General features: G+C 39.1%; 1 protein-coding gene and 2 long non-coding RNA genes across 4 annotated transcripts, besides 7 other annotated features; 2 read left to right on the forward strand and 1 right to left on the reverse strand.

The window, feature by feature from the left end:
• Window positions 5268-5797: an enhancer, noted in NCBI's record as "OCT4-NANOG hESC enhancer chr6:147824689-147825218 (GRCh37/hg19 assembly coordinates)". NCBI's record gives its function as "activates a minimal SCP1, AML or CMV promoter by ChIP-STARR-seq in naive H9 embryonic stem cells {active_cell/tissue: H9 hESC(naive)}" and the evidence as "EXISTENCE:reporter gene assay evidence [ECO:0000049][PMID:30033119]".
• Window positions 8557-8606: a silencer, noted in NCBI's record as "silent region_17650". NCBI's record gives its function as "represses an Ori minimal core promoter by ATAC-STARR-seq in GM12878 lymphoblastoid cells {active_cell/tissue: GM12878}" and the evidence as "EXISTENCE:reporter gene assay evidence [ECO:0000049][PMID:35858748]".
• On the forward strand, window positions 10405-456395 carry SAMD5 (sterile alpha motif domain containing 5). 2 transcript variants are annotated; one of them, XM_017010850.2, is made up of 2 exons: window positions 10405-11102; window positions 449187-456395. In XM_017010850.2, exons 1-2 carry the CDS (start codon window positions 10644-10646, stop codon window positions 449295-449297), a joined length of 570 nt encoding a protein of 189 aa, XP_016866339.1. In that variant the 5' UTR covers window positions 10405-10643; the 3' UTR covers window positions 449298-456395. The 2 variants fall into 2 exon arrangements, with proteins under 2 accessions (XP_016866339.1, NP_001025231.1); NM_001030060.3 differs by lacking the exon at window positions 449187-456395 and adding an exon at window positions 66109-71736.
• Window positions 39974-40174: a silencer, noted in NCBI's record as "peak6202 fragment used in MPRA reporter construct". NCBI's record gives its function as "represses an SCP1 promoter by STARR-seq MPRAs in K562 erythroleukemia cells {active_cell/tissue: K562}" and the evidence as "EXISTENCE:reporter gene assay evidence [ECO:0000049][PMID:32103011]".
• Window positions 156518-156687: an enhancer, noted in NCBI's record as "experimental_90808 CRE fragment used in MPRA reporter constructs". NCBI's record gives its function as "activates a minimal promoter by MPRAs in K562 erythroleukemia cells, with activity observed for the non-introgressed 6:147976024 variant allele {active_cell/tissue: K562}" and the evidence as "EXISTENCE:reporter gene assay evidence [ECO:0000049][PMID:34662402]".
• Window positions 191195-191395: a silencer, noted in NCBI's record as "peak6203 fragment used in MPRA reporter construct". NCBI's record gives its function as "represses an SCP1 promoter by STARR-seq MPRAs in K562 erythroleukemia cells {active_cell/tissue: K562}" and the evidence as "EXISTENCE:reporter gene assay evidence [ECO:0000049][PMID:32103011]".
• Window positions 217623-218123: an enhancer, noted in NCBI's record as "H3K4me1 hESC enhancer chr6:148037044-148037544 (GRCh37/hg19 assembly coordinates)". NCBI's record gives its function as "activates a minimal SCP1, AML or CMV promoter by ChIP-STARR-seq in naive H9 embryonic stem cells {active_cell/tissue: H9 hESC(naive)}" and the evidence as "EXISTENCE:reporter gene assay evidence [ECO:0000049][PMID:30033119]".
• Window positions 243149-245012, reverse strand: LOC105378044 (uncharacterized). The gene is made up of 2 exons (XR_943098.3): window positions 244888-245012; window positions 243149-243599 (listed from the first exon to the last, which is right to left on the reverse strand). It is a non-coding gene; the product is annotated as an uncharacterized LOC105378044 (long non-coding RNA).
• Window positions 406379-406879: an enhancer, noted in NCBI's record as "H3K4me1 hESC enhancer chr6:148225800-148226300 (GRCh37/hg19 assembly coordinates)". NCBI's record gives its function as "activates a minimal SCP1, AML or CMV promoter by ChIP-STARR-seq in primed H9 embryonic stem cells {active_cell/tissue: H9 hESC(primed)}" and the evidence as "EXISTENCE:reporter gene assay evidence [ECO:0000049][PMID:30033119]".
• Window positions 456396-488893: 32498 nt separating the features above from the next.
• On the forward strand, window positions 488894-528048 carry LOC124901423 (uncharacterized). The gene is made up of 2 exons (XR_007059804.1): window positions 488894-503523; window positions 520493-528048. It is a non-coding gene; the product is annotated as an uncharacterized LOC124901423 (long non-coding RNA).
• The last annotated feature ends 48668 nt before the right edge of the window (window positions 528049-576716 follow it).

The raw sequence follows: 576716 nt of genomic DNA on the forward strand, positions 1-576716 counted from the left end.
CATTCTTTAAAGGTTACCAATTAAGGTTTTATTACAATATTAGATGAGCTTATGAGTTTAAACATATGTGATGGGTTTCAACTCAATTCAATTGTCATCCTTATTGGTGATGCTCAAATTATTCCATCTTTGCCTGATGAGAACTTATTCAGGTTGGCCACTGATTTTTTTTTGGCATGATCTTAATCATCTTTGATAAATTCCTTGCTTTCTGATATGAAAAAAATTTCCAGGTCCATTTTGTTCATTTACTGCTGTTGCTGACAAACAGGATTTTAAACCTAGAATCAGGCATTTCTTCAAGGAGCCCTAGTTCCTTTTACTGGGAAACAGTATTCAAGAATAAATTTGGATGCTAGAGATCTCATTACAATTGGGTCAACCATTGCTCTAAATCTTTTCATAGAGCTAAAAATTATGGGTTTTTTAAAAAGAGAAAAATACATTATGAGCTCATACTGATATTTCAAATTAAAATTTAGGATTATAGACTATTTATTTAAACTCATTGATCTTACAACTGTATCTCCTTTCAATTATGCCAAAAATCTTGGATCTCTACAACACTAACAAGGATTCATTTTTTTATACTGTATTATACACATAACAATCTCAGTATAATTCTCATACTCCTGCCAACACGTTACTGAAAATAGTTTATGATTTATTGCTGTTCTTTTTTCCTCAGGGTAACTGTATTAGTCCATTTTCACACTGTTATGAAGATACTACCTGAGACTGGATAAATTACAAACAAAGGAGGTTTAATTGATTCACAGTTCTGCATGGCTCAGGAGGCCTCAGGAAACTTACAGTCATGGCAGAAGAGGAAGCAGGCACCTTCTTCACATGGCCACAGGAGAGCAAATGAGAGGGGGGAAGTGCTAGACACTTATCAAACAACCAAATCTTGTGAGAACTCACTCACTATCAGGAGAACAGCATGGGGGAAACCATCCCTATAATCCAATCACCTCCCACCACATCCCTCCCTCAACACCTGCGAATTACAATTTGGATTACAATTCAAGATGAGATTTGGATGGGGACAAAGAGCCAATCCATATCAGTAACTCAATCAGGCATGTACAATCAAATTATTATTTTTAAAAGTCTCTTGGAATAGCTCCTCTCAGTTTGGTCACGCTACTCTAAGACAGAGGTTCATTTGTTTTATTTTACTTCTAATTTTGCGAGGTTGCTTTTTAAAATTTCACTTTGTTTTACGATTATGTAAAGCGTTTCCATGGCTCCACAGTCAAATCCACAAAATATATATTCAAAGAAGTCTAGGTCCTGTCCCCAACCCTCTACTCTATTCTGCCTACCCCTTTTTAGGTAATCATTTCTTAAGTGTTTTTTCTTCCATTGTTTTATTTTAATTATATAGTCCTACCTCCTCCTTAAATAAAGAGTAGCATGATATATATACTTTTCTCCATCTTGCTTTTCCCCCCAAACCTTGAAGAATGCAGAGGCTATAAGTGCCAACCTTCACGCGGTCAAAAATCCAAGTAAAACTTTTTAGTCTGCAGAAATGTAACTACTGTAACTACTAATAGCCTACTGTTGCCTGGAAGCCTTACTGACAACATAAATAGTAGATTAACACATATTTTCTAGGTTATATGTATTATATACTATATTCTTACAATAGCAAGCTGGAGAAAAGAAACTTATTAAGAAAATCATAAGGAAGAGAAAATGTACTTACTATTTCTTAAATGGAAGTGAATTGTCATAAAGGTCTTAACCTTTGTCATCTTCATGTTGATTAGTCTGAAAAAAAGGGTTGGTCTTGCTGTTTCAGGGGTGGCAGAGGTGGAAAAAAGTCCTTGTATAAGCAGACTGGCGCAGTACAAACTGGTGTTGTTCAAGAGTCAACTGTAGTGATATATCCTGGAAATCACTGCATTCTAGTGTATAGAAGTAGTCTTCAATTCTTTCAACAGTTGCCAAGTACTTTATTATGTTGATGTACCATGGTGTATTCCATCAGTCCTTTATTGATGGATATTTGGGTTGGTTCCAGTCTTTAGCTGTTACAGAGTGCTGTGATGAATAGTCTTGTGCATACTATTATCTTATTTTTAAAATTTTTGCTAGTGTATCTTTGGGATAGAGTCCCAAAAGTAGAATTGCTAAATCCAAGGGAAAATGCATATGAAATGTGCTGGATATTGACAAATCCCACTCCAAAGGCATTGTGCTGAGTATTCAGTTATTTTTTTCTCGTTTCTATACTTCCCATTTTATCCTCTGTTCTGTGAAAGGGCCGTATGTGCAAAATGACCTCCAAACATTAAAGGAGTCAAGCAAGAAAAGACCAAGGCAAATATAATAAATCCAGTTTATCAGTCTGGGGTGTTTTATTGGGGGAGCTTACAGATAGAAGCATGGTCTTGGGCAGCTGCAAGATAGGTAGATCTCTACAATGTTACTCCCCAGACCCAAGGCTTCTATACCATAGGGGAAGGGCATATGTACACCAGCAAGATAATTAAAGGCACTTTCCAGAACAGGCAAGAATGCTATGTGCATAAGAGCTATAATTTGTGCAATAACATCAAGGTTGGCTTGTTCTTTCACTAGGGACAGTACATAAAGTGGAAACCAGGAGGAATTCACGGGACTGGGATTAATCAGACGTTAGCATGGCAGATCAGCATCAAAGATGGAGTTACTTTTGTCTCCACACCCTCCACTTTGAGAAGCTGGGGCCAGGACTCTACACATATTTCTGCTTTACTAGCTGGCTCCCTATCGAGTTTTTCCAAAAGCATGCAAAATGTAGACTGAACAGCAGGAAAAAGAATGACCAGGAGACTGGCTGCTTTCTGCTTTGTTTCCTCTTCCTGCCAGCATCACCCAAGCCACAGTTTTTCACCCAGTAGGGGTAGGTTACAGTTTCCAATTTTCTACATTCCTAGAACCTTCTCAGTATCCACACCAGCCAGTCAGCAGCCCAGCTCAGAAGTCTGAGCCTCTGCTCTGTGGGGGCCCCCGGGGCTCCTGTATGTCCAGGTGGTTTCCCTTCCTTGGAGGTCTGGGCCCAGCCTCATGGGGTTCTTTCTCCTAACCAAGCAGAAAGCACTCCCTTTTCAGAATTCTGGGTCCCAGCTCAGAAGGGCTCCTCTTCCAAGTTTCTATATTCTAATAATCCCAACCTTCTTCCTTTGTTTCCCCAACCTTTAAGGATAATTAATAATCCATTGCTTTCGATGGCAAAAACTTCAATGACTTTTGCACCAATATAACACTTCCTAAAGTTACCACATCTGGTATACTTCAGAGTTTACTTTATCTTTCAGACTCTTCAATACCTGATTAACAATTCTGTTTCTATTAAATTAAATCATATGAGTGCTATTTGGCTAACAGAGGGATTGTACCATTTTATCTTTATTTTTACCCATAATTTATGAGAATGCTTGTTCTCTCAACCTTGCCTGCTAAACCTTATGATTTGTGCTAATCTAATAGGTAGGAATAGTCTTTCAGTGTAGTTTGAGTGTGCATTTTTCTTTTCTTCTTTTTATTTTTTGAGATAGGGTCTTGCTCTGTCACCCAGGCTGGAGTGCAGCGGAGTGATCATAGCTCACTGCAAGCTCAAATTCCTGGGCTCAAGCGATCTCCTGCCTCAGCCTCCCCAGTAGTTGGGACTACAGGCATGCACCACCATGCTTGCCATTTTTTTTTTCCAATATAAATGAGGTCTTGCTATGTTGCTCAGGTTGGTCTCGAACTCCTGGCCTCAGGTGATCCTCCCACCTTGGCCTCCTAAACTGCATTTTTCTTACTTTGAGTCTACTTGAGAATCATTTCAAATGAGGGTCTATTTGTTTGCTTGTCTATTTTTTCTGAGAACTCTCTGACCCATCTTTCCATAGCCCTGCTGGCCTTTTATTTTCTCTATTTTTAATGCTTTTTCTGCATTAGCTATACCAATCTATGGTTACCATATAAATTCTAAATATTTTCCCACAAGGACAAGCTGTTGTCTATTTACTTTGCTAACAGAGGTTTTTGTTCCCATGCAAAGGTTTATCATATTTATATGATCAAAAGTATCAAGGTTTTTCCCCATTGCTTCAAGAAGTTGAATCAAAATTAGGAAAGTTCTCTCCACTCGGATTATAGAGGAATAAACCCATGTTACCTTTTAATTAAGTATATTGTTTCATCTTAATCTTTACATTTCTGAAACGTGGAATTTATCCTATTGTAAAGCATAAAGAAAATGTCATCTATGTTACTTCTCTGGGCAGGTCCCTGAAGACCCTCTCTGCTTGCTTATGACCCCAGCAAGTCCTCTAAGGCCACAGCATGCTGGCTGAGAGCATACTACCCCAAGCCACGGCCCTGGTCCAAGCTGTGGGCATCTGGGCTCACTAAGACAAGACAGTTGAACAGCTCCAAGAAAGGGTCTGAAATTTGGCTTTTGTGAAACTGTTAAGCACAAAAGTTTTGAGGGAATATTCAAAACATCTCCTACTTTCAGGTTGTCAGGATTATTTCTAGGAACTGAGCTTTTCTGATGTAGGCATCTGATGCCTCACCTACGTCTTGTATTTGCACATTTATAAATAGGGTCTAAGAGACGATGTATATATATATAGCCTCCAAGGTCAGAGATAGTTTCAAAACTGGGATGCACTCCACACTGCCTTGCTCCAAAGCTGCAAAAAGGCAAGATCTCAGGCGTTACTAAGAGCTCTAATTATGCTGGGTTCTTATAATTTAAGAATTCAAGAGTTATAAAGTATAAATTCCAATAGCAAGTTTAAACCAGACAAGAAGCACTGAAAATTTTAAAACAAATACATAAAATTACATTGCCTAAAGAGAGAAAACCAACCACCTCTCAGTCATCAGTAGCCATGCAGGTCTCAGGAAGCAGGCTCTATGGGATCGCTTGTCCTAACTCCAGAATGGGAAGAAACTGTCAGATGGGAAAAATGTTGTTTAGTCAATTTGCATTGGTCATAAATTGAGTGATTTCATTGTTGTGATTATATACATGACTTGCACTTGTCTGAAATAGCATTGACCAATATAATTTCACTTGTATGGGGTTACATAACCTAACATTTAGGTGCTAAATTATAATAGCTTTGCTCATTTAGAATGATAAAATAAAGGTACTCCTAAGAGCTGCCCATTGTTATCTAACAAAATACTGCACCTATCATTTTTACCTCAGAAGACACTAGATTAACCTTTTCCTCCTCTTCTGGAGTACATTTTAAAACGTAGAACTTTTGGGGATTACCAAAGATGAGAGAATAAAATTTTTGAAAAATGGTTCGTATTTGATTTTCTGTCACAAACACAGTCTGTAGCTTGGCTCTCTTTTTGTTAGTGACCTCTAAGTGAATGACTTCTTGAACATGCATTTCCTCCCCCTTTGTTCCTTCTTTAAAGAAAGAAAGGCCTGTTATAACAGCAACGAATAATCTAATGGGATCCTGCTGGCACTCCCCACTGCTCCTTGTCTTTCCTTCTTTCATATGTGTGTTGTCACACACAAGTCTAATGTATACAGCTCAGACATATTAAGAGACACCCCCACCCTGCCTGCCCCCAATTAAGTTGCCAACCCAGCACCTCACTCCCAGCCACCGAAGAAGAGATTGCCTGTTACATCACTCAAGCCCATTATTCTCTTTTCTCCCTATGGCATCCACTCCTTCTAGATGCTTTTTAGCTCCTGGTTTAAGCAGAGGCAAGACATATTTTGCATTTTAAGATTAATATTATATATCTTTGACTTTTACAAGGCTAGACACCCTGGGGACTGACATTTAATAGATGTTAATGGAATTTAATTTTTACATGCACTAGGTGTGAGCATTTATCTTCTAAAATAGTCTGAAACCTTAGACGGCACCAAGAAAATTCCATAACAAATTATTTTTCACTCTATATCCTTAAATCAAGTTACTGAGCAAAGTAGAAAAGCTGTTTTCTGATATTTAGAATTTAAAACCTGAATATAATTATCATTAATTAATTACATGGAAAGGATCAACAGGCATTTTGCCATAGTGATTACCATTGCAAAACAGTTCTAAAATGGTGCCTAAAAAGAAACTTTCTCCATAACCTATTTTCCCATTGATTTTCATTAGGCAAGACATCCCCTCTGCAAAAGTAAGTGTGGCCCCAAACATATTAAATAATAATCAGCATGATCAATATTTTGAAAATTTTTATATAACTCTAACAAAGCAATGATAAAAGTAACACAAAATTAGAGGTAGTTGACCATGTTTTCTGAGTAAATTGTGTGTTCTAACGCTGTGACTAGGAGCAGAGTAGCCACTTGCATTTTCAAAGTACATTTTTGTCTGGATTTCAAATACAGTTTAATTTTGAATTTTGGCTAATATGATCACAGAATTTGGAAAATATTACAGATAGAAGAAAACACTGCTTTGTATCTTTGTAATCTTTACAATTCATGAACTAACATATTTGAAAAAGCTGTCAATTTATTCTCTACATATTTAAAATGCTGAAGTCCCTCCCATTCCAATTAATGAAGGAAAACCCTTCTTTTTTTGCTTCAGTGCCTGGCACTGAAGTGCCTACTTAATAAACATTTGATGAGTAAATGAATGATTTTGACAGTAGCCAAGAGCTTGCAGCAAAAATGAGGTAATGCAGTACATTGCAAAGAGCAATGTGAGGAAGCGGATCTGGGTTCTTGTCCCAGTTCTGTCATGAACCAGCTGTGTAACTTTAGGTAAGGAACTTGACCTCTCTGGGCCTTGGCTTCCTCCATGCAAATCTGGATGCTGGGTATGACCTCCAATGACCTCTAGTTCTAAAAGGCTACAGTTCTAAATCTTAAAATTAGCCATTCTTGCCAGTGTCACTTTGAACTTTAGCCATTAGTCTCCACAGAGATAGACACATTTTAGCGTAGTAGCCTCTAGAATGAAATCTATTAAAAGGTTCAATATGCTAATGCAAGCAGTGGAAAGATACAAGCCTCAATGGTTCACCCAAAGAGGACTCGAGTAAGTGTAGAAGTGTACAAGAGAAATAGAAGGGAAACCTGGGAAAAAAAAGTCTCTATAGCTCAGACTAGTGAAGTCTCCAGAAAGCAGGTTTCCTGAGAGGTCAAAAGTGAGTAGGTTTTATTTATGACTGATTAACAAGTGATGAATTTATAAAGGGCTTCCCTTCCAAAGAGAGCACCAGAATGCTTTATTTCCTAATTGGAGAGTGCTTTGCACATAAATAAAGGAGGATCGCTGCTGCCTGTCAGGGAAGCACTTTGATAGGGCAAGCATGTTCTCGTCTGTGTCCTGATTGACTGTGTGACCTTGGGCAAGTCATTCGTCTTCCCCCAACCAGTATCCCTAATCGTAAAACGGAAATAAAAATACTCACTGCCTTCGCTGAGGATTTATAAGACAAGATGAATATGTTTAAGCCCCCAGAGGGGAAAAGGCCACATATAAGAAGGCAAAGAACTACAGACTCGTGCTGTTGGACTTTTCATACAACTTGGGAAAGAAAACAACACAACAAAACTCTTGAGCTATAGGCCGGGCGCGGTGGCTCATGCCTGTTATCCCAGCACTTTGGGAGGCAGAGGCGGGCGGATCACCTGAGGTCAGGAGTTCCAGACCAGCCTGGATAACATGACGAAATCCCGTTTCTACTAAAAATACAAAAATTAGCTGGGCGTGGTGGCAGGCGCCTGTAGTCCCAGTTACTCAGGAGGCTGAGGCAGGAGAATTGCTTGAACCCAGGAGGCGAAGGTGGTAGTGAGCCGAGATCATGCCACTGCACTCCAGCCTGGGCGACAAAGTGAGACTCTGTTAAAAAGAAAAAAAAAAAAAAAAAAGAAAAGAAAAGAAAAGAAAAAAAGAAAGAAAGAAAGAAAGAAAAAAAGACAAAAAAACTCCTGAGCTTTAAGTTTTCCAGTCCCAAAACAAACAAACAAAAAACCCCCAAACAAACAAAAATCCTCACCCCATACAACCTGCCCATTTTTTCCCCCTACATGTTGCACAGCACAGCACAGGCTGGGGACTGTGATTCGAAGGTGAGTAGCTGGACGGCTGAAGGCTGATGTTAAATTTATCCCCCCAGAATTCGAACCCCTTGCTCCATCCGTAACAGTGAGATCGTTGGCAAATTAGTTTTGATGTCTCAATCTCTTCTTCTGTAAGATATGGGATAATATTACTATTTACCATATGTGTACAGATCTGTGAATAGATGCCTGGCATACAGTAATTTCCCAATAAATATTTGCTGATAATTTCTGTTTCTTAGCAGCATCATTCAAACTGCTGAAATATTTTCTTTAAAAAAAAATCAAAGGTCCTTCTGAGATAGTATTGGGATATAAAGATAAACGTGACAAAAACATTTGTGCTTCAAAGGGGAACCAGTATAAAGCCATAAAGCCCACTTTCTTCTGCTGAATAGAATGAGTTTGGGGACAGGGACAACGCCTTAAAATGGGTCAACGCGCGGACGCGAGGGGGCACTGTGAGTCCGCTTTGGCGAGGGAGAGGCGGCGGCCCGCGCGGGGCGGGGAGGGCTGCGCCCTTCCAGCATCCCAGCGCCCAGGAGCTTCGCCACCTACCAGGGTCCGAGACCTTAACTCGGTTCCGGAAAGGGCGTCCCGGGTGACCCAAGTTTGGGGCCACAAGCAGCTCCACCGGCTCTCCGCGTTGGTCTCTCCCCTCCCCCTAAGCAGACAGTCCTTTCTGCCAGCTGTCCTTAATTTGAGATTCGTGAGTCCCGGGGTTTGGGAAACCAGAACCCCCCTGCGACTGTAGGGAACGTTTTGGGTGCGCCTATGTCGGGTATTTTCCTGGGCAAAAGGACAGAAGCTGTCATCTGATTCTTTAAGGGGTTCGTGTCCCAAGAGGGGGTTAAGCTCTCTTGGTTTAGGATAAGAGGGCCCACCTAACCACCCACCCAAATGCCAAACACACAGCAGGTCGAGAAACGACTCTGAAATCACTCCTTGTCCACTTCCCAAGGTCGGGCGAGAGACTGGCACGCCCCACGGGCAATCTTCAGAAAAAAAGGTCAGATCTGGTCCTTAAACAGCTCAGGTGCGAAGCTGAATCGCCCTTCTGCGGAAAGAGAGGAGACAGTACCTGCCCCCGCCGTCCCTCACTTCCCTTAGTCCCAAGAAGAGGTCAGACACCGGGAAATGGGGCCCAGGCGCTTGGTCTGTTCCACCTGCCACTCGAGTCCCCAGTCCCAAGAGGCTGCTCAGACATTGGCATGATGGGGAAACTCGATTGATTTTGTTACCTCCTAGAGGGAAAATGCCGTGGGCGGAGATGTCTGAGCGTCCCTTCCAACACGAGCTGGGTGGTGCTCTATTGATTTTCACGCGATCCCCGGGCGGGAGCGAGAGGATAGGCTCGGATTCCCGGGCTCCAGGACCGAACGCCTGGCAGTGTCCCCGGGGGCAAAGCCACCCCGGGAGCCCGTGCAGTATACTAGGTGGGGGGCCCGGAGAGAAAGCATAGCGCCGACGAGGGGGAGGGGCCGGGCAGAAAGGAGGGTGGGGTACCGGGTGGGACACACTGACCTAGGAGAAAGTACAACCCACCCCAAACTTTCGCAGACCCGGGAGCTTAGGAAGGGAGAGCCAGGAAGACAGCAGCCTCTCCTGCCGCCCAACGTGCCCAGCTGCAGCGAGGAGGGGCGGCGCGCAAGCCGGCTGGACCCGGGCGGTCCCCACGTTGCGCCCACCCTCCGGGCCAAAACGCCGCCGCTCGGGTCACTGAGTGGCCGCCCACGGAAGAAGTCAGATCGCCGGGCTCTGGGCTGCGTACGGGATCCGAGGAAGGGGGATTCAAACGCGGATCCGGAAGGAAGGGACACTGAACCCCGCAGCGTCCCCAGCGCCGTGGGGCGGCGGGACGTGTCCTTGGGCTGCCAGCGGGCGCGGAAGCTGGAGTCCGGCAGGGTCGGGAAGAAGTGAGCACAGACTTCCACGGGTAGAAGAGTCAGATTAAACAGAAATGTGAAAAGCAACCCAGGGCAGCCAACGGAGCCCAGCAGCGTAGAAGCCACCGGCTTCCCGCCGGGAGGACTACAGTGACTGACACTCGCGAAGACTAGGCGCTCCCAGCGGCCGCGGGTCTGCGTGGAGAAGTCGCCTCGCGGCGCGGAGCGCGCCAGCGGCGGCGGCGGCTGCCAGAGCGCGAGATGCGGCGCGCAGCCGCCGGACCGTCCCGGCTGGGAAAACTCGCGGGCGGCACTGCGCAGCGCTGACCCGGCGCAGGTCCGAGGGGTGTGCCCCGGCCCCTCCCGTCTCCGCCCCCTCCCGCGCCAGTCGCGCGCCCCTCCCCGCGGCGGCAGCGTCGGCGGCGCATCCAGGGGCGGCGCGGAGCCTTGCTCAGCCCAGCAGCCAGTGCCTGCGAGCTCCGCTGCTGCTTGGGGAATTCACTTTGCTGCTTGTTCGCTTCTCCCTTCCTCAGGCTTCTTCTGATGGTTTTCCGTCTCCTGCCCGAGCCTTTCCTTTAAAAGGAAAACTTTACTGCGATACCCTTTTCCCCTTGGAGGAGAGGATTAAAAGTTCCAAGAACTGGTGCCGCCCGTGCCATTTGGGCGCTGGGAAGGTGCTCGGCGGCGGGGTTCCCGGTCCCACCATGTGCACCAACATAGTTTACGAGTGGCTCAAAGCGCTGCAGCTTCCGCAGTACGCGGAGTCCTTCGTGGATAACGGCTACGATGACCTGGAGGTGTGCAAGCAGATCGGGGACCCGGACCTGGATGCCATCGGGGTGCTGGCGCCCGCGCACCGCCGCCGTATCCTGGAGGCCGTGCGCCGGCTGCGGGAGCAGGACGCCAACGCCGCCGGCCTCTACTTCACGCTTGAGCCGCAGCCGGCGCCCCCCGGGCCGCCCGCCGACGCCGTCCCCACCGGCCGCCGGGGGGAGCCGTGCGGCGGCCCGGCCCAGGGCACCCGCGGGGACTCTCGCGGCCACACGACCGCCCCCCGCAGCAGGGAGCTGGTGAGCTACCCCAAACTGAAGCTGAAGATCATGATCAGGGATAAGCTCGTCCGTGACGGCATCCACCTGAGCAAGCCCCCGTACTCCCGCAAGGTAAGGAGGTGCCGTCCGGGCGGCCCGGGGCGCGCGGCGGGAGGGGACACAGCCCAGCTGCCTGTGCCAAGGCTTTGCAACCCATTCCAGGTGACGACGGAGAGGCCAGGAGGCTTTGGGTATCTGGGACCCTTTTCTATGTTCTTTCTGTATTAGCCCATTATTTCGTCCTTCCTGGTGTCTCCAGTGGTTGGTAAGACAAGCCCCCGCATCCAGATGTTATCTCTAAACTAACGACCAAAACTCCGCATCCTCTCTGGTGCTCGCCTGTCAGGAATCGGACTCGCGCTGCTTCACCTGGTAGCCAGGGGGAATTCCTAACGCCCTCTATAGTAGTTTTGGGTTTGAAGAGTACCAGAAAAAATGGTTAATACCTACATTGCTTTCTACCTTCCTTTTTCTCTTTCTTTTCCTTTTTTGAGTCTTGAGAAACTCCTAAGGGAAATCGGTGAACTCTTTAAAGAGTGGAAAGTCAGGCCCTGCCTTTCTCAATTCCATAAAAAATCCCAGCGCTGCTGCAAATTTGAGAAGCTTACCATTCACATGAGCATTTTAAGAGGAAAAGTGAAGGAAGCACGTGTCAGTCCACTTGAGATGATTTCCTAAACTTGTGTATACTGGAGGCAATAAGGTGCTAAGGACATCAGAGATAATCGGGCCACAGGATGTGCTTCAGAGGTCTGGGCTGTCACGAGTTTGGTTTATTATTAAGCCAGATAAGATGAAGTAGGTACAACTGTGACTTCCAGGAAGTGTGAGTGGACCTGCATTTGGGAGAGGAGGACCGAGCACAAGTGAACTAAAGGGGAATCCTCTGCACCGGGGGCCTCAGGGAAGGAACCTGGAAGTTCCGAAATGTGGAGTGGGAGCTGGGTAATTAACAGAAAATGGTACTTCACACCAGAGCTCTGCTTCTAGCTGCGAGTCTGTTCCGTTTAGGTTTCTAGTTCAGGCGGCTGTCGGAGTAGAGGGTCCTGACTTGATAGAGAAGTAGACAGCACAGGTAACGCTCAGGATTGCAGAAGGTGCACAGGAATATGAGCACCTCAGCTTAAAAATCAAGACTTAGAAGAGCCCAGGGAGAAAATGATGGCAAACATACTCAGCTGGTGGGCCACAGAAACCCAACTCCCTAATAGGAAATGTGGATAATCTCAGTGTTGTGTGGGTATCTTGGGCCCTGGTAGTATTGCTGTAGAATCTTAAGTAAAGGCTGTAATGCCTGGAGTTAAGGAAGTTAAAGGGAAAGCTTTGTTAAGAGTAGATAACAATACCTAAGGTAGATGGGAATAAGGGGTTTAATATTATCTACTACCTTGCACGTACCATAGGCAATTCAGATCACCTGCTTGACCATGTTAATTGGTTTTTTAAGGAGGATACAAAGAAGGCAGGTTGGGAGGACAGAGTGCTTCAAATTAAACACGTGTTCCAGTTACCCACTCTGTGCCACTGATGTGTGCTCAAAGCAGGAAAGGAGAGAACACTTTTCCCAGGCAGTTGCCTGTATGTAGGAGTTCCATGTATGTCTGGTGTGGATAGAGAGATCTGGTCATCAGTATAAAGGCTTGGTCCTGGACACAGCAGGTCAAAGGAGATCAAAGCCAGTTAGATGTTTGTTATTAGCATCCCGGGAAGTAAGGTGGGCTTAGTCTGAGAGAATGTGAGTACCTGGGCACTTGATAAGGGCACAGTTCAAGTCCTGGCAAGAAAGGAATGCAGAGAGCAAAGTGTGTCACTAGAGCTTACTTATTCTTCAGGAAAAGTGCTGTGTAATGGGGCGGGGAGAGCAGGGACACCGTGGGCTGGAGGTGAGAAGCGTAAGCTTGAAGTGACACATTTTAGTTCTGATTCTTAAAAAGCAAAAGGCAGACCTACATATCAAACATAGAGGCTGGAAAGGATGTTAAGGGGATGAAACGTCATCAGAAATGTCAGCACATAGGCTTTGAACTCTGGTCTCCTGCCTAGATCAGTGGGTGCTATGGTAGTGCATTTGCATAAGTGCAGTTTACATAAGAAAATGCCAAGTTGCACTGCAATACTATTTACTTTCCATGTAAATAATTACTTCAGTCAACTTTGCTTTAAAATAAATCCCATAGCAATAATGCTTGATAACAAAGATATGCTCCTATTCACTTTCTATACATATTTAATTCTCCTCAAACTGATGGAAGAATAAAATAGAAACAGAAGTGTTTTCATTATCTCCCTCATTGATCCTTGAGTTGGGGACCAAAAAAAAAAAAAACTGGCACTGACAAACTTTATTGTAACACACACTGAAATAGGAATTAAAATATAATTAATGTACACATATAATTAATATACATATATAGCAAACTGAGCATACAAATGTTTAGTACCAGATCACGTTGATCATTCTGGATTTGTTGCTTATATGTGCATTGCCTCTTAAGTTTTGGATTTTAAATTATTGAAGAATTTGTTTTCTGATGTAGCTAGTTTCTTCATGAGCAGTGCTAGAACTTTTTCTTTTCTTGTGTGATCCACATTCTAATTTCTCCACTTTCCTTGGCTTTGTCATGATCAGAATATATAGTATTTTTTGTTTGTTTGTTTGAGATGGAGTCTCATTCTGTTGCCCAGGCTGGAGTGCAGTGCCAGATCTCGGCTCACTGCAACTTCTGCCTCCTGGGTTCAAGCAATTCTCCTGCCTCAGCCTCCCAAGTAGTACCTGGGATTACAGGCACCTGCCACCACGCCCGGCTAAGTTTTGTAGTTTTAGTAGAGACGGGGTTTCACCATGTTGGCCAGGCTCATCTCGAACTCCTGGCCTCAGGTGATCCAGCCACCTTGGCCTCCCAGAGTGCTGGGATTACAAGTGAGCCACCGCACCCCGCCAGAATGTGTAGTATTTTTGATGTGCATTTGGAATTCTGCTTGGTGGAGTGGGCTTTTCAGTCTCCTTTGCAGTCATTTGCATCAATGATGCCTGTGATTTTGTTTTGCTGAGAATTTTAGATGGCTTGAAGGTGAATTATGCCAAAGATTATCAAGATAGGGAGAGTGAGTCTCTTACAGAGGAAAGTAAGTTGAGGGGTCTTCCCAAGAATCACCTGAAAGGATTGTAGGATTTGATCCAGTAATGGTCAAAGTTATGCGGTTTAGGGATCAGTGAGTTAAAACGTAAATAAAAAGTAAATTTTCTTTTGTTTTCCAAAGGGAACTCTATAGCTTTGAAAAAACAGGAGCTTAGAGAGAGCACCAGGCTTTAAATCAAACATCATTGGAAGAGTTCCTCTTCTGCCCTGTATGTAGCTTCTCTGACTGCTGTGATTTCTACCTTTGTGAAATGGGGATAAAATAATTTTTTACCAAGCTTCTCTATGCCAGGCCTTCTGTTGGACTCTGGGTTACTGTGGTTGGCAGGATGTGAAAGCTCTGCCCTCTGGGAACTTAGCATCTAGTAGGGAAGACTTAAAATGGAATGAACAATAATGATAATGTGTGACGATTGATTTGATGAGAAGTACATGATACCATGAACAGGTGCATCCAACCCAGTTTGCAGGGATTGGGCACCATCTCAGTTTTTCCAGAACTGGCCTATGACCTGAGTACTGACGGTTGAGCATATTTAGCCTGAAGAGGAGCAGGGTCTTAAGGGAAAGAGTGTTCTCAGCAGAGAACAGTGTGTGCAAAGGCCAGGAAGGGGAGGAAGTTTGGCATCAACAGGAATGGCAAGGAATTCTGTCTGGTTAAAGCACTGAGTGCCTGGAGAAAGTGGCAGGAGATGGAGAGGCAGGTGGCAGCTGGTCTTGGGTGGCCTAGAAGTCATGTTAAAGAATTTGGAGTATATCTTGTGAGCAGAAGAGAGCTATTGACACATCCTGACCAGAGGCAAGCCAAACACTTAGGAGACTGTTGCAGTGTCAGGAGAGAGACACTAGTGGCATGGGCCACTTATGACAGTAGGACAGCAGCAATGGAAGTAGACTTGACAGAACTTAAATGATTGTTTGGATGACAGGGTGGGAGGGGAGAGAGGTTGGAATGACATGCAGATTCCTGGTTTAAGATTGTGATGTGATGTAGGAGACCCAGGAGAACAGCGAGTTTGGGCGAGAAAGATATTGCCTTCAGGTTGAAACATACGGAGTGTGAGATGCCTGTGGAATGTCCCTACATCACACACAGCACACTGCAGCTGTGACTACAGATGAGCAGTAGAGGGAGGAGCCCTGGGGAACAGCAGGATTTCAGAGGCGGCCAGAGGAAGAGGAAGCTCTAAGGGAGGCTGTAAGTATGTTTTATTTTCTAGCAGACTTGTCAAAGCAAAAGGTAAGCTCTAGGGTCAATAGTGTGGAGAGATTGACAAGGGTAAGCAGAGGGTAGGTGGTAAGCAAAAGGAAGGGGTGTTCTGGAAGCCACTGGAAGCAGTGATGTTTCAAGGAGGAGGGACAGGTCAGGAAGTCAGATAATGGCCAGGTAGGACAAGAACAGAATCACTTCATGGGAAGTGGTAACCATGCCGTCGAGGACCTTTGCCACAGCAGATTTGGATGATGGGACCAGTGAGAGTGCAGACAGGGATCACCCACAACTTTGAAACCAAGTTTGATGAGATGACAGAACTAAGGTTACAGCCGGAGGAGGAAGGGAGACTTTGTTGTCAAGGGAAGGGTTTTGTGGATTTGTTTGTGTTTAGGATGAGAGAATCTGGAGTATATCTGAGTGTGAATGGTAAGTAGCCAGAGAAAAGGAGATGTTGGGGGACAACCCAGGAGACCAGGGTCCTGGAGGAGGTGCGAGGGAATTGTGCCCAGAGCGCATAAGTGAAGGGAGCATTCGCTTCTGCTTCTGGCGGGTGGGTAGCTTCTCCTCCAGGTCAAGGGGAGGGAAGAAGAAGGGGTCCGGAGACTGGGACCTTTAGAGGTGTTACACCAAAGAGCTCTCATTTCTCTTTCTGACTGAGTGGAACCAGTGAGGGAGGAGATGGAAGGATTAGAGGTTTAAGGAGAACATTGTATTAATATAGAAATGTTAGATGTTGTGATCTAGTGGGATCCTATACATTCCATCATGTAATGTTTAGACATGGTCATAAACATTACATGATGGAATGTATAGGATTCTAAGTATGCACATTAAGAAGGTACGCTCACCATTCACATATTCGTGCTGTAGGTTACAGGTTGTGCTGACGTTTTGTTGAATCTCATCATGTCTAGCAGTGCTTATAGGGTTGTGGCAGATGTGAAGGGTATGGGGCTGTAAATATATTTTATTTTCTAACAGACTTGTCAAAGCAAAAGGCAGGCTCTAGGGTAAATAGTGTGGGGGAGGCATCTAGATTTTTTCACTGAAAAGTTGCTCCTTGCCACATGTACCAATTAAAATTGTTTGAGTTAGTATAACATTATTTAATACTTTCGTAGGAGTGTTCATCTTCATTCATACCCTTCGTGTGACTTTTATGAGGTAACAAGAATCTCATGCTAATAAGGCTATTTATGGATATTCTGGAGAGATGGCCTATAATGAAGGAATTTGAAGAGACAGAGGTAGTAGGAAGGTTTCTGTCACTGGGGCCAGGGTGAAATATTTAGAAAGGAAAGAGAGAGATTGGCAAAGATGTGCTTGTGTCCTTTGGAGTTTTGCCTTGTGTGTTGGCAGAAGCTGAAATGGCAATAAATATTCCTCCTCCCAAGAATTCCTTCTGCGTTCGTGACATTACTAGGGACAGATTGGAAGCTGGAAAACTTCAGCTTTCTCCAACTCAATCAGTGTCCTCAAATACCCTCAACCTATATCCTTCCAGGTTTTTTTTTTTTTTTTTTTTTTTTTTTTTTTGCTTTCAGTGCCTGATTGGAACACTGTGGAAAAAAGTGGGGGCAGGAAGGAGACAAGAGCTTTGATGGTGTGGGGACTTCTGCCTTTGTGTACTCCTCACAGTTTACTGCCTGTGGAGTTTCCACATAAGTGGACCATCAGCCAACTGCCTGTCCACCCATCCATCCATCGATTTATTAATCTGTCCATCCATTCTTCCATTTATCCATCCGTCTTCCATCCAACCATCCATCCATCCATCCATCCATCCATCCATCCATCCATCCATTCATTTATTCATTCATCCATTCATCCTTCCATTTAACCATCCATCTACCCATTCATCCATCCATCCTTCCCTTTACCCATCCATCTCTCCATTCATCTATCCTTCCATTTATCCATCCATCCATTCATCCATTTATCCATCTATCCATCCATCCTTCCACTTAACAAATACTAAGCACATGCCCATGTGCTAGGCTTTAAGATCACAATTGCAAGGAACTAGACAGACATGGTCTCTGCTTGTATGTGGAGGCCTAACCTAATGCCTGATGTATAATAGTTGCACTATATCAAAGTTGAATGTTATTTCTGCAAACATGAAGGATTGGAGGATGTTGCACTTGAGTTTATTTCAAATGTTTAAAAAAATCAACTCTGATTAAAACCCAAGTAAAGATAATGAATGATGAAATTTTGAATCAAAATATTTATTCCTCAAGGGTTAATGAAGAAGAACTGGGAATGAAAATGCTACTCCTGTAGGACATTTTAAAAGAAGACCTCTCTCTGCAGCATGGCCAGGACTAGGGTAAAGCAAGTGAGATGACACCAAGGACACAAAATTGAAGGAGGTGCTGATTCTCAGGCTCATGCAAGTCCAGGCTGGGCTAGATGGCTGACCACCATTAACAAAATAAATTAGTTACTGTGAAATATTAGGTATTAAGAGGTATTGTAGGCATTCCTCAAATCATACACCAAGTCACCTACTCTTCTATGCTTAATACCTGTCCTCAAGAGCAATGTGCTGAGAACCATATCAGTGCACATCTATCAGTGCCCATCTCCCCGACTAAGAAAATATGGCTTCTGGGAGCTATGGCAGCCCATGGAATTCATTTAAGTAAGAATGGTACTGCTTTCTGCTGATACTGTAGTGTAGTGGTTCAGCGCAACAGGCTCAGAACCAGACATCAGAGTTCGAGTCCCAGCTCTGCTCCATACTAGGTCACTGTTGGCTCTTCTGTGAAATATGGGCAAAACTAGTGATTACCACATAGGGTTGTTATGGAGATGAGATGAGCTAACACTCATGAACTTATTAGATCGACGTCTCTATGTATCCTAGAACTGCCATAAAAAGTGCCACAAACTAGGTGTCTAAAACAATAGAAATTTATTCTTTACAGTTCTGGAGGCTATAAGTCCAAGATTAAGGTGCTGTCAGGGTCTTTCACAAAAACCCTAGAGGCCTGCACTGTGAGTCAGCTCTAAGGCCCAGCAAAGGCTTTAAACAGCATCCATGTCTGCCACTGTTACTTCAAGTACCATTGGATCTGCCGGATCATATGGCCCAAGTCGCAGAGCAGCTTGCACGGCAGCCTGGACCTGCTGCAGAACCTTCTTTTTTTCTGGCTCCAGTCAAAATTAGCAGCTTTGGGGTCACTCAGTAAATAGGTTTTTGTAGCATACCCAAATGAAGAATATGTTGCTTTCAAAATTCAAAGAGGCTCACCGGATATTATGTGTCCTTCTTGGTTGTAGGAAAAGCCATATGCAACAACTTATTCTTCATCTTAGAAGGGATATCTTGATTTGCCCCATGTCACTGGACCCCTGCAGTTTTCACTGAGGTAGAAAGTCCCTGATTTTTTGTCAGGTTTATTTTCCACCTTCTGACATGCAAAGTAAGTCTAAAGTAATTACTTCATTTCAATCACTAGATCCAAACAGCATAATGTCATCAATGTAATGGACAACAATGATGTCTTGTGGAAGAGAAGGGCAATCAAGGCCCCTGCTGGCTAAATCATGACATAGTGCTGGAGAGGTAGGACAGTGAAGCTGTATTGCTGGCCTTCCAGTTGAAAGTAACCTGCTTCTGGTGTTCTTTACTAACAGGTGTTGAGGGAAAAAGAAACATTTGCCAGATGAACAGCCTGGCTTATGTAAGCGCTCACCTGTGGTAGCTCTTCTGTACCTGGGTTTGCTTGGACATCTCAGCTTCCATCGTAGTGGCCATGTGTCAGCTGTGTACAGAAGGGTCTGCTGACCCAGATCTTATTCCTAATGATAGGGGTGTTTGATGATTTTTAGTGGAAATGATACCCAGTCATTTCTGTGTACCGGAGGATGCAATAACAAAACTGATTTTTTTAAAAATAACATTTCAAAATTTAGATATTCAAAATTAGGTAGTAATCTTGAAAATAGTCACTTGGAAGATCACAGTGTTGCTGTTTCTGTGTTGCTGTTTCTTAGAACATTTCTAGAACTCTGATGTCACAAAACATTCTTTGGAGTATCTTCAGTGGTGGCAAGCCTTCATTCTTATCAGATAGATCTGGTTTGGGGTAAACACCTAAAGTAATCTGGAGTCAAATCAGGCAGTTAAGAGTAATGACATTCAGTAAAGTGTGAAATGGAAAATGTAATCTTGGCAACAAAATAATGAGGTGTTTTTTTTTTTTGGTATGACTTATGGAATGGTTTTCAGATTTTATGATACTTATACTCATTTTCCCTAGTTTTAAACACTTTAAAAATGCTCTTAGTGGGTATCCATGTTTATAAATATGCAAATTCCTCCAAAATGCTTTTCAAAACACGAAAGTCAATTCCCCATGTATTTGCAAAGAGCAAGGCACCTGTCATGGTCTCTCCAGATAGAATTTTAGTGTAAAGGTGTCTGTGGCCCAAAAGGAGAGGAATTAGGTAAATCGTGCCCGGATATCAGTAAACTGTGCAGCACTCGATGGATTAATCAGGATTTGGATAGTGTAACGGTGTTTTTAGGGCTCTTCATTTGCTGGTCCTTCTGTTCTTAGAAAGCCCTCTACGAAACTACCACCTTATCAAGTCTTAACGTGATCATAGCTGTACTCATTCTTTCCTCCCCACTCTTGAGTGAATAAAAAGGTGCTAAAGGCAGGGGTAGCAATATTAAAGCTGCCCTCATGAACTTTGTCTGTTCTTCAGTAGTTATCTTAGGCATACCCATGAAAAATAAGGTAGAAATAAGAACTATATATATGGATAAACATGCAATTCTTTTCAGATTCTGTTCAAGTGCTCAGATTCTAGTTCACCAGAAATATGTTCTGAAACCAATTTTCCTGAAGTAAGGCGAGTCAGATGACGTGGACTTGATGAGGGCTGGTCCCAGAAATAAAGAAGGGCCATCCTGAGGTGAAGACACCCTGAAGATGAAAGAACACTGTCCGGGGTGGAATAAAGTACACTGGGAACCATAATTGATGACACACAGCTTCTCAAGTTTATAGCGTGTGCAGAGCTAGAAACAACATTGCATTTCTGGCTATGGGAAAGGCTTGTTATTACTATTAATACTACTAGTATTGAGTTGAAAGGTTTTTATCAGTGATTTTCTAAGTTTTATGAAAAAATGCTGTTTCAGATCAGCCACTGATTTGGACTTGGGGAGGCCTGAGAGTAGTGAGGGAGTCCCCATTTTCAGTCAATATAAAAACTACTAAGGGCCAATGACTGTGGATCATGCCAAAAGGCATTAAACATACAATCTGTCTTACATAAAGACTAAGTGACATCTAATAGTTTAAAGATATCTCATTACTGCTTCTAATTGAAATAAATGGTCTGATGCTCTCTAAAATCTTACTGTTACATTTCCATAAAGTTAAAAATGCAAACAAAGTAAGACCTCCTTGATTTGGAACATGTCAGAAAGATAAGGAAAACAGTTGGTATGTATTCTTTATTTAGCAAAGTTGTAATGCACAGATTTGACAAATTTAAAGATTTTTTCCCCTAGAATATAATGTAACTTTATAATAAGACTAGAGATGTACCTACTGCATTTGATACCCAAAATGTATCATTTTTTAATACCTTCACTTTTATATGAAAATTTACTTTAAGTAATAGTCATGTAATAATACACAGTAATTATTATTGTCCTCATTCCTTCTTTAGTTTTAAAGCATTTAATAATTAAACACAGGAATACCTTTTAAAGTATTAAAATTTAGTAAAAATATTTCATCTGCAAAACAGAATTTGCATTTACCAAACTCAAGCATTATACCTTGCAGTTTGTATTGTTTCACTGTTTTAATTTTTCAACACAAATAAAAACTTCAAGTGGTCACATAAGAATAAAAGAACTAAAGTATCTCAAATTTTGTTTGCTCATTTTTATATATCATGGTGTTATTGTTTATTTCAAATTGACTGTTTAACTCAAGAATATGTAGTCTCATGGGGAAGATGGGGCAGCTTTACAAACTTACTCTTGAAAAGGACTCTTTAGTCAAGTATGTGGGTTGGGGGCCTCTGAATTAACTTCCATGTAGAATACAATGCTTATTAAAGGACACGTAAGATGCTAATTTGAAGCTTATACAAACCATGAAAACTTAACATGCAGCAATTAGCATCGAGGCCAACAAAAGACTTTTTCAAGGTGAAGTGTTTAACACTGACATTGTTTAAAATTGTCAGCAGGACATTTTCATAATAAAAAGTTTTGTTTTTAAGGACTCCCTTATTCTTACAACTGAAGTGACCCTTCCCTCTGCCTGGTCCTTGAAACGTGATCACTTTAAGAGAAGTTTATTTCTTCTGTACAGTGGTGCCAATGACTGTCTCACAGAGCTGTAGTATCAATTAAATGAGATAATACTTATGAAGTTGCTTTGTAAAATTCTAAGAGAACTTTATAGTTTTTTTTTTTTTTTTTGGAGATAGAGTCTCGCTCTGTTGCCCAGGCTGGAGTGCAGAGGCACCATCTTGGCTCACTGCAACCTTCACCTCCAAGGTTCAAGCGATTCTCCTGCCTTAGCCTCCCAAGTAGCTGGGACTACAGGCACTGCCACCATTGCCTGGCTAATTTTTGTATTTTTAGTAGAGATTACTAAATTTCACCATGTTGGCCAGGCTGGTCTCAAACTCCTGACCTCAGGTGATCCACCTGCCTGGCCTCCCAAAGTGCTGGGATTACAGCCGCCATGCCCGGTTGAGAACTTTATAGATTTTAAGTGCCCTTACTGACAGTGAGTAAACCATTATGTTTATAACAAAATTTGAAAACTATTTCTGTTAAAAAGCAAACACATTGTATTGAGAAAATTTGGAGAACAGTGAAACAGATTGATAATTTAAAATCGTCTATATTACAATTTATGACATTATACTGTATTTCTTTAAAAATCATTTATGTGTCAGAATATATGTTTTATACTGATACACAAAACTAGTATCACAGTCTAAATGGATAAGAGTCAGGCTATTTTTTTGTCAGTAGCTGTCATTTGAAAAATGATTTTCTCCTAGCTTTATTAAGATATAATTGACAAATAAAAAGTGTATATATTTTTGGTGTGCAGTGTGATGTTTTGATATATGTATACATTGTGAAATGATTAAATCAAGCTAGCTTATCCATTACCTCACATACTTACGTTTTAATGATGAGAACATTTGAGATATAATCTCTTGGCAATTTTCAAGTATACAACACGTTATTATTAACTGTAGTTCCCATGCTGTATAATAGATCCCAGAACTTGTTCATCCTGTCTAATTGAAATTTTATACCCTTTACCCAACATTTTCCCATTCTCCTTCCCTCCTGAAAAATGATTTTAATCCTAATACATATTCAATCTCAAGTCAATACCATAATTAATTTAAACATATCCTTATTGGCATGAAATCTTACCCATGTTACTACTAATTATTATTTTTTTATTATTTGAAAATGTCACGTTTGAGAAGTGGTATTTCATCATTCTTTGAATTACATTTCTTAGATTACCAGTTCATATAGTTTTATATTTGTGGCTTTTTATGTATAATTATGTATTGCCTGTTCATGGTACTTGCTTCTTTTTTCTACTGGTCTTAGACCACTTCTTGTTGCTTTGGAAGAGCTTTTATGCATTAAAGAAAACAATTGTTATTTCATGTAGATTGCACATATTTTTCCCAAACATAAGAATGTAACTTACCACATAATTTTATGAGTTTTTTAGATGTCCAGAAGTGTAAAATTCTTATATTTTCTGCCTTTTCAGTAATTTTTTAGCTATTTCTTTCAAATTGGAGAAATAGAGAGGGTGCAGTCTCAAACAAAATTGTCAATTCTTTCTTTACTGTTTACTTGAATAAGTTATTTAGTCTTTGTAAACCTGAATTGCCTCATCTATAAAATGGATGTAATATTACTTATTAAGGCTATTGTGAGGAATCAATGAAGCAGTATGTAAAGGGCCTCATATAATGCCTGCCACACAGTAATCACACAGAACATCTGACTAATATTTATAATGTTATACATAATGTTATGATTGTGAAGTGGTTCTCAATGTGAAGACCTTATCTTAAATTATTAGTTCATTTCCTTGCCATTCTGTGGAGAGTGGGTGTTCTTGTCATAATTTTAAAACCTTCTTTAAATAACAAGAACGACAACTTTTTTTACTGTCACAACCATTAAAAAATAATTTGCTCAATTTGTCATTTGCCTTTTAGTTTTCTTTGTTTAATTAGAGAAAGCAAACCTTCTTTTGTGATTGCTTTTATCTTTCCAAATCTTTTTCTTGTCCAAAATCCATTAATTTTCACCCATATCTCCCATTAATGTTTTTGTTTCATTTTTACATGTAACTGTCTAATCTGTCTAAGTTTATTTTAGTATGTGATATAAGGTAAAGCTCTATTGTTATAAAATTACACACACATGATAATCTTATCTCCTACTTTACAGGAATTACAGCTCTTATTTCTTTCTTCTAGTGTTATTGCATTGGCTAGAATTTATATAGCCATGTTAAATAATAATGACAACTAGGTATTCTTATAATTTTCCCAATTTAAATGGAAATACTGAAAGTATTTTGCTATTATCCTGCTGCTGGCTGTCAGTTTAACGTAGTTTTCATGACTATATTAAGGAAAAGCATTAAGGAAAACATCCTTCTTTTCCTAATTTTGTAGGAGTTTTTATTGGGATTGAATATTTAATCCTATGAAACATCTTTTAGGCAACTTAAAAATAATCGAGAGCTTTTTAAACTGGGCCCAATATTGTGATGTATTAATATTACATTAACAGATTTCCTAGTCTTAAACTATTTTTACGTAACTGAGAAGAAGTAAAAAAATGAAACTATAGCTTTTAAAGAAAGCAGAGTGTGAGATGAGGAATTCATAATAATCTTACTCCAAGACCATTATACATTCTTTTACACTATATATCTTTTCTTTCATGAAAAATGTTTGACATTTACCTTCAGTTGTGTAATCACTTCAATGGTTGTTGTCATGATACCACTACAGTTGATTTCCTGCCAGTAACTTTTTGGAAGTTTCGGTCTCTGTCTAGACAGGTACATGAGGCAGCAATAGAAGTGGGGCATGGGGACCAGCACCCCTGTTGCTCAAAAGGCAGCAGCCACATAGTTGTGGGTAAAGGTTTCCTTTTCTGGCTTTTGCAGACATTCTGTTTTTGAACTGGGGACAGAGACTGTGAGGGGGCAAGGAGTTAATTTGAATCTCTACTGATTTTACTGTTTTTCACAGTAAAGAGGGGCTTTTTTTCTCAGTATAGTTGAGGAAATTCCTCCCAGGTTCTGGAATTCTATTCTTCTTCATCCTCCACTCTTCTACTCACCTCCCCCTCAATCCCCTATAGTCGGCTCCCTTCCTGCTCCTACCCCACCCCAGACCTTTCAGTGAAATATACACTTAGGAGCTGCTTGCCAGATGCCATGTCAAATTGAAAACCCTTATAAAATAAATTGAAATGGCATTCATTCTAATTTGAATCATGGGCTTTGCATAGAAACAACAACTCAATGTGTAACAAAGGTAAAATTGAAAATTCTACAAGAAATATTACTATAACAAATCCTTGATTTACATTTAAACATTTATTGAAACATCAAATAGGTGGATTTTTTAAAAAGGTCATTGAAGCAAGGATTAAGAACAGGGTACAGGAATAGTATTTTCTGGAGAAAATACCTCAATTGAGTGCTAAACTCAGCTGAGTTTGCAGAAATGAATGCACCCAACACTTTCCAAGGTAACCATCAATCATGCAATAAAGATATAGCCACTTTAAACAACAATGTATCAATACAGAATGGAACACTGCTATATTAAGATGCACTCCTCTGGGAAGTTCTTGATTGACAAAAATAGTACTGTGTTAAGTAGCAGCAGTATTTTCATGGCCAGAAAGTAATAAAACTAAAGATGAGCTTTATGAAGAGAAAAGATTTTACATGAAAATCCATGGAGCAATTCTTAGGACTTGCTTCCTTCAGGATCAGGTTAAGGGGCAAAACGTGAAATGTGAAAGTGGAAACTGATAATTTGCTAATCTGTTAATTACCTGCACAGCTGGTCCTGTAGTCACTGTCATTTATAGGCATCTGAAGAAAGGATGGGATAGTTGCTGCCCGGGATCACACAAACTCAGTGTATCTCTGGCTTCCTTAGGCTTGTACAGTAGGAAAACAAAATCAGGATATTCATATTGAACCCATTATAGATTAGAGTTGAGCCAGGGGTATGCAAGGAATTTACTCTTTGAGACCTACTTCATTACAGAGAGTTGGTAGAGAGTCAGAGTTAGGTTGGTGACATTAACTTTTCAGTTTTATTGCAGTGTCATTTTAAGTCAGGGATTTTACTGCCACTTTTTGGCATAGCAGTTTGGGCTAGTGTATTTCTCTCTCTCTTAATGTGATCCTTCATGTTGATATACCTACCTTGAAAATGGTGGTGAATTGACTCTTCCGCTCTTCTTCTGATCACTTCTCCAAACACTGTGGCATGACCCACTTTATGTGTTCTCTGTGGCATGACCCACTTGACCTGCTCTCCGACAGCAAGTGTGATATTCTTGATCATCCCCAACATAGCTGGTTTTGGATGAGCATGATAAATTATAGTAACAGTGGTTTGGGGGGAAAGGGGAAGAGTAATGGGTTTTTTTGTTTTTGTTTTTGTTTTTGTTGTTTTTTTTTTTTGAAAGCAGGCAAATTGTAAAAGCAAGAGCGCCTATAATAGTGAACCGAAGCTTTATTCTGAAAACCTTTTCATCGTGCTTTGATTTCATTGATTGTAATAATTTGACTTCTTCTTCATTCAGCTATATGTTAATTAGTCACAGTTATGTCTGCCATTCCTTTTCACATCTGGAGCGGACTTCTCTGCTTGCTTGAACCACCTACCTCCTTCTCCCTGTGGAGTTTAGAAAAGTAAAATATTGTTTTCCATTCGCACCTAGATTCGCTTTTTAAAATAAGACTCACACAAGTTGGGAGAAGCTTCATGCTGTTGGTGGTCTCGTCAGATATATTAATAACATAAGGAAAAAGCCTTGAAATATGTCAAATCACAAAAACAGTAGTGAGTTTATATTTATTATCATTTGTGAAGAATGCTTTACCACATTATTTCCTTCAATCCTCACAGCAAACCCTTAAGGTAGAGACTGTTTTTCCCATTCCTGTTTTATACACAGGGAAAATGAGGCTTAAAGAGCTTAAGTAACTTACACAAAGTCACATAATTAGAAAATTTCATTTGAAAGCCACATGTACTGACCTCAGAGCCCGTGGGTCTCATCACTGTGCAATTTCTCCAAGAAACATTGCTTTATAAGATTTGGCAACTGTCTGTTTCTCTGTTGGTGAAAAATAGATATGGTATAGGGAGTGGGTATGTCTTAGAGATTTTTATTTAAAAAAAAAGAGGAAGACTTAGCCGCCTGTGCCCTCAAGAACTTATTGTGGCAATAACTGCTCAATCAGTAGGGTTTACATTGACTGTGGTAAGTAGGAGGAGTAGCTGTGGGGACCTGTCTATGTGGTTCATGGAATGGGCATCTAGTATGGCAGGGAGGAAGATTTTCATGGAGGTGGTGATGGTATGGCTGACCCCTGAAGACGTGTGTTGGAGGCAAGTGTGTCATCAATTTGGCCAGCCTGGAGTGGGAATACATTTTGAAAAGTCCATAGAACACTAATACATGGAGAAATAAGAATAGATTGGAATCTGTGGAAATGGTGTTTAATCTTTCAGTAAACTCTATTAATTGATATCCGAAGTGTTAGTAGCTAGAGGTTACAAGGGTAATGACTGTAACTTTTCCCGCTTGTGACTTGGCATTGTTGTTACTGGCAATGGAAAGGCCGAATTTAAATCACAGTCATCGGCCTTCTAAAGTGAGTGGTTCAGAATTTAATCAAGGTGTGAGCTATGGGGGTTGGTTACTATGTGAGCGAAATCAACACCTATGTCACAAAGTCTGATGAAGAGAGAAGCCTTTGCCAGTCAGCATTAGGGAGGCACTGGTTACTGCCAATGTCCCTGAATGTTCTTGACCAGTTCTGCTTCTTTAGCAGGATCAGTCTGTTGATGTGTTCACGTACAAGAAGAAAAGCACAACCAAGAAAGCCAGCATGCCTCCTGGAAAGCTAGATGGTTTCATGGTGGTGACATCAATCTCCAAACTAATCTTCAATTTCAACAAGCAGCAGGTATAGGCCCAGCCTGTTGGCCATTATCTTTGGATATACCACAGAGACCACACCTGGCTGCCTTTTGACACTTCATCAGTGTCACCTACAACCACACTCTTCAAATAGCCTGCTAGAAATGAATTCCTAGGGCAGAGCTAGGACATGATGAACTGGGCTTGTTGCAATTCAACTAAAAAGCATGGATATGTGCAGAGGGAATGGGAGCAGTGTTTTGCAGGGAAACCACTTTAAAACTGGAGTTTTATAGGCTTAGGTTTTGTGAGTTTCATATTTGTGTTTAATTGTGCATTTTAGCCTATTACGTGATTATTAATTAATATTATTACTTACATTCAGCAAATATTAATTGAGCACCAAGAATGTGCAAAGCACTGTTGGGGTGATGCGGGGAATTCAAAGGTGACAATACTATGAATGTGCCCTAATGGAAATTACAGTCTGGAGAAAGATAAACACACACACATCCACAGATCCATCCATTCATAGATATATATGTAAGTAAACATAACATTTCAGCATCATATGAATGCCAAAATGAAATACAAACCTGTGGGAGCACCAAGGAGAGAACTATTCATTTTGACTGAGGTATTGGAGTATCTTTCAGCCGTAACTGAATGTGAAGGATAGGTAGGATTTTACTAGGCAGAGCCACAGTGTGGACTGTATACTGGAAGCTAAGGGAACTGGACTGTGAACTCCACAGGGATACTGTCCATTTATAAGCTTTTTGTATATTCAGCAGCTTGCTATAAATATTTATTGAATGAATGCATGCATGAAACAGCATTAGCAAAATCTCAGAGTGACAAAAGTGCGAGGTTTGGATTGGTGAGTGGTCCACTTTGGGCGGCAATGGGATGGGAGAAATGAAGCATAAGGTTGGGCTGAGCTGTTGAGGAACTTCCCTGTGGTACTAATGAGTTTAGAATTCATTCCAGAAACTGGGACCTGTCAGATATATTTGACCTGGAGAATTACCTAACCCTGTTTATTTAATGAAGCTCCTTCACATTTTTAACATTTTTGGATTTCTTTCCCATTCTCTCTTCAGGAGTTCCTAATCTCTTTATCCATAGTCACCCCTTTTACTGTATCCCACCTTATCCTCCAGCTTTGAAGCTTTGGATTGAAAAGCTTTGCTACATTGCTTCAGTGATAATCAGTTCATTTTCCTCTTTTCATTGATCAAAGGCACATAACTCAGTGTACTAGTCCATTCTCACATTGTTATAAAGAAATACCAGAGACTGGGTAATTTATAAAGAAAATAGGTTTAACAGGCTCTTGGTTCTACAGGCTGTACAGGAAGCATGGCAACGTCTGCTTCCAGGGAGGCCTCAGAGAGCTTTTACTCTTGGTGGAAGGCAAAGTGGTGATCCAGCACTGAATATGGCCAGAGCAGGAGGAACAGAGAGCAAGGGCGGAGGTGCCACACACTTTTAAACAACCAGATGTTTTGAGAACTCACTATACATTTCCAAGGGGGCATGGAGCCAAACCATTCATGAGAAGTCCACTGCCGTATTCAGTCACCTCCCACCAGGCCCCACCTCCAGCACTGGGGATTACAATTCAACATGAGATTTGGGTGGGTACGCATATCCAAACCATATCATTTGGCCCCTGACCCCTCCCCAAATCTCATGTCCTTCTCACATTTCAAAATACAATCATGTCTTCCCAACAGTTCCCCAAAGTCTTAACTCATTCCAGCATTAACTGAAAGGTCCAAAGTCTCATCTCAGACAAGGCTAGTCCCTTTCACCTGTGAGCCTGTAAAATCAAAAACTAGTTAGTTACTTCCAAGAACTAATTTATAAAGAAAATAGGTGTTTTTAATAAAGAAAGGTTTTTTTTATAAAGAGGTAATTTATAAAGAAAAGAGGTTTAATTGGCTCACAGTTCTGCAGGCTATGCAAGAAGCATAGCACCATCTGCTTCTAGAGAGGCCTGAGGGAGATTTTACTCATGGTGGAAGGCAAAGCAGGAGCAGGCATCTTACATGGCAGGAACAGGAGCAAGAGAGCGCGTACGGGGAGGTGCCATACACTTTTAAACAACCAGATCTTGTGAGAACTCACTCACTGTACAAGGGGGGATGCTGCTACACCATTCATGATGACTCCAACCCCATGACCCAATCATCTCCCACCGGGCTCCACCTCCAACACTGGGGATTACAATTTGACATGAGATTCACTGGGGACACAGATCCAAACCGTATCACTCAGGAACCGGATAAACCAGCAAGGGTTAAGCATGGATTTAACTCCTGACTGTATTAGTTTGCTATGCCTGCCCTAATAAAATACCACAGACTGAGTGGCTTCAACAACAGAATTTTATTTTCTCACAGTTCTGAAGGCTTGAAGTCCAAGATCAAGTTGTGGACTTCTGAGGCCACGTGCCCCAGCTTGCAAATGGCCACCTTCTTACTGTGTCCTCACGTGGTCACCCCTCTGTCTGTATCTTGCCTGTGTCCTAATCTCCTCTTCTTATAAGGACACCAGTCATATTGTATTGGGACCCATCCTGTGACCTTATTTTACTGTAATCACCTCTTTAAAGGCCCTGTCTCCAAATACAGTCACATTCTGAGGGTCAGGACTTCAACATATTAACTTTAGGGGGATGCAGTTCACCCCATAAGACTGACCTGAGGAGTTAATCCAGGCTGTACCACCTGACTTAGAAAGTTATGTTGTCAGTGGTTAAGTTAATCCCAGTCACATGTGGTAGGAATTGGAGCTTGAATCTAACAGCTGATGAAACTAGGTGGTTGCCTAGTGAAAGTGGTCTCCTCTAAATAGTTCAGTTTCTACCACATGCAGGAGCAGTCACTATTGCAATAACTTTAAGTAGGCTTGGAAAAGATGAACATAAATCCACTGCACATTTGCATGGCATTTATTAGAGAATAACCCCCTAAACAAGGGCCAAACAGTACCATTGATGAAATAAATCTCAGACTCCCAATTCACATGGTCCTGACTCCATCACTTTTGACCTGTGTGACCTCAGCCAGATTGCTTCAGCTTTCCCTGCCACTGTTTCCTTATAGATAAATCTAACATAACAGTGTTTCCTCCTGCCTAGAACTATTCTGAGGATTAAGTCAGAAAATGTATGTAGAGCACTTAGCTTAGTGGTTGGTACATAGCAAGCACTTAGTAAACTATTATGTATTCAGTGTTAGCTTTTATTAAAGATGAAAATGGCAGATCTATTCACAGGCATGTTAGCAATAAAACTACTAGGGAAATATTAGTATTTGCATTTATATTTATGTAAATCAAATAAGTTTTCATAGGTTGGCAATCATGTTTTTAAAATATTATAAATATTGTTCTTCTAACCTTATCAATTAAGACATAGATTTTATTCTTATCTATACCCCAATATTATTCAAGAATAACTTTAATTGGTCTTAATCCAAGAGTTCGATGAATACCAATTTAAATGTAATTTAGGTGTATTTATCTTCTAGAATTGAACATTCTCTTCCGCTAATAGTATAAACTTTAATTGTCTTATAATGTATACACGCAGATGAACTATTCCTTTGTGTTGCTAAGATATATAGTATGATTGGACACTGTTATTGTTTCATTACAGACAACCTCATAGGAAGCCTTCCAGAAGGTTTGCATAAAGGAATATAGCACACATAGAAAATGCTGAATAAACTCATCAGTAATGATTTCCTTGGGTCATTTTTACTTTCTGCCTACTTCATCTCCACCTCTAAGTAAAGCATTTCATTTTATTAATGTTTTTCATACCACTTATTTTGCTAGTATTATACTCATTTTAGAACATTTTTAAATATCCAATAAAAATGAATTGGGCACTTACAAATATTTTGTACTATAAGACTGTTTTTGAATATTGTCATTAAAACAGTTATTTCAGGATTTCCCAGTTTATACAATGCATATGGCAACTGAGATACTTATGATCTGTATTATGTGTTTATAAGAATAAAGTTAGTAAAAAAGATTTATTCTAGAAATCAGTTGAGAAGACATTTAAAAATGTCATGTGCAGTTGGGATTCTTCAGCACCTTTTCTTATGGTGTTTCTTTTTTTATTTTCTTAAAGTATGTTTTTACCATATATGGGGACGATTTTTTCCCCCTGGTATTTAGGCTTTGCGTAAACTCCAAACAGAACTATCAAACAAACATATTAGAGGTTTCGCTGCAGAAAGGACAATATTTATTTTTTGTGTTTGAGATTTCTGTGCAGTAATAATTAACCTTAGATTTTGAACTATCATTGGAGGTGTTGTGGACAGGAAACACATTGATACTGGAGGAGAAATTATTTTTGGCAATACGGTAACTTACCACCTTGTGCACACAAGCACTGCCCATGTGCAGGGACGTTTTACTTGTCAAGATTTACCTCGGAAGAGCATGGTGTGTGCGCAGCACAAAGGCGGCAGGTGCGGATGGCTTTTTTCTCAGTGATAGGGCATGTCAATTCTCATTTCCTATATGCTGAGGAGCACAAAGGGAAGCAGCCGGCATTGCCCTCTGGGGCCAACCAGCTCCTTCCTTCCCCTCGCATCTTGGAGATATGCCATCCTGCCCAAGTACCTGCCTCCTGAGCCACAACTGGCTTGTGGTTTTGCTTTTTGTCTTTGTGGTCCTTGTTGAGGTTTGTGCACTTAATAAGCAGAACCACCAGTGAGAGGCAAACCTTGCAGACAGGGGAATTCCTGCAAAAGCTAAGAATCACCGACTGAAAAGAAGAGAGCAAAGGTGCAAATGGCTTGGGGTGGAGTTGAGGAATTGCGGGACCAGGCCGTGGTTCCCAAACACAGAGAGAAAAAGCACATTCAGGGTTCTGAGCCCCAGGCATTTTGCGTAATCAGCCTTCTTTGCTGTTTCTACTGTTTGATGTCTTAATCTGTTATTCTGGGACCTATAAAATTGTGGAACACAAATCCAAGTTAATCCAAGTTAACCTCTGAACTTGACCTACTTTCATTTAGAATTAGCCTTATTTAAAGTTGTAAACTACAATCATGACTGAAGCACACTAAATAGTGTTCTGTTTATAAAACATAAACCTTTTTCTCTTTACTGTAAATCCTTTCTGGCTGAAGAGGTCTATATAAGAAAACCAGGATATATTTTTCAGTTATCCCAGGACATTTAAACTTTTGAGGATTTAAAAATGATAGTCTTAAAAGTTTTTTTTTTTTTTTTGTCAATTTTAGAGATGATAGAGGTTCTTTAGGTTCTAAAAAATTACTTGATTAATTTTGGTTCTGATGTTTTAGAAAAATATTTTAATCCTGTTTATGTGAATAAAGTCCAGTCCACATGTGAAATTACACTGAAGCCATAATAATCAGTTATGATTATGTAAATTGTAGAACTGATTTTGGCTAAGCATTTCAAAATCCTGCCCAAAATTGCAGTATTTAATTGTAATCTTAGATTATTACCAGGATAATGGCTGTTTTAAATCTTCTTATTTCCATATAATGTGAAGGCAGGCCCATGCCTTACTCATCTCATCTGCCCCAGGCCCGGCATAATGCCTGGTACCTGGCGGGCACCCAGTGAGTGTTGCTCTGAATGGAATGCTCACTGGGACACATTCCTCCATTTTCATTTTGCCCATCAGTGCAAACAAACCTATCAACCAACATTCATGTCAGAACTTATTACTCATTATTGCAACTGTAGGATGGCTTCCCATATAAGAGCTTGGCCAAAATCAACAAAAAACATTCTGTGAGGATCAATTGGATATATGAAGTTGATAATGAGGGATATTATAGAGTTTATTTATTTTGTAAATTGTGTGCTACATAGCCTTATATTTTCGGTCTAGAAAAAATTAATTTTATTTAAAGATGAGTAATAAAACGACCCATAATAGAAATTTGTACGAGATTATATCATCAAACAGTTTTAAAAAGGAGGAAATAGGAGAATTATACTCAATATAATAATTTCTCTTGGAGAAGATAAACATACTGAAAAATTTTGTAGAAATTCATTGGAGTAATCATTTCTATAGAATAGGATCACAAAAGAGATAGTAAAACTAACTATAACGTAGACATTACCAGAAAACAAATGTTTGTCTCTTTTTTCATTGCTCTATTACTATCCCCTAGAACAGTGACTGGCACATAGAGTTTCATATATATATTTAAAATAATTAATTTTTATTTCAGTTTTGGAGGTACTAGTGTTTTTTGGTTACATAGATAAATTCTTAAGTGGTGATTTCTGAGATTTTGGTGCACCTGTCACCTGAGCAGTGCACACTGTACCCATTAGGTAGTCTTTTATCCCTCACTCACTCCCTCCCACCTTCCCCCACCTCCCTGAGTCCCCAAAGTCCATTATATCATTCTTATGCCTTTGCATCCTCATAGCTTAGCCCCCACTTATAAGTGAGAACATATGATATTTGGGTTTCCATTCCTGAGTTACTTCACTTGGAATAATGACCTCCAGCTCCATCCAAGTTGCTGCAAAAAACATTATTTCATTCATCTTTATGGCTGAGTAGTATTCCACATCCCACATTATCTTTATTCACTCATTGGTTATGAGCACTTAGGTTGGTTCCATATCTTTGCAATTGCAAATTGTGCTGCTATAAACAAGTTTGTGCATGTGTCTTTTTCATATAAAGACTTCTTTTCCTTTGGGTAGATACTCAGCAGTGAGATTACTGGATCAAATGGTAGTTCTACTTTTAGTTCTTTAAGGAATCTCCATGCTGTTTTTCATAGTTGTTGTACTAGTTTACATTCCCACCCACAGTATCAAAGTGTTCCCTTTTCACCACATCCACACCAACATCTACATAGCCTTTCTATCAGTACGGTTTATAACATAGTTATAATGAGGTTATGAATGGGTCCACGTGCATACATTTTTCCTCCCGGAGAGCCAGTTGTTAAACATTTAGCCCTGCACTACCGAGAGGGCATTTTTATTATGGTTACTTCTAGTTCAGATTTTGGCTAGTAAATGTTAACCAAAGTTCTTTTGAACTGAGATTCAGGGGAGTGGTGGTGTTTTACCTCCTGTGTTGTCCTCCCTGTACAGCAGAATGAAAGCAGTGCAGCCATGGTCAGGCCTTGGGTTGGGAAGGGGGCTGGCGGTGCCAGCAGAGGCCAGCACACCCAGAGCCCAGACCCAACATAGGGGCCCAGACCAATCCACCAAGCCCCGGGGCAGGTCCAGGGCTTGCAGGGCATGATGTTTATGAAATGTAAAGGTCTTCTTTAAAGCAAAAGAATGCAAAATTAGGTAAAGGGCCTGAGGCCTCAACTTCATGGTAGACCTACTGATCAAGCAGAGAGAGCATTTAAGAAACCAAGGCCGGGCGCAGTGGCTCCTGCCTGTAATTTCAGCTACTCCGGAGGCTGAGGCAGGAGAATGGCTTGAACCCGGGAGGTGGAGGTTGCTGTAAGCCGAGATCGCGCCATTGCACTCCAGCCTGGGCAACAAGAGCGAAATTCCATCTCAAAAAAAAAAAAAAAAAAGAAAGAAAGAAAAGAAACCAAGAAGCTTCTAGTCTGACATCAGGAAGGTAGAGGACAGGATTTGCAAGAGCATCAGTGGTGGCAGAAGACAGCGAGGAGAGAGTCACCAGGAGTCCAGCCGAATGAGGAGCCCTGTATTAGAGAAATAAAACCTAGAGGATGTGTGTCTCCCCTCTCCCCCTTCCTCCTCCTCCCCGCCTCCTCTCTTATTTTAACTGGTGACACCATTGTGGGGCAGACTGGCAGCTGCAGATCCAGGGATCCAAGAAAGCTGATGTTGCGGTCTTGAGATTGAGGGCAGTCTAAAAGCAGAATTCCTTTTTTCTTGGGGGACTTTAGTCTTTTTCTCTTAAGGCCACCAACTGATTGGATGATGCCTACCCACATTATGCAGGCTAATCTGCTTTATTCAGAATCTACTGATTTAAATGTTAATCAACATCTAAAAACTATTCACAACAATGTCTAGACTGATGTCTTACAAAAATAAACTGGGCACCACAGTCAAGCCAAGTCGACACTTAAAATTAACCATCAGAAGCCCCAGTGTAGATTCTCAGCCTAGCCCATAAGGAGGGCCAGGAGGGCAGGTCATCTCCTCCCACAGTGTGGACATGACCCGGGGTACCTAGAATAGAGGTGAAGGACTGCAAGAGGAATGTGGAGTTCAGAACCCTGTGATGCCATTAGCTAGTTTTGTTTTGGGCCTGAGGGCGGTGAGCCCTTTTACCTTTCCAGCCTGAGTTTTCTGCTGGGTGAAGTGAGAGCACTTGTAGAGACATGATGAGTCACGGGCGAAAGGACTGTGTTCTTTTTTCTCGTGGCACCCTTTTTGAAGCAAAATCTCATGTGAAATCCAAACCTCCCCAAACAGAGTTCAAAGTACCTTGTCTAAATGAATGGTTGGGGCAAGGACTGTAACCACCCAAGGGCTTTACCTTGCCTGCTGCCTAGACAGAGCCGATTCATCAAGACAGGGGAATTGCAATGGAGAAAGAGTAATTCACACAGAGCCGGCTGTGCGGGAGACCAGAGTTTTATTATTACTCAAGTCAGTCTCCCCGAGCATTCAGGGAGCAGAGTTTTTAAGGATAACTTGGTGGGAGGGGCGACGCCAGTGAGCCAGGAGTTAGGGTTAAAATCATAGGAAGTTGAAGCTGTCTTTTTGCGCTGAGTCAGTTCCTGGGTGGGGGCCGCAAGATCAGATGAGCCAGTTGATTGATCTGGTTGGTGCCAGCTGATCCATCAAGGGCAGGCAAAATATCTCAAGCACTGATCTTAGGAGCAGTTCAGGGAAGGTTAAAATCTTGGTCACCTCTATCTGCATGACTCCTAAACCATAATTTTTAATTTTGTGGCGGATGTTAGTCCTACAAAAGCAATCTAGTCCCCAGGCAAGAAGGAGAGGTCTGCTTTGGGACAGGGCTGTTACTGTCTTTGTTTAAACCATAAACTATAAACTAAGTTTCTCCCAAAGTTAGTTCAGCCTATGCCCAGGAATGAACAAGGACAGCTTGGAGGTTACAAGCAAGATGAAGTCAGTTAAGTTAGATCTCTTTCACTGTCTCAGTTATAATTTTGCAAAGGCGGTTTCAATCCCTTCCTTTGGGTTTTATAACATCTTAATTTTAAGGTATAGGCTATGAAGACAGGAAATGGCCATTGATCGCTTTGACTTCTTCCTGCTTACAGGGGACGTAGTGGGAATGGGAGTGAACCCCAAGGTGAGAAGCGTGTAACCGCTTTGTAATTGTGTGAGCGTGCTCATGCAGCCCTGGTTGAGCTTCCAAGGCTTGCAGGGCAAACATTAGTATTTTTATTTATAGTGTTACTACAGTGTTTAAGTGAACAGCCTACTATAAGGTAAATAACAAGTCCTAGGATGAGGAGTACAAATTTCGATTTTAAAAGCAAAGATTTGAAAACATTAGTTTGGGGATTTTAACCTGCACATAATTTAGAATTTAGTTTAAACTGCAGAAAAAGCCTTAAGAACAGCTAACAACAGTGTACTATAGTTTTTCTTTTGAAGCATAATTTTTTTCTTTAGTCCCCATTTTTATTAAAAACAAATCATGATAGAACTGATTTGTTTACAAAATAAACTTTAGTCTTTCTGTACTTGGCCTGATTATTTGCATGAAGTGTAGCAAGAATGATTATTTTTTACTTAGGCTTTTTAAATTGGCTTTGATAGAACTTTATTCTATGAAGAATTTTAGATAAGACTTTTTGAAAGTCGAGCCTAGCCATGGTTTGTATCCTTAAATATCTACGAGTTGGGCAAATTCCTTTTCTCTGGAGGTCCTAAGATAATCTGGGGTTCCTAGGCCTGTTAGAAAGTGATATTTTTTATTTACCACAGGTCAGGAACCTTGTACAGGGACTCTGTGTGGACAAGGTATGAGGCCAGATGCCGTAACGGGCTTTAATTGGCTCTGTAAGTCAACTTTGATTCTTTAAAGGAACCATGCCATTTCAGTCAAAGCCTTAATAAAATAACCAAGTTTTTTTTTTTTTTGAGACGGACTCTCGCTCTGTTGCCCAGGCTGGAGTGCAGTGGCACGATCTCGACTCACTGCAAGCTCCACCTCCCGGGTTCACGCCATTCTCCCGCCTCAGCCTCCCAAGTAGCTGGGACTCCAGGTGCCTGCCACCATGCCCAGCTGATTTTTTGTATTTTTAGTGCAGACGGGATTTCACCATATTAGCTAGGATGGTCTCAATCTCCTGACCTCGTGATCTGCCCTCCACAGCCTTCCAAAGTGCTGGAATTACAGGCGTGAGCCACTGCGTCCGGCCAAGAAAACAGATTTTTATTGTAATATGCAATTAACTATACTGCCATAAATTGGGAATACTTACAAATAGTTTTTAAATTCTGGAGAAATAAGGTAGAGAGGAACAAAATATGCTTTAAGTTTTGTTTACAGGAGCATATTTTACTTGTTAAAAGTTGCAAATAGCTTTAAAGAAATAAGTTTTTTTGACTTAGAAAACAAAAGGTTTAGCAATGTTTAATGCATTAGCTTTTTATGAGAGTCCAAGAAGTTTTTTTTTTAATTCCAGTAGCACAATTTTTAAAGTTATTTGAGAGCTGCACATAGAGCCTTATATTTGATTATAAACTGCCTTTTGAAAAGGACCAAAGCAAGACAAAATATCTGTGGATGACAAGTCTGTAGCTATTATTAAAGCTATAATGGACTAGGAATTTTGGTTACTTCTGTGGCATGCAACAATTTTACATAATTATAATTATTGATAATGTACACTAAATTATATTAACATTACAGAATTTTTCTATAATTTTGGAATATATATAATAACATATTTATACAAATACAGTCCAAAGAAAACCAAACACCATTCACTCTTTTATTTGAACAGGTTTTTTATTCTAATGTTATAATTTTCCAAAGTTATTTATCAGAAACCCACATTTAAGAGCACCTGTTAAATTTTATAGCTGATTATACAATTATTTTTTAAAGAGGACCAAAGTGAGACAATAACTGTCTGTGGATGACAGAAACATTTTAGAGCAGCCACAGTTAAAGTCACAATTGATGAGGAAATTTACCTCTGTGGCACATAGTCATTTAACATAATAATTGTAATTATTACTGATAACATATAGTAAGTCATATTAGAATTATAGCAGTTTTACATAATTTTGGAATATATACCAATAACACATTTACACAAGTATAGACCAAAGAACGCTAAACGCCGTTTTATATTTGACAATGCTTTCTGTTTGATTTTTGTACCAAATAAGCCAAATGCCATTTTTAGACTTTAGAGGACCTAATATCTAAAATATTAGGTTTGAAAGAGACATGATTTAAAATTTGATTTTGGAAAGTTTGTTAAATATTAAAGGTTTAAAACACTGGATATCACGAAATAGAATTCCAGGTCACCATAACCAAAGTTATTCATTTGGCCAAAATGGTAACTCCAAAAAAATTTTTAAAACAGAAAACCGGCTGGGCGCGGTGGCTCAAGCCTGTAATCCCAGCACTTTGGGAGGCCGAGGCGGGCGGAACACGAGGTCAGGAGATCGAGACTATCCTGGCTAACCCGGTGAAACCCCGTCTCTACTAAAAATACAAAAAAAAATTAGCGGGCGTGGTGGCGGGCACCTGTAGTCCCAGCTACTCGGGAGGCTGAGGCAGGAGAATGGCGGGTGAACCCGGGAGGCGGAGCTTGCAGTGAGCCGAGATCCACTCACTGCCCTCCAGCCTGGGTGACAGAGAGAGACTCCGTCTCAAAAAAAAAAAAAAGAGAAAACCTTTTCTCTGATAGAGGAGACTCAGCTTTCCAAACAGGACCCAATAGAGATAGCATGAGGCCAACTAAATTTGTCTCTTTTCTTTTCTCCCTTTTTTCCTTGCCATTTACCCAAAGGAGAAAATAAAACCCTTTTATTATTTTTTAACATTACATAAAAATCGTCTTTGAAAGAGAAAAGTAAATTTCATGTTTGTATTAGTGAATTTTTAATGTTAAGGCTAGTTTTTTAAATACAATTTTATATCTGTTCAGTTTTAATTAATTTGACCATAAGGTAAGATTTTTATAAACTTTTTAGAACCCTTTACAATTTTCCATCAAATAGTAGATTAATTTTTTAAGAAAACCCTGTTATTTGGACACATGGGCCCAGATTCTGGCCCCATAACAGTATCATTTTAGTGTTTTAACCTATGGAAAAAAGCTAAATAATTTTTTTTAAATCTTAGCCAACTTGTTTAGACCCACAGAATTTTTTAATAAGATAAACGCATTACAAACCCTTTCACTTTGCTTGAACTTCTAGTTTTGTTTCATTACTCTTTTAGGTTAAGACAATCTTTAAGACCCTCTGAACTAGTCAAAATTATATTCCCTCTAACAAAAGCCATATTCCTGTGCCTTTTTATAATCTTTTAACAAAAACACGTTTTACACACCTTGCATGTAAAACTGTTTCTCCAGTTGTCTTAATTGTATGTTATAATGTTAACTTTTAGCAACTTTTATTTTTAGTGAAAAACTTGATAAGTAAGTGATTTTTAACTATATACCGGGGTGGATCCTAGGACGTCAGACAGAAATGAAGATAAGGTTTGACTGTTTTCAGCATAGCTAGCGGGCATAGCTCTTCGTATGTCCCCAGGCCTTATTTATAATCTAATGCTCCAAAGTAGGTAAATCAAACAATTTTCAAAAGTTAAAGAAACACTTTGACCTTAAAGCATTTAGCAAATCGGATATCTGACCTTCATTTAGACCAAATGTTTACATTTTCAAGACATTTTATTTTACTAATAATTTTTAAAACTGTCCTTATTTCCAAAAGATGACCGAGGTCATGTGAACAAAACGGCATTAAAGTTTTTATTTTTCTGACAAAATATTTGACTTAAGTGCTTTTTTTAAGCCAATTAATCAGAGCTTTTTTATATATAAACATCACCCACACACACAACACATATACATACAGGCAGACAGAAGATTCGGCACTTAGAAGATTTTTCATTTGCCAGTTTTGTAATTGGATTACTGGCTTAAGGGTGGAGCGCTTGGAGCAACAGGGCTAGGAAAGCATGCATTTCTAGGGCCAAAGAAGCAGCAAGTAAGCAGCTGAAGGCAAAGACAGATCCCCAAAATTAGGCGTGCCATTTTATACTGGATCCTGGATCCCCAAAAGGAGGGAAATAACTCCAGGAGAAGACAGTGCGGTGCAGCTACTCTGCATTTCATTGCATGGCAACTCAAAGCCCATCAGCCCATTTTGTAATCAGCCCCTTCACCGGAGTCTCATCTCCCAGTCGCGGGCGAGGATGTTTCCTTGTCTTCCAGGTGGCTGAGAGCATGCTTCTCCGATCCAGGTGTGCAAAGAGTCAAGTATCCCTCCATAACTATTATTAGCAATCCCTTGAAGTATATTTCCTACCTAGTTATTACACACCAAAGTTCTTTCATAATGCGAAGTAATTTCTGATACCCCCAAAACTCAAAACCGTCAGATATCACAGTGCAAAACAGAACAGTGCCTTTGATTTTGAGAGGGATTTATCCGCTTTTAATTCCTGGGGTTTCATGAGGAAAACAGAGGTTTTTGTTTTTTTTCCCAAAATGGGGCCTGCGGTGCCTTCTGTTTTTCCCAATGAGTTCCAGGCTACCAGAAGTTATCTTAGGACCTCTTACATGTGTGTTAAGAGTGGCAAGATGAAAAAAAAAAAAATGGAGAAAAATAATTCAATTGACTGAGAAGAAAAAACTTTTTTCTAGAAAAACAAGTTCCAAGAAGAGAAAAACCTAAAGGCCTTTTAAATATATCTATAGTTTGTTTATCCACTTTTAATTAAGCTGGCTTTTAATCATAGTGTTTAAAAAAAAATCCTTAAAAATTTTTTTATTACCCAACTTTAGCCACGCCAAGCAGCCAATATTTTTGGCTTTTGAATTTTACCACAGGTAACGTCCCACATGAAATTAATCAGTTTTACTTTACTAATTTGCATAATTACTTTAATGATTTACATAATTAAGGTTATAACTTAACCATGGACACATAGGTGTCTTAAAGAGATGGTGAGCAGTTTCTTTTTTTTCTCTCTCTTTTTTTTCTTTTACAAGATTTAGAATGTCCCCCAGGGTAGTTTAGAGAAAGGAAAATTTAAGACTGCGAATCAGAAGCTAATAGGGGGGAAAACCTCAATAAATGGCAAAGTTACATAAGTAAAAAACCGGAAAGGAATCATTCCGGAAGCCAAGAATAGAACCCAGGCTGCTACTGTCAAAAAGCAAAGCCTTAGCTACTGAGTCGGAGAGCAGTGAGCAGTTTCTATTGCTCCTCCCAGAAGGAGCCTAGAGAAGCCAGTTTCAAGCTTGCAATGGCTTTTAACTGCTTAAGATAATTTTTAGGGCTATGACATGGACCTCAAAATTCCTGTCCTCTGGATGGCGGAAACCAAGAGAAAGTATCCCCACATAGTCACAAGGTTAAGCTCTTAAGGACACAGAACAAGACAGAGGAATTTCATACAGTATTTATTGGTTTCAGAGACCTGTAGCAAAGTTTGTAACTGACCAGCCTGCTGCAAGCTTATGGGGGTCTTAAACCCACATTCTATCCTGTGATACTCCTTTCTCCATTATAGAACACAGAAAAGCAAATTCTTAGCACAAAGTACACCAGATTTGCTACCGCCTAAGACGAGTCTCACAAATCCTTTTTCTGTTCATCAAACCCTTGCAGAGAGACAAGTAGTGACATTTACTGTTTACCCAGACAGAGAGAGAGGGGGGGGGTCCAGAAACTTGGCTGGTAGGAATTTCTTACCCTTTTTTGCCAGCATACCAGGTTTCCGGGCTCCCTTTCTCTGCAGCTTCCTGAAGAATGGAGTGGCTTCTGATGACCCTGCTCACCGCACCATAGCTGTGGGGTTCAAGCCACGCGTTTTTTTTTTTTTTTTTTTTTTTTTTTGAGAAGGAGTCTTCTCAAAACTTCTGTCACCCAGGTTGGAGTGTGGTGGCACAATCTCAGCGCACTGCAACCTCCGCCTCCTGGGTTCAAGCGATTCTCCTGCCTCAGCCTCCTGAGTAGCTGGGATTACAGGTGTCCACCACCACGCCTGGATAATATTTGTATTTTTAGTAGAGACAGGGTTTCACCATGTTGGCCAGGCTGGTTTCGAACTACTGACCTCAAGTGATCCGCCAGCCTCAGTCCCCCAAAGAGCTGGGATTACAGGCGTAAGCCACGACACCAGGCCCTTCAAGCCACTTTACCAGAGACAATCACCCTTTCCTGTTTTATGGAACCATATGCAAGATTCTTAATTTGCAAGATGCTGCCCAGTGGGCTGCAGGGGAGATCAAATTAACATTTTCCATTCCAGCAAAACACACATAACAAAACAAACATTAGTCACCTTGTTCGGCACCAAGTATTAACCTGGCAAAGCTCAAACTTTTTCCCGTTGGTCCCTGTTGTCTTTGATTCATTCCAGGTGGGAAGGGACGACCTCCAAACGGTAATTCACAATGGGGTCTCTGGGCAAGGCAAAGAGCAGATAGTTACCCAGAGAGACAGGCCTGTTGAGCCTTCTTTAGGACTCATTGAATGTGACCAGACAAATAAGGAGGGTTCTCTGAGTTAGCCATGCTGGATTTCCATCAGCAACCCCTTCTGAGATCCCTTCCACATATACAAACACACACAAAGACGAGACAGACAGAAGGCCTTCCAAATCAGATCCCTAACCAAGAACTCCAAGAGTATCCCTTCCAAATGATTGTCCTATTCTCCGTCTGAGAAACCTCCTCAAAATCTTCCTGGTTGAGAAGTCTCCCAAACCAGGACTCTTCCTACTACTTAGAAAGAGCCAACCAAGATCCCCCAGGAGCTGAACAGACACCCCACAATGGGGCTATAGACAGACACCCCATAGTGGAGCTACAAAGAGACACCCTGCAGTGAGGCTACAAACACCCCACCATAGGGCTACAGAACCAGTTTGGAGAAGGAAGGAGGCATTGGCAGTGCCTAGGATACTCACCAATCCAGACACCCCGCAATGGGGCTACAGAAAGACACCCACCATGGGGCTACAGACAGATACCCTGTCATAGGGCTACAGTTAAGGGACGTCTTCCCAGGACTATTTCTCCATTGCAATTAAATCCATGCATATTGGGTCGGCAGCACCCTGCCAGTAGAGAGAGTACCAGAGTCCCCAGTCCCCAGTCCCCAGAACTAGGTGGCCGCTTGGGCTGGCTTCTGGATCCATTGCTGGAGGGGAGCCACTGAACCAGGGGCAGGTAGCCACAAGGACAATCCCGGACAAGCCCCCAAATTTGTAACCACCCAAGGGGTTCACCTTGCGCACTACCTGGACAGAGCCGATTCAACAAGACAGGGGAATTGCAATGGAGAAAGAGTAATTCACACAGAGCCGTCTGTGTGGGAGACTGGAGTTTTATTGTTACTCCAATCAGTCTCCCTGAGCATTCAGGAATCAGAGTTTTTAAGGATAACTTGGTGGGTGGGGGGAAGCCAGTGAGCCAGGAGTGTTGATTGGTCAGGGATGAAATCATAGGAAGTTGAAGCTGTCTTTTTGCGCTGAGTCAGTTCCTGGGTGGGGGCCGCAAGATCAGATGAGCCAGTTGATTGATCTGGTTGGTGCCAGCTGATCCGTCAAGGGCAGGGTCTGCAAAATATCTCAAGCACTGATCTTAGGAGCAGTTTAGAGAGGGTTAAAATTTTGTAGCCTCAAACTGCATAACTCCTAAACCATAATTTTTAATTTGGTCGCTAACATTAGTCCTACAGAAGCAATCTAGTCCCCAGGCATGAAGGAGGTCTGCTTGGGAAAGGGCTGTTACTGTCTTTGTTTAAACTATAAACTATAAACTAAGTTTCTCCAAAAGTTAGTTCAGCCCACACCCAGGAATAAACAAGGACAGCTTAAAGGTTAAAAGCAAGATAAAAGCAGTTAAGTTAAATCTCTTTCACTATCTCAGTTATAATTTTGCAAAGACGGTTTCAGGATTGGTCACCAGCTCCCCTGGGCAGGCCTGGCAACTGTGAGGAATGTGACTTGAAAACCACTGATTGGCATCATTCTAACCCCGCTCCCCTATCCTAGTTTTTTTAAGCCACTGAACCTATATCTGTCCCAGGATCAAAGAATGACAAAATTAAGAGCGGAAGTCCTGTTCCTTCTAACTGCAAAATTCTTTTTCTTGATGGAAAGATGTTTATTTTATCCCTGTTTACATTAATTTGCCTAAACACACATGTTCTGATACCTAGAAACAACTTTGCAATTTAAAAACAGAGCATTTTGTTAGATCTCTCATTTCTTCCATTGCTAGAGAAAGTTCTAATGAGAGTGAGGGCAGAATTATAGAACTAAGTTGAACCTACATGACAGAAAATTTAAATTAAAAACAATTTACTATCAGAGTCTTCATATTGGTGTTTGTGTGTTTGATTTATTTGCTTGACACCTACCCACATTATGCAGGATATACTGAATTGGTTATAATTACCATAATTTATAATATTTAGGTATGTATACTTGAGAAAGGATACCTTGTTCTGAAATTATGCAAGGGCTAGGTATTGAGAATTATGGACAATTTTCTTTACTACTGCAACTCTAAGATATGGTCTCTAAGGATGAACTTACAGTTGACAAAGACAAATCTGTGAAATATTAAATGCATAAGTTAAGTGACAGCTTGAGGCAGCAAATATGGGAAATCAGGATGGTTATTAAATGAATTAGGGGTTCGGAATAGGGAAAATGAATTCTTCAGGATGAGGTGATCTGGGCTTGCGGTCAGGTCTAGATATGAGTTGGGAGAAGCTTTGGAGGCATCTCAGGAGAGTGTAAAAGACAAGCAGACGTGTAGCGTGGGAAAGGAACGTTTAAGGGAGAGCAAGCTCCTCTCTTTTAAAGGTAATGAGAAAGGTATGTTTAAAGTTAAGATACAAGAGATTATGGCCCTTAACAGTATACTGTGAATAGAAAATTATAATGCAGATAATTTATAAAATACTTCCTAAGGTGGCATAACATTTTTATAAGAAAATTGTTGGGCTTGCAGGGCTGTAACCCCCATTGTGGACAACAGACAAGTTAATGTCAAAATATAGAAGATTTGATTTTAGTGAGCTGACTTGCATTGCATGATCAGCTGTATGATGTTAATAGTAAATAGTATATTTAGATATGTCCATGTGAATTCCAGTATTTATGGAATATTTATCTGAAATTCTGAAAGATACACTATCTTAGATTTTCCCACATAACCAATCATTCTTCCCAGAGTAACATTTATATAAATTTATATGTGTAGCAAAACAACATGACTTATAGTTATCTAGAGTATCCCTCATCAGAGGAGTATTAAGGGTTTTTAAGAAGTGATTATTAAGTTATAAGCACTTAAACTTATATAGAAAGTTATATTCAGAGTATGGCCATCTCTCAGAATGGCTTGGTGGATTATCCTGTATTCATTTCTTATATTCACACAAATAAAACTGTTGTCATAGTGTCCTTGTTACCCTTTTGCAAATTTAGCGACATACCTTTGCCATTTTTAGTAAGGAGATTCATTTATGCTGACATTGCAGGGTCTGTTGTAGTCAGCTCTGATGGGTGGAGGTTTTGCAGTGGGATGGGAAGTGATGTACTGCTTTATATCCTTTTGTTGATGGTATATTCTATATGATTTTTACTCTATTTTTTGCATATCATTATTTGCTGTAGAAATGTAAAATCCTGAGCGAATAAGAAACAATTCACATAATTTTGTTTCAGAATGGACCACCAAATTTGGCAGTGTAAAATGCTGTTACTTATTGCTGTAGACAAAATGAACACTTTCAAAGTTAATTCTGCATAGCTGAAATTCTTTGACAACAAAATAAATTCTGGATACTAGTAGAAAATTTATGGATTTCAATTAGAGTTTGTAGTGTGTCATAATTCCAGTTTTATATTCCATGCAGTTCAGTTTTGGGTTTTTAATGGGGCCAGTGCAGTAATAATAAAAATGATTCAAAATGCACCCAGTAATTACAGAGATTTGCTGTTGCGTTTGCATTAAAAATGATGATGATTTATGCTCGGTGAAATTGTGGTCTGTGGCTCTATTTAGGGCATTCTTGCTATTAAGCTGCTTATTAGTTATGGTCAGTGATTTAAAGCTTAAGACCTACATTAGAGGACTGTAAAATTATTTATTCTTTAATAGATAATAGTAAATTTGAAGCAGACATTAGATTAATTATAATCTTGTACATTAACGAATACGGATTAGTCCTTTGTCTCTTTTTAGGTCTTTTGAAATTCAAGTAAATGGAAAATGAGTTGATTGAGTTAGAGAGTTCAGTGAATTTACTTTTGCCTCCTGGTTTGTAAATAGTTAACACCTTTTCCAAATTTCTCATTGTGGGTCCTTCTCCACACTAAACAAATGCAAGTTCTTGCAATAACTTGTCTTTGTTCCATGTTGACATTCCTTAAATTAGCTGAAAAGATCTGAGAGGGAGGCTTTTTGCCTGATTTGGGGGCAGGGGCTGTGGGGGATGGAAATGTAGTTAAGGATAAGCGGACTTTAATTTGGCATTGCAGAAGGGAGTTTGTCATTATTCCTATTACTAGTAATTATGTATAAATTTACATATATGTGTGTATATATTTATACTCAGGTGCACACAAGTACAAATGTGTGCATGTGTGTGTGTATATATAAAACACAGACACACACATATATACATACATAAATCAGGTTATATACCTTTCTTTATATTTTATGTAAGACAGAAATCATCTAATATAAACATCAAAGTGTATTAGGATAGGAATTTCTTGTAACATTAATTAAATTTGATATTCAAATTCCTGTGTAATGCTTGGGTGTTATGCTAAAACAAGATAAATATCTAAGAGAAAGAGACTGCATATAAAGCTGTTAAATCAAATGAGAAAATATGTGGGTATTATTCAGGATAAGGTAGGGTATGGTTTAATAAGAAAATATCTGCCCCACCTCCAACCCCCAAATTCGAAACCTTAACATAATAAATGCTTATTTCTGGCTCCTGCGAAGTCCTTAGGGTCTGTGGAGGCTTTCTTCCATTCAGTGACTCAGGGGTCCAAGCTCCCTCCATCTGGTGGCCTATCATCTTAAAACATGACCTCTTCAGGGACAAGTGAAGACTGGCGCAGGATGATTTTTAAGACTGAGGCCTGGGCTGGGCGCGGTGGCTCACGCCTGTAATCCCAGCACTTTGGGAGGCCAAGGCGGGTGGATCACCTGAGGTTGGGAGTTCGGGACCAGCCTGACCAACGTGGAGAAATCCCATCTCTACTAAAAATACAAAAATTTACCTGGTGTGGTGGCGCATGCCTGTAATCTCAGCTACTTGGGAGGCTGAGGCAGGAGAATCTCTTGAACCCAGGAGGTGGAGTTTGCGGTGAGCCAGGGTCGCGCCACTGCACTCCAGCCTGGGCAACAAGAGCGAAACTCTGTCTCAAAAAAAAAAAAATAGAGTGAGGCCTGGAAGTGACTTCTGTTATTTCTGCTTACATCCCATTGACCAGAGCTCCATCAAGTGGCCCCAACCTATCTGTAAGAGACCCTGGGAACTAAAGCCTTTTTTGTGTGTGTGCTAAGAAAGAGGAAAATCAAATGGCATTAGATGAATACAGAGTTTTGTCTGCTGTAGTATGTAAAATGCTTCTGAACTCTCTGAATATAATCATGTGAATTTACAATCAGAAAAATGCCAAAAATGCATGGCATCTTTTAAAAAATTTCTTGATATCCCCATTCCCTTCTGCCCTATGTGCTAAGAATTGGAAAGAAAATTAGCTGGTTGTATCTAGATTCCTATCACTAGTGGCTTGGTACACTGTAGTTTATTCTAGTTACTCTGCCTCTTTCTTTCTTTAGAGTAGTTGATGGCCTCACCTGAGAATAACACCATACAGCTGGGCAGCGTTGGCGTTTCCCATTAGTCGGTCCCACTTTGGGTCCTGCCTTTCCATCACTGACCTCCTCCCTCTTTCCCCTGTTGAATGCTCTTTTCTTTTGTGAGAATTAATGGTGCACATTCTGAAGGTGGGAAAGAGTCATTATTTAGCTGTTTAACAGAACACCTCGGTTGATAAATTTAGTTACATGTTGCATTAGTTTTCTATTGCTGCATAATAAATAGCCACAAACTTAGCTGCTAAAAATAACATCCATTTATTATCTCATAGTTCTGTGGGTGAGAATTCTGGGCAAGCCTCAAGCTTGACTGGATTCTCTGCTCAGAGTTGCAGAAAGCCAAAATTAAGGTATCAGCCAGCCGGGGCTCCTATCTGGAGGTTCTGGGGGCAGAATCCACTTCCAAGCTCATTTAGTTTGTTGGGAGAATTCCTTGCAGCTACAGACAGGAGGTTCCCGTTTGCTTTGCTGGCTGTTAGCCATGGTCCACTCTCTTGAGCTGGAGGCTGCCCTCACTTCTTTTCATGTGGCGCCTTCCATCTTCAAACCAGCAATGGTGGGTTGGATCTTCGCAGACTTTTAATTTCTCTGACTTATTATTTTCCAGCCAGAGAAACACTATGACTTTAAAGGGCTCAAGGTATTAGATTAGACCAACCCGAGAGAATAATCTCCCTTTTGTCATGTACTGTAAGCTCATCGTGGGAGCGCCATCTATCATATATTCACAGGCTCCACCCACACTCGAAACGGAGGGGATTACACAAGAAGAGGAATCACTGGGGTCATTCTTAGAAATCCGTTGACTGCGTTTATTTCTGCCCAAGAAATATAGCTTAGGAAGGAAGTTTTTTCATGGAACCTGTAGTTTTGCCCAAATGCAGAATTGAAAAGTAAGAAATCTTTCTTCAACAAGAATTAGATACTGATAGGGGAAGAGGAGGTGGCTGAAGCTGGTGGGGAGAGAATATGAATTTTCTTTTAAAGGCTTCTTGATATACAGAAAATACTTAAAGAGCAACTTAATTTAGGTAATGGGCATATAGAATAGTTTACTTCCTTGATTTTCAAATTAAGAACAGCACTCATAAAATCTCATTTAATAAGTTCAACAAGAAAAAATATAATAATAGCCAATTAAGAGAAAGAGATTTAGCGGGGAGTGGGAAGTAGAGAGACAGCACAGAGGGTAAAAGCCATTCAGAGATCTTAATAGATGAACAGTATCCCTTAGAGGATAATGTTGCTAACTATTATTAAAAATCAGGTTGTGATTTTATATGAATGGTTTAATAGTTTTTGTACATGTTGCCTCCTCAGAGAGACCATCATTTCGGTACCCCACCACTCATTATCATATCACTCTCTTACTGTCTTTCTAGAACGTGGCAGAATTTGAAATTGTCTATGTTACATGTCTAATTGTTTATTCTCTGCTTCCCAATTTGAATACAGAATTATGTGTTCCCTGTTAACTTTACCCCAGAATGGGAAATGCAGAGAACCAAGTCCTAGTCCCAGGTCTGTGACTAACTTGCTTAGAAGTCAATTCGTTTGTGATTCTGAGAACAGAACTCATCTCAACATCTATCAAATGAAGAATGTACAGTAGAGGAATTAGATGATTTCAAATGCTTCTCCCAAAGGTATCCTCTATGCCTTTTTTCCCTTTGTTTCCAAAATGATCTGCTTTCTTGATTAGGACTTAATATTTCTAAAAATATTGGGTGGTCATGTGCTGAAAGAAAAGATGGTGCTGTGAAGGAATTTGCACAGGGTTCCCTGAAGTGAATTGTTTCTCTTACCCTTGGCTTTCTCCCCATGAAAATGAAGGCAGAGTATGACAGATTGTATTTCTCCTCTTGAAATCACCTTTCTTGCATTGCCCCTCCCTGCAGGAGTATTATGTGTCTTAACCCTTTGAACTCTGACATGCTTTGGTTAATGAAAGGTGAGTAGAAGTGATGTGGCTCTCTTCCAAGCAGAAGCTTTACAAAACTGTGCATGGTTCACAAATTAAATCTTTTCCCTTAGTCACAATGACTGGCAGTGATCCTGGAGTGAAGAAAATGGCACAGAACCATAGCTGACCCATACTGGATTTGTAGCATGAGTGAAAAATAAAACTTCATTGTTGAAAGCCATTGAAACTGTGAGGTCATTTGTTACTGAAGCAGAACTGGCCCATCCTGACTGATAAACGCCTGATACTTGCGTGCACCAGTTCAAATCATCTTGGCCTGAATTCCTATTGCAGCCACGGTTGAGCAAACAGCTCTGCATGAGTTTCAACCAGCATCACATAGGTGCACCCTAGCAGCTCATTGGTTTAGGCCTGTGCTTCTTGCTTTCAGTCCAGAGGTTCCTCTAACTTTGTCATGTACTCCTGTGGGAACTGACTGGCACTCATACATGTATGAACAGGAAGTGCAAGGATATTAACATCCATGAGACAAACCTTGACAAATGAGTAATGGAAGGTGATGGATAAATGTTTCTCTCCTTGTTCTTTTTTCATGCACAGCTCTGAGATGTATTTCCTAAGGCTCCTGGAAAGGTTTTCCATAATAGAGCAACACATCACCAAGCAGCCAACCCCTTCACACATCGCGTCGGTTTTGGGCTTTCCTTCTTTGTTTCACTCACTCCTTCCTTTTACTCTCTAGGATCACATTCCCAAATAAACTATCTACATATGAGCCTTTGCCTCATGTTTTGTTTACTGGGAGAACATGACTCATCACCAGTTAGATTCTCTTTGAATTGAACCAACTTGAACATTATCCACCACCGGAGCAAATTATGTACTTCTATAGCATGGAGGATTATACTGTACATTTATAGTAACTTGCAGAACACAAACAGTTTGCTACTTAGACTGGAAGTTATTGTTAGATTTGCTGATTTAAAAATAAGTTCTCCCTTCCCCCATTAATCCTCTATCAACCGGCTATTATTAAAAAGTCAAAAATAGGCCATACGAGATGGCTCATGCCTGTAATCCCCACACTGGGGGAGGCTAAGGCAGGAGGATCACTTGGGCCCAGGATTTTGAGACTAGCCTGGGCAACATAGCAAGACCTTTGTCTCTAAAAAAATAAAAACATTAGATGGGCATGGTGGCCCACTTGTAGTTTGAGCTACTTGGGAGGCTGAAGAAAAAGGATTGCTTGAGCCCAGGAGTTTGAGGTTACAGTGAGCCATGATCACTGCACTAGAGCCGGGGCAACAGAATGAGACTCTTGTCTCTCTTAAAACAAAAAGGTCAAAAAATAGCATGTTGAAGGGAAAGGGAACATTTATACTCTGTTGGTGGGAATGTAAATTAGTACAATCTCTATGGAAAACAGTACAGAGATTTCTTAAATAATTAAAAATAGAACTACCATTTGATCCAGCAATCCTGCTACTGGATATTTACCCAAAGGAAAAGAAATTATTATATTAAAAGATACCTGAACTCATATGTTTATCACAGCACTATTCGCAATAGCAAAGATATGGAATCAACCTAAGTATCCATCAATGGATGACTAGATTAAAAAAATGTGGTATATATACACAATGGAATACCATTCGGCCATATAAAAGAGTGAAATTATGTCTTTTGCAGCAATATAGATGGAACTGGAGGCCATTATGTTAAGTTAAACTATTCAGAAACAGAAAGTCAAAACCAGCATGTTCTCACTTTTGAGGTGAGGGCTAAAGAATGTGTACAATAGACCTAGAATGTGGAATAACAGACATTGGAGACTCAGAAGGGTGTGAGGTGGGCAGAGGTGAGGGATGAGAAATTACTTAATGGGAACAATGTACATTATTGGGGTCACCGTTAGACTAAAAATGCCCAGACTTGACTGCTACTCAATATATCCGTGTAACAAAACTGCACTTATACCTCTTATATTTATATATATATATAAACCCTCCCATTATTAGTTCTCAGTCCATCCTGGTGCCATAACACACAGATTTTCGTTGTGAGGCATCCATGTTTTTTGACATTCAGTGATTGAATAGCATGTTGTTAGACACAAATTTCAAATGTGGAAGCACAGTAGAGGGGTTGGGATAGCTGTCATTCTGTAATACCTTGCTGCCCTTCCACTCGAAGTTCTCAGACCACTGACAGCGCCCTGGGGCACAGTTCAGTTGTTAGGTGCCAGGAGAAATACTGTTTCATTTAGGAATTGAATTGGCCAAATTCTCATAGTGTCTAGGCTCTGTTCCCTTTTTGCCTCCTCATCAGTCTATTCCCTAAAAATCATAAAATTACAGCATGATAGAACCGGGTCTTAAAATAATCTAGCTAACTCCCTTATTTCATAGGTCAAAAAACAAGAGGTTAAGGAAAATGCTCTACTTTGTGGGGTGAAGGAGAGAAATTAAGGGGGAATGTAATTTTGGCTGTTAAGGAAATACCATTTTCTTTTAACGTAATTAAGTTCTTGATTGTGATGCTCTTAAATGAACCATGAAATTCTAAGCACTTACCATGCGAGTGTGATTTTTAACTAAGCCTTTTTTTTTCTACCCCCAATCTGAATGTTAAGGTGGCAGATGCATAACTAATCTTAGCTGAATCTATATTAAGAAATCAGCAAGGTGTCTTTATTTAACTTCCATGATGTGTGAATATAATGTAATGTTGAATAGCATGATTTTGCACATTATGTCCTAAAATAAAAACAACTCCCTTAAAGTGATAGTAAAATGCAGTAATGTGAAAGGTTATTTTTTATTCGATCTCAAACGAAATGAAAAGCACAGAAGAAAAGAATTGGAGACCTTATTCTTAAATGTGATTCTTATATATATGTTATATATATATATATATATATATATGTATATATGTATTTTAACATTTTAATTTATATATATGTAATATTTTTAAACCTGAAAAACCAGTGTTTGGGTTTGTATTCTATGTCACACAGAGGAAGCTCCTATCAGCAGAAGAGAGGTTCTAAAATCCTTGTTATCGGAGTTTAAATTTTCTGAAAAATATCCCACCCGTTGAGCTTCTATGTTCTTGCTCTGGGATGTTTCCATGGGTCTGTATTAGTTCCAGGAAATTTGGGTCCTTTCTATTTTATCTCTGGAATTGAGGTTCCTGCAGAAACTACAAGGGATTATCTGTGTTCTTTGCTGTTTAATGTCTTTGCTGCAGTGAGACAGATTCCTGAAGGAGTAAACAATGAAATGTTTTAAGGCTAACTGTGGGAGATTATGTGGAGAGGAAATACAGCTATTCTGAGAGAAGACATATAAAATGTTGGCCTGTTGCTTCTTGAAGTAATACTGTAAAGACCTCTTGCCTGTTGTACATTAACCAATGCAAGCATGTTATAGTTGAAGTTGGGATTCTGGGGTTCACCTTTTTCTCAGTTAATGAATTTTTATTTTAATGTAATTGAATTTTCTTTAAGAATCCAATTTCCACTTCAGAAGATACCATTCCCCTGGGAAAGTGGCTCCCAATCCAAAGAACATAGACCCTTGAGGAATTAATACAAGACTCTTGGAACCTATTTGGGCATCAACCATTGTCAGTGAACATCTGCATAAATAGTGTTTTATATAAACACATTTGAAGGTGTTCTTACATTTTTGGTCACTTTTAAAGCAGTACTTTTTCTCAATCAAAGGGTAGCAGGAAAATAAGAAAAGCCTAACAGTAAGGTGACTCTGTGTGTGTGTTTGTGCACATGCATACATATGCCTGTGTGGGGCGGGGTTGCGGAGGCGCAGTCTGTGTTTTTAAAAACAATTAAAGAGGTCTTTATGCTTTAACAAGCTGAGAACTACTATGGTAGTTATGTTCTGTAGGGCATGCTTCACAAAGCTAAATGAAAAATTTTAAAGTTAATGACTAAACAGTGCTTAAAGCATACACATTATTCATGATTTATTCTAATAACATTTGTGGATGACTAACTTAATAATGGTGCTGAACATCCATTATGTTTTTGTTCTAAAGATGTGTCTAAGTATCTATGCCTCCTTAGGGGTGGGTTTACATCACTCAGTGATTGAACTAAGATATATAATTCCATGTCTTTGTATAGAACAGGTACTGGAAAAATCAACCAGTTATATAGGCTTCCACTGTGCCAGATACTGTTCTAAACAGTCTTGTAGATATTAGCCCATTTAATCCTCATGATAACTCTCTGGGATGTAGGGACTGCTGTGGTTCCTATTTTGTAGAGGGGGAACTGAAGCGGAGAATGGTTAGGTTGGGTAATATGCCCAAGGCCATCCATCCAGGAAATGGCAGAGCTGGACTTTGAATCCAGAGTCTGAGCAGATCCCTTGCCCTGTCCTGCTTCCATCAGAGGACTTCATGTCTGTCCTGGCAGGAAGGGATAGGATGACTGCTGGGGAATACCTAGAGGCTGGCTGGTTTGGTTTGAGGTAGTATGCCTCATGTGTTCTCCACTCCCTAACCCCAACTACCAAATTGTTTTCTCTCTTTCTGTATCTTTCTCTTTCTCATATACAATCTCACATACCTACAACCACTCTGGACCCACGCTGGACACGATGCCATAAGGTTACCTTGGACAATGGCTGAGAGGTCCTTTGGTCTGGGCTTTGTTCCTAAACCTTCCCCTAGGAATTGTCACTGCATAACACCCAGCATGAATGGGTAAGGTCTCCAATGCATAATACAACTCAGTCCTATTTACGTGTTTTCCTGCTTTAGGTAACACATTTGTGTTTCTTCCGAGTTCATTTGGACAAGGTCAGTGTCTTGAGGGTTATTCAGATGACTTTATAAGCACTGTTCTTTTAAAGCAGTTAGCCATGGTCTAACTTGAAAGCCACATCACAGCATGTTTTTTTTTTCTGAAAAGTCTGAAAGTGTTCTTTTTCAGCCCTGCCAAAATTGGAGACGAGGTAATGGGACGGAAAACAACACGGGTACCCTGGACTTCCTTCATTCTGGCTGCCACTAAACATGTGTGTTAGTCCATTCTCACACTACTTTAAAGAACTGCTCAAGACTGGGTGATTCAAAAGGGAAAGAGCTTTAATTGACTCACAGAACTGCAGGGCTGGGGAGGCCTCAGGAAACTTACAATTATGGCAGAAGGCAAAGCAAACATGTCCTTTTTCACATGGTGGCAGGAAGGAGAAGTGCTGAGCAAAAGGGGGAAAAGCCCCTTATGAAACCTTCAGATCCTGCAGGAACTCACTATCATGAGAACAACAGTACGGGGGTAACCACCTCTATGATTCAATTACCTTCCGCTGGGTCCCTCCCATGATACATGGGGAATTTTGAGAACTAGAATTTAAGATAAGTTTTGGGTGGGGACACAGCCAAACCATATCAACATGCAAATGTGCCTGGGAAAGAATCGCTAAAGAGGATGACGCTGTTGTCTTGCTTCCTTGCCCCTTCCGATTCATCAAGTGAGGTCGTGGCCAGTGGAGGCCAGGCTTCAGTGTTTGGGGAACTGAGCTTGGTTGCCAGGAGGCCACAGGCTATTTTGATATGGCAGGCTGGCTGCACTCACAATTGCTGGGTCACTTCAAAAGCTCTTGTGATTGGCAAGGCTGGCAAGCACAGTCCTTCAGAGAAGCATGTTTTTTCCAGGCAGAGCAGCCATCTTTGCAACCCCCTCACCAGACAGGAGAGAAAAGTCACCTCACCTTAATGGCAGGAAGGTTCCAGACTTCCCAGTTCCTTGGACTGAGCCAGATGAGAGCCAGAAGGGTGAATGTGGAGCGATTGCTAGGATGGAGCTATCATTTGAATGGGCAGAATTCTATTTCAGACTGATGACTTGGTTGGACGCTTGATGCTGATTTTGTGATGCCTACCTTAACTTCTTGTATCCAGAAGTGGTATAGAGCAGTAGTTCTCAAAGTGCCGTCCCCAAGGCCCTTTCAGGGGGTCTGCAAGGTAATAATTATTGCATAACAATACTATAATGTGATGTTATTTGCCTCTTTCACTGGGAGGGCATTTGTACTGGCAGCACAAAAGCAACAGTGGATAAAAATGTTAACGTCGACCTGTGTTAGTACTTACTGGATTCTTCACCCATATGCACACCCACATATACCTGCCAAAAGAAGCAATTTTTCCTTAAAATAGCCTTGATGAAGCAGTAGAAATTAATGTTTATTAAATCTCCACCTTTGTGTACATGATTTTGAATATTCTGTGTAACAAAATGAGAACTACTCATAAAGCACTTCTGTTGCAAATGGACGTGTATGTAAATCTTGTCTCCTTGCAAACCACTTGTGCTCTTGTTTGAGTTGCTGGCTGAACTGGCTGCATTTTCCATGTAACACCATTTTCACTTGAAAGAACAACTGAGAACAAGCCATGCTTATTTAGACTTGGGTATTTGGCAGATTTCTTAAAAATAACTAAAGTGAACCTAATATTTCAAGAAGCATAATTGACAGTATCTGTTGCTAATGATGAAATTTGAATGTTCAAGTGAAAACAAGAATTTCAGAAAACTTATACTTGCCCCAGTGAGTTTGATAGTTTCATACTGCCTAAATATTTTTTTTGATTAGGCTACCTTGGGTGGTGATATTAACACATGGAATTTTTAAAATATATTGAATAATGATATGTGTCAACATTTGGAAGATCTGCGTAATTCAGAAACTGAATATTTTCCAAATGACCAATACATGATACCATAAAATCATGTATGGGGGAAAAAGTCAATCAAAAGTTGAAGATTGACCAATGATTTTAATGTAATAAACAGTAAGAAAAGTTCATTGATATGGTTTCAAATTTCACATGGCAAGTGACTTTTAAGAAACCGCCGCTTGTCAAGTTTTGCCATGGTATTAAAATGAATATCTACAATTATTTATCTGAAAAGTCTGTTCAGATACTCCCTACTTTTTCAATGATACTTCTCTGTGAGGTCAGATGTGCTTCATATACTTCAATTAAAAACATATTGCCACAGATTGAATATAGAGAGATATAAAGAGACATACAGAGATATGCACAAATGTAAAACAATGCCATTCTTCTTAATTTTGGGGAGAATATATGTTTATTTTTCACAAAAATATTTGTGTTAATATGTAATGCATTTACTAGTGTTATTATTATTTTTTTTTTTTTGAGATGGAGTCTTGCTCTGTCGCCCAGGCTGGAGTGCAGTGGTGTGATCTTGGCTCACTGAAAGCTCCGCCTCTTGGGCTCATGCCATTCTCCCGCCTCAGCCTCCCGAGTAGCTGGGACTACAGGCGCCTGCCACCACGCCCGGCTAATTTTTTGTATCTTTAGTAGAGACGGGGTTTCACCGTGTTAACCAGGATGGTCTCGATCTCCTGACCTCGTGATCCACCTGCCTCAGCCTCCCAAAGTGCTGGGATTACAGGCGTGAGCCACCGTGCCCGGCTACTAGTGTTATTTTTAAATGAATTAAATATGTATTTTAAATATTTCACAGTTACAATTTAAAACACAGTACATATCAATAGTTATAACCCATAAAACAAAGCTATTTGGAATCTTCAGTAATTTTTAAGAATTCAAATGGCTCTTAGAACCAAAACCAGAGAATGGCCGGGATACAACATTGCAGTGTTCTCAAGTGGAGGTTTCTGAGCTGTCATGAAATTACAAAAAGTTTCCCAGGTTGGGAATAGTGACTTTTCATTATATAGTTTTAAATACATCAGAGACAATTACTTAAATAATTTTATCTTTAAAATGAAAACTTTGTAGAGCTCAAATATGCTTACATCACATATTAAACTCTCATTCTTCAATAACTGATATAAAAACAAAAATACTGGCAATTATTTTCAATTTTAATTTATCAGAAATAAATTATATCTACAACGATAGTATGTTATTTATAGAGCAATGCTTGAAAGTGGCCACTAAAACCTTCTCTCTTGTCTTGCAATTTAAAATAAATCACAAATATTCAAGTAAATAATAAATAAACCAGCGGATATTTTGAGCAAAAGAAAAACAGTAGTTCTGTATGTTGACTGTTTTCTAGTTTTGATGCTGTAACCAATAGTTAAATCTCAGTCTGCATATTAATATACATGGAGTCAACATATAAACATATAGTTTTTAATGTATTTTAACAAATCATATTTTTCATACATAATTTAAAGTTTGCATCATTTATTGAATAGGAAGAAGTCAAACTTTTTCATTATGACATTAAATATAACTAAATAAGCATCATGCATAACATTTTATATTCTGAATAAAAATAAAATACTTTTGTCTAAAATCACCTTTGTATCAATGAAGGGATTAAAAAACATTTCTAATAACATTTAAAATTCTATCTTTCCTGCAAAGGAGCCTATGTTTTCTAGGGCTTGTAACAAAATAATACCAACTGTGTGTTAAAACAACAGAAGTTTGTTTTCTCACAGTTCACAGCCAGAAGTCTGAAATCAACGTGTCAGCAAGGCCATGCTGCCTCCAGAGCCTCTAGGGGAGACTCTTTCCTTGTCTTTTCCAGCTTCCAGTGGCTTCTGGCATTCCTTGGCTTGTGGCTGCACCACTCCACTCTCTGCTTCCACTTTCACCTGGCCTCTTGTTGGTATGTCCCTGTGTCCTCTCCTCTCCTTTCCTTGTGAGAACACCAGGGATTAGATTCAGGGCCCACCCTAAATCCAGGATAATTTCATCTTGAGATCCTTAATTAAGAACATCTGCAGAGACTCTATTTCCAAATAAGGTCACATTCTGAGGTTCCAGGTGGATGTGAATTTTGTGAGGGGGGACACTATTCAACCATTACAGTTTCCCAACATAAAATGATTGCAGAGCATAGAAGTAGTTTTGATAAAGTGGGCTTTGCTGTTGCACAGACCCACCCTGCCACTGATTAGCAGTTTGACCCTGGTAGGTTGTCTACACTTTAAAGCCTCAGATTCTTCATTTATAAAGTTGGGTCTAGGATCGCCATCACATTGGCTTGTGGTAAGCAGTAAAGGTGATTATGTAAAAGTGTACGTTCACATCACAGTCCCTGGGAGGTAGGCACAGAGGGAGTTCACTCAGTAAATATTAGCAGCCGTTTGCTGCTGTTGCTGGAGCAGGCAGGTAATAATAATCATAGTATGTTCTATAAGCATACCGTCATGGCAATTATATTGGTGATAATTGAAGTATGAGTTAGCAGATTAATGTTAATGGTGATTTCAAAGACAATTAGTATACAATAATAGATGATTTTCCTGTGGAATAGGTTGATGAGAGACAGAGACAGAAGGAGGGAGAGAATGAGAACTTCAAGTGAGCAGCCCAGGAGCCTGATGAGAGCCAGGCAACAGAAGTGTTGTATCCAAAGACCCACCATATTTTAACGAACTGCAGTAGAGGCCAGACACTGGCGTTCAGCACACTCCAGCATTTATGGCTATTTCTGTTCTGGGCTTGTGCTGCGTAATTATAAGGCCTGTGTCTTGATCACATTTTGGATGGTATTCGGAGAACCTGAATCACAAGACAGAGGAAAAATCTAAAGGCATCTATCACTGTGATTCCAGACAATCCAATCTAAACCTGCCCTCCTGCAGCTGTCAAATTGATTTCCTGTCACAGCTCTCTTGGTGGCTATTTTCGAATCTCCCCCCCGTCCTCCTAGAAACTCTGCCCTTGCCCCTCTCATGGGCTCTTCTGCAGGTAGCTTTGGCCCATCAGAACTGAGAAGTGGTCCGTGGCACAGTCCCGCCCTCCCTCACTCACCTCCAAATGTGTGGGCCCACTGACCCATCTGTCTTCATTCCTTCTGATTTTGATGAGAAATTACCCCACTCCCCTTTAAGGCTAACTCCCACCTCATCTACTCCGACCCAGGTGATAATTATGGTTCATAATTATCCCTTTGTTTTTTGCATTTAGTCTGTCTCCATGGAATCCTTCCACTCCGCCTGAAAATATGCCCAAGCTCCCTCTTCGTTCTTAAAATCGCTGTCCTTTCCAACTACCAAATACCTCCTTAATCGTTCTATTAAACTTCTTGAAAGAGTGGTGACCTAGCCCCCACTTCTTGTTGTGATCAGCTGTTAATTATTAAATAATGGTTGAAAGTACAGTACAGAATTCCCAACAGTTAAATTCCCGGTCATTTCTTCCTGATTGAGATAAGGCACGGCCCTGACTCCAGGCGGTAAGGCGGCACTGGCCTCAGAAGCAACTGTCTCTGGGTGCACTGGCGGCAGCCTGCAGACCACAGCCCTGTGGGGTGTTCTTTTGTGTAGGAAGTTGGCATTCTCAGAAGCGTCAGTGATGAGTACAGCAAAGTACTTTTAAGAAAGTAGGGAATTTGCATAGCTATGCAGTTGGAAAAATTATAAAATCGGTTAATGCCCCAGGATAGCATAAACAAAGAGGCTTTTGTTTTTTTAACTCTGAATTTGTTTCTGATAGTTTTTTTCTGAAGAAAAAGCAGTAGGAAAATGTCCAGCCAGCCTCTCCACTATACTTTTCATTTGCTGAAAGCCGCAGAGAAGTCATGAATGAAGGTTAGAAACCGTGTAGAAGCTGCAGAAAAGTCCCGAATGAAGTTTAGAACTTGTGTGGCCCTGAAGAGGCAGCGAGAAGCCCTGAATTTTTCTCCAGGAAGTAGAGAAAATTATTTCACTTACTAAGGACACACCTCGGAGGAAGACAGGACAGTGAGAAGAGTTTATAATTAGGATGACATTTGGGTAGTTGCCTCTAAAGTAAAAAAAAGAAAATACATGTAGATCATAATGTGGATCATTCTAGAGTAGGCCAAACATTTTTCTCTTCTATAGAATCTTAGAAAATGTACCCTAGAAAACTCTTTAAATAGAAAAAGAGCATATCAGGACACGTGTGTATGCCAGCTATTTGTATAACCTAACATTGCATCCTTCAGCCTGTTGGGGTTCTGGAGCCAGCCTGAGCCTTCCCCATTGTAGAAGCCGAAGAGGAGATGCTTAGAGGAAAGATGATTGTTAAGACACATATGGGCTCAGTGAACATATGTTATCATGTTTTCTTTATTGTGTAGGCAATAAAGACTATCTGACTTTCTAGACTAAACTTTTCCAATAGGAACTTAGTTTAGTGAAAAATTTTTGTGAAAATTATAGTAGGGACGATTCAATCGGTCAGCAGTAGTAGTGGCTGACATTACATATAATGCTCCTATAGGAGATATGAACAAATGTAAAATGTGGGGGTTTTGCCCTTGGAGAAATTTACAGTTACAGTGAGGCTCTCCATGCAAATTCCCACCTTTCTTGGTCCTATAGTAACAGCCAGTGTAACGTAGCTGAATGTTGGAAAACTGAAGTTGAGTTATGTCATGAGGTCAAAAAATCTTGTGTCTTGTCACCAACCACCCAAAGGCTCTGCTTTGTGCCCCTGTGTTACCCAGAAGGATGGAAAGCAACACTCCTACTGTCATCAATTTTTTTGTTACACAGTTGTCTCCCAAATTGTATGCAAATTTCATACTATTAATATACAGTCACCGGTTATATTTCTTCAGCAACCAAATATGGAAAATGTGTGTCAACTGGTTCTACAGCTGCAATTGAGCTACATCCTTTAGAATAATGTCACAATAGAGAAATGACTTCTGAATGGTGTTTAGCCTGCATATCACTCTGATTGCCTTTAATTAGGAGGAAAATCACAAGCTAAAAAGAGTAACAGACTTGAAGTCAGTTAAAAATCAGAGTAATCAACTGAGAAAAAAATGCAATCTCATAAATCTTAATTTTTAACCATAGGATAATAGTTTCTTTATTCATTGAATAACTTTTACTGCCTCTCCCTGCTTCTCAGATTAGAATTCTAACACTGATAGGAGATTTGGCATAGGAGAACTGCCTAGCCTCTGAAATGAAAGGCCCCTCAAACCCCATAAAAGCCTAGAACAAATGAAACTGAGAAAGTCACAACCCAAGAATTAGGTTTGGGTGGCTTGAATGTAAGAACTTCCTGATTGAGAGTGGTCTCAAAGTCAAAGGGGGAGAATAGACTAACTGTGATGTAAACCTTTTAGCAATGTTTTCCTAGAAATAGGGAGATAATAATTTGGCACACTACAAAGAAACTTCTGGCAATCACTTTAAAAAACAACAATAACAAAACCTTGTCTTTAAAAATGCAAAATGTTAGGGGTGTTAAGACACCAAAATATAACTTGGTATTTATTCCTGCAGAGGTTGGCTTTTATGAATTTATTTATTTATTTATTTATTTTGAGACGGAGTCTCTGTCACCAGGCTGGAGTGCAGTGCCTGATCTCGGCTCACTGCAACCTCCAGCTCCCGGATTCAAGCCATTCTCCTGCCTCAGCCTCCTGAGTAGCTGGGACTACAGGCACGTGCCACCACGCCCAGCTAATTTTTGTATTTTTAGTAGAGACAGGGTTTCACCATTTTGGCCAGGATGGTCTCGATCTCCTAACCTACCTTGTGATCTGCCTGCCTCGGACTCCCAAAGTGCTGGGATTACAGGCGTGAGCCACTGTGCCTGGCTGGCTTTCATGAATTTTAAGAAGGGATCAATGCCTTTCATGATTTTTAAGTCAACCTAGTATGATAACCGAGAAAGAAGACTGTGAACACATGTGAATAGATTATTTTTCTTGGTGGAGTGAAGAAAGAGCTTTTATTTTCTTCATAGGGGTGTGCCTAATAATTAAGGGGGAAAATGAAATATGAGAAATGTGTGATACGTATGGGGACAGCTCTGTAATAGTTGTCTTCAGCAGTTACCTCCTTCAAGCTTGTCAGAATTTTAAAACCGTTCATTTCTGTTCCACTTGAAGAGTGAGATCTATCAAGACCAGCCTCTGGAGTGCCACAATGTGATCAGCCAGAAAAGAATGACGGCGCATTCGGCACAGGGAAATCACTGACGTTTCCTATGGTCATGAAGCAACATATGCTCCACTAATTACTGTTTTCTGTGACTGCTCTCACATCTTGAAACTCTCCATGACCCATTGCGGAAATCCTGTTCATCTGCCCCCCACCTACTCCCTCAGTGAATGAAAAATAGCAGATTGCAAGGCTGGACTTGTTTAATGAATGTGATTTGTTTTTGTGGAATCAGAGGCATGAGAGGTTTTGGAGGCTGTTAGTTTGACACTAGATTTGTGAAATGACTTCATAGTCCACACCGTTAGATGGGTTTATAGGCAGGGTGTCTTTACTTGCTAAATGATAATCTGTCCAAAGGCATTTTCTTTATTTTTCTATGTTTCTAGAGCAAAGTGACCTTTGAAGGAAGGCAGCATCATGTCTCTGACTTCAGGCAGAAGTCTGTTGAACATGGGGCAGACATGGAATCTTGCATTATAATGAGAATGTCTTCAAGAAAAGCGGACTCCCTCTGTGGCCTTTTCTTCTCTTGGAAGTAGTCTTGTTGCCATCTGAGTGACCCCTAACACTATAACCTAAGGATTTTCCTGGATTTTTTTTCTGACACAAATAGCTTGTTTTCTTGTACTGTATAGTAAATGCAATTTTTGGTGTTAACACCTTTTTATGTATTCATTTATTAGAGCATTAAAAACCAAAGTGTTGGCCGGGTGTGGTGGCTCACGCCTGTAATCCCAGCACTTTGGGAGGCTGAGGCGGGTGGATCACGAGGTCAGGAGATCAAGACCATCCTGGCTAACACGGTGAAACTCCGTCTCTACTAAAAATACAAAAAATTAGCCGGGCTTGGTGGCGGGCGCCTGTAGTCCCAGCTATTCGGGAGGCTGAGGCAGGAGAATGGCGTGAACCCGGGAGGCGGAGCTTGCAGTGAGCCGAGATCGCACCACTGCACTCCAGCCTGGGAGACAGAGCGAGACTCCGTCTCAAAAAAAAATAAATAAATAAATAAAACCCAAAGTGTTACCTTGTTTATATTCAGGTAACTTCCCTTCTCTATGGAATTTTCCCTCACTCCTCCTTCCTCCCCACAAAAGCCCAACAACTTGGTTTGTTCAGATAGGTTGAAGATTACTTTTTCGCAGTTTATAACAAGAGCTGATGTTTAATAGAGGTATTGGGTTGCATATGGCTTTATTTTGGCGACTATTTGAATATATTAAATAGTAGTAGGATATCGTTACTTAGTATTACAGCAAAATAGGATGATTCTCTGGAGAAAGAAACTTCGTAAGCCTGGATAGTAATACTTACCATCTATTTAGATGTGATTGCCTGATGGTGTCACCCAAACTAATTAATAATGACATATTAGCTAACATATTGCCGTCAGCAGGTGGCTGTTTGAGCAGGGGTGAAAATGGCAGGTGCTAAAACAAATTGCTGTACCTTAGAGAAATGTACAGAATTCTTCTTTTAAAGAGTCTTGATGATGTCTGCAGTATGATTTTTATTTTTTGGGAGCTTACAAGGCTTGGAGAGGTTGCAGAGATAGAGACTAGGAAAACAAAACAAAACAAAGGAGAACAAAATTGATTTAACCTTTTCCAAAAGTTTTCCAATTCAATAAGCAAGCGGTTGAATCTAAGCAGCACAAAATTTCCAGGAAAGACTCAGGCATCCTTCTTCCTTCCAACTTTCCTTTTCTTCCTCTTCTTTGTCCATCTAGATCTGTCAAGGGATTGTGGGCACACAGCAGAGCCATGACAGATGGGCAGTGCACTGTAATCTACTGCTGCCTTTCAATTTCAGAGGGATCATTGTGACAATGAAGGGGTTAAAACTGTCAACACCTATCAGAGCTTGGAGATAATTAGTGTAATATAAACCCAAGAACTTTGATGGCAAAGACCACACAGCAAATGAATTCGACTAGGTTGCTGCTTTGTAAGAAATACTTAATTAACCTCTTTCCAGCTCACGTGCAACTATGGTTTTTACATGCCTATGTGAAAAAGTTACTGTTTATACATACAGATGATAATGATTAAATATGACTGTGAATCATTTTTACTTTGGAAGATGCATTTCAAACTAGCACTTGCAGCTACAAGTTGAAAAGATAAGTGCTCTTCCAGCATGAGATAGGTCGCCTTTGGAATGTCTCACAATGTATTGACTATTGCTCTAGTACTAACGTTGCTAACGTGTAGTACTGAGTAATGTGACTTAGGAATGCAAACTATTACAAGGTATATTTTTATCTAACCATTTTTTTTTAAGTTTCCACCTCTTAGAAGGAACATAAAAGGAAAATAAAGTAGGCCTTTTTAAACAAAATATAGGCTTGACAAGGATAAAATGCATTCTTTTTTAATTAGCTTGAAAGAGAAAATTGATAGATAACAAGCAAAAACTCTTAGGGCTGTTCTTCAAAAGTCCATGTGGTAAGCAGAAAGGGACAAGAATGACTTAAAAATAGGAGCAGAAATCCATGATGGACTAGGGGAAGAATGGGTAAAGGAGAACTTCAATAACCCAGATATGTTCAAATCCACAGGTCCCAATGGCTGGCATCCTAGAGTACTTAATGAATTGGCCGAAGTCATCACAGAGCCGCTAGATATCATTTTTGAGACCTCGTGGAGGACTGATGAGGTGCCTGAAGACTGGAAAAGGGCATATTTAGAACCTTCTTTCAAAAAGGGAAATGGATGATGACCCTGGAAATACTCATCAGCTTAACTTTTTGCTTGGACAAATTCTGGAATAATCAACTTAGTAAACTGGGTAACTGGCTTATAACAGCTAGAAATAAGGCAGTGAACTATCACGCATAAAGAAGTATTGAGTTCATTTTTTTAAGAAGATATCATGATGAGATACAGTCTTATGCATTTCTTGGCATTCTCCCTTCCATTCTTAATGAAAACAGATGAGGTTGGCTAAGGCATTTGAGTCATAACTTAGTTTAAGTACAATATAACAAAAAGGTAGATTTCTGACAGTAAGTAGTAATTATATTATTTCCAAATTTGCTTTTAACTTGAGAACAGTAGCTTTAATTTTTATATTCAAGCATACATTCTACTTCATTTCATATAGGACCATGTTTTTATAAGATAAGATACATAATTCTATGTAGAATAGTTTGGTGAAGGAATTCTTATTTTAAGGTGCTTTTATATAGTTATTTTGTATATTGGTACAATGTTAAAGGTGATGAATTAAGGAACATCACCAAGAGAGGACAATTTCTTCTAACTTCTCTTTTTAAATTTAATCTGGCTGAGGTTTAGTATTAGGACTAATACAAGTGTCTTGCTCTGACATGCATCAAGCAAGAGCTAGCTATTTTACTTCATAGCTAGTTTCTTGCACTCTGTGGAGACTGCCAGGGCCGCAGCTCACAGCCTGTTCTGAGCTGCAGTGCTTTATCCCACCTTGCTCTCCAGGCTTCTGACTTCAGGCCTGTGGGGGCCGGGAGGTGGGCAGCGGCAGTGGCCTGAGGAGCCCTGTAGAACTACGGCTGAAAAAGAAAGTAGATTGAGGTGGGGGGAGGAAATTAACAGGAATCTAGAGTTTTTCTAATTCTTATCGTCTTATCGTTCTTGTGTTTGGATGCTGGTAGTTTTTTTTTTTTTAGACAGAGTCTCGCTCTGTCACCCAGGCTGGAGTGTAGTGGCACAATCTTGGCTCACAGTGACTTTCGCCTCCCAGGTTCAAGGAATTCTCCTGCCTCGGCCTCTTGGTAGCTGGGATTACAGGCACGCATCACCACACCCAGCTAATTTTTTTGTATTTTTAGTAGAGATGGGGTTTTACCATGTTGGCCAGGCTGTTCTTGAACTCCTGGCCTCAAATGATCCACTCGCCGTGGCCTCCAGTAGCGCTGGGATTACAGGCGTGAGCCATCACACCCGGCCTGGATGCTGGTAGTTTTATTTTCTGCTTAGAAAACGCAACCATGTTGATGGGACCAAAAACTTAGTTGAAAGAAGCCATGGCAAAAGATGTTGACGTACAACTGGCTCCTGAGGCTGTCAATTGTTTAGAGCTCCCAAGTAGTACTGCATTACGGAATCTACTACTTAGAAGAATGTACAAGATGTAAGTTCCCATCGGCACCGTCATGGTAAGAAGAATAAGAAACTCTCAAAGGAAAAGAAACTTACATTCACTTTTTCCTGGTCCATTTTGGTTCCTAAGAATAGATAGGCCATTAAGAAGGATATTAGGTTTCTAAGGACAATTTTAACACAATACTGCTTTAAAAATCTGAAGTTTAAATAGTTTAGCTATTTCTGTAGGTTAATTCAGGCACTGACTAAAATCAGTCTCATTATCATATACAAATGTAAGGAAGTTAAATTTTAAAAGCATGTATAGGTTGTCCTTAAATTATACAAAAGCTTTTAGTTTCATCAGGATTATATTCCAGTTAACCTTTCATCTTTTTTTTTTTTCCAAATGAACTAGGGTCTTTAAAATTCCTAAGTAGATTCTTTTGAGTGGTAGGGGAGTCTGTATAGATTACAGATATAATTTATTGTGATAACAAATGGCTTCCTGTTTGACCTCATTTCCAGGTGTCGCATCCGTGGCTGATTTATTTCACAGATGTACATTTGCATGTACTTGTTGAACTTTGCTAGGAAGGACTCAATTTTTGAAAAATCTGTTATTTTCACTGTGGGCCTTATGAGGCAATCTACTGCAATGGAAAAAGGGTTCCTTGGTCATTTCAAGTTTTATTTTCTATTAGAGTAATATCTAACTTCAATTATTTTGCCAGGTTTAAACCTTCTCTCTGTGTCTGTGGTTAGAATTTGAAAATAACAATGCTCTGCTTAAAGTAAGAGTCACAGTCAGCAAAAAAAGCCAATGGATTTTAAAAAGACATCTTAGTTAAAGCTAGAGGAAGAAAACTTCAAATAAGCAAAGAAGTATTGAAGGATGCCCACGAATTCCTTTGCATTAAAATCAAGATGAGGTAAGAGGTAGAATATAAGAGAAAGGGATTATTTTTACCATGAATTGTATCTGGGGACAGTTAGTCTTAGAAGGAGTAATTTTTTCAGCGTTTTTCCTCTGTATCTAAACACCAATAATATACTTAATTTTTGAATATAAAAGAAGTAGCAATTGACTAAGAATAAATATGTTATAAAAACTAGGGGATTATCTTGATTTACATTTCCTAGAGTATTAAAAGAGATTAATTACAGACTTTCACTTGATAATATTGAGGAGTCTGGAGGGTCATAGCAAAATTTTCTTTAGTTCATCTTAAAATTTAGGGAGGTAAAAAAAGATTTTATTCACATAAAAGATTTCTTGGCATAGGGAAGGCGTAATGTTAAGGGCTTCTTCCTTACCCAAGTGGGAGCTGAACCAGTAATTGTGGGGAAAACTGAATTTATAGCAACAAAGGATAGTAGTTTCTCAACTGGGAGCATACGAGCAATTTCTCAGTTCAGAGATATTTATAGCATCTTGGTGTTATGCAATAAACAATGACAACAACAAGCATTGAGCTTTCACTTTGGAGTTACTCAGATCTGAGTTTAAATTCTAAAATTATTCTAGTAGTATTTTCCTGCGGTGAATCTGTTAAGGATGTAAGCTATAGTGTAGCTTGGGGAATCATCTTGAACAGTTATGAAACTCATTAAAGCTTCTTTTCCCTTGTCTGTAAAATGGGAAAAATAAATACCTCTATAGCTCTTAAGAGGCTTAAGAGTTCTATGGCTTACACCCACATACAGTCCTTGGCTCAGTGCTAGGCATGTAGCAGGTGCTGACTGCCTCTCTCCCTTCCCTTCTTTACTCTCAGTTGTCTTATTTCTTCTTATGCAGAAGAGATTACCTTAAAGCTGACTAGAAAACTCAGACATAAATTGACATTTCCTTATCATTGCCTGAAACCCACTGAATAAGTCCCCTTTGATTTCTCTCAGGAAGGATAAAAAAGGCTACAGTACCTGCTCATAGGAGTTCAGTAAATGTTTATTGATTGAATGAAAAGAATTTGATTTAAGGAAACAATAACACTCCATCCTGGGCAACAGAGCAAGATCCCGTCTCAAAACAAAACAAAACAAAACAAAACAGCAAATTCATAAAGGCCAGCAGTTTTCAAGTCTGGGGAAATAGGCACATGGACAGATTATATGAAGGTATTTCATTAGCTTTCTTCTCTTTATGGCAGCTTCAGATTGATGAATTTGAGGTACAAATGAGTGAGTGACATATGTATATTTTCCTCTGATTTTATGACTGATTTACAAATTAGGAGTGCAAATGGGCTGTTCCCCGATAGCATCTTCTGGGAAGAATCCAACCAAGATACAAAGCAGATGATGGTGGATCGGCAAACTCTTTTCTATGAAAAGAAAAACCAGATATACCAGGGACTGGAAAGCACCTGCTTGAAAATTGATATGAGCATGTCTGAATTTTTCCCTTATAAGAGCCTGAGTATTGTAACAGGTCTCTTGCACAGGGGGTTGAAAAATAAAAAAAGAAGTTAACATAATTAAAATGCTTGGACAAAACATTTGCTTTATATAGATTCTTACAAGTAATATTTGATTAGGTATCAAAATAGGTTTAGGCAGGTGGAAGTTCTGAATTTCAAGGCAAATAAGGCATGAAGGGTGGAACATTGCATCTAGGGAAAATAAGAGAAATAAGTGAAAGTCTGACCCTACATTGCCAATTCTCAGACCAAGTACAAAGTATTAGGAATTTTTTATATCAGCTGACATCTTGTGCTTACAGTAAAGCCATATAGATGCACACATAGTGACTTTATTAAATCAAATGAGTTGTGCAGAGCAGAGCAAATCTATTAGGCTTTCTCTTTTAGAGTTTTCTAATTTTACTCTTATTAGCTCCCTCAGTTGTCATCAATTACATATTCCTACATCAGATATTTTACACTATCAGATTCTTTGATTAAAAAATCATCTTCAGCTTTACATTATTAATCTCTGAGGACATAAAATCAAATAACTTTCTAGTCCATGATCATTAATCCCTACTATTTTAGATATTTCCATAAAAGGCTTAAAGGGAAAAAAAAATGGTAGGTAGTTCAGAAAAAAATGGCTGGGCACGGTGGCTCACGCCTGTAATCCCAGCACTTTGGGAGGCCGGGGTGGGCAGATCATTTGAGGTCAGGAGTTTGAGACCAGCCTGGCCAACATGGTGAAACCCTGTGTCTACTAAAAATACAAAAAAAATTAGCTGAGTGTGGTGGTGTGCGCCTGTAATCCCAGCTACTAAGGCAGGAGAATGGCTTGAACCCAGGAGGTGGAGGTCGCAGTGAGCTGAGATCGCGCCAGTGCGCTCCAGCCTGGGCAACAGAGTGAGACTCTGTCTAAAAAAAAAAAAAAAAGAAAAGAAAAAAGAAAAATTGAAGAACATAACTTTTCTACTTATGAAATAGATAATTTTTTAAAATTGTTTAAACTCCTGGAAATTAAGTGTTATTTTTTATTACTGCAGTTGAGAGATACCTTTTCAGAGGAAAACAAGAGGCTAAATTCCATGTTAAGAGCTAAGTAGTATTTTTTTCTTAACAATTTTGCCAAAATTTCTTCTACTGGACCAAAAGGAAATAAATCTACAATAAATCTACTTTCTAAATATTATTTAAGATGGGAAATGTCTTTTATAGGTATATTCTGTATAATACCCTTAATTAGATGAATTATCCCTTATCATTCCAAAAATGAAATGCTGTGTTAAATATCTCCAGGGCAAAGTGGTATGTTGACTGGGACAAACGTTAGAAATTGTATTGTTCATTGCACTTGTTGCCCTGTTCCCCAAGCTTGTCAATGTTTAGAGATACTATTCGGGTTGCTAAAGCCATTATTCATAGAAAATTTCTGCCCCTACAGAAGTGTGTGCATGGGCCTTGGAAAATCTACATGTGTATATCTGAGTAGCGAAGCACAGATTCACTCTAATTGAAAGCAGCAGTTTGGTTTTGTAAATGTAATTGCAATTGACACTTTCTTTTCCCTTTCAGTTATTATTTTTTTTAAAGGACGTTATGAGAAGGCACTATGAAAAGCCTAATTGGAATAGCATTATGAACCATGTAATGCATGCCCATGCACACTGTGATTTGCAAACATATGTCCGCTCTTCAATAAATGTTACGGCTTTCACAGCGGTTCCGCCTTGGCCTCTTTTGTAATCTTCCACATCTTGATGAATGTGATGGAGTTTGTGCATTGTTTAAATTGACAATATGTAAATATTTATGGTATGCATTATGGTCAGCATGGGAAATCAGAGTTCTAACGGGAAAGAAAGGAAAAAGTGGGTCTTGCCACACTGTACATCAAAGTGAAATAAATCCATCTTACGAGCTGGGATCCTTTGGTATGGTTGTTATATGTGAGTATGTTGTCGCCTTCTCTTGTGTGATTCTGTGCCAGTCATGGTGGCTCACCGCGGTGGGAGATGGGATGGTGGGGGCTGTCGGGTGGTAAGAGGGGCTGTGTGTGGAGTTTCTGTACATGTGTTTCTGCTATGGTTCCTACAGCCCTGAATCTCTATCACCTGAAATGTGTTGTGATTCAACTACAGATAAGCAATATTTCCGTGTTCATTAGACGCAGAGTGCTGGATTTGAATCCCAGCCTTACTACTTTCTGGCCTCAGGACCTTTGGCAAATGGACTAACTACTGTGCATGCTTAACACAGTCACCAGTCCCCAGACATTAATTTGAAGAAGTTTTATCACAGTGTTTTGGGTTTTATATAAATGTCATCATGTGTAATGATTTGATTTTTAATCAAATCATTTAAATCAAATCATGTGCATGTTTTTATTCCCACTGGATGCAAAATGAGAAGAAAGTAAATTTAAAGCAAAAAAAATATATGGTAAATATTAGGAGAAATATGTACAAATTTGAATTTTAGAAATGAAAAGGACCTTAAGGATAACCTAGTCTGATTCATAAATTGTGTAGTTAAGAGACTAAGGTGCCAGGAGTGAGTTTGTGGCATGCCCATGATAACACCCCAGGTTGGTGGCAGACGATTGGCGTTCTTCCACATCCTCTAATCCTGGCTTTTGTCTGATGTCAAATCCTGGGAAGTATACCTAAAGGGTTCTGTGGCTCCTTCAAAAAAGACTCATTTTTCTAGAATGGACTTAGTTTGAACTTAGATCCCTGGTTTTTAAGACATAGTCATAGCCCTTTTGTTCATAAACTAAAGCTCCAAGCTGCCCCAGGGCTCTGCAGGGGCCAGCATTGTGGCTTGAAAACCTGATCTTTCAGCCTTAAAACCTTATGCTTCAGGTCCTCCTTGATCTGATAAGCATATTTAGAAAAGTTCACGATACTGGTGGACAGCCCTAAAATGTACTTTTTAAAAATGGGGAAATGTATGCCTGCAGTAAAGTTCACAAATAAGTGTTTGTTAAAGAATAGGATGGTTTATATCGTTAATGAAATCACATCACGTAAGTCAGCTTTGAAAACATCTTTCATCTGAATCTAGATAATGAATATCTTCTAGTTTCATTCCAGGCCATTCGCTGTCCCACTGAGGATTTTTTTTTAATTTAAAAGAGGAATCTTGAATAATTTTAAATGAAAAACTTACTCTACCCGCACCCCGCCCCCCTGCCCACCTCCTAGAGTTACCCTGAGGACAGAGTACATTCGTGTAATTATGGACACTTTTTTGACTAACTCGTCTATTTTAAAGTACATTCATGTACCAATGACAGGATGTCTGTGGAATCTCGTTTGTTTCTTGGCTGAATGATGAGCACCAATTGTGAACACTGTATATTCAGTGTACATTGTTTTAGATCCCTTTAGCTCAATCAATTTAACTTCAACTTCATTTTGGAAGTTAATTAATCTACATAATAGCATTTACAAAAATAGCCATTTTGAGTGAAGAATATACATTTAATTTAAAAAAATCCTTGCCTATAAATCAGAAGTCCTTAAATCCAGTCTCTTGGTTTTCCTGGTGAGCAGAGCTGTCTAAGTCACTTCCTTTTACACCTTCAGTCTCCCATCTGCAAAAGTGCTCAGTGGACAGCATTGCTAAACACACCCTGTGAAAGGTTTGAGACACAGATGGGATCTGTGAGTAATTTCAACTTTTTTTTTTTTTTTGATGACCTCCACCAGGCCATCAGTACATCTGGTTTGTCCCACTGGGTTTGTTCCCCACTTGGTGCTTCCCTCGTTCCTAGTGTATTATCTGGCATGGTGCAGGTGCTCAGTAGTATTGTAGAATGAATGAAGGACTAAGTGAACTTTCTCATAAGCCTGAAGAAACTGAATGTTGAGGTTATGTGAGATGGTTAGACAGGGCATTTCCTATTTTCGGGGAACCTGAAGGAACCACTGTGGCTTTGTGTTGGAAGGATAGTGGCTTTCTCCCCTATACATGGGAAACCAAGTTTCTCCTTTTTGGAAGTTCACTTTATGGTGTGATTTTGTTATTATTCAGATTTTCTGACTTTCCTGTTTACTTTTGTATAAAACCATAAATGCAAATAAAATTCAAAAAATAAAATTTTATAAACTCAATTAGGTTTTCTGTTGCAGAAATGTAGTAAACATTGTAATTTGTGAAAGCACACGAAAAATACTGAAATGACACAGTGAGACAGGGTCTCACCCTGTCACCCTGGCTAGAGTGCAGTGGTATGATCGTGGCTCACTGCAACCTCAAACTTCTGGGCTCAAGAGATCCTCCCACCTCAGACTCCCAATGTTGCACTATTTGAATTAAGATTTTCTTTAGATCATATATTCCTACTGTGAATTATGAGAGGGATATATGCAATTAAAACTAATAATCAATTGATTTCTGCAATTATAGCTAATCAAACTATAGTTAATGTACTTAATCACATACATGTTAGTATATGGTATACTGCCAGACAAAATACCAAGACATTTTGATGTGTCTTGCACAAACCCTAATTTCCCTCTTAGATTACATTTTGGACACATCCCCTTTTGGATATATTTGATATAAATTTGTGACCCATAATTTTGTCCCTGGAAATAATTATTTCTTCCCCAAAGGGTACATCTACCCTGTACCAAAGTAAAGGCAAAAAAGAGTGAAGTAGTTAAGAACAGTCCAGGGTCATTCAGATCTGACTTTGAATCCCACAAAGCTGCTGAGAATTACAATTGCTTGCCTTAAGAATGAGCTTGCAACTCTGCAGTCATTATGTGTCTTGTTTTCCTTTTCTTCCTCTGATATATACGGATTACATGGGAGCCAGAAATGGACATGAGAGCTTTGAAGTCACACAAACCTGGATACAAAGCCCCGTTCTTCACACCTGGCTGTGTATATTAGTCCATTCTCACACTGCTATAAAGCTACTACCTGAGACTGGGTGATTTATAAAGGAAAGTGGTTTAATTGACTCACAGTTCCACATGGCTGGGAGGCCTCAGGAAAATTACAATCATGGTGGAAAGTGAAGGGGAAAGCAAGGACTCACAGGGTGGCAGGAGAGAGAAGTGCAAGCAGAGGAAATGCCAGATGCTTATAAAACCATCAGATCTCGTGAGAACTAACTCACTATAATGAGAACAGCATCAGGGAAACCGCCTCCATGATCCAGCCACCTCCCATGAGGTCCCTCCCTTGACACATGGGAATTATAGGGATTACAATTTGAGAAGAGATTTGGGTGGGGACACACAGCCAAACTATGTCACCATGTGACCTTACATAAGTTACTAAATCCTTTCCAGTCTGTTCTGTTATCTGAAAAGTGAGGTTACTAATAGCCCCATCAGAGGGTTTCTGGGAAAACTTAGCAAAATGAAATGTAAGATAATGATAGAGGATTTTGTATTGGAGGAACACAAGTCCTTACTACATATCAGCTGGGCAGTAGAATGTGGAGGGTGGGAACAGAAAAGAAGTTTGTGACTCATTAATGAAAATTGTTTTCAAGATATGCTAGAATAAAAGCGTACATTCATTGCCAGGCACGGTGGCTCACGCCTGTAATTCCAGCATTTTGGGAGGCCGAGGAGGGCAGATCATGAGGTCAGGAGATCAAGACCATCCTGGCCAACGTGGTGAAACCCCATCTCTACTAAAAAAACAAAAACAAAATTAGCCGGGCGTGGTGGCAGGCACCTGTAGTCCCAGCTACTAGGGAGGCTGAGGTGGGAGAATGGCATGAACCCAGGAGGCGGAGCTTGCAGTGAGCTGAGATCGCGCCACTGCACTCCAGCCTGGGCGATAGAGCGAGACTGTGTCTCAAAAAAAAAAAACAAAAAACTTACATTCATTACTCAATTACAAAACACAAACATCAAAAAATATGGTTGCCAACACTAAAAAAAAAATTAATATGTGCCCAGGTTAATTCAAAGCACTTTCCATGTATTATCCCATTTAATCTTAAGATTATTCTCATTCTACAGATGAGGAATCTGAGGAAAAGATGGGTTTTTCATAATTTACCCAATGTAACACAGCCAGTAACCAAGAAAGTTAGAATTGGAATCTCAGCAGTGTGACTTTAGGCCTGTCCTCTTAACCTTTATTTATCTTCTGTAGGGACTAAACTTAATGCAGAATCAAATGTAAGGACCACATATCAAGAAGCAGGACAGTAGAAGATTGACAAAGTTCTCAAAAAAGAGGGAGTGCTTGAGGGTTGAGGAGACCAGATGAAAATGGTGTCTTAGTCTGATTTGTGCTGCTATAACAGAATGCCTGAGACTGGGTAAAGAATAGATATTTATTTTCTCACACTTCTGGAGGCTGGGAAGTCCTAGATCAAGATGCCAGCAGGTTGGGTTGTCTGGTGAGGGTTGCATTCTCCAGAGAATGTTGGCTGTGTCATCACATAGCAGAAGGCAGAAGGGTAAGAGACTGAATGTTTTGTGAAGCCTCTTTTATGAGGAACTTAATACCATTACTGAGGGAGCACCCCTCATGGCCTACTCATATTTTAAAGGCCTCACCTCTTAATACTATCACATTGGCAACACCTGAATTTTGAAGGGAACATATTCAAACTGTAGCATTCTGTGTCAGATATACTGCATTTCATCAAATCTAAGATGAAAAGCACCACCAGTAAGTACCATTAAGAAAGGAGAATGCTGCCAGTTTAACTATATTAAAAGTTTACAATATGTTTTCCATTTAGATTTTTATTTTCAACTTACTGATAGAGTTATCTTAGGCTTATTTCTACATAGATATTTATGATTTATCAGTTGAACATACATAACAATGAAAGCAAAGCTAAGTAAATGTAAGGTAATTCTATAGGACTTTTGTAGGCAGTTTCTTCTGAATCTTTTCAATTCATGTCCATCTATGGCCCTGTTGTCCTCACAGGTTCTCTGGCCCAGGGAGGCATTGCTAAAGTAGCACTTCAGAGAGCCCCTCTGTCATATCTGGATTTCATCCAAACCTTTCTATGCATTTATATGCTGGAACTTTCTTGATCTCCCCAGAAGCTGTCTGCAGAAAGTTTTCAGACAGTAACTCATTCTTTTCTCAAATGGCCATTAAATGGTTTCTTGGCTCAAATGTGGGTTGCAGCTCTGCATTTGTGCCACCACGAATGGCAGCCATATTTGTGTGTTTGCACATTGTGGCAACTGTATCAATAGCTGCCAGTCAAAATTGACTATAATTCTCCATCTCCTGTTTTCAACTCTGGTTTCATACGTGTTAAATTTGAAAATATGTGCATTCAAATCAATGAAATTACAAGGAAATTCGGACCATCCATTTCATTTTACCAACTGTCCCTTGACTTTGATAATGATATATTAGTCATTTTGCGTGTAACTGCCTGAGACTCAGAATAAGAATATCTTTTGATATATTTTGTAGTTGACTCTCTGCTAATATTATTCTCCAGTGGGTCTCTGACATGATTTACCCTGTGGATACACAATACATACCGGTTGTGTTTGGCTTACTGCCATTATTCTGTATTTCATGGAGCTCCCTGGCTCATGGAAAGTCTTTAAATCATTATTTAGACATATTTTATAGAATTTAGCACCTTCCCTCATGGAACAATATCAATTTTTTATTTTATTATTTTAATTTTTAATAATAATGCCTGATTATAGCGTTACCCCTTGCATTACCAATACACACACCCACTACTGGAAGCAGAGCAGGAGTTTGTTCTCACTGCTGGTTCAGGGCAAGAAATACTATGTTTTCATTAGAATTCTAAGTGGCAGCTCAAAATTTACTATTTGGCCTTTAAATATTAGAATTCTGTTAAAATATTTTAAACTTTTTTTTTTTTTTTGAGATGGAGTCTTACTCCTGTTGCACAGGCTGGAGTGCAGTGGCACAATCTTGGCTCACTGCAACCTCTACCTCCCGGGTTCAAGCAATTCTCCTTCCTCAGCCTCTTGAGTAGCTGGGATTACAGGCGTGCACCACCATGCCGGGCTAATTTTTGTATTTTTAGTAGAGACGGGGTTTAGCCATTTCGGCTAGGCTGGTCTCGAACTCCTGACCTCAGGTGATCCACCTGCCTCGGCCTCAAAGTGCTAGGATTACAGGCGTGAGCCACTGTGCCTGACCAAATATTTTCAAGTTTTAAGATGTTTTCAGGAGCTTTTAGACTTCCATTCCTTTATGCTCAGAGTCTGTGTGGTACAGTGGAAAGGGGGTGGGGCTTTGGGACCAGGGAGAAAGTGGCCTCACACTCTTCACTACCAGGTGGCCTTCATTAAAAAATACCAAGTGCTTTCACTAGTCAAGGCAAGTTATGTACAAGTTTCATTCAATCCTTCTAGCAACCCAATAAACAATTGTTGTTACTGATCCATTTTACAGGTGAAGAAGCTAAGGCACAGAGAGTTTAAGTACCTTAGAAAATTAACTTCTGTTATCTGTGATGTCCTTAGATTTATAAAACAAAGACTTGCTATATTAGCTGTAACATGCATAAAGCACACTGCACATATTTGGTGACTGAAATGGAATCTAATTTTATTACACTGGTTTTTAATTGCTTTTATCCTCCATTCCCCAAGGAGTATTAAATTGCCCTTTGAAATAGCCTTACAGATTCTAAGAGGAAAATACACTTTTTAGAATTTTAAAACTGGAATAAAAATAACTTTCTATTACACAATTTGATTCTACCTGTTTTGTCTTATGTGATTGATAATCCTCATTTTTTAAAATTAAGAAAACCAGTAGGCAGCTTCATACCAATGCCCAGGATTTCCTACTGCCTGCAAATCTTCTCCTTCATGCCTAAATTGAAGGAATTTGTACTTCACAGTGATGAAAGTCTTTTTTCAGTGGATCTTTGGGTGAGGCAAGCTAACATCGTCTATACTTTTGTGAATCAATAACCGTCTTGCTGAATGCATAACTTCTAGTAGTTCTTATCTTTATAAAACTTCCATGTCCACATTAGAAATATTCCTTTTAGAAAACGTTTGTCATTGCCCCTACCAATACAAAGAAGAGTAATATTTATACACATGTTTAAAAGAGAAGTTAATTCAATAATTTGATAGGTGTAATTAATTAAGGCATAGTTTTGGAGAAACATTACAATAATTGCCTCAAATTTTTGAGCCTGTCTGTCCTCCTTTCTTCTTTCCCTCATTCCTTTCTTTCTTTCTTTTTTTCTCTCTTTCCTTTTTGGAACCTACAACTAAATGAATTGAATATATCTCTTTTAGCCTACAAATCCTATTCATCTGCTTTTATTTTTCTATGCTTTAATATCCTTCCAAGTACATTTGAAGAATAAGTAAATATATTTTCTAAAAATCTTGGCACATTTCCTGGTTTTGAAGGCATGAGGAGAGAGTTGGCAAAAAAGTGATTTTTGAATGAAAATAAATCTATCCTTACACTTAAAATCCCCAGAGGCATCATTGATATAAACCAAAATAGCCATTTTCATAAGGAAAATAGCCAGGTTTTATGTACTTTTGATGATAGAGTGTTTTTAAAAAGGCTGTAGCAACTGAATATATATGTAAATCTAGTGTATAGTATTTCCACATCACAAACCATAGCATAACCTAAACCAATAATTGGAAAAGAATAAACCAATGAAAGCTATATTCTAGAATCAGGTACACTATTACAAAAGTTCAGTCTACCAAAATAACAGATCTGTTAAATGCAATTTTAGGAACAAGGCAAAGCTTCTTACTCTGCCATGCAATGGAGAGAAGTCGAAATGCATTTACAAAGCTCACTTTCCAAAGTTATATATAGTAGAGAGAATCAAGAAGGATAAGAAAGAGCCATGCATTTAGTTTACTGTCCATCAGAAGAGGTTTCTCTCTACTTTATAAATTTTTTGAATCTTGCCTTTGAATTTTTTGACTCTAATTATTAGTTGCTTAAAAGTTATTTTGATACCATGCTATTTAGTTGTGTTGTTAGTAGAATGTTCTGTTTCTCTCTCTCGTATAATTTACCTGACTTCATAAACAGGAAATAATGTTGAGCAACTAACGTGTCATACCCATTTCCATTCCCACATCCTTGAAGAAGAGTGATCCTAAGTTACAATAAAAACATGCTCTGACTAATGCTTCTCTCTGTTCACTTTTGTAGATAGTGAGGGAGCTTTAAAAATCACATCAGTTATTAAAAATTCCATGAGAATATGTCTTTATAATAAGGGATGAATTTGTTCTTTTTGTTATTCATAAATAATCCTGAAGGATTATCTAATTGCAGAAAACAATTAATTTTCCCTTTAATGGTTAAATTGATTATAGTAGACATGGAGAATGATAAATGTCAGTAGGTTGTAGGTCATGTTAGGTACTAAAATGCCTAAAAAACAATTTGGTGTTCATAATCATAGGCAAATATATGGCAGGTGTTAAAAGTTGTTTGTGGGTAATAATCATTTATATTTCATACAGAACATCAAAAGTAATATCTGCGAAGTAAAAAAAAAAAACCCAATCTATATTTGTTACATATGATGAAACACACTGCTTCAAAGGAAAGAAGAGTTAGACATGGGTTTGAATTTCATTCTGCCACCTAAGTCCACGTGGTCTTGGGCAAGTTACATTGCCTGCCTCAGGATAATATAAATAATTTACCTAGTTCTATGCGTAGTAAATGTTCAGTAGGTGTTAGCTATCATCATCATAATTCATTTACATATTTGACAAATATTAAGACTGTATGATGAATCAAGTCCTGACAAATTCCTAAACAATCCAGTTTGAGAACAACTGATTGAGCAGTATGCCCTGCAGGTACTGCATTGGTCTCTGAGGGAACACAAGGAGGAATGAATAAAGGATTTACCATAAGTAAGAGGAGATAGCCATGCAGAGAACTTAATCTCTATCAAAACAGAGTGGCACCAGTGTCAAATAAATTCCTGATACATGCTTACATACTGGGAAAGTAAAGAGAAGATGTATATAACTGAGATGAACAGTCTTAAAAGATTGGTAGGATTTTGATGAGCATAAAGGGACAAGAGTGCAAGGTGTTTTGTGGAAGAAAAGTGATTGGCCAGTGGCTTTGCAGTCTAGGCTGAGGAGAAGAATAAAAGCGAAGATATGCCTGCGATAGTTTGGAAGCAGGCTTTGAATTTTTTTTTTTTTTTTTTTTTTTTTTTTTGAGACGGAGTCTCACTCTGCAGTGCAGGCTAAAGTGCAGCAGTGTGATCTCAGCTCACTGCAACCTCTCCCTCCCAAGTTCAAGCAATTCTCCTGCCTCAGTTTCTCGTGTAGCTGGGACTACAGGCATATGCCTGGTTAATTTTCATATTTATAGTAGAGACGGGTTCCACCATGTTGGCCAGGCTGGTCTTGAATTCCTGGCCTCAGGTGATCCACCTGCCTCGGCCTCCAAAAGTGCTGGGATTACAGGCATGAGCCACTGAATCAGGGCCCTGCCCTGAATTCTTAAATGTTATACTTGGAGGGCATATTTTATTTTATAGGCTGGGTATTTTCCAACTTTCTTTAGGCTTATGAATGATGCCCAACATATTTTCATGCAACAAATATGTGTGGAATCCTTACTCTGTGCCAGGCGCTGTTGTAAATGTTAGAACAAACTAGATTTAACTCCTATCATCATGGAGATTTTCTTTCTAGAGAAATATAGTGTGGGCAATTGAATGCTGGCTACTACTTTCTCCTTCACGCAGGAGGGAGTATCAAAATGCAAGTCCCTCATAATTTGATTATGATAGGAAGAGTCTAACTCATAACAATGCACACCATGCACAAAATGTTGCTTTAAATACAGTTGTTAGCAGATTGTTAGTGCACTCAAAATCAAGGCCAACTCTTCTGAGTGTCTGGACCCCAGCACTGACAACTGCTGCTCAGGTCTTCCAGGAGGGCAGTAGTGTAACCTGAGAAAGAACCAGAGAATGTTAATGTCAAGGCCAGTCTCAAGTTCCTCTGAACACTACCATTCCACCAGGTCAGGGACAACCTTTTCCTAAACATCCCCTGACACCTCTTACTTACTTATCAGACCTCCTCTTACGTTATAAAGGCCAAAGACATAGTTATTTCCATTGTAAATTCACCACTGGGCTTTTCCTCTCTCATTATATCCTACCTCTCTTTGTTTTATTTGCCATTCTCATTTCTGTAATTATATTTGTCTAGACTAGCACTGTCAAATAGGACTTTCTGTAATGATGGAAATGTTCTATTCTGCGCTGGTCACTGGGGTAGCCCCTAGCTAGCCATGTGTGGACGCTGAGCATGTGCAATGTAGCTAGTGTGACTGAGGACTAGACTTTAAAATTGTATTTCATTTTAATTAAATAGTCATGTATGGCCAGTGGTAGCATATTAGCACAGGTCTAGATGTTCATGAAAATGTCCAATTCTGTATTCTATTTCCTTGACAATATATATCTGGTGAATTCTTACATTCAGTTTATCTAGCTTTTAAAGACATAAATTTCTTTTTTGCAGCTAAACTATGATTTTTTTTTTTTAATTCTCACGTAGTTCTAGGAGCAGGAAAGTAGTAGAGAATGTCACTCTTTGTCTACACCTGACCTTGGAGTCATAGCAGCAGCCAGGAAAGAGACGCTATGTTGGGGGTAAAGCTCTGAGGTGGCTTTTTATTCTAATCTACCTCTTGACATTCTCTAGCCAAGGAAAAGAGCAGTTTTTTCTATTTTTGTCTCTTTTTCTCTTTTCTCCAAAGAGGCTGCCTAAGGTAAGAACTGCAAGAGGAAAGAGGTAGCTCTGCTTAGATAACAGTGTACTTTAAACTGTGATGTGATCCCTCCTCACTGCTTCCTGTTGCTAATGGATGTGGGACGAAGGAGAAGGAGCAGACGTATATGGCTTGACAGGTGACTCCATGCATGGCACCATTCATTCCTAAATCATGTGCAAGAGAAAGAATACATTTGTAGGGCAAGGGGGATAATGGGCTCCCTTTTGGGCATGTTGAGTTTGAGGTCTTTATGTTGAGATATGTCCTTGGAAGTTACCTATATGTGTGCATCTCTGGAGAAAGATCTGTCCTGGAGATGAATGTTGGGCCAGGGTCATTGGTATATGCTAATTAAACCACAGGAAAGGATAAGATGGCCCAGGGACAGCGGGAAGAGTGAGGAGAGGATGAGTGATGAAACATAGCCAGAGCACCAACATTGAAGTGATGGATGGAGGAACAGGAAGGAGCTTTGAACCAAGTAGGAGGGCAAAAACCAAGAGAAGGCAGTCACCGAGGATGAAAGGGGAGACAAGTCCAAGATAAGGAATGTTCAACAATGCCACCTGCTGTGGGACTGTCAAGGTAATGGAAGGACTGTAAAGTATCCATTAGGTTGAGCCCTATGACGTAGAAATCAGAGACCTCAGTGAGAACGGTGTCAGAACAGGTGACAAGGGTTCGAAGGATGGGTGGAAGGTGAGGAAACAAAGATAAAAAGTATAGAGAGCTTAACTATTTGGCTGTGAAGAGAGGGAGCTGGAATAGCTATACCTGGTGGGGCAGGAGGATGAGAGGTGGGTGGAGAGTTTGTTTTGAAAGTAGATTAGAGTATGTTTAAATACTGGTGGCAAAAAGAGGGGTTGGTAGACAGTGGATAAAGACACAGAAGGGAATGAGATCATTAAGGAGCCAGCCCTTGAAAAGGGAGGAGGTTGGGGTCTAGAGAACAGGTGGTGAGAGACACATTGACCTAGGCAGAGAGAGGGATGACTTTCAGTTTAAGATGGAAAGGATGGGCTGGACACGGTGGCTTACACCTGTAATCCCAGCACTTTGGGAGGCCAAGGTGGGTGGATCATCTGAGGTCAGAAGTTCGAGACCAGGCTGACCAACATGGTGAAACCCCGTCTCTACTAAAAATACAAAAATTAGCTGGGCATGGTGGTGCGCACCTGTAATCCCAGCTACTTGGCTACCTGGGAGGCTGAGGCGGGAGAATCACTTGAACCCAGGAGGTGGAGGTTGCAATGAGCTGAGATCCGCACCCCCCCACCAAAAAAAAAAAAGGAAAGGATGGGTGTGGCTGCAGATAAGTTAATAGGCTCAGGAGATGGTGGTTGAGAGAGGTCCTGTCTCTGTGCCGGCTTTGCCAAAACTAATTTTATATCTAAGAGTCTATATATTCCTCAAGTGACTTTTATGTTTGAATGGGGCTAATGTAAACGTTCTCATAAAAAGCATCCCAGTCCAAGTGAGTTGTGCATTTGAAGTCGGCATGGGGCTTTAGGAAAGCCGACTTGTCCAGTCTCATCTGCAGAAGGACTTCTTAGCAGCGGTCAGTTTTGAAGCTCTAAAGTGAAGCGGAGCTTTAGGTATTTCCCCTTGACTAAAGTGAAAGCCAGAATCAAGCACAATACTTGTTTTGGCTTTTTCTCTCTGCCGTTTCTATTGGAAGTGCATGATTCTAATTTTGAAAACTATAAAAACGGTCCTGGAATGCTTAAGGTGCAGAGCCCTAAGCAGAGAGTGAGGCTTGGGGTTGGGTCAGCACTGTGTTCATTGGCCCAGTGTTCATGGTCAGCAGCACTTGTTTGTGAGGACAGTGGGGTCTGTAACGTGTGCCTACCACAGTGTACAGCTCAGACGTGACCTTTGCAGGTCCTAGAAAACACATGTGTTTCAGGCACATGGAGTGTGTTGGGATCTGGGTGGCATCAGTGTCTGAGAAAACCTTGTTATGCAAAATGAAAATATAAATAAACATTAAAAGACTTAAAGATTTCTTAAAGCAACATACCCTTTCATTAAATAAAAACAGGACATATAAAATCCATATCTAGTTTTACACATAGACATTTCATTCTGTGAATATCTCTCTAACATGAAACTGAGCAGCTGTTTCTCCAGATGCCACATCAGGGCTCTGAAGGGAATTGTTGCTAAATCCAATACCATAGTTAGCTAGATATCGAAAGAAATGCTACAAGATGTATCTGATCTAATCAGTAAGCCTCAATGAACTAAAATTTAAACACACAGCATGGAATTAATGTGAGAATTTGGATTACATTCTAAACAAGTGGAATGTAATTGCTAGGCCTTTGAGCTTACCACATTCTAATTTTTATTATTTAAAACGTATTAAGGATCCATCACAAGAAACCCTCTTTGTTTTTTCTACAATCAGTTGTCATTGTGGCAGCCAATTGTTTTGAGAGAGAAAGTACAACATTATTATTTATGAGAAAGAGCTGACACACACAATCCATATATTTAGCTGACTCTGATATGCCTGGACCAGCATATTAAATTACATAGATAACTACTTGGAAGATAGATCTAGAAGGTTACAGGTAATTTTTAATGCAGGAACCATCAGCCCTGTACTGAAATGAGAAAATACTCATCAACTACTTTATAACCTGTTGCCATTCTGCCCCATAGAACGGTAAAATGAACAGCGGGAGAAATTTATGCTCTAGGTCTGTTGGTCTAGAATGAGTGACCTGATAAAAGGGAAAAAAGTGGAATTTTCAAACACACACACACACACACACACACAAAATGGCTATTTACCTTGAAGAAATTTATTAGTAAAAACAACTAGTCAATCCTCTTTGACAAATACATGATAAAGTTCTTGAGTATCTTTCCATTTCTAAAACAAGTATAAATAAAAATGTTCATTTATATTGCCAAGTTTAAGAAAGACTTTAAAATGCTCTGAAGTACTTCAGAGCATATGATTTTAGAAAAAAATATATATATAGTCTACACATCTAGGAAAAATACTGGAAAGTCAAATGGCAGTGTGTTAACAATTCCTATCTCTGATTGGTGTGACTATAGGCATTTTTATTATTTTTCCTTTATTAGTGAATATCAGCATTGAGCATGTATTACTTCCATACATTAATATATTATTAATATAACCCACTAAACAAGTAACACCCTAAGCATTTCGTAGACTGTGATGGGAGGTTCATAAACATCATTCAGATGATGTTAACCAAGCACTTGCTTTTGTTTGTCAAAGAACTATCTTTTGCCTTTATCTTGTATTATATTGATGAGGAAATTCTTTAATCTTTGTGATTTGATCTACTGCTTCTGTCACTCTTTGCCATGGATGCTTCTTATCCTCATGCCAAAGACCACAGCATCGGAGTACTGGACAGTGGCCACTTAGCCTGCAGCTGGCTCAGCCCATGTCCTCCCCCAGCTTCCCAAAGGCCTGGACTAGCCAGGGCTGCCCTGGCCTCACCACCATTGCCTTGGCCAGTTCCTAGCCCATAGTCCTTATTATCAGCTAATGAGGATCCGAGACAGTGCCAGCTGTAGGTGGCATTTGTTCATCTGATTCACATGGCATTTTATCAATGATGAATTAATAGGTGCATTACAATTATATACATATTTTGTTAGTGTAATATGCCTTCTTAGAATAAATAAATGAGGGTATGTATTGTCCTTTAGAGAGTTTCAGACCACTAATTAGATTAGCTCTGAAAGTTAGCAAAATATAACATGTGTGTTATCCATGGCAAATATGTTACCAGCTATAAAACCTTTATTAGAAAATGTGACAGAAAGGAAAGAAGGCACATGAGAGAAAAATCTGTTGATTTTGCAAAAGTAGCTGCTGGTGAAAATAGATGTTACAAACCAATGGTCCTTAATACTTCAGGATGCCTAAATGTATGAGTATACTAGAAGCATTTGGAGGATGGGAGAGAGCTCTTCTATAAATTGTACCCACTCATGTTGACTCTATGTGCTTTGTCCCCAACCTCCACTCAATGTCTCACCCACTTCCATGAGCCACTCTTACTTATGAGAGGTGTGTCGGGGCAGGCAAAAGATTGAGACCCATTAATAGTGACATAAGAATCTGGAGAATATCATGGCGCTTAGATGGAGGATCTGTTCTGGAGAGGGGTGGAAGCGAGTGGAGGATTTTTAAACATTGACAAGTTCAAGTGAAAAGTTATAGAGATAACTCCAAATGCCACTGTAACTATTATCAGAGGGAATGGAGACAGGAAAGGATGAGGCCGGTGACATTACAGCATGAGCCCCTGCCAACAGGTTTAGTCAGAAAACATTTCCCCAAAGTCAATAACTGATCTCACCAAACAGAGTAAGAGTTTGCTCTTAAGAGCTGTGACGGGCTCAGTACTGACTCTTACGAACTCTATGTAATGGGCAAGAACTTAGTAATGGGAAGGCACCAGAGGACTCCTGTTTAGAAGGTGCATTAACTCTCTTAGGCCACTAGGAATTTATTTAATAAATTGCTATTCTAGCATAGGAAATCACCCCTTCATGGCCTGAGAGAAAAGTGTTCCATAGAGTAGCAATTTACTCCCCTCTTGGCAGGAGGAACAAGCCCCATATACAATATTAAAAACCAGCCATTTCTTCATCATTTAAAAAAGAATTCTGAGTTTTGGTCTTTAATTACTTGCATACAAATTCTATTTGATGGATTTCTAAAGAACTTTGATTTTCTTAAGACCTCGTGCCATTTCACTTTTGAGAGAGAGAATATATACATACATTCACACCGTGAAGGCTAAAAACAGCTGGTGAAAAAGTAAAAATTCAGTGTTGACATAAATCCTGTTGAAAGCATCTCAAAAAAGATAAAGGTTGTAATTTAAATCAAAGTTTCTTCATGTCGCAGTTCAGAGCAACATGGTCATGACAGAAAAAAATGGGTCACATCAAAGAATAAGGGGGTGAGTTTTAGTTGGGAGCTGAGATAGCAGTCTTCCTCAAGGATGGCCATTGTAGGGCGCCATGATTAATTAAGGTATCTGCCAGTCATCTGGGCTTCAATCATCACTTTGGAAAGGGCAGAAAGCCCCAATATTTACATAGGGATCATACGCTCATATTCACAGTGCTGCTGCTGCTTCTCTTGGCAGCCTGTGACTTGCTGGCAAAATGTCTTCAATTACGGGCAAACTGCCTAGTCTCATATCATCACAAACCAATTTGTCAGGGTGTGTGTATTTGGAAAGCTCTGGAAACAGAAATATTTTACTTATTTTAAGAGACTGGGGAGAAACCCTAGTACACATACATTCAAAAAATACCAAGTCTTACGAAATTTTACCCTTAGGTAAATATGCTTGTGCCCTCCACAAGGGAAAAAAAAGTAGAAATATCTATGTTGATGTTCATGTGAAACAGCTCTATGGATATTTACGGAGAAATTGTGGAATGGAGAGGCTAAAATCTCTCCACCTGGACTCCACATTTAAACTAATCAACGTTACCACGGTTTTTCTTTAAATAAGTCCATATTGTCTAGATATTTTTAATCACTATTTCTTCAATACTCTGTGATAATTGTGGGAGTTAAAGTATTAGATATAATAATTTATATTTTAAATAACAAAAAGATATAAATAATATAAAGATAAATAAATGACACATGGGATATGGAAAAGCGCCTACGGTAGCCAAAATAAAATAAAGTAAAAGACAATTACTGAAATAAAACTCCAAATGAGGAAATCTATTAGCATTCTTCCAGTTTTCTTTCTTCTCACTTTTCTCTTTCTCTGATATGTTATAAAATAAAATTTCAGAATTATGAGAACTAATAAACAATTATTTGTACATAAATTATATTAACACTAATTCCATTGTTCCTCATCTACAGTTTTATATATGATATTTTAAGCTTTGAAAAATATCTGCTTGCTTGCAGAGTTGATTGTACAGTGAATATCAACAAAATGAATGTTATTTTCCTGTTAGATTTAGTTTTGGGGTTTGAGTATTTATTTATTTGTGTGTTTACTTGTTTAATTCATATCTTTCCTGCTTGATTGTAAGTTTCCAGAGGGTAAGGACCATGTCTTTCTCATCACTATATTCTCAGCACCTAGAGCAATTGTAATTCCTGCTAAAAATATTTTTTCAATGACTATTTTTGTTTGTTTGTTTGTTTTTTGCTTTTTGAGATGGAGTTTCACGCTGTTGTCCAGGCTGGGGTACAGTGACGTGATGGCTGCTCACTGCAACCTCTGTCTCCCAGGTTCAAGTGGTTCTCCTATCTCAGCCTCCCCAGTAGCTGGGATTATAGGCATGTGCCACTGTGCCGGCTAATTTTTGTATTTTTAGTAGAGATAGGATTTCATCATGACAGCCAGGTTGGTCTCAAACTCCTGACCTCAAGTGATCCGCCTGCCTTGATCTCCCAATGTGCTGGCATTACAGGCATGAGCCACTGCTCCCGGCCCTTTTCAATGACTATTGATGCTGTTCTAGAAAAATATCATCTGGTATAAAAAATTGAAAATTTTGTAAAATAGATAATTTCAGTTGAGAGATCATCTACTCCCATGTTATAATGGCTATATTAATATGCCAACAGGGATATGCTTTTCTGGCTGGTGAATTTACTATAGAGTTACTTTTTCTCCTGCAGCAGTTTCAAGACTTGGTAGGACTTTTCGTCTTCTGGGCTCTCCCTTTGACTATTTGACGTAGTTTGTTCTTCCCAGTCTACCAGAGCAATCACTTATTTTGTTAAGTTCCTAGAACTTAACCTCCTTTCTCTATTTCATGTCTAAGTTTATAATAACAAATAGAGCTGAACTGTGAGGATTTATTTTTCTGAAGTATGTTCTACAACTTGGAAACTTTCAGTGTTTGAAGCTTTGCATTTTTCAAAATATGTCGTGGATCTACTGTTTCAACTTTTTAAATTTAGCTCTCTATACATAGATTTCTTTGAAGGAGATATGTGTGTGCTCCTAGGGTTTATAAATGAAAGCAAATAAATTAAGGGGAAACAAGCAATAATGTCAGGCAGTTGAAGGCTAAGGAACAAAGTCCAGGGTACAGTCACTTAAATCTCCCTCATTCATTCTCAAAAGGAGTTATTATAAGCTAATTAACAAATCTCGGTGGGAACTTGAAACATAGATGCATATCTTAATTTGTTTTCAAATAGTTTAATTAAATGCACAATATGAATAATATCGGCCATTTTTTTTTCCTTTACTTTGTTGGTTTTTTTTTTTTTTTTTTTGAGACGGAGTCTCGCTCTGTCACCCAGGCTGGAGTGCAGTGGCATGATCTTAGCTCACTGCAACCTCCGCCTCCCAGGTTCAAGCGATTCTCCTGCCTCAGCCTCCCAAGTAGTAGTCCCAATTAGGGACTACAGACGCACACCACGGTGCCCAGCTAATTTTTTTGCATTTTTAGTAGAGACAGGGTCTCATCATGTTGGCCAGGCTGGTCTCAAACTCTTGGCCTCGGGTGATCTGCCTGCCTCAGCCTCCCAAAGTGCAGAGATTACAGGCATGAGCCACCGCGCCCAGCCTGTCCAGTTTCAATGAATCATTTCAGTTCCCCAAATAAAATGTGTTTTTTTTTACTCTGTGATGCAATTTTGAAATAGCTTTTGGAAGATCACTACTATAACAGTTTGCTTATCAAGACGTTATACCAGGCTTACTTATTATAAGGATCACTTAACTTACGGAAACTGGTACTGGGTTGTTTTCCCCATCCATCTTTTTACTAATTTTCAATTCATGTATTGAGTACTCAAGTACTCAGTACTTCAATTCGTGAAATACGGTTATGATTTCATGTTACAGACAGCCTTGCTGGGGGACTATACCTTCTGGTTTATGCCTGTGGTCCTGGCATTATTATTATTATTATTATGAGATGAGGTCTCGCTCTGTCGCCGAGGCTGGCGTGCAGTGGCACAGTTGGAGTTCACTGCAGCCTTGACCTCCTGGGCGCAAGTGATCCTCCTGCCTCAGCCTCCCCAGTAGCTGGGACTACCTCATACCACCATACCCAGCCAATTTTTAAAAATTGTTCTTGTAGAGACAGGATCTCACTATGTTGCCAAGGCTGGTCTCAAACTCCTAGGCTCAAGCAATCCTCCTGCCTTGGCCTCCCAAAGTGCTGGGATTACAGGTGTGAGCCACCATGTCCTACCTGGCATTATTATTTTAACAATGCCCGTTTTCACTTTCAAAAGTTTAGACAGTAATTTATATGTTAGTCCATCTATAGGGACTTTTAAAACACCCTCCACATATTTTCCCCACTTCTCTCCACCTCTGATTCTCACAGACCAATCCTGTCTTTCTCAAATGTGCCACAGAGACAAATCTAGCTTAGCCAGTATGAAACATAAAGGATTAGGAGTTGGAGTCAGACTACCTGGGTCCAAATCCCAGCTCAGCCATTTTCTGTCTTTGTGATCCTGAGCAGGCTAGCCAGCCTCTCCAAGCCTCGGCGTCCTCATCTGAGCACAGGGGAATGGTAGTAGCACTTCTTAGAAAGGCAGTAAAATATAGCAGGTACCAACCTAGACTTTCATATCCAACTGCATGGGTATGACTCCACCATAACTTAAGGCTGTGACAGCATTAAACACATTGATAAATATAGTCTTAAAATATAGCTTGGCACATAAAAAGTGCTTAGCATATGTTAGCAATGGTTATTAGTGCTCTGAGGATTAAATATAGTATAAATGTGATGCCTAACACATAGTCAGCACTTACTTCATGAAATCCAATAATGTCACTGGATACTTACCTGGAATGTCTCTGGTTTCTATCCCTGCCTAATCCCAGCAATGATGTATTCTTCACAGATATTCTAAATATGTGCATACATTTGTATGTGCATAGGCCCGGAATTAGAAACTCTGAGCAGATATTGCTTTATCTCTCCAAATAGACTGTTCAGGGCTGCCAAATTGCAGTTAAAAATCTAGCAAAATGCCAGCACATTTCAAATAAGATGCAAATATGAAATTCACTTACTCTTAAAGGGTATATAAAGGCTTTGCTAAATTAGAAATGCAGAGAAGGGAGGTTTATTTATCCTGTTTATTTGAAGTGAGAGCCAGAATCATGATGGTTTAACAGTCCTAAATATTTCCTTGGGTTTTTGCAGGAGAGAGAGATTGTATTTATCTCTTAAAGGCCCATACCTATCTCCACAAAGGAACTAGGAGTAATTTTATTTACTTAATGTTTCTCAAAGAAACCCGTGATAGCTGGGTCTGTGTTTTTCTCATTTAAAAATCCACCTACATAGCATAGTGTTTAGCTCATTGTATGCCCTCAGTAACGGTTATTTGTTTGTTTGTTTTTTGAAACAGAGTCTTGCTCTATTGCCCAGACTGGAGTGCAGTGGCATGATCTCAGCTCACTGCAACCTCCGTCTCCCGGGCTCAAGCAATCCTCCCACCTCGGCCTCCTGAGTAGCTGGGATTACAGGCACGCACTGCCATGCCTGGTTAATTTTTGTACTTTTTGTAGAGACAGGGTTTCATCATGTTGCCTAGGCTGGTCTCGAACTCCTGAGTTCAAGTGATCTGCCCGCCTCAGCCTCCCAGTGCTGGGATTACAAGTGTGAGCCACTGCGCCTGGCCTCAGTAACTGTTTAATATACCAAGACTAGATGAATGATTGACTTCTTTATTGGAAATAATACTGCTTTGGTAAAGCGAATGCTTTCTCAGAAATGATTTTCACCTAGAAAAATCTAATGGTTACCTACTGGTATCTGTTTTCCTGTAAGAAGTAACTAAATGGTAATAAATTGTTTTATTTTTAAAATGTGGTCAAGGACTTAAGATTATTTTGACATTGGATGTTATTTATCTTTGTTGAAATGTATTCAAGGTTAAAATGAAATGAACCTTATAACTTTATGTGACTTTTTCTCCTGGGTGTATTAGTGCTATTCTTCGAGGTCTTTTAAAAAGCTGTTAAACAATGTAAAACCACGGAGACAATAGACAGAAAAAATTACTTATCTAAGACAGACTTTTACCCATATTGTTTCCATAAGAGCATCAATTTATGGGGGAAAAAAAAAAACCCAAGATGGGGAAAAGGTCAACAGAGCAACTACCTCTCTTAAAATCAACCATTTCACAGAATGCTCATATTGATAAGAAAAGCACTTCACTCTTCAACCATGATGGTTTCAGTGTATAACTCAAAAGAGGTGGAACTCCAGTGGCATATAAAGCTGCTTCAGAGCGTGCACTACCTGATTGTCCTTGTATCCCTCACGTGCCCAGCACGGGACCCTGCACCTGCTGGCGCTCAGGGAGTGTTCACTGAATTAAAGAGGGTCACCGCACTCGGGAGGGGTCGGCCACTGTTGGATGTGTCAGTTTTCTTTCTTTCTTCCCACTTACATACTAAGAACAGAGTTCACTAATGTGAAATCTGCTTGACCTGCTGGAATATGTGACACTTTATGCATAGTTTTAAACATTTCCTCATGACAAACTTACATCTTATGGCTTGCACTATAAGGATGGGCATTCTAGCACAAAACCAATTCAGTCATACATCTGGATAAAAGGCTGTTCAGTTTTCCATGGAAATGGGGATTTTATTCATTTAGAAATAGGGGATTTTCACTAATTTGAAAAAGCTAAGGATATAAAGATGTCTGTGGCATTTTTGGAGAATGACTGAAGCTGTGACAAGCATATAGCATCTACATTTACAGGTCACCCTGACCCCCAGGGAAGCACCTCCTTCAGGTGCTTCCCCAGAGCCTTCTCAGAGTTCCTGTGCCACCTCTGAGAAGGGCTCAGGAGGCGGTTTCCCTCAGCAAGCAGCTCTTCTGTCTCTAGAAGTCTCCCCAGTTTTTCTAGCCTGGTGGGTAAGATAGCCACGGGAGCATTAGGAAAAACAGATCAGAGTTAGTGCTGGAAAGTAGTAGAGAATTTTGCTCTCTCCTGAGGCCCTGACATGCCTCATCCTTTATGTTCAAGGAGGTGGGCTCAAGCGATCCTCCAGCCTCAGCTTCCTGAGTAGATGGGACTACAGACATGTACCACCACACCCAGGCAATGTTTTTATTTTTTTCTGTAGACAGGATCTCACTATGTTGCCCAGGTTGGTCTCCAACTGCTAGGCTCCAGCGATCCTCCTGCCTAAACAGGTATTTTCCTAAACAAAGACCTACCTTTTCTCCTATGAATTGTTCCACTCCCCTAGTGGCTGCAGAAGGTTTCTCTCCCACCATAGAAATGAAGAGGCAGCTAGAATGAAGTAGGGTCAGTCCAGGGAAAGAGGTGGGCGTGGGCTGCCATGGGAGTGCGGGAGAGGCACTTCACATGGTCGCAGATATTCAGGGATGGCTCCCAGAGGAAGAGGGGCATCTTGGTTAAGCAGCCAGCACATCCCAACACAAGAAATTGGCTCCTGTGGATTTAAAGAGTGAACATAATTTAAAGAATGACATCCAAATACACAAAGCTCTACTCAATTCAGATAGACTCTATGCTCGTAAAAGCCTAGGTTCATGTGTTAATAACACCCAGCAACTAGATGATGGTGATGATGATGAACATGTTCGCTCTGAAGGACTGGGCAAGATGCTTAGCATTTCTATGCCTCAGTCTGCTCTTCCGTAAAACAGATAATAATACCCATATTGAAAGGATGCATGGAGAATGTGTGAGAGAACATATGTTAAGTGTCCAGCCTGGGATCCGACATGGAGTAGGATTTATAGATGGTTAGCACAGCTATTACCAACATTCTTTTTTCTTACACTATATTCAGGATCCATAACATTCATCCACCATTGAGATCTTGAACCTCCTTAAGCCAGAGAACGCTCCTAGACTTTTGGAGCTAGAAGAGACTTCAGGATCATGTAGTCTAGGTGTTTGATTTTTTTAACAGCTATGTGGTAGAGTCCTGGGATACTGCAGAGGTAATTAAGGTTGTGAGGGATTGGGTTTGGGTTCATGTGTTGGGGAAATGGTGTGGTAGAGGGAAGCGGCTTTATTCGATCTGGCCAGAAGTTAGTGGCTGGGACTGGAATCCAGCACTCATGCATTTGCTCATTTATTCACTCATTTATTCATTTTACTGAACATTAAGATCTTACTCTGTATCATGCACTAGGAAAATAAACGGCTTTATAGTCCCTAGCAAATTAGACCTGTCTCCCTATCCTAACAGAGCTGAGAGTCTAGTAGGGAGACAGACAACATACAAGTAAATATCCAAGTAAATGTATGATAAATGTATCATCAATACACTGAAGCAAAAGGAGAGGGAGGCTAAGGGGAAGGGGTGAGAAACCTACTTTAGATTAAGGAACCAAGAAAGGCCATCTGTTCAAAAAGTCACCGATTTAATAGAGCTTATAGAAGTGCCATAAAATGTTTGGTCAATAAATTTGGTATATTCTTTATAGCGAATGTGTTGGAAATAGTAACCAATGCCCCAGCTGTGTATTGAAGTGTTAGTATTAGTCACTTGCAATTGCCTGAATGCAGCGTTTTTCAAGCTGCCTTCATCTGAAGGTTTTTCAGAGAGTGACATAACTTGAACACAGATTTCTAAATGATTAAAACTGCAAAAGCATGCATCAAAGTTAGACTCTGCTGTGCTCGCTTCTCCATAGTCATGTCTTGAATTTGCTTTCCTTCTCCACATCTGAAGGCTTAGAGGACACATCCATTGTAGGAGCTCTAAGACTCTTTTGCAGACTCATCCCCATGAAAGTAAAATAAAAAAGCAACAGGCAGCTGGGCACGGTGGCCACACCTGTAATCCCAGCATTTTGGGAGGCCAAGGTGGGCAGATCACCTGAGGTCAGGAGTTTGAGACCAGCCTGGCCAACATGGTGAAACCCCGTCTGTACTAAAAATACAAAAATTAGCCTGGCTTGGTGTGCAGGTGCCTGTAATCCCAGATACTCAGGAGGCTGAGGCAGGAGAATCGCTTGAACCTGGGAGATGGAGGTTGCACTGAGCTGAGATCGCGCCACTGCACTCCAGCCTGGGTGACAGAGTGAGACTTGGTCTCAAAACAAAACAAAAAAAGCAACGGGAGCAAAAGAATAAAGTGCAACAATAAGCACTTCCATTTCCTAGTCTGAAGTAGACCATTTGTGAATTGTCAATAGCTGAGCACTTTGATCCCTTTTTCCCTCTCCTTTGCTCATCTCTCGCTCATTTGCTTGCTAAGATGCGATCAGAGTTAGGTAAGAGCAGAACGTGGAGAATGAAATAGTCTCTATTCCTTTTTGTTAACAGCTGTTGTAAAAGGTTTTGGGAGCAGAGAAGATTGAAGGTAAAATGAGACTATAACTAAGTTCACGGATAATGTCATTGATTTTAATTATGCCAAGTTCTGAGTAGCAGACATAATTGAGACCGAGTTTGTTCTACAAGTTTTTATCTAATCCATTATATTACAAAGGCAGGTATTGGCAAATTGCTGTTTCCACTTTAAAGTCTATTATTATTAAACAGATATAATAGAGTTATGATGACAGAAGTTTCCTTTTAATAGTCAAAGGAGAAAGACAGACAGGAGGATGGAGCAGGGGGAAGTTCAGGGCCCATTCAAACTACAGCTTTACTTGGGGAAGATAACTGTAAACATGCTTCACTAACAGTCAATCAGAAATGCTCACCAACCAGGCATCTCTCAGAAATTTGGCCATATGAAGAAAATTGGGGTCCAACCTGATGGTCTTCAGGTAATTCAAGAGGTTGAAGTAGCCTCTGAAGCCTCACAGGAAGACTGAAGTAACTTCAGTATCATTTTATTAACTATTTGTATATTCTTTCCTCAGAAGTTGGTGATGCCTGCATCTTGAAATATGACAGTTCTGTTTACCAGAATTTTTATTCAACTAGTACATCCCTTTTCTAACCCCAGGTGGAAAATATAACTTATCCTACTTGACTAAAACTACAGATGAAAAACTTGCTGAAGCTATTAATTTTATGTGTTAGAATAAGTTTCATATACTATCTTAGTACTTGCTGTACCTGTTAAGACCACACTACAAAATATAACGTCTTGAGAGTTGCTCTAGCTCAGAGATTCATGCTGCCTTGAGCAGCTCCTTAAAAAATGCCTGATACATTTGGAATGTTTGCACAAATTATGAGATCTATTTTTCAGAATAATGACAATAATAAGCATTGCTTTATTCACACCATGCAAAAAGCTTTATATGCGATATATAACTTAGTAGTCACATCAAGCTATGAGAGTACTCTTATTTACACCATTAGTTTGAAACTTAGAATAACTTTCCCAACAGTTAGCCAGTAGAGCCCAGATTTTAATTATAACCTGGCTCTTCAACCCAGTCTTTGGTGAACTGCTATTATTAAGCCACTAGAATAAATGTGCCCTGGACTATCCCCACCCCCTACTCCGTTTTTAGTAGTGACTAAACTACCTTTTTTTTTTTTTTTTTTTTTTGAGACAGAGTCTTGCTCTGTCACCCAGGCTGGAGTGCAGTGGTGCCATCTTGGCTCACTGCAACCTCCACCTCCTAGGCTCAAAAGATTCTCCTGCCTCAGCCTCCTGAGTAGCTGGGACTACAGGTGCCCACCACCACACCCAGCTAATTTTTGTATTTTTAGTAGAGACAGTGTTTCACCATGTTGGCCAGGAGGGTCTCGATCTCCTGACCTCATGATCCACCTGCCTCTGCCTCCCAAAGTGCTGGGATTACAGGTGTGAGCCACTGTGCCCAGTCTAAACTACTACTTTTTTAATTAGTAGGCAAGCCATCCATATTCCTCATGTTTCAATTTTCTTACCTGGAAAATAGTGATAACAGGGGCCCTATATACAGCTCCGTATTAGTATTACTCTTATTATTAGGATGTACATGAATGTGGGATAGACTTTTAGCAGCATAGATTGTGCTAGCCAGGGATATCAATGTAAAATATGTTTGGAATACATGCTGATTACATGATGAGTTTAGCTGTAATCCCTTCTATGTTTGTCAGTTTCCCTGTTAAGTAAGAAACTCAAGGCCATGGAAAAGTAACTGAAAATTGGCTGGAAAACCAGTTTATTTAACGATTTCTTTTGTCCTCATGTGCTTTCTCCTCTTTGCCAGGATTCTGTGTTTGTTGATTCTTTCTCCATTTTTTAAAATGACTCCTGTTACTTTTCCAAGCAATATATCATAGTATAGATGGGTTATTGGCCGATGACTGTCTTTGCTTCAGTGCCTTCGATACTGTAAACTTTCTTATAAAATATTCTCAAGCATTAAACTTAGTATGATTTTTAAACATTGATTTAAAAGTAATTTTCAGTTGCATATTTATTAGACCTATTAGTCTGTGGTTATGGCCATAATTGCTACTCTGGCCAAATTTTGGTTTGTGTGTATATATGAATTATAATGGAGACTAATGTTCATTCTCTACAAATATATTTTTCAGAGAAAATGGGATTATCATTTGCTGTAAGATTGTCATGTTAATAATTCAATTTGAATAATGAGTTATTAGCACTCCAGTAGTTCTCTTTCCCCAATTATTAATGAGCTGTTACCAAAAACTCTATAAAACTATGAGAATGATAAACATCACTTAGATTTACTCTAGCCACACTTCATAAACAATATTTCTTTTACAGTTATTTTTTTAAAATTTACTTAACAAACCTGCCCATTCACTAACATTTGTACACATCTGCTTCATTGGTTAGATGGGTGTTGTGGAAGAAGGGTCTATGTCTGGTTTGATTCTATTTGGAAAAATGCCATGTGGACCAGTTGCACCAGCTGATGGTGATGTTTCTTTACATTTATTCAGAACCTTCCCATTTCAGAGGAAATGGGTTACTTTTGGGGGCCATGTGCTTTAAGTTTCAGATAAATGTCATTTGAGGACTTTTCTCTTGTGCCTTAAGTCCTTATGGTTCTGGGTTATGGTGGGAATGTGGGGAGCGGACACCCAGCTGAGGAATCACCTGGATTCATTATAGCATGGGATGCCATGGTCTAGTTAGCCAGCGAATATTTTAGAAGGATATTTATCATACAGACGGATCTTCAGAAAAATCACCATTTTCTCAACTGTAAGGTTGATGATTTTTAGGATTAATTAGTAGGGTTATTAATCCAAACAATTAAATTCTCTCCTAAGAGTACAGCTGTCTGATTAATTAATCTATTAATTAATCAGTGGCTTCTCCAGATGTCTGTTGAGATACTGTCCCTTGAGCACTGCTGAGATGTGTTTTCAGACCATGAATTAATCCCTTTCACTTATTCAACTCTACAGTAAAAGGAGACTATTTATTAAAAGAGCCCAGTTGTGGGTTTGCTGCGAGCAAAAATCTATTTGTAATTACTTGAGGTTATCCTTCTCACTCACGTATGTGACATACTTCTCTGTCGTGAATTGATAACATTTGATAAAATCTTAATAGCTTTTTAGATGTATTTCCTCTTACCCTACTGGAAAGCGTACTTACAAAATTAAACATGGCAGTTGAAAAGAGAAGAGTCATCACATTCTAAAACATGATTTATTTATTTCAATAAAGCAAGAAAATTATACCAGTAATTCTAGTCATATAAATTTCATGATCTCTTCAAGAGCCATTGTTTTCCAAGGCAAAACTTCATGTTGCAACCAGTTTTTTCCTGACTCTTGCTTCAAACTCACGTGAGCCCCAGGTTCCCTGAACAGTCCTTTTGTGGCTGTAGCTAGGAATCACCAGGGAGTCACGATCCAGTAGCTTACAGGGTGACTTCTTCCTCTGGGCATGACTGACCCATCCTGTCATCTGGTCACCTAGATACTGCCCAGATAGAACCACCCTGCAGGCCGGGTCACTCAGAGCACCCCAGCCCTGCACAGCTGCTCCTTCGGATGGCTCCCTCCTTCCTGGTGCCATGCTACTTTGACTGGATCATGCAGGCCCTCCAGGCATTACCACCACACCACTGATGCAGTGGAGTCCTGGAGCTGACAAAGTTGCCAGGTATTCTTTTTTCTTTTCTTTTTTTTTTTTCTTTTACCAATTATTTGATTTTGTTTTATTTTTGAGGCAAGGTCTGGCTCTGTTGCCCGAGCTGGATTTCAATGGTGTGATCATGGCTCACTGCAACCTCTGCCTCCTGGGTTCAAGCAATCTTCCCACCAGAGCCCCCCAAGTAGCTGGGACTACATGTGTACACCACCACACCTGGCTAATTTTTGTATTTTTTGTAGAGACAGGGTTGCACCATGTTTCCCAGCTGGTCTCCAACTTCTGAGCTCAAGTGACATGCCCGCTTCACCCTCTCAAAATGTTGGGATTACAGGCATGAGCCACCGTGGCTAGCATATTCTTTTTAAAATGAAAAAGCATGGTTCTCTTTCCCCTGCTTTTTTGGCAGCAATATAGTACAGCAGAAAACAATATAGATTTTTGAATCAGAAAGCCCTGGGTTCGAGGCATTCATCTACCCTGTGTCTACATAGGTTAAAAAGTGGATAATCATGATGATGCTGACTTCACAGGTAGCCATGAGAAATTGCACTGGGAAGACCGAATAGAATCCAGACATCTCGTTCTCCTCTTTCTGGAATCCAGCCCTTGAATCCCCTGCAGAGTTAAGAACATCCTCTTCTGTACATCTGACATGTGCGTGCATTCATTCATTCATCAATCTGCACCTACTGTGTATCTATTATTAATATTTAGCACTGTGTTGATTTGTGTCCTGAAGGTGTGTCCCAAGTGCATGAAGTTGGGGAAGAGGACAGGAGAGAAGAAAAAACCTGGGTAGGAGTTGAGGTTATGGATTCACTGGAACTGAATATGCACAAATTAAAAAGACAAAGGCTGAGGATGTTCTTCTGGGGAACACAGACATTTCAAGGGAGGGCAGGAGAGTTGTTCAGTAATGAACGCTGACACTGTGTCATGGAACACTGAGGACATGTGGTCAGTGGAGCAGGAGGAGAACTGAGAACCACAGCGGTGGAAGTTGCAGATGAGGGAGAGTTCCAAGAGGCAAGTGGAAGCATACCAAATGGTTCCAAGTGTCCCTTTGATTGGGCAAGGCTAGGACTTCTGTGACCTTGATGGAGTGATGGTAAAGAATGCCAAATTGCTATGGGTTGAGAAGTGGATAAGAAGGAGAATGTATAGGTTTCTTGAAAGAAGCCTGACTCTAAAGGCAAGAAGGCAGTAAAAGAGACAAACAGGGCTAAGAGCTTTGTATTTTCAGACTGGACAATGTTGTGATAAGTTTCAGATAATTTTGCTTGCCACAACAATTTAAAATTTGCAGTGAGATAAGGTTTCTAAAACTGTAAAATGTCAATGAATCTGTGAGCACATTTTAATTATTAAAGTACAAATTCTAATCTAATCTAGCCATAGAAGTTGTCAGAAATGGAGGGAAAATATATTTTTAAAATTTTTTTAAATTCTTTTTTTCCAGATAAAATCTAAGATTTTGACTAGTGAAATCCTTTGGGGGTAAAAGGACATGTCCACATACTTTTCTGTGGTCTCCTTTGAGGCCTCAGCATTCGACTTGGATGTTTCTTTCCTGAGTTAGAATTAGAAGTGAAGAGAACCAGAACCATTGTCAGTTCATATTTCTGTTCCATTTCTTGTCACAAGAGGTTTGTGAAATGAACACAATTTTGCTTCACTGCTTGGTAAAGCCAAAGCCCTCACTACCAGGCTGGTCATTGGCTGTTTCTCAGTTATTCATGTAAAAGTGTTATTTACATGTATTTTACTGGACCAGCCTGACCTCTGTGGCAATAAGGAAACAAATGCTGAACTTAGTGTACTGCTAGGGCTCCAAGAGGTCCCAGTAGGTGTGTATGGGACCAGGAGGTATATATAGGACCAAGAGGTGTGTATGGGACCAGGAGGTGTGTATGGGACCAGGAGGTGTGTGTGGGACCAGTCGTGGTCACCCCATCCCTCTCCTGCTGCCTGTTTCTCCTGGAGCATTCTGGTTTGGGAGTGAGGGCCACTCAGAGGAAAAGTGACCAGGGAACATGGATCCTCTTTGCACTGTGGTCAGAACAGGTGCTAGATATTAAGCCTCTGGGTCCATGAGGAGCTCCTTCCCAGTGGAAAGGGTCGTAGGAATGGTTCCTCATGGATATTCTATTTAGTCAGGAACTGTAATGACTTCTGCAGCAGTTCTCCCTGACCCCTCGTCTCCCAGGTATCTCTGCTGTCACTCCAGCCCTGCTCTAGGGAGTTCACCTGGGACTCAGCCTGTGCCTGCATAGAAACTAAGGAGGAATCCATATTTAGAGATGGCAAACTTTTCTTTGATGTTTCTTCTTGGCTTCAGATAGATTTTCTATTCCTTGATAGATAAAAGATGTAAAGAAACAACACTGAGCAATGACCAGCCTCCCATTCTTGGGAGTTTCATATGGAGCCTCCTCCCACCCTCCTGTCTAGTCCACAGGGTTCCCTGATCTCAGATTTGTCTTTCTCTTCACTTTCAAAATTAGATAAAGAAACATATCTATTCTTGGAGTACATCACTTTTCTCCACTCTCCCTCTCCTCATTTAGAATCCTATGTTTTGACATAATTTATCATGGATTGTCACCCTTGATGATTAAAAATGGCACTAATGAGATGAGGCTTGTCAAGACTTGATCACAGGGTCTCTATGTTCTGTCGGATGGTAATAGGAATCTTCAAGAGACTTTGAGAAAGCAGAAAGTGTGAGAACAAATTATGGATTCTTGTGGATGAGGGCAAAGGTGAGATGAGGCTATCTCGAATCAGCTTCCTTAAGGAAATCGAATGCTGCTGTAGCAGTTCTACCCTTGACTGTGTGTGAACAGTGCACCAGGCAATATGGAGTGAATCCTAAGACTTAAAACTAGATCATCACAATCGTAGAATCTTCAAAAACACAGGTGGGATGTTCTTGCTGTGGTTGGGACTGAACTATGATTATTTTATTTGGGTGACAAACATAACATGAAAGGCTGACAGATTTATTAGCTTTCTATTGGTTTCATTTAGAATACACAAGCTGACCCCAGACAGATGCGACCAAGTTTGCATGCTCCTCCAGTGGAGCATGTTTGAGATCCATCTTTTATTCTCCATCAGTGTGGTGTAGCCAGCAACTTGGCAGCAGTTCATTAGGAAATGAGTATCCAAAAATAAGCAAATCACAAAATCCATCAGGTTTCTCCCATATGAGTTTATAGATTATAAATGTACCTTATTTGTACATACCCTGAACACCATAAATCAGATTTTTTTTTTTTGCTGGACTATAGGCAACTATTTCATTCAGATATTTGGATAATCAGTTTATTTTTATGTCTAGAACAATTTCTCTAACTCATGTAAGGACTTAATTTACTGAATGATTTGTATCTGACTGTAACTTGTGATTTAAAAAAAAAATTGTACACGTCAGTTTAATATTGTTTTAGAGAGTAGGAACTTTGGTATGTCCTGAGCGCACACTTTGATCAGACCTTCCCAACGGAACACACGTCCATGTACACGTCGTTTGAAGATAAACATACCGTAGATTATAATGCTCAGTCCTGGTCATGAATTGAAACACTTGTTAGAAAGACAAAAAATAAGAAACAAAATTAAATTATTAAGTGAAAGCATTATTTTTGTCTCATGTTACTGTTCTTCATGTCTCATATGGTACTAAAGGATGAATCATGGTATGTTGCCGGTCGACCCATAGATTTAAAACAGCTTACTTCACCGTGAATGCAATTATGCATTTTGGGGTTTTCATGAAGAAGCAGCTGCCAGAAGGAATGGGTGCTAGGGAGTGTTCATATTTCGTGAAAGCTATCTTGGTGCATTGCCTCCTTCACTTGAATTAGCACTCGATTGTCCTAAAAGAAGGGGCTGAAGACTCAGCAGAGTTGGAAGAGACCTCCGATCTCGTTAGTATAACAGCAGCTGCCTGAATTTGCTCACATCAAATTGCAGCAACTTGTTTCATTCTGGTTTTGCTGTCTTACTTTGTAAGAGACACAAATGCATTTCACATTTTAAAAATATCCTCACACAGATTGAGAACTACATAACAACTTGAGAACTGGTCAAACCTCTCACTTCTTAGATATCTTTCATTCCCATTTGGGTTGGACAGGCTAAAGAATGAAAGTGTGTCATTTTTGACATAACATTTTCAATTCTAAACCAAACAACTGGACTGGAAGGGGTAACAGTGCTGAGTTAATGCCATTAATTCTGCATTAAAAATTATACTAATGTATTTTTTTCCAAATTACCTATAGGGATAGTATATAGGGATAGGTCATATTTCAGAAGTGTTCCTTTGCGATGTTTGAAGTGATCCTTGTGGAAACAAACATTGTCACAAAAATTCTCACCCAATAGGCCAGGCGTGGTGGCTCAGGCCTGTAATCCCAGCACTTTGGGAGGCCAAGGTGGGTGGATCATCTGGGGTCAGGAGTTCAAGACCAGCCTGGCCAACATGGCAAAACCCCGTTTCTACTAAAAATACAAAAATTAGCCAGACATGGTGGCGGTTGCCTGTAATCCCAGCTACTCAGGAGGCTGAGGCAGGAGAATCGCTTGAACCTGGGAGGCGGAGGTTGTAGTGAGCCAAGATTGCACCACTGCACTGTAGCCTGGGAGACAGTGTGAGACTCTGTCTCAAAAAACAAACAAACAAAGAAACAAAAACCAACCAAACAAAAAAAAAACTCACCCAATAAAATAGAGTAGTTCTAGAATAAGAAAAATTAATAGATAATTAAAAATAGAAGAGAGAAATATTCAGGCCAATAATGCTAAAATGAAATGTGTGGTTGCGGAGGCTGAGGGATGCTGAAAGCACAACTCTGTCTGGAACTAATGGAAAAGGGGCTACATTATTTGAAGTTGATAAGAATCAACTGAAATGGAAGGAATGGATGGAATGGAAATACATTTCCTAAGTATACACAAATTACTGTGCTATAATTTTAAGGCCATGTAAAAGTAAAGATGAAATTGAAAAGATAAGACTACCCAAGTTCAAGATTCTCATTCTGTAAAAAGAAACAGATCTTATGTTTCTTCTTGGGGAATTACATCAAATATGTTAACTGAAGTTATTTCAGGGTAATTACAACAGAAATTAAATTGAGTTTCGGGGACATATTAATAAAACAGTCTATTGGCAACACAATTTCAGGCCCACAGATATATTACCCAGTATAATATTTTCAGTGCCCTATACAATAATTTTTCTGAGCATGGAGGTATATATAGATGTTATACTGATGGGTTTATATTGATGAACAGAGAGATCCTTTTTCATTAGATTTCTAGCTTTGACCTTTTAAAAATTATTATTATTAGAGTCAGACATTCCCCAAAGGCAATCCTTACTTCAAAACTACAGGGATCAGTGCTTCAAATTTGCTCTAGTTAGAAACTGACAATAGTAAGTTGAGTTGGAGGAGCGACAAGAATGTGACAGCCTCTCAGTGGCTGCATCTCCCAGCACCAGGGCCTGGCTGCTCTTCAGTTCTTTTGGGAACCAGTGAGGGCAGCTCAGTGTCACAGAACTGGTTATGTGTAAAGCCAAGTCTGGAACACAGGTTTCCCAATTTCCTCACCAATACCTTTTCACTAAGCTGTTCACAAAGGGTTCATGTAAATTGACATTTGGCATATTTATGAACAGAGTACACTCATTTCATTAAAAAACAAAACAAAAAAAAACAACAACAACAACAAAAAACAAGCTATCTTCCTTACTGGGAGCTGGAGGGTTTGATTTGTCCATGTTTATGCAGAAATTGAAAGCTGGGCAGGATGGAGTTAGTCTCTGTATGCTTCTAGCTTTCGTTGATACTACTCTCTAACATTCTTTCTAGAAGACATTCTATCTTAGCTTATGAGGTGGCATGTATATTTTTAGGCCTTAATTTCCCATAGTGGTTGGATTAAAAATACACAATTTTAAATTTAATAACCCTGGTGTTTAATCTGGAATATAGGCTTAATATTATGATAAAATAATGTTTTGTTTCTAACACGAAGACTGACGACTAGAAAAATTGCAAATTTAGCACAACAGCCAAAGTGAGTTATGCCAGACTGACAAGATTACTTTTTACATCAATGTACTAACTTTTTTTTTTTTTACTAAATGATGCTTAAGTATCAGAACTTATGACTTGAGTTATTCTTAGATCAGTGAAAAGTCTCATTTTTAACATTGCCCTTAATTGTTCCTCCTATAAAGACCTGACAGTTTTTGACAAAAGAAAGAGGACAGCAAACATGTTCTCCGGTTGGAATGAGCTTTGAGGAAATTATGCCCCTTTCCCCCTACCACATAAGTTCCAGCCAAAAGATAGTTTTCCTGTTAGGTTAAGTGCTATGTAATTACAAAATCACGTTCAAGAGAGGGAAAAACATAGTTGGCAGAATTGGGGAGTTTTGAAACACGTGAGCCCATGCCAGCAGCATTAGGTGGGGATCCAATTTCAATTCTGGTTTTCAAGAATGCAACTAGTTTTGGCTCATCTTTCATTGGAGTGCCAAGGAGCTTTTGCTCAGCTTGGTTGGAAGAATTCTTTTGATTCTCCAGCGCATTGACTTAATTAAGCTTCAGCATCATGGAATATGTGAACCAAAGCTGGCAAATTTACTGAATAAATTTACCTACTACGTAATTGCCTTAATGATAGCTTTCTACATACGTCTTCTAGAATACCTGCAGTCTACATGTGTTGATGTTAGGAAAACTCCAGGGTATACCTTATTGGATTGCTGGAGCATGGAGAATAGCATAATGACTTTTAAAAATTTAATAAAAAAGATAGTGGGGAACTAAAAAGGTTTTGAGGAAGAATTTCTAAAGCTCTTAAGTGTGGCCATTGATTTATATATGAGGGATAATCAGAGCCTTGACCACTAAAATAAGGAATTTATGGTCTGGTTACATTTCCACATCTAAGATTTCTCTGACACTGTCTTCTGTCACTTTCAGTACTAGTTCAATGTCATGCTCATGTTGCTGTTTTTAGCATTTTGTTTCATTATTATTTTTTAACAGACAAGGACTGGCTCTGTTTTCCAGGCTGGAGTGCATGATCATATCTCACTGCAGCCTTGAACTCCTGGACTCAAGCAATCTTCCTGCCTCATCCTCCTGGGTAACTGGGACTACAGGCATGCACCACCACACCTGATTAATTTTTACATATTTTTGTAGAGATGGGGGTCTCACTCTGTTGGCCAAGCTGATCTTAAACTTCTGGCCTCAAGTGATCCTCTCACCTTGGCCTCCCAAAACACTGGGATTATAAGTATGAACCTCCATACCTGGCCTTGTTTTTAGCATTTTAATTTCATAAAATGTATTGATAAGAATGGATGGTAAAGAATCTGTAAGTAATCTTTGCAGTCTTCAACCTATTCTGGAAACCATAGTACCATGTAGTATGCTTGGAAAAGAAATACTTTTCCAGGTTTTTCTATAAACAAAGCAATGTACAGAAAATAGAGTGAATGGGAGGGATTTAAAAAAATATTAACCCATTTTTAAAACCTATTGAAATTCCATTAAAATCAGAGACTTACCCCCTTTATGCTTTCCTAAATTCCACAGAATTCACATTAATTTAATTGCAATTTATGCAAATTTATCATACAGAAATCCAAGATGGAGTGATGAGTTGAGCCGAAAGATAAAAACAATTACCATCAGGACTGTGTCTGATGATGGGCAGTGTACCTTAAAAGGAGAAAAATTCCTCCTTTAAGCTGGGAAGCCAAAAAGGCAAAGGGAATAAAACTGTTTCCCATGGGGTATGTTTGAGGCACGGAGTGCTTATCACAGAGAAGACTCTAGTGGGCCCAGAGCAGGGTTGGCACACAAGATACAGCAGATATTTGATGAACGCATGAATAACAGCATTCAAAAACTCTGGGATTATCATGTGAGGAAGGAATTAGATCGGTTCTGTTTGATCCCACAGACAGAATTAGGTTCTATTCTGCTCAATAAAAGGAAGAACATTTTTATCTTCCGGCTGTTTACAGGAGGATGGGCATTCTCTCAGGGGGATTCCTGCCCAGCCCAGACTAGATGACCCCATGGCGTGGGTGCAGTAGACAGGACCCAAGAAATGTGCGGAAGGTGGGCACGCGTGGCTTTGGTGGCCTTCAGTGACTTTGGTGGCCCCCTTTGTGTCTGATGTACTGTAAAGTGATCTTTTGTTGTTGTTGGGTTGTTTTCTTGGATTCCCACTTGATTTCCTTCTTGGCAAATGTTGAGGCTTTAATAGTGCTCTTGGACTTATTAAATAAAACTAAACAGAACAAAAAAAAAAGCCATGGGTGAGATTAGGCAGGCCTGATGGCCCACGGTAAGTCCTTAATTGCAATAATCTTTATGTCTGCATGGCACATGGAACATCTGTTACCCCTGCATTTTTGCTTTTTATTTTTATTTATTTATTATTATCTAAAAAATGACAGCTAACTTAAAAAAAAAGACTTTTTAAATAGAGTCTAGATAGTGGGTAACAGATAGAGGAATCACAGTAACAACTGTAATAGTACATACCTTCAAACCACTAACTGTGCCAGGCACTAGTCTAAGAAATATAAATATAAATATAAATATGTATAAAATATACATATATACTCTCAATTAATCCTCACAACATGTTTATAGTTCACTTTGCAGATGTGGAAACTGAGAAACAGTGAGATTAAGCACAGCCTTTTCACAAGGTCACACATTAGTGAAGTCAGACAAATCCAGGCAGAATGTTCCAGAGAATGTATTTTCAATGACTATTACACATAGTTAAAGGAGGAACAGAGAGAACTGTATTATCCAAAGTCATTCAAATCTGTAGCAGCTTTATCCAAAAAAAAAAAAAAACAGAAAGAGAAGTATATGAAGTCCTTGCCTTCTGCTTTTCAAGTAGCAAGGCTAACTCCAGGCTTATGGCACATTTTAAAGCAGTGGCTTGCAACCATGCTGGACATTATAGTCATCTGATGAGCCTTAAAAAAATTCTTTCATTTTTAGAATTGTTTTTATTAACTCTCATAGAAGTTTGAATTTTTTTAAATAGAAAGTGGAGCACACCAAAAAAATGGAAAAATATTGCATGTTCATGGATTGGAAAAATCAATATTGTTAAAATGTCCATACTACCCAATACAATCTACAGATTCAATGCCATCCCTACCAAAATACCAATGACATAATTCACAGAAATATTAAAAAATCCTAAAATTTACATGGAACCACAAAAGACCTAGGACCAAAGCTATCCTAAGCAAAAAGAACAAAACTGGAGGAATCACAACACCTGACTTCAATTTATACTATAGAGCTATAGTAACCAAAACAGCATGGTACTGGCATTAAAAACAGACACATAGACCAATGGGACAGAATGGAGAACCCAGAAACATGTCCACACACCTACAGTGAACCCATTTTTGATAAAGGTGCCAAGGATATACACTGGGGGATATCCATATGCAGAAGAATGAAACTAGACCCCTGTCTCTCACCATATACAAAAATCAAATCAAAACAGATTAAATACTTAAATATAAGACTTCAAACGATGAAACCACTACAAGAAAACATTGAGGAAACTCTCCAGGACATTGGTCTGGGCAAAGATTTCTTGAGCAATACTCCACAAGCACAGGCAACCAAAGCAAATACAGACACATCAAGTTAAAAAGCTTCTGCACAGCAAATGATGCAGTCAACAAAGTGAAAAGACAACCCACAGAATGGGAGAGAATATTATTTGCAAACTACCCATCTGACAAGGGGTTAATAACCAGAATATATAAGGAGCTCAAACAACTCTGTAGGAAAAAAAATCTAATAATCTGATCCAAACCTGGGCAAAAGATTTGAATAGAAATTTCTCAAAAGAAGACATACAGATGGCAAGTAAGCACATAAAAAGGTGCTTAACATCACTGATCATCAGAGAAATGCAAATCAAAACTATAATGAGATATCATCTCACCCCAGTTAAAATGGCTTATATCCAAAAGACAGGCAATAACACATGCTGGTGAGGATGTGAAGGAAAGGGAACCCTCATACACTGTTGGTGGGAATGTAAATTAGCACAAACACTATGGAGAGCAGTTTGGAAGTTCCTCAAAATACTAAAAATTGAGCTACCATGTGATCCACCAATCCTTCCCTGCTGTGTATATACACAAAAGAAAGAAAATCAGTATATCAGAGAGATCTCTGCATTCCTATATTTGTTGCAGCACTTTTTACAACAGCTAAGACTTGGGAGCAACCTAAGTGTCCATCAGCAGATGAACAGATAAGAAAATGTGGTACATATACACAATGGAGTACTATTCAGCCATTGAAAAGAATAAGATCCTGTCATTTGCAACAAAATGGCTGGAACCAGAGGTCATCATGTTAAGTGAAATAAGCCAGGCACAGAAAGACAAACACCACATGTTCTCACTTATTTGTGGGATCTAAAAATCAAAACAGTTGAACTCATGGTTATAGAGAATAGAAGGATGCTTACCAGAGGCTGGGAAGGGTAGTAGGGGTTGCAGGGAAGGGTGGGGATGGTTAATGGGTAAAAAAAGAAAAAACAGAAAGGATGAATAAGACCTACTATTTGACAGCACAATCAACTTATGATAGCCAACCATAACTTAATTGTACATTTTAAAATAATGTAAACAGTGTAATTGGATTGTTTGCAACTCAACGTATAAATTCTTGAGGGGATAGAGACCCCATTCTCTATGATGTGCTTATTTCACGTTGCATGCCTGTATCAAAACAGCTCGTGTACCCCATAAATATATGTACCTACTATATATATATGTACTCACAAAAATTTTAAAAAATAAAATTAAAAAATTAAATAAAATAGACAGTGATCACTTTTTAAAGGATACTTGTTTTCTTGTATCAAATGGGTAAGAGTTACCTTTTAAGAGCTATTATTTTTCAAGTTTCTTGTTCTGAGCTTAACTGTGTTCCCCCACCCCTAATTCATATGCTGAAGTCCTAACCCTCAGTACCTCCAAATATGTTCTTATTTGAAGACAGGACCTTAATGAGATAATCAAGTTAAAACAAGGCCATTAGAGTGGGCCCTAATCCAATATGACTTGTGTCCTCATAAAAAGGAAATCTGGGGCCAGACCCACATACAGGGGGAGCACTTTGTGAACATGAAGATGGCCGCCTACAAGCTAAAGAAAGAGGCCTGGAATAGAACATTGCCTCATAGGCCTTAGAAGGAGCCAACTCTGCCAACCTCACTCTAGGACTTCCAGCCTCCAGAACTGTGAGACAATCAATCTCTGTTGTTTAAGCCACCTAGTCTGTAGTTCTTAGTTATGGCAGCCCCAGAAAACTACTGCACTCCCTGAAAGACATTATTTCCCATCACTACTGGATTGCTAAGGGGAGAACATATTTAATCTTTTTTTTTAAATTTTCTTTGAGACGGAATCTCACCCTGTCGCACAGGCTGGAGTGCACTGGTACAATCTCGGCTCACTGCCACCTGCAACCTCCGCTTCCCAGGTTCAAGCGATTCTCCTACCTCAGCCTCCTGAGTAGCTGGGATTACAGGCGCCCGCCACCACGCCTGGCTAATTTTTTGAATGTTTAGTAGAAACAGGGTTTCACCATGTTGGGCAGGCTGGTCCCGAACTCCTGACCTCATGATCCGCCCGCCTCAGCCTCCCAAAGTGCTGGGATTATAGGCATGAGCCACCACGCCCGGCCAGAGAGAACATATTTAGTGGATCAAAGAAAAATACTTGTCCTATGTAAGCATTTCTATTTTTTTTATTTTTGAGATACACCTGGATTTAATTTTTTTTAACAGTCTAGTTCAAAAGAACACAACTTGTTGTCTCTTTTGTTGTTTTCATCAAACAGTTGGGAAAATAGCCACGAACCAAGTATGAAGATTGCACATTATGCTGTGTGCTGTGCTCTATAAACAATGAACATAATTTTCTCACTTATGAGATACTTTCCATGCTGGGCACAAATCTCTGGTTACACATCTTACACTGTGCGTGTTCAGGTTTCCATTTACATTTATATGTGAAAAGTATTTGGGCTGGCTGATAAACACACAGCAAAAGGAAGGAAATGGATCATTTACCTGAAGCATTTAGTCTGTTGCAGTTCCTATTATTCCTAACTGATCTACCCCATTGATGTAAAAAATAGGAGGAAAAAAATGTCCCCTCTAAACAAGAGACTGTATTCAAGACATGACCGGTGTTGGTGCAACGACGACACTCCTGAGAGCAATTGCCATGCCAGGCGACGTTGTATGTAAGCAGTGCTCCAGGGAGGTGATTCCAGAGCAGTCTCTCCCCACTGCCATCTGTTATGCAATATATTTCCTCTAAAATTGTATTCAAGCATGGAATTGAAATGTTTATCATTACCAGTAGTTTCCTAAAGTAAGGCACTTTTGGACATGACAAAGTAGCACCAGAATGTCTCTGAAATTCAAATTGCCCACTAGTTCTTTTAATCAGACCTGCACACACTGACTGTTTCAGGAGCATCCTGATTGGCCTCAGTCTCACGAGGTTGACCAGAGACCTGAATCAGTTGCTCTGGTGAGTGTCTGGCCCTCATTGTTGCAGTGTCTGCAACCTCATGGTTGCAGGAGGTTTGATCAGGATTTGGGGTTGAGCCCAGGAGGATGTCCTGGGATAGGTGACCAACTGGAGAGAGATTGATGCGGATAAAATCAACAGGATTAATAAAAGCCAGAATTTTTTTTTTTTTTTTGAGATGGAGTCTCACTCTGTTGCCCAGGCTGGAGTACAGTGGTGTGATCTCAGCTTACTGCAACCTCCGCCTCCCGAGTTCAAGCTATTCTCCTGCCTCAACCTCCTGAGTAGCTGGGACTACAGGTATATGCCACGACGCCCGGCTAATTTTTGTATTTTTAGTAGAGGTGGGGTTTTTCACCATGTTGGCCAGACTGGTCTTGAACTCCTGACCTCAGGTGATCCACCCACCTTGGCCTCCCAAAGTGCTGGGATTACAGGCATTAGCCGCTGCACCCAGCCAAGGCCAGAGTTCATCGTCAGAAGTTAAGAAGCCCAGCTCTGGAACTACATACAAACCCTTAGATGGAAAGTGCAAGAGAGGAATTTGAAAGAAGAGACGGAGAATGATATGCAAGTGGAAGCTTGTTTAGAAGTCATGCCTGTAATCCCAGGACTTTGGGAGACTGAGGCAAGCGGATTACCTGAGGCCAGGAGTTTGAGAGCAACATGGTGAAACCCCATCTCTACTAAAAATAGAAAAATTAGCCAGGCATGGTGGTGCGCGCCTGTAATCCCAGCTACTCAGGAGGCTGAGGCAGGAGAATCGCTTGAGCCCAGGATGCGGAGGTTGCAGTGAGCCGAGATCACACCACTGTACTCCAGCCTGGGTGACAGAACAAGACTCCGTCTCTTAAAATCAAATAAATAAATAAATAAATAAATCACCGCAGAAAGTGAGGGACAACCACTGTGACCTGCAGTGGGGGTTTTCATAATGTGAAACGTGAAGGGCACATTGAACTCCTCTGAAGATTTGGAGTTGAGCCAGTCTTGAGCTTTGCTGCTGGTAAAATTCTTTAGTTAGGAGGAACAGAGACTCCTCAGAGTCACCTGAAGTACTACAGCCTAGTTATAAGGATCTGTGGCCAGAATCTCACTCAGGGAGGTTGCCTAGAACCCTGGTTGCAGTCATACGTCAGCTTCATGGAGATGAAAGTGTAATCTGGGAAAAGGACAATTGTCATTGGGCTCTAAGACAAGTGGAACTTCTGATTATCTTCCCAACACCTGAGCACAACAGCTGTAGGTACTTGCTAGAGTGCTGGGCCATCGATGTAGCTCATCTCCCTCTGATTCTGCTTTCCTATATATGCCTTTAGTCATCTATGACTATTACCAATTGTTTATCTATCATCGTGTGTCTCAAGGGTAGTATAGGTTTAGTTGATCATATTATGGCCTAGTTGCTGTCCAGTGAATAGGTGGATTTATCTTGGGTCAGTTCCTAACCCTTAACTCTAACCCATCTCTCGTCATGATGGGGAGGTCACGTGGTTTCCATATGGTGACACATGGAGGAACACTGTCGGTTGGCAGAGACTGTGAGTTTGGTACCATTCTGAGACCTATTTAGCCTAAAGCATAACCAGCCCAAAAAGTCACAATGTGTGCAACTTTTATACTAACCTAATGGCCTAAATCATATTTTTTAATTAAGACTTTCGCACTCCTATTTTTTCAATAAGACTTTTAAATCATTCTTTTTATTTTATATTGCCTCTGATTTAAAAACCAAAACCTAATTCCATTACTGCTTCTGAAGGATCAAGTCTACACTTCATTACTTGGCACTGAAATCCTTAATCAGGCCCAAACTACTTTCCTAACTTCCTCCTCCATTAGTGTTCTATTCTAACTTTTTCTACCATCTCATATTGCTCTCTTTAAATTTCTTTACCTACTCAAATCCTGCTCTTGAACTTTTTTTATTTTTGAGAAATATGGTAGGAACAATGCTAGATTTGGCCTCAGAAACCCGTGGAAGCACAGAGGAACCTGCTGTGTAAAATTGGATAAATCACTGGTTCTCCCTGGATCATTGTCTTCATTTATAAACTCTATTGAGTTCTATCATGTTATGTAAGCTCCTTTCTTCATTTTATACTTGCTGTAGGTCTGAGCAGTGACATGACTCAGTCTTCCCTCTAACTCTGTTTTCTCCTTCCTGAAGTTGTCACAAAGTCTCAGCTTTTATGGAAAAATTTGGTTGGGCATGGTGGCTCATACCTGTAATCCCAGCACTTTGGGAGGCCTAGGCGGGTAGATCAGTTGAGGTCAGGAATTCGAGACCAGCCTTGCTAATATGGTGAAACCCTGTCTCTATTAAAAATACAAAAAAATTAGCCATGTGTAGTGGCATGCGCCCATAGTCCCAGCTACAGTGAGCCGAGATCACACCACTGCACTCTAGCCTGGGTGACAGAGCAAGACTCCATCTCAAAAATCAAAAATAAATAAAAATTCATTATGATTATATCTCATAGAAGCATTTGTCCTATCATCTGCTCCCCTGCCTTCCTGCACCCCCTAGAGCAGCTGTGTAGTACAGGAGGAGTGCGTCTAGTCAATGGGTTTTTGTCCTGTGAATCTGTGGGTTTCTTTCCTTATTGAGCCCCTGATCCTCTTAAATGACTTCTGAGAGCCCCACGCACTAAGAGATAGTCTGATCCATTGTCAAACTTCTGGCCCCCTTTCTGGCTAGTCGAGACTCAGCACTCACCGAGGCTCAGAGACAGGGATTATTCTCTCCTCCTAACAGTTCTCTTCCACTGCCACCTTGAGACCACTCTTTTTCTTCCCCTGATATCCTGAACAATGACCACCAGGCCCGCTGCCTGCTGTCTGGGTAGAGGTATAATGAAATCTCCAGGAACTTAGTAGCTAATATTCCATTAAATGTTTGTCAAGTGAATTCACTAACACAAGAACAGGAATAAATGGACATATAAGGCAGAGAAAACAGAGAATGAGATTGAGAGAAACAGAAAGAGATGGAGAAGAAAGGGTAGAGGAGGAGGAAGAGGAAGAGCAGAAGGGGGAAGGATGGAGAAAGAAGAGGAAAAGAGGTGGCAGGAGAGGAAAAAGGGAAGGAAAATGGTGAGAATGCATCTGGGCCTTAATTAAACATTTTCTTCCCTCTGTCCTCCGTGGCTCCGCCTCCCAGCTGCATTCATCCACCAAGTCTCTATCGGTCTGTGTCCTCTCCTATCCTTCTGGTGAGTGCTCTATAGAATGAGGGAATCAGCACTTCCTGCCCCCCAGGGAGTACCAACACACCACAGGTGGCAAAATGAAATGTGTTTTAAAGAAGGCAACAAGAGCAGAAAAGGAGCTGCTAATTTTGTCTGGGGAGATCGAGAAAAGCCTGATGGAGGAGATGGCATTGGGTGAGTTCAGTAAGATCAGCAAGATTTGTGAGGCAGCGAAGGTGGCATCTGACACAGAGTGAACAGCCTGTAGAAAGATGAGCTGATAGGCCGGGCATGGTGGCTCACACCTGTAATCCCAACATTTGGGAGGCAGAGGCGGGCAGATCACCTGAGCTCAGGAGTTCGAGACCAGCCTAATCAACATGGTGAAACCCTGTCTCTACTCAAAATACAAAAAATGAGCTGGGTGTGGCGGTGGGCACCTGTAGTCCCAGCTACCAGGGAGGCTGAGGCAGGAGAATCAGTTGAACCTGGGAGGCGGAGGTTGCAGTGAGCTGAGATTGTGCCGTTGCACTCCAGCCTGGGCGACAGAGCTAGACTCTGTCTCCAAAAAAAAAAAGATAAGCTGATAAAAACCAGCAAATGATTGATACATGCAACAACGTGGAAGAATCTCAGAACTACAGTGTTGAGTAAAAGAAGCCAGACACAAAAGAGAAACTCATATGATCCCATGTCTATGAAGATGAAACTCAGTCTAAACTAATCTGTGGTGTAGGAAGCTGGAAAGTGGTTACCGGAGATTTGGGGTGGGGAAGGGTTGGGGATAGTATTGCCTGGGAAGGGACCCAAGAGAACTTTCTGGAATGTTGTCAGTTTGCTATGAATAGTGAGTACATGAGTACATACATACTTTAAAATTCATCAAGCTGCATACTTACTTCACTCAAGGTTTTTGCATTTTACCATAGAGTTGGCCCTCTGTATTCGAAGTTTCTGTGTCCGTGGATTCAACCAACCATAGACTGAAAATATTTGGGAAAAAAATGTATCTATACTGAACATCTACAACATCTTTCTTGTCATTATTATGTTATAAACACATTTATATCTATGTTTAGATTATTAAAAAAATCCAAACAATATCATATGACAACTATTTACATACCATTTGCATTGTATTAGGTATTATAAGTAATCTAGAGATGATTTGAAGTATATAGGAGGATGTATGGAGGTTATATGCAAATATATACCACTTTATATAAGGGACTTGAGCATCTTGGAACCAATCCCCCACAGATATCGAAGGATGACTGTATATAAATTATACTGCAATTTTTTAAAAAGCTAAGCAGAATAAAAGTATACACGTAGAACAGTACATTTAAAATACCAACACAGTCAAACAAAGCATATTAGACACTAGCCCTGATTTTATAATTTATATTTCTGGTTTTTAAAAGCTCATTGAAATTTTAAATTAGGCTATATTAATGCCATGTGAATAAATTATAGTTCTGAATTTAAGATTAGATTCAATAAATGTGAACCATGTAATAGTTATTAACTTAAAAATAAATCACTGATAATATTTGTCTCATGCCTTTTGGGCACCTATTTTCTGTGATTTTGGGAAAAGCATTCATTTTTATTTACATCAAAATTAATAAAACAGAAAAATTAAGATATTACTTATTTTGAGGGGTAGATGAATGAAATGAATGAATGAAAATTATTTCATTCATGGTTGCGAACTCATTTATAAAAGCCCTCCAGAAATGGCTGAAGAATTTGCCATGCAAGTATTAGCACAATCCAAATATTAATAAATATTTAGTTCTTTGGCATACGCCTGAAATGTGGGTCGGTATAAACATATCTTCCTCAACAGAGTGGTAAGAAAATATTGGCTGGAATGATTTAACTGAAATGTTTGCAGTTGAGTATTTTTTAAATAAATAAATTACATTAACCACAGTTTGAAATATACCAAAGACATAAATTCCTTTACTATGATTCTGCTCTTCTAGATGAGAGGTCACGACTTTCATCTTGGCTTTTATGTTGATAAAACAAAATGCTGCAGAGGCTCTGGGGAATGAGGAGTGGGTCACATGTGTGGTTACATTTAAGGTCCACAACCTCGTAGGTGGTGTGATGTTGGACCTTTGCCTTAACCTTTCTGAGGCTCAATGTCCTCATCTGCAACTACTTGTGCAGTCCCTGTGAGGACTGAGTGATAGGACAAGCTGAAATGATTATTTCATTATATATTTCATATATATTTATTCATATATATTTCATATATATTTATTCATATATATTTCATATATATTTATTCATATATACTTCATATATATTTATTCATATATACTTCATATATATTTATTCATATATATTTCATATATATTTATTCATATATACTTCATATATATTTCATATATATTTATTCATATATACTTCATATATATTTCATATAATGAAATTATTATTTCATTATATGCCACGGTCTGGCATATAATAGGTGCTCAATAAATGTTCCCCTCCCTCCCTCTTTTCCTGGGGATTCCTCGGTCACTATGACCTGCCATTAGTCTGCAGCAGTGACTGCATTCATACTGTTGCTCTTCGGCTTTAATAGTTCTATTCACTAGCCATATGATACTTTCAGAATATTAATTAGTAAACAGAGAGGGAGTGATGTTTGGTTCAGATAACATTTGTTCCTTTGTTTGGAGTGTTAATAAATAAATTCTAGTTTGTATTAGTCTGTTTTCATACTCCAATAAAGAAATACCCGAGACTGAGTAATTTATAAAGGAAAGAGGTTTAATTGACTCAGTTACGCATGGCTGTGGAAGCCTCAGGAAACTTACAATCATGGCAGAAGGTGAAGGAGAAGCAAGTACCTTCTTCACAAGGCAGCAGGAAAGAGAGCTAAAGGGGAAGTGTCACACTTTTAAACCATCAGATTTTGTGAGAACTCTCTGACTATCACTAGAAGAGCATGGAGAAAACCACTGCCATGATTTAATCACTCCATCTCTTGATACATGAGGACTGCAGGTCCCTCCCTTGACACGTGGGGATTACAGTTTGAGGCGAGATTTGGGTGGGGACACAGAGCCAAACCTTATCCTAGTTGGATAGAGCAAGTTGAAATTATGGGACAAAAGTTTCTCCTTGGTAATTTAATTATTGAGATCTAGTTGAGGCTCTTCTCTTCTTGTGGATCTCTCTTTCTTTGTTATGTGAGGGGTATCATATCCTGGATGGTCTTTCTTTAGGTGAGTCTTATTCATACCTGATATGAAAAGATGCTGTCCTCTGAATTGGAGATTTGCAGAATTACACTAACTCAAAGGTTTATAGGCAATATTATTCTTCAGGGAGAGTATACCTTGACAAGCAGGTGAGAGACACTCAGGAACTTCAAGAAAATAAGGACCTCTTATGGTGGTTGTGTGTTCAGCCCTGGCCTCCATGCCCTTGGGCCTCAAATTATGGAAAAGTACCCGGAAAAAGCAACTTTTCTGATTCATTGGCCTTTGGAATTGTTTTGTGACTTATAGACTCTACTTAGAACATAATTATGCCATTTCCATCTTCACAAATGTGGCATACTCTTGAATCTAAGCTGCAGGGATAGCTTTATGAAATGGAATTGCTCCACAGTGCTTTAAATGGAAATTGCTGCATCAGCTACATGGCAGTATCTATTCTGGAAGCTAATTGAAATTGCTCTGGCAGATGCCGGAAACAAATGCTGGGTTACATTAGCTTATGGGGGTCTCTTTCTCCACTGTGTCACATGCAGAACTCATCACACTGTCCTGGATTCTGGGAATGCGCACAGGGCTAGGGCTAGGAGAAAGGGAATTTGGCCATTGCCCTCCATATAGCAAATACTTCCAATGGCATCCAAGTCTGTCTGTGACTGACAGATGCCTTGTATACAATAATAATGCCTGTTTCCATAACTACCACCCAGGTTTGTAGATATTGATTCAATGTGAAAGTGTTTCAAAGATAAAACTTACTGAGCAAGTGAGTAATTTAATTTTTTAATATTGATTCTGTCATTATATCAATATTCATTTAGCCTTTTGTTCAACAAACATTTATTGAGTGCCTAATAAGAATGACAAAACTTTATATTCAATAAATTTCAGCTTAGAATATACTCCAACAGGCTACTTTTTATGTTTTGACTCATTTAATCCTCATAGTAACCTTAGAATCTCTATTTTATAGGTGAGGAAACTGATATAACTAAGGCAAAGAGGTGAAGTGAGTTCTTCAAACGTTGGTTGAGTGCTTTGAATGTTCTGGGCACTGGGCTGGATGCTAGGAATACACAGAGCAATAAGACAGCGCCATGCTCATCGGCATTAACGTGTAGGTTTGGAGGAAGGATAAGAACAGAGAAATTGACCAGCCTGTGTTTAATCCAAAAGGTGGACAGGCAGCTCAGTGTTGGGGGGAGTCTCATGAAGGGATAATTGGTAGCACTTGAGACTGAGTAGTGGGGCAACATGAGGGGGAGCAGATTCCCAGAGATTGGGAGGAAGGTGGGGCTGATTGGAGCCTGGGGCATCTCTGGGAAGTAGGCTGGTCCTACAAGAGTACTTTGCAGCCAGTGGTGAAGATATAGGAGGTCAAATAAAGTAAGTGATGAGAAACAGAACAGATAGAGCAAGGTAAGATCAGAAACGCAGGGTGACTGTCACCTCTGTGTAACCGTGTTGTGAGGAGACGGAGAGTACCACTAACACCCAGTCCTTGGCGGGAGCCCATTATCTAGTCAGTCTGGAGAGCTTCAGTCCCTCCCCTGACCAATGTGAAGCTTGCCCCTTAGGGCACCTGACTGCCTCATGAGCTCAGCGAGGATATTTAAAGAAACCACCCAAGTTTGTTCCTGTGACCTTTCCCCTTTTTACGAAGTCATCTGAACAACACCTTTCTACTTAGGAGATTCATCTCTTCAAAGTACTATATTCCTGAATCAATGTTTTGTCAACATTTCTAAGTTACTTCATCTTTTAAAGAGGATGTGTCTTATGAGGAAGTTGGAATTCTTTGCAAAAACATAGCAAAAATGGGAGCTATCCTTCCAGGATCTTGCTATGTTGCTCAGACTGGCCTGGAACTCCTGGCCTTAAGCAGTCCTTCCTCCTCTGCCTCCCAAAGCTGTGTGATCACAGGCGTGAGCCGCAGCACCCGGCCTTTCCTGCTCTTGTGAAAAGCTGGCTGTCTTGCTCATCTCCCTCACCCCTGTATGTTTTTATGCTGTGGGCAGGGCCGTGACGTGCACAAGACATCTTTCACAATCTTATTTTTTTTAAGTATGAAGCAAGACATCTAAAATGAGAAAAAATAGAAATCACCATGTATTTGAAATGAATTATTGACATGAATTCTGCATTTATAGCTGAACTTCCTAGCGGCCAAGATAAAAACATAGAAATGCATTGGGTTATTTACTTTTCATATTCCTGCAGAAAAGAAGTACACACCTTAATCTTGAGAAAAACTTCCCGAGTTTGTATAAGATCCATGGCAGATATGCAGATACTCATGAGGCAGATACGCAGATACTCATGAGGCAGATATGTGGATACTTGTGAGGATACGTTTAAGTAAAGATATTCCTTGATAGTCCTAAGGTCACAAATTAATCCAGGAAGAGATCCTTGTTATCTGTCTCTAAATAAATAGAATTGAAGAAGGAAAATTGTGCTATTTCTGCTTTTCTGTTATTTCTAAGAGTGAGGAAGAGCTGGCCCCTTCAGAAATTCTTTGGAAACAGACCAGTCAGGGGAAAGGTGTTAGCAGTATCAGGGCCTACAGATAACTGTTGGCTGCAAGAGAGGGTGGACCATCATCATGGTTACCCTGTGTCTGGAGAGGCCATCACAAAGTGGAGCCTACTGCCTGACAAGGGGGAGGCCACCTACTTGATGATAACTCCTCAAAGGCTGATACCCAGTCCTGAGAGTTCTCCAAGGCCCTGCTGGCTGTCCCTGATGGAGTCACTGCAGAGGGTCTAGTGGAATCCTAAGAGACAGCAGGAAGCTTCAGCTGCCTTCTTTTATGGTTAATGACTTAGTGATACATTATTACCATTTGAATTGTTAAGGCTTCTACGTGAAATATAATGTTTTTAATCAAAATAAGTTGAATGTTGTTGTTTGGTCCCCGGAGCCACGTGTAGCCCTTGTGGGAATGAGCAATGACACTGTTCTTGGCATCACAGTGCCCTTCCCCTGCTTAGGGAAGCCCCGTGCGTTCCATCCTTCCTTTCCTCGAGCTTCTCTTCCTCCATCCACCACCCACTCTCCACGCCACTTCTGCAGCTCTGAGCACTGGCCTGCACAGCGCCCTTGCTCATTTTCTTCTTGTGCTTCTCCCCATCCATGGGATGATTCTTGTCTCTTCTGCTCACAGATTCTGGCCCCAGCCTTACTCCCGTACGACCCCTTACCCAGCCAGCTTTGATCACTTCTCTATTTAGCGCTGCTCTCACAATGAAGGGCACAGTTCACAGCATTTGATTCGCATTTCTATGCCTGTAACCTGTATTTATTGTGCACCAATTATGTGCAAAGCCTGGGCAGAAATTCTGCCTTCAAAGAATTTACAGCAGTGAAGGAGATAAGCCACAGGTATACCTAATTCTGCTTCAAGGTAGAAGAAGTAAATGCCATAAGAGCCATAAGATATATTACAGAGGGAGAAAACACTTCTAGAAGGACCCGGAGTGATTTCGTGAAGGATACTGTGTTCCCCAAAGAAGAGCTTTCTCACTGGTGTGCTGGGAGTTGAAGGCAGGTGAATTAAGTAGCCATCGCCTCTGCTGGAAGGACGTGGCTGGCTTGGAGGCTTACCTCAGGGGCTGTACAAAGAGCTTCATGTCCTATGTGTGTCCCCAAGTGGAGCTGATCAGAACATCTTCTTAAAGAGGGGGTCAATTTGGATGTTGGGACTGTGTTTGAGGAATAGTTAGAAGGGAGACAAAGTTAGAAGAAAGAACCGTGGCTCTTGTGTGTTTGTGTATGTGAGTGTATGTTTGTGTGTGTATGACTGTGTATGTGCCTCTGTGTGTGTGTGTGTGTGTGTGTGTGTGCGCGCGCGCACATGCGCGCGCATGTAGGGAAAAATTTGGAATATAGCAAATTGCAAATAGGCAATCATAAAGGTGGGTTGGAGCATCATCACAGAGGGTCTTACGTGTCGGGCTAATCACTTGAATTTTACTCTGAAGTTAGAGCAGAATGATGTAATCAGAGCCAAGCTTCCTGTATGCTTTTACATACTTCTCAAGTTAAAGGGGGAGAGAGACTGGAGATGAGAAGACCTTGGAGAAAGCTTATGAAATTTTAGAAGTATGAAATAATGAAACGTGAAATAAAACAGTGACAGTGAGATCATGAGGTTGGACAGATGCCGGAGGTGTTTTGGAAAGATAGTCAATGGAGCTTGACTTCTGATTGGAGGAAATCCAGTGCATGAGTCAAGGTTGGAGATGGGAGCAGGAGAAAGGGAGAGTCAGGGATGATGCCAGAGCCTTCAGCCTGGTAACTGGGTGATGCTTACAGCTGCAGCCACTTCAGGAATCCATCCAACAGCCATCCCTCCTTCTCTCTTGCTGACACAGAGCTATCCCCCATCCCAGAGAATGACTCATGATTGGCCTGAGCCTGTCAAGGCCATTCATTTTTCTTCGCTAGTGATGATTTGGGAGTAGACATATGACCCAGGTCAGGTCAACAAGCCAGATAAAAGGATAAGTCAGCTAGGGGTTCTCTGCCAAAGGAGAGCTGCCGAGGAGCAGCCTTTTGTTCCCTGCTCTCCCTCCCTTCTGTGGGTGCTGTTTTGTACTATAATGATACCTGGGGCCATGGCAGGCATTTTTGGACCGTGAAGGGGAGGCCAAGAGAATCATGGACAAACCAGCTAGAGTTCTGATGTTATTGAGCTTGGAACCAACTGGAGAGCCATGTGTCTTCAGCCTGTCTGCTAAGTGAGATCAGATGCATCTGGACTGTTAGTATTTTCTTACCTGTAGCCAGACATATCTGAACGGATAAAATGATTCTCAGGAATGTGAAAAGGGAGGAGGAACACGTGATTGTGCTGGTGCCAGTAGATGAAGAGAGAAGATGAAGAGTTTTGCCTGGGCTGTGCTTTCTTGCTTTCCTAGGTTGTCTTCAGAGTCTCTCTCACCAGCTGGAGCCTGACATTCCCAAAGATAGGCAGGGTACAGTCATCCCTCAGTGTCTGTGAGGAATTGGTTCCAGGACCCCCCACTGTGGATACCAAAATCCTCAGATGGATGTTCAAGTCTGTGATATACAATGGCATCGTATTTCCATAAATCCACACAATCCTTCTGTATACTTTGTCATCTCTAGATTACTTATGCTACTTAATACAGTGCAGATGCTATGTAAAGTCATTATACTCTATTTTTATATGTATCATTTTTATTTTTCTATTGTGGTTTTTTGAAAAAATATTTTCTTTCCATGGCAGGTTGAATCCTGGGATGTGAAACCCACGGATATGGAGGGCCAACTGTACTTAGTACTGTTCTTTTCAACACAGCAGCAGAAAGTATCTTGAACTGACTTACACTCCAAAGCAGAATTTATACTAAGTCTCAAGGAATATCTTCTAGAAGCCAAGTGTAGGAAGCTGGGGCTCAGGAAGGGATAGAGTCTGGGACTGTCCAGCCCACCAGGAACTATTTCCTGTCACTCATCCCTGGTGAAAATGGGCTTTCTCCCTTTCTCAGGCCATGCGACAGGAAGATGCCTGGCCAGCTGCACCTCTGGTTCAGGAGACTGACTCAAAATGTTATTTGGTTCTTGTATTAGTCCATTTTCATGCTTCTGATAAAGATATACCCAAGACAGGGTAATTTATAAAGAAAAAGAGATTTAATGAACTCACAGTTCCACATGGATGGGGAGGCCTCACAATCATGGCGGAAGGTGAAAGGCACATCTTACGTGGTGGCAGGCAAGAGAGAATGAGATCTAAGCAAAAGGGGAAACCCCTTATAAAACCATCAGACCTTGTGAGACTTATTCACTACCATGGGAACAGTATGGGGGAAACAGCCCTCATGATTAAATTACCTCCCACCAGGTCCCTCCCACAACACATGGGAATTATGGAAGCTACAATTCAAGGTGAGATTTGGGTGGGGACACAGCCCAACCATATCAGTTCTAACCCCACATTCTTGGACAGACCATCTAGCCTGGCTAAATTTGCTCTCTAGGATTGTGAAATTACAGTTTATAAGCCTGTCAGCTGTGTGTTGTGGGGGAGGAAAGGGAGGATCAAGAGGGGTCCTCATGAGCCTCCCAGACACCCCAGAGCCTGTCTGCTATTCTTATCAGCCATTTAGCTATTCTCTTCCAGTAATTTCTCCCACATAGTGGGATTCTTAATAAATAAGTAGCCCCATATGACAAATAATGTTAATAATATTAATAGTCAAGTCACTACTTGATTATCAAAGGACTTTGACACAAAAATTGTATATCCATATTTTAGGACATGTGCTTTGAATTGTAACACATATTACACTAACATTGTAAGAGGAGTTTGCTCTGCCTCCCACCCCACTGACATACACAGGAAGGACTAGACTGAGTAATCTGATATTATCTTTGCCATTTTCGTGATGTATTTTCTTGTTAGAGCACATTCATTGAAGGAAATAATATAACCCAGCAGATACTTGCAACAGTTCTTTCTAAAAACAAAGTATATTGCAGAAAAATAAGTTTTTGCTCATCATAACTGACTCTATTATGCCTGATGTATCTGAAAAAACTTAAGATTTCAAAGAGCCATTACATTTAAGTAAGACTGAGCACATTAGAGAAATGAAGAATTGGTAAGTGGTAGATGGTAGTTAGAATGTTTCAATTAGACTGAAATTTAAGTGGGACTTATTTCCTGGATCAGTTTATTTTAGTCTTTTTTTTTATTTTTTTATTTTTAATCAAGACAGAATCTTGCTCTGTCGCCCAGGCTCGAGTGCAGTGGTGCCATCTCTGCTCACTGCAACCTCTGCCTCCCAGGTTCAAGCGATTCTCCTGCCTCAGCCTCCCAAGTAGCTGGGATTACAGGCGTGTGCCACCACGCCCAGCTAATTTTTGTATTTTTAGTAGAAACGGGGTTTTGCCATGTTGGCCAGACTGCTCTCAAGCTCCTGACCTCAAGTGATCCACCCGCCTCAGCCTCTCAAAGTGCTGGGATTACAGGCGAGCCACTGCGCCTGACCAAAATTTTTAAATTCTGAAATCAATGGAGAGTAAATAATCTAGAAACCCCAGTTAGGCTTGTAACTAACTTAACAGTGGAGTGTGCTCAGAAGGCCGAGCCCAGCTGAGGGTCCTGATTAGGGCATGCTCGCTTCCCCCACCCCACCCCCATCCCTAGCCCACCCCCCAGGGGATGTGGCAGTGCCCCAAAGAACACAGGCCACAGGAAGCAAGGCTCAGCCACCTGGAGTGTGCGTTTTGCTCCTCCAGAATTAAAATAATTAAAAACGTTACGTTTCATAGTTTAGCTTCCACTTATGAGTGAGAACATGTGATGTTTGGTTTTCCATTCCTGAGTTACTTCACTTAGAATAATAGTCTCCTATCCCATCCAGGTTGCTGAGAATGCCATTAATCCATTCCTTTTTATGGCTGAGTAGTATTCCATCATATGTATATACCACAGTTTCTTTATCCACTCGTTGATTGATGGGCATTTGGGCTGGTTCCACATTTTTGCAATTGTGAATTGTGCTGCTATAAACATGATACAATGGACTTTTGGGACTTGGGGGAAAGGGTGGGAAGTGGGTGAGGGATAAAAGACTACAAATTGGGTTCGGTGTATACTGCTCAGATGATAGGTGTACCAACATCTCACAAATCACCACTAAACAACTTACTCATGTGACCAAACACTACCTGTTTCCCAAAAACCTATGGAAATAAAAAATTAAAAAAAAAACTATTAAAAAACTAAAACATGGTTAGATTATGGAGAGAATGCAAGAAGTGCTTGAGTTTTTAAAATTAAAACAAACAATAAAATAAAAACTGCCTGTTTAGGGCAATCCTTCTGTAGCTCAGCGCCCAGAACTCAGGGTAGAAGCAGGCGTGACACTTGAAAAGACTGGGCGAAACAGGTGCCTTTTGTTCCAGACCAGTTAGTCGATTGGTGTGGTTTGTATGTGGGGTTCCTGGAGGGTTTACATGAATCCTGGTGATTATCCGCATACATATCCCAGGCCTGAGAAGGGCCCAGGGTCTCCCAGGGATAATGGAATCAGTCTGCTCATATTTAGTGCTTCATGTGGACATGGTGTTTCCACTGTTTGGGTATTTAGTCGTCATGGTAAATGCTGCCACTTCCATTTCTGATGCTTTCGTAATGTTAGGATCACTCAGTATTAGTGCCAGGAGGGACTCATGTTTCATTTAGTCTAACTCTCATGCTACCAAATAAAGTCAACACTGGCACTGGAAGAAGTCATATTATTAGGTGAGCTTCTGAAATTACTGAAGTTATTAAGTCAGTCAATTGTTTATTAAAAGAATTGGCTAGGAGTCTGGTTTTTCTAACTTGGAGTTGCAATTCTTTTGAGAAAATAAAAGTATAGATATAAGGATATATTAAGATTCCTAAACAGCATTACCTAATCCAGCTTTCCTCAGTGCCACCCTTAATACCTGCAGCCTTATCCCCAGTCAGCAAACTACAGCCCCACTCATAGCCTATGTTTAGATAGCTCACAAACTAAGCCCTTTTAGAGGGTCGTTAAAAGAAAACACATACACCACAAAAGCAAAGATGACTCTGTGGCAAAGACTCTCTCTGGCCTTCAAACCTAAAGTATTTACTATCTGGTTCTTTAGAGAAAGAGTTTGCTGGCCCCTAAGGCATTGTGGCAAACTGTGGTAACTCCGCATCCAGTCCCACCCTTGCTAAAAGAACCCCACTTTGGTTCCAGGCCACAGGGTGCCTAGCTGCAGACAGTGGGTCAGAACCAGTCATGACAATCCCGTTCATGCTTCTCAGCTTGTTTGCTGTTAAGGGTAGCCATGCAATGTAGTTCTGACCTATGACACCTAAGCGGAAGTCTTCTGATTGATGGGGCAGGGAGTTGAGGGAGGGTATAGGAAAAGCTTTTGCTTTCTATTGTATTTATTTGACAGTGCTGGCCTTACTTCTTTGAGTGTGATATGATGGGTGGAGTTGCAGCAGCTCTCTTGTTGACATGAGAAAATGGCCAAAAGGATCACAGTGTCATTGGCCCTTACATTCCTGAACCAGTGCCAGCAACCCCCATCTCAAGATGTCTTGCTATGTGTGAGAAAATTAAACTCCTGTTTTCTTAAGACACTGTAATTGTTTTAGCTGTTAAAACAATTATAGTCTAATATTTTCTTACTGCTAGAGGCACCGTTAAACCTCAAAAATCCCAATTGCTTTCCTTTTTTTTTTCAAGGAAATAATTTTGGGTCCACCAAGAGTTTACTGGACATTTTCTGATCTATGTTTTTGTAAATAATTGCCCCCATCCCCTCATTATGTAGTAGAACACTGATTTAGCCTTTGTAACTAGTGTGATTTTTATGCCATTTAGATCAGCTGTATAGTCTTGAAACATTACTTACCCTTTCAGTTTTCAGATTTCTAAAATGGAAATAATATTGGTACCTACCTTGTAAGGTCCTTTTGAATATTAAAAAGAACCAATGCCTTAAAATAAAAAATTAAGGCATTGGCTAATTGTGGTGGCTCTTCTCTGTAATCTCAGCACTTTGGAAGGCCAAGACGGCAGGGTCGCTTGAAGCCAGGAGCTCAAGACCAACCTGGGCAACATAACGAGACACTGTTTCTATGAAAAAAAAAAAAAAAAAAAAAAAAAAGAAAGAAAGAAAAGAAGTGAAGCCATATGAAGTACTTAGCATACTGCCTGGCACATAAATAGCACTCAAAAATATTTGCTGTTGTTGCTGTGTTGCTGTTGCTTTGTTGTTATTCTATTCCTCTTCTTCTTCCTCCTCTTCTTTCTTTCTCTAGGTCTTTACCAAAGGAAAAAGTACTTTAGGTCATATGGGAAACCCATCCCTTTGCTAATGGCATGAAGGCAATGGCCTTAGAACTACTCAGAAAATATTTACCTAAAGAGGAGAAGCTTTAAGTTTGATGTTGGAAATAACCTGAAGAGCTCTCATTCCTGGGTGGAATTTTCATTTGAATATTTATATGGACAGATTTGGAGTACAGAAGACAGCAGAGGAAGCACTTTTTTTTCTCTTTCCGTGTGTCAAAAGTTACCTGGTAAACTGATTACAAATATTTAAGAGAGCACCTCCTGACCAACTGAAGGCCCTTGCTTAGGTTTACCACTCAGTGATGGCTTTAGAGGACCGGGGTGGTGTGGCACCTGAGAGATAAACATTTTTGTGTAGGAATTTTTATCATACTAATTTGTATTTCTCATAAAGAACCCTTGGGGGTTTGACAGGAAAGTGAATCTATTTAGTAAAATTAGGAACTGGGAAAAAATAGTGTCTCTTTTTTTAAATGCTTCAAAAGAAGGAATATTTCTATTGCAATAAATTATTTTTTGATTGCCTCTGTACCTCTTCCTGCTCCACATTCCCATTCTGAATGGCATCATTACACACTGCCCGGTGTGAATATTAATGCGAGTCAGGAGAAGTCTACCAGCCACACACAATGCATTCAAATGTTGGCTTTACATAATCATCCTTCCTTTTCCCTGTGTTTTTTATGATGCCCAGTCTAGATTTTTGCAGTGCTCTCTAGTAAATCTGCAGTGAAAATTTCTCTGTATCTGGATGACAGCCTAAAGCATTGCTCGCCGTATACCTGGATAAATTTGTCTCAAAAAAAAGGAAGCCAGTGGCAAAAATGAAACTTTATTAGAGTTTTAAAAATACTATTTACAGTCCATGGATGTTTTACTTCTTCTTTGAACAGATGTTTCCTGCCAGTCAATTATTGTTCCACATCTTTGTGTGTGAAAGGGTTAATAATAAAGGCTGTTGTATTCCCCTGCCCAGGATTTGTTCAAAATACTTATCGACTACTGAATGAAAGGCCTGGTAAATATTTTCAGCCTATGAAAACATATAGTTCCTCATGAATGAAAATATTATATTTGTGGTCCAACAGATATTGCTGGTAGGTTTGCTTGTTTGTTTTCCCTAATGTTGATGAAGTTTCTGTAATCCAGTCACAGGCTCTTGGTAAGGACCCAAATAGACAGGGGACAAGAGAACTTCTAGTTCCTTTAAGCAACTTGAGATAAATGAATTACAATCTAATATACTAAAGAAATTGAAAACTCTATTTCTAGATCATTATTGTTCATTTTTAAAGGATCTGTGGTTAACATAAAAGATAATTTTTTAATTTCTATGGTTTGGCAAATGTACTCCTGATTTTCAAAAATGATAAACTTTATGCCTATTCCAACCTAGTATAAGACAGACTCTTAAACGTATTTTGAGAATGAAAGAAATGAAAAAGCAACAGATCACCAGGAGCCACATGGATCTCCTAAGATTATTCGCTTTGATGATGGGATTACTGGAGTGATAGGGAGGGAAAGGTCAGGACAGTCTATCTGAATCTCAAAGGCATTTATCAGAGGTTATCTTGATATTCTCATAGAAAATAGAGAAATTTGGCCTAAATCAATGCTTTTCAACAATCCGTTGAACAGAAAGGATTTTTTTTCAAACAAAAGATTATGAGGAAATATGATACCCATCCTCCCCTCCAAAAAAGGAAGAAAAAGATCTGGCCATGGGAATAGGGGAGAGGCCACCTCACTCTGCTGGCCCATGGATCTCATCATTCTCTGTGGAGAACAGAGAGCAAATCACTGGTCTATGTGATGACATCTTTGGTTGGGTTCATAATTGATTGAATAGCCATACCCAAAGAGTGCTCATTATCACATTCATGACAATCTAGAATGCATTCTCCAGTGGAATGTCACAGATCTTTATCTCTATTTCTCAGGTTTCCTATTTTTAAAATTTCTTGGGTAGATAGATATTGGTGATCAAATTTCTGAACCTAGGCTGGGCGCAGTGGCTCACGCGTGTAATCCCAGCATTTTGGGAGGCCAAGGTGGGAGGATCACCTGAGGTCAGGAGTTTGAGACTAGCATGGCCAACATGATGAAACCCCGTCTCTACTAAAAATACAGAAAACAAACAAACAAAAAAACATCAGCTAGGCATAGTGGTGAGCACTTGTAATCTCAGCTACTCAGGAGGTTGGGGCAGGAGAATTCCTTGAACCCAGGAGGTGGAGGTTTGCAGTGAGCCGAGATTGTGTCATTGCACTCCAGCCTTGGCGACAAGAGCAAAGCTCCATCCAAAAAATAATAATAAAAAAAATCTGAATATGAAGCTAGGGGAAATATTAATGTATTGGAAGGCAAATTCAGACTCTAAAGAGGTCTCAAAAGGGTAGAATGACAAAGAAATCCAATAGGATGAAATTCAGTGGGGATGGATGAAAAGCCCATATTTAGATTCATAAAACCAATACATATAAGACATGCAGGATATAATTCAGCAACAGGTATGAGAAAGGTTTGGCATTTTCAGTTGATTTTAAAGGGAAAACTAGTGGAGGCTAGTAAAAGGATACTATCTAGGACAGGGTGACAGAAGATCTTATATTATTTGATGGTCAGAAGTAACCTAACTATTGTGTTCAGCCTGGTAATAACAATTCTGAAACATTTACTCTGTCAGACATAGTGCTTTTTCTTTCATTTTACATGGACTGTTATCCCTAGATAACATGTCCTGACCATGTGGTTTCTTCTTGTGGGGCTGTGTCAAGAATATCCTGTTGTAGCACCTCTTCCTTCCAGCTTCGAGTGGATAAGGGAAGGTGTGATGACTACCCTTTGAACCTTCAGCAGTTATGTGCTCTGGAGGATCCAAGTCTAACACTGACCCATTAAAGAGTTTTCGAAGAGTCACGACCCATAGGTTTTCTTTTCTTTTTTTTTTTTTTTTTTGAGATGGAGTTTCGCTTTTGTTGCCCAGGCTGTGGTGCAATGGCATGACCTCCGCTCACCACAACCTCCACCTCCCAGGTTCAAGCAATTCTCCTTCCTCAGCCTCCCAAGTAGCTGGGATTACAGGCATGCACTGCCACGCCTGGCTAATTTTGTATTTTTAGTAGAGACGAGGTTTCTCCATGTTGGTCAGGCTGGTCTTGAACTCCCGACCTTAGGTGATCTGCCCGCCTCAGCTTCCCAAAGTGCTGGGATTACAGGTGTAAGCCACCGCACCCAGCCAGGTTTTCTTAAGAGGAAATAATTCTAGTTTTTCATCTATTCATGAAAAAGAATGGATCAAAGGGTCATGGGTGATTTGTACTACAGGATTGATGTGAGAGAGACTTGTGACAAGACTGTGGTGTTTGTCAGGCCTCTGAGTCCAAGCCTGCACGTATTTGTCCAGACGGCCTGAAGCAAGTGAAGAATCACAAAATAAGTGAAAATGGCCGGTTCCTGCCTTAACTGATGACATTACCTAGTGGAATTCCTTCTCCTGGCTCATCCTGACTCAAAAGCTCCCCCACTGAGTATCTTGTGACCCCCACCCCTGCCAGCCAGAGAGCAACCCCCTTTGACTGTAATTTTCCATTACCCACCCAAATCCTATAAAACAGCCCCACCCCTATCTCCCTTTGCTGACCCTCTTTTCTGACTCAGCCCGCCTGCACCCAGGTGATTAAAAAGCTTTATTGCTCACACAAAGCCTGTTTGGTGGTCTCTTCACACAGAAGCACATGAAATTTGATGCCAAAACCCATGAAATTTGGTGCTGCCACACTTCAATCTCTCCCTTCTCTTAATTTCAATTCCTTTCCTTTTCTGGTAGAGACAGAGGAGATGCGTTTTATCCATAAACCCAAAACTCCAGCGCCAGTGATGGACTCGGGAAGACAGTCTTCCTTTGGTGTTTAATCACTGCGGGGATGCCTGCTTGATTATTCACCCATGTTTCAGAGGTGTCTGATCACCGCGGGGACACCTGCCTTGATCCTTCACCCTTAGTGGCAAGCACCACTTTGTGGGGGTGGTATGGAGAGATAATGGGCGATGTTTCTCAGGGCTGCTTCAAGCGGGATTAGGGGCAGCATGGGAACCTAGAGTGGGAGAGATTAAGCTGAAGGAAGATTTTGTGGTAAGGGGTGATATTGTGGGGTTGTTAGAAGGAGAATTTGTCATATAGAATGATTGGTGATGGCCTGGATACGGTTTTGGATGAATTGAGAAACTAAACGGAAGACACAAGGTCCGAATAAGAGAAGGCGAAAAACAGGTATTAAAGGACTAAGAATTGGGAGGACCCAGGACATCCAATTAGAGAGTGCCCAAGGGGGTTCAGCATAATTACTTGCTTGATTGGTGAGTTTTTGGGCTCTATCCTTGACAGAGTCCTCCTTTTTAAGTTGGAGGCTGAGCTTGGTGAGGTGTGTTTTTGAAAGACTGTTAGTTCGTTCCACCTTTCCTGAAGATTGATGCCGGTAAGAGGTATGAAGGTTTCACTGAATACCAAGAGCCTGAGAAACTGCTTGGGTGATTTGACTAGTAAAGGCCAGTCTGTTATGGAACTGTATAGAGGTGGGAAGGCCAAACCGAGGAATTATATCTGACAGAAGGGAAGAAATGACCGCGGTGAACTTCTCAGACCCTGTGGGAAACGCCTCTACCCACCCAGTGAAAGTGTCTACCCAGACCAAGAGGTATTTTAGTTTCCTGACTCAGGGCATGTGAGTAAAGTCAATTTGCCAGTCCTGGGCAGGGGCAAATCCCCAAGCTTGATGTGTAGGGAAGGGAGGGGGCCTGAACGATCCCTGAAGAGTAGTGGAATAGCAGATGGAACACTGAGAAGTGATTTCCTTGAGGATAGATTTCCATGATGGAAAGGAAATAAGAGGTTCTAAGAGGTGGGCTAGTGGCTTGTAACCTACAAGGAAGAGGTTATGAAATGATGACAGAATAGAATGGGGCTATGAGGATGGGAAGAGATATTTTCCTTGGTCCAAGAACAATTTGCCTTGTGTGGGAAGAGATTGATAGGTGGAAGTTTCAGTGGGGGAGTAGGTGGGAGTGACCGATGAGAAGGAGAAAAACTTGCCATGAGGGATAGAAGTTGGAATGCTACCTGCTTTTTTAGCTACCTTATCAGCATAAGAGCTGCCCTGAGCGATGGGATCTGATGCCTTTTGATGGCCCTTGCAGTGAATGACTCCAGTTTCCTTTGGAAGTAAAGCGGCCTTGAGAAGAGTTTTTATTAAAGAGGAATTAATGATGGAGGACCCTTGCATAGTGAGGAAACCTCTTCTTGCCCAAATAACAGCATGGTGGTGCAGGATATGGAAGGCATATTTAGAGTCAGTATAAATATTGACGCATAGTCCTTTTGCAAGAGTGAGGGCTCGAGTTAAGGCAATGAGTTCGGCTTGCTGAGAGGTAGTGGAGAGGGGCAGAAAGTATATGAGTCAGGTGTGAGGAAGAAAATAGATTTTGGAAGTTATGAGAACTGTAGAGAGTGAGTTGAGCACAGTTTGTGATTTTGAGGGCCTCTAAAAGTATTAAGGCAGTGGGAGCCGCCGCATGCAGACATGAGGGCTAGGCTAAAACAGTAATCTCAAGTTTTTTGGATAAAAAGGCCACAGGGCGTGGTCCCAGTCCTTGGGTAAGAATTTCGACCACACAGTATTGACTGCTTCTAGCCTACTGAGTCATAAATTTAAAAGTTTATGTAAATGTCTAATGTTCTTCTTAAAATAATAATAAGCCTTAAAAATAATATTATTTTTCCATGGCAGTTGTTAGATTAGTACTACTTATAACTTAAATTTTAACAGGCTATTAGGGCAGAATTTCTACATAAAAATTTGAATTCAAACATCTTAAAATTAATGTAAGTCCTTCTTTCCCACTCTCCTTTCCACAGTCATGCCTTTGCACCTTCTTAACCTCCTTCCTTTCTTCCTTCCTTATTAAGCACCTTTGATGCCACAGGTGCTGTAGAACAAAAATAGAGTAAAACTTGGTCAGTCAGTGTTAAGATGTAACCCTTGAATGAAGAGGTAAACTGAATCAAATGACAGAAATACAGGCACTTTCAGTTTTTTGGATGCCTTCTTAAGGGGAAACATTGAAAAAATAGACCACGTTATTCATTGGCAAAGGCGTGATGAATTTTGTTCTCAAATACACCAAATACAGCATTCCAGAAGCAAAGTGCCCAGATCTTTTGTCTTTAAACTGTAGTAATTACTTTAGATAATCTTTCACCAGAATTACAAGCCACGTGCTTTGAAAAGATGAAAAATTCCAGCGGGCACCGCCTGCCATGTCTTCTGTTTGTGAAGTTTCCTGACCCGAGGGCTCTTTTGGGCTGCGGTTTCTTATTCCTTCTGTCGCCAGCGGGGGAAATAGCCAATGACATTATTAGCTTTGCTGATTGTTGAATAATTGGGAATGACTAGGGACATCTTCTGCTCACACTAGCACAGTCTAGCATTTTACGGAGATAGCCTGAGGGAGGAAGCTTATACCACCATAGGCTGACAAGGGCTATTTTTCCAAATAAAGGAAAGTACTGGTATTAGCGTGGAAGTAATTTCCTCTGGAGACCAACATACAACATACAACAGCTTCCATGCAAAGTATTGAACCCAATCTGGTAATTTGTATATACTTTTAAAATTTCAGATAATGCTTTTTTTTTTTTTTTTACAGCCATGGAGCAAGCTATGATGCCTATTCTCCTTCCTCTTCTTTTCCTTCATCTTGCATTTTGTGTGTGTGTGTTCAAAGGAGTGTATTCATTTTTTCCTTTGTTTTACTGAGATAGAATTCACATACCATACAATTCACCTGTTTTAAAGTATGTACTTTAATGGTTTTACTATATCCACAGAGTTGCATAACCATCACCACAATCAATTTTAGAACATTTTATTCACCTCTATCCTTTAGCAGTCACTCTTCATTTTTCTCCAGCTTCATTCCCACCCCCAACCCCAACCCTCAGAAACTACTAATCTCCTTTCTGCTTCTATAAATTTGCCTACCATGGACATTTAATATAAATGAAATCGTACAATGGGTAGTCTTTTGTGTCTGCTTTATTTCACTTAGCATAATATGTTTAAGGTCTGTGTTAGTCCATTCTCACATAGCTAAAAAGAACTACCTGAGACTGGGTAACGTATAAAGAAAAGAGGTTTATTGACTCACAGTTCTGCAGGCTGTACAGGAAGTATAGCTGGGGAGGCCTTAGGAAACTTACAGTCATGGCAGAAGGTGAAGAGGAAGGAAGCCCCTCTTAGATGGCCAGAGCAGAAGGAAGAAAGGAGGGGGAGGTTGTACACACACTTTTAAACAACCAGATCTCATGAGAACTCACTCACTGTCACAAGAATAGCAAGGGGGATATCTGACCCCATGATCCAATTATCTCCCATCAGGCCCCTCCTCCCTCCTCCAACACTGGGGATCACAATTTAACATGAGATTTGGGTGGGGAAAAAATTCAACCATAGCAAGATCTGTCCACATTGTGACACGTATCAGAAGTTTATTCCTTTTTACAGCAGAGTAATATTTCATTGTATGGATATACCACATTTTAGTTCTTTCGTTTTCTTGAAGCATTGAAGTTTTATCTTTCCAACTAGAGTACAACTATTTTGAAGGAGGGATTTTACCCCCTACTAAGCTTTTATTTTTCATCCCATAGAATGCAGCACCTACAACATAATAGACATTCGATACTGTTGAACTGATGCTCAGAAGTCAATGTGGAAAAAATGAGTTCAGCATCTTTTTGGCTTTGACAGAGTGAAGGTTGTTTAGGGAAGAGAGGAATGGGAAAGTGAGAGAAGTGGTTTGATGTACTAGATTAAATGAGTGTGAAATTAAAAAGGGAAAGATAAAGAAGAGACATGAAGCCACTTAGTAGTACACAGAGGACCTTTGCCTGAAGAAGAAGGCTCATAGATAGAGTGGTAACAGCCAAATGGAGACACCCACAGACCAACACAGGCAGTTTGAGTAAGAGCCAAAATGTTAAGAGTACCCATCACAGATCACATACAAAATTTTGGCAGAGATAACTGTGTACATAGCTTTGTTCCATTAGTTTGTACTGTAGAGATATCCTGAAATTGTTGGGTTTGACTGTAAAACTAGTTCATAACTGAGACTTTCTGTAACTTGTCACTACCCTCATCGCCGTCATCACTGTTGTCACCACCACCACCACCACCACCATCACCATCGTGAACATTTGTCAAACACCTATTAAAATTTCATGAAAAATAGCCATTTCCTGGTGCCCAGGGCACTATGTGACAACATTTTACATGAGCTATTTCATTAGTCTTCTTAACAATCCTATGAGGCAGGACCTATTAATATCACCAGTTTTACATATGAGAAAAATGAAGTTGGAATTCAAACTGCATTTGATTGACTCTGTTGCCTATATATTTTCTAAAGTAGTTTTTAGTTGAAGCTCCCAAAAGTTTAATTTCCCCTTCAGTCTATTTCGACTTCATGCTGATTTCATTTTTATGATGGTTTGTATCATTGTCAACAAATATGGATACCCCTTCCACTCCCATTGTGGGTGCTTTCTACCCCTCTAACTTGGGCTCACGTGGCTGACCACAGCCAATGGAATAATAGGAGACATCATGTAAGCAGAGGCCTTAAATGTGCTTGCAACCTTTGGCATGCCTTTCATGCACTGGTGATCCATGAGAAGAGGATGCCCAAATAGCCACTGCCCCTTTAGTTGGGACCTTAGAATGAATACGTATGGAGCCGATTTGAAACAACCCCTCTGGGGCCAACACAGCTGACTTTCAACCTGAAGGTCACTCAAATCAGCTCAACTATGCCAATTCATGAGCTTGAGAATCAGTGTTTGATATTACAAGCTGCTGGGTTGGGGTGGTTGTTACACAGACTTATCTGGCAATAGTATCTATTACAATAGGATCTCTTTTTTCTGTCATTCATTTAGCAGTTGATTCAACCATGACTGATTTGATTCTGTACCATGTGCCAGTTACTATTGTAGGTGTTGGACATATAAAGACACCCATGGGAAAGTCTTTATTGTCTTGATGTTTAGTTTTGAGTCAGGAAAAACAATGTGTCTATACATTATTAGAAGACACGATAAAATCTGGTAAGTGCCCTAGCAGGCCACTGTATCTATGCTCGGGGAGGTCTGAGGAGAGGATATTATGACAGTGGAGGTATTCAGAAAGGCTGAGGGACTATGAACATGCGAGGTAATTCTGTAATAACTAGAATTTAATTCCTCCAAACACCAAGAAATGCCATTTTTGTAAGTTTTACTATCCTACTTTTAGCAGAGATTATATCCTCATCAAAAAATTTAGAAATTAAATATCCCTTATCAAAAATTGAGAAATTAGAATCTCTCCCAGTAATTCATTGATATGAGCATGTAATCAAGACGCATGCATGAAACTGTAAGAATGAAACTACAAAATCTTCTCATTTTGTTCTTTTTCATATCACCTAGCCTGGATTATAAAAATAAAATATCTGTTGTTGGATTGCTGCATCTGTCACTTTTTACCAATTTTTTTGTGGTCACTACCTGGCATGGTGGGTAGAGGTGGTGCTGCCCAATGGTTAGGCATTTGGGTTCTGGGGTCAGACAGACCTTGATGAAGATCCAAGCCTCTCAAATTACTTAACTTTTCTACACCTAATAATCCTTATAAAGGGTCAGCCATGTGGTTACCAAATGTTACATTTTACTCAGTTTGATCTAAACCCTTGATGAACAACCCTGAGACCCAGCTAGCTGTCAACTACTGCTACCTACTATTGTATTATGGTCCACAGACTGATTTCAAATACTTTTCAGTTCAGACCACACAATAGACTTAAGGAATTTTTTTTTTTAAAGACATCGTATTGGGTGAAGAGGGGTGTCTTACAATCACTCATCCAGGGCAATAACGATCTAGCCAAGTGAGAACAATGAAGAGGGAGAAGTGACAAGTCTGCAGGAGTGGCAGCAGGCCCCAGCAGGCTGAGGTCTGGGTGCTGGAAGCCCGTGGAGCTCACATGGGTTCACACGGCACAGAATAGCCCAAGTGTTAGATGGCCGCCATTCTCTAGGACCAGCCAGATCACTCCAGGTAGCAGGGTTCCCTCTGCCAAGCCCTCCCCATATGAACAAAGAAGAGATCCCAGGCCACAACTGAGGGAGTCCTGGTTGGGTGAGCAGAGTGCCTCATCATATTCAGCTCAGTGTGACATACCAGGCTCTCCATAAACCTCACACTTAATGGAATAAGCTCATTTCAGCTCCAGATCCCTAGTGAACTTGTGGACAAGTATGACTTTATCTCTCTGAACCTCAGCTTTCTTAAATAAAAGTGGAGCTGATAATACCTATTCATCACCCTCAGGGTTAAGGATGGAATGAAATACCTTCTATAAACAGACTTCTCTAATGTGCTTATTTGATGGGAGGGATGAAGGGCTATAAGGCTATTGCCATTTTGTGACTCCCCAGATGTGCCAAGGTATTTACATCTCAGCAGGGCTAGGCAGACCTGCAGTCTAAGTGGTAAGACATAGGCGAGGGATTATACACCTTTTCATTTTGAGAAAGGAAAAAGAAACCGTTCACCTCAGGAACACATTTTAGCTTTTCTAAATTGACCCTCATACAGTAAAATGGTATTCACCATGATGGGGACATGAGGACTTACAGGTTCATTCTCACTCTTGTGCACAGCAGCTGTTTCAGGAAAACGAATGGTAGGCTGTCATCAGAGTGCTTTTCTGAGTATGATTTAAGCATCTTCCTTTTCAAAAGCAAGTTCGGTTTTTTTTTTTTTTCATTTTAAACCAATTTAATACCTTTGTTCAGTACCAGCCATTATTATTTTCTCTCATGCACATATTTCAAATTCCTCACATGACAGTTTTGAGAAACTAATGAAAATTAGAGTGTGTTAGCATATCACATTCCTACAGAGACCTGCTAATACATTCAATTACACTTCGTAATGGTAATGGAGACTACAGAGAAAAGCTTTGCCATTTATACCTGCTTGACTGAGTGTTCTCTCTCTCTCTCCCTCCCTCTCTCTCCCCACCAAAAATTTGGGAAAAATATAGCGTAATGCAAAGGAAGTCATTTTCGATGCTATTTTTAAACGTGTCTATTTCTGAAAATGCATTGCTTCTCGATAAGAAACAGGATAGTGATGGCACACGTAACTTACTTCTTATTTATCAGTTAGGAGCATTAGCATTAGTCCATTTATCTAAACTACTGAAATTTTTCCTTCTGCTCACCAAAGACTTCAAAGAAATTTAATAAAGGTATTTTTTCTGCCTAAATATATACTTTGGCAATTTGATTTTGTTTTAAAGTAGGATAATTACATTTTCTCCATCCATTCTGTGAATCACAGCTCCCTTGTGAATTCCTTTGAAAACCCTGATGAGGAATGGAAGATGTGAGTGACTGGTGTGTGATCGTGTTGATGTTTTCTCATCTCCTGAGCCTGGTTTGAAATTCAGCTCTGCCCAGCAGGACTTGCCCTCAGTTTTGAGGCATTATTTTGAGATGTGTGGGCTCGGGTAACTGTGTGTGCGTGGCCAGTGGGTTGGCCAACTCATCTTCTGGCAAATAAGTGTGGGAGACCTCAATCCTTGATGTCAAACACTTTTATAGCCTATTATGGAATAAATTGAATGCAGATTTATTCTTCATAAATGTGTCAGTTTCAATATTTTCTGTTTTACATGATGAACTTCTGGAATTCAGAGACAGTGCTAGTAAATTGATTTTGTGTTACCTGTAATATGGATTTTGACAAAAAATTTAACAATACATTTCTTTACTAGATAATGACTTAGTAAGCTAGTGTTTTCTAATATGTTTATTAATTTGTTTGTATCAGATCAAATACTGGCTGATTTTTCCCAATGAGATCGAAAAGTTAGGACAGATATATAGACTTTGGCTGACCTGGGTGAGTTCTGTGCCAGGCATTGTGCTATCTATTGTGATTCTAAAGATAGACAAGGCGGAGTTAGTTATTTAAACTGCAAATTGCGAGTACTTGGCAAATGAAAGTTATTCATTTTCTGACCTTTTTTGAATTTTCTAGTCTTGGAATCCATGACAGGAAGCCAGAATTTCTAGCTTTGATGTGGTTTCAATTTGATGTAGTCTAAGCAGAATACTATAATTGTATGAATTAAGAAAATATAAAAGAACAATTAATGAAGTAGATAATTTTTAAAATGAGAAACATTATTCATTATTTGGTCTATGAAAATATACATGTATCCAAGATAGGATATTAAAGTTTTATTCTATGTAGCCCACACATATATTTATGCATGTGAATGGTATTTTCAATACACTTTGTGCATAGCTGTGTTCAGATCCCTCAAAGCACAGCCCGTGATGAGTAAGAAAGACTGTAGCTGCAGCTCTGGGGTCCCCGAGGAGCTATGGCTCATCCTCATCTCAGCGGGCTTCACTCCCAAGGGGTGGGTGCTACATCTCCATCCTCCCCTGTCCCAGCAACATTCTCCTCTTTTGTTAGCCAGGAATCCTGGAAGAATAGCAAGAGCAGAGGGTAGCATAAGGCTTGTGTTCCTTCCTAACTGCTGCCTTTCTGATTAGGAAGCATTGAAAAAGGTGCCTGTGTTTCCTCTGCATCTTTCTTTGGGAGAATTTTTCATGTAAATCATGAGATAAGAGTTATTCAGATTGATCAGTTTGAACATCCATTCTGTTTTGGTTGGCAGTCATGCTCTAAAAACTTCAGTGTAGATCATTTTTAATAACCATATGGAAACAAGGGCAATTTCTAATTGAGATTTTTTTTTTCTTTTCTATTAGAACAGGTTGCCACTGACTGTAAAGGGAAAGAATATTGGAAGTTATTTTTAAAGGTAGAGATGGGAGAAAGGAGTAATTTGAAATCTGAATTGTTCAGCTGCCGTCACACACATTATGGCTAAAAAGCTTCATGGTAAAGAATGACGGCTGGGCGCGGTGGCTCATGCCTGTAAATCCAGCACTTTGGGAGGCTGAGGCGGGCAGATCACGAGGTAAAGAGATCGCGACCATCCTGGCCAACATGGTGAAACCCTGTCTCTACTAAAAATACAAAAATTAGCTGGGTGTGGTGGCACGTGCCTGTGGTCCCAGCTACTCCAGAGGCTGAGGCAGGAGAATCGCTTGAACCCGGGAGGTGAAGGTTGCAGTGAGCTGAGAATCCATACCACTGCACTCCAGCCTGGTGACAGAGTGAGACTTCATCTCAAAAAAAAAAAGAAAAAAAAAATTGCCGGGTGTGGTGGTGTACACCTGTAATCCCAGCTACTCCGGAGGCTGAGATAGGAGAATCACTTGAACCTGGGAGGTGGAGGTTGTAGTGAGCTGAGATCACGCCACTGTCCTCCAGCCTGGGTGACAAGAGCAAGACTCTGTCGCAAAAAAAAAAAAAAAAAAAAAAAAAGAATAACAGACATAAAATTAAGCAGAAGTCTGCAAAATCTAGTCAAGATTCAAGGAGGAAGCCTTAAGCATGGTTAATGCTAAAGTTTTTCTCACATATTGAAGAAGGACATATTATTAACTTCAACATTTACCCAAATAAACCAGTCCCATCCCATTTAAAACAGGTTCAATGGGAAGCATCATTATTAAAATAAATAAAATTGTATGATGATGCTATTTCCTCAATACCAAAGTGGAAAAGCACCTAGAAAAGTTGCCAAGCCAAACAGCCACAGGCTTTGCAAGATTGTGCATCAATGCTATTGACCTACAAAGTTAGACCTGAGGACTTTGTCTTTAAGATCACTTAGATTCTTATCTTGTTGCTTAGCAATTAAGTATTTTTTAATTTAATGTTAGCTTCCCTTGTCCTGCCTCCTCACCTCCTCAAAAATCCCTTTGAAAATTCGCTAGACTCTTGTAGAAACTTTAAAATTGCATAATAGTAAGTTTGATTCCTTAATCCTCTGTAAACCTGCTTTAACATCCAGTAGACGTTAACAATGGTTGGACACTGATGGATAGTGATTGCTTTGTTGAATGGGGTGGGACACAGGATCTCAGAAGCTCAGCTTTTTAACCCAATCTCTAAATTCTTCTTCATATGAGAGCCTCCTGAAATGCCCAGCTCCAGCAATTAAGATATCTGATTCAAATATGGATGTCCAACATTGGAAGATTTCCTCCAAGAATTTCTTTTCTCACATTTCTTCATTTTAATGGGCTTCGGCAGCACATGATGAAATTTTCTGCCCACTTGCTGGGGAGCTCAATTTGGGGGCTTCATTGGCTACGGTGAAGTCAAAGGACCCTCATCACAATATATGTGATGGAGCAATTGACCTTTATTTGGAAGATGGACCTTTTGTACCTGGTAAAGTGAAGTGCTCAGGAGACAGCCAGAGAAAGCAGGGGCACGTCGCAGACATTTTGCATGTCAGGACAACCTTTTCAACTTGGTTTTTGCCTTGTAAAACAAACTAACTCTCTTTCTCTGTCTTTAATTTTTTTTTTTTTTTTTGCTCAAAAGTTTAATGGTTGTATGCCCATATTCTCATAAGTTTTCAAAATGTCTGTAACGAGTGTGTGTACTTTTAAATGATGATTCAGATCTTAGCTTTTTAAGAGTTATGTACATGGTTAACATCCAGCGGTCTCAAAACTCCGCTGTGCTCTTTTCTTCACTGTTGCCAAGCCTTTGTGGTTACAGAATCTTTTAACTTTACCTGTAAACTTTAAATAACTTAACTTTTAATGTTTTGAAGTAATCTTGTTTGTTTCTTTAGAGTTTGAATTCATGCTTACCTAAAATCATTTTCCCCTCAATTTATTTATAAAATGCTTAGAAGGAAATCTTATTCTTAGAATACTTATTTTTTCTGTCATACAACAATGACAGTCTAACATGAAGATGTTTGATTTATTTTCCTATTTTATTGTTCTGCTTTAATTCATACAGATCCAGAAGTAATGAATTATACCTTTTGTTAAAACTTTCTCTTTTGTTTAATGGAAAGTGAACAACAGGGTTGTTATACACACATTACAAAACTTTTTTCTTTTTCTTTGTAAGAAAATAATGAGCTAGACTGCAACCACACTGTAAGAATGTTTGTGGCATTTGTGATTATTTCTCTGTTTTAAGAAGTCCATTTCCTCTTTCTTACTTTAAAAATTGGATAAAAGTTTTTATCTTTTTGTTCTTTTCATTCTACCTATTGTCTTAGTGCATTTAATTCTATATGACAAGGGGCTGTGAAAAAGATCTCGAATAATGTTCCCATTGGTAGATGTGCTGCCTCTCTCAGCCTCAGTTTCCTCATCTGTAAAATGAGAGAGTTGTATGAGATGATCCCAGAGGTCTCACAAAGCTCTAAGTTAGGTGCCACTTTAATGATACCAGTGAGCAAGATGAACAAGTCATTTCAGTGGCTGAATTACCCTGCTCATGTTCCACATTCTTGAGATGTGACCTTTACATTCAAACTGCGAGTTCGTCATCTCTGGATTCCCTGAAAGACATTCATTCTTAAAGATGTCTGCCAGCGGCCATTTAGCCCAACCCTTTCATTTTCCAGATAAGAAAAATAAAACAGTGTTTTATTGAAACATCAATAGGAAAGCATATAAACTGACTTTTTGTTTTCTTTCTAATAGCTATGCAATCCCAGTCTTACTATAAATAATCCCAAACTAAGGCTTCAAAACCACAAAACTCATTCTGTAAACATTCTGTCTAAGGCTAAGACCTACCTACTGCCTCTATGGGAGCCCTTCTCTCCTGCCTGGGGTGCAGGGCCTCAGTGCTAATATGAACAGGGTCCCAGTCGTTAGTTGGCTGCCATCTGCACTGTTGTCACCCCAGAATAAATAATTGAGAAGCACATGCCACTGAGGTGTGCCTAATTCTGCGAAAATAACTGTTACTTCCCCAGATCCAAGAAATTTAGCAAACTCATCACACTGTAATAACAATTTTATTCATTATTAATCCTGGTGAGGAATACTTCAGCTGCTTTACATCTATTTCATACCCTCCACTTTGACCCCTCTCTTTGATACTGCAAATCCTCACGTTGAAGGGCATGTGAAATTATTGGTGAATCAGAAAGGTGATGTTTCATTCCGTATATTAATGCTTCTTTTGTAAATTAAGAATTTATTTTTGTTTGTAGTTAACTCAAATATGCTTTTTTTTATGGGCTTCAGTGTTCCATTAATTTTTAAAGGAATTAAATATTTGCTTAGATGTGCCTTCCACAGTTCTTTCAATCATGTGGGTAGATTTTTTCCCCTTAATTGTCTATGTTAAAAAGGGGAAAAAAACAACTAAAACACACAGTAAAGAAGGTAATTTTTTCCAGCTGTGTAGTAGTTCTATTCCTTCATTTGACTTTGATGTAGTCAAAAAGTGGCCGCCTGGTCTGACTTAAACTTTACTTCTTTTACCCCGTGGCAACATTTAGAGGGAAGAGAAATACAATCTCTAACTGGAAAATCTCCCAAATTCATTAGACTTACCACTTATTTACCAATCAGAAGTTATTTTAAGTTGCGGTTTTCTGCTCCAGTAAAGTGTATAGTCTGAAGTATTTTGTTACTCAGAATTTGGTGTATTTTATGGAAGACTTTACTAAAAGGAAAGAGACAGAAAAGAGGGAAAGAGAAAGAGGGAAGGAAAGAAGGAAGGAAGGAAGGAAGGAAGGAAGGAAGGAAGGAAGGAAGGAAGGAAAGAGAGAGAGAGAGAAAGAAAGAAAGAATGTCCTAAGGTAAAGAAGAGTCTTTACTAAAAAGGATGGAAGGAAGGGAGGCAGGAAAGAAAGAAATGATAAGTTCCTAATACATGAGCAAGGGTTTGTCTGGGATCTCAACTTGCCTGGGGTTAACTAGTGTTGTAGGTCCAAAGTAACTGGATTTAAATGTCATACATAATGACAAGTAGGAAAATTGGTACGTTATTTGCATGTGAATGGGGATAGAGGTGACTGGATGTTGATTCATTGCATGATGAATGTTTGCCCTTGGTGAAATGTTTTACCTTCCATGAAATTATAAACAATATTTCTTACTGACTGTAAAATGTAGACACCAAGCCTAGAAGTGTCTGCTCCTGAAATGCTGCTCTAATTAGAAAACTGTTTTTAAAAAACAAAACAAACAAAACCCAATCAGAGGAGGGAGGAATCTTGGAATTCTACACTTTTGAGGAAGGACTTGCCTTCATGTATTGCTTTAGGTTTAGGAGAGTTGGGAGTGGACCTGGGAAATATAATTCCAAGACGCATTAGAGATAAATGGACAAAGACAGTTTACTCACATTCTTTGGAAAATATTTTTGAAGTCTCTAAAATAAATTAGATTTATTATTCTTATACTGTTTTGTGTTAGTAATGTTTCTCTATATATTGATCTAATGTGCTTTTTAATTTGTAAAGCTAATACTTTTGCAGGAATAAACACAATCTCAGCTGTGAGACTATTAAGGAAAAAGTTTTTTCTAGATAATGCATCAGTATGTCTTCAAAACTTATAATTAGAGAGTCTTAGAACTTGATAAAAAAAGTTTCTTAATTTTTTGGAGAAATATTATCAAATATTTCCATTGATTGAAAACATTGATTTTCCAAGGTCACTTTTCTTCTTAAGCTTTTCCTTCAATTGGATTATAGTGATTGAATGATGGAAAACTTTCCCCAGTATTCTGCCGTGACAACTTGCAGTATATGTGTATTACACATTTTAACCTAGTAATTCTCCAAATCATCACAAGAGACATGGGATTCATGGAAACCCTTGGATTAGCCCAGGGTCAAACAATAAATTAGGATCAGTGTCAGAATTAGAGTTCACTAGGGACGCTGAATTTTGAGTTTGTTGTTGAAGCATACTGGTTGTGGTTTGATATGCATAGAATCAGAGGTCAGGATGCTCACAGATAGGTTTTTGTACTCTCTGAAAAGACACTACAAAACCAAACATCAGAGAGCATGCAGGATGCCCGCTTCTTAAGATGTGGAATGCCAGAATCCCCGGACTTTAACAAGGAGATGCCATAATCAGAGGCTCCGTGGGACTTCCAGGCTGGGGCAACCCCACACGACAGGACATCTTACTGATTTGAAGAAATGCCACTAGCAGTTGATGGCATGTGCAAGGAGGGATGACAATCGCCACTTGGGGGTCACTGGGCCTGACATATTTCTTTCAAGAAATTGAACAAAGGCCAGCTCCCCTGGGCTATGTAAGGTAAACATTCCAATCAGCATCACCCATGGAAGCTGATTTGGAAATCATTCTCAAGAAATACTGTCCAAGCTCATTTCTCTAAGCCCACGCAATATAATTTTAAAGCAAAAAGAACATTGACCCTTCCTCTGCTTGAGGTGGTAATGTTGATTCCCATGTTAGAATAATAGAATTTTTCTATACGTTATGTATTTATACACTTACTGCAGATTCAGCACAGAGGCCATCCTGGGAAAAAGAGCAAGTTACATTGAATTCTAATGTGTTACATATGATCTTGCACAGGTGTGTGAATACTTTTCATCTCAAAGCATTTCCCATAGTTTTATATAGGAGCAGGGTATAAGCTCGGATAATGGTGAAGTAGGCCAAGGAGAAAACCTAAGAATTGATGAGGTCTGTGATAAATTGTGGCACCTCAGTGTCATATGAGTTGAGTTGGTCCTATGCAGCTCTAGCTGCTGATTGTGTGAGAAATACAGACCCAGTGCTATCAGACCTTAAGACTTGCTTTCACAATAAATTAACACTCCAGGTTTTTAGGTGAAACTTTGCCATCTAATGAAATACATCCACGGGCCGGAACTGGCTCTCGGATCATCAGTTTGTGATAGACTAGGATCATTACCAGTGGCTTAGTATATGTCAAGTTCTGTGTCAACTGTTATCTTTGTCTCTATTTCTATATCTGTCTGTCTGTCTATGTATCTATCTATGTATCTATCTATCTATCTATCTATCTATCTATCTATCTATCTATCTATCTAGTCTTATCTATTCACAGTTGACCCTTGAACAATATGGGGGTTAGAGGTGCCAACCCCCTGTGCAGTCAAAAATTCAAGTATAGCTTTGACTCCCTCAAAACTTAAAGTACCAATACTCTACTGGTGACTGGAAGGAAGCCTTACTGATAACATGAGTAGTCAATTCATAGACCAGCGTGGTGGTATGTGCAGTGAGCCATGATCATGCCACTGCACTCCAGCCTGGGCGACAGAGTGAGGCCCTATCGCAAAAAAATAAAATGAGAGATACATTTGCATCAATTGTTTATGCTTCATGGATTCTTAAATATTCAATCCTTCTTGACCTGTTCGGTTTCCACTTATGTTTATTGGTAACTATCACTTCTTAATCTCAAAGGATTTCGATTGGCCTGTTTATGTCTCATGCTTAATAATATCCAGCTTGATACAGTACTTGTGTACTGTAGTATGCTAAACTAGAGAGCTTATCGTTATCACTGCACAATAATCTGTAGAAAACTTTGTAATTTGAAAACTTCAGGTGGCACTTGTAGTGTTGTATAAATATATGCAGAAATAAAACCATATTCAGAATTATTTCTTTTAGAATTAGAGTAATCATGCTTTAGAAAAAACTGCATTTCTTATCTCTTTTAATGTGTATAAAATAAACTTGAAATTTCACTTTGGGTTACCATAGAAAATAGTTGATCATATATATTTTGTGTTATATGTATTACACACTGTGCTCTTAAAGCAAGCCAGATAAAAGAAAATGTTATTAAGAAAATCATAAAGGCCAGGCGTGGTGGCTCATGCCTGTAATCCCAGTACTTTGGGAGGCCAAGGTGGGTGTATCACCTGAGGTCAGGAGTTCAAGACCAGCCTGGCCAACATGGTGAAACCTCATCTCTAATAATAATAATAATAATAATAATAATAATAATAATAATAATAAAATAGCTGGCCATGGTGACAGGCACCTGTAATCTCAGCTACTCAGGAGGCTGAGGCAGGAGAATTGCTTGAACCTGGGAGGTGGAGGTTGCAGTGAGCTAAGATCATGCCATTGCACCCCAGCCTGAGTGACAAGAGCAAAACTCCACCTCAGAAAAAGAAAATCATAAAGAATAGAAAATACATTTATTACTCATTAAGTAAAAATAGATCATCATAAGGTTCTTTATTCTGTCATCTTCATGTTGAGTGGCTGAAGGGAGGAAGAAACATTTAAAACATAGAACAGGCCAGAAATGGTGACTGAATAGATGCAGGGGATGATCAAGATGAGGTTAAGTTTTCTGGTTTAATTAATTGTGCAGTTGGTGAAACCATTCACCAAGATTTGGAGCTTGAAAGAGGGGGGTTTGAAGGGGGTGGCTGATGAAGCAATCAGGTTTGGATGGGTTGAGTCCGAGTTTCAGGTGCCAGTGGGACATTCAAGTGGAAATTTCCAGAAGTCATTTGGAGAGGTTTGATGCTCTAGGGAGCAACTTAGGCTGGATAGATGATTATAAGTGGTAGATAGTGAGGGAAAATATGGAAGAGGATGAGTTGGCCACAGTAGGGTGTGTATTAAGAAGCAGCACAAACACTTTGAGAGTATTAGTTCCAGACATTGTGAGTTGCTAAAAGCAGCCTTCATTAGGGCTTCTTGATGCCCTGGCAAGATGTCACTCTGAACAGATAGAATATCAGCACCCTTCAGAATTCACCTTCCAAGAGGAAATTTAGGCAACTTGAGAGGCATCGCTCACTGAATAACTCACACCCTCTTCTGAAAATGTAGCCTTTGAGCTTATCTCAGTAAAAGATAATGCCTCTACAATTTAGGTAACAGAGTGTTGATGTTCACTCAAACCCGTTCTTCTGTTGGACCACTACAAGAGATTAAGTAAATTGATCAAGGTTACGTGACAGAATTTGAACCCAGGTCTGTAGGTCTTGACTTCAACCCATGATCAGTTAGGTTGATCCTGTTAGTGGGGAGACTTCCCTCTAAGGCCAGCTGTCTGTTTTATAGAAGCAGATTTGTGAAATGCATCAGTGCATGTATTAGTCCTTTTTCACACTGCTATAAAGACCTCCTGAGACTGGATAATTTATAAAGGAAGGAGATTTAATTGACTCCGTGTTCAGCATGGCGAGGGAGGCCTCAGGAAACTTACAGTCATGGCAGAAGGCAAAAGGAAGTGAGGCATCTTCTTCACAGGGCGGCAAGAAGGAGAATGAACACAGGAGGAACTACCAAACACTTAAAAAACCATCAGATCTCGTGAGAACTCACTCATTATCATGAGAACAGCATGTGGGAAACTACTGTCATGATTCAATTACCTCCACCTGGTCTCTCCCTGTATATGTGGGTATTATGGGGATTACAATTCAAGCTGAGACGTTGGGTGGAAACACAGCCAAACAACATCAGTGCATAAACTAGTCCACTTCCAATAAAGGAGCTCAAAGCCTCTGGCTGACAAGGGTCCACCCCCACTGTCATCCTCCTTTTAGCTGATGTACAAGACCTTACAACCATTCTTCTGCTAGAAATAGAAAACTCTGAAAGAGATATAAACAGTAGTCTCAACTTTGGATCCTCAGATTTGGAGATGATGTGTCTAAAATATCTCTGTTCAGGTGGGAGAAATGTGCTTGGTACTCTTTTGGCTGCATCTGCAAGTCATCAAGAAACATAAAGAAAGTAATTGGTCCAAAACTTTATTTGGAATTGTAGTTCAATCAAAAATTTACTTTTAACTTCTGCATTTATGTACCAGTTAAAAGGCACTGGCCAATGATGCTTCACTATATACATTTAATTACCATAAAAACTTGATAGAAAACATTATTTTTCTTCCACACTAACATTGCATTAAACTTTAGCCATTTGAACTGATAAAAGCCATCACCCTGCAATGAAGAATTAATCGTGGAAGTGCATTCAAATAAGAGAATATTTTTTAGATGACCTCTGTTGGATTCTTATTAGCAATGTTTATGTTCCATGTAATGTTTTCCATATGCCGTTACTGTTTGAAAGTTTGGTCTTGCATTTATTCTTCTCACCAGCTGTGGAAGTCCAGACCCTAGGCAGCAGCTTCTACCCAAATGCCTGCATAATCTGGCATTCTGGCCACCAGAACTATTTATTTTATTTTAGTTTAGTTTTGTTTTTCATGGAATGAGGGTTTGGGTCACATATTTGTGAATATAATCATAAGCTTCAGATGTCTTTTATCTTTATGATGGGGCCATCTTGTCATATGCTTAGCTGACTTCCAATTTGCGGAATATTGGCATGTTTCATAGCTCTAAAGATAAAACCAAATATTCTAGAAAATTCACATGAAATGAATTATACTGTGACTTTTTCAAAATAGCTTCATTATTTTTATAAAAGGGATGTATGCTCAATGAATGAAAAGAAAGTCAGTTAATAAAAGTATAAACAAGCTGGGCATAGTGGCTCACACCTCTAATCCCAGCACTTTGGGAAGCCAAGGCAGGCAGATCACCTGAGGTCACGAGTTCGAGACCAGCCTGGCCAACATGACAAAACTCCGTTTCTACAAAAATACAAAAATTAGCCAGGCATGATGGCACATGCCTGTAGTCCTACCTACTCTGGAGGCTGAGGCAAGAGAATCGCCTGAACCCAGGAGGCAGAGTTTGTAGTGAAGTGAGATCGCGCCACTGCGCTCCAGCCTTGGCAATAGAGCGAGACAACGTCTCAAAAAAAAAAAAAAAAAAGTACCAACAGGTGGAAAAAAGCCACCTGAAACTTTACCAGCTGGGCAAGAACATGGCTCAGTGACCGCTCTCCCCAGAACTCTTGCTCTGTGAATATATTACCATGCCTTTTAAATGGTATTGTTTATTAATAAGGGTATAAGTGTACCTTATATGTTGACTTACAGAGAGTGACAAAATAATTTATTGCCTACATCTGGACACTTTGGAGAGTGAAAGGTGCTATTAACAATCAGACTGGCACAACAGATGTGTACCTGAACTGTCCCAGGCACCTTGAACTAGTATTGCCCTCCACTTAGACCCTTTACCATACACGAAGTTATTCATTTATTACGCATTCATTGAACATTTATTCAATGCCAGACATTAATTAATAAAGTTAATAAAACACACAAGGGCCTACAGTTCAGCAGAAGATAAAGTGTCACTCAGTAGGGACTGTGGTGAAGGACACCTGTCATATTGTAAGCCATATGGACTCTCAGGGAAGGTAGAGGTAACTTTCAAAGGATTAGTGGAGTTAGGGTGGCAAAGGAGGGGGCAAGGGGCATTCTCCCTACAGTAAGTGATTTATGCAAAGATTGGAAGCAACAGAGCATATGGGAATTGGGGAAACTGCAAAAGGCCCAGGATGGTTTGAACCTTTGGTGGAAAGAAGAGGAGTAGCTGAAGACGAGGCTGAACATGAACCGCCTGGTATGCAATGCTGTAGAGATTGGGTTTCACCCTAAGGACACGGGCATGTTTTAAACAGAGAAGTCATCAGACTTGCATTTTAGAATTCTGGATGAAGGTGTTACTCGTGGAAAAGATTGAGGTGTATCTGATGTGATTAAGGAGGTTGCATCAACGTGCAAGGGACAGGAGAGAGTTGTGGAGTCAAATTCAGGCACCAGTCTGGATGGTGGAAACATTCACAGAAACAGAACTTTCAGGGAGGAGATGGTTTGGGTGAAAGGGAAGAGGGTGATGCGGTTTCCATGTGTTCAGTTTCAGGCTCCAGTAGGGCATCCAGGCGGAGATACCTACCTGTGCAATTTTGGTTGGAACGCAGAAGACAGATCTAGGTCAGGGAGAGAGATTTTGGGAGTTGGTGGCTTTTAGGCATATTTAAAGCCATGGGAATTTGAGGCTAGTTGGATTTTTATTACTTATGAATTTCTATTAACTCTGGTTCAAGGTTATTGAATTTGTGATAGAGTTGAATAAATGGTAGCTAAAATTATGACATTTTGAAATGTATTCATCCCCACCCATATTCATGAAAGAAACATTTGTCTGGAAGATATAAAACGCCACTATTCAGAATGTATTGTCCAAAGGAATTGGCAAAGAGATTTTTAGCCAAAAATCAAACTTAGAACATTCCCCATTCTTTCCCTTTCATAATAGAGAAAAGTGATTAAAGCTCTTTGGCTAAAAATAGCAAACGATTACGGTCCAGCTCGCATTGTAGGAACAGGAAGCCTTTGGTTCATTGAACTCCACAAACAATCCCCACACATTGTAGCCACTGTAACTTTCTCCATTGCTAACTCTTTAACATATGATTTTCCCTCTGAGAGTTGCTGGTCTTGCTAGTTGCTATGGTCTGAATGTTTGTGTCCCTTCCAAATTCATATGTTGAAATCCTGACCCCCAGGGTGATGGTATTAAGAGGTGGGGCCTTTGGGGAGGTTGATTAGGTCATGAGGGAAGTGCTCTTATGAATGAGATTAGAGCCCTTACAAAAGAAGCACAGGGAAGCTCCTGGCCCTTTCCACCGTGTGAGGACACAGTGAGAAGGTGGCCATCTGCAGGCAGACACCAGAACCCAACCATGCTGGCACCCTGATCTCTGATTCCCCAGCCTTCAGATCCATGAGAAATATATTTCTGTTGTTTATAAGCCACCCGGTTTGAAGTATTTTATTATAGTGGCCCAAACAGATGAAGACTACTATTCAACTTTTACATAAAGAACAAAATTAAATCAGAGCAAGAATTATCAGAGAATATGGGAGCTGTGAGTCACATTAGAGATTCTTTTACCAACTGTGTCATTTTTCTAGACAAGGCAGCTGAAGACCAGAGTGATTCAGTGCTTTCCTCCAAGACCACACCCAGGCCCGCACAGAGTGGGGGTCGGAGTCCCACAGCTCAACACCAACCCCCGCATTCAGCCTCTTACCAGCCAGGCCCCTGTGGATGATTTTTGCCATTTAAAAGTCATTTGCTCTTTCACAATACTGATAAATAAAAGATCAGAATAACGTATCTTAATTGGTCAAAATGTAGGGACAGAAAATGAAAGGAGACAAAGGTGCATTTCTTACACAGTTGACTTAGGCTAGCATTTTCCACTGTAACTGCAAATATACAAAGTGTGTCATCTTTCTGGTTATATGTCCTTTACTTAATTGCACTAAAAGCTACTTGGTTTCATCAGAGGTTCCAAATATTGCCTCTGGTTTAATAGCTGAAGGTTTTTTTGTTTGTTTGGTTGGTTGGTTGGTTTTTTTTTAGAAAGTGACTTTTGAAACCATATTATAAGTGTTTTATAATAATTGCCTTTCTCCTCTCAACCTAGCAAAAACATATAGATAAAAGGACAATCAAGTAGAGATTCTGAGCTTTTATTAATTTTCTGTAATGCTATTGAACCAAAGCTCAAGGACATTGAGACACCATGGATCAGTAGCAATCATGGAGGAGGCTCCCTGGTTCAGTAGCAATGGTGGTCTAGACATGTGAGACACCATGGTTCAGCAGCAGTAGTAGGGGAGGCAGGAGACTGGACTGGCTGGCCAAGTGGCCTTCTGGGGCTCCTCATCTCGGATCCCTATGTATTCACTCCTGAATATGTCACAAGTATTGGGCTAGATTGTTTTTAAAGGTTCCTGGCAACTCTAACAGTTTATTATCCTACAGTCAAGACACACATTTTCATTTTATCACAATTTCTGATTCTTCACACTTTTTCTTATCCCATATGATGTGTTGGTGAATCCTGTCACTTTGTTTGGTCAGCATTAATGTACTATTTATTATTTATTTACTTGGTGCCAGCAACTGTCTTAGATGTCTTTTTGCCTGTCATTTTCTTCCATTCATTACAGCTGCCTCCTCTGAGCATTGAGAACCCCCAGAATTCAGCGACTTCGATTTGTTTGCCTCCCAGAGACTAAGCCAACCTTCCTAGTTTACACACAAAATGCTCCCACTTAAGTACATACTCTACCATATTCCTTCCTGAAAGTATAAATATACTTTCTGAGTAGTCCAAAGTGTTAATGTTTGATTATATTGATTTGGAATTAAAAAAATGAGAAGCAAGTTGAACAAATCATTTCACATTTAAAATCCACGTATTTCCTAGAAATGTACCAAATTTTGATCTAAATAGGAAGTAAGGTATTTTCAGAGATAAATACTTCAAAATGGAGTTAAATAGACTTGCTTTATACTCAGAGATTCAAATAAGAAGATGATCTAAAATTTGGTTACCTTATTATTTGTTTTTAATTCCATTTTCCTTTGATTGCCTCATTTATAAAATGGCAGCCAAAGACATTTTGGACAGTGAGAGTATGTGTCTGATGTGCATATCACAGCTATAAAGTGTGTACATGTGAAGACTTCACACATCCATATGCATGTTATCCGTGGCTCCGTCGAGCAGTCCTCCTCTTAATTATGCTTTATATATGCTTTGTGCAGCCAGGCATTGATCTTTCAAGTACCGGTGTCTGGTTCAAAGACTTGTAATTAGGCAGAAAGATCTGGTAAAATGGATTCTATGGAATTATTCAAATGCTCTGTGTGTATGAAATTGTTCATCTAGAATTATTTATCTGGAAAAAAAGACACTTTCAAATATGCACAGAGCCTATTTTTTTAAAAATTGTATTCCTTTCCATTATTTACTGATATTCCATGCACTTCTTGGACATTTGCAAATTGCAGGGCTTTGTTTTTTGTTTTTTCTGTTTCGATATGAAGCTGCTTTGTTCTTTCCTGTGGGCCTGTTAATTGGTGAGCTCTTTATCCATGAGATCAAGAATCAGGGGCTTTTTATTAACTCATTGTGAGCTCTAAGATATTCCCATGGGCATGGAGAAGAGAAGTTGCCTTTGAGACTTCATGCTTCTCCTATTCTTTTACAACACTGGTCACAGCCCAGAAGATGTAATCAACAATGACACGAATTTAATCCACAGTTTAGAATTAGAATCCCCTGATACTGAAAATTCTATAATGAGCCTTTTTGTCTTTTTTCCTTTATTTTGTTAGCATTTACAATTCCTTTTACTTGTGCACGCTTTCTCCTCCAGGATAAAATCCTGTTAGGGATTTTAAAATAAATAATTGAATTCTGCATTCTAGTTCTAAAAGCCATAAAAGGAACAATGTTTATTTTTCTGGAAGACATTGTCATGGTCTGTAGGTGGTGATGTGAAAATTCTTAGAATTTTCTTTCTTGAAGATGGAGAGACCAGTAAATTCCTCTTTTCTCTTTCACACATAAATACACCATCATCACATACCTTTCTATAAAAGTATGAATTTCTCCGCTAAGTAGTCTGAGAAATTATCTCTATACAAAGAGCTCCGTGGGGGATTTGCAGGGTTTGGAAGTGAAGAAGAGAATGAAAGGAGCCCCTGAACAGTTTCAGTGACTCTCAGGAATTTCAATTCTCCATTGCTACATGGCTTATTATTATTATTATTATTTTTACCAAAACATATGATACCCCTTTCTAGGCCACTACTGTTGCTCCATTTTAGCGTTTTCAGAGAATGTTTTTTCTTCCTTCTGATTAGCCTGTTTTTCTGCTCCTGCTGCCGCTGCTGCTGCTATCCTGATGTAAGTGCCTGTGAGTAAGCAGTGAGCTCCAGTGTACAGGGTTTATTTTTTTTCTCCATGATTCTCAACAGCTTTTCTATTAGAATGATTTTATGCCTGGATGGTTTGACTATCTTTTTCTCAAAAAAAAAAAAATATAAAACAAAGTGCAGGAAACCCAAAATACCTTCCCAACAATTAGAATTTTGCTTGTTGTCAGTTTGCCCTCCATCCTCCTAACTGAGTCACTAGAAGCATCTGGGTCAGCCTGGGGATTGGTGGCAGGCACGTCTGGGGTCCTTTTGATTGACAAGCACAATGAACCCAAGTGATCAGGACCATGAGTGATGATTCACCACATGTGTGTTTAGTTATCATCATCAAGGCACCTAGCAATTTTACTTCTGAACATTGAAACTCATTTTTGCTCTTTCCCTCTGTATTTTCCTTGCTTTCCCCACATTTTTTCCTGAAGAATATGTTGGTTCCTCTTAATGTTTCATTTCAGGCTAGTTTGGGCACACAAATTTTCCATTTCCCAAGATATTCTCAAAGTGAAGAAGGCACTTCTTCTGATATACACACAGAAACAGGCTTAACATGTAAGTGTAAAAAGAACACTTGACTAGCTGCTAAGCAACCTGCATGACAGGAGAGATTTTGTACTATCTTGCTATGTGACTTTAGGTAAGTCACTTTACTGGTCCTCATTTTTGTCACATGTATGCCTTTCCCAACTAAAAAATTCAATTATTTTTATTTGTATAAATTTTCTCTTCTGAAACAATATTTATGCATGTATATCCACGTTGCCCTAGTTTTTTTTATAATACCTTTAAGCATCTTAAAACTAGAATACTACTGAATGGACAGAAAAACAAATCTGTACACAGAGACATTCAGAGTGACTTTATTAATCAGAATCTGTGTAACAAAATCAGCTCTTGCAGTACATCATTATAGGTGGCACGACAAATGCTAAAGAATATTTATGTAATTTATTAATTACAATATCTACTTGATTCTCTAGAATTTCCACGTTAAGTAAACAGAGAGGTTGCAAACTCTTCACATCTTATGTCCAACTGATTTTTCATTGTAGTTTTCTAGTTACAAAGCTGTTTTCATTGTGAAAAAGTGTGTTAATCATATAATACAATGAATGTGACAATTAAAACAATATAAATGCAAAAATCATATAGGTTTACAGAAAGAATGAACTCAAGTGTAAAAGCATTAGATAAAAGAAAGAATAACACTTTCTAACATTAGAAGCCACAGTCTACAACAAGGTTATAGCAGTTATGGATATCTATGGACCAAATAACACAGCAACTGCCTACATAAAATAGAAACCAATGGAATAAAATGTAAACAAACACCAGAGTCATCTAATTATGGATCAAAATCCAGTATAAAATAAAGGTAGTATTTAAGACCATGAGATAGAGATGGTCTTTTTATAATAAATGGTGTTGGGACAACTGGAAAGCAATTTTGAAAAAGGTAAAATTAGATCTGTTGCTCATACCACACACAAAAATAAACTCCAAGTGCATCAGAGATCTGAAAGTGAAAAGAAATAACACTATACACACGCTAGCAGAAAACATGACCGAATCCCTCTACAACTTGAACACAGAGAGACTTTCTACTCTTTAAAAATCCCTATACAACAAAGCAAAAGATAAATGTGGCTCCATAAAAATAAAACTTTTGCAAGTCAAAAGCAAAAAATTGAAAACAAACAAATACACAAACTATCTACTCAAAATGGTAAACACCAAAAGCAAAGACGTTAAAAGACAAATGACCACTGGGAGAAAATATTTTCAGTGTTCTTTTCCCATAAAAGGCATATACCCCTAAGTTGTAAACATCTTTTAAAAATTAAAAGAAAAAATGAACAAAAACTTTATGAACGAATGAGCAAATAAATGAAGCAAGAATGCACAGAAAGACAACATATGAAAAGATGTTCAAATCTTCTTCTCATTGTAAGAGAAATGAAATTGGAACAACACCAGTACTATTTCTAATTCATTAGATTGGCAAACTTAGAAGTTTGACGATACATTCTGTTGGAGAGGATGTAAGGAAATAGGAGCTCTCCTACACTGCTGGTGGGAATAGCAAATGGTACCATTCCTATGAAGGAGGATTGGCAATATGTAACAAAATTGTATATGCATTTGGTTTCTATCCTAGCAATCCCGCTTCTAAGAATTTACTCTAAAGATAAACCTCCAACAATACAGTATACGTGTGTGTGTGTGTGTGTGTGTGTGTGTGTGTGTATCCATAAGGTATTCATTGTTCATTGAAGCATTTGTTGTAATTGCAAAATGTTGGAAACTACTTGAATGTCCAAGCATAGAGACCGGTTGTATAAAGCATAGTATTTATACGCACTGTGTATTAGGCAGCTGTAAAAAATATGAGGAATTTTCACTTCTATAATAAAGTGATTTCCAGGATATATACTGAAGTGAAAAAAGCTATGTGCAAGAGAGTATAAGGAAGCTACGTACTTTCTTATAGGTATGAAACAAGGAAAAATTAGAAAACATACTGATCTTGTGCTAGAGGGTAGAAAATGGTATAAAAGGCACATTTGGGACAACTGATAAAACTTGGAATATTAATTGTAGATTAGATACAATTATTACATTAATGTTAAATGTCCTGAAGTTGATAACTGTACTGTGGCCATGTAAGATAATAGCCCTATTCTTGGAGGGTAGAGAGCTTGGTCTATGTAATTTATTTTAATAAAGGGGTATGTAACCTACTTTCTAATACTCCAGGACAAACATGAGAGAGAGCGAGAGAGAGAGTGAGTAAGCGTGAGAAAGAGAAATGAAAGAGAGCACAGATAAGGCAATGAGGTAAAATGTTGAAACTAGGTGAAGCTGGTTGTCTTTGTCAGCTGAGGCTGCTATAACAAAATACCATGAATCAGGTGGCTTATAAACTACAGAAATTTATTTCTCACAGTTCTGGAGGCTCGGAAGTCCAGGATCAAGCCATTGGCAGATTCGGTGTCCGGTGAGGGCCTGCTTGCTGGTTCATAGACGGTGCCTTCTCGCTCCGCCCTCACATGGTAGAAGGGGCATGGAAGCTCTCCGAAGTTTCTTTTATATGGGCATCAGTCCCATTCGTGAGAACTCCACTCTTATGCCCTAATCACCACCCAAAAGTTTCACCTCCTAATATCATCCCCTTGATGGTTAGGATGTAAACATATGAATTTTGGAGGGATGCAAAGATTCAGTCTGTAACATTGGTGAGAAGCTAAGTGAAGACTCTTTGTTCTACTTTTGTATGGATTATTTGTATTGATCTTTGCATTTTTCAAAAGTTTGAAACTATTTCCAAATAAAATATCTTTAAAAATGTGGAAAAAATAGACTTCTCACATGCATCCAAAGGGGACTTACACAGGTGGTAAAAGATGATTCTTGTCACTTTGTTCAAAGGAATAGTGTAAAACTTTCAGGCCAGTCCTATGACCTCTGGGGTCAGTTCAAGGATCTCTTCAGAAGCCTCTCCAGTGTCCCAGCCCAGTCCAGTGAGGCTGGGCACATTTTATTCAGAAGATGTTAAGAAGATTGTCTGGGAATCAGTATTATTTCATAGCTCTTTTTTGGAACTGCAGAGGCAGCTGTCTCTGCTTAAAGCCACCAAAACCAGTAGTGCCCAAGGTGCAAGCTCACAGTTAGATGTGGAATTGTGTCTTTTTGCCCTTTGAATCTTTTCCCACAAGATGATGGTTTATTTATTTATTTATTCATATATATATTTTAATTTTTATGAGTACAAGATGATGATTGATTTAGCAACTGAGATAATTGATACTATTCATCTCAAAGTGTAGCAAACCTTAGTGAGAAAGAGAAAACTGGTTATTGAAGGACTTAGCTCAGATTTCTGCTCACCTATGTACTTAAAAATGATTTACTAATTGAAATGATATGAGAGGCATTAAAGACATTATGGGTGAGATTGTCATCTCCTACTGGGTTTTTTTTTTTCCACTTTCAAGTCAGAACGTGGGTGGAAGACAGCATTCTTTGAGCACATGGAATTAAGGTAAGAATTGGGCTAAACATGAATGGGGATTATGTTTATTTTGTGAGAACTGATCTCAATCTTCTTTGGCTTTATACTAATGATGGAAGTACTAGCTAGTAGTTATTGAGTGTTCTGGGGACACATTGTGCTAAACCCTTGTATGGATCAGCTAATTTGATCTGCGTTCATTTTAGAGATGAGGAAACAGGCACAGAGATATAATTTACTCAGTTAATGAGTGGTAATTATTCCAGAGCCTGAACTACTAAAGCAGATTGACTCTGAGATTAAGGGAATTTAATACAGAATAAAAGAATGAGTTTAGAAGACATCCTCTCAAAGGCAAACTTCCTTACAGAAAACACTGCAGATTATGGCTTTGTAACAGAATGGACTGAAACATTTAGACCAGTGTGTTCTTAACTGCTTTATAATTGGCAGATGGCACTTGGTGTGCTGTGAGTTGTTAATAGGTTAATAGGTATTCTTTGGGGAAATGAGTTTCCTAATCAAGTAAAATTGGGAAACAGGGCATGTTCTCAGTACATTTAAAAAAAAATAACTTTAACATTATTGAATGTGGCAGGGAAATTTTGTTTTTTTTTCATGTCCCTGGTTCTGTGAATTTCTTTATCAATTGTTTTGCTATCAGCAAAGCTTATCAATGTGACCTGCAAGATTCCTCAAAAGAATATATAATGAGAAGAGAGCAAAACAACAGGATTTGTATTGGTATTTGTATTCTAGCATTTTTGATCACCAACTTGAGTCTTCTATACTAGCTCAACTTCTGGCTGATAAATGGGATGGTTTGGATGATGGAGAGGTTTTCATTAGAAAGATAACAGATTCTTAGACGTGATTAGGAAAAGAAGAAAGCATAATTTTATCTGAAGCTTTCCCAAAGTATACAAGAATGAGTGTATTCCGTTTAGGAATTTCTGTTAAATTGCTTTCATTAAACAAAAATGAGAGAAGTAGTGGCTAAAGTAATAAGCTACATCAAATAATTTCTTGGAAATATCTCTCTCTATATATAGGGTATATATTTATAGCATTAGGGTGTATTTTCCATTCCACCCCTCCCCATCACCGGTGATAGATTTTCATAACTTGTAGTAGCTGGAAACAGGACTGGGAAAAGCTATGGCAAATCTCCTGTAGGTCACCGCCCTGTTGTGCCTGTGGAAAGAAACCAGCTTTGTCGAGAGGGAGGAGAGTTGGCCAGGACGTCCTAATAGGCCATTTTCTGTCTTCTCTCCATGATTGTTCTCAATCACTTGGCAATCACGATGCTATTAGGAGCACCCTGACCGAAGACACTCAGGTGCTTAGCCTTGCCATTAACAACATTGACAGGAAGCTTTGAGGTTGCTGCACAGCTGATGGGTCTTCTTGAGAGTCTTGAATTAGAAGTCGGCCTGTCCTTATGATATGCGGAAATGCCCCGGCTCCTTTTGCAGAAGGATGTTCAGGCAATAATTGGAACTGTATATATGTGAATGTCTAAATTATTTCATCTCCTATATCTCTTCATATTCTACCATTTATTACATGGAAGTGCAGTAAGTCATGGATGTTGTCTGTATGGTAATGGCTTGTATTGAACCTTGAAGTTCACCATGCCCTGGGAGACGGGATTTACAGAGGGACGTGCAGAACCCCTTCCTTTCCTAGGCCTTGCCCTGCAGCCACCCTGCTTCCCTACCATGCTGAGCCAGTGTTGGGCAAAACAGACATTTCCAGGGTTTGTCACCCCATTATAGTCCTTTAGGCTTGTTAAAGTTCATGATCTGGTAGTGATATTGTTTGGCTCTGTGTCCCTGCCAAAATCTCATTTTGAATTGTAATCCCCCATATTGGAGGAGGGGCCTGGTACAAAGTAATTGGATCATAAGGGCGGATCTCCCACCCTCGCTGTTCTCGCGATAGTGAGAGAGTTCTCAGGCGATCTGGATCTGGATGTTTGTGTGTGGCTCCTCCCCCGCCCTTCTCTCTTTTCCTCCTGCTCTGGCCGCGTTAAGATGTGGCTACTTCCCTTCGCGTTCTACCTCGATTGAAAATTTTCTGAGGCCTCCGTAGCCATGCTTCCCGTACAGCTGTGGAACCGTGAGTCGGTTAAACCTCTTTTCATTATAAATTAGCCAGTCTCAGATAGTTCTATATAGCAGTGCAAGAACCGACTAATACAGGTAGGAACTGGGAAGTCAGGCACAGGTTTCTTTGGGACAGTGTTTCAAGACAGATCTTGCAAGTTTCCTTTTTACAACACCCTTTTTCTGCCAAGGTGCTCAATGAGGTTGTGCGTAGATTTGTCCCTAAACTGTGGGATCAGGAGTATATAAATCTCCATATTGGCTACCGGTGTGAAAGTTCTGGATGACAATAGGCAATTATATGTATATATATTCCCTTTAGAAGCAAAATCTACCAATTTTTTTTTCTTTTCCTGGGAAGAGAACATGAAAAAGAAACTAGAATCTGGAGATTCCTAATAATTGTCATCCTTAAAGGGCATTTACATCTGAGACTTCACCTTCAGATTTTTTATGAAAGAATATAATTTAAAAATATAAAAAAAGTGCTGCTTTTCACATGGAAGTAAATGCGTAAAATATCTGGGAAAACAGATCTGCTATCATTGCAGAATGAAATGAGATATTGTCGTGATGGGAGAACAGTCTCTTAAATTTTAAGGCAAGGGTTTTCTCTAAAAGTTCTCATTAATATCTTTGAAGTGTAGGAGCATCATATGATCTCTGAAGAAATTGCCAGCCCCCAAATTATTAGTCACTCTCAAATGAATACCCATCGTTTAGGAAACTGACTTTTTGGAAGGAGCAATGCTTAACATTAACCATAGCATTCTATTAGTTAGGAGGACCTTGATCATTAAAACCACTCTTTGTGTTTGTTTGTTTATTTATTTATTTATTTGAGATGGAGTCTCTCACTGTTGCCTGGGCTGGAGTGCAGTGGTGCTGTCTCTGTTCACTGCAACCTCTGCCTCCCGGGTTTAAGCGATTCTCCTGCCTCAGCCTCCTGAGTAGCTGAGATTACAGGCGCCTGCCACCATGCCCGGCTAATTTTTTGTATTTTTCGTAGAAACGGGGTTTCACTATGTTGGCCAGGCTGGTCTCGAACTCTTGACCTCATGATTTGCCCACCTCGGCCTCCCAAATTGCTGGGATTACAGGCGTGAGCCACCACGCCCGGCGCGACTAAAACCGTTCTTTTAAATAAGATGCTTGCCACTTAATTTAAGTTCACGGTTGCCCATTCTGTAGCCCTTGAAGTTCTTCCTTGACTCATTTCGTCCTCTCCTTATGTTTCACATCTTCACAAAAATAGGAAGAACAGCAGCAAAGCCCCGATGACCCACATGCTATTTGATGGGGAAGAGACTAGGACTAGCAGGGCTTCCCATGCTTACTGGTGAGCATGTTTCTTTGGTGTAATGATCTGAATTAAGCAGAAGATGAAAGGAGTATAGTATTTTTTGGCCTTATACTTCTCAATGACACAGCTGAAGTCCATCCCATTTTTTATTTATCAGACTTTGGGAACAGACAACAAATGAGATTATAAGTATCTCCTTTCAGAGATGGATGCTCCAAGCAGAACTCTGCGACTCTGTAGTGCTCTTGGCAATTAACAGCTTCATTCTAAATTTGTAAACTCACTCTGGTTTGTTTTAAAAATGGAAATGAATGAGGAAGCCAAATCTTAGAAATGAAGAAAAATGGCTGATTTCCATTTCAATATGTAAGAAAATTACATGAATTAGGAAAGGATTTAAAAGTTAAATATGAAACCAAGGAACCTGGTCATGGAATTGTGCAGTAAATTGTTTAATAAATGAAATCCCCCTGGAAATATCGATAGCCTTCACCTTGTTGATGAATGCACATCGGTGTATCAGGTCCCCTCACTTAGATTCTTTATCATGGGTGAGAGTGTCCAGATGAAAAGCCTTGGGGTAAATATCACTAACAGAATATTCTCCTAGAACAGTAATTCCAGAGAATTCTCCTCTTCTGCTACATCAGTCTTCTGCATGCACGTAATCATTTCAATCTGCTGTCAGGTCCCCTCTACACCATGTGCATAATTGGCTACATGTACTACAACAAAAAGATCCACTTTGACACCTGCCACTTCAAAAAACAAGTGCAAATAAAGAAACAAGAATATTATAATAGACAAATGTAGTTATTTTGACAAGTGTGATTTGTTTTTAATTATTAATATTTCACAGTATACTAGTAACTGTCTTGTAGAATATTTTGTAAAAGCAATGACATCTGATAATGTGTCATTACCACATTAGCATACCCCTATGCAATTAAGGCTTTAGTCAGAAGAAGGATTTGCTTTCAATTCTAGTGTGAATTACCATGAAGCTGGAGAAAAATGTGAATATTAGAATTAATAATAGTATTGCATTTATGTTACACTGTTCATCGGCATCTGGAAAACACTTTATTGTTTCTGCCAGTGTCAAACACTGAAACCTTAATACAAGACTCTCCAATACTTGATGTAAAATTCTATCAATTGAGAACACATGGACACATAGAGGGACTAACACACTCTGAGGCCTTTTGGAGGGGGAAAGGTGGGAGGAGGGAACAGATCAGGAAAAAGAACTAATGGGTACTAGGCTTAACACCTGGGTGATGAAATAATCTGTACAACAAATCCCCATGAACCAAGCTTACCTATGTAACAAACCTGCACTTGTACCCTTGAAGTTAAAATAAAAGTTAATCAAAAAAGAAAACAAGGGGGCCAGGTGTGGTGGCTCAAGTCTGTAATCCTAGCACTTTGGGAGGCCGAGGAGGTGGGTGGATCACCTGAAGTCAGGAGTTCAAGACCAGCCTGGCCAACATGGCGGAAACCCTGTGTCTACTAAAAAAAAAAATACAAAAATTAGCCAGGTGTGGTGGTGCACGCCTGTAATCCCGGCTACTCAGGAGGCTGAGGCAGGAGAACCACTTGAACCCGGGGGGCAGAGGTTGCAGTGAGCAGAGATCCTGTCACTTTACTTCAGCCTGGGTGAAAGAGCGAAACTCTGTCTCAAAAAAAAAAAAAAAAAAAAAGAGAGAGAAAGAAAAAGCCTTATCATCTGATTAAAAAAAAAATTCTATGATCATGACAGTAATCCATTTATCTGAATTTTTTACATGTAAATTTTTTTTTTTTTTTTTAGAAATCTGCTTTTTAGTCTTGAAAATTTGTAACAGAACGTCACATTTTTAGTTCTAACAGATTAAGCTTGGAGAACAAACGTAAGCTTAGAAGGACTAGAGGAGTTCTTTGTTTTTGAAATGGTTAGAGAAATCTCAAGGACCACTGGCAATTTCTCAGCAGTATTGTCTCATTCCACCTTCACTCAACAATAAAACCTTCCCCATTCAGCCTGTATCATCTCTATTTAAATTTTCTGGTGCTGGATTTCCTTGACAAACTTGAAACAGTGAGGAGACAGATAAGGAAGGAAAGATTCTGCCCCTCCCCCATTTCCACTACCCTTTCAGAGACTAAAAAATCTGATTTTGCTTTAATTTGTACTCAGCAGTGTCAGCTCTGTCAGAGGAAAGGGCATCCCTGCTGACAGTAATCATTATAACTCCAGGAGACTAGCAGAGATAAATATACTATAAGCCATCTTCTGAGTGGATCAAACTTGTCCTGATACTTTTAAGGTCCGGGTACTTTGCAGAGAGATTTCCTCCATCAGACTCGTTTCTCAGTGATACCCAAGGCTGTATTTCTGATCCTGTCATGGAAAAATGTTAATATGTTACACACCAAAGTATGCCAGTAGTGTTGATTGAAGGACTCTTTTTTAAGTGGAAATTCCTGCTAATATTCAGCAAATAACAATCTCCATATAATGAAAATAAATAAAAACACAAATCTAGAAACACTGAATACCGTATGTAAATTTAACTGGGATTTCTATGTAATCTCTTGAGATTAAATTGGATATTTGCAGAATTTGTTGAAAATTGAATATATATTTATAATGTATATGAAATTCAGAAGCATAAAGTATCTAGGTTTTTGGAGTTTTTTGCAACTAGAAAAAAAAATTCTAAAACATACAAATGGTAAAATAGCACCAAGCAAGCATTTGCTGGTAGAATTATATTGTGTTGCTTTTTGCTGCTGCTTTGAATACTGTTGTTATTTTTTTTTCCTTTGTTCTCTGTGTTTGGCCTGCTGTAACCTTTACAAAATTTACCTAGGTAGCAATTTCTTTAGTGTCTCCCAAGATTGTAAAGAAACAAGTGGGGAATCATTCAACCTTGTTTAACTAGAATGGGCATTTGCTCTGTTACAGTGGAAAATGTTTCTGATAATCAAGATTTTTCCCTTAAAAGAATGTTTTCATTGTATTTTCTACTGTATTGCCTTTACTGTGTTTAGACTTAAAATTTAAGCAACTGATTCTACAAACATAGTTTAATGTAGTTCATATGATTCTACAGGGTGCTTCTTTTTTCATTTTGTATAGACAGGTGTCTTTCCTTTTCATATATATCAGTCAAATAAATCCTACGAGGTATCCTATCAATGAATGTTTTGAAAGTGTTTTAATAATATGGGGAAAACAGGGAGAAGTATCTAATGAAAACTTGTTATGTCTACATGGTATGATGGTAGATGAGTTTTATTTCCTTCATTGAATATTTTCTGTACCTTATAAAAATTGAGATTGTGAATTATTACTATAATCAGAAGAGAAAAAGAACTGTGTTTTAGAAAGAAGGGACAGGAGATGAGTGAAGACCAGGCTGCCCACAGGTGCTTATGGAATTCCTACTGTGCACATTTCACTAATCAACTCCATGGTCAAGATTTATGCCTGATGTAATGAGAGGGTGACCTCCTGCTGCTTTAGGAAACTGCCCCTTCAACCAGCCACAAAACCATTTCCACAACTGGAGCCCCTGAAGCATCAACAGACATAATTTCTGCCAAGATAATCCTTAATGTGATACCATCTTTCAATGAAGGAGATGTCTCTGGGGTGACAGTCTGCAAAATTGAGTAAGATAGTTGTTAGGTCTTTTCTTTTTCTGTGAAAGTCTTAGAAATTAATTCAACAGTGTTTTCAACCTTCTGTGTGTTTTTTTCTCCTAGGCTGCTTATGTAAGCAAATACTATGAAAAAGTTATTTTTTTCCCCATTTAAGAAGTATCTTATTGCTCTCAGTGAGTGTGTGTGTGTTTGTTTTGAGACAGGGTCTCACTCTGTTGCCCCGGTTGGAGTGCAGTGGCGCAATCTCGGCTCACTGCAACCTCCGCCTCCAGGGTTCAGACGATTCTCCCGCCTCGGCCTCCCGAGTAGCTGGGACTACAGGCGCCCGCCAACATGCCTGGCTAATGTTTGTATTTTTAGTAGAGACGGGGTTTCACCATGTTGGCCAGGCTGGTCGCCAACTCCTGACCTCGTGATCCGCCCGCCTCAGTCTCCCGAAGTGCTCGGATTATAGGCGTGAGCCACCGCACCCGGCCGTTTTTTAAAATTTTTACTTTTATTATGAAGTGATTTGGTAAATTTGTCTTACTCTGACTTAAAAGATGTGTATCGGATGTATTTGTACCAGTTTATTGCAATGTGTATTTTGAGAAGAGGGCCTTAAATAAGAATATTTTCCAGACATTCCCAAAACGACTTCATTCACATGCTGTGCGTGAGAACAGTGTGCGTCCTCCAGCCTGTTTCTGCTTTTGTGCTGGCTGCTAAAGCTTCAGGCCCTTCCTCCTCAGCTCCCTGTCAGAGAGCTTGCTTTCCTTCTCTAGTTTCTTAAACTACTTTAGAAAGCAGATGAGGACTGAAATAGTCTCCCCTGGCAGCCTCAGCAAGCCACACTCTTCCTCTCTATCTGAAGGGAGATCTCCTTTCTTTTTGTGATCAGATTTAAAATGAGGTGATTTGGGAATAACAAAGCTTTCGTATTTGATTCAAAATGCCAAATTTTGTAAATACAGGGATATACAGGGAAGTCATCATATTATGTGGCCCCCATAGACAAGAAGTAAATCCCAAGCCGGAAAAAGTCCATAGCATCCTCAAATAAGAGTGGGACATTTACTGGGATGCTGTTGATAACTTTTGTCCCAGCTTGTTTATTCCCGTAAATTACATCTGCCACCCTTTCCCCTGGCCCTTTCCCTATCCGTCAAGCTTTCTCACCAACTTACTGGCAGTGCTCACCCTGAAGCCTTTTGTCATATGTGTCTTTCCTGCAGTAGCCCTTTCCCCCATTTTTTCCGAGGCCTGGATGATATGTCACCTCCCTCATGAAGCCTTCTAGAGCCCTTCTGGTTGGAAATTGCCCTGCTCTCCATGAGCTGCACCATCATTAAAGTCCTTATTGAATTCAGCCTGGTATGAAAGTGGTTGCTTACATATCCGGGTCCTCACTATTACATTGTTAGAGTTTACAGAGATAAGCATAAGGCCTGTGTGTTATTCATCTCTTGTTTTCCTACAGTTTATTATTTGGAATTTTGCACTTATTAGGTAAGGTGTTATTGTTGTTGTTTAATTTGAATCGTCAGCATCTTTTTTTTAATGGTGAGGTGTTGATTAGAAAAAGAAAGAAAGACATTAAAAAGTAATTTGCAGGAATTGGTAATAATCACATCTAACAACTTGTGTAGCTATTTGCAGTTTTACAAAAAGGCGTTGGCATATAATGAGGAAGACTTAATGGCAAAGCCTGGTCTGGAACAGCTTTGCAACAGAATCTAAAAGGGGCCAAGAAAAAGCCAAGGGCAGAACAGATTCTCCTTGTCCTGTTTGCATTTTCTGTGTGCAAGGAAGGCTGTTAGGTTCTCTCCATTCACCAACTTAAATTCCTGTAACAACTTAAATTCCTGATTATTTTTATTATGATAATAAAAGGGTTGCTTTCAAGGACGTTGATGTTTTCCATCACACTGAGGTAGATGACTAGCAACATCATGCAGAATACAGTTGGGCTTTCTGCATGTCTCCTAGAATTACTCAAAGTTTCCTTATTTTCTTCTTCTGTCTCCTTTTCCCATTCTCTTTCTTCACAAACAGTTTAAATATCAGAGTAAATAAGAGAAAATAAAAGATCATGAAATAATATGAAACTGAAAATTGAACATATACTTTCAGATTTTGTACTGCTTATTATTTCTTTGTCCTATAAAAAGTCCAGGTGATAAAATTAACATTCCAAGTTAAACATGAAATGAAAAAAATATACTTGCCATAGGCTTTTGTTTTTTGGTAGGTTGGTTTAAAATATTTTTAAAATTGCATTATAAAAATTACGTCTAACTAAAAATGCGATACAAGAATTTCTGCCCCAAACAAAAATCTCAAATTCATACTAAAATATATAAAATAAAATGTGAATTTCTGCTTTTATTCTCCTGCCCAACCTCATTTTCCTTTTCAGAAGGAAACTTTGTTAAACATTCTATGTATATTTTTGCAAACCTTCTCCTGTGCATCTATATACATACGCACATACGTATGTAGATCAGAAATAGCTTGTATCGTACTAGACATATTTATCTACAATATGCTTTTTTCATTTTCAAAATTACTTTGGAGATCTTTCCACATCAATACATAAGACTCTACCACATTGATTTCATGGCTACATAGTTTATAATTTTTCCCATAATGATTGACAAGTAATTTTCAGGGTTTTTTTGTAAGTAAATTTTAATGTACATACGCAGGTGTAACTTGGAGATATTGTGGGTTTGGTTACAGACCACCATAATAAAGTAACCACAGCAATAAGGCAAGTCACATGACTTTTTGGTTTCCCAGTGCATGTAAAAGTTATGTTTGGCTGGGCGTGGTGGCTCACACCTGTAATCCCAACACTTTGGGAGGCCGAGGCAGGTGGATCACTTGAGTTCAGGAGTTCAAGACCAGCCTGGCCAACGTGGCAAAACCCCGTCTCTACTAAAAATACAAAAATTAGCTGGGCGTGGTGGTGCAGGCTTGTAATCCCAGCTACTTGGGAGGCTGAGGCAGGAGAATAGCTTGAACCTGGGAAGTGGAGGTTGCAGTGAGCCAACATCGCCTGGGAGATGGAGCAAGACTGTCTCAAATTAAAAAGAAACAAAAAACAAAGTTATATCTATACTAGACTGTAGTCTAGTAAGTGTGCAATAGCATTTTGTCTAAAAAACAATGTACATAACTTAATTAAAAATACTTTTTGTCAAAAAATGCTAACAATCATCTGAGCCTTCAGTGAGTTATAATCTTTTTGCTGGAGGAGGGTCTTGCCCGATCTTGGTGGCTGCTGACTGATCAGGGTGGTGGTTGCAGAACGTTGGGCTGGCTGTGGCAATTTATTAAAATAAGACAACAATGAAATTTGCCACATCAATGGACTCTTCCTTTCGTGAAAGACTTCTCTGTAGCATGTGATGCTATGTGATAGCATTTTACTCACAATAGGACTTATTTCAGAATTGGAACCAATCCTCGTAAACTGTGCCACTATTTATCAACTAAGGTTATGGAATATTCTAAATCCTTTGTTGTCATTTCAACAATGTTCACACCATCTTCACCAGGAGTAGATTCCATCCCAAAAGACCACTTCCTTGACTCATTCATAAGAAGCAACTCCTTATCCATTCAAATTTAATCGTGAGCTTGTAGCCATTCAGTTGCATCTTCAAGCTCCACTTCTTTTTTTTTTTTTTTTTTTTTTTTTGAGACAGAGTTTCATGCTGTCACCCAGGCTGGAGTGCAGTGTCATGGTCTCGGCTCACTGCAACCTCTGCTTCCTGGGTTAAAGCGACACTCCTGCCTCAGCCTCCCAAGTAGCTGGGACTACAGGTGTGCACCACCACACCCAGCAGCTAATTTTTGTATTTTTAGTAGAGATGGGGTTTCACCATGTTGGCCACACTTGTCTCGAACACCCAGCCTCAGGTAATCCCCTCGCCTCAGCCTCCTAAAGTGCTGGGATTACAGGCGTGATCCACCACACCCAGCCTAGCTCCACTTCTAATTCTAGTTCTCTTGCTGTTTCCACCACATCTGCAATTACTTTCTCCACTGAAGTCTTGAACCCCTCAAAATCATTCATGAGGATTGGAATCAATTTCTTCCAAACTCTTGTTTATGTTGATATTTTGACCTTCTTTCATGAATCATGGATCTTCTTAATGACATCTAGAATGGTGAATTCCTTCCAAAAGGTTTCAATTTACTTTGCCCAGATCCATCAGAGGAATCACAATCTTTGGAAGCTACCACCTTACGAAATGTGTTTCTTAAATAAGACTTGAAAGTCAGAATTACTCCTTGATCCATGGGCTGCAGGAAGGATGTTATTACCAAGCATGAAAACAGCATTCATCTCTTTGTACATCTCCATCAGAGCTCTTGGATGACCAGGTGCATTGTCAATGAGTGGTAATATTTTGAAAGGATTTTTTTCCTTTTTCTGAGAAGTAGATCTCAACAATGGGCTTAAAATATTCAATAAGCCATGTTGTAAAGAGATGTGTTGTTAGGCAGGCTTTGTTGTTCCACTTATAGAACACAAACAGAGTAAATTTAGCATAACTCTTAAGGGCCCTAAGATTTCCAGAATGATTGAATGAGCATTAGCTTCAGCTTCAAGTCAGCAGCATTAGTCCCTAACAAGAGAATCAGCCTTTCTGTTGAAGCTTTGAACTCAGACATTGACTTCTCCTTTAAAGCTATGAAAGTCTTAGATGGCAACTTCTTCCAATAGAAGGCTGCTTCATGTACATTGAAACTCTGTTGTTTAGTTTAGCTGCTTTCACCCATGATCTTAAATCTTCTGAATAACTTGCTGCAGCTTTTCTATCAGCACTTCCTGCTTCACCTTGCACTTTTATGTGTTGGTGATGGCTTCTTTTCTTAAACTTCATGAACCAACATTTCCTAGCTTCAGACTTTTCTTCTACAGCTTCCTTACCTCTGTCAGCCTTCTTAGAATTGAAGAGAGTTAGAGCCCTGCTTTGAATTAGGCTTTGAGTTAAAGGAATGTTGTGGCTGTTAGGATCTTTTATCTAGACTATTAAGTTTCTCCATATCAGCAATAAGGCTAATTTTGGTTTTCTGTCATTCATGTGTTCACCGTAGTAGCACTTTACATTTCCTTTAAAAACTTTGCCTTTGCATTCGCATCTTTCCTGTTTGGCACCAGAGGCCTAGCTTTTGGCCCATCTTGGCTTTTGACATGACTACTTCACTAAGCTTAATAATTTCTAGCTTTTGACTTAAAGTGAGAGAAATGCAACTCTTCCTTTCACTTGAACACTTCGAGATCATTGTAAGCTTATTAGCTGGCCCAATTTCAATGTTGTGTCTCAGTGAAATAGAGAGGCTTAAGAAGGGCAAGAGGGACAGAAGAATGGCAGGTCAGTGGAGCAGTCAGAACACATATTTATTGATTGAATTCACCATCATGTGGGAGCAGTTTGTGGCACCCCGCAACAACTACAGGGGTAACATCAAAGGTCTCTGATCACAGATCACCATAGCAGGTATAATGAAAAGTTTGAAACATTACCAAAATATGACACAGAGACACAAAGTGAGCACATGCTGTTGGAAAAATGGCGCCATAAGACTTGTTTGATGCAGGCTTGCCACAGACTTTCCATCTGTGAAGAGTGCAGTATCTGAAAACTACAATAAAGCAAAGCACAATAAAATGAAGTATGCATGTATTTTTGATATACGGATTAATATATCTGTAGGACAGAGTTTCAGAAGTAGACTTACTAAGTCAAGGTTTAAGCACTTTTAACATACAGAGTTTCTACCAAATTGTTCCCAGAATGGCTGAAACAAGTTGCTAACACCAATAGCATAAGAGAACATTGTTTCCTAGTGGGTCTTTGGTCATTGGGTGTTATTAATTTTTTGCTTAATATCTTCAACAAATTGAGCAACAAGCCACCCATTACTTAATTATTTCTTCTGTTTTCATAAAAATTTTGGATCTTTTTATGTGTCCGTCCTATTTTTTGAATGTCAATTGCTTATCTTTTCTCCCATTTTCATTTATCTTCTTGTTCATTATTGCTCTAGTGCCACATTTTGAAAATTACTGGAAATTTATAATATGCTTTATATTTAATAGGACATGTTTCTTCTCATTTTTCTTTTTCAGGATTTTTTTTTTTTTTTTTTTTTTTAGCTCATCTTGCACATTTACCCTTCCAGATGGATTTTAAAATCAACTTGACAAATTCCATAGAAAATTCTCTTGGGGATTTTGTTGCAGTCTGCATTGAATATATAAATAAATTTTAGGAGCGTTTACGTGTTTACAATATTGAGTTTTCCAACCAGGAACATGGTTAACCTCTCTACTTACAGATTTTTATTTGTAGCTTTTTATAAAATATTATAGCATGTGTACTTTTGTTATTTGTCTTAATGCTAGTATTTTATACTTTTTGCCATTATTGTGAATGGAAAATTTTCCATTATGTGTTGTAATTATTATTAAAGATACACAAGGAAACTGATTTTTGCTTACCTTGTTCTAGTCACTTTATGGTATACTTTGATTAATTTTAGCATATGTTCAGTGGATGTTCTTGGATTGAGAAATTCTTTAATTACAAAATGTTAAAGTATATATTGTGGTAAATTTTCCAAAGTCTAAATTTATAAAATATAAAGAGAAAATGCTTCTCCATCACTTTGAACAGTTCTGCAACATGAATATTTTTTCACTTACAATGTGTTAGATATTTTCATGTTAGTGCGTGGGGATGTACTCTATTCTTTTGAGAAACTGCGTATTCTTTGTATGGATAATCATGGTATATTTTTATCCAGGAAATGTTTAACATAGTTAAATAAATCAATAGCAAATAACACTAAAAGGCTTATATTGAAGAAAATCAGTCTCCTTATAATAGCCCCCCACCCTTATCCCCCACATCCACCTTCCACAGAGGCCACTTTAAGCAATTTTTTTTGTTGCATATATCTTCATATTTCTAAATGTTCTGATTATACTGCTCTTTCTTGGTATTTCATCATTTATTGATTTTCTAGGTGAAGATTTACTTTTTAAAAATCCCTCTCTTTTGCTCCTTAAGTTCCTTCCAAATAATACATTTCACAATTTATTTATTTATTTATTTTAAACCAAAAGCCACTATTTACATTGTTGTAACTGTTTAACATAGTTTACTGTTAGACCAAACAGTATAGCATGACTTACTTTTGTCTTGCATCTTCTAGGTAAGTGATAGCTTTAATTCTTCTCTTTCTACAATTATGCTACTCTTACCTTTTTCTTGTGTTATTTTGTTGGCTAGAACTTCTAGAATAATGTTGAATAGTAATAATAATACTGATTTTTCTTATCTTGTCCTTGGCTCCTTGGCTCTTACAGAAATACCTTGAATGCTGATTAATTGTTTAGAAATAAACATTTAAATGTCTCAGCTCAGATAAATTTTGATACCAAAAAGCAAAAACCATTTTTTTTTTTTTTGATACAGAGTCTTGCTCTGTTGCCCAGGCAGGAGTGCAGTGGCGTGATCTCTGCTCACTGCAAGCTCCGCCTCCTGGGTTCACGCCATTCTCCTGCCTCAGCCTCCTGAGTAGCTGGGACTACAGGTGCCTGCCACCACGCCCAGCTTATTTTTTGTATTTTTGTTAGAGACGGGGTTTCACTGTGTTAGCCAGGATGGTCTTGATCGCCTGACCTCTTGATCCGTCTGCCTCGGCCTCCTGAAATGCTGGGATTACAGGTGTGAGCCACCGCACCCCGCCAAAAACCATTTTTTAAAATAAGATTTTTAGCCTTTTCTTTTGGAAAATGATACTTGTGCGGACACTTCCTCTATTTATTGATGGTATCAGGTTTTTTTTTCCTGGCTTAATAAAAGCAAGATATAGTAACCTAACTATTGTTAAATGCTGATTTCATTTTTTTAATCAGATGTATCAAATCCATGAAAAATATAATTAAAAGAAAAAATTAAGAACCTTAAACATCAATTCTTCGGTGATGAGACTATGGTGAAGGTCACCTATATCTAGAGTGTTGTCAATAAGAGCAACATGAATGAAAGATGGAGGGAAAAGGAGGGTTTAATCTATGCAGGAATAGGGTTTTAAAAGAAAGTGGAGGTCAGTTTGTCAGAAAAAAAAGGATAATGGGTTAGAGGTCTTCAGGTATTTGGGTAATTAATAAAAATGTAGTGTACAAGGCAATTTTAAGCTCTGTGATTATTAGGAAGGATTAACAGTAAGTATGACTTGGTATTTATTCACAGTTGTTCAATGGTTATGCTAATGACACAATGTTGTGCTGTAAATGTAAATTGAAAACTGCTCTTTTACTCTTTTGTTTTTTTACTTTTATATCTGTTTGGGGTAAGAGAGAAAAGGGGGACAGGGGCTGTCATTAATTGTAATTTCCTAAGTGCTACATGTCCCTGGAGTTCCTTGTACAGAGTTTGGTTGGAAAAACAAGACAATCAAAGCTTCTCCTAGGTAATGGAGATGGAGAACACTAGAGGGTGGAGGGGGCTGCTGGTCACAGAAGCATGTGCCTCTTGGCCACTGGTATGTGCAGCCCGTGCTTATGTGGGGCTCACCAGTTCTCTCCCAGGCTTTAAATTTTCCTGGTTCCACCCTCCCTTTCCCACCCAGTAACACCAATCTCAAAGCCTCGATTCATAGCACAAACACTACACCCCTTGCACGCACCCAACTCAGTTTTTTTCTCACTAAAATCTGGCGGGCATTCTCTAATCTGAGTCCTTCTCAATGCACTCCAACCAGGGTTTTGGGGTAGCACAGAGGCACTACAGCACTGTTTGTATAGGACTTCCTTTCAGTATTTGGTTCAGCTACGGAGGATCCCTGGATAAAATCTCTTCCTGCCTGAAATTGGAGTGGATTGGAGTGGATTCTGCTTTTCTGTCCAAACCCTGACAGATGTGCTATCATTCTCTTGTTATTTTTCGTGTCCTGAGAGGTAGATAGCTTGTACTCTGTGAATGAGTTACCTGCACTATTAAAAAAGATGTAAATCCAAGAATCTACAAGTGAGGAGAGACAGCTGAACAAAGAAACTGCCCACTCTCCTTCTGCTGTTTCCCCTTTATTTTCAGTTCTCAAGCTAGATTTTTCTTCCACCACCACACCTGATTCACAAACTAAGGTATTACCATTCTTTGAAGCCAAGAACAGCATATGAGAAAACACTAACCCTTGCCCATGGCAGACATCAATAATTGAGCACTGCAGTCTTGCATGCTGATCACCTATTTGGCTTACATTAGTCTCAGTATGGTGATCTGGCCAGCTACTATTAATCAATTGAAATTGGCATGTATAAAGAACCTCATGTATTGCCCCACAGCTTTGACAAAAAACCCTCAAAGACATAAAAACCAGAATGTTCATACAAAAACAGTTACTTTCAGAGAGTAACAGGAGAATCATGCATCAAACACCCATTTTCTCTTAGGTTTTATGGATAGCCTATCATTCTAATAGGGAGAATAAATGCTTTAATTATGACTGAAGCAGAGTTTCAGCCTATGTTCCTGGGCTTCCTTTAGAATTGTAACCACAAGTAAGCTCTGAAATGTGAAGAACCCATCCTGAACGTGTTCCCTCTGCTTTCCTGTTGAGGTTACCTTGCCAAGTGAATACCTCATATACATCCGTACTATAAAACATGACTGGCTCCCCAACAACGTAATTGAAACAGATGTTCTAGATACTGTTTTACTCTTCAGTGATGTCATCTCATTAGGGATGAATGTTTCTTTGTTCTTTTTTATGAATCATTTTAACTTATTCTACGCGGGTTTTGTATGTGTAGGAGTTTTTGCCAGTGGTTGTTAGCTTCTGATTTATTTTAATTGAAACGTATACATGGTATATGTCATTAAGGCCTCACTCTTAAATTTGCTGTATTTGATACAGTATTGTGGCCATTGATTGGTCCAGTAATATAACTTAAATGTAGATTTTAGGATGTTTTTTGTATAAGGGGAAAATTATAACACCTTCATAGAATCCATTTAAAATGAACTGACAGTGATTTTCTGTTAATGCAGAGCTGCAGCAAATCACTGAAGTTCAAGGGTAATGAAACTGCTGGTCATTTACATTAATGCCACGCAAAAGAAATAAACTTCCTTTGCATTTTATTACCCACTTGTAAATATGTTGGAGAATACCAAGAATTTAGCTTAAGTTTCAATATATCAACACCAAGCACAGTTACCTTTTAACTGTTTATTTTACACTGCATGGTGAAAGCGTGGAGTAAGTTGCTTTTATGGTAATTGAAGTTTGTCATCTTTCACTCAGTTGCCTGCTTGTAATGTTACCCCTGAGAAAAGTCATCTGAAAATGGGAAATGGACCTGGACAGGAATAAGCAGAGCATGCTGTAGGTATTAAGTTCAATTCAAACATCATTTTTATTCAACCCCGGCAAGATGCTGGGGACCATTTTGGAAACTGGCAGTACAAACCTGTGAGAAGTCTCTCACCTCACAGAATTCACAGTCCAACTCTGGACACCGAGATACTAGCAATGAACACTGATCTTGCCATTCTTCAAATGCAAGCTCACTTCCTCAGCTCCTTCAGGTGTTTGCTGAAAGATCATCTATTCAGTGGGGCTTTCTTAGACCACCTAATTTTAATATTGCAATTTCCTTCCCAACTCTCAGCACTCATTATTTTTCTATCCTGGTTTATAGCACTTATTGGTAGAGTATGCTGTTAGTAAATAGTGTACTATTTTTAAAGTCTATACCTCTTGTATATTATTGATTTCCTCCTATTGGAAGGTGAATTCAACGAGGGTAGGGATTTTCATCTGTTTTGCTCATTGATGGATCCCTACACCCTAGAACATGCCTGGCACATTGTAGGCAGTCAGTATATACATGAGTAGGGATGAATCATCCTAAGACAGCTGAGAAAGGATTCAAAGAGAAAGTAACATTTAAACCAGACCTTGAAGAAGCGATAGAAATATCCAGGAGAGATGCAGCTTTCCAGTAGAGAGATTGCCACGAGCAAAGCACATGTCTAAGGAGGAAAGAGTGGCCTGGGGGTGGGGGTGGGGGTAGGGGAGCTAGAAGATCAGGGTAGAGGGGGCTGGATGAAATACAGAATTGAGGGAGGGGGAGTGAGAGTAAGAAATGACAGAAGCTGGGGCCAGATGGTGAGGGGCCAGATAAAAATAAAATTAGCATATAAATGGACTGGCTTTGCTCAATCAAAGGAGGATTTTCTTTCTTAAAGAAAGACAGTGGCTCTTTTCCTGATTTTTATGACTTGAGCTCATAAATCAAATCTTCAGAGCTACCGACAATGTCAGCCTGCTGATGTTTAGGAGTGGAGGGTGACTGAGGAATGCGGTGTGCTGCGGATAGTCATGTCATCAGCAAGGATGTCTCAGAGTCTGCAAACCCGGACCTCTCTGTATTGGACAAGGCTAGGGAATGACTTTGAGAAGAACTGAATATTAAAGGAATTATCAACTTGAGTAGTAAGAGAGTTTCTAAGAATGATGGCAGAGCCACTCTGAAGTTCCTGAATGAGGTGGAGGAGGGGGAGAAAGTGGTGTGGTAAGGAACTTCAGTGGAGAAACAGCCCAGAGAACTGGGAAAGCAATGACTTGGAAGCAGCAATGAGTTGGTGTTGGAAAAGGAGTGGCTGCCATTGGGAAGGTTTAGAGGGTAAACTTTGAGCTTGAGGAAAATTAAGTTACATTTAATGTGAGAAAATGGAGGAAAAATGTGATCTGTATCTAACAGAGAGAATGGGATTGAGTTGAGTATCTAACACAGATAATGGGATTAAAAAACCCCAAGAGGATGAAGCCTCAGAGTAGCATAAAGGGGCTGGGCAGCAGAAGAGCTCTGGGCCAAGCTCACCACTATGGAGGAAGCAGGAAGGGTGCCCAGGGATGGCGGGCGGGGGCTTGGGAGCAAGGCCATGGGACATCGGCACTGTAAAGGGATGGGGAGGTTAGAGGGTGTATGGTGGTTGCATCGTAGTTAGTAGGGAGCCTTGTGAATTGTCACCTTAGAGGCCCAACCAAAAAGTGAGCAAGCCAGCCCCTTCCATGCTCAGGCACTTTTGAATAATTGAAACACTCCTGGCAATATCCCAAGTGTCATCTTATATTACCCTGAAAATAGCTGCTCCATTTAGGGTTGCATTTAACAGAGCTTATGTAGAAAAGATAAAGAATGGTGCAATTGGTTCTCATCCTACCTCTTTGGTTAAGGGCATTTACTCCACTGAGGGGTGGAGGTGGGAGCAGGATAATGTGTAATTTATGGTAAATTATCATAGATATTTATAGATGCATTTTCCCATAAGATTGTCTTATTTTATACGCCTGACTTAAACTTCTGAAAGAAGGCAAAGGCAACTCTTATCTTCTCGTTTGCACATTAAAGCACACGTACTCACTTATATTAACATAACATTGTTAGCATTTTCTGTCTTGTCACTATTAAAAATAAAACAGTAGGATTTACAAAGAATAACAAAATTTGTTATTGTAAACTAACACAGTCTCTCATTGTTATGCTGTTATAGTGTCTTCATATTTTAAGGAATTTGCAATCATGTAAAATGTATTGAATTTGATAGACTTCCACTATAAAACAGCTGAATGCTTCATAACAACCAACAAAGGGGTTGCATTTTTTCAGCTTGGCAGATTAACTGCTGGTTTTGTTTCCTGCCAGATCACTCGCTGTAACATAAGTAATAAATCAGGATAATTTTCTTCCTTTTTAGGGCTTTTCTTAAGTCTACCAAAACTCTCTTTTCTGGTAGGCAGAAAGATGGGGGACCTCATCTATACCTGTTACCTCTCCTCATCAACAATCTTATTCAAAACCAAACACTTAGATGAAATGGGTGGAAGGATGTCCCAGCATAGAGAAATAAGCCATAAAAGAACGCCTTGAGAAATGGGAGTTCATGGAAGAGGGAAGGGTTTTCTCACTGTGTTACTTTAGTGTGTTCTTGGCATAAGTGAGCTCTCTTTTTTTAAAACACCTTTAATGAGGTATACTTGTCATACAATAAACTGCACATATTCCAAGTGTACAATTGTGTTAAGTTTGACACAGGTGTATACCCATGAAACCATCACCACAATCAAGATAATGAACATATCCATCGTCTCCAAAAGTGTATTGTTGTATGTCTCAATAGTTCATTGCTTTTTATGGCTGAGTGATGTTCAGTAATATAATTGTGTACTAATATATGGCTATATATACCACAATTTAATGGATAGATATACCACAATTTGTTTACCCATTCACCTGTTGATGGGTGTTTGGGTTGTTTCCAGTTTGTGATTATTACAAATAAATCTATGAATATTTATGTACACATTTTTATAAGATCACATTTTACCTTTTTCTAGGAGTGGAGTGGCTGGATCGAATAGTGGGTCTATGTATCACTTTTAAAGAAACTTCTGGACTATTTTCCAAAGCAGTTGTATCATTTTGTATTCAGACTGCAGAGTATGAGAGTTCAGTAGCTTTACATTATAGTCAATGCTTGGGATGGCCAGACTTTTTCATTTTAGAAACTCAAATAAGTTTGTAGTAGAATGTCATTATAGTTTTTATTTCCTTAATGATGAATGATGTCAGGCATCTCTTCGTGTGCTTATGTGCATTTGTATATATTCTTTGGTGAGGTGTCAGTTCAAATATTTTGTCCATTTTTTAACTTGGGTTTGTTTTCATATTATTGAGTTTTGAGAATTCCACAATGAATTTATGTATTCTAGATTAAATTACTTTATCAAATAGGTTTTTTGCAATTATTTTTCCCAGTCTGTGGCTTATTTTTTCATTTGGAAAATAATTTTTTCTACGAGCAGAGTTTTTAAATGTTGATAAAGTCCAATGTCTCTTTCTTTTCTTTGATCATCATTTTGTTGTCATATCTAAGAAATCTTTGCCTAACCCAATATATACTGTCCTATATTTACTCCTGGAAGTTTTATTTTGAACTATTGTGTATAATGTAAGGGATGGATAAAAACTTTTTTTTTTTTTCATGTGGGTATCCAATTGTTTCAGCACCATTTGTTGAAAAAATATATTTTCCCCCCTGAATTATATTTAAACCCTTTTCAAAAATCAATTGACCATATATTGTGGTTCTATTTCTAGACTCTACTTTGTTCCATTAATTTATTTGTCTATCTGATGTCAGTACCTTACTATTTTGATTACTGCAGATTTATAATAAGTCTTGAAATCAGGTAATGTAACTCCAATATTGTTCTCCTTTAAAAGTTGCTTTGGATTTTCTAGGTCCTTTGCATTTTCATGTAAATTTGACTTAAGATTGCAGATAACTTATAATTTGGAAAGAATTAATGACAATGATGAGTCTTCTGACCCGTAACTGTCTCTCCATTTATTTCAGTCTTCCTAACCTTTCTCAGCTCTACCTTGTAGATATAAATGTGCAGGTCTTGCTTATTTTTTGTCAGAATCATCTCTTGGAATTACATATTTTGATGTTATAATATTATTATTTCAGTTTCCAAATGTTCATACTTGATAGCATATGGAAATACAAATTTGTATCTTGATCTTGTATCCTACAAACTTGCTAAACTCACATATTAGTTCTGGTAAACACATTATTATTCTGTAAGCTTTTACACACCCATGGACAGGTGGACTGCGAATAATAATGGTCTTAGGTCTTCCTTTCAGTCTGGATGCCCTTTATTTCTTTTGCTTATTACACTGGTTAGAACCTCCATTACTATGTTTAATAGATATGGTGAGCAGATGTGGTTGCTTTGTACTTAATCTTAGGTGGAACGCATTCACTCTTTCATCATTAAGTAAGATACTAGCTGTAGGTTTTTATAGATGCCCTTCATCAGGTTGAGAAGGTTTTCTTCTATTCCTAGTTTGCTTAGAGTTTTTATTAGGAACGGATACTGGATTCTGTCAAATATTTTTTCTGAATCTACATTGTTGGTCATATGGTTTTTCTTTCGTGGTCCTTTAACATGATTAAAATTTGGATGTTAAAGCAACCTTGCATTCCTGGGTAAACCCCACATGGTCAGGCTGTATTTTCATTTTTATGTATTACTGGATTTGATTAGCTAAAGTTTCGTTACATAGTTTTGCATCTGTGTTCTTGAATGATATTGATCTTTAGTTTTCTTTTCCTGTAGTCATTTTTTATGGTGTTGGCATCAGGGTTAAGCTGCCTCATAGAATGAATTTGGAAATATTCCTGTCTCTAATTTTCTGGAACATCTGTATAAAATTGGCATTACTTCTTCCTTAAGTGTTTAGTACAGTTTACCAGTGAAGCAATTTGGGCATGGAATTTTATTTATTTTTGTAGGAAAGCTTTTAACTATAAATTTATTTTTTAAATTAGTCTGTTTAACATTATCACACAGGCAACTGATGCATTTTCCATTTTTAAAAAAATCAATTTTTGTCTCTGTTTTACTTTAGATAGTTCCTGTTGCTACGTCTTCAAGTTTACTCTTTTCTTCTGTAGTAACTAATCTGCTGTTAGTTGCATCCAGTATGTTTTTTTCATCTCAGGCACCAGTGTTTTTCATCATAAAGTGTTTTGTTTGGGCCTTTTTATATCTTCTGTGTCTCTATTTAATCTGCACAGTTGTTCCCTGTTTTCTTGTTTATATCAAATATAGTTATAGTAACTCTTTTTAATGTCTTTGTCAGCTAATTCTATAATTGGCATCATTTCTGTGTTGATTCCGATTGATTATTTTTACTCCTTTTCATGGATTTTGTTTTCTTGCTTCTTTACATGCCTGGTAAATATTTTATTGAATACCAGCCATTATGAATTTTACCTTGTTGCATGCTGGAATTTTTTCTACTTCTATAAATATTCTTGAGTTTTGTTCTGGCATGCAATTAAATTACTGGAAACAGCTTGAAGATTTCGGTTCTTGTTTCTAAGATTTGTTAGCCCTAGTTAGGACCCAAACAGTGTTTATTCTAGGGCTAATTTTACCCCATCACTTAGGCAGAACTCTTCTGAGCACTGAACCCAGTCACCCCATGAGCTATGAGGTGTTACACTCTGGCTGGTGGGAAAAGAGGCTGCTTCCAATCCTGTGTGAGGCAGGTATCAGCTCCTTTCCAGCTGCCCCTTTTGTGAGTTTCTTTCCCTGGTGCTGGGTAGTTGGGTTAGTAACATACATGTACTAATCAGTACTTAGCTGACAGTGCATGAAGACCCTCTGCAAATCCTGGAATCTCTCATTCTGTGCATGTCATCCCACTGTGGCACTCTCCTGCCACCTTACCTGCCCCTACCTCCCTGGACTCTTATCTCTGTCTCCTCCATTTACAGTGGCATCAGGCTCTGCCTGGGATCCCCCTCTTCCTCATGGCCTGGAAATTCTTCCTATACAGTAAGGTGGAGCAATGGTAGGGCTCATCTTGTATGTTTCCTATTTTGCATGGATCACCTTCCTTCATTGTCTAATGTCCAATGTTAAAAACTTGTTTCATAGATTTTGTCTGGTTTGTAGTCATTTCAAGTGGGAGGATAAATGCGGTACCTGTGATTGTATCTTGACCAGAATTGGAAGTCTGTTTGTTTGATCAGGAGTAGAAGTCTATGAGAGTTTTGATTGGTCCACAGTTGGTCCAGAGAGCATCTTCTGGTCACTACTAATCTCTGATCACTCCAAGGTGCACCCGAGAGGATTTAGGGCCCTCACAAAAGTTGCCATACTTGCCTAAATTTAGCTGTATGTATGGTAAGGAGGGCTCTGCTTTCATTTCTAGATTTATACCTGAGGAAAGCCAAGCCGTGCAACTTTCTTTTTAATGAATGTACATGTATTTTAAAAATCAAAATTATAGGCTGGCTTAATATTTAGTTTTCAGCAATTTCAGAATTAATCAAATAGTAGGTTTTGAATTAGCTGCTGAGAATAGTAAATAATTATCCTTACTGGTCTTTACATTTTTAAATCTTATCTTTGTAGGATATATTTTCTCATCAGTTCTTGGAGTTGATATATAGTTGATGTCTTTGTTTCTTATATATTTTGAGACATTGAGTAACTTATTAAATCATACTTGTAGAAATACCTTACTTTACATACTTCTGTTCTAAAACTGTATGTAAAAATCCAGTGAAAAATAGATTTTTGGTTTTGTTCTTCAGTGAAATTCTATGGTAATCAAAGGTATTTATTTTCAGATGACAAGTAACCGTGTCGTTTTCTCTGTGCTATATAGAACCATATTTTCTTTCATTGAATAAATAGACAGAAGGCAACTTCATCCATATCCCCAACTCTGCCTCATGACAGGGAACTTCTGATCATTGGGGCAGAGATTAGGATGAACATTAACACTGCGTGCCATTTGAAATGCTTGCCTATGTAAATAAAACTTACAAACAGAATTGACTGTATGATGAATGTTTTAACTACTTCAGAAGTTTTTAAATACTTGAAAAGGGGCTTATTTACACATAGGTGAGAGAGTTGCAAAATAATCACAGACCCTGTATTTCCTAAGAGTGATTTTTAAACTTTTTGGTCTCAGGACCCTTTTCTCCCTTTAAAAATTATTGAGGACTCTAAAGAGATCTCTGTCTATTGGTATTTATTGTATTAGGAATTAAAATGCAGATGTATTTAAAATATGTATCTATTCATTTGAAAATAACAAATATATTACATGGGTATTTTTTTACCACTTTGTCAGTTATTCTTAAGTGAAACTGGCTTTTCCTCCTCTTCTTCCTCCCCTTTTTCTTCATCTTTTTCTCTTACAGTGAGAAAAAGATGGTTTCCTATTTTGCATGGATCACCTTCCTTGCAAGGTGCATGGAAGTGCATGGCAGTGAGTGAGTGCATGGCAGAGAAGCATATGATGACAAATAGTACAGTTTGGTAGCACTGCTTGATTCATGCTAAGGAATCTGCAGTTTTCCAGCCATTGCTTTGATATAATTATTACAAATGACAACAGTAGAAAATGCACATGATGATTTTGAAATAATTTTGACTTCATGGGTCATCAGAAAGCACTTCAGGTATCTTCAGGGTTTCTTGGACCATTTCAGAATTACTCCTAGGCTAATGCTTTATGAAATAATTACAAATATTTATATTACATATTTAAAACATTATTCTTTGCTTTAATTTTTCAAACAAATTTTATTAAAGCATAAGAGTCATTCAGAAATACCACACAAATCATGAACATACATCTTGATCAGTTATCACAAGGTGACCACACCCATGTCACCACCATCCAGATCAAAAAATAAAACAAACCAGCATCCCAGAAGCCCCTGCTTGGTCCCCTTCCCACCATTACCTCTTTCCCAGAGCTAAGCGTTTCATTATGATTAGTTCTTCCTATGATTGAGCTTTATAAAAGTGGATTTCAATGGTCTGTATTTTGTGTTGGGCTTCCTCACTCCACATTGTGCTTGTAAGATTCCTCCATGTTATTGCTTGTTGTTGTAATCTATTCATCTTACTTCTCTATATAAATAATTATATTAATGATGTGAATAGACTATGGTTTTTATATCCATTCTACTGTTGATAGTCATTTGTGTCTCTTAGATTATTTGGAGAAAGGCTACTATGCACAGTGTTGTATATAATTTTTGGTATACACACCTACATATGCCTTTCTGTTGGGCTTATATTAGGGGTAGTTGGGCTGGGTCATAGAGTCCTAAGTTGTACATTTGTGCAGTGTTAGTGGATGCTGCTAAATACTTCCAAAGTATTTTAACTCAATTTACACTCCCACCAACAGTGCCTGAGAATTCAAGTTTCTTTGCATCCTGGCTAACATTTAGCATTGCCATCCTTTTTTCGATTTGAGCATCCTGGAATGCGTGCTGTGGTGTTTAACTTTTCATTTTCCAGATGACTAATAAAATTGAACATCTTTTTCCTATACAGGCAGTCTTCACTTTGCACAGGATTGCAGTTCTGTAAAAATTATCATGTAAAATGAAATTGACTAAAGCTAACTTAATAATCACTGGAGAAAATTACAATTGTTCTGGGTCCTTTAAAATTTTTTGTCAAAATATATTTTAAAAAAATAACTTCTCATATTGTTGGTTATAAATATGTAGGGAAATGAAAAAATTAGTAAAACTAAATCTTATTTAGTTCACTGTAATTTAAAGCAGTGGGAATTTGAGAATTAAAATGTTTTCTCTTTCTTTGTAAAAAAATTGAATAATAGTAGTTTGGATAGGGCTTGCCTTCTCATTGTGTAACTTATGGAATGGAGCAAGCATCTTTTCTATGCCTTGGCAAATTGTCATACTCCTTTCTAAGTTTGGATCAGATTTATATGGCTTATTCCTCCATACTTCCAATGTTGTGAAATATCTCTGACAGTTCCTTTAGTTTTTTGTTTTGTTTTCTTTTTCTGTTTTGAGATGGAGTCTCACTTTGTCACTCAGGCTGGAGTGCAATGGTGCGATCTCGGCTCGCTGCAACCTCCACCTCCCAGGTTCAAGCGATTCTCTTGACTCAGCCTCCTGAGTAGCTGGGATTACAGGTGTTTGTATTTTTAGTAGAGACAGGATTTCACCATGTTGCCAAGGCTGGTCTTGAACTCCTGATCTCAGGTAATCCACCCACCTCAGCCTCCCAAAGTGTGGGATTATAGGCATGAGCCGCTACACCCAGCCAGTTCCTTTAATTTGAAGTCTTTTGCTGGAGTCGCTTCCTCTGGGACATCTTAATTCTTTTCATCACAGCCACTTTCTTCATTTACATGGATAACTTTGCCTTCTTGGAGTTCTTCTGGCTGCATATCTGGAGTCTTTACAATGGCAGTAGTGTCAACATTCCTGAGGTCAACTATTTCTTCTCTAATTTTATTTATGTTAAATTTTGATTGTACTTCCAATAGTATTGCTTTTTTCTCTCTTCTTTTTTTTGACCAATTTCCTCTGTTGATTTTCCGTTTTTGTAGAACATCATGTGGGTTTATCACTGGGATACAAGAAGGCAACACAACTACATGCTTTGCTGTCTGTGCATGCACTAAATAAAAGACACACAGTGACTAATCAATGACAGACTTTGAAAGAAGCGATGTCATAGGTCACTGATCCTGATGCACAATTATTATTTACCTAGTGATTTGTAGGTGGAAAAGATACCAGCAAAGTTTTTGTTTCATACAATTATAGTTAATACACCGTGGCAACTGATATTTGCGTTGTGTTTGGTGACTGACAAAATTTGTGTATATCAAAGCCATGCAAAATGTGGACTACCTGTATTTATTGACCGTACGGATGTACTCTTTTGTAAAGTATCTATTCATATATTTTGCCGTTTTTAAAACAGCAAGTTTTCGTTTTTTATAGATATATAAGGAATTTTTGTATATTATTGGAATTAGTATTTCTTTGGTCATATATTGCAGGCATCTTCTCTGACTCTGTGACGTGTTTCTTCAGCACTCTGTGGTATCTCTCAATATTATGTAGTCCAATTTATAAAATTCTTCATTTATAGCTAGTGGTTTTTACGCTGTGTTTCAGAAACCTTTGCCAGTTCCAAGGTCACAAAGACATTCACTTCTATTATCTTCTAAATGCCATATTGTCATGCCTTTTATATTTAGAATTATCATATGGAATTATTTTTTGTATTGATATAAGGTAGGGAACAAGATGCACTTTTCCCCATATGGATATCCAGTTGACCTAGTCTCATGTATTTAAAAGATCATCCTATCACTACTGCTGTGCCATGTCATACCAGTACATGGTATAAGTCATGTGTCCATATAAGCATGAGTCTGTTTCTGGTTCCTTTATACTGTTTATTGGTATATTTTTCTATGCTTTCCAATACTGTGCTATTTTAATTCCTATAGCTTTTTAAGAAGTTTTGGTATCCATTATAACAACTCTTTTTTTTTTCCTCACTCAACGTATTTATTTAAAGGAAAAAGCTTGAGAAGTCTAAGGCAGCATTTCCAAAAGTATATTCCATAATCATGGCCATTAAACAAGAAGCTTTCTAAGCTAAATATTTGGCTTCTCAGAACAAAACAACCTTCTTCACTGTGGGTTTTTCAATCTTTTTATTATTATTATTATACTCTAAGTTCTGGGATACATGTGCCGAACGTGCAGTTTTGTTACATAGGTATATTCTTTACAATATTTTTGGCTTCTTGTAATTCCATGGAAATTCAGAATCAATCAATGTGTTGATTTGATAAAAATAACATACTGGAATTTTTATGGGTTTATATTGAATTTGTAGATAAATTCTGGGACAAATGACATCTTTATGGATGTATGTATATATGTGCACACATGCACACATTTTTTAAACCCTACAAGGCATAATTACTATTCATTTACACAATCAGTATTCATTTAGATATATTCTCATATTTATTATTTCTGTTTTACTTCATTTATCCTCCCTCCCTCTCTCCCTCCTTCCCTTCCTTTCCTCTCCTCCTTCTTTTTTTTTTTTTTTTTTTTTTAGGTTATAGAGTCTCACTCCATTACCCAGGCTGGAGTACAGTGATGTGATCTTGGTTCACTGCAACCCTGACCTCCCGGGTTCAAGTCCTACCTCAGCCTCCCGAGTAGCTGGGACCACAGACATGCGCCACCATACCCAGCTAATTTTTGTATTTTTTGAAGAGATGGGATTTTGCAATTTTGCCCAGGCTCAAACTCCTGGGCTCAAGCAATCTGCCCACATTGGCCTCCCAAAGTGTACTTCATTCCCTCTTCATACTTCTATCTGGAATCATTTACCCCTGACTGAGGAAGAACCATTAATCTTCTTTAATGCAGACTTCTGGTCAAGTCTATTAGTTTTTATTTGTGTTAAAATGTTTTTATTTTCTCTTCATTTATAAAGGATATTTTATTTATGAAGGATGTTGTTACACCTGTAGAGTGTTTTTGGCTGTCACTCACTTTTAGCAGTTTGAAGATGTAATTGAGTTGTCACCTGGCTTGCATAGTTTCTGCTGAGAAGTCAGCTGTAAGTTTTATTGCAGCTTATTTGAGGGTAACGTGTTTTTATCCCTTCTAATGGCAACATGAAATAGTAATGTGACATGTATAAGTCTGATTTTCCTGCTTGAAATTCACTGAACTTGGAACTGTGGTTTAAGTCTTTCATCAGTTTTAGATGAAAATTTCAGCTTCACCTCTTCATATATTGTATATGTTTCTTCTGGGCCATTTTCTTTCTCCTCTCCATCTGGGACTTTGATTACATATATGTCAGAACTTTTCACAGGGTCCCATATTCTCTTTTTCTCTTTTTTATGTCATTTTTGACTCTTATTTCCTTTGTTTCTGTTTTCCTTCTTTCTTTTTTTTAGTTTTGAGTTCCTGCTAAAATTCTGCATCTTATGAATTTCAACTTTATTAATCTTGGTTTTTAAAATTTTATATATGATATCTAAAATCTGTCACTTTATACTGCCTCTTTCTCTTGTGTTCACTTTTTGTGTTTTTCTTTTAATTTGCTTTTGTCACCTAATATTCTTGGTAATTTTTTATTTATTGCCAAATATAGTGTACTAAAATGTAGAGATAATTTGAGATTCTCAGTGATAGTTATCTTTATCCAAAATAGGCATACTTTTATTTCAGGCAGCACTTAGGATAAAGGAGATTGCTTGAATACAAAGAGGGATTGAGTTGATTTGAAATTTGGTTTTAACCTTGCGAATGCTGGTCTATTTCTAGTTCATTCTTAGTTTTAGCATAGAGCCTTTATTGGGAGAGGTTCTCACCTGAATACCAGTGGACCTTGAAGGCCAGTTTTTGTTATTCTTGGTTTTTAAAACTACCAGAAGTTCTTTGCAGCTTCTCAGTTTCCACTCAAGTGCCTCAAAGGAAACCCTGTGCTAGCTATCAGGCTCACTTCTCCAAGCTTCTCTCATCTTAAGGATTTTGCTTGTTAAGTCTTTGCTGCTTCATTAACTCCCCAACACTTAAAATGGAAATTTTGGGGGTCCAGATTTTCAAGGTGTTCCAGGTGGGACACTTTTTGTTTGTAACAAATTAGTCCATCATCACCAAAGGTCAAAATCCTGGCTTCATTCTTTAATGAGAAAACTAGTCAGAAACCTACTCTATATAGTTTGTGAAGCACCAAAAAGCTCTCTTGTTTAAGATGTCACTGTAGCTCACTGGAGATCCTTTTTAGAGTTTTCAATGTATTAAGTAGTGGAAGTATGTGTTTCTCTTGAATTCTTTGAAGTAGGCTCTTTTCAGGATGTTTTCCTGGTTTGGTTTCTTTGGTTAGCCTTTGAATCAAAGGAGTAGAGTTTATTGAAAGTCCTAGAAAGTTTTAATAAGATGGAAGTCAGCAGGAAAGAGGGGCAAGACAAAATCCATTCATGGGCCAGTAAGACCCAGCATAAAGGTCACAGGCAAGAGAGTGCAGCCAAGGTATTCAAGGCCAGGGGTTTGGCTTGGAAAGTGTTGAAAGGTAAATGCAAACTCTATTTACCATTACAGTTATTCTAAATTAGTTTAGTACTAAAATGGAAAGAGTCAGCTCAGAAAGAATGGGCTTCAGCCATACTTCCAAAATATACCAACTCATTACCTTGGAAAATCTAATGAATCTCTCTGAGTATCATTATCCTTATATGTAAAATGGTGAGAATATCTTACTTTGCTAGTAGGAGGATTAAAAAGACAGTGTATATAAAACATAGAAGTTATTAGGTACTTATCTCTGCTAACTCTTCCCTTTTCCCAGTCAAAGGAACTGAAAAGGAAGTGACTAAAGGGGCATTTTTTTCTAGGTAGTCAGATGTCTTTGCAAGTGCATCTATATGTTAACTCATTAAAAATGGCAGCAATGTGATTTTGGAAAGAGAGAAGCTATGTTGGTGCTTTAGGAAAACAATCACTTATTGTAAAAAACAATTCTGTTTCTTGATGCTGCAGGCCTTTCTAGGAAACAGATATGGTGAATGATTTCACTCTTTGTTGAAATTTAACTGGGTGTGGGGTGGGATATGGCAGATTCACAGGGTGATGCTTGTGAAATTGAATTCAAAATCTTTTAAATTTCTTTCAACTTTTAAAAAGTAATTCTGTCTGGAAATTAATGTATAAAGAGTGCTATAGTGTTATTTTGGAAAAAAATTTCAAAGAGAATTCTGTTTCCTTGACGGTTAATAGTTTGGCTGAGGATCTGCACAGTGGGGCCTATTTGAAGACATTAGAAAATATCTGTTGGTTTAAAAAGTTCCACCCCACAGTAAAAAACAGTGCAATTTTGAATCAAAATGTTGTTGGAGACATGTTATAAGTAAATATAATATAATCACATATAACAATAAGTGAAATGGTTTGATTACAAGGAAAATTAGGATATCTATTTTTAAATCTAAATTATAATTCTTCAACCATACAAACCAGTAACTATATTATACTCTGTGGCACTTCACTTGATACATTTATTACTTTTTTAAAAATAGAAAACTTTAGCTATTTATTTAGCTACTTGTAGGCTAATGCTGACCTATGTCATAAATAGTTTAAAAAAATTTTAATATATCTCTTTAAATCCCATTTCTAGGCTGGGAGTGGTGGCTCATGCCCATAATTCCAACACTTTGGGAGGCTGAGGCAGGCAGATCACTTTAGGTCAGGAGTTCAAGAAAAGCCTGGCCAACTTGTGTCTACTAAAAATGCAAAAATTAGCCGGGCGTGGTGGCGGGCGCCTGCAGTCCCAGCTACTTGGGAGGCAGAGGCACGAGAATCACTGGAACCCAGGAGGCAGAGGTTGCAGTGAGCCGAGATTGCACCACTGCACTCCATCCTGGGTGACAGAGTGAGACTGTCTCAAAAAATAAATAAATAAATAAATCCCATTTCTAGAACAACAAAGTATGGTGGAAATTCAGAATGAGAAGACTTTGATTCAGTTTTTTTCATTCTTCTTGTTTCAATCTATGTGGTTGAGCAAAGCAGTTAACTTCTCTGAATTTTATGTTTCCTCTCTGGAAATGAGAGAATTGGTCTAGAATTCCAGATGTTGGCATTCACCATCTGACTCAAATAATAATAATTTAAAAACACCCATACAGGGTTTAACCCAGAATAAGTGCGATTTCTTTTAGCACGGAATCTCCAGATGGTGCCTTTGTTTCCTTCCAGCTCTCGGGTTTTTTTTTTTTTTTTTGGTGGGGATCGGGGGTGTGGGGGTGGTGGGATGGAGTTTCACTCTTGTTGCCCAGGCTGGAGTGCAATGGCACAACCTTAGCTTACTGCAACACCCCCCTCCCGAGTTCAAGCCATTCTCCTGCCTCAGCCTCCTGAGTAGCTGGGATTACAGGCAGGTGCCACCACACCCAGCTGATTTTGTATTTTTAGTAGAGACACAGTTTTGCTATGTTGGTCAGGCTGGTCTTGAACTCCTGACCTCAAGTGATCCACCTGCCTCGGCCTTCCAAAGTGCTGGGGTTACAGGCGTGAGCCACCATATCCAGCCTTAGGTATCTATTATTTAGAGAGATATTTAACTCTATTCCCTAGCAGAAGGCAACTACTGTTTTTCTCAGTGTATTTTGATTGTATTCAGTCATTAATTAATACAAAAATATCTTCTTTTCTCCAAATTATAGATATATATACTAAACATTTATAATTTTTTTCAACTATGACTTTCAGATATACCAAGAGATCGTTTGTTACCTAAAAGAGTAATGCTTGACTTATAAAGTGATAAAAATATGTATTTAACAAACTCTGGTTTAATGTAGCAGCTTGGGAAGCTACATATTTACTTTGCTGAAGCCATCATTACTCAATCTTGCAACTCCTCTTTTGGAGTCGTCTGTAAGCTTAGGCAGAAAGCCACCAAAGCAACTATTTCCTTGCTTTGATAGTGTATATCTCAATCTTGACCCCAGATGATATTTTTTGACTTGCTTATTTGAGACTCTTTTATTATTCTCATTTCTGAATGACAACACTGTTCAGAAATCAAGGCCAATGTCACAGGAAGTTTTTCCAGTCTTAGCTTGTTCTTTGCAGATATTTAAGTACTACATAAATCTTGCTAAAGAGAATGGACTGAAGGTTCTGAAAATAATTCAGAGGGAATTCAAAACACTTGCAATTTGAAGAGTTACAGCCTCATTGGCCTTCAGCTATAAGTAGGATGTATGTGACACACACACACACACACACCCCCCTGATTGAGTGCCAGGTACTAAACATGATTTGTCCACATTATCTCACTTGATTCTTCCAATAACTATTTGAGTGATTATTTGAAGTGGATGATAACTTATTGAAATATGGAAATTCTAGTGTAGATGTTTAAAAAGGAACTTTCCATACTATAGAGCCACATCTCATATGTTTCTTCATTGTTCATGAAGTTCTCTAGAGGAGAACATCTATGACTGTCTTTAGTATGGTGTATTTCAACCCTGCGCAACTCTTACAGTAAGTACCTCTTTTGTGTTGTAAATCTTAAATCCCTCATGATGCAATTAAATAGAAATGTTCATCTAATCCTGGTCTTGATACAAGGAATTGTTTCCTCTTACACATAAAATTCCCTGTAGAATGTATTTTCTCTTTTTGCAGGGCCTCATTTTCTTCTGTCACTGGAGCCATCATTTATTTAGCAGCTTTGTTAAACAGAAAGGGGTCTGTCCTGCGTGTGCAGTCTTTGGTAAGTCTAGATAAACACCAAGAAGGTCTTACATCTGCATTACTATGAAATGTCCCTGGTTATTAGTTGATATCACCATAGGACACAGGTGATCGTTACACTCAGTTGGAGAAGTGCGGCCCCAAGTCCATTCTCTAAATCATGACTACTTGTAGCAAACACCTTTTAAGATGCAATTGGCCAGTGACACAAGTGTGGTCCTGTGGTCTCTACAATGCAATCAGTCAATTTTTAGAGAGGCTGCTCTCTAGGCAACAGCCAGAATGTTGGGGCCTTTTGCGATTCTGATCCACTAATAAGTGTTTGCTGTTGACAAATAATTGAGATTGCAGGTTAGGTTCACAAAAGTACAACTCAAAAAATAATTATGTTAAAATATACCTGCAGAAATCAACCCAGATTAAGTGCTGTCTCTTTAGCACACAATCTCCAAAAGTTCAGAAAATCATCGTATTGGGGAGGGAGTGGGGAAAGATGACAGAAAAACCCGTCACCACTTACAAGAGCTTCATTTGGTTTTTAATCAATTGAAGGACTTTGCAGAAGATGGTACTTGTTAAATTGATCTCAATTAAAATCAGCCTGAGTGTGCGCTCTCTCCGACAATAGCTACACAAGGCCTGGGCCAGGAGTCTTTCAATTCTGCCCCTATGAGAGCACGAGCACCTGTCTGGACTACACTGGCACCTTTCCATTTTTTAATTTTCACCTCAGCCTTTTCTTCTAAGCAGTCTTTGACCTCCATGGCATCCCTAACGAAGTCCTTTCAGTGTGTGTGCCCTTCTTCCCCACATTGTAATGGAGGTGCGGTGAGGAATGGGAGGTTGCTTGCAGTCTTTCACCTCTGACAGCAGGGCCTGCATCCTGCACGCAGCTGTCAGGACGCTGACAGGGCTGCACAGTGGGATAATTGGGTACTTGAGGAAGATTCATAAGGCCGTATGCTGCAGAGCCCCACGTCCTGCCCTGGGGCAATAAGGGGCAGAGAGGGGAGGAGAGAAAGACAAGACTCCAGTGGGGGCTAGAAACCTAGCCTTGATAAATAATAATCTATTTATAACAGGGAATAATGAAGACTTTGGTTCACAATAAGGCCACAGTTCCTGCAAGTGGAGGAATGATGTTTAAGGATTTCAAGTTTGAATTCCGTACAAGGTGAACCACAGCTAGGTTAGTGAGAGAATCAGAAAGATTGGGGCCGGGCGCGGTGGCTCATGCCTGTAATCCTAGCACTTTGGGAGGCCAAGGTAGGCGGGGGATCACCTGAGGTCAGGAGTTCAAGACCAGCCTGGCCAAAATGGTGAAACCTCATCTCTACTAAAAATACAAAAATTAGCCGGGCGTGGTGGCGGGCATCTGTAATCCCAGCTACTCGGGAGGCTGAGGCAGGAGAATCGCTTGAACCTAGGAGGTGGAGGTTGCAGTGAGCCAAGATCACACCACTGCACTCCAACCTGGATGAGAGTGAGACTTTGTCTCAAAAAAATTGGGAAGATCCCGTCCAAGAGGAAGGAGTGTCACGTGGAGCAGTTCTTTTTATACCAGGATGTTGTTTTTGTTGTTTTTAATCAAAGCAAGCCATCTGACAGCTCATTATGAAGAGACAACAAGAAGTGACTTTATTATGATAGTGTGGAGTTGGTTCCTCTGCAAATTAAAGTTCTTTGTTCACTTGCGGCAGTTTGCTTAGGAAACATCTGGTAAGGGGTGCCAGGTGGGATAACATTTTAGAAGTGTAATGTGATAACAATTAACCTATCACTCCTTTTTCTCATATTCTCTCTTTTTCAGTTTTGTTAGATAGATTTATCATCAAAGGTGATCAAGACAAAAATCTTTCAAGTGATTTCCTTGTGAAGTGGCCCCTCATGACTGGCATAATCTGTTACAAACTTATTGGGATTTATTTTCCCAAATAATTATGATTTTGCTCATGGGATGTGATAGGTTGGTGGTGAGTTTGCCTTCTTCACATATGAAAGGGCAGAATTCTTCATCAAACATAAAATTCTACTGGTGAAAATAATAATGTTGATTTATCCAGTCAGCATATGCTATTATTAAATATAAGATAAAAATTCAACTTTGGGAGGCCAAGGTGGGTGGATCGCTTGAGTCCAGGAGTTTGAGACCAGCCTGGGCAACATAGGGAGACCTAGTCTCTACAAAAAACAAAAAAATTAGCCAGGCACGGTAGCTCAAACCTATAGTCCCAGCTACTCAGGAGGCTGAGGTGGGAGGATTGCTTGAACCCCACAGGTCAAGGCTGCAGTGAGCTGTGATTGCACCACTGCATTCCAGCCTGGCGACAGAGCAAAACACTGTTATAAAAAATCACATAGGATCAGAACTATGAAATAAGACTTTTTTTCTGCAGTGATATTCTGGAAATTCTGAACTCATATCAATAAGCAGTCAATAAAAGGTCTTTTGATTACAAGACTATATATTTGATAATCTGGAAACTGATTTTGAAAGGCAGAAACTAGCATGAGTAAATAACAGCCCATAATATGAAAGTCTCATACCCACTTCAAAGCTCTGTCATTGTCTGAATTTTGAAGGCTCATCCCATCTGTCTTCTATCTCAGGTATTTTCTCTCCTTCAGGTTACTCCATGAAAGTCACAGCGTATCTGTCCCGTGAAACAAATATGTGATATCTAGGAATTTAAAATAAAGATGTTACATTTCTCTTTCTTGGACAATGAACAGAAATTTCTGTGACTTGTTGAAATACTGTTTTCTCATTGTTTAATTAAATATTGTCAGATAAATTTCCCCACTGGAAATTTTTTTTTAATTAATGAGATCTGCTTTGAGTTTCTATGATTTTTTTTCCATAAAACCCTCTAAAAATCAAAAGCCTTCGTTACGCTTAGGCCAACCGTGCATATGTGTTTAAATTATTCCTTATTTGGGATGATAATTTAGGTGATACCATAGCTTTTGCTTTTTGACAGCTAGAGAATGCAGGCCTAGCATATTAAGTGGATCAGGATATTAAATAACTAAATGATCTTATACTGCTATTTAAAGTACTTGTCAGTAGAAATAAAGAATATGATAACTTTTTCTTTCAACTTGCATTATCTCTTTAAAAAACTATCAGTGTTATTCCATTCACTTATTCATCCAGTATTTACTTAGAGTCTTCTATGTGCCAGATACTGTGCTAGCTACCAGTGTCTACAAAGACATTGGAATAAGACAGGGTCCTGAACCCAGGAAATTTAAAGCTAGTAAACTCTCCAGACAGAAGTAAGAGCCAGGTGAGAAATGAGTAAAGGGCACAGCAGAGACATTACTAAGACTTTGTACCATATATATACTTTATACATATATATGCTTCTTATAATTCTCTTCTACATGTATAAGCAATCCAAAAGTATTAGCAGAACAGAGAAAACTTCTTCTTCCCCTTAATTCACCTCTTCTTTATCTTTCAGATCTTCTGAGAATTATCAAATTAACACCCTCTAGTTAAGAGAAACTAGGTGGTGTTTTCCTCATGCCATGTCTTGCACAACCCTGGGTTTCAGATAAGGATGACTAGACGGTTCATGTCTGTAGTGGACAGTTGATGTATGTAGTGGCAGACCAGGCTGTGCATAAGTCAGTGTAGGGTGTTCACTGAGGAACCCTACTTCTTCTGTGCTCTTTGTCTCAACCCCCTCCCCCAACTCCATGATCCCTGGTACCCCACTTCAATCTGCCCCTTCCACCCTCCAAACTTGCCTTCTCCTTATCCTTTTACTCATTCTCTCCTGAACTTCTTAGTGAGGTTGGGTGGGGGATTACCTAATTCGACAAGTTAATTTATACTAAATTCTTAATGTCTGATGATGGCTTACCCAGCCTGTGTCACCATTCTTCATAAGATAGCAGATGTAGAGAATGACAGTATTTGTTCTGGCATCCTGGAGTAACACATAGGTCACTAAGGTCTCAGGCAGTCATCCTGGGCTTCTGCTACCCAGGCCTCCCTGGTCACCACAAGCCTGATAGGACCAATGGGTCTGGCACCCCTGTTACCCGTGTGCACTCTGCCTTAGCCCAGCATATGCACTGAGAGTTCTGGTCTTCTTCCCTTCCTGTGGATTCCCAGCATTTGATTAGGAACCTTCAAAGCCCTAATACAAAAGCAGGGGATATCTAGTGTAGGAGTTTTCCTAAGCTGTGTTGGATATCTGGCTCGTTTCTGTTAGCTGAGTGACTTTGGGCAGTTTATTTAACTCTTTTGCATCTCGGCGCCCACTTCATGGGATTAAAATGTGGACTGGATTCTATGAGTTAATATACATAAAACAGTCAACATGGAATTTCCATATAGGGTGCGTTCCATTAACCTGCCTTGCCATTGCTTATGGGTATTTTAGGCTGTAGCAAGGCCACTGGGGTAGAGATTAAAAGAAAAAAATATTTAGCATAAGTCTCTTAAAGCAAATAGCCTGTGAGCTACAGACATTTATTTCTCACAGTTCTGGAGGCTGGAGAGTTCAAGATCAAGGTGTGGGCAGATCCCTTATCTGGTGAGGCCCACTTCCTCGTGTGCAGATGTGTCCTCATGTGGTGGAAAGAGCAGAGCACTCTCTGAGGTCCCTTTTGGGAGGGCGCTAATCCCATGTATTGTTACCGAAACACCAGGGTTTCCATCTAGGTCCTGCTGCTGCCCGCTGAGAAAGCCAATGACTGAGATGACAACCAGTATTGCCAAGGAAGAAGGGTTTAATCGGGCGCTGCAGCCAAGGAGATGGGAGCTCAGTCTCAAATCCATCTAGATTCATGGATTCTAAAATGAACCTAAATACATGGAGAATTTCTTGAATAGTTTTGTTCTCTAAACCCAGTTTGGCCGCCTTGTGGAATGGTTCCCTGCAGTAAATGGACTTTCGTTTATTTAATCATTCAAACTTCCACTCACATCTGCATGATTACAGAAAACATGGGGTATGTAGGCTAGTAACACATAACAAAATTACAGCAAGATGGTAATCAAACCTCAGATTTATCTTAACATGTTTCCAGTGGAAAATGTTTCAGCGTTTTGTTCAGTTTATTACTTATCACTTGATTAATTATTTTTGTTGTACTAAATCATGTATGTTGCAGCTTAACAATAAAAAAATCTATAAAAAAACTAAACTAAAACTAGGGGTTTATATAGCAAGGAAGAAATGTAACAACGTGTAAGAAAGCAGGAACTAGGGAGGAGCAAGGAAACAATCATGATGAATGAGAGATCCAGCATCTCATTGTCTGGATGTGGGGATATGGTGAGTTTCAGTTCTTCTATACTTTACTTGAGAGGCCTGAAGATCAGTTCCTGCGGATGGAACTCAGATAAAACAAATGTAAGGTTCATAAGACCAGAAGGGTCAGTTTCTATGTTTAGCTAAAAAAACTATGTAGGGCAGCTGTCCCCAACCTTTTTGGTACCAGGGACCAGTTTCATGGAAGACAGTTTTTCCAGAGTCCTGGGGTGGGAGATGGATTCAGGATGAAACTGTTCCATCTCAGATCATCAGGCATTAGTTAGATTCTCATAAGGAGCACACAACTTAGATCCCCCGCACACGCAGTTCACAGTAGGGTTTGTGCTCATATGAGAACCTTATGCTGCCACTGATCCAACAGGAGGCGGAGCTCAGGCTGTAATGCTTGCTTGGCGGCTGCTCACCTTCTGCTGTGTGGCCTGGTTCCTAACAGGCCACAGACCGGTACCTGTCTGTGGCCCCGGGGTTGGGGACCCCATATCTGTGGGACTATTGAGTGGGTTTCATTATGAGGGTTCCACCTCAGGACCTAATTACCTCCCAGAGACCCCACCTCCTAATGTTATCATCTTGGGTATTCCAGTGTGTGAGTTTTGCCAAGCCGCAAACATTCAGCCCATAATAATGGCATTTTCTACACTTGGAAAACACTTTTTCTCCTTTCCCTTTGATTGTCCAGCTAACTCCTCCTTGTTTTTCAACTTAGCCCAGATGTGATGTCCTGTGGAAAAAAATAATATTCAGACTCAAAAGGCATGTTTCCTCAGTATCCCCCTAGTACTCTGAGCACACTTCTGTCATAGCATGAATTGCTATAGAGTAGTCATTTCATTCATTCATTCATCCACCAATTCACTTCAAAAATACATTTACACAAAGGATCTACCATGTCCCCAGCAGACAGGCTAGAAGTTCTGGGAGTAGTGGCCAAGGCAGATAAAGCCCCTTGTACTTGCCCAGTTTATATTCTACTGGAAACAGACAAGCAATCGACTGGTAAACAAATAAACAAGACTGTTGAGAATTGTGATATCATGGAGATTAAACAGGATGCTCTATGGAATTCCTGGGCAGAGTTGGAGGAACTTGGAGGCTGAGAATGGAAGAACGGGGAGGAGCCAGGCAGGGACTTTCAGTGGAGAGGTATCAGATGAAAAGGCTTCATGGCAGAAATCAATTTGGCATGTTTGGGCAACAGAAAGGAGGCTGGTGTGGCTGGCCATATGTGGTGAGCTTGAGTTGGGAGTGCTGGGGTAGAGATAGTGGTATTAGAGGAGGTTGGAGGCTCAGGCCAAACATGGAAAGGATTTCCTGGTTCTCAACACCCCCTGGATGCTGGAAATCATGTGCCTGATTTCTGACAACTCCCAGTGGAATCTTGTTTAGCGGACCTTCCCCCACCAGCACCCCAATTCTTTGACCATAGGCTCCTTGACTTGGTATCCTTCAGCACCTAGACTGACGCCTGGCTCAAAGCAGAGGCTCAGTAAATCTTCCCTGCATTTGCATATGAATGAATTGAATACTGGACACATATGGGAAAATGAATTACTGCTTTAAGAAGACACTGCCTTCTTGCAGAAATGATGCTTTCTATCTAAAAAGAACCCTGAGGTTTCCCTTGCCCCACCTACTTGTACTGTAGTATTAGAGAGGTTTTACAAGTTGTTTAAGAATTCTTGAATATAATTTAACATTGAATAAAATGAGTTTTTTCCCCTCCCACTAATTATAATCATACAAGCAGTGAACTAAACAGCTGGGGGTGAGAGAAATTCTGATGATGTTAAAAATGCAAATAGTTTTCACACCAGATTAATTCATTTAACTAAGAGTCCTGATCTTTAAATATTAAATGTTTGAGTGTGAAACGTTTTATTCACAGAGGAGATAGTCCACATGAATGAATCTGAAGCCCATTCCTCTATCAAGGGTGATTTTAAAATAAACAGGATGCATATTGTTAGCTAGTTATTAACCAGCGAGTTGTAAATTCTTCAAAACAGTTCAGGGTGTAATTTACATGACTCAAGATGAGCAAGACTCAGGGTACTATGAAGCTGCTGTTTGAGGTTAGGAGAAGCGAGTCATGCAAGGACCTGAACGAATGTTTGTGTTATCTGTGTTTGACTAATATTTGAATTAAATGTTTTATATTTAATCAAAGCAAGATTGAAATTCATTATTACTGCTGATACGCAGTACTAATTACAGGAAATAACCAGCCCTTCCAAGTTCAGTGCCAAATGCTGATAGTGTGGTAATCTATGCTCTGGGAGGAAATCGAAGGCCTCAGATCTGAAAGAGAATTTAGTCCAGTTTTTTATGTTTTAAACCCATGCTTCCTTTCGATTAAAAAAGATCCCTTGCCTTTATTTTCTTCAACCTCTCTTTAGTTTGTATTATTAAACTCGTAAGATTTTTTAAATACAGTGTAAGATTTTATTATAATGATAAATCTAATTTTCAAACCACACCTCTGCTCCATCCTGCCTTGCGTGATCCTAATTGGGAATCACTGGTCTAGACTAATCTGCCTCTTTAGAGATCAGAAAACTGAGGCTTTGTGTTATTAGATCCTGAGATTAATCTTGATCATAGAGCTGTTTTAATGAAAAGCAGGTGCATAGTTTAGATTTCACCCCCATTTTTCTTATCTAAGTCCCAGAGGAGTTCAGAAATCTAAGTTCAGGATTTTTTCCCCCCAGATATTCAGGTCTATTTCACCTAACCCTGTGACACTGTAAACTACTGTGTTGGGTAGGTTGCCCCCAAGTGAGCTGGTATAACAGGTCTGCATTTGCCTCTGTATCTCAGGCCCTGTCCACATGTGTTTTATTTGTATAGCAGCAAACATCTGGCCCTGAATGATCATTCTGCTACACGTGGTGATCTCTGGAAGTAACAGCAAGTCTACATTAGAAGTATGTACCACATTCTTTTATCAAAAGGACTTGGCTTTAGCCGTATTATTTTACAGAGTAAAGAACAACTGGCATATTTTAAAAAATTAGGAAGGATAAGGGCAAATGTGATCGGCTGGTGGGAAACTGAAGTCACAGATTAAATTACGTTCTTGGCTAGAAAATTCACTAGGAGAATAGACCAGAACAAGTGCCAGCAGAACACAGCCCTAAGATAATAAATAAAATTTATCTGATTCAAGAGGAAGATAAATCATGGGAGAAGCAAGAGTCTTGTTAATGTGCCTGGTTATAATTGCTTCTAGCTGGTAGAAAAGGATCCTTGAATCTTACATATTCAGCTAAACAAATGAGCTAGTTCCTTCCTGTAAACTACACTGAAACTGGCTTCCAGGGCCTCTGCATGGGAAGTTAGGGTTTAGATTGTAATAACAATCATTATTATAATAAACAGCCGTTATTTGAGGGGTTCTGGACACTGATCTCAACATCCTCACTAAAGGGTAAGATTAAAGAAAAGTAATTAGATATTTGCAAGCACTGTACATTTTTGTAAGTACTGATATAAGCATAATATATGATAAATATAAAAAATTATATATAAGCATGCATATACACATTAGATAAAACGCAATTCTAAGCAAGATATAAATATTTTTAAAACTGGACTGGGCATGATGGTCATGCCTATAATCCCGGCACTTTGGGAGGCCCAGGCAGGTGGATCACCTGTGGCCAGGAGTTGGAGACCCGCCTGGCCAACATGGTAAAATCCTGTCTGTACTAAAAATACAAAAATTAGCCAGGCGTGGTGACACGCGCCTGTAATCCCTGCTACTCAGGAGGCTGAGGCGTGAGAATCACTTGTACCTGGGAGGTGGAGGTTGCAGTGAGCCAAGATTGTGCCTCACTGCAAGTGAGCCAAAATTGTGCCCTCCAGGCTGGGCAACAGAGCTAGTCTGTCTCAAAAAAAAAAAAAAAATTAAAAACTGAATGATATGTATTCAGTTAGAGGGTTCATTTTATTTTGATTAGGAACACTTGCCACAATTGTATATTTTTAGATAATCAAATTAAGGTGTCCCTTAATATGCTTGCCAAACACAAGCTGATCATCCATACTGGCTTTGGGTAAATAGAGCTTGAGAGAGAGAACATAGAAACTTACTTAAAAGATAACTGGGGAGAAAATTCATCTAGGACTAAATGGGAGAAATCCTTAGATATGTTTATATGTTTTTAAATTATGACTAGACTTGAGGAACCTGACTAAAGAATTGGAAACGGGAAGGGCCCCTGTATTAGTCTGTTCTCATGCTGCTAAAAAAGACATACCTGAAACTGGGTAATTTATAAAGGAAAGAGGTTTAATGGACTCACATTTCCACATGGCTGAGGAAGCCTCACCATCATGGCGGAAGACAAAAGAAGAGCAAAGGGACATCTTACATGGTGGCAGGCAAGAGAGAAAGCATGTGTGGGGAAAAACCATTAGATCTTGTGAGACTTATTCACTGTCATAAGAACAGCATGGGAAAGACCCGCCCCCATGATTCAGTTACCTCCCACAGGGTACCTCCTAGGACATGTGGGAATTATGGGAGCTATAATTCAAGATTTGGGTGGGGACACAGCCTAACTATATCAGACTCCCCCAGGTAAAATTCAGTATGCAAAATTTTGAAACTCTAGATGAGAGGCAATAAAACATTTGGGAGGTTGAACATTTGAGCAAGCTCAGAATAATAGATAAGGGGTGACATATGTTTGAACTGATTTACAGAGGAGAAACACTAGATACATTTGGTGATAAAAGATTTTCTACAGAGTTAGGGATAAAGCATCCTAATAAAAATTATGGTGTGTGAAGGTTATTGCTTAATACAAATAATTTGGGAAGCTAGAGAATTTAGGAGTTCATGTACAAGTGACAGGGAAAAATTCACCATTTTGTGGTCAGATGATTACTATTTAATATCACAAGTTCAGTTGGGTGCAAGCTCTCTTGCTGTGAATTTTACTGAGTGCTCCTAATACTGTTCCATTAAGTGGCCTTGTTAATAATGGACCAGTGGAGCTGCTGGCCTCTGATATTTTAAGGATTAGAAACAGTGTTTAGTCTATTTGTATATGTGTGTGTGTGTGTGTGTGTCTGTCTGTCTGCCTGTTTCCCAGAAAGCTTACATACAAATCTTTTCTATCTTGAATTGTATTTGATAACTAGGCCTTAAGGAGCCTGTTCTCTTGGGCCAAATGTCCAGAAATTGAAGGTGGGGAACTCAGGAAGGACCTTAAAATATATTTTGTCCTTTGAGTTTTGTATTTCTACTCACCATGTGTTACAATACCTTGTCTGTTCATTCCCTTATACTTCGTTTTTTTGTTTTGTTTTGTTTTTTGAGAAGGAGTCTTGCTCTGTCACCCAGGCTGGAGTGCAATGGTATGATCTCGGCTCACTGCAACCTCTGCCTCCCAGGTTCAAGTGATTCTCCCACCTCAGCCTCCCGAGTAGCTAGGATTACAGGTGCCTGCCACCACACCCAGCTAATTTTTGTATTTTTTGTAGAGATGGGGTTTCACCATGTTGGTTGGCCAGGCTGGTCTCAAACTCCTGACCTCAGGTGATCTGCCCACCTCAGCATCCCAAAGTGCTGGGATTATAGGCGTGAGCCACCATGCCCGGCTACTCACTTGTAATTTGAATAGTTAATCTTAGACTTGATTTTGACGGTCTGCATTTCATTTGGTCCCTATTGTTTGCAGAGCCCAAACGGTATCTTACCATTAAGTAGTTTGATAATGAAACACATTTCCACACACGAGAACTTTTATCATGCAAAACCTCAAAGAATGGAAGACCCTGGTTTACATATTGCCAGGTTGTTCTGACTTTGCTGTATTTGTTTTATTTGGGAGAAGTGGGTGGGCAAGATATTTGAGCTACAAAGTCCAAATCACAATCTCCTTTCTCTATGCTAGAGATGGCCAAAAATATCCAAGACAATGTTTTGAGTGGTACAATTTAGAGATATTGTGGAAGAGTAAGTACATTCCATGTGAGCACTCCTGTCTTTATCATGATGAGGTTGAAGTAGGAAGCATCCATGGGCAGTGCTGGTGTAAAAAGATGTAAAAAAATTTCCTTTGAAAATCTAGTATCTAGAAACACACCTATTTATACTTGGAAATTCTACATTATTTTCTTTTATTATTTATTTATTTATTTTTAGACGGATTCTTGCTCTGACGCCCAGGCTGGAGTGCAGTGGCACAATCTTGGCTCACTGCAAGCTCCACCTCCTGGGTTCACGCCATTCTCCTGCCTCAGCCTCCTGAGTAGCTGGGACTACAGGCTCATGCCACCATGCCCGGCTAATTTTTTATATTTTTAGTAGAGATGGGGTTTCACTGTGTTAGCCAGGATGGTCTCGATCTCCTGACCTCATGATCCACCTGTCTCAGCCTCCCAAGGTGCTGGGATTACAGGCGTGAGCCACTGCGCCTGGCCATTATTTTAAACCCTTTAGTTGAAACACCTTAGTTTTAATATTTTACAAGAGGAATCATAAGATAGGAGAAGATGTGGCCTACAAAAAGAGGCATACAGGCGCCCTCAACATTTAATTTTCTAGAAAAAAAAATCCCTACTTGTAATTATTGTCCAAACCCTTCTCATTGTATTAGGCACAACTCTATTAAATTATGTTCTTCACTCATCATCTCTCTAATGAAAAAATTACATTTAAATACACATGTCAAATAGAAACTGATGCAAAATAGATTGAACTACTCTAGTAATCCCGGAAGAGAAATTTAAATTCTATAGTTAATTTGTAGTTAATTACAAATTATATTTCTGATGCAAATCAGAAAAAAAAAGGGCTGTGACAGGTAGTGGGGGTGTGGAGTGGGAAAGATTGGAAGAAGAATATATTGTTTTCCTGTGTGATGATGGCCTTGGAAGAAAGATAACCAGATCCCTTTAAGGTTGACAAAAATAAGGATGGAAATACATGAGGTCCATTCTTTCAAAGGGTAGCTAACAAAGAGGAAAGGGAGCCTGTGTTTTTTAAAAAATACAAGATGAAATGGAAATGTGCAGTGGTGCCAAAAGCACTGGTTGAAGCTTTTCTGTTCCTCCTTGGGGATTAGCTGAGTGAGCTCAGGCCATCTCCCCGAATCATGTTACCAGTCTGGTTGAGATAGCACATCCGTTAAACTCGAACTTGTCATCCCCAGGGGGCATCTGGTATGAAACGCCACATTTTGTCACCAGTAACTATGGCTGTTGGCACTGAGAAAGTGAGCTGGGAACTGTGAGCAGTGATTTAGGAGAAGAAGATTGGAACACTTGTGCATAAAAGATGTTAGAATTCTCCCCACTAGACCAGTAAGGTAGAGGCGAACCTTGTAAGACAGTAAGAAAACTGGAGAAGGAATAGATTTTGTTGCTGTCTAATGAAATATATTTTAATATTCTGAGTGTCCTTCTCATTTTTCTTCTCCTGTATAAAAACCATTCCCTTGGAAAGTTAATATTATATGTATTGTCTGAGTAGAGGATATGTGCTTTCCATGAGTGCCTAGAACTAATGTAGATATCTATAAAGTTAACTATATACTTTATAGTGTCAGATTTATAAATCTCCAAGAATAACCATCAACTCCTTGCTTTGATATTATAAAAAGAATAATTTCCTAAAATTTTAAAACGAATAATTTTCCTAGAATAATTTATTGATGCATCTATCCATTTAAATATTCATTTTATGCTATCATATTATTTTTAGATTATTGTTTTTTTAAGATACAAAAGAAACTTCAGATTTCTGCCGTGTTTCTGAAAGATTAAAGCAAAATTCCATTAAGAAATAGTAGGAGAATTCTACTGTATCCTCTCATGTGTTACCAGCATTTTGCATTCCAAATAGAAAACATGCCAAGGTGCATTGTGTATTAATCAATCAAAATGCAAAAGTAACAGCAAAATTCACCATAACAACTGAGAATATTCCTTAGGGGAGCTTTTGTTGAATTGCCTAGGTTTTGACATAGAGTAACCCAGCTGTCCAGCTATTGATTTGGGCATAATTATCTGCTGCTTAGTAATTATTTACATATGCATTGGAATTGTGTCATTGGGCTCTTCAGTGGGATTAGGAGAAATGGTTAAAATATATTACTGTTTGAGGACAACACTATAGTTTCCAACAATAAGGATCCATTGTTAGGCCTTTTAGTGGGTTGAAGTTTTCCACTGGATATAATCCCATCCAGAGAAACCAGAAAGATGATTTTTGTATGTTTGTTTCTATATTTATTTTTTAACAATCCATAATTATGTATCATATTCCTTTACATACCTGAGCTTGGAGCCATTTCCTAGATTTAAGTGGATTAAAATGTCTGTGTTGCGTGTTGTGTGTTGTGTGTGTGTGTTTCCTTGACAAGTTTTGCATTATAAGAAATTTTAACTATTTGGTTATGATTGTGTCTTGGACCAATAATGCTTACCTTGTGACAAATCTGGGTTTTTTTGTTTTTGTTTTTTTCGAGACGGAGTCTTACTTTGTTACCCAGGCTGGAGTGCAGTGGCGCGATCTTGGCTCACTGCAACCTCTGCCTCCCAGGTTCAACCAATTCTCCTGCCTCAGCCTCCTGAGTAGTTGGGATTACAGGTGCCCGCCACCAACCATGCCTGGCTAATTTTTGTAGTTTTTTAGTAAAGATGGGGTTTTACCATGTTGACCAGGCTGCTCTCGAACTCCTGACTTCAGGTGATCTGACCACCTTGGCCTGCCAAAGTGCTGGGACTACAGGCGTGAGCCACCGCACCCAGCCATGACAAGTCTTTATGAAGGAAAGAGGAAAAACAGTATAGTTGACTTTTGTACAACACAGGTTTGAACTGTGAGAGTCCACTTATTCTAAACATGGATTGAAAATACAGAATTCTTGGGGATGTGAAGCCTGACTTTTCTGGTACTTGGCTCTACAGGGCTAACTGCAGGACTTGAGTATGCGTGGATTTTGCTATATGCAGGGAGTCTTGCAACCCATCTCCTGTGTATACCAAGGTGTGGCTGTATTTAAATTCATTGTCCCTAAAATAGAAGCTAAAATTAATGTTTCTCTAATTAATTCACTCATTGGGACAATGCTGAAAAATGGCCTTCCTCTGGTTCCCCATAAATCGTCTGCATAAATCCATGGGGAGACTGATATTTTGGGCCCACACTATTTATGACTGAGGTTGAGATATGTGATCAATTAGCTTTTAATTTTGTCCAAATTAACTTACGGTGTAAATACAGACTAACACTTGGTTATGTACAAATGCCAATTAAAGGCAACTTCTGCCAGAAAGTTGTTGGCTAATGATGTGTTTTTTGAGGAACAGAAGTTTTAGTCATTAGAGAGGTGCTGTTGTTCACATCCTTATCATGCTTAGAAGGAACATTTTCCAGTGTTTATATATTGGTAAGAATATTGTGGACTTCTTGACTTGCTCTTCAGTGACTGAGAAGCTTAGCAAGATGTCTCTTCAGCTAATTTTTATGTTTTAATATAGAACCAAACTTTCAGAAGAGTTGATGCTAGACTGATTTTTTATGACTTAAGTAATTAAAATTTTTTGTGAATACACCATTTTGTTCAGAAGCATGTTTACAGAGTTTGTAATAGTAATATGTTGCTGACAGTGAAGGTGAACAAAATGTTGAAAGGCTGCAATGGTGTTAAAGTAATGAATTAATGAAAAACTGAGTGGTTCTCTGAGGCTCCTGAAACCCTTCCCACAGGAAGAGAGATGAAGATTTCCTTCAGACCAGCCTGATCTAAATAGGAAACACCCTCAACTTCCTCCCAGCCCTGCTTATCTCTTTGCTTGTGTTTAATGTAAAATTTTCATTATTTAGTTACTAGAGACATTCATTCAGAGTTTAGCATCTGTCCTTTGAACTTGTTTGCATTGGTGTGGTCTGTCATTAATTGAAAGCTCCTAGATTGCAGGGTCAAGTTTTCTTACATTCTGTGACTAAGATGCTTATTACCACCCCATACTAAACAGATACTGAAGAAAAGCATTCAGTGTGCTTTTGTTTACCTTTCTCCTTGCCTCTGGTGGAAAAGTATTTTTCTGGATTGCTTCATCAGTAATACCACTGATGAGGCTGGGGATGAGGGGGTTGAGATATGATATGGGGTGGGGTTAAGGTTAGGGAGCAATTTAGGGTGGGGAGTAGGAGCTCTTTGCAATCAAAAAGATCCAGAATATTCACTTCACAACTTACCATCTTTCTGGCCTCCGACTTTCCAAACCCAAATTTCCTCACCTGTAAGGTGAGGCTATTATACCTGTGTTATGGGCTGAATTGTGCCAGATCTCCTTTCCCAAATTCATACATTGAAATCCTAACCCCAGAACCTCAGAATGTGACTGTATTTGCAGATATGGTCTTTATGGAGGGTACTTAAGTTAAAATCAGGTCAGCCAGGTGGGCCCTAATACAATATGACTCATGTCCTCAGAAGAAGAGGACATTTAGACACAAACATAGACAGAAGGAAGACATCATAAAGATACAGGAAAAAGACGGCCATCCGCGAGCCAAGGAGTGAGGCCTGGAGCTGTTCCTTCCCTCACAACCCTCAGAAGGGACCAACCCTGTTGACACCTTGATTCTGTACTTCCAGCCTCTCCTTTCACTATGAGAAATCTCTGTTGTTTAAGCCACCCAGTCTGTGGTACTGTGTTATGGCAGCCCTTGCAAATGAATACAACTTACCTTACACTCCAGTTGTAAATAGATCAGACACTGTGAAGAGCTTATGGTGCATAAAGACACTCAGCAAATGGGAGCTTGATAAAATGATCAGAGCTAGAGAAGGGAACAGAAGTGGAAATATTTCTAGAAATATATTTGAATCCTTAAAGCCTGGGTAGATGTGGAAGTTAGGTTTGGAAGGAAATTCAGGTAAGTTTCTTTTTATTTAAATTAGGCCCCCTGCAAACATAAGAGCATTTATGGATCGACTGTATCCAATTGTGTTTTTCTTTGTGGTTGTCTTTTGGGGATGATAAATGAGCCCAAATAATAACAAATGAGCCTCACAGAAGGATTTATGATTTTGAACCATAGGGTTCAGATGGTGTCTGCAAGTTGAATGCTTGGTAAAAATATGTAAGCAGTGGTGTCCCAGTCTGTCTGGTTTTGTTGGATTGGTTTCGCACTTCATTGCTTTCTGGCAAAGAAATAGTGCAAGCCCAAATAATTTTAAAAATTGCCAGTGTTAAAATGTTGCCTCCTGCTATTCACTCATACTCCTCTCTGAATAATCAGCGGTGGCTGTATTTATGTGGATCTAGGGAACATTTTTTTAAATATCAGCTTTACATGCCAAGTTACCCTTTTTAACTTAAAGAAAGTTCTTTTATTTGCAAGCTATTCTTCAAGATAAATAAGTATTATTTTCCTATTTTGTACCTTTGAAGAATAATTCTTTCTAATTTGAAGTTTGGTAAAATTATAATTTTGAGTAATTTCTTAGGTGCCTGGATTTCTTATAAAAATGTCAGGATTGGCAAATCTCTTAAGATATTAGGATTCTCTAACTACTCTGCCCTTCAGCTACTTTGATGCAACATGTTTTGTTAAACACTAATAGTTCTTCCGAAGTCATAGCAGCAGTTAGGGAAGGTCATGTAGGTGGGGGAGTTTTATTTTGTGAACTATTCTCCCTCTCCACACAAACATAAAATTAAACCATAATCAAATTGATTCTTTAGAAGGCTAATCAGGGTTTTGTTTTGCTTTGGTTTGGTTTTAAGATAATTCTGTAAAGAGTGCTCTCCTGGCACAGAAAGAAGACATTGGTCACCACCCAGAGAGGTGACTCCACAGCAGTCATTAGCTGGACCTAACTGTAGCTTAAATACCATGAGTCACAAAGGAAATACACAAGTGATAACAGCAGGTATTCACTCGTGCTTATAAACTGTTAACACCCAGCACAGTGGAAAAAGTGATAAGCTTATTTGATTAGCTCAAAAGTTCTCAGAAGTTCCTGAGGCTGTTCTCAGTTCCAAGAGGAGATAATAAAAATTCTAACTACTCCCCTTCTGGTACCCATCATCTTTTCTCTGGAGGACTTCAAAGGCTTCATTTGTGGCCTCGCTATCTTAACTGCTATACCTCCTCCACCATACTTCTAAAGCACAATTGTGTCTTGCCGCTTCTGCCTAAAACTGTGCAGTCACCCCTGATTACCCTCCATATAAAGTTTCAATCCCTCAGTGAGGTCTACAAAGTGCTTTACGATCAGGCCTCTGTCTACCTCCAAATTCATTTCCTGCAACTACCTTTTTGTGCCTGTTGTCAGTCAGTCAGAAATACCTGCAGTTGCAGGCTTTCTCATGCCTCCGGGCCTTTGCATGTGATGTTCCTGTTGTGAACAAGCTCTCTGACATCTAGATTTCTTGATCTAGCCACCTACTGCTCTCCATCAGCTCAATCTAGACTTTCCCTGCTATGAGACTGGGTTGAATGTTACTTCCATGTGCTCCTCCTACCCACCCCGTATGTATTACTGTATTGAAAGTACACTTACCCCGCCCTTATTCTTGGGCTCACTCTCTGAGGTTTTAGTTGCCTATGGTTAACTGTGGTCCAAAAATATTCAATGGAAAATTTTGGAAATAAATAGTTCATAAGTTTTCAATTGCATGCCATTTTGAGAAATGTGGTGAAATCTAACCCTGTCTGGCCCCATCTCACCCAAGATGTGAATCGTGCCTTTGTCCAGCATGGCCACACTGTAGACACTCCCTGCTTGTTAGTTACTTGGTGGCCCACTCCGTTACGGTTATCAGATTGACTGTGGCAGCATCACAGTGCTGGTGCCCAAAGAACCCTTATTTTGTTTAATAATGGCCCCAAAGTGCAGGAGTAATGATGCTGGCATATTGCTATAATTGTTAGTTGTTCTATTTTATCATTGTTAACCTCTTGCTGTGCCTAAATTATTAATTAAACTTTATCATAGGTATGTTTTATATAGGAAAAGACAGTATATATGGGGTTCAGTACTCTCCATGGTTTCAGACATCCACTGGGGGTCTTGGAATGTATCCCCCCTGGATAAGGGGGACTACTATACTTGTTACTTGTCTCCTGCACCGGATAGTAAGTACTTTGAAGGGAGAAACAGTGTCTTGTGCCTGTTATATATACACTACCTAGCTAGTGTCAAATTATAAAAGAATATGTGTGATGAAGGAAGGAAAGAAGGTGGGGAGGAGGGAGGGAGGGAAGGAAAATAAAGGAAGGAAGGAAATAAGGAAGGAGGGAAGGAAAATGAAAGAAGGAAGGAAAAGAAGGAAGGAAGGAAGGGAAGGAAGGGGGCAATGGAAAGTATCAGAAGTGGGAGGGTGTTGTAGAGAGAAGGAATTGGTATTAATGGAGAACTTATTATTTATCCTACCAGTCTCTTTCATTAAATCTTCATGACAGCTCTTTGAAGCAGGAATTATTATCTCTAATTACAGATGAGGAAAGTGGGCCTCGGAGAGTTCAGCCCATTGTCAGGGGTTTCACAGCTCGTAGGTTGTGGGACTGGGATTTGAATGCAGATCTGCCTGATCCCCCAACCTGACCCTGTGCTCCCTGTCCCATTTCTAGCCATATCATGGGACAGATAAAGATGTCATATAATCACCTGGTGTATTCACCACAGTCTTGATCAAGCCAGGCCGCTCTAATTCTCAGCTGCTTCTCATTAGCCAAGATTCCTGCACTTTAGGCTGAAATAGAAAGAAGCTCAAAACAAACCCACTGGCCTATTTTTGTTAATCACTATAAACGGTGGCTGTAGCAGAGCTGATTCATTTAATTGAGGATGTAGAAAATATTGCAGAGAGTAAAGAAAAGGCTAGGAATGCCAAATTAAATTTCTTGGAAAATAGTGGTTTGCATTCTTCAAAGGGGTCATTGCTGAATTTGTAATCAGATTGTAATGAATTTCAGCTGAAGTATTAAGTTTGTGGTATCCAGAAACCGGGAAATATGTTTGTGTTGTGAGTTCCTTACATCATGGAGTGTCATGTGCGTAAGTACACTTAATTAGATACTCTGATGACATTAGTAACAGTGTCAAATGTCATGAATGGCTAATTGCTTGCCAATCGAAAGCCCTATTTACATAAACACCAGGGGCCCACTCAGAGGTCTGCACCAACCATCTTTTAAGCTAAGATGTATCTTCAGTACCTTGGGACAAAGAAATGAGCATTTTCTTACAGAAATCCAAGAGACATTACAGGGGAGATAAAGAAATTTTTGAAGAAAATGTCTCTCGTCTGATCAGTTAGAGATTGGAAACTATAAGAATTTTTAAAAATAATAGTTATTAAAATGCATAATATTTTGTGGCCTTTATAGCTAGCTAAAGCACAATACTATCTTCTATATTTTATATTTTCTAAGTGTACTTTGATTCTGCATGTAAAGTTTCAGCCAAGCAACTCAATTATATTTTGAAAGCCATTCTGGAGTTTTAGCTTTACAAAGTTAACCTCCCACTTCTGTGCCACCACTCACACATACTAGCATCAAATGGATATAGAAAAACAACAATTTATTTTTTTCCAGGAATATTATTTGTGTTCTAGACTTTTAAAACAGACATGGATGTTAAAATTGTCATCCAGTTTTCCTCATTTTACAGATGAGAAATTAATCCCCAGAGACTTACAGTAATTCACTTAAAGTCACCTAGCTCCATGTTTTTTCCGCTCCACTCATGTTATGGGCTGAATGTTTGCTTCTCCCTCTTCCCTAAATTCATGTGTTGAAGGCCTAACCCTCAATGTTCTTGTATTTGGAGGTGGGGCCTTTGGGAGACAAATAAGTTGAGATAGCATCTTGAGGGTGGCACTCTTTTGATGGGATTAGTGCCCTTTTAAGAACAGAAAGGGAGGGACATCTCCCTCTGCAGAAGCATGTGCCATGGAAAGGCTATGGGAGCACACAATGAAAAGGCAAGGTGGCTGTCTACAAACCAAGAAGTGGGCCCTTACCAGACACCAAATCTGCTGGCTTAGACTTCCCAGCCTCTGGAACTATAAAAAAAAAAAAAAGTCTGTTGTTTAAGCCACCAAGTCTATGATATTTTGTTATAGCAGACTAAAATAATCCTACTCATACAAAAAGGATTGGAGCAGTTTATTGGTTCCTATTAGTGATTATGATCCATTTTTATAAACTATTATTCAAACCATCGGGAATGCAAAGCATTTTTTTCTCAAAGTCAAGCAGTAAATTGACAGCAAAAATGAAACAAAAGATCAGACCTCCTGAGTCATGGTCCAGAGCTTGTGATGTCAAGCATGTTGCTACTTAAAGGAAAGAATGTTTGTGTTTGATAATCTCATCACTTCTTAAAGCAATACCTGTTTGTTGACTGCGTTTTGCAAACTCTGCTATCCTTGGTCTTTTAGAGAACTCACAAGCTTTCCTGACATACAACTTTGACATTTAAAAATTGTTCTGCTATGTTTGAAGAAAACAAAGGATGCAAAGGTTCTCTAACAGTTGCATGAGTTCACTGAGACAACACTCAAACTACAGCTCTGGGACCCTGAATGTATATACCCTTGATTTATATACCCTGGGTTCCACTTGGTTTGCCGAGTCGAGTGCTGTAAAACATCTACATCTTGTTCTAAGAAGAATGAGGACATAACCTGGGTTGTTCTGGATACCTCCTCATTATCTTAGGATGTTGCATTCTTGGTAAATTCTGCCTGAGAATTGCAAGCAAGCGGCAGCAGAGCTGGGTCAGCCAACATCATCTGGAAAGGGAATGACCCTGTATCATGAAATCTCATGCATAAGCTGTAGGAGCAGGAAAAAGTTAAATGGTAGAAGAGATCATAGTGTCTATCCAAGAGTGTTTGGGGGAAACTAGGGCCCAAGGGTGATATAATATTTGGTGGCTTGTACACAGAGTATGGGGTAGAAGCTGAACAGAACTGTCACCCAAATTCAGTGCTATTTCTTTATCTTTCCAAGCAAAAGTAGTATGTATGACAAAGAAAAGGGTGAGACAAGGGTAAGCTGTAGTCAGTTTTCCCCTCTTCTCTCCTCCCTTACTCTTCCCTTGCCTCCCCTTTCATCTCCTTCCTCTTCTGTTCTTTCCTCTCCTCTTGTCCCTTCCTCATCCCTCCCTTCCTATAAATTATGAAGAAATATGTATTGAGATGTGTTTTTAGAACTTCTTCTCAAAACAGGTCTGTATTTTTACTTCTGTGCATTTGTGGAATTAACTGACTCCACTTAACAGTAAAATAAAACAGCCCTAAAAGAACATAAAGTTTATATTAAATGGTTATGAAAATAATGGGCACCTTCGCCCACTGAGATTGTGTTGAGTGAAGTTCAGTGACGATACTAAATAGGCCCCCTCCCACCTCACTAGGAGCCAATTGACAGATATGGAAGTCAGACAGAGGTAGGTATTTTGGTCTGCTTTTTTATTACTGAAGAGTAAACTGGAGGATGTGAACTGCCTGGCTGGCAACACTGGGCTTCCAAATAGACTTTCTGACTTAGTCATGAGCTGTATCTCTTAAGTCTATGGTCTGGCAGAAATTGGAAGAAAATCATGCACTCTGTGGGAAGGCATCCCAAAGAGAGTTCCAGAAGGGGCTGGAGAAGCACGTCCTGCTTCTTCTCCACAGTTGTCAGTCAGTTAAGTTTCTCCTCCTTCTATGGAGGAGTGAGTGATGAGCATGGTGTTGACTTATATATTGAGGTCCTTCTACCTGGAAGAGGGGAGGGGGACAATTGCTTTTCTGTTTCTAAACATATATTAGAGACTAAATGGTTAGGAAAAGATAATCCAATTTTCTTATGATTGAAAGATAAGTTAAAGGTGTTTTGGTTTTGTCTATGTGTAATTGTTATTCACTGTTTAATTAAGACAAAAATTATATACTTTGAATCAGTGATTCTCAAATTTAGTGTGCATTGGAATCATCTGGACAGCTTGTTATAATACAGATTCCTGGACTCTATTCTTGGACACTGAGTAGGAATGCCAAAAAAACGAATGACTTAGGTGGTCTTGGGGCCATACTTTGAGTAACGCAATCTGTGAATGTTTTCCTCCTTATCCATCCATTTCTGAATTATTTTTGTATTGTGGGTCATTACTTAGCCATTTCAAATTTAGTTATTAATCCTGATGATTGTTTACCAAATTACTATTATTAATACATATATTTGCTTACATGTTCATAGGGAAAATATGGGCATATATACATGAAACTGTAAATGATGGTTATCTTCTTGGCATGAGGTTACAGGAAAGGGTAGAGTTTTACACTCTTTCCTGCAGTGGTGTCACGGGATCTTTAGGGTGTTTCTTTTCTAGCTGGAAAGTTCTGTGGCTAGTGGTGCCTTTGCCCAAGTTTTTACTCAGGCCTGCTGGGCTTGTTCCACCCTCTTGGCTTGGCAGGCTTCTCTCAGCTCGTGCTATTGGCCCAAATCTCATGCCCGCCAAGAGTGAGCCAGGCGCAGAGCAGTGAGGAGTTTGAGAGTGAGCATGGGCTCCAAACACTGTGCACAGCCAGGCACACTGGTGGATGCAGCAGGGCAGGCAACTCCAGGCACCAGCATGGGTGCCGGCTCCCTCTGAGGCTGAGGTTGGACCAGGTGTACTGCAAGCAGCTTCCACAGCTGGCACTGGGGAATGTGGTGGTGCCTGGAAGCTTGGAGATGCCAGGAACCACAGAGCCCCAGAGAGGTTGTCACAGGAGCTGCCTTGTTCAGGGAGCTCCTAGGTCTGGGTTCCCCAAAGGGCTGCAGCTCTTCTCCCCTCTCCTTCTTGTCACCCACATTGAGGCGAGCAAGGGGCATGTTTCAGCCCTACTTGTGTTACAGCTCTTTTAGCCCTGCCATTTGGCAGGTCCCAAGTTCTCGTCCTGCGTCCAGGAAGAATGAAGTATGTGGATAAGTGGAGAGTGAGTAAGATGATGAGGAGCTTTACTGAGCAACAGAACAGCTCAGAGGAGACCCACAGTGGATAGGTCCTTTCTGCAGGTGGGGTGTCCTGATGAATGTCCAGCTTTCAGCAGAGGAGAACCTGGAGTGGGTAGCTCCTCTCCACAGCTGGTCATCCATCTCTCCTCCTCTCCTGGAGTCTGGCTGAGTTCAGGGCTTTTATTGGCTTCAGAGGGGAAGAAGTACGTGCTGATTGGTCCATGGGTGGCCATGAGTAGGCCTGGAAAAAGCACCATAAGTTCCCACTCTGGTCCATGGGACTGGCATCCCTCCCCTTAGGCTTTCAGGCTTTCCAGGGCTTGAAGCAGAGCTTCATCAAGGACCTGCCCCCTTCCACTCCCAGGAGCCTGTCTGCCTCCTGCCGCCATTCATGGCACCTATGCTGTTCCTGTCAAAGGGTGCCTGCAGGCCAGCATGGGTTGCCCTTAGCACCACCTCGGCCTCCTTCCTGTGCTCGTCACCCCCCAAAGTCCAGAGGGGGCTGAAGTGGCAAGGGACTGGTGCATCAGTGCTGCTCTGGGTGTGCACACATCTGGCTGGGCTGCAACAGTGCCTGGCTCAGCCCCAACCTTGCTCCGAGATCAGAGTGGGTGCTAGGAGCAGGGAGAGGCCAGGCAGTGGGAGCAGACACTTCTGAGCCTGCAAGGGTAGGGGTTCCTTCCCAGGCCCCTGAGAGTGCAGAGATGCCTGGGTCCACAGCTGTGGCTTGGCAACTGCAGCTGTGCCTGGGAAGGCGGGACTCCTGCCTGTTCCTGGCCCCCAAGAGCACAGGGATGCCCAGGTCTGCAGACACGGCTGGGCAGCCACAGCTGCACCCAGGGAATGTGAAGCTCCTGCCCTGCCAACTCATAAGGAGGTGGGGCTTCCACCTGTTTCCGGCTCCTGTCGGCTCTGTGGAGCACCCAGCCCCAGCTACACCTCCCACAGTGCAGCCAGCATCATGGCAGCAGCCACTCTAGATGGGTCACTGCTGCCATTGCTGGCACATTTTTGCAGCTTTTATTGCATTAAACTAAAGATACTTCTATTTTGAAAATAGGCAGAAGAGAGGAAAGGAGGAAGAAAGAGAAAGTCAAGTTCTGAGTTTTCAAGGAAAAAGGGGAAATTATCTCTTCCCATTAAACTTTACTTGAATCTTGACACCACCTGTGACTACGATGTCTCTTCGTACAGCTGAACTGATTGACTTATGACACGTTCTTACTCAGCTCCACCTCACTCCTTCCAGCCTATTCTCCATACATCTCTCCATAATTTAAAATGTAAACCATATCACATTACTCCTTTGTCTAAAACCTCCAGTGACTTCCACTGCACTTAGCTAAAATCCAAATTTTTCATCTGAAGGTTTTGCATGATCCACCTTGCTAAATGTCTCTGTCTCACTCACCTCTATGTCCTCATAGCCTATACAGTACCTAGGCTAAAGTAGATGCTCAACAACTGTTGGTGAATTAAAGAATGAATGAGTGAATGAATATCCCTTTCAGAGCTTGAAATGTATGTGTTGTTTAATTTCTTTCCAAAATGGACAACTGGTCTTTTCTACTGGTGTTCATGAGACTCCAGGGGGCATATTCATTTCCCAGATTGTATCCTCTCCTAGTTGGACAGTTCTGATTTTTCATGGATCCGTAAAATCCAGCTAAGCTCTTCTCTGACACTAAGGTGAAGTGGCTATTAGGCAGTGCAGTGAGGAATGGACGGACTCTGCCCAAGTCTCAGGTTATCTGCCTTTCTAACTGGCTCAATGGTTTTCCAGATATTTTTGCTCAGGAATCACTCTGTCAGAACAAGGGAAGGACCCCGCGTGTCCATTCTCCTTCACCTTCCATCTGTGCTGGTTTGTACATGAAAAATAAAATTATCTACAATGAATTTTAAAACTGTCTTCCGCAAGACCAGCTTGGCCAACATGGCGAAACCCTGTTTCTACTAAAAAATACAAAAACTACAGGTGGTGGGCACCTGTAGTCCCAGCTACTTGGGAGGCTGAGGCAGGAAGAATTACTTGAACCTGGGAGGTGGAGGTTGCAGTGATGCAGTGAGCCGAGATTGCACCACTGCACTCCAGCCTGGGTGACAGAGCAAAACTCTGTCTCAAAAACACAAAACAAAACAAAACAAAACAAAACAAAAAAACTGCCTTCTGATATGCCACCAACAAGATATTCACATTGTTTCCTTTTTGTAGAATGTTGGAAGATATGAAATTAAAACTGGGATTTTCTAAGTAGTATCTGGAGTAAAAGCAATAAATGTTCTTGCTTCAAGATTTCCATTTGTGGTATCATTCACAAGAGAAATTTCCCCTTTTTGAAAAGTATTGGCTTTGATCCTATAACAAAATTACTTTCAAGAAGTAGACTGCGTACTATATGAGGTGAATTAATTTTTACAGTGATGGAAATCAGCTCTTACAGGGCACCAGGGTATCGTTTAGTACATTGGAAGAGGTAATTTTCTGAAGAGTGGTGTATTTATTGTCTACTAAGCTGAGCATTGAGGAGCAGATGCAGTGACTGGTGCACATCCCCCACCGAGTGTGCATGGAAAAACCGCCTAAATCACACATTGCACCTGGAGAATGCGGATGTCTCCAAAGGCTCCTTTACAGTAGAAGGAATTCTTACCATGGTTTTCTAGTTTGCTGAACTAGAGGGAAGAAAGTTAGGAGGAAGAACGGGAAAGCTGCCGAAGTGTGTCCTTAGCAGAATGAGTGGTTATTTATCTTTACCACCTCATGAATTTTTATTTCAAGGTTTAAAATTTTCCACAATTTACTGAAGTAGAAAAAGAATAGAGCTCTATTGGGTTAAGCAAAGTAAATCCAAAGACATATAGAAACTTCAAGGAATTGATGGTTTAACCAGGTTTTGGTGTGGCATTGGTGCTGGACAGTGTGGCCTTTATGTAATGTTGTTGGAAGTGGCTCTTTCTCGTTTTTTTTCTTTTTTTTGGAGGCAAAGTCTTGCTCTGTTGCCAAGGCTAAAGTACAGTGGCACAATCTTGGCTCACTGCAGCCTCCCCCTCCCAGGTTCAAGTGATTCTCACGCCTCAGCCTCCCAAGTAGCTGAGACTACAGGCATGTGCCACCACCCCTGGCTAATTTTTGTATTTTTAGTAGAGATGGGGTTTCACCATGTTGGTCAGGCTGGTCTCGAACTCCTGACCTCTGGTGATCCGCCTGCCTCAGCCTCCCAAAGTGCTGGGATTACAGGCGTGAGCCACCGCGCCCGGCCGAAGTGTCTCTTTTAACAATGTAAATTCTCTTGTGGAAACAACCAGCCAGATACCAATGACTTTTGCTGCTCAGCAGATGCTATGGTGGATCCCACGCTGCTGAGTGTCAGCTTCATGTATCAGTTGGAGTGAGCAGTCAGTGCTGTGATGTCAAAGGGATGCTCCCAGAGCTATTCTAGAGAGTCAGAAAGCTGACTTCTCTGGAAAAAGTCACATCAGGACCCAGAGCAAGGAAACAGGTACCAGAATATCTGAGCTCCAAGGTAGCTTAAGCAGATTTTATGAGTACTTCTTTTTTTTCTTGCTACTGTTTTAACTGGGTTTAGGGCTTTTCCCTGGAGTGCCTATCTTAAAGATGGGGGTGCTGAGCCTAGAAAATTGAGAAAGGGATATCTGATTCATTCTGTTGAGGGCCTATGGCTCTTAGGCTCAAGAGAAACCAAAGGCGCAGCAGACATTCTAGCCTCATCATCTCCTTTGATGAGTAGTTCCTGGTAGCTCTGTTTGCTGAGCCCATTTCTTAACCCTTGTGACCTCTTGAGGAAGTATATCATGACTATCACTGAACTGCCTCCTATTGGCTACTGCTATCCCTCCAGATTTCTACACTTTACATATTAACTTACCTCAGCAAGTATCAGAATTTCATACAATATCCACTATGGTACGTCTCATTAGAGGTACAAATATACTCAGTAAATCGTGGGAGAGCATAAGCAGAAAAACTGGGAGGATCTGGGAAATTATCTTGGGACAAAGGTGAAGACAGATTTTTTGCTAAAAAACCTAAAAAATATTGTTTTAGCTTGAAACTATTCTAATGCTAATTTGCATTCTAATCCTTCATATAACTATGTTTAATTACCAAAAAAATAATGTTTTCTACAGAAAGTTTGAGAGAAATGAATAATCCGGGAAGATGCTCCATGCTTATCCCTAATGCCTGAACTCTTGACACTCTTGCACACCCTCTGGGGCACACCTGCCTATCTGAGAAACATGGATGTGCTTATAGTCTTCATTGCTCTGGCTGTGTTTTATCCCATGTAGTCTTTCACAGGTCTAGATAAAGGAATGCAGAATTGCAATGACTGTATAAACACCAGGCACGTACAGTGTCTGCAGTGTCTCGTCCCTCCCTATCTAGGTAAGAGGGGGAAAGAGGATCAGTGACACCAATGGAGATTTAAACCTTCCATGGTCTCCACGCCTGTAATCCCAGCACTTTGGGAGGCCAGGGCGGGCGGATCACGAGGTCAGGAGATCGAGACCATCCTGGCTAACATGGTGAAACCCCGTCTCTACTGAAAAAATACAAAAAATTAGCCAGGCGCGATGGCGGGCTCCTGTAGTCCCAGCTACTCGGGAGGCTGAGGCAGGAGAATGGCGGGAACCCAGGAGGCGGAGCTTGCAGTGAGCCGAGATAGCGCCACTGCACTCCAGCCTGGGCGACAGAGCGAGACTCTGTCTCAAAAAAAAAAAAACCTTCCACGGTCTCCCCCAGCTCCAGTAGAACCCACATATTCTATTCTACCTTGTGTAGAAACGATACCAAAGGAGAACTTTCTCACAGAAAAAATGAGGAGAGGAGTAAAGATTGATTATATAGTGTTTTTGCAGCTTCCTGAACTTCTCAGTGGCAGCCTATAAATATAATCTACACTGACTGTATATAAGACTTTAAATTTCTTTTTTTTAAAGTCTATATTTTATTTTATTATTATACTTTCAGTTTTAGGGTACATGTGCACAATGTGCAGGTTAGTTCCATATGTATACATGTGCCATGCTGGTGCGCTGCACCCACTAACTCGTCATCTAGCATTAGGTATATCTCCCAATGCTATCCCTCCCCCCTCCCCCCACCCCACAACAGTCCCCAGAGTGTGATGTTCCCCTTCCTGTGTCCATGTGATCTCATTGTTCAATTCCCACCTATGAGTGAGAATATGCGGCGTTTGGTTTTTTGTTCTTGTGATAGTTTACTGAGAATGATGATTTCCAATTTCATCCATGTCCCTACAAAGGACATGAACTCATCATTTTTTATGGCTGCATAGTATTCCATGGTGTATATGTGCCACATTTTCTTAATCCAGTCTATCATTGTTGGACATTTGGGTTGGTTCCAAGTCTTTGCTATTGTGAATAATGCGGCAATAAACATACGTGTGCATGTGTCTTTATAGCAGCATGATTTATAGTCCTTTGGGTATATACCCAGTAATGGGATGGCTGGGTCAAATGGTATTTCTAGTTCTAGATCCCTGAGGAATCGCCACACTGACTTCCACAATGGTTGAACTAGTTTACAGTCCCACCAACAGTGTAAAAGCATTCCTATTTCTCCACATCCTCTCCAGCACCTGTTGTTTCCTGACTTTTTAATGATTGCCATTCTAACTGGTGTGAGATGGTATCTCATTGTGGTTTTAATTTGCATTTCTCTGATGGCCAGTGATGGTGAGCATTTTTTCATGTGTTTTTTGACTGCATAAATGTGTTCTTTTGAGAAGTGTCTGTTCATATCCTTTGCCCACTTTTTGATGGGGTTGTTTGTTTTTTTCTTGTAAATTTGTTTGAGTTCATTGTAGATTCTGGATATTAGCCCTTTGTCAGATAAGTAGGTTGCGAAAATTTTCTCCCATTTTGTAGGTTGCCTGTTTACTCTGATGGTAGTTTCTTTTGCTGTGCAGAAGCTCTTTAGTTTAATTAGATCCCATTTGTCAAGTTTGGCTTTTGTTGCCATTGCTAAGACTTTAAATTTCATAATGAAAATCAATTTAAGCCAATTGTGTTGAAAGTTTTATACAATTGCACCATTTCCTCAATATAGTTTATATCCAAAGCTTTCATAGTTTAATGTTGTTTTGGGTTATTTCCATAAAGTTATAATTTTTATATCCCATTAAAAAACATATATGAATGTTTATGATGTTCCAATACAGAAACTAATTATGATTAATGAGAAGTGTTACAAGTCATATAGTTCTCTTCATTCAACTTTTTAATAAAAGAAAGAAAAAAATATGCTTGGTATTATTTCCTGTGAATAGAGAAATGCAGAAAATTTATGCCAATATGCCTATTTTTACAACATTGTGTCTTGGGATACCCAGTAAGCTTCAATTATTACAGGTATTTTCATTTAAGAGTGTCTTTTTAATTAAATGACAGCAATCACAGTATCAAGAAAACCCAACCTTGCCAATACCAGCTTATGAATGAGCTCAATGATATGCAAGAGGTAAGTGGGGTCACTTCATTCCAGTATATAGTCGATTTGTGTTTTTTTTTTCCCAAAGAATAATTAGCATTGTATATAGATGCGCATTCACAGACACCATGAAAAAAGCACCAAACAATTGAGAGAACTGTTTTTTCCCCTAAGGCTGTATTGGCCTAAGCATGTATTTGCCAATATTTTATGCCCTCGTCATCCATCCACACTTTGCACAAGCAATTTCCTCTACTGAAATGCTTTTTCCATTTGTCCTCATAGAAAACTCTCATTTAACGTCTCTTATTTGCTTTCCCTGGCCCCTCTCCCTAGGCAGAAATGATTGTTCATTTCCCTATATATTTAATATTTCTAATACACTTTGAAATATTCCTAATACAGCTCTTTATTATAGTCCATTTTAGTTATTGGCTAATAGGCCTCTCCCCTAAGCAGGAACTTAATGAAGACAAAGGCTTGTTTAGTCATATTTTTTCTTGCTTTTTTTATGTGCCTTGTTATTTTTGATTGAATGTCAGACACTGTGTATAAAATAACAGAAGAGACTGCACTCAATAGTATTAACACCTAGAAATGAACACACTTCTTGTTCTGTGAGGCCATTATTGTAGGTGGTTGACTCAGTCTAGTCTGTAGTTATGTTGGGCCTGGGTTTTGTTGTTATTATAATTAATCTTTGTGTTTCTTGGACTTCGAATTCTTCCAGCAGTGGGCTACTCTTACCTTGTGCTCAGTGTGGGTCTGGGAAGCTGAAGGCTATTTCCTAGTGTTTCTACTCCATCCTTATATTTCAGCAGCCCTTGCACACTGCAGCCATTCTTACCCTTCTTCCAGCAATAGATTGCCTTCACTTGTTACTAAGTACTCAGCCCATGTTAGGGCCAGTGGTGTGAGGAGTTCCTCAGTTCTCATGATCCATCCTCAGTCTCAGGATGGTCCTGTGAGCCTGGACCTTGAGGGTAAGGCTTTCTCACCATTTCTGTTCCTTTTTCCCCTTCTCTTTACCATGGTAGCCAAAACTCAGGTAGGAGTTTTGTGGTCTTGGAGTAGCAGATGTCTTTTTGGTATCAGTGCAGGATTTTAGGTCCATGAGCATTTCCTACACCCCTCCACACATGACAGGAATTTTGCTTTTATTCTTCCCCCAAAATCATTGGATCTTTGGCTCTGCCATGGAACAGGAGGATTGCCTACCCTTCCCCTAGCAGCTTAAGGCTTTTTCTTCACATACAAGAAGCATCTGGGGAAGAGGAGGAGCTGCTGCATTGACTCAAGTGGCAGCCAGTTACCTCCTGCATGGTTGTGCTATTGCCCCCAGACTTCTCCCTGGCCCTCAATCTTGTTCATAATCATGCAGTAGAGAGTTGCAGGTGTGTGTGAATCCTCCTCATGTCTGGGGCTCCTGATTTTTTTTAATTGTGATGCTAACACACACTCAGTCTTTAAGAATTCATAAAACATAAGCCACTTTCTTATTACCAAGTTTCCCCATATCCTGCCAACAGCAGAACAGTTTATGTAGCCCATCTTTCCTTGGAGGGAACTGCTGTCTTTGGAATTCAACTCACTTGGTTGCCTTGGGACTTTGGCTCTCTGATGGACTCCAGAAAATGTATAATTTTGTAGGTTATCTGCCTCTTTTTATGGTTAAGGTGAGAGTAATATTCTTTTGTGGCTTTCTACATATCAAGTGGAAGTGGAACTCCTTAAGTATAATCACTAACTGCCCCAGGGCCCAGCAGAAGGCTGGGATATAGGAGATACTTCTTCAATTGTATTGAGCCACATTTATCCTCATGCAAAAAATCCACAATCACATTGCAGGGAAATAATTCAACATTTTTCTTTAACATTTCTCATCAGTTCTTCTAATGAGAGTAAAATTGTACATGAAAAAAATATATATATTTTTTGAAACAGAGTCTCACTCTGTCACCCAGGCTGGAGTGCAGTGGCACAATCTCAGCTCACTGCAACCTCCTCCTCAACGGTTCAAGCGATTCTCCCCCTTCAGCCTCCTGAGTAGCTGGGACTACAGGCGCCTGCCACCACACCTGGCTAGAAAAATACTTTTTATTCTCTTGGCTTAACTTTATTTTTTTTCAGAGCTCAGAAATTAAATGGCAGCAAATTTTAAGCTTTATCCAATTATTTTTAATCCTTCAGTCATCCTAAGAAATTAACCTGTCACAAATAAACATATTGGGTCATTTTTAAGGCAAATCTGAGCTGATTCTTTTTACTTGTTGCCTGAAACAAAAATTCAGATAAAATAACTATGACAGCTTATGACAGAAGTACTATTGAACTATCTTTCTTGCCAATATTAAAAAGAAGAAAATTCTTTTAAAATGTGCAACTGAAAAAGTCACCTTATCCTGGCCCCCTGTGGAGATCCTGCTGGAGTAGTGAGCCGTGAGGCTGCTCACGGGGCTTTGCATATTGTCCTGCTGGTGTTTCTGGCTCATGATGGAGATGGGGGAAGGGAACAGCCTATTTGCAGTGTTGAAAAAAAATCAATTTTCATCTTCAAAAGATGAAACTACCAAGCAAGATATTGAATTAGAAATAAAGTGTTTCTTAAAGACTTCTCATATCCTATAAATGTCATACCCAAACCTAAGAGTTTGGTGATTTAAAGTTTACTGCTAATTTCAGACAAACATGCAGGTAGCTCTGCCTCAAAAAAACAAAAAAAAACTAGCTAATGTATGAGTTTATTGCAGATTTTGTTGCATCTACAACTAGTGTCAGAACCTTCAAAACCAGTCATATTTTTTGTTGATAGGCATAAACTTGATCCCTATTTATTTTCCATCCCGAGGTTTTATTCTTCTTTGTCTCATACGTAAATGATTTCCAAGTTTTTATGACAAATTTCATATAACTAGGTTTGATATACTTTCAAATGCAGCTTTTGCAATATATAATATCCGTATCATCTGAACTTTAATAAGGAGTACGTTTTTAATCAGTTGGGGGAGATCTTTAGTTCTTGTCTGGCCTTGAAGGCCCAATGCAGACTAGCTGATTGATGGTTGTTATCCCAACACACAAAGTAGACATGGACCAAGCAGGCAGCGGAGGAGGAGTGAATTCATCCACAAATCTTGTGGGGGGTGGACTAGCCTCAGCAGGGCCTGGACTGACCTGGCTTTTTTTTTTTTTTTTTTTGAGACCGAGTCTAGCTCTGTCACCCAGGTTATAGTACAGTGGCTCAATCTCAGCTCGCTGCAACCTCTGCTTCCTGGGTTCAAGCAATTCTTCTGCCTCAGCCTCCCAAGTAGCTGGGATTACAGGTGCCCACCACCATGCCCAGCTAATTTTTGTATTTTTAGTAGAAACAGGATTTCACCGTGTTGGCCAGGCTGGTCTCGAACTCCTGACCTCAGGTGATCCACCCGCCTTGGCCTCCCAAAGTTCTGGGATTACAGGCATGAGCCACTGTACCCAGCCTTACCTGTCTTTAAAAGGAGAACTTTATAGAATATTGAAGTGGCTGTTGTCTCATTGCCTGCTTCCTGGGAATATTATGTTGAAGTGAGTTTATCCTGACTTGAGGCATACATCTGGTTACTATTTTAGGAAGAGAAAAAAGAGTGGCAGGACAAAAGGAGAAATGATGGGAGAGACTGAGATTACTATTTTTTAAAAAGGAGATTCAGCATTACCTGAAGGGGCTATTAACACTGTTGGATCAGACTAAGCTTTAAACTGGATAGGAATATAAAATGTTTTCCACCATTAACCCATTGAGCAGAGCTTGTGAGGCAAACAGATTAGCTGTAGATAAAATAACGAAATTACTTCTTTTCCTCTGAATATTAGTATGGCATTATGAGTTAAATTTACAACCCTACAACACATATTTGAGAAACTACTATTGCTAGAAACTGCAAGAAATAAAAGAGAATTTGGTTTCTGCTTCAATGAGGCTGTTCACAAATGGAAAATTATCTGAAATTATCTTCTGTCCCCTAACTACCACCCACCCCCGTTCCTCCTTACTTCTGCATCCATTTTTTCTTGCCTTGGTAAATATCACTTACATGGAGAATATAGGGAATATTTTTGAATAACCACAGTAATAATAAATGCTTTCTTTGCACCAGACATTGTACATGCAATTTACGTATATTATTTTATTCCTTATGATAATCCTGCAAAAAAGCAGTTTTCAGACTTGTAAAGATTTTATAGTTGCTTATACGGAGACCCAGGAAGATCAAGTCATGCTCCATTTCAGATGAGGTTTCAGAGGCAGTCTGTATGCCAGGCCTGCCTGGGGCCCAGGCCCAGGCCCAGGTCCAGGCCCAGGCCCCGGCCCTCACATTTTGCAAAGCTGTTGTTTGACTTTAGTCATCTCCTACTTTTATAGGGTGTGGGGGTTAAGAGCAAGGACTTTGTGGCTCAATACTCTGGATTTGAATGTTAACTCTACTGTGGCTAGAGCTTATCTTTGGTGCATGACCTAACCTCTCCTTCCCAAGAACCTTCACCTATAAAATGGGATAATAGCAGTACATGTGACATAAAGTCATCATAAGGATTCCAAGAAAGAGGTGGGCGGAGGGCTTACGGCAGCACCTGGCTTGTTATAATCGCTGTATAACAGCTCCATGCTATTATTTCATATTTATAATTAATTTTCAGATCTGCCTTACTTCTTCTGTCATTTCCTTTCACTTAGACTTTGCTAGTAGCCTCTCAGTTGGCCTCCATAATTCCAGCCTCACCTCTCTGCAGACTTTCCTTGACATAACTAAAAACTAGCATTTCTAAAATTCAGAATGGATCATGTCATGCCCTTGCTGAAAGCCTTTTAACTTTCAGGCCCAAATACAAAGTCCTTAATGGAGTATCCTGTGTCCCCCATAACCTGTCCCCTGCCTACCAATTAAGTTTTATTTCTCTCCACTTGCCCTTACACATACTGTGTTCCAACCACAGGGAATCATTTCCATTTCCTGAACAGATCATGCAGTTGCACAAACTGTTCCCTCTGTCCAGAATGCCTTTGCTGGCCCAATTTGCTTGACAAACTCCTATGCATTCCTCAAAGCCAGGAGCAGCAACGTTTCCTCCTCCAAGGAGTCTTTCTTATATCCCTATATGCTCTAAGAAGGGTGCCCTTTCTAGTTGCCTGTATAATGTTTTGAATGTACCTGGGTCATAGCCCTTACCACATGGCATTGAAGCTAATTGTCTGGTAGTGTTTTCCCACTAAATTTGTAGGTTCCTAGGAGCAATTGTATTGCCTTATTCTTCGTTTTTTTCAGGGTTCAGCACAAGGGAGGCACTCAGTAAGTTATTAGCCAATGAATGTGGAGAGTAAACATGGTTTCCTGGTGTATCTTTAGAACCTCAGTAGAGAAAGTCATTTCTTCCTAGATGATTTTCAACAACAGGCCACTAGAGACTTAGGCATCTGGCTTTTTTTTTTTTTCCCCAGATTGGTCTGCTGAAGACCCACCAGAGTCCCAAGGTGAAAACAACAATTATCCTCTGTTGGTTACTTCAGCTAATGGCGGGAGTCATGTATGTTGGGTGCCTAAAAGCATCAGACAGCAATAAACTTAAAATGATACTACCTTTTTGTCCCAGAGTAGTCAATGATTAAATAACAAACTAATTGACCACATTCAACATATAATAGGGAATCAATGCATTATTTTGAAAACTGGTTAAATAGAAGTACAGAATCTAGCATTTCTCTTACCTTTTCTGTACAGACTGCACCAGGGGTAATCACCTAGTAGAGGAGGGTGATTGCCTCTTTATGAAAGTATTCCAATCAGTAAATGAAAATTAAATGATAAAATTTTAGTATCACTGTTTTGTAATTCTGATGAGTTAGTAGGTCTAGTACTGAGTATCCAGAGTGCTAACATCACAAAAACAGAGATAACCAGGCTGGGCCCAGCGGCTCACACCTGTAATCCCAGCACTTTGGGAGAACGAGGTGGGCAAATTGCTTGAGGTCAGGAGTTTGAGACCAGCCTGGCCAATATGGTGAAATCCTGTCTCTACAAAAAATCAGCCAGACACGGTCTTGTATGCGTGTAATCCCAGCTCTTCGGGAGGCTGAGGCACGAGAATTGCTTGAGCCTAGTAGGTGGAGGTTTCGGTGAGCTGAGATCACACCACTGCACTCCAGCCTGGGTGACAGAACAAGACTCCCTCTCAAAGAAGAAACAAACAAACAAACAAACCAGTTATCATTTGTCTCCTGAGGAATGAAGCACAGCAAAAACCTACATTCTGGCCAAAGGGATTAGACCTGAGTCTGATCAAGCCTCTGGATCCCATTGCCAATTTGCAGAAAATTCAGAGGAACATAGAACCGCGGGCTGAGTGTGCAACCTGGGAAACACTCTACAGGACAAATGACCCAGGTTCTTCAATAGACAAACGAAAGAAAAGAAAGCAATAGAGGGAGTTGTAGATAAAAGGAGACTTAACACATCAAATTTTAAAAAATAGGCCAGTCTAAACTGAAGTGTCCAGGAGTTTTTCTATATAAAACTCTAAAACACAAGGAAGTGATTTCTGTAAAAGGATTGTAGCAAAAGTTCTGTTTTTCTGCATGATGGTTACAAAGTATTAGCTTTATAATAAACTCTTTATGCAGTTCTGTGTGGCTTCTGTATCTATTTAATTTTGAAATAAATATGATAAAAGTGTTCTTTAAAAAAATGATTGTGCAAGGCTGTATTCTTCTGCTGGGTTGCAATAACAATATGCTACAAACTGGGTGGACTAAAACACAGAAGTTTATTTGTTCGCAGTTCTGGAGGTGGGAAGTCAGAGATCATGGTGCCAGCAGGGTTGGTTTCTCCTGAGGCCTTTGTCCTTGGCTTGCTGACGGCAGCCCTCTTGCTGTGTCCTCACATGGCCTTTGCTCTGTATGCAAACATTCCTTGTGTCTTTTCCTCTTCTTATAAGGACACCAGTCATATTGGATTAGGGCCCCACCCATAGGACCTCACTTAGCGTTAATTACCTCCTTAAAGGTCCCATTTCCAAATAAAGTCACATTTGGGGCTAGGACTCAACATATGAATTTCGAGGTGACACAATTCAGCCCGTAACAAAAGCCAGTGTTTCCCTTAACTATTTTCACTACTGTCTAAGACAAGATTGACCTTGCAAAATATTAAAAAGTGCCCCAATGGAGGAATTTATTTATTTCCAACACATTCATTGGCTGCCCACTGTATGCCAGGAATTGTTACAGGTGCTGGAGATTCAATGATGAACAAAACAGGCAAAATTTCTCTCTTTATGAATCTCGAAATCTGGACAAGAAACAAAGAACAACAAAATATGATGTATTTTAGGTGGTAATAGGTGCTAAGGAATGAAAAGTAGGAAAAGAAGAAAGCAGTGACAAGAAAGGGCTATGATTTTAGATGGAGCCGCCAAGGGAGGACTCAAAGAGAAGGCGAATGTGAGTAAAGATCTAAAGGAAGTGAAATTATGAACCATGTGGAAAGCTGGGAGAACATTTTAGGCAGTGGCAAAGGTTCTGAGAGGTGATGTGCCTGATGTGTTCAAGAAACAGCAAGGAGGCTGGGCGTGGCGACTCATGCCTGTAATCCCAGCACTTTGGGAGGCTGAGGCAGGTGGATCACCTGAGGTCAGGAGTTCAAGACCCACCTGGCCAACATGGTGAAACCCTGTCTCTACTAAAAATACAGAAATTAGCCAGGTGTGATGGCGTGTGCCTGTAATCCCAGCTACTCGGGAGGCTGAGGCAGAAGAATTGCTTGAACCCGGGAGGTGGATGTTGCAGTGAGCCAAGATCATGCCATTGTACTCCAGCCTGGGTGACTCTGTCTCAAAAAAAAAAAAAAAAAAGAAAAGAAAAAAAGAAAAGGAAATGGGTAGGGCTACAGCAGAGTGAAAGAGAGGGAGAGAAAGATGATGATTTCGGGAAAGAGCCTTGGGGGCATGCCTTTGGCTTTCACTCTTGTTGAAATTGGAAGACATCAGAAGATTTTGAGCAAAGATATGAAATTCCCTGACTTACATTAATGGGATCACTTTGACTGATGTGTTGAGGGACTAAACACAGACTAAAGAGGGACAAGGATAAAAGTGGGGAGAACAGTATGGGGGTGCCTACAATAACCTCAACAACAAACAGAAGAGGCTTGGTCCAGTAAGATAAGCTGTAAGTACTTGGATTCTGGATATTTTTGAAGGTTGAGCCAAATAAGAGAAATCAAGATACCCCAAGGTTTTTGTCCTAAAACTGCAAGGACAAAGGATGCCATTTCCAGAGGAGCAGGTTTGGGGAAGATTATCAGGAGTTCAGTTTGGGGTAGCTTGCATTTGGGATGTCTAACTTTGGACTTCAGAAGAACAATCTAGGAGATGTGGGCATGTTGATGATATTTAAAGCCATGAGATGAGATTACCTAGGATAAGCATATATAGACAATAGACAAGGTCCGAGAACTGAGCCCTAAGACATTCCAATGTTAGATGGGAGAGAACCAAAAAGAGGGGACAGAGAAAGGAGAAAGCAGAGACAACCAGGAGTTTTAAGGAAGGGGAGTGACTACAGTGTTCTGTGTTTTGGCACATAAATGAGAACTCTGAGTTGACCATTGGTGCTGGCAGTGTGTGGACCACTGGTGACTGATAAGAGCAGTTTTAATGGAGGTGGTGTTGGAAGCCTGGTCAGAGTAGACTCAAGAGAATATGAGAGGAGCAAAAATTGTCTGTTTAGAGGAATAGTAACCATGACAATAATAGGTAAATATTGAGCCTGTACTAAGTAGCAGGCGTGGCTCTTCTAAGCACTTAAGTAACTCAGTCTTCACCACCACCTTATGAGGGAGATGTTATTATTATTCCCATTTTATAGATGAAGAAACTGAGACACAAGAAAGGACAAGTGATTTGTTCTCCATCACACAGCTGACAAGCAATGGAACCAGGTCCGAGCCCAGACATTTCACACCAGTGCCCAAGCTCCACCATCTCCCCATTTGAAGTCTAGGTTTAAAGTGATGTTTTTATGATGACAGTGTCACAGGTGAGTGATGCTGCATAACAGCATAGCCCATATCCAGGGCTGAAACATAGGTCAGTCAGAAGAACATAGAATGCAGAGAAAGTCTTGGAAGGTTAATATATATAGAAATGCTTCTGTATTCTTTATAACCTGTTAACTCAGAGAGGAATGCTCATGGGCTGCTGTGATGGAGAAAACTGACTTAATTTTCTTTTAGTAGCTATGGAAAACAATGCACAGCCATGAACTTTGAAAATCTATTTCCTTTATTGTATATTCTCTGTACTCTGTACCCTCTGTCTCCCTAAACTCTCCATTATTTAGTTTCCCAGTGAATAATCTACGTTTAAAATTACTGTTAACACTTTACCCTCTCTTTTCTCTCTGGCCACTACAAAAAAAAAAAAAAAAAAATCCTGAATGCAACCCTCCCTCCCTCCCTCCCTCCTTTCCTTCCTTCCTTCTTTCCTTCCTTCCTTCCATTCTTTTAGTCATCACTTTTTAGCTCCAATAGTAAAGCAACCAACAGAATTTAGAGTGGCTTGTCATTCATTCACTTTCTGTATTTGTGGAGCAAAGGTCTGTCAAAGGTGAGGAATTGTGTCAGCAGCATGTTAAGGGGCAAGACCTGTGCACTTATAAGTAAATGTGGCTGCCAAGGAAACAGATTGACTACACTATTTCTAAAATTGTAGAAATTCTGAGGTTTGGAAGTAGAAAACAAGGCTTTTGATGACTGGAAAACTCACACAACTAAATGATTTGTGGACTAATGGGAGTTTTCAATGAAAATGCAAAATCATAAAATATTACTATTAAATGGAGGACTGATGAAAAGCAATTATTGGAATGCAGTGTACTTTAAAAGAGGATTGGATTTCAGAAAAAGGACCATCAGCCAGCCAGCATCCCTCATTTTGCTTTGTAATTACAATTTCTAGGCCTTCTGAACAATTGCGTGACCCTTGAGAAAAGAATTAGTGATTGCAATCATAGCCTCCTAATCAAGCGTCTTGAAAGGAGCAATACTTGAAAATCTTCCTCATATACAGGGCATGCCAACTAGTTTTGCAATTTCTCTCGTATATTACTGCTATGATTTAGTGTTTTAGGTTTGCTAATAATTCTCTAATTTAATTAAATCAAATATGGAAGTTGAAATAGGGAAGCCAGTAATATCATCTGCAGAAAATAGGAGTTATTGGTTTAATTGCTGTTGCTTTATATAAAGCTTGAATTCTTACGTAAGTCTATGGGAAACACAAGAATTATGTCAAGGTGAGAGCTTGGCCTGCTCATACAGCTAGAAATGATGAGGCAGGAACATTGCATGTAACCCACTATGAAAAATGAATATGATGTTATTTGGCTGAGTTTCAGATTTATTTTTGATGGCATGGGTCTTGTTTTCCCTGGTGTAATACTATTTGTTCAAGGGTATTTGTTTTTGGAATCTTGTTAGAGGATAGCTGGCTCTGACATAAACACCCCAGCATCTTTCTCTTCTCCTGTGCTTGTAATCAGCCATTATCCAACAGAATCAGAAGAGTAATTTACAGGGATAAGCACCTGTTGTTAGAAGCAGTGTTTTAAATCAGACACAGAGAAAAAATTTAAGGCACAAATGAATTATTCACTCTAAATGATACACAGAACTGGTTGTAAATTGTAATTTAACAGGTTGTTTTTCTTGAAACATGCTAGGTCTGTTAACTCCTTCATTTAAGAAGGGACTGAGCACTACTGGAAGCTTTTGTGTATTTCGTTGGGTGTCAACTGATTCCATTTCATTCCTAGTTAGGTCTATCAGGCTGCCTACATTTTGACATTTCTAGCTTTTATTTCATTTATACTTGAAGCGAATTCACTTGAAAATGACAATATTTTTATTTAAATACCTGAGCAAGTTTACCTTTTTCCTGGATTAGCACAAAGTAGGTCATAACAAAAGCATTAATAATTGAACAGCATCAAGTTTGAAGGGATGCCAAGGATTAAACAGCCAGGTTTCTTCTTTTTTCCAATGTAATGTTTGTTTAGTAACAGGATTTTACTTGGGTAGTGTATTTGTGTGATTTATAGTTTATTAATAGCAGTTTTTGGTTCTTTTACCTTTTTCTTTCCTGGAAGTGTGGGTTTTGTGTGCGTTTTCTGCACGGAGTACAGGTTTGCTGTGGTTTGGGGATTTGGAAATAACGGCATTGAAACAACTGGACTGAGACCACCATTCTAATTTCACTTCAGGCCTTTCTCACATCAGTGGTCAGAATGATTTTTTAGTCACTCCAGTCAGGACTTGAATCCAACTGTAGTCTCAGGAGTGAAAAGTCAAGGGGTAATCCATTTAGCCATCCAATTCTCCAGGTAGAACTTTGATAACCATTATAATTACTTTATTCTCTCCTCCCTTATCCAAGAATTGCTATACTAAATGTTATATCTGAATCCCCGCTGTGATTCATGTTTTCTAGGATTTAAAATTATGGAAATTCTTCAGGCAGAAAATGGGCACATATGGTTATCACAGAAAAGCTGTTTTAAAGCCAGTTTTAAGGTAAGCCGCTGAGATTTTTGCAGAGTTAAAACACTTGGCCTGTCCCTGCAGCTGGAAAAGCGCCATTCCCTCGGACAGTGTTAACTATGAGTTGAGTCAATTTCCAGTTCCTCAAAATTGGAACTAATCCTGTCCTGTTTTCTCTGTCCAAAATGGACAGGATCCGAAATAAGGAAAAATTAGGCCTTTCCATTTTATCTTAACTCATATTCACAACTAAAACTTTTGTTATTTTTCCCTATAAGATAAGTTTTTCCTTATGACATAAAATGTTTATGTTGGGATAATTGGAGAACTCTATTAAGCATCATGATAGCTTATTTATGTAAGAGTGGATTTGGTCATAATTCCATCCCTTAAGTGGTTTTAGTTTTTATGTGTTGCATTTCTTTGTAAAATCATTATGAAGGTTCTGGAAGAAATGATTAGTGAGGAAGGATCATATTTTAAGGTCTGTGTTTCATTCAGATTCCTGTAAAGTCTGTTGTTTTTTCTTTAGATTGAAAACTGACTTTACATTGACTCAGGGATCTAAGACAAAGCAGATAGTGTGTTTTTGCCTCTTTCTGTGAAGATGTCTGCTTTATGTATCCTTGCATTCACTATTAAGATTTAGAGACCCAGACCGGGCGTGGTGGCTCACGCCTGTAATCCCAGCATTCTGGGAGACCGAGGCGGGCGGATCACGAGGTCAGAAGATTGAGACCATCCTGACTAACACTGTGAAACCCCGTCTCTACTAAAAATACAAAAAATAATCCGGGCGTGTTGGGTGTCTGTAGTCCCAGCTACTCGGGAGGCTGAGGCAGGAGAATGGCGTGAACCCGGGAGGTGGAGCTTGCAGTCAGCCGAGATCGTGCCACTGCACTCCAGCCTGGGCGGCAGAGCGAGACTCCATCTAAAAAAAAAAAAAAAAAAAAAAAAAAAAAAAGATTTAGAACACAAATCAAATATCTGGATAATTAAATCCGTATTTAAAAGGCACACATAGATACTCAGTAAATGTTTTTTAAATGGATGAGAACTGCAAGTGAACTAATGGTATTTTAAGGTAAGGCACCTAGGCTGGAAGCGCTAATTTTATGACTTCTGCAAGGTATTGACTCTTAATTCCATCATGACTTGATATTGGCTGCCAAAATGATATATGTGCCTCATATCTTCTCACTAAACCACGTAATTTTTGTTTTAAAAAGCCAGCACAATCAAGAGACAGACAATTATATGAAAAGCATTTATTGATGAGAGGAGTAATGTACAATAAAAGAGCTGGTTAAATGTTTATGAAATGAAAGCCTGTTGTTTATTGAAAGATTCTTTTCTTCTTTTACTGGTTTCAGTTATTTGCAAGTTGACAAATTGTGATCAATACTCTGTTATTGGTCTGATAATTAATGGATGATGGCCTGTCTCTATGAATTGTAAATGATGGGTGCTAATTAACATTTGTTTTGATTACTTGGTATTTAGTTGTCAAAGACAGCTATTATAATGGCATAGGATGTTAGAAGAGGGTTTTTTGTTGTGGCTTTGATTGTTATCGGAAATGACTTTTTTGTGTGTGAAGAGATGCCTGATTCCTATTACTGCTCACTGTAATAGAACTATGGTAGTCTGAGAACTCATCTCAAAGCCCTAAGTATTACTAATGAATTGTAACTGTGACCTCTCAGCTTCAAGAGAGAGAGGGAAAGGATCTGTAATCAAGGGTGGAGATGGTGAGATTTCTGAATAGAAACTAAATGTGCTAAATGTAATTGATTGATATATCTCTGATTTAATCAAAATTTAAGGAATAGTGTGAAGTTTTTAAAGTTTCAGAGATCGTATCATCTATTTTACTATTTTTTTTTTTTACATCAGTCTATTCTTTTCCATTCAAGGAGGGAGTTTCACTGGGATTTTAAGACAGGCAGTTATCTGTAAATCCAGAGTCACCATTGTAGACTTGATGTATTTTTTAGAAAAACCAGATAGTTGACGTGTTTTTCAAGTTTGAAACTTCCTTATTTGTTTTCATATGTTCAAGGAGTACTACAATTAATTGGAAAGTGTGTCAACTCTGGATTTAGACAGGCTTGGCTTCAAATCCTAGCTTCAAAACCTGCTCTTTCTCAGTGCAACCTTGAGCATCATTTTAAAGGCTCTTTTCTCATCTGTAAAATGTGACTAATATTATATGTCTAGGTGGGTAGCTGTGAGGATTCATGAGATCATGTGTATTAAGGTCCTACCATAATACTTGGCACAGTTAAGAGACTGGAGGCAGGTTGGCTGTCTCCAAATCTAGGCTGTGCCACCTGCTAGCAGTGTGACATCAGGCAGATTATGCAACGTTTGTGTGTCTCTGTTTCCTCATCAGTAAAGTGAAGATAGTAGTATTATCAATCTCATTCAGTGTTGTTGCACAGACTAAGCGAGTTGATAATGTAAGGTACAAAGAACGATGCCTGCCACATAGTATGTGTTATGTGTGAAGTGTTTGCTGTAATTAGTAGTATAATGATAATAAGTTCTCAAGAAATCATAGCCATTTTACATCCTTTAATTCTTTTCTTTAAAATACTGTCAAAACTTTCTCCCTAATTTGATATGTAATGTTTGAAATATCATAAATCGAGAAAAGTCTTGCTTTCCATAATGATAATTTGTACAATTATATATAACTTATACAGATAATTTACACAGACTACATTCATTGAACAGCTACTAAGTGCAGCGTAACTCAGGAGAGTGAACATATGGACTTAGATGGGCACAGGGAAGCAAGAGATTACTATATACATGTACCAACTATTTACATAGACTTTCTTGAGAGCATGTTCTGATGGGCTTGGGCATTGGGGATGATAGTTCACAAGGCCATTTCAGATAGGCTGAAATTTTGATATTTTGACCAAGGAAAACCTAGGTATATTATATTCAAAAACGAATCTTTAAGCATGTATCTTAGCATTTAGTCTCAAAACTGGATTTCTCTTCTGTGACTTAGTTTTCATTCTTCAAGGGGCCATGATTTCCCTTGAAGATGCAAATTTTAATCTGGGGCATTGATTTAATATTGCTAACAGATAAATACTAGATGTGTTTGGAGGTATTTATATTTATTCATATTAACTACAGAATACATACCAGCCTTATTTGGGTTTTGACTTCTTTATGATTATAGTAGTGTTATTAAAAAACAAAGATAAATCAACATTTCAGTACAAATGAAAATGAGGAGATTGATTTATGATTGGGTTAACTTTGCAATGCATGTATATTATGTACATGCATATTATGTATATTATATACATTATAGTGTATTATATGTTACATATGTGTTATACTATACATACATATATAGTAATGTATTTTTTTATCAGGTTTTTTTATAATTGACAGCATGTCCCTCCCATCCTCGGGAAGGGTGAGTTTTCAGTTCCCCCTTCACCGTGCTTTTTCACTATGATTTCACTGGGCAACACTTAATTAAACTTCATTTCCTCTTTTTATGCTCCAGGTATTATTATGCCGCTACCTTCAAGAAGTAATTTGCGTGCTGTTTATTGGAGCTGTGAATTTAATCATCTCAATCCCACGCTATTACAGGATGACTATAAGAAGATGTATTGACATTTCTTTGGACACATAATTTTGCCTCCATTGTGTGTTGTTTTGCCAGAATACTGAAGGCAGTGTTTGTATGATGGCACATCCAAATAAAAAGCAGGTCCTCCTTTTGGGACAGTGATCCATTTAAGTTATTTGTTTCAGTACATATCCTTAGAACTGAAGTTTTAAAATAAGAATAATCCTGGAAAAGATGTTTAAAGTACCACAAAGTATAGGCTTGGAAAGGAAACAAAGATTGAGGGCTTTTTTTTTTTTTTTTTTTTTTTTTTTTGCCCCTGGGCTGGAATAGAGTGGAGTATTAAACATCCCAATTCTCCCAACCAGCCTCTCCCATGTTATATATATATATATTACATACACATGCACACGTTTCAAATTTCAGTCTTACAGTGTATATAAATGTATATACTTATGTTTTCTGCACAAGCCAGGACATCGGTTATTTCCTAATCTAGTCTCCAGAAGAGAAAAAAGAAAAACATACAGAAAGGAATGTATAAGTTACGGAGGATAAAGAGAGGGGTTATGATATGATCAAAACAATAACAGTTAAGATCTTTTGAGATTTTATTATTGTAACCAGTAATCAGCTGCTCACCACTCAGAGACCAAAAACATGAGAAGCAAGGCATGGTGAAAGGAAAGGAAGGCAACTTTATTGATCAAATGCTAGCAGATGGGAGATGGCCGGGCTTCTGCCTCAAAGAAGCCATCTCTGCCTTTTGGGCTGAGTGAAGGGGTTTTGGCAGGAAAAGGTATGGGAAATATATGGTAGTGGTGCAGGAAGGCGCAGGTCTGCATGTCTAGTTCCGATGTTTATCTTGAGTAATTGCCTGTTGGGTTGGTGTCATCCTGACTTGGGCCGGAGAGTGGTGAGCTAACTATTCGTACTCCTTCTAAGCGGGAGGATTCTGCCACTTGGTTTCTTTACCTGTTTCGTTTCAAAATTGGTCTCTGGAATTTCTAAGCAAGCACATAATCAGATAAGCAAGCACTGTGCGCAGAAGTTCCTGGTGTGAAAGGGAGAAATTAAGAGTTTCAAAGTATGTTTCAAGGTTGAAAGCAAGAAAGGAGAAAAATGTTTTCAAATGCATGTTGAGGCTGGAATACTTGGCTTCATTATGAGCTTGTTATTCTACATATTTTATATAAACTAGTGATTGTAGTTTTGAATATTTTCATAGCAGAGGGTGGAGTAATTGACATAGGGGCCTGAAAAATGCATCCAGATGTCTATCTGCAGGTTTTACAAACTCAGAGTTCACAAGGCTCAAACAAGGTAATGCCTGGGATGAAAAACCATAAACTGAGCTCAGAGACCTGTCTGGCCACCCCTGACTGTGGCTGACTGCCCACAGTTGGTACAGCTTCCAAGTTTTAAAGAGAAGCCATTAATCTGGATATTTATATGTGAAATCTCTTGATTTTGAATTTCTGGGAAATAATTCAAAACCTTTTCCTTGACATATTATGAAAAGCACACCACACACCCCCACCCACGAGCAGACCTCATCCTGTGGGCCACCTGCCAGTTTAAGAGAATTACAAAGTCAGCCTGGAGCCTGTGAGAAAACCCGGAGGGGCAAACTGAGATCCTTGGTGGTTTCATCAGTGGTTTCCTCGGGAGATCACCTGACCATTTAAAAGCTCTGCCTGTCTAGGATGGTGTTGGGGAAAAAGCATCACAGTAATCAAGACAGGTTTCCCTTCAGACAGAGCAGGGCAGTGTTTCTAGTTCTGTTTTCCTTGAGCCTAGTCAAACATGCACAAATCCAAAACTTGAGTGACTCTGCGCTACTAAAGCCCTGGATCCTAGTTTTATTTTTTGCCAAAGAATATTTGAATAGCAACTGACTTAATACACTATAAATAGTATCAATTTTTGGCCAAGCACAGTGGCTCACACCTGTAATCCTAGCACCTTGGGAGGCGCAGGCCGGAAGACCATTTGAGCCCAGGAGTTTGAGACCAGCCGGGCAACATAGTGAGACTTCATTTCTACCAAAAATAAAAACAAAATTAGCCAGGCGTAGTGGCATGTGCCTGTAGTCCCAGCTGCTTGGGAAGCTGAGGTGGGAAGATTGCCTGAGCCCAGGAGGTCAAGGCTGCAATGATCAGAGATCTCACCACTGCACTCCAGCCTGGGCCACAGAGTGAGACCCTGTCTCAACACAAAAACAAAAATAGTACCAATTTTTTAGATCAATGGAAAGAGATTTTTAGTACTGTCATTCTTTTTTCTGGAAAAAGAGAAAATGGGTGATTTACTAATCAAATAGATGCAAAGTCATTTTTGAATAGGCAGTTATTTATGTTTGTTATTCACATTAATTAGATACATTATTTTAAATTATTTATACTTGTTAATTTTATTTGTATTTTCTTATTTTATTTTATTTTATTTTTCCTAGATGGAGGCTTGCTCTGTCACCCAGGCTGGAGTGCAGCGGCATGATATCAGCTCACTGCAACCTCTGCCTCCCGGGTTCAAGCAATTCTCCTGTCTCAGCCCCCCAAATAGCTGGGACTATAGGCACATGCCACCACGCCCGGCCAATTTTTGTATTTTTAGTAGAGACAGAGTTTCACCATGTTGGCCAGGCTGATCTCTAACTCCTGATGTCGTGATCTGCCTGTCTCAGCCTCCCAAAGTGCTGGGATTGCAGGCATGAGCCACCACACCCGACCATTTATACTATTTTAAATTATTTACATTATCCATTATTACATTAAAGTATTTACATTTATTACATTATGACTTGCTTCATTTTTAAACTATTCCTTTGTCATGCAACGCTGCCTCTTTAAAATAAGTAAGCTACCCAGAGATACGCATCAGGAACAATAGGATGGTTCTCTACTGCTCAAATATCTGGGGGTGAGAGCTACACATGAGTATTTTGAAAAAGATTCCTATGTGATATAAAAGTGCCTTTCTGAAGATAACACTAGGCCAGATGAGCTTTAGGCTGTGTTTGAATTGATCTCCCACTACATTTCTTTCTTAAACCTAAATTTCACCACAAGTTACTTACGCATAGGATTCCAATGTGAACAGGTGCTTCATTTTAGCTAAAACAGAACTTCCTTTCAGTGAAGACATGTGCCTCCACTCCCTGTCTGTGGCACGGTGGGCTGACATTTTTGGATCACAGATCACACAGGCCTAACCTTGCCATACTATTCCTTCACCTTTCTGGAATTCAGCTCTTGCTTCAGAATATATTATCAGATGTACAAATGAAAGCAGGAAAAACGAGGCCATTCTTAAAATGCTCCTTTTTCCCTATATACCTAGTTGAATTTTTTAAATAAAAGAAATAGAAATATATAAATAAGTAAACAAGATCAAATGAATTGCATAATGTACCATGTGACCCTCCCTGTCTATATGGGAATTTTAGAATCAAGGCTAAACATACACACGAAGCTTCATTAACTTCTGACCAATCCTCTGTCTTGTTGTTTCCTAGTTAACTGCCAAAGCAGTTGGCATTACTAGGAGAAACCTGACATGACCTGAATATACAGGCTGGGATTCAAAATTGACTGTGTTAAGTGTGCTGTTTAATTTTTAAAACAAGAGACTTTTTCTTCAGGTATACATTCAAGTATTCACCATGGAATGGCGCCTCTGGTATTGTGTCTCAGGTACTTCTTGAAAGGCAAGTTAATCATGGGTTGGGTCAAAGTCCTGGTTTTACAGTAAGACATATGGACATTAGATCTACTAGAGGTAAAGACATGAAACCTTAGTTTTCAAACCAGGGGTTTGAGAAACCCAAGAATGAGCTCCCCAGAGGAAACATTTTTCTTTGCTGGGGGTCTCCAGACCGTGCCAAGTTCCTGAAGCCGTTGACATACAATGACCCTTGAACAAGCCACCCCCTCCCAGGATTCTTTGTTGCCCTGGGGGGTCTTTGATGAGATAATCATTTAAAATTTTCTTGAATTTCACATTTGTTTGCCGAGGGTCTAGGGGTTTTACTGAATTGAGCAATTACTTCAGCATGTAACATGTTGGTTTTATTAGTACTAGCATATTCTGAACTGTTGAAGTGTATCTGTTTTCAAAATATGTTGCATGCGGATTAACATAAAAAGGCAAACAGAAACAGTGCTTTCCCGTGAATGCTGGTTTTGAATGACGAGTGTGTTTGCTGTCCATGATGAAGTGCGTATGTGTTGTTGGCAGGTATCCCATGCGCCGTTTCCAAGGGTAGGAACAGTACGAGGCTTCTGATCACAACCCCACAGAAGGGAAAGTGGTTGAGTAAGAACCTTGAATATATGGAAAAACAGGTTGAGTGTGGTCTGAACCTGAGGGTAGTGTGTTACCACGAAACACAATTCTTCTTCGGGTGTGTGTGCATGGGGCCCTCCTTCTCTGCTCTTTTCTTTCACATTTTCAAAGCTCATCATGCTGCCATTTCTTTGAAGAGGTTTAGTAAGAACCTTGAATATATGGAAAAACATATTTCTTATTAGGCACCTCAAAACTAGGTCCCACCCACGTCTATTTCCCCTCTGCGTGTTTATATAAGAAATAAATAAAAAGTTTCATGATTTCTAGTTTGCAACCCATATTCAACATGCAAAGACTGACAATATTGTTGAAATATCTAAAACCTAAGAAATTATTTTAGTCAGTGACCATGGCCTGTTTGTGTCATCAATATCCTTTTAAAAAAATATGAGTTTTATATGTGCAAAAATGTAATAACAACAAAATTGTGGTAGTATTATGAAACAGTTGCAGGCTGGTTTTGTCTGGCCTAAGTCGTCTTTTGCCCTGTGCATGTTCACTAGTGTGTGTGTGTTTGTGTGTGTGTGTTGTGTGTGTTTGTGTCTGTGCTTTTTTTCCTTTACATGCAGTGGAAGTTGCCTGCTATGGGCCTCTGAGTCGCTTTGGGTGTTTGATTGTTGAATTGAAATGATTCTTTCCCTTGTACTGCAGAAATAACCAATAATAATCTTCGCGTGACCTGCGTGTTTTAAGAAAATTATCCTGGGGCTATCCTGGTAGGATATACGTACCATGCTGTTTCTGTGATATATAAAATTATTATCAGATGAAAACAAAAAATCATATCAGGAAAACATTTCATTCCTTATTTTAGAGCTAGAATGGACTTTGACTTTTCTTCATGCTTATTTATCTGAGAAAGCATTAGGTAGACTCTGAAGGAGGCATTTGCCTTTCTCCATGGGCTGAAGGGGGCAGTACTCTATCCAGTTAAGAACTAACGAAGTTGGACAGTTGGACATTGGAATGTAACAGAGGCTTCCCGAAGATTAAGATAATGAAGTTTCTCCTTGATCACCTCTGCAGGGTTTTCTAAAGGACAAATGAGCAACTAAAAATGATTTTCCCTCTTCAGGAAGGAATTAACTTCTTATTTATTATTTTCCTAAAGAAAAATTAGAAGTAGAAAAATAATAAATGATTAATTTTACTTGTTGTACATAGAGGCTATCATTGTGTGGTGCTCTCTTTATATGTGAAAGTGTATTTGAAATAAATCTTAAAATGTGGAGGTACAAGAAGGTGATTGTTCTCTAAATTGCTGTATTACTGTAAAACTAAATTTGAAGGGAATTTTTAAAGAACACCATATATTCCATTATTTTGACAACCCATCAATTTATGAAAGTAATCTGAGCACATACTTCAATTTATTAGAGATAATTGTTCTGGGAATGCTAACACCCAAGCTCAGTAAGATCAATAATAAATTTGTACCTGAATTTGGGGTTATGGTTTAACTTTAATCCAGTCCATTTACTCCTCAACTAGGCCGGGCGCAGTGGCTCACGCTTGTAATCCCAGCACTTTGGGAGGCTGAGGCAGCCGGATTACAAGGTCAGAAAATCAAGACCATCCTGGCTAACATGGTGAAACTCCGTCTCTGCTAAAAATACAAAAAATCAGCCAGGCGCGAGGGCGCCTGTAGTCCCAGCTACTCAGGGAGCTGAGGCAGGAGAATGGCGTGAACCCGGAAGGCGGAGCTTGCAGTGAGCCGAGATCGTGCCACTGCACTCCAGCCTGGGCAACAGAGCGAGACTCTGTCTCAAAAAAAAAAAAAAAGTTGTAACTACTCCTCAACTATTCACATACTATAGATTGTTTGTATTAAATATATTAAATAGGAAATTTATCTTCTAAAGTTCACTCATTTTATTTGAAGCAAATGCATATAATTTTAACTGATACTGTCTGCTTTTTCATCTCTTGAATGTCTTAACACAATATTTTATGTATTTTTATCAGATGACAATTGTTATCTCTTTAATTAATCCAGTTAACCCATCCTGCAATTAATTCACAATAGGCATTTTAGTTGTGACTCAAAGTCCCCACTTAGTAAATGTTAATTCATAAGTAATATTCATAACTGAATGCTGGAGAAAAACTGCCCAAAGATTTGGGACTTAATAGAGTCTGTCTACAGCATTCTTAACTGGCGTGGTTTATTATAAGGTGAAATTTATAAAAAGGGATTTCACAGTTAGCCCTTGAAATGGCTTTCTGGGTGGGGTTCATGTTTAGTGTTTATTAAATGCTCACTGTATATCAAGAAAGCAGAGAGGCTTAATACCCTGCTCAGAGTCACGTAACTAATGTATGGAATAGTCAAACTCAAAACCCAAGTCCAGTGCCTTTTCAGCTGTACAGCACTGACTGCAAAAATGGTTAGATCAAGTGAACATTTAATATTCTTTCAATCTTAGTTTCTAAATAGAGCTGTCTGCCTATTTACTAGCTGTGTGACCTTAGGTAAGTTACTTAACCTCTCTGAGTCTTAGACATCACATCTGTAAAAAGAAGATAATATTATTATGGTAATTAAATGAACTAATATTTGTGAAGAAATGAGAATAGTTCCTGAGACATAGTAAATGCTAAATACATACTTATCTAAGTAAAATAAATATAACTATTTCTCAAGTAAACTTTTTATACAAGGATAAAAGTGTAACAAATGTTAAGCAGAAAATTACTCTTGAGCTAAAGAAAGGAAAGTAGAATTGCTTATACTGAAAGAGAAATGATTTTTATATAGCTCACAGGATTCTGTGAGAAATTGTATCGGTGAAAACAAATGACCTAGTTTCTTCGACCAAAAAAACTACAAGGGAGAAACAAGGAAGGAAAAGGGGAAGGCTGTGGATTAAAAGAAACCCAGGCTGGGCGCGGTGGCTCATGCCTGTAATCCCAGCACTTTGGGAGGCCAAGGCGGGCGGATCACCTGAGGTCAGGAGTTTGAGACCAGCCTGGCCAACATGGTGAAAACCTGTCTCTACTAAGAATACAAAATTTAGCTGGGTGTAGTGGCACGTGCCTGTAATCCCTGCTACTTGGGAAGCTGAGGCAGGAGAATCACTTGAACCTGGAAGGCAGAGGTTGCAGTGAGCTGAGATCACACCACTGCACTCCAGCCTGGGCAACAGAGTAAGACTCTGTCTCACAATAAATAAATAAATAAATAAATAAGTAAGTAAAAGAGACCCAGCAATCACCGGGTGTGAGGTTTACTTGGATCCTACCCTAACTAAACTGTAACAAGAACAATTATAAGATGGTAGAGAAGTAGAGACGTCAATTGTATATTTGATAATATCAAGCAGTTACCATTAAAATTTTTAAGTGTGATAATAGTATTCTTGTGATTTTTAAAAACAAAATTCCTCTATTTTAGAGCTATATACACAAATATTTACAAATGAAATTACGCCTAGAATTTGATCAAAATAACTGTGTGTGCCTGTGTGTGTGTGAGTGTGACTATAGATGAAATAAGATTGTTCATGAGTGTCAAAATTGAAGCTGGGAGATGGGTATGTGAAGATTCAGTCTGCCATTCTTTCTATAATACTTTTCTATATGTTTGAAAATTTCCATAGTGAAAAAAAATTTAATGGAAAAAAATGTCTTTACTGGAAAAACTATTCTCAGAGTTCTTAACAATGATATCTGATATTTACAGAGTGCTTTAGATGAATTGTCTCAATCTTTACAACAACTTGATGAGGTAGGTCCGATTATTATACCCGTTTAACAGATGATAATATGGGCCCAATCTTTGCTCTTCAGCAGTCTGTTTTCCAGAGGGGATAGATGTATGCATCAGACAAATCTGCTCCTGAGAACTGCTGTCCATCCAGAGTGGGTAAACCAGGAGAGTGCCATTCTCACAAACAGTGTTTTCACAAAGTGCACACTGTCCAGGTGCATTACATGTTAATTACACCCATCTTGTGTCTCACTAGTGATTTAGGAGAGTAGGCCAGGCATTGTGAAAAGCTCCTGTACTAGCTGTGTGCCTCTGGGAAGGTTTCTTTCTTTCTTTTTTTTTTTTTTTTTTTGAAACAGGATTTCCCTCTATCACCCCGGCTGGACTATGGTGATGGGAACAAGGCTTACCGCAGCCTCCACCTCACAGGCTCATTACAGGCATGCACCACCACGCCTGGCTAATTTTGGTATTTTTAATAGAGACGGGGTTTCACTATCTTGGCCAGGCTGGTCTCGAACTCCTGGCCTCAAGTCATCTGCGCTTCTCGGCCTCCCAGGGTGCTGGGATTACAGGCGTGAGCCACCATATCCAGCCAGCAAGTTACTTTCTTTATCTGAGCTTCATTTCGCCTGTAAAAATTACTATTTCCATCCCTGTTTCACTGGATGGTTGTGAGGATGAGTAGTTTGAAGACAGAGACCCTTGAAGGGATCAGACGAAGAAGCTCACTCCTCTGGATCCTCGGTGCTGGGCACAGAATGAATGTTTAGAACTGTGTCTTTCATGACTGCCTCCCTCCCTTCCTCCTCTTTTGAGTGGAGTGAAAAATTTGAAGCTGTCTCCTGGGCTGCTCAGACTCCCTGAGGCCTTGGTGTCCTGTATTCAGGGATGGCTGCGAATGAGTACAACAGTGTAGGTGAAGTGACCTGGGACTTCCTTGCTACTCTGTTGTGTGTTGATTGCACACACTCATGCTAGATTATTTCTAAGGCCTTAGTGGTTCAAGTTTACAGATTTTATGGTACTTACTTTCCACTTCACTTTCATGTACTTTGTCAAGGAGAGTAATCTGTAGACTAGAAATGCCAAAATAATTAGAGTTAAAGAGGAAATCCAAGATGAGAAAGCAGTGTGAGAGAGCATACAAATTTAGTTAAAATGAGGTCAAAGGATACTGAAAAGGCTTACAGATATGTCTTCATAGCCAGTCCGATGTCTTCAAGAAACTATCATGGAAGGTCTCAGAAGACATTTAAGGAACCAAAAGTGGGCAGAGGTGGATTTCAAAAACTATGGGTTGGTACTCAATATGCACAGTGGTAGCCTGGAATACAAGGACTAGTACGTTTTACTAAACATCTCGAACGTAAAGCAGGGGTCACTAGGCGGCAGCCTGGATTTGCCAAAAATAAGGCATGCAAAAGTAGGCTCATTTTCTTTATGATGGGGTTGAGACTAGGTCATGGGCTGCAACACATGTAACTCTATCAGGATTTCAGGCGTTTAAGTAACACACCCCCTCAATCTACCCGTGAGGACCATGTTCAGTAACAGTCACAGGCTGTTAAATATCATGTCAAAAGAAAGGCCTGCTCTTCTCCTCTGGGTACCAGTGTTTTAGAGGGATGCTGACACTAAAGGTGATGTCAAGTTTGGAAATTAGGAAGTAGTTGAATGGGTCAGGGATGTTTGCTGGAAGAAAAGAATCCCTGTGGGACATGTGAGCACTGTCTCACAACATTTGAATATGAGGAAAAAGAGGTGTTTCCTTATCTATGTTTTTTGGGAAGTGCTACCGCAGGGATTGCTAGGACAACAGTGAAAAACATGGCTGGAAGTTCTGTGAGGCTGAAGTGAGTGGTCTAGGCCCTGAGGGACTGGCCCTGCAAATGGAGGGGCAGGATGTTGTTCAGGGCATGAAGGCAACAAGGTTGCTGCTGAATTAAATGGGGATGGTGAAGATGGGGGCAAACACTGTTTTGACTTCACTCAATTGAATATGATCTCTTCTAAATTTTGACTTATACCATTCTTGTAGTAATTTTGCCAAGCCGTGATTTTTTAAAACCTGTCTTTTTGTTTTTTGAGACGGGGTCTCTATCACTGAGGCTGGAGCACAGTGGCACAATCTCAGTTCACTGCAACCTCTGCCTCCCTGGCTCAAGCAATCTTTCCACCTCAGCCTCCCGTGTAGCTGGGACCACAGGCACGCGCTACCACGCCCGGCTAATTTTTTTTGTATTTTTAGTAGAGACTGGGTTTCACCATGTTCCCTAGGCCGATAAACCTGTTTTATTATCTTTATTTATCAGCCATTTGAAGGTAGAAACTCTGTTCTATTCCTTCTTGAATTCTTATAGCTGCTGCGTTGGTTGTCTTTAGTATTTTCCATTAATTTTAATACCATTTTCTGTCATTTTCAAATAGCTATTAAGTTTCCAAAAGTAATTGTTTTTTTCTGAGAAGACAAAAACCAAAGGAATCATGCTTGGATTTTGGAAAATATATCTCTCCCTACATGTTGGTGGGAACAATTCTGGCCCTTCTGACTTAGTCACAGTAGACAAGTTGTTCTTTATATATAGAGGGCAAAACCTCACTCATCAAGCCAAAGTTTCTCACCAACTCAGTTGAATACAACATGTAATTACTTAAGAGTATTATATTTTCACCTTGGTAAGTGTTCAAAAATTGCAGATTTATCCCAATTATCAAGTCTGGTTGGGAAGAGCCTTTGAAATGGAGTCCACCATGTAATGGGGGAAAAGATGTCCCTTACTCAAGGAGACCAGTCTCTTGGTATGTGTGTGGTGGAAGGGACAGACTGTGGCACATTCATCGTTCAGGAGCACAGGTCATTTGGATTAGAATCAGATTCTACCGCTAACCAGTTATCTGACCTTGGGCAAGTTACTTAAACTCTGTGCCTTAGTCTCCTCACCTGTGCCAAGGAAATAGTAATAATGCCCACCGCATATGGTGGTTGTAATGTTTGAATGACTTCTTGTATATACATACTTAGAGCAGTACATGGGTGGTAAGTACTACATAAGTGATTTTTATCATCATTATTATGCATAAGGCCAATCCAGTGGAGAAAATTTACTTGGAAAAAGAATAAAGAAAGACTAATTGTTCTCCTTCACCTCTTTGGTTCCTCTTCTGGTTTGACAGTGGGGCCACAGTTTCACTTGGAGAGAAAAAAGGGATGTATGAAAAAGAGAGAGAAGAGGAGAAAGAAAGGAAGGGAAAGATGACAGCTGATATCATGCTGTTGTTCATTTCTACCAGGAAATGAAGTCCATTGCATTGATGGACAGTAATTCCCTAAAAAAGCAAATTCTGGAGTTAATACAAACAGCCATTGGGTCATTATTATAAATTTCACTTCTGAAGCATTCAGCCAATGATAGAACCAACCCTATATATGGGTTGAACCAACCTGAATGACCCCCATAATCAGTAGTTTGATCTGGCAGTACAATTAAGTCAATGGATGCCTACTAAGGTACTCTCCGTTTATTGACTCTTGTTGATTTAAAGGCTAAGGGCCTTCTCTCTAAGTTGCATTTTGGTTAATGACATTTAATGATATTTTCATGCTAATAACCTCAACTTGCTGACATCTTGAGATGTATTTCTTTGGCTTCTATATTATAACTTTCTTTGGCTACCCAAGTTTTTGATAGGAAATGTTGTCTGTTACTGAATATTTTTTTGTTTTGTTTTTTTTTTTTTTTGAGACAGAGTCTTGATTTGTTGCCCAGGCTGGAGTACAGTGGTGTGATCTTGGCTCACTGCAACCACCACCTCCTAGTTTCAAGCGATTCTCCTGCCTCAGCCTCCCAAGTAGCTGGGATTACAGGTGCCCACCACTATGCCTGGCTAATTTTTGTATTTTTAGTAGAGATACGGTTTCACCATGTTGGCAAAGCTGGTCTTGAACTCCTGACCTCGTGGTCCACCCACCTTGGCCTCCCAGAGTGCTGGGATTACAGGTGTGAGCCGCTGTGCCCAACCTGTTAGTAATAATTTGTTGGGAGAGAAACCATCCTATAAATGTGTGGAGGACTCTTGTTGGGGATGATGTCATATTATAAGTTTTCAGTAAATATAGGTTGAATGAATAAAGGAGTACGAATCATTTCAAGCAGTTTATACCAAACCATTTGATGGAATATGACCGGGTTAGAGTGTATGATAGATGTGAATGGCAAAGAAGCCAGAGGAACCTTGAGTTGTATTCAGAGGATATATTGACTCTGAAGATAAAGGGTAGAAGAGTTAAGAGGGCATCTTGGTATTCATTTGGCACAATTAATGTGAAGAAAATTGTAACCTCCAAAAATAGAAAAGTGATTTATTCCATTCTGTTACTAAAGTAGTGTGTATATGCGCATGCGAGTGTGGTTCTAGATGTATATATACATAAAAAGCAATGAAATGAGATTTTTCTTAAATAAAACCCGCTTATTTTCATCACTGTACAAATTGTTGTCATTCAGACTTTTGATAAATTATTTCCTTTTCTCTTTCTTATTCCTTATCTGCTGAATGCATATCACACCCCTCATGAGCCAGAAACTGGTTTATTATATGATATAAAATATATCAAGGTTATTGGCACATATGGGAGCTTTCCTGTAGGAGACATAGAATTATGTGTTTTATAGAACTTCTAGAAAACACAGCCTCTACCTGCTTAGAATTTACATTTGAACATATTGAGAGATAGGTATTGTCTTAAGCAAAACCATCGCTTGACTCTAAGTGTCAACATGCATAAATAGCATATGAAATCTGCTTTAAATCACAGATGAGGTCATTGAAAATGTGCATCTTTTTAGATGAATGCAAATACAGGACAGAATTTCCTGAAAATAATGTATTTCACTTAGTTGGCTCCATATTCCCAATCTGGGTTATTATGTTATCAATTTATCCTAGTAACTCTCTTTTTCAATTAATTATTTAATGTGTGTTTTTGTGTCTATATGTATTCATCTATTTTTGTTCCAGTGCCACATGTCTCCTGACTTTTCTTCCTCAGAGTAAAAATGCAAGGATCCGTTGCTTCTCTCTCTTCCTCTCCTGTGACCTCCCTTGCACACATTGCTTTAGACCAGGCTTCTCACAGTTTGATGAGGCTCAGGATAATGGGAGAAGGAAGGCAGCTGTTCAAACACAGATGACTGGGCCCGGCACAGTGGCTAACGCCTGTAATCCCAGCACTTTGGGAGGCCAAGGCGGTGGATCACTAGAGGCCAGGAGTTTGAGACTACCCTGGCCAACCTGGTGAAACCCCATCTACTAAACATACAAAATTTAGCCAGGTGTGGTGGCACATGCATGTAGTCCCAGCTACTTGGGAGGCTGAGGCAAGAGAATAGCTTGAACCCGGGAGGCAAATGTTGCAGTGAGCTGAGATCGGGCCACTGCACTCCAGCCTGGTGACATTGCAAGACTCCATCTCAAAATGAACAAACAAACAAACAAAACACTATGGATGGCTGGACTCCACACCCAGCCCTAGATTATGACAAAGTAGATCTGAGAAGTTGCATTGCTGACAGAGTTCTGGGTGCTGCTGCTGCTGGGCAGATGACCACATCATGGCTCCAACGACACATCTCCTTTCTGCTCCTGGAACACACCAGACTTGTCCCATCTCAGGGCCTTTGCACTGGCTATTTCTTCTTCTTGGAAAGTTCTCTTGTCGAGACCCTTCAGGTTTTTTCTTAAATGTTATTTTCTCATGAGGGCTTCTTTGGTTGCTGAAGTTAGAATTGCAACTCCCCCTTGCTCTACAATACTTCCCACCCTCTTTCCTTGCTCTTTTTATCTTTCACCCGTTTAACATGTTATATAGTTTATTTATGTGTAGTGTTTTTTTTTCCATCTGTCTCCCTAGTAAAACGTAAGCAACGGAAGTGTAGGAATTGTCTATATTTGGTTGCTTTCTTGTTGTATCCTCAGCACCTTGAACAGTTCCTGGTACATAGTAAGCCTCAGCAAGCACTTGTTGAAGGAGTGAATGACAGATTCACTAAGAGTTTACAACAGGGATCCAAAAGAATTATTGCAACCACAAAATAGGGTTCAGTCAGTGATGGTTATAATTAATGCATGCCGAAGGCTCGTAGTTCTCTAGGGGTTTGCAGAAAATGTTTACTTTTCGGGAATTTATATCCTGAAAGACATGAAATTATTAACCCCCGTAAAAAAATGGATCAAACCAGATGACACTAATCACACGATTGAGGCCTGTTCTTGTACTAGGTGCAAAAGAGTTGAGTTTCTGCTGGTGAGACGCTAACTCTCTTCTTCTTAGGACCTTTCTTTATTCTTTTTTTGGATTAAAGAATAATACTTGTGGAAATATTCTTTTTTTTCAGAAGAGATCTGAACTGATTTACAGGAAATACAAACGTATATAATAAATAGAAGATGGTACATAAATAATTATATGAAAATCTGGTAATATAGTAATAACTAGTAATAGAAACTCTCATCATATATTAAATATCAATTGATTATATCTCATTGTAGCATTCTATCAGAACCTTGAAAACAGTTACATCCCTGGCTCCATGCTTTTAATTCTTTGATAAAATTGAATATAATATATTTGTAGAGCAGAGAATCTTTGTGTACATGTGTATGTCAGTATTATTCCTCATTATCTCTATGGTAAAATGGAAGATATAAGCATCTTGTTCTTGAAGTCTGAATTTATAATCTTGATATGTCCCTCTGACAAGTGCAAAATCTTACTCATATCACCTCTGCCTTTAAAAATAAACTGTTGTCTTTATCAAAAACAACAGAGAAACACCAGGCCTCAAATAACGCAATCGTGTTTCATTGTGATACCAGTTCTCAGTCTTCCTTAGGTATTTTTCTAACTCTTGAAGTTTAAAACCTAATAATAGGAATTTTTATTCATGTTTTATATATTTATGAATTTTTCAATATACATACTGTCACAATGGAAATTTTTGGAAAGCAGAAAGAACTGTTAATTATTCCATCGTCATTTGCAGTAATCTCCCACAAACCCTTTTCTGGTATTGATAGAGATATTTTTCAAGGCTTGCAAGTAATAATTATAGTATTGAAAAAATGACAGTTTGTGTGTACTCACTGTGAGCTGTGTACTTTTACTGGAAACATGCAAATTAGGGCTCATGGAAGGCTGCATAATAGCCTCTAATTATGTCATATTTCCCTGAAATTGTATTATATTTACATATTCTGGAACTGAGGATGACACCATAGAGGGTCCTCTCATGGCACACTTATGGAATCTGACCTCATGGTGGCTCAGTTAAGGCAGGAATGAACACAGAAAGCTATGCTAACTAGAGACTTCAGCACTCTGCACTTAAGCATTTCCGAAAAGAAATATGTTAGAAGCAATTTGAAGCATGTTGGAATTTGTTTGGAATCCAGATTTCTGCTTTTAGAGCTACTTACTGTATACTTAAGGAGTTCTCATACAATTGGAAGCAATTTGTGGGTGACTGCATTTATTTTTGCCTTATTGCCCTAGAGCAGTAAACTGTCAGACTACAACAGAATTGGAATGTGATGCTTGTTTCATATGATTTTACAAGGAGTATGACCGATTTCACTTTGACAAAGAAACATAACAGTCAATGCATTTGCTTAAATATTAACACTGTTATCAGTGTTGATTCCGACATTCAGAAAGCCAATGCTGCTTTCCTTTGCTGCAGCCATGATTTAAACATGCATTCACTGGGAAGTGCAGAGTTCATGGGAGGCAGGCCCTGTCCAGGAGTAGAGGAATTTGTTGGACTTTTATACAGTGCTTATCATGTCACAGGCATACATTGAATGGGAAAACACCACACACACAGACGCCCCTACTCATAGTTGTAACTGCTTTGCTATCATTAGTACAATATTTTCATTTTATTTCACTTCATTCTCATTAGTACAACATTAACATTTGTGGGTACATAGTAGGTGTACATATTTTATGGGGTACATGCGATGTTTTGATACAGGCATGCAATGTAAAATAAGCATATCATGGAGAATGGGATAGGTATCCGTCCCCTCAAGTATTTATCCTTTGAGTTACAAACAATCCAATTACACTCTTTAAGTCATTTTAAAGTGTACAATTAAGTTATGATGGACTAAAGTCACCCTGTTGTGCTATCAAATAACAGGTCCTATTCATTCTACTTTTTTGGTACCCGTGAACCATCCCCACCTTCCCCCCAGCCCCTCACCACCCTTCCCAGCCTCTGTAACCATCTTTCTACTCTCTATGTCCATGAGTTCAACAGTTTTAATTTCTAGATCCCACAAATAAGTGAGAACATATTTGTCTTTTTGTGCCTGGCTTATTTCACTTAATATTGTGATCTCCAGTTCCATCCATGTTGTTGCAAATGACAGCATCTATTTCTTTTTATGGCTGAATAGTACTCCATTGTGTATATGTACCACATTTCCTTTATTCATCTGCTGATGGACACTCAGGATGCTTCCTGATCTTAGGTATTGTAAACAGTGCTTCAACAAACATGAAAATATAGATGTCTCTCCGATATACTGATTTCTTTTCTTTTGGGTATATACCCAGCAGTGGGATTACTGGGTCATATGGTAGCTCAGTATTCAGGTTTCTGAGGAAACTCCAAAGTATTTTCCATAGTGGCTGTACTCATTTATATTCCCACCAACAGTGTACGAGGGTTCCCTTTCCTCCACATCCTCACCAGCATTTATTATTGCTTGTCTTTTGAATATAAGCCATTTTAACTGGGGTGAGCTGATACCTCATTGTAGTTTTGATTTGCATTTCTCATTGATGACTAATGATGTTGATCACTTTTTATGTGCCTGTTTGCCATTTGTATGTCTTTTTTTTTTTTTTTTGAGAAATGTCTACTCAAATCTTTTACCCATTTTTGGATCAGATTATTAGATTTTTTCCTATAGAGTTTTTTGAGCTCCTTATGTATTCTGGTTATTAATCCTTTGTCAGATGGGTAGTTTGAAAATATTTTCTCCCATTCTGTGGGTTATCTACTCACTTTCTGGATTGTATCCTTTGCTGTGCAGAAGCTTTTGAACTTGATGGGATCTTATTTGTCCATTTTTGCTTTGGTTGCCTGTGCTTGTGGAGTATTCCTCAAGAAATCTTTGACCAGACCAATGTCCTGGAGATTTTCCCCGATGTTTTCTTGTATTAGTTTCATAGTGTGAAGTCTTAGATTTAAGTCTTTAATCTATTTTGATTGATTTTTGTATATGGCAAGAGATAGGGGTCTAGTTTCATTCTTCTGCATATGGATATCCAGTTTTCCCAGCACCATTTATTGATGAGACAGTCTTTTCCCTGGTATATGTCCTGGACACCTTTATAAAAAATGAGTTTACTGTCAGTGTATGGATTTGTTTCTGGGTTCTCTATTCTGTTCCATTGGTCTATGTGTCTATTTTTATGCCAGTACCATGCTGTTTTGATTACTATAGCTCTGTAGTATAATTTGAAGTCAGGTACTGTGATTCTCTCAGTTTTATTCTTTTCGCTTAGGATAACTTTGGCTATCCTGGGTCTTTTGTGGTTCCACATAAATTTTAGGATTTTTTTTTCTATTTCTGAAGAATGTCACTGGTATTTTGATAGGGATTACATTGAATCTATAGATTGCTTTGGGTAGTATGGACATTTTAACAATATTGATTCTTCCAATTCATGAACATGGAATATTTTTTATTTTTTGGTGTTCTCTTCAATTTCTTTCACCGGTGTTTTATGGTTTTCATTATAGAGATCTTCCACTTCTTTGGCTAAGTTAATTTCTAGGTATTTAATTTTATGCGTGGCTATAGTAAATGGTATTACTTTTTAATTTCTTTTTTAGTACAGTATTTTTAGTGTTCAAGAATATAGTTAAGGAGTACAAAAGCAATCTTCAGCATAAAAGCTGAAGTTGTCATATATGGCAGCCACTGTCAATGGTACTCATATTGATGTGTCTCTTTTTTTCTAGAAAGTGGGAAAATGTAAAACTGCTTGTCTAGTGCATTTTCTGTACAGATATGAAAGTCAAACCATTATCTTCTAACTGTGCAATTCAACTATATCATCCTCACTTCCTCCATTATGGAAAAGGCCTGCTTGGGTCAGTGGTATTTAAGCCAAGGCTTTCCCACTACTAATACTAATTTCATGCAGTTCCAGATTTGGGGAATATAACTTAACCTAGACGAGTTGAAGATCATTGTAGCAACTCTTATTGAATGCAGGCTGTATACAGAACATCTCATTTTGCCAGGGACCATGGAGAGCCATAAGAGGAAATACAGTGCTTCTTCAGAGTTCATAATTAAACTGTAAAAAGGGGGCTAATATAAATAAAGACTTTTAATTATAGAATATATGTTAAGTTACTGACTTCTAAAATAACATTGAACACAAATGAATGCTTTTCATTTCAAAGTAGACTCCTTGCACAGACAATATAAACTTATAACAAGGCCATTTCTCAAGAGCATTTTAGAACCTATATTACGTTTTTTAGTATTCTCAAAGGAGGATAATGCATGTCATTTGCCAGAATTTTGGAAAGAATCAAAAACCATTTGTAGGCATGTCTGATGAGTGAGATCTACAATCAGAAAGCTGAACGTCAAGTTTGAAAAAAACAAAAACCATGTTTGCAGTCAAAGAGTTGCTGTAATAAAGAAGACCACCATTAGTCTTAGTCAGCATATTTGTGTCATATAAGATTCCTTGAGTATTTGACATATACTAAAACTGATTTGGGCTATTAATACAATACGCAGCATACACAGAAATCAAGATTTGCTACTTCAACAAAACCAGATAGCAAAAAAAGAAATCTTGGTGTTCAAATCAAATTATAATTTGATTTGGATCCTGGGGATGTTGGAGTTTTCTAGTAAATACATTAAGCATTTTGCATCTAGATTATGTTACAGGAAATTTTAAAAACGTTTAAAAAGTGGTTTTTAAGGTACTTTTTTTGGAAGACTAAAGAAAATGACCCATCTGAATGTTTTCTTTTGTTACCTAAAATGCACAGCATAATTTTTGTAGAAATTTTTCTTGCAACATAGTTACTTTCAGAACAAATCAAATTAGTTTTAATTTTACCATTTAGGAGTCATTTGATTTTGAGCTTAGATTCCTTATCTGTAAATAGAGAAGGCGAGACTGAATTGACATTAATGTCCTTATCAACCCTGCGCTCGCGCAGTTATTTGTTCCTTCCTTTAGTGTAAGTCTGTAGCCACCATTTGTGTCTTAATTAAATGATCTAAATCTTTAATGTTTTCACCATTTTTATGAATGAATCTCAGAGACTGATCTGATAGTCGTGTCGTGTAGCAACATAAACATCTTCCACAACCTTTAAAAAGTTTGTTGGCATTAAAATTGTGGCTTTCAACATCCTTTCATTCCCAGAGGCTTATTTTAGCATGTCAAGTGGATGTGTTGAAGATTTATCACATAGAACTCCACATTAATTTTTTACTTTAAGTGATCACCCATTTTTGTTCCGACATAAAGCAATATTCACTGCAGCTGTTAGCATATGACAGTTGACTGGCTGAACTTGGAAATACTGCTGCTGCTCGTTGAAACATGCTGCCATAGATTCTTGCTGCAATGTGATTGCTCTTCTGTCTTCACAAGTTATTCAAGAAGAAAATTAGTCTCATTTCTTTACGGAGACACTTTGCATAAACATGCAGTCATCATTGATCTACAAATCATATAAAGTTAAATGTAATCAATTATAGTTATATATAAGTATTCAGGGTGCTACTATAGGGGTGTCTTTGCTGCCAATGGCTGCAAGGGGTTGACAACATCATTTCAGGGACCCTCATTCATTTGCAGCTGGGATTCCTTGATCTAAGAATGGACTGACATGTTTTTATGAGTATAAATACTCACAGATGTCCTCATTCTTTCTGAGCAGTTTGGATGCCATTTTGAGACCAGTTAGAACCCCTTCCCACTCTATTTGGTTAAGAGACAGAATTATGTCACATATAAGCCAACACTGGTTTAATCCAAAAGTCATTTATACATTTGGCATCAGTTCTGGTACTTCAGTTTTCTGCTAGTGTTTGTATCATAGCAATAGATTCCCTTTAAGAGTGATAGGTGTCTGTGGATGTGTTTAAGGAAGCAATGTTTAAATGCACTGAGAGGAACTGTGCTCACTTAGAAGAAATGAGTCATCAAAGTTGGGAATTTTTTAATCCTTGGAAATTTTAAGGGTTTTTATTTTTCTATTTACTAATTAAGGATATTTTGGAAACTTAATTTTTTTGGTCAAATAAAATAGGTAAATGGTATTTCCCCTTTCCAATCTTAACATCGGTTCTACCTAAGAGAGTGACTTCTTTAACTTGTTTAACACTAACCTTTAAAAAAATCAGTAAACAAAGCAGCATTGCAAGCCTAGTGAGTTTTTCATTCAACTGAATGAAATCATATGTAAATTACTGGTTTAGACAGTGTTTGCTTCTATGATTTGTTGTTTAGGAAAAGTTGTATGCACCACAGCACAGCCACAGCCTGGGTTGTGCCTACTTTGAGAAACCTTACTGGGTGACAGAATGGGGTAACAGAGCCATAATTTATAGTCACTAATATGAAGATGTTATATCAATTACTTAGGAAAAAATACCCCACTGGATTTATATCCTTTAGTTATTAAAAAGTGGCAGCTATCTTAAATTAGCTAAAGAAACTAAAGAATTTAGCGACAGAAATTAATCACTGTCATGATCCATACACAGACTCTGAGTTGCAGCACTCTACAAAACATTTGTTTGGAAAAGGAAAATTGCTATTATGGTCACCTTAATAGAAACAGACAATCAAACAAATCTTAATTTAAAAGATTGCATGTGGTCATAAATCATAATGGCACAGAGATTTAAGGCACAAAAAGCAACTTCATAAAGAAATGAGGCATGCCAGGGAGAGCCAGCAACCATGGCTGGTGCCGTCCTGTCTGCCCATCCTATCAGTGATGTTGCAAATGTTTTGATATTTCAGCACTGAGCTGGATTGTTCATTTTGCAGTAAAATGCAACAGTCTCCTAATCTGTTTTCTTGCCACTGGCTTTCTAATCTTCTTTAACCAATTCTCTACCCAGCAAGTGGAAGAAGGAGAGCCTTAAAATGGAAATCGAGTCAGGGCATACCTTCTCCCCAGTCAAAATCATCAGCATCTTTTACTTGCAGTTGGGATTAAATCCAACTCCATGAAGTGATCTGACCTCACTTCCTGGGCTCCAGCACACCGGCCTGCTTCGGTTCCTTCCCTCCTCCTGTTGGGGGTACTCTGAAAGAAGTACTTCGGGCTACTCTGAAAGAAGGGTACTCTGTAAGAATGGGGGGTACTCTAAAAGAAGGTCATCTTAATGTTTACTCTGCATTGGATGTAATCCATTATTTCTAATACTTTTAGTTTCACTCGAGCTGAGTCACAAAAACCAAAAAACAAAACCTAAACAAACAACAAAACCTCCTTAAGAGAGGAATGGGGTAGGAGCTAAGCCAATGGAATTAAAATCACTTAGTAACTGCGGTAGGCAATGCATATTGCTAATTGTCATATTAGCCGTATGTTGTGTTCTGTTTACATATGGTGAAATGTATGTACACCTTAACTGATATTTTGTGGATGAGCACAAATGTTTGCATGCCTCTGAGTGATAGATGCCCCATTATGGAGTGTTACTTGGTAGTTGCAACATCCTCTTGGAAGGCAGAAGAAATCAACATAAGCTAAATTTTCCTCATTACTGTATTGCGTTACCATCTGTCTGCCTAGCTTTCTCAGGCGTCTTTAAATAGGCTTCAGACTGGCCAGTGTCACCAAGCATCCAAGCTTTACAGATGGGGCCTAGATGCTGGGCCAACTGAACTACAGCTGTGTCTAGTACAGGCCAGGACACACTCCTTTTGGCCAATAACTCTTGTTTGGTTTTGATAATGATCTGATAGCATTAATATCTCAAAAGAAGAATTTGTTGTCCTTAGTGGTAGGGTAAGATATATATGTATATATCTAATATGTATAACTTATACATATATTATTTTTATATATTTATTATATATACATACACATAATAATTTTTAGCTGAAAATAAAAACTGCCAACTTCAGAATAAACAATTATTTCTTAAAGTCTAGGTTCCCAAGGCAGGAGTAGTGGGAAAATTATCTGCAGTCAATGAAGTGAAGTCATCATTTGGCAGCATGATTTCAAAATGGAGTAATCAGTGTATCCTATATGAATTAAGTCTAAGCCTTCTGTGTGGTCTTTCTTTAAGACCAAAGCACAAATAGAGTTTGGAAAAAATAGACTCAAATGCAATTTCATTTTTTTACAATATTATACAGAATATGTAAATTCTTAAAGCACATGCTTCCTGAATTAAGTACAACCTCATGAAAATTCCATATCTACACTCTTCCCTATGAATTCATTGTGTAAAATTGAGCTCAGAATTGAAGAAAATAAATAGGACTGTGTCTAATCTTTCTGCATGGCTCAATTATAAATGACACAGTGCAGCTTTTTCAGGTAAACATACGGAATTATAAAAAGGATCTAGTGTGGAACTACATAGATGAATGGATCATTTTTTATATCCTAGGCCAGAAAGTAATGACTCAGATGTAGCTTATCTTTGCTTCATAACCAATGAGCATGTTGATGAAAATGGTGCCTCATTTAAATGACAGGTCTCCCTTCTACCACCATCTGCCGAGCCGCAATGGACAATTGAGGTATATGTTTGGATGTCTCCTAACAATAGTTTTGTATGAAAGCACAGCATAATTAAAATTGCCATGACCATCCAAAAGCTTATGTTTGATTATTTTTTTGACTGTCATGGAAAATGACCCATTATTTGGTAAGGTAGTAACTTTTAAAAACTGTAGATAAAAGGAAGTAACAAATTCAGCAAACCAACTTGAGCCAGAGCTATGGGTTTTGGCTTACTAGATTGTAAAACTAACTAGCTGCCATTTTAAGCACTTCATAAGTTACTTGCTATAGTTTCTCCTTTTTGAGGCATCTCAAAGAATTGCCAGTGGGAACACAATCAAAGAGGGATGTTCATTTTTATGATATTGAGAGCACTGATGTTGAATTTAAGTGATTATTTTTCACTCTTTACAAGATCACATGAATGTAGGTAAATAAGACAGTGTAGGCAACCGTGTCAGTATCTAGAAGTGATCTGAGGAGGTTTGGCTTTGCCTAAACTTCTAGATTCAATTTGCTTAAATTTCTGTGTTAATCTACCTCCTTCATGATTTCTAGTCTTCATTGACCTCTTTTCAATTAGAATTTGTAGAAACAAAATTTTTAAAAATAGGTATAGATACATTTACCTTTCTGTTTTCAGGAATGAGGAAGAGACAATTTGACAAATAAATTACTTCGAATTCAAATAAAGCACAACAATAACATTCATCCTACCTGCAGGAAATAATGTAAAATACATTTAAAACCCCTTTAAAATTCTTTTAGCAGTTTTCATACATGTAAAATACATTTAAAACTTCTTTAGCATTTTATTCTATTTATAAATAACTTCCTAACAATTCTCTAATTAAAATCCTTTAGAGCTTTTACTTTGTATCTTTGTGGGGAAGTAAACTTCATTAAAAAATAATTTTTGACTCAAACTTTTAACTTAATTTCAACCTTAATATTCTTAATTTCCACAAATCTGAATGATAATATATACCCTACAAGGCCTACAAGCTACTATTGAACGTTTTGTTAAATTTTTTCAATGTCGTGAACTTGCTTATTGGAAATGAATGGTAATTGTCATTATTCTGTTTCGTTGTGAAATCCAGAAATTAGGATTTTATGGCCCAAATATGGCATTACTAGAGAAATTTAAATAAAAGAGACTAAGGTATATAAAACAAGATATGGGCTTTGATAGGACAAAGAAATATAATTTTTGTAACTTTTTCAGTACTGTATAGAAGTCTCTCTAAAAAAATCACCTGAAGTTAATTATAATGTAATTATTATATAATAAAGGTTATATTTCAAAACTTATATGCTAACTTTAGAACTTTATTTCTCTCCATAGAATAATTTTTACAAATGTGCTGGATTCTAAAAGATTATTTATATCAGATCAATAATGGGTTAAAAAGTAAGCTTTTGTAGAATGCCTGGTAATAAAACAACTTTTTTTATTTTTTATTTTTTTGAGACGGAGTCTCACTCTGTAGCCCAGGCTGGAGTGCAGTGGCAAGTTCTCGGCTCACTGCAATCTCTGCCTCCAGGTTCAAGTGATTCTCCTGTCTCAGCCTCCCGTGTAGCTGGGATTACAGGCACTCACCACCATGCCTAGTTAATTTTTGTATTTTTTGTAGAGATGGGGTTTCACCATATTGGTCAGGCTGGTCTTGAACTCCTGACCTCAGTTGATCCACCAGCCTCAGCCTTCCAAAGTCCTGGAATTACATATGTGAGCCACCACGCCTGGCCTTTTTTTACATTTTTAATAGGAAATTCCTTTTACAGTATGAATTTTGGATGCCAGAAGTATATTTGTCCATCTTAACTGTAGCTACAATACAATATTCAGCTTTTATCCCACTAAGAACTCATGGGTTCTATGATAATGTACTTTTAGTCCCATTTTTGATTATGTCAAATGAATAACAGTGGCAAAAGCAATTATTTTATTTATTTTTTGGAGACACGGTCTCACTCTGTCACCCAAGCTGGAGTACAGTGGCGCAACCTCAGCTCCCTGCAACCTCTGTCTTCAAGTGATTCTCATGCCTCAGCCTCCTGAGCAGCTGGGATTAAAGGTGTGTGCCACCACATCCAGCTAATTTTTGTATTTTTAGTAGAGACGGGGTGTCACCATGTTGGCCAGGCTGGTCTCGAACCCCTGACCTCAGGTGATCCACCTGCCTCAGCCTCCCAAAGTGCTGGGATTACAGGCATGAGCCACCGTGCCTGGCCCAAAACCAATTACTGTACTCTTTTATGTTGTCATGTCTTCTTTAATATGATTTCCTTAATTAATTGCTGCTAGTAAAAAGTAAATTTAAAAAACTTACAAATCTATAAACTCGTAAAAGTAGTGGAACTTTAGAGATCATTGTGTGACTCAACAAATTTAATACATGATATCCCTGAGCCTCAGTGATATTAAATGCCTTGCCTGAAATAGTAGCAGAACCCGAAGTAGAGCTTAGGTCTCCTTATTTCCGGTTTAGTACTTTCACTCTACTCCCATATCAGTCAAAATATTTATTTAATAGTTCATGTAAAATAGTGAAGTTTTAGGTGATGTGATGGGTACAGTAAAATATAAGCTATTTGCTGTGTTCAGGGAGTTTGTAGCTGAGCAGTTTTTTTATAAACTATTTAGACAAATAATAGTATTCATTGGTAGGATTTAATAACTTTTGTACAATACAGAAATTGGGAATCATAGCTACCTTTTTGTTTATTTTTGGACCTACAACAAAATTTTAAAAAAAGCTTGAGAAATAAATACACAACACATACCAATGCCCCATTCCAAGCTATATTGGAGTCTGATGCAAAAGTGAAAATAAAGACAGATACAGTCTGTCTTTATTTAAAATTTTGAGATTTTTTTCATTGTGGTTTTTTGTTTGGTTTGTTTGTTTTTGAGACAGAGTCTGACTCTGTCACCCAGGCTGGAGTACAGTGACACAATCTCGGCCCACTGCAACCTCCGCCTCTCGGGTTCAAGCGATTCTTCTGCCTCAGCCTCCTGAGTAGCTGGGACTACAGGCATGCGCCACCATGCCTGGCTAATTTTTTTGTGTGTTTTTAGTAGAGACAGGGTTTCACCATGTTGGCCGGGCTGGTCTTGAACTCCTGACCTCGTGATCTGCCCGCCTCGGCCTCTCAAAGTGCTGGGATTACAGGTGTGAGCCACCGCGCCTGGCCCATCATGGATTTTTTTTTTTATTAACCAGAGTCTATGCTCTATTCATATTTCCTTAGTTTTTACATAATGTTCTTTCCTGTTCCGGACTACATTACCTTTAGTTGTTATGCCACATAGTGTTTTTTGCATTAATATTGAGACAGAGCCTTGCTCTGTCGCCCAGGCTGGAGTGCAGTGGCGCGATTTTGGCTCACTGCAAGCTCTGCCTCCCCTGGCTTCAAGCCATTCTCTTGCCTCAGCCTCCTGAGTAGCTGGGACTACAGGCGCCCACCACCACGCCCGGCTAATTTTTTGTATTTTTAGTAGAGACGGGGTTTCACCGTGTTAGCCAGGATGGTCTCGATCTCCTGACCTCGTGGTCCGCCTGCCTCGGCCTCCCAAAGTGCTGGGATTACAGGCATGAGCCACAATATTGATTTTTAAAGTATTATATTAAAATATTGTTTATCTCGATTACTGAGATTTGCACCTGAAATGACTGAGTCACTTGGCTTCCTCTAGTCCTGACTTGGGTGCACACGTGCACGCAGAGACAGAGTATTTTATTTTTGAGAGATATTTCTTTAAGTGCTCTTATCCAAAAAAAGAAAAGCCCTTAAGTCCCAATGGGCAAATTGCTAAAATGTGGGGGAAGAAAAGTAATTCTGGTATACAATGCAAAGTAGGAGCGTATTTCATAAATAACTCAGGTATGTTAACTAGTATTTATGGGTGAAGCCACAGATTTCTGATTGTAAATATCCAGAGTTCCATAGTGTACATATTATCTGAGCTCTCAGATCAGGCTTCATACCAGTGCAATAAAATGAACACATAAACCTGACAAGCCAGAAGCCAGGGATGGGTCTGCTCTTAATCATACCACATCTAGTAGCATTCTACTTTTACTTTTATTATTGAATTCTTACAACAAATAAATATAAAGTTTGTATTTAATCTTTCCCAGAATATCTCATCATTTTGCACCTGAAATGCAGGATAATTATTTCCAACAGATGTTATTTACTGACATAATTTCTGGACCAGACGATAACATTTAACCCTCAGTGTAATGTTTTGATGTTCTCTCATGCCCTGATACATTTGGACTTATTACCAAATCATTACTACAAGTCTGGAAGTTTCAATAATTTACAGAAGTCATTACGTCTGGAAGTGTAGTAACTCTGCCAAAGAGATGACCTAAATGTCCCAAATACATCCCATATTCTTCAGTCCTCCCATCTGAGTTTCTCTTACACCCATTTTTCTTATATATAAAAACAGAGCAATATTTTTGAGCAAAATTTTAAAAGAAAGGCTCTATTTCGTCACATGGCCTCATTTCTTTTTTTCTGTTTGCATATCATGTACATGGATACAATTTAATCATGTAACCATGTCCATTAAATTATTAGCTGATGGCCTTTGATGTCAAGATTGCACTTTTGCCTTCTCTTTGTATGCACGGTGGTTTGATACCATCTCACTGCTGGCACTAAGTTTTCACAGAATAATAACATTTACAGTTTATAATCTATAGATCTCTGGAGAGATTTGCTTAATAGAACAATACATGTCAAGATTCTTTGCCCAAGCTTGTCTGCTCTGTGCAAAATGTACAACGTATATTTTGCCTGCATATTTTACGCTACTAAATGGCTCTGTAAAGAAAGGTGTATTTAAGAACACATTTTAAAAAATTGTACTGAGTTTTACAAAAAAGCTATGACTCCCTACCTTGGAAATCTTGTTTTATTTTCTTGTCTTTTTTTTGTGTTTTCAAAGTATGAACTCTCCTTTGTTAGCTCTGTATGAGGAATGAACCATTTTCTCAAAGTTCGATGAATAAAGACTCTCATCTTACAGGGAGGCTAAATTCTTGTGTTAGAAAGAATTCTTCATCATAAATACCTGTGAAATGATAAATGCATATTTGGGAATAAAACATCTTATAGGGCTTCTATTTAAAAATGACAGTGTGCTCATACTTGTATTTTCTCCCTCTTCAAACCCACCTAACATGCATTAAGAAAAGCCAAAATATGTTAATCCACAAGGACAAAGAGAGCCAGAGAAAAGGCAACAGTGGAAAAATCTTTTAACAAACATTACTGAAGCAAGGAAGCAGATGGTAATTAATTTATCAGAGCAGAAGAAATTTCCACCTAGCCTGCAGAGGACATTATCACCAAGAAATTAGTCAGCATGTTCCTTGGAACTTTACCTAGGGACGTCGGAACTGCTAAAGGCTGTGGTGAGGCACGGGCTGAAGAGAGAGGCTTTGCCAGAAAGGCCGTACAACAGATGTACATCAGATCTTCTCCCCAACTCATCCTCCCTGGAGGATACTGGAACTCTTATCTCTAGAGAAATGTAGAGACACCAGTTGAAGGCTGAAGTGAGATCCAGGGATAAATAGTGAAAAACCTCAGTTGTAAATGTTAAGAATAAAAAATCAAGAATCACGCAGCATTTTAAGAAAGCCTCAGATTGACACCTAGAGGAAACAGGATTTTTCAGGGAGCAGAAGAAAACGTAAGAAAAAAATATCTAATATATACAAATATTTGAGGAATATGCCCATGAAAACAGGAATCTCTAAAAAAGAAACAGAGACCAAGGCAGTGCTTGAAAATTAAAAATACGGTAAGCAATGGAAGAAAAAAAAAAACACAAAAAAAGAATTGGGACATAAATAATGGATGAAACCTTCTAATAAGTAGGAAAAAAGAGAACATAAACAGAAAACAGAATTATAAGATCAATATAAGAAGTTCATTGTCTCCAGTTTAAGGAATTCCTGGGAAGTGAGAGGAAACAATGAGAAAATTATCAGACATAATGAAGAAAAATTCTCTCTAGATCAGAAAAGAACACAACAACCCAAATTAAATGGGCCCACCAAGCACCTAGCCCAATGAATAAAAAATAGACTAACCCAACACATCACAACATTTCAAAACACCAGGGATAAAACATAATTTTCTTAAGCTTCAAGAGAAAATGAGCCATTCATACCCAAAGAAAAGAGTATCAGAATGACTTTTGACTTTTTGCTAACATTGGATAAAAGAAAATTTAAAAATTTGGAGAAAAAGTGTTTTCAGCCAACAGTTTTATGCCCAGGCATAGTATCAATAACATGTAAGTAAAGAAAAACAAATGTGGATGTACTTCCAAAATAAACCTCCCACGTCTTAGAGAAAGTTATTAAAGAATAGACCCCAGCAAAACAAAGGAATAAACCAAGAAAGATACATATATGGGATTTGTGAAATCAAGGTCCTGACAGAAAAATGATAAAGAGAGTTGACAGAATGACACTTGTGTAGAGCAATAAGTATCTATTAGAGCGGGAAGGTAAAGAGCTGCAGGAGAGAATTATGAAATAGCCAAATAGAGTTGCTAGAATAGTTATTATATACGAGATTTGCAAAAGTTAATTGAGTCATTTGACAGGTCCATTGACATATTGGGAGAAAGTAAAGTTTGTAGAAACTAAGCAGATGAACACACAGTAGCTTTATTAATTGCAAGACAAAACAAAATATACATGAGAAAGGAAAGGTAATAATAGGATGCTATTTAGCTCATCAGTAAACAGTATTTCATTGTTATAGTGATATAAATGGTGACTGTTTAACCAAAAGTTGTTATGTAACTATACTGAGAGGATTAGAAGGCAAGTGTGCATGTATGCTAGATTCACTACCATGACAGAAAGTCTACAACAGTATCTTAGGTTGGGTTCCCTGTAAGAAACACTCTGTGCAGAAAGTTTACTGAGAAGTATCTGTCTTGAAGGTCAACACCTGTGGAGGAAGAAGGAAGCAGGATAGGGCAGGGAGAGGAGCTGAATTGTGATGTTGATGCAGTTACAACAAAAATCTCCCTCTAGAGCTGGATGGCCCCCCAGAGTGGTACTGCCTTAAATCAAAGAGTTTGGGCCTTTTTACCCCCAGAATCTATCAGTCATTGGAGCTGACCAAAGGAGATGTTATGGACTGGATGTTTGTGTCTCCCCGAAACTCTTATGTTGAAGCCCTTAATCCCCAATATGGTATTTGGAGGTGGGGACTTTGGGAGATAATTAGGGTTAGATGAGTTTGTCGGGGTGGGGATCTTATGATGGGATTGAAGCCCTTATAAAGAAATGGGCATGAGAGCTCTCTCTCTCCATCATGTGAGGACACAGCAAGAAGGTGACCATCTGCAAGCCAGGGAGAAAGCCCTCACCAGGGACTGAATTTGCCAGTCTGCCATCACCTTGATCTTGGACAGTGAGAAACAAATACCTGTTGTCTAAACTACCCAGTTTATTGTATTTGTCATGGTGTGTGCTAATGCATGAGGGGTCATAACTAAGACAGGAGGGATCATGGTCTTAGACAAGGTGGCCCTTTACAATTGAAGGCTATTTTAACTAAACTGATAAATCAAAAATAGAAATAAAAGCATATTATTTAGAAACATGGAGGTAAGTGGCACAGGAAACAGCAAACACATTTAGAACTGGCAGAGGAAGGTGGGCATAGTGGACAAGAACAGGTTCTTTTTGTTATGAGCCATTCACCATTACTTGATTTTAGCTATGTGCACCCATGACATTGATAGAATTAACAGTTACTTTAAAATTAACAATTCAACTGCATCCAGTTATGGAAGCAAAGTGTTAAATATAATGCCATTTTTGGTGATGGTATATACAGCTAGGTGTACCAATCTTCAACACTGACAAATGTTCAAAGAAGAGGCTAGGCACAGTGGTTTAGGCTGGGTGTGGTGGCTTACACCTGTAATTCCAGCACTTTGGGAGGCTGAGGTGGGCAAACCACCTGAGGTCAGGAGTTCGAAACCAGCCTGGCCAACATAGTGAAACCTCGTCTCTACTAAAAATACAAAAATTAGCCGGGCGTGGTAGCATGTGCCTGTAATCCCAGCTACTTGGGAGGCTGAGGTAAGAGAATCACTTGAACCCGGGAGGCGGAGGTTGCAGTGAGTAGAGATCGCACCACTGCACTCCAGCCTGGGTGACAGAGTGAGACTCCGTCTCAAACAAAACAAAACAACAACAACAACAAAAAAACAGAAAAAAACAAAACAAAGAATAGTGACAATAATAACAATAATGGTAATAAATTGAACTCTTACTATGTGCCAAACACTGTGCTAAATGATTTTTAATACTTATACCTATTTTATTTTATTTTTAATCAATAAATCATGTATATCTAGATGGGGTACAGTGTGATGTTTTGATACATATTTAAATTGTGGAATAATTCAATCAAACTAAGGAACTTATCCATCACCTCACATACTTATTTTTTGTGGTGAGAACATTTAAAATTTATATATTTATTTTTTTGAGACGGAGTCTTGCTCTGTCACCAGGCTGGAGTGCAGTGGCACCATCTCAGCTCACTGCAACCTCCGCCTCCCAGGTTCAAGCGATTCTCCTGCCTCAGCCTCCCAAGTAGCTGGGACTACAGGTGCGTGCCACCATGCCCAGCTAATTTTTATATTTTTAGTAGAGATGGGGTTTCACCATTTTGCCCAGGTTGGTCTCGAACTCCTGACCTCAGGTTATCCACCTGTCTCAGCCTCCCAAAGTGCTAGGATTCCAGGCGTGAGCCACCACGCCTGCTGCCTCTGGCATTGTAAGGTGAGTGTCATAATGTTAACCTGCCTCACTGACTCCTTGGGAAGAGGAAGTGAATTCAGACACAAAGCAAAGAGACTGTGCCTGGCCCTTTGTAGGTGCCTAGTACGTATTAGCCATTTTTATGTATTTGTCTGAAAAAGCAGATTGCAACGAATCAAGTGCTCCCCAGCTGCTTCTAGAGAGTGAAGCTCCATTATTTCATTTCAATACCATTAATTTCCTACACTTCATCTTTTCATTTTCATTTTCCTTTCTTTTTGTGTATACACCTTAAGCTTTTATAAGGCATTTTGTTCAATTATTTATTTTCTCTGTGCTTGGCTTCTTCCACTCCCATTTCCTCCCAAACACACACATCAAACAACTTCCTTACTCAGTGATAATGGAATTGGGTATAATGTCACTTTCCTCTGCTGCCTTACTTTTGGAAGAGAAAGCAAGATTAATAGATTATAATCATTTGTACATGTTTGTTTTATTTTGCTAAATGGCAGCGTCTTCATAACCTTTTCAGGTTTATGTCAGTAATGTGTTCCCAAGGTCTAAATAATGATGTTTACACAGTTTGGTATATTAATAGGCTTTCACTTACCATTGCAAAATCTCTATTTGCAATGCTTAACCCTGTATTTTCTGCCTAAGGAGATTAGGGAGTTAGAATGGGTTTGTCATACTTGGCCAGACATGTCTGTTTTCTTGGTCTGTCTCAAGAAATGGAAATTACACTTTCCCTTTGGTCTATGGTCTACTTAAAGTGTCATAGAAGAACAAATTGTACTGTGAGTTTGAAATGGCGCAGAGTGTGCATGAATCCAGTGGCGCTTGAGGAACAGAAGCTGTTAGAGTAACTGACACCTGCTGTTGTTGATTAGCATCCTTCCCGTAAGCTGTAGAACTGATGCACTCTTTGGGAATAGGCTAACTGCTTACTGGCTTTACTTTAGTTTCTTAGTTGGAACCAACAGATGATTTTAAGATTGAAAAAAGAAATGCTTGGGTATATAGCTGGGGATTATGATCAGATCAGCTCCCAGCTTATCCATTTTAAATCTCCATTTAGCCAAAGCTAAACACATTTTGGATTAGCTGCCTTTTGAGGTTATCTTGGTCCCTGCTGCCTTCCATTAGTATTGACTGTACTTTAATTTTTTTTAAAAAAAATCTAGTGTCGATTTAGATTGAGGTCTGTGCAGTAAAAAAGGATCACCTTTCCACGTAGGGAAAGAGATTAAGCATCTGGATCATAGAGCTATTTATTAAAACGGACGATTTCTGCCTAAATCCACATGAACTTATGACTATCAGCATGATTTAAGTAACGAGACTGCTGACTCGGGAAATCAGAGTCTTTTGCCATTCATTGACTGACTGAGTTAAGCATAAAACTGAAATGATTTTATGGACCATTCTTTTTGGCAATGTCGATCCTAAATCTGATATGAAATGGGGCTGCCATTACAATTGTTTTGAAATACAACTAACTGAGTACTTTGAGGGATTTTGCTTTTCATTTTATTTTTTCACCAATGGAGTAGATTCGAATGATGTAGATTGTAAGAGAAGTTAAAAGACTTTCAATATTGATTCTAAGATGATTTGCTTTTTATTTTTTTATAATTATAGGCATTTGAATATTTTGCAATATTTCTTCATAAATGAACATCTTTTAAAAAATAAATTCCAGACCTTAGACAACTAACCTAATGGGCTGGGAGAAGTTATTTAAACTTTAGGAACTAGCTACTGTGCAATTCAAGTGAAAGAAACAATGCCAATAATTCATTAGTGATTGCTAGTGAAACTAAGTTCATTCTACAGAGATGATAAAAACCTGGACTATAAATCCTCAGGCATTTGAAAGTCATCATATACTTGTAGAAAGGGAAGAATGTCCTTTCTAAAATTCTACAACTATTTATAAGTAGCAGCTCTTTTTTGGGAGGACATCTTGCTAACTTTTTTTCATGACCTTTTATCAGGTAAATGCCTTGAGGATAAATCAGGGCTTCTGAATAATGCTTGCTCACCTACAACAAGATGAAAAATGGTAGGTTCCAAGCTTCAACCTATTATTTGTGGCAACTCCATAAGAAACACATGTCTCTGAACATGTCAGCAGTAGCACTCAAAGATGCTCTGTGTTACCTAATTGCTCTTGTACCTTTTTCTGACTTTGGGATAAGCAGTGGGTATGCCTGTGATGGCACATCCCTACTGACTGCTAAAGCGTGAAATGGTTGCAGTTGTGGTTCCTGCTCTCTATCCTTTCCCTCACACGCATCCCCTTTCCGGAAGCGGTAGCACTCCACCCTGGTTATAAAAAGGAATGAAGGCCCTGGTAATCATAACTCATAAAGCATGTCACATTCTTCCTCTGTCTCTTCTTTTCTCCTATTTTAATTAAAATTGAATTCATGCCTCTCAAATGAGTGGATTCACAGGATGACAGTATCTTTCAATTCTAAGGGCCATAATGGGAAGTCAGTATTATGCATTGTCTTATCTCCAGTATAACATGGTGGCTGTTTTGACAGGCTTCAGTCAAAATGTGAAGGTCCTCATCACCAAACATTCTAGAAATTGGTCCCACACCCCTCAACTCCACTCTCTCCCTGGGTCACTGGTGTCTTTCTCTTCATCCTGTGTTCATCAAAAAGGAAAGATAAGGGATGGAGTGTCTACTGCAAACATTGTTGGAGTTTTTAAATACAACATTTTATTTCTAACTTAAATGACTCCAAGATAAAATCAAATTTGCCTAATCCCAAACCCTCCATTGCCGTGACAGCTACATTAAAATATTATATGCTTGCCCCTAGCACCTACTAAGTGCTCAATAAACATTTACTGAAAGAAAATAAATTGGATTTAGACACTTGAAAGTTTTTTCTGAAAAAGAGAGTCCACATATTCTGTTGTCATAGAGACTCAAAAATCCATCTTATTTCATGATGAGCCTCAGTTGTCATAGTTCTCCTTTTCTTCTCCTTCACAAGGCAGTAATTGAGTTTCAGGATGTGGGATTGCTACTAAATATTCGCTTGCAATTTGCATCGAAATGTCAAATACATTATTTGGGAATATGCCAGATAACTTAGGAAAGTGTTTAATTTAAAAACCTGCCTGAGGGGAAAAGTAGTCTACATCAAATGAAACAGAGAGCACTTGTAGAACTTTTAGAAGTCAGCTGGACAAATGGGATGCTCAGAACTTCAAGAAAGGGCAGGGAAGAAACTCCATCCTAGATGGGGACATGTTGAAGCATTTTAAAATATTTCACATTTAAATGCCTGAGCTCTGGCAAAACATTAAAATCAAATTTTCAGGCTATTAAATTTTCTGTCTGTATCAGTTTGTTCAGGCTGTCATAACAAAATACCACAGACTGGGTAGCTTAAGTCAGAGAGATCTATTTCCTCACTGTTCTAGAGGCTAGAAGTCCAAGATCAAGGTGTTACAGGGTTGGTTTCTTCTGAGGACCATAAGGGAAAGATCTGTTCCAGGCCTCAGTGCTTGGCTTACAGAGAGCCACCTTCTCTCTGGGTCCTCACGGGGTCTTTCTTCTGTGCACCTGTGTCTCTGAGTGTCCAAATTTTCTCTTCTTACATGGACACTAGTCAGATTGGATTAAGGCCCACTATCAGAATGTCATTTTAACTTAATCACCTCATTAAAGGACATATCTCCAAATACAGTCACCTTCTGAGGTACCTGGGGATTAGGGCTTCAACATATGAGTTTGGGAGAGAAACAAGAGAATGGCCCATAACAGTGTCGAAGTGAGAAGTTGACTTGCAAACTGATGACATAGGCAGTAAGTAAGCACTGAGTGCCCGCTATGCTGTTTTGATCCACTGAGGGTGGAACGACACTCACATATAGCGTGTCTCTCATAGGGAAGTCCATAGAGTCACATGGCCATTGTCTTAGATGAAATGGACAGGGATATTCACAAACCCAGTACTCTCAACCACTGGCCATTTCTAACATTACCCTGGGGGCTCTCCCCTCCTATGAATTTTCAATACCCTTCAGCTTCTGTGTTGCTGGCTCTGCCTGATTTTGCATGTGGAAATCTTGGGGTACACATTATTTAAATGTTAGTAACTTGTTTTTACAATGATTCATCTCTCAGTTCTCAACAGGCCAGTTCATGTTGTACCCTGTATCTGGATGTCCAGGCAGAAGAACTAGGTTTGAGAACCAGCCCCATCAGATACAGATGCTGCAGCTTGAGCAAGGCACTAGGTATCTCTGAAATCACAGTTCACTCATCTGTACAGAGGAGAAAAGAGGATGGCCAAGTAGTGTGGGGAAGTGTCATAGTCCATCTGGGCTGCTGTCACAAAATGTGACAGATGGGTTATAAACAACAGATATTTATTTCTCACAGTTCTGGGGGTTGGAAAATCCAAGCTCAAGGTGCTGGCAGATCCGGTATCTGGTTAGGGCCTGCTTCCTGATATGCAGATAGCTGTCTTCGTTTTGTGTCCTCACCTGGTGCAGAGCAGAGAGACAGAAAGCAAGCTCTTTAGTGCCTCTTTTTATGTCAGCACTAATCCCATTTAGGAAATCTCCATCTTCTTGACCTAATCACCTCTCAAATGCCCCACCGCCCAATAGCATCATATGGGGGAATAGATGTCAACATATGAATGATCTGGTTTCGTGGTTCATAGATGCTGTCTTCCCAATGTGTTCTCAGGTGGTGAAAGGGGCAAGGAAGCCCTCTGGGGTCTTTTTGTTTTTAAGAGACTGGGTTTCACTCTGTTGCTCAGGCTGTAGTGCAGTGGCATGATCACAGCTCATTGCAGCCTCGACCTCCCAGGCTCAGGTTATCCTCCCATCTCAGCCTCCCAAGTAGCTGGGACTACAGACATGCACCAACACACCCAGCTAATGTTTGTATTTTTGTAGAGATGGGGTTTTACCATGTGGCCCAGACTGACCTCAAACTCCTGGGCTCAAGGGGTCCTCCCATCTTGGCCTCCCAAAGTGCTGAGATTATAAGTGTGAGCCACTGCGCCTGGCCTCATGTCTCTATTATAAGTCCACTAACCCATTCATGAGGGCTCTACTCCTACAATTTATTCACCTCCCAAATGTCCCACCTCCTTGTACTGTGGCCTGGTAGGGTTAGGATTTCAACGTATGAATTTGAGGAGGGACATAAACATTTGGTTCATTGCAGGGGTACTGAATGAGATAATATGGATGAAGTGTAATTATGCAATAAAGGCTTAATTAAAGTACAATTGTCCCTTGATATCCATAGGGGATTGGTTCCAAGCGTCCCCTTGGGTACCAAAATTTACAAATTCTCAGGTTCCTTATATAAAATGGCATGGTATTTTCATATAACCTACGCATATCCTCCCATATATTTTAAATCATCTCTAGATTACTTATAATACCCAGTACAATGTAAATGCTATGTAAGTAGTTTTATACTGTATTGGTCTTTTCTCCTTGTATTATTTTTATTGTTATATTGTTATTTTTTATGGATTTTAAAACAATATTTTCAATCTACAGTTGGTTGAATCTGTGGTTGTAGAAGAGTGGAGGGATTTTTTTTACTTGTATTATTTTTATTGTTATATTGTTATTTTTTATAGATTTTAAAATAATATTTTCAAACCACAGTTGGTTGAATCTGTGGATGTGGAACCCATGGTTGTGGAGGGCTGACTATAAATTTTAATGATGTTTCTTGCAATTTTACGGTTGAATTTTAACCAAACTACTCCTTCCCTTCACACCCACCTCCTCTTCACACACACACATGATTAAAAATAACATGCAAAGGCATAGAAACAACCAACATACACAATTCCTTTCATTTACTTAAAGCCTTGAGATTATGGAAGAAGGCCCAAAATGAAGTCCCTAAACAAAGCCAGGAGGGGGCGACCTCCTGGCCTAAATAGTCCTGGCATATTTCAGGAGTAAAATTGGAGGGGATGGGGTCTTGGGAAGGAGATTTGATTTTATCGGGCTTATGTGTCAGTCAGTGCTTCTCAGTCCCCCAGGTTCACTGGGCAGGCTTGAACCTTGACTGGGTCCCTGCGAGGCCTGGTGTGTAGATCACAGACTGGAGTCAGATGATGTGGGTTCAAATCCTGACTCTGCCATTTTCTAGCTGCAGGAACTGGGCAAGTTAATTAACCCCTGTAAGCCTCAATTTTCTCATCTGTTAAATGAGAATACAAATAGCATCTACCCAAAAGGTTGTCATGAAGATTACCTGCAATAATCTACATGAGTATAGAGTGTTTATATAGCACCAGGCTAAGCTTATTAAGATAAGCTTTTAATAAAGTAATGTTAACTATTAATGTCATCACTGGAGTTAGTACTCACACATCACTATTCTTTTCTCTGATCACTTTCTCTCCTTGTCTTACCTCTGCCCAATATGCATATCAAATAAATGTATATTAATTCAGTGGAAGTTGTTTCAACATATTCAAATGGTCTGGAAATGCTTCTGTTCTCTTTTACTCCTTTTATGTATGGGTGATCAGATACCCAAGGAGGATCAGGAGTCAGTTGGGAAATGGAAGAAGAAAGAGACAGAGGACTGTGGTAGAAGGATCATTGGTTTGAGTGTCTAGGACTTTGGGGAAGAGAGGCAGCTGAGTGTACTGACCAGTTTACCTTCTCTGGAGCCAGACTGAATGTAAATCCCTTCTCCACTTTCCCAGCTGTGTGATCCAAGTCAAGTTACCTAACCTCTCTCAGCCTTGGTTGCCTTCTTACAGAGAAAGGGATGGCGATAATGATATTTTATAGTGTTATTAGGAGGACTTGATTAGTTAATATTTAGAAGACATTTATATCAGTACTGTGTATAAACAGAATATAAATGTTGTTTAATTTTTTAAATGTCCAGAATAGGTGCTGGAAACCGAGTAGTAGCAGCAAAGCTGAAGTCAAAGTTAACTATAGACTAGACATTGAGAAGATATGAGTTATCTGTCCTGAGGGAAGTGATATTACTTTTCCTAACCTTGGGGACCACAGAGCTTCTCTCCAGCTTTAACATGCTCTGAATCATTGTCTTGGTAATGATCAGGATTATGCCTTGCTCAGGAAATATTGGTTATTTAGTTGCTTTGGAAAATGTGACAGGAAGCTAGAATTTAAGTTTTACAAACATAACCCTAAAAATTATTTCAAACTCTGAGCCCATTTTCTAGCTGCTTACAGGTTACACCTCATAGTTGGGCCAGTATTTTAACTGCATTCTTCTTGTTAACAACTTCTATATTTTTTCCTTTGTACTCTCACCAAGAAAAAATAGCAGAATTATGAGCTCCTTCGCACTCTGGTTTGGAGATGTTTGGGAGTCTGCAAGCCCTGAGAATACTTAAATTAAAATGATGGTTTCAAAAATAGGCCCATTGAAACATGGAAATGTGTTTCTCTCTTCACATTTCTGTTTTCCTTTTTTATTCTGTGGGTTGCTGTCCACAGCAGGATGAACTGAGAAAGGCCATCAAGAGGTGGTCTTTGTAGATTTTTCTCCCCTACCATCTTAAAGAAACTGTTGCTTTCCAAAGTGTAGAACTGTTAGTATAGTTCGATGACCTTTCATCACAAGAATACTTAAAGTATTGTTTTTAAATGCGGTGACAAGGGATGGAGAACAAACAGTTTTTCAGAGGGATTTTCCTGGAAAAGCTGTGAACTGACTGGGGTTAACGTCCAAAGGTAATGGTCTCTCCCAGCGGGTCATTAATTCCCAGGAATTGGCCTGTGCCTCAATTGCTATTGCTTAAGTAAACAATAAATAACATCACACAGATATGTAATGAACTATAAAATGACCACTTCTCAACCTGCATTGTAGATATGCCTGCAGCACATTCAAGACTGCCTTCTATTAATCACCTCCCCAACTTGATTGATTAGTTTCCATCAGCACCCTGTCCCCTATTTTCTTTTAAAATAGATTAATTTCATACTGGTGAGGTCAGAGAATAAAAGCATGAATGTTAGGCCCAGTAAAAAATGGTGTCTGTGCTAAGTATTTGACTTTTTTTTTCTCTCTCTCTCATTTTTTCTCTTGCACTTTCTGCTACTCTGCAGCAATTAGTTATAACTCGCATCATGCCCCAATAATACCAAGATTTGTGCCGATGACATTGGTTAATGGAAACTGAATGAGTCTTTCAAGGGCAAGGATTATTTTAATTATGTTAATAATATAAGGGTTCCTGATCCGTCCACCCACTCCACTGTCATTTCTCAGTCATTTCGCTTGACCTTTCAGAAGTTCTTAACCCATCTGATTATTTCCTTCCACGAAACTATTTGCTTGGCCTCCACTCTCTCCTGGTTTTCTTCCTACCTCATTTGCCACTCCTCAGTCTCTTCTTTTAGCTCTCTTTTTTAAAAAAGTTGTAAAATGCACACAACACGAAGTTTACCATTTTAACCTTCTAAGTGTGCAATTCAGTGGCATTAAGTACATTCACAATGTTGTGTAACAGTCCCCACTGTCTACTTTCAAAACTTTTTATCACCTAAAATAGAAACTGTAACCTTTAAGTAATAATTTCCCATTCCTCCTTCTTCCAGCCCTTGGTAACCTCTCCTTCTATCTTTATGAAATTTGCTAGATACCTCATATACGTGGAATCATACAATATTTGTGTGTTTCATTCTGGGTTATTTCACTTAGTATAATGTATTCAAGATTCACCATGTTGTAGCATGCACCAGAACTTCATTTCTTTTTATGGCTGAAAATATTCCATTGTATGTATATAGCCCATCATATTTACCCATTTATCTCTTGATGGACATTTGGTTGTTTCCACCTTTTGGCTATTGTTAATAATGCTGATATGGACGTGGATGTATAAATGGAGTAGAATTACTCAGTCATATGGTAATGATATTTTTAACTTTTTTAAAGGAACTGCAAAACTGTTTTCCGCAGTTACTTTTTCACAGTTTTACATTCTTACCAGCAATGCACTAGAGTTCCAACTTCTGTACATCCTAACAATTGTTATTTTTTTATAGTAGCCAACCCAGAGGGTGTGGGGTTCTCGTCGTTAGTTCTATCTTGTCTTCCAAACTTGTCATCACTGAAGCACCTGAGGACTCAGTCTCCCTGTCTTCCCTTTCCCATCTATTTCTATCCCTTTGGTGATCTCCTCCAGCCCCCTGGCTTTAAATACCATGGACATACTGATGTATATTGCTAGCCCCTACCTCCTGCCAGACTCTAGGCTTCTCACTGCTGTTGCCTGGTGGGCATTTCTACTTGGATGTTCAGTAGGCACCTCAACCTTAAAATGTCCAAAACCGAAGGCAGATTCCAAGCCCCTCATCCCTTGCCCACCATGAACCTGGTTCTCCCACAGACTGCACTTATCTGTCAATGGCATCTCCATTCTACCTGGTTCTCAGGCTCCAAACCTTGGATTCATCCCTTCCTTTTCTCTTTTCCTTTCTTTCTACATACACCAGCAAATTAAGTTGGTTCTACTTGCAAAATTAACACAGAGCTTTGATTGGGTCTTGGTTCAAATGTTACCTGCAGAAGGACAACCTCTCCAAGTTAAACAGCCCCTGCTCCCTCCCTCTCCATTCCCTTATCTGCTCTATTCTTCAGAGTACTTGACATCATATATATGTAAGTTTCATATCCTGCACCATCATGTGAGGGCAGGAACTTACTTGGTATGTTTTCTGGTTTGTCTCCTTTGCCTGAAAGAGTACTGATTTCTCTAAAAAAAATTGATGAGTACAGGATAAGTGGAAGATACAGTGTCTGCCCCTGAGGAAGCAATGAAATCAAGACTCTATATATGAAGCAACTAAAAACAGGAAGCCCGCTTGGATTTTTTTCGGGGAAAATGGATTTTTTTTTTTTTCCAAATAAATCCTACCTCATCATGTGACCAAAACATGTCTATTTGAGTTGAAAGTGTTTTTGCCATGTTAGACACTTTCCTGCTAAGAGACAGGATATTGAGCAAACTTCTTAATAAGTTAGTGTTGCTATTTTATTTATATATGTATATATACCTACACATATACACACACACATTATTTTGCTGTGGCTACTTTTAATTTTATAGAATCCATTTTTGTTGAGGCCCTCCTCATAGGCAGTTATTTTTCCTTGAAACTGCTGCTAGTTTGCTAAGAATTTTGTCCTGAGTAAGAGAGGGTGAAATGCTGCTAGTATAATATGAAATGCATTTTATGAGTTAAAAATTGATCACATATAAATAATAAATAATTGTATTAGTATGACCACAGAACTTTAAAAATGTTCTTAGCATTAGAGATTCTATTGAAAGTTCCTTGAAGACAAAACAATGCCCTGAGCAGCTCTACATTCTTCTCAATGCCTGAAGTCATCCTTTTTTTTTTTTTTTTGAGACAGAGTCTCACTCTGTCACCCAGGCTGGAGTGCAATGGCACAATCTCGGCTCACTGCAACGTCTGCCTCCTGGGTTCAAGCGATTCTCCTGCCTAAACCTTCCAAGTAGCTGGGATTACAGGCATAGACGCTCACTAAATAATTGCTGAAGGTTTCAAATATTTTCAGCACAAGACAATTACACTATCTCTTTGTTCCTCCTGGAGAGATAGCACTATATGTATACTGAAGGGAAGATGGATGTGGGCTCAAGGTCTGGCATTTGCCAGCTGTGTGGCTTTGAGGAAATCATTTCTGACAATTTTTGGCACTGTGAAGTACTTCCCTGTTAGTAGCAAAAGGAATATAAGGCTCTCAGCACTTCCTGCTTCCATAGAGTAGGCCTATAGTCCTATAGTAAGTAAATTATAAATTGTGATAGATATTAGTTGTTGTTGTTGTTACATCTCTTCTTATAATGTTTCATTTTCATAGAATAAAAGAGTCATAGAAAATATAAACACATACTTTAAGCCTGATTCAGGTCAAATTAAATAAGCTTTTGAGCTCCTGCTATTCCAGCCACTGAGCTGGACATCCAGCCAGGCATCTCTGCATGTTTTGTCTCATTCAATTTTATTTTTCTTAGATCACAGTATCCTGATGTAAAGATTCTCTCAGAATTTCCATCAATGTATAACTTAATTCTTTTTTTTTTTTTTAAGACAGAGTCTCGCTCTGTCACCTGTCCCCCAGGCTGGAGCACAGTGGTGTGATCTTGGCTCGCTGCAATGTCTGCCTCCTGAGTTCAAGCAATTCTCCTGCCTCAGCCTCCCAAGTAGCTTGGATTATAGATGCCCGCCACCACCCCTGGCTAATTTTTGTATTTTTAGTAGGGACAGGATTTCACCATGTTGACCAGGCTGGTCTCGAATTCCTGACCTCAGGTGATCCGCCCATCTTGGCATCCCAAAGTGTTGGGATTACAGGCGTGAGCCACTGCACCGGGCCTATAAACTTAATTCTTGAATTATATTTTAAAGTTTAAAACTCCTTAAAGAAATATTCCATGAGTGAAATATGGATCAGTGTTTCAAAACCAAAGCATTTGACTCAGTAATGTTTGAGGAATTATTGATTTCTATACATGAATGAAATGGGAAATCTTACGTTCAGATAGGTTTAATTAATATTTTTCTAGAGTGACATATTTGCTACCAAAATTTAAAAATAATTTAACTTTTTCATATAATAAATGTCTTTTAAAAAGTGGAAGCTACTTATGGAAAAATATAACAATTTGTTTTTTGAACTTTTTAAAACTTGATGACCTGTTTTGGGACTTGAGACCTTGCTGAGCCTGACATGCTAATTCTTTGATTTATTCAAATACTCTTTAGATACTTCATTGTTATTCATAAAATATGTTTAGCCTTTGTTACATGTAATGAAATAATTCACATTATTTAAGTTCAGGAAAAGAAAAAAATACAATTTGAGTGTTGCTGGGCAGCAAAGAGCAAAGGAGAGACACATACAATATACATACTCAATGTTTTCTTAGTTTTTTTGTTTTTTAATTGTCCTAATTTTAGGCAATGAAAAATAATTTTGTCATCTGCCTCAAATTTTTGTTTCGATGGTTGGTTTGGTTTTGGATTTGTTTTTTTTTTTTTTGAGACAGGGTCTCATTTTGTCATCCAAGCTAGAGTGCAATGGCTTGATCACAGCTCACTGCAGTCTCCACCTCTCAGACTCAAGTGATCCTCCTACCTCAGCCTTCTGAGTAGCTGGAACTACAGGGACGTGCCACCATTCCTGGCTAATTTAAAAAAAAAATTGTAGAGACAGGGTCTCACTATATGTTTTCCAGGTTGGTGATGTGCCTTACATTTAATGTTGCCTCTGAGACCTTAAGAGCAAACTTTCCTGTTTTACTTAAATCTAGGTACATCATTTGAAACCCATTTGAAAGCTCCTGGTGACTTATTTAGCTTAATGATGTTCATCTTACTGAGAAGCAAACTCACAGAGCTTTCCTTATTCCACCAAATGTTGACAGAGTTCCGGTTCAGTTCTGCCACTTTCTAGTGCTGTGACCTTGGGCAAGAACCTAGTTGCTCAGAGCCTCAGTTTCTTCATCTGTAAATAGGGGTAATAACAGAAGCACCCTCACAGAATTCACGTTAGGATTAAATGGATGTATATATTTAAAATATTAGTATATCTACTATAGTATTATAATTTGTATATATAATGTATATAATTTGTGTGCGCACACACACACACACACACACACACACACACACACACACAGCTTGGAAATAGGGCCACCATTTAATATGTGCTCTGTAAATATTAACTATAAAATTGATGGTGGTTGTGGTGGTGGTGGTCCTCAGCCTCCCAGGATATCAAAAAGGAATTAAAGGAATGTTTTGTCATTTTTAAGAATCTATCATGATGGGTAAAGGGACAATATGGAGTGGTAGACAATATGTAGTGGAAGTGAGTTTTAATTTTATTACCAAAGCGTATGTATGTTCTTTAAAAAAGTCATTCCAGGAGCTGATGGTGCAATACATTCCAGTTTAACCATTCTATTTCATAAAATCTTTCTGTGTTCCTTGAGATCAGGAAAAAAAAAAAAAACTAAAAAGAATAAATGACCAGAAGTTATACTTTGTAGGAGGTCAAAGAAAATAAATATGTTCAGTACTAGGCTTAAAGGTTGAAAAAGGTTCATTTAAATGGCTCCACTTAGAGAATATGACAAAGCTCCAACACTTCCTGTCAGGCACAGTATTTCATGCTTAAAAGTTGCGTTCAGATACATTCTTTCTTCACTCTCATCTATCCCGTATAAATGGTTGCCAGTTATCTGCACACAATGGCAGCTTGACAGAAGGATATGACTATATGAACATGCCATCCAAGTTAATGATGCCATGGATTATAATGCAATAAAATCATAATCCATCTCTGCTCCTAGTGCAGTGCTTTTTAATTCAGCCATGACATCCTATATGGAGATGTTTATCCTGCACTTCTCCCAGGCTGTGGGAATTATTCTCCTGCAGTCAGCAGGGGACTATCTGATGATTCACCAATAGGGTAGTATCAGCACTGGCGATTAAAAGGATTACTTATTTGCTTACTCAGGAAGGATTAATGGCAGAGAGCAAAAGCTTTGTTTAAAAATCATGTGCCCTGACTTCCTGGAGCTTAAAGAAAAGAGTCTAAAAGGTATTATACCATTTTATGAAGAAGCATTTTATTCAAAAATTAAAATCTTGATCCACAAAATGGTCCCTTACTGATGAATTGTGAGCTAGCATTAAACAAATAATCATTTTCTAGTAATATGCTCCCATTGTATTTCGGCATTTCTGTAATCCAGGGTCTGTTGGAACTGTTTTATTCTAGCTGGTTATTTAGGGAGATGATTTTTGTGTCTGTAATTGAAGTCTAAAATATGGAACTTAATCATATACTAAAATAAATCAACAAGATTAAAAGAGTGTTTAATTCTTGTGATGACTGGGGACTTCTCATTTTAGTGTATCTTTAAGATTTCCCTTTATAAATAATACAAATCTTCATATTATTTTTTGTTTTCCTTGTTTAAAACAATAAGCATAGCAGAAATTGCAATGTTTTGTGTGACCTAAATATTACTTGATGGCAGTTATTAAGTCTTATACTCTCTATGTGAGATCTCAAATTTGAAAAATTCTCAGGATCTGGCTGTTATAACCACTGTTGGTATTAAAAATATTAATGATAATAATATACGAGAACATCAACCAGCATTGGACCTCAAAATACATCAGACCTGATCTAAAATCTACTCCTTTGTGAAATTTTCAATGTTGAAAATACATTTTTTTTTTTTGCGGGGGGTCGGGGCGGGGGGACATGAAGTCTCACTCTGTGGCCCAGGCTAGCGTGCAGTGGCACAATCTCGGCTAACTGCAACCTCCACCTCCTGGGTTCAAGTGATTCTCCTGTCTTAGCCTTCCAAGCAGCTGGGGCTACAGATGCCCACCACCACGCCTGGCTAATTTTTTTGTTGTATTTTTAGTAGAGACGGGGTTTCACTGTGTTGACCAGGCTGGTCTCTAACTCCTGACCTCAAGTGATCTGCCTTTCTGGGCCTCCCAAAGTGCTGGGACTACAGATGTGAGCCACCATGCCTGGCCAGAAAATACGTTTTTATAATATTTCTCCTCTTCACTTTCTGGTTAGCTTGTAATGAGATTTAATTACCAGGAATGTGTTTTCACTGAGGTATTTTTCTTCATTTCCTCCTAGGAAAAATTAGGAATTAGGATTTGCCAAATTTTCTCTATCGAGCTACTGAATCAATGCTATTGACAGCATCTTAGTGGATTAAGAGGTGGAATCTGAAATAAAATTCTCCTTCGAGTCTTCTGGGCCATACCTGTGCCTGCCATTGGAGTCCTCAGGGCAGAGAGTGGTCTGTCCTGGCAATGGCAGGTTCAGGAGGGAGGAATTACATGGACCCAATGGCATGGATGAGAAAGCACTGATTTCTATCCTACTGCTTTCATTTCTTTTGCCTCGACCGTCTCTGAATCCTTTCAGAGCCACCACCTACCCCTGCAAACGGTGGTAGAAGAGAAAAATTATTTTAAAGGTATTTCCACTTGAAACAGAGTTAACTTTCTTAAATTAAGGGAATTTTTTTTTTAAGCTGAAAGATGTTTAATTTCTTTTCTAGCCCATAGGAAGCACAGATGGATGGTATCTTTGTACATAATAATCAACTGTGACTAGTTAAATGACACACACATGTAATCACTTTACCATTCTAAAAATATTCTCTCTCTGCTTTCCTGATCATTTTCTAAAACACATGTGAAAGGTTGTTCTGACCCACTTATGGCTTTACTGGGTTATCTGCCCAAATAATACCATCTTATGATTTGTTTTGTTTCCCATATAAGCTGAAAATTTTCTTATTAACCTCCATGACATCTCAATATATGTTTTGTTTACTGCCAGACCCTACTAAGTTTATTGATATATTTTACATGAAACTGCCTGGTAAATTTGCAAATGCAGCAATTACTGCGGTAAATTGCATTTTAGAGATAATGTTCCGAATTTTTCCTTCAAGACAATACAAATGGTGCTGTCTAATGCCAGTGATAACTAGCCACAAGCCAAGTCCTTTCCAATAAATACAAAGTTTGTAATGAGATGGTGGCTTTCCTTTTATAGATTGAAGGAAATTGGTAATGAAAACTTTGATTTTTTTCCCCTGAACTTTATTAAATAAAATGAATCACAGTCTGGTATTTAAAGTCAATAGCACTAGCTAAAACAAACTGCATTGTATCTGTAATTACAAACCTCTTCTAAAATTAGAGTGATAAAGATAGTGAAAGCTTCCTTTTTAACTTGTTAATTTCATTCAAATGCTAAACCAGCAAATATATTATCAAATGATAATATATTTGTTATTTTAAATGAATTCTCTAAGTAGATTATAAAGTTATGGCCCCAGATTATTTGAGAATTAAGGATCCCTTGCTGTATCCATATGCTCTAATTATATCTACTTATTTCTCAAAAAGAGGTATGAGCATATTGACTCATTCCTTCCACCCAAATATCCAAAAATCTTTAAGCTCCCCACATACCTCTTATTCTCCAGTTATGGAATCATGTTGGCTTCCAGTTAGAAAATGAAAAGTACTTGTTGGGCTCCCCGTGCCAGAGTGCCTTCCTTCCTTACCTCACTTCTTCCAGAACTGGAATCCTGTCCTAGAACTCCTCCTCATTGTCACGAGCTCCATTTCCCAGCTCTTGATGTCCCCGACACTGTGCTTTACCCACCACTGCCCCCAATCAGATCCCCTTGGCTTAGATCACCTTTGGTAGGGACCACATCTTACTGGGTTTTTGACATTCACCTGATTTCCTTCCTAAACCCTCCTAGTTCTGTCTAATCTCTCAAAGTCCTGGCCACACCAGCCAAATCGCCAATCAGCCCTGGTTCTGACATTCTCCAGGCATGAATCTTCTGGGCCAATACCCCAGCCCAGACTTCCCTTTGATAGTGAGAATTAGATGGGAAAGATGATTTTTAGAAGTGTGCACATATGCCTTACAGTTATGTCCATATTCTTACATAAAATTAAATATATAAATAGTGTGGTGACATTTGAGGGAATGCTTAATGAGTACAAGGGACAAAAAGTATAAATGCTAAGGTTTAAAAGAAATACTTCTCCAGATACTGAGGCAAATGATGAAGAAAATAACAAAGCATTGCCTATTAACAGTGTTACTACAGGAAGATCTCAAGAGATTATTAATTTTATCCCTGCCAGATAATGACTTTTGATAAATTCCTAATTTCTGAGTTGAGAATCAAATACAACAATCGCTTCTTGAATTAGCCACATAATTGTAGTCCATGCTACATGGAATTCTCCTGGCGGTTCTTGCAGTGATGGTGATATGAATATCCTAGCTGCTGCTCAACTCTGTTTAATCTCCCGCTGTAATTACAGCAGGAAGGCATGCTCACTTTTTCACATTTTCCGTTTACTCTGGAGTGTAAATTTTAGGAAACTAAGACTTTTGAGTTCCGCAAAATGTCTCCTAAGCCTATTCATCTCTAGCTTTCTTGTTTTTAACATATTCTCCCAGTGCCTGACTATTGTTTTTGCAGATTTAAATAGCCTTATGACCTTTATATCAACTAAAATGTGAAATACCTAGTTTTGATGGATTGCCTATGCTTCTGTTTATTTAATTGTAAACATTCCATAATAATCTATTATCCTTGGAAAACACTATTTTTTTCCATTGGAAGCTTGTTTTATAGTGACGTTATTTCCATGTGGATGAACATAGTGATCTGCAGTCTAATTTATTCATCTGGAAAGTCAAAACTTCATTTTGTGAGGCGAATATAAGCTCATATACTCCCTTGTGGTAAAGTTAGATGAATATTCTCATTGCTTCAGAATATATTGTGCATACCTAGTTAAGAGACCTTGAAGCAAACTTGTCATTTCTGAATTTCATCAGTCAAAGTATGTATTTGCCTTGGCTTTATACTTACTTAAAGGACAGGGGCTGATGTGGAAAATTTTCTCAGGTGCAGAGAACAGCAGACTATTAACATATGGTTGACATGGTTTCATTTGATTGTCCTAAATTACAGGAGTTGGGCTCATTTTGATGCTATCCATATTGCTGCCAGGTTTTCTAATTTATTTTAAAATCATTCACTCTTTCTTAAGCTTTTCCAAAGCAAGAGGTGTGGGTGAGGGAGTATTTCCTTGAGCATCAGCTGTACTGGAATATTCTAGTATGTTTGACTTGATAGTTTAACTACAAGGCATGACCAGCCACACTCTGCAGTCACATTGACTTCTTAGAATTTTGAGATTTGCAAGGATATTTGTCTTTCACCTTGGTTAAATACTTTGCATACAGAATTAAGTAATTTCATTAAAGTGCATTGGAGGAGAAAAATAATTTATGACAGGAAGTCTATAAGTATAAGGAGTTTAGCCAGAAGTTGTGATGTAATGTTAAACAAATAACCTTCAAAAATTATCCTGAAAAATCTATTTGTATGTCCATAAAAAGGACCTACAATTTGTGGGGTGGGCTCCAATCATAAAGAGTTTTGTTACAGAAATCTCTCAATGAAATGGCTAATTTTTTCTTTCCAATTGCCCATGGAAATGGAATTAAGCCTCGTTAACTTGAAATAGAATGGCTGTCCTCCATGATGGAGCAGGACAGTGCCTCTAGATAGCACAGATGCAAAGTCCTCAAAGTGTATTTCTCTCACCTGCGGTAGTCACGGAGAGTTTTAAAAAATTACTTTATAAATCTTACTTTTTGATAATTTCTGAAATTGAAATAATTTGAGCTGAAGCCTTTATTGCATTGAGTTTCCATGTAAGTCAAAGACCAGTAGACATGAATAAGAATTAAAGAGATCCACAAATAGAGCCCTAAAAAAAATCCACTTGCATTTCACATGGATGCCACAATTGGACTCAGTCCTGAATTGTCACTGACAGGTTTCTCAATCTTGTCAGTAATGATGGCATCCTGGTGGTGGCAGCAAACAGAGAGCAATTTTCTGCAGTGACTGTTGTGGACAATTTGTATTAAGATGAAATGTTATGAGACAAATATATGAAAGCCTCGTTCTTGCTTCTGTGTGATGCAAATTTTCTTTTCCCTGCTTGGTCAAGCATGGAGTACCGAAAAAAGATTTGGAAAAGATGCATTGGCACTGGATTGCAAAGTGTCATTGTATCCTTTTCCAACACAACATTCTTACAGTAAAGGCAGAATGAGTTACGTGTACTATCAGTAGCTCCGTAGCGCCAAGGCTCATTTGGCCATTTAAAGGTATCTTTTGGGCTTCTTTGTCAGCTGTCAAAGGAGAACATATTTGGCTTACATCAAGGGTTGCATAAGTATTCGGTGAATGGTTAATAAGGCTTTTCTTTTAATGTGAGACAGTAATTTGAAAAAGTCTGCTTGGATGTCAACCCAAACAGCTGAGCTTGCTATTTGATTAAGGAATTGGAGTTGCATGGGTGGGTTTATTGGAAATGGCAGACACTGAACTGACAGATGTCTGCCCTGAAGGTTTACAATTCTAAATCTTTTGTTTTCAAAATATTTAAGGTAAAATGTTTACATTGAAACAGAATCCTATGGATATTTCAGTATACATATTGCACGTATAATTAAGGCTACCTACATTATTTTGAAAGCTAGTGACAGCTACAGAGAGTTTATACCACTAATAAATGTAAACAGAAATTACTGAAGAGTTTGGCATATTACTTTCTTGAATAAAACATCATATACATGAACTTGAATATTATATTGAGAGAAAATTGAAAGTAGGCTACAAAATTAATAGTGAAGTATTTGCATTTTTTCCCATGAGGATTATAGATGTTTTTAAATGTGGCTATAAAAATACAAATATTTTTCTTTTTAAATATAGAAACACATCTGTGCTTGTACCTGCAAGAGTTGATGCTTTTGTGGATAAAAGTCTATACTTTCAAAATAAGATTTTCCGAGTCAATGTAGCCACTTCCAATAGTTGATATAGCGTAGTGGTTAAGAATATGAGTGAAGTTTTTAGAATAGCTCTAGAAAATATTAAGTACTATGTGAATATTAGCTCTTGGCTAATGGAGGTGTGATGATGCTTGCCAGTGAGTGGCAAAAGTCACTTCTTTTATAAATTTTGATTTGAGGCCTATTAAAAACCACCACCAGGACGGATGCGGTGGCTCATGCTTGTAATCCCAGCACTTTGGGAGGCCAAGGCGGGAGGATCACGAGGTCAGGAGATCGAGACCATCCTGGCTAACACGGTGAAACCCCATCTTTACTAAGAATACAAAAAAATTAGCCGGGCGTAGTGGCAGGTGCCTGTAGTCCCAGCTACTCGGGAGGCTGATGCAGGAGAATGGTGTGAACCTGGGAGGTGGAGCTTGCAGTGAGCCCAGATCACGCCACTGCACTCCAGCCTGGGTGACAGAGGGAGACTGTCTCAAAAAACAAACAAACAAACAAAAAAAAAAACACCACCATCCAGGCACACTGGGTCATGCCCGTAATCCCAGCACTTTGGGAGCCTGAGGCAGAAGGATTGCTTAAGCCCAAGGAGTTCAAACTTACTGTGAGCAAGGATGATGCCACTGCACTGAACTGCAGCCTGGACGATGGCATAAGACCCAGTCTCTAGAAAAACACACACACACACACACACACACACACACACACACACACAGTCAAAACCCAAAACACTACCGCACACACATACATACAGGTAAGTGCCATAACTTTATAACAGCACTTCCTATTCATGCTTCTGCCATCTCCCTGCCCAGAGATATATTTTTTTAATTTTTGAGAGTTATTTTTTAGGAGGATGATATGTAAAGTAAGCATTTTATTTGAAAATATTTTTAGATTTATTGAAAAGTTGCAAAAAGAGTGCTATTCTATATGGTCCACATGGGTTTCCCCTATTATTAATATCTTACATGTCTTGGCACATTTATTGTAATTAATGAAGAAATGCTGATACATTGTTATTATCATTACAGTCCATACTGTATCAGATTTCGTTGATTTTTTCTGTTCCAGGATCTCACCCAGGACGCCATATTGTGTTTAGTCATCAGGTCTACTCAGGCTCCTCTTAGCTATGCAGTTTTTCAGGACCTCCTTGTTTTTGATGACTGTGACGGTTTTGAGGAGTACTGCTTAGGTGTTTTGTAAACAAAATGTCCTTCAATTGGGATTTGTGTGGTGGTTTTCTCATTAAGGAAATATAAATTAAAGCTACAGCAGGGTACCACAACACATCTATTAGAAGGGCTAAAATCCAAAAGCCTGACGATACTAATCATTGCCAAGAATACAGAACAACAGGAACTCTCATTCATTGCTGGTGGGAGTGCAAAATGATGCAGCCACTTTAGACAGTTTCTGACAAAGTGAACAGAGAGTAGCCGTATGATCCAGCAGTTGTGCTCCTAAGTCTTTATCTGATTGATCTGAAAACCTAAATCCAAAGAAAATGGCATGCAGATATTTCTAGCAGCTTTGTTCATGATCAGCAAAAACTGCAAGATGTCCTTCAGTAGATGAATGTGTAAACAAACTGTGGTATATCTATACAATGGAATATTATACAGTGATAAAAATAAATGGGCTATTCAGCCATCCATAGAGATGAATCTCAAATGGAGGTTTGAATTGTAATCCCAAAAGATGATCCCAAATTCCATGTGCCAAATGTTGAAATCCCAAAAGATCAAAATGCCTAATGATCAAAACCTCTCACGTCTAAGTCCTTAATATCTAAAACCCTGAAAATCACAGTCACAGGATAATTGCATCACATTAGGTAGGACTATTGCCTTGCTATTATCTTTATTTGGAAATTAAGTGTGGTTTAAAAAGATGTGTATGATTGCAAAGTTGACAAGGGGTGACTTGTGGATTTAATTTTAGGTGTCAATTTGACTGGATTAACAAATACTTAGTAAAGCATCACTTTGGGTGTGTCTGTGAGGGTGTTTCCAGAGATTTGTGTGTGAGTATGGGTGGACTAGCTGGGGAAGATCTGCCTTCAGTATTAGAGGGCACCAATCAGGGGCCCAGAGAGAATAAATACAAAAGATGAATTGGTCGATCTCTCTCTCTCTCTCTCTCTCTTTCTCTCTCTCTCTTTCTCTCTCTCTCTCTCTCTCTCTCTCTCTCTCTCTCTCTCTCTCTCTCTCTCTCTCTTCTCTGTCTCCTCTCTCTCTGAAAGCTGGGGCAAACTTTTCATCTGCTTCCTTGGATGTCAGATTGAACATCAGAAATTTGACTCTGTGAAAGTGCATTATCATGTTGACTTTGTGTTAAGTATTGTGTGTGTATGTAAAAACATCCGAGATGTCCTTTCTGCACATCTGCATCTATGAAAGATAGGCCGGGTGTGGTGGCTCACGCCTGTAATCCCAGCACTTTGGGAGGCTGGGGTGGGCGGATCACTTGAGGTCAGGAGTTCGAGACCAGCCTGGCCAACATGGGGAAACCTCACCTCTACTAAAAATACAAAAATTAGCCGGGTATGGTGGTGTGCACTTGTAATCCCAGCTACTTGACAGGCTGAGGCAGGAAAATCGCTTGAACCCGGGAGGCAGAGGTTGCAGTGATTGTGCCACTGTGCACTCCAGCCTAGGCAACAAAGTAAGACCCCGTCTCAAATAAATAAATAAATAAATAAATGAAAGATAAAGTTTCTAAAGATCTCGGCTCTTTAGGTGACTGTCTATGCATCTTGATTTTTGATAGATCTCATCAAAAATTTAGGTTGTTTGTCATGGTTTTTCAGATGACTACAGTTATAAAGCTGGGTGCATGTGGTTACTGACCATAGTGATATACGTTTATACCTTTCACTTTTTGGCCTATTTCTTTATGAATACAGCTTGTCTACTCATAACTGTTAGACCTATGTGACCATCATTAGTATACCTGAGTATTTATGCATGCAAAAATATGTTATTATTGCCTATTTTATTGTGTAAAGTGGCCTGTGAATCGTTTCATTGTATTTTTGTATTTCTCAAATAAATCCCCCTTAAAAGTGTAAATAAATATCCTTAATTTTTAAAAAAATTTTTCCCCAGAATTATATTTTTGAGATTTTGATCTTTCCAGATTTCAATATTTGGGATTAAGATTATGTCTTTCCACATTATGATCGGTTGCTCTCAAATGCATATTACTAGCTGAGGAAGCCAGTCCGAGAAGGCTGCATATTTTATGCCAATTATATGACTTACGAGAAAAGGCAGAACTATAGACAGTAAACAGAGTGGTGGTTATCAAGGACTTAAGGAGGAGATAGAATTGCATAGGTGAAGCACAGGGAATTACTAGAGCAGTGAAACTATTGTGTAAATACTGTATATGACATGCATTTGTGAAAGCCCATAGAACCTTATAGTACAAAGAGTGCCTCTTACTATAGCAAATTAAAAATTCTTAAGGAGATTGGGGGAATCTCAGGGTGGAATGCAGAATGAGAAAGGAATTTATTATAAATTTATGAAACAACGTTACTGAAGGGGGTGGGGAGACAAGTTGCAAACATAAATAACTTTGGAAATGAGTAGAGACTGTATCGCTAAATGCAAAAGTAACTGTACATAAGCATAATATTCTGGTTGATAAAAGGTTGCCAATTCTGAAACAAGTATAATAATGTACTAAAATTGAACAGTTAAGCAAATGAATAGTGAGTGGTGGAAGTCAGATGTTTTCTTTGCTGGAGTAAGAGGTTACAAATAAGTAAAGGGAGAAAGCTAGAATGCTCCGTTTGGTAACAGATTAGAAATGCAGACATTGTTTGTGAACTAATGTTTAGCTAATATAGACGCATATGGATGTATATATAGAAATATTTATGCATATGTGTGCATATACAGATTCATATACTATTTCCTTGCTTTGTCAGCTGAGAGAATCTAGAAGCAACAACACCTCACTAGTAACAAGCACACCTAGTGCCCAGATCTTAGTTTCTAATTTCATCCTCTAATAAAAGGAATCAAGGATCCCTGAAGAAATGGATGATTCTGTGACTGGGGCAGGAAATATACAAGATGAGCCTGTAGCATTTTGTAGGACTAGAAAGTAAGGAAGTACTCAAGAAACATGATTAACAACAACAAAAACCAACAACAATGATGATGTATGTCAAAGGAACACTGGGGCCAACTGAAAGTGCTCCCAATGGCTGACACTGGAACAATTTGAATAAGAAAATAAAGTAGTAATGGATTGTAACTCAAATTACAAAATAAATATTTGTGATTCCATACTGACATAAATAAATGATTAAATAAATGGAGACGAATAGATACATCTCCCATGCAAAAAACTTCATATAATTTATGGAGATAATTTACCCTCAAAATAGAGCATATATCCCCATTCTTTAAGTGTGGACTGCATGTAGTGACTTCCTTCCAAAAAGTGCAGTATGGGAAAGGGAAAAAGAATAACCTTGCAGAGAGAAACCTGACAAACACTGTCTGAGCCAGGTGATCAAGGTCAACATCAACAACAAGTCATGTTGCCAGCAAGTACAGTTGACAAGACCTGGTGAAAATGAGCTTTACTTCTATGGCGCCTTATCCCCCCCAAATCCATAATCTCAGTTTAACCATGAGAAAAACATCAGATAAATCCCAACTGAGGGACGTTCTACAAAATGCCTAACTAGTACTTCTTAAAACTGTCAAGGTCATTATAAGCAAGGAAAGTCTAAGAAACTGTCCCAGCCAAGAGGAACTTCATGAGATGTGATGACTAAGTATTATGTTGTATTGGATGGAATCCTGGAACAGCAAAAGGACATTAAATAAAAATCAAGAAGATATGAATAAAGTATAGACTTTAGTTAATTAGAACAAGTGTATATACATATATATTTAAATACACATATAGCCAGTATCATGCCAGTGTTCATAGATCTATGTCTTTTTCAAACAACTGGGTATTATTTTATTGTATGGATGGAAGTAGTGGAATGTGTAAGGAAACAAATTTATTGGTACCTATTTAGGCTGTTTTCATCTTACTTCTTACCCTTTTTGACAATGGTGAATACATACATTTTTATAAAAAGAAAAAGTTGACTATATTTCTGTGGATCTACATTCAGCCTCTAAGTTCTGTTCTATCATTTACTTTTTCACCAGTGCCACATTGTCTTGGTTACTGTAGCTTTACAGTAAATCTTGAAATTGGATAGTGTGAGTCTTCCAACTTCTTCAGTATTATGTTGGCTATTCTAATCCCTTTGCCTTTCCATATAAATTTTAGAGTCAGTTTGCTGGTACCTGCAAGACAGCTTACTGGTCATGATTCTTTTCTTCACTTATACCAGACTCTAAATAATTGTTCACTGCTCCAGTAATTCAAATTCACTCTTAAAAACTTGCCTCCAAGGTGAGGATATTCATCCTCAAAATATTTGAGCAATTGCAACACCAGTGGGAAAAAATGCATCTGTCTTCCCAAGGCATTTTCTTTAATAAATAGCACTTATTTGAATGAATAAATTTGAATATTTAAGATATTCAAATCCGATTATGTTTATTTGATAAATATCACACTATACAATGGTTGTAACACCTACCCTCAGGATTGTTGGGAGAGTTAAATTGGTGAGCCAGTAAGGTTTAAATATGTTTAGAGCTTCAAAAGTATTCAATAAATATTACTTTTCTTACAGTTAACCCATTTTCTCATTACAAAAAGCCTTATGCAGGATATAAACTCACATAATTGTCTACTATAAGACTTATTATTTCTTTAATTATTACTTAACATCATACTCACTTAAAGTACAGTATTGCATCATATAAAAAGACTTCCATATAAATGCATTTAATTTCACCCTAGGATACATTAAACATTTGTAATGTTAAAGCTAATGGATTTAGAAGTATTACATTTTTGTAAAAAACATAACTTTGAGACTATGTAAATATATAATTTAAAAGATGGTAAAGTTATGAATATTAAGAACTTTTACCGATTTCTCCATTGAATGTTTGATTATTCGAGTTCATATGATATGATCATATGGGGTAAGGCATAGGAAGCATGAAAACTGAATGCCCTTGAGGCACAGTAATACGTAAAGAACAGATGTACAATATTTCTGCCAATGTCCCTAGGTATTGTAGCCTGCAAAGACTTACCCTTTTAACAGGTCATTATAGGACTCACCTGTTAATTTGGCTTTCCTGGTGATACTAATACCGAAAGCTTTGACGGCGGTGAAGAGGGAAGATGAACAGTTAGAGATCCTTTCTGGTGAGTGAAGACCCTACACAGACAGGGACCTCAAGATAAGGGATATAATCTATTTAATTAAAGAGTATGTACTATACACCAGAAATCTGTTAATGGGACTCATTAAAAAAAATGAATGAATACATACTATGGATCCCATCCTATTTTTTTTTATTATTATTATACTTTAAGTTTTAGGGTACATGTGCACATTGTGCAGGTTAGTTACATACGTATACATGTGCCATGCTGGTGTGCTGCACCCACTAACTCGTCATCTAGCATTAGGTATATCTCCCAATGCTATCCCTCCCCCCTCCCCCCACCCCACAACAGTCCCCAGAGTGTGATGTTCCCCTTCCCGTGTCCATGTGTTCTCATTGTTCAATTCCCACCTATGAGTGAGAATATGCGGTGTTTGGTTTTTTGTCCTGGCGATAGTTTACTCAGAATGATGGTTTCCAATTTCATCCATGTCCCTACAAAGGACATGAACTCATCATTTTTTATGGCTGCATAGTATTCCATGGTGTATATGTGCCACATTTTCTTAATCCAGTCTATCATTGTTGGACATTTGGGTTGGTTCCAAGTCTTTGCTATTGTGAATAATGTCGCAATAAACATACGTGTGCATGTGTCTTTATAGCAGCATGATTTATAGTCCTTTGGGTATATACCCAGTAATGGGATGGCTGGGTCAAATGGTATTTCTAGTTGTAGATCCCTGAGGAATCACCACACTGTCTTCCACAATGGTTGAACTAGTTTACAGTCCCACCAACAGTGTAAAAGTGTTCCTGTTTCTCCACATCCTCTCCAGCACCTGTTGTTTCCTGACTTTTTAATGATTGCCATTCTAACTGGTGTGAGATGGTATCTCATTGTGGTTTTGATTTGCATTTCTCTGATGGCCAGTGATGGTGAGCATTTTTTCATGTGTTTTTTGGCTGCATAAATGTGTTCTTTTGAGAAGTGTCTGTTCATATCCTTCGCCCACTCTTTGATGGGGTTGTTTGTTTTTTTCTTGTAAATTTGTTTGAGTTCATTGTAGATTCTGGATATTAGCCCTTTGTCAGATGAGTAGGTTGCGAAAATTTTCTCCCATTTTGTAGGTTGCCTGTTCACTCTGATGGTAGTTTCTTTTGCTGTGCAGAAGCTCTTTAGTTTAATTAGATCCCATTTGTCAATTTTGTCTTTTGTTGCCATTGCTTTTGGTGTTTTAGACATGAAGTCCTTGCCCGTGCCTATGTCCTGAATGGTAATGCCTAGGTTTTCTTCTAGGGTTTTTATGGTTTTAGGTCTAACGTTTAAGTCTTTAATCCATCTTGAATTGATTTTTATATAAGGTGTAAGGAAGGGATCCAGTTTCAGCTTTCTACATATGGCTAGCCAGTTTTCCCAGCACCATTTATTAAATAGGGAATCCTTTCCCTATTGCTTGTTTTTCTCAGGTTTGTCAAAGATCAGATAGTTGTAGATATGTGGCATTATTTCTGAGGGCTCTGTTCCGTTCCATTGATCTATATCTCTGTTTTTGTACCAGTACCATGCTGTTTTGGTTACTGTAGCCTTGTAGTATAGTTTGAAGTCAGGTAGTGTGATGCCTCCAGCTTTGTTCTTTTGGCTTAGGATTGACTTGGCGATACAGTCTCTTTTTTGGTTCCATATGAACTTTAAAGTAGTTTTTTCCAATTCTGTGAAGAAAGTCATTGGTAGCTTGATGGGGATGGCATTGAATCTATAAATTACCTTGGGCAGTATTGCCATTTTCACGATATTGATTCTTCCTACCCATGAGCATGGAATGTTGTTCCATTTGTTTGTATCCTCTTTTATTTCCTTGAGCAGTGGTTTGTAGTTCTGCTTGAAGAGGTCCTTCACATCCCTTGTAAGTTGGATTCCTAGGTATTTTATTCTCTTTGAAGCAATTGTGAATGGGAGTTCACTCATGATTTGGCTCTGTGTTTCTCTGTTGTTGGTGTATAGGAATGCTTGTGATTTTTGCACATTGATTTTGTATCCTGAGACTTTGCTGAAGTTGCTTATCAGCTTAAGGAGATTTTGGGCTGAGACAATGGGGTTTTCTAGATATACAATCATGTCATCTGCAAACAGGGACAATTTGACTTCCTCTTTTCCTAATTGAATACCCTTTATTTCCTTCTCCTGCCTAATTGCCCTGGCCAGAACTTCCAACACTCTGTTGAATAGGAGTGGTGAGAGAGGGCATCCCTGTCTTGTGCCAGTTTTCAAAGGGAATGCTTCCAGTTTTTGCCCATTCAGTATGATATTGGCTGTTGGTTTGTCATAGATAGCTCTTATTATTTTGAAATACGTCCCATCAATACCTAATTTATTGAGACTTTTTAGCATGAAGGGTTGTTGAATTTTGTCAAAGGACTTTTCTGCATCTATTGAGATAATCATGTGGTTTTTGTCTTTGGCTCTGTTTATATGCTGGATTACATTTATTGATTTGCATATATTGAACCAGCCTTGCATCCCAGGGATGAAGCCCACTTGATCATGGTGGATAAGCTTTTTGATGTGCTGCTTGATTCGGTTTGCCAGTATTTTATTGAGGATTTTTGCATCAATGTTCATCAAGGATATTGGTCTAATATTCTCTTTTTTGGTTGTGTCTCTGCCCGGCTTTGGTATCAGAATGATGCTGGCCTCATAAAATGAGTTAGGGAGGATTCCCTCTTTTTCTATTGATTGGAATAGTTTCAGAAGGAATGGTACCAGGTCCTCCTTGTACCTCTGGTAGAATTCGGCTGTGAATCCATCTGGTCCTGGACTCTTTTTGGTTGGTAAGCTATTGATTATTGCCACAATTTCAGCTCCTGTTATTGGTCTATTCAGAGATTCAACTTCTTCCTGGTTTAGTCTTGGGAGAGTGTATGTGTCGAGGAATGTATCCATTTCTTCTAGATTTTCTAGTTTATTTGCGTAGAGGTTTTGTAGTATTCTCTGATGGTAGTTTGTATTTCTGTGGGATCGGTGGTGATATCCCCTTTATCATTTTTTATTGTGTCTATTTGATTCTTCTCTCTTTTTTTCTTTATTAGTCTTGCTAGCAGTCTATCAATTTTGTTGATCCTTTCAAAAGACCAGCTCCTGGATTCATTAATTTTTCGAAGGGTTTTTTTTGTCTCTATTTCCTTCAGTTCTGCTCTGATTTTAGTTATTTCTTGCCTTCTGCTAGCTTTTGAATGTGTTTGCTCTTGCTTTTCTAGTTCTTTTAATTGTGATGTTAGGGTGTCAATTTTGGATCTTTCCTGCTTTCTCTTGTGGGCATTTAGTGTTATAAATTTCCCTCTACACACTGCTTTGAATGTGTCCCAGAGATTCTGGTATGTTGTGTCTTTGTTCTCATTTGTTTCAAAGAACATCTTTATTTCTGCCTTCATTTCGTTATGTACCCAGTAGTCATTCAGGAGCAGGTTGTTCAGTTTCCATGTAGTTGAGCGGTTTTGAGTGAGATTCTTAATCCTGAGTTCTAGTTTGATCGCACTGTGGTCTGAGAGATAGTTTGTTATGATCTCTGTTCTTTTACATTTGCTGAGGAGAGCTTTACTTCCAAGTATGTGGTCAATTTTGGAATAGGTGTGGTGTGGTGCTGAAAAAAATGTATATTCTGTTGATTTGGGGTGGAGAGTTCTGTGGATGTCTATTAGGTCCGCTTGGTGCAGAGCTGAGTTCAATTCCTGGGTATCCTTGTTGACTTTTTGTCTCGTTGATCTGTCTAATGTTGACAGTGGGGTGTTAAAGTCTCCCATTATTAATGTGTGGGAGTCTAAGTCTATTTGTAGGTCACTCAGGACTTGCTTTATGAATCTGGGTGCTCCTGTATTGGGTGCATATATATTTAGGATAGTTAGCTCTTCTTGTTGAATTGAACCCTTTACCATTATGTAATGGCCTTCTTTGTCTCTTTTGTTCTTTGTTGGTTTAAAGTCTGTTTTATCAGAGACTAGGATTGCAACCCCTGCCTTTTTTTGTTTTCCATTTGCTTGGTAGATCTTCCTCCATCCTTTTATTTTGAGCCTATGTGTGTCTCTACACGTGAGATGGATTTCCTGAATACAGCACACTGATGGGTCTTGACTCTTTATCCAGTTTGCCAGTCTGTGTCTTTTAATTGGAGCATTTAGTCCATTTACATTTAAAGTTAATAGTGTTATGTGTGAATTTGATCCTGTCATTATGATGTTAGCTGGTGATTTTGCTCGTTAGTTGATGCAGTTTCTTCCTAGTCTCGATGGTCTTTACATTTTGGCATGATTTTGCAGCGGCTGGTACCAGTTGTTCCTTTCCATGTTTAGGGTTTCCTTCAGGAGCTCTTTTAGGGCAGGCCTGGTGGTGACAAAATCTCTCAGCATTTGCTTGTCTGTAAAGTATTTTATTTCTCCTTCACTTTTGAAGCTTAGTTTGGCTGGATATGAAATTCTGGGTTGAAAATTCTTTTCTTTAAAAATGTTGAATATTGGCCCCCACTCGCTTCTGGCTTGTAGGGTTTCTGCCGAGAGATCCGCTGTTAGTCTGATGGGCTTCCCTTTGAGGGTAACCCGACCTTTCTCTCTGGCTGCCCTTAACATTTTTTCCTTCATTTCAACTTTGGTGAATCTGACAATTATGTGTCTTGGAGTTGCTCTTCTCGAGGAGTATCTTTGTGGCGTTCTCTGTATTTCCTGAATCTGAACTTTGGCCTGCCTTACTAGATTGGGGAAATTCTCCAGGATAATATCCTGAAGAGTGTTTTCCAACTTGGTTCCATTCTCCCCATCACTTTCAGGTACACCAGTCAGACGTAGATTTGGTCTTTTCACATAGTCCCATATTTCTTGGAGGCTTTGCTCATTTCTTTTTATTCTTTTTTCCCTAAACTTTCCTTCTCACTTCATTTCATTCATTTCATCTTCCACTGCTGATACCCTTTCTTCCAGTTGATCACATCGGCTCCTGAGGCTTCTGCATTCTTCACGTAGTTCTGGAGCCTTGGTTTTCAGCTCCATCAGCTCCTTTAAGCACTTCTCTGTATTGGTTATTCTAGTTATACATTCTTCTAAATTTTTGTCAAAGTTTTCAACTTCTTTGCCTTTGGTTTGAATGTCCTCCCGTAGCTCAGAGTAATTTGATCGTCTGAAGCCTTCTTCTCTCAGCTCGTCAAAGTCATTCTCCGTCCAGCTTTGTTCCATTGCTGGTGAGGAACTGCATTCCTTTGGAGGAGGAGAGGCACTCTGATTTTTAGAGTTTCCAGTTTTTCTGTTCTGTTTTTTCCCCATCTTTGTGGTTTTATCTACTTTTGGTCTTTGATGATGGTGATGTACAGATGGGTTTTTGGTGTGGATGTCCCTTCTGTTTGTTAGTTTTCCTTCTAACAGACAGGACCCTCAGCTGCAGGTCTGTTGGAGTACCCTGCAGTGTGAGGTGTCAGTGTGCCCCTGCTGGAGGGTGCCTCCCAGTTAGTCTGCTTGGGGGTCAGGGGTCAGGGACCCACTTGAGGAGGCAGTCTGCCCGTTCTCAGATCTCCAGCTGCATACTGGGAGAACCACTGCTCTCTTCAAAGCTGTCAGACAGGGACATTTAAGTCTGCAGAGGTTACTGCTGTCTCTTTGTTTGTCTGTGCCCTGCCCGCAGAGGTGGAGCCTACAGAGGCAGGCAGGCCTCCTTGAGCTGTGGTGGGCTCCACCCAGTTCGAGCTTCCCGGCTGCTTTGCCCATCCTATTTTTAAAGAGGGATCTAAAAAGATTTTTGTCTGATTATTTGAAATAACATTGTTAGTGGTTTAATGTTTAATTCTAAAAGCCTAATGAATTATTACTGTTTTAAAAATAGCACTAATAATAATAGTTTTCATGATGAATCAAATCCATAAATAATGTTTAGAACCTATTAATGGGAAATTACATTATTTAAGTAAACCATGTGCATTTGTGTAACAAATACCTTCATTTTCATAAAATGAAACTATTCTAACCAAGTTTTTACCTTATTGAAATAAAGTAAATAAAAATTTATTTTATTGATAAGGGCATATAAAAATACATATACCTATAACCTATTTTTATTATTTGATTTGAATATTAAATTTTATTGTAATACATGTATTTTATTATATCAGTTAAAATTGAGAAGACATTACTGGTTTTAATGTAATTCGTAGAAAGAAGTTTGCTCTCCACATACGGTGCTCCTTTAGATAACATCTAAAACACCTACAATTGAAGCTTGACATAGTACAAGGATTAATATGGTTCACACATCACATCATTATTAAAAATTCTGAAAAACCAGACATTCCAGGTCAGAGAAATGGTTTTACTTTATGGAATCCTAATTTTATTACTATTAAAGCATTAAGTGACTTTACCCACTCATTTAACAGCTATATTTTTTTTTAGTTTGTTCCCACTTGTGCCTGTCAGTCTGCTTGGTCCTGGCCACACAAAAACAAATCAATACTTCAAGGAGTTCATGTTCAGTGGTAGAGATGAAAATAAAAACAGAGATTGAAAACCCTGTATTAGAATGACAGAGGTAAACACAGGAACCAACTCAGGAACCAGCAAGAAGGAGAAAGGCGAAAGAAAGGGAAGCCTTCTCCAAAGCCTTCTTTTCTCACCAGGCTGCTCTTTGGGAGGACAAGACAGTGGCCAGTGTGGAAGTTGTTTTCAGGCATTCTGAATGAAACAACTGTTTTCAGACATTAGGCAACAGGTAGCACAGGGCTGTTGTCCTTTAGAGAAGGAAAACTCCACATTCACTCTGGCTTCTACCTGGACTTCCCAAACTACATCACAGGAAAATGGGGCCCAAAGACAGAGGAGCCTGTGGTATTGGCATTAAAGTAGATAAACAAATCAGTAGAACAGAGTAGAGAGTACAGAGTTAGACCCACGCACATATGGTCAATTAAATCTTTTTAATCAATGGTGTTGGCATAACTAAATATCCATAGGGAAAAAGGAACCTTGACCCCTATTTCACACTGTATGACAAAATTAATTTGAGATGAATCATAAACCTAAACATAAAAGCTATAACTATAAAGCTTCTAGAAGCAAACAAAAGAGACTATGTTCATGACCTTGGGACATGCAGAGATTTCCTAGGGCATAGGATTTCTAACATTACAGGAAAAAACTGATAAACTAAATTTTATCAAAATTAAATGTCCTGTTCATTAGCAGACACAAGAAATGAACAGGTAAGTTACACACTGGGAGAAAAGGTTTACAATACATGTATTTTTCAAGGGACGTGTATCTAGAATATATAATTAACTGCTATAATGTACTTGTACAAAGACAAAATACCTGATTTTTTTCAAAAATAGGCAAAATATTTACACAAAAACTTAACATAGGAAAATATACAAATGGCCAGTAATAGCACAGGAAAGTGCTCAATATTGTTGGTCATTAAAGAAATGCAAGAAAGAGCCAAATGAAAACCACTGTGAAAACACTAGAATGGCTAAAATTAAAAAGACGAATAGCACCAAATTTTTGCAAGGATGTGGAACAACTCGAGCTCTCATAAGTTGCCCATAGGAGTGAAAATGGTACAGCCAATTTGAAAAGTAGTATAGCAGTTTCTTATAAAGTTAAACATGCATTTAGCCTATGACTCAGCAGTTCCACCCCTGGGTAGAGAAAGAAGAAAGGACAGCGTATGTTCACAGAAGATTTGTGCAAGAATCTTTGTAGCGCCATTATTCATAAGTCTAAAACTGAAAACAAGCCAAATGTTCATCAGAGAATGTATAAACACATTGCAGTATAGTCATATAATAAAGTATAACAATAAAAAGAAATTAACTACCAGCGCACACAACACAAAGAAGAGTCAAATACATGCTGAGTGAAAGAAACCAGATACAAGCGTATAGACCATAAGACTCCATTGATACAAAGTTCTACAGTGAGCAATATGACACAGTTTTTATGGACTTCACATGGGTGATTGCCTTTTGTGGACTAGGGGCACCATTTGACCAGGAAAGGGCATGAAGGAATTTTCTGGGGGTGTTTATGTGTTGACTGGTTGTGTATCACACAAATGTAGCATTTGCTAAAAGTCATCAAACTGTGTACTTCAGATCTGTACATTTCACTGTATGTAAATCATATTTCAATTCAAAAATCAATAAATGTTGACAAATGGACATATACTAAATACTTCTTTTCTCTATATAACATATAAGACTTTTGGCCTTCCTTTCTGTGTGTGTGTGTGTGTGTGTGTGTGTGTGTGTGTGTGTGTGTGTGTGTGTTTTACATAGATCATGTTGAGTAAGCTACTGTATAAATTATGTAGATTGTATATGTTTCTTCGTTGATTCTCACACAAACCTTTGAATTTTTTTCTGCCAAATTCAGTCATTTAAAAGATCCTGATCATTCCACTTGTAAAATATATCTTCAATTCACTCTCTCGCCTCTGTCCTTTGTTCGGCCATCGTCGTCTCTCACCTGGACATCACATTGGTCTCCTACACAATGTTCCTGCCTCTAGTCAGTTCTTTCATCTGTCTTCCTTCATGCTGAAGACTTATTCTAAAATCCTAATATGATGATAATACTCACAATTAGAAACCTTCAGTGGTTCCCACTGTCCACATGCCCATGTCTTATAGCATATAATTACACTTAAAATGAAGGTAATCTTAGAATGTGGTAGACAGCATGTTTTATGTTTATAATCCCATGCTATCTTTGTAACAGCCTTGTGCAGTGAGTACACTCACCCTCCAGCATGTAGACAAGACATTTGACCCATCTGTTAAGCAGCTTGCCCAAAGACACGTGATCGGCAAGTAGCAAAGTCAGGATTTGAAGCTGTGCTGTCTGACTCCAGAGCCCAGATACACATGTACTACGCACACTGCCTCTCTTTAGGGTCTTCCTCCAGCCTTTGTTACTCAAACTTGTCTCCTCCAGCCCTGGGCATCCACCCTCCATCCACAGCCAGCTCCACTGTGTTCTTTGACACCTCCATCCTTTGGTTCCCATGGCTTCCTCTGAAGCTCCTGCTCCTTCTCGCCTTGCAGACTCTCCATTGTTCAAGTTCCCACTTAGGTGCCACTACCTTGGGAAAGCTTTTTTCACACTTCTCCAGGTCACCCATAGGTCTATTCAGCCACAGCATGTTGGCCATGGGCCCATTCTTGTCTTTGTTATTTTTTCTTATTTTGAAGATATCTTTTTTTTTTTTTTTTTTGATACAGTCTTGCTGTCGGCCAGGCTGGAGTGCAGTGGCACCATCTCGGCTCGCTGCAACTTCCACCTCTTGAGTTCAATCGATTCTCCTGCCTCAGCCTCCCGAGTAGCTGGGACTACAGGTGCACACCACCACACCCAGCTAATTTTTTTTTGTATTTTTAGTAGAGACGGGGTTTCACCATGTTGGCCAGGCTGGTCTCGATCTCCTGACCTTGTGATCCACCTGCCTCAGCCTCCCAAAGTGCTGGGATTACAGGCGTGAGCCACTGCGCCCAGCCTGAAGGTATCTTTATGTGTTTTTCTCCCCTCACTGGAGCACCTCCAGAACAAAGTCCTCCCCATCTTTGCTGTTCCCAGCCCTTAACGTACAGAGAAGAAGGCTCATAACAACTGCTTGTTTAATAAATGAATGTTTTACTGCCAGATAATCTAGCATCAAAGTTTCTTTTGCCTAATTTTGACCTGCCCTTGTAACTCATTTATCAGACAGTTATAAAACAGTTTAAAGCTCAACTGAAAAGTGCAAAAAAATCAAAAAGCGGAAAAAAAGGGAGGGGTAGTATCTCGTTTCTTAGGCTGCGTAACATTATGAGGTTACTCTTTAACAGCACTAGAGAGTGTTGAATTTTTTAGAGCTTAAAATGATTGGCTGAGATATTAAGCTGCTTTGCCAGCTGTTCAAAAATGGATTGCTCCCAGCATATAAATAACTACTGTTATGTCTCTATAAAATTCTAGACCTTGAATGGCATATTTGATTAGAGTGAAATGAAAAAGAAAGAATTGTTACAAACAAGAAGCTGAGATTAAAAAGGTGTATTCAGTAACTACCTATGGTGAGTTAAAATCATCTTTCCATGAGTGAACATAGAAAATTAAATAAAATACCTGCAATCTTGAAGGAACTGAAACATAGACCTTAGTGAAGTTTAATCATACCCATGGCAATCTCTTTCTTTTATCCTCTTCAAATGGGGTTTATTGCAAAGGAGAATCAGTTGTATGTAGTTTAACAATTTCTAGCCCAGTTATATGAGTCTAACACCTTCAGTGTCTGCTTATGTGATATTTATTAAGAATTTTCTTGTGCTTCTGTAAATATTAATTACAGACCAGATGCATCAGATGTGAATAGCAGCAGCTTGGAAGTGCCCAAGTGCAGCATAAGTCTTCCATTTCCATTGTAAATATTGACAGTGGGTGTCTTTTTCAATGTCACTCATTGCCCCATCTGATCTCAGCTATGTTTACATACAGGATGTTACTCAGTTCTGTTTATTATGTTATATTGTAGTAATGGAAATCCAACTTCCTTTATTGAAATGATGATAACTGATTTGAAAAGACCTAGTATAGGGGAAATTGGCCAATAATAATGGACGTGTGAGAAGAAAAAGAGAAAAGAAAAGGAAAACAACTTTGAAATCATGTATTGTTTCAAGCTAGCAAGGATTTATTGAATAGTGAATTGTGTGTCCTGCTCTATGTTAGATCCTGAAGACTCAATCCTGAAGACACAAATTCACAGATGAAAATATGGGGTCTTCCTTTCAATAAGCTCAGCAAGATAGAGTAAAAGCTACAGTGCCTCAGAAAAGGAAGAGTATTGGCTGAGATCTAAAAATGTTTAGGAATTTCTTACCAAGTACAGTGCCAATAGAACAAAATTAAAAATATTGAAGGGGCACTCACAATTCACTGACCTGAGATTGAACGGCTTCATCAATGGGAGGAGGTAAGAGATATAAGGTACTGATCCACTTAAAGTTCTGAAATTTGCAAGGAAAATAATGAGCTTGCAATGCTGTTAGGTAGCATACCCCTCACTCTAGGTTTTGTTATTATGATCAGCTGCATCCAGACAGTCTCAGAGTTCATCTGGGGACCACAGCAAGCAGGAAACCATTTGTGTGCTGGAGACTTGACAGCAGCCAAGGGGAGGAACCAGGAAGAGCCACAGGAAGTGCATGGCATGGAGCCCTATCCACAAGAAAGACAGCTACAGAAATGGGGCTGACACATGGTATCTTCCAGGGCTACTCAGTCTGCTGGTGGGTGAATCCGTGGGATATGTTTTTGCTAATGAGACATCCTCTGACAAGATTAATAATCTATGCGGCTACATCAACAGCGACACTAAGGGAAATCTACTTCAAAAACGAGTGTGCGCATGCGCGCGCGCGCGCGCACACACACACACACTCATTGTGATGCATTTGCTGCTACTTCCAGTCACCTCCCTCAAGCCTTATCTTTGGTCCTATCAGAGTAAAAACACAATAGATGTGTCAATTGCCCAAGTCACAACATCTTTCTAGTGGAGCCATGTACCTGTTTTGAGTCATTGCCACGGTTTTTGGAACAAGCTCCCGCCTACTTGCTGGGACTGAGCCTCTCTGGCATGCTCTGACCTCTAGCACATGCATGCTTCATCATTTGTAAACATTTGCCTGCCTATACCACTGAACTAGAACCTTCCTGATTGTTGGCTTCTGGCCACATTTTTCTTTCCCCCCATTTCTTGCTCTTAATGTTTTTTGCACCTCTTGCCTGCACTAATTTTTGAGATCCTTCCCTGCCAAGCACCATGAAATCCTCTCAGCAACTTTGAGAGTGCTGTGGATTGAATTACATCCCTCCAAATTCATATGTCAAAGCCCTCAAATCCAATAGGATCATATTTGAAGATTGTATTTGGGAGGTAACTAGGCTTAGATGAGGTCATGAGGGTGGGGCCCTCATAATGGGATTAGTGGCCTTGTAAGAGACATCAAAGCACTTGTTTGCTCTCTCTCTCCACCATGAGAGGACACAGTGAGAAGGTGGCCATCTGCAGGGGAGTAAAAGATCTGCAGGGGAGTAAAAGAGTCCCCACCAGAAACCAAATTAGCCGACATTTGATCTTGTACTTCATAGCCTCCAGAACTGTAAGAAATAAATTTCTGTTGTTTTTTTTTGTTTTGTTTTGTTTTTTGTTTTTTGAGATGGAAAGGAGTCTTGCTCTGTCACCCAGGCTGGAGTGTAGTGGCACGATCTCGGCTCACTGCAAGCTCCGCCTCCCAGGTTCATGCCATTCTCCTACCTCAGACTCCTGAGTAGCTGGGACTACAGGCACTTGCCACCACGCCTGGCTAATTTTTTTTTTGTACTTTTAGTAGAGACAGGGTTACAGCGTGTTAGCCAGGATGGTCTCGATCTCCTGACCTCATGATCCGCCTGCCTTGGCCTCCCAGAATGCTGGGATTATAGGCATGAGCCACTGTGCCCAGCCATAAATTTCTGTTGTTTAAGCCACACAGTTTGTAGTAATTTTTAAGGGCAACCGAAGCAGATGAATACAGAGAGGAACTTTAAAATGAGAAAAACAAGACTCAGAGGAATGAAGCACTCTGTCTTAGAATTTAGTTATTAAGTACTCCATTTTACTAAAAAAAAATCTTTGGTCTTTTCGCCACACAGTACTGCATTAAAAATTGGATAGTTTGCCCCACCCTCATACTAAACATGTCATTACTAAAATAGAGCTAAGGTTTAAATTGTCCATCGTCCTTATGTGTAAGATGTTGAGGACTACAAGCTTAGACAATGGGTATACATCCTATATTTAGAACCTTTCGTGTGTCTTACTTGTGTCTCTACCCAGGACTTACCTTTTTTCAATGTATTTGCATAAGGGCATGTGTATCCAAATTGCTTCTACATTATTAGACTGTAGAACTTAGTCTATTGACTTTCAATAATATAGCACTTAGCTAAACACCAGACACGTGGCTTCTGTTAGATAGTATCTAATCGTAATACATTTTTATCATATTTTAGTGGTGTATATACAGGTAAGCAGAAAAGCATAAATAAAAATCTGATCCTCATTTCCTCCTCAGCCATCTTGAATGTTTTCTGAAAGAAGACACACTACTTTTGAGAGACCTCAAAATGAGAGTCTAGACAAGCTGGTAGCATCATCCTTCAGAGAAACCTGTTGGGATCTATGGTCAGTTCCATGAAAGGCAACCTATGGGAGGCCAACCACTGAACAACTTGTGGCTATAAATTTGGTCTTGCATTTCTGCATTTATTATTATTTTTTTAGAGACTGGGTCTCACTCTGTCACCCAGGCTGGAGTGCAGTGATGCAACCATTGCTCACTGCAGCCTTGAACTTCTGGAATCAGGTGATCCAGTTCAGCTTCTCGAGTAGCTAGGACTACAGATATATGCTGCCATGCCTAGCTAATTTTTTAAAGTTATTTTTTGTAGAGATAGAGTCTCACTATGTTGCCCAGGCTGTTCTAGAACTCCTGGCCACAAATGATCCTTCCACCTTGGCCTCCCAAAGTGGTGGGATTACATATGTGAGCCACTGCACCCAGCCTGGTTCAGCACTTTCTGTGGCCTCTAGGTGACTCAGTCTTAGCTTGTCGTGACACTAGAAGTAAGAGGGTATTTTATTTCCAAGGAATTATAAGAATTAACTTTGTTTCTTTAGGATTGGGTCTGTTTTAGGGAAAATATCTTGTTTAAAGTTTCATTCTAGGCAAAAGTTCAGCTATTTTATTTTCCCAGTTTAAAAAAATGAATTGAATGTATAATATATTGAATCGTCATAGTTCTGTTAATGTTATTTCATCAGCTGTATATGAAACCCATTCATCTCGGAGTATGAAGCAGTTCTGCTTGTGTCAGCAGTTTAAAAGCAAAGCTGTGGATATGAGGGCAGCGAGGCACAATAATCCATTTCCTTTTAGAATGTTTGTGGCCTAAACTAAAGCCCAATTTCCTCATATTAAGCAGTCCTTTTGAAAGAAGATGATAATTCCATCAAATAATTTTGCTGTATATTTATAAACAGACAGAAGCGAAGTTTATGATGTTAGGGCTTAATTTAATGGATTTTGGATTGCATGTATAGTGAGTTATGGGAAAAAATAGAATTTAACATCTTATAGTAAAACAGACGTTCATTGCCAGAATCACTGATCCGTCCTGGAGACCTGTGCTTATCTTTTTTGCCATTTGTCAAAAGGAGGCTCTTTTCTTTTTTTTTCCTTCTGCATACATTATTTTCTCTGTGTTCATTTCTCTACAGTAGATGGTATTTCCACAGTTTAAAAATATCAGTGCTTTTCCTTTATGTGGAAATTGAGATATTATCCAGAAAGACAGTTCTGAGACACAGTACAGATTTCTAGCTGCTATAGCCTGGGCATGGTGACTCCACCTCCTCCCCAGCTTAAATGAAGAGAAAACAGAGTGGCACTGTGGAGAACGGACCACACAGCTGTACCTTTCAGCCATGGGCACTCCATGAAACAGGCTTTCTAAAGCTATTGCCACTTGGAAAATTAAAAGAAAAAAAAAACTCAGGGAAAATAATGTTTCAAATGATTTTCTTTTTAAAGAACAAATGCAATTAATACAAACATAAAGGTAACAGATTCAGAGAATGTATCAACGATTGGGTGGAATGACAGAAAATTAAATGTGGGGCGGTGTTCTTCATTTCTTCTTTCTTCCATTGGCCAATGGCCTTGTAGATGTTGATTTCACCTTCAGTTTTGGATTCAGATTATCAGGAGTAAGTTTTCAACACCCTAAGTCTGTATCAGAGTTTCTTAACCTTGCCACTATTGACATTTGTAGCCAGATCATTCTTGGTTGTGAGGGCTGTCCTGTGCACTGTAAAATGTTTAGCAGCCTTGCTGGACTCCATCCCCCAGGATAGCTAAAAACGTCTCCAGACAGTGCCAAATGTCCCCTGGGGGCAAAACCCCCCTACTCTGATTAAGAACCAGTGGATGCATTTCATCTTTCATCTTTGTACCTCTGGTCCCTAGCCATGTCTAGCTCTAGCATTTACTTAGTAAATGTCAATTAAATGACTGAAAAGATGAAACTGGTGCTTCTATGTATGTAACCATTTTTTTGGTATCTGAATATATCAATACATATATAGTTTATTTTAAAATGAGAGGTATTTTGATTTGTTTTTCTAGAAGACCTTTTACGATGAAGATAAGTTTAATGTAATTATTAATTCCCTTTTCTTCATTAGTTATAATCACGTAACACATTTATATTGCATAGGTATATTCCTGTGAATTTCAGAGATATTAGTATCAGTATCTTTATCATTCTTTCCTCATGGCATAGTGTTCTGAGGATGCCATGGTCCTAATAAAGTCTGGTTCTATTAAAGGGATGTCATGTATCTTCCAGAAAGGCTGGTGAAAGGACATTGGTCCTTTTAGTTCCAACTGGCCCTCAGGAGCCTGTGACCCAGGAGCACCTTGCTGTGTGTAGTGCGGGCTTGACCCTGCCCCAGTGAGGCAGCACAATTGTGAGCTGGTCCTGGTACCTCCTAGAGAATGTGACAGTTCTGAGTCACCTGTGGAGGAAATAGAGGCAGCAAATAGAGATGGTAGAAAAGCCAGGAAAGGAATGAAACATAGTGCTGAAGTGTTTATCTTCTTAAGGCTGACACTTTCCTCCTTGGCCTTTTAAGAGGAACAAATAGGCAGCCATCAACATGGCAGGTCTTAGCACAATTAACATTTCGGTAGCGCTGGCAACAGGGCCAGGCACTGTTCTGAGAACTCTATTGGATTTACTCATTTAATTATAATGGTACAAAGAATGCACTATTATTGTCCCCATTTTACAGAAAATAGTGGCACAGAGAGGTTAATTGATAAATTCAATAGACATCATTGGAGTCCACTCCCTGCCCTGGGTGTTGTGTATAAAATACAGTGTATTCATACATAACATTCTCCCTGACCTCAAGAAGCTGATATCTAACTGGTAGAGGAGATAATACACAAAGGACCAAGTGAGAACATGTTAAGTGCCATAGAAGAAGAAATGACAAGGTGCTATGTGTTGCTTGCTGTGCAACATTGGGCAAGGTATTTAACTCACCTAAACCTGTTTTCTCAAAAACTGGGATAATAATAACACCCACCTGTGGGGTTGCTGTGAATACAATGTTCGGCATATAGTAAGTACTTAACTAATGTCATAGAGTAGTAGAGTAATAGTAGAGTGAGAGGTTTGTTTACTTGGGTGTACCAGAGAGTTCATGGAGGTATTATTTTAACTGAAGCTTGAAGGACTGGCAACACTTAAACATCTGGTAACAGGAAACCCATTCTCAAGGAAATAATATAAATAAAAGTGTAGTACAGGGGAGCTCATAAAATAGGAAAATCCTAAGGTTTATTTATGGCAAGAAAGAGTATAGCAGAAGAAAAGGTAAAAAAGGTAAGTTCTGAGGTCACATCATTACATTAGCCTCAGGTTAGGGAATTTGGAGCTTTTCCTTAGGCAATGTGGACCCATGGATAGCTTTTGAACAGAACAGTAGCAGTGCTTTAGGGAGATTTTTCTGCCGTGCATATGCAGGATGGATTTGATTGGAGGAGAGAGGCTTCCAGGGCACAACAAGGAGGCAGTTGTATTGGAGAACACAGGCTGGGCTGATGGTGCTGATGGCCACGAGAGTGCCAGAGAAGAGGGGGAGGGGGTTATATTGATGATGGAATTGACTGATCCAGTGAAGGTGGAGAAGAGAGTTGTTTCAAGACAAAAAAATACCAACAATGAACTTTAGATACTGAGAATGAGTCACTGGAAGGATTGTGTAGCAGTAATGAACATCCAGAAAACTCAAATATAAGCTGCAGGGTGGCTGATGAGTTCACTTTTGACATCTTAAGTTAGAGATGCCATCTGTTTGGGGCATGCAACAAACATCTCCTTTCCAGAACAGAAATCTGAGCTAGAGACAGAAATCCAAAAGGTGTTTAGGTTGATATGGTGGAAGGAACTGGAGAAAGGATAAAGGACGTCACTTTTGGGGAGAGAGGGGAGTAGATCAACGAGCAGCCCTGCCTAAAGAGGCAGAGGAGGGCAGGAGGGAGGTAGCCAAGAACCAAGGAGAGTCTCAGAAGCCTAGGACAGAGTGACTCCAGGAAGCAGCACTGATGAATGGACTCAGCTATTTCAGAGAGGCTGAGGAGGACCAGTTAGGTTAGTCATGGGACTTGACAATCAGAGTATTTTTTTGTTAAGAGAAGATGTTTTGTTCTGTGATGGAGTAGGAAATATTGTGGTAAGGAATGAATGTTGGAGGAAAAGTCTGCAGTGTTTATATGGAAGAGGCTCGGCAAATTCACATGCCCACCTTGGAAATTTCCATTCTCAGGGGTCAGTTTTTGAAAAAAAGAGTGTGCTTGTGTGTGGGTGAATGGGTGTGTCTCTCCGTGTGTAGTATGTGCATAGAGGAAGGGTTTGGGGAGCGGAAGGGCTCAGGCACTGTTTCAGCCCTGATTAATTGTTGCCATATGGAAATGCGAGCCCAGTCATACCAGCAGTTTTGATTTTTCAAATGAAGTAGGCAATCTAGTTTTTTTTTTAAAAAGTGGGATCTGTATATTTAAAAATCTTGCCCCAAATTTTTAAAACCCCTGTCCAAGCCAAATAAAGCCTGTCTGCAGGTGAGACACAGCCTGTGAGGTTGCAGCTCGCTTCTCTGGAACACATAATGGGTTTAAGAGAGACAGCAGCTCTAGAAAGGTGCCAGGCTTACCACAGGCACTAGATAACTCTGTTGAATGAGAAACAGGTTGTGGGGAGATTATTTTTAGACAGGCAGAAACACAGGGCTTTAATTTGATATAGTTATGATAGTATATGTTGTGGATATAAGTGACAGTTTAAAATGCTGGTAAATTAAACTATGAAACATTTCCATTCAAGAGTATTACTTTTAATTCGTTTGTCAATATTGGCCTCTCATTACCTATTAAAATGATTGGCTTCACACCACTGATAATGGTGACAGAACGCAGATCCATTTGCAGTATTGTTATTGCATCAGCACCACTGAAAATTAGTAGTGATTAGAACTTCAAGAGTAACTCCACTAAATCAGGAGACAAGTACTTCTTATCTGTTCTTTGAAATATATTTTAAAATTGTCAATTTCTCTGCTTGTGTTAAATTAAAAGCAGGCCATGGACTTTCCACAAGACACAGGTCGATAGGAAAGGAGGGAGGTAGAGATACACGAGAGTAGGTGCATTGGAGATGTTTCAGTTCAGGGTTCTCTGTAATTTCTTTAACTTTCTGCAGGTTGTTTACTTATCAGATTCAGTCTTCTCCAAAGTACCTTTGTTCTGCTCAAACTCAAATTGAATTGAGACTGCAAACAGTTTAATTCTAGATACCCAGACTGGTTGATTGCTGAAAGTATTTTATGACTACCAAGTTGGGAAATTGTAGTAAAACCTATCTGTGGATTTGTCTGTGTTTTCATTCCATCTTAAAATGCAAGAGCTATACAAGTATATATATGTATATGTATCTTTAAGATAAATAATATTGCCCTTTGACAGATGAGAAAACTGAGGCTTAGAAAGGTCACATAGCCTCCTAATGTCAGATGTTTACTCAGTTATACAGCTGGAATATAATACAGTCTGACCCCAATGCCTGTATCTTGAGGCAGCTTTAGCCAAATTAAGGTCTGAGTAACTTGCTCCATTGACTTTCAGGAATAAAGCTGTATTTTCTTCTTAAAGTAGCAATATGCCTTCTTTTGCTCTAGCCTGTGGGGACAGCTAATTTTCTGTTCTTCTAAAAGTAATGGCAGGAGTAACTCTTTGGACTGAGTACCTGTGATTTCCAAGGGGAAGCTCATGGTTGCAGATCCATGTCTATATTTTAATTGTGAAGGCTATGGGACTTTAAATTTCTTACCTCTTTCTTTCTTTGTAAGACGATTTTGTTAAATTACCATTTCCTTATTGGGACTGGCTATGTGTGAATTCCTAGAAAGAGAAGTTGTGTTTACTCTATTCTTTGCTCCATCGTTTTTCTTTGAAGTTAAAGCTGTCACGTGGCTCATATTTTTCAGGGTCTATGCAACTCGGAGGGAGATTTTTAATACTATATATAGTTCATCTATCTTTATAGGAAGACTTCAGAAAGATGCCTACATAGGCATAGGATCCAATGGAAAACATTAGTATGCTTCATTTTTTGCTTCCAGAAACTCAGATGTATCTCTGTTCTTTGTCACAGTTTAAAATAAGAATCTAGGGTTTTGTTTTTTAAGTAAATGTATGTGTGTATTTGAATGAAAAGACATAAATATTTACATATATATTTTATAAGTATATTCACGCATATTCAAATGCAATCGATGTTTCCCTTTAGACAGATGTTAATGAGGTGATAAATATTAATACATATTACAGGTATACAACTTCCTAAGATTCTATATTTTTTTAGGCAAAAAATATGTTCCTCTGCAACCATACCACACAGACTTAACATCTGTTGTAAAGTGTGTTAAAATCCGGCAACTCAATGTCAGTTGGATCTGGCTTTATGGTATGCTTCCTTCATTATGGCTCTCACTGGGGGAGGAGAGCTTTCTGATACCATCCAAACCTCCAGAGCACCATTCAAAGCAGCTGGTATTCTATATATTACATAATTATGAAGCACACCGTGTAGTTTAGAATACTTAAGAGGCACTAGGGGCCCACTTCTCAAAATATTTACAGCCTTTTATTCTTCTAAAAACAATAATTTGCATGCCTAAAATGATTTGTGTACCTTTGCCATGCAAATTTCCTTTAGCCTCTTTTTTTCTGTTAAACCTTGATCTGAAAATATCAGTGTTTAGTAGTAAATAGGCCAGAGGGAAATGTAATTGGCAGGAATGGAGGTTTTAAACATTTCCCCCAAATTTTGGGTATTCAAGGGGAAATGGGAGAAATCATGGAGAAAGGAAGGTCTGAGGTAAGGACCCCTGCTAAGGACAGGTACCAGATCTAAGGAGAGGCTCTAGGACAGGGGCCAGGCTTTGCATTGAAAGGGACAATGAGGGGCTGAGTGCCATCCAATAGGCCAACTGTCTGGGGACAGTTACTGATTTAGAAGAATATTAAGAAAATGGTTTGGGAGTTCCTAGATCCCAAAGTAAGGCAGTAAAGCAAGACCTCATGCCAAGGGTTGTTAAAGAGATCATTCTTGGAGCTCAGTGACTCTGATCACACAGAGGGTCTCCCCTTACCAGCCTCGTTCACTGCCCTCTTTCCAAATCTTGTCCACTCTTTAGAACTTGGCTCAATCAGCCATTCATTCGACAAACATGAATTGCACATTCTATGTGCCAGGCGATGTGCTGGACAATGGGAATAGGAAAATACACGTGATAGTATAACCCTTTAAAGACTCTGTTGTCGAAGAGCAGAAAGGCATAAAACCCCATCAGTGTGCCCAGGTATCTGTGGCATGGTAGTAAAAGCAAGTATAGGAAAAGAGGGCACCAAGAAGGGAGTGCTCTGTTCTACCTTATGTAGCATTAGAGGTCAGGAAGGGTTCGGCTATGGAAGTGATTCCTGAGGCAGACACAGCAGGGACAAGTGTTCTAGAAAGGGTCTGGAGGCATGACATGCTGTAATGCTTTCTTTCTTTGTTTAATAACTTTGTCTTTCAACAGAGCCCTTTGGAGCTTTTCTAAGCTTTCTCATTTCTTCTGAGTTATCTGTGTCTATTAGGGATCAGGAGCTTGATATTTGGTATTTACAGAAAATGTCCCAGATGGAAATATTGCCCTCTTGGTGGAATGAGCCCCCTCCCAGGAGTCAGATGGGTCAGTGTCCTATGAGTTATCCTCCAAATGGAACCTGTAACAGAGTATTCAATCTGGCTTCAATTTCATTTTGAAATAGATGATTCCAAAAATGAGTATACTTGATAGTGGATTAAAACAAAATGAGCCCCTTTTGGAATTTAAGCTTGCTATGCTTCTCTTGTTTACAGTACTATTCTAATAAAAGTATATTAGAAAGAAGGCTGGGCACGGTGGCTCACGCCTGTAATCCCAGCACTTTGGGAGGCCAAACGGGCAGATCACCTGAGGTCAGGAGTTTGAGACCAGCCTGGCTAACGTGGTGAAACCCCTTTTCTACTAAAAATACAAAAAATTAGCTAGGTGTGGTGGCGCGCGCCTGTAATCTTAGCTACCTGGGAGGCTGAGGCAGGATAATCGCTTGAACCCAGGAGAAAGAGGTTGCTGTGAGCCGAGATTGTGCCATTGCACTCCAGCTTGGGCAACAAGAGTGAAACTCCGTCTCCAAAAAAAAAAAAAAAAAAAAATATATATATATATATATATATATATACAGCAAATTGTATACTTTAAATATAAATATATGCAGTTTATATATATATATAATTAGAAGGAAAAATAAATTACTGGATCAGAGTATTGGTTAAATATACATCTTTAGAAGTGGTATTTAATATTAAACATGTACAGAATATATCTTGAGTGTAGACTATTAAGTATCTACAGAGTACTTATGTAATATTATCACATACAAAAGGCAGGCAGATAGGCCAGTTATCTTAGTGATGGTTATTTTGGACACTGTATTACAAAAAGATAATTATTTATTTTTTATGATTTTCTGTGTGTTTGCAAAACTATACAATGAAGCTGCATTCATTTTATAAATGGAAAATATTCTTTTTTCCTGTAATAAATTTTGGAGGTAACGAATTGAAAGAAGTCCTCCTTCAGGAAAGGACAATAGGGATACTGTTAGCCATCCCTAGAGGACCATCTCCTAAGATGAGGCTGGCTTCAAACTCTTGCACAGAAAATGATACAGTCTCTACTCTGTTCATTCATTCACCAACAAGACAGCCTCGTATGTGCTGATATCAAGCTATAAAAGATAAGTTTATCCATGGCCTCGAAGGTCCTGTAGTCTAGTTCAGGTAAGAGACATGTAGAAAAAAAAAACAGGCAAAGATACCTTACAAGTATGATAAAAGGTATCTGATCAGGTTAAAAAGAGAAAGTGGTTAATTAAAATGGAGACCCCGCCTGGTTCATCACGAGTTTCCTTGGTTCTGAAAGCCTTTGCTCTGAAAGCCTTTGCTCTATTCCTGCCAGGCTTCCCTTTTTTCATCATCATCAGACTTAAATGTTCTCTTGAGTGCCATATGCATTTCTACCATGATGTAAATTCCCTGAGGGCCACATTATGTCATATTCATATTTATATGCCCCACAATACCTTGCATGTAGTAGAAATTCAGTACATATTCATGGGAAAGTGAATGGCCCAGCTGTGCATACAGTAGTATTGTAATAGAAAGAGTTCATTTCAGGCTCAAGCAAGCTATTTTATAAATCTGACAACTTCCTGATAGTGAAGGAAAATGACTACATCTGATCTCAGCAAGTGCCGATTGATTGATGCTTCTTTCTGATGCCATGTGGCAAAGGAAGAGGTTTCTTCATAAAGTCAGTAGCCTCTGACATGCATCACCATGTCTTTTTTCTTAACAAACAGTCCTTTCTTTCATGAGGTCATGCACCTGTTATGCAGGAAAATAATAACACTCTTAGAAATATGGAAAGACAGACGCTTCGCTTTATTAAACCACAGCTCTATGGTTTGTAAAAAAGATGCAACCCAGAAAACAGTTGTTTGTGGAGGATTTGGCTGAATTATTACAATCTCCATGGGAGCCTGAGTTTTATGTGGGATCCAGGAACTGCATGGGTGGCAGCATCCACACTCTTGGTTCTCAGAGCCCAGTGCCCCTGTCGTGAGTGTTATCATTCAATTTTCACATAGCAAGAGTGACAGGAGCTAATTGTTTGGATCCTGTTTGTGTCCTTCTAACCCCATGCAGTTGAGTACTTTCTACTCATCTGAATGGCCAGTTGGAGTTCTAATAATAGAGTTTCTAAGCTTGTGTCTAGACTATGCCAGAAAGGTTGGTTCCATATGGTGAAAAGAAGACACATTTCAGCGAAAAGAAATCTTTATGAAAATTTACTTTAGTTAAAAGGGTAGCTTACTTTTTTTGGAAGAAATCACTACTTCTAGTGCATATCACATTAAGGTGTATTGTGAAGCTATGTACACAGGTGAACACATTCACATCCGCACACATGCATGTTCTCATACACCTTCAATGGAACGAACTAAACCATTCTGAGCCTTGGACAATTGGGAACTTGAGTTCTAGGGACTTCCAGTGGATGGTCATGCCATATAGAATTGAACTGATGGTATGATTTGTGGTCCCTTTTGGAAAATGAAGCTGACAGTTTCTTCCATTGCAAGAATACTCAAAATTTTAGTGTGCTGATCAAAGCATGAGGAAACTTTTGGGAAAGATGCATATGTTTACTGACTTGATGGTGGTGATGGTTTTGCAGGCACATACATGTGTCAAAACTTAGTAAATTGTATACTTTAAATATAAATATATGCAGTTATTGTATGTACTTATTACCTAAATAATAAAGAACACAATTTTAGTGTGCAGGACTGGAAGGCCCCTCCACATACCTCGCAGGAAGAGGTTTGGTAGTGAACTAACACAAATGCCAATGTGTTAACCTGGCAAATGCCCACATGCATTATTTCTGTAATCATCCAACACTCCTTCCAGGATCTAGGAAAATCACTAATTGTAGGTGAGTTTTGTGCTAAACACGTGTGTATCCATTCAATATCCACAACGCCAATGGCCCGGACCTGTCTCTGGTCTGGAAAGAGACAGCAAGTTGTCTCATCACTGGTGAAGTTAGGAAATAGTGATAATCCAGAATGCACAAGAAGGACTGTGACACCAGCAAGTTACAGTTACCCCTTGTGACCCTTCAGTCCTACATGGTTAATTTTATGTCTTAATAATTTAATTGTCAGATTCAACCATTACATTTAATTGTGGAAAGCAGTGTGGCGATTACTCAAAGAGCTAATAACAGAAGTACCATCCAACCCAGAAATCTCATTACTAGGTATATACCCCCCAAAATATAAATCGTTCTACCATAAAGACACATGCATGCATATGTTCATCACAGCACAATTCACAATAGCAAAGACATGAAATCAACCTAAATGCCAATCAATGGTAGACTGGATAAAGAAAATGTGGAACATATACACCATGGGATACTATGCAGCCTTAAAAAGGAATGAGATCACGTCCTTCTCAGGGACATGGATGGAGCTGGAGGCCATCATCCTTAGCAAACTAACACAGGAAAAGAAAACTAAATACTGCATATTCTCAGTTATAAGTGGAGCTAAATGATGAGAACACATGGACACAAAGAGGGGAACAACACACACTGGGGCCTACTTGGGGGTGGAGGATAGGAGGAGAGAGAGGAGCAGAGAAAAGAAACAACTGTTGGGTACCAGGTTTTGACACAGATTTACCTATATAACAAAGCTGCACATACACCCGTGAACCTAAAATAAAAGTTAAAAAACACAACAAAAATCAGATTAATTTGCTTTTAGCTGCTACCTTAATAAATTCTTTTCTTGCTACTCACTGCAAGAAATATAGACAAAATTGTAGAAATAGAGTAAAAAAGAAAGAGTTTGCAAATTCCCAAGTGAGTTTTAACAAAGGACAATGAGTTGTGTGTGGAGAAGCCTCTTAGCAGTAGAAAAAGACAAATTCCAGTCCCAGCTTTCCCCACATGGGGACTGGAATAGGTCTCCAGGTTACTCAGCCCTGGACCTTGGATAGGGGCTCCCCAGATCTGTACCTGTTAGGTCCAGGCCTGAGAGCCGAGGCAGGGATTGGGGCTCAAGGAGGTGACAATAAAAATTGCTAGAGTTAAGAAGAATGTGGGAAAAGAGAGGGCCTGAGAAACAGAGGCAGCTAAGGAGAGGCAGGGTGTCAGCAGATATACCCATAATTCCCATAGTCGTGGTGGCAACACCACGCATCTTGGCACACGAGGAGGAGAGAAAGGGGAACCAGGAGGCTGAGTAGGTCAGAAACATGGGGTTTGACTGGAGAGGACAGAAGAGACAAGGTGTGGTGGCAGCATTTCCAAAGTCTATGGGAGGTCGGGTGTGGGGGATTAAGGTGGCCTCTGGGCCTACTGAGAGTGGATAAGAATTTCTTTGATTTTATACTTTCAGTTGGAGAAACTAGGTACTCCTGGAGTTTTTCTATATCCCTTCCTTTATCTCCATTATTTCTTATTCACCTGCTTTAAACATATTTCTGATTCATTTCAAGTTAGAATCAACATTTTAAGTTCAGACTTAGGTTTTAGAGGTGAGTATTTGACAAACCAGCACCCTGATATCCAAACGTTAAAAAGAATTTAAAAATTAAATGATGATATCTATTTTTCTGAACATCTAAAAAAGAAAGCCCAATTATTCTTTATAGTTGGAATATCCTATTATAATTAACTTTAATCCATACTAAATGGGCTTTAAGAAAACAGGCTTTTCTCACCTCGGTTCGATTTCATTTTTCAGTCTTAATGATTTGAGGTAGCTCCTGCTAATTTTTGTTAGCCATGCACAAATGCAAATGGTAATGAGGCTTTTGTGTATGTGTGTGAAATTCAAAATCCATCCCTACTCTATTAACTCTGTAAAGAAAGTTACACCGTAGGAGACCATAGTAGTCTGAACAAAAGGGCTTCTATTGTACAAAACCAATTTCCATGTAATCAAGTTGGGCGACAGAGTGTTTGCTCTTGAATGGTATTTGTGCAGTGTTAGAGATGTCTGACCTGTGCTCTGTGCCCGGGAGTTCTATCACTTTGCCGGGTGGAAAGGTCAAAGGAAAGAAATGTCTCCTGAGTGTCGGAGCTGAAATTGTGAAGCTTCACAATGGGCTCGCTCTGTGGCCACCTCAGTTATTACTTTTGTCACTAAAATCTGGCAAAGCATGGACATCTTTTAACTGATTTGCTTAGGAAACAGCAAGAGATTTCTGTAACTAAAAAAGTATCTCATTTGGAATTAGGACTCTTCTTTTTCTTAATGTGTGAAGTTTTATTAAAGTTCTAGTTATCAGTTAATGCATTTTTCCACCTTGTGCATGTAACTGCAGTGCCAGGCACACAGTAGGGACTCAGTAAATATGCATTTTTATTAAAGAACGAATGAATAACAAATGAACCAAATGTCTCTTAAGCAACAGATGCAATATTTTATAACTTCATCATACCAGTCTAGGAAGCTTGACATACTTTGATCTAAAAACATTTATATTCTATAATTTTCTTGTAATGCAAAAATTAACACATAGTCTTCTTCCATGGATGTGATATAAAGGTGCTTTTTGTTTTGAGTAGATGTCTTTGTAAGAATGGAAATACCATTTTGCAGTGTAGGCAGCCGTTAGATGATGTTATACCCTTAACGGTGTTTTAGCTCAGGGAAGAACCCCAGTGTCCTGCAAGACCCCTCCACGTGGTTCTGCAGGGAAACCTCTGAAGGCTACGACCAGCAACCTGACAGTCACAAAGGCAGCCAACAAAAGCTCTCACGGCTTTGCTCCAGAATCAAATAGGAGAGCCAAGTGCTACTTTTAAGAAGCGGCACCACGCTGACATGCTGCGGGGTTCTGCCTTATAAATCGATGCTGATACGATTCTACAAGTCTGTAATCAGTTTGAGATTATGCTCTGGTGTGTTCTACAGCAGACAGATTGCAATTTTCACTTTAGTTTTCCAGTAAAACGGAAGATGATTGGGCAAGTTACCCTGCAGTATACTTGTTAGTGGCTTTAAAAACGGCATTAACTTTTGTTCATTTGGTTGCTACGAAACTGAAAAAGGCTCTGTGAGACTCTGACTTTTTCATACCACATTGTATTTTATAAGTATGTCCCCATTTCCAGCCCCGGACCCCATGTTCCTCCAGAGAAGAGTCTGTTCAGGTATTTTATATCTTTATATCCCTAGAGCCTAGTGCAATGTCTAGATATTTTTTCAGAATGAAGTAATAGAAACACATTTTTTAAAGTTAAAAAAGAAAAAATTTGGGCATCTTTACTGTTAACTCAAAAATGCATTATCTAATATTATTGATTTGCACCATATCTATAACCTGAAACTAACTAGGTATGAACACCTGTAGACAAAGCTCTTATACAGTAAGACTAGACCAAATATACATGTTAAATACATACCAATTTATATGATCAATCCAGTTGGCACTAACAACATTATTGTAATGTGACAGGTGATGTTTTGTCCAAACTGGTGTAATTCTTACAATGTTTAACAATCTGTTTCCACTTGTCAATTTGAATCTTCCAATTTTGAGTCTTACTATTATTTGACAATTGTTATTCACAATTATTTGAACCATCATCATTGTCTTGGTTATTATTCCTTTAACGGTGAATGTGAATTTAAATCACCATTTGTTTTGATATGCTAATTTAATAGATCACCTCAAAATATAATATTTATTAAAAAATACCATATGTGGTAAATTCTCAATTGCATGTTTACTTCTATACCTGCTATAAATTAAGTATATAGACTTGGTATATCCAAGTCACAACATAAATATGGTGCTCATGACCATTGCAAGGTGTTCTGAATTTCTCAATGCTATGCCACCTCGGGAGTTTTCTCTGTAAAAACTTTGGGTCATTTTATTTATGTGTCAACCCTTGGTTATAAGAAGTCATTTGGGTGATGCAGAATTTTAAATATTTCCTATAGGATTTGCAAAACCAGCAATTATCCCTCTCATCCTTTGTGCCCCCAGGTTTAAGAAACACTGCAGTGAATGTACTCCAAGTGAGTGACTGAATGCAAAGCCATTAATGTGGCCTGACTTAGAATATTGTTTATTTTATTTATGTATTTTTTGAGACAGAGTCTCACTCTGTCAACAAGGCTGGAGTGCAGTGGCACGATCTCAGCTCACCGCAACCTCCACCTCCTGGGTTCAAGCGATTCTCCTGTCTCAGCCTCCCCAGAAGCTGGGATTACAGGTGCCCACCACTGCACCCGGCTAATTTTTTTATATTTTTGGTAGAGACAGGGTTTTACCACGTTGGCCAGGCTGGTCTCGAACTCCTGACCTCAAGTGATCCACCTGCCTCGGCCTCCCAAAGTGCCAGGATTATAGGCATGAGCCACTAAGTCCAGCCTAGAATATTATTTAAATACAAGTTTGCATATTTCCTTGTGTGCTTGACTTATTTATATTTTGCTATTTTTTTGATTTGATGGAAATAATAAAGTTGGATTTCTTTAACAACTTAATATTTCTTTGGCAGATTTCTGAAAAATACTACAAGTATTTGCCTGTAGTAAGCTTTGGGAGACCTTTAAGCTTCCTAACTACTCCTCCAAGGGTATCATATCACCCCCAACCAAATTCTCCCAGGACTTAAGAGATTCCTAAAATTAAGAACTATTGGAATTGCTTTAACTCTTTAGTAATACTGCATTTTAACTCCAGTGGCATAAAAAAACCCACAAAATCTAAAAATATAATTGCAACTCTTTAGGGTTTAAATGCCAGGAACAGAACCTGCGGTCTCGTACCTGGATACCTACCTTTTAGAAGATAATTACAGCAAACCAGCATGGCATATCTATACCTATGTAACAAACCTGCACATTCTGCACATGTATCCTGGAACTTAAAGTAAAATAAAATAAGATAACTTAAAAAGTACCAAAAAAAAGAGAAGATAATTAGGCACAAGAACTGAACGGGAGGCTAAGGAGAAACAGATGTAAGCTAAATCTAAATGCTATTTTATCTCTTCTTTTTCCACCATGAGCATTTAAGTATTTCTTAGCTTATTTAATTTTTAGAAACTTTTAATAAAACAGTAATGCCGACAACATTAACTTACATTTATATATTTAGAGGTAAATAGAATTCCAGTGTATACTTTTTACATACCTCATCTCATTTAATTCTCATCAAACCTGTCTGCATTGAGAGTTACTATTTCCATTTGAAAATTATGAATTTCCATTTGAATTATGGAGTTATGAAATTATGAAAGAGTTTAGGCTCAGAAAGGACTCTGACTTACCCAAGGCCTCTCAGCAAAGCAGAGATGGAGGAAAATGCAGACCATCCCCTGAGCCAAATGGATTTCCTCAGTGCTCAGAGCCTGGCCATCTTCATTCAACACTTGGGTACTTGGAAGTCTTTAGCAACTCGGAGTAGTCTGCCAGCTTTTAAATTCTATCTTTAAGCTGCAGCTGACATATTGCTTTGGAAAGTTGTGATAAACTGATCTCTCTTAAGAACCTAATTCTAATGCATGAAATTGTGGGCCTAAATTTGATAACTGTGGTCACATTCTAAAGACTAAATTTTTAGCATCTTCGGGGAACTATGATCAATTCCATGAAGTTTGGGCTTAAATGTTTTTAAACGATGAGTTCAATATGCTAATGTTTACAGGCATGCCACTCTAAAAAACCTAACAGAGGGAAAATAACACAAAACAAGTAAACTAGGAATTGGTTAATTGCATTTTAAAAAGTGGATTTTTTTACTTTATGAAAAGGTCCTCAGCGCTCCTTGATGTGCTCAGCTCTCCCAGTGCATTTAAATGTTTGATTGCGGATCATTAACCACTTGGTTAAATGGCTGGGGTAAAAAAAGAGGAAAAATTGCCAAAGGTTTGGGAATCAATACTAATTACAAAACAATCAAAAAGCTTGATAAAGTGTTTCTGAATTTTAAATGTAAATTTAAAATTTAATGGAGAGAGTTCATTTAAATCACCCCAATTTTACTTACATACAATAATTTTGTGAAAGACACCTTTAGTAAACTAAGATTGTTTGTTACTTAAATTACTAATGTGCTTCATTCATTCATTCATTCCTTCATTCAGTGCATATTTATTGAGTGCCTAGTGTGTTCCAGGCATCATGCAAAGCAATGGTGAGTGTGGTCTCTGAACTCTTAGATTGTGCACTGTAGTTTATTAATTTCGTTTTGAACTTTTATGGGACTAGTAGATGTAAAATGGCAACGAATAAGAAAGTTCTCTTTTTAAAAACCTACTCAGGGCTGGGGACGGTGACTCATGCCTGTAGTCCCAGCACTTTGGGAGGCCGAGGTAGGGGGATCATCTGAGGTCACAGGAGTTCGAGACCAGCCTGGCCAACATAGTGAAACCCCGTCTCTACTAAAAATACAAAAAATTAGCCAGGCGTGGTGGTGCATGCCTGTAATCCTAGTACTAGGGAGGCTGAGGTAGGAGAATTGCTTGAACCTGGGAGGCAGATGTTGCAGTGAGCCGAGATTGCACCACTGCACTCCAGCCTGAAGGACAGAGTGAGACTCCGTCTCAAAAAACAAAAACAAAAACAAACAAAAAACTTAGCTCCATGTGGTCATATCTTTCCATTTTGTAGTGTATCTTCTTTACAGTCTTTCTAAAATATATTATTATAATGAATGATTATTATTTTCTGGATTATTTGTAAAAGATAAAGAGAAAAGCTTTTCTTAATTTGGTTCTTGGCATATTTATATGGATGTGTTGAGGCTACAGAAATGGCAATTATCATAAATATTCCAGATGGCACATTTTATTAGCATGAGCTCATATAACATAGATGAATCAACCTGGCATTTTTTTTCTTTTACTGTTCCGTCACCATAATAATTGGTTCTATTACAGGTGGGTAGTATGATCTTAATTTCCTTTGGTAAGCTTGAGTGATTTAATCTCATCAGTGAATTATGAGCTGAAGATATATTTCAAAATTTTAAAATCCCATAATTTTTGTGACGATTTCTCTGCCTTGTGAATTTAATGAAAGAAAGTCATCTACTAGTACTTCACATAGATTTACTTATTCATGTGAAAGTAGTGTTACAACTCCAAACTCTGTTTATATAAGCTATCCATAGGAACTGATTTTAATTCATTTACATTCACCACGATTATAACTTTTAGTTGAGTAAATATTGGATTTTATTAATCCCACCTGTGTTTCCTGCTGGGTAATAATATGTATTGGCACATGTATTTAAGATTCTTCAGGCTTTGAACAAAAATGTTACCATGGGAACCTGATTTCACAGCCCATAGTCCTTTGCAGAACTACACCTGCCTTATGGTAGAGGTTTCCATGGCAACATTTTTGTTCAAGGAACATAGAACTTGAAGAATATGCTACGAGTCTCTTTTAAATGTGTGTGTTGAGAGTTGTGGTATTACTATAGCTAATGTGCATTTTAGAAAGACAGGTGGCCCCTTGGTGGGCCTTCCAGTGAAGAGCTTTCTATTGAGTTTAGTAGTCACAATGCATTGGATTAGGAAATTAGAGCAATTTTTAGCCTCTTTTCCTTCTCTCCGTCCTCTCCTCATTTGACCCTAGAGTGTGGTGAAGTAACCCTCAATGGCTAGCATTTCCAGAATGATCATTTGTGATAATGCAAAACTGAGAAAAAGATGTGTCACTAATGTCTGGCCAAGCTCAGCAGGCTCTCTTTAAAAGGGCAGCATCAATCCTGGGAGCCTCTAATGCCACAGAATATTCTACTAATGGTTCTTCAGTCTCCTCCTATATACTTTACTCCTCCGAAGATCACCAGGTCCAATAACAAAGCATCGTGAGGATGAGGTGAGAATTCGTTTTCATATTTCTCATCTGGTGTCTAGTCTCTTTATTGTATTAACTTTCAGCATTAAAAAGTTGACAATTCTTAAAGTGGCCCAAGTTCTTCCTTTGATCATCATTCATGTGTGTCATATTACATTTATAACTAAGGCCATGTGGGATGAGTGTGCTATTGCCCTGCAGGAGATTAATCTAGGGTCATCATTGTGGTGTTATTATGGTCCTATCCACTGTTATATGTATCCTCATCCATCAGGACCGTGCTCTTGTTGTTGCAGGTAGGCTAGCATGTCACTGTTCCCGGCAGGTCTCAAAACATGCAGCAGTGGGTTTTGCAGCAGCCTCAGAGGCTGCTCACGTCCTACAGAGGAGCTGAATGGGTACTATTATGAATGTCAATCATCCTACACCCGCAAGGATATCAAAGGGACTTTTAGAGACCATGGGGCTGCTTTCACAGAAACCCTAATCAGATCATCTTCCTTGATCAGGGAAAGGAATATAGGAAAATGAGTTAGGTTAAAGGAATTAGAACAAGTAAATGCTTTCAGAATACATTTATGACAAATTAGCTCGGAGTGCAAATAGAGATTACTTTGTCTGATTGAGTAGAAGCATAAGTTAGAAGCCTGTGAGGTCAGGCTTCTGCCAGCTGAAGCCCTTGGAAAGTTAAATACAGGATGGTGCGAAAAACTTGTTCGTTGCACACACATATACACAGAAAGAAGGAAGGAAGGAAGGAAAAAAAGGAAGGGAACAAGGAAGGAATAGTAAATAAATATAGGCATAGTGAAATGATAAACTCAGTAAGTCAACTGAGAAAAATGTCACTACAAGGAATGGGCGAAAAAAAAATCACAGGTGAATTTCAATGAGAGGAAAGTACAAACAATAGAGCGGAACCTGTACTGGACCAGGAGTCAGACAATCTTGGTCTTCCACCTCATCTAACCTCAGTTGCTTTTCTAAATTAAATAGTGGAGCCCGAGCCAAGATTTTGAAACTTCATGTTCTGTGAATGCATCTGTCTATGCAGTGTCGATGGCTCTCAGGAAGTGTTCTTGTCTCTGGAACAGCTACTTCTACTAGAACAGCTCTGCTTTCATATTATGAGCCCTCTAATGAGCTTGCATTAGAAGAAAATGCTTCCCGAATATAGGAAGTTTTGAAACTAACAGAATTGCTGATTTCTTAAATTCTGCCTGAGCTAACATGACATTTTTTTTTTTTTGAGACGGAGTCTCGCTCTGTGGCCCAGGCTGGAGTGCAGTGGCGCGATCTCGGCTCACTGCAAGCTCCGCCTCCCGGGTTCACGCCATTCTCCTGCCTCAGCCTCCCGAGTAGCTGGGACTACAGGCACCCACCACCACTCCCGGCTAATTTTTCTGTATTTTTTTTTTTTTAGTAGAGATGGGATTTTGCCGTGGTCTCGATCTCCTGACCTCGTGATCTGCCCGCCTCGGCCTCCCAAAGTGCTGGGATTACAGGCGTGAGCCACCGCGCCAGGCCCAACGTGACATTCTATACCCCTGTCTTTGCTAACCTTACAAAATGATGGATTTTAACCATTGTTTAAATATAGTTATGAGAGTGTTAAACTCCTGATCATTGCTCAATTAATATTTCTTGTGTTGAACTGAATTAAAGTGGACCATACAAATTCTTTTCCTAAAATGGCAAAGAAATGCTCCATGTGAATAATCAGGAAGGCTGGGAACCCAAAATAAACCTTGGCCCTGCCCTTGCAAAAAAAAGGAGTTGTGATGGTTAATATTGAATGTCAACTTGATTGGATTGAAGGATGCAAAGTATTGTTTCTGGGTGTGTCTGTGAGGGTGTTGCCAAAGGAGATTAATTAACATTTGAGTCAGTGGTCTGGGAAAGGCAGACCCACCCTCAATCTGGGTGGGCACCATCTAATCAGCTGCCAGCGCAACCAGAATAAAAGCAGGCAGAAGAACGTGGAGACACTAGACTGGTTTAACCTCTGAGCCTATGTCTTCCTCCCGTGCTGGAGGAAGCCCTCAAACATCGAACTCCAGGTTCTTCAGCTTTGGGACTCAAACTGACTTCCTTGCTCTCAGCTTGCAAACAGCCTATTGTAGGACCTCACCTTGTGATGGTGTGAGTTAATACTCCTTAATAAACTCCCTTTTATATGTACGTCTGTCCTATTAGTTCTGTCCCTTTGGAGAACACTGACTAATGCAGCAGAGTTTGGCCACACCTGGGAGATTTTGTGCAATTTGGGCCACTGAAGTTCAAGGGAAGATAACAGCCTTAAAGCCCAGGGAAGCTGAAGACACAAAGGTACCATAAAAGGAGACAGAACGCTCAAAGGAATAAGAGCTGGCCAGGCATCCCAGAAGAGGATAGATGAAACCATTAGGGCTTTACCCCTTCAATATGGAGTCTCAAGGAGCTACGATCAAAGTCTAAAACCAACAAGGAACATGAATATAGTGAACACACATTTGTTCATCTAATCCTGGAATGTTATTGCAAGGGAACCAACTTACTTGCAACTTCAGAGAGGTAAGTTTAGGCCAAATGGAAGTCCTGTTTAACATAGGAAGTAGTTTGCTAATATGATTAATTATTCTCAGCGTTCGAATAAACTGGATATATAAAACTCAAGCCAGTGGAGCAAATACAGTCAGGTGATGGGGCCCCTGCCTCAAGCTGTTTGCTGTGTGTGACCTGGCAACTGTGCCTGAGAATGCGAGGAGAAGCTCTGAGGCTCATAGACTCTGCCCCCTGGATAGAGGGTTGTTCTACAGCTAAGTTAGAGCAGTGGTCCTCTCCTAATTCACAAACAATGAACTTCATGCATGGCGTAGTCTCAGTTTCAGTACCTGACTTCACAATTCAACCTACCAAGGGGAGAGGAAAATTTTCTCATGATTTTTTTCTGAAATGATTGCTTATTTTTGCTAAAATCTGGTAGATAATAATTTGGCACCAAAGTTTGTGTGCACATATACACATACATGAATATATTTATATATGCATATACGTGAATATTACATGCATTTATGTAGTGTGTGTGTGGGTGTGCATGCATGCACATTTAGATCAACAGGGCAACATTTCCCAGTGGTCCACCAAGAGCTCTTTCCAGGTGTTCTCCAGGTGGATGGACATGGAGATGGCAACATTTCAGGTGGAGGCAGCCATGTGAGTTAATACTCAGAGCTGCAAAACTGCCTGTGTGGTTCCCATTCTGAAGAGCTGCAGATGGTTCTACACAGGCAGCTGGAACTTTGGATGAAGATGGGCTGTGTCAGGAAGGGGAGTTGAAACATAATAAGGTTGGTGATCTAAATAGATGCCAGATAATGGGGGTCCTGGGATGCTCTATTATACATGTGTTCATTATTTCATAGGTAATGGGACACCATTGAAGGCTTTCAAGCATGAGAGAAGCATGATAAATCTGTGTGTGAGAATGCTCACTCCAGATGTTGGGTGGAGAGTGGATTCATTGCAAGAGTGAGGCCAAAGAGATCTCTTGGGTTAGAAGTGATTTGTTAATATTGGAGAGAGAAAAAAATAGGGCCTGAATTTACAACAGTAGCAATAGAATTGGAGAGAAAGAATAGGAGATGCTTTAGACTTAGACTATTTTTATCTTCTACTCCCTCCCAATAAGCTTTTTCTTTCTTTCTTTCTTTCTTTTTTTTTTTTTTTTTTTTTTTTTGAATGAGTCTTACTCTGTTGCCCAGGTTGGAGTGCAGTGGTGCAATCTTGGCTCACTGCAACCTCCACTTCCCGGGTTCAAGCAATTTTCATGCCTCAGCCTCCTTAGTAGCTGGGATTACAGGTATGTACCACTACGCCTGGCTAATTTTTGTATTTTTAGTGGAGACGGGGTTTCACCACGTAAGCCAGGCTGGTCTCAAACTCCTGACCTCAAATGATCCGCCGCCTCAGCCTCCCAAAGTGCTGGGATTACAGGTATGAGCCACCGCGCCCGGCCCCAGTAAGCTCTTTCAATTTGCACTTCTTTTGCTAATAAGAGACAGGCAGATTGGTGAACTTTGTTTATTTGTTTTCCACCTGCTTTCATCTGCTCCTCTTTTACTACTTGTAACGTTAGTCTTCTAGATAAGGGAAAAGAAAGAAAGGAAAAAAATTATTCTGTTTCCTTAAAAGCAAAATAACTAATAGGTTATGAATGAGCTGCATTTATTTTTTTCTTCACTAATGCAGGATTTTCTGTAATGAATTTTGTCAGGAAGATCTAATTAAACCATACTAGCAGTCACTGGGAATAGTAACAAGAAACATGTTAAATAGATTCTTGCTAGGCAGTTTTTTCCCGCTATTGTTACCTCTTCTAACCTTTACAGTACACTTTCCCAATGGAATATACAGTCTGTGTACCAAGGAATTATTCAAGTACGAAGTTACGTACATCTCACAAACATAAAAGCTTCAGCCCCTGGCACACGTAAGAGGAACAGAGGTTCCTGTAGAAATGTAGAAAATGTTCACTTTTGGTCTGGTGTGAAGATAAAGTTAAAAATATCTAGATCTGACTACATACCTGGTCTTTAAATAAACCATAAGTCACAAAAGTCAAAGGTGAATGCAAATTGTTTTTATCTTAAGAATAAAACAAAAAAAGATATTTATTATGGAATAAACCTATCAAAGCTCCAAATCGAATAAAAAGGTAGGTCGCATTGTGAAGCTAGAAATTCTCTTCCTGTTAGTACCACCACACTTATTAACTGAAAAGTTTTCGTGGTATATTTGAGCATATGTGAATGGTGAGGAACAGAAAAAACACTTTTCCACCCCAAATCTGCTCAAGTTATTAGCATTCCCTCTGCTCCTGCTTTCCTCTTTTTCTCCCAACATAACATCTCACGGCTTAAGATGAAAAGACTTATTGGATTCTCTGTTGTCAGTTGGACAAGTCCTCTCTGGGGTCCTTTCTGTCAAGATCCTTGGATTCCATTTGAATTTAAAACAGACCTGTAGGCTTGGGAAACGTGGCTGCCCTGTGTTCAGGGAAACAGAGAAAGAGTTATTTTTAAAATATCTTACAAGATCTTCATTCCCAAGGCAAGTCAGGGGAAAACTGGTGGATGTTTCAGAGTGTTTGTTTTCAACTAACTACATGTGGGAGATCCAGAAAGGATGTGATCACTTAGGACAGCCAATTATTGAATGTGCACACTGAATTTCTCAGCTGAATTTTTTTTTTAATTTAATGGACCAAGTCATTTAAGGCCTCATGCATTATGTAGCTCAGTGACATTTTGGCTGTCAGAGCAAGACTCTTTTGATTTGGTAGAATATCTGGCTGTGTCTTCCTTTATTTCAAAGAACTATGATTTTAATCTCTTTTTATTAAAATCTAAAAGAAATGATCTTACACCACATTTTTCAAGAAGTTATTTTTTTTTTGTTTTAGAGGAATCTCAACTGCCAAATCAGTAGGCTAATATTAAAATATTTTAAATTGTGTGATATGGAAGAGAAAGGAAGGAAGAGAAAATAATTCAGTCACGAAAAAGGGAAGAAAAACCTAATACATAGGATGAAAGCAATCGTTGCTATTAAATGCCTGTGGGACTTATTAAAAAATTAGGTATAGAGAGTACGTTCAATTATAAGAATTTTTGCCCTGTCTTAAGAGTGTGTGTATTTATTTATTTAATGCTACCCAAGTTATCTTTTAAGATTATTAGGGGCAGGCATGAGTGTTCATATTTAATTTTTCTCATACTGTTATCTAAACTGATATTTGTTTCCTTTTATTGACAGAGCTATAAAAAATAAAAACGATGTGAATTTCCCTGTCTTTTTATGTGTACTTAACTCCAATTGATTTTACTGACAAGAGTGCATTTAGGAGAATTCCCCCAATATTCTACCAATAAAACTGTCCCTGCAATCTGTCTAGTCTCCTGATGGTCCACCCCATTCATTAGCTTCATTCTTTCTAGACTACCATCGCCTGCGCATCCCCACTCTGCTTAAATGTCCCCTCCTTCCTCCTCTCTACAGAAGTCACACCCCGTTCCAGACCTAGATCACTAGGCTATCTGATGATTCTAATTACTTTTGTATTTCATCTATTGCTTCGTTAATACTTTTCACTACCTAATTACTTTATCACATCAATATTTGCTGCTTCCTCCTCTAGACTGTAAGTTCCTATGGCCAGGAATACTGTCTTCTATCACTTCTGTACTGCGGTACACACTAAGCACTTAACCCAACGCTCCCAAATCCTATTTTGTAAAAGAATTTTCTCCAGAATAAAAGAAAAAATTGTAATAATGTTGTGAGCTAGTCACTAAGCTCAACTTGTCTGATAATTTTTATTCTCAGATAATGTTCTCTTGAATTTTTGGTGTTAGAATTTCCTTTATGAAAATAAGATATAGTGGTTTTAAATAGCAGAATTGTTGTTTTTACTTTTCTTAATAAAATAGCAATTTAATACCAGTCCCTCAAATATTTTGAAACTGAAATCCCAGTGCCTGGGAACCACTGGTTGACAATTCATCCCAAGCAGGCCATGACAATTGTCCCCTCTGGAGACCTCCTGTAACTTTGTAGAACTCATTGGCCATTCAGTGAGGCTGTGTGGCTCTTTATGCTCTTACATATTTCCCTGTACCTGCAGCTAATTTAGAGCCTCATTTTATACTTATTTCTTCTTCTTTGTGGCACCTATTTATGATTACAGTGTTGACAGCAAATCTCAAAAATATGCTTGTTGAAAAATTGAGTATTCAGAATTATTCCAAATTTGGGGAGCTAAAAGAAATCATGGATTTGGATGGATTAGTTTATATTAAGGAAACTAAGATTGTGTATTTCAGACAGTAAAAATAGCAAAATTATGATAAACTCTAAATTATACGTTAGACTGTGTTTATGGAAAGGTATCAAAAACCATATTGATTTGACAAATCCTTTGTAATATCCTTCTATAAATGCTTAATGAAAGAAAGAAGAGTATTTTTGCAGGACAGTATCATTTTCTAGTGAATTCTGTGACTGTAAAACCTTGTTGTGGTTCCAGTGCAGAGTTCTTTTTATTCCTTATTAGGCATATAAAATAGTACTTTTTTCCTGTGTATGTAAACATAGTTTTAACATAATTTTTTCAATCAAGAAATACTTTTCTATTTTCTTCAATTTGTGTCTAGCTATCAGTTCCATTCTTACAAATATTCTTAGTCCATGGAACATATTTTCTGCTGAGCACTGTGAAATTTAATTCAGAAGTAGTCCTTTATTGATGCTTCGTTTTTGTGACCTTTCCAGTCCTGTGTTGGTGACATATTGGTCCTCTGTCTCCAGTGCTTTGTGAAGCTAATAGATAGGATGGAATGGGTCAGATAATGAAAGTCCCTGGTACATTAACTTTCAATTTCATGAATGTCTGAATATTGCAGAGAAGATGAATAGCAAGACTTCCTTTGCGTTTACATTTTAACATTTATAAGCTAGTTAAATTTCCCTTGTATTATCAGCAGCATAGTTCCAGTCTACAACATTAACACACACATTTATATTTTTGAGCAGTGGCATAAGAGTTTAAAATAATTTATAAACCACAGAGCAGGCAACTTACAAATGCATGCTACTAAAAGAGATGAATAAATAGGGGTTTCATCTCATATGAGTTATAGCATATGAAGTATATACACTGTAAAGCCTCCTTTATTTCTCTGTTTTGCTGACGTAAGAGGAGAGTTGGGGTGCATAGTCAGTCATATGACTGATCTGTCATTAGGTAGTTACAATCATCCCCAAAAGCAGTGTTATTGTTTTGAAGAAGCATTCATCTTCTCTGAAGACATTATAGCGAGTGTAGCCATTTGAAAGAATCTGTTGAAATAGACTAGTCTTTGGATGAGGCTTAAAAGCACCGGAGTGATAAGAAACACAGGAAGAGCCTGAGTGATTAGGCGAGGACAAGGATGAGAAGGCACACAGCTGTTCAATTGTTGGGGTTCGGACACTGATATGTGCACTCATTTGTATTCCCTTGGGTTATTTTATAGGCATTGCATCATCTGTTCTTGCCCTAGTCCGGGCTTACCACTGTATTTATAGCAACCATTCTTATGAAATATGGCCAGACTTAGACAATACAGTTTGGCCTCTCGGATTGTGCTTGATATTCTACCTGTATTTGAACACTTGCACTATCTCACCATGGTAGGAGAGCTGCTTTTGAGACCTGAGATTATGCCCTAAATGAGAAATGTAGTCATTGGCTTGATTCAATGGGAAACTATGATGTGGAAACTCCACCTAATTTGGACTCCATAAGTATGTAATTAAATGTAAATAGTACTATGTGATTTTATCTTTTGACACAGAAATGAAAAATGAGGCTGGGTGTGGTGGCTCACGCCTGTAATCCCAGCACTTTGGGAGGCCGAGGTGGGCTGATCACTTGAGGTCAGGAGTTCGAGAAACCAGCCTGGCCAACATGGCAAAACCCCGTCTCTACTAAAAAATACAAAAAATTAGCCGGATGTGGTGGCAGTTGCCTGTAATCACAGCTACTCGGGAAGCTGAGGCAGGAGAATCACTTGAACCTGGGAGGTGGAGGTTGCAGTGAGCTGAGATTGCACCACTGCACTCCAGCCTGGGTGACAGAGTGAGACTCCATCTTAAAAAAAAAAAAAACAAAAAAAACAGTATATGAGATTGTGCAGCGGCTGTTGTGTTTGGACCAGTTTCATCATCTGGTTTCTTTGAGAAGCTGTGAGCCTCTGGCTCCAGTTCCAGGCTCTCCCATAGTGACATCTTCCCTCTCAAAGGGGGCATCAGTTTTCCTCAGCTGCTGTTTCATTTAAACAATTACGGAGGAGCCTTTCTCTCCAGCTCATCTTACTTCACTCCATGAATGCAGCCTCCAGTCATGATGGTCTATGCCTTTACCCTCTTTAGAGCAGTGAAGTGGCCTCAGTCATCTATTATAGAGGTCACTATTGGCAGAGACTTAGTGGCTTGGCTTTGCACTTTCCTGCCATGCCATTTCTGTTTACCCCGAGGACCATTCCTCGACTTTCCAACTTTCCCCCTCTTCTGCCCCATATCACAAGCAGCTGAGCCGACAGCCCCCACATCGCTTGGATTCTGGCAAGTTGGGGCAATGAACACAGGAGGGAGACTGGAGAGAAGCAAGGAGAAACTGAGGTATTTCTTCCCCTCCACTTGTCTTGGGCAGCACCTCCAGAAGGACCCGCATCACCTCCTTGTCTCCAGCTCTCTCTAGATAGGTCCTCTAAGGTTCCAGATTTTCCTTCGTGACTGAGGCCTTTCGTCCCCATCACCCCACACCTGCCTTCTGCCCCTCATTCCTAAAGTTAACAGCAACGTCTCGCTATGCTTACATGCACATTCAATTACTGTTCACATTAGGCATTTCACCTCTTGATTACCTGTGTGAACAAGGCTTGGCACCAGCTTTACGCTTTTTAAATACAAAGAGTGGTTTCTATTTCCCTAGTTAGAGCCTAATATATCCATTCACTGTAACTACTTCATGTACATCCCACCTCCCAACCCCAGTATTTTCAAGGCAGGCTGAACCCAGAATTTCTCATTAAGCTGATTCCTTTAGCCACATAGACTCATCAATGAGCATATGCCTCCTTTTTAGTTGGTTAGTATGCAGATTCAGAAAGATTACTCTTCCAAGTTCTATTTATCTAGTGCACATGGCCAGAAATTACCTGTCTACTTATGCGCTTTTGGAGTCCTTTGTACTTACATTAAGACATATGCCAATTCTGCTTTAAATCCATTATAGATGCTCCTTGACTTGCGAAGGAGTTATGTCCCAATAAACTCATTATAGGTTGAAAATGCACTTAATATGCTTAACCTACCAAACATCGCAGCTTATCCTGGCCTACCTTAAACATGCTCAGAACACTTACATTAGCCTACAGTTGTGCAAAATCACCTAATACAAAGCCTATTTTATATTAAAGTATTGAATATGTCATGTAATTGATTGAATACTGTACTGAAAGTGACAAAAATAATGGTTGTATGGGCACTTTTAGTTTCTACTGAATGCAAATTACTTCTGTACCATAGTAAAGTTGAAAAAGCATTAAGTCTGAACCAATGTAAATTAGGGACCACCTGCATTTTAAAACACGTCTTCTCAACCTTACTAAATTGTAAGCTCTTCAAACTCAGTCACTGTATCTTCTGTCTGTATACCTCATGTCTCTAGCCCAATTTCAGGTACAAATTAAGTGCTCAAAAATATTTGACAAATGAGTGAATGGCAATTCAAACTAAAAATGAAGTTTATATAAAAATTCTCCTCTGTTAATAATGATAGATATTTTGCTCATTGCTGGGAAGAATCCAAAAGAAAAACAGAAGGGATTTGTTTCTGTAAAAAACTTGAGAGAATTGGACTACATATATAAAAAACATATACCACAAACAATGTGCCGGTAGACATGATGAGAATTTCAATATGCTCTTCCTAGAGATAGACTCACATTTGAGTTAGCAAGAGTATTGTCTCGATAATTATTTTCTTGTATTGTGGTGGTGAATTTGTTTCTTATTATTTAAGTGGATACTGTTGGTTGTTGGTGGTCCACTCAGTGTCTGCTCCCCCTTCCTCCTTCCTAAGTACCTCCTTCTCAAAGCTTCTTCTTACCCCAGAAGACTCTGGGATAAGATGGCATTCTCCTCAGCTAAGGATTGGGCACACTCTAGTCCAAACCAATCACGAAAGTCCCATTCTCCTTACATCTGGGTTATCTAAATGGTTCAAATAACTAAAACATAAGCCAACTCGCTCATGGCACTCCTCTGGCCAAGCTGGACAGAAAGTAGCTTAAGAAAGGGCATATGACCTCATTTACATCAGTGACACATAAGAGGAGAAATCTAAAGGCTTCTGAGGAAACTGTTAGAACAAAATGTTCTGTCCCCTTCTACACTGCGTGGTATGGAGATATGAAGGTTAGACCTGCAGCAAACATCTTTGCTTCCACAATGGCGGCTGGCCTTAGGATAAAGCTGACTCTGTGGAAGTCAAAGCAGAGAGACAGAAGTTAACTGGGTCCTTGGAAATACCTTGGAGTGTCTGACTCACTTAAATACCATGGAGTGTCAGTCTCTTGTGTTTTGATGAGGACTACTCCTACCTCTAGGCTTCCCTGTTTTATGAGTCAAAACCTTGGAGTAGGGTTTTCTTTCAAAGCATTTTAAAGCATCTAAACTGTAATGCCACTCTGAGAACTAAAATACTCGACTCAAACGGTGAGTCAATGAAGTCTCTAAACATGAGAGGCCAAATTCACCTAGCAGTGAATTAACCACAGGGATGGAACTCCCATGCCTCCACAGTGATTTAGCCCTCCTCCTTTCTTTCTTGCCCTTCTTCCAGTCACCGCCCTCAAGATGCTCAGGGTATAATGGTCCACTATCTATATGGAGTATTTAATTATCAAAATATGTATATTGTTAAGTGTGTGTATATAGGCAGTGCTGGTTTTACTCAAGAGACTAAGAAAGAATTTAAGATACTCAAATATAGAGGAACTTGAAGGAGAAATTTGAGTGACTAGAAGCCCTACACTCATAAATTTCAGCAAGTATGGAACAGAAGAGTCTCAAAACTATGGAACTGTTGAGAGAGGCATAAATTAGCCATCAAAAAGTTCTGACAAATACCATAAAATATGAAATGATGGGTTGGAGATTGAATAAGAACCTGGAGGCAGGTATCATGGTTAAGAACTAAGTTCATGAACCTTGGAATCAGAAAGACCTTTCTGTTCAGTTCCTGATTCTACCTCTGCACAACCTTTGTCACCTGTAAAATGGGTAATAATACTGTTTAATGGTGTTGTAAGAATCAAGTGAAACGTATCTATATATAAATGTCCACATAATATTGCCTAAAACACACTAGGAACTAAGAATATCCTGCCCCCCCCCCGTAGTTATTGTTTATATATTATCAATAAGCAATAACTGTTAGCCCTCAACTTTTTGTTCCTTGATGCAATTTTTCTGAGTTAGTTCAGTCAATCTTACTCTGAAGGAGTGAGACCACCTTGGCCATAGATTTGTGCTAATATCTGAGTTGACACATCCCAGGGACAGATGACAGATAAATGAGATTTATCTAGAGTCAGTGTTGAAGAAGAAACCTTATTAAATTAGAACTTGTGAGGCATACTCACTTGTTGGGGGTAAGGGAAGCAAGGCAGCAGCCCTCCACATATCATCGGTAAGGGCCGTGTCACACTAAAGGTAAAGCACAGGCCAATGCGGCTACAGGAGGCCTGAAGCATGTGCAACAAGTCAGGGCAACAACTGAGCATTTTGGGGTCAAAGGCAAGGCCATCTGGGGCCTGGAATAAATCACAGTTTTTGGTATTCACCTCCGACATTTCTATACAGGTAGAACAAAGTTGAAATAAATTTCTAAAGTAGTTCAAATGTTACAGTCTCTGAGATACCATCCACAGTTCTTCCAAACTTACTGACTTCCACCTATGAACCCTTTCTCACACTGCCCATATTTCTGTGCTACACTCACCTACCCTGTTGTATTCAAATTCTCACATGTGTGCCCCTCATCCTGCACCAAACTGGACTCCTGATAAAAGGGACCACATCCTATTCTTTTCTCATCGTCTTGAGACCCTACCTTAGGATTTAGGTGAATGATTATATGTCAAAGGATTCCACCTCTGCAGAGTCCTGTTACTGTTTAGATCAGAGTTTAAGAGCTATCAGCTATCCAAAATAAATCTAATATAATGTTTTTTTAAAGTTTCTAGATTTGTAATCAGCATATCAGAGTGTTATATTTGGATCAATTCAGAGACTTGTCGATTCTTAAAAAGTAAAACTTGGGCCGGGCGCAATGGCTCATGCCTGTAATCCCAGCATTTTGGGGGGGCTGAGGCAGGTGGATGACATGAAGTCGGGAGTTCGAGACCACCCCGGCCAACATGGCGAAACCCAGTCTCTACTAAAAATACAAAAATTAGCTGGGTGTGGTGGCATGCATCTGTAATCCAAGCTACTCGGGAGGCTGAGGCAGGAGAAACACTTGAACCAGGGAGGCAGAGGTTGCAGTGAGCTGAGGTGGCACCACTGCACTCCAGCCTGGGCAACAAGAGCAAAACTCCATCTCAAAGAAAAACAAAAGGTAAAAACATGGATAGTATTCTCATGGATTACAAAAGAAAATGATAGAAGTGACAGTATAAGTGCCTATTATGTGTCCAAAGACACTGTGCAGACATTATCTCATTTGACCCACACAATAATCATGTGAGGGAGGTGTTAGTAAGCCTGTTTTAAAATGAGGAAACAGAAGCTCAGAAATATTCATAATGTGTCTGAGGAAACTGGCAGAGCTGAGATGGGAAGCCAGGCTTTTGATCCAAAACCCATGTTTTTTCACTGTATTAGTTCTGTTGTTTAATTTTTCTAAATTCATGTTCCTTTTCATGATGAGCTTTAGCATTCATCAAAGGAAATGTCTGTATACGTAAATTCCCTGCACTGATAGACCAAGTGATTATTTATAGCCTGTTGACATTTGCTGAGTTTTTTGCTCACATTTACATTAGCTTCACACCCTCTAGAGAAGGCTGGGAAATGTTTTGATGGCATGTCAGAGATTTCCAAATGTATATTCACTGATTCGTTCTACAAACACTTATCAAATGTTTACTGTGTACAAGGCACTGTGCCTGGGGTGAAACATATACAATCTTTTAGGAGCAGTTGCATATAACATCTGTTGCAAGAGCAACCATTCTTCAAGATCTATTCTGGGCAGAGGTTCAAAAATGCATGTACATGTGTTCTTTAGGGATTTATCTGTGAGAAACAGGTGTATTCCTGGCAACCCAAACATAGACAATTAGACTTGGGAGAAAGGGCACCTGCTCTCAGCAGAAGAAAGAACTCAACAGGAAGGATAAAAGGGCTGAAGTAACCTGGAAAACATTTATAATAAAAAAGCACTTTACCTGTAGTAGTGGAAGAGCAAAGGATATGGAGTGGAAAGCAAGAATTCAAGAATTATCTCTGCTGGTTAAGGAATGTTTGCTGTTGAGCATATAACTTAATTCTTTGTAACTCAGTTTCTTTATTGGTAAAAGAGAGGTAATGATACTTCTTTCAAATGATGTAATAACATTTTAGTAAAATATAAAGGGATATATGAATGCCAAAATGATATAATGATCAGTATTTAAGTTTTGCTTAATGCTCTGAAAATCTTGGAGATGAACAGAAGCAGACACATGGTAAAATGCATGCTCCATGATTGACCAGGGATTCGAGCATGGAGCTGGGAAGAAGGAGAGTTTTGTTTATACGTATATATCAACAGAGGCAAAATAACAGTTGGAAATTTGAAAGGAGTCTGGAGTTTGAACTATAAAAGTCAGAAATAGTCATTCAAAATACATAGCACTGTTAAAGAGGAATGAGAAGAGTTATTTTTCTAGGGTGCACATATAGCTACTCCTCATCAGAATTTAAGAGACAACTCTGGAGATGGAGATTTGTGATTCTGCAAGTGTAGAAGCTTTGGTTATATGTTCTGCTTCATTATCTGCGTTTTGATATCATCCAGAGGAGCATTTCTTGGTCTGAAGCAAAAACTATTAAAGCAGAGCTTATTTAAGGTTAGATTATCCAGATTCAGTGCCCTGCCATTCAGAGTTACCTGACTCACCTTCAATAAACTGGGAACAACAAAGAAGATTTTCTGTCTGAGCCAGCCAGCAAACATAAATAAATAAAATAAAATAAAACCATGCAGGTTGTTTTATTTGGGATTCAAGATCGAGTTTAAAGTGATCTTCAAAATGATTAAAGCCATCTAGATTTTGAGTTTGCATTTAATAGAATGAGAGCTCAGTTCTCTTTCTCCTATTCACATTAGTTTGGGCCCAGAGGATATTTATTAAACAAAGAACACCAGAACAAACTAACATTAAAGGAGGAAATTGGTTTTCCTGCCGTCTAACCTATTTTTAAATTAGCAGAAGCAAGTGCTAATATGAAACCCTCTGACCAGTAATCACATTTTCCTTTCTCTTTGTTGGAAAATCACAGCCATCCATATTAGCATGTCACACTAGTTAAGAGAGTGTGGTAAAATGGTCCAAGGAGACTGTTCAGGGTGAGAGCTGGGGAGGGAGAGGTGATTTGGGCAGTGAGGTTTCCTGGGAAAAGCACCTCAGTAGGCAATTTCATGTGGAAGCTAAAAAGCCTTTTTTGGACATCAGTTCAAAAATAAAGCACAAAAGACAATGAACATGGCTCCAGATGGAGGCTGGGTTATAGTTTACTCAGGTGTTGACACAAAATCAATACTGCCACCACCTATTGATGATTTATTTCAGTAATTACTCTTGAACCCATAACTAAAATGCTGTCAAAATAGGACAACCTTGTGCTCCTAAATGCTTGTGCTTTCTTCTTTCAGTAGATTAATTTACATGTAATAATGAAAACAGCACAGTTCTCTGATACTGATCAGTCAGCAATCTATTAAATGGTTAAAAAAACAGGGAGAAAAAATTAACGACTGTTTTCAAACACCTTTGGCTTGGGTGACTCAGTTATTTTCTCAGTGGTCTGGTTAAAGTTGTTGGTCCATAGAACTAATCTGGAAGCATAAGGACCTAACACGCTTTCTCTCCAAAGTGAAAAACCTCAGTGGCTCATGGGAAGTCTCAGCCATTGTCCATCACAACCCTCAGCATTGTGTACCTGGTGAGTGCTCTCCCAGGTTGTTGGAGAATTTTCTGGACAAGAAATGTATTTCTTTACCAGGCAACAGAGGTGCATTTAGAAACAGCTAATTGTTGTAATGCTCTTTCATGGTTTAAGCTGAAATAGAAATAATTTATTAGTGATAAATAGTATACTATCCACCAACTGATTCTATCTTTACCATTTCTAGAACCATACGAAATAAATCAATTTCTTCTTCTACATCAGGGAATTAGAAGACCTGGCATGCTTGAAATTGAATGAAAAAAATGCGTCTTTATTTTCAATAACATCTGACTCAGCCATAGAATTTATTTGGATTGTAAATGTAGGCAAATAAGCCCAGTAGTATTTGTAGTACCTATGGCTTTAAGATCAATAGAAATCACACACATTTTCATGAAATCTTAGTTGTTGCACATATCTTGAAATAGGCATTTGTGCCCATCACATTTGAATTGATGATAGTTGCCCATCATATGGTTAGATGTTATTTAACATGTCAAAAATATCACAAATTTTTTTTAGAAGGAGTCTCTGCCACCCAGGCTGGAGTGCAGTGGCACGATCTTGACTCATTGCAACCTCTGCCTCCCAGGTTCAAGTGATTCTCCCACCTCAGCCTCTCAAGTAGCTGGGATTACAGGTGCCTGCCACCACGCCTAGCTAATTGTTGTATTTTTAGTAGAAACAGGGTTTCACCATGTTGGTTAGCCAGGCTGGTCTTGAACTCTTGACCTCAGGTAATCTACCCACCTCGGCCTCCCAAAGTGCTGGGATTACAGGCGTGAGCCACTGCACCTGGCCAGAAAATGTTTATTTTTAAAACATATGATAACTGTATTTAAATGAAGTTGATTTCAAGTATACTCCTATGTATTTTATGCTTTCAAAATATTTTTCTGAATACTTAGGAGTAAATTTCACCAAAAAAGTGAAAGATCTGTATACTAGAAATTATAAAATATCGATTAAAGAAACTGAAGATGACATAAATAAATGGAAGGATATCCTGTGTTCACATATTGGAAGAGCTAATATTGTTAAAATGTCTGTATGGTCCAAAGTGAACTGCAAATTCAGTGCAATTCCTATCAAAATTCCAATGTCATTCTTCACAGAAATTTTTTTTTAAATCCAAAAATTTATATAGAACCACAGAAGACTTCAAACAGTCAAAGCCATCTTGACCAAAAGGGACAAAGCTGGGGTCATCACACCATGGGATTTCTAAACATATTACAAAGCTATGGCAATCAAAACAGCATGATACTGGCATAAAAACAGACACGTCAACCAATGAAATAGGATAAAGAATCTAGAAATAAATTCACAAATTTACAGTCAATTGATTTTTTACAAAGGTGCCAAGAAAACAAAATGGGGAAATGATAGTCTCTTTAATAAATAGTGTTGGGAAAACTAGAAATTCACATGCAGAAGAATGAAAATTATCCCTTATCTGACCCTTATGTATGAATCAACTCCAAATGTATTAAAGACTTAGATGTAAGACATGAAACTATAACACGACTGCAAGAAACATAGGGGAAAACCGGCATTACATTGGTCTGGACAGTGATTTCTTGAATATGACCCCAAAAGCACAAGCAACAAAAGCAAAAATAGACAAATGAGATTGCAGCAAACTAAAAAGCTTCTATACAGGAAAGGGAACAATTAATAGAGTGAAGAGACAACCCACAGATTGGGAGAAAATATTTGCAAATTATACATCAGATAAGGGGCTAATATCCAAAATACATAAGGAACTCAAACTACTCAATAACAAGAAAACAAATAACCCTATTACTAATTGGGCAAAAGACTTGAATAAACATTTCTCAAAAGAAGACATACAAATGGTCAACAAGTATATGAAAAACTGCTCAACCTCTCTAATCATCAGAGAAATGCAAATTCAAACCACAATTAAATATCATCTAATATCTACTAGATTGGCTATTATCAAAAAGATGAAAGATAAATGTTGTGGAGGATGTGGAGAGAAGGGAATCTTTGTGCACTGTTTAGTGGCATTGTAAATTAGTATAGCCATTTTGGAAACCTAAGAAAATTCCTCAGAAAACTGAAAATAGAACTACCTTATGATCCAGCAATTCCACTTCTGGCATACACCGAAGGGAATTGATACCAGTGTGTCAAAGAGATGTCTGCACTCCCACATTCACTGCAGCATTATTCACAATAGCCAAAATATGGGAACAACCTACATGCTCATCAGTGGATAAGTGGATTTTTAAAATGTAGTATGTAAACACAATGGAATACTATTCAGCCTAAAACAATTTAAAAAAAAAAAAACAGGAAATTCTGCCATTTGTGGCAACATGGATGAGCCTAGATGATATTATGTTAAGTGAAATAAGCCAGGCACAGAAAGACAAATACTGTATGATCTCACTTATGTGAATCTGAAAAAGATAAACTCATAAAGAGTAGAACAGTGGTTACCAGAGACTAGGGTGGAACAGGGGTGATGGGGAAAGGGAAGATGTTGGTCGATAGGTACAAAGTTTCAGACGGGAGGAATAAGTTCTATTGCACAGCAGGGTGACTATACTTAATAATAATGTGTTGTATATTTCAAATAGCTAAAAGAGAAGCTTTCAAATGTTCTCACCACAAATAAATGATAAATATTTGAGGTGATAGATATGCTGAGTACCCTGATTTGATTATTCCGCATTGTATACACGTATCAAGACATCACATTGTACCCCGTAAATATACAATTATTAAGTATCAATTAAAAATAAAATTTTAAAAATATGTTTTTCCAATAGGCTTTTCAACAATGATCTTGGAGCAATTGACATTCATCCTAAAAAAAAATTGAACCTTGCCATAAACCTCATACCTTATACAAAATTAATTCAAAATGGATGACAGACTTAAATGTAAAACATAAAACTATAAAGTATTTGGAAAAAGAAAAAACTATTCAGAACCTAGGCCTAGGTGAAGAGTTCTCAGAATTGATCCCAAGATCATAGTCTATACAAGGAAAATTGATAAACTGGTCTCATCAAAATTAAAAATCTTTGCTCTGTGAAAGGTCAAAAGGATGAAAAGGCAATCAGACTGGGTGAAAACTTTTATAAATTTCTCATCTGACAAAAGACTTGCATCTAGCCTACATAAAGAACTCTCAAAACTCAACAATTTTAAAAAACAATAAAAATGAGCAAAATCCATGAGGAACAATTTCACTGAAGAATAAATACAGATGGCAAATAAGTACCTGAAAAGATGATCAACATCATTAGCCCCCAGAGAAATGTAAATTAAAATTACAATGAGATTTCACTATGCACCTATCAAAATGCCAAAAAAAAATAATGATAACACTAACTGTTGGTGAGGATGAGGGGAAACCGGATTACTCATACATTGTTGATAGGAAGAAAATGTTTCAATCACTCTGGAAAATAATTCAGCAGTTTCTTCTAAAATTCAACATGCACTTACTATACTTAGCAATTACCCTTTTAGGCATTTATCTTGGAGAAATGAGAAACTATGTTCACACAAAAACAAAGCATGGATGTTCACAGAAACTTTACTTGCAATTGCTACAAGTTAGAAACAACCCAGGTTTCCATCAAGAGGCGTACAATTAAACAACCTGCAGTTCATCCATACTGTGGGATGCTATTCAGCAATTAACAGGAATGAATGATCGATACACACCATGACCTGGATGAACCTAAAAGGAATTATGCTGAGTGAAAAAAAAAAAGCTATTTTAAAAGTATCACATAAGGTATGTGACACTTGTATTTCTATAATACTTATAAACATTACAGAAATGAAAAATAGATTCATGGTTTCCAAAGGTTAGGGATTTCGGGGATATGTGCTGTAAAGGGGTAGCACAAGGAAACTCGAACTGAAGGAGTGGTGCTGTGTCTTGACTGTAGTAGTCATGACACAAAGCCATGTATTTAATTAAATTGCATAGAATTATGCACAGACACAATCACATGAGTACATGTATAACTACTGAGATCTGTATAAGCTTTGTGAATTGTGCCAATGTCAATATCCTGGTTTGCATACATAGATGTTAACAATGGGGGAAGAGTCAGTAAAGGGTACACTGACCTCCCTGTATATATTTTTGCAACTTACCGTGAACCTAGTATTATTTCAAAGTAAAGAGCTTTTTAGGCCACGTGCAGTGGCTCCCAGCACTTGGAGAGGCCAAGGCAGGGAGATCACTTGAGGTGAGGAGTTTGATACCAGCCTGGCCAACGTGGGGAAACCCAGTCTCTACTAAAAATACAAAAATTAGCCTGGTGTGGTGGCACACGCCTGTTATCCCAGCTATTCGGTAGGCTGAGGCATAAGAATTGCTTAAACCTGGGAGACAGAGGTTGCAGCACGCTGAGATCGTGTCACTGCACTCTAGCCTGGGTGACAGAGCGAAACTGTCTCCAAGAAAAACAAAACAAAACAGTTAAGAGCTTTTTAAAAAGTCAAAAAACCCAAACATGATTCTCATTATGGATGTTGCCAGACTACCAACATGTCCCAAGTAATAGAAAAGTAAAGGTTAAACACTATTGTTATAAGTCCCTGTTATAAATGAACTCTTACAAATCATGAACTACTTGGTTGGTAGATATCAAGAAGTTAAATAACTGCTTATGTTCAAAGAAAAAGAGTCCTCTTGCTAACCACATACAAACAAGCCGATGCAAGCTCATTTACTGGATCCTGACTTGCCCACTGAGGTTCAAACCAGTGAAGACCAAAGACAGCCTGCCTCTTTCCTCTCTTCCTCCTTCCTTCCTCCCTTCCTTCCTTCCTTTAAGGAAAAATCTCCCAGTTTATTAAGCAGGTTTCTGTATAATCTCTAGGTAAGACTAGCTCCAGAGCAGTCTAATTCAAGTGTTCTCATTTATAAGAGTCAGTTAACTCTAAGCAGAAACTGCTGCTCCCTGAAGTACACCACGCACGTTGTTGCTCACAACAAAGCAGATTTATTCTAAGATTTTAAACAGTCAATGAAAAGCTTTTCTTATAAAAACTTTAAAAAAAACCCACCTCAGTATTAGTTTCTAGTGAAATAGATAATTTGATGTCAAGGTTCAGCATTTGGTGGCTAAAACAGACTCCTAAATACAAGAAGTCAATTTTAAAACTCTCCTTGCAAGAAAAATATGAGATCCAAAGAATATTACCTGGAGCTGGGTGTGTTGCCTCACGCCTGTAATCCCAGCACTTTGGGAGGCTGAGGTGGGTGGATCACTTGAGGTCAGGAGTTCGAGACCAGCCTGGCCAAGGTGGTGAAACCCCATCTCTACTAAAAATACAAAAACCAGCTGGGCATGGTGGCACATGCCTGAAATTTCAACTACTTGGGAGGCTGAGGCAGGAAAATCGCTTGAACCTGGGAGATAGAGGTTGCAGTTAGCTGAGATTGCACCACTGCACTCCAGCCTGGGCGACAGAGCAAGACTCCATCTCAAAAAAACAAAAAACAAAAAACAACAACAAAGAATATTACCTGGGCAACAATATGTAGTCTTCTGTCTTTTGACCACTGGCAGGATATGGCATTGTCCATTTTTGCAGAATCTCTATAAGAGAGGAAGCAGGCAGATTTAGCCTGATCCCTTTAGTATCCATTGTTCCCTTTTTCTCCATAAAATTATTTTTCCATAACATAACTTTTGATGTCCAAAATATTGTTTCCAGAATAGAAAATGTGCTTGATGAAATCTCACTACAGATGGGCCTAGAGGGAAATAAGAAAATTCTGTTAAGCTTGTCTTACATTAAAGAGCATTTACACGATAAAACCCATAGCAGTGGATCAAAAACTCGACAAATCGCTGTACATTTGCCTCAGTTTCCTCATCTAGAAAGTGAAGGGGCGGTCTGGATGAGCTCTAAAGTTATTCCCGTTGCTTAATTTCTCAGGATTCTGAACTCTGTGATAATTCAGAGCCCCACATCCTGAAGGCTTAAATCTTGGGTCTCTCAATGTTTTGAGTAAAGAAGACAGTGATAGCGAATGTTTACTGTGCATGGATTACACGCCGGACACTGTTTTAAGTACCTCATATGTCCTAATTTATTTAACCCTGAAGCAATTCATTGAAGAAGGTGCTCTTGTTTTCAATATCCTCAATTTAAAAATGAAGAGACTATGACTCAGAAGGTCAACAAACTCACCTAATAAATACTGCTAATAAATGGTAGAGATGGAACTCAAACCATCTACCTGTAGAACTCCAATTCTTAACCACTAGACCCTATTTGCTTGTGAAGTTAGGGGCTTTGCCTAGAAATGTTGTGATAAAGCAACCCTGTCCATTCAAGTAGCTGTAGACATAAATTGCCACACGTTGTGAGACATGATGCAGACCTCAACCAAACAATCTGCTCCACAATTCAGATCAGCCACAGCACTTTAACTTGTCCTGGCTACATTTTTGGACTTTTAGCCATTTCGTTTTCATCTATCATGCATAAATTCCCTTAGGCATTTGAATCATTTCCTTCATACAAATTCAGAAATCTTGCCTATATATGAATTCTTTAGCTCAGGGACTGGCAAACTTTTTCTGTAAAGAGACAGATAGGAAATACTTTAGGCTTTGCAGGCAGTAAAGGCTGTCACAACTCCTCAACTCTGCTGTTGTGGTTTAAAACCTGGCTGTAGTTTGCCAACCCCTCCTTTAGAGAACTTGGAATTCTCTGTAATGGTTTCTTTGGATAAGCCAAAGGTGTAATAGTTGAAGATAAATTTCCCTGTTCTATATGTGAATTTTTTTTTTTTTTTTTTACAATTCTGGATTTTAGAGCCTACCCTAAGCATATGATCCCTTAATTTTTTAAAAAAGTTCCCATTTATATCAAAAGTAATTCTTTAAACTTTGAGAAAAAAAATTCACAGGTACGGTTATGTATCTTATATAATCAAAAAGAGGCAAAGTGCTATCTAATTTTGAAGACATTGCTTTAAAAATTTTTTTTTAATTTCCTCTGGTTGTTTCAGTATACTAGTAGATATGCCAGTTTTTTTCTTCTGCTTCTGAAAGAAATACGTACTTTTTTTCTCCTAAGGAGGGCTCATATACATGGGTTTTGATTTACTTAAGAGTAACGCTCAAGGTCATATTTAAGTACTGTTAGTATTGCATTATGTTGGTACTAAAGTGCTTAATGGACGCTCAGCATTATTTTTTGTATCCTGATTTAGCACTAATGTTGGATTATTGCTGATCTATGCAGCTTTACGATTAATTGTCCAAATTAGTTCAAGGCAAGCCTGTGTGTGAAAAAAAAGTTCAAAACTCTGTATGTTATCAGAGTGCCGAGGGCACGTTCACAATCACCGTCTCCTCTAAAGGAACACAGCCTATCACCTGAGGCTCTTGTTCAGACTGGGGCAGACAGAACCTGGGCTGGAGGCGAGGGATCAATCTAGACAAAGAGTTAAATATTTGGTATGCTGCATAGCATTGAAGACAACGTCTGCATGCAGCTGTATTCAATTTTTAGTTGGATTCTGGCACACAGGGACAAAGGCATTTGTCTGAAGATAAGAGTGACATACTTTTGGTAACCTAAGATGTGTTGTGATGAAAATGAGAGAAAGCAAATAGTATGAGTTAAGAGCAGTCTGATCTTTTTGGCTTCTTTACAATGTATGCTTTAATAAATTTGTTTAAACTTGACTTGCATTCCTTTATTTTTATATAAAAATTCATAGTGCCTAACAGTGTCATGAATGCTGTTTAAATGAATCTGGAATCTAGAGGAAACATATGTATACAAACCTAGCAAGTGTTATGGTCTTTGGCTTTGCAAAGACAACATGACATAGAATGTACTTATTGCGTTAATTAAATGATAACATACCAAGACAATTTATTATGGACATATTTAGCCTAGTTTAAAAAAAACACTATGATAAAGTTAGAAAATCTAGGACTTGCTAGAGATGAAAATTAACTGGTTTTTAAATTAACCGGCAGAGGGCTGTATCTAAAATTAAACTTATATTACTTTCACTAGAGGAAATACCATGTGAGAGCTTTTCTAAATGAACCCTTTACTTATAGGAAGTTAATATTTCATAATGCCAGGAGAAATACAGCAGTAATACATTTTCAGCAAGTAGGCACTTTTCGCCTTAAGAAAAATAAAAATAACTTGTCAGTTACACAATCCTAAATTTTGTGTTGTTTTGATTTTAATTACAATAGTCCCCTATTATCCTTGGTTTTGCTTTCCTAGGATTCAGTTACCCAAAGTCAACAATGGTCTAAAAATGCAAAATGAAAAATTCCAGAAATAAACAGTACGTTTATAACATTCAAATCTCATGCCATCCCACCCTGTACTGCCCAAGATAGGAATCCAGGAATCCTTCCTTTGTCCAGCGCCTCAGTCCTGTTTGTGCTATGCCCATTTAGTCACCGAGTAGCAGACTCGGTGAGCTCAGATCAGCTGTGGCAGTATCGCTGTGCTTGTGTTCAAACCACCCTTCTTTTACTTAATGGGCCCCAAAGTGCAAGAGTAGTGATGCTGACCTATGGTTATAATTGTTCTTTTTTTTTTTTTTTTTGAGACAGAGTCTCTCCCTGTTTCCCAGTCTGCAGTGCAGTGGCGTGATCTTGGCTCACTGAAATCTCTGCCTCCCAGATTCAAGGGATTCTCCTACCTCAGCCTCCCAAGTAGCTGGGATTACAGGCGCCCATTGTGCCAGGCTAATTTTTGTATTTTTAGTAGAGATGGGGTTTCGCCATGTTGGCCAGGCTGGTCTCAAACTCCTGACCCCAAGTGATCCGCCTGCCTCAGCCTCCCAAAGTGCTGGGATTACAGGCGTGAGCCACTGCGCCCAGCCAATTGTTCCATTTTTATAATGAGTGCTGTTAATTTCTTACTGTTCCTAATCTATAAATTAAGCTGTATCATATGTATGTATAGATAAGAAGAAAACATAGTCTATATGGGGGTTGGTACTGTCCTCAGTTTCAGGCATCCACTGGCAGTCTTAGAACATACCCCCCTCAAATAAGGGGAGACTACGGTATTATAAGGTTATACTGAATTCTGAATCTTAAACTATTTCACAGAATCATCTTTGAAAGGTAAGTATTATTTAGAAAGCAAAACTTCAAGGTGAAGGCTTGTGAATAGAACCTCAGTGTATATCACAGAGTACGAAGTGGTCATGTTCTGCCTCCTTAGCTCAACTCGTACCACCTCTTGATTTTTTTATGACCAGGCTCCAGGTAATTATTTCCCATCTGTTCTTGGTTTAACACTCCTGAAAATCAAGGAATACTTCTGACTTAGACTTTTAAAAAAATTTTGAGAATATATTTACTATCCAGAGAGTACTGATAGATAATTAAATAAGATCAACTGTCCCCTCCAGCCAGCCTTAAATCTGGGAGCAGATGGCCATCCCACAGGCCACATTAGTTTGGGTATTCCAATAAACTGCATAATGAAAAAGAATATCCAGATTTTTTTATCCCCCAAATTTAATTTAAATTGTATTAGGAAATAAAATATTGCATGTCAATACATAGGTGCTTTTCTAAATCATGATGTAGTTTTACTCATATACGTTATACTCTTCAGGACAAAAGCCAGCAATTGCTTATAGTCCAAAATACAATTATTAGTCAAATATATTTTTCAGTATCATAAAACTCCTAAAATAAATCTATACGTACTGTATTTTTATATTTACTAGCATTTGTTTTGCAAGGCCCTAAAATTTATAGAAAATGTAAATCACTTTTATAGTTCATAAATATTCTCAACATTACTTGATATACAAGTATTTATTTATCTGGCATATATAATGTTTCCATAAATACAGCTGTATTTATGTAAATACCCTATCCATATATACTACATATGGATACCTCAACTTATGGTCCATATGGACCTTTATATTTAAACTCAGTAAAATAAATAATGTCAACAAGCTTTTAAAGTGCCACCAATTAATAATATTGGTATATTTTTATTCAGACATATTTGAAGACCTGAGAATAATTACGTGGTATTTCCTGAGTATTTGCACATTGTATTATGAACATGTGTTTGATTTTTTCAGTAAACTCTTGGTACCCATATTTCTAATAATAAAATTTTCTATCTAAAAAAAAGTTGATTAGCTGGGAGTTTTACCATTAAGACTGAATTGATTAAATGCAAATTAATGCAAGATACAAGTAATAGTGCTTTAAAATAAGTACAGACCTGCATTTTAATTGAAAAATACCCGCAAAGAACTGCTTCATACTCTATGCTAAATCTCCCAGTGATTTTATCAGTATGCTACATAACAGAAGAGGAGTGGTCACGATGAGCAATGAAGATAACCAATTTCTTAAATTAAAAAATACTAAGGAGATAGCAAAGAACTACCCTTTTCTTCCTGAACCAACACATGGCTCTTTTCTGTTGCCTCTAGGCCATGCCTCCCATCCATTCATTTGACTTAAATTACAGCCAATTTAACTAATTTGTTAGGAATATTTTAAAGCATAAGTGCCATACACAACTTTTACATTTATTTTTCATAGGCCCTTAAAACATTCGATTTGTCATCTTTTCTACATTAGAAGAGGTGACTCACTTCCGGTTTACTGGTCAAGAATCAGTAAGGCAGAAAACAAACCTATATTCCAAAGTTTAATTCAAGCTTTGTTAGATTGTACAGATTCTGATGTCTCCTTCAGTTTCCTTCTAAAGAATGGTAAAGTTTGAAGCAGTGCTCTCTGACAGGTCAAATCTGCCAAGCCAAGGAAATATATAGATGCCCTGGTGCCATACATTTCTCTCATGGCCTCTTTCCTCTAAGTCTCAGTAATTGGATTGTCACTTGGGTGCCTGACACAGGAACTCTAAGAAAAGATGGCTTCTCAAGGAAGGGAAGGGAAAGCCCTGTGAACGATTAGGGTGATAACACCTCCCATGCTTTGGGCTCCTTTGAAACTCAAATTCCAGAATGTGAGCCTGTGAACTGTAGCAGGAAGCTAAATTAATATCAAGCAGGAGCTAACTTAGGGTTAATTCTCCACCACCACCAGTGAGTAGACCTGTTAGGTTATATTCCTGATCAGATCAAGCAGAAAAGGGTAGCGAATAGTATATTTTCAAAGGTGTGTCAAAGTAATAGAAGTAGCAAAGATCCAAACTGTATCAATTGTATCCAAATAATACTTTCTTTTTCTTTAGGTAAATTACCTTTTGAAAAGCATGAGAATTTTTTTTTTTTTTACATATCAATTAATGTTTCCTTCCAAAAGCTTCATTCATTAATTTCCTGCAAAAGAAAAACTTTGCTCTGTTGGATATGTTTCTTAATGACTCTGACCTTTTAGTTAACACTGCATATGGATAAAATGCTTTATCATCGTTAATGAATTTTTCCGTGTAACAATCCCTTTAAGTTGAATAAGTAATATTATTCATTATCATTAATAGTCCTTACTGTCAGAAACAAACAGTACAGGTAATATCAAAACAATTCTAAATGTTTTTAAGTTACATTCCATTATTGCTTTTTAAAAAAATCAATTCCCATTTCTATTGAATAAGTCGATTGCTTAAAAATACTCATTAAGAAACTATTATGCACCACACATTATTCTGATTTAACTAGTCTAGACATGGGCATTTCTAAAAATCTCTCTGGGTTTTTAATATGTAGCCTAAGTTGAAAATCATCGCTCAGGAGGCCTGAGTCTGGAAGGAGGACAGGAAGCTTTCACAGGATAGGTGACATTTGAGAGAGAACCAAAGAGAAAGTAGGAATTTCCCAGAGGTTGAAGAATGGAGAAGAAACAAAGAGGCTTGACACAATCTTGGTGGGACTGGACCAACTGTTCTTGGGCAGGTAAGAAAGGAAGTGACCAGAGGAAACGAGAAGGTTTGGTCAGGACCACACTGAAAAGAGCCTTCAGAGCCATGCTGACAAGTTGAATTTTATTCAGCTGGTCACAGGGACCCACTATATCTTCACATTTTTAAGAAGCAAATATGGCCTGAGCTGATCTCTGTTTAAGAGGAAAAACCTGCGAAGTGGAGGATGAATTAGAGTGTGAGAACTTTGAAATTAGCAGAGGTTTGCATCATTCAGGTGAGAGATGATGACAGATTATGATTGTCCCAAACTGACTTGCTCTATTGTACCTTGGATCACCAAATAAACATCATCGCTTCCTGTACTCGATTTTTAAATGTTATCAACAATGCTGTAAATATCATGTTAATTCTGTGCCCAGAAGATAAAAATATTTGGTAAAACCACAATTACTTTTGAACCAACCTAATAATATTCTTGATCCACAAGGATTTCAACAACTAATTCCTTGGTACTAAAGAAGCAGAAAAGAATTAAAACATAACAAAGATAGCATTTAATACCAAGTGTCCTTTTAAAAAAATCTAGTATTTACTCAACAGATTTGAATAAATGAACTAATCAGTAGTTGTACCTACTCACTTATTACTCCTATAGTAGACACTATAGAGAATGTACAGGGAGTGTACTACTGGGTTGGAGGAACAAAATTAGCCTAACTGAAATAACAGTGCACAGTTTTGTACTAATGCTGTGATGCAGATCACAAGTATAGGTGGCATTCAGAAGAAAATATAAAAAGTTTTGGAGGCTTCAGGGAGAATAAGGATACATTTTATTTTACTCCTAGTGGATGCTCAATAAGTATTTAGTTACTACTGCATTATACGGTATAAATGTTTATTTATTGCTGAATGACTAAGTGAAATCAGTCTTAAAATTTGCTCTAAAGATGGGCAAGATTTTGGATTGACGACATAAAATAGGGCTTTTGAGATAAAGGAAATAAATGAAGACGCTGATACAACATAGAGGTTATAATAACCATATCAAGAATTTTAGTTTTAATGCTATCAGGACCACTGGAGGAATATTTTGCTTACAGAAGATAAAATTTAAAATGAGAAATTGTGTGTCTTCAAATATCTGAAAGCGAGGGAGGCTTTCACTAGAAACTCTATGACTTTCCAGAAAGCAGAATTATGCCCCAAGAGCAGATGCCAACACTACACTTTCATGCAAACTGAAATTATATCCCTTGCCAGTAAATTTTTTTCATCACTTTTGGTTTTTACTCAAAGGATTAACTTGGTGAGAATGTTATAGAAGACTTTCAAGCATAAAATAAGGCATTGCACTAGGAGATCTTCAAAGTTTGTTCCAACTCTTATAGTTTAAGCAGCAAATATTAGAATTTGTTTGGGTTCACGTGGCTAAGTTTGGACCAAAAAAATAAAAAAATAAAAGAACCCAGAAGGCTTCTGCTTAGCTTAGCATATTAATAATTAAAAGGCAGAGTTTCTCACATTGGAATAAAAAGCACAACCCAACTAAATTCTGCCTATAAAAAACAAATTTGAAAGAGAAAGACACAAATAGATTCAATGCAATACCACCACTTTGGAAAATCCTCTGGCAGTTTCTTTAAAAACTTAAAAATACACCTACCATATGATCCAGTCATTCCACTACAAGATATTTATCCAAGAAAAATTGAAAGCATATGTCTGTACAAAAACTTGTGCATGAATGTACATGCAAATTGTATTTGTAATAACCAAAACCTGGAAACAAGCCAATATCCATCAAGAGATGAATACATGAGTAAACTATGGTATAGCGATACAATGGAATACTGCTCAGTAATAAAAAGGAATGAACTGTTGATACATGTGATAAGGGATGAACTCAACATAATTATGGTAAGTGGAAAAAGTCTATAACACAAAGATGTGAGCATATTGTAAAATTTTATTTATATAAAGTTCTAGAAAATGCAAACTAGACTTTAGTGAAAGAAAGTCAATAGTTGTCAACGGGTGGGTGTGGTGTAGTGAATGCAGATGGGAATGGGCAGGAGGGAGAAATGACAAAGGAGAATGATGAAAGTTGGGGTGACGCATATGTTCATTATCTTAATTGTGGCACTAATTTCATGGACATGTAAGTACATATATCAAATTGTATGCTTTAATATGTGCAGTTTGGCATACCATTGTGATTTTAAAAAGTCAAGAAGTTACAAAGTAGCCATATAAGAATGTAATTTCAGAATTTATTCATAAATGTTTTCTTTCAAGAGATGTAAGATAGGACAGGATGTGTAGAGTAGAAGAGTGACCTTACACTTGATAGGAGACTCTCAAAAATGATTGTTGGATAAAGGCTACTTGGACTACCACCAGAAACTATCTGCATGATCAACAGACACTGTGCTAGATATGCTCGCTGAGCCAAAGGATCCAAAGCTGGCTTAATAGGTATAACCCATCTTCCTCCTTTTAACCGTCAGCAGTCCAAGAATCTAGTGCTTTTTCATTGACATTTTCAAAATCCACCCACGTGGCTTAATGACTTAGTTTTCTGGGGGCGCGGGGGGGGGGGGAAGCTTGTGTTAAGCTTTAAGCTTTCTGGAATTCTGTAAGGATTTTTTTAGTAGCAAAAAATGTCGGCAACAATGCATCCTGTGTTAATGTGAATTAGCAGAGGGTGATTAGCTTCCCTTTTCCATTGAGTTCTGCTCTCACTTCTGCAGGGTGAAGAGAAGTAGCACAAAGGGAGCTAAGAAAATGGGTGCCAATGGATGCCATCTAATCAAGAGATTCCTGCCATCAATATTTAAGGCAGAGCAGACAACTACTACCAGATGGTACCAACCACTGTAGAGAACAAGACACAGTTGGAACATTAAGCCAGAACCCCAGAATTCCCAGTCACCTGCCACTCAGGCTCATTTCGGTCACTTTGTTTGCCTAATAATAATGCAACTATGGGCCAGGCACAGTGGCTCATGCCTGTAATCCCAGCACTTTGGGAGGCCAAGGTGGAAGGATTGCTTGAGTCCAGGAGTTCGAGACCAGCCTGAGCAACAAAGTGAGGCCCCTGTCTGTACCAAAAAAAAAAAAAAAATTAGCCAGTCAAGGTGGCATGTGTATGTAGTCCTAGCTATTCCAGTGGCCGTGGTGGGAGGATTGCTTAAGCTCAGGATGTCGAGACTGCAGTGAGCTATGACCATGCCACTGCATTCTGCACTCCAGCCTGAGTGACAGAGCAAGACCTTATCTCTAAAAAAATTATATAATGATAATAATGACAATGATGTACTGTGCATTTTATGCATTAAATTTCTTGGGCCCCATTTCTGCCAATATAGGTAGGTTTACTGTACTTTGGCATAAATTGTATCATGTATGTATGCCTGTAAATGGGCTATAAACCTCACCTTAGAATTTTTTCTTCTTTTTTTTCTTTCATTTGAAATATCTTTATTAGGAATCAACACTATAGAGGGGACAGCTTATACTTTGTATAGTTATCAAAATATGTACAAAGGGCTAATTAATTGGCATAAAATCGGTAAAATAATAATTTTCCATGAAGTTTACAGCAAAGAACTTTTTGGATACCACTGCCCTTACAGGCAAGCCCCAAAGCCAGATACCTTTACTGTCACCTTTGAAGTCTCGAGATAGCTTATTCTTATTATCCCTTCCTTGGGTTCTGTCCCCAGTCTGATTGTTGCCTCATCCCCTGTCAGAATATCATCATATATGCCTAGGGCAAACTTTTCACTCAGGGTGCTCTCAGAGGCATTTTTGTGGCTGCCGGCTAATGAAACAGTGGTACTTTTAGCAGAATTTGGAGGTAAGCTTGCCTTGGTCATAACTAACCAATTGTAATCAAGTTTTGGAGGGGATCTGTAGCCCCCTATTTGCCTCTGATCATGGTGGTTTAGCATACAAGATATTTCCTAAATGAACCCGATCGCTGTTGCCTGCGCATATTGCCATTGGTCAGTTAGCAGCACTTTGTTAATAGACCAGATTAGAATTTGCAGTCCACTCCCATAAGTGCTAGTATACTTCTTGGGCCTTCTTCAAATATTGCTCTCTGTTTTCATGCATCTTCTTAGGTTGCTCTGTTTGATGCTTTTGGTAAGAATTGTTTAATTTGGGCTTTATTATTCTGTCCTCTTTGAGCAATTTATTGTATTAGTTTAGGGCCACTGGAGGCACCTGATCCTCCCCTAGTTGATTTATGAGGTCCTTAGATATTGTACACTTGGATAATGCTTCAGAAGTAATTAAGCAAAATGTGGCTTTGGCAGTTGGAGGTAATCAATTCTCAAAAATGATAAAGTGCTTATAATGTACAGTTGATGATAGATGCTTGACTGGGTGGCCTAGAGAAACAATCACCCATCAGCTCTTCTGCTCACTCATTAAATCGCCCCATCAGGCCTTAGAAATATTTAAGCTAAGTGAGAACTCTACTCGTTCCATCTTGTAAATTGGTCAGAAGCTGTGGCATGGTGAATTCACTTCTCATGCTTAACAAGGAAAGCAAGCACAAGTCTTTCCTCTGTAGTTCATTGATTCAATAAGTAAATATTCAGTGCCTACCATGTGCCACGCACTATTCTTTGGGAATACAGCCGTGAACCATGGAGTCAAAAGTCCCTCTTGGGATTTGCATTCTGGATGGAAAAAAGACAACACCATAATAAGTACAATATTAGTATGTAGATATATATTAAGAAGGAAAAACAAAAGCAGGGAAGATTGAAACCTCAATGAGGGAGTTTCTGTTTTTCACTAGGGGCCAGGGAGGACCTCACTATGAAGATGACTTGGGAGCAAAGACCTTTGTGTTTTGGGAATTGTCGAGTAAAGCAATGTTTACTACCCTCGGAGATGGGCATTCCCCCAGGTGTGCTTCCATGTCCCCAAGTGGAGCCTCCCTTTGTGCAGTAATCTACTGCCTGAGCCAAAAGCATAGGGGGACGTGATTTACTATATAGCCTGTCAACACTCTTGTCCTGGTTAGGGCTGAATTTTCTGGCTTACTTTCTACCTAGATCTGAAGCATCTGGCCATGCCTACCATAGGAAACAATTGAAAGAACAAAGGCAAACAAAACAAATTCGTTTCAAATGACATCATGTGGCTTACAGAGAGAGAAAAATGTGTCTAGCATAGCCCTGTTAAATACTGATGTCTGCTGATTTAGGAAAAGCTCCTTGTAAGGAAAGATAGAATAGAGATGATGAGACTTTGTTGGCTTTCCTTTATAAGTTGACACGTGAGTAGGCGAAACATTAGTGGCTAAAAGATAAAACAATTATCCAGTTTTTAGATAAACTTTGTAAATATTCATTTGCCTTTGGGTTTCACTAATTACTGTCCAACAAGAGAACCCAGGGTGATAAGTAATCAATAACACAACACACTTAAAAGCATTTTCTTCATTAGGTTGCATGTAACCTAATGAAGCGTACAGTTCTTACTCTGTTTTTTGGGTTTTTTGTTTGTTTGTTTGTTTTTGTTCTTGTTTTTAGTTTCCTCACCAAACTGCTAAAAATTTATCTCTGGCATTCATTTACTGGAATTTAGGGCAATTACCTGAGCATAGGTCAGATAATAACTTGTGTCTGTCCATATTTAAATACAATAGATGTTACTTATCAGGCACCAAATAAAGTCAGTTTTCTATTATGCAAATTAACTATCAAACTTGTTTTAAAATATTTAACCTAGTACATTTAATGTACTAGGGCTGCCATAGCAAAGTGCCAGAGATTGGGTGGCTTAAGACAGCTGAAATTTATCGTCCCACAGTTTAGGATTCTAGAAGTCTGAAATCAAGTTGCCAGCAGGGCCTTGCTCTCTCTCTCTGAAGGCTCCAGGGGAGGATCCCTTCTTGCTTTCTTGGTTGCTGGAAACCCTTGGCATTCTTTGGCTTAGAGATGCATCACTCTAATCTCCGCATGGACTGTCACATGGCATTCTCCCTATGTGTTCCGTTTGTCTTCTCTTTTATAAAGACACCAGTGATATTGGACTAAGGTCCGCCCTAATCCCATAAAACTTCATTTGAACTACATCTGCAGAGACCCTATTTCCAAATAAGATCACATTCACAGGTGGGAGTGGTGGTTAGGACTTTGACATATCTTTTCTAGGAACATAGTTCAACCCATAACAACTAATATCTTAGTGACTCCATTGCACGTCTTTAAACAGGTCAAATATTTTAAGCCACTCATGTATTGATATTCATAAAGATGATTCTTTACTTTGAAGTCCTTGGAATTTGAATAAAATCCACCTGTGCATCTTTGAACAGTAAAGATTTCACTAGTTGCCAGCAAGAGCCTTAGGAGCTATCATTCCTCAGGCTGATCACATCCCCACATGCACTTTGGATGAATTGGAAAAGAAGTTGGTGGGCTAGATACGAGAAGCTTGACCTAATACCTGCTTCTAATAGGAACACAAGAATTAAGAGGATGACAAGATAGCTTTCTTCCATAAAACTATGTTCTGTGTTTTGTTAGCTTGTTTTGTCAAAACCTTACTTATGACTTTTTTTCTATGAATGGATTCCATAGGAATATGTCATTTCAAAATGGAAAGAAAATGAATTATTTGAATCAGCTGAGTCATATTTTTCCATCTCCATATACAACAATAATGAAGAGATAACAGGAATACGTGGATAGTTGAACTGTAGAAAACATATGTATAGTGATGTAAAAGCTAAGATTTCCCTTGCCATAGTAGGCTCAACAGTTGCAAAAGGAAAGCAGAAATTAAGTCACTGGCCTTTCCCGCTGACAGGATGAATCACATCTGTAGTGGGTCTTTCCAGCTCCAATGGTTAGCAGTTGGTGGTGCACACAGAAAGCCCTTTCTCCATTTCTGCAGCTCACTGTGATTATTTCTTTTTTTTTTTTAATCAGAGTCTCACTCTGTCACTCAGGCTGGAGTGCAATGGCGCGATCTTGGTTCATTGCAACCTTCGCCTCCCAGGTTCAAGCAATTCTCCTGCCTCAGCCTCCCCAGTAGCTGGGATTACAGGTGCCCACCACCCTGCCCGGCTAATTTTTTGTATCTTTGCTAGAGACGGGGTTTCACCATATTCGCCAGGCTAGTCTTGAACTCTTGTCCTCAAGTGATCCGTCCGCCTCGGCCTCCCAAAGTGCTGGGATTACAGGTGTGAGCCACCACGCCCAACCCACTGTGATTATTTCTAAAAGTCACCTGGCGAGTCAGAACCTCAGCTTTCCCTCCATCACAGCCCAAGATACCTGCCCGCACTTACAGTCTAGGTTTCTAGGTAGAAAAGACAAACTCATTTTCATTAGCTCTCAATTTGAACCTGATGCTCAGGGCCCAGGAACACTTTTTCTATTACCAGATTTCTTTAAAACCATCAAAAGGAAATGTAGGTTTCTGTTGGACTGGGAAGGATTTCTGCTGGTGCCTCCCTCGGGTCCACTTCCATACCCTGACTTTCCTTTCCAGGACCCATCCTTAAAGCCCAAGGGAAAATATGCCAAAAGAAAGCCCAAGAAGTAGAATCTCTGAGGGGATGCCCCTCATGTGAACTTGGGACAGATATTCCTTTCTGGCTCTGTGACAGCAGCTGTTATTCTGTGACACTGAGGTGAGAGCAGCCCAGCTGAGCATAGCGCCTTGCACATAAATAGATACATTTTCATTCTTCCTGATGGACATGACAGCTCAGAAAGGGGGAGGTCCAGTTTTGGGCCAGAAAGTATCCTCACTAAGAATGTTCTGAGGCTGTCCTTTGGCCTTCTGAGCTTTTACCTTCCTTTATTTAAAAATTGAGCAGATAAGTCCATTCAAAGCCACCATACGCGATTGACAAATCAGATAAGAGATGGGATTTGTTTCTTGTTTAGTTTTTTTTTTAAATAGATAATTATTTTTATGGTTATCTAAGTGCCCTGGAAATCAGGTTGAGTGTTGCAAGGAGGCCCTCATTGCCTTTCTCCCTCGAGAGTATGTTTCTAATGCCTGTCATCTGTGGTGGAAAACTTAACTCATGCTGCTGTTCCCTTACTGGACTTCAATACTGCCTGGAAATCCTATCCTTTGACAGTTTCTAAGCCAAAGCTCTCTAGAATTTATCAGTTCTCTTGATTGAGTCTGGTTCTCCTTTATATATTTTATTTCTTGAGGGTTCTAAAACTGCGTGCCTACTACCAAGATGAAAAGACCCTGTAGGGGATGTGGAGCTCCACGCACCCCCTCTGCTCTCTAGGATGGACCCTGGCAGCCTCCGGATATTTCACTTGCACCCCGGGAGCTGGGAGGGATTTTGAAAGGCCAGATGTGAGGGAAGAGCAGTTGCTTGTTATTTACAACTTATTTCCTGGTATCAAATAGTGTAACAAATTTACCCTAAAATAAGTATAGCATTTTTATGTTATCAAATAGAGCTCACATGTGATAGTACATTACTATTAAACAGAATTTTGTGGTCAGCAAAATTCATAACTCCCTATTCTTGTCACTTCCAAGAATAGCCTCTTTAAGATCTCAAATGTGAAATTGTCTGATTTTGCATTTTAACCTAAATGTGATATATGTTCTCTAGAAAGGAGGTTTTTTTTTGTGGTCAGATTTTAGTCTGAGTCTAAAGAAAATTATCAATATAGAAACTGCCCATTGTACTGAATGTGTTTGACTATTAGTCTTAGCTTCCAAGAGTATTTCCAAAAGCACAATAAATGTAGGCTGGGGAATCACAGCAAGGGGTACGGAGGAGGGAATGAGAGGTCACAGCAGGTTCCAACATATTTTTAAATGATTTCCCCTTACAAATTGATCTTATTTACAAGGATTTGGAGGAAGAAATCATTCACTTGGCAGGATCCTTGTCATAGGTAAAGGGTCATAATTTCAGAAGCAATATTTCTTGACATACTGGAAAGTAAATTCAGAGACTGGGCATCTTTACAGTTTTGCTGCATTCTCCAAACTCACGTTGGGGACTTAGAGGTCTAAGTTTACACAGGCCCTCAGGAATATCTTTTTAGAATTGAGTCACATTGGTAAAGAAAACTGGCAGGGGAGACTGGGCTACCCTCAAGGAAACCCCTCTCTGGTGTATTATAACTGTGCCCTGATTTGTAAGATAAGACATAACTCTTCACCAACTAGAAATCATAACAAGTTTCAAAACACCTTCCTGCCTCTCATTATGATGTGAAGTTAAAAGATTTTGTTACCTACTATGAAAGCCACTGAAGCAAAAACTTAAGTAGAAGGTTGTTTATCAGATAGCTGTGAAATGGAGTTAAGGATTAAGCTGGGTAACATCTTCCCCGACCCCCTTTTCTCCCCTTTTGTCTCTTTTATGGCATTTTTTTTTTCAGGCAGACATTTATAGATAACATCCATGTCATCGTTTCAGATAGGACCCAAGGTCTGACCTTTCACGATGAACCTGACATCATAGTATCTTGGTGTCCATCCCCCACCAGTCTTTAGGTTTTGTCTGTCACTCAAACACTTGCCTTTGGAAGGTGGAAAAGCAGCCAGTTGTTTCTTTTCATCATTTCACTTTGATTTCTTTCCACTTTTTTTTTTTTTTTTTTTTTTTGAGACAGAGTCTTGCTCTGTTGCCCAGGCTGGAGTCCAGTGGCACAAGCTTGGCTCACCACAACCTCTGCCTGCCAGGTGCAAGTGAATCTCCTGCCTCAGCGTCCCGAGTAGCTGGGATTACAGGCACGCACCACCAGACCTGGCTAATTTTTGTATTTTTAGTAGAGACGGGGTTTCACCATGTTGGCCAGGCTGGTCTCAAACTCCTGACCTCATGATCAACCCACTTCGGTCTCCCAAAGTGCTGGGATTACAAGCATGAGCCACCACGTCCAGCTGGAGAGGTTTGCCACCAAACAGCATAAACATCATCTTCACCTATGTGTGTGGAGTAACTTGAATTTTCCCGCCCTAGAAAATGTTCTGTTTGTGTTTTATGCTGAGGGACCTGGCTAAAAATGTCGGTTTCACTGTTCGAGAATTCTTAAGAGAAAGTGTCAGCCTCTAAGTGTACTTAAAGTGGATATAATTTGGTTTCACAAATCTTCTCCTGTTTTCCTTTAAAAATATTCTGAACATAAAGAAATGATTTGGTCAATAAATAAATGCAGTTGGTAAACCGACCATCTTGTGCTACGTCTCTGAGCAGTGCTCCACACAGTAACATCCCAGAAAGGTGTTAGAAATGAGATGTCCTTTACAGGCATCATTTGGGGGAGATCTTAGAATACCATATTAGCTTCATAGATGCCAGGAAGGAAAAGAGCAATGCCAGACCTTTTACAAAACCTATTAAATCAGAGATCTGCAAAGGAATCCTGTGATAGACGAGAACCTACAGTCACTTTTATTTAATTAACTTATTTGTTGTGGTGTGTGAATATAAGCCTTCATGTTTTCAGTTTTTCAGGTTATATCATTTTTATAAAACAAGCTCAAAGGGTCCTAGAGAGAAAGATGGTTACTTTCTGAACCTTATGATATCCCACATATGTCTACTCATGATATGTGATGCCTCCTAATCATAAGGTCCTCTGTGCTAAGTATCATTGTCTGTGCCCTACAGCTGGTAGTGTATAGTAAATAAACACACACTTCCAGTTTAAAACATTCTGGAGCCAAAAAGTTGGAAATAGGCTTCACCTATGTAAGTGAAACCTGCAAGATTTGCAAGATTCTGCAAAAATTCTTCCAGAGCCTTTACTATGCTAATATGTATCAAAAACCTCCATTAGGGAAGTAAAATATATTGCTTCCCAAACTTATTTCACCTAACTTATTTCTTTTCTTCTGGGCATCTGTTGAGGCCAGTGTTCCATGAATCATATTCTTTCTTACTTTAGAGTGAACTGATGAGAATCAGTGGCAGGTATGTCAAGACTTATTCACACAGAGTGTTGGGTTTCACCATATATGATAGACACAGACTGTGATGTGTGTGTGTGTGTATGTGTGTAGGTACATGTAGGTATATAAGTGTGTGTATATGTATGTACATGTAGGTATATAAGTGTGTGTGTGTGTGTGTGTGTGTGTGTGTGTGTGTGTGTGTGTGTCATAGAAAGAGGGAGAGAGATAGAGAGGGCAAAGAAAAGGGGAAAAAAAGGAAAGATGAATTGGCCCCGGATCAGGCCACCTGATTGTTTGAACCTAGGATTTATATAACAGCTGCATAGATGTAACACATTTGCAGGCTTTGCCTCTTTATTCCAATAGTAATTTAGCAGCTTTGCAATTCTAAGTATTGACATGTAATACATTTTGTGTGAATTAATGAATGCATGAATGAATGCCTCAAAGGTCCCCGTTGTTGTGATGCTTTCCTGACATTTTCTGAAATGGCTTTGAATAAGGGTTTTTCTTGGGGAGCCATGGATGCCAACTGAGGACGATTATTATGAATATTTGCAAAGCTGAGCCTTCAATGTCCACTTCAGGGGTATTTTAAGGCAAAAGGAAAAAGAAAACTCTCTTTCATTTTGTTTTGCTGACACCTAATATGTTTTGAGTAAAAAATCCATTTTACACAGGTAAATAACTGGTTATTTGGAGCAGAAAATGCATTTATGCCAATTAATAACCTATTTAGGAAGAAAATATATTTTCCAAAGCATATTTGAATAGTAAGCACAATATAATAAATTTTAAAGCTTTTCCAACTGGCTTCTACTTCTGGTTTTTGATTAAAATACACACTTGAAACCTTTATGTTTTTAATAGCACTGAATTAAAAGAATCAGGTTTTCATTTATACAATTATTTTTAACATTAATTTTTAAAATAATCATTGTATCTTAGTGAGCTGAAATTTTTTTTTTTCCCGATAAACTACTTCCAAGAATGCGGAAATACCAGGGTGTGTATCATACACCTCCAACCAGACATACACATAGACACATTTATCTTGTTGATCAATTTATAACTTGTCCACTGCTGAGCAGAAATCTTAGGGAGTACATTAGAACTAGTTTCTTGAATTGCCATTGCTGAGGAGTTTGAAGCTTCATTACATGGGAAGGATACGTTTCCTTTGTGTTACACCAACAATACATGTGGTTTTGATGAGGAATAAGCATTCCCTCCAGGAAGACAGGTCAGATGCCAAGACTACTTAAAAGTGTTCGCAATGTAATGAAAAGTGGGACGGTAAAGATACTAAACTCTGGGAGGAAAGATCCTATTATATAATGGTGCATAGGAAAAAAATGAAAGTACGCCAAAATGCCAATAAGATTATCATTGGTTGATGGATTTATGGGCAGTTTTAATTATCCTCTGTATACTTTTCCTTATATTCCAAATTTTTACAATGAGCTATGGTTACTCAGAAAACAAATGTTATGAAAAAATACTTAGCTCTCTCTTTTACCCACTCAATTTCACTACCCTCTTCCTGCAACCTGGTAAAATAGTCAGTAAACCCACTGTATATAACTAGAGGTATTTTATACTTCTGCATGGTGTAGATTCTGGCTAAAATCGTTTTAAAAGAATACCAAATACATCGTAGACACAAAAAAAGAAAGAGAGAAGGGCACAGTAGCATTCTATCCATGTGATTCTGTTGGGCTTATTTCCTTTAAAAGCATATGACTTGAAATTTTGTTAATATATATTGTTCATACAGAGCTGTTAAAGAAGAAATTGAGTTATTTTCCAGTGTGAGAAAGTCTGTATGAGAAGGAAATTTACATGGACAAAATGCTAAATAGCAACAATTTTATGAATGCTAAGATCCAAGCTAGGAAAAGGAAAATTTTCCGAATATTAATCTCTCTATCCAGATAAGAGTGAACTATAATTTACAAACACACTGCTGTTGGCCTGATGACGGTAAAAACACTTTGCCAAATATTTCTTCCCTGTATATATGATATGTCTGGCCCGTGCTACTGTTATATATCTAATTCACTCTTATTTACTTTCTCACAATTCTGGGACAATTAACCATACTGTAGCATACTTGGTCAAAAAGGTTTTTTTTTTTTTTTTTTTTTTACTTAACACTGATAATGTTTTTATACTCTAAAATATGCCACCTGTGAATATATGGAGAGAGAAAGATATCTTCGGACTTGGTGAAAAATCAGAAAATTTCCTGTGAAACCTTGGTGGAAAGATTTTTTTTCTTAAGCTTTAGAAATAATATGTAAAATGCCTTTTAAAGAAGTTCGTGATAAGGGCAGTTCATTTGTGATGGGATGGAATGATTTCTATTTTTGAAAAGAAAAAAAATTAAGTCTTCCCCTGGCTGACCCTGCGTCTCCCCTCTCCCAACCACTTTATATCATGCGATGCAATCAGCCGAGGCCAAGGGGTCTCCTTTCTATTGCCTATTGATTTATTTTAATAGTGTCATAGAGATTACAGCTGTAGTGTGCACATTAAGTGGCTAAGGCCAAAGGAGGATTGGTCCTTCTAGTTGGCTTTTAAGTTTAGGTTTAAATGACCTCAGTATTGTACTTCCATCAGATTCACTAAGATTCAGCCCCAGGAGGTCAATGTCCCAAATAGTCAGCTTAAAAAATTGGTGGCTGAATATTCTGTGTCTTCCTTATTGCTAAAACAAACAAACAAACAAAACAATTCTATTCCCTCTGGGGTGTTCTCATCCTGAAAACAGAAGCCTAGAATAAGAATGTTTTAAAAAAGATTCTCCACTATTACCAATGTGTTTAATATTAAAAATTTACTTATCCTTATTGCATAATTCTTTATGTTGCAAGAGGGTTGGAGGGAATGTGAATTATATACTTTTTACAAGATGTTGACTGAAGCTAGAAATATCATTAGAAAACTTATTTTGGAACAGATTGATTTCCCTTTACAACTATTCAAAGCTGAAAGAATATGGAGCAGATGAAGGTAAATGTGCAGGGAAAATTCCTTTTACCAAAGCATGCTTGTGAGTTCTTTTAGATGGCTTCTTGGGTTATATAAATTTAGTTTGAGGTCATTATATGGATAATTTGTTACTAAGTAAAGTAGTTTGTCAGGTTACGAGACATTAATCTTCCAATAGGTCTTTAATTAGGACAGATGCACTAAATAATTCATAGCAAGACTTGGCCTGGAAACATTTATAATACTCAATTATACCATTTTACAGGCAATGGCAAATTGTTTTTGTGTAGTCTGGAAATTGTGGGACTTAATTAATTACCTTCAATGTTTTAGACATCTGCTCTGCCCTCTTTTAAATGCATTAAATTGGCAACTCATGAAATGTTAAAAATAGAGTTCAAATTCCCCAGATGGCAAAGGGTGAAGATCAACTATGACAGAAAAGAAAAAGCCACTCTGTGGTGTACTGGAAATATGAAACCAAATTACATATCCAGTAACATTTGGCTTAGAAGGCTCTCAAGTCTGTGACAGTTATTTTTAAAAGAATGAGAAATTTTCATGGTTTTAAAAAGCATTTAACTTGCCATTAAATACACTTCCTCCCTGGTTTCCTGAGATAGGCTGCAGTAAACAAACTGGGAAACCAGGCAGTGTGCAGATATAAAACACATATCAATCTCTGTCATGTAAACACCTCTGAGTGAAATTTATTTCTGCACAAATAACTTTGCCCCTATAAGTTGTACCAAAGACATGACCAAAAATAAGTACTCTAGAAGTATTTGCAGAGGCATTTTCATATCATAGATCATAAATGATGGAAAGGGGAATTAAGAGCTTATTCCATTTGTAATTAGATCACAGAAAACAGATGGTGATGGCTTTGCACTGGGTAGCAGGATGTGACCATTTAAGTAAACAAAAGGAAAACGGATGTTCGTTTCATTTTTCATCCTAGAAATTCCTCTGAGAAAGATTTTTCTGAGAAAGAAATTTCTCTGATTAAGAATAATATGTGAATCAGTTACAAAGGATCTAAACACATTCTGAAAGCTCTAAATGAGGCACGAGTGTGCAGATGAAGGGGTCCCCTCTGATTGTGATAGTCAGCTGATGCTGTGGCCCTTGGAGTCCAGATATCTGCAGCTTTCTGAAGGGCATTTCTCTCAAGGTTGTACAGTTTCTCCAGAGGGCTTGGGAGATGTTTTCTTCAAATGGGCATAGATTTCAGGTCCTGCCTCCAAAGCAGTTATGCTGGGTCAACATGTGGGCTCACGTGGAGGCAGAAGTGTTTCCTACTTGAGTAGCTCCTGAATGGAATGGGGGAAAATGGAATTGACTACCAACATGCTCAGTGAGTGGACAGGGCTTTGTGGCCAAGTCCCTTAGAGAATACACATGAATGCTATCTAGCAGAAATCCAGTGCAAGCCACATATGGGATTTAAAGTTTTCTTGGAGTCACAATTTAAAAAGTAAAAAACAAACAGGTGCAATTAACTTCAATAACATGTATTTTATCATCTCCACTTGTAATCAATATAATTATTATTATTATTATTACTTTGATACAGGGTCTCGCTCTTTTTCCCAAGCTGGAGTGTAGTGGTGCAATAAGGTTCATTGCAGCCTTGACTTCCCAGGCTCAAGGGATCTTCCCACTTCAGACTCCTGAGTAGTTGGGACCACAGGTGCTCACCACTACAACCAGCTAACTTTTTCTTTGTTGTTTGTTTGTTTTAGAGACTTAGAGACGGGGTCTCCTTGTATTGCACAAGCTGGTCTTGAACTCCTGGGCTCAAGTGATCCTCCCACCTCAGCCTCCCAAGTGTTGGGATTATAGATGTGAGCCACCACGCCCGGCCAATATAAGAATTATTAATGGGATTTTTTACATTCTTTTTTAAAATACTAAGTCAGCAAAATCTCATGTATATTTCACATGCATAGCACATCTCAAGGCTAATGAGCCACCTTTCAAGGGCTCCATAGCTCACTGTGGCTAGTGACTACCATACCGGACAGTGCAGCTCTAGGTAATGAATGGGATAGCAAGGTAACACATACAAACCTCCAGGGTATGCATCTAGCACGGTGCTGGGAAGAAACTAAATAGGTGCTCATTATAAAGGCCGGAAGAATCCTTCCCACCTGTCAAGCATGAGCTTAGTATTCTCAGAGGCCTTCCCTTATTTTCTTCCATCCCCATTCCCTGCCTCCAAGACAGAAGGTTGCTCTTTTCTATGCCACAGAAGCACTCTATTTTCCCTACATCCCCTTTGGTGTGTGTGTGTGTGTGAGTGTGTGTGTGTGTGTGTGTGTGTGTGTGTGTGTATATATATATGTATATATTGCTATTAATACAGCATCATAATTATGTCTTTACAATATTCTCCTTGGCAAATTTTAAGCATCTTGGGGACAGGGTTGGTGCCTTATTCATGTCAATTTCCTGACACACAAGGGGGTGTTCCATAAATATTTGTTAACTTGAATAAAAAAAATTCAATCGGCAATTCAGATGAGGGAAGAATGCCAGACTGCACACATCAAGACAGAGCAGAAATGAGGGAGAGGAAATCTGGAGGCGAGGGGAGAGGGGGCAGGAAGTCGGGGAAGGAGAAGGAGAAAGAAAAGAAAAAAGGGAAGAGGGAAGGGGAGGGAGGAGGAGGGGAGGGGAGGGAGGGAGGAAGGAAGGAAAACTTTGAAGCACACAGCTCATCCAGGCTTATGAAATAGCATTTCTCAGAATTTTTCCACTGGATTACTGTGCTTTTGAGGATAAAGTCCACATTTGTAAAACAGGGACAACGTATGGTTTGGGATTAGGGGTAGCTTTGGAAATACTTGTGCATATGCTTGCTTGCCAGCCATAGTGAAGTTTGTAAAGGAAGCCTTTGATTCTGTTGTTTTGATATAATTACTTGCTTCATTAGAAAACAAAACAATAAGACCCTTGTACACACTCTGGAGTGTTCTCCCTAGATCAAGTCACCATTAATACAAACCAAATCTAAACATTTTCGGCAGAGTGTTAAGATAATTTAATTAGAAATCTGTTTCTTAACAGGATCAATTTTTTTTTACTTCAACAGAGTGAAAAGCATACACAAATAAACTAATATTTTAGAGTTACATATGACAAATTTTTTTCTTTAATTACTAATATCAAAAGAGATACATTTAGGCTTAAGAATAAAACTATAAAAACTATACAAATTTACCATTGTACCTCTCTAGCTTTGATGTTATTAGGCAACTGTTTAAGGCTCATTTTCCCACTGAAACGGAAAAAACAAAAACAAAAACAGGACAAGACAAATCTCTAAAATGTAACCTCTTTTTAAAGATGACTGGGCAGAGCCTCAAAATAAAAGAAGTAAAGGAAAGAGAGATACAAAGGTGAGAAAAGTTAGGAAATTTTATTTGTCCTTCTCTTCACTTTATCAGAATGGCAAAATTAACAATATCATTCCAGTTTATTCCTTGGGTACCGGCAACATCTTATTGCTTATCTCTAGTGCTATCTAGAACCTTAAGCAACTCACTTTGTCCTCCCCTTTGTCCTATTAGAGACATCAGGCAAGGCAGCAGTATTAGGAAAAGGCATGTTTGATTACACCGTTCAAAAATCTGTCAGTTTTTTCCAGTTTTCTTTCAGACTTTCTTCCCCTACTGTAATTCCTGCTACGTTCTAAATTTTATTTTCATGAGGCCAACCAGTTGTTTCTAATATAGCGAATTAAATCTGTAACTCTCTTTCTTCAAAGTAATTAAAGAGAAACTTAGCATTCAGAAAAATAATATATATGTAAATTTAATTTAACAGGAATCCAGTGATTCTAATTAAGAAAAGGAGAACAGTCTTACCTACTGAGAAGAATCATGAGCATTTCTCCAGTTTGCAACAACGTTATTCTGATTCATAAACACACTATATTAGTATTAGTATTAGTGGTAGTGGTAGTATTATTAAGACATGGTCTTGCTCTGTCACCCAGGCTGGAGTGCAGTTGCACAATCACAGCTCACTGTAACCTTGAATTCCTGGGCTCAAGCAGTCCTCCCACCTCAGCCTCCCAAGCAGGTAGGATTACAGGTGTGCACCACCATGCCTGGCTGTTTTTTTTTAGAGATGGGGTCTTGCTCTGTTGTCCAGGCTGATCTAAATCTCCTAGCCTCAAGAGACCCTCTCACCTCAGCCTCCCAAACTTGTGGGATTATAAGCATGAGCTACCTGTGCCTGGTCTATTATGTAATCATTCTAAACTTGCTCTATGCCAAGCACTATTGTTAAGCGCTTTGCCTGAATTAACTAATTTGATCCTCATAGCATCCCAGTAAGGGTGGGTTATTATCCTCATTTTACAAATGAGGAAACACATCAGTGGGTTGGGTTCCTTGCCAAAGGTCACATTGCTAGGGGGAGGCAAGAAGCTGGATTTGAACTCATGTTTGCATCACTCCTCTATACTGCTTTTCCCTAGTGGAGTATGGAATGAGTATTCATGGGGACTGACCTGGTGCTCATGGACTTGCCCACTTCATGGTCCGTGATGGAACAGACATGAGGAAAATCCCTTTCCCATCACCTACACTCAGTCTGATGGCACTGTGTTCAGGCCACACTAATGATGGCTAATCAATGAGAACAAATGGATGGGTCAGTACCACCTGATGCCATATTGAAAAAATCTAACTCAAATTGGAAATTCTGCTCCCCAACAAGTCCCATAGCTCCATGAAGACAGGAAGTGTGTCCAATTTTAAACAATTTTCCTTGGTGTTTTCTTTTTAATCAGCTTCGGGGCCATCGTAGTGCCTTGTACAAGCACATAATCAACACAAGTGCGAACTGAATTGATCTATGCCTTGGTAGCATTGCCCTTAAAAATTGCACTCTTAAATATGATGAGAAACTAGCTGTATATTAAAAGTGTAATTTAAGGCCGGGTGCTGTGGCTCACGCCTGTAATCCCAGCACTTTGGGAGGTTGAAGTGGGTGGATCATGAGGTCAAGAGATTGAGACCATCCTGGCCAACATGGTGAAGCCCTGTCTCTACTAAAAATACAAAAATTAGCTGGGCGTGGTGGTGCACGCCTGTAGTCCCAGCTACTCGGGAGGCTGAGGCAGGAGAATCGCTTGAACCAAGGAGGCAGAGGTTGTAGTGAGCCAAGATCGCGCCACTGCACTCCAGCCTGGTGACAGAGTGAGACTCCATCTCAAAAAAAAAAAAAAAGTAATTTAACAACTAAGTATATTTGTCTGGTATCTATTCTGACTGTGTTGTTAGTTGATTTTTCAATAGTCTAGGGTTTAAAAAAATGCATGTTGCTATTAATTGTAATGTGAGTTTTATAGAAAGAGGAAAAAGAGTGACCCAAGACATGAAAATAAAATTATTTTGAAATATTCATATGATGTAGGAAGGTTTTCTGTGTATATATCGTACTAATGCTAATGGTACTTACTAGTTATTATATGGATTATTTATTAAAAGTATAAATTTTTATTAAGTGGTTCTAATTTTATAATTAGAGAAATTTTAAAGTACCTGAGTTAAAATAATGACTTATTATTTAATTTGGCTTCCTTTCCTTGTAATTAAAATATTCAGTACTTTCTTTTTATCAGATTTATCTTTACTTCTTTATTCATTGAGCTAGCTACAGTGGTTTCCATGCATAGATTCTTTTAATGTCCTATATACCTTCTGGAAAGTTAGGAAGTATTTTATGATGCATCACCAATGTTATTTCAAAAACCCCAAATTAGCAGCAAACTTATACATAGGAAAAATAGAATGAGTCAGTGGATTGTTTTATATTATATGTCTCTTGAGAACAAGTCATCAAAAGTTACAGCATTTAAAAAAATGTACCATGTATATAGGAGAAATCTGTCTCAGCTACTGTCTGCTTTTAGTGAACATGATACTATGCTTACTTAATTGCTCAAAAAACTTTAGGCAATGCTAAGCAAGAATAGAAGGCTTTTTCCTAGGGTGGGGAAACAGGCTGATTGGCTTTACTTCCTTAATTATGGCTTCACAGTTTAGGCATTACAGAAATATTACATATCTGACTCTTAAGGTCTTTACCCATTTCATATTAGATCTTAGATTTCTTCATCCCATTATTGATCTAAAATGTCTCTAGCTCTCTCGGGTAAAGGAAGAACATGCCCATGTGTTGCATTAGGTAATTCCTATTATTGAAAAGCTGTGTTCAATCTAAAATGACCTTTTCTTGGATTTTTTGTCAAGCTAGCTTTGCAACCCATATTAAATTGAAGCTTTTGTATGAGGACCGAGAAGCCCGTTGTTGCGTGGGCAATGACATTCTTAGGGTGTTTGCTCAGGACAGCCGGCCCTCCGGCCAGCTGGTGGCAGGAGCTGGAGCATTTGGCCGAGTAGTCATTGCTGCTTTTTTTAAGTCCACAGCAAAGACAGGGCATTGGGTCTGAATTTGGACTATAAAGAAGGATGGACAAGTGCTATGCAAAGAAAAAGTTCATCTGTGAAGAGGATCTCTGTGCTTTCATAATCAGAACTCACAGCATCAGTACTTTTGAAGATGTCGAACAAGAATTTTGGGAGGGGCAGCATGGAGATTTGGACTTTTCACAAAAATAAATTTGATAATCAGCATTGGTTTTACTTTAATTTTAGTGGTCCTTTATGATTGTACATGTTTATAGTGACAAATTACGTCTGTGGGATTCGGGCAGGACTTTGAAAATGGCCTGATTATGTTAAGCTGCGTTAAGAGTTTTCTGGGAGGCTCACATGACTTCACTCAGAGAAAATGCCCAAATGGTAAGAGAGGAACTCTCTTAATTGCCTATTTCCGCATGTTACTGTTTTCTTAAGCAAAGATTGTTCATTTACTTACCTTTTAAGTTTGTGTTTGCACTTCCAAGTTGAATTTTAAAACTTCTTCATTTAAAATAATAATAATAGTCACTTTAAAATTCTCTCATGATTAGAAAGACAGTTTCTCAAATTTTAACACTAATTCTATACTTGTCAGGTTTATTTTGGTTTACATTATATGCACTATTTTTCCCCTAAGACCTTAAAAACAACCTTATTTGAGAAATGTGAATTATGTGATTAGAATGCCCAGTTTTACTGAACCCAGCAGAGTTCTAGTTACTGAAGATACACCAATGGCCTGCACCACTTAGAGCAACGACCAAGTAGTGGTCCCCTCTTAACTCTTTTACTGTCTGTGAGGTATGACCTTCTTTACACCCCCACATGCCTCTAGTATGCATTGAAGTCCAGCCTGCCCAGAGCTGTTAAGCAGCTATAACTAATAATTTCCATTCGACTATCTCATCCCTCTTCTCTTCTACTCTCTTGTCAGCTGAGTGTTCTATCCCCTAGAACAGGGGTCCCCAGCCCCTGGTCTGTGGCCTGTTGGGAACCAGGCCACACAGCAGGAGGTGAGTGGTGGGCAAGCCAGGAAGCTTCATCTGTCCTCACAGCCACTCCCCATCACTCGCAAAACCGCCTGAGCTCCACTCCTGTCACATCAGTGGCCGCGTTAGATTTTCATGGGAGTGTGAACCCTATTGTGAACTGCGCAGGAGAGGGATCTAGGTTGCACGTTCCTTATGAGAATCCAGTGCCTGATGATCTGTCACCATCTCCCATCAACCCCAGATGGGACCATCTAGTTTCAGGAAAACAAACTCAGGGTTCCCACTGATTCTACATTACAATGAGTTGTATAATTATTTCCTTATGTATTGCAATGTAATAATAATAGAAATAAAGTGCACAATAAATGTAAGGCACTTGAATCATCCCAAAACATCCCCTTGTCCCCTGGTCCGTGGAAAAATTGTTTTCCATGAAACCAGTCCCTGGGTGCCAATAAGGTTGGGGACCTCCTTTGCCCTAGAACACTGGAGGAGGAAGCGGGTCACTTTCACAAGTGTGCAACTTACACACTCAGAAGATCCCTATGCCTGGCTGAAAGCTCTGCTGTTGCCATCTTAAAAATCTTAGTAATTTTTAAACAAGGGGTCCTGCATTTTAATCTTGTGCTGAGCCTCACCTTCTTCCCTGCTGGTTCTGAGAGAGAAGAAGATGTGAGGAACTGGGAAGGCCCTGAGCTCTGCAGAGTCTCTCTTCATCATTGTGAGTTTCATTTCGGAGTAGCTAGTCACTAGCCTCTAGTGCACTGTTTCAGAAAGTATGTCAGTGAACATTAATGCAAGAAGCACTTACTAAAAATGGTGGATTCCTCAGCCCAGAGAAATGAATTACGGTCTTCAGGGATGGGGCCAAGAAGTTTGTATTTTCATAGACTTCCCATGATTCTCAGTTCACTAAAGGCTGAGAACCTTTGGTTGGTGAATGGCACCTCTGAATTGACCCATCTCTAATTCTGTGACTCCATATTGGTGGGTTCACAACTAAAGGAGAGGAAACAAAAGAAAATAAATTCTATTATCTGCAGTACACTTTATGATACATTGTCAGAGGACAAAAATACTGGTTTGTACTAGAAAAATAACTCTGTTTGACTTGGCAGAGAATAGTGATGTCTTCATTTGAGGCTAGGTTACTTTAAACCACTTTTTTGGGGAGTTCCTATTTTCACTTATTTCTGCTACTACCATTAGAAAATGGAATATTTTAGCCAGGCAATTATGGGTGATCAAATAGCTATTTCAGCCAGTCACTGGCCCTGTCAGGGACTTTGCAAAGATCAATTGCGATGACAAGGATTGTTGTATTAAAATCAGATAATCAAGGCATCAATCATTGTTTAAAATAGAGTTTTGGCAGATAGTAGAGTTTAGTGATTAAGAGTCTGCATTTTGGAGGCAGACAGGCCCCAGTGGAAAGCAGACCCATCATTTAACAGCAGGACCTAATGAAATTCTTTTTTCCCAACAAACCCTAGGTTTTTATTTAAAAAAAAATCATTGATAAGGATATTAATAGATCTTACTTTATAAGGTTGTTTTGAGAATAAAACAAGACAGTCCAAGTGAAATCCTAGTGCACAATACCTGGCGCATAGTATTAAATATTAACTAAATATTAAATACTAAATAAAATATTATTTTTTAACTGTCAAGAAAGATTTAAAAATTAAGATCTATGAAAACTTAAGAACTGAAGCCAAAATGAAATCCTGTAATCAAAGAAATTCCAGGTGTAATAGATAATCCTTGTATATTTTTCCAGATTGTGTACATGATAAACTCATTAATTCAACCTTACAACAGAGAAACCGACTTCAAATTAGTAGGCAAGCAAGCATGGAGGTACAAATGGTTATGCATAGGAAGACAGAAATACAATGTCAAAATGTATTTGACACATTTGTTTTGACAAGTGCAATGATTAATTTTCTGTGTCAATTTGGCTTGGCTATGGTGCCCAGTTGTTTGGTTACACAACAGTCTAGGTGTTTCCGTAAAGGTATTTTTTGATGTGTTTAATATTTAAATCAGTAGACTTTGAGTAAAGCAGATTACTCTCCATCATGTGGGTAGTCTTTATCCAATCAGTTGAAGGCCTTAAGAAAAAAGACTGAGGTTTGTGCAAGAAGAAAGGAATTCTACCTCCAACTCAAGACTGCCAGCCTGCCCTGCAGATTTTGGGCTTGTAAGCCCCTACAATCACTGAACCAGTTCCTTAAAGTCTCTTTCCCTCTCTCCTTTTATATAAATACACACACACACACACACACACACACACACACACGATAGATAGATAGCTAGATAGATAGATAGCTAGCTAGCTAGCTAGATAGATAGATAGATAGATAGACTCTGTCACTCAGGGTGGACATCAGTGGTAAGATCATTATCTCACTGTAACCTCAAACTCCTTAAGTGACCTGCTTACTGCAGCCTCCCAAAGTGCTAGGATTACATGCGTGAGCCACCATGGCCCAGCCTATATATGATATATTTATCATAATATATATATATAAAATTTGGACTGCTATAGCAACAATACCATAGTCTGGGTGGCTTGAAAAACAAACATTTTCACAGTTCCAGGGGCTGGGAAGTCCAAGATCAAGATGCTGGCAGGTTCAGTACCTGGTGAGGACCCTCTTCCTGATTCATAGATAGCCATATTTTCACTGCTGTTTCCTCACATGGTGGAAAGGAATGAGAGGGCTCTCTGGAGTCTCTTTTATAAGGACTGCGTTTCTGCTCTATCAAGACAACGCTTACCCCTCTAATCCCATTCATGAAGTTTTACTATCATGGCCTAATCACCTCCCAACGGCTCTACATTCTAATACCATCAATTTTGGGGTTAGAATTTCAACATACTACATCTCTATTTATAGATTAGTATCTAATATTAATGACATAGTTTATTATTAGTAGTCACAGTTCTCTAGAGAAATAGGAACTATATAAAGATATATATACTAGATATATCTCTATATAGATATATATACATATATATCTATATAGATATATATGTATATATATCTATATATTTACAGAGATTTATACATGTATCTATATATCTATATGTAGATATATTATCTAGTGTATAGATATATCTAGCATATATCTCTGTATATCTATATATAGGTCCTATTTCTCTAGAGAACTAATACAACACAATGACTAATATAACACAAGCTCTGTCACCCAGGCTGGAGTGCAGTGGCGCAATCTCGGCTCACTGCAAGCTCCACCTCCTGGGTTCACGCCATTCTCCTGCCTCATCCTCCCAAGTAGCTGGGACTATAGGCACCTGCCACCATGACCAGCTAATTTTTTGTATTTTTAGTACTTTTTACTTTTCTATTATCACACAGTATTGATGTGATATTCCATTGAGCATTTGGCTCACAAAAATAAATATTTTGGAATGCAGTTATTTTAAGGAAGGACTTGGATATTGAATCCTCACTGCGATACCTGATGAAAACACTTTCCTGTAATGGAAATTAAAGATAAGATATTGCAGATCAACAAAGAATGTGTGTAGAGTCAGGACTGTTACTGCCCCCTGTTTTGTGCTTACCTCATATGCATTGCTCTGCCCTCCAGGCTGCGCTGAAGAAGCTGCGATTTCACAACTGCTTCTGCGCAAGCAATAGGGATAAAGAATTTTGCCTTTCCATGAAATGGCTCAGCCAGGGTAATTATTTATCTGCGCAGGCTGATGCCTTAAGCTTAGTGCCCGTGGACTCCTCCGAGAGCAGAGATGAGCGTGATTGACAGATAGCTGCAACTCTGTCACCTGGGTAAAACCCTGCTGGTAATGAAGCATTCATACTCAGACCTCAGCTTTCTGGACCTGCCAGGCTGCATTTGCTGGCAGCAACTCTGAAAGCCTTCCATGGGAAAATGATGTTTCAAAGGTGCCAATTACAGCACGTATGTATTTCACCTTGAGAATTTCAATTGGCAAAGATAATATCATGGATTGCCCTTATAGTTTTGATGGGATGTTCATTTGTACTAAGAGATCTGATCGAAATGCTATTATTAATGGAGGCTTTTGAAAACAGTGCATGAAAAGCAATGGGGGATTGGTTTTTTTTAAAGCATGTCCTAAAAGACCATTTATCAGCTAGTGCTCAGCAAATGTTTAAAGAATAATGGTGCGCAAATAAGCATGTTCACCTAGAAACCAACTGGATTCTGATTCGCTGATGGAACGTTGTATGTAAATATAAATTAGCTTGTTCTAACCCGTGGCATTGGACACCTAGACGTGGTTTCTTTCCTTTTGCACAACACGGACCTGATGAGAAGGAAAACAGAACTTACCTTGTTCCTGCTCTGTCAAGACAACCCTTACCCCTTTGTTATTTTGCTTCTTTTTAGGATAACTCTTAAGCAAAATAATGAAGCCAGAAACCAACATGGTCATAAGTGAATGTTTATGGAACATCTGCTATGGGTCATGTGTTTTCCATATGTCATTTTATTTAATCTTCATAAAAATCCTGTGAAATATGAGAGAAGAAGCATTTTTGTTTCCATTTTCTCTAGAAGAAACTGAGATTCTAAGGTGTCAGGTAATCAGTCCAAGGTTGTCTAAATAGGTAAAGTTCCAACGACTTTGTCTCTTTCCATTTATTTCTTCTCATGTAAGTACAAGTCAGTTCCTCTCTCTCTCTCTCTCTGTCTCTCTGTCTCATTGTCTCTCTGTTGCTCTTTCTCCCTCTCCTTCTCTTTCTTTCTCTCTGGGTCTCTCTTGCACACACACACACAGAGACACATACACACACAAACACAGATGACCTCTGCCCCCTTCTGTACTTCCAGACCTCTGTTGTACTGGGTAAAAACATCTGATAAACTCCTTCACACTCGATTGGTAGAGACCTAATATACTGCGCCTTCCCTGAGCATTTTAATAGAAAAGGTCAAGGAGAGGGTGAAGCTTAGTAGAAAGAATTGCTTTGTGAAAGGATTCTCAAAATCTGTAAAGAATGTGGCTTTGGTCTGGACGTTTTCTCGGAACCCCTCAGACAATCCCACTTGGGAACCTTGTCCTCTCCTTCAGCTCGTGGGTGGTTTTAATGTCCCAGCTTCTTGTCCAGCTGCTGTTCTCTGTCTCCTGGGCAGCTCCTCCTTGTCGTTCAGCCTTTACATCATACAGACTGTCCGTCATCCCAACAACTCAACAGATACTTTTTGAAGGCAATTCTAAGATACAAATCAAAATTTTGGTTAGATTCTTGGTAAAATTGTACTAGATCCTGAAAAAAACATCTGATTTTAGAATTACCCTTAACTTGATATCCTTCTCATTCTCAAGGGCCTTTTCTTGGGCAAGGATGTTAATCTGTAGGCCTGAATACCCTAGACACTGGGGTAGATTCATTCTTCCTTTTTAACTTTTACTTGAGCAGTTTGACACAGGTTTTAGATAAGCTGAGAAGCATGTCCACCTGCCATAACAAATAGGAAGACAAGCACCCTCTTCCATATGGATGACCCAATTCTACTATCTCAACCCAGCAGTGGCCCTGACAAGCAACAGAACCCCTTGGCTAGTTATTTTCAGAAATGACAGCTCTGTAGCAATTATGGCAAAACTAAGATCTTTGTTTTTGACAGGAACTCTTAACATTCAAAGGAAGAGTGAGACCCAGCAACACAACAGGGTGAGGCATTTCATTATTTAGGGCTAACTTAGGCAACGAAGTCATTCTAACAGGATCATTTAGATGCCACCTGACTCAAAATGAAACTTTCTCCAAGCCCCGCGTCAAGGTTCCCCGCGGCAGAGGTGGATAAGTGGTACATCAGACCCTCACATTCTTCAGTGGCCTTGTCATATCCTCCCTGGGGACATAATACAGCATTGGAGCATCAAAAGTCCAAAATTGCTGCTTGCCTGTCATCTTCCTGTGGCCTCCATACGGTAGAGGTGTTCCTCCAGCAGTTGATTTTCAGAACAAAGCACCAGCTTGACTCCTGCTTGTCAGAGACCGAAGCCCCCTGAGCTTTCTTCCTTACAACAGCACACAATAGCTGCTGGCTGTGTTCTGCATCTCAATTCGGCAGTGTCTGCTCCCATAAAATCCTAGTTGAGAGCAACAGCCCACCAGGCCTGCCAAAATCGGCTCCTTGCGAATTCCTCACTTTGGGAGAATTCCTCACTTCAAGAAGTTACACGGGTACTTGGAATGTGTGACTTTAGCAATGCCCTCAACTGAGCTATGAATTTAACATGATGCCCTTGGCTTCGATCTGGGGGGATCGATGTGAGAAACTACCACAGGAAGAATGCCCTGGCATTTTGCAGAGTGGCTCTGGCGGGCCCCATCCATTACATTGTCCAGTGCCCGATATGAATGCATGAGAAAGTCTTCTCAGACTTCCAGGCTCACCTAAAAGGGTTTTTCTTCCGATGAAAAGGTGTGTATTCGTTTATAAGATAATGAGAGCTCTTTAACTTATCATGTGTCTCTCCTTGCCTGAGCTGCAAAATCCCAGGGCTAAATTTTCTTCTCAGTTGTAGCGGCTTTCTTTTACTTAAGCTTAGGATAGAATGATTCCTATTCTTTGTCCTCTTATTACTTGGCATTTTGGTAGACATAGAGTTAGATATTATCTTGTTGATTCTCCCAACCACATCCAAGAATATATTTATTATCATTATTTTATAGAGCAGGAAAATAAGGAGAGAAAGATGAAGTGATTTGCCCCAGTTGACAAAGTCCCATTAGGAACTTTGTTAGTTGTAAACAGTAAACAAAGGAATGGAAAAGTCACAGTGTGTAGTCATAGTACATGCTCTGAGTCTACGTAAAATGTTTTTGGCCAGATGTGGTGATGCACACCTGTAGTCCCAACTACTTAGGCGGCTGAGGCAGAATGATCACTTGAGCCCAGGAATTCCAGGCTGCAGTGCGCTATGTTTGCCACTATGAATAGCCAAGCACTCTAACCTGGGCAACATAGCAAGACTCTGCCTCTAAAATTAAAAGAAAAATATTCTTATGGTTGTTGTTATTGTTATGTAACCCTGGCGAAGCCACTCATTGTGTTGATACGGCATTTGTTCAGCAAACCAGCCCTTCTAATGTCAGGTAAGCCATGCCGGTGTGAGGACCAATAAAATGTTTAAAACAAAAACTTGCCATAAAATTTAACGCTCCACATTAAAAGATATAGATCTTGTGTACATATGTTTTGCCCTGTTATTAGGAAGCAAAATTTAGAAGACAAGTAATTACAATTTAAGTAATTTGTTTAATACAATACCTGAAATTACTGTCAGATAAACATTTCTTGAGAAGATCAAAATATATGGTTATTTTACAGTTTCCCATTTGGATCTCTTTCAATTTCTGTAGTTTATTAGCTTGGTTCAGTGTCTTTGAGCATTAGTCAACATTTAAAATGTAGGTTTTTATGATTCTGGAAGAAGCAATTGCTTCCGAGGGAGAAAACATTCTGTAAATTACATGTAAATGTTTTTACTTGGATGAGTTCTTTTGCATCTGTGCAGAGGATCATTTTAATTTACACAAGAATGAAGGTTTTCCGTGATTGAATGTAGTAGGCACGCTTGTGTATCTAATTTCCACTTCATTTATACCAGAGTCTAGCAGACACAAGGGGCATTTTGTTCTAATGTAAGTGCTACTTAAAAATAAAGTAAAATTATAATAAAAAGCTAAGGATTAGTGTGCCATTTCTAATTTTATTTCAGAGTTGCCCCTTGGAGTGGGTTGGAGCAGATCTGAGTCATGTAATTTGGCATTATGATGCTCTAAAGATACAGACGATAAAGACTTCATCCTTGGAACAAAGCAGATGAGAAACTCAGAGATGTGATTGACTAAAAACATCAAACCGTCTCCCCTTTCCCTCACAGCTATACATTTCAGAGTTTAGTGTATTTTTCCTACATAGAAAACTGTTCTGTAAATCCTTTCTATTTCTTTTTCCTTAATCTCTGAGATTATGTAGCCTTTACAAAATTGGGTGTTTGAAAATCCAAAGGATTATAAAGGCTTCAGCTAATTCAGCTTCTTCTCTTTGCACCATTAAAATCTTTCAGAGAAATAACCAGCTTCTAGTCACTGTTTATTGACAGTGAAAAGGATGTGACATTTTGACATTAATCAGTTGCTGGGCTGGAGACAAAGGTATAGGTTTTGATGTTCTAATATCACTGCAAATGTAATAATAAAGGCCACTGAAATGTGGAAATGAGTGTGAATATTTGCCTCTTCCTAACTGAGAACCACAAGACTTCTTTTTATCTTATTAAATCTGCGTTATTAAATGCCCTAAATTAATGAAAGGTTATTGCTCAAGAATTCAAATTTATATAAACCAGCCAGTTCTAAGCTTTTAGTCTCTGAGCCACTCTTTCCTCTTTACAGCTTCTTTGTTAGGCACAACTACATTTTTAGTATTTTTCTTCTATAGTCGTTTTTGGGTTTTGTTTTTGTTTTTGTTTTCATGCAGTCATTTTTCCCCTTGGCCATCTTGGGAAATACACTGGTGGAGTTTCTCCTTACAATAGAGAGTACTGAGGCTCTGGAAGAGTACAGACGTCTTGCCTAAGATGTACAGTTGGCAAAGAGAACTGATAGGGTACCATTCTCTAGGGAGGGCTGGCGCATTTAAACAGGCATGGTCCAAGGTGGAACGGAGATTGATGAGCGTGTAATACGTTTCCTTTGCATCCACCAAGACGCCTCCTTGGTGGACAGGTAGAGAGCTAAGGCAGCCCCAGGTTGATTTCCCGGGACACCTGCAGTTGCAGAGTCTTTGGGAAGGACTTGTGTTTTCAAGTTCTGAAAGCTAGGTGCCTCAATCTCAGATATTCTGGTTAGTTACCTGCCTACAGAACTGTAATACCTCCCCTAATTAATATAATCCTTTGATTACAAATGAATTTTGAGCTACTTTCAAATTCTCTAAAGCACAGGTAATTTTGAAGGTGCTTATGGGATGTTGCAATGAATTAATCACTTTACAATAGAAGGGAAGGGTATAAGATAGATTTTAAAAAACTTTCAACCTTCTTATGTTTATTGTCTTCATGATATAGGTGGCTTTGTTTGGCTAATCTTATTTTAATTTAATTATTTTATATTAGATGTGCTAATTATACAAACACTAATTACCTGAATCCATTTAATTCTGTGGCATTCATGGTTACCTGACAAATACTGAATTGAATGACAGCACCTAAATATAACTGCATGACTTAGCTGTCTGGCGCAATATTTGCATTATTAGGGAGTTGTCATCTTGTAAAGAAATAGAAATCATGAACTATTTACCATAGCTTCACTTAATAATAGAAGATATTGCTATCTCAGACAGTGTAGCTTCCAATGTTGCTTTAGAACCAGGATAGCATCCTTAAGATTTAAAAAACTTTGAATAGCCTTTTAAAAAAAGTTTTTAAAATCATATGCTGTGCCAATTAATTTTATAAGTCTAATTATCTATATACTGCTTCCTAAAAGTTCATGAACTGCCAGTATTGCTTTTGTCTCTCAGATGGATCCTAAGACAGCTCTTATAGTGTTGTCTGTAGGCCAGGTGTGGTCACTCACACCTGTAATCCCAGCACTTTGGGAGGCCAAGGAGGGGTAGTCATTTGAGGCCAGGAGTTGGTGACCAGCATGGGCAACATAGCAATAGCAAGACCTCATATCCACAACAATTTTTTTTAAGTTTATAGTATTGTAAGTCTGAAACAAGTTCAGATATACATCCAAAGTTTTAGGACTTTCGCTTGATAACAAGTTTTATCATCTAATTTTGACACAACCCTTTTTTCTTTAAAAACAAAATAAGGTTGGGTCAAGATGGCAGTTATAACAAAATATTTTGTTTCCTCTCTTACCCCAAGTTCCCTCAAATTAAAAAAAGTAAAATTTTTGATAATTAATACTTCTGGTAAACAAGAACATGTACCATGAGGAAATAAGACATTTTAAGGAAATGCAAAAAATTTAGAAGCAAGCAGGATTAGAGCCACAAAGAAAAAGAGACTGTAAAAAAGCAAAGCAAACATAATAAAACAAACAAAAACACTACCCAGGTTAAATATAAGAGAAGACTGCTGCTGAGAATTTTCTAGGGGTACTCCAAGCTCATGAACAATGAACATAAGTAGTGGGAGAAATCCTTGGAGCAATGATCATGGTGATTATACAGCAGCTGTATTTGGGGCTGCCCAGCCAGTCAGCCCTTTTCCAGCCTTGGCTTTTTTGCTCTGTGGGCAGCGAAACAGCCAAGATGATTTCATGGGAAAATTCTACCATATGTCTAAAGAACATATAATTTCTATATTATACAAATAGTTTCAAAGAGAAAACATCAAAAAGTTTTCCAACTCATTCTTTAGGGCTAACATAATAAAGTACCATAAAATAGAAAGAAAGCTATAGTCTAAGCTTATTTCTGAACCTAGATGCAAAAGTCTGAAATAAAATACAAATGAAATCCAACTGTGTATTAAAAAGAGCATTTCCCAGGAATACAATCATGACTCATTATTGATACTTGATTATAATTTATTGAAAATTAGTATCACCATATTAAGGGATTCTAAAAATTCAATCTATACACTCAGCTCTGCCGATGCCAAAATTGCATTCGATGTAATTGAATACCACATTCAGACCAAAACAATGAAACAAAAAAGAGCAACGCAAACCCAAAACAAAACAAAATCCCTCTCAAACCACACTCAGAATACAAAGAAAACTTGATAAAGGGCATCTAACAAAAATGAAACCAAAGTTTTTGAAGAATTTCCCATTAAAGTTGCTATGAAGAAGAGGAGAGAGAAATATCTGTATAACACCCAGATTCTAAAGTGACCTCTGCCTCTTGGTGGTCCTGCCTTTCTGTAATCCTCTCCCCCTTGAGTGTGGGTGGGACCTGTGACTTGCTTCTAACCAACGGAATAGGGCAAAGGTGATGGGAGGTGACTCCTGGATTACTTTATGTTATATAAGACTCCATCTTACTAGCAGACTTAATCTCTCTCTCATTCTCCTACTGGCCTTGAGGAAGCAAACGGCCATATTATGAACTGCCAATGGAAAGAGCCACATAGCTTTGCGCAGTGGCAGTATCTCAGCCAATAAGGCTTCTCTGGAGGCGACTACTGGTAATTGGAAAGGGTCACATGACAGGAAGCTGTGAATGGAATTGAGGAGCTGAGGGAAGGCTCTGGCCAACAGACAGCAAAAAATGTTAAAGCTCCCAGCCCTACAGCTACAAGCTATGAGGAGATGAGTTCTGCCAATAACTTTAGTGAGCTTGGAAATGGATTCTTTTCCAGTTGAGCCACCAGATGAGAATACAGCCTAGCTGACATCTTGATTGCAGCTAGTGGATCTTGATGCAGAGAGCCCAGCAAAGCAGTGCTCATGCTCCTAACCCACATAAACTGTGAGAAAATAAATGTATGCTGTTTTAAACTGCTAAGTTTCAAAAAAAATTGCAGCAATAGATAACAAATACAGTCTATTCTCACCACTACTTTTTATAACATTTAAGGTTTTTATTTAATGATGTGATATAGAACATTGACATACAATGAACTGTTCAAAGTGTGCAATTTGATAAATTCGGACTACATATACACACACACAACTGTGAAGCCACCAAAATGATTAAGATAAAGAACACAACCATCACACCTAAAAGATTCCTCGGGTCCCTTTGTAATCTCATCCCTCTCTTGACCCCCATTACCATCCAACCTCTGATTTGCTTTCTATTGCTATAGATTAATTTGCATCTTCAAGAATTCTAGAATGTACTCTTGTTTTGTCTAGCTTCTTTCACTCATCCATTGAGTGAGATCCATCTCACATTGAGATTCATCCTATGAGAACATGAATTAATAGTTTATTTCTTTTTTTATTATTGAATGGCATTTCATTATACTGCTACATCACAGTTTGTCTTTCACCTGTTGATGGACATTTGGGTTGATTCCAGTTTTTTACTACAACAAATAGAACTCTGTGAACATTCATGTGCAAGTCTTTGTATAGGCATATGCTTTCATTTCTTTTGGGTAGACACCTAGGAGCCAAGTAAGTGGGTCATATGGTACCTATGTTTAAATTTTAAGAAAATATCAAACTGTTTTTCAAAACTGTTGTACCATTTTACATCTCACAAAAAATGTGTGAGAGTTTCAGTTCCTCCACAGCCAGCACTTGGTATGATGAGTCTTTTTAGTTGTAGCCATTATACTATGTGGGTAGTGATATCTCATTGCGATTTTAATTTGTATATCCCTGATGACTAATGATGTTAAACATCTTTTCATGTTCTTATTTTACCACACTTGGTAAAGTGTCTTTTCAAAGTCTTTAGCCTATTTTATATTGGATTGTTTTTATTACCAAATACTGAGAGTTTTTTATATAGTCCAGATGAAACTCCTTTATTCAACATGGGATTTGTAAATCCCATTTTCTTTCTGAGAGTTGTCTTTTTATTCTCTTACCAGTATATTCTAAAGAGCATCATTTAATTTTGATGAAGTTCAATTTATTATTTTTCTTTTATAGATCATGCTTTTGGCATTTTGTCTAGGAAAACATTGCCTCACCATAGGTCACAAATATTTTCTCCAGTAATCTTTATAAATTTGTGTAAATCACGTTTTCATCTGTTATTATTTTCTTCTGCTTGATATACTTTAACACTTTTTGGAGTGCAGGCCTGATAGTGATGAGTTCTTCTAGCTTTTGTTATCTGAAAACATTTTCACTGAGCCTTAATTTTGAAAGGTATTTTCACTGGGAAAAGGGCTGCATTTGCCATGTTATTAGTTGCATTTGCTCGTTATTTCAGTACTTTTCATGTTGTTGGGGCATTGTCTTTTAGTTTGCATTGTTTCCAATGAGAAATCTGTTGTCATACTTATTTTTGTTCATTGGTATGTAATGTCCTTTTTCTCTGGCTGCTTTTTAAGATTTTCTTTGGCCAGCCACTGTGGCTCATGCCTGTAATCCTAGCAGCTTGGGAGGCTGAGGCAGATGTATCACCTGAGATCAGGAGTTCGAGACCAGCCTGACCAACATGGTGAAACCCCATCTCTACTAAAAACACAAAAAAGTTAGCTGGGCATGGTGGCAGGTGCCTGTAATCCCAGCAACTCAGGAGGCTGAGGCAGGAGAATCACTTGAACCCAGGAGGCAGAGGTTGCAGTGAGCCAAGACCGTGCCATTGCACTCCAGCCTGGGTGACAAGAACAAAACTCCATCTCAAAAAAAAAAAAAAAAGATTTTCTTTTTCTCTCTGCTTTCAAGCAATTTGATTATGATATGCCTTAGTATAGTTTTCTTCATATATTTCTTATGCTTCTAATTTGTTGACCTTTTTGGACCTGTAGTCTACAACTACAAATCAAATTTGGAAAGGTTTTGGCCACTTTTTCTTCAAATACTTTTTGTTTCCTCATCCTCTTCTCACCTTTGTATATTCCAATTACGTGTGTGTATTTGGTCATTCGAAGTTGTCCTTAGCTCATGGATGTTGTGTTCATTGTTTTCAGTTATTTTCACTCTTTGTTTCTTTTTGAACAGTTTCTGTTGCTGTGTCTTCAAGTTCACTATTTTTTCTTCTGTCATGTCTAATCTTCCATTAAACCCATCCACTGTATTTTTAAACTCACATATTTATTTTTAATCATTAGAAGTTTTATTTGGGTCTTTTTAATATCCTCCCATGCCTCTATTTAATGTATTCAATCTTTCATCTAGCTTCCTGAACACACAAAAGACAGTTGGAACAACTGCCTCAATTTCCTTGTTCACTAATTCTATAATCTGTGTTATTTCTGGGTCTGTTTTAACTGATTGATTTTGCAGTTTCCTGCTTCTTTATATGCTGTATAATTTGTTATTAGATGCTAGACAATTTGAATTTTACCTTATTGGTTGCTGGATATTTTTTATTCCTATAAATATTCTTGAGCTTTGTTCTGTCACAAAATTTGCGTCAAAGGATTCTTTCCCATTACGGAGGTAAGACAATTCCTAGTATCCTAAATATGCTCCCCAACAATGACGGGATTATGAGCCACAGGTAACCTAGCTGTTGAGAACACACACTACTCCTGGGCTCTGTGTGGACTCCAGGCATTTGTTTAGTCTGATCTTTGGGGTGAACATTCTTTCATGGACCTCAGATAGTTTCCTCAGACATATGCGTTGATCAGGACTCCACTGCGTTCCTACAGGAAACTCTCTGCAGATCTCTGGAGTTTTCTGTCTGTGCAGCTCCTTCCTCTCTGATATGCTCCCTTTGGCATTGGTGTCCCTAAACTCCAAACTCTGTCATCCTAACTCAGGAGGGCTGCCAGGCTCTGCCTAGGAACCCACTCTCTGCACCATGGCTTAAAAACTCTCTCGAGACAGTAGGCTGGGGCTATCATCATGTGCTTACTTTTAATAATATGAAAAATTTTAAATGTTTTGAACCAGGAAGAAACACAACACTATAAGCAAATATAAAGACAAACGTGAGATTGAGGAAAAATATTGTTGACATGTGTAGCAGAAAAAAATACTACTATTAAAAATAAACAAAACATAAATCATTAAGAAAAAAAGATAACCCAAGATAATAACAGTCAAATTCACAGAAGAAGAAATATACATAGCTAAAATGCATATAAACTTACACTTGACCTAATTAATCAACAAGATAAGGTAAATGAGGTATAATTTTTTCAATTATCTTTTTTTTTTTTTTTGAGATGGCATCTTGCTCTGTTGCCCAGCTTGGAGTGCAGTGGCATGATCTCGGCTCATTGCAACCTCCGCTGCCTGGATTCAAGCAATTCTCCTGTCTCAGCTTCCCAAGTAGCTGGGACTACAGGCACACACCACCACGCCCCGCTAATTTTTGTATTTTTAGTAGAAACAGGGTTTCACCATATTGGTCAGGCTGGTCTCAAGCTCCTGACCTCAGGTGATCCACCCAACTTGGCCTCTCAAAGTGCTGGGATTACAGGCTTGAGCCACTGTGCCAGGCCTCAATTATCTTAAATGATAAAAAGATCAATAAATTTCATTGTTGATACAGATGCAGGAAAATAGAGACTCATGAAGGCTATGGATATTTGGATAGTTTTTTTTTTTTTAACAGAAGTTAAATAATTTGTGTTAAAGATTAGATGTACATCCTCTTTCAGTTCTGGCAGTCCTATATTTAATACTAATTGCACATGTGCATACAAATTTTCAAAGAAGGTATTCACTGAAATAAAATTGGAAACAACCTAAATGACCATCAGTTGACAATGGCACAATGCACTATGTTACATCCGTATTGCAGAAAATAAAAGAGCTACTAAAAAAATGTGGTAGCCCCGTATGATTGCATATGGATATTTCTAAAATATGTTAAGTGAAAAAAATTACAGATGAATACGTCTAGTAAGATCCCACAGATGTCTTCAAAATAACCTTACATAAGAGAATATATTCTTATGAAGATGTAAAAGCATTAAAAAATATTGGAAGGCTATGAATTCAGTATCAGCCATGGTTACCTCTTGGGGAGGAAGGGAAAAGGGGAGCCAGTTAGAGGGAGAATTGCATAGTCTACATAACTTCTGTATCACTCGAATTCTTAGAATAGTCTATGTATTATTTGTGTCATTATAAAATTAAAACATGGGGAAAACTCATGCCAAAATGAAAGAGAAAAAGTTCAAAGGGAAAATGAAAAGAAGGAAAAAAATGCAATCTTGAGATTTATGGCAGACTAGTGGATATCATGTGGCATACTTAAGTTGCTTTATTCATTCATGGTCTGTGTTGAGGGGGGCCATAGGACATAGAGGAACATAATAGAATTTTAGGGGGTGGTAAGTACTCATTATTCATTGGTAAAATGTGGATTTGGGGCCCTATGATGAGATTAAATGTGTAAGAGAAGCAATTCCATTTGAGGATAAGGGAAGGCAGAGGCTTTCACATTTCCAGCTGATTGTTAAGGACAGACAGGTAATATTATAAAAAATCGAATGTAAGAAAATGTAGTTTAAAAAATGAGAAATCCATTTCTGAACTCATTTAAGCTTTCTCCCCAGATCTAAGATGAAAGCTCATCAGCTGTAAATACTCAGTGCTTTCCACCGTGACAGAGTTTAAATTAAAACAAAAAAAAAACCTAGAGCTTGGCAGGAAAGCAGAGGTCCATGGTATGAACCTGTGGCCAGACGTGCCTGGAAAAGAAAGAGCAGAGGCTGAGTTTCCGTAAGGTCCTGTTTCTGCTGGCTGTAGCCCTCCTGCAGATTCTGGGTTTCTGTGGGATGGTTTGCTTAAGCAAGAATTTGTCAGTGGGTCAACAGCCCTCTCCAGTGAGGAGGGTGCGTCGGGCTCCTGATGCCGAGTCCAGTCACATTGCACGGCTAGCCTTAGGCCGACAATGCTGGATCAGTCAGGCTCTCCTGGGTTGCAAATACTAGTTCCTGAAACCGTCCTTCCTCTCTCCCTCTCTTCCTGTCTCCCTTCTTGCCTCCTTGTTTCCTTCTTTCATCCTTTTATTCATCAACAATTTACTGAGCAGTTACTGTGTCAGGCATTGCTGTAGTGGAGATTCTGGAAATACAGCAGTGACCTCGACAGAGAAAATTCTTTCACAGCTATACCTCCTTCATTCTTGGTCTATTTTCAGAATTCAAACTTCTGAATGTAAAAATTGGCTGCCCTATCAGGGATATTATTCACTGATTGTGAATTTCTTGCTTTACTTTCTAGAGGTAATTGTAGTATGCATTGCAAATGAATTACCATTTTGGTTTATAAACCAATCCCTTATTATTTTATTTGATATGAATTAAACTCCCTGGGTAATTCTGTCTGTACTGACAAAATTCCAGTTAGGGATCTGTACATCTAAGTGTTACATCTCTACTTCTGCTGCCCTGTAGGTCCTGTCTTGGTTCCCTCCTTGAGTTACATCTTTTCCCCATCTCTCACACGTAATACTTAATCCTTAGTGAATGGCTCCAGTTGCTAATTAACTAAAAAGGAAATATTCGGAGAGCTTGGAATAAGAGATGGGATGGGAAAGGCAGCGCCTTAATACACAGCAGAGGGGTTACTCCTAGAGACATCCACCATCTGCTCCTGTATTTTGAAATTCTTTCAGATTAGATTTAGATTCTGCCCAGAATCTATTGCCACAACTGTAATACTCATCTCTTCATTTAAAAAAAATAATTGTAACTGTAGGTCTCTTCAATTACTGGCACTTTTTGAATAATAAAAACTAACATTTTAAAAGTATTCAGTATGGGCCAGGTGTGGTGGCTCATGCCTGTAATCTCAGCACTTTTGAAGGCTGAGGTGGGTAGATTGCCTGAAGTCCGGAGTTCAAGACCAGCCTGACCAACGTGGTGAAACCCTGTCTCTACTAAAAATACAAAAACTTAGGCGGGCATGGTAACACATGCCTGTAGTCCCAGCTGAGACAGGAGAATCGCTTGAACCTGGGAGGCAGAGGTTGCAGTGAGCCAAGATCACGCTATTGCACTCCAGCCTGGGCAATGAGAGCGAAACTCTGTCTAGAAAAAAAAAAAAAAAGTACTCAGTATGTGTCAGGGACTCTGATTAGTATTTGACACTCTTATACTCTTGGTTATTATTATCCCCATTTTACCTATGAGGAAATGGAGGATTAGAGGAGTTACATCAGTTGCCCAAAGTCATTTAGTAAGTTATGGACCCAGAATTTGAAGCCAGAATCTGACTCCCGAGCTCATGGTCTTAAGCACTCTGCATTCCACCACCTCTTGGTTATTATTATATAGAAATTTAAAAACCATAGTAAAACTTAAGAATATAATGTACAGGATTGTGGTAAGGAGTAAATGGCCCGCTAGGAGGAAAACACTTAGCAAGAGGATGGCTGTTGATCTTCCTTCGCTGAATAAACTCCATTTTTTTTCAACCTTTTCCTCAAAATGTGGTAGCTTCCACCAGGTTAGTTCTAAGCAGCACAGGATCTATTGACACTATTGCTTGACCTGTTCTGTACTGATACTTTGTCTATTCAGCAGCTTATGAGTGCATTTCTTTTTTTAGCATCCAAGGTAAAATTGCTGTTCATATTAATTTTATAGTCATCTAAAATTTCTCTTTAAAAGATGAACAGTTCTTAAGCAGAACTTACCCATTTTTGTACTCAGGTGGAGGTAATTTTGGTGTATTTCTTTCTGGTCTTTTCTCTAGATGTAAGTTTGCATAGACAGGTTTAGATAAAAATGAATATATACATTTTTGTTTAATAGCCTACTCATTTTTCATAATATGTATCATGACTATTTCTCCATGTCATGCAAGATTCTTCCAAAGCATCATTTCAAAGGCTGCATGGTATTCCATGACACAGGTGTACTTTATTTAATTCATCATCTTTGAGGGGATTTCTATGCTCTTTTCCATGTGTCTAATGCCACTGGTTTTTTTTTTGTTTGTTTCTTTGTTTTGTATTTTTTTTTTTTTTTTGAGATGGAGTCTCGTTCTGTCACCAGGCTGGAGTGCAGTGGCACAATCTCCGCTTACTGCAACCTCCATCCCCCAGGTTCAAGTGATTCTCCTGCCTCAGCCTCCCGAGTAGCTGGGACTACAGGCGCACGCCACCACACCCAGCTAATTTTTATATTTTTAGTAGAGACGGGGTTTTACCATGTTAGCCAGGATGGTTTCCATCTCCTGACCTTGTGATCCGCCTGCATCGGCCTCCCAAAGTGCTGGGATTACAGTTGTGAGCCACCACATCCAGCCTAATGCCACATTTTTGATACTGACTCTGTAGGTCACCCAGAAAAATAAGTTCCCAATCTGCCCAGTTCCTAATGATACAGTTCTGAGACTTGTCCTGATGCTGCTGTTCAATGATGCCAGCAGTGCATCCGTGAGACCTACTGGGGGGAAACATGTTGCTAAGCAGTATTTATAACCCCTCTTAAGCAATTCTTTAGGAAATCCCATATTAAACACAGCAGAAACAGACCCCATTTATCTCTGAGGACATGAATATTCATATGCACTCATGAAGACAGTTTTTCTATTTGCATAGAATTTATATTTTTGGTGTGTTTTACTATATTCAAGACACATACACGATCTCACTTGATACTCAAGAAAAGCCCATTTTACCAATGAAGTAACTGAGGCTCATTTTTTGGAAACTACCTCTCCAGCAAGTGGCAGAAAAGAAATTCACATCTAAGTCATGATTCTAAACTCTGTGCTCCTTTCTGTCTATTTGAGGATTAAATTTTGATTCATTAGCATTTCGGTAATAGGAAGTATTAGCATATCAGATTTGCTCAAGGCAAAGTGGAATTTTCTCATCTCACCTCTCATTAATAAAAATTATTCTGCAGGAAAGAATTGCTACAAAGCTTGATTAGTTAAAAACCAATAGCCTAACTCTAACATCAAGATATATAGGCATCGATTTTATTTGATGAAAAGTGCAGCTTAGGAGGAGCCCAGGCCAGCTCTAAGCACTGGCCCTGCCTTTTCTTGCAAATGCTGAAATGCTATCTTTAATGTATTGTCATTTAGAGGTGACAAAGTCCTTAAGACCCATGAACATTACAAGTGCAACAATAAAACATGATTTTTTTTTCCCCTGGAAAATGCCCTTGTTACAGTGCTCCAAAAATGAGTTAGAGATGATTTCTTTGTTGCCTCCATAGACCTTTAACTGGAATATATTCAAGGCTTTCTGTAGCTTGCATCCTTATAAATTTATTCTTGTCAGGTCTAGCCATGTATCAGGCTCCTAGAGTGAAATATGAGAATGAAAATGGAAGCAGCATCAGATGATGACACATTTGCCAGGGGAATTCAGAGTGAGGGAGACTGTCCAAGGCGAGGAGGTGAGCCCAAGATAGAGCATCGCAGGTGGCATCCACTGTTCCCTTCCTATTCCTGCCATTGTTCAGATCCTTGAAAGCCGAGCAAATGAGAGTAATGAAAGGCTTGATTCCGTTACACTGCCTTGACTTTGCTGCCAATCATATACCTCCAAATCCTAATAAAAGCACATGGCACTTCAACACAGGGATAGAAGATTGAAGAAAGAGGCTGACTGGTTTGACCTCGGCCACATTAGAAAATCAAGTGGCCTATAAGATCCCTACAGCAATCGGATTTTGTTGTGGGTAAAGCCTTCCCCTGTAGACAGAGACACTGTACCAAATAAACCATGCTATTCCCAAGAAACTGGACCCGGAAATGTTGTCTTCAAAGACAATTTTTGGAACATAGGACTCCAAAGTCAGGGAAATTGGAAGAGACAGCTGGGGGTCTTAAGCACTAATATTTGATTAGTGAAGGCAAGAGGGAGTGTGTTGCACGTGGCATAGCTTCCACAAACTTATTTTATCTTCAAACATTTTATTCAGGTTTTATGGAACCTCTGTGTGATTAAATTATTCTCCTGGTAGTCCTGATAGTGCACCTGAGGACTTTGGGGAACTTTGCTATTTTCCTGTTACTTTCTGCATTCTCCAGAATGGTCACATTAGTGTCCTTGTCTTTTAATTCAATTTGATCTGTAACACATCTGTTGAACACATTGTGTGGTGGGTGTGGTGTGTCAGGGATAAGACGGCCAAGGTCTGATTCCTGCCCTCATGGAGCTCAGCATCACTGCAGAGACGTTCAGAATAACAACTAGAAATCCCTGAGATAAGGACTGGACTCTGAGCTGGGGCTGGGGCTGGGGTTGGGGGAGCTCGGAGACAGGACAATTCATTCTGCCTGTGGACTTGAAGGAAGCTTCCTTGGTGCTAAATAGGCTGATCTCAGAGCTCTGGAAGGAGAGGAGGTACATGGTCCAGTTAGGGAGCCGGAGTCTCTGCAGGATGGTTTGCCACATGATCTGGCCAGCAGGGAGGAAAGGTGGATGTGGAGACGGGATGTGCAAAAATTAACCCAGTAACAGAAAGAGCAACAGATTGTAATTTTTAAAGTAACAATATTATTTAAACTAAAATGATGGTAGTAAAAATTCTTCAAGTGGAAATATTATACTGTGGGAGTTTTTTTAAAAAAATTCACTGAATATTAGAAAAGAACATTAACCAAAAAAAAAAAAAAAAAAAAAAAAACGCATCACCAGCAAAGTGTGAAAGTGTGCAGTTTGGGGATTTGGCCATAATCATTATTCTCCAAGTCTTCATAGCACCAATATTGAAGTATTGACCCCTGCAGAGCATGGACGAACCTCAAAATAATTGTACTCAGCAATCGAGGCCAGTCACAAAAGACCATGTATTGCATGATTCCATTTATATGAAATATCCAGAAGAAGCAAATCTGTAGAGGCAAAAAGTACATCCATGGTTGTCTGGAGGTGGGATCGGGGGAAGTGACTGCTAATGGGAATGAGGTTTCTTTTTGAGGTTAAAAGAAAATGTTCTAAAATGAAAGTATGATGATTAGATTATATTCTAAATATACTAAAAATGACTGAAATGTGTATTTTAAATGGGTGAAGTTTACGATATGTGAATTATGGCACAATAAAGCTGTTTAAAAAATCTTATAGCCCCAGCTTTACATGCTTAACCACAAGCTTCATTTGCAGGTTTAGACACAAACTAGAGGGGGGAAAAGATAACCCGCTAGATTGTACTGTGCGTGTGTTGAAATGCATCCTGGGTGACAGCAGGCGATCCTTCTTGAACTGCATCACCAGCCTTACGTCTGGACTATTCTGGACTGCCCAAAGGAGAGCAGTCTTGGAGGAGGGGGGCCAGGTCAGCTCCTGCACTTAGACATTTGTGGAAAATGACTGGAGCATGAAGGTCATTTCTAGCCGTAACAGCAGGGCAAGACTGGAAATCATGGTGTGGTGGAAAGAGAAGCGGCCTCATAGGAGCAATCAAGGTCATGACCCAGCAACTATGTGCTTACTAGTTGTGAGGCTTGGGGCAAATCACCTCATTCCTGGGGACCTTCAATTCTTCTCTAGCAAATGGGAATTTGGATTATAAAAACGTAGCCAGACCAGGCGCAGGGGCTCACACCTGTAATCCCAGCACTTTGGGAAGCCAAGGCGGGTGGATCACTTGAGGTCGGGGGTTTGAGACCAGCCTGGCCAACATGGTGCAACCCTGTCTCTACTAAAAATACAAGAAATAGCCAGGCCTGGTGTCACACACCTATAATCACAGCTACTCGGGAGGCTGAGGCAGGAGAATCACTTGAAGCCGGGAGGCAGAGGTTGCAGTGAGTAGAGATCGGGCCACTGCACTCCAGCCTGGGCAACAGAGTGAGATTTTTCTTAAAAAAAAAAAAAAAAAAAAAAAAAAAAAAAAGTAGCCAGGTGAGGAGAATGTAGGATGCCAGCTGCAGGCTGTCAGGATCCTTCAGAAGATGACATTGACCATGGCAAGTGGATCACAGCTGAGGGCCTGGTATTTGTCTTGTCAGGCTCCAAATCTTAATTTCTATGACTTTGAAGCTGACCCTTCCTTCAGTGGCCAATGCTAAGCATACCCACAGGACTTGGGCTTATATGCTAGCTTACCGATTTATAAATTTACAGCGTGATATATGACTGCCAAGAAGACTCAGTACTCATTTCTCCCAGCCAATGCATCTACTCCCTTTAAAAAAAAATCTAAATCAAATGCCAAATTATGATCAGAAGGTTACTCAGTGAGCTACCAGTGAATCACAAAAGCAGATTCTGGGCTCCAGTAAGCCAGTGGGTTCAATTTATGATAGTCACTTATTTATCTCCCTCTAGGACAGAACAAGCCAGGTTGTGTGCTTAGGTCAGAACTGGTTTTCCCTGAAGTGCCTGGATGGGCACTTCCTCCCTGCACAAGCATCTTTACTAGATTCACCAGCAACCTCACTACCAAAAGATCAGTATCCTGTTATGTTCAGTTCTTTATCCTGTTAGAATATAGCTAATGGTTTGCTTTTTAAATTTCTGACTCAGGAAATATTATCTCCAAGATCTCTTTTTGAATAATCTGGTCTTATTCATTGCATATAATTTCTGTAGTTTACCTTTAAGAATTTGGGGAGAGCCTTGCTGTATCACATTATAGCATATAATCATATAGTATTATCATATGTAACTTATGTATTCATATGTATACATACATGTGCTTATATATATACACACATATATAGTCATGATCAAGCAGATAATAATATTTCACCCTACAGCCAATAATAAGAGCGTGCTGATTGATGATTGTGAAAATCAAATAAGATAACATGTGTTGGCCGGGCGTGGTGGCTCACCCCTGTAATCCCAGCACTTTGGGAGGCCGAGGCGGGCAGATCACGAGGTCAGGACATCGAGACCATCCTGGCTAACATGGTGAAACCCCGTCTCTACTAAAAATACAAAAAAATTAGCCAGGCGTGGTGGCAGGCACCTGTAGTCCCAGCTACTTGGGAGGAGAATGGCGTGAATCTGGGAGGTGGTGGTTGCAGTGAGCCAAGATCGCGCCACTGCACTCCAGCCTGGGTGACAGAGCGAGACTCTGTCTCAAAAAAAAAAAAAAAAAAAAAAAGATAACGTGTCAACAGTGCATTGAAAACTGTAAAGTATTTTCCTCATGCAAGATATTAATGACCAGCCTTGGGAACCAGATCCAATTTGGCACTATCACTACACCTAACCTAAATACATAGGAGTTGTGAGGCTTGGGGCTAAGGACCAGCTGGAGAGAAGATAATTGTCAAGGTCTCAAACTGCATGTCCTGGAAACAGCTCAGGCCCACAGTGTGTGTTTATAAGGCCTACAGAATGTTTTTAGATTTTCAATTGATTGCCAAAATTTAAAAATGAGAAGAAATCACAGAAAAGGACATATTTGTCTACTTCTATGGAAAAAATAGACTAGCAGAGCTAGGCTAGTATTCTTGCATAATTACAGTGGTAGCATCCTTCGAGAAGGCATGAGCTCTCCAGCAGGTAGTAGACCCTGCCGCTCCCTCTTGTCTTACTCCAGCCTGTTCTATTCATTCACATTACCGGAATGGCATCTGTAGGCATTTGAGTTGTGACCTTTGTGTGTGGACTAATTTCAGGGTTTCTGGGAAAGCTCTCCCTTACAAAAGCCTCTCCCTAATATTTCCTCCCTGATAGTTGAAATTAATTTACACAGACCAAAGGCTTGTATTCCACAATTAGTTAGAAGAGCTCACACTCTAGGTAGAGTTAAATTATTCACACCAAGTTGTAAAATTTTTTTAGCTGGGCCCCTTCCCTGGTAGAAGTTTTGGATGAGTTGAGGGAGAGACTGTCCAGCTCCAGGGAGGCAGGCAAGTGAAGGAGTCCCAGAGAAAGAAGGAAGAAGGGAAGCAAGAAGGTAAATTGGTGATGCTAAAAGCAAATGTGAATCTATCTGGTAGTTTCATTGGACTTTATTTCTTTTAGGATAGACCCAGTCTCCATGAAGTCTTGAAGACTAAGTCCTAATCTACAGCCCCTGGATGTCCTGTTGGTTTTGAACCAGCACAGTTCTGTACTAGGGAATGATTGTAACAGCTGTAGAGCAAGTATTGTTCCCAACTTGTCAGGACCCATGGAGGATCGGTCAAAGGAGGGGGAAAGCTGTGACACGTCGCTTCCATACACCAAAATGGCTCACATGAAGCAGAGATGATGATCATTTCCTTGATATTGAGTTGATAAAGGTTTATCAGCCATGATACACTCTGAAACATGCAAGGAATTTGCAAGAGCTCACTGGGAAACGAGCCAGTTCTCCTATTTTGTCTTTCATCATTTTGCTGGAGACGCAAAAGTGTGCACACAGGTCATTCGTATAATGAGCAGTGCTGCGGTAGTAAGACCAGCCCCGTAATGAACAGGATTGCCCCAGCCCGTGATGCTGATGCAAGTGAGATAGGAGACAGGAGGCTAATGTGTGCTTGGTCGGCAGCTCACCTGCCGAGGAGGAATGAAGAATCACAGGAGAGTTACCTAGATAGTTAGGGGAAAACAGAAACCCTCTCTGTTTTTTCACTGTCACTAATTGTGCCAGTTATCTGTGTCGCTTTGAATGTAAGCAGCTCGCCTATTCAAACACAGCAGGCCATCCTATTGCTGGAAGAGTTAAGGAAGGAGAAGGCCAGATGACTCCCCAGATTAGATGTAATGCCACCTGTCATGTTTTTATTATGATTTTCAAAAGCATAAACTTTTAGCCTGTCCTTTCGGTAGTTATTATGAATGTTTTGCCTTATCTCGTTTTTTCTATTATAAAACAAAAAGATAGGGATTTTTTTAGAATCACAAAAAAATTTATTTGAATACTTAGGTAGGGTCTAAGGGCTCAGAACCTTGTTTTTCTAAATAAGCATATTCATATGCACATAGAAGAAATAGCATTAAAAGCTTAAGAGTGTGATGGTCAGGGTTCACGTCACAGCTTCATCAACTACTAGCTGTATCACTCTGAGCGAGTCAGTTAACATCTCTGTGCCTCAATTTTTTCATCTCTAAAATGGGCTAATGATAGTACCAGTATTATAGAGATATTATAAGGATTAAATAGGTTAAGATACCTAAAGAATTGGGAATAATGCCTAGCCCACAGTACCTACTTGGTAAATGTTAGCTAATTTATGGTTTATACATCCATACATATCTATGTGTTTATACAGTAGGATAGTTAATTGAAACAGTTATTTAAAGCATATTTATCTCAATTATGTAAGTGGAAAGTAAATTTTTACAAATAAGAGAGTTCATCAGGTGTCATTCTTGAAGACTGCAAAATGACAATTTGGTATGGTTACATAAGAACTAATCTTCTCCTTTCCTAAAGTTCATTCTGTATTCATTTATTGTAATATGTTAAAAGACTATGTGCCCTTTGTAAAGTAGTTTTTTTCCATGCTGGATTAAATAACTTCTTTGTACATCATTTTCACATTTGGATGTGGCCATTTCTATTATACTCAGGGTAGCCAGAAATCTGCCAGTTTTCTGGAACTAAAGTATGAGGATAGGCATCTGTATCTGAAAGAGTGGAAAAGAAACAGAAACTTGACCACAATATTGGAAGCTTCGATAGGTATAATCACTTATTTAGCATTCATTCCATAGGCAGCACTAGGAGGCAGTGCTAAGACTTCATGTTATACTTTTTATAGGTAGAATATTATTAAGCAACCCTTCATACCCATGTCTTTGTGTTGATTTCCTTACACTCCATTAGGAATCCCCTACCAATATCCCTGTTCCACTTCCTTAGTTTCCACCAGGTAAATGAACTTCTGAATTATTGAAGATTCTCAGCCCCTCAGCCCTAACATGATACTTAATGATATTCTTTATTTCCAAAATGGCCACCTGTCCTCATTCTTCCTTGGCTTAGGTATTGTTTCTAGTTCAGAAATCAATAGTCTCCTCTTATGACATAGGGCCTGAATATTTTCTGATATTACATTGCTTTTGTAATTGTGGCTTTCTAATTTAAGCCTTGAATAGTATGGCAATCAAGGGGGAAAAAAAAGCAATCATTCCTGGTCCAAATGGCCCCACACATCTCTCAGAGATGGCTCTAAACCCTTGTTAAAACTGTGTTCATTTGACATTTATCACATTTGTTGCATTCAAAAATGCTATGTATCAAAGCCGCATTATAAAATCCAGTTAGGGTTTTAACTGTTCCTAAGGCATAATGTGAATGAAACTACACCGAGAAAGTTTGGACCTTGATTTAGTTTTGAAAAATTCTTTGTTCCGCATCTTCTTAGGGATTCATAGAGCTCATTTGCATATCCTTGTGCTCCCAGGAACACATGGTAATGAAATAGAATTAACCTTATTTAACCTAGTATTTCTCCAACTAATTTTTTGACCATGGGAGCCTTACTTTTTCTCAGAATCTACATGAACCTGTCACCAAAACAAATCATCTGCACACACTTTGAGAAAGCCATTCTAAAGAGCTGTGTCCTCCTAGTTACTTCTGCGATTAATGCTAATAAAAGATTTAATTATTCTCTTAATTCTAATTGATTCTAATTGTGAGAAATATCCTGTGATCCTGTGTTTCTTACTCACCATCCTGACCTTGTCCGCTGAGTTTCTAATCATTCTTCAAAGAGTGGCTTAAATACTATCATCTTCTTAAAACTTTTTCTGTTCCTCTCCCAGTTTATCCTAAAAAGCAATTTCCTGCAGCCCTCTTATCACATTCTGATTTTTATCATAATTATGTGCACACCTGTATATTCTGAAGTCAGAAACAGTGCAAAATTCCTTTTTGGATTTCCTATAAAACCTAGTTTAAAATAAGTGTTTAATAAATATTTTTGGCTACATTGTAAGGCATCAGTTTTTATACACCTTCCAAAAATTCATTTGCCAGAAAAGATCTTTTGAAGCCACAATCTTGGCCATCTATAATATCAAAAGGTAAGGAGGAGTGTTAATTATTTCCTCTATGAGGTCAGGCCTTCAAGAGAGGTAGCAAATCCTCACACATACAATTATAGTGGAGCCACTGTTCCATGGCTAATTACTTATTAGTCATTTCATTGCTAATTTAATTAATCACATTAATATAAAACTTTATGTTGATTTTGTAAAATGCGTTACAAGTTAGGTCAATATCCTGGCCCTCATTATATGGATGGGGAAAGAAGACATAAAACATTGATCTGATTGATTACCTCAAGGTTATTCCTTATGGTAAAGATAGAACAAAATAAAAACTCATCTGAGTCCATTTCTAACACCCTGAACATCTTCTGATTGTAACACTAGGACTAAGGAAATGCATGTTTTTGCTAAATGTGCACCTGTTCAGTGCAGATTCAGAAGTGATGCATGGCCAATGGCATCGTCTAACAGCAGTCATTTCAAGATGGTGGACTGACCACAAATGGAAGCTGATTCACTGTCAAATATGTGTGGATAATGCTAGGAAGCTTAAGCAGATATTTCTGTAAACATTAGATTTATTTTTTATGAAACTTCCAACATCAGCCGGGTGCGGTGGCTCACGGCTATAATCCCAGCACTTTAGGAGGCAGAGGTGGGTGGATCACAAGGTCAGGAGTTTGAGAGGAGCCTGGCCAACATGGTGAAACCCCGTCTCTACTAAAAATATAAAAATTAGCCGGGCTTGGTGGCGCATGCCTGTAGTCCCAGCTACTTGAGAGGCTGAGGCAGGAGAATTGCTTGAACCCAGGAGGTGGAGGTTGCAGTGAGCCGAGATCATGCCACTGCACTCCAGCCTGGGCGACAGAGTGAGACTCCATCTTGGAAAAAAAAAAAAAAAATCTTCTAAGATCACTTAATATTCTAACAGGCATTGTGAATTTCCAAGGTGGTCCTAGAGTATGGAGTCCCCAGATTTCTTTGTCTATGAAGCAGACTGTACAAAATGTTGCTGTACATTCTCCACATTGTGTTTAATCAGTCTGCTTCCAGGAGAAGCCTCTTAACCAATCTCTACTAGCTGTCTCATTCCTGTGGTTCATCCTTCTGTGGCACTAACTGCCAGCTATTCACTAACATTGGTTCCTCTCTTCTTTAATAGCAGCTAGATCTATGACTGCCCAGCTGCATTTAACAGCCTCCTACGTAGCCAGGGGACTAGTTTTCCCCATTGGCGTGTGCATGAAAATGATAGGTATAACTTACAAGCCTGGCCCCAAAAAGCTTCCAAATGTGCTCCAGTATCCTCTTCCCATGGACTCTAGCTCTAGTCCTATGGCTAGACTAGAGCTACAGGAGGAAGCCACATGTTGAAGATGGCAGAGCCAGTGCCTAGCCTGGGTCTCTGACGAACTTCATGGAACACAGCCTCTGTCAGTCTAGTCACCCAGCTTGGATTATGTGAGAAAGAAAAACATTCTATTGTGTTTGAACCATTACAGTGTGGGTCTGTTTGTTACAGTCATTTGCCCTGCCCTCATACACTTATACTCATGATTTCTCTTTCCCAAGCCAGATTCCTTTGTCACAAAAGTCAGTGACTCACCTCACACCTGATTGCCTGGGCTGATCTTCCATTTCTCAAATTGCAGCCCCTGCAAGCTAAGCTAAGGAGCCTGGGACTCTTGACTGCTTTTCCCGCTTGCGGTTGCCAGCTTTACCACAGAGATCCCTTTTCCCCGTCACATACTCTGAATTTGGAAGAAATTCTACTGCTTTGTCTAATTTTTTATATTACTCATATGTGATATTCTTCATTAGAACATAACTCAAAACTAACATAATGGTTTTAAAATAGACTTTATGCCTTTTTTTTTTTTTTGAGGCGGAGTTTTGCTCTTGTTCCCCAGGCTGGAGTGCGATGGTGCGATCTCGGCTCACTGCAACCTCTGCCTCCTGGATTCAAGCAATTCTCCTGCCTCAGCCTCGTGAGTAGCTAGGATTACAGGCATGCGCCACCACGCCCAGCTAATTTTTTATTTTTAGTCGAGACGGGGTTTCTCCACATTGGTCAGGCTGGTCTCGAACTCCCGACCTCAGGTGATCCACCCGCCTCGGCCTCCCAAAGTGCTGGGATTACAGGCGTGAGCCACTGCGCCCGGCCTTTTTTTTTCTTTTGAGACAGAGTCTCACTCTGTCACCCAGGCTGGAGTGCAGTGGCACAATCTCTGCTTAGCCTCCGCCTCCCTCCAGGTTCAAGTGATTGTCCTGCCTCAGCCTCCGGAGCAGCTGGGATTACAGGCGTGTGCCACCATGCCCGGCTATTTTTTGTATTTATAGTAGAAACAGGATTTGCCATGTTGGTCAGGCTGGGCTCGAGCTCCTGAGTTCAGGAGACCTGCCTACTTTGGCCTCCCAAAGTGCTAGGATTACAGGCATGAGCTGCTGCACCCGGCCTATGCCTGTTTTTTATTCCAAATGTTTAGAAATTTTAGAAAATATGGATAGGCAAAAACAAAAAAACAAAATCACCTCTAATCTCACCACCTAGATATAATCACTGTCAATGTGTTGGTATGTAACTCATGACTTACTGATCATATATAAAATCGTGAAATTGAACATGAAAACTTAGGTCTACTTAAAACCACAGATCTAATTTTCACATGAATAAAATACACCAGGGAGTTCCAGAAAATTAATTGATTTCAGAGAAGGGTAAATACCAACTTTTAGATGAATTCTAAAAATGTGTGGGCCCCCAAGATAATTTTCTTATAAATTTCCAGTATGCTCAACCAAATGCCAAAGACGCCTATCCTCTGAGGCTTGCCTTTTATTGGGCCAAAGGGATATGTAGTTGTTTTGATATGTTGCAAAGCTCCAGGCTCTGAAACCCACTAGACGCTGAGCAATTTGAGGGCTGCATGGGGCCTTGTTTCCTGTTGTCTCAGCACCTGGTCCACAGCGAGATCTCAGAAAATGCTTTTTGAATTAGTGGCCCTGGACAGTTTATAAATTATAAATTGTGTCCTCAAGTATTTCTTATGAAAATAGTCACACAGCATCCCAATGCCAAATTGTTTCAGATTTGAGAACGCTTTTAATGAAGAAAAAAGGAAAAATAATTTCTGAAGATTTTTCACCATAGATATTTTTACTTGAATTTTTGCTGATACTTTTTTCTCTATTTTGATTGCCTTTTTCTTCTTTTCTGCCTTTTGGTGACATTGGCAGGGCCTGGAGCTCAGCCTCAGACAGAAAATTAGACTACGATGAATTTTTACCTTGCATTTTGAAGATATACCAACTTTCTTCTCTGCCACTGGGCTTACATTCTTCACGGGTAAAAGTAGAAGGTTGGACTCAATGGCCTCTGTCATGCCTTCCTTCTGGCTTTTACACCCCAGATTCTACAGATCCTGTCTCTGGCCAACAGAACACCCTTAAAATTACTCAAGGAAGAAGAGGGCCAAGCCTGAAAAGAATCCATCTGGTGACGGCCATTGACAAGTGCCTGGAGCAGTGATTTATTCTTGAAGAATGCCCTTTCCCTGTTGATGCTTAGTCAGCAGGGACAGCTGCTGGAAGAGGCATGGGTAGGATAATTCGTAAGTCATTTTTGGTAGAATATCAGGAATCAGTGCTCAGTGAGGTGGGAGAAGTCTACATACTTACATAAAATCATAAACTACCTTAAGAATAGATCAAACAACATGCAATGCACACTTCCAGAAAAGTCTCGAGGCAGGTAGCGTTTTAAGTTTTTCTCCTAATGTCTGTATAACACATTTCTTTTGACATTCCATAGGAGAGTAACTTTAACTTTAGCTGAAATAATTTTTAAGTTTACTATTTTAGGCTGAGAGCTGTAGCTTGAGGATTTAGGTGGCTTTGTCCTGACAAATAGTTTTTTCAAAGGTATTTTCTTGTAATAGCCAGTGCAATAGCTGCCTCCCTCTGCTTTTACAGAACATTTTGATGCTTGAGGTCTGCCGAAGTCTGATTAATCTTCCTTTTGCCTCAACACTGGGCACCTTCTTCACAGAAAGTCAGAGGATAAATGCAGAGGGCCTCCTCTGAAGCTTCAGTTTGTCCCCAAATCTCTTTCAGTCTGGAAGAACCCAGTACTCTAAAGTAGTCTTCACTCTTGCAATTGAGGTGGTTTCCCACTTAAGATCCCGGGTCTGGCAGGGTACATTGGCTCATGCGGTGGCTCACGCCTGTAATCCCAGCACTTTGGGAGGCATAAGGCTATTGTGACAAAATCACACAGCAAGAGCTCAGTAAATATTCTCTCCTCCCTTCCTGCTTTTTCTATGCTGGGCAATGGACATCAAATCTGCACATACGTTACAGGATAAGAAAGAAAAGTGTCCCCCATATTATTAGGTTGGTACAAAAGCAATTGCAGTTTTGCCATTACTTATTTTAATGGCAAAGATGCAATAACTTTTGCACCAACCTAATATCTACCTTGGGAATATCTCTGTGTTCACGTGGGCACTGTGCTTGGTAGGTGATATGGAAGTTTAACTCATCTTTTGGAGCAAATAATGTGGAGAAAACAGACCCTACAAACAGCAGGTGACCACTGGTCTGAGACACAGTGAGGACATCAGCCAGGACCCCACAGGGGTGGGAGGAATCTTTTCCTCTCCCTGTGATATCTTGGATTGCCCTCTTAGAGAGTTTTTCCTTTGACTAAGGCCTTTGTTTCCATAAAAATGCAGATATTCCCAAGACAGCAGCACAGGAAACCTTATCATCCATGTGCACAGTTCATTTTTCAGTTGTGCTATTATTCTCTGTAATGATATTTTTTTACCTGTATGAAATCTCACATGCTCAGGTGCATTCATTTTATAGAGTTTTAAAGCTGATAACCTCAACCAAAATGTGTATTATTGGGTTTTATTTTCCCTTTTTTTCTGCAGTAATTTCAAAGGTGTAACTGAGCTTAGCTGTAAATTGCTGGTTTTAGCTCTTCATGGCAGGCAGCATTTGATCATTGACAACTCTGTTTTCTTCATTGTTTCCTGACTAAAATCTCCACAGCCTCTATAAATATGTAAATTACCCAAATCACTAGTTTTCCATTATTTCTGCCCCTAAGCTGTTTAAAATGTTTCTATATTCCTACATTTGCAGTGCAAAACAGAGCAGCAGGTGACAGCTGAGTTTGACTCTATTATGGAACCTCTATTTAGCAGCTACTTGTTTCAAAGTTTCTGACAATAAATTTTGTCCTAGGGTGGGCTCCGTGTCCTGTGCTGAGGCTGGCAAAGGTCAGAATCCAACGGAACAGGAATGCAAAGATGTTTGTGTGTGGATGCAGGGCCTGTGGACATCTCATGCTACATGAAATGCTGCTTGTGAACTCTGGTTTTATGACAGTGGAAGTAAATGGGGTTCTTTTTATTGCCTTCTCTTCCATTGGCAAGACTCAAGTAGTGAACCTAACCTAACGTGGTGCCTGCATATGATTTTGTTATCCTCTTCCGATTCATTGTCCATTAAGTGAGTCTGTCATGAGCTGGATCATTGGGTCTCTGTGTGGGCTTGTACCACTTTGCAGCAGGGAAAGAGAACAACTATATGTTGCATATATATTCCTGTGGATTTGTGTAGATACATATATGTGCATACAGCTTGAGAGAAACCAACAGAGAGAGACACTGAAACAATAGGAGAAAATTTTAGGAAAGAGATCGTTGTCAGGAAAGCTTATTGAAGGGATCTTGGGATTTGCTTACCCAATTCAAACCCTAGTGCTGAGGATGAGAAATAGGTTTCTGTAATGACTGCCTCACATGACTGAAGAAGCCCCAAAAGTGAATGTGTATTTCAATACCAGATGCAGGCTAAGCCTGAGATAGGCATCCATCTAAACTAGGCCTCAGGCTGGGCACAGTGACTCAACGACTATAATCCCAGCACTTTGGGAGGCCAAGGTGGGAGGATCACTTGAGCCCAGGAGTTCGAGACCAACCTGGGCAACATAGAGAGACTATGTCTCTACAAAAAAATTTAAAAATTAGCCGGCATGGTGGTGTGCACCTGCAGTCCTTGCTACTTCAGAGGCTGAGGCAGGAGGATCACTTGAGCCTGCGAGGTTGAGGCTGCAGTGAGCTTTGCTTGCGCCACCACACGCCAGCCTAGGCTGGAGACCCTGCAACAACAACAAAAAAACTAGGCCTTGATGTGGAGGGGGTAGGAACCATCAATCTGTGAATGTGTTTATTTGAATCTTGGAGGCTGCTTTTGTACAGTAAAGTCCTTGAAGAATCTACACTAAATTCGAGTCAGTAATGTTGATCTCACTGAAAATGAAAACCCATTGTATTTGTATGGTATTACACACCTTTGAAAATGTTTACATGGTAGTTTCTGAAAACCTGTGGGGTACATAAACTGCTAATGTCTCCACTTGACACAGGAGAAGAGAGTCAAGAAAATTAAATAAAACATAATTATTAAATGGGAAAAGAGCTCAAACGGGGAACAGGTACTGGCAAACTGTGACCATCCATCTTTTTTCTTTCTTTCTTTCTTTCTTTCTTTCTTTCTTTCTTTCTTTCTTTCTTTCTTTCTTTCTTTCTTTCTTTCTCTTTCTTGTCTTTTGTACCATCTGTCCTCATAAATAAAGTTTGATTGGAGCTTTAGGGTGGAACAGCTGTCCTCGTTTGTTTGCTTATTGTCCATACTGCTTTTACACTGCAGTGGTAAGGTTGAGTCGCTGTGACAGAAAACTTATGCCTAAAATATTTACTATCCAGCTCTTTAGAGAAAAAGTTTGCTAACCACTGAGCTGAATCACAGGCCTCCCAGGAATGCCCATTCAGTCTACGGTGACAAGGCCGGTTCATGTTACACCCCAGGAACTTTGTCAGGTGTTCGTGTGGACCCGGAGCATGATGTTATGAGGCTTTCATTATCCCCATCTGAACTCATTTAGTGCTCCAGTGTCTTGATGTATGGTGACAATTTTCGGGGAGAGCAAAGGATGTTTTAGAGCATTTAGTTTTCATAGAACTTCAGGAAATTATCATCTAATCCCTCAAGAACCATTTCCCAGTCTGGTAAGAGAGAATGTGATCAGTAGGGTTTTTTTAATGTTCTCAATGACCACACTTGGCCCATTTTAGTGACAGATATTCCCCTCAAATAGAAGGGATCACTTATTCACCAAAGCGAATGGTACCCTGGGGACCCTCAGTTCTCATTGCCTACCCACCCCCAGGCCACCCAGGTGCTAGGGCTCCTGGCAAGTGGCGTATCTGGGGGAGAAGATGCTTCCTGACGTCACACCGCTCTCACTTGCAAAGGGGTTGGCAAGAGAAGTGAGAAGGGAGGGAATGAGCAAGAGAGAACTGGGACTATATCTCTGCTGCCACCTGCTACTCTCTCCGGGCGCAGCGGTGCCCTCTTTACTTCTCAGCCATTTCTTTAGTGACCCTGCTGTTGCTGGGTAGAAAATGCCACTCAAAAGGACTCAGGGCTCATGGAAAACTCCCTGCAATGAGTCGAAAGGCTCATGTTGTTTGATCTAAAGAGAACTATTATAAAGTGACCCAAAAAACCTCGGATCCATATGTGTCCAGGCTGCGAATGAGAGGAGCCCATTATCTGGAATCTTTCAGACTTTTACACAATACGGTGGAGCTCTGTCATGCCAGATAATTTGTGCTGGCCAGTCTATATGTTATTTTCAAAAAATAGAAAAGAAAGATTTTTTTCCACCTATACAACAAATCGCATATAATTAATGACTAGTTATATTTTATTTGGAGAAATAGCAGTTTTACAAATATATTTTGTAATGATGTTTTCAGTGATCGGGATCCTCAACACAGTAGTGCATACAACTAAAACCTGGATTTGTTTGATCTCTTGACAGACAGTACTAATTGTTGACGCTAGTCACATTTTCAGGAATAGAATACATCTCTTTGTGGTGTTTTCTCGAGAATTGAATGTTCTGTCAAATACTATTTGAGATCCTTTGAGGTGGGTGGATATTATTCGTCCTTGACTTAGCCTGTTACCTCTGGGCAAAATGATTTTTTAAAAGCCTGCATGTAACTGAACAGAAATGCTTACAAAGGGATAAAATTGTGGAATGTTTTTCTATGATCTATTTTCCTTAAAGTGTCCATAGTGAATGAGAAGGAAGCTCTCTTTGGACCCTGCCTTAGCTGGATGGCTACGTCAATGCTGTAGCAACACGGTTGTTTAGCAGAGGTAAACACTGCCTGCTTGCCTCCTTATCTTACTGCCTTCTGTTACCTTCAAAAGTCAGGATTCCCAGGTTAACTCACCAAAACTTTAGATCTCCACCATATGAAGTTAACACATCAGCTGACAAGTTAGAGTGAAATGAAACTGAAGATTCGGCTCCTCTTCCTCCTTTATACATGAAGATGTCATAGCCCAGGGACTCTGAGCTACAAAGCCAAAACTGGGATCCAAATTTAGGGCCCCTGCTCCACACTCCTGAGATCTGTGGGGCAAAATATGTTAGCAATCTCTGGCCAGTCCTTTCCCTGTTCAATCCAATAGTGTCTTTCTTAGAAATGCCTTTCCCTTTGACCAAGATGGCCCTTTTGCACATTCTAGGAGATCTGCACAGAGTTACCTTCAAGACAGTGCCAAGCCTTTGCTGTACCAGTTATCTATTGCTGTTTTAGAAACTACCCAAAAACTTAGTGTCCTAATATTATGACCATGTGTTATTATTTATGAATCTGTGGGTCAGCTGAGTAGCTGGTCTGGGCCAGATGCAGCTGATCCCAGACAGACTAGCCATGCATCAGCTCTCAGCTGTTGGGTTGGTTGGGGCCTGCCAGATCTAGAAGGGCCTCACTCACCTGTCTGGTGATTGCCTGGCTAAGAGTGATGGCTGTAACTAGACCATATGTCTCTAGCCATTCATCATGCTACGACAGATTTTTCTTTCACAAAACAAGGACAGACTCTCAAAAGAGTGTGTGCAAGCATGCAAGGCCCATGAGGCCTAGACTCAGACCTGATGCACCGTTACTTCTCATAGATTCTGTTGGTCAAAGCCAGTCCAAGACAAAGGGTGGGGGAAAAGATTCTATTTCTTTTTTTTTTTATGCTGAATGTTTATAATTAAGTAAGCTTACTCTAAGAAGCACAAATTTAGAACACAAGAAACTAAAAACTTCTTAGTGGGAAAAACTGCAAAGTGTGATTAGAGGAAGGAGTGGAGAATTGGAGCTATTTCTTGCAATCAGTTTATGTAGATGTGAACCTAGGCCTGGAGCCCTAACATATGAATCATTTAAAATTGGAAGATATGTTAAATATCCAGCCCAGTCCCCTCAATTTATAAATGAGGGAACTGAGGCCCTCTCCAACACACAGTTCCTGATTGTCTGCTTTGAGCCAAAGCCAAATCCAGTGAACAAGCTGCTTAACTTTAAATAGCTATTAAATAGAGCATAAAAGGGTAAAAATCATCTTAGGTCCATTTCTAGCTATCTAGGCATTATCCTTCAATCTAGCAGTCCACCTTTTAGGAGTTCACCCTGAGCATACACCTCCAACAATACGAAAGTACAGATGCACAGGTTATTCATTACATCAGTATTTGTAACTTTGCAATATTGGAAACTATCTAGATGTCCAAGCATAGAGAGTGATTGAATGGCCTATGGTACATATATACACTGGATTACTATGCAGCTGGAAAAAAATGGTATGAGAATGATCACCAGGAACGGATACAGAGTGATTTTCAGGATAAAGTGTTAAAGAAAAACAGTGACATCCAAAAGAACATAGGCTATATTTTATATAAGAAATAAGGGAAATTATTAAAATATATGTACCTTTGCTTATTTTACAAAAAAAAAAAATCAAGAAAAATAATCCAGAACGCAATGAAGTTGGTTATCCTCAAGGAGTGGGAGAGAATAGGTTGGAAAATATACAGTAAAGAGAAATTTTTTTCTAAGTATACCTTCTTGTACAGTTTTCACATTAGGAAGCATCACTCTCTATCCTTTCAATCCTGAGGTTAACTAAGGAAGTACATATTGGAAAAATATAATTAAATCTTTAGAGAGGAAAAGGATTTTAGAAACCTGAAAATGAAAGCAAATTGAAACAAGTCAACCTGATTGTATTTTAAATGAATATCCCAACCACAATCAGTGCAAAAAAAAGAAAGGAAGAACTAGTTCAGGTAATTTGGGAACATCATATCTGACTACCTGTCCTCAGTATCGGGCAGATAGGGGTAGGGGCAGAATTTCAAGCAAATATTGGTATGGATGAAGCAGTTTTGAAACAATTTTAAATGTATTATAGGATTGATCAAACACATACATGAGGAAGAAGAATCATACAAATATGAAATGGGGGCTGGGGGCAGTGGCTCACACCTGTAATCTCAGCACTTCAGGAGGCTGAGGTGGGTGGATCACCTGAGGTCAGGAGTTCGAGACTAGCCTGGCCAACATGGAGAAACCCTGTCTCTACTAAAAGTATGAAAATGAGCCGGGTGTGGTGGCACATGCCTGTTATCCCAGCTACTTCAGAGGCTGAGGCAGGAGAATCTCTTGAACCCGGGAGGCGGAGGTTGCAGTGAGCTGAGATCACGCCATTGCACTCCAGCCTGGGTGACAGAGCGAGACTCTGTCTCAAAAAAACAACAACAACAAAAAATGAAATGGGGAACATAAGAAGAAATGTTGTGGGGGATGGACTTGAATTAGATGTATTTATGTGAACTATCTCTTTAAAAACATTATGCACATACATGCATGTGTATATATGCATTCACATACGTGTGTGCATGTATGTATGTGTAAGCAAGTGTGTGGGTGCATGTGCGTGCTTCCTAATTCACTCACCACTGAAAGACACCCATGAGCAGTGAGCACACACAGCATCCAGATCTTGGTCTTTCATACGATTCCTTGCTCAAAGGAACCAGGGCTCCCTGGAGAAATAGGTGATTGCAGTGGAGTCCTGGTTAAGATGAGGCTAGAGCAAACTTGTCCAACCTGCGACCCACAGGCCGCATACGGCCCAGGATGGCTTAGAATGAGGCCCAGCACAAATTCATAAACTTCCTTAAAACATTATGAGATTGTTTTTGCGACTTTTTTTTTTTTTTTTTTTAGCTCATCAGCGATCGTTAGTGTTAGTGTATTTTATGCATGGCCTGAGACAGTTCTTCCCTTCTAATGTGGCCCAGGGAAGCCAAAAGATTGCGCACCCCTAGTGCTAGAGATTTTGTCATGTTAGGAAGGAAGGAGATGCTAAAAGAAAACAGACAACAACAACAACGACAACAACAAGATAACCACAAGGCATTGAAGTCAGCTACTGAGGAGTTTGTTTTGACCAGAGCTGGGACAATTTGAGTAGCAAAAGAATTATAGTAACTAATTACACAGAATTGGAAAAAAGGAGGAATTCATGCCTCCCTGTCAATAATAAATTGATAATGGCAGAAAAGGGAGGGTCATTGCTTGCGGTGAACTCGGAGTGGAAGAAGTGCTGAATTGGAGAGTCAGCCTTTTGCAGCCATCAAAGTGAAGGTTGAATCAGGCAAAAATCATCAAGCATTGCTAAATGTAGGGGAAAATTTTGGTGCAGAATATGTTTGCATTGACTTACAATATCTCTCCAGTGACTGCTTTTTACTTGCAAGGGGAAAAACAGTAATTATATAGTGGAGTAATCAGTTTCACACCTTGACTAGGTGATCAAAATTATTGCCATCAATGAGACCTGTGCCTTCAGATGTAATATCATAAGAAAGACATAATGTCACCTGTAATATTCAGGATGAGAATGATAATCATGACGAAACATCAGACAAATGCAAAATCCTGGACTTTTTAAAATAAAAAAGGGAGCAGGAAGTCTTCATTTTCAGAAATTTACATATCATAAAAGGCAAAAAATAAATACTGAGAATCTGTTCCAGATCAAAGCAGACTAAAGAGACATGAGAACTAATCTCAGTATCTGACCCTAGACTAGGTCCTGTACTATGGGGGAAAGAAATGCCGAAAAGGACATTATTGAGTCAATTGATGAAATTGGAATACAGACAGTAGATTAGATAAAAGTATTGTGTCAATGTTAAATACACAGAAGTTGATAGCTTTTCTGTAGTTAGGTAAGAAAACATCTCTATTCTCATGAAATACATGCTGAAGTACCTAGGAGAAATGGGTAAGATGTACGTTACACCCTCCAATAGTTCTGAGTACATAATGATACATAATTTCTGTATTTATAGAAAAACAGAGAGTCTGCAATAATAAAGCAAATGAAGTCAACGTTAGGTGGACTTTGTTTTTGCCATTTTTCTGTAAATTTGAACTTATGTCCAATTAAAATATTTAAAACATTTTTTTAAAAAGACAAATGAGTTTGAATACTAGTCCACTATCTACTAGTTGTGTAACCTAGGAGTCTACTTAATTTCTCTGATCTTTGGTTTCCTCATTAGAGAAACAAGAATATCACCTTTCTTGTCTTCTCTTGAGGATAAGCCATTGCGCATCAAGTGACTAGCAAAGTGCCTGGCCCTACAGAGTATGCATTCAATAAATGACAGCTTTTCCATTCACATCTAAACATACTTAGGTTATCGTTACATCAACTGCTTTATTGGTGAAGATTCTCTTTTTTCAAAGTAGTCTGAAAGCTCCAAGAGGAAAGAATTGCATTTTCTGCAAATTTTTGTTTATTATTATACTTCAAGTTCTAGGGTACATGTGCACAATGTGCAGGTTTGTTACATACGTATACATGTGCCATGTTGGTGTGCTTCACCCATTAACTCGTTATTTACATTAGGTATATCTCCTAATGCTATCCCTCCCCCCTCCCCCCACCCCACAACAGGCCCCGGTGTGTGATGTTCTCCTTCCTGTGTCCAAGTGTTCTCACTCGTCAATTCCCACCTATGAGTGAGAACATGCGGTGTTTGGTTTTTTTGTCCTTCTGAGAGTTTGCTGAGAATGATGGTTTCCAGCTTCATCCATGTCCCTACAAAGGACATGAACTCATCATTTTTTATGGCTGCATAGTATTCCATGGTGTATAGGTGCCACATTTTCTTAATCCAGTCTATTATTGTTGGACATTTGGGTTGGTTCCAAGTCTTTGCTATTGTGAATAGTGCCGCAATAAACATACATGTGCATGTGTCTTTATAGCAGCATGATTTATAATCCTTTGGGTATATACCCAGTAATGGGATGGCTGGGTCAAATGGTATTTCTAGTTCTAGATCCTTGAGGAATCGCCACACTGTCTTCCACAATGGTTGAACTAGTTTACAGTCCCACCAACAGTGTAAAAGTGTTCCTATTTTTCCACATCCTCTCCAGCACCTGTTGTTTCCTGACTTTTTAATGATCGCCATTCTAACAGGTGTGAGATGGTATCTCATTGTGGTTTTGATTTGCATTTCTCTGGTGGCCAGTGATGATGAGTATTTTTTCATATGTCTGTTGGCTGCATAAATGTCTTTTTTAAAATTTTATTATTATTATACTTTAAGTTTTAGGGTACATGTGTACAATGTGCAGGTTAGTTACATATGTATGCAGGTGCCATGCTGGTGTGCTGCACCCATTAACTCGTCATTTAGCATTAGGTATATCTCCTAAAGCTATCCCTCCTCCCTCCCCCCACCCCACTACAGTCCCCAGAGTGTGATGTTACCCTTCCTGTGTCGATGTGTTCTCATTGTTCAATTCCCACCTATGAGTGAGAATATACGGTGTTTGGTTTTTTGTTCTTGCAATAGTTTACTGAGAATGATGATTTCCAATTTCATCCATGTCCCTACAAAGGACATGAACTCATCATTTTTTATGGCTGCGTAGTATTCCATGGTGTATATGTGCCACATTTTCTTAATCTAGTCTATCATTGTTGGACATTTGGGTTGGTTCCAAGTCTTTGCTATTGTGAATAGTGCCACAATAAACATACATGTGCATGTGTCTTTATAGCAGCATGATTTATAGTCCTTTGGGTATATACCCAGTAATGGGATGGCTGGGTCAAATGGTATTTCTAGTTCTAGATCCTTGAGGAATCGCCACACTGTCTTCCACAATGGTTGAACTAGTTTACAGTCCCACCAACAGTGTAAAAGTGTTCCTATTTTTCCACATCCTCTCCAGCACCTGTTGTTTCCTGACTTTTTAATGATTGCCATTCTAACAGGTGTGAGATGGTATCTCATTGTGGTTTTGATTTGCATTTCTCTGATGGCCAGTGATGGTGAGCATTTTTTCATGTGTTTTTTGGCTGCATAAATGTCTTCTTTTGAGAAGTGTCTGTTCATGTCCTTCGCCCACTTTTTGATGGGGTTGTTTGTTTTTTTCTTGTAAATTTGTTGGAGTTCACTGTAGATTCTGGATATTAGCCCTTTGTCAGATAAGTAGGTTGCGAAAATTTTCTCCCACTTTGTAGGTTGCCTGTTCACTCTGATGGTAGTTTCTTTTGCTGTGCAGAAGCTCTTTAGTTTAATTAGATCCCATTTGTCAATTTTGTCTTTTGTTGCCATTGCTTTTGGTGTTTTAGACATGAAGACCTTGCCCATGCCTATGTCCTGAATGGTATTGCCTAGGTTTTCTTCTAGGGTTTTTATGGTTTTAGGTCTGACATTTAAGTCTTTAGTCCATCTTGAATTAACTTTTGTATAAGGTGTAAGGAAGGGATCCACTTTCAGCTTTCTACATATGGCTAGCCAGTTTTCCCAGCACCGTTTATTAAATAGGGAATCCTTTCCCCATTTCTTGTTTTTGTCGGGTTTGTCAAAGATCAGATGGTTGTAGATGTGTGGTATTATTTCTGAGGGCTCTGTTCTGTTCCATTGGTCTATCGCTCTGTTTGGGTACCAGTACCATGCTGTTTTGGTTACTGTAGCCTTGTAGTATAGTTTGAAGTCAGGTAGCGTGATGCCTCCAGCTTTGTTCTTTTTGCTTAGGATTGTCTTGGCGATGAGGGCTCTTTTTTGGTTCCATATGAACTTTAAAGTAGTTTTTTTCCAATTCTTTGAAGAAAGTCATTGATAGCTTGATGGGGATGGCATTGAATCAATCTATAAATTGCCTTGGACAGTATGACCATTTTCATGATATTGATTCTTCCTAACCATGAGCATGGAATGTTCTTCCATTTGTTTGTATCCTCTTTTATTTCATTGAGCAGTGGTTTGTAGTTCTGCTTGAAGAGGTCCTTCACATCCCTTGTAAGCTGGATTCCTAGGTATTTTATTCTCTTCGAAGCAGTTGTGAGTGGGAGTTCACTCATTGTTTGGCTCTGTGTTTGTCTGTTATTGGTGTATAAGAATACTTGTGAATGGGCAAAAACTGGAAGCATTCCCTTTGAAAACTGGCACAAGAGAGGGATGCCCTCTCTCACCACTCCTATTCAACATAGTGTTGGAAGTTCTGGCCAGGGCAATCAGGCAGGAGAAAGAAATAAAGTGTATTTAATTAGGAAAAGAGGAAGTCAAATCGTCCCTGTTTGCAGATGACATGATTGTATATTTAGAAAACCCCATTGTTTCAGCCCAAAATCTCCTTAAGCTGATAAGCAACTTCAGGGAAGACTCAGGATACAAAATCAATGTGCAAAAATCACAAGCATTCTTTTTTTTTTTTTTTTTTTTTTTTTTTGAGACAGAGTCTCGCTCTGTTGCCCAGGCTGAAATGCAGTGGCGTGATCTCGGCTCACTGCAACCTCTGCCTCCTGGGTTCAAGCAGTTCTCCTGCCTCAGCCTCCCGAGTCCTGAGTAGCTGGGACTACAGGCACGTGCCACCACACTCAGCTAATTTTTTTGTATTTTTAGTAGAGACAGGGTTTCACCGTGTTAGCCAGGATGGTCTCAATCTCCTGACCTCGTGATCTGCCTGCCTTGGCCTCCCAAAGTGCTGGAATTACAGGCATGAGTCACAAGAATTGCATTTTCTAACTCCAGATGGCTAACATATTGTGGGCCCAGAATTGAGCTGAAATAAGGAGGACAATCCAATCTAGGGATGGGGAGTAACTTAGTTTGGATGCCTTATCTGTCCCTTGGCAAATGGCGTAGTTTACACGCTTGTCACTAATTGTCTCATTGGTCAAGGAGATGGTTGAAAAAAGGCATAGCACTTTAAGAAGCCACGTGTTACGAATTGGTAATGTGTGAGCCAAGCCTCTGCCCCATCAAAAATCTAGAGACTTCACATGGGGGAACCAGGCTACCACCATGTTCATCACAGAAATCTTTTTGTCATGGTGAGGTTCACTTGTTCTTGGAGAAAGTGAGTTATAACTTGGGGGCCGTCATGTTTTTTTAATATTTGAAATGAGAAACCATGCGCTAGCAGTTAAATTCTTTGGGGCCTGGCAGAAACAAACACCATAAGACAGTAAGCATCAACAGGCCCCACTGATTTATGATGATCAAGGAGAATGAGATTTATGACCCTGAAACATGGCAAAGATTCATTGGCATTAGCATTCAGAATATTCATGTGTTGCCACTCTTTCATGTTAAATACCTGCTTTAAGCTCTTTGGGGAGGAAAAAACCACAATACTTTTCCTTTGGAAGGCCTGACCATATTGACTGATTGTCTGAAGACATGTGGAATACCAATTCCCATTTTTGAACTTGAGTTTTGTCTTGACTTTTAAAGTTGGTTCATGTTTCTTTTCTCTTCTTCCTTGTCTTCATGAGTATCATTCAAGGGATGTAAAATCATAAAACTTTATAGCTGGAGAAAATTTAAGAGATTATCACATCTGTCCTCCTTTGAGGCCAGGGAAGCAACGTGACCTCATAAGGACTCACAGTTAGTGAACGTCATAAAGACACTGAGAATTCAGTGCCTCCTGTCCAGTGCTTATTTTAGTATTATACATGGTTTTTACTAAATCCCTTTTATACCAACCACTGTGCTTGTGATTTGATTTAATGTTCAACATCCCTTTGACTGACCTTAAAAATCATTTTAGCCAAACTGTTTGTGATGGTTACCATTGAGCATCAACTTGATTGGATTGAAGGATGGAAAGTATTGTTCCTGTGTGTGTCTGTGAGGGTGTTGCCAAAGGAGATTAACATTTGAGTCAGTGGACTGGAAAAGGCAGACCCACCTTCAGTCTGGGTGGGCACCATCTCATCAGCTGCCAGCACTGCTAGAATAAAGCAGGCAGAAGAGCGTGGAAGGACTTGACTTGCTGAGTCTTCTGGACTTCATCTTTTTCCCGTGCTGGATGCTTCCTGTTCTCAAACATCAGACTCAAAGTTCTATAGCTTTTGGACTCTTGGACTTACACCAGTGGTTTGCCAGGGGTTCTTGGACCTTTAGCCACAGACTGAAGGCTGCACTGTCAGCTTCCCTACTTTTGAGGTTTTGGGACTTGGACTGGCTTCCTTGCTCCTCAGCTTGCAGATGGCCTATTGTAGGACTTCACTTTGTGATCGTGTGAGTCAGTACTCCTTAATAAACTCCCCTTCAAATATACATCTATCCTATTCTGTCTCTCTACAGAACACTGACTAATACACTATTTAACACCAAATAATTGTAGACTGTAAACCTCAAGCTATTTTCTTCAATTTTTAAAAAATAATCATCTGGAGCCATCCATCCAAGGAGTTGATGCTGGTAATAATAAGGATGATAAGCAAAGAACACTTGGTTCAGAAGCCTAGTTAGCTTCATGGCATTACTGTTCAGGCAATGGTGTTCAGTTTGAGTTTCTGAATGGAATTATTTTTCAGGAACAATACGAAAACACTGTAGGTGGTGAGTAACATGTTAGATAATGACATAAAATAGGACAAAATTCTCTAGAACTAAAATGCTTCTTTGATTACCCATAGCTATGATATCCACTGTGTTTTCACCTCTGTTACAATTATTTTACAAATAGAGGAAAACACAAAACATTCTTAAAAATCTCAAACCTAACTTGCCTGAATTCAGGCCCTTAGACATTTCAATATTTCTTTAATTCATTCCTTAATCACATTATTATTGAAGCAACTATTCTGAACCAGACATTGGTCCAGAATAAGATACTGCTGAATAGCCAGTGTCCTCACGGAACTGAGAGTTGAGAAAAGACAGGCTAGCAAGAAATTACAGTCAAACGGGAAAACCACTGACTGTGGTTGTCTATAAAATTCATTCAGTCACAATACCAGAGAACACTTTCTTAAAACAAAAGAGAGAGTATAAAACACACACACACACACACACACACACACACACACACACACTTCAAAACCAGAAGAAGAAGAAACAGGTAAGTCTTACCAAAGGAGAGCCAAGGAAACATGTTCGTATTAGAATAGTTGTTGTGTAGGAGTCTATGAGAGATTAGTGCCGCCACCACAGCCCTCACAGCTAGTGCAGCAGTTTTCACTTCTTGAAAGGGTTAAATAGTCTCATGACTACACTAGTGTCAACTCATGGAGTTAAGGTTTAAAACTGGAAGGTACTAATAGAGGTCTATCTAGTTAAGTCCATCATTTTCCATTGAATGGACTCAGGGGACTTTTCCAAGACCACACAATAATTGTGTGTAAGCTGCAGATGTTAATCCTGCTTTATCCCAAACCTCCGTGCATTGGGAGGTGGTAGTGTTGGATCGAGGTGATTCTGTTTTGGAGGGCAACCACCCAGCTGACATTTCTTAAGCCAGAGCCCAGCACCCCCTGGCCTGTTGCCCATGGTGCTGTCATATTTTGACCTAAAGTGAACTGAGACCTCAGATGTATTCATCTCAGAACAGAGAATAGTATTTCCATATAACCATTTACTGTTCAAGGGAGAATCATTTTGAAAAATACTTCATTATGGGAAAAACAATACAAAGTTAAACAACACAAGCAAAGGATAGAAGTATTTTATATAATGGTCAGAAATTATCCTGAAATGATACTGGAACACACGATGGAAAACACAATTTAAAAACTCAGTTGCATTTGATCTTACAAGCATCATAACAACTCAATTCTTTTTTGCTTTAGATACAGAATCACTTTCTCCTAGGTCACTTCCCCAGTATACCCATTCTCCTGACTTGATTGAGGTCCCGCTCTGAGTCCCCAGGGCCCGTGTGTGTCTCTGTCATGGCACTCGGGACACTGTGCCAACATTGTCTCTTCATCTTGCTGCTTCCCTCACTACACTTAACCCTCTCCATGCCGTGAGCAAACCGATTTCCACTGCTTATTAGCAGATCTGACAATATCTGGTACATTCTAGTACTCACTAGAACTTTGAAGGGAACTTAATAATTTAAAGCAGTTAAAAGCATTTGCATGCTCTTCTGACTAATATTATTGTTACACCTCGTAATGTGGGGAAAAATACAGTTCCGGGTGTATGTGGGTTGTTAGGAAAAATTTCTCTTGTTTTAAATCTTAAGGTGGCTCTGCCCCTCTACGCTAAAAATCAAAAAGAATATATTCTTACATGTATCTCCAGGTTAGAATCCTTACTAAAATATTATAAGCATGAGTGCAGATAAGGTGAGGAGGGATATTTCTTGGATAGTAAAGTGGCATTCCCCAATCAGTTCTGCTGTAATTAATTTAGAATTTAAAGCTAAAAATCCAGACATTCGATGATGTGTTCAATAACTCGTGCTGGGATCTATTTTTTCAGTAATGCTTATCTTTCCAAGGGGTGTAGTTAATTTCTTCAGTATTACTCTGTAAATTATTACAGAAATTACAAATCTACTAAAAAATCAATACAACTAATTGTAAATTAATAGATTTCTAAGTGTGAAGGAGTGTGTAATAATGGAGATGAGTTCTTTAAAGAAAATGCCAGTTCCAGCATCAAGGGCTCAGGACTCCAGCTGTTTCATGTGACATCTTCAAGTGTAAACACATTTCTTTCCTTCCCCCAACTCTGCCCCTGCACCCCCTCACTTCCCACTGATTTAGTCTGCCACTGCCGCGAATAACATTTCCATTAGCCACCTACTGTTAAATCACAGAGTAACGATGATAAAAAAAAATTCCAACATGCAAACAAACCAATAGAGAAGCAAATGGGGTTACCGTCTGTCTCAAACGTTTTTTATGGGGCCCACCGGTGTTGAAACTAAAGGAAAACAACATGTGAAGTTAAACAAACTGGATCGAATAGGGAGCTCCAGAATGCGGGTTTATAACAAGTGCAAATCTGAATATAGTGCATTTCTAATTCTGTATTTGATATGCTGAATGAATCATCTTTAGCAATGTACTTGTGTGTCCATGAATTTTAGCATGAGCTTAGTTATTTCTATGTATATATGCCACATCATTGCCAATCAGTTTTAGGCAATGATGGGCTTGTCAATAAAAAGACCAATAATTATCACCATTATATTGAATGAATCAATGAGAATGTGCCAAGGTCCTGTTGTCCTGTGCACTTAGATGAATTTTTTTAATGCTATAACTTGACATTAATTTAGCACTTCACAATTTACAAAGTGCTTTCGGTTTAGATTTTGGTCTTAAAGCAGTAAATTAAGGCAGATGTTAATTATGTTCTACAGGTGAGAAAACTGGTTGAGGGAGGTTCAGAAACCTACCCTGGATGTAGAGCTAATTACTAGTCAAGATGCTTTCACAGAACCAGTTATATAGTAGTATTCTATTTCAGTACACGATGTGGTTCCAGAATTGTACTTGAAGTCTGATAGCTCAAAGTAAATCTCTAGGTTTACACTGTATAGATGACACCTGGGCCCCTGATGGGAGGGGCTGGAGAATCCTCAAGGATGCCCATCCCAGGAAGGGGCAGCTGTCACCAGCAAAGGTGCTGGGCATATATAGGCCTAGACACCCCATCTTGCACAAGTCTTTCTTTGCTAGCAGGAACCTGGAAGATGGTCAGGTTTGACTGAATCTTCTCTATTCAATGGTTAAGGAACTGGCTAGGTACCTAAAACAGAGATGCAGAAGAGGTATCTGTGCTCCTTGCCAGTGGGGTGAGTCAAAGGTTCAATGGCTGCCCGCTTCCCTTCCCCATATACCTGTGTTATTTGGTTACTTCCTGCACTCATGGCAATTTTGGTATATATGGGGATGGGGTGGGGAAGTGGGACCTTGCCAATGGGGGGAAAAGAGTTTGCTCACTCAGCCTTATGCTGAGAGGTGAACCTTAGGGCACTCACTCTCACTAAAACTGATCATAACAAACACTAGTTTAGCAGGGGGAACACTGTAGCCTCTTTGGTTTACACCTAAGAGAATCTACAGTGTAAGAGAATCTACAATGTAACTGAACTACATTTTCAATTCAACAGTAATGAGTAGGCTTATAGGGTGCACTGAAGATAAAATTTTAATTTAATGTAATTTAACCAAGTTATAAAGAGTCTTCATATTACTATTATTTGACATTTATGGCCTGTAATCATGTGTGTGCCATGTGCTTTTCAGAACATAAGCCTGATCTGAAAATTTTAAATTTTAAATCTAAGTTGGCATATGAAGATGGTCAACTAAATCCTTTATTAACTTGAACTAGCTTATTTTTTCTAGCATTTACTAGTCATAGGAAGTAGGAAAGTTCAATATATAAATAAACCGAACAAAACTAAAACAAATCCACAAAACTAATATATAAATAAACCAAACAAAACTAAAATAAAACAAAATTCATAAATTATATATATAAATAACCAAACAAAACTAAAATAGATCTTGTGAGGATAGGTGTTTTAATTTTGTTATAAATAAATAAATAAATAAATAAATAAATAAATAAATAAAATCAACTTCAGAAACTAGAGCTGGGGCAAATACTTTCAACCCCATCTCCTATTTCTTTCAGATCTTTAATTCTTGATGATATGTAAAATTTGAAATTGTGACCTTGAGGCATTGTGATTGACTAACCATTAAGAGAGGCTAAGTTTAATGTCTTGTATTTACTCAGGCATGAAACATTTCTAAACAAAAAATTTTTGAAATAAAACTTTTTGATTAAATACCACTTGGCAGGGAATAAAGTTAGTGGTATGTACTGAATGCTTATGTTCCTGCAAAATTCATATATTGAAATTCTAACCCCCAATGTGTTGGTATTAGGAGATGGGGCCTTTGGTATGTAATTAGGTCACGAGGGTGGAGCCCTTATGAATAGGATTAGTGCCCTTATCAAAAGACATGAGAGAACTTGCTCACTCTCTCTCTGTGTCTTCACCATGTGAGGATACAGCAAGAAGAAATCCAACTGCAAGTTAAAAAGAGGATCCTTCCCGGGAACTGAGTCAGCCAGCACCTTGATCTTGGACTTCTAGCCTCCAGAACTGTGAGAAATACATTTCTGTTGTTTAAGCCACCAGTCTATGGCATTCTGTTACAGCAGCTCAAACTAAGTTGGCTTTTCCTAAATAAGTAATAAACACTTGTTATAGGAACTATGGAAAATTAAGAATAGAATTTTTTTTTTTTAATTCAGGAGTTCTAGTATCCTGGTTGTTGTCTAATCTATTAGTATTCCCTATGTTTTTGAAATTCTCTTCTGAAATTTTAATAGTTACATAATATTAAGGGACAGTCAATGTTTGAAAGATGTTCAAAGAATGTATATGTTCAACTATTATTCCTCCACAGGATTCTGACTGAGAATTCTTTTTTTTTTTTTTTTTTTTTAAGATTCAGGAGTACATGTGCAGGTTTGTTATATAGGTAAACTTGTGTGGGTTTGTTGTACAAATTATTTCATCACCCTGATACTAAGCCTAGTACCCAGTGGTTGCGTTTTCTGCTCTCTTCCTCCTCCCACCCTCCACCCTCAAGTAGGCCCCAGTGTTTGTTGTTCCCTTCTTTGTGTTCACTAGAAACATCTCATCATTTAGCTCCCACTTATGAAGTAAGAAAATGCAGTATTTGGGTTTTGTTCCTCCATTAATTTGCTAAGGATAATGGCCTCCAGCCCATCCATCTTCCTGCAAAAAACATGATCTTGTTCTTTTTTATGGCTGCATAGTATTCCATGGTATATATGTACCACATTGTCTTCATCCAATCTGTCGTTGATGGGCACTTAGGTTGATTCCATGTTTTTGCTATTGTGAATAGTACTGCAATCAACATTCATGTGCATGTATCTTTATAGTACAATGATTTATATGCCTCTGACTTTGTACCCAGTATTGGGATTACTGGTTCAAGTGGTAGCTCTGTTTTTAGCTCACTGAAGAATTGTCACACTGCTTTCCACAATGGTTGAGCTAATTTACACTCCTGTTGACGGTGTATAAGAATTCTCTTCTCTGCAACCTCACCAGCATCTGTTATTTTTTTATTTTTTAATAATAGCCATTCTGACTGGTGTGAGATGGCATCTCCTTGTGGTTTTGATTTGCATTTTTCTAATGATCCATAATATTGAGCTTTTTCTCATATGCTTGTTGGACACGTGTGTCTTCTTTGGAAAAGTGTCTGTTCATGTCCTTGGCTCACTTTTTAATGTTTTTTTTTCTTGTAAATTTTTAAGTTCCTTATAGATGCTGGATATTAGACTTTTGTCAGATGTATGGTTTGAAAATATGTTCTCCCCTTCTTTGGATTGTCTGTTTATTCTGTTGATAGTTTCTTCTGCTGTGCAGAAGCTTTTAAGTTTAATTAGATCCCATTTGCCAATGTTTGCTTTTGTTGCAATTGCTTTTGGTGTCTTCTTCATGAAATCTTTGCCCATTCCTATGTCCAAGATGGTATTGCCTAGGTTGTCTTCCAGGTTTTTATAGTTTGGATTTTACATTTAAGTCTTTAATCCATCTTGAGTTGATTTTTTTATATGGTGTAAGGAAGGGATCCAGTTTCAATCTTCTGCGTATGGCTAGCCAGTTATTTCAGCACCATTTATTGAACAGTGCTGTAGCCATTGCTTGTTTTTGTCAGCTTTGTCGAAGATCAGATGGTCATAGGCGACCTTATTTCTGGGTCCTCTATTCTGTTCCATGGTCTATGTGTCTGTTTTTGTATCAGTACCAAGCTGTTTTGGTTACTGCAGTCCTGTAGTATAGTTGGAAGTTGGGTAAAGTAATGCTTCAAGCTTTGTTCTTTTTGTTTAATATTGCCTTGGTTATTCGGGCTTTTTTTTGTTCCATATGAATTTTAAAATAGTTTTTTCTAGTTCTGTGAAGAATGTCATTGGTAGTTTGATGGGAATAGCATTGAATCCGTAAATTGCTTTGGCCATTATGGCCATTTTAATGATATTAATTCTTCCTACCCATAGGCATGGAATGTTTTTCCATTTGTTTGTATCAGTTCTGATTTCTTTGAGCAGTGTTTTGTAATTCTCATTGTAGAGATCTTTCACTTCTCTGGTTAGCTGTATTCCTAGATATTTTATTCTTTCTGAGGCAATTGTAAATGAGATTGTGTTCCTGATTTGGCTCTTGGCTTGGCTGTTGTTGGTGTGTAGAAACGTTCACGATTTTTGCACAGTGAGTTTGTATACTGAAACTCTGCTGAAACTGTTTATTAGCTGAGGGAGCTTTTGAGCTGAGACTATGGGGTTTTCTAGATATTGAATCACGTAGATATCTGCAGACAGGGATAGTTTGACATCCTTTCTTCCTACTTGGATGCCTGTATTTCTTTCTCTTTCCTGATTGCTCTGGCTAGGATTTCCAATGCAATGTAGAATGGGAGTGATGAGAGAGGGCACCCTGGTCTTGCGCCAGTTTGCAAGGGGAATGCTTACAGCTTTTCCTCATTCAGTATGATGTTGGTGGTAGGTCTGTCATAGATGACTGTTATTATTTTGAGGTATGTTCCTTCAATATCTAGTTTACTGAGAATTTTTAACATGAAGAAATGTTAGATTTTATCTAAAGCCTTTTCTGTATCTATTGACATAATTGTGTGGTTTTTGTCTTTAGTTCTCTTTATGTGATGAATCACATTTATTAATTTGTGCGTGTTAAACCAAACTTGCATCCCAGGGATGAAGCCTACTTGATCGTGGTGGATAAACTTTTTGATGTGCTGCTGGATTCAATTTACAAGTATTTTGTTGGGGAGTTTTGCATCAATGTTCATCAAGGATATTGGCCTGATGTGTTCTTTTTTTGGTTGTGTCTCTGCCAGGTTTTTGAATCAGGATGATGCTGGACTCATAGAATGAGTTGGGGAGGAGTCCTCAGTTTTGGGAAATAGTTTCAGTATTAATGGTACCAGCGCTTCTTTGTACATCTGGTAGAATTCCACTGTGAATCCATCTGATCTTGGGCTTTTTTGGTTTTTAGTTGGTAGGCTAGTTATTACTGATTCAATTACAGAGCTCATTATTGGTCTGTTCAGGGAATCAATTTCCTCCTGGTTCAGTCTTGGCAGGATGAATGTCTCCAGGGATTTATCCACCTCTTCTAGGTTTTCTAGTTTTTTCACATACAGGTGTTTGTAATACTTTTTGATAGTTATTTTTATTTCTGTGGCATCCGTGGTAACATCTTCTTTGTCATTTCTATTTGTATTTATTTGGTTCTTCTCTCTTTTCTTCTTTATTAGTCTAGCTGGTGGCCTATCTTACTATTTTTTTGAACAACCAACTCCTGGATTCATTGATATGTTGAATGGTTTTTCGTATCTCAGTTTCCTTCATTTCAGCTCTGATTTTGGTTATTTCTTGTTTTCTGCTAGCATTGGGCTTGGTTTCCTCTTGCTTCTCTAATTCTTTCAGTTGTGATGTTAGGTTGTTAATTTTAGATCTTTCTAACTTTTTGATGTGGGCATTTAGTGCTATGAATTTCCCTCTTAACACTGCCTTAGCTGTGTCCCAGAAATTCTGGTATGTTGTATCTTTGTTCTCATTGGTTTCAAATAACTGCTTGATTTTTGCCTTAATTTCATTATTTACCCAAAAGTCATTCAGGAGCATGTTGTTTAATTTCCATATAATTATGTGGTTTTGAGTGTTTTTTTTTTAGTCTTGACTTCTATTTTTATTGGTCCAAGAGTACATTTGTGGTGATTTTGGTTCTTTTGCATTTGCTGAGGATTGTTTTTCATGGTAGTCTTTTAACTAGAGCAGTCACTCAAATGCATTCAACATATGTGTCACAAAGAACCACACTGTCCTGGTTCCAAAATACTTACTTTGCCCAGTAAGTTCAGTTGTCTTCACTTTTTTAATGGGTTTAAATATTCCCAAACCTAAACTGGTGTCAAAGTCAGGTAGTCAAGATTTAAAATTAGAAGGTGCTGTAAGAGACATAGTTCAGCCAATCATTTCCATTGAGTGGACACAGGGAAATAACATCACTTCTCTAAGGCCACATAATGGTTGGCCAAGACAGCAGGAAACCAAATCTCCTGATGCACTATTTTATTTACACCAGTGGGTCTCAACCCTATCACACCTAACACCCCGTTTTAATATAAATATTTTCTAATTTTATCTTTCTCACCTTGAAATGTAATTCATAAATGATATAACTAACATGCATATATTTTTAAAAACCAAACTAAAACTTACCAAAATGAAGAAATAAAAGGAAAAATTATAATAAAATAATATGCATTGCAATCTGTAATGCTTAGACATGGCATCACTGGTGGGCATAATTATGTCAGATGGTCACACTTGTATGTAGAATGACATCTACAAATGCAGACTGATGCAGTTGGGTTATGTTGGCAACTTATATTCTGCTACTGGATTATCACTGTTGATGGGATTTTCTGAATTGGTGAACAAATCTTGGTAACATTGGGGGGGAAAGTACAGCTCTCCTTTGATACACACAGTACTTAAATTCCTAGAAAATTTAGTGTAGCTGAAAACTTAGCCAAAAGTAATTTATGTTTGAAATAGTTTGATTCTGGGTTAAGTTAGTTACAAACCAGTTTTCACCTACATAAATGTCTGGTACAGCATTTAAAATGTATGTGAGGAAAAATCCTTTATTGTATGGCACTCTCCTACACACTGTAGATTGTGCAGCATCCCTGGCATCTGTCCACTAAATGTCATAGACCTTTTGCTGCTTAGAAATGTCTCCTATCATATACCCTAGATTATCCCTCTTAAGTTCAGCCATCCACGAAACTCTAGTGCATGGACACAAGGCAGCCAAGTACTTTGCTATGCCTAGTAAGAGCAACCTTTGCTCCAGTTCCCAATAAGTTCCTCATTTCCATCTGATACCTCCTCTGCATGGCCTTTCCTATCTGTATTTCTATCAGCATTTTGGTTACAACACTTAACTAGTCTCTAAGAAGTTCCAAACTTTCCTTCATCTTTCTGTCTTCTTCTGAGTCCTGAAACTCTTCCAACCTTTGCCTGTTACCCAGTTCCAAAGCCACTTCCACATTTTCAAGTGTCTTTATAGCCACTCCTCATACCGATTTTCAGTCAGTCTCTCCAGAGAGACAGAACCAATAGGAAACATATTGGTTTCCTGACACACGTTTCTATAATATATAAAGAAAGGGAATTTATTAGGGAGAATTGGCTCAGAGGATGAAAAAGTACCAGGATAGTCCATCTATAAGCTGGAGAATGATAGAAGCATGGCTTTTAGAGAAGTTGGTAGCATGGCTCCTAGGGCAGGCAGTGGCATGACTTGGTCCAATTCTGAAAGCCTCAAAACTAGAGAAGCTGACAATGTAGGCCAGAGGCCTGAGAGCCCCTGAGAGGCCACTGGTGCAAGTCCCAGAGTCCGAAGGCCAAAGACCCTGGAGTCTGATGTGCAAAGGCAGGAAGAGGAAAGGGTACACTGCTACAAAAGAGAGAAAGAGAGTGTGAGCAAAAAAAGAAAAGAAAGCTGAATGTCCTCCTTCTTCCACCTGCTTTGTTCTAGCTGTGCCTGCAGCCGATTGGATGGTGCTCGCCCACGCTGAGGGCAGGTCTTCCTCTCTCAGTCCACTGACTCACATGTCAGTCTCCTCCAGAAACACCCTCACAGACACACCCAGAAACAATTCCAGCCCTCTAGGCATCCTCAATCCAGTCAAGTTGACAGCTAATGTTAACCATCACAGGAGTTACCAGTTTTCTTAAAGAATCTCTGAACTGAGGTCGTATTGCCTCCCATTGCTACAAGAATGACAGAAGAACATTCCAAATAGAGGCTTTTGGAGAAAAGTTTTGACTTTCCTGGTGCAAAAGAGTTTTCTTTGTGAGATAAAGTATAATAATCATAAATAATCTATTTTTTCTTACCCTTTAAAAATGTGTGGGGGTGAAAATGATGCAGAGGATGTAACTCTGGGTTGGTTATGATAAAAATAGGATGTGATCATTCTCTTATTTCTCAAATAAAATAATATCCCATCCTTATTCAGCTCTCTCCTTCAAACATATTAAAGCACATATATCTTGCATTTATATTAAAATGCCCTCATTTTTCAAAATTGTTTACTAGAAGTATAATCTCTGTCTTCTCTTTTGCAGAACCTAAGTCCAGCTTTGCCTGACAATCCTGTCCTTAAGGGTAATTGTCTAGTTACCTCCTGTATCATAGTTGGGTTTCAAGATGGACATTCTAGAAATTAATAATTGGGCTGTTTAAGTCACATTGACGAATGCATTTCTCTCTTTGATACAATATATTTCTGAACAAGAAGTGGCAAAAATCAATAAATTCATATTTAACTTACAGAATTTCATAAAAATTTTTGTTGTGCTGCAGAGCAAGGAAACATGCTGCCAGTCTGTTCATTTTGATAAGAACATTCTTCTTTGAATTACAATTTTATTATGTATTTATCTGTATTATACAAAAGCCTGTGGCAATCAGAGGAGGATGTTTGAAACATCTTTGGTTTCATAGAAATTTGCATATCAAAAATATGCAATGCTGTAGTGATATATTGCATAGAAATATACAGTTCAATAAGCATAGTATTTTTCTTGGCACTTTTGAATGAAATACTTAAAGCAGTACTTTGCCTGAGTTCTAAATGTTTTTCACAGAAATCTTCCACATCTATCTTTCATTTCTATTTCATATAAAGAGGTAGAGAAATGTCGTGATGTAATATTTTCTTGTATAATAGCATTAAATTAGTCCCTTTCTTCTGGAATGCTAAAAGCACTTTTCTGTTTCCTTGTTTTATCATTATATATAGCATATTTGTGGAACCAGATAAGACAAGCATTATTCCTATTTTGTAAGTAAACAAACTGAAGTACAAAGGCATTAAATAGACAAGAGCAAAGACCTGCAACAAAATATGTCAGGGTAGAGGGGACTTTTCAGAGAGCTGGGTCCTAGGGTATCCTGAGAGGGAAAGCCAGGGGGTTCCAGCTGATCATGTTGAACCTGACTCACAAACTAGTAGGCTCAACCATGGCTTGGAGGACCCAGGAGTGTCAGCGGACTTAATGTACTCAGATACCCCACAAAGTGGTGTGCAGTTACGTCATCAGCAGTCATCAAAGGGTATTCTACTTTTCCTAGCAAACACTGTGAATGGTAATACTTTAACTCAAGCAAATACTAAATACTAAAATTATTGTCTTCCCAACTCTTACCCTCTCTCCTTGAACTGAAAATAGAGCTGTGTCAGGTCTTACAGAATTGTGTGTGTGTGTGTGTGTGTGTGTGTGTGTGTGTGTGTGTGTGTGTGTGTTGGGGGAGGGGAATGAAAATAAGGTGTTGCTCAATCTTAGAGGAAATGAGGCACACCACACCTGCACCAGCTGAACTTACAAATGGCTGGGTAGCCACAGAGAGTATTTTCCCTTCACTTTGGTGTTCATGGTAAACACTCAGGCAGAGTCTGCTGACTGATGGAAAGGGAATGGGTTTGCCTATTGAACATTATCTGAATAGCCATTCGATGACTGATGTGCTTTTCTTGAACTTCGGTAAATTGATTTCTGTAGGAAAATCATGATGATTATGTAAAAACAGTATTTTAAACTACACATTAAAGGAGGCATAAGATTCATCAATTTTTTCATCTCCGATGAGGAAAATGGCAAGCAAGATCTAAACCAGCTTGATAATAGCCTTTCTGTTTAACTTAGGATCTTTGACCAAGAGCAGAGCCACTTGACAGCTTGCACAGTTTCTTCCTCCTTTCCAATAGTATGGATAAAATTCCATCACAAAACAGAAGATTGAGAAGCATCAATGATCATCCAGGATAGGAGATTTGATAAGCTATGCTCGTGGTCCAACACATTAGAACAATGAGTGAAGACTCTGAGCATAAAGTCATGCAATCAGATTAGACACAAAAGCAGTGACCTGCCAGACATGCCTCATGACATCTGCATGGGGAACAAAGTTAGGTTCTTGGGAATCCATTGAGAAAGTGACAATGTAGAAAGAAGATAGGAGACAGTGGGACTATTGAAGAGAGACACCCAATTAAGGAATTTCACAGGAATTTCAACATAGGGTACTGCTAATCCCCTCTTCTAAATGTTTGCTGACAAACGTGTAGAGCTTGTATTAGGGTGGAAACTGGAGCAGGCTAGGGAATAGGGAAGTGGAATTCTACTCTTTCTTTGCTGTATAACCTCAGGCAAAGTATCTTCATTCCTATCCAGCTTTGTGTCTTCATTTGTAAAAGGATTGAGTTAGACTGAGGTGTTGTTTTAGAGGTCCCTTTCGATTCCAAACAATCTAAAATTCTGTGACATCTCAAAATATCCTAGAGTAATGCAAATGCCACTTTTTAATATCTAGCATTAAAAACAACAAAAATAGCAAGGGCTGCTTACAGGCATCTGTACTACCATGAGCACAAATTGGACACATTCATTACAAAGCAGAGAAAATGCATTGGGTCTATTTCACAAAAATCATATCCTGAGGAAGAGAAATGTGTCAAAAGGTACCAGATTATGTGCCAAAATAGGAAATATTGTTCAAGTTGCAGGTGACCTTTCATAGTGAGATCATTCACTTGCTGGTTATGCTGTCACGTAACTTAATACTGCTCTTTAAAGGTCATTGCCATGGGTGTGCCCCTGGGCACGTCCTAATATAAGCCTCTAATTTACTTTCCCCCCATAAAATATATCCTATAATGAGGCATAATTCCCCCACCCACTCCGAGTCTGGTGGGAAACATATTTATCCTTGTATTATAAGCATTTTACATTTAAAGATATTGATGGGGGAGGAGGAAAGGTAAGACACTTCATTGCAAACCTTTGTTGCCTTCACTGATTAGGAAAGAAGTCATTCTATAATAGGAGAATTTTCCCACATAGCTAGAAGTGTTTAACTGTTTATATTACAACTTTGAAAAAAATTAGAATCTTTATGTAAAGTACCAAATGTGGTATAACTGTATGCTTCTGGCAACAGAAAACACTCAGCAACATTTGACTGTATGTTGTCACTTTCATTTATTTTACTTGGTTCCAAGGTCTCTCTTGAGAGTGGCCATAAGCGAAAAATCACCATTCTGTAGGATACCCCTGACTAGGTCAGGTGTGTGTGTGTCAGGTGAGACACAATGAGAAGGTGAAACGAAAATGCATGAAATGGAAGAAATTTGTTACTCACAAGTCCCAGATAGGTAAGGGGTAATGACAGGTGGGTGACGTGGTGGGGAGTGCAGGGGAGGACTGATGGGAAGTCCAGAGGCAGCAGGGAACATAACCAGTGGATGGGAAAGTGAGAGAGGATTGAGAGAGAGAGGGAGCAAAACAGAACCTATGGACCTGTGAGATTCTGCCTATACTAAGGTCCATAGGCATTATCCCTCAGGCTCTCATGGGGATTGTGGATTAGCTAGTTTGAAGAAAACGTGCATGAAGGGGGAAACATATTTACATGATTCTGCTGTTGACCATTAGGTTTTATTGTGGTCAGTAGCTGTGGGATATGTCAGCTTTTGAGTCAGTGAGATAAGGAACAAGTGGGCCAAATTGCAAACAACCATACAAGGGGGGAAGTTTGAACTTCCCTCCTTGTGAGCCAAAGGTCATAGAGCTCATTCAGGTTTCAGACAACTTGTGTCAGGACTAAACATGGATGCCAAGGCAGCAGCTACATTAAACAAATGTATGACATTGCTCCTTACTGATTCAGGTTCGTAACGTGCAATGTGATTTAGCAAACGTACAGCAAGTGTCTCCAGTGTGACTGGCCTGTGCAAAGGTTGGAATAGATAGACTCAAACTCTGTGTAGGTTTGTGTTGTCATCCAGGTATCGGCAGTTGAGCTTGACTCAATGCTACTACATCCTAGGTATGTATGTCTTCTGCCTGCCTCTCAAGATCAGTCAAACTGCAGGACTAGTGGGCACATCTTCATAGTGATATCATATGGCCTTGAAGGAAGATGAAGCTTAAAGGGGTTAATAGATGCGATGCTACATCACTACCCAAATTATGGGCCAGTCCTCATGGATTACTGTTTTAAAGATGACTAATGGGCAACTTTACCTCTGACACTGTAGCTATTACTAGTAATGTGAAGCAAAAGTAGAGAAGGAATAACATAAGCCAACATATTTCATAGTTAAGGTGATGTCCTACAGAATATAATTCACACTTAACATCATACGAATTGGCCTCTTGGTACTATGTCTATTAAAGCAGAATTTTTAAGTATTTCAATATCATGAATAAGGTTTTTTAAGAAAAAAAGAATGCACGTAAAACCATTCTCCTTTTATGAAACTGTATTTTAAAATGGAGAAACCAAAAAGATATGGTTCTAGAATGAACTGTGATGTCAACTGCATGAGCTTGACAAGGTCTCCCTAGATCTGTGGAACTTGCTATCCTTTATAAGCCAGGGAAAAGCAAACTGCTAAGTTATCTACCAGGTTCTATGCCAGAGTCACACCCTGTGCAATTATGTCTCACAGTTGACCACATTAGTAATTCTGGGGCTAAACTCAAGTTTTCCCACAAAGTTGAAGAATTTAGAGGGAGTGGAGAGAGAGAGCCAATAAGTTTGTAAGCTTTAAATTTAGAAATCCCTGGGTAGCCTTAGCCAGCTTTCTTTCCTATATTGCTGCACAAACTTGCTAACCAGCAGTCCTTGTAAAACCAGGCACCAGGAGAGTCAGCCCTACTGATGCTGACAGAGTTCAAGAGAGAGTAAAGTCACAGTCACGAGTAGTTTCTCGATACAGATGGGGAAGAGAAAACTTTCCTAGAGGTATGCTAGGCAGCATTTCAAAGGCCCTTAGGATGTTGTACTCTTCTCAGCCTGTTAATCTCCCTGGTCTGACTATTACCCTTGTATTAGTAGGCCATTCTTGCATTGCCATAAATAAATACCTGTGACTGAGTAATTTATAAGAAAAGGAGTTTAATTGGCTCGTGGTGGTTCTGCAGGTTGTACAGGAAGCATAGCACTAGCATCTGCTTCTGGGGAGGCCTCAGGAAGCTTACAATCATGGCAGAAGGTGAAGGGGGAGCAGGCACATCACATAGTGAGAGCAGGAGTGGCGAGGGGCAGTGGTGGGGGAGGGGGAGGGATCACACACTTTTAAATGACCAGATCTTATGAAAACTCACTATCATGAGGACAGCACCAAGGGGATAGTGCTAAACCAGTCATGAGAAATTCACCCCCGTGATCCAATCGCCTCCCACCAGATCCCACCTCCAATACTGGGGATTTCAATTCAACATGAGATTTGGTTGGGGACAAATATCCAAACTACGTCAACCATCATAAGGTTAAAATTAAAAGAATAAGATGATTTTCTAACAGAATCACAAGCAAAGAGAAGAAAATGCCAATGGCCTCCAGGGTAGAAAGGCAATTCATTGTCTTCCAATTTATCCCTTCATCTTCCATCTAGCATTGCCAGCTTTCATGCCAAAAGAAGTTTGCAGGAAATTTTTCATTGAGGAAAATACATTCCTGGGGCCTTAGGAAAGTACCTTTATGTGACACGTCATCAGTCTTGGTATTCAGGTCTTCAGAGCAGATGACATGGGCATGAACAGGGACTGTGTAAATGTGAGTGTGTGTGTTGAGGGGAGGACGAGGGCAGGAAGAAAGATACATGGTGTCAACAAAAATTGGATCCTGCTTGCCATGGACCTGAATAGTGCCTGGAAGATAGAAATACTAGTCATATAATCCTGGGAATCAACAGTTAATCCTCAACAACTGAGATAATACCACCAACCCACCTTTGTCTCTGCCATTTACCCTATCAGACAAAGAATAGTCAAGAGTTACTGAAGGCTATAATATTTAAAGCCTTTAAAAAGCCTCTAGGTTCTTTTTGTTTTGAAATTTCATTGGCCAAATTCCAGAAGAGGAATCTTGTTCTTGTTGACTAAGAGATATAGTCCAGGAATCATCCAGAGCTAAGGAAATTTGGATCCTCTAGCAAGGCATGCTTATGTCATCTGTAACAGCACAAGCCTAACCATTCCTTAAAGTAGGGCTCTCTGCAGGTTTCCTAGACTAGGCTTATTGGAATTGGTTGACCAGTAAGTACCAACTTAGATAGGGACTCTCTTTAGAATCCTCCTAGGCTGAGGATGACCTAGCAGTCCAGCTTCATCTGTCAGGAAAATGTTTACAGAGATGTTATTTCCTTAGACTTGGGAGCAGGGGTTGTTGATCGCTGTTTTGCAATAATGAGGCAGGACTCGCTAGGAAAAAGAATTACGTTTCAGGGGAATGGTTCAAACTACAGACAACATGGCCTTTGGAATTTCCCCTGGGAAAGTATCAAGGAAAATTCTTAATAACCAGAGGGTTAAAACTATCCTCAGTGCAAGACTGTGAGTATCAGATATGTATATAAGAATTTTAATTCGCACCATAGATTTAAGAAAATTTGATAATGTCATATATCTTTTTTTTAAGTTCAAATTGCCTAAGACTTATCTCAGGTGCTTGCCTTAAAAATCAAGATTTAAAAATCACACACATATATATATACACAAACATACACAGCTTTTCTAGGGTCTGGTACTTCAAGCTCTTTAAGACACTTTAACAATTGGGAATTTTTCAGTGAGAAAATTCATGGTTGATTAAGTTGAGTCATTTACAAATAATAGTAGAGCTTCCAATGAAGTAAAACTTCTTTGTAATTCAAGAGGTGATTGAGTCTTCAATGAACCTATGCCTTGTGTTCAACTTCTAGGAGATACTGGCTTAAAGTAGGAGATTAATCTATATCAGAGAGTATGTAATGGGGAGAAGTGAGTCAGTTATATTCATCACTAATCTATGCTAAGCAGAGCTTCAGTTTCTCAGTTCCCTAGCCAGCTGTTTTGATGACAATGGAGGGAAACATTTTTTTTGTTTAATACTTTCATTAAAAGATCAAAGAACTCATTACTGACAACAGTACTAAAAGTGTATTAATCAAACGAAAAAGATAACACTCCTCATTTATTCAACTGATATTTAGTGAGTACCTCTTTTGTGCTACTAATCTATCAGACAAGGGATGCTCAATGGAAATTATGGTACAAACTCTACACTCATGGAGTTTATAGACTAGTAGGAGAGATGGACCAATAAGCAGACAATTGCCATGTGATGTGATAAGCTGACACTCTGGTCTTTCTGGCAGCCAGCACCCATCCTCATTCGCTGGGCTGAGAACAGCCCACTACCCACAAGGGAAGGCCTTGACAGCCATGTTAAAATATAGGACTATGTTTCCAAGCTGTAGTGATTATTTCAAGGATGGCACTGTATTCCAACTGGTGAGTCAGAATATCTTTCTTTTAGTATTAGAGTTGAGAAATAAAGTGCTAGCGTATCAGAGTAGGTTGCTTGAACTGGGTGAATAGCAGATGGGGCCAGTGGAGGAGGAGTGGTCGACTTGGTATGTACTGTTTTTACTCTCAGCACTTTGGATACCAAATGCATGGGTTTTTTCTTCACACCAACCAATTCTCCAACTATCTGGACTCCGACTGGTTGTCTTATAATTCAGTTCTCACATGAACCCCACAAGTTGAGGGCTGAGTTCCACAAGACTGCCCTCACTGTGGATGCCAGTCACTAGGATCAAGTAACTAGGGCACCCACACTCTCTGACTTATATGCAAAGTCTGGGGTTCCCACAACCCCCTCCTAAGTTTTGATGACTTGCTAGAATCACTCACAGATCTCAGGTAGACACTTTACTTACCATTACCAGTTTATCATAAAGGATACAACTCAGAAGCAGCCAATTGGAAGAGATGCCCAGGGCATGTGGCAAAGGTCAAGAAGCTTCCCTGGGCTCTCTGAGCCCCTACCCATCACCTCCATGTGTTCACTGGCCCTGAAGGTCTCTGAACCCCATTGTTGAGGGGTTTTGTGGAGGTTTTGTTATGTAGGAATGATTGATTAAATCATTGGCCACTGATGACTCAGTCTCTAGCCCCCTCCCCTCCCTGGAGGTTGAGGGTGGGTGTGGAAGGGAAGGTTGGGTAAAACTTCCAACCCTTTAATCATGCCTTGGTCTTTCTGGCAGCCAGCACTCATCCTCACTTTATCTAGGGACCAACCAAGAGTTGCGTCTTTAAAACAAAAGATATTCCTATCACCCAAGAAATTCCAAGGCATTAGGAAGCTGTATGCCAGAAACCTAGGGACAAAGACAAAATATGTATTTATCACACCTGCCGTGGAGATGCCTAACAGTGCAATCTGACCTTCAGAGAGAGAAGACATGTAAGAGATGTAGAGGAGAAATAGTAGCAAGAGACTTCAGGACTCAACACAGGAAGAGAAAGAGACCAAGCAATCGGTAGTTCCATTTTCCAATGGCTTCCCAGACAACAAAGTGGTTCCCACCTTTCCAGAGGCACAGTTGTTCAACTTTGCCTCAGGTTCTATGAGATACCCCAGCATTTTTTTTTTTTTAATTTTTTAGCCTTGCCTTGTTTCAAATGAAGTTCTATTATTACCGAAAGTATCTGGACCAAGACATATTTCTATAGGGGTAAGAATATGATGTTATGGGATCATCTGGGAGGGAACTAGCTCAGTTTAGAACATGGAAGGATTTCCTAGCGAAGTACTATCGGAGCTGTATTCTAAAGGAGAATAGAAATCAGCCAGCAGGTGTCTTAGGCAAAGAGAACAGCACCTGCAAAGCCCAGAGGTTAGATAGTATGACCCACTTTGGGAGCTACGAAAGATTTTCTGTGGGTAAAGTATATAGCTAGGAGCAGCATATATGTTTGTGGGAGGAGAATATCAGTGTCAAGAGATGACTCTCCCAGGTCATTGGCAGAATTCATTTTTTTTTTTTTTTTTTGCAACAGTAGGAATTATGGCAGCTTGCTTCTTCAAAGCCAACAGCTGAGAGGGAAAGAGAGACAGAGCCAGCAGGATGGGATTTTATATAACATAATGTAGTTTAGGGGGTGGAATCACCTTTTCCATATTCTACTAGTTAGAAGCAAATCACACACACGGGGCATGAGCACCAGGAGTTGAAGCCACCTTAAAGCGTGTTCATCACAGCGCCCTGCTGTATGCTTTTACTTAGTCCACTTGTGAATGAAAAGGTGGGCTGCATTGCAGCTTTTCTGGCACAATCCACTATTCTATCATGAAGGAACTTTAATCTTGGGAAAATTTTATGACCTGAAAAGTCTACTAGGAAATATTTCTGCAGTGTCAGCAAGTATCATGTATTCTGCTTTACCACAAAAACTGTATCTGCTGCATCATCTTGTGGTCAAAGGCAAATTATGGTTCAAAAGTGTCTGGCAGGCCAGGCACAGCGGCTCACACCTAGAATCCCAGTACTTTGGGAGGCCAAGGCAGGTGGATCACTTGAGGTCAGGAGTTAAGACCAGCCTGGCCAATATGGTGAAACCCCGTCTCTACTAAAAATACAAAAATTAGCCGGGCATGATGGTGCATGCCTGTAGTCCCAGCTACTTGGGAGGCTGAGGCAGGAGAATCACTTGAACTCCGGAGGCGGAGATTGCAGTGAGCCGAGATTGCGCCATTGCACTTTAGCCTGTGCAACAGAGTGAGACTTCATCTCCAAAAAAAAAAGATGTATGGTTAATTCAATTATGCCATAACATGTTTTCAGGGTTCCTGAAAACAGATGCTCAGTCAACTACTCTAACATCTTTCTTGAATGTTTACTGATTGAAACATCTTAAAGACTTTTTTCTTCAAGTTACTAGTATGTATAGGATTATCCTCTTCTTTATACTGTATCTGTGTTGTCTATTTTCAATACACAATATTAGAGGCAATACCTACCTGTGTTTAGTGTGTTCTCTATGATGCAGCACGCCATCAGGGAGTGTAGGTCTCTAATGCATGCCATCTGGTGATTCAGGGCCATGTGTGTGAATAAACAGTGACTCTGCTGATTACCTACTCGGTATGTGCATTTAATTAAGTGCACAAATTCCTACAGGCATGTGGTTAAAGGGACTTTGGCAGATTTCCCCTCTGGAGGGCTTGGCTGTATGAAGCTGGAACCCTCCCTGGCACTGGAATTCCAAACGTGCCTGCATTTGTAACAGTAAAGAGTGGTTTAACATCATGGAGGCTTTCAACTGCTTACATTTCAGTTTATAGCCGAAGCACTGTAATAACTCACACTGAAATAGAATATGTTTTTTTTAGGGGTACCGTATCTGTTTACTTCATGCAAAATTAACATTTATAAACAAAAAATGTGAATACCACAACATAACAGTATCAAAACAACCTGTGTGTGAGGTTTGATCCTTTCAGCAGTTGTTCTTCAGATATATTGCTTTGTATTACAGAGCAACTCAATGAGAATGGTATTTTAAAACAGAAACCTACATAAACAAAATACACATTTTTTTCTAAAATATAGTGACAAAATCATAGTACTTTGGAAGTTAATTTAGAATATTTCAAACTAAAATTGTGTGTGTGTGTGAAGTTGGTTTGTTTGTTTGTTTGTTTGTTTTGCTTTGTTTTGTTTGAGATGGAGTCTTGCTCTGTCACCCAGGTTGGAGTGCAGTGGTGCAATCTCGGCTCACTGCAACCTCTGCTTCCCTGATTCAAGCGATTCTCCTGCCTCAGCCTCCTGAATAGCTGGGATTACAGGCGCCTGCCACCACGCCTGGCTAATTTTTGTATTTTTAGTAGAGACAGGGTTTCACCATGTTGGTTGGTCAGGGCTGGTCTCAAACTCCTGACCTCATGATCCACCCGCCTCGGCCTCCCAAAGTGCTGGGATTACAGGCGTGAGCCACTGCGCCTGGCTGTGTGAAGCTTTTTAAATGGGCACATTTACTAATAGATGGTATTGAATTCCATTTGAGGCAGTGCAGTGGGAAGGGCACAGAAATGAGAACCAGAAAGAAATCACCTCCAGATCTGGCACTCCCAAGCTTTCAGATTTGCGGAGAATTAGCATTTCCTGGGTCTCAGCTTAGCTCTAACAATTGGACTCCCTGAAAAGATGCAAAATAAAAGCAAATATAAGTAAGATGTGATCAAATGTCCTATTCGACTTGAACTTTAGACATTAGAACATCTGTGTGTCTAAATGCTTTGCTTAACTTCTCAGTAACCTTTTCACAATCAGCAAAGAATAGAAGGGCATTCTTCGCTGTGTGGGGAAGCCCTTCAAGCTGTGAACTACTGAAGAGGTCAGAGTGGTGGCTGTGGAAGCCCAGTGTCTCCTACAATATGCAGATACTGATCTGTTCATCCTTGGCTAAGAGGCTCCTGTGGAAAAGCTGCAGCTCCAGCTGTAGACCCCTAAGGGGCTTGCCAAGAGAATCCGCAATTAGACAGAAGAATGAAGAGATGGTGAATAATTTCTCTTTCTTTCTGATTACAATCTAAATACTGGGAATAGCACAACAGGAAAAATGTATGTAATGCTTATATTGTTCCCAATGCTTCTTTTTTTTTTTTTTTTTCTGAGATGGAGTTTTGCTCTGTCGCCCAGGCTTGAGTGCAGTGGCACAATCTTGGCTCACTGCCGCTGCCACAAGTGATTCTCCTGCCTCAGGCTCCCAAGTAGCTGGGATTACAGGTGCACGCCACCATGCCTGGCTAATTTTTTTTTATTTTATTTTTAGTAGAGATGGAGTTTTGCTATATTGGCCAGGCTGGTCTTGAACTCCTGACCTCAGGTGATTCACCCGCCTCGGCCTCCCAAAGTGCTGGGATTACAGGTGTGAGCCACCACTCCTGGCCCATTCTATTGCTTCATCTTGCCTGAGAGTATGAATCCCAGAACAGATACCCATGTTTTATAGACAGATCAGGAGATGAGAAATACTGTATGTGCACGAACATCATTTTATCTGTGTTTTTAGATGTCATCTTTGAATGCCAAATGTTGTTCCTTGGAAAGTTGGTTGTTTTTTTCCCCCTCAACTACTGTATCTTTCCTGCTCATTACAAGGAAAATAGAAAATACAGTGTCTGCATTTGCTGCTCTAAGCTTCAACCTTGCACAACTCATTTCTTCTCCCATGAAAGCAGACTCCCACCCCAATCTGCTTCTTGAAAGTCCCCCAATCCCCAAAACCCACGGCATCCTTCCATCCTCCTCCTCCTCCTTTGCTCTGCGTATTTCATTCTGAGGGCTCCTCCTCCTCCTCCTCCTAGCGAACCTCCTCCCTAGGCTCCCAGAAAGCTGCAGCCCCACCTGGCTGGTCCCCTGCCTCTCTCACTCACCTCTGCAAACTTCAATAGTTTGGGATCCTCCTTCTGCTCCTCTCCCTAACTCCTCTCCTCAAATGTATCATATTCATAAGGATCTCTCCTGTTCTCTGCTATATTCTTATCCTTCATAATGTCAACCAGCCTCCTGGGACTACAGCCTTTTTTCAGAGGACTCAGAAATCTCACTCCTGCCCTCTCACCTGCACCCCAACCAAACCTCCTTTCCAGTCCCCTGAATTTACAGCTGGTGCCTAAAATTCTGCATGTGTAAAAACTGAACTCATCTCAGTGCACATAATTCTCCTGGCCCCTTTTCCTGGCTCTCTGATTGCTGGGAGGCTGTGAGAATGTGCTGACTCCTGATGGACCAAGGGCACCAGGGCTGCCCTTTGGGATCATCACCCAAGCCCAGATCCACATGGGGATACCAAGGAAGCTACTTCTGGAGAAGGTAAAGGACTCCCCAGTGGCTTTGCCAGATCTTCCATAGACTGTGATTGAGGCAGCTTCCATCCAATTTTCCCTCCCCCTCTCTCACTCTGTCTCTCTCAGCTTCCTTACTATACCCATTCACACACATACATCTCCTCCCCTAAGAAAACCCTTGCATGTTTAATCCTCTCTTAGCATCTGTATTAGTCCTTTTTCATGCTGCTGATACATACCTGAGACTGGGCAATTTGCAAAAGAAAGAGGTTTAATGGCCTCCCACATGGCCGGGGAGGCCTCACAATCATGGCGAAGGAAAGGAGGAGCAAGTCACCTCTTACACGGATGGCAGCAGGCAAAGAAAGAGAGCTTGTGCAGGGAAACTCCTGTTTTTAATACCATCAGATCTCATGACACTTATTCACTATCATGAGAACAGCATGGGAAAGACCCACCCCCGTGATTCAATTACCTCCCACCGGTTTCCTCCCCTAACACATGGGAATTCAAGATGAGATTTAGGTGGGGACACAGCCAAACCATATTAGCATCTGATTCTCAGAGGGCCCAAATGAATACAAATTCCCATCCTGAAAAACTATTGACTATCCTAGCAAAGATTCTTAGAGATAACTCCTTCTTTCCTGTCCACAAATCTCTATTCATTTCCAAGGGCTGCTCTAACAAAGTACCACCAACTGTTGTCGAAATTTCTTCAACAACAGAAATTTATTGTCTCATAGTTCTGCAGGCTGGAAGTCCACGATTAAGGTGTCAGCAGGGTTGACTCCTTCTGAGCACTCTGAGGAAGAATCTGTTCATGCCTCTTCCTTGCTTCTGGTGACAGCCAGCAGGCCTTGGCATTCCTTGGTTTGTTGATCCATTGTTCCAGCCTCTGCCTCCATCTTCACATAGATTTCTCCCTTCATGTGTCTTATACATCCTAAGACATATTCCGCAACTGAGATATAGTCCCCATCATTGCCTGCCAATTGCATCTAAACTCCATAGTGGTCCACTGGAAGCCTTTAGAGATTCAGTTCCAATCTCTCTTCCTGTCCAAATGTCCCACAGCTCCAACTCTCCAGTCCTGCCTGCCTATTCTCCATTTCTAGAATGTTCCCTGAACTTTCCCACCTCTTTGCCCTTTATCCCCCGACTATTTCATCCTCGTGATCCCTCTCCTCTCCCCGTGGCTCTGTCCATCAGACCCCAATCCATCTTCCACACATGCCAAGTGCTGCCTTGCTCAAGATATCCACAGCCAGAACTGACCTCTATCTTCTTGGGATTTCTACAGTACTATCATTTTACCACATGCTGCCTTATATTTTATTATTTGTGTATGCTTTACCTCCAAATTGTACATTTCTTGAAGAACAGAACAATATATTTTCAGATTTTTAACCCCCAAACGTTATTTATCCGTGTATAAATACATGTCAGATGCTCATTTAAAATTTTGGCCAAGTAATAGAAAATAAAATACTATTTCTTAAGGATGGTGAATTCATTGGAGGTGATGTCAGGGATATAGTAGAAAATCCTTCAGAAAAGTAGAAAAACTTCCTAGAGGGTGATGAATAAAAGTGACGCTATTGGAGAGGGATGTATATGAGGTGGATGTTGTGGATGTGAAGGGAGGTGGTGACTGAACAATGGTGGCAGAGTAAACAGTGGCAGGAACGTTAGCCCCACCTTCCTCCTGGCTCTGTGTTGGAGGAAGCGAGCAAATATGTGCCAATCTATCATGTCCCCTCATATAAATGTGACTGTGTTTCTAGAGTTCCTACCTTGTGCCAGGCACTAGGGTTATGCAAAAAAGAGAGCAAGACGTGGTCACAGCTGTTGTTGTAGCTTGTGTATGTGAAGAAATGCATTTTGGTCTCTTCATGGCCAGCTTATTACTGGGAGGTGAGAACAGGAAGAGGTCAGCCGAGCATTCAAGGACCACTAAGCCATGGCCCTAGGCTGCTTTTTCAGCTTTTCTTCCCACAACTTTCTTATAAAAGACTCCTAATTTAAAATTAGCTACCAACTGGACTGTGTGTAGATTATTTGGCAGATCTCACTTTGCCTATACTCATATCATATACAACCTGATATGTCACACCCTTCTCTCCCCCAACCCTTGAGTATGTTCCAAGTTTTCTCCATGAATCCTTTCTGGCCACCCTAACACCAGTCAGCACAATTTAATTTGTACCTCTCTTTTGACCACTGTATCCCTCTACCATCTTGATGTGTGGGTAGGCATCCTTTTTCTCCTAGACTGTGAGCTACTTAGGGACATGAGTGTTGTTTTTGTAAGTATCTGATTTTCATACAATGCCTGAGATAATCTTTTAAACACAGTAGGCATTCAATAAACATCTCTGGAATAAATTAATGAATGGAGCATCTAAGAACTTTTTCATGGAGCAGTAGAGGTGACTTTTGCCTGGAAACCCTTTCCTCATTTTGTTTCCTAGTCACTTCCAGCTGTGTTTCATGTTCTATAATATCTTTATGGATTCCTTCTTGATCTTCACAAGACTTAAGTAAAAGAACAGACTAGTTTGCATTTTTAATTTAAGAATACTGCAATTATAAGTAATTATTTAGGTACTGGAGACTGCAACTGCAATGAATTTTAAATACAATTTAATTTCTAGTGCACAGTTTCTGCGCTATTTTTTCTTCTGTGTTTCATGGTCTGTAGCTGAGGTAACAGAGCCACAGTTATATTTTATAACTAATTAGCAACTGAAATTAGAAAGTTTTACTTTATAACTAATTAGCAACTGAAATTAGAAAGTTTATACCAATTATCAACATTCAACACTTTGAATAACTTGACAATTCTGAATATTTTGGATCACAGTTAACCTGAAATCATAAATACCTAATTTCATGATTACTTATCTGAGATATGAGGGCCAATAAGCTATTGTTATTGCTTCTTTCTAGAAAATTGAATGTTATTCCACAAACCACCTGGCCAAATCTAAGTTTGCAAACTGAGGATGGTTGAGGTCTCGTTTACGGGGCAAATCCTTCCTTTGGAAACCTGATGTCGATTCCTTGCAAATCACTTCATTCCTGATTCTCTGACCATCTTTTGCTCTGCATAGAATAAAAAACAAGAGTGTGTTTTTATTCCCTTGAGATTCCTGCTAACATTTTCCCCCTTTTGCTTGCCTGTGGTTGTATGTTACAGTAGTTTAGGATGGAATTAGCTCACAAGAGTTTTTGCAACAACATGGTGCTGTCTTGTCGAAGACTTGCTCACTCCTCACAAAACTCCCTTTAGGCCATAAATAAATTAAAACGTGATTTTCTACTAAAAAGTTAATGCTGTTCATTGAGAGAATACTGGCAATACAGGAGCTAGGATAATCTAAGAACGGCTGCAATTGCTTTTAAATGACAGCATCTTAATGTCTGTATTACTTTTTTCTTTCCCTAGGTAAGTGGTGTTTTATCTTCATTGCTTCAGGGAGTGTTGATTTGTCTGGTAAGTGTTCGTTTTGCTCTGGTACAAGGTACTACTTCAAAGATGCATGTGAATTGCCTGTGAGAACCAAAAGGCAAACCAGAAAGCATAAGCGAACTTTGGAAATGATATACACTGAGAAGGCTGGTGTGTGTTCAATCTTGTTCAGATTTTTTCTTTTTTCTGAGAGCTTACTTTGGAGTTACAACACACTTTGTTCTTCGGTCTGGAAAAGAGCCCAGGGGCTGATTAAGTGTTGATGAAAACTTGCCTTCCATAAATTCTTTTTATGTGAATTTTCTTGTCTTTTTTTCTTTTACTTCTTTCTGCCTTTATTGGAATTTTTTAAATGCCCTCCATTCAGATTTTGATAAAACCATAAAACTCCAGATAGAGGCATTTTGCTGAAGTTTTTGCTACTTACGTATACTGTGTTACTCCAGTATTTTGACTAAATTGTTACCCAGAACCTCCTTTGCTTTTCTGTTCTCCTCCTCCTGTGTCACGGTGGTTTCATCTGTACGGTATTAATGTTCCATTGGTACTCAGCACAATGTGGCGATTAAGTCCTACTTCTCAATAACATTTTTATTAAGCTACTGAAACAAATATGTCCCTAAATTTCTAGCTGTACTGGCACAGACATTATTTTACTGATTCCTTCTATAAATTAGTGACTGAGAGTTGCTGTTTTTCTAGATATGTTGTTGATACCGAGATTTTTTCCTTTAAAAGAATTACCAAGGAGCTATCCAGGATGAAGATGAATTGCAAGGAGAGAAAAAAAAAAAAACACGAATCATTTGATCTGTGAATTTCATAGTTGAATATACCCAACATCTGATGATTTTATTTTGTTTCTTATAATAGTGGACTCTCCCACTTTTTTGAGCTGACACAGAAAATGCTAGACCACATTGTCTTTTGAAAGGAATATAGGAAATTCCATTTCCCTGTGTGTAATATCTATAGACCTTTGTTATCTTACGTTATAGGTTCAGATTATTGGTTCCGTTAGAAGTAATTGTTCTTTAAAAGCATTGAATTTGGTTTAGCTATATTCTGCTGTCCTCTCCTTCACGTTCATCATCCCCCAAAATTTTGCCATTACATTAATAAATTTAGCTGAGATATATCTATATCTATATCTGTATAGTTAGGTGCTTAAAGAGGTTTTTATTTTAAATATACATTGGATCTATTTGCCTTTTGGGGGAAGGGTTCTTTTTTGGTTTTTTGTTTTGTTTTGTTTTGATTTTTGCTTTTGATCATCTGAGCTTAAAATGTTTTACTTGTGTTTATGTGTGTTTAATAGAACATGTTTGAAGAAGAGTCCCCAGAGGTCAACTAAACTGCTCTTGAAACGTTCAAAAGACGCAGACATTGCTTTAAATAACCCATATGGGATTTTGACCCCATGCTGTTTGCAGTCCTGCAATAGAATTTTTCTATTAAAGATTCTGGATTAAAAAGATCAGAAAACAGGAGACAGAAAGATGGAGGGGTGAAGAAGGTTAGATTTCAAACTTGCATAGGCTTTTCCCCAGACTTTGAAGCCTATCAGAGACCCACAGACGTGTGAACCAAGACATTATTTGAACAGCCTGCTTAACAACAGGCTGAATAGAGAACCACATTTTAAATTGACAAAGTTAGCCCGTGCTGAGAGTTTTTTATTATTTGCCTTTGACCTTATTGGACACTGTAAATGAAATATAGTGGTGCAGGTTTGAAAAGGCCAGGGGCTACTTAGTTATGCCACTCCTATGATGGGGGAAAAAACCCAAGAGTGAACAAATACAGTATATTTAACTCTATCCCCTTAACTCAGACCGCAGTAATATAAATGGTTCCAATCTGTAACCCCAGTTTGGTAAGAAATCTTTTGTTATTTTTAAATTCATTTCACTATATTCAGGTAAGCCACACAGAAAAGTCAAAGCTGGAGAGGGGGCTGAGTTTTATTTTCACTATAAAGAGAACTTGAAAACACTTTATTTGGGATAAAGTCTATTTTTAACTTAGGTTTCCTAATTTCTATCACGCTACTTCTAATGCTTCTACATGCTACTTACTGCCACTCTAAAATCAGATGCACTAGAGTTTCTGCCAGCAAACTTATCTAAAATATCGTTATTTTTCTTATTAAAAAATGTCAGTCTAGTTATCTGTAACATACAATGACCACACTGGATTTCCACTCCTGGGTAAAAGCAACTATATGATTATATAAGTGACAATTGTACAACGCTCATTTCTATATTGTTTGAGAACTCTTATGTGATATGGATAACTAAAAGATACTATACTTCCTCAACATTAAATTTTTAATTCTATTAGGTTCATTTTGTTATACTGCATTTCTTAAATAATTCAAGTATGATAAAATATATTGTAGAATTGGACTGAATTATGAAATGCATTGTAATTAATTTCTTTCCTCTAGTGACTTGTGTTAGTACTTTGCTGATAATAAGAAATATGATGTATCCTGAACCTCATGAAGATACAATGTTAGAGCAGAAGGTATAAGACATGTCAGGCACTTCAAAAAACAGATAGAAAACCAAGACGGAATATGAAGCCTGGAATAGAAAACAAGCATCTTAGGAGAAGGGAAGGCATTGAAATTTTCACGCAGTTAGCCGTGCAGAGAAAACACAGTTTATTTTTCTATGACTAATATGATCATTTTGCATTCTTACCATACCAGATGGGAGAAATTGGGATTTGCTTTTTAATATATCTCAATCTCTTCTCATTTAAACCATCTTCTGTCATCCTGAAAAAGTAGGCAAAGCTTAACTTCCTGTAGGTTCTGGCTGAAGAGTATCTGCTCTGCCTATCTGCAGCCCCCAGCCTCAGCATGGCCTCCTGATATTGGGCTGGTTCACATGTGTGCACTAGCTGGGACCCACTCAGCTGCATCAAGGTTTGTGCGTGGCATTCAGACTGCTGCTGTGAACTGTGGTTTTGCCTCTCCTGGCTTGATACGTCCTCCTGAGGTCTAGCTAACTCACATTTGGCCCCGACCTGGTATGACCACCCTCACCCTGTACCCAGGCTGTCAGGGACAGTTCATGCTGGGAAGTTCACAGCCAGCACAACCTTCTCCTCCTTCCTAATGGGCACAGTGGAAACCTGGGCCATCTCCCCAAAGCAGCAGGGTAAGCTCAGGTGTTGGGGACCTTAAGTTTCCTCACTGAATCCAAACGTTTGGACCTCCCACATTCTTCCAGGCACTCTTGGAAACAGTCTGTTCCCGAAAACCCAAACAGGAAGCAGGCTGAAATCCTCCTCACCCTCAATATTGCTCTCAGCCAAATTTCACAATCCTGCCTGCCAAGATTTTGAAATAGAGAGGGGAGGTCAAGTTTTCTTTCTCTGTTTCCCTCGCCTCCACATCTTTCTCTTCCCACCGTCGTTCTGGAAGGGTGTTCTGCTTTCTTTACCTCATATTCTAGACCTTTCTACTCAGGCCATGTAATAAATTCTAAGATCTAGTAGCCAGGCTTGGCTCTCCATGTGCTAAGTGAGAGCAAATAGGACTTAAAAAAATTTTTCTCCCTCAATTCTGACCTTTATGACTGTTAACCCAACTCCAGGATTCTATTTGGTCATCAAAGACCAAACTGACCCTTTCTTTTCACCTTTCCTTGTTTCTTGTTTCTTTTCTTTCTTTCTTTCTTTCTTTTTTTTTTTATGACGGAGTCTCGCTCTGTCGCCAGGCTGGAGTGCAGTGGCGCGATCTCGGCTCACTGCAAGCTCCGCCTTCCGGGTTCACGCCATTCTCCTGCCTCAGCCTCCCACGTAGCTGGGACTACAGGAGCCCACCAACACGCCCGGCTAATTTTTGTATTTTTAGTAGAGACTGGGTTTCACCGTGTTAGCCAGGATGGTTTCGATATCCTGGCCTCGTGATCCACCCGCCTTGGCCTCCCAAAGTGTCTTTTCTTTCATTTCTACCATCACAGCCCTAATGCCCTTTCTATACCAGACAGGTCAGTGCATTGGGCTCACAAATGAGCAACTCAAGTACACAGAAATGCAAACGAGAGAAGCACATCAAAATGTGTCTACCGCACTGCGTGTCCTTCAAGGAGATTGGTGTGGGTTCCAGGGGATTGTGTGTTTGATCAGCAAAAAAATAAAAATGATATTTATTTTATTTGGTGGCTTATGTCAGGGGCATAGAGAAAGGCTGGGGCTAGACTTAAGGGGAATTTGATTGATTGGCCAAAGGCTTCAGTCATATAGAGCCACAGTCCCAAAGTGATTTCGGCAAAGCAGTCATTCCGTAAGATGTTCTGACAGACGCAGAATAAATGTATTTGGGATTGCTACATACCATATGGCCCCTCTTAAGACTCTTAATGTGTATTAGCATAGTAATGTTTCAGATAATTCCTGCCACATCGGGATACATAGAACACCATTTAACGCAGGGGGGCCATATTCATGTAACACCTATTAACAATCGAGAAATCTTTCCCTTGAGAACTGCTGCTAGTGTAATGATGAAGCTAGAAATTGGTTTTGGTGAGAACCAACAGGAGGGAAGTAGAGCTTTAGGAAGTTCTTTCAGTTTTTATTCAGAGTAAGAGGGCTTACTCTGTCCAAGGCACGCTGATTAATCAGTCCAAAAAGATGAATGCCAAATCGGTGCTTGAGGACTCAGAATTTCCCAAAATTGCCATCTTTATGTGTAAGTATAGAATGTCAGCTATTTACAGTCAGTTTGCTATGCAGTACCAGTAAAATACTCTGCTTGTATTTGATATATCAAGATTATTAAAGAAATTACCAACCTTCCCCCAAAATAATTGTTTTTAGTGAACAGCTAATGTTATTTCCTTTGCTGGGTAGGCGTGATATATTAATGGTGATGGATATCAATTGTGTATCAATGGAGATGAATGAATGTCAACACTTTGAACATACTATCAAGGTATTCCAAAATATTTTTATGGTAATATTGCTGAAACTAAGCCTTTTTTGGTGATCTTTGTTTTTGTTTGTTTGTTTGTTTCGAGACAGAGTCTCGCTCTGTCACCCAGGCTGGAGTGCAGAGACGTGACCTCAGCTCACTGCAAGCACTGCCTCCCAGGTTCAAGTGATTCTCCTGCCTCAGCCTCCCTAGTAGCTGGGATTACAGGCATGCACCACCACACCCGCGAATTTTTTTTGTACTTTTTGTAGAGATGGGGTTTTGCCATGTTGGCCAGGCTAGTCTTGAACTCCTGACTTTCAAGTGATCCTCCCGCCTTGGCCTCCCAAACTGCTGGGATTACTGGCGTGAGCCACCGCACCCGGCCCTTTTTTGATGATCTTTGAAAGAACCTATATGAAATAAAACTTGGAGAGACCTACATTTCATTTCATAATGTATTATCTCCTTTTTTAATTGAAAATATTACAACTTTCTATGTTAATCATGATAAAATGCCTCAGAGGACTTTTTATATTTTATACAGCTTGACCAATTTTATGTTTTAATTTTTAATTTTTTCTCCTTCCTTCATATAGTATTCTTTTTTAATGTGCCTTTATCCTCACTGAATACCCTGACATATTCAAAACCTCCTACAGTTGATGTCAGTAATACTAAGCGTCAAGATCTCCAAATTCATCTAATTCCAGTTTACTTTGTCAATAATCCTTGTCCTCTTTTCAAAAGTGTGGCATATTTTGAAAAATAATCAGATATTTTTAAATCCGTGTAAAACAGGAGAGTCCACTGTAAATCTTTGCTTTACCAAAGGTGGTTTATTCAGCTACAATTTCTCTCATTTTGGTTTTTTTTTTTCTCTTTCTTCCTTTGGCCACTTCAGCCATTCGACTCTCAGAAATTCTGTCAGGAAAAATAAATGGATATGAAATCTGAAGATAAAGGTTTGTGGGGAAAGAATAAAAGGATCATGAAATGTCAGGGCTGAAAAATATCTTAGCATCCAGCCTAGTGTTCTATTTACACCATCCCTGTTTTGGCTCCCAATCTGATTCTCTTCCTATTGCATCAAACTGAGTTTTAAAGAAATTTGAAACTATGCATTTCAAGACTATTTGGTGATTATGTTAATCTCCAATTCTGCCTATTTTTGATTATGTTAAAATCAGCCAAAATATAGAACATAGAGTTATGCTTATGCCCAACATCATAATATGCCTTCAGTTATTAACATATGTTGTAGGTAAGCTTGTTATTATTTGAAATGTAAATATTTATATGTGTAATGTGTAAAAGTTTTCAAATATGGGTCATAACATATCCAATGGTTTATTTGTCTATGCCACTAATACATCTTTGGGCACCCAAGTTTAAGTGCAGTACATTTTGCTGGTTGATGTACCAAGGAATGACTTATAATTGTGATGAAATTTGAACTTCATATTGCAAAAGATAATCATCATTTGCTAGAAAAAATTAAAACCGTTTAAATTTTTATCATAGAAAGAGCTAAAAGAAATTCTAAGTATATTTTTATAGATGAGCCACTTTGGAAATTTCACAGATAAAACACCAGCTTGTTAACAGAGTTAAGCTACCAAAAAGACACTCCAGAATGGGCCGTAACATAACTTTTTACCAGTGTAACTTACACTGTGATTTAAAAGTGTGTATGTGGTCAAATATGTTTCCTTTGTTTTCACTGAAGTATTTTTATTCAGTAAATACAGTCATTATTTTATCACCTTCGTGTTTTAAGCTCGAATTGTATTGAATCACATTTAGTAAGTAAAATAATCTATACTCCTGCAATTCTGAAAGTGATTCAAATCCATTTTAGGATACCAGATTGAAAAACAGCAACTTAATGTTGAGATAACGTCATGGGGTGCACAGTGATATTTTGATCAGCAATGGACCACATATAGGATAGCGGTGGTCCCATCAGATTACAATGGAGCTGAAAATTTCTTATCTCCTAGTGACACGGTAGCCATTGGAACATTATAGCATACTTTATTTTTATAAATTTATTGTGGCCTAAGTGTAAGGTGTTTTTAAAACCTATGGGAGTGTACGCTAATGTCCTAGGCCTTCGCATTCACCCATCACTCACTGACTCAGCCAAAGTAACTTCCAGTCCTGCTAGCTCCATTCGTGGTAAGTGCCCTGTACATGTTTACCATTTTTAACCTCTTTTTTTTTTTTTTTGAGACAGAGTCTCGCTCTGTCGCCCAGGCTGGAGTGCAGTGGCGCGATCTCGGCTCACGGCAAGCTCCGCCTCCCGGGTTCACGCCATTCTCCTGCCTCAGCCTCCCGAGTAGCTGGGACTACAGGTGCCCGCCATCACGCCTGGCTAATTTTTTTTTTTTTTTTTTTTTTTTTTTTGGTGTTTTTAGTAGAGATGGGGTTTCACCGTGTTAGCCAGGATGGTCTCAATCTCCTGACCTCGTGATCCACCCGCCTCGGCCTCCCAAAGTGCTGGGATTACAGGTGTGAGCCACCAAGCCCGGCCCATTTTTAACCTTTTATACCACATTTTTAGTGTACCTTTTCTATATTTAGATACACAAATACTTACCATTGTGTTACAGTTGCCTACAGTATTCAGTATGGTAATATGCTATACAGCTTAATAGGCTAGGTGTGTTACGGCTAGGTCATACCATCTAGGTTCGTGTGAGTAATCTCTATGATGCTTGCATGACTAAATTGCCTAACAATGCAGTTCTTAGAACATGTCCCTATCATTAAGTGTTGTGATACTGTATTTGATACTATCTTCTTTTGTTTCTTTGAGTTGGAGTTTCACTCTTGTTGCCCAGGCTGGAGTACAATGATGTGCTCTTGGCCCACCACAACCTCTGCCTCTTCATTTCAAAGATATTCACAGTTTGGAGGGTTAGCTATGAGTTTTTCCATTTGTGGAGACAATTTTATGAAATTCTTGAATTATTTAATAGAACTATTGGTGGTAAATTCTATACCTTTGTATAACACCAACTAAACTGATAGGGACTGAAAAAAATATTGCACTGTTTGAATTCTATAATTCCTTATTTTTTATTATTCTTATTTTTATACTTTAAGTTTTAGGGTACATGTGCACAATGTGCAGGTTAGTTACACATGTATACATGTGCCATGCTGGTGTGCTGCACCCATTAACTCGTCATTTAGCATTAGGTATATCTCCTAATGCTATCCCTCCCCCCTCCCCCCACCCCACAACAGTCCCCAGAGTGTGATGTTCCCCTTCCTGTGTCCATGTGTTCTCATTGTTCAATTCCCATCTATGAGTGAGAACATGCGGTGTTTGGTTTTTTGTCGTTGCAATAGTTTACTGAGAATGATGATTTCCAATTTCATCCATGTCCCTACAAAGGACATGAACTCATCATTTTTTATGGCTGCATAGTATTCCATGGTGTATATGTGCCACATTTTCTTAATCCAGTCTATCATTGTTGGACATTTGGGTTGGCTCCAAGTCTTTGCTATTGTGAATAGTGCCGCAATAAACATACGTGTGCATGTGTCTTTATAGAAGCATGATTTATAGTCCTTTGGGTATATACCCAGTAATGAGATGGCTGGGTCAAATGATATTTCTAGTTGTAGATCCCTGAGGAATCGCCACACTGACTTCCACAATGGTTGAACTAGTTTACAGTCCCACCAACAGTGTAAAAGTCTTCCTATTTCTCCACATCCTCTCCAGCAGCTGTTGTTTCCTGACTTTTTAATGATTGCCATTCTAACAGGTGTGAGATGGTATCTCATTGTGGTTTTGATTTGCATTTCTCTGATGGCCAGTGATGATGAGCATTTTTTCATGTGTCTTTTGGCTGCATAAATGTCTTCTTTTGAGAAGTGTCTGTTCATATCCTTTGCCCACTTTTTGCTGGGGTTGTTTGTTTTTTTCTTGTAAATTTGTTTGAGTTCATTGTAGATTCTGGATATTAGCCCTTTGTCAGATGAGTAGGTTGCGAAAATTTTCTCCCATTTTGTAGGTTGCCCGTTCACTCTGATGGTAGTTTCTTTTGCTGTGCAGAAGCTCTTTAGTTTAATTAGATCCCATTTGTCAATTTTGTCTTTTGTTGCCCTTGCTTTTGGTGTTTTAGACATGAAGTCCTTGCCCATGCCTATGTCCTGAATGGTAATGCCTAGGTTTTCTTCTAGGGTTTTTATGGTTTTAGGTCTAACGTTTAAGTCTTTAATCCATCTTGAATTAATTTTTGTATAAGGTGTAAGGAAGGGATCCAGTTTCAGCTTTCTACATATAGCTAGCCAGTTTTCCCAGCACCATTTATTAAATAGGGAATCCTTTCCCCATTGCTTGTTTTTCTCAGGTTTGTCAAAGATCAGATAGTTGTAGATATGCGGCGTTATTTCTGAGGGCTCTGTTCTGTTCCATTGATCTATATCTCTGTTTCGGTACCAGTACCATGCTGTTTTGGTTACCGTAGCCTTGTAGTATAGTTTGAAGTCAGGTAGCGTGATGCCTCCAGCTTTGTTCTTTTGGCTTAGGATTGACTTGGCGATGTGGGCTCTTTTTTGGTTCCATATGAACTTTAAAGTAGTTTTTTCCAATTCTGTGAAGAAAGTCATTGGTAGCTTGATGGGGATGGCATTGAATCTATAAATTACCTTGGGCAGTATTGCCATTTTCACGATATTGATTCTTCCCACCCCTGAGCATGGAATGTTCTTCCATTTGTTTGTATCCTCTTTTATTTCCTTGAGCAGTGGTTTGTAGTTCTCCTTGAAGAGGTCCTTCACGTCCCTTGTGAGTTGGATTCCTAAGTATTTTATTCTCTTTGAAGCAATTGTGAATGGGAGTTCACTCATGATTTGGCTCTCTGTTTGTCTGTTATTGGTGTATAAGAATGCTTGTGATTTTTGTACATTGATTTTGTATCCTGAGACTTTGCTGAAGTTGCTTATCAGCTTAAGGAGATTTTATTCCCCTTGTTTGAAGTGAACAAAGAGTTAGAGCTGACTTTATCTTGTTAAATTATAGGTGTTAATTTTGATTGCAATTCACCCAAGAGCACTTAGCTGAAGTATTTACCTGCATTAATTTACACAATACACACCCCAACTATAATAGATTAAAAGTCTACATTTTAAAAATAGTTAAATCATTTCTAAACATTTTATTACTTGCTGATACTATTTCAAGGCAATTGTGTATTTCATTTTGTTGTCTTGATAAGCTCTAAAGCCTAATGCTTTTGTTTAATATAAAAATTAAGGCTTCAGGATCACCATAGTGATTGTTTCCTATGAAAGAATGTATTATTTCTCAGATTTTAAATTGCTCAAGGGTATAAAAAAGTATTAAAAAATAATTGTATAGATCATAATAAAGCCAATGTTTTATATTGTTTTTTATAAAATGTAAAATTAATTTAAGCAGCTAAGTCTATTAATGCCAAAGAGTAAATCTATTTAAGTGAAACATTATTTTCATATGTAAGCTTTTTTATGAAAAAATTTTATGAAAAATATTAATGGAAGTTTTTTTCTTATATACGGAGTCATTTACCTTATTTGATATATGTTCTTGAAAAGCAAATATATTTTTCTTACTATCCCTCTTAGGAGATATTAAAAAGTCATATATAATATATATTTTTTTACAACCAGTGATGCAGCATTTGCACAATTATCTCTGAAGGTTTTATTCCGGATGCTTCTGCACCAGAAAGAAGGTTCTAGACATAGGTATCCCGCAACTACAGTGATCACACAAGTGCCAAAGCACCGTTTCAATTCTACAGTCAAACTTATTTAATTTGGTAACCAAATGCGTCAATTCCTTCAATTCCCATAATCCAGTTTTTGTCACCTATCCAAGTCTGTTGTGGGTGACCAGGGAGTTTATCTTTACCTATTCCTGAGCTGCCTTCCTTTTTAACCCATAGCACAAGAGGATTCAACTGCATTTAATATACAAAGTGCAGAGAACTTTAATGACCAAGTTAAATTAAACGTATCATCACTCTGTCATTTAATCAATTATTGGGTGCCGCCATCAAGGAGTTCATAGATAATATTGTTTGAATATGTATATTTTAATAAAAAAGAAAATATGTGCTTTCCTCTATCACAAAGAAAGAAAATTTTAGTGAAAAATGCCTGTAGAAACAGTTCAAATAAAACTGAAAGAACCACAAGCTATTGTCTTTTTGTATTTGCATTTTTGCTTGCTTGATTTTAGTAAGATTTTAATAAGTTTGGTGGTTTTTTACAATGTAAAATTCAGAAGTGAGATTCATTTTCAGAGTTTTAGAGAAAAGCTGAAACCGACTCGAATGCTAGAAGGCTTGTAGCTCAGCCTCCCCTGGCTCCCTTCTTCTTTCATCTGCCTCTTGATCAGGAGCACTCCTGGACTGGACAGTGGCCAAGTCCTTGGCATGGACTCTCCAGCACAGCTTTTCTTCTCCTGTGACCCATGAATGCCTAGGGAAGGCTGGGCCACTTGGCATGTTCTGGACTGAAGGGAGATTTGATCATCCTTAAATGCCACACCAATCTCTTTGTAAGGTTCCAAGGAAGACAAAATACAGGCCTTTCCCTGGAGCTTAACCTGGAGAGATTTTTCCTCTCTGCAACCTTCAAAGCATATTTTGTGTCTTTGTGAAAGTGTTGAGAGGAGAAGGCCAAGTTTTTCTTTTCTTCTTCCTGCTACAATACAACTCATTCACAAAGCATGCCCTACCCTTTCTTCATTTCCAAGGGCAGAGCATGGTGGACTTGTTCCAATTCAGGGACTATGTGATCGTGCTTTCAGGCATTGCCCCTCTTCTACTGAACCAAGGAATAGCAAATTTAATCTAATTGAATTCCACTGCAGTGGTTCGTTTATGTTTTTCCCAAGAAATATTCCCACTGCTTAAGCTTGGTGTTTGAATTGTACTATAAATAGTGCTGTGTGTGATAAATACTGCTAAGGACAGAAATCCATAAAATGTGTGTGCTATGGATATTCAGTAATTGTTATCCATATTTAGATATATTAAATATCAAGAGTCCTGAAATTCATATACTACATTTGGGGAGTTTTGTTCATCAAAAAATAAAACTCTGTGTAGCTGAGACTTTACCCTAACAGGTGGCTCCCTCAGTTTTAAAAGAAATTTCAAAAACAGCTAGGTGACATTAAAATGTGTGAGCTTTCCTCTACCCCTAGGACAAAAACTCATGTGCAGTCATGCGAAAACTATCCAGCATTCATATCAACTTTCTTATTGAAGAATTTGGTGCTAAACCATGTTCTTTAGGGAAAAAGTCCGTAACATACCAGATAAGTTAACCATTCAATTAGAAATTAAATAAGAGTGGCTGCAGTTGTAACTTGCAAAGTTATGGAATCTATATTAAATGTGAAAAAGTTTATCTAAATCCAATTAGTTGATTGAATTATATGAAAATGCCAATATTCAACTGTTTCTGATCTGTAAAAAAATGCAGATTTTATACAGTTTAACCTAATAACCAGTAGTAATATTGAGCCATACTCTTCCAGTTGAATTTTAATTTACTGTGGTAACTACTGTTTAAATCTTGAAAAGTAACGATTGCCACGCTGTGATTTGATTAATAGTGACTAAATATATCCTTTATATTTTCTTCTTGGGAAAAAAATGGCATCAGAACATGGCTTTCAATGCTGGGCTTCCTTCTAATTATGCCTCAGCCCCATTTTTCCAGATCCCAGAGTTTTAGTTGGCTATTTTGGAAAAATCTAAGAGAAAACTAAAGGCCTTCTGAAGTTTAGGTATTTTAATGGCCCTATCATCAAGTTTGCTGATTATTTCTTTGGCCACCTGAAATCTGCTGCTGAGCCCTTCTAGAGAATGTGATGCATTCTCTAGGATGTATACATATAGATATTTCTTCGAATATAATGTAACATAAAAATGTGACCCCAAAATTTAAAACTGAAATAGTTGCCTATGTTGAAGGATAAGGATGAGGTCCCCCTAATTGTGAAGTCATTGAATTTCTCCTCAGTGCCTTAGGTAGAAGCAGCTGTGGTTTTTGAGCAGGTGAAACTCCTGTTTTACTGTCAGAATGCAGTGCTGCAGTGAAGACTCACTAGCTTTTAAATCTGTAATTAGAACCAGAGCATGTGAATGCTCCAAAATGGTTTTGGAGTATAGCAAGTAGCTTACTTTCCATTTCTGTGGTAAAGTATGCATAAGAAAATAAAATTGAGGTCATACAGCCATATGGAGTAAATAAATATATTCATAGAAACTGTCAGGATTATTTTTTAAATAATTGTGAGAAAACATCATTTTCTGGAAATATTAGAAATATGTACAAATCGAATCAACTGAGCATCTCACTTTTGTATTATGGCTCCGGCTGAATTTCTTGATAGAATTATATCTACATTACCACTAGCTGCCTCTTCTCAGTCTTAAGTATAATTCCATTTAGGGGCCCTGTTATTATATCAAAACAGAATAAAAATCTAGTTATATAGTTCAAGAGTCTTCACAATTGGGTGCTCTTTGATTGCGCATAGTGTGAACAGCTCATCTTACTAATCTTTGATTCATCTTTATCACCTAATCTTATTTTAGCATCCTGAACAGCACCTGCCTGGAAGTGACTGCAACAATTCCAGTTGTATTAACAGTACTAGGACTATACGCAGATAATTTTATAACTGGGCAGGGTCTCTTACAGTGAAGACAGCTTCAGCTCCAAGAGTTTCAATGTCTCAGTGAACACGTTGCATGTAAGTTTAGATGCATTCTTCAGTCACCAACGCTACAGGAATACCTACACCAACACTATATTTCTATTCTTATATCAACACTGTAAGAATTCATTAGATATAATAAATAAAGAGCAAATGACTCAAAAGAATGAATGTATTGCAGCTCCCCATTAGGTAAGCTTCCTAAGAACAGGCAATATATTTCTTTAACACCCTTTAATAGTACAAATATAAAGGAAGGAAGTAGAGCATAGTCCTAAATAGGAGGCACTCAAGTATCTTGGCTGTCTTTGTTTTTCAAAAAATCATTGATGGTGGATTTTTCTGCGTCCAACTCTGCTTAAGTGAAACACTCAGAAATCACAAACTTGGCTGTAGTTTCTCAAAGGAGTTACTAATTCCTCTCTAAAAAAAAAACCACACACATCAAAACAGATTCAGAATGATTAAAGTGCTTTATAATCTCTTGGGGACTATTCACTTGTAATTTGTTATTTCTTGGACTGTCAAAGGCAGCTTTTATGAATGGGGAATGATTGTTATTTACAGCCTTATTTGCTTTTGATAGAGGCTTATGCGCTGCCAAGGTTACCCAGGCTTTGAGAAGGAAGAAGATTCACTTTCCCTTTTTTTAGATGAGTGGTTTGTTGAGTTTGATATAAAGTAGAAAAGACTCTTTTTGCTGTATTAGTAAAAAGAGAAAAATGGAAGAGAAACTTGGAAGGTATTCACATCAAGTGTAATGAAATACTGATTATGTCATCACATTAATTTGTGTAATGTAGGCTGCCAATATAAAGAATTCAATGCTACTGGTAGAATTTTTAGCCTGAATTAGTTGATGTTTCTCTTGCAGTCTGTGTTATGGATTAAATCTCAGATTTAAAAAAAAAATAAAGGAAAACAGGAAATATTCAACAAATATTTTGAACAGAACTGAGAAAATAATTTCCATTCATACAGGTAGGCATACCAATTCACAAATGCAACCCATCTCTTAATTGTACGGAGCTACAGAATTCCTCTTGCCATTGAACTTGACTTCTTCCTCATATAGTTTGAAAATACGTACATTCAAGGCCGGTATTATTGGTGTCTGCAGGTTCCTGTGCTGCTTCCACACAGCAGTGAGGCTGTTTAGTGCCTGAGAAGTTGCCTCGCTACAATATAAAAATTCATTTAGAAGCTCTAGATAAAAACTTAATTAAAAGGTTATGGAAACAAAAGCACCATGTACGAGGCCTTACAACTTGCTAAGCTCTGGTTCTGCTGAGCCACCAGAGGCAATGAATTCTGCAGGTACTGGGCCTCATCTGTGAAAAATGCCTGGCTGCCAGCAATAGACATTCTTGGCCATAATGAGAAACCGAGGAGGGAAAGCTTGTCTTCTTATGAATTAGCTACTGAGCAACTACTGCCTCGTGTATCAAGACCCCCTTCTGGAATTTCACCTGAAATATGCTCCTAACATGAAGGCCATGAGAAATATGAGAGGCTTTTAAAGCTCCAGCTTGGGGTCTCCTATTGAGAAGTCAAGCTGTGCAAAGCTGTTTGTGCACTGCCATGTCTCAAACATATGCAGACTTGTGATCTGCTTTTTCTTCTCCTTAATAATATACAAGTCTAGCTAAAATCCAGTTTTTATGTTTCACACCATCATCTCAAAATGTAAATAAAAAGGATGCTTCCCAACCAACAGTTTCTCCAGCTGTCGTGGAGATGTCATTTATTGAGTTACTGTGCGGGGTCAGGCACCTAATTTGTGCTCAGTAAATAAAGTTGAATAGAAGAATACATGTTCATGAAGTGGGTGCTATTGTTCCTTGAACTAAAGAGGTAAAGTAACATACCCAAAGTCACACCCACAATGTGACGTCAGAATGCATCTTCTTAAGCAGTGCAGACTCTACTAGTCCCAAAAGACCTTGATTTTCTCTGAATCAAACCAACTGGATTCTTTTTATCTAGGGTGGTTCTAGATTTTGCGGGGCCTAAATCTCGAACCATCCAAGGTGGTACTAGATTTTGTCGGGTTCTACATTTTGTGAGGTCTCAAGCTGATACAATTTGAGAGACCCTCTTTAAGAAAAAGAATACAAAATCAGGCATATGCAATTCTCAACAGGGCCTTGGAGAGAGCTCAGTGCAAGCAATGGGCCCCAAAGCTTAAGCTGCTTTGGTTTCGTGGTAAACCCTACCCTTTTCTCCTCATTCTGCCTTGGCTTCCATCTTCAGAGTGGTACTTCCTTAGAAACAGCCACTGTGGAGTCAGGGAGATAACCCACTGGTTCATGTAAACACATAATATTTTGACCTAAGTCTTGGTTCATCTTCTTACAGCAGTTTCCCCCTAAATTCTATGTGGAAAGAAAGCTTGCAAGATAGATTTTTCTCTAAGAACTCAGAAAAATCTCTCTTGTGAGGTACTTGGAATACAAGGACATGATTATTGGCCTCAAGTGTCTCACAATCTATAAGGGTAGACAGACATGTTAACAGCTATCATCCAGTGTGATAAATGCTGTAAGACAAGAGTGCATAAAGTGTTCCAGTGGTCCCATCTGTTTTTAGAGATTGGCCTCTGACTCTGCCATCTCAATGAAGCCTTCTCATACTTTTCTGTCTCTCACTGATCTCCTCTGAAGTGATGAGACACTTTGGATCTGTACTGAAGGAACACGTAACAACTTGAGCAGTCCAGCCTGATCTTCCCATCTAGACTGAAAGCTCCTTGAAAGTGGGTGGTCTACCTGTCTCCACGGGCTCTATAGGGTAGGCACTCAATAACTTTCTGACTGAGTGAATGACTGAACCACTGATGGGTGGACGTCGATGGAGGATGGCACTCTTTCTGAATGATGTCATCTAAAGGCCAGTCCACAGAAGCCATCATTGAGCATGGAAACTGTGGGGTTTTTTTTTTGTTGTTTTTTTTTTTGAGATGGAGTTTCCCTCTTGTTGCCCAAGCTGGAGTGCAATGGCATGATCTTGGCTCACTGCAACCCCCGCCTCCCAGGTTCAAGCGATTCTCCTGCCTTAGCCTCCAGAGTAGCTGGGATTACAGGCACCCACCACCATGCCCAGCTAATTTTTGTATTTTTAGTAGAGACGGGGTTTCACCATATTGGCCAGCCTGGTCTCGAACTCCTGACCTTGTGATCCACCCAACTCGGCTTCCCAAAGTGCTGGGATTACAGGCATGAGCCACCGTGTCTGGCGGTAAAACTTTTTAAAAATTTTTTAACTCTACATTTTAGTGTGCTCTTGAGAGGTAGGAACATTTGATGTTTTATCCCAAAAGGGGATTCACAAAATTAATTTTCTCTATATATGTTTTTTAATTGAGGTAAAATTCATAAGACATAAAATTAATCATTTTAAAGTGAAAAATTTGGTAGCATTAAGTACATTCATAATGTTGTACAACAACCCCCTCTATCTTGTTCCAAAATATTTTCATAACCCCAAAAGGAAACCTATACCCCTTAAGCAGTCACTATCCATTTCTTCATCTCCCCAGTCCCTGGCAACCATTAATCTGATTTCTATCTGTATGGAATTACTTATTCTGGATATTTTATATAACTGGAATCAAACAATATATGACCTATAGTGTTTAACTTCTTTCACTTAGCATAATGTTTTCAAGGCTTATCCAGGTTAGAGTATGTATCATTACTTCATTCCTTTTATGGGTGAATAATATTCCACTGTGATAGACCACAATGTGTTGATCAGTTCATCCACTAACAGACACTTGGGTTGTTTCCTTATTTTGGCTATGTGAATAATGCTAATATGATCATACATGTGTGATCAATTTGTTTGAGTCTCTGTTTTCAGTGCTTTGGGGTATAGATCTAAGAGTGGAATTTCTGGATCATATGGTAATTCCATGTTTAACTTTTTGAGGAGCTGGTGAACTATTTTCCATGGCAGCTGTACCATTTTACATCCCCACCAACAATGTACGAGGGCCCCGATTTCTCCATATCCAATACTTATTATTTTTTTAAATTAATATTATAGACACTCTACTGAAATGGAGGTAAATTTTATGTTCCAATTATTACCCTCACTTTTCTAAATATATTCAATAGCCCTACGGGTTGATTCATATTCCATTTCCACTTTTCAATTTGAGTCCCAGAGTCTCAGAACCTGGTTGTTTTAAAACATTTGCTAAGTGTGGTGATTCATCAAGGATCTACAACCAGAAATACCATTTGACCCAGCAATCCCGTTACTGGGTATATACCCAAGGGATTATAAATTATTCTGCTATAAAGACACATGCACATGTATATTTATTGCAGCACTGTTCGCAATAGCAAAGACTTGGAACCAACCCAAATATCCATCAATGATAGACTGGATAAAGAAAATGTGGCACATATACACCATGGAATACTACGCAGCCATAAAAAAGGATGAGTTCATGTCCTTTGCAGGGACATGGATGAAGCTGGAAACCATCATTCTCAGAAAACTAACACAGGAATAGAAAACCAAACACCGCATGTTCTCACTCATAAGTGGGAGTTGAACAATAAGAACACATGGACACAGGGAGGGGATCATCACACACCAGGGCCTGTAGGGGGCTGGGGGGCTGAGGGGGATAGCATTAGGAGAAATACCTAATGTAGATGATGGGTTGATGGGTGTAGCAAACCACCATGGCACGTGTATACCTAGGTAACAAACCTGCATGTTCTGAACATGTATCCCAGAACTTAAAGTATAATAATAATTTAAAAAAATTTGCTAAGAATCACTAAGACCATGTAACATTGTCTATAAATGAAATATTCTCAGGATGGAGCATCAGGAGATAGAGATCAGTCAAATAAAGAAGGATGCTCAGCTGATCAATCTCCCTAAAAGTAAATGTTAAAGAAATTTCAAAATTTTACCCAGCAAAAGTGAAGACTTATAGGTAAATTTCATTTCAGTTATTTAATTTAGTCTTCATATTTTTAGACTACTCCGAAAAGTAGATTTCTAGAAGTAGATTAAAAAACAAACACAACAGCATGTTGATTATCTGAATTACATTTTATCCTCAGCAAAACTTACTTTGTTGTTATTGGCTAATTTTCTTAATCAAATATTTAGGTATCTTACACCCCTTGACTTCTATTTTTCACATGTAGAAGGTAACATTTGAAGATCAGACATTCCAGTTGCATTCTTTTTTGGAGTTTGTGTTTGAGAGGCTACTAATCTGAGAGCTGGGCTGCAGGAAACTCTGAAGGAAGATGAGGATGTGCACAGCGGGCCACTCCCTTGACTTACTTTTATAAATTATAAACTTACAGAACTTTGGACTTGTAAAGAAGTTTGAGGCTTTTTTTGGTTTTTGTTTTGTTTTAGACAGTCTCATTCTGTCGCCCAGCCTGGAGTGCAGTGGCGTGATCTCGGCTCACTGCAGCCTCCGCCTCCCGGGCTGAAGTGATTCTCCTGCCCCAGCCTCCCCAAGTAGCTGGGATTACAGGTGCCCCCCATCATGCCCAGCTACTTTTTTTGTATTTTTAGTAGAGACAGGGTTTCGCCATGTTGGCCAGGCTGGTCTTGAACTCCTGACCTCAGGTGATCTACCTGCCTCGTCCTCCCAAACTGCTGGGATTACAGGCATGAGCCACCATGCCCAGCCTGTAAAGAAGCTTTGATGTCAGTGATTTTAAAACAGATCTTTCAGAAGAACCTCTCCCGTACTATTTTTTTCCAAAATAAATACTATGCAGACATAAGACAATACATTAGACAAACAAGCAGAAACAAAACAGCAACCAAAACCTCAACAACAAACAGAAGTGGAACTGCTCTGGTTAGTCAGGAGTGGGGGCTTGGAGCCCTCATACTACTGAGCAGTGTCTGACTGTCCTAATCTATGTGACCCCCAAGGCATTCGTGGTTCCTTCTCAGATGCTGCAGAACACAATCTGGAAAGCTCTGATCTAGTTCATGGCCCTCTCTCTGCTATGGAAGATTCCAGCTGCTGCTTGAACCATGTAACTGACAAGGAGCTCACTCCCTTTGGAGGTATCGTATTCCATTTGTGAACAAGTCCAAATGTTAGAAAGAAATTGGACACGTTGATGCAAACCTTTGTCCCTGTAACTTTAATCTGTTAGTTCTTATCTCACCTTTTGGAACTCTAAATCTCTTTTCCACATGACAGCACTTCAGGTGTGCTGTCTCCTTTTTTAGTTGACATATCCCCAGTTATTTCCACCTCTGCAGACATGACATAGTTCCCAGACCTTTGCTGCCTTCATCACTCTTGTCTGGAATGCCTCCGGATGTCCTGGACCATTTATTCCGGGTGTGGACTGACCAGTGTTGAATACAGAGGACCTTCTTCCCCTGCATTTTTCTTTTTTTTTTTTTTTTGAGACAGAGTCTCGCTCTTGTTGCCCAGGCTGGAGTGCGGTGGTGCGATCTTGGCTCACTGTAATCTCTGCCTCCTGGGTTCAAGCAATTCTCCTACCTCAGCCTCCTGAGTAGCTGGCATTACAGGCATGCGCCACCATGACCGGCTAATTTTTGTATTTTTAGTAGATACGGGGTTTTGCTGTGTTGGCCAGGCTGGTCTCAAACTCCCGGCTTCAGGTGATCTGCCCACCTCAGCCTCCCAAAGTGCTGGGATTACAGGTGTGAGCCACTGTGCCTGGCCTTCCCTGCCTGGACTTCCACCAAAGAACCTGAAGCCTGGATGTTTTTTGGCAGCCCAGGTTCACCATTAGCATGAATGAAACTTGCAATCAACAAAAGCCAGATCTTTTCCACGTGAACTGATGATTATCCAGTCAACTTAAACCTCTAAAAGGTTATGTTTGGAAGTGAATCCGTAGAATATTCAGTCTGGAAAATAATTACCTATATACACCATAATGCATTTAGAATGTAAATTTCTTTTTCAGTTATCTACTATTGAGGATTATCCATGGTTTGGCCATCCTATGAGAATAAAATAAAGTGAGAAGTGGCAGATTTTTTCTGTACAACAACTATATAAAGGATATTTAAATAAAATCCTTAATAAATAATACAAGAGACATAAATAAACATATCCCAGAAAGCCTAATGGTGTAGTGCAAATCCCTTTTTTCCATTCTTTTGGATTTTTCAGGCTCTTATGACTTGTCTAATCACATGTTAGCATCAATAGTAATGATGCTTATCTTTTTATTATATAGTTTTTCTAGGTTACCAAAGTGCTTTGATAAACATTACTGCATTAAGTTTCCCATAATCCTCTGAGATAGGTCAGGCAGGTACAGTTAATCTCCTTTTTCATGTAAGACAACTGAGGCCCAGAGACAGGGCATAATGCATAAAAGGTTGCCCAGCCAGGGATGACAGTGTGACCGTACATCCCAGTTTGCCTCAAACAATCCCAGTTTATACAGGTTGACCTGGTCGGTGAACTTTTTTTTAGCAATCTGGTTGGTGAACTTTTTTTTGGAAAAAACTAGATATCTGGATTTGGACAATAACTAGAATGATGCTCTTAAGTAAGGACTCACGCTGAACTGCACCGCCTCTTCCCTCTGCTCTGTGCTCCCTTGCATCCACACGTGCCAGTGGTGAAAAGTTCATTCAGAGAACTCAGGTTACATTTTCTTCATAGTCTTTGGCATCAGAAAACGGTCTCAACCCAGGGGCAATTTGTCTTAAATGACTTCCACTGCTGACATGTCTGACCCAAAACGTCCCTCCATATGGAGCTCTGAGTAGACAAACTATTTCTTTTTTTTTTAATTTAATTTTTTAATTATACTTTAAGTTCTGGGATACATGTGCAGAACATGCAGGTTTGTTACATAGATATACACATGCTATGGTGGTTTGCTGCACCCATCAACTGGTCATCTACATTAGGTATTTCTCCTAATGCTATCCCCCTCAGCCCCCCAGCCCCCAACAGGCCCTGGTGTGTGATGTTCCCCTCTCTGTGTCCATGTGTTCTCATTTTTCAACTCCCACTTATGAGTGAGAACATGTGGTGTTTGGTTTTCTGTTCTTGTATTAGTTTGCTGAGAATGATGGTTTCCAGCTTCATCCATGTCCCTGTAAACACATGAACTCATCTTGTTTTATGGCTGCATGGTATTCCATGGTGTATACGTGCCATATTTTCCTTATCCAGTCTCTCATTGATGGATATTTGGGTTGGTTCCAAGTCTTTGCTATTGTGAACAGTGCTGCAATAAATATACATGTGCATGTGTCTTTACAGTAGAATGATTTATAATCCTTTGGGTATATACCCAGTAATGGGTCAAATGGTATTTATGGTTCTAGATCCTTGAGGAATCACCACACTGTTTTCCACAATGATGGAACTAATTTACACTCCCACCAACAGTATAAAAGTGTTCCTATTTCTCCACATCCTCTTCAGCATCTGTTGTTTCCTGACTTTTTAATGATCACATTCTAACTGGCATGAGATGGTATCTCATTGTGGTTTTGGTTTATTTCTGTAATGACCAGTGATGATAAGCTTTTTTTCATATGTTTGTTGGCCACATAAATGTGTTCTTTTGAGAAGTGGTATACAAACTATTTCTAAGCAGTCAGGTGATGAAAAGAGGATCTACCGATATGTTTTACAGTCCTAGAAGGTATCTGGAGTCAGGATAAAGCAAAGTCTAAACCATGGGTTTAAGAGGCCAGAGCTGGATAATTGTAGTTCTTTCCTTATGTGAAAATTTGAAAGCTGAGTGATCTGCAAATGATGGGAAATTAGTTTAAAAGCAGAAAAATAGAGTTCTTCTCTCATCTTTTCTCAGCAATTTCTATAAGCCAAAAAAATTGTAGGTTTTTCAAGATGTGTTTTGAAAGATATTAGGATTCATAAAAGATTATTATGTGCACATATAGTAAATGAGATGAAGTTCTATTCTGTGGTCATTCATAAATGTTTAGTGACACGCCCTGCACTGTCAGGACCTAGTTAATAGAAGCTATAAAAAGCAGCAATCCACAAAAACACTTTTGGGATATTTTGTGTGTTTTGTGAAGAATTTTTCATGTGGGTTTTGATTGCCTCATTGAGATGACCATAGTAATATGAACAAGAAACAATATTTTGTACATAACGTACACTGGGAATCTAATCAAAGCATTTGAAAAGATAGTGACAATAATAAATGTAAACTATTAATATTATTGTTTGGGACATCTGTCAAACTGTATTTGGCCTCATACTTCCCTCATTGGAACATTTGAGCCCTCATCAATCACACATCATTCCCAAAGGCAACAAATCATAATGGCTATTTCTCCTTTAGGACAAGGCTAAGCTTAAAGAATTTAAGTCCTGCCAGTGGCAGTAAGACTAAGTGCTAACAGGGGAAAGATATAAAGAGTTTTTTTTTCTTTTTGTTAGGAGCATTAAAAACAGTCACCAAACCATTGATTTTGATTTAACAGCTTACAAAGCTTCATTAAAAAGATTTTATATGTTTTCCTTTTCAATTCCCAACAATGAAAAGAACTTACTTATTATTAAATCTGTATTTTGTACAGACTTCTTCCTTATATTTCCAAGAAATAATTTTATATATGTATATGTATGTGCATGATTGTTTGTTCCTGTCTTTTTTATTCCTCATAGTATAATTGTAGAGTTTATCTTTAGTCCAAAAACTAGATAAAATCTTATCAAGGTAATTTAACTAATTCCTCGACTCCCTTTGGGACATTATCAAGACATTTGAGACTTATATGAACCTAAACCTTACAGACAAGCATTACCTCATACCTTATAGCCACACCTAGGTCTAAACATTGTAGACATACCTAGGCCTACACTTTATGGACACATATTGGCTTGCAGCTTTTAGGCCCTTAGAAGCTGATCTTTGATAGATATATATAGATCTATAACCATGTACATAGACTTCTAGGGGCCTATACCTTAGAGACATGTATAGGACTTTACCTTATATACACATATAAGCCTGTAGCTTGGAGCCACCTAGAGGCCTAGACATATAGAAAGGACCAAAATTCCTTGATGAACATTTTAAGGGCTAAGCATGCACCGTTGAGATGTTCTTATAATCACAGACTTTTCCAACTTAAAGGTTCAACATCCTAGGATCTCTCTCCCTCTGAATATTTGATGGACAAGGAAATTGAGACTCCAGGTGATTTGCATTAAGCTTGCAGATTTGATGATCAAGGACAACTCTTAAGTGTTCTGATTCTAGGCCAGTACCTATGCTCTAAGAGCATAACCACAGCTGTTCTTTGAATACAGAATGTACAGACATTCTGACCTCAGCATAATATGCTAGATTTGGAACCTGATTGGTGCAATAAATATGAGTAGATAAATTGATCTTATTCATAAGTTGAAATTCATATATTGAAATCCTAATACCCAAAGTGATGGTATTGGGAGATGGGGTCTTTGGAAGGTGTTTAGGTCATGAAGATAGAGCCCTTATTAATGGGATTAATTCTCTTATAAAGGAGACCTCCTTGCCCCTTCTGCCATGTAAAGACATAGTGAAAACGATGACTGTTTACGAAACAGTAAGTGAGAGCTCACCAGATACTGAATCTGCCTTGATTTTGGACTTCCCAGCCTCCAGAGCTATGAGAAATAAATCTACTGTTCATGAGCTACATAGTTTATGGTATTTTTTATAGCAGACAGAACAGACTAAGAACAAACCATTATTGAGCAACCTTTTTTATTTCTAAACCTCCCTCATGTTATGTTCCTTTATATGTAGATATCTAAAAACCTACCCCAGTGTCAAAATGGAGTCTCTTAAGATAGCCCAAGGCATTCTGATATTTTTGCAGTTAATACATTTCATTTAAAACATCACTGAGGCAGATTGTTGTCAGCTTGTAATTTATTTAAATTGGTGTTAGTTTCATTTCCATTTCTGTGGTCTCTGGCTTAGCATTTCAGAGGCAGAAAGCGAATCTGAGTTCAGAAAATGCCATATTTGCTTTTGGAAACATATGTTAAATCTTGCAAGGCCTATAAGTAATGACTGATTTCAAAATTAAAAATAAATAAAGAAACCCAATGGCAAGGCAGGTACCTTATTTTCAAATAAGAAGGTGAACATTTTTAGAAGGGCTGTCTTGGATATTGGAAACTGCCAAGCAGGCCAGTGCAGTCTGGGGCTAGCATGAAGTATTGATTCAGATGTCATAATTAAATGAGCCTGAGACTGAGCTCAGATAGACACTCTTTGGAAAGATGGATAAAGAGTCAGGAAGAGATATGAGTTAGAGTCTCTTTCCCTAATAGTACTTGTCAGAATTTCAAGGGTGAGAGGTTCTATCAATTGGAACAAGAACGGCGTGGGTGTGATGGGATTTGGCACCTTATCAATTCTCTCCCTTCTAAGAGAACATGTGTGACATCTGTGATTTATTTCTGATCTACCAGTCTGGTGAGCATGAGTCTTGAGTTTGCTGCCAAATTACTGCACTCGTCTACATGCTAAAAGGCTGCTGTCACATTTAAGACTGTCAGAAATTCAGATCCTTCCCATGGGTGATCCCAGAGAGCACACAGAATAGGGACTTACTTTTTGCTTGTGGCGAGCCACGTGTGGGAGTTATGTTGTTACCAATCAACTTACATTAATCATGTTAGCTTTTCCCACCTCAACATCTGCATATATGATTAAAACAATATTATTGCCATATCAATGGAAATATAAAACATGAAATAAATTCTCCTATAATCTTACCACCCTGACATAAATGCTACCTTCACAGCCTCTGTTCATATGTACTCTGTAACATTATATTAACTTTTAGAAAACTTTTTCTGATCAACAGCAATTTATCCCATAGGGAGATATCTTCAAAATTGAGGAGGAGGACATTCTTAGTTGAATATGAAAAAAGAAGAGCACTCTAAAATCTATGGCACATCATGGGGAGGAAATAAATTAGATTGCAACAGCTTCTGAAAGGGACACACATTTTCCTTATCGCTAGTGTGGCTCTTGGAAGGTCTTTCATTTGCCAGCCAACTCTATATGGATTAGGTCCTCTGATCTTTACATCCTCACCCTCAAAGGAAAGAAGCAGGTGATGATATAAGCATATAGGGCATCAGTGATATTTTATATTTTTCTTTAAATGCCACCTCTTCCCAGGTCCGTAGCAGGGAGAGATATCATTTAAAGTTGACACCGCAGTTCCTCTGGCCACTGAATCATGACCTTCTGACCTGGGAGCTAGCCTGAATCTATAGGATTTATCAAGAAGACCTTAATATTGCAGAATGGCAGTCCTCACCAATCATTTGTTCACCATCTCTCTTTTCTTGTTCTATCCTCATTATTAGAAGAGTCATTATTTTAAGCCATTCAGTTGCCTCAGGAACTGTAAAGTAACCCTAGTGATAATTCTCCATGGCACTTAGAACCACATAGTGTTCCCCTGATCATTTGGCCTAACTTACTCAGAAAATGAAATTTACAAATTTTTTTGATTCCCAAGGTTTTGCGCTACAAAGGCTGTTGCCATCTGTTTTCTTGTCTAAGAATTGTAATCAAACTGGAAAACCACCAGGATGTATTTTATTTATTGACAGGCTAACCTCCTGCATATTTATAAGATGTAGGTTACGAATGTGTGCAAACTGACCAAAAATGTGATATAAACTGTTTTATATGGTGGGAAGTGCTCACATTTTTTTTAGAATTCTAAAACTGGAGAGACTCTTAGTTATTCTATTGCCCAACTCCCTAATCCGACAAATAAGGAACAGGAGGCTCCAAAAGGTTATCAGCCCAGAATCTGAGACTTCAAGCAGTGTAGCACAGGCTTTGAAGTCAAAAGCCCTGGCGTGAACCACTGATTTGTCTCATACTTAATCCTTGGAAATCCGTGAGCAATTTACTCAGCTTCTCTCTATAGCTTTGTGTCCTCAGCTGTAAAATGGAGAGGAGATACCTGTTCCAAAGTTGTCGGGAGGATTAAATGAGATAAGTTAACAAAATGCTGAGCCCACCATTCCTGGCACATTTTGGTTGGTGGAAGCTACTCTTTAATCAATGGAAATGATTCTTTATGTTGGAGGTGGCCACAAAGAGAGATTCCATCCCCAAGACTGGAAGTCACACGTCCCTTTTTTGTAGGGAAAAGACAGTCTGTTTTGAAGGAACACCACCTTGGAGGAAAGCTTATTCCTGTAGTATTTGGACTTTCATCCTCATATCGAGATATGAGAAAATTGTTTTGTTCATTTATACAATCCCTGCTGGAAAGTGTTGCCAGAAATAAACAAGCTCTCAGGAGCAAATGATTCATTTCTCATCTACTCAGATGACATCTGGTTTAAGTGTGATGAATACATGCTTGTTTAAATCATGTGGTGACGGTGATGCTATCTGACAGAAATGTGTGCAAATATTTGGGGAATCCCTTAAGTGCCTGCTACCAAAGGGTGAGCTTATTTAACAGGGGGAAAAGCACAAACTTCAGTCTATCAAATCAATGCTTGCATCCATTTCCTAAGGCTATAAGATTTGGAGCTACAGCGGTCGCTCTATTTGAAGAGTAGGTGGCTATTTTGACATTAAATGTAGATGCCACTAGCAGCATGAGGATGTGAAACAAATGCTCAATGGTCACTGGGACATTTAGGAAATAGCCTTTGAATAAAAGAAATGTCAAGTGACCCTACATGTTTGAATGGACTTCAGTACATTTAATGGTTTGGTTATTGTTTTTATTACCTTCACAGTTATTCATTTAATAGTGTTTAGTGGATTGTGCTAAGCCAAACACAGAACACCGAGGAGGAAATGGAAGATGTGTGTCTGCCAGGGGACTTCACATGGCCACAGGGGAAATAATCAGTCTTAACATAATGCTTGATTATTCAGATCCACACGGGACAGATGTGGCACATCCTGAAAAATGCATGGGCATTATCAGCTATTTTGAATTGTTCTTGCCAAGCCCACTCTTCCTATCCTGAATAACCTGAGAATTAGCAGTATTTAACTGAAATGTATTGAGAGTCATTTGTCTGAAGGGAATTTAAATTATATATAGAAATTCTAAGTTATCTGAATATTGAAAGTTGAAGGCTTATGCATAATGCACAACAATTGCTCGCTGAGTTAGGAATAAACATTTACATGGAGAAAATCGTGTGAAACATGGCAAAGCATAAGGAATGCACGCTCGATATACAGCCCATTTAATAATATATGCAAAAAAAGAAAGAACAACTATCTGTTTTATGCAGGCCATCAGTAGCTACTATTTGTGTAGCACTTTACAGTTTTTAAAATACTTTCCATGATTTATATCATGTGAGATGATGATCCTATTTTACACCAGGCAATTAATAATATTTTTCAACAATATAATTGGCATCTCAAATACATAGTTGTTTTCCTGAAATATCAATAAATAAAACCAATTTTATGAGGCATTTATATAAAGTAGCCCCCAAATGTTTCATAATAATTGATTTTTACATATGAAGCCTATTATCTCTGTCATTATATTTTCTTCAAGTGATTTGTTGCTAATTTATGTTTGGAATGATGGGGAGGTCTATAGACAGCATTGAAGTGGGCATTTTATCGTGGAACCAAAAATATACCAGTTTATCACATATTTCAGAATTTTTCAAGCGTGTCCTTAAGCATTAATGGTAATAGAGTAAATGTGCAGTGAGCAGAAATCATCTCTGCTCAAATGAGAATGAGCTTCAGTTAATGGGAAGAGGTTTGGTGATTGTAGGTTGGAACAGCGTCTTTGAATACCTTCACCAGACTAGATTTTATAAGAGTACAAAATGCAGAGGAGTGCATATAAATATGTGGATGTGTGTGTGCATGTGCTTGTAGGGTGCATAGAATAAAAACTGGAAGGGTACACACAACTGACGAGGAACTCTCTGGGAAGTGCAGTGTAAATGGGAAGGTGATGGAAAGGGATTTTTTTTTTTACTCCATATACTTCTATATTATTTCAATGATTTTTGCAATGAGAATATATTCATTTACTACTTTTGTAAAAATTTTAAAAATAAGCCTAAAATGCACCATGATGCCGAGAATTAAAAATGGACCAATCTGGTCACATCTGCTTTTTTTTGTTTATTGGCTTGTAAAGGAATTTTCTGGTTTTTCCTCAGATAGATGTGGTTCCGAGCATCTAGGGATGGAGACTCTCCATTTTTGGCCTTTCTTATCTCATTTGCTGTATTTCTGTTCAGTGGTGTGCTATTAACTGTTGAACAGCTGGATCCTGGGATAAGAAGGAAGATCCAATTTGTAGCATTTGCTGATACCTGTGGTGTAAATATTTTCAAAGTAGCCAATTTTCAACTACCAATCTGATGTCAAGCAGCTCACAAAATCTCTAGAAATTGTCAATTGGCTGTCATTCCAGTGGCTCAAATCGTGGTGTCTAACGCCTTGATTCTCCTCCAAAAGGATGCTCTTTTGGACTGAGTATCAGATTTCTGAAAACCTATACTGTTAGAAGGGAAGGTTCAGGACAGAGAAAGAGGAAGATTCGTTGGATAATTCTTTAGCCAACCAAGAGTGGAACTGGAGGCCCGAAGGCTGAGTCTTCCAGAGCCTACCACCAGATTGAAGTGGCAGCTGCCAGTCTTCCCACAGTGCCAACGGGCACATTCCCAACCCAGTAGTGCCAATATAGAAGAAAGTAGGCCTCAAGTTCTTCATTTATAAAATGGAAATAATAATTCAATGAAAGGCTAAGAACTATAAATCACTTAGAAAAAAAGTGTTATATTTAAATATTTGCACCCAAAGATGTTTTCTTCTTCAAATCAACACTTCTGAAAGCTTTCCAACTTTCTCCAAATGGAGCATAGTATGATTCTACAGCTTTGTGTTCTCGTTCCGATCAATTCTAAAACAATCTTAAGTCAATCTTAGAGACAAGGAAGGGTATTCTCTGGACCTCTAAACAGCTTCCTCTTTCAAGGCAGGTTACACTAAAGGACAAGCTAGCCTAACAGTGTGCTTTTGGCATAGCCTGGTCAAGGACAACTAGGGGTTTTGACTTAATTAAGATAAGGCTTCTTTCAAGTGACTGCTTGGAAGTCAACAGAGGAGACTTGGGGTAGATCTCATCTTCGTGCTCAAAGGGCAGAAGCTGAGAGCAAAGAATGGTGTTTGAGGCTTTTGGCAATAAGGGATTGAATGATGAGAACTTTTTGCCCTGTCCCCGACCCATAGATGAGAGGAGGATGCTTATTTCTATGTGACGCCAACCTGTAGCAAGTGGGAATATGTAGACCGATTTCATCTACAACCAGGGAAGTGGCTGATTGACTACAAATTAGACATCTTGATGTCAGTAGAGGTTATTTAAGTGATACAGACTAAGAAAAGCACATTGACACAGTCAGCACAGGATAACATAGATTCTCTGTGAGGCTGACTTCGCCCAGTATCCAGCAGTGGCTGTGTAAGAAATCCTGGTCTCTGTCTGCTGGCTGCACTGCTCTCTGGAGAAGCACGCACAAGAAAGAAGCGTTTGATTTGGAGATGATGGGGCGGAGAGGTAGCCGGAAGAATGTCTTCACCTGAGTTTGCTTTGGTCGCTTGTTGAACATGCTGGCTCCACAGGAAGATTAGACCTTTCTTGTTTGTTCGGAGCAAGCATTCAGAACACCCAGGGCCCTCAGCCTCCTACAGCCGCTGGGCAGGTAAAGGGGAAGCCTGATGCCTTGCCCTGAACTAAGGGGCTTCGTTAAAATTTCTCTTTTTCTCTCTCCTGTAGTCTACCTTGAACTAGACTGATGGTTGTGTTTATTCTTTGGTCTCTGTGTGCTTTTGTTTTTGGGGGTTTCTTTTTGGTCTGTGATCTCTAGTTTTGTTCAGCAGTGATTTGTAGGAGGCATGCTGACTGTACTGAATACCACCCCAGGTACTGCTCAGAAGGCGTCCCTGAACTTCAGCAGCTGTTAGATCCTAGCATAAACCGACACAGAGAGACAGGCTTGTGGTGAAACACTGGCCTTTCTGCATGCTGTTTCCAATCAAACACAGATTGTCCTTTCCGCCTGGGAGAATCATTTCCAAAGCCAAGTGCCTTTCACTAAAGAAATGTCAGCACTCTCATCAAAGGCTTTGGGCTTCTTTGTAAATGTCCAACTGCATGGGCTAGAGTGCTTCCCCCTGGTGCTGCCTTAGTTGTGTGTTGGTGGCACTGAATCCTGTTGCTTATTTTTATGTTGTTTGAACTTTTAAGATGGCTATTGTTTCCAATTCTTCTATTAAGTCTTCTGCTGAATACATTCCTGTGTGTGGCTCTATTTCTCATTTCTGCATAACACCCTGCAGTATTCAAGTGGTACATCTGAGGTTACTATTGTATGCCCTACTTCTGTGATGCCTTGATAAGGAATATTTTTCACTTCTTGTTTGATATGAAATTTTAAATCCCAGTGAATCAAAGTTGTTGGATGGCATCTTGTGAGTTGCATTTACAATAAAGAATTGTTCACAAACTTCCTCTCACCACTTGTGTAATCTATAAGCTACATGAACTGAATAGACAATACTTTCTAACGTGATTTGTTGACAGGATAGTGGTGGGTTGATAATAACTACAATTACTAAGCCTCTGCAATGCCAGATCATGTGATAAATGTTTTACATATTCATTTTTGAATCAAAGTAGCTTCAAAGCTAGGTAGTATTTCTACCTTTTATAATGTGAATAAGGATAAAGTCATTGTCCAGGATCAAACACCTAGTAAGTGGCAAAGCTGCTTATGAACCTGGATCTCTGACACCATTCCATCTCTCTCCATGAGTCAATGCAGCCTTCTTGAAAACTGAGCAAGAGACAGAAAGTGGTATACCGTAAGTATGCAGAAATGCCACTTTGGAGTGGGGTTGTGTAATGGCACACTCCATCTACCTAGGGAATCCTTTTAATGGAATAAGATGCTCAGGGGAGTTCACTCCCCTACATTTCAAACAGGAGGGAGAGATATTGTGATAAATGAATTGAATAACAGAGTAATTTCAGTATTGCTTCTAGAAATACCTTTCAAAAGTCCCAGGAAGTTTAGCATTATCATGAAACTTCCCCATAAAGGACTTAAAGTTTTATTTTCTTTCACAGGGTCCTTTGAGTGTTACATTCTTTTTCTTTGTGGGTGGTTGATTGAGATTATTTTTCTTAAATATAGAAAGTATGCCTATAGCAGTCATTTTCAAGGATGATGGCAAGAATGTGCATCAAACTTTTGTTATCAGGACTGTGGAGAACAAAAGAGGATCCAAGTGAAAGACAAAATGGTTCTTCAGCACCCCAAGGGTATGGTGATATGGTTTGGCTCTGTGACCCCACTCAGATCTCATCTTGAATTGTACTCCCATAATTCCCTCATGTTGTGGGAGGGACCTGGTGGGAGATAATTTGAATCATGGGAGCGGTTTCCCCCATGCTGTTCTCACGGTAATGAATAAGTCTCATGAGATCAGATGGTTTTATCAGGGGTTTCTGCTTTTGCATCTGCCTCATTTTCTCTTGCTGCCACCATGTAAGAGTGCCTTTTGCCTCCCACCATGATTCTGAGGCCTCCCCAGCCATGTGGAACTGTGAGTCCAATTAAACCCCTTTTTCTTCCCAGTCTTGGGTATGTCTTTATCAGCAGCATGAAAACGGACTAATACATATGGTATTCTTAACTTTTTCTAGTTCTTTATTTTATTTTTTAAAACTTTAGTCTTGCGTGAATTTTTTCTGATGGAGATGCCATTGATTTTCCTTCTGTGGAAGGTATGGTTTCAACATTACATTTTATGGCAAGGTGGATTTTGACCAGTTTTGCATCAATTTACAAATGTGGGTCACCATTCCTGATTGCTTATATCAGGAATTGGCAAACTTTTCCTCAAAAGGGCCAAATAGTAAATATTTTAGGTTATCCAGGCCATATGGTCTCTATCACAACTACTCAACTATGTTATTGAAGCTCTAAAGTAGCCATATGTAAATGAGTGTGTATGGCTCCGTTCTAATAAAACTTCATTTATGAGCACTGAAGTATAATTTTCACATGTCAATAAGTAAATAAACTTGGTCTTACAGTAAAGATCTCATGCTCTTTTCGCTCTCTGAAACAGGCCAATAAAGGGTGCTCTAGGGAATTTTTGAAAACAAAAAATGCAGCAGAGCTTAGAAAGGGGCATTGTGGAGGTCTAGCACACACACAGTGCACACACACACATATACCCATCAAACACACTCACAGACACGTGAACACACATGCACACCCACCACGCAAACACATTCACACAGACACATAGATACCCTCCTACCCAACACACACACAAACCAAGTGAGATAAATGTGCAGATAACATAATCAGAGCTAGCATTTCTTGAGTGACTAAGGTTTGCCATCCCCTGGCTAAGCATGTCACAGGAATTATCCTGTTCTTTTCTCATAACCACACCATGAGAGAGGTGCTGTGGTTACCATCATTTTACCTATGAAGGATCAGTTTCAGAGAATACAATAGAAAGGAAGGAAGGAATGCATGGTTCTCCTCTGTGCACCTAAACTGTGCATATAATTGGAAAACTCCCAAGCATTGCAGCTTAAATCTGTTGCTTTGGCAACTTTATCTTTCTGCCATACAGTCATGTAGACCTCTATTCGGTTGGCAAATTGTAATGCAAACTAGTATGCTTGAATAGGCTTTCAGAACTGTCACCTGCCTAAACTGAGGCCTCAAAAGCTGCTCCTGAGGTTGATGCCATTATCTCCTGATGTGCCTCTCCCCATCCGTAGTCCATTTTCCACACTAGCGCAGGAATGCTTGCTAAAACACAAACCCCATCATGTCACTACCCTTCTGCTAATAAAACTCTGCAATGAGGTAACATAGCCTCAAATCTTGAGCATGACATTATAGGTCATTAAAGAAGGCCTCAAAGAGCTCAGTGCTAGCTCTTACCGTTCCCTTTGGTCGCTATTGAGATATTAATATTTCACTACCAAATAGCCACACACGTAATAGACATACTTCCAACTTGGAATCTTTTCTGTCTCCAGTCCCTCTTCATATCTATATCTGGAACATTCCTTTCTTTCATACAAGACCTAGTTCACATATCACCTCTTGAGGTGCCCTCCCTAGCTCCTCTGCCAATGCGCTTTATTTTAGCACTTACTAAAGCAGGATGGCTTTGTTTCTATTAATATATACCCCTGCTAATAAGACTTCTACCTGAGAGCAAAGACTGCGGTTTACTAGTCTTTGTTCCCAAAATAATTAGCGCAGTTCCTGGCGTGTTATGACCACTCAAAATATTTTTTATTTTTGTTTTTCTTTATCATTGAGTGAATGGATGAAGTTCTGTTATGGTCTCACTTCAGTCCAGCACTTTCCTTGCTGTTAGTTGTGTATAATATTTTGGAATACTTGTAACATTGTGTGATTAACTCAAGGTCACTTTCAGAATTTCTGCACCTAGATAGGTATACTTCTTTTACATCTGTTATTTCTTTTTGCTATTTTCCCTCTCAAAATGTTCTTTTTTTTACTGGCTTCTCTCTGAACAAAGATATTTATGAGGCAATGTTTCCTAGTGGTTTGATCCATGTGTCTAGGGTCTTGATCTAGGCCCACCACTCATGGCTCTGTGATACAGACAAGTTGCTTGGGACCACTTCTCCAGCTATCAATGGGGATATGAAAGTTTGCCCAAGTCATGCAGAGGAGGCCATGCTCGCCTCATTCATCCCGGTCATTAAAGAAGGCCTCGAGAGCTCAGTGCCAGCTCCCACTGTGTTCCCTTTGGTTGCTATTGAAATATTAATAAGATTATTGAATACTGTTCTCCCATGAACTGTGTCACCCTTAACTTTGAATGTATCCAGATGACTTTTATAAGAAAGCAACATGTGTGTCATGAAGAGGGAAAAAAATGACTTCTTCAGCCCTTTTTGGAAACAGTTAAGATAGAAGTCATAAATTATGAAGAAGTTATTGAGAAAAAAGTGAAAATTTTTGCTGATGTTATAAAAGAATATCTTATCCTCCCCTCATAACTCTAAAATATAAAAATATTTTTTAAATTGCTTATCAAGCCAGATATGAAAATTAGGACTAGTGAATATGTGAACTGATATGAGCTCCAAGAGTTTGCCAAACAACAAGTTTGTAGGCCTCCCTGAGTTTATTTGATCTATTTTTCACACTTATGATTATAAAACTGCTTAGGATGTGTTTTATTTTAAACGAAACCAGCACCTAACACCTAGAGGTGCTCAAGTATTGATTCTCCTTCTTCCATACTTCATTTACAAAGTTAACTTTTAATGGCAAAAACTGCAATTACTTTTGCACCAACCTGATAGAAATTGTGAGTTTGGAAGACTCCAAATGTACACTTCTGAATGGCTGATTATCCAGCAAAGACTCCAAACAGGCTGCCTGGCGAAGAGGCTAAGTTGTATCAGGCTCTCCTCTGCTCTAGCAGAAAAGTGAATTTGCACAGTTGCCTGAGCTTCTTGGATAATGTTTGATGTTTTTCCCTCTCTACTGAGAGAGAGAGAGAGAGAGAGAGAGAAAGAGGGAGAAGAATCAGGCTCATTACTAGGTTTTTTTTTTCTTTTGATTCTGTGCTTGGAGATTAATTTTAATGGATTCACCAACATTGAAAATGAATATCTCTACGTAAAGGTCATCGTTATTATGTTCCAAAATAGGTCATATTTTTTGTATTGCCGCCAGAAACAAATGTGTTGTGTATGTTTCTGCCACAGAGCATACCTTCTAGCCATGTTTGGGTGTATGCCTCACAGAATTGCGTAGGTAATTCAAGAGCAAAACAGCATATCCAAAGAAGATGAAAATGCTGGTGCTGGTACATGTTGCGCCATCTCATTGACACTCATAGGATGCCTTAGGATCTTAAATGTGTTTACCATGTCAATGTCTGTGTATTTAATCTTAATATTTAAAGAATAGAAGCTACTGATGAACAATTTGGCTCTTCCTCCTCATAAGACTATGGACAAAAGGAGGTAACCAGGTCCACAGGGCCAGAACTGGCAGATGGCCACTTCCTATCTTACTAGAGATGGAGTGTGGGGAGGAGAAGCTTATATTTCTTGGCATTGTTTTTCACATGTTATTTCTTAGCCTCCAGAATTCCACGATTTTAAACAATTTTATCAAGCCGTGAAAACTATTCTGTGGTTTATCTTCCCAAAAAGGAAACTATAGATATTGACTGGAAAACATTTGTTTCATCTCAAACATTTGAGCCTGTTTTTCAGTTCAATTCTTAATTCTGCCTGTGTTCAAATCACCTAGTGCTCCCAAAAGCATGGAAGTAAATGTTAGACCTGCATGAGCTCCTGTTATTGGTGGGGGATTTTAAGAAGGGGAAGGAAGCAGAATTGGAGTCTTGTTGGGTGTGATTACTCTTTTATGTTTTTCTGAAAATATTTGTCTGTTTTGTGTTTGCCAAATTTACTTGCCTTTCCCTTGGAGTCATTAAGAAACAAAGCATGTTGCTATGCAGTGTGAGGCTTAACAGGATTTTGAGGTTTACAGATCCCCAAATCCTGCAGAGACACAGGTCTTGCTGGTAACATTCGGACAGAAGAAGATTCAAAAGCAGAATGAATTGACAGTCATATTTCTCTGCCAGAAGCACCAAAAACCCTGGTGTTACCTTTAAGGGAAAGAAGAGCACAATATGAGTTTGAAATATGATTTATGTCAGAAAAATCATAAACTGCACATGGGGTGTAGCTTTTTTTTTTCAACCCTTGAGACAAGCTGGAAACACAAAGCTTTGGTCCTAAGCAAGGTTTCTAAAAAAGGAAAGAGTAAAATCTATTCCTGCATTTCCAGCTGCAGTTCCAAGCGAACGGATTGAAAAATCTAAACAAAACCAATGTGAAATTCATTGCGAAGCCAAGGCTTTCTATCACCATGTCTGGTTCAAAAGTGAGTTGTTATAGCAACAGGAGAAAAGTAAATGAGCATTTCACGTTGTAAAATTATGCCTGCCTCTGTTCTAAACAGCCGCTGTCCAGGCAGTCAAATGAGCCCAAGTCATTTAAAGGAGAAGAATTCCATTTTAATTGTTGAGGCTTGCACCAAAGCTACCTTTAAAACCAAAAGTTCATTTCAATTAACCTTATTCCCCAAATCAATATAATAAATTCTCTGGCAGGATGAGACCGAGCAACGGCCTGTCTGATGAAGATGGCCTCAGGAAAACATGGTGCCAAGGATTTCAGCTCTGAAGAATGGCCAAAGCGCTGCGTGGCACTGAGCTCGCGGCCCGGGCACAGAGCCTTTCACCTTTAAATCATTGTTTTTAATCCAGTATAGATTGGAAGCAGACGAGAGACCTTGCTTTTTAACACTTGTTCACTGACCTGTATTAAATTGGATGTTGATCGGGGTCTCGCTTCAAACAGATGTCTATACAGTGGACATTTTCTGATGCCCACACTGGCTTCAAGAAAGAGGCAGAAGGCTGAATGAGATTGGGAGGATTTTTTGTTTTGTTTTTTTTTGTTTTCACTTCTGTAAATAAGCCCTCCATAGCTAACGGGTACGGTGTAAGGAGATTGCTTGGATCAGTGGTTTTGTCTTACTTGTCTTAAAAGGAGCCTGTCTCAAGATTGACACATTTCTATTTAGTCAAGCATTTATAATTATCAGTGTTGCAGATTATCACATTTAAACTAATTTGGAAATATGTAAAACAACAAGGGAAGGAAAACCAACCCTTAGTCCCTAAAAGCGACACTCCCACAAAGCCTAAGGCAAATTTTTATTATTAGCTATAAGTGATCTGCATAATTAGCCTTGGCTAATATTCCCTAATGCCTTTCTATTTAAAGAGACAGACACACCATTTTCATACACAGACAAGTTTGCAATTCCTACAAATCATCTTCATTTTAAGAGTGAGAAGCACTAAGCAAGTTAAGATTGGCAATTTGAGATTCTAAGAAGAACCAAGCCTCATAAAGCCCTCACGAGGCGGGGTGCTGTTGTACACAGAAAGGGAGGAGAAGGAACGGAGTGGAATTTAGAGCCCCAGGCTTGCCTCCATTGAGGTTGAAAGCATTGTTCAGGAGCGCCTGTAGCCTCCTGACTCCCTATTTGTGAAGATAGAAAGCAATTTTTACTCTTATGTCCTGGGCCTCAGTGGCATCAGTAGACTTTGCCTGCTCCTAGGCCCTGCACCAGGAGTCCCGACATGACCAATGATCTGGCTCATCCAGGAGGATATAACAGAAAGAGAGGTTCTCTGGCCCTCATCATTGTGATACTGATTCAGGAAGCCTTGGATGGGGTTTGGGAACCTGCATTTTTAATAAGCTCACCAAGTTATCATGACGATCATCAAGGCTTGCAAACCGTTGCCCAATCTTTGCCCACTCACTTTACCTGGAGGGAAGTGGAGGGCCAGGAATGGGAATCACCAGTGAAGTCAGCCCCAGGCACTGGCTGAGACTTCTGCATAACATCCTGGGCGTATCCAACCCCATCTGTTCTTTTCCACAGGCATCTTCCTAGGGCATCTCATCCTTCAGATTTTCAAAAATTCTGGAGTATTTTGATATAATTCTATAATTTCTCCTGAGGAAATAGAGTGAAACCAAAACTCAATATCCTGGACCACCAGGCCCTTCATGACCTACCCCTTTCTGCAACCTCTTCTCATACCCTCTTCTCATCCTCATTCTGCTTCAGCCAAACTCCTGTCTGCTTAGGGTATTTGTGTTGTTTTGCCTCTGGTCTTTCCCCAGATCATTGCTTGGCTGTCTGTGTTCCACCTCTCAGATCCTAACTTATATATCGCCTCCTTGAGTGGTCTCCTCAGATGCTCTGTCTTGGAATAGGTACCTGACCCGCCATCCCACTTCTGTCCTCCCCAACGAGGTACCCTCCATTACAAGATTATGTTTCTTTATTTGCAAGTCCTTAAAACGCTCTGAAAATATCTTCTATATTATTTGTTCGGTGTCGATTGTTCCTCTTCCTGCACTAAAATGTAACGTCCATAAGGTCAGAAGCTCACGGTTGCTGTGATGAGTTTCTGCCATCTCTCAGTCTCATACAGCTAGTATGGACCCAAGCTAGGCAACTCCAAGGCTCACATACCCCCCAAGGTGGAGGACAGAGATGGAGCACAGTCCTTTCATTTCACTTTCCCGCTGGCAGAGCAGATGGAATCATTACGACTGGATACATTCTGAATGATAACTGTAAATTGAGGATTCTAAGTTTTATTAGAGTTGATAGGATATTAAGTGGTTTTTGTTTTGCTTTGTTTTGTTTTATTTTGCTTTTTGTTACAGGTAGAAATATATAGGATCATTTTCCATCTTAGAGGCCTGTGTCTTCAGCACAGAGACATTCTTATTCTACAGTGTAGTTTTTATCACTGGCCCAGGAGATTGACAATTCATTAACAAAATAACCCTAGATGCACATACAGTTAAAACAGGGGGAGGAACATTAAAATGACACGACATATAAAAATAAGAGAAACCACAAGAGAGGAGAAACTGGAACAGATTGGCCACCCTTTATCAGAACGTATTTGTTAGGTAGTAGGTACTTCTAACACTAAAACCCTAAGGACTCTTTATTACACAATTTGGCATTAATGTTCAGTGTATTTTAAATTCAGATTTTCTTTAAACACTTCTAGGAATCTTCCGCTTTTTATTCTTCCAAACCCTGGCTCCTCTCCCCAGCCCACTCTCCCAATCCAGATACATATTTTTCTTTAAAAAAATTTTTTTGAAAGAGAACTGCCAAAGAGTTGACACTTGGCATGTGGTGATTCAAAAAATACACTGTCCCTTCTCACCACCCCTGATGTCTTTATCTGACAAAATCCATATGCTGTATGATCACCATGGCAACTAAGTAGGGTTGTAATTGCAACCCTGGAAAGCCCGTGGTGGTTTTTTTTTTTTTTTTTCACTCAAATTGTGGCATACGTTTAACCTCTCTCAAGTTTCAACAAACCATCTTTTAAATGACAAGGGTTGAGAAAAGTCTAATTTAGTCTGTTTGTTAGAAGGCGCATTTCTTCCTTTTTTAACTTAATAAACTAGCTTTAAAAGGAGGTGGGGGGAGTGGGAGAGGCTGCAATATTTTCTGACCTCACCTTACAAAATTATACCTGGTCATTTTATAACAATAAAATCTAAATGTATGACACTTCTGGAGAGTACACAGACAGTGTCTTCAGACTGTGTAGTGAGAATCAAGCAAGGCTCCGTGGCGGTACAACGGCAGACACAAAAGGATCTTAAGGCCCAGGTTCCAAACCTTTGCCTTCCACCTGCCATCGAGAAAATGCTGCCTCCCCTGTGACCAAAGGCATGAATATTCAAACTAGAGGGCTACTAAATTAGTTTCTCATTAAAAAAAATTTTAGCTCAGGTGAGTTTTCTTCTTTACTTCTGTTCACAGTAGTTTCTATAGAGGCTGCATTTTGTTCTTCTAAATAGAGGAAGCATGACTTTTGGAAAGATACGTGGGCCCAGTCATGCGATCCCATGGGATGTGAGAGTAATAAAGTGTCTGGTGAGGAAACGTGAAGAGCCTAGTTCTGCTCAGCCAAGCATGGTAGGTATTATGCCCAGGAGTCTATCCTGTAGCTACCTGAAACTTCATGGTGTTGAAGAAAAAGCACAGGAATGGAATTCAAAGGACTTGGATTCTAGTTCTGGCTCAATTCCTTTCTAGTTGTGTGACCATAACTCAGCATTGTGCAAATGCACGGTTTGGCAGTATGAGCTCTGTATACCTTTGAATCCACTCCTGCCCGGTCTGCCTGGAGGACGTAAAGAGAGTCTGGCATGAACCTATCTGCTTGAGGGACAAGAAACGTTCAGGGAAAGCCCCAACCTGAAACAAGGGAAGACAAGACAGCCCAGCATGGGTTGTCAGCAAGAGTAAGCAGGAAACAGAGGGGAGATCTTGAATCCAGCAAATCAGTGAGTGCATCTTCCTCCCCACTTCCCGACACCCATCCCAGGCATGATAGGACCCCTACCATAGTGCACCAGACAGCAGAGGCTGTGGCCAACAATGTAAACCAAGAGAAGAGCCTTTTTCCTAGGGTGACGACACCCATGAGATATTAGTCCGTTTTCACACTGCTATCAAGAGCTACCCGAGACTGGGTAATTTATAAGGAAAAGAGGCTTAATTGAATCACAGTTCTGCAGACTTAACAGAAAGCATGACTGGGAGACATCAGGAAATTTACAATCATGGCAGAAGGCAAAGGGAAAGCCAGGGCCTTCTTCTCATGGTTGCAGGAGAGAGAGTGTGAGCGAGCGGGGAACTGCCACTCACTTTTAAATCATCAGATCCAATGAGAACTTACGAACACAAGAACAGCATGGGGGAATGGCCCCCATAATCCAGTCACCTCACACAAGATCCCTCCCCCGACATGGGGATTACAGTTTGAGATGAGATTTGGGTGGGGTCACAGAGCCAAACCATATCACTTGATTTGCCTGGGATAACCTTGTCTTAGATGCCTATTGTCCTGGCATCATTATCAATAGCTCCTTCCCTTCATTATCAAAAGTGCTCAGATTTAGGTGTTAAAGTATGTGGTCACCTGCTTTTTGGAGATATTTCTGTGAGTTGAAGAAAGCCAGGAGGTGGTGCCACTTTGTAGAATGTGTCACCATGTAGCTCCCAGGGTAGAACTGAGGAACCCTTCCTTGCTGAGGTGCCTGAAACAGATGCAGAGTGCTGAGTGGAGAACTCAGACTGTTCAGACTGGGGACGCAGAGCAGAATTGTGGGCTGGTAGCACCGGAAACATCATCACAACCCACAGAGTGGAGCCCAGGAGATTGGCCATGCGAGGGATGACTGAAAGGCCTGTGCATGGGAGAACATGTATAAGACACCCCACAAACCCCTGAATGTAAGGGGAAACTGAGTGGAGGCAGAGATCCGTGGTTTTGCTATTGGAAAGTGGCGGGGTTGTTGACCACATCTTTCCCAGCCTAGGGGACTGTCAAGCTCATCCCTTCATGCCCCCCAGGTGCATGTGGAGGTGTGTGCAGTGTAGGAATAGCATAGGAGCAGCGGCACAGGCTTCACATCACTCTTGGACTTTCAAGTGATGCTCCCAGTGGAGGTCTTTCATCAGGCCCAGCCCCCAACCTCATTCTAGGCAATGTGTCCTTTCTGGCGGTCAGTTCCTAAGGACCTTCTGGTGGTCCCTTTACTTCTCCCTCCCAGTCTCCTGCCCACAACGCCAGTGAGAGATCAGGGTTACAGGAAACAGTTTCCCTTTCCTGCCTCTGATTTCCTCTCATCTAGACACTCTATCTAAACTCAAGAATTCCTTTTCCCTATGGCCTTATATTTCATCAAAATATACATATAAAGTAGAAATATTTTATACTTTTTGTTTTATTATATACTTAAATGTATGTATGTGTATCTTATTTTTTATTAATATTTATATTGAAATATAAATTTATTTAAAATGTGAAGACAAATTCTGGACATACTCTCCACCTACCCTCATGACTCCCTAAAACACAGAGCCAACTTCCTGTTTAAATGGAAGAAAGAGAGATGGAAAATTATAAGGAGAAAAATAACACATTGATTTCCCATAACAAATTACCAGAAACAAAGTGACTTTAAAACAACACAAATTTATTATTTTTACATTTTGCAGGTCAGAAGTCTGGGTGGGTGCAGATGATTCCTCTGCTCTGGGTCTCACGAGTCCAGAATCAAGGTGTTGGCCACCCTAGCCTCTTATATGGAAGCTTGTGGGTGTGGCAGGGGAGGATCTGCTTCTAGGTTCATTCAGGCTATTGGCGCCAATCAGTTCCATGTGGCCATAGGTCCCTCTTTCCATCCTAGCTGTCAGCTGGATGTCATTCTCTGCCTTTAAAGGCTGTTGGTCCCCAGCTCATAGCCCCTGTAATGGTTAATTTTATGTATCAACTTGACTGAGTAACAGGGCACCCAAATATTTGGCCAGACATCATTCCAGGTGTTTCTATGAGAATCGTATTGGATGCGCTTAGCATTTGAATCAATAGTCTTAGTAAAGCAGATGGCCCTCCCTAATGAGGGTGGGCCTCATCCAATCAGTGGAAGGCCTAAAGAGAACAGAAGACTGACCCTCTCCAAAGTAAGAAAGAATTCCTCCTGCCTAATGCCTTAGAAATAGGACATGGGCAAAGACATCATGACTAAAACACCAAAAGCAATTGCAACAAAAGCCAAAATGGACAAATGGGATCTAGTTAAACTAAAGAGCTTCTGCACAGCAAAAGAAACCATCATCAGAGTGAACAGGCAACCTAAAGAATAGGAGAAAATTTTTGCAATTTATCATCTGACAAAGGTCTAATATCTAGAGTCTACAAAGAACTTAAACAAATTTACAAGAAAAAACAACCCCATCAAAAAGTGGTTGAAGGATATGAACAGACACTTCTCAAAATAAGACATTTATGCCCCCAAGAAACATATGAAAAAAAGCTCATCATCACTGGTCATGAGAGACATGCAAATCAAAACCGCAGTGAAATACCATCTCATACCAATGAGAATGGTGATTATTAAAAAGTCAGGAAACAACAGATGCTGGTGAGGCTATGGAGAAATAGGAATGCTTTTACACTGTTGGTGGGAGTATAAGCTAGTTCAACCATTGTGGAAGACAATGTGGCAATTCCTCAAGGATCTAGAACCAGAAATAACCATTTGACCCAGCAATCCCATTACTGGGTATATATCCAAAGGATTATAAATCATTCTACTATAAAGACACATGTACAAGTATGTTTATTGCAGCACTATTTACAATAGCAAAGACTTGGAACCAACCCAAATGACCATCAATTGTAGACTGGATAAAGAAAATGTGGCACATGTACACCATGGAATACTATGCAGCCATGAAGAAGAATGAGTTCATGACCTTTGCAGAGACATGGATGAAGCTGGAAACCATCATTCTCAGCAAACTAACACAGGAACAGAAAACAAAACGTCGCATGTTCTCACTCATAAGTGGGAGTTGAACAATGAGAACACATGGACACAGAGAGGGGAATATCACACACTGGGGCCTGTCAGGAGGTTGGAGGCAAGGGGAGGGAGAGCATTAGGAGAAATACCTAATGCATTCAGGGCTTAAAACCTAGATGACAGGTTGATAAGTGCAGCAAACCACCATGGCACATGTATGCCTATGTAACAAACCTGCACGTTCTGCACGTGTATCCCAGAATGTAAAGTAAAAGAAAAAAAAAAAAAGAAAGAAAAAAGACATGGGTTTTTTTTTCTTGCATGCAGACTCAAACTAAAATACTGGCTCTTCCTGTGTCTCTAGCTTGCCAACTCACTCTGCAAGTCTTGGGACTTGTCAGCCTCCATAATTATTTAAGCTGATTTCTTATAATAAATCTCTCTTCATCTTCAAAGCCTGCAACAGTGGGCTGTAGTCCCTTTCACATGTTGAATCTCTTTCACTTCCTTTTCTGATGAATCTTTCTTTGCTTACAAATGGAGAAAGTTCTCTGCTTTTAAGGCCTTATGTGATTAGATTGGTTCCTCCCAATAATCTCCCTATTTTAAAGTCCAAAGCCTTAATTTCATCTGCAAAGTCTCTTTCCCTATATAATACAGCATAACCAAGGTGTATCAACAGAGAGTATGTCACAGGAGCCAAGATTCTGATTACCCGCAACTTAGTATCTCAAGAGTAGCCAGCTACACTACCCTTCTTGTAGCTCCTTGTTCAACCCCAGCCAAAGGGGAAACCCTGAAGAAACAAGTGAAGAAATATAAAATGGAAAACACCCAAAGCACATGCTGAGGTGAGGATCAAATAAGGATGGTTGAAGAGTTCAGCGGAGAGTGTTGAAACTTTGCATACAAAACAGGCGGTGTAGAGCCACATCCCTACAGCCCTTGTCTAATGTTTGCATAATCCCTTCTCAGAGGAGGCCACCGCAGTCCCTTAGCAGTCACAGATGTTATAGAGAGCAGCCAGGAGCAAAAAACACAGTCCTCATTCTTAAAGGACCAGCCTAGGAAGAGAATGGGAAGACAGAGCAGAGGAATGAATCAGAAACCAGCAAGACATAGGAGAGAAGTGGTGCCAGATTGGGAATGATGTTTACTGAGTCTTCGATGTCTTTTCTTTTTTTCTTTTAATTTTTTTTTTGGTGATGTATAAATTTAAATGCACAGAGTGAGCGTGAATATGAGCGTATATGACATCCCAATTAACCTTGGTGACTCTCTAGCACTGAGAAGCCACTTTAACCTTAATGCCAGCTGGTGACCTTGCCCTGAATCTTCAGAAATTGCTCCCCTAGCTGGACCGGGTGTCCTCAGCTGCCATGAAGTTGCTGGGGCAAACTGGTAGGAGACAGTGGAGCTGAAAGAGGAGAGGGGATGATAGACAGAAATCTTGGAGCAATATCCACGTTCTTTAACTCAAATTGACTACATAAACTAGAAGCTTGAAAGTAGAGGTCAATGTGTTCTCAGGACAGTTATTAAAATTGTATTCTCAGTCTTCTCCCATCCAGTATTGCAAAGCTGTTTTTGTAGTAAAGAAAGCAATTCATGTTTCATATCTGCTGTCATTATAAAAGAAGTCACAGCTACAAGTCTAGACTTTTATGTTTATTTCAAAAGGACTTGTCCTTATGAAATAATCATTGTTTTATGCCAGCTCTGCTTTATTGATCTACTATGTACCTGAAATTATTTAGATCAGGGAAATAAGACTTTCTTCTCTTTCCAGCATGCAGGGAAAAATTGTCCTAGACTCCTGAGAATATTATAAACATCTGATATTAGAAACACATTGGAGTTATATTTTTTATTTATTAAGTTCAGTTTCATATATGCCCCATATTGAAAGATTTTACTACTTCCCTCATTAAGAAAAAAAGTTATACCTTCAATTGTGAGTCATTTTTGTTTCTACAAAGTAAGAAGGAAAAAGAGAGGGCAAAGTGAAGGAGGAGGAAAAGGAGGAAGAGGAAGAAGAGGGGAGTAAAGAGAAGGGAGAGGGAGTAAAGAAAGGGAGGAGGGAAAGATGCAAGGAGAGAAAGAGACAGGGAAGGAAAAAGAAAAAGGAGAAGAAATTATTTATAGTTATCTGGATTTTATAGTTCTCCTGTGAGCTGGTGGTCCATATGAGGAAGCAAAGGGGTTAAAAAATTTATGGCAATGATTGTGGAGTCACCAGTTAGTGAGCACTGGCCTGGAGGGAAAATTCTTATATTCTCTAGCCTCAGCTTTTAATGGCACTTCCATGATTCATTGTCTTATAACCAAATAATTTTGGGGGAAGTTCATGGCAGATGTCCTTGGCTATAAATGATTTTTATATGCTCTAGGAATCACTTCTTTTTATCTGTCTTACAGATGAAAATGTAAAGTGTAGCTTTCAGGTGCTAATGTACTACATTCGTTAATATTGATAGGAAGGTAAGCCCTCTGTGACTCAATATTAACCTTTAATATTTATTTTATTACTTATGCAAGATAATTTAAAGACCCATATTTTCTGTTGATGAGTGTGAATTGCACTTTTTTCTTGCTTTGCCTTCCTAAGACTATCTGGCTGTTGTCAGAAAGGGTAGCCAGTTCTATTGGGGTGTGAGAAGGAGGCCTCTGCATGAGAAGCCCGTGTTGGCTGATTTATGTTTAATGCTTTCTCCAAACACTACAATTCACCCAAATTAGATTTTGAACATATTTTTTGCCCGATGTGAAGTATCTCCTTTTTTTTGGTTACTTGCTGGAACAGAATTCTAAACTGTTACCCTTTCAATGTCTCCCAATGTTTCTTCAGAGGTTTTTTATGTATTGAACAAAAAGTTTTCAATCCAGGTCAGAAGGATCATTTCTTATGTCATCTCCTAAGAGTTTTATAATTTTGCATTTTACTCTAAGTCTTTAATACACCTGAAATTGATTCTTATTTATGGTATAAGGTAAACATCTAATTCCATTTTTTAAATGACCCATTTAAAAGTTAGTCCCAGATTATTTATTGAAAATTTGCAGACCCAGAAATAAAGCCACACATCTACCAGCATCTGATCTTTGATGAAGTTAACAAAAATAAGCAATGAGGAAAGGACACCCACCCAATAAGTGGGCGCTGGGATTACTGGCTAGCCATATGCAGAAGAATGAAACTAGATGCCTATCTATCACCATATGCAAAAATTAACTCAAGATAGATTAAAGACTTAAGCTTCAGACCTAAAATTATAAAAATCCTAGAAGAAAACCTAGGAAATACCCTTCAGGACATTGGCCTTAACAAAGAATGTATGACTAAGTCCCCAAAAGCAATTGCAACGCAAATGAACTTTGAGGCCGTGTGCGGTGGCTCACACCTGTAATCCCAGCATTTTGGGAGGCCAAGGTGGGTGGATCACCTGAGGTCAGGAGCTCAAGACCATCCTGGCCAACATGGTGAAACCCTGTCTCTACTAAAAATACAAAAATCAGCCGGGAGTGGTAGTGCATGCCTGTAATCCCAGCTACTCGGGAAGCTGAGGTGGGAGAATCGCTTGAACCTGGGAGGCAGAGGTTGCAGTGAGCCGAGATCACACCATTGCACTTTAGCCTGGGTGACAGAGTGAGACTCCACCTCAAAAAAAAAAAAAGGAAAATTGACAATTGGGGCCTAATTAAACTAAAGAGCTTCTGCACAGAAAAAGAAACTATCAACAGAGTAAACAGACAACCTACAGAATTGGAGAAATATTTGCAGATTATGCATCCAACAATGGTCTACTATCTAGGATCTGCAAAGAACTTAAACAAATTAACAAGCAAAAAACAACCCCATTGAAAAGTGGGCAAAGCCGTTAACAGACGTTTCTCAAAAAGCCGTTAACAGACATACAAGCATCCAACAAACGTATGAACAAATGCTCACCGTCACAAATCATGAGTGAAATGCAAATCAAAACCACAATGGGATACCACCTCACACCAGTCGGAATGGCTATTACTAAAAAGTCAAAGAATAACATGTGTTGGTGAGGCTATAAAGGAAAGGAAACACATACACTGTTGGTGGGGATGTAGATTGGTTCAGCCAGCATGGAAAGCAGTTTGAACATCTCTCAAAGTACTAAAAATGGTGCTACCATTTGACCCAGCAGTCCCATTACTGAGTATATACCCCAAGGAAAATAAATCGTTCTACCAAAAAGACACATATACTCAAATGTTCATTGCAGCACTATTCACAACAGCAAAGACATGGAATCAGCCTCGATGCTCATCAGTAGTGAACTGGATAAAGAAAATGTGGTACATATGCACCATGGAATACTATGCAGCCATAAAAAGAATGAAATCTTGTCCCTCCCAGCAACATGGATGCAGCTGGAGGCCATAATCCTAAGCAAATTAATGCAGGAATAGAAAACCAAATAAAGCATGTTCTTACTTATACGTGAGAGCTAAACATTGGGTACACATGGACGTAAAGATGGAAATAATAGACCCTCAGGACTACCAGAGCAAGGAAGGAGGGAGAAGGGCCAGGGTTGAAAAGTACCCATTGGGTACTATGCTCAGTACCTGGATGACCAGATCAATTGTACCCCAAACCTCAACAACAAGCAATATACTCATGTAACCAACCTGTAACCAACCTGCACATATACCCCCTGAATCTAAAATATAAATTAAATTTTTCTAAAAAGGGAAAAAGAAAAAAGTCATGTTCTGCCCATTGGTCAGCAGCAATAAGTCATATCTCCCAGGTTTATGCTCCCAAACCACACAATCTTAATCAAATGTTTCATCATAATCCCTGATTTCTGGTAAATTGAGTTCCCCACTCTTTGTTTTTTCTTTTTAAGATATATATTTTTTCTTGTCCTTTTGTTTCTCCATATACATTTTAGAATCAGTTTATTTTGTTCAACAAACAAACAGACAAAATCTGCCAGGATTTGGATTGGAATTGATTGATAGATCCATTTGTTAAAAATTAGCCTTATTATAATTTTGAGTCATCCTATTTCTGAACATGAGATATCTATTTTGGGGAGAGAGGAGTCTTTAAAGTTTTCAAATAAAGTTTTAAGATTTTTCTATAAAGTACCAAAGTAGCTGGATTTATTCTTAGGAAATTTATATTTTGATACTATTATAATAGTATCTTTTAAAACTAAATTTCCCAATGTATAGAAGAAATACAATTTATATTTAAATCCAAACAACTCTGAGGAACCCAAATTACCCAGGCCATTCACTTTCTTAATAATTGTAATACTTTTTCTGTAAATTCTGGGATATTTTGATATAGACCATCGTACAGTCAGCTAATAATGTTAATTTTATTTCTTCCCTTCTAATTCTTTTCTTTCTTTCTTACCTTACTGTGCTGTATCCACTTCCAGTTCCACACTTAATAGAAATTAATGTGGGTACTTTTTGATGTTCTTCATCTTAAAGGGACTATTTCTAACATATCACATTAAGTATAATGTTTAATTTATTCTGAGAGTCACATTTTTCCCATCTTCTCTAACATCATTTTGCTAAAAATCTGAATGTTACCCAACACTTTTTAATGAAATTATTGGGATCATCATGTTATTTTTCTGTTTTGATCTGCTAATATGATAAAATATATTAATAGATTGTCCTATGTTAAACTACCTTCGCACATCTGAGATAAACGCAACATGGTCATCATTTATGTTCTTTGCTGTATTCAGTTTGCTAATATATTTAAGATTTTTACATCTATTATGTATTAATTAGGCTAGAAACTAAGCTGCTATAACAAACAAAACCAACATATATAGCACACATAAGACAGACATTTACTTTTCTCTCTGGCACAGGTAATAGTCTGGAATAGGGGAGTGGTTTGTGGCTGGTAGAGTTGCCTTGTGTATTCAGTACTTAGCTTCCAAGTCATCATTATTTCTCTGCCAGTTCAAAGAAGGGCAGAGAGTCCTGAACAGTCTTCATAAAAAGACGACCAGGAAATTGCCCTCCCCCTACCCATTCATATCTCATTCACCCAAAGCTAACTCCATGGCTACAGATACCTGAAAGTCAAACAGAAAAATATTTTCTGTGGCGTGGTGTCCATGAACCCAGGTTGTATGAAGTTCTGTGTGAATGCCCATCACTAAAAGAAACAAAGGGCAACTTAAAGGTGGGAGATAGTTAACAGTTTCCAACACATATGGTCATGAGAAAGACTGAACTCTAATTTTGTTTGTTGTACTATCCTCAACTTGGGTTTTGACATGAAGATCATATTAGCTTCCACCCCACCCCCCACCAAAAAAAATTAGTTTGATAAATATTCCATCTCTTCCTACCCTTTGGTATAATGTGGGTGACTTTGTAACTTTAAAACAAATGCGGTAGGACTTATGAGTAATAAGTACTACCTGGTGTTTTCTTTATTTAATGATTCTGAATGCTCACTAGATACGATAATATAAGCCCTTCTATTTATTCTTGAGTCAGTTTTGGGGGATATTGAATATGTTTTGATATTCAACATCATCATTATAATTTTGTTTAAATATTCTCTAAATGTTATCACAATTTCTTCTGTAACCCTTGATGTTCTTTTTAGAAGAAGAACATTTCCATAAATGCAAAATTCAAAATACCATCTGTAGTATGCTACCTCTTGTATAAGAAGAGGAAATTAGAAAACCAGTCAGGTATCTGCTTTTAATTTCAAAAACAACACAGGAAAGATAAATCATCAATGTTTTACTTCAAAGAAGTTTGTCACCTACAAGTGGTAATGAGAAGCAGAGTGGAAAAAATTTGGAGAGAAGTGACATTTCTCTTAATATAGCTTTCTTGGTACAGTTTTTACTTTTGGAGGCATGTTAATGTTTTATATACTCAAAAGAATAAAATCAACTAGGTTGGGAAGGGAGGAAAAAATAAAGTTAAAAGCAAATAGAAACAAATTAACCTAATTTATTTCAAATGAATACTATAACCACACTGAAAGAAAATTTAAAAGAACTAAGTAACTCACGAAAACAGTATATGACTGTATATTGTCTGTCTAGGGAAAAGTCGTGGCACAAGAGCTTCAAACAAATCTGTCATTCTTTTTAGTTTATTTTGTTTTCTATGGTGGCATACATAAAGCAATTGTGAAACAATTTATGTTATGGGATCCAACAGGCAAGTAAGTGTGTCAATTTTGTTGGGAGCCAGGTTTGTCATTATGAAAGAAGGGACATACAAATATGTAATGAGGGTGAACAAGAAAGAACCCTGTGAGGCCAGATGCAGTGGCTCACGCCTATAATCCTAGCATTTTGAGAGGCCAAAGCGGGCAGATTGCTTGAGCTCAGGAGTTTGAGACTAACCCCAGCAACATAGTGAAAACTCATCTCTACTAAAAATACAAAACCTAGCCAGGCGTGGTGATGTGCACCTGTAGTGCCAGTAACTTATGGGGCTGAGACAGGAGGATTGCTTGAACCCAGGAGGTCAAGGCTGCAGTGAGCCAAGATCACACCGCTGCACTCCAGCCTGCATGACAGAGTGAGACCCTGTCTCAAAAAAAGAAAGAACCCTGTGGGATGGATTGGAATGTAGCAATCAGTGTAAATTCATAATTTCTACAATAAGCATACTTGTGTAGGTAATGCATGTAATATGAGCGTATGCATACATGTCTGTGTCCACATAGGTATATATTTGCCTGTGTGTATATATACGCAGATATTTTCTAGCTCTATTCAATAAAAAGGCCTAGAAACAAAGGCATCCCAGTAACTATGAACACACCTAGCACTCTAATCTTAGATTCTAATGCTGTGCCTCACTAAAAGAAACCATGGCTCTGTTGAACAAGGACTCACTACATTACTTTAAGAAGTAAACTCTGGGAAAAGAAAAACTTTTGACAAATTAAACTTAACAGAATTTATTTGAGCAAAAAATGATTCATGAACCAGGCAGCACTCAGAATCAGAAGAGGTTCAAAGAGCTCCACCCAGGAGCATGAGAAGTGAGCTTCCATAGGCTGAACATGGAAGCCAAGTAGAGAACACATCTGATTTGTTACAGCAAGGTGTTTGCCTTATTTGGATATGGTCTGATGAGTTGGCTGTCTGTGATTGGCTAAAGCACTGCTGCTTATGATTGGCTGAGACCTGTTTTTTTTTTTTTACATAAGTTAGACTCCTAAGTTAGATTCCAGTTTGTTTCAGTACTACCTTAGGTTGCAGTTTCTCTTTATTCTTTTTTTTTTTTTTTTTTTTTTTTTTGAGACCAAGTCTAGCTCTGTCACCCAGGCTGGAGTGCAGTGGCGCAATCTCGGCTCACTGCAACCTCTGCCTCCTGGTTCACATGGTTCTCCTGCCTCAGCCTCCTGAGTAGCTGGGATTACAGGTGCGTGCCACCACGCCCAGCTAATTTTTGTATTTTTAGTAGAGACGGGGTTTTACCATGTTGGTCAGGCTGATCTTGAATTCCTGACCTCGTGATCTGCCTGCCTCGGCCTCCCAAAGTGCTGGGATTACAGGCCTGAGCCACCATGCCCGGCCAGATTGCAGTTTCTTATACAGAAACTTAAAGTATGGAGACAGTCTTGGGCCAGTGGCCTCCTGCTTATTTAACAACTCTCAGTCATGTTTTTATTTGCAGGTTATTTGATTCGTCACTCCCCAACTCCATTGTTTTTAGAATATTATCTTTGTCTTTGGTATTGTGCAATTTTCTATCATGTATTTAGGTTTAACTGTATTTATTTATACTACTTAGTATAAATAGCACAAAATGGTATATAAATGTTACAAATACATATTTAGTGTAAAATGAGGAAATTAGTAATTAATTCTTCAAATGTTGCTTCTGCCCCATTTTTTCTTCTCTTTCTGGATTGCCAGTATGATACGCTTTTTACCTTCTCTGTTATCTGTTACTTGTTTTTTAGATTTCTCTTCTCTTTGTCTCCATTTTATTCTGGATAATTTCTACAGTTCTAGTTTCAAATTCATTAATTCTCTCTAAGCTACGTATAAAAACTCTTATTAACTGAATTTTTACTTCCAAAGACACTTTCTACAGTATCTTGTAGTTCTATTTGTTTGCTTCTTTTTCAAATATTTGCTCTTTTTTTAAAAAAGTCTCTTGATCTTTTTATTCATGTCTTCAAACTTGCTGGGAGTTTTTTTTACCTATTAAACATAATTATTTTACATTCTGTGCTTGACAATTCTAATACCTGAAAACTTGCAGATCTTATTTTACCCTGTTTTCTTACCTAATGCTTGTGCTCTTGCTGTGGTTTTGTGATTTTTTTCATTCAGTCTCATGAGGGGAGTGTAATTTCTGGTTCGCCCTACAGTATGCAGGTAGACAATTCAGATGCCTCCTATTGCAGGATCTCATATGGGAGATCTTGGATGAACTCTGGCTTTCTTTGTCTTCTGCTCTGTACATTTCATTAATTTGTGAAAATGGATGCTAAGTTTCATTCTGATGGTAAATTCCCTTGAAACCAAGGTCATCTTTAGTGCTTGGCTTACCTTTTTGGGTTCTTGCTTTAACTTGGTTTTGACCTTTCAGTCATAAAGTATTTTTAGGATTTTATTTTGAATTTTTAGTTGTTTTCAACAGGAGGGTTAGTCAAGATATCTGGCCCACCATACAGTTGGAAAGAAATTTTACAAGTCACCTGTATATATTTTAGTCAACCTTATATATTTATGGTTTATACATTATTTTATTTTAAAAAAACTTAAAATGTACAGATAAAATACCACCTTACCTAACATGTTCATGTCACATTGAAGAAAGAGTAGCAATATCAGGGCCAGATCTCACTTCTCCCAACCCCTGCTTTAACGTCTTTCTACAACCAAGGAGTTGGCAATAAGAAGGGGTTAGGAGGGAGGTGTTAATCCAGGGCCTGAGATTTAATGCCATTGTAAGTGGAGATTGTGAACATAATGCTCCTGGGCATGTGGACACACCTTCTGTCCCTGTGCAACTTCTGCTGCCTTGAAACTCTCAGACCCAATTTTCATTCTAGGTGCTTTCTTAAGACAAACCCTCAGTCTGGGAAATTCACCAAAACTCGGTTTCACGTACAAACATACACTTGATTTCCACCAATGATAATATTTGGTTAGACTCACTTTTACATTAAATATGTATATCTCTAGCATGAAACAATGTAAATCATAATTAAATAATATTTTCTGATGATTCTGTGTGCATCATTGTCTTTAACAAATGTGTATTACCCATTGAATGGTTGTGTCATAGTTTGACCAGCATTTTGTTTTTAGTACATTCATGTTGCTTCCAGCTCTTTTCCCTTACAAACTGAGCCTCTGTGAATGCCTCTGTACTTCATCTTTACTTAGTATCTTTAATTATTTGCTCAGGATAAATTCTCAGAATTTAAATTGTGAGGTCATAGGGCATGCGTATTTTTAAGGCTTGATAGGTCCTACCCACATGGCTCTCTGAGGAGCTGTGCGAGTTTACCTTCGACGATGGCCCACAGAAACGTAGTGATGGTGGCTGGCTTTTTAAAGGTGATGTATTCAGAGCTGATCCTTTGATTAATTTCTAACAAAAAATTTTCACAAGATTTTTTTGTCTGGCTCTTTCCCTAGTCTAAAATTTATGAAAGGTATGGTATAGCACTCTCAGTATTATGCCTGCTTAAAGATCTTACAAAATATCCAGGCTTCCCTTTTCCTTTCACTTTATAAAAATTTAGTATCTGAGAGTTACTGCAGTTTCTCAAATTACAGACACATCTTTGCTTTGACAAAACCCTAACCGTCACATGCTGACTAGCAGTCTGTGGTATTTTCATAATTAATTTGAACTAAATAGCCGTGTCACAGTAAATGCACAGACTATTTTCCTATTGTTATCTCCTCGACTTATCGTTTGTCCACAGATCCACTGGTGTTAATTCATAGTGAGAACCCTGTCACTAATGTGCTCTAGCAAAAGTATAGCTTTTCCGACACTAATTCTGCTTGGATCTGGTCACGTGAGAATCCAGGGATATGATTTCTAGCAGATAACATTGAAATATTGATCTTATAAAGTAAACTGGAGGCTGGCCACACAGCATGGTTTTAAATTTGTTTCCCCTTAATAGGAGACAGGTTTTTTGTTCATTAGATCTCTTGCTGTCCTAGGGTTAGACCCCACTGCCTAGCTCCTCCTGCTGTTGTGATTATGCTGTGTAAAATGACATTTCTACATAAAGAGCTTTTGGCTGGGGGCAGCATACCAGCTAGTGTAGATTTGAAATGGCTATTTCTTTCTCACCATGAATGGAAAGATATTTTAAGCATATGTAACTCCTGCACGAGCTAACATCTGTCAATTGCACCATGTACAACTTCATCAGCTGGGAATTAAAACCCATTCATAATACTCCTGTTTGCAAACTTCTGTCTTTGAGGTTATTGAGGCTGTACATTCTACTGCAAAAGAAGAAAGGGCTAGGATGCCAAAGAGAGCCTCAAATTTTAAAGTTAATAGTTGAAAATTGCATGGGGGTGGGAATTGCATGAAAGCCAGTTTTCTGAGTAGAAGTTGGGAAACTTGGATGTGGAACCTGTTCAAATCATTCCTGATCTTATCAAAGCTTATCTTTTCTTAAACATTGGAAGGATTTTTTGGGTGGTTTATGTTGTTTATTTGGTTACAATGAGGACCTTTCATAAAGATTTTATGTTGACTTTCCTTGTGGATTTCAGCCTAACAATATCGAAAATATTAAATTTAGAGGGGATCGATCTCATAAAAACTGAGTCAGAAAAAGGAGGCCAATTATTACTCTTAATTTGGTATGAAATTGTAACCAGACTCATAAATATCTATGTGACCTATAAAAAAGAAGCATAAAAAGGAACAAAATAATGGCATTCGCAGCAAGCTGGAGTTGGAGACCATTTTTTGTTTGTTTGTTTGTTTGAGACGGAGTCTCGCTTTGTTGCCTGGGCTGGAGTACAATGGCATGATCTTGGCTCATTGCAACCTCTGCCTCCTAGGTTCAAGCAATTCTTCTGCCTCAGCCTCCCGAGTAGCTGGGACTACAGGCGAGCACCACCACGCCTGGGTAATTTTTGTATTTTTAGTAGAGACAGGGTTTCACCATATTGGCCAGGCTGGTCTCGAACTCCTGACCTCGTGATCCACCCGCCTCGGCCTCCCAAAGTGCTGGGATTACAGGCGTGAGCCACCGCACCAGGCCAGAGACCATTGTTCTAAGCTAAGTAACTCAGGAATGGAAACCCAAAAATCATATGTTCTCACTTATAAGTGGAGCCAAGCTATAAGGACACAAAGGCACAAGAATGATGTAATAAACTTTGGGGACTTGGGAGGAAGAGTGGGAAGGGGGTGAGGGATCAAAGACTACACATTGGGTACAGTGTACACTGGGTGACAGGTGCACCAAAATCTGAGAACTCACCACTAAAGAACTTTTCAATGCAAACAAACAACAACTGTTCCCCAAAACTATTGAAATTTTTTAAAAAAAGAAAAAGCAAAGAGAGAATTTACCCACTGAGAACAAGATTTTAGAGAATCTGCTTCTGCAATTTTTTTAATAATTTCAACTTTTAGTTTAGATTCAGGGAGTATGTGTGCAGGCTTGTTATCTTGGCATAGTATTTGTGTAATTATATGTTTTTATTGTAGAACTGAAGTCTATACTTTTGTTGTTGTTCTTTGGAAGAAATTGAATAGTTGGAATTTTCAGAGCAAGCTTGTAGAATTGATTTAGGTAATACTCAAAAATTAGAACAACGCAGGAGATTAACCTGTGAGATTTGTTTAAGCTGCGGATTTTGGGGTGCCATCTCTCATGATTCTAATCTGATATACCATGAGTGGAGCCAAAGAATCTACCTTTCCAGCAAGCACTCCCCAAAATTCTGATTTGGGTGGTCCGCGTAACAGAGAAACACTATAAAAACACAGTCTTACAAAGATTAAAATTAAGGAAAAGAGAAGCCATTTTGTAGAATATATAAATGAAGAGTCTTGTTTTACTATATAATTTATTTTTATAATAAAGGGATGTTGTCAGAGTGCTGATTCCTTAAGCAGCAAAGCGGATGACACTGTGAAAAGTATGTATGTTCCAGGGCCAGAGTTTCTTTAAAGACCACTCCTGCCTGGGACTCAGTGGTCACTCGACTGTCATCATCCTGCCTTGTAACTCTTTGCCCTCCCCTCTAAATGGGAAAATCAAAAATAGCAGAACCTTTCTACCATCTGGAGACACTGAATATAAGGCAAAACAATCATGAAGTTGTTTTGTAAATCTAAATTGGTGTCATTAGATTCAACACTCGGAGAAGGCTTAGTTCTCTCCAATTTGTCAAATGTAATACACCATAATCACAAGTGTGCAGACTTTAAAGTCAGACTCTAAACTAGATAACTGTAGCCTCTTAGAAGTCTTGAAGGGTAATGCTAGGTCACAGTCACGTTACATGTAAACTAACCCTGAAAGATATCTTAAAGCCTGTTAGAAAAAGAAATTTCACAGCTTTACTTGGCAGTTGTGTGCATTAGGGCTTGAAATCTTTCAGCAGAATTCAGCGTTCCTACTCCAAGCTGTCTAAGCCACATTCTATAGCCTATGCTTGGGAAAAAGGCAAAAACTGCTCACCACGACTCACACTATCCTTGCATAGACTGAAAAGTGTTAAGCTTTCTCTTGTTCTTGTTGTTGTCTTAATGCCAAATATAAAGCCAATTCCTTTGGCCTTCTCACATAAGGCCTCAAGAAATATACCATGTGTATGCATTTTATCCCTTGCTTTTTTCATTCTAGGCATTAAGATGTAATTTGATGGTGACAATGGCTGTTACTCGTGAAATATTTCTTTAAACTTTGCTTTGATTGTCAAGTAAATGTTCTTGCACACCTTTTTAAAGCCTACTAAAAATTTGTCAGGAAATTTCCTCATTAGTTTTATAGTGTAACTGTGGCAGACCAATTTCATCTCCCTGGTCCTCAGTTTCCATCCAATAAGGGACTTGAACTAGATGCTGCTGATTTTGTTCTTTATGAGCTCTTGAAATTATTTACTGTAGAAATCGGATGGGCTTAACCCAGAGTAATTCTATGGCAGTGAAGGACTCTTTTTTTTTTTAAAATAATCTTCATTGGTTCCTTGCCCTTTTTGTTTTTTCTAACATCAGATACTCTCTTCTGATGATGAACTTAATCTCTTGTCAGGGAAAGGAAAGAGGAGGAGGGGAAGGAAGGAAGAGGGCAAAGGAGAGTAGGAGGGAGGGAGAGTAGAATGGAAAGCAGTGATCCCCAACCTTTTTGGCACCAGGGACCAGTTTTATGGAAGACAGTTTTTCCATGGACCAAGAGTGAGGGGGATCGTTTCAGAATGACTCAAGTGTATTGCATTTATTGTGTGCTTTATTTCTGTTATTATTCTATTGTAACATAAAATGAAATAATTATACAACTCACCATAATGTAGGAGCCCTGAGCTTGTTTTCCTGCAACTAGATGGTCCCATTTGGGGGTGATGGGAGACAGTGACAGATCATCAGGCATTAGATTCTCATAAGGAGCATGCACCCTAGGACAGTTCACAATAGGGTTCACACTCCTAGGAGAATCTAATCCCACAGCTGATCTGACAGGAGACAGAGCTCAGGCAGTAATGTGAGCGATGGGGAACAGCTGTAAATACAGATGAAGCTTCATTCACTTGCCCACCACTCACCTCCTGCTGTGCGGCCTGGTTCCTAACAGACCATGGACTGGTATCAGTCCATAGCCTGGGGGTTGGTGACACCTGATGGGAAGGAATAGAATGAGAAATAGAGAGGGGAGGAATAGAAAGAAGGAAAGAAGGCCGGGCACAGTGGCTCACGCCTGTAACTCCAGCACTTTGGGAGGCCAAGGCGGGTGGATCACGAGGTCAAGAGATCGAGACCATCCTGGCTAACATGGTGAAACCCCATCTCTACTAAAAATACAAAAAATTAGCTGGGCGTGGTGGCGCACGCCTGTAGTCCCAGCTACTTGGGAGGCTGAGGCAGGAGAATCACTTGAACCTGGGAGGCAGAGGTTGCAGTGAGCTGAGATTGTGCCACTGCACTCCAGCCTGGTGACAGAGTGAGACTCCATCTCAAAAAAGAAAAAAGAACAAAAGAAGGAAAGAAAATATAGCCAGAAATAACAGCAAGGAGTAGGTACCCCAGATGCACAGTTAAAAATTAGACTTACCTTGTTTGTGGCGCCTGGTGTACTCTTTGCCTGAGGGGCTAATAAAACATGGTGCATTGAATCCAAGTTTCCCAGGCTCCTCATGGTTTTGGGACCTCACTCACTCTCCTGGTTTCTCCTGAAATATTTGATGGCTGCATGCTGTTTCTTTGGATGTTCCTTTATTGAGCATTCATTTTCATTGACAGATTCAAATTTCATAGCCTTAATTGCCTGCATTAGTAGTCTGGTAAGATGTTTTTCTTTATCACTGTTCCACCTCTCTCAATGGAGAAACCTGGGGGCTTTGTTGGAGGCTGTGCGTGTGGAGTTCTCGGTGTAGCCTTTGAAGAATGCATCTTGATTTAAACCTCCTTGATGTTCCCATGGATTTAAAAAGATACTCAGATTGCAATTCCCTGTTGCAGGATATAGAAAAGGAGCTTCCTAATCTATGTGCTCTTCCTGACACAGTGGAAGCCTTTGTCAGGGATGGCAGGAGAGCTGAAGATTGCATGGACGGGAATGTCTGCAGATCTCAGCAATATGCCACTTCCTGCTCGGCCTGTAGAGGGTTATGCCAGTGCCTTCTAACTTCAGGATGTTAAGAACTGATTCTGAAGGACAGCTTACTCTTTGGTATGAAATCAATTAGAATTCCTCAAATAGGCTGACAGTTCCTATCACCTGCCATCAGGTGACCGTGTTTACTGAGAATTCTCGACATGAACCTCAGGAAACGTACATGAATCAACATGCTGATGGACGAGCATGGGACCCCCCTGCTTCTCACCCAAGAAGGTCACTCTCTGACTGTGACTTGACTGCTGCAGCCCCGTTCTAAGTATCTTCTCTGGGACAATCAGGCATTTGTTAGTTGACCTAATTCCCTGAGGACTCACGAAAGAAAACAAACTGGACCCCACATAGGCCCAGGTAGCCTCACACATTCTTTCTATAACCAGTATTAGAAGCCAGAAAGAACTTCCTGGAAAAAGATGCTCTTATGGGTGGAAAATTATTTCTTCTCTATTCTTACTGGTATTTTCCTCCTTTGGTTTCTAAAAACTAATGCTGCTATGATTTGTGTTGAAGGGTTGTATTTGTGTCCACATGCTCAATATTTGAAAACCTGGTTGCCTATTATACCGTAATCCAACAAAATAGATTCTATTAAGATCTTAAGATGTGGTAAATGTAAAGTTTCTTGTCTCAGCAAGAAGTATGCAATGAGGATTTTAGGTTTGGGGTTATATACACACACTTAAAAAGACTGTATTATTATTTAGTCAAGGTATACATTTTTCCCCTGGTAATCTATCTATTAGAATATTCTTGACCAGGTACAGTGGCTCACGCCTGTAATCCCAGCACTTTGAGAGGCCGGGGTGGGCGGCACAAGGTCAGGAGATTGAGACCATCCTGGCCAACATGGTGAAACTCCATCTCTGCTAAAATACAAAAAATTAGCCAGGAGTGGTGGTGCATGCCTGTAGTCCCAGCTACTTGGGAGGATGAGGCAGGGGAATCGCTTGAACCCGGGAGGCAGAGATTGTAGTGAGCCAAGATCGTGCCACTGCAGTCCAGCCTGGTGACAGAGTGAGACTCCATCTCAAAAAAAAAAAAAAAAAAAAAAAAAAAAAAAAAAAAAAAAAAAAATCTGCAGAATGTGCCAGAAAAGAAAGTTGAAAATTTATGAAAGCAAGAGTTATATGTCATCTACAAATATAGAGCCAGCTTCCAGGATGTCACATCAAAACATTACCTCTAAATATTTCATTGTTGTTTAAGGATTTTGCCAGGCAACTCCTATTTGCTTTAACGAACGTGACTTCCAATTCACCAACTGTGGAAAAGTCAGAGCTAGACAGTGTGAAATGCTACATTGATTAAACAGAATGCCAGTCAAGGCTATGATTCTTTTTCTACATACTTTATGATGTTATTTTGTCTAGTCTTTTATTTCCTTGTGGTCCTCAGCTACATTGATTGCCAAACGGCTTTAATCAGTTATCTCCTTCATTCAAAACTCTGTGTCCAAACAAGTTTGAAAGGAAGCAGAGTGTCCATTTTTTTCTCTTTCAGAATGTGAAGGTACCATTATGGTATAAAGAAAGTAAACTGTGCTTCTTAAATTGCGCATCATGTGTCTTGATTAAAATATATACCGAGATCTTTGTAACCTCCCCACCCACCACCTCAGAGCCCAGTAATGAAAACTTAGCCAATTACAACACACAGAGCATTTTTAATTAGAGAGCCTTATATATTGCAGAAGTAAATTTAGGTTTCCTATACCGTTTATATTCTCCTTGTTCTTAGATAAAGCAAGACAGCTAAATATATTTTTTTAGTTCCAATATGGGAAAAGTTTGGGGATAACAATATTAGCCTTAGGGCTATACATAGTCTTGATTTTAAAAAACTATATCTTGAATATAACTTAAGTCAAATAAATTCTTCAATTTGGAAAATATATTAAGAATCTCCCTTTTTAAATTAAATATGGTAATTACTACTAAGATTAAATACTTCATATTTTTGTGAGTAGAGTACCTACAATTATAGAAACATTATGATTCTAATTCTGGTTATAATTTAACAGGAAGTCATCATCCAATATTATCAATTTAATGTCTTTTATGCATAATAGTTTCTGAAACAGTTTCCATCATTTTAGCAATGGTGTTATATTGGTACCACATTTCTAATTCACTAAGCAAATAACCTATATGGCTTCTTTTTTCACATTTTTAAATGAAATACTTAGGTTAGATGCTCTCTGATGTCCATTTCAGCCCTAAAATTTTATGATTTTGTGTTCTGTGAGATAAGCCATCTTGTCTTTTGTATGATCCTACCTGCTAACTCATATGTAGCCCTTTCCCTCATTTCCAATAGAAAACATCAAACTTATTTTATAGATGGGATAGTTTTTTTTCAAATCTAGTGAAATGAAGAAGGAATCAACTGAAATTTAAGCAGAAGAGAATAACATTTAAAATAAACTTCTAACTTAGAAGAAATTTGAATCTTCTTCTCTGATATTTTGCTCCTAGAATGATGTAGTTGTGGTTATTTCTAGAACACAAGTGTCCATATTATATTATATCTCATGGTCTGACCCAAGCAGTCATGTGGAATATAATGATTCCAGTGAAGTGATGCCATGAAATACATAAGGCAACTGTTCTTTAACACTTTCATTGATATAAATACTATGCTCCTCCATTTGGGCATTCTGTCTAAGACACCATAAGAGGATAGAATCAAGTTATAAGAAGAAGAATATATAGTTTTTCTTCTATAGTGATATAGAAGATATAGTTTAGATAGTGATATAGAAGATATAGTGATATAGTTTGGCTCTGTGTCCCCACCCAAATCTCATCTCAAATTGGAATCCCCACATATCAAGGGAGGGACCTGGCAGGAGGTGATGGGATCATGGGGGCAGTTTCCCTCATGCTGTTCTTATGATATTGAGGGAGGTCTCATGAAATCTGATGATTTAAACATGGCAGTTTCCCCTGCTCTCTCTCTCTCTCTCCTGCTGCCATGTATAACATACCTTGCTTCCCTTTCACCCTCTGTCATGATTGTAAGTTTCCTGAGGCCTCCCCAGCCATGAAAAACTGTGAGTCAATTAAACCTCTTTCCTTTGTAAATTTCCCAGCCTCAGGTCCTTCTTTATGGCAGTGTGAAAATGGACAAGTACATAAAAATTGGCAATGGGAGGAGGGCACTGCTATAAAGATAACCTGCAGATGTGGATGCAACTTTGGAATTGGGTAATGGGCAGAGGTTGGAACAGTTTGGTGGGCTCAGAAGAAGATAAGAAGATGTGGGAAAGTTTGGAACTTCCTAGAGACTTTTTCAATGGTTTTGATCAAAATGCTGATAGTGATATGGACAATAAAGTCCAGGCTGAGGTTGTCTCAGATGGAAATGAGGAACTTACTGGGAACTAAACTCTGTGCAGCCTTGATACTTAGTGCCCTGTATCCCAGCCACTCCCAGCTCCAGCTGTGGCTAAAAGGGGCCAAGGTACAACTTGGCCTATTGCTTCAGAGGGTGCAAGCCTCAAGCCTTGGTGGCTTCCACTTGGTGTTGGGCCTGTGGGTGTGCAGAAGACAAGAGTTGAGCTTTGGAAGCCTCCACCTAGATGTCAGAGGATGTATGAAAATGCCTGAATGTCCAGGCAGAAGTCTGCTGCAGGGGTGGAGCCCTCATGAAGAACCTCTACTAGGACAATGCAGAGGGGAAATGTGGGGTTGGAGCCCCCACACAGAGTCCCCACTGGGGCATTGCCTAGTGAATCTGTGAGAAGAGGGCCACCATACTCCAGAAACCAGAATGGTAGATCCACCAACAGCTTGCACTGTGTGCCTGGAAATGCTGCAGGCACTTAATACCACCCTATGAAAGTAGCCACAGGGTCTGTACCCTGCAGAGCCATAGGGGCAGAGCTTCCCAAGGCCTTGGGAGCCCACCCCTTGCATCAGCATGCCCTGGATGTGAGACATGGAGTCAAAGGAGATTATTTTGGAGCTTTAAGGTTTTTTTTAAATTTTTTAATTTTTCTTTTAAGTCAGAAGTGGGACTTGAAGAAGCTTTAAGATTTAATGAGTGCCCTGCCAAGTTTTGAACTTGCACAGGGCCTGTGGACCCTTTGTTTTGGCCAATTTCTCCCATTTGGAATGGGAACATTTACCCAATGCCTATAGCCCCATTGTATCTTGGACGTAACTAACTTGTTTTTTATTTTACCAGGCTCATAGGCAGAAGGGATTTGCCCTGTCTTAGATGAGACTTTGGACTTGCACTTTTGAGTTAATGCTGGAATGAGTGGAGACTTTGGGGGACTGTTGGGAAGGAACGATTGGTTTTGAAATGTAAAAAGACATGAGATTTGAGAGGGGTCATGGGTGGAATGGTATGGTATGGCTCTGTGTCCCCAACCAAGTCTCATCTCAAATTGTAATCCCCATGTGTTGAGGGAGGCACCTCGTAGGAAGTGATTGGATCATGGGGGCAGTTCCCCGCACTGCTGTTCTTGTGATAGTGAGGGAAGTCTCATGAGATCTGATGGTTTAAAAGTGGCAGTTTCCCCTGTACTCACTCTCTCTCCTGCCACCATGTAAGACGTGCCTTGCCTTCCCCTTCACCTTCCACCATGATTATAAGTTTCCTGAGGCCTCCCTGGCCATGTGGAACTGAGTCTACTAAACCTCTTCCTTTGTAAATTACCCAGTCTCAGGTCATTCTTCATAGCAGTGTGAAAATTGACTAATAAAAATAGCTAAGCTAAAAATGTGCCAGGCACTATTCTGAAATTCTGATAATGGTTCTTACCTCAGTACTCATGTCATTCCCATGGAAAGGAAAGGAAAGTGGAAAAGTGTGATGCAGGTAAAAGCATCTGCACCCTCTAGCATTGTGATAGGAAGATCTTTCTTTAGAGACTGATTTTTACTTAGTTCATTCATTCATTTTATTTATAGCACTAACTGGTGGAGCTGCCCTCTGATTCCTCACTGGTCACTTCCTAGCTCACCCCCCTACACTAGTCCTCCCAGGAAAATTGAGCTGCACAAAGCCAGTGCCTGAGGTTCTTACTGCATCACCTTTCCCTCTGTGCAGATTGTCTGTGACATTCTGATGTGCATTTTGCATAATTACCCTTTGCAGTTTCCTAGCGAGAGGTCCCATATGAAGTGAAAGTAGAAACTGATTTTCTCCTTGGATTTCTGTGCTCCAGGGGAACTTCACCTTGAGCCATTTTTAAATTAGGCAACCTTATTCTAGGAGTTTCCAAAATTCTCCTTTTTGGTGTGACTGACATTATTCAGGGCCCTCAGAGTGGACCGCAGCGCTTAACACATAGACTTCGGCAAAGATTCCCTGCTGACTCCATTGACCCATTCAAGACCTAGCAATTTCCTTGCCAGCCAGGTTCTTTCTAAGTGGACAGCCACTCATACCCAAGAGGAGGTTTGCATGGAAGGCACTGTCCCCCAGGGATTAGTATCAAGCTATCATAGCACAATATTTTTTGCAATCTAGATGAATTGAATCAAGACCAAAAGAAAAGCCTTTTTCCTAATTCTTTAGATTATTTATGACCTCCTTCCTCATCACCACCCCCAATTCTTATCCTTTAATTCTGAAACTGACTTAAATAACAGATTGTCTGTCATAAGCATTTCCATAAGGTTAAGATGAAGTATTTAACAAGTATTTCATTAGAGTGAATAAAAAAGGAAGACTGAGAGATTCCAGTAAAAGTTTGTTACATAATTTTAAATGGTTTAGAATAACGTCACAATATCCCGCTTAAAAAAAGATCAGTCCTTTGTGGAAGATGTTATTAGTGAAGTCCTTGAAACAAGTGTTGGAAAATGGCCTTTTCATTACTTCAGAGGCAATATTAAAGGGCCATGAAACTCAGAGCTCCTGGTTTTATCACAGACATTTTTATGTCAGGATTTAAACATTTTCCTACTCGACATTCCTCTAACAACTGTAGTTTTATAGGAAAGAATTGTTATAATTGGCCTGGATCATAGTATGATTATTAAATGATAGGCATCAATTAAACTTATATTTAAATTGAAGATATTCACAGCAGATAAGAGGAAAGTGTGATTATCATTAAATGCATAAAATGTATAATCGGCTTTGGGAGTGCACTTTAAACCTATTAAGAGGATAAAATGTGATTATTTGTTGGAATATAAACTGTCACAAAAATTCTTCTGCCTATTTTCCCCCTGCTCACTGTCACTAAGCAGAAATAAGATGTTTTATACATGTTTTCCTTAATTTTAATATGATTATGGGGGTGCTTTATGTAGATTATCATGTTGAGGCTGTTAGCATTTAGCAATAAGAAAAAACACAGAGAGGAAGAATGCTGGAGACAGTAACACAGAATTGCGCCTGTGAACCAGAGTTGCTAACACACTTGGGTTCCCCAGAGTTAACCATTTCATTTCCAGAATTTTGCCATGCAATATTTTTATAACGTTGATGTGAATGCAATAATGTAACAACCATGAGCTGATTAAGCACTTAGGAGCTCAGCAATTTTGTGTATTCATTGCTTTTAAGTTTAAAGTATTATTTGTTTACCTGCTGGGGATCAGAAGGACTCAAAGAAAAAAAAAAGATTTACAGATTTTAATACCAATACTTGCTTAAAGCAAACAAATAAAAAATTCGCTAAATCCACCAAATGATTATCTCATCACATTCATACATTTTTCACTTGAAAATAGAAAAGTTCTTCATTGATGTTCCGTGTCTTTACATCCACACCTAAAATATGAGCAAATGACTTTTTTTTCTATTTCTCTAATATATTCCTTGGTGGCCATCCCAGGCATTGATAAGTGTTTCTTGGGGTTGACCCAACTTAGGCTACTGGGTAGCGAGCCTGAGTCAATGATCAAGGCAGTCTCCCACTTCTTGCCATAGTGACTGCCCAGAGGTGATTGTGTGATGTAATTTTATTTAATTAGAGTGAAACTCTGAATTCTTGTTCAATGTTAAAGAGAGAAATGTTACCCATACCCCTCTAATCACACCACACGTGTTCTGGAGAGAGGTGTGTATTTTGGGTTCTAGCTGCAGCAATTTGATGATTCCAAGAGAAGCCCAGCTTGAAGATGAGGCTGATCCATAAAGAATGAAGGAGAAGAGAGAAATGTAGGGGAATGGAAGAACTGGACCTCTAGCTGAAGTGCACCCACCTCCCCAACATTTTAGTTTCAGTTACATGAGCCATTTAAGGTCCTTCATGACTTAGCTTGATTGTAGTGGTGTTGTATTACTTATAAACAAAAGCCTCCTACCAGATACAGAATTTGGTACTAACAGGAATGGTGTTTTGCACACAACATATCCTAAAATGTTGAAATAAACTGCATCTAGGTCAGCAGAGCGATAGGGAAAAATCCTCTATGGTCAGAATTTGGTAAATCTTTTTATAAAATCACAAAATAATTGGCTAATTATGATTTCCTGTTGTACCTTACAAGAAAGTTCAAGTGCCAACAAGATTGTAGCATTTGGTGATTTCACAGGAAAATAAATATAGCTTTCACTAAAGTCCTTCAACAGAAAGACAAATTTGGTCTGAAACTAACCAAACAAAGAAAAGAAGAAAGACAATATAGCTTTTCTGAGACAGACACTCTCAACAAATGGTTTTTCTTCCTAAATGGGTAAAAGCTGGGTTATCTGTAGACAGACAGGTTGAAAAAAATCATATTCTCTGCCCCAAGGTAAGGTAAATTGGAACAAAAGCAGGGAGGTAGGAGCCATCACAGGAGATAAAGCTGATATCTGGGAAGAACCTAATCCTTCGTTCTTTCCCAGCAACTAAAATCCCTAAAGACTCCCCAAGACAAAAGTTTGGCTATTGTTCACCCCTAGGGCAATCTCCAAGCTCTTATAATCACATATATTGACCCCCAGGGTGATGAAGACCCAGAAAGAAAGTTCTACCCCATGTCCATCTTTGATGTAACCCTGCACTACAAAGGATAAAGAAGATCCTCCCAGAGAGTAGGACTAAGGTCTACAAGACTGGCCAGCTAAATCATTCACTCCTCCTGCAAAACAAGGATCACTCCATGTTTCTGTCCAGCAGGATATGAAATGCGCTATGGACCAATGGGCACTCTGTGTTGCTTCTTATTGTTTTTTAAAATGGAAATTTGTATTGTAGCTTGTCATTCTCTCTCCACCATTGTATGTATGTTGAAGAGTGTAAATGATGGGTAATGTACCATTTATTGACTTGTTATTGGCCATTAGGAGTTATGTCAGAATTTGATTAAGAAAGAATTTCACTCAGAAATCCTGCGCTTGAGATAACTGTAAGATGATTTGGTTGTCTCCCGTTAGAGAGTGGTTCTCAACTTGGATTGCACAACTGAACCACCTGGGAAATTTAAAAAATTTCTATGGCCAGGCTGCATCCCAGGTTAATTAAATAAGAATCCCTGGGAGCTGAGCTCAGGCATCAGGTGATCCCAGCATGCAGCCTAGTGGTGAACCACAGCTTTCATTTAGAGGTTGAGATTTGGGGAGCTTGATACAGGGAGGAGGATATGGATGGAAATTGATTAGCAAAAGATTGCAGTCATCTTTTTTCTCATTCCTCAAATCATTTCACCTCTCTCCCTTTGGGTACACTCTTCATTGGCTCCATCCTAGCTTCTGTCAGTCATAGGAATACACATACCTTGCCACAGGTATTGATTCAGAAGAGGGTATTTGACCTAATATATTCCAATTAAAGTAAAACTTTGAATTTTTTTAGCAGCTGGGAAAGAAAATATGAAAAAAGATATATAATGCTGATTGTCACTAGACACAATATTCGGAGGAGAACAGACCCTGCAGGACAGCAGAGAAAGGGTGCTAGAGCCCAGAATATACCATGTCTGAAACCTACCCTATCTCTGAATGGAGCCAGCCAGCTCCTTTTCTTGACTAGAACAGTTTGAAGTAGGTTTTCTCTTACATGTATCTGAAAGCATTCTAACTCATAGGCCCTGCAGTGCACATGGTCAAATCTCTGCTCAGATACCTAGATTCCTTTTTCTATTTTTGTTCCTCATTCCTTATACCCATTTTGCTTCCAGTGGGCTGTACCCATGACACTCCTCAGGGACCTGCTTGTTTGCTCAAAGAGCCAGAAGTGCCTTGAATTTACATTCTCCCCAGGGCAGGCCTTAGCTAACCACCTTCTGGTACATGAGTATGAAGCCCTGCTTCCCTGCCAAGTGAGACAAATCCTGAGCCACATTTTACACCATAGAGCTCACCTGTGAGATCTGCACCTTGGGTTGGCTTCTTCCATTCCTTATTCAACGTCTCAGACTTGCTTCTCAGTTTCTCCTGGGAGCACTTTCTTAACAAATGACTTGAGTTCAGATTCTCAAACTAAGGCACATGCTAATCCCCACTGGGTGCTGAGTCCTATTTAAAGCACGTGGTGTTGGACTAATAAATGTAACTGAGCAACTCAGCAGCCAATCATCATTTCTGAAAACTTTGACTCATGAAGTGTCTCTGTATTAGCCTGTTCTCACGCTGCTAATAAAGACACACCCGAGACTGGCTAATTTATAAAGGAAAGAGGTTTAATTGACTCGCAGTTCCACATGGCTGAGGAGGCCTCACAATCACGGCAGAAGGCAAAGGAAGAGCAAAATCACATCTTACATGGTGACAGGCAGAAAGAGCTTGTGTAAGGGAACTCCCCTTTATAAGACCATCAGTTCTCGTGAGACTTATTCACTATCACGAGAACAGCACGGGAAATACTTGGCCCCATGATTCAATTACCTCCCACCAGGTCCCTCTCATGACACGTGGAAATCACAGGAGCTACAATTCAAGAAGAGATTTGGGTGGGGACAGAGTCAAACCATATCAGTCTCTTATTTTATATTTTCAGTGCAATACCAAAACATAAGACACATGGTCGAATCTAATTTTTTAGAGCTAAGGTCCAGAAAGATCATCTGGCAAACCAGTCATGTTACATGTAAAGAAACGGAAGTCTAGTGAAACTACATAACTTACTCCAATCTCCTTGGCTGCTTAATGGCAAGGCCAGGGTTTGAAATCAGTGCTTTTTTGTGTGCCTTAGGCCACCTACCTAGTGCTGTGCCCAACTGTGGATTCCAAACACCTTAGTCAAATCACACTTTATTTACAGACAAATTATTTGCCTTTGTTGTATACAGAAGCACGTACTAATAGCTGAATTATTAATGCTAAATATTGTCTATATGAATGTAAGAAATGTAAATCAATGTTCTGAAACATATGAACCATGGCATTAGCGAATTTCTGAACCAAAGAGTAGCATAAGACAGGAGAAAATGTGATTCAAGAAGATAAAGGGCATAAACTGTATTCTTAATTTATTCTGGACACATAGCAGGTAGTCACTGAACGTTTGTTGAACGAAGTATAGTGAGTTCCACAAGGGCATATGGAAGGGAGTTTTCTGGTGTCAACAGTGGAGAAGAGGTAGATGCACTTGAATTAAACTGAAACAGAGAAAATGGGCCTGTGTGAAAGAGACGAAAGAGCTGAGCGCTTACCCTGGGGTGGGTGTGTGTGGGTGTGTGTGTGTGTGTGTGTGTGATGTTATAGCCTTATGTTTTTCTATCACTCTAACAAGGCCTCTAACAAGGTCTTATATAAATGTCTGAGCTAGGTCACAAGTTATTAAGGAAGGGACTGCCTAGCTCTTCTGAGTTAGCATTTTGATTATAAAGCCTCACGCCCTGGAAGTCAGCAGAAAGATGTCAAGTGTGATTAAGGAGAGATGGTCATGGCACTGGTGAATTGTGGATATAACAATTGGGACCATGGTCCACACCACGCTTGGTCTTCACTACATGGAGATGATCTCTCCACTGTCCTGTTGGAGGCCTTCAACTGTATTTTGTTAATACAGTTACTGATTTTTCTTACACAATCCAGAAGGATTTTTTATTTAAAATAAATATGAACAATGACTAACAATGACTTAGATACTCCAGGAGTTTAGTATATAAATTTAGAGTGTACTTTACAGTAATCTCAACAACTTTGTCAATCTAGTTAATATCTGCATGGATATGGTTTCTATCCTGTCTCCAGAAAAGATTATCTAAAGCATATCTTTTAATGGAGGATAACCTGGGGGAAATTCTTTTCTAAAAAGAAAGGGAGGAAAAAAATATTTCCACACATCCATGGAGTATTAAAAATTAAACAGATATGAACTGTAAATAAAATTCCAGCAACGTCAATGTTTAAAAACCCTTTTAATCTCTTAAAGCTGGGAGACTAAGAAGATAAAATGCCCAGATGACAGAATTAAATTCTCTTTATAGGCCAGCCCCCATATGAAAAGAAAAAAAAATGTCAAGAGGAATCAGGGGAGTTTGCCATTAAATTAAGCTTTGTTAAATCACTTATTATGTTCCAGGTACCCTTTTACCTGCTTTCAACCTTATCTCATTTAATCTTCAAAACTGCCTCTTAAACAGTATCTGATATGTGAAGAAAACAGTTACCCAGTAAGGTAAAATAACTTCCATAAGGGAGCAACAATGGGTTTAAACCCACGTTAGTCAAGTCCAAAGGAACAAGAAAAATGAATGAAGTAAGCTAATGAATTAATAATGAAAGATTTTTTAAACCTTTTTATAAAGTTTATCAATATTTGGAAAAAAAATAAATCTAACATTTGGATTTTGTTTTATCCTTAGAAGTGAAGGTGGTACCTTGAAAACTAAGTGATACATGATCATTCAAGCTGAAAGTGTCGATGGTTTGCTGTAGGATTAAACATCACGTGGTGTTAGGTGTTCCTAGGCCGATGGATACACCCAAGGATGAAAGATGGTTAGGAGCCTGGACCAAGTCCTATTATTCATGGAATTTGTTCTGCAAATTAAAAAAAATGACCCCTTGAAAGTTGACTAAAGTGAAATTCTATGTTTGAACTCTGCTTTTCCATTGACTCTCATGTGAAAGCAAATTATATATTCAGTTAATCCATAAATATTTGTTAACTTGTTTATTCAAGGTACAATTTCCATCAGGTTTTCCAAAAACAAAGACTAAGGAAAAACAATGATGAAACCAGTAACCTGAAGAAATGATCTGTCCTAATTTAATGACAGAAATCGTTTTAGCTTCATTTCCAACTCTCTCGTTCTTCTTTCTAATACTGCACACACTCAAACCTGAAAGCACCATATCCACTCCCACTCTCCACCTCAAACAACTTATATTTATCTAAGCAGGGCCTGTTGACCACTAGAGGAAAGTATGAGAAATTCAAGATGCTAAGATTACTTGTTAACATTTAGTACTTAACCTGTGCCAGGAAACGACCTGAAGTTTTAAGATGTATCTACTCATTACATTCTAATGAACAACCCTGGAAGTGGGTAGTTCCATTACCTGTAATCTGTCTATGAAGAAACTAAGCCACTATGGTGTTCAAGTCACACTCTCAGGAGAACGGGGATATTCTTTATGAGACAAGAGGCAATGAAGATAGGTGGAGTAAATGTAGATACAGATGAATTTTTAGATGAAATGGAGAACAATTGAAAGAAATTGTCTTTATCCTTTCTGCAAAATAGGAGGTAATATAAGGAAAACTAAGACTAACGTTACTATCCTTAGGCACTCTGATGTCAAACATTTTGCATATAACTTTTACCTACTCCTTACTACAGCCCTTCCAGAAAGATATTCAGTTGCTTAGTAAAAGTCTGCAAATTCAACATTGTTTTCCACCAAATCTTGGTTCTTACCCCTCTGATATCTTACTATTCAATTCTCTAGTTGGTAGGAATGATCTTGGGAAATTATGAAGACCAGGGAAGGTTTGGAACAGTCACTGTAGGGAATGAAACTCACAGCCAGTGAGAAGTGAGCGAAGAATTGCCCCCAAAAGGTCTATGCATCAGATCTTAGGATTTGAGGTCACAAAGTGTGATATTAACATGGAACCTCTCTGGATGATTGAAGGATTCCCCATAGAAGGCAGTGCTCAAAGGATGAAGTTGAAACTGGGAGATAAACAGAATGTTTCAAATCACGCTTTTGACGTTGATGTACGCAAATACCTAGAGTAGGAGGCAAAAATCATATATGATACCTGCCATGAGAGAGGAACGGAGAGGGCCATACTTCCTTCACTCTAATTCTAAAGTCTCGTATTTTAATGCCTCACATTTGGGATGTGTCTTTAAATGGGTGGCATCTTTTTCCACTGATGGCGAGGTAGTCTTCAAAATGTAGTTGTGATTGCATATTCTAGAAATTGGCCTTGACCCGATCGTCCTCTCTGCATGACTTATGCTCACTGTGGATATCGTGAGTTATAGTGCCATTTAAAATATCTTCTAAGAAAAGTACTGTATGGTTTCTCATTGAAAAAAGTTATTACATACATAAAGGAATGGAAATAGTGCTGCAAGGCATGTATGATATGTTAATAGAGGAAATATTTGTATCAATGAAGTAAATGTGATCACAAGTCCATATGTTTTTGTGAAGCAGCAACCCAAGTGTTTTGCATAACCTGTGCCAACAAATAGATGCAGCCAGTTATGTCTGTTCCTGAGACAACTGGAAAGGATTGCCTAGCACAGATCAAACAGTGCACCTAAAGGGAGGAGAAATTGCCAAATTCCTGGAAATAGGTGTATTCCAGTTACCTCTTGCTACACAACAAATTACTCCAAAACAATCCTAATAATTTTATCATCTCTCACATTCTCCATGGGTCAGGCTAAGAAAGGGCTTGCCTGCAAAGTTCCAGCTTAATGTCTGTCATCCAGTTGCAGTTTGACGTGTCTGGAGATGGGACAGTGGGGGGGCTGAAGCAGCTGGAAGCAGGTCAGGCATCTTTCTGTCTTTCTGTAGCCACCAAGCCTCTTCCTGTGATCTCTCTGCATGGACTACTTTGGGCTTTGATATAACTTGGCAGACCCAGATTAGCTGAACTGTTTACATGGAAGCCAAAAGCTTCAAGAGCTAGAGCTGGTGACCCATGAGCAAGGTCGAAGCCAAATCTTTTATGACCCAGCTTCCAGTGTCACATAGAGTCACTTCTGCTGCATTCCGTTGGTTTCCAAGAGATTCAGAAGCCATCCAGATTCTGGAGGAGGGGAATTAACTTCACCTCTTGATTGGAAAGTAGCAAGTTTCTAGAACATATGGTCTAGGAGATGTTGTTGCAGCTGTATTTGGAAAATACAATCTGCCACTAGATGAAGGAAATGTCAAAGTGCCAGGAAGCTGGTGTTACCAGTTCATTCATTGTGCAGGACTTAACATTAAAGCACTGAAATTCCACTGAACTTCCTGCTGACTGAACAAAGCCATCTAACTTCCAGCCACGTGTGATTCAGTCAGGGAAAAAAAAATGAAATTACAAGGTTATGTTAATTAAACCTTGGTGCTCTTGAAGTATGTTGTCAATGCTAAAGGTATTAAAGAAGTCAAATTCATAATCACCAGTTGCACATCTTCCATGTCTAAATAATCCTAGAGCAGCTCATTCAGTAAGTTAGAATAGGAATTTCAAGTCATTAAAAAACAAAAATACCGTCATAGTTTAACTGGCAACATTTTCTCTTAATGGTGTGTGAAATAATGGTGTGTCTTACAATTTATGGCATTTCTAGCTTTGATGAAGTGCAGTAAGTGCCATGAAGGTGCAATGTCAGGAGAAATTTCCTTTTCCTGGCATGGTCAGGAAAGGACCCAGAGGAGAAATGGTTCTGGGAAGCTCTAGGCTTTGGAAGGTAGAAAACAGACTGCAGAGAGAAACAGGAAGTCAAGGAGCATGTTTGAAAAGCACTTTAAACGAAGCCCCGCCCCTTCCGCCCAGGCTTTGCCTGGCATCCTGTATGTGTATTTCCCACTCCAATCAGTCTTTCCCTTTTCCCTTGTGAAATTCCTGTCAGTCCTTCGTGACTCCTTGCAGGTCCTGCCCACTGCATATTGAGAAGATTTTTCGTGACTGCCACTGGAAGATAGGTGGAGTGGAGGTGGGAGGCAGTGTTAACTCTCAATCCAGACCCCTAGAGAGTGTTCTTGGATCTCACGCAGGAGGGCATTCAAGGTGAGTCACAAAGGGCAGTGAAAGAGGCAAGTTTATTAAAAACTGCTCTATGGAGTAGAATGCCCTCAGAAAGGAAGAAGAGGAATGCCTGGTAGTGGGAAGAGATAGTTTATTGAAAGTTACCGATTACAGAGTAGGGCATCCTGAGAAAACAAGCAGAGGAATGCACCATCTTTAAGTTTTTCTTATATAGGGGTCTTCTCTATGTAAAGACTAAACTAAGCTGTGACTATGTAAGAGTGAGAAGATGACATGACAAAATATATTATTCTACTGATTTAAAGAAAACTACCCTTGACATTTTATTTATTTATTTATTTATTTACTTATTTATTTATTTATTTGAGACGGTGTCTAGCCCTGTTACCCAGGCTGGAGTGCAGTGCTGCGATCTGGGCTCACTGCAACCTCTGCCTCCTGGGTTCAAGTAATTCTCATGCCTCAGCCTCCCGAGTAGCTGGGACTACAGAGGCACGCCACCACGCCCGGCTGATTTTTTTGTATTTTTAGTAGAGACGGGGTTTCACCATGTTGGCCAGGCTGGTCCTGAACTCCTGACCTCAGGTGATCCACCCGCCTCGGCCTCCCAAAGTGCGGGTATTACAGGCGCCAGCCACCGTGCCTGGCGCCAGTCTATCCTTGACATTTTAGTATGTGAGTATATCAAAACATAACTTGTTATCTTGAAAGCTTATTATCGTTATGGGTATTGGGACATCTGGATTCTCCATTATTGTGAGAGCATGTCCTTGTAGGTATCTTTAGGCTGCTTCCTCAACTATAAGCATCTTAGGACCATGGGTCGTGACTGGCAAGAAATGTACCTTGCTAGTTTGAAAATGAAGTTGATTTTAAAATGGCAGCAGTCTGGTTCCCCTAGGCTCCTGCTTTCCCTAACAGCGGCATGCAGCACAGAGCTCGGTTTGCCTGTTTTACCTATCAGAATTTTTGGTAAGGTTTCTAGTGATGAATGGGGTTCACAGCTTAGAAATGAAAATAAAAATGTAAATCATTGCAATATACCACACACTTCCGTGCTCAGTCATACAGCAGCCCATGAATTAGCCATCCCCCATCCATTTAATTAGTGCCTATTTACTAAGCATCTTCTAGGTGCCCCATTAATTAGCCAACCTCCGTTCATCTGATTAATGCCTATTTACTGAGCATCTTCTAGGTGTCTGGTACTGTGTGAGCCAATGGCTACTTCTGGTATATTTTGTTTCATGAAACTTCTGAGTTGGAGAGAAAGAAATTAAGTAAGTTTTGCAATGACCAAATTAGAAATTGATGAAAGAGTAAGGATGTTATAAGAACGACAGGGATGAAATGATTTTTACAGGGGCATTTTAACCACTTTAAATCTAAATCAATTATGTTTGATTATGCCATATTTTCTTAACCTCTATAAGCTGAATTTTATTCGATATCTTTATAACTAAGTTTTCCTCAGCATTAAATATGTGTTTTGATTCCCTCAGCAGTTACTGAAGAGAATGGTACTTAATTACTGAGAAATACTTCACATGCATTTTCTCATTAATTCTCACAACTTTATGAAGTAAGTACTGTTAGCATACTCCTTTTTAATAGATACCAACTGAGATACAGAGAAAATGAGAACATTGCTCAACCAAAGTTATACTGTAGGCAGCCGAACTTGAGCACATTTGCTTTACCATATGAGCTATTTTATGACCATTATAAAGGCCGTAGGATTCACTCATACTTCGTAGTTAAAGCTTATGTATGTTTTTTAAAGTTTTGTTGTTTCCTCTTTTATGTTTTTAGTCACCCTTCTTGAGCTACAATTTAACACCATCCATTGTATCCCTTTAGAGTGTACAGTTTGATCATTTTGACAGTTGTATACATTCATGATATCACCATGCAGACAAGATATCAAACTTCCCAGCATCTCCAGAAGTTTCTTCATGTGCCTTCTCAGTTCGTTCCTCATCTCTCTAAGATTTTAGCGACCACTGAGAGAGAGAAAGAGACACACAGAGAGAGAAACAGAGACAGAGACAGAGGGGGACAAAGACAGAGACAGGCAGGAACAGAAAGAATGAATCCCTTTTGTGCTTTTTGTACCTGGCTTCTTTCTCTCACATCATGCTTTTGAGATTCACCCTGCTGTGGCATGTGTCAGTAATATCAATGTAATGTTTTGTTGCTGAATAGAATTGTATGTGTCTATCACAAGTTATTTATCAATTTACCAGTTGGATATTTGGGTTATTTTCAGTTTTGGGGCTATTGTGAATGAAATTGCTGTGAATATTTGTGTACATGTCTTTTTGTGGACATACATACATATCTACACCAACACTTGGTATGATTGGCCTTTTTAAAAATTCCAGCTATTTTAAGGATGTACATTAGTATATTATTATGATTTTAATTTGTACTTCCTTGATGATTAATGATATTAAGCATATTTTCTTGTGCTTATTGGCCATGTGTATATCTTTTATTTAAAAATAAATGTTTGTTCAAATTTTTTTTTAGAAGGAGTCTTGCTCTGCTGCCTAGGCTGGAGTGCAGTGGCACAATCTCAGCTCACTACAACCTCCACCTCCTGAGTTCCAGGGATTCCCCTGACTGAGCTTCCTGAGCAGCTGGGATTACAGGCACCTGCCACCATGCCCGGCTAATTTTTTTTTTCTTTTAGTAGAGACGGAGTTTCATCAGGTTGGTCAGGCTGGTCTTGAACTCCTGACCTCAAGTCACTCAGGAGTCGAGGCCTCCTACCTCAGCCTCCCAAAGTGAGCCACCACACCCAGCCTGTTGTTGTATGTTCTTATTCATGCATTCTCCAATGCATATGTATGTCTATTTGTATGTAATACACACATATCATTGAAATTGCATTTTTTATTTATAATTTTTAAAAATAGAAATTGAAAATAATGAAATAAATCTAAACTTTTAATATTTTCCTCTTCATGAATCATTCTATGATTTCATACTCAGAGATACAATCCAGGATTCTTAAATTTAAATTATATTCTGGAATTAAGCCCTCACGTGTGAGTGTTACAGTAGTGAAATTTCATGCATTAGATTTCAGAACAATCAGTAGAGGAACTGTGTTTATTAATAATTAGACTTATATTTAGAAACCGTATGTCATAATAATAAATAAAAATTTCTTTTGTAATGACACAATGAATTAACAGTAAAACTGTCCTTTAAAAATTTCGAACATCACATACTCAATTTTGGCCAATCTTTATTTGTTGCTTAAAAAATAAGCATTTCTACACTGCTTTACTCAAAACCACCACAGAGTTGTGAAAAGAATTGCTGTGCATTTCTCATGAAAATGTTTGGATACCCCACCACGCACATCTGTACAATTCTCATATTTATAATCATTCATATTCAGAATAGTATGTGCCTTCTAAGTATGCCAGTGAAAAATAAAATGATTACTTTTCCTCAAACGTTCAGCAGGCAGTCTAAATTAGCCAGCTGGTCTCTTGTCATGGCTGGAAATATATAGCTTTTTATAAAAAGTGACAGTAAATATGTCTATGGCCCAGTTACTTTATATGCAAGTGGAAATTCCATCAGTGCAATGACTTATGATTGGAGAAGAGCAAAAAAGTGTATAAAGAAAGAGAAGCAATGAGAATAGTGTTTCATGTGCCTTGCAGTGGCTCACAAAAAAATAACTCATTTTTAGGAAGTGAAATCACCTTGTTTTATGGCTAGGCAGTAATCTCAAGGTCCACTTGTTAAGTTTTTTTTTATTATTGAAGATTCAGAAGTCATTTAAAAACATGACCTGTTAGAACAATTCAATGCACCAAGTCTATTTGGAAAAATTGTGTGGTAAATCATGATTCATTATGCAATTGTGATCAGCACACAGTGTTATAAATTCATCTATCTTGACTGTATAGTCCTTTCCATGCAGTTTCTTTATACAGTCTATTAGTCCACACCCCACATTTATTTATTCTTCTTTGCTTGTTCTATTTTGTTATATTATTTTTCTGTGTTTTATGTTTTGCTCTATTTTAAACTATTTACTTTGTTTAAACTATTACTCTATCTGAAACTTTTTATTGGTCTGTCTTTTGTAATCTAACTTGTGTCACCAATACCATAAAATGTATGATAGGAACAAAATGCCATAATAAATAAAACTATCTGTATCTGCACCAATACTCTGGGCTTTGAGTCCCTCACAGATCATGAAGTAATAAACAAATGCATTGCCGGATACTGGAGTTGGGGAGATCTTCTACTCTAGTCCCCATGTTAAAGATGAGAAACTGAAATCCAGAGAGGCCAGGCAACCTGCTCAGATGACACTGCCAGAGAGTAACAGCCCCAAACTTGCCTTTTTCCCAGATTGGTGCATTCTCCCCTGTGCCTTAGTTTTCTTTGTGATTAAAGCAACTGAGTAATTCAAGGTAGTCATCATCTCCAAGGCTAAATTATTCGTGACAATTGTCTTTTTCCTTGAGAATTTATTCAACCATTATTCTATGAATATTGATTGAGCAACTACCATGTGCCAGGCACTGTTAAGGTTATGGCAGCAAACAAAGACAGAACTCTCTGCCTTCCTGGAGCTTGTGTTGCAGTGGAGTGAAACAGACAACAAACAGCACAAATGAGGGAAACGTATAGTGTGCAAGATGGCGATAAGTGCTTTGAAGAAAAATAAGGCAGAGAAAGGAAATAGGGAATACATTTATATTTTGTGTTGGAGAGGAAGGGTGGGAAAGGATGAGTAAAATTTTAAGTAGAAAAGCCGGAAAAGATGTCACAGAAAAGGTGACATTTCAGGAAAGACCTAAGAAGGTAGAGAGCCATGCAACCCATTTCCTTCATGACTGTGGGAGATCTTAGCTTCCTCCACAGGGAAGAAAGTCAAGATTTTTTTCAGACATTTTTTTCTTCATCTTCTACAAGTAGTCAACTCTATTAAATGAACATCCTAATGGGAAGAGTTTTTTCTTTTACCCAAAATATTTGCAGCGATCGGAAGGGTTTCTTTTATGTTGCATATCTAGACATCACTAATTATAGCAACTGTAATCCTGCCTATGAATAATGTAAGTGGATTTAGCTGGCATTTGATTGCTGGGCAGGGAGAACTGGGTTTCCGTCAGCTGGGCCTGGGCCTGCTTTTTTGTTTACTCTCTTCCCATCAATTACACTTAGTCTGCAGGGCTCAGGTGAATCACAGCTTGAAAGGTCTCTACCACTTTGAACCACTTTACACTGAGACCTGGAAAGCAGAGAACAGTAGAAAAGTCATTTGTGTAGTTGAAAAGGAAGCAGTTTTCTGACAATGCCCATATCTTTAAGGACTTTTGAAGAAACCACTTCTCAAAAGTGCTCAGGAAGTTTAACCATTAACTAACTTTTACTGTGGGTAGAGGAGAGTTAACTTTGTGATTTTCTCATGCTTTATATGATGTTAAAAGAAGAAAATTTTCTGTGATTTAAAAAAATAATCAGGAATCTCTGCATGTGTGCCTAGACAAGAATAAATGTGAGACTTGTCAGCCAAAAATACTTTTATGTATGGATGCATAAACTTTATATATAAGTATACATTGCCGTTAGAGGCTTATAGATTTCATTTATGTGTCTTAGTTACAAAAATTGTATTATTTCAAAGGGAAGAATGTCTCCATCAAATTCCTAATTCTGTCTTCATTTATTCTTCCATTCATTTACAAATATTTACTTCGTGTATATTGCATGTTAGGCTCTGTACTAGCAGAGTCTATACAATGAGTTCTAGAACTACCTTTTCTACAGTTTGTATATTTCCTTATTCCTTAAGATCAAACTCTTTGCTGGGCATGGTGGCTCATGCCTGTAATCCTAGCACTTTGGGAGGCCAAGGCGGGTGGATCACCTGAGGTCAGGAGTTTGACACCAGCCTGGCCAACGTGGCAAAACCCCATCTCTACCAAAAATACAAGAATTAGCCAGACGTGTTTGCGTGCACCTGTAATCCCAGCTACTCGGGAGGCTGAGGCAGGAGAATTGCTTGAACCCAGGGGGCGGAGGTTGCAGTGAACCGAGGTTGCGCCATTGCACTCCAGCCTGGGCAACAAGAGCGAAACTCCATCTCAAAAAAAAAAAATCAAAGTCTGGTATAATTAGATGATTAGATGCTCATCGGACAAATGCTTTTTCAAATGTTATGTTTATTAATACATTATAAAATATAATGAGTTATAAACTGTGCAGTACTATCAATTTCAGGTGGGAAAATGGTCAAGTTTAAATTGTTACTTTAAAGGACAGAAAATTGCTATACAATGTAAGTATACCTCATTTTGAAAGAACAAGCTATTTAGATAAACAGCAGGTCAATTAAGAGGACAGTGATATTAACAAGTGATAGAACGAGTTTCAAAATTTTCAGTTTTCTAAATAGACTCTTCATTATTTTATTACAATGTCAAAGAAGATATCAAATCTATTTTCAGCCAGGGTATGGATATTTGGAATATTCACAAATTTCAATGCTATGAGGACTTTTACTTCTGTAAAGATGGAGTACACATACTTTTTCATATCTCTTCTGCTAAATATAACTAAAAATTCTGGACATTATATATAAAACAAACAGAAGAAGACTCTGAAATGTGGACAGAAGAAGGCAAACCAGCTAGGGACCCTGGGACCCAAGGAATGACACAGCAGTGAGTGGCAATTTATCTTTTTCTCTTATATATCCTAAATGTATTGTTGAAGAAACCAATGTATGCAAACACATTAATCTGGAAATAGCAATGTGTGCAAGCACAAAGAGCCCTAACAAAAGCTTTGTCTCTCTAACCAAAGGACCAAGAAAGGGACAGAGACTTTTAGACAATAACTCTTCTGCTCTAGTCTTCGGCCCATCAGAGAATTCCTGCCTTGATAGTCTTTATGTCTCACCTAAGCCTTGATGGTGGGGTTGAGGTAGGAAAGCTGAGAAACACGTGTCAAAGTCACAGCCCACTAAAAGCCTGAGATTTAATAATAATATTATGACAAGCTTCTCTTTTCCCATATGTTAACATCACCCCGACAGGACTTCAGTATAATAATAGTGGATTCCAGCCAAATGATCTGTAAGACACAAAATAAATCAGAATATAACTGTTAGAACAGAAAGGAAATATGGACAAATCTACAGTTATAGTTGGAGACTTCAACACTGCTCTCCCAACAATCATTAGAACAACTAGAAAGAAAATCAGCAAGGTTATAGAAGGAATCAACAACACCATTAACCAACATGATTGAATCAATATTTATAGGACACTCCACCCAACAACAGAATAATCATTCTTTTCACGTGGCCTCAGAACATATACCAAAATAGATTATACCATGGGCCATAAAACAAACTTCAACAAACTTAGAAGAATTGAAACTATACACAATATTTTCTCTGACCGCAACAGAGTAAAACTAGAAGTCAGTAATGTAAAGGAAACAGGAAAGTTTTCAGACAGTTGGAACTAGACAATACACTTCTAAATAATCTATAGGTCAAAGAAGAAATGTCAAGGGAAATCATAAAAATACACTGAAATGAATTAATATGAAAAGATATCAAAATTTGTGGAACACAAAGCAAGGCTGAAAGACAAATTTCTAGCACTAGATATTACAAAGGAGGAAAAGTTTCAAATCTGCAAGAGGTCTTCAAAAAGTTTATAGAAAATGTGTATTATGAAAAACTATGCATGGATTTCAGAGTTTTTTGGCACCAACATAAACTCATCCTAACTTGTTGAAGCATATCTGAACAGGATCTAGTTTAAGGCACTAAGAATGATAAGACATCAGTTTGAAAAGAGGCCCTATCAGAGCAACATGAATTCTGCTAAAATTGAAGCAATAACAAACATCACACTTGTGATGAAGCTTGGGTGGAAGACTGGTGAAATCGCTGATTATTTACAAAAAGTTTATGGGGACAGTGCCCCAAAGAAACTGGCAGTTTACAAATGGATAACTTGTTTTAAGAAGGTATGAGATCATGTTGAAGATGAAGCCCACAGCAACAGACCATACACATCAGTTTGCAAGGAAAAAATTCATCTTGTTTGTGCCCTACTTGAAGAGGACTGACAACTAAGAGCAGAAACAATAACCAACACCATAGACATCTCAAATAGTTCAGCTTACACAATTTTGATTGAAAAATTAAAGTTGAGCAAGTTTTCCACTGTATAGGTGCCAAGACTGTTGCACCCAGCTCAGCTGCAGACAAGAGGAGAGCTTTCAATGGAAAATTTGAACAAATGGGATCAAGAGCCTGGAGTATTTCTTCGAAGAATTGTAGCAAAAGATGAAACATAACTTTACCAATACGATCCTTAAGACAAAGCACAATCAAAGCAATGCCTACCAAGAGGTGGAAGGGGGCAAGTCAAAGCAAAATGGACTGGTCAAGAGCAAAGGTCATGGCATCAGTTTTTTGGGATGCTCAAGGCATTTTGTTTGTTAACTTTCTGCAAGGCCAAAGAACAATAACATCTGATCATTATGAGAGTATTTTGAGAAAGTTAGCTAAAGCTTTAGCAGAAAAACACCTGGGAAAGCTTCGCCGGAGAGCCCTTCTCCACCACAACAATGCTTCTTTTCATTCTTCTCATCAAACAAGGGTAATTTTGCAAGAGTTTCCATGAGAATCATTAGGCATCCACCTTACAGTCCTGATTTGGCTCCTCCTGACTCCTTTTCATTTCCTAATCTTAAATCTTTAAAAGGCACTCATTTTTCTTCAATTAATAATGTGAAAAGACTACGCTGACATGGTTAAATTCCCAGGACTCTCAGTTATTTAGGGATGAGCTTAATGTTGGTGTCATTGCTTACAAAATTGTCTTGAACTTGATGAAGCTTGTGTTGAGAAATAAAGTCAATGTTTTTTATTTTTATCTATTAAAATTAATAAATTTATTAAATCTATTCATTTCATTTTTCCACAAACTTTTTGAAGTCTCCTCATATATATATATATTCTTAGCTCCCACTTCAAGAACCTAGGAAAAGAAGAGCAAAAGAAACTCAAAGCAAGAAGAAGAAAGAAAATAAGATCAGATCGCAATGAAACTGAAGCAGAAAATTAGTAGAGAAATAAAACAAAGAGGTAATTCTTTGAAAAGATAAAATTGACAAAGACTGACAAAGAGAAAAGACACAAATGACCCATATCAGGAGTGAAACTGTGGATATCACCAGGTCCTGTATGTTAACTTCCTAGGGCCGCCATAACAAAATACTATGGACTGTATGTCTCTAATCACAGAAATGTATTGTCTCACAGTTCTGGAGGCTGTAAATTCAAAATCAAGGTGTCAGCAGGGTTGGTTCCTTCTGAGGGCTGTGAGGGGAGGATATGTTCCAGGCCTCTCTCCTTGGCTTATAAATGGTCATCTTCTTACTATGTCTCTTCATATTGCCTTCCATCTATGTGTATCTCTCTGTATTCAAATTTCCCTCTTTTATAAAGACATTAGTTATATTGGAATAGGGCCTATCCTAATGACCTCACTTTAACTTGATTGCCTTTGTAAGGGCCCTGTCTCCAAATAGGGTCACATTCTGAGGCACTGGGGGTAGGACTTAAACATGAATTTTGGGGAGTGCAATTTAACCCATAACACTTTACAAACAACAAAAGGACAAAAAGGGAATGCTGTAAGAAAAACTCTACACACATAAATTTTGTGATTTATATGGCCAACTGCTTAAAAACACAATCTACCACAATTTATTCAATATGAAATAGATTATTTGGGCTGGGTGCAGTGGGTCATGCTTGTAATCCCAGTACTTTGGGAGGCTGAGGCGGGTGGATCACCTGAGGTCAGGAGTTTGATACCAGCCTGGCCAACATGGTGAAACCCCGTCTCTACTAAAAATACAAAAATTAGCTTGGTGTGGTGGCAAGCGCCTGTAGTCCCAGCTACTTGGGAGGCTGAGGCAGGGAGAATTGCTTGAACCTGGGAGGTGGAGGTTGCAGTGAGCCAAGATTGTGCCATTGCATTCCAGCCTGTGCAACAGAGTGAAACTCCATCTCAAAAAAAAAAAAAAAGAAAAAAGAAATAGATCATTTGAATAGCCCCATAACTATTAAGAAAATTGAGTCCATTATTTTAGAGCTCCAGAAGAGAAAAGAAAAACCAACTCTGCTGTTATAGGTGGTTTTACTGGAGAATTATATCCAACATTTAAGGAATTCACATAAATTCTACATATCTTCTAGAAATTATAAGAGGAAGGAAAATGAGAAAATGTCCAGTTATTCTATGAAGCTAGTATTACCCTTGTACCAAAACCAGACTAAGATATTTCAAAAAAGAAAACTACAGACCAATATTTTTCATGAATACAGATGCAAAACTCCTTAACAAAATATTAACAAATAGAATTTAGCTATATAAAAGTAATTCTACTCTATGAACAAGTAGAGTTTATTCCAGAGATACGAGGCTGGTTCAGTATAATCCACCATATTATAATAGGCTAGAGACGAAAAATTACATGAAAACAAAAACTACAATTGATATGGAAAAGGCATTTGACAAAATTCAATACCCATTCTTGATTTAAAAAAAAAAATCTCTCAGGAAAACTATGAATAGAGAGGAATCTCCTCAACTTGATAAAGAGTACCCACAAAAAACCTACAGCTAAAATTATACATAATATGAAAGACAATATTTTCCCTCCAAAAACAGGAAAAAGGCAACAATGTCTGCTCGCACTGACCAATGGATCAGAACAGAAAATCCAGAAAGAAACTTACACAAAAATGCCCAGTTGACTTTTGACAAAGGTACAAAAGCAATTCAATAGAAGTATATTCTTCCCAACAGATGGTGCTGAAGCAATTCAACATCCATAGGCAACAAAATGAACCCAGACTTAGGTCTCACACCTTACGAAAAGTTAACTCAAAATGCATCATGAACTTAAATGTAAAATGAAAATCTGTATTTTTAAAAAACAGAAGATCTTTGGCATATAGAGCTAGGCAAAGAGTTCTTAGTTTTGACACCAATAGTATAATCCAATAAAAGAAAAATTGACAAACTGGACTTCATCAAAACTAAAAACTTTTGTTCTGTAACAAAAATCTGTTAAGATGAAAAGATAAAATATTTACAAACCGCATATCCAACAAAGAATTAGTACTTAGAATATATAAGAACTCTTAAAAATAAATATTAAAAAACTAACAATTAAATTAGAAAATAGACAAAGACATGAAAAGATATTTCACCAAAGAGGAATAAGCACATAAAAAGGTTCAACATCATTAGGGAAATGCAAACTAAAACCACATCGAGATATCACTACATGCCTATCAGAGAAAACAGCAAATGCTAGCAAGGATGCAGAGAAACTGGATCTCTCATAAACTGCAGGTGGGAATATGCACAATGGCACAGTCACTCGGGAAAACAGTTCGGTAGTGTCTTAAATTTATACCTACAACTACCATTCCATCCAGTAATTGCCCTCCTGGGCATTTATTCTAGAGAAATGAAAAGACACATTCACATAAATTTGTACCTAAGTGATTGTGACAACTTTATTCATAATAACCAAAAATTAAAAGCAACCCAGGTGTCCACCAACAGATGAATGGTTAAACAAATTGTGGTACATCCATACCATGGAGTACCTCTTAGAAATAAAAATAAAGAAGCTATTGATACAAACAACGTAGAGGAATCTCCGAAGAATTATACTGAGTGAGAAAAAAATGTCAATCCTAGAAGGTTACCTACTTATGACTCTATTTCTGTAACATCATTGGAATGACAAAATTACAGACATGGAGAATATATTAGTGGTTTCCAGAGATTAAGGTGGAGCAGGGGTGGGAAGGAAGTAGGAGTGGCTGTAAAAGGGCCACACGAGGGATCCTTGTGGTGACAGAAAGTTCTGTATCTTGACTTTATCAATGGCAATACCTGGGTCGTGATACTGTGGTACATGTAGTGTTGTAAGATGTTACCACTGGGGAGAACTGGGTAAAGGATATGCAAGATTTCTCTGTATTATTTCTTATATCTGTGAGTCTACAATTACCTGAAAATAAAATTATAATTTGAAAAGTTCCACTAACTCCACTTGAAATGCAGCCTCATCTACTTGCATTCACCATTTAGATTTTCAGTATTGTAATGGTGAGTTTTGTGGAAGACTGAATATATTTTAAATTCTGTAATTGCCTTCTTTAAAAACAAAATGGTAAATTAGGCAAAGAGGTTTGCTAATGACTGCAGGGATTTCTTTTGTATTATTGATTGGCTTATTAGTAAGCCACGGAAATAACAGAAAATCAAAATGAATAGGTTCCCAATTTGTTTTCTTTTTCTTTAATAGTTGTAGTCTTCCTTAATCAAATCAAATAGAGGTTATAGGTTATCCTGTGGTTCTTGCTGCCATAGAGAATCATCCAGTTCTCCATAAGAGAATTGTCTGGTTGAAATGGATGTCTTATAGAATGTGTTTTATAGAACGGAAGTTGATGACATGTATTCAACTAAATTTGTTATTCTTTCACTCATTCCTCCACTCAACAAACATTTAGAGAGTACCTACTATGTGATAGGCACTGCTCTAGATATGGGATTTCCAGAAGTGAACCAAATAAAGCCTCCAGTTCATCTAGAAGAAAAGAGAGTGCGGCGGGGAGTGCGTTCTTCCCTTCTCTAGCCCGTGGCTGTTCACAGGCTTGCCTGTCTAACTGTTCTGCAAGCTCTTGTGTTTGCTTCACCCTGTGAGTGGCGGCAAAGCAACAGTGGGTTCTCTAAGAACACAAGAAAGAGCTTATCATTCTACGGTTTCATCTCATTTCTTATGAAAATTAATTACTAGTATATCCTCCTCCTTCCTTTATATATATTCATATATATATGATGTATTAGTCTGTTTTCATGCTGCTGATAAAGACATGCCCAAGACTGGGTAATTTATAAAGGAAAAGAGGTTTAATGGACTCTGTTCCACATGGCTGGAGAGGCATCGTATCTTGGCAGAAGGCGAAAGACACGTCTTACATGGCACCAGACAAGAGAGAAAAGAGCCAAGGGAAAAGTTTCCCCCTATAAAACCATCAAATCTCATGAGACTTATTCACTACCACAAGAACAGTATGGGGGAAACTTTCCCTATGATTCAATTATCTCCCACCAGGTCCCTTTCACAACACGAGGGAATTATAGGAGCTACAATCCAAGGTGAGATTTGGGTGGGAACACAGCCAAACCATGTCATATGAAGTGACAAATATCAAGTTTTCTTATAATTGTGCATTCTCTTTAGCATGTTTCATTGTTCATGCATAAATCCCATCCCTTTTTTAAGAGTTTAGATTCCAATTTCTCCACAGGAAAAGTGTTGAGAAGTCTAAGCAGGGCTGCATCATCTCAGCTATGATTTTGTAGACTTGCATTGCGGATTGGAATGTTAGGTTGGCTGTCTTTTCTTTTTATGAATATTTTACTTTATAGTTTTACTAAATGTAAATCCCAAGGATGCTGTATTCATTAAGACTGCATAAGTGATTTTTGCGACCTAGAATTGGATGAAATGTCTGATTATGAATAAGAATTTGCAGAGTGTTGTAAAAAGGGTAATGAGGTGCAGTTGAGTCATGAAACCCATTGGCAGGGCTAAGTAAAGGACAGTCAATAGATAAATCTGTGTGTAGCAAAGAATCTGACACTTTTCCCTAGACTCATGGTGTAGCTTTGACAAAGTGCTTTTCTTCAGGTGTAATAAAAGTGTATTCATTGTGTAAGCAGCTGATAACTACTTTACAACGTAGAATAGAGAGCAGGGGGTAGCCGTGTCTGTCTACACGCACCTGTTGCAGCAGGGCATATTAGGGTGACACCTGATTCATCTAAAAATAACTCACACATATTCATCCTTAAACCAGGATCCCCTTTGTCTGCACAAGGCGCTAAACAAAACCCTCTTCTGTCGGAGGCAGAGTGAGAAGGGAGAAGCAGCCCCGCCTCTCTGTATTTTCCCCTTCAGCCAGGCATAGCTCAGTAGGTTCCATCCTTAACCCCAGTACTAATTCTCTAGGTCTTTATCTGAACTACTTTTAAATTAAATTTAAGCAACTATTTGCTCCATTAATCCATGCAACCCATTAGCACACTGTGTGCACTTACTGTACAGTATTTCAAATGAAGTAAAACTTCAAAGCCGTCTGATAGGTATGGGAAAAGGGGGGCTGATATAGCCAGAAGGAAGTAATAATCTCCCAAGGATTTCAGCAGGAGAGCTAAACTTAGTGGCAGACTTCACTTTTCGTTTAACTTTAAATGTATAGTGACTTGGAGAGGCTTGGGACCCTGCCTTGTGTTGCAGATAAAGCCTTAGGAGTAAGGAGGAGAATGGATCTAGCTGGTCAGAATGAATATTTCTGATCATCTTAAATTCTCTTTCCCTGCCCGAGTTACCAGGGAAACCGAGTTCTTGATATCTCACTTGAAAATAAGTATTTTTACCTTGAAGCAGGAGTCTTATGTCGGGGGAGGGTTTGGTATTATGGGGAGACTCCGAGGGCTGGCAGGAGAGGGGCAGGGTCAAAGGACAAAAGCCACTGCCCCTGGAGTTAGTCCAGCAACTTGGGTCTGACTTCAGGGAGATTTTATGGATCCAAAGGAACAAGGCCGTTTTGTTCCCTCTCCTTGTGAGAACTGAAATACATAAAAGATGGGTGCATTTCTCCACTTTGATTTTCTCTCCCAGTTATGAAGTGGACTGGACTGAACTAGGTCTTTCCAGGCAAATTGGAAATAGATCAGCATGGATCAGTCTTCTGAAGCCTACCTCTGGCATCCAGTCCCATAAAGCACACACACACACACACACACACACACACACACACACACACACAACCTTCGACGGTATAGTTTCATTTTCTCCATGCACAGCTCATATTTATCTGACCCTAAGGATCTTCAAATACATGAATACCTACAGTTTCTACAGTATGGTACAGGGGGCACACATCCAAATCCATGTGAAGGAAAAACTTTTGTCGCAACTCCCTCTCAGCAAATAGCCTTTTATCGAAAAACTAGAGAAACTCTCATCAATGACTTCTCTTCCCATTTTAATACAATATTAATTCAACAAGAATCTATCATACCAGAACCTCCCTAAAAAGACTAAAAGCACCCCCAAAACAATTATTCCTGAAAACGAAGAAAACAATACTAGATAATGGATAATGAAATGCTGAATGGAATACACTCAGATGCAAAAAAAAAAAAAAAAAAAAAAAAGTTCAGCCAGTGTGTCCTGGGGGCTGGGATTTAGAGGTATGATTAGGAAATGATCAATCAGTGTGAGCTGCAGGTTCTCCCGTAAACTGAAAAAAGATGTCTCTGTTTTAGGGACCTACGGTCATTTTCAGTGCAGCCACGTTTCCCCTGGTTGACTCATCTGGTTGTTTATCCAGTTTTTAAATCTGAAATTCATACCATTTTGAGTCACAATTGCACTGTGGACAATCACAATTAAAATGCTTAAGTGAAAAGCAAATACTGTCTTTCCAGAGAGTGTCTACTGATGTGCTGAGTAAGAAGTTGCTATTGGTTACTTGTTCACTGGAACATACTTTAAGTGTGGATGTGCATTGTGTTATAATTGCTTGTGGAAATGGCCTTTCTGTTTTCAGATTTTTGTGTAGCCTTCTATTGCTGCTGTTGTAATAGCACTGTTTTTCTTTTCATATAAAAAGTGAGTTAGAAGCAGATAAAAAGAGAAGCATTTGATTGCCCTCAATCAGGCGCTGGCTTGCGGTTGTCATTAAATCAGAGGCTTATTTGAAATCCGTTATTGGCAGTAACCCATTCTTAGCCAGCTTATGTGATTCTCGAGTTCGTGTGTAATTTCATGTTTTATTTGTTCTTCATGCACTGCTTCCGTGATGTGCACATTGTTATGCACCATTTCTGGGGAGTCTCACCTTGGAGCGTGCTTAGAAAGCTGGCAGAAAACAGTATTCGGTCTGTGGGTTAGCCATGTGGAAATGACAGTGTAAAAACCAAATTGAATTCATAAGCCAAGTCCTTCATTTCTTGCTCAAGATAGTAACTGCAATTCAAAATGGCATCATTTTGACATTTTTTAGTTTCCTTACATATGAGGTAGAGAATGCTCAAAGTCAGCTAAATCATTAAATCTTTTCTGATTTCTATCCAAATTCTCTTTGGACTTAAAAAGAAAAAAATGTGACTACCTCAGGCTGAAAGTGAAGTGAAATGTACTTGTAAAACTAGAGCTTGGAGGCGTGGATGCTCCATTTCTCTCTTGGTCGTTGGTGATTCTATATGACTGTATCTTATAAATATATACATTTGTGTCCATAAGTGTCCATGTATTTTAATATTGATTAGTTTCTCCACACCTACTCTTCTTTGCCTGTTAAACCTCTCCCAAGGAGGAATATTCCTGTCATGCATTATTGTAAGTAAATAACTGTGAATGTTAAGATCATTTCTTACCCATATGTCACCTCTAACCTTTGTGTAAAATGTCTTTTACATTAGCATAAATATTAAGAAGATGCCATTTCTGCTATATATAGGGCTGCCTTCAGCTAATCAGTTTTTCATGCATTTAAATAGAAATATTAGAATGATGGTAATTACTTTAGTTTTCCATGAATGATCCATCAAGACAGTGCCTTTTACTAGATGGTATTGCTCAGGGTTAGTAGGACCAAATTCGATTGTTAGCTGAGTGATCTTCAGTGTCTTGTGACTTTTAAAAAAAAAAAAAAATTCATTCTCAACTCTATTGTCTTTTCTAAGAGTAAATGCACAAATCGCTTTAAGAAGAATAATCTGTAGTGCATGGAGACTGAGAGAAATTGTAATTCATTGTAAAATAAGTCCTGTTTATTAAATGCATGAAAGACAAAAGATTTTCAGGCAGGTGACAAAACCTCACACACACGCACGCGCACACACAATGAATGTGAGAAAATTCATACTTTTTGAAAAAGTGCCTTTATCAAACAAGACTATATTACTTTCATGTATAAACTCAGGCTTTATAAGGTTGAATTTAAAACAACTTGAACTTCTGTGCATTGTTCACATATCCTTAAACAGTCTTTATCTGCTACAGTTAGATGTCGCTGATGAACAATATTTTAAACAATTTCATATTAGTGTTGCCTGGTAGCTGATGGTTCTGCTTCAGTTGCATTTTGCTCTTTGTCTGCAGAGCAGTATTTGTTTGCACCAAGAAATCGAAATAATTGCATGGTTTGCTTCATTGTTTTCTAAAAATTAGCAGAAAATTGGAGAAAATGATTGGTTTGATACTGCAAAAAGCGTAGTCTTTTAAACCCAGATAAGGAAAGAAATCTTGACACGTGCTGAAAGTTGCAAATCTTTAGTTCAACAACAGAATTATTGAACTTGAGCAAGACAAATATGTATTTAACAAGAAAGAAAAGAACAAATATTGAAACATGATATTTTCATATTATAAAAAATCTTCCACAAAATTACATGTTTGTATATATTTATATATACATGTAAAGAAATATATGTGCATTCTTATAAATGCATAGGATGGAAAATACCAGACTTATAGCAATGGTTACCTCTGGGAATGAGAGTGGAATTTGTAAAAAGAAGGTAGAGAGACTTTTGCTTTTTACTTCAGTATTGTCTGTGGTTTTGCAATATATATTTGTATATTATTTGGGTAATTTGAAAATAGTAACAAGTAAATGACCAAAAAAAGTATTAAAACTTAAGATATATCGGCAAAGTTTCCATCTAAAAAGTGATGTTTAATTAAAGACGTTAGAATCCTTTGTATAGATCAGAAAATAGAAGCTCCTTGTAACACTCCAGTCCATCTTTGGGACATTGGTCTTCCCCACATTTTCTCAGAAAAGCTTCATGCACAAAAACACTGGACTACCTGCACATGCTAAAATTGGATCCTCCCACACCCCCATGATGTCTACTGGGCAAGCAGAGTGATTTCTTTGTTATCAGTCAGGTGACGCTACTGAGGCTCAAGAAGGTTTAGAAGGAATTTGCCCAAGTTCATATGTCGTAGAACTGAACATGAACCCATGAGGGGATCTTTGGATACAGGTCCAATGTGCCTCACTGATGGAAAGGCCCTTGTCTTCCTGAAGCTCAAAGACATTCCAACGTCCTTTCATCTCCCAAAATATTTTCACTCTACCAAGGAACAAACTGCATTAGAGTATCCATCTGCCTTTTTATGATTATCAACCACCAATATTTGTTGTCTAGTAGTCTGAGGCATATTAGTGTAGCAGGAAAAATAATGCTGGAGTGAAAAGGGAAGAACAGCATAGGTCTATTAGCCAACCTGAGAAAATGCCTTACCATACCTTTCACAAATCCTAAATGACCCTGTAAATGTAACTATTGGGCTTTTTGTTTCTAGAATCCTAGAAAGATCATGGTCTTTGGAGTCAGATAGACCTGGATTCAAATTCTACCTCCGCTGCTTAAAACTCTAGAACTAGTTCCTTAGCCCCAGCCTCAGTTCTGTAGAAACCTGTTTTTTGGCTCATACCTAACAGAATTGTTGTAAAAATTAAAGTAACAATGCACATCAAGGCCAGGTATGGTGGCTCAAGCCTGTAATCCCAACACTTTGGGAGGCCAAGGTGGGCAGATTTGCTTAAGCTCGGGAGTATGAGACCAGCCTGGGAAACATGGCGAAACCTCATCTCTACAAAAAAAAAAAAATACAAAAATTAGCCGGGTGTGGTTGCACATGCCTGTACTCCCAGCTACTTGAGAGGCTGAGGAGGGAGGATTGCCTGAGCACTGAAGGTTGGGGCTGCAGTGAGCTGAGATCGCACCACTGCAGTGCAGCCTGGATGACAGCTGCTGGCACAGGCTGGTTTCCACTACAATGTTAGGCCACTGTTCCTTCCCTTTCTTGCTTATCTGTATATTTTTTGCCTCATTTCTTCTCCTATCTTGCTTCTATTCCTGCTCTTTTACAAAAAGTTGTTTTTGTTTTTCAAGTATGTTATGCAGAGCTTAAATCTGTAGACAAACTGTATTATACTTTACATTGCTATAATGGTTTGAATATTAACAAAGTGCTTCCACATACACTAATGGTATTTGCTCTTCTAAAATATGTTATTAACCATCAATGCTTGGTGTCAACTTTCTCCTTGATCAGCCAGTTTCTCCTATGTCATTGAAATCTAGAATATTAACTGTTGGAGAATACAAATTTAGTGTCCACATAAAGCTCAAGAGACTGTGTTTGATGTGCTCCCATGTTTTATGCCATCAGCATATAATAGCAACACTTTGAAAAAAGTTTAAGTAGATATTGGCTTTTGTTGCCAGTACCAAGATTTATTGGTTCAAGAGTTATTGATCATGGGCAAATCTTGGCCATTATTATGCCTTGAGGACAAATAAATCTTTATCAGCTGAACATGAATGAATATAATTATGCTTCACTTATGCACATCTTTTTCCTAACCATATTGGGTTTTCAGCCAAATCATGAAATATGAGAGAAACTACTTAGGGAGGGAGTTGTAAGGAATTATGCCAAGAACGTTCGTGTTTCGCAGCAGTGCCAATGCCAGCTCTTGCTGACAGAATTGAGGTAATCTAAGCAAAATGGAGAAATTAATTTTTAAAGATACTAACTCAGATATACAAAAACATCGTAGAAGAGAATAAAAAACTTTTAGAACTAGAAACAATATCATATCATATGATATGCATACTAGTCCATTCTCACATTGCTATAAAGAACTACCTGAGACGGGGTAATTTATGAAGAAAAGAGGCTTAATTGTCTCACAATTCCACAGGCTATACAGGAAGCATGACTGGGGAAGCCTCAGGAAACACAATCATGGCCAAAGGGGAAGGAGGCACGTCTTCCATGGCCAGAGAAGGAGGAAAAGAAAGCAAATGAGGAGGTGCTACACACTTCTATAAATGACCAGATCTCATAAGAACATCTGCCTCCATGATCCAATCACCTCCCGCAAGACCCCTCTTCCAACATTGGGGATTATAATTCAACATGAGGTTTGGGTGGGGACACAGATCCAAGCCATATTGATATGTTAGAACAGGTAGCTGAGCAAGGTCTCAGAAAGGAAAGGCAGAAAAGTTGTATAAAAGCCAGGAAATTTGAATTATTTTAAATCTTACTCAGTGATTCTAATTTGCAGCCTTCAGAGAATGACTTACCCCTTTATTAGAGGCAAAAAAAAATGTTTCAAAGTTTCCTTCTATTAGCATAGAATAATTTTATGTCACTTTTGTTTAAAGCAACCATATCACCTTTGATGAAAACCTTCAGCTCTTCATTATATGACCTTTGGCCAAGATAGGTAGTAGGTCTTTGCTTATCACCTACTGTAAATCTGCTCTCAGTGCTAGATATTTTCCTGTTGAGTTTCAGCTTGATTTTGGTCTGGCATTTAAGCCACTAAATCCTTTTGTGTTTTGATTCTGTCATGCTTTTCGTTACTGCTTTGTTTCATTTGTCATTTAATCAGCTGCCTTCTCTATCTCAATGCCAAGTACTGATAGAAGTTGGCAAGGATGTGCCAGAGAGTCTTAGGGTACCCCCAGACCCATGCTTTTTTACATAACTGCTTAAAACCTGATGCTTCCAGCCTGTCTCTCCATCTTACATGCATGTTCTAATTTTAGGCTTTATAAAATGCAATGCTGACATTAAAAAAATTTTTTGAATAGGTTCAAGGTGATTTCTAGTGAGCACCAAGCTGCCTGTCAAAACACAACCAACATTAATTACATGGTAGTGTGATTAATATCAGGAATACAACTCTAAATTTTTAGATACAGGAAATCTTTAGTCTTTTTTCTGTTGTCCCCAAGTCAAGTTCAAACTGACATTGTTGTTAGTGCCTTTTTGATCTCAGGTTGACCTGACAGATAATTTTAAAAATAACCAAGTTTGCTGTGCCAGGATAAAAAATGGAGATTGGAAGAGCTACGTGTTGTGGACGTCTATCTTTTATAATGTTTTTGCCCATGATCTAAGCAGAGGTGCTATGCTTTGATTTCTAAACATCGCAGAAAGAATATTTTTACTGAAAAAAAAATGTAAGGAAGCATCAGTTTATTTTTCTCCCTTGGTTTTTCTTTACTTTTCTGAATTTCTAGAATTGGAAATTACACCTAATGAGATGATCATAACCTAACTATGATTGGCTTCAAATTATATATACGTAGTATTGGTTATGATCATCTCATTAGGTGTAATCTCCAGTTCTAGGAATTCAGAAAAGTAAAGAAAAACCAAGAGAGAAAAATAAACTACATGCTTCCTTAAAAATTTTTTAGTAAAAATATTCTTTCTGTGATGTTGAGAAATCAAAGCATAGCACCTCAAATGTGGATGGTGACCGTCACAGGAACACAGCCCTTAGCAGTGGGTTGCTGTTTGATTTCCCAAAGAATACACAATCTCTAATGCTATAGAGAGGCACCAACCATACTTCACTGTTCCTCAAATGCTGCATCTGGCCTTTGCCACGTGGCTTCATGAACTGGTGCATTGGGTTGACCGGCAGCCAAGAACGGTTCTGTGAAGAGTCCAAGGCATTTTAGGAGGATGGCTTTACTACTGGAGTGGTTGGCATCATCAGGACAAAATCCACAGCCAAGGTTTACAGCCATATATGACAATCTGTCCTTCACTCTTCTTTACCTTGTGCATTGCTTTATGATTGACAAAGTGTTTTTGTACTCTAGTGAGTTTACTTCTCTCAGACACTTTTTAATATAAGTCATCGTCCCTCTTTATAGAGGTCACCAAGGCTCAGAGAGGGCTAGTAACTTGCTCCAGGAGTCCTACTTCTCATGGCAGTGCTGGGGGGGTAACCCTGGGCTATTGACTGAAGTTTCCAGTTATCTTGTCCCTAGAATGCAGCTCCCTATGTTTCTGCATAAAGTTGTTCTCTATTTAATCTCCAAATATTTCTGTATACACCAAAGTCATTAAGACATTCTGCACCCATCTATCTTCCTACTTTTAGGCCCTTCTGGGAGAGAATTTTTATTGCAAGCATAACACACACAGTGGCCATTTGATACGTCTTCATGATGATCATATAAAATCCTTGCAGGAGGTCTTGTTGACATTTTTTAAACTTTCTCTTTAGTCATGTTGTGGTATGTTTATCCACCTCCCAGTTTTAATAATCTCATACTAGGACATTACTATGCTGGGAAAGAATGTTTGCCTAGTGGTAGGGTAAGAATCCACCAGACCAGAGATTAGATTTGAGGTGTAAGCCTAAATCTACTGTCAATTTGTGTTTCCTTTTGTGCACCCTTCCAGGTGAGAGAGAGTGGGGAAGAGGGTCAGAGGGACATCCAGGGAACTCCTGGGACTCCAAGAAGCATGGTTCCTATTATAGAGGGAGCATTGGTATATGAGTCAGAAGACTACTTCCAGATGTGTTTTGTTAATACTATACTAGGGGACCTTGATGAGATCATTCATTCACTCTCTAAATGTCCATTCTTTCTTCTAAAAAAGAAGGATTCAGGTTACTGACTGTTTGTGAAAGCATCCCACAAAACACTATAGAAATTTAAGATAAAATTGCCAAAGTATACAAATTTTACAAAAACCATAATAATGTATTTATTTTGCAAATGCTGAATCAGCCTCTTAAAATATCCCCCATGAGAACATATTTTAACACAGATTTGCATCATTCCCTTTGATTACTATTCTCATTCTCAAACAGTGAAAATAGAGAAACATGGCACCATACACAACATTCACAGATCTTAGGTAGACATAATAACAAGAGCTGAGCATTTTTTGTTCAACTCTACCCAACTCCTTTTCTCTCTAACTTGATTATGAGCTTGGGTTTCATCGGTAAGCACAGCTCATGCAAGAATGTAATTTCAACATCAAGTTATCAGCTGTCCACTATGCAGCCCCAGAAGTTAGTTCAAGTGTCCAGGACTTCCTTCACTTTTGTTCACATTCAAGCAATTGAATTTACACTTCCTGTGCAAAATTCAGAGACAGTGGAATAAAAGCAATGACTTAAATAGGTTTTTGAGGCAGAAAGTTGAAACATGTCTCTCTTTAAGAAGCAAGCAAGTGCTGTCAACTCACTTTAGCATAGAACAGGAGTCATCGCTATGAAAAGACTGCACACATCACAGGAACATATTACTCGGATGGGGGACAGAGCAAACCAGTGATGATGGGCACTGATAAGATCATGTTGCCACTGCTTTATAAACAAAAGCTCTTCAACAAAACCAATGTCAGCAAAAGGTTCACTTATTCTTGCTTTACTGAGCATGAAATGGGATTGAAAGATGGTATTAAATGGATTATTAAACTGAAGAAATGATGTCTTGTGATCTTTCACACCAAAGCCCCCACTTGAGACATGCATCATCTCAGTGAAAAACTCTCCAAAGACTCGGGTCATTTATATGGAACCTGAGCCTTTTAGATATTAGACTGAAAGTTTTGCTTTCCATTTTCATGCTGGAATTGATATACCTTAGGGAAGATTATTGTTGTTCTTCGGTTATTTTATTCGTATGTTAACATGTAGAAAAGAAATGTTTGCGAGAATTAGTAAATTTAAAGAACAGAACCTCTTAATTTTCCATGTACCAAGAAAAAAAAAGAATTTATTTTAAAATATACAAACTACTTTTTAAATTTCTAGCATTTTCTCTGCTAATTATTTTTTTAATTTCTACTGGTTCCAGATTAAAACATAAATAATGTGTTTAAAACATTTCTTTGTTTGGGCTTCTGAAGACAAAGTTACACAACAAAGTCTCATTTATTAAAAATCCAAAAAACTAAAAGGATAAAATAATCATTATTTCTCCTTCTTAGACAGTGAAACTTGGCATTCTTATATAATTAGGATCCAAGGCACAGAACAAGGTTAAGAGCAAATATATGCTTCACTGTACTGTTTCTGAGAGTTGTAATATTTTAATATGACAACACAGCTGAACAAAGTCATTAACCTCAATATGATTTTCCCAGTCTTCAAAAGGACTCCGAGTTTTGTTTTTGGCAATATAATAGATTATCATAGACTATACACTTTGAATAGATCCTCCCTCTAAAAAGAACTGAAAATTATGGACTTCTGACAACTTTAAATGCTTATATGAGATGGTAAAAATGTTAAAAATTCAGAGACCAAAAACATCTGGAAGTAGAAACCAGAGGTGTGGGCTGACTACTGAAACTAACATTTAATCTGAGGGCATTTGCTTAAGTTGATATTGAGCTTTCTGGTCTCAAGGAGACCTCAATAGGAGTTAACAAATTAAGGGATCTCTCCCAGGATGGTGAGCCTCATAGGAATGCCTACTAGCATAAAGTTAAACTGGAAACAACCCAAATCTTCAACATTCATCTTTATCTTAAGGTAATCGAAGAAAATCACCTATCAAGTTCAGATGGAAAATTGGCACTGACAGAAAAATATTTCCCCTTAAATTCTATAACAACGTCAGGTATCAAACCAAATTCACACTCAAAAATTTCAAGTTGAGAATGCCCTTTATGTAAACCCAGGTTAAAGATTTTATCAGTAAATTCACAGAGGCAAATGCAAATCCTCTGCAGAAACTCACCTGCTGTCCAGGCCTCAAAGAAATGTCATGGATACAAGTGTAATGACATACACTGAAATAATGAGCTTCTAGTGGAAAACACTAAACACATAAGCAAACAAAGTTCTATACACAAGATTTTGATACCGGGATCATCAGAAACAATGTAAAATGAGTATGTTTCAAGAAATAAAAATATGAACTTAAAAATATGTCAGAAAAAAAGAGACTTTGTTTAAATGACCAAGGAGACTTGAAAGCAAGAAAATTGAACTTCTAGATATAAAAAAAAAAATAAAACCTAAATCAACAAAGGATTAGATACAGCTGAAGAGAGAACTGAAAAGCTGAAAAATAGATTAAAAGAAAATTTTCAGATTACAGAGAGGTGAGAATATAGAAAATACAAAGAAAAAGTTGAGAGACGTGTAGGATAGTATAAGAAGGACTAACATTCATATAATCAGAGTGCAAGGGAGAGAAAATGTAAAGAATGGAGAAGATATTAATCCTTAGAATCAGTAAGTTCTGCAAATCCACATCAAAATAAATACAAGGAAATCCACACTAAGAAGGGTCACAGTGAAGCTGAAAAACACCAAAGATAAAGAGATTTACAGACAGGGAGAAAAACAACTATTATGACAAAGGAATGGCAGTTATACTGATAGCTGATCTCTGAATAGAAACAAGGGAACCCAGACAAAGCAGAATAATATCTACCATGTGCTGAAAGAGAATAAGCCAATCAACAGTTGTCTACTCCATGAAAATACTTCCAGCTAGAAGTGAAAATGAAGATATTTTTGGACAAACAAGAGCTGAGAGAGATTTTCACCTATTTATTATCACTAAAGAAATTAGAAGGATGCATTTCAGAAAGAGGAAGTTGATTACAAATGGAAGGCCTGGGATGCAAGAAGGAATAATGAGCAAGGAAGGTGGTAAACCTTTTTAAAATGACTATATAAAACAAACAGTCATCTCTTATGTGGTAAGAGTAGACTAAAGATAGGCTAAAATACACAATAATGACATATAAATCGAAAACAGTGCAACCAGAGAAAGTGGAAGGTCTTGTATTAATTGAGGGATAGAAAATATATTTATTATATTTGAATAATCAGTTAAGTGTGCATATAAAAAATGCCTAGGATAACCATTGAAAGAATAAAGAGTGATAAAGAAAATAGTCAACAGACCAAGTTTGCACAACTGCCAAACTAATTGAAGGAAAAAAAATAGAATGAGAAAAATAATCTTTAGAAAAGGGAAAGAAATGAAAGCAATAAACAAATGGAAAGGAAAATAGACAAAAATAAGGTGATAGAAATAAATGGAAATATATCAATTAATTTTAAAAACTGTAACTCAATTAAATTTTCAGTTACAAGACAAGGGTTGTCAGACTGTATATCAGTACTGTTTAGAAGAGACAACAAAAGCATAGGGAATCAAAATAGTTACAAGTCAATAGATGGGAAAAATGAAGCAGAAATATACTGACCAAAATAAAATCGATGTAGCTATATTAACATGAGATTAATCTATCTTTAAGACAAAATACATTTCTAGAGATTAAAATGTTCACTACAGCATGGTGGAAGATTTAATTGACATACCCCTATTCATAACTGATAGATCAAACAGACAAAAAAATCAAGCTATAGATTTAGAAACAATAAGTTAATCTAATAAGTTATATAGAATATTCTAAAATTAATACTATTAGCAAACTTACGGCATGTTGATTAAGAAAAATGACAAAGAAATGAAGCATTATAAAATTGAGAATGAAAAGGAAATTATATCAAACTATGTAAAATTTTTAAAATAATAATGAGTATATTAAGACTTTTGCATCAATACATTAGAAAAGTAAGCAAAGCAGACAATACACCATACCCCTCCACCAAATAATTTACCAAATTTGAATCAAGGAGATAGAAAAACTGATCATTTCTATAATTAGTAAAGAATGGGAGTAATTAAAAGTCTCCAAGAAAGAAAATTCTAACTCAAATGGTTTCAAGAGGAAATTCTACCATTAAAGAAATAATTTCAATCATAAACAATATATAAAAAGAAGTGTATTCCTCAGCTATTTTATGAAGCTATGATAACCTTGTTATCAAAATTCTGACAAAAATGGCTGCGAGAAGGGAATAGTTATAAACTCATCTCTTTCACATGTATAGACACAAAAACCCAAACAAAGTATTAACAATCTCAATCCAGCAATGCATAAAAAAGATAGTACTTAATGATAAGACTGTTTTGTCCTAGTCAAACAAGGTTTGTTTCACATTACAATGTCTATTAATACAATTCACTACATTAATGATTTAAAATGATAATACAATTAAAAATTATATCATCAGTTCAATAGACTTAGAAAAAGCCATGTATAGTTTCTAGGAATCTAAGCAAAACATAAAATTTTCTTTAAGACAAAATTGTAAATCCCACTATTACCTGTTTAACTTAAACTATTACTTGTTTAACTTTTTAAACCTCCTTCATACTTAAGAATGAGATATAAAGCATCTTAGATGAAAAACTTAGAGATACAGTAGAACTATTAGGACTAAGAGGCTCTGCCTACACCTGGTAGACCCAACCTCAGGTACTTTTAGTGACTGCTAAGGATCTTATGATTTCATTTGTTTGTAGAAGTGAGTTGAGAATTTAAGGAAATGAAAATATGCTTTTCTACTTTAAAAATATTCTTTCTCCCCATATTTATTTAGCTTAAAACAGTTACAAAATTTCTTTAAAAGCCAATTATTTTAAAATTAGCAAAACTGGTAAAATGTGCTGTGTTACTTTTTAAAAATAAATTCAAGAGGATTACACACATCATCAACAGTGCCTTTATAAAATGACAGGCAGGTCCTAGGAAACAGTTTTCAGTACTGTGATGGTTAACATTAGGTGTCAACTTGATTGGATTGAAGGATGCCTAGATGGCTGGTGAAGTATTGTTCCTAGGTGTGTCTGTGAGGGTGTTACTGGAAGAGACTGACATTTGAGTTGGTGGACTGGGAGAGGAAGACCCACCCTCAATGTGAATGGGCACCATACCTTGGGTTGCCAACCAGGCTAGAACAAAGCATGCAGAAGAAGATGGGATAACTTTGCTTAATGAATCTTCTGGCTTCCTTCTTTTTCCCGTGCTGGATGCTTCCTCCCACTCCTCTGGCCCTTGGACATCAGACTCCAGGTTCTTCAGCCTTTGGACTCTTGGACTTACACCAATGGTTTCCCAGGGTCTCTGGGGCATTCGGCCACAGACTGAAGGCTGCCCTGTCAGCCTCCCTGGTTTTGAGGCTCTCAGACGCGGAATGAGCTACTACTGGCTTCTCTCTTCCCCAGCTTGCAGATGGCCTATCATGGGACTTCGCCTTGTGATCATGTGAACCAATTCTCCCTAATAAACTCCCTTTCATGTATGCATATATCCTATTAGTTCTGTCCCTCTGGAAAACCTTGACTAATACAAGTACCATTAAGGAAGACATCTAATTTAAATTTACAATATTCTACATTGGAAAATATTTGAAACAGACCAACAAGGGGGAGGAGAGTACCTATGAGTAGGCAGTTGGCTGTTTCGAGATTAAGAAAGATGCCGACAGTTTCAGTTATTTTTTTTGTACACAAATGGAGAGTTTAAAATAGAGCCAGGTTTTTAAATTTCCCAACAGGAAGCAAGTAATGCAAGTCAAACTACAACTGGAAATCACTTTCTCAAAAAGCAAAAACACAGGTATATGACAATATGTTTCTTCTCAAGTCTCAAATTTACATGCAGTGATTGAGAAGAGAGAAGATAATGCTAAGTGAATGGCATTATCATCAGTTCATTTTGCATTTGTACCTTTGTGGTAACTATGACTGGTCCATTAAGTATTTCTGAAGCAGACTAGCAGTTTGCCTGAAAGAAGGTCAGGGATGAAAGTGATGATGTCCTCTTTTAAAGAAAGATGGATAAACTACTTTTCTTGAAAAAACCCTTTTTCCTTTAATTCATGAAGATTCCTGTCCTGAATGTCCAATTATTCTATCAAGTACAAGATCTTTCAGATTCGTCAGTTGGAGAGAAACTTGAGTCGCTTAAGTCTGGATTTTTATTCTTTATTTCTTTATTTTAAGAGACAAAGTCTCCTCTGTCTTCTAGGCTAGAGTGCAGTGGCACCATTATAGCTCACAGCAGCCTTGAACTCCTGGGCTCAAGGGACTCTCCCACCTCACCCTCCTGAGTAGCTGGGACTACAGGCATGTGCCACTGCACCCAGTGGTTTCTGGATTTTGATGAACTACTTCTTAAATTGCAATCATAGAAGTAACTAATAAAAGACTTCTTAGGGAGAATTTAGTCTTAAAAGGAAGAATAACCTTTACCCTTTAAGATAAACTTTACCCTTCATGAGTAAAATGAATTTTATATCATTGGAAAAAGGAATTATGTACAATAATGCTCAGCTTCCAAGAAATATTGAGCTGGGAAGCTGAGTGAAGTCACCAGAGGGCTGGATGAGGATAGGCAGGAAAGAGGTACAGGGGTGTGAATTTGAAGTGACACCAATGAGCCCAGGCAGTGTTTTTCTCCATCCACACACAGGTGAGGAATAGGAGGACAGCGGAATGTAAAAGGGTTCAGGCTTTGTCATGCTGGTAAATCAAAATGAAAGAGGAGAATGTTGAAGATATGTGTGAGGGGGTTATTCTAATGGTTGCCTATGACATTTTAGCTGAATAGAGAAGGAAGTAAGGACATGGGGACAAGTGAGGTCATGAGGAAAGAGAGAGAGAGAGTGAGTGAGAAGATTGATGAACTTTAGAGCTGATGGAACTGAGGATTGGAAGGGGGATCTTAGAAGAATTTGTATGAAATGTGAGGTGTTGGTCATAGAGCCAGATGCTGAAAGTCAAGGTCGTGTATTGGTTATTGGTTCTGAGAAGGTCTAGGTCTAATGACCGTGGGAATAAGCGGCTGAGGTAGGTGGAGGACAAGATACTTTGAAGAGAGGAGGTCAAGAAACTGAGAGACCAAGAAATTGGATTAATTTCTTACAAGGATATAAAAATCACTAACAAATTTAACAGGAGTCATTTTGCAGAGTGAGCCAGGAGCTAAAATATTCAAGTAGAGCAAATGTCCTGGGGCCTGGTAGATAACTGCAACAAGATGTTACGGCTTGAAGACTTGAAACTCAACAGTGATTATTGTTAAGGAAGAAGGGAGGAAGAATGATCCAGAAAGAGCAATGAGGGACAAGGAAAACTCATACTTCACCTCTGAGTCCAGTGAGGGGAGGATTATGGGAGAAAAATGGCTACTACTTGGCATCAGAGGAAACAGTTTTCTTAGTGGGAGCCAAGGACAGGATGCAAAGGAAACATTCAGAAAAGAGGTCAGGGTGTGGCGATTTTTGCCAATGACTGCGATTTCCAGAAGGCACAGCAGAAGGTTTCCCACAGCCTTATGGGAATTACTGTGCAGGAGAGGAAGGGAGCCCAGGGTTTCATATGGTGGCTGACATTCTCAGGGGTAACAGCCATAATGACATTAGTCCTGAATGCCTTTAGGCAGAAAGTGGTGAGAATTCTTTGAATAATATTAGGCAGATCAGGTGGTGGTCTTGCCAGAAGTGGGCAAAAATTCTGAGGATCTCTTTTGGCCCCTGATAATGAATGCAGTATCATGCTAGAAATCTCTGTATCGGTATTGTGCACAGCTGAATTGTTACCTACTTGTGTGTGCCTTGATTTTCCAGAAAGACTGTGAGGTCTCCTATCACTGTATCATTGTGTTTTTTGCATTGTACTTTCTTGCTCTACATGACTATCATACGTGTTATGGATTGAACTGTCTCCACTCCCCAAATTCATATGCCTCAATCCTCAGTACCTCACCATGTGACCTTATTTGAAGATAGGGTTTTCACCTTACTTGGAGAGAGGATAATCAAGTTAAAGTGAGGTCATGTGGGTGGGCCCTAATCCAACATGACTGGTATCCTTATGTTTAAAAAAGAAAATTTGGACACAAAGAGACACATACAGGGAGAATGCTACGTGAACATCAAGTTGGCCACCTGCGAGCCAAGCAGAGAGGCCTGAAACAGCTCCTTCTCTCACAGCCTCTGAGGAAACCAACGCTGTCAACAGCTTGATTTGGGATGTCCAGCCTGTGGAACAATAAGACAATAAATTCCTGTTGTTTAAGCCATCCAGTTTGTGGTACAGTGTTACAGCAGGCCTAGGAAGTTATTAATATTACAATAATTCTATATGAGAGAACCAATAATTCTTCTTGAGAGGAGGAACTAAATTTTATCTGCATTTCCAAGGCCTCACAGCACCGCATATACCTTACTCTCACTCAGATTTAACGACTGTCTCTTGTGTGGATATATTTTTTTATTTGAGTTTTACTTGTTAATTATAAAGCCATTGAAGAAAGAACCAGTGGCAACATCTAAGGAATTAGTTTGCAGTGTTAAATGATCGGAGGAATCTTGAAAGTTATTTTCAGGAGTTGGATTATGGCTGTGCACCGCGTTTAAAAGCTGGACTCGGTACCATAAACCAAAGTTCAACTACCTGCCTTTAGCATTATGCTGACATTAAAACATCCTACTTGCTATTTCTCTCTCATTTGCTCAACTGTTTAGGTGTTTGAGCCCAATTTACACCAACACAGATCTTTCCTTTGGATCCATTTCATGGGATTTGTATTGACCCCATATGTGACTCCCTGTGTCTTCATACCCAATAAATTGGAGGCATTTTTTTAAAACCTACTTCTACTGAAAGGTGGTTGAGGGAGACCTGGGTCAAGTACACCTTTGATGTATTACTAATTATATTCTTATAATTTATTGAAAGGTAGAATAACTTGGGGAGCCTTGGCAACCTGGATGAATAGAATTGATGATGGAGGGAAAACCTTATTATAAATAGCCTTGGAAGTAGAATATATTTGAATGGGATTAAATATATTTATCAGCAGTAAGGATGACAGTTCACAGAGTGATTTGCTTGGCTACACAGCTACTGAGTCTGATGAGATCCTTAGCTCACTTGGGTGAATCTCAAAATTCATAGTTTCAATGCCCACAAGCAGTAAGATTATCATTAAAAACCAACTTCAGCAAAAAACAAGAAACTAGATTGTCAGCAGAAATGCAAAGTTCTAAATTAAATTTGAGAAATTATTATGCAGGATTTGGAACTGTCTGAAGTGTACTTTCAGTTGTTCTCTCTCTCTCTTTCTTTATACATATATATTATACATAAAACTTTTGTTAGAGGGGGAGAAACCTAAACAGTTTAACAACCTTTTTAAGGCTTTATGCATCACAGGCCTTTCTCATATGTACTATATGTATATAAGGTTACTTATGTAACCTTAAAACATATCGAAACAATAAAAGTGAATAAGGTGCAGAATGTGAGAGAACTAGTTGCTCCACTTCTCTATTGTTGTATAACAAATCATCCCAAAACTAAGTGGCTATAAACAGGCAATATTAACTCTTATGGATCTGGGGTTGATTGGGCTCAGCTGGGTGGTTTTCACCTGGAGTCTCTCATGCAGCTGCAGTCAGACAGTGGCTAGGTCTGGAGTCAGTTCAAAAGATTTCCCTCTCACATGTCTGACAATTAACATCAGCTGCAGTCTTAGCTGGGGCTTTCTGTAAAACACCTATAAATGGCCTCTGCTTCCTCATCACATAGCACCTGGGATCTGAGAGCAAACTTCTCAAAAGAAACCAGATTGAAGCTCTGTCTTCTTGTATGACCATGCCTGGGAAGTTGCATCACTTCCTTTGCAGTCACATGCCCGCCCAAATTCAAAGGGAACATAATGCCACCTCTCACAATGTAGTGGCTACATTCCTCCCTTGAAAGACCTTCTTATGGCCAGGATGAAAGACCTTCTTGTGGCCATCTTGGAAGATAGAATCTGCTACAGCCTTCTCTCTGGCCAAGATAATTCACTTCCTCCACATATAAAACATACTCATTCCCTTCCCTCAGGCTCCCAAGACTCAACCCATTATGGCACCAGGTCTAGGAATCATCATCTAAATCACATCTGCACGCTAATTAGGATCCTTGGGTGTGCCTCCTTGGGTACGGCCCCTTAAGTACCATTCCTCCCTATCTGAAAACCTGTAAACTAGAATAAGAGAAATATGGCTCTGTCCTGCCCGGCCCACAGGCAGCCAGACCTATTGGTTATCTCCCTTGTTCCCTGAAAATCACTGTTATCCTGTTCTTAAGGTGCCCAGATTTCATATTGTTCAAACATACATGCTCTACAAACAATGTGTGCAGTTAACGCAATCATCACAGGGTCCTGAGGTGACACACATCCTCAGCTTATGAAGGTGGTGGGATTAAGGGATTAAAGTAAAGACAGGCATAGGAAATCACAAGAGTATTGATTGGGGAAGTGATAAATGTCCATGAAATCTTTATAATTTATTTTCAGAGATTGCAGTAAAGACAGGTGTAAGAAATTATAAAAGTGTTAATTTGGGGAACTAATAAATGTCCATTTTTTATGTCCACATAAATCTTCACAATTTATGTTCTTCTGCCATGGCTTCAGCCGGTCCCTCCATTCACGGTCCCTGACTTCCCGCAACAAACTAGAGAGTCAAATTGTCTTCCCTCCTCCCTCCCAGTTCACCCAACATGCAATAGTGAGACAAACTAAGATCACCACTTTGTTTACTCTCATTCAAAAAAGTGGAGAACTGGAGGCAAACAGCAAGTCACTGTTGCATAGCAATTCTGAAATCCTGCTGAGCACATATTGCCAGTTCCCTGAGTCAGGCTCAGTCCTACTGTCTTGTTCTTCACTGTGACTCTTATCTCTTAGTACTGCTTCTAAGTCATACTTGCTTTCCCAAAAGAAAACTGAATTGGAATTGACTAGCTTTCTCATCCTGCTTTCTGTCCATAAAAGATTTGGGCCCAAAAGCTTCTTTTCATTTTGTAAGTCTCTGTCCCTTTTAATGCAAGTTGATGAGGCTTCTGGCAAAAGAATTTTCTCCAAAACTTTGTATTTGTGTATGCATTTATGATCCACTCTATTAGAAAGGGTCATATCTACAAATCTCTTGGAGATAAATCCTTCTCCATCTAGAGATCCTGGTGAGACTCCTGTGGGACAGCGTCCTTAATATGCTGGAGGGGAGAGGGGTTTGTCTGTTCAAAAAGCACAGCCTTAGATCTTCTTAAGATCGTAACAAAGCATGCTACAGTCACACCTGTGGCTTCATCCTTAGACCACATTTTCCTGACACTTTTTACCACTTTCACCCTGGATTTGATCTGTGTGTGTGTGTGTCACCACCCAAATCTCATGTTGAATTGTAATCCCCATATGTTGAAGGATGGGCAGGGTGGGAGGTGATTGGATCATAGGGCAGTTTCTCATGGCTTAACACCATCCCCCTAGTGATGACTCGTGAGTTAGTTCTTGCCAGATCTGGTTGTTTGAAAGTGTTTCAGCACTTTCTCCTTCACTCTGTCTCTCCTGCCACCATGGAAGATGTGCGTCGTTTCCCCTTCCACCATGATTGTAAGTTTCCTGAGGCCTCTCCAGCCATGTGGAATGGTGATTCAATTAAACCTCTTTTCCTTAAAAATTACCTAGTCTCAGGTAGTTCTTTTTTTTAAATTTAGTGAAGTCTTCTGATAGCAGGATTTGATTTTTTTCATCATAATTTATTTTAAGTTTCGGGACACATGTGGAGGACATCTAGGTTTGTTACTTAGGTAAATGTGTGCTATGGTGGTGCACAGATCAACCCATCACCTAAGTATTAAGCCCAGCATCCATTAGCTATTCTTCCTGATGCTTGCCCTCCCCAACCCCCACAACAAGCCCCAGTGTGTGTTGTTCCCCCTGATGTGTCCATGTGTTCTCACTGTTCAATTCCAACTTATAAGTGAGAACATGCAGTGTTTGGTTTTCTGTTCCTGTGTTAGTTTGCTGAGGATAATGGCTTCCAACTCCATCTATGTCCCTGCAAAGACATGATCTCATTCTTTTTTATGGCTGCATAGTATTTCATGGTGTATAGGTACCACATTTTCTTTATCAAGTCTATCATGGATGGGCATTTGGGTTGATATTTTGTCTTTGATATTGTGAATACTGCTGCAATGAACATACACAAGTATCTTTGTAATAGAATGTATCTTTGTAATAGAATGATTTTCATTCCTTTGGGTATATACCCAGTAATGGGATTGCTGGGTCAAATGGTATTTCTGCCTCTAGATTTTTGAGGAATCACCACACTGTCTTCCACAATGGTTGAACTAATTTACATTCCTACCAACAGTGTAAAAGTATTTCTTTTTCTCTGCAAACCCATCAGCATCTGCTGTTTCTTGACTTTTTAATAATAGCATTCTGATTGGTGTGAGATAGTATCTCATTGTGGTTTTGATTTGCATTTCTCTAATGATCAGTGATGTTGAGCTTTTTTCATGTTTGTTGCCCACATGTATGTCTTCTTTTGAGAAGTGTCCATTCATGTCCTTTGCCCACTTTTTAATGTGGTTAGTTTTTCTTCTTGTAAATTTGTTTAAGTTCCTTGTAGATTCTGAATATTAGACCTTTGTCAGAAGTGTAGAATGCAGAAATTTTCCCCCATTCTGTAGGTTGTCTGTTCACTCTGATGATAGTTTCTTTTGCTGTGCAGAAGCTCTTTAATTAGATCCTATTTATCAATGTTTTCTTTTGTTGCAATTGCTTTTGGTGTTTTCGTCATGAAATCTTTGCCTGTGCCTATGTCCCAAGTGGTATTGCCTAGATTTTCTTCTAGGGTTTTTATTGTTTTGGGTTTTACATTTAAGTCTTTAATCCATCTTGAGTTAGTTTTTGTATAAGGTGTAAGGAAGGGTCCAGTCTCAATTTTCTCCCATTTCTTCCAGCACCATTTATTAAATAGGGAATCCATTCCCCTTTGCTTGTTTTTGTCAGGTTTGTCAAAGATCACATGGTTGTAGGTATGCAGACTTACTTCTGAGTTATCTATTCTGTTTCATCAGTCTCTGTGTCTGTTTTTGCACCAGTACCATGCTGTTTTGGTTATTGTAGCCTTGTAGTTGGGTAGCATGATGCCTCCAGCTTTGTGCTTTTTGCTTAGGATTATTTTTGCTCTTCAGGCTCTTTTTTGGTTCCATATGAATTTTAACATAGTTTTTTCTCATTCTGTGAAGAATGTCATTGGTAGTTTGATAGGAATAGCATTGAATCTATAACTTACTTTGGGCAGTATGGCCATTTTCATGATATTGTATCTGCCTATCCATGAGCATGGAATGTTTTTTCATTTGTTTGTGTCCTCTCTGATTTCCTTGAGCAGTGGTTTACAGTTTTCTTTGAATAGAACCTCCACTTCTTTTGTTAACTGTATTCCTAGGTATTTTATTCTCTATAGCAATTGTGAATGGGAGTTCATGATTTGGCTGTCTGCATGCCTATTGTTTGTGTATAGGAATGCTAACAATTTTTGCACATTGATTTTATATTCTGAGACTTTGCTGAAGTTGCTTATCAGCTTAAGAAGCTTTGGGGCTGAGATGATGGGGTTCTAGATACAGGAACATATCATCTGAAAACAGAGACAATTTGATTTTCTCTCTTCCTATTTGAATACCTTTTATTTCAATCTCTTGCCTGATTGTCCTGTCCAATACCATGTTGAACAGGAGTTTTGAGAGAGGGCATCCTTGTCTTGTGTGGGTTTTCAAGGGAAATCCTTCCAGCTTTTGCCATTCAGTATGGTATTGGCTATGTGTTTGTCATATATGGCTCTTATTATTTTGAAATATATTCCTTCAATACTTAGCTTATTGAGAGTTTTTAACATGAAGGGATGTTGAATTTTATCAAAGCCTTTTTCTGCATCTATTGAGATAATCATGTGTTTTTTGTCTTTAGTTCTGTTTATGTGATGAATTACATTTATTTATTTGTGTATGTTGAACCAACCTTGAATCCCAGGGATGAAGCCAACTTGATCGTGGTGGATTAGCTTTTTAATGTGCTGGTGGATTCGGTTTGCCAGTATTTTATTGAGGATTTTCGCATTGATGTTCATCAGGGATATTGGACTGAAGTTTTTTGTTGTTGTATCTCTGCCAGGTTTTGGTATCAGCATGATGCTAGCCTCATAAAATGAGTTGGGGAGGAGTCCCTCCTTTTCCATTGTTTGAAATAGTTTCAGTAGAAATGGTACCAGCCCCTTTTTGTACCTTGGGTAGAAGTCAGCTGTAAATCCATCCGATCCTGGGCTTTTGTTGTTGTTGTTGTTGGTAGGTGTATTAGTTCATTCTCATGCTACTATGAAGAAATACTTGAGACTGGGTAATTTATAAAGGAAAGAGGTTTAATTGACTCACAGTTCTGCATGGCTGGGGAGGCCTCAGAAAACTTATAACCATGGCAGAAGGCACCTCTTCACAGGGTGGCAGGGGAGAGAATGAGAGCTGAGTGAAAGGGGAATCCCCTTATAAAGCTATAAGATCTTGTGAGAACTTACTTACTATCACAAGAATAGCATGGGCCAAACCACCTCAATGATTCAATTACCTCTCACTGGGGATTATGGGAGCTACAATTCAAGATGAGATTTGGGTGGGGACACACCCAAACCATATCATTCTGCCCCTGGCCCCTCCCAAGTCTCATGTCCTCACATTGCAAAACACAATCATGCCCTTCCAAGAGTCCCTTAAAGTCTTAACTCATTCCATCATTAACTCAAAAGTCCAAATCGAAAGTCACCTCTGCAACAAGGCAAGTCCCTTCTGCCCATGAGCCTGAAAAAAGCAAGTCGGTTACTTCCTAAATAAAATGGGGGTACAGCCATTGAGTAAATATACCTGTTCCAAGTGGGAGAAATTGGCCAAAACTTGCATGTGGCCTGTAGCAGGCCACCCCTGTGGCTTTGCAGCCCCCCTCCTGGCTGCTTTCACAGGCTGGTGTTGAGTGTCTGTGGCTTTTCCAGGTGCATGGTGCAAGCTGTTGGTGGATCTACCATTCTGGGGTCTGGAGGACAGTGGCCTTCTTCTCATAGCTCCATTAGGCAGTGCCCCGTTGGGGACTCTGTGTGGGGGCTCCAACCCCACATTTCCCTTTCACATTGCCCTTGCAGAGGTTCTCCATGAGGGCTACACCCCTACAGCAAACTTCTGCCTGGACATCTAGGAGTTTCCATAGATCCTTTGAAATCTAGGCAGGGGTTCCCACACCTCAATTCTTGACTTCTGTGCACCTTCAGGCCCAACACCACATGGAAGCTGCCAAGGCTTGGGGCCTTCACACTCTGAAACAACAACCTGAGCTGTATGTTGGCCACTTTTAGCCATGGCTGGAGTGGCTGGAATGCAGGGCACCAAGTCCTAAGGCTGCACACAGCAGGGGTGGCCCTGGACCTGGCCCAGGAAACCATTTTTCCCTCTTCTGCCTTCTGGGAGGCCTAAGATGGGAGGGACTGCCATGAAGGTCTCTGACATGCCCTGGAGACATTTTCCCCATTGTCTTGGTGATTAACATTTGGTTCCTTGTTTCTTAGGCAAATTTCCGCAACCAGCTTGAATTTCTCCCCAGAAAGTAGGGTTTTCTTTTCTGTTCTATCCTCAGGCTGCAAATTTTCAAAACTTTTATACTCTGCTTCCCCTTGAACGCTTTGCTGCTTAGAAATTTCTTCTGCCATATATCCTAAATCATTTCTCTCAAGATCAAAGTTCCACAGATCTCTGGGGCAGGGGGAAAATGCCACCACTCTCGTTGCATAGCAAGAGTGACCTTTCTTTCAGTTCCCAACAAGTTCCCCACCTCCATCTGAGACCATCACAGCCTGGACTCATTGTCCATATCACTATCAGCATTTTGGTCAAAGCCATTCAACAAGTCTCTAGGAAATTCCAAACTTTCCTACATTTTCCTGTCTTCTGAGCCCTCCAAGTCTCTAGGGAGTTCCAAACATTCTCACATGTTTCTGTCTTCTTCTGAGCCCTCCATGCTGTTCCAACCTCTGCCTGTTACCCAGTTCCAAAGTTGCTACCACATTTTTGGATATCTTTATAGCAGCACCCCACTCTCTGCAGTACCAACTTACTGTATTAATCTGTTCTCATGCTGCTATGAAGAAATACCTGAGACTGGGCAATTTATAAGGAAAAGAAGTTTAATTAACTCACAGTTCTGCGTGGCTGGGGAGACCTCAGGAAACTTACAATCATGGCAGAAGGCACCTCTTCACAGGGTGGCAGGGGAGAGAATGAGAGCCGAGCGAAGGGAAAAGCCCCTTATAAACCATCAGATCTTGTGAGAACTTACTATCACAAGAATAGCATGGGGGAAACTGCTCCCATGATTCAATTACCTCCCACCGAGTCCTTCCCACTACACGTGGGGATTATGGGAACTATAAGTCAAGATGAGATTTGGGTGGGGACACAGCCCAACCATATCAGTAGGCTATTTATTACTACCTCAGTTTCAGAACTCATTATTGGTCTATTTAGGGGCTCAATTTCTTCCTGGTTCAGTCTTGGAAGGGTGTATGCATCCAGGAATTTATCCATTTCTTCTAGATTTTCTAGTTCTTGTGCATAGAAGTGTTTATAATATTCTCAGATGGTTGTTTGTATTTCTGTGGGATCAGTGGTTATATCCCCCTTATCATTTCTGATTGTACCTACTTGATTCTTCTCTCTTCTTTATTAGTCTAGCTAGAAGTCTATCTATTTTATTAATTTTTTCAAAAAACCAGCTCCTGGATTTAAATGAGTTTTTGAAGGGTTTTTTGTGTCTCTATCTCCTTCAGTTCTACTCGGATCTTGGTTATTTCATATTTTCTCATAGCTTTGGGGTTTGTTTGCTCTTGTTTCTCTAGTTCTTTTAGTTGTGATGTTAGGTTGTCAATTTGAGATCTTTCTATCTTTTTGATATGGGCATTTAGTGCTACAAATGTCCCTCTTTTTTTTTTTTTTTTTTTTTTTTTTTTGAGACAGAGTTTTGCTCTTGTTGCCCAGGCTGGAGTGCCGTGGCACGATCTCGGCTCACTGCAACCTCCACCTTCTGGTTTCAAGTGATTCTCCTGACTCAGCCTCCTGAGTAGCTGGGATTACAGGTGCCCGCCACCATGCCTGGCTAATTTTTGTATTTTTTTTTAGTAGAGATGGGGTTTCACCATGTTGGTCAGGCTGGTCTCCAACTCCTGACCTCATGATCTGCCCACCTCAGCCTCCCAAAGTGCTGGGATTACAGGCATGAGCCACTGCACCTGGCTGAATATCTCTCTTAAAACTGCTTTAGCTGTGTCCCAGGGATTCTGGCATGTTGTCTCTTTATTCTCATGATTTTCAAATAACTTCTTGATTTCTGCCTTAATTTCATTATTTACCCAAGAGTCATTCAGGAGCAGGTTGTTCAATTTCCATGTAGTTGTGTGGTTTTCAGTAAGTTTCTCAATCTTGAGTTCTAATTTGATTGTACTGTGATCTGAGAGACTGTTTGTTATCATTTCAGTTCTTTTGCACTTGCTGAGGAGTGTTTTACTTTCAATTATGTTATCAATTTTAGAGTAAGTGCCATTTGGTGATGAGAAGAATGTATATTCTGCTGTTCGGGGGTGGAGAGTTCTGTAGATATCTATCAGGTCTACTTGATCCAGAGCTGCATTTAGGTACTGAATATCTTTGTTAATGTTCTATCTCAATGATCTGTCTAATATTGCCATTGGGGTGTTAAAGTCCCCCACTGTTGTTGTGTGGGAGTCTAAATCTCTTTGTAGGTCTTTAAGAACTTGCTTTATGAATCTGGGTGCTCCTGTATTGGGTGTATATATATATTTAGGATAGTTAGCTCCTGTGGATGAATTGAACCCTTTACCATTATGTAATGCCCTTCTTTGTCTTTTTTTTATCTTTGTTGATTTAAAGTCTGTTTTGTCAGAAACTAGGATTCCAACTCCTGCTTTTTTCTGTTTTTTATTGGCTTGGTAAATTTTCCTCCATCCCTTTATTTTGAGACCATGGGTGTCTTTGCACATGAGATGTTTCTCTTGAAGATGGCACACCAGTGGAGCTTGACTCTTTATCCACTTGCCATTCTGTGTCTTTTAATTGCGGCATTTAGCCCATTTGCATTTAAGATTAATATTGTTACGTGTGAATTTGATCCTGTCATCATGATGTTAGCTTGTTATTTTGCAGACTTGTTTATGTACTTGCTTCAAGGTGTCACTGGTCTGTGTACTTCAGTGTTATTTTTTAGTGGCTGGTAACGGTTTTTTTCTTTCCATATTTAGTGCTTCCTTCAGGAGCTCTTGCGAGGCAGGCCTGGTGGTGAAGAATTCCTTCAGCATTTGCTTGTCCGAAAACGATCTTATTTCTCCTTTGCTTATGAAGCTTAGTTTGGCAGGATATGAAATTCTTGGTTGGAAATTCTTTTCTTTAAGAATGTTGAATATTGGCTGCCAATCTCTTCCGACTTGTAGGGTTTCCACTGAGAGGTCTGCTCTTTGTCTGATGGGCTTCCCTTTGTAGATGACCTGGCCCTTCTCTCTGGCCTTAACATTTTTTCTTTCATTTCAAACTTGGAGAATCTGATGATTATACGTCTTGAAGTTGATCTTCTCATGGAGTTATCTGGATTTCCTGAATTTGAATGTTTTCCTGTCTCACTAGGTTGGGGAATTTCTCCTGGATGATATCCTGAAGTTTGTTTTCAGACTTGGTTCCATTCTCCTCATCTCTTCCAGGCACCCCAATCAGTTGTAGGTTTGGTTTTTTTTTATATAATCTCATATTTCTCACAGGTTTTGTTCATTCCTTTTCATTTTTTCCCCTCTATTCTTGTCACCCTGTATTATTTCAAAAAGATAGCCATCAAGCTCTGAGATTTGTTTCTCTGTTTGGTCTGTTTAGCTATTGATACTTGTAAGTGCATTGTGAAGTTCTCATGTTCTGTTTTTCAGCTCCATCAGGTCATTTATGTTCCTCTATAAACTGGCTATTCTGGTTATCAGCTCCTGTAATATTTTAGCTCCTGTAATATTTTATCATGATTCTTAGCTTCTTTGCATTGGGCTAGAACATATTCCTTTAGCTCAGTGAATTTTTTGATTACCCACCTTCTGAAGCTACTTCTGTCAATTTATCCATCTCAGCCTCAGCCCAGTTCTCTGCCTTTGCTGGAGAGATGTTGCAATCATTTGGAGGACAAGAGGCTCTCTGGCTTTTTCAGTTTTCAGCCATTTTTTCATTGATTCTTTCTCATCTTTGTGGGCTTATCTACCTCTGATCTTTGAGGTTGCTGACCTCTGAATGGGGTTTTTGCGAGGTCTTTTTTGTTGCTGTCGTTGTTGTTGTTGCTTTCTGTTTGTTTTTCTTTTAACGTCAGGCCCCCCATCTGCAGAGATGCTGCAGTTTGCTGGGGATCTACTCCAGACCCTAGTCACTTCAGATCCTCCCACACCTGGAGGTATCACCAGTGAAGGCTGCAAAACAGCCTGCTCCTTCCTCTGGGAGCTCCATCCCAGGGCACATTTGCCAACCCAAATGCTCCTGTAGGAGGTGTCTGGAGACTTCTTTTGGGAGGTCTCACCCAGTCGGGAGGAACAGGATCAGGGACTCGCTTAAAGAAGCAATCTGACTGCCCCTTGGCAGAGCGGGTGTGCTGCACTGGGGGAAACCCCCCTCGTCCAGACCACTTAGACTTTTCGGAGCCAGCAGTCTGAACTGCAGATACAGTGGCTGCCCCTCCCCCAGTGGCTCCATCCCAGGGAGAGAACAGAGTTCTGTCCATAAAACCCTGGCTGGAGTTGCTGAAACTCCCATAGGGAGGCCTTGCCAGATTAGGAGGGATAGATCAGGGTCCCATTTAAAGATGCAGTCTGACCATGATCTGCCATAGCAGCTATGCTGTGCTGTGGGGAATTCCCCCCAGTCCAGACCACCCAGACTCCCCTGAGCTGGCAGGCCAAAATGGCAGACTCCAGCCACGGAAATGGTGGCTGCCCTTCCCTCCAGGAACTTAGTCATCTCAGGCAGTCTCCAGTCAGCTGCCGCTGGCCGGGCTGGAATTCCAAGTCAGTAGATCTTATCTTGTGAGCTGCCGTGTGAGTGCAGCCTGCAGAACACCACTTGGCTCCCGGGCTTCAGTCTCCTTCTTACGGGGATGCACAGATGATCTCCTGTCTCACCAGAATTCCCGGGGCCAGAGTACACAAAAAACTCCTGGGTCTCTGTGCATGCCTGAGTGGCTGCAAAGAGTCCACAAAGCTCTGTGCTTTGGACCCAAGGCCCTCGTGGTGTGGGCTTACAAGGGGATCTCCTGATCCATGGGTTGCAAAGATCCACGGGAAAAGCATGGTTTCCTGGGTGGGGTCCCACAATCACTCACAGCCTTCCTTGGCTGGGGTTGGGGCTCCCCTGCTTCCACACTACTCAGGAGTGGGCTGTCGCCCCAACCTCCCTTTCCTCGCTCTCCATGGGTGGTGCCAACTGCCCAGTCAGTCCCAACCGATTTGATCTCTTAAAAGACATTTTTTAATGTTAGAATCATTTGCCTTCTAGAAAGCCTATGAGAAAGGGTATTATTTCAAACCCACCAAATTTTGGCCCATTTCAATTTAATAATTCTTTCTTTGGCTGTTTTGCAGCCTTCACTGGTGATACCTCCAGGTGTGGGAGGATCTGAAGTGACTAGGGTCTGGAGTAGATCCCCAGCAAACTTTGTTTGGCTTATCTCTTTCCTTTCACATTTAATCACAGGCCACAAGAAAAAGTCAGATGGCAATTTTAATATTTTGCCTGGATCTTCTTCCTCAGGTATCTGACATTTAATGCTGATTGTCTACTGGAACTTTAGTGGAAGCTATTGGCTAGAACACCTACATGTGGTGTCTCCATGTGGCCTGGGCTTCCTCACAGCATGACAGGTGGATTCTAAGAGCAGGAGTCCCAAGAGAGACACCAGGTACAAGATGCATCGCCTTTTAAAATCTGTTTTAGAAGTCACCTGACATTTCTTCCTCTGTAGTCACAAGCCCACCCAGAATCAAGGAGCAGGAACACAGAAGTCACTTCTTATTGAGAAAAGTGGCAATTCAACATTGTGAGAAAAACATGCAGGATGGGTGATCTTGTTGCAGCCATCTTGGAAAATCCAGTCTGGCCATAATAATTCTTGAGCTGAAATTACCAAATCACTCTAAGAAGCTCGTGTTTATCTATAATCATATAGCAGTTTGTCAGTGGAATCCAAAATAAAATTCATATTTTTCCTGTTTTCAATCTATAAGACCAAGCTCTAGGCTAAAGAGCTTATGCCCAAATATCAGAATTAACAAAGAGATGTATGAAACTGAAGAAATTTATTTTTCTTATTGTGTTTTATGGTCTGAAAGACACATCACAGTGGATAAATCCAGTGAAACCTTACCATGTAGTTAACTTGATAAGACAGGCGGGATAGAAGCTTGCTTAATACAATCGGATTCTCTATACCTTCCCCAAATCACCCATGATGAACTCAACCTGTATCAGAGAAAGCACTCCAATCTCTTGCATTTAAATACTGATGCAAGTCCTTGAAGTGGAAATGTGGCTCACAGTATCACAGTCAATATGTGTGCTTTAAGTGTTCATAATTTTCAAGTGTGAAAATTTTATTTATTTGAAGCCTAGTCCAGAAGAACTAGTTATAAGAGAGAAAACCACTGTTGCAGGTACCTGTTCTGTGAATTACCAGACACTCAGACACATCTACAGGCCCACAGGGCTGCGTAGGCACCAGGCTGGGGGAGGCTTGAAGTCTCCAATGTCTTCAGGTTCAATTCTTACTAAGCCGCTGGCATCGTTACTGAAATAACTTCTCCCACTTCCAAGCAAGCAAAGCTTAGTGTTTCAAAAAGGTTTCATTCATTTTGAAGCCTCCCTGGGGCACATGTGCTGATGAAAACCCCTTGGAATCTTACACTTGTGGCCTGAACCAAGAAAAGAGTCTAGTTGGGCAGAGAAGGGAATATTCAGTATTGTACATTAATTCTCCCAAATACAACAACCATCATTCTTTTTTAATTGAACTAGTTCTTTCATGTCCAGTATCATTCCATTTCTATCAATACCTCTTAAAAAAGAGAACTTGTTTGAACTAAGTTCCAATGTTAAAATTATCTTTATTGAATTCCTACCTTTCTTCCATCTTGATTGTGCTCCAGGCACTTAAATCTGCATTCCAGCCCCTAACCCCACCCAAGCTTCAGTGGGCATACATGACAGATAGACCTTGCCCCGAGAGAATGTATAATCTAAAGAGGGAAGTAGGTGTAAGGAGGAACGGGGAAGATGTAAGACACATACATGACCATTAAGAGAGCATTGGACACAAAGTCAGAAGAACTCTGTTTTAGCCACTGTTTAGGTCTGCCATTAAGTAGTACGTAACTTAAGGCAAATCCCTACATCCCCTTTACCCTAAGTTGCTCCATAATTAATAAATACTAATTATTAACACAGTGATAATATCTTCCTCATAGATATTTTTGTTAAAAATACCTGAATTGGCTCACGTAAAATGCTTAACACAGTTCCTGATACACAAAATGCCCTCAGTAAATGTTAATTTCATCACGGTGTAGTAGTAGTGGTGATAGGAGTACTTGGAAGTACTTTGTAAATTGTGAAGTCATATCAACATAAATATTTCCATTCGTAAAAGGCAGAATATGTAACATCCTATTGAAACCTATCATTCTCTGCTCACCTTCCAGCTCTCCCAAATACTACCTTGTCATTACTGACATTTTAGACTGGATAATTGGGATAGTCCTTTCTGGCAGCAGGCCATCCTGCACCTTGCAGGATGTGTAGCAGCATCCGTGGTCTCTGCCTACTTGATGCAATTAGCATCACGTCCTCAGTCATGACAATCCAAAATGTCTCCAGATATTGCCAAATGTCCCCTGGGGGAAAAGTCCCCTCACCTCCCAGTTTCCCCATTCGCATTTGGAAATCACTGAACTAAACTGAATAGTACGTGGGCTGAACTTCATTATTATTATGGACTGAATGTCTGCATCCTTGTCCCATGCCCAGCAAAATTTATATGTTCAAATTCTAACCCCCATGTGATGGTATTAGAGACCTTCTGGAAACAACGAGGTCATGAGGGTGGTGCCCTTATAAACAGCACTAATCCTCTTCATAAGAGCACCAGCCTCATGACCTAGTTATTTCCAGAAGGTCCCTCTCTCTCTCTTTGCTCTCCACCATGTGGGGATACAACCAGCTGTGTGCAAACCAGGAAGCATAGCGAGCCTTCATCCAACACAGATCTGTTGGCACCTTGATCTTGGACTTCCCAGTCTCCAGAACTGTGAGAAGTAAATGCCTGTTGTTTAAGCCATCCAGTCTATGATAATTTGTTATAGCAGCCTGAGATAAGACAATTACTTTACAGAATACAGTTTTGAATCAAAGAAATGTTTACCTAATGAAGTTAGAAAGTAATGTATCAATTGTGAAAGATTCTTTTTCTCCCTGGGTGAGTCCTCTGTCCCTTAAGCTCACCCTGACTGGAATACAATCATCTAAGGCTTTGTCTTAGGACTGGGTTAGATGATCATTAAAACGTCAGAGCAGGAAATGTAATATTACAGTTGTGTTACACGAGTGTCCCTGAAATTCAGAGCTACATGTTTATCAAGATGTATTCCCCTGTCACCATGGCCACCTTGTGTTGCTTTGGACTGCAAAGAAAAGACAAGGAATGATTGAATGGGTTTTTTTTCTGTTCATGTATTGTACCTGAGTTCTGTCTTAGTCTGCTTCCTAAATAGAATAATCAATGCCATTATCTCTTCCTCCCTTATCTAAATCACATCAGGACTCTACAGTAGATCGATAGTTACAACAAAGAAGGCCGGAGCTTTCATTCCAGGGGGACTCATTACTCTGCCGCCCAGTATCTGGATATAGATTCCACATAAGGTTATCTACGCTTCCATAGGAGTTAACAACAGCTGTCAGTTATTAATCCTGTGCCATGACCCGGCCTTACACTGCTACGTGCGTGCAGAGAACACGTCCAGAACAAAATAAGCCTGCTTCCTTCTTTCCCTCTTCTTTTGGCTTCCTTTTCCTCTTCGTATTATTAAAAAATTGTCTTGTCTAGCAATCTAAAAGGTTTGGGACTTCACTGAGATTCTTAGCAAGTACAGGTTGCATTTAAGCAGACTCACATCTGCTGCAATATTACAAAGACTCATTAAAATAAATTTAGATCTTAAATTAGTCCTTTCAGTAACATTTATTGCCTAAGCTGCTGGGGTGATAAAGTATATAATTCAGTTAAGTTGAAGAGAAAAGTGATATTTGGATTATGTTTCCTGACCAGCCCCCAAAAGAAGGGTAAGATAAGAGAATAATTATAATCTCAGTGGCTAGTTTTCCCAGTGGCAATTATTTCCCCCTAATGATTCTTCTTAGCCAGGGAGCCCTCTTATTTGGCTGCCAGGAGGAACTAGCATATCTGCGGTGTGAGCTAAACAATGCTGTGGTCAGATCAGAGGGCAAACCTCTCAGTAGACAGGCTGGTCACTACTTCCTCCAAATCCTCTCACCACCCCAAGATTCTGCAATGGCCACTGTTCAGGCCAGAGCCCTCACAGACGGATATGTTGTTAGAAAAGGCCTGAAGCTGGGCACGTGGCTCACACCTGTAATCCCAGGACTTTGGGAGGCTGAGGAGGGCAGATCACGAGGTCGAGAGATCGAGACCATCCTGGCCAACATGGTGAAACCCCATCTCTACTAAAAATACAAAGATCAACTGGGTGTGGAGGTGTGTGCCTGTAGGCCCAGCTACTTGGGAGGCTGAGGCAGGAGAATCACTTGAACCCAGGAGGTGGAGGTTGCAGTGAGCCGAGATTGTGCCACTACACTCCAGCCAGGCAACAGAATGAGACTCCATCTCAAAAAAAAAAAAAGAAAAAGAAAAAGAAAAGAAAAAAATAAAACGCCTGTAGATCAGGGAGAACCAAAATTATGTTTACTTGTCCCCCAGTCTTCAAACCCCTCATATGGATTTTTTTTTTTTTTTTTTTTTTGAGACAGAGTCTCGCTCAGTCGCCCAGGCTGGAGTGCAGTGGCGCGATCTCGGCTCACTGCAAGCTCCGCCTCCCGGGTTCATGCCATTCTCCTGCCTCAGCCTCCCGAGTAGCTGGGATTACAGGTGCCCGCCATCACGCCCGGCTAATTTTTTTTTTTGTATTTTTAGTAGAGACGGGGTTTCACCGTGTTAGCCGGGATGGCCTGGATCTCCTGACCTCGTGATCCACCCATCTCAGCCTCCCAAAGTGCTGGGATTACAGGCGTCAGCCACAGGGCCCGGCCTCATATGGATTTTTTTAACCAATTGCCAAAGTGACATTTTAGTAATTTAACTCTACAGCTGGAATTCAGTACTGCTCTGGCCGACTCTATGTATCCCATTGCGTGAAAGTGAGTTTCCCATAGACTTCAAAGAACTAATCTTTGCTTTATCAAGTAAGATTCATTTTCGAGTTCAAGCAACCGTTACTGGGAGTTTGCAGAGTGCTCAAATTCTGGCCTATGTATATTTATTGCTCTTTGGGGGGATGGTTTTAAAGAAAAATATAGCAAAGAACAGAAGTGCCATGGTATTTTTATAATTCCATACAACTATCCACATAGTTTCTTTTTAATACTTACCAGCCAAATGTCCTTGACATGCTCTGAAATACCCTGGAACAGGCGGCCAGAAAGCAGGTCCATTCGATCTATTATGAGTTGGGCTGTGTTGCTGTTACCGTTGCCACTGGAGCCCAGGGTCTATCATGATATGCCCCTCTCTGGCACCTCAGGAAGACATGGAGCAGTGAAGCTTGAGCCAGGTGCGGTTCCCAAATGTACAGTGATCAGAGCAGTTGGTAGATCTACCATCACAAGCATGCCTTGGAAATGGGACCAGAAAGCTCTAGATCTCTGGAACTTTAAACTGTTTGAGTCCCTTGAATAGACAGACACCTTCGTCTCCAGGGCTCTGGCTGATAACTGGGCAAACTTGGCTAACTGGAATTCAGGCCATTCAGAAATGTATTAGGTTGTAAGATTTCCTCTGAAAATGTTGCCTCTTATGAATTATACATATTTTTAAATTCCCTCCATTCCCTCTTATAGTATTGTTTAAATTAAATTTTTTTCTGTTTTCCTTTTTTGTTTTAATTTTACTTGAAGTTCTGGGATACATGTGCAGAACTTGCAGGTTTGTTACATGGGTATACATGTACCATGGTGGTTTGCTATACCTATCGACCCATCATCTAGGTTTTAAGCCCCACATGCATTAGCTATTTGTCCTAATGCTCTCCCTCCCCTCATCCCCACATCTCCTGACAGGCTCCAGTGTGTGATGTTGGGGACACTTATTTTTCAACTCCCACTTATGAGTGAGAGTTGTTCTTATTTTTCAACTCCCACTTATGAGTGAGAACATGTGGTGTTTAGTTTTCTGTTCCTGTGTTAGTTTGCTGAGGATGATGGCTTCCAGCTGCATCCATGTCCCTGAAAAGGACATGATCTCATTCCTTTTTATGTCTGCATAACATTCCATGGATCTCATTCCTTTTTATGGCTGCATAGTATTCCATGGTGTATTATGTACCACATTTTCTTTATCCAGGCTATCATTGATGGGCATTTGGGTTGGTTCCATGTCTTTGCTATTGTAAATAGTGATGCAATAAACATATGTATGCATGTGTCTTTATAATAGAATGATTTATATTCCTTTGGATTTATACCCAGTAATGGAATTGCTGGGTCAAATGGTATTTCTGGTTCCAGATCCTTAAGAATCACCACACTGTCCTCCACATTTGTTGATCTAATTTACATTCCCACAAACAGTGTAAAAGTGTTCCTATTTCTCCACAGCCTCACCAGCATCTACTGTTTCTTGAGTTTTTAATAATCACCATTCTGACTGGTGTGAAATGGCATCTTATGGTGGCTTTGATTTGCATTTCTGTAATGATAAGTGATGTTGAAGTGTTTTTCATACGTTTGTTGGCCACATAAAGGTCTTCTCTTGAGAAGTGTCTGTTTATATCCTTTGCCCACTTTTTGATGGGGTTGTTGGTTTTTTTCTTGTAAATTTGTTTAAGTTCCTTGTAGACTCTGGATATTAGCCCTTTGTCAGATGGATAGATTGCAGAAATTTTCCCCCATCCTGTAGGTTGCCTGTTCACTCTGATGATAGTTTCTTTTGCTGTGCAGAAGCTCTTTAGTTTAATTAGATCCCATTTGTCAATTTTTGCTTTTGTTGCAATTTCTTTTGGTGTTTTAGTCATGAAGTCTTTGTCCATGCCTATGTCCTGAATGGTATTGCTTAGGTTTTCTCCTAGGGTTTTTATGTTTTGGAGTTTTACATTTAAGTCTTTAATCCATCTTAAGTTAGTGTTTGTGTAAGGTATAAGGAAGGGGTCTAGTTTCAGTTTTCTGCATATGGCTAGCCAGTTTTTCCAGCACCATTTATTAAATAGGGCATCCTTTCCCCATTGCTTGTTTTTGTCAGGTTGTTGAAGATGAGATGGTTGTAGATGTGTGGTGTAATTTCTGAGGTCTCTTTTCTGTTCCATTGGTCTATATGTCTGTTTTGGTAGCAATACCATGCTGTTTTGGTTACTGTAGCCTTGTAGTATAGTTTGAAGTCAGGTAGCCTGACTTCAGTAATGCCTCCAGCTTTGTTCTTTTTGCTTAGGATTGTCTTGACTATATTGACTCTTTTTTGGCTCCATATGAAGTTTAAAGTAGTTTTTTCTAATTCTGTGAAGAATGTAAATGATAGTTCGATGAGAATAGCATTGAATCTATACATTACTTTGGGCCGTATAGCCAGTTTAAATTAAAATTTTTAAAGTTATATTTTTTAACAGTTCCTTCTAAACAGCATTGCACACGTGTGTATTAACTTAATATGTCATTATATTTCCCTTGAAAATGATTAGCATTATACTTATTTATTCCATTTATCCTTGGCCTTAATTATTCAACAGCAATTCTTGCTATACATTCTTAATGTTTCTCTCCATTCCTTTGGTGTTTCTACTCTACCTGTTTAAAGTTGGAAGATAGAACTTTCTGCTATAATGTTTTCCTTTGTGATTCAACTCAGCCTTCTTCCCATCCCCCGAGAAACAAAGGAAGTAACAAGAGTAGACTTCCCATGTGTCTTCTTACCTATTTCTTGGAATGCCTCCATTAGTAACACCTCTGGCTTCTCTCCACTAGCTGCCCCACCCAAGGGATCATGACATGAATGCACTGCCACACTCACTTTTAGTCTTTGCAGATATAAGATATTTTCATTAGGCATTTTCCACACATTTCTCTGAGGCCTTTTCTAATTAATCACCTGCCACCTGTCTCCAGCACTTGGGGAGGCTGAGGTGGGCAGATCACGAGGCCAGGAGATCGAGACCATCCTGGCTAACACAGTGAAACCCCATCTCTACTAAAAATACAAAAAATTAGCCAGGCGTGGCGGCGGGCACCTGTAGTCCCAGCTACTCGGGAGGCTGAGGCAGGAGAATGGCGTGAACCCGGAAAGTGGAGCTTGCAGTGAGCCAAGATTGCACCACTGTACTCCAGCCTGGGCGAGAGTGAGACTCCTTCTCAAAAAAAAAAAAAAAAAAAAAGATGCTACCTGCCTTCCTATGGTGAGAAAGTAGATTAATGGGGAAAGGCTTGCTTTTCTGGGTATTTATTTGATTCCTGTGTTAGCATTTTATTTCAAGAATGATTTATATCCATTTCTAATTTCTCCTGTAGTTTTCTGCTTAGAACTTATTCTTCCTAAGCTGCAATTAGAGGAAATAGTGTGAGCATATATGTATGTATAAATGCACACACTCACACACATTAAACCGAAAGCATTCAGAAGCATTTTGGGATAAGAATATGGTCGCTGATGCTCTGCTCTATCTTGCTTTAGGATAACAACCACTAAGAGAAGTGCTGGCAACTCCCTCATGACCCTTTTGGAAGTCTTAATTAGAGTTAATTTTAAAAAACAGACCTTGTCAACATTATTTGTTTAGAAAATGTCCAAAAAGCTGAAAGACTGAGAAATATTTTAATTTCAGTAAAACCACTGGCCTGAATTGACCACAAAGACATCCTCCCTCCATAAAGTATTTCCCAACCCTAAGATCTTGCAGGTCTCTGGGGGTAGAGTTTGGCGTGAAGGGGTTCCTTTTTTCATTCCTATTTTTTGTAAATATTTTTGGTTATAGGATTCCAGTGTTAGATAGTGACTGACCAATGCCTGTGTGCATTTTCACCAGACCCCTCCAATTGGAGGCTGTTTAATAAATTGGGACTGTGTGCTGCCTGCAGCTTTTTACTTTTGCTCCCCGATTGTCTCCCATTAATCCCCTTGCTCTCTGGTGTTGAAACCTTTCAACTTTGGGAATTCACCAATTCTGGTTCAATTTGTGGACCTTCTGAGCTTCCTCGAGCCCTTTAGGAAGTTTCCTTGTGCTAATAACCATCTGTCACTGCCCATGTTTCATGGATGCAGCTGTTACTGCTAGAGACCAAGTCAGGGCCGTAAGCAAACGCTTGTAACTTTAAATCAAAGGGTGATCATTAAGTCACACCACCCGCCACCAGCATCTTGTCGTATAACACTGCAAAGTTACATTAGGTGTAGCACTTTAACCTTTGCCATATTGAAGAAGTAATAGTATCAGAATTTAGCTTCCATCCCTCAAGGGCCCATAAACACACTGTGTGGAAGCCAGGTGATAGATCACAGGCTTGTAATATGTACAGTTCTCCTGGTTTCTGTACCTCTATTACTTTTAAAACAAGACAACTGGTAAATTACACCACATCATGGACAATCCACTTCTGCAATGCACCTCTTCAGGTTCGTCTGACAGTGTTTGGCATTCAAAGGAAGGATAGCTGCCAGCATACTTGTCTGGCCCTGCTCAGCACTGCCTGAGATATTGACCTTCTTCCCCAACATGGCCTGTGGGCTGGAGGTGTGTTCTGAGTTCTCAGGAAGTATTGAGTGCCATTCAACTGCTT

Source organism: Homo sapiens, chromosome 6, assembly GCF_000001405.40.
Source record: "Homo sapiens chromosome 6, GRCh38.p14 Primary Assembly".
NCBI lineage: Eukaryota > Metazoa > Chordata > Mammalia > Primates > Hominidae > Homo > Homo sapiens.

Coding starts and splice junctions, on each gene's coding strand:
- SAMD5 (XM_017010850.2), top strand. CDS start 10,644: ATGTGCACCAACATAGTTTACGAGTGGCTCAAAGCGCTGCAGCTTCCG. Junction 11,103..449,186: donor AGCCCCCGTACTCCCGCAAG/GTAAGGAGGTGC, acceptor TTCTTTCCCTAG/GTAAGTGGTGTTTTATCTTC.